General features: G+C 43.2%; 1 protein-coding gene across 2 annotated transcripts; it reads right to left on the bottom strand.

Moving 5' to 3' along the window:
* Positions 1-205,064: 205,064 nt before the first annotated feature.
* On the bottom strand, positions 205,065-439,119 carry MMP16 (matrix metallopeptidase 16). Of its 2 annotated transcripts, XM_077270783.1 has the most exons (11): positions 438,780-439,109; positions 303,437-303,585; positions 293,972-293,986; positions 292,672-292,794; positions 276,352-276,656; positions 263,570-263,731; positions 248,207-248,427; positions 232,982-233,120; positions 215,537-215,687; positions 205,912-206,027; positions 205,078-205,707 (listed from the first exon to the last, which is right to left on the bottom strand). In XM_077270783.1, the coding sequence occupies exons 1-11, from the start codon at positions 438,888-438,890 to the stop codon at positions 205,373-205,375; spliced, it is 1,827 nt and encodes a 608-aa protein (XP_077126898.1). In that variant the 5' UTR covers positions 438,891-439,109; the 3' UTR covers positions 205,078-205,372. The 2 variants fall into 2 exon arrangements, with proteins under 2 accessions (XP_077126899.1, XP_077126898.1); XM_077270784.1 differs by lacking the exon at positions 293,972-293,986 and having other exon boundaries at positions 205,065-205,707; positions 438,780-439,119.
* Between the last annotated feature and the right edge of the window lie 137,597 nt (positions 439,120-576,716).

A 576,716-nucleotide genomic window follows, 5' to 3' on the forward strand; every position in this document is an offset into this window, starting at 1 on the left:
TTTCCTCTGATGACTTGGTTAACTCACATTGTCGACATTGCCTACAGGCAGTCTGTACTTCCGCAAGCAGCCGAGGATGATAGAACCGAGTTTGCAGCCACTTAAACGTCCTCTTCACTCCGAAGTGTGCCCCGGACTCATGAGCTTCTTTAGCAACTGCGGCCACCACGGGCCCTGGTAAAACCATCCGCCACGTCGGCCCGGAATCTGCCTGAGCCATGGTTAAGTGGCATAAAAGCCCTTCCTGAAGAGCTAGGCGCTCCCATTGCCGCAGAAGAAGGTTCAGGTCTGACGAGAGGGTTTGTCCAGAAGTTCTCACGGGCACTAGACCATTCGTTACCCACTGTCGCAACGGAGCTAGTTCCTGGTCTTCTTGTTGCAGCCGTATCCATTCATCCCGACTCTGAACCAACAGTCCTGTAACCGTTCCGTTACCGGTCTGCTCCCGGCTCACAGCCGTCCGAGCAGCGCCCCCGATGGCGTAGGGGATTTCCTCTCCCTCCAGCTCCTCATCTCGGTTGGTTCTTGGGGTGATCCTCCGCAGACGAGATAATGCGTCAGCATGAACATTCTCCGCTCCTCGCTTGTAGAGGATACGGTATCTGTACTTGGCCATCCGGGCTACCCAGCGCTGTTCCAGGGCACCCAACTTCGCATTTTCCAGATGTGCCAATGGATTGTTATCCGTGCGTACCAGCACCTCAGAACCGGCCAGGTACTCAGCGAACCGCTCCGTCATAGCCCACACCACGGCCAGCAGCTCCACCTTGAAAGAACTGTAATTGTCCGAGTTCAATTCAGAGTCATGAAGAGACCGACTCGCATAGGCGATCACTCTCTCCCGCCCATCCTGAACCTGAGACAACACAGCTCCCAATCCCTGAGAACTGCCGTCGGTGTGCAGGATGAACGGTTGCGAAAAATCCGCATAAGCCAACACAGGCGGCTCCACGAGAGCTGTCTTCAAATCCTGGAACGCTGCTTCTTGGGGCTCCTGCCATTGTATCTTCTTTCCCCGTTCCTTGGGGGAGCTTCCTTTCAGCAAGACTTGTAGATTGTAGGAGCGGTGAGCAAAGTTCTTCACAAAGCGCCGGTAGTACCCAGCGAGGCCCAAGAACGCCCGTACATCCTTGGCGGTCTCCGGTGTGGGCCACTCCTGGATTGCGGCAATCTTCTCCTGTGATGGCCGGACCCCTTCGGCGGACACCACATGCCCCAGGTACTCGATCTGTTCCCGGAACAAGTGACACTTCTGGGGCTTCACCTTAAGCCCGTATTTCAGTAACCGGTCCAGCACCTGCTCCAGTCGGCACAGATGTTCCTCGAATGTTGGGGCATAGATGATGATGTCATCCAGATAAATGAGAGTGGCCTCAAAGTTCAAATCCCCTAGACACCGCTCCATTAATCGTTGGAAGGTGCCTGGAGCGTTGGCCAGTCCAAACGGCATTCGATTGAACTCAAATAGTCCCATGGGTAGGATAAACGCTGTCTTAGGACGATCTGCTTCTGACATCGGGACCTGCCGATATCCGCTGGCTAGGTCTAAGGTGGAAAAATATTTGGCCCGACCCAGCACGGAGAGAGACTCCTCAATACGGGGAAGTGGATAAGAGTCTCGGACGGTGCATGCATTTAGCTTACGGTAGTCCACACAGAACCGGAGCGTGCCGTCCTTTTTCCGCACCAGCACGATCGGGGCAGCCCACGGGCTCTGACTCTCGCGGATCACTCCTTTTTGTAGCATCTGTCCCAACAATGTCTTTACTTCCTGGTACATCTGTGGGGGAATCTGTCTGTACCGCTCCCTGATGGGCACTGTATCCCCGGTCGGAATTCCATGTTCGATGGCTGTGGTACAGCCAAAATCATCTTCGTGTTGCGCGAACACTTTAGCATAGTGTCCAAGAAGTCGCTGCACTCGTGAGACCTGTGATGGATCCAGGCCCGATAATTCTGTCCGCATGTGCTCCAGAATAGTTTGACCCTTTCGAAGCGCTATCGGCTCAGGATCCTGCGTAGACCGGACACTAACCATCCAGGGATCAGGGGAATCCACCTTTAACTGCAAAGTATCTGGAGGAGGCATCACTTCTAACGGTCGTAACACTTTGGCCATCTCACTTCGGACCCGTAGCACGACATCGTGTTCGTCCACATTCACACATCGCACTGGTACGGCCCCATTTTTAACGGTCGCCAGAGATCGGGCCACTAGCAATCCAGTGGGCAAAGGGGACGTAAAGGTGGGCTCAATCTGCACTTGTACTCCTTCTAGAGGGATGCGAGCTCGTATGGGCAGGGATATAACAGTCTGTCCTGGGGGAAACGTCACCTTTGCTGTCGGGGAAGTAATTACTCTCCCTAGTATGTCTCCCTCCTGGCAGGTCTCCTGCATCCGGACTTCCCTTACTAACTGTCTGAACACGGAGCCTTGAGGTGTACTGGTCCCCCACTGATTGAGTGTCTCTTGTGTAGTCTCCCCTAACAGTAAACTGCCAAAATCCTTCAATACGTTCATCCCCAAAGTCACGGTATGTTGTGGGCTGGGATCTCCCCGTGTTAACACAACTCCCCGGCGGCCCAGGTCTTTCCCACATAAAGATATCTGCATCCAAGTGACCCCCTCCACTGGGATGGGTAGCTGATTGGCGGCCTGTAACCGAATTACGGGGCCCCATTGAGGTCTGACTGACAAAGGGAAGTGCTTTCTAAAATACGCCTCGGGCATAGTCGTAACTTGGGACCCGGTGTCGACCAGACAACGTACAGCACGCCCTTCAAACTCTGCCCAAACCAGGGGGCAGCTGGCAACCAAATTTTCGGGACTTTCACCACCCATCCGCGGGGACTCTGACTCCGAGCGCCGTCCCTCTAGCTCGGAGCCCTCTAGTTTAACGCCCGAGGAGACGAGGCCCTCCCTCTCCGGGGACACTCCCGTGCAAAATGTCCGGCCTCCCCGCAACCATAGCAAGCACCAGGGACCGGATAATATCCTGGTCGAGCGCCACGAGCTGGACCCCCAGACCCTTGATCCCGGGGTATCTCCCTTGGGCTCCGCGCACCCTTTTTAACTTCAGCCAGTTCGTCTCTGATTTGTTTGAGCTCCTGCCGCATCTCCTGGACCCACAATGGCTCACCCCCTTCTGCGACAGCGGTCTGAATAACCTGAGTCTCTCCAGTCGGGACCGTCACCCTCCTCTCTTGCTCCCGGGTGCGAGCCTCATTGCCTATGTCGGAGAAAGTCAGGCGCGGATCGACCCACACTCGTTCACGTAGAGCTTGTTTGGTTAGCTCATCTCGCAGTCCCGTCACCAGCTGGTCGCGCAGGGTCACGTCAACATGTCCCATCCCCATACCATCTTTCCGCACAATTGCAATGTTTAACTCTTGCAGAGCATTCATGTACTGAGTGACAGTCTCGCCCTCTTTTTGTCGCCGACTAAACAACCGGGCCCTCAGTTCTCCCACGTCGGTGGGATCCCCGTGCGTCCCTTCTAACACATTTAACACCCCGGTAAAAGTATTCCGCTCTGTGGGGGGTCTCAACATCACTGAATCCCGGGCCTCTCCGTCTAATGCCATAATGGCTACCTCTGCTTCCAGGGCCGGGGTCATAGGATGCATTCTCAGCAGCCCCCGCATCCTTTCGGTCCAGCTCCACAACAACATGTTGCTCCCATTAAACTTGGGCAGATTATTTAACATGGCCCCCAATGAGAGAGACGCTCTAGGCCCAGCCCCACCCTCCGTATCCTCTGGCTCCCTCTTTGGATCCTGCATCCTGCCGACTACGCCAAATGTAGAGAACAGCAGGTAACCAGGATGCAGGGACAAATGGGAGCCAGAAAGCAAACAGCGTTTTTTTAACTTTTCTTTTAACTTCCAACCAAAAAGATAACAACAGTTTTCCACGCAGGGAACGTAAGGACAAAATCACAATATAACAGTAAAACCTATCTACTATATGGCCGCCCTGACCTATACCCGCCGAACGCGGCAGCGCCTCACTAGTGACTCCTTACTGAGGTAAAGTCAACAACGATCACTTATCAGTGCTGGTTCAGCGATGCAGCCCTGATGGTGAGGCTCTGACAGCGACGTAGTCCTGATGGCGGGGGAAGGAGGTGTCCTCCGACGACGGGCCCAGGTGTAGATGCGAGTCCAGAATGTCTGTTGCGGTGCTGCGTTCTCTCCTGCAGGCGGACGTTGATCCGGGGTAACAGTCTCCAAGTCCAGAGAGGAGTCTTTTTGAGAGGAATTAGCAGAGTAATCAATATCAGTCACAGCTGAGGCAATCCCATGCGGGTACAGAGCACTCTCTGGCAAGATGCTCCCAGGGAGCGCGGTACTACTGTCCCTGAGCTGGTCAGCGCTACCCCTCTGCTTTGGGGGTCGCTGACGACGGATGCGCCGCTTTCTGGGGGCTCTGGCAATTGTCCGCAGCGTCTGCTGCACGCTCTCCCCCTGCTTACAGCAAGCCTCACTGCGGCCTGCACACACACGACAACCGCGCTGCAGTTCTCTCCCCTCAGAGTTCTCCCGCGCTTCTCCTTGCCTGCTTTCGCGCGCTTTTTCCTTTATCCTGCCCTCTCTCTGCGTCACTCTGCCTCCTGTTACATCAGCCTGGCTTTTTCTCCATCCCCCAAATCGGTCCCCCGGAACCCCGACTCCCGGCAACAATGGTTCCACCGGTCTGCACGGCTCACCAGGTTCCCGTCCCCTACACCTTCGTAGCAAGATTATTCAAACCTGTAGCCAAACTCTGAGGATCCATTTTAATCAGGTGAGATCAGAGCCATTCAAGGATTAGAAGGAGAGAGAGAGACAAAGGCTGCAATTAGAGCAGAAATGCAACTGAGTCAACTAAAAAGCAAGCTCAGAAAAAAAAAAAATCTGCAGACTTCTTTTTCTCTCCTTTCTTCTGCCAACGGTTTTAACCCTTGGCCGGCCATACTGTCATGGTTCCCAATGGCAAGGGAACGTCAGAGAACATAAATAACAGAACAGCTCTTGGGTGATGGAATCTCGAGCTGACCGTGAGCTAAACCTACCACACAACTAACAGTGGCCGGGTGGCGTACCTACGTTTTATCCCTAGACGCCTAGCGCCAGCCGGAGGACTAACTAACCCTAATAGAGGAAAAGACAGACCTGGCTTACCTCTAGGGAAATTCCCCCAAAAAGGAGACAGAAGCCCCCCACATATATTGACGGTGAGTTCAGAGGAAAAGACATACGCAGTATGAAGGTAGGTTCAGCAAAGCGAGGTCCGCTTACTAGATAGCAAGAAGATACAATAGGGAACTTCACGGTCAGCTGAAAACCCTATTAAAATACCATCCTGAAATTACTTTAAGACTCATGTGTCAACTCATGACACCGGAGTGGCAATTTCGGCCCACAAGAGCTTCCAGCTACAGAAAAATAACATAACTGTGAACTGGAACAAAAATGCAAAACAAACTTAGGACTAAGAGTCCAACTTAGCTGATAGTAGTCTAGAAGCAGGAACATGCAACAGAAAGGCTCTGGTTACATTGATGGCCGGCACTAGAATAACTGAGCAGCAAGGCTAAATAGGATACACCCATATCCTGATGGAAACAGGTGAACAGAGAAAGTGAAGCACACAAGTCCAGTACCACCAGTGACCACCGGGGGAGCCCAAAAACCAAATTCACAACACAGCACCCCATAGTCAGACCATGTAGTATATGACAGCACCCCTATAGGCAGACCTTGTAGTATAAGGCAGCACCCCTATAGGCAGACCCTGTAGTATAAGGCAGCACCCCATAGGCAGACCCTGTAGTATAAAGCAGCACCCCATAAGCAGACCCTGTAGTATAAGACAGCCCCATAGGCAGACCCTGTAGTATAAGGCAGCCCCTATTAAAAAAATCACAATAAATACTCACCTCTCTTCCTCTTTGTTCCAGCGGTTCTCCGAGCTCCTGCTCCTGCTCTTCTCCTGACAGCGGGCGCCGGCAGTGACTTCATCACGCCCGCTATCAGTGTCAGCGATGCCGGACTCTGACAGGGGGAAGATGGGAGAAGGAACGTAATGCTCCTTCCCTCATCAATGTGGTGAGGTGTATCGAGTAGATGCCGATACAGCTCAGCTCACCTTGCGATGACAGGCCAGGGGCCCACTGCTGGAACTGCTCAGGGGCCCCATAGCGGCAGAACAGGGACATCTATTCTACCTGCTCTGCTGCAGAATGTAACTGTATCGGCGCACAGTTACAGTAGCGTAGCTCCGGGTGGGCCCCCTCAGAGCTCCGGGCCTGGGGGGCTCGTACCCTTTGCCCCCCGGTAGCTACGCTACTGTGGCAGGCTTATGATGAAATAATCTTTTTAGCCATCATGTGAACCCTGCCTAGCATTTCTGGTTATTTGTATACTTTTCCATGGTTGTCTAAGTCTGGCATTAATTTTGTGAACAATTTAAACGTTATACTTAAATGCTATAATTGTGCCCAAAATATAAGTTAAACCAAATAGTGCCACTTGCAAAAGTCGTGGCTGCACATGAGAAAAAACTAACAATACAATGGCAAAACAATGTGGGATCTGCTAACAGCAGCACCAACGACAATGCTGGTGGCAACCGTCCAGCAGTAACAGTACTAAAAACAGGTTATACTTGGCCTCATTTGCTTATGAAAAGCATATTAGTGGGGAGGAAATGGAAGGTGTTACATCGGTTGTCTCAATCTCAGCAGGATGATATAGCCTCTGACAGTGACACTATCAGCTTGAGTAAGTATTCTGCTCAGTCCACCTCCCTGCTACCATGACATTTAATTTTATGCACAGCAGAGTTTCTATTCTGTCAATGACACCTGTTTCTGTTCTGAACCATAGTCCCCTAATCCACAACACCCTTGGGGCAAAGAAAGAAACTACATTAGAACAAGTTCTTCCAGATGATTTGTTTAAAGGGAACCTGTCACCCCCAAAATCAATGCTGAGCTAAGCCCACCAGCATCAGGGGCTTATCTACAGCATTCTGTAATGCTGTAGATAAGCCCCCAATGTATCCTGAAAGATGAGAAAAAGACATTAGATTATACTCACCCAGGGGTGGTCCCTGTCCTGGTCTGGTCCGATGGGCGTCGCGGTCCCGTCCGGGACTCCCATCTTCTTACGATGACGTCTTCTTCTTGTATTCATGCTGTGGCTCCAGCGCAGGCGTACTTTGTCTGCCCTGTTGAGGGCAGAGCAAAGTACTGCAGTGCGCAGGCGCGGGGCCTCTCTGACTTTTCCCGGCACCTGCGCACTGCAGTACTTTGCTCTGCCCTCAACAGGGCAAAGTACGCCTGCGCCGGAGCCGCGGCGTGAATACAAGAAGAGGACGTCATCGTAAGAAGATGGGAGGCCCCGTTCCGGACCGCGATGCCCATCAAACCAGAACCGGACAGGGACCACCCCTGGGTGAGTATAATCTAACCTCTTTTTTCTCATTTTTCAGGATACATCGGGGGCTTATCTACAGCATTACAGAATGCTGTAGATAAGCCCCTGATGCTGGTGGGCTTAGCTCACCTTCGACTTTTGGGGTGACAGGTTCCCTTTAAAGAGATGAACATAAAAATTAGCGTACAGCACTCCCAAATTGGAAGGTGCACTGATAGAGTCCCAACGATTTAAAATGTAGAAAAAAAATCGAATCAGGCACTCAATTAATTGCAAGTTATTCACTACTAGAATTGTGTATAAATACATTTTGGATGTTTTGGTCTCACTGACCTTCATTAGACATACAAAAAACAAATATTTATACAAAAAATTAATATACAATTACAACAAATTAAGCAAAAAAGTAAACAAAATACAAAGTTGTTCAGCAGATATTCAAATAGAGGAATGCAATTCATATAAATTCAATATTTTGGTCTGTTAGATTAAAGAAAAAACATGAGATCATCAAAATATGTAGCAAATATACAGACACATGACAATACGGTAGTGACATATTGCCAGTTGCTATGGGGAAACCATGCTAGCCGAAATATGTCATATTGGAATCGTCAGGTGGCTTGGCAAAGAGGTTCCATTTGGGACAAGGTGGATCACATGATCCAATGGTCAGAGTGGCAGATGCTATGTTCTGGTGAACTAGGTGAACATGATATACTAAGAAAAGCAATAACTAGCACACCCTCGCAGAAACATTGCACATCTAGACACTCAAACACTCTCTGACTCTATTCTACCACTGTCCTCCATATCTTCACTCCAATACACAGACAGTGTCACTGCTTTCTACTCTGCCACTCTTACATCAGCTATTGACGTGGTTGCCCCTCTCATGCATGCATGCATGTGTAAGGAAAAGACCCAGATCAGGCATACCTACTCCGTGATGGATCCAGAACTGTCGGGACTGTCACCCAGGTTGCATGGGGGGAAGCATAAGGCCCCAGACTGACCTTTGCACTCTGGAGTAGGGTGTGTGGCTAAGGTAAAAGAGCTGCAGGGCGCGGGAAATCATTCAGTCTTAGCAGGAACGTGCAGCGCGCAGGAGGGCAGTGTCAGGGCTCCTACTGTAGAGCATCCGGATAGAGCAGGCCCAAGCCAGAAGGGTCTGGGAGCAGTGACCAGAGACTGCCGACAATTACATATTCGGCCTCCGCTGACATCGCTGACCATGAGTGACAAGTCACGCAATCAGGACATAGACGCACGCATGCACCAACGGGGAATCCGGGTCACTCACTGTGAGGGGTTTCCCGATATACCCGCTTTCCATCATACATTGTCTCTGGACTACCCTGCTCATCACTTCTGATCCCGCCGATCATCCACCGACCACGAGGAATCACCGCCGCCACCAGGATCCAGGAAGCCATCTTCTCCAGGACTACACCGGACCGCTTACATGCCACGGCCTTGACGCCAACGCACACATCCCGAAAACCGCATTCTGATGTCGTCGGACTGATAAGTTAACTATTCTTGAACTTTCTACCCTATTCACTACCCCTGTTTACCCTGACTTCCAAACCTCTTGTTCAATTATACTGTTTTCCCCATTTTCTCCCTGCAAGGAGTATAACCTGTTAAAGTCAACCCCACGTTAACCCTTGTTCTGCCTCCAACCCGTTACTGCATCTTGCAACCTGCTCACACATGGCAGAGAGCAATGAATCAATAGACAACCCTGGTACAATATCCTCACTACAATGCTTTGGCAAGTGTCCAGGATTGCCTAGCAGCATTGAAAGAAAACGCATTTGCAAGACAACCTCATTGCATTCAAAATAAGCAACATTCACATCAGCCCTCACCTCTGCTAAGCAGGCCTACTTAATAACCCTTGTATCTTCCTTATATTAAAACCCAAACAGTTTTTACCACTTTTAACTCCCTCCTCTGCCCTCCTCCACACCCTCCGACGTCCCTCATCTCTGCTCCCTCCAACCCCCCTCACCTCTGCTGGGAACTTTGCACACACTTCAAAAATAAGATCGACCAAACAAGGCAAGTCTTTATTGCTCAACCACCACATCCCCTTTTAATACTAGACCAATGCCCTTCCCCATAACCTACCTCTCCAGCATCACTGAAGGAGAACTCACTCATCTCTTCTCCAAATCACAACTCACCATTGTGAACTTGACCCCATCTCACCTCTTCCCCAACCTCACCTCCACAGTTATACCATCCATAAACCATCTCTTCAACCTATCACTAACTTCTGGTACCTTCCCTTCTGTTTTCAAGCATATCACAATCACGCCTATCATCAAAAGCCATCCCTCGTCCCGTCCTCTATGTCCAGCTATTGCCCCATATCACTGCTCCCATTCGCTTCCAAACTTCTTGAGCAGCATGTTCATGCTGAACTTTCCTCCCATTTCTCATCTGACTTGCTCATCGACAACCTACAATCGGGCTTCCACCCCCACCATTCCACTAAAACTGCCTTGACCAAAATTTACTAACGACGATTGTAGCCAACTAACAGACGATTCTCAATAATCCTCCTTCTAGACCTGTCCTCTGCCTTTGACAACTGTCTCCTACAACAGATCCTCTCTTCCTTTGGTGTCAAAGACCATGCCCTATCCTGGATCTCCTCATACCTTTCCTACCGCACATTTAGCATCTCCTTCTCCCACATTACCTCCTCACCCCACCTTCTTTCTGTTGGTGTACTTCAAGGCTCTATCCTAGGACCTCTACTCTTCTCCATCTATACTCTTGGTCTGGGACAACTCATAAAATCCCATGGCTACCAGGACCACCTATACGCTTATGACCCTCAGATCTGCCACTTTGGCCTAGACGTCACCTCTCTGCTGTCCAGAATCCCAGAATGTCTTTCTGCCATATCCTCCTTCTTCTCCTCTCGCTTCCTCAATCTCAATGTGGACAAATCTGAACTCATTATTTTTCCTCCATCTCGCGTATCTTCCCTATCTAATCTATTTAGGTCAATAAATGACATCACATTCTCCCCTGTACCCGAAATCTGCTGCCTCTGGGTAACCCTTGACTCTACCCTGTCCTTCAAATCGCACATCTAAACTCTCTCCACCTCCTGTCGCCTCCAGCTCAAAAATATTTCTAGAATCTTTTCCTCAAACCTCAATCTACTAAAATGCTTGTGCATGCCCTCATCATCTCCAGCCTGGACTATTGCAACATCCCCCTCTGTGGCCTACCTGCTAACACTCTTGCACCTCTCAAGTCTGTGCTTAACTCTGCTGCCTGACTAATCCATCTCTCTCCTCGCTACTCCTCCACATCTCCCCTATGCAAATCCCTTTATTGGCTGCCAAATTCCCCAGCATATACAGTTCAAACTACTAAACTGACCTACAAAGCCATCCATAACCATAAAATCTCCTTCGTACATCTCCGAACTAATCACCCGATATTATGTCTCATGTAATCTCCGGTCTTCCCAAGACATCATTCTCTCCTCCACAATTATTCGTTCCTCACTCAATTGCCCCCAAAACTTCTCCTGAATATGCCATATACTCTGGAATTCTGTGCCCAAACATGTCCGATTATCTACAAGATTCGGATCCTTCAGGCAGAACTGACAACCCATCTCTTCAAGAAAGCTTACAGCCTGCAATGACTGCGCGGCCACCTCAACACCACCAAAGCTACTGTAACCTCCATACTGTATGCTGTGAGGATTTCTGAGCCAGGAACGGTACTGATAAATGCGTTATCCATACTCCCGGGCAGAATATCCTCAGGAAAAACAAAATTGAGCCAAAACAATAATTAAGTCTGGAGATTTCCATAAAGCCTATTTACATTTTGTATTCACATGCTTTCTTTTTGTGACCTTAACAATATTAAATTGCACACGTTTTTTGAATATCTGCAGATATTTTTGCAAATTAACCACCTGGAATTTAGAATGAATCAAGTATTTGGAAAATTAATTAATTCTCATGAACTCCTGGTTGATTTTCTTTAATACACAAATTAACAGATGTGTAAATATGTAACATCATGCTTTTCAATCATAATATAATTTCAAACTATTTGCTTTATTACATGGCTTTCTGAACAAAAAAATATTGTTCTTACTGTTTTCATTTTAAAAATGTAATATATGTTATTAGTAGTGTTGAGCGATACCGTCCGATACTTGAAAGTATCGGTATCGGAAAGTATCGGCCGATACCGGCAAAGTATCGGATCTAATCCGATACCGATACCCAATACCAATACAAGTCAATGGGACTCAAGTATCGGACGGTATCCCTGATGGTTCCCAGGGTCTGAAGGAGAGGAAACTCTCCTTCAGGCCCTGGGATCCATATTAATGTGTAAAATAAAGAATTAAAATAAAAAATATTGCTATACTCACCTCTCCGACGCAGCCTGGACCTCACCGAGGGAACCGGCAGCGTTCTTTGCTTAAAATGCGCGCGTTTACTTCCTTCCGTGATGTCACGGCTTGTGATTGGTCGCGTGCCGCCCATGTTGCCGCGACGCGACCAATCACAGCAAGCCGTGATGTAATTTTCAGGTCCTCAATGCCTAATTCTAGGCATTCAAGATTTTAAAATGCAGAATTCTGCATTCAGGACCTGAAATTACGTCATGGCTTGCTGTGATTGGTCGCGTTGCGGTCACATGGGCGGCACGCAACCAATCACAAGCCGTGACGTAATTTTAAAATGCGCGCGTTTCCTGCCTCCCGTGACGTCACGGCTTGTGATTGGTCGCGTCGCACATGTGACCGCGACGCGACCAATCACAAGCCGGAACGTAATTTTCAAATCCTGAATGCCTAGAAGTAGGCATTCAGGACCTGAAAATTATGTCACGGCTTGCTGTGATTGGTCGCGTCGCGGCCACATGGGCGGCACGCGACCAATCACAAGCCGTGACGTCACGGAAGGCAGTAAACGCGCGCATTTTAAGCAAAGAACGCTGCCGGTTCCCTCGGTAAGGTCCAGGCTGCGTCGGAGAGGTGAGTATAGCAATATTTTTTATTTTAATTCTTTCTTTTACACATTAATGTTGTTTCGATACCGATACCCGATACCACAAAAGTATCGGATCTCGGTATCGGAATTCCGATACCCGCAAGTATCGGCCGATACCCGATACTTGCGGTATCGGAATACTCAACACTACATATAAACACTGCTCAAAAAAATAAAGGGAACACTAAAATCCCACATCCTAGATATCACTGAATGAAATATTCCAGTTGTAAATCTGTATTCATTACATAGTGGAACGTGTTGAGAACAATAAAACCTAAAAATGATCAACGTAAATCACAACTAATATCCCATGGACTTACACAAAGAATCATGAAGCGCAGTCTTAATATATGGCAGAGAGCAACAAAATCGGGCTCTCCCAAGATTAATACCCAGACACACTGGATTGTCAGGACAACTCCAACAATCATAGAATACAGCGAAAAAACGGAGTACACAAATCCCAAGAATCATAGTATTCATCAGAAGTAATACTTTATTTTCACAAAAATACATATCAATGCATAATGAATGTTAACACCATACAGGTAGGTAATACAGAAAAGAACCTGAAGGTAGGCTGGTTCAGGTGGGAAGAGCGAAGTACATCCAGGGCCAGCACACAAATAGCAATTCAACTATTCCGAGTGTTGCACACATAACATAGGAGATATCAATGTAATACAGGGGTGCCTAAGGCAGTATTCCACATAGCACTTCTTAATCAATAAGTAATCAGAGTATGCTTACCCATAGCGTGATAGGACGACTCTCCCACTTGCCCCAGCAGCCCCCTGACGCGCGTTTCACGGTCAAGCTTTCTCAAAAGGGGTTGGACATTGACCACTCTGTTACCCTTAAGTAATCCGCAAACCGGAACTGCCGCTGATTGTTGGCGCCTGCGCACCAGAGACCAGGCTCCACAACCCCCATAGCCGTCACCATCATGTGCGCATGCGGTGGAAAACCGCCAGGTGACATCATCTGAGATGCGCACATGAAGGAAAAAGATAGCCGCTGGAGAGGTAAAGTATACTGGAATCCTACTGCGCTTGCACACTCACAGCGGCCATTTTATTGTAGCCCGTAGGAGCGGCCATCATACAGAGGATAAAACATATATCTATATACAAAGGTAGAATACACTACCATAATACAACACATACACCCTCCTAGCTGGCATTATTTATAAGCCCATGGGAACGGCCATCTAACAGGGGATCAAATGAAAATCTGCATACATTGGCCGCCTCTCAAACCACTCCATTTAGCGAATTAACATTTTTAAAACAGGTACAGTGCAATTAGATCATAACACACAAACAGCATGATGCAACAATAAAAAAAGTGTAAAAGACCTTACTAAAGTGACAATAGAGCACAATGCTAGCATAATACAAATCACTGAAGACACGTGATACAAGATAAGGAAGAGACTTCCTTTAGATAATAAAGTGACTGAAGTGCAATATATGAAATATATAAAGGTGACAAATCTCAATTAAAAAAGAGTAGAACGATGGACACATCCTTTTTATTAATCCCGATATTCAGGGAGGTGGACAATTCCAGAAGGGAGCAACGATGATCTCAAGAAGCCGGGCCATACAGCGTGAGTGTTTGATATGAATACTAAATAAAAAGAATAAGGACAATGAGCAAAGAACATAAAAGAATAAAAACATGGGGGAAATTACGACTCCATATACGGAGAGGAAGGAGACTAAAAAATCCACCACACAAACAACACCAAATCTATCCCCAAAATATCTATAGATCAAAAGTTGGGTATAATCAAAAATCTCAGCGGAACATTGGCATCCAGTCCATAAGTACAGGTTGGGGAACAGAGGGGACCAATCACAGGAAGGGGACAAAACTAAGCTTTTCATTTAGACCCTTAGGGGCCACAGTATCAAGGGTGACAATCCACCTACATTCGCGTTGTGCTAGTAGCTGATTTAGATTGCCACCCCTGATCCCTCCATGTACTCGATCAATGCCCCTAACCTTCAAGCCACTGGGATCGGAGTCATGGTACTTCCTAAAGTGCCTTGGTAAGGTCTTTAGTAGAGATACATCTGTTATCTCTTTAGCGGCTACATGTTCGTGTGTCCTTAATTTTAGTTCCCTAGAGGTGAGACCCACATACACAAGGGAGCAGGGACAAGTGGCATAATAAACCACATGTGTGGTGTTGCATGAGATATAATCTCGAATCTCATATTCCCTGCTCCCATCAGATGTTTTGAAGGTACCACATCTAAGTATGTTCGGACACGCGACACATGAGCCACAGGGAAAGCATCCAACTCTCGGACCACCCGTAGTAAAAAAAGTTTTTTGTGTGGCCATATAGTGACTCTTTACCAGATTATCCCTGAGGTTTCTCCCCCTGCGTTGTGTAACAAGTGGAGCCCGTGGCAAATGGGCTGCAAGCACACTGTCAGTGTGTAAAATAGGCCAATGTGTAGTCAAAATTTCTCGCATACGATCCCAGTGGCAATTGGAGGTGGATATAAATCTGATTTCTGGTTTCTCAGTACACCCCCTATTCTTAGACTGTATCAACAAATCCTCTCTTCGAGTAGATTTGGCCCGTCTGTACCCCGCCCTAATGCACCGGTGACTGTATCCCCTGGCTCTAAATCGGTCGGCAAGAGCCACCGACTGCCCCTCAAAGCGGGCATTGGTAGAGCACACCCACCTCCCCCTCAAGAACTGGCCAACTGGGATGGCTTTAATGACAGAGTAGCTATGTGCCGATGAGGCGTGCAACAAAGAGTTCACAGATGTTTCTTTACGGTATAAATCCATCTCAATGGAGCCGTCCTCCGTGACACATAGTGTGATATCAAGAAAATTAATTCTTTTCTGGTGATAAGAATACGTAAATTTCAAATTAAAAGAATTTTCATTTAGTTCATGCATAAACTGTGATAGGCTGGCCTCGTCACCGTTCCAAATCATCAACACATCATCAATGTAATGAAACCAGCCTACCACTGGGTCCGCGGCATGTGCTCCGTCCCCCTGGAAGATAGAACGTTCCCAGTATCCTAAAAATAAATTTGCATAGGCCGGAGCACATGCCGCACCCATCACAGTCCCTTGTAACTGTGAAAAAAAATCTATCTTTAAAAACAAAATAATTGTGAGTCAAAATAAATTCAATTAGATCCAGGATAAAGTCAGAAAAATGGCCATCCCAGTTGGTTGTCTCAAGGAAGAAGGGGCCGCCCTTAAACCGTCCTCATGCCTAATTGAAGTATACAATGATTCAATATCAATGGTAACCAAAATCATGCCCGCTTCGAGGGAGAGACCGTTAACCCGAGTCAACACGTCAGTGGTGTCTCTGACATAGGAGGGGAGCGTTTCAACCAAAGGTTTAAGGCAAAAATTAATAAACTTAAAAACACCATCACACAACCCTCCTATGCCAGAGACGATAGGCCGACCAGGGGGATTAACTAAATCCTTATGCACCTTTGGCAAAAGGTAAAAGGTAGCAATTTTAGGAAATTTAGGTAATAATCCATCAAGGACCTTTTTGGGGACAATACCAGACTCGTCAGCATTGGACAGGATAAGTTCCAATTCCCTAGAGAACGTCTGTGTCGGATTTTGCGGTAACATCCGATATGTTGTCTTATTTCTAAGCTGGCGGAAAGCCTCCCTTTCATATTTATCAGTTGGCCAGATCACCACATTCCCCCCCTTGTCCGCTGGTTTGAATACCACAGACTCCAATGACTATAATTCCCTCAGGGCTCTCCTCTGTGCACCAGTGAGGTTGTCATTATATCTGTGTTTCGGTATTTTCTTCAAATCTTCAGTAACCAATCTACAAAAGATTTCAACTTGTGGACATAGGGACAGGGGGGACAAAGTGAGAGATCTGGACCCAACAGGTATAGGGAATTTACCTAAAGCCTCAGGTTGTTGTTCCCTCAGCAAATCCTCCAATGCTTCAAGAGCCTCGCGTTCCACATCGCCAGAAAGGCCTTGATCTAAATTCTTCTGACTGTACAATTTCTTTAGGATAAGTTTACGGCAAAAGAGATGTGTGTCTTTCAGAGCTGTGAAAAAATCAAAACCATTACACGAAACAAAATTTAGACCTAATTTCAAAACTTCCAGTTGTGTCTCTGAAAGAGTGTGAGAGGATAGATTTATTACCTCAAGATTCGTGTTTTTAGCTTTCCGATCATAGACTGGCGGAGATGTCGGTTTCCTTTTGTTGCTATATCGCCCTTTAGCCATTCTTCCTGGCTGTATTTTTCTATTTCTTTCACCACCCACTGTTCTAGATTGGTCAGATGCCACACTTGATTCATCCATAGATGTCAAAGATGAAATCGAGCCAGCCCTAGAGTGGGAGGGAGGGGGGCGTATCTTCTTATTGGCCCTCCATCGATACACTCTATTCTCCTGATAGTCCAAATTGTCTCTCTGAAGTTTCTTTGTTTTCACAGCACCTATCTCCTGTTCCCATTTGGAGAAATCTTTCTCCAAATCTCCGTTCAGTTTTTCAAGTGCCTCTGATGTTAATTCATCCTTAATAGTCCCCTGAATACTGTCAATTTCCTTCTCAATATCCCCCAATCTAGTTTCATCAAACTTTCTCAATAGTTCCATAAAGCCACGGGAACATTTTGTGGCCAGATCTTCCCAATCCTTTCTAAAACTCTCATCATCCACCGGAAAGGATAGGAAGATCTGAATCCGTAAACCTCTCGGAATCAGACCACGAGTCAGGTATTGTCCCAAAAAAGCCCTGTTCCACCATAATTTGGTTCGCCTGTGTAGTAGCGATTTCAGTCTCACAATCCTCTCCTTAGAGTCACCACCATCTGTAGTTAAAATACCAACAGATTCCTCCTTAAAAACCTACTGTAGACGAGATAGCTAGGTTTGATCTCGGGTGCGAAAATCCATTTGCCTCAGACCAGAAGCTGTGAACAACACAGACAAATTATACTTACACAAAGAATCATGAAGCGCAGTCTTAATATATGGCCAAGAGCAACAAAATCGGGCTCTCCCAAGATTAATACCCAGACACACTGGGTTGTCAGGACAACTCCAACAATCATAGAATACAGCAAAAAAACGGAGTACACAAATCCCAAGAATCATAGTATTCATCAGAAGTAATACTTTATTTTTACAAAAATACATATCAATGCACAATAAATGTTAACACCATACAGGTAGGTAATACGGAAAAGAACCTAAAGGTAGGCTGGTTCAGGTGGGAAGAGCGAAGTACATCCAGGGCCAGCACACAAATAGCAATTCAACTATTCCGAGTGTTGCACACAACAATTATTATGCATTGATATGTATTTTTATTAAAAAAAAGTATTAGTTCTGATGAATACTATGATTCTTGGGATTTGTGTACTCCGTTTTTTCGCTGTATTCTATTATCCCATGGACGTCTGGAGTTGGAATGATGCTCAAAATCAAAGTGGAAAATGAAGTTACAGGCTGATCCAACTTCAGTGGAAATGCCTCAAGACACGGAAATGATGCTCAGTAGTGTGTGTGGCCTCCACGTGCCTGTATGATCTCCCTACAACGCCTGGGCATGCTCCTGATGAGGTGGTGGATGGTCTCCTGAGGCATCTCCTCCCAGACCTGGACTAAAGCATCCTCCAACTCCTGGACAGTCTGTGGTGCAACGTGACATTGGTGGATGGTGCGAGACATGATGTACCAGATGTGTTCAATTGGATTCAGGTCTCGGAAACGGGCGGGCCAGTCCATAGCTTCAATGCCTTCTTCTTGCAGGAACTGCTGACACTCTACAGCCACATGAGGTCTGGCATTGTCCTGCATTATGAGATACCCAGGGCCATCCGCACCAGCATATGGTCTAAAAAGGGTCTGAGGATCTCATCTCGGTACCTAGTGGCCGTCAGGCTACCTCTTTCCAAAGAAATGCCACCCCACACCAATACTCATCCACTGCCAAACCTGTCATGCTGAAGGATGTTGCAGGTAGCAGATCACTCTCCATGGCACCTCCAGACTCTGTCACGTCTGACACATGTGTGAACATGCTTTCATCTGTGAAGAGCACAGGGCGCCAGTGGTGAATTTTCCAATCCTGGTGTTCTGTGGCATATGCCAAGTGTCCTGCACGATGCTGGGCTGTGAGCACAACCCCATCTGTGGACATAGGGCACTCATACCATTCTCTTGGAGTTGGTTTCTAACAATTTGTGCAGACTCATGCACATTTGTGGCCCACTGGAGGTCATTTTGCAGGGCTCTGGCAGTGCTCCTCCTGTTCCTCCTTGCACAAAGGCTGAGGTAGCAGTCCTGCTGCTGGATTGTTGCCCTCCTACAGCCCCCTCCACATCTCCTGGTGTACAGGCCTGTCTCCTGGTAGCAACTCCAGCCTCTGGACACTACGCTGACTGACACAGCAAACCTTATAGCCACAGCTCACATTGATGTGCCATCAAGGATGAGCTGCACTACCTGAGCCACTTGTTTGGGTTGTAGAGTCCGTCTCATGCTACCATGAGTGTAAAAGCACAACCAACATTTAAAAGTGACTAAAACATCAGCCAGAAAGCAATGGTACTGAGATGTGGTCTGTGGTCCCCACCTGCAGAACCACTTCTTTATTGAGTGTGTCTTGATAATTGCCAATAATTTCCATCTGTTGTCTATTCCATTTACACAACAGCATGTGAAATTGATTGTCAAACAGTGTTGCTTCCTAAGGGGACAGTTTAATTTCACAGATACTTGATTTACTTGGAGTTATATTCTGTTGTTTAGGTGTTCCCCTTATTTTTTTGAGCAGCGTATATATATATATATATATATATATATATATATATATATATATATATATATATATATATATATATATGTAGTTTAAGTAGCAATATGAAAAATCCAAGCTTTCTGAATTTGTGAGAGAATTTAAGACTACAAATTGTCTCCTACTTATAGGAACTCCCCTTCAGAACAATTTACATGAACTTTGGGCACTTCAGAATTTTCTGCTTCCAGATGTATTTAACTTGACTCTCACCTACCATCGAAACCTTCAAAAAGAACCTGAAGACCCACCTCTTCCGACAAGCCTACAACCTGCAGTAACCACCGATCGACCAAACCGCTGCACGACCAGCTCTACCATCGCCTACTGTATCCTCACCCATCCCTTGTAGATTGTGAGCCCTCGCGGGCAGGGTCCTCTCTCCTCCTGTGCCAGTTGTGACCTGTATTGTTTAATATTATTGTACTTGTTTTTATTATGTATACCCCTCCTCACATGTAAAGCGCCATGGAATAAATGGCGCTATAATAATAAATAATAATATATATATTTATGGCTGAAAATATATGTTGTAATTCTAAACTACAACTTGTCATGCAAGAAAAACACCTCAAACAAGTATGTTGAATTAGAAAATAAAAAGGTACTGATATTGGAAAAAGGAAAGTTAAAAGTAATGTAATGGTAAAAATTAAAATTAGTTGCAGCACGAAGGGGTTAAGAACTTTCCATGTCTTACCAATGTGTACCATGACCACTGGGTTTTCTCTAGCCCCACGCAGAAATCTGTCTGGGTAAAGCTGGAAAAACAGTATGCTGAACCTAAAGTACTCAGTAGAGAACATACTGTTTGGCATTCATGATTTCAGCGGCAGATAAACCATTTTGTCTACCTATTTATAGAGTCCTCTACTGCCAATCTACCAACACGCAGAATCCCACCCCTGCCACCGCATGTGACAAACCCACAACTTGCCACCCCACCTCGCATCACTTTTCCGTCAGAAGGATCACGTGGTATGGTCTCCTCATTTGCACCAATATGACGTTTCGCACCCCCAGGGGACATATAAGTTCAGTTTGGCACAGTTTTACCCAGACACCCCCTCTCCACATGGGCCCAGGGAGGCAGGAGGGCTGATGGATGGTGTCCCGTGCAGCCACTCATGTGACACCACACTTGCTCACAACCCCGACAGCCTCAAAAGTACCTTTCACTAGCACCCATGAAACAGAGCACTGCCAGCCCGGTAGGACTGTCACCAGTTCCTCATTAGATATAAGCTTAGTCTATTAACGGGATTATATTGGGCCAGAAACCAGCCCTGTTAGCATGGAAAGTTCACCGAGAACATGAATATGTGGATTCGTTGATAGAGATAAAAGAGCAGTCCAAGGTTGAATTATATTTTTAATCGCCTTAAGAGCACAATAGACAAACCACTGTATACACAATGGTTATACAAATACAATAGTCAGATATGTAAATTCAATGGTGACAGGACAAAGTATGCAGAATATAAGAGTCAGTAACCAGTCAGATGATAGGCCTGGCTTTGGGGGGAGGGGCTGCCACATGGGAGGCTGGTGGTCCACTCGGTTTCTTGACTTTTCCCCATACGATATGTTGTTGTGACCTCCTCAGAGAAAAAGCAAAAGTCATGCTGCTTTACACAAGCATTTAACCCCCTGGGGTCACTCCCATGCTGCCTCCTGGGATGGATCTTAATACCCTCTCCTTGAATCTAGCAGCTGGAAACTCCAAAATCTAAGATGGATTATAACTTCATAATGGACAGTCCTAAGAAGGCAGTTTTGGCACCATTGACCCCTGCTACGCGTTGAGACCAAATACAAGTTTTCTATCTGGTTCCTACTAGCCATCCTAAGTATTTTCCCACCCTGGAGTGCTAGAACTGATCGAGACCCTGGAAAATGTTCGGCCTATTCCAGAGATCTCGAAAATGTAACTGATGTGTGGCTAGGATGTACGATAAGTCCATATTCTATTCTCCCAATGAAAACTTAGCTGTCTAAACAAAGAAGTTACACCACATGGTTTGGATACTAGCTAGCTGGTGGGGGTGTGAATTTCTTCTTTGAAGCTGAGATCCAATAAGTATCGTTTCTCCTTGCGGAGAGTGACATGTTAAGCATGTTGAGGTGAGGAGACTTAAAGCCGCAATTCTCCTCTGGGAAATATGCAAATTGTCTCTTCAGACAGGAAGAGGACTAGAACTCTAGTGCCACCTATTGGAAGTAGCAATCCTAACAGTCAATGTCGACCCTTTAACAAGCCTTGTCACATGACTTAGGATAAGAGCCAAACCAGATCTCCTCTTTGCACTGACGAGGGGCAGTACCCCGAAACACAGTGTCTATAAATTGAGATCTGGTTTGGCTCTTATCCTAAGTCATGTGACAAGGCTCGTTAAAGGGTCGACAATGACTGTTAGGATTGCTACTTCCAATAGGTGGCACTAGAGTTCTAGTCCTATTCCTCACAATTTGCATTCTTTGAAGATGAGAAGGCTAAGCCACCTGCTGAACCAGGTGTCCTGTTACAGCTACATATGTTTTCAGGAAGATTTTAAGCTTCCATTAATTCCCCCCATCCTTCACAGGACTTTTCTACACTCATATTTCCCTCCTTCCTACAGAAGTCATCTTTCTGCTGTAGATATCCTATTCCGGAACTTGTATCCCTAATATCAGCTGAACAGGCATATTTATAAGGCTAGAGTCACATTAGCATATGGTATCTGACGCAAGAGCATCAGATGCAATATGCTAATGACCCTCGGCTCCTGCTCTGCTGTGAGCGAGATATGAGTGTCATGCTACTGTTCTCCAAAGGAGGCAGAGAAGGTAATTTCTCCATCTCTTCCGCTGCCGGTGTCGGCGTATATTGCACAGCACTTGGATGATCTCCGAGTACTGTGCGTTGGTTCACTCGCACCCATGCAATTGTTCTCGCATGCCGATTCAGCATAAGAAAATAATTGCAGATCTGAGCTGCCCCGTAGAGTAACTCAGAGTAGAGTAGAGTAGCTCAGAACTAGGCTACTCGGCACATTTTCCCTATGTCTCGTTTTAAGGCTATATTCACATGCAGACTTAATTTGAGCACTGAAGCGTTTTTGAAATCTGCAGCATCTCAATTATTTCAGAATTTTTGCAGGGTTTTTTCACCCATATAAAGCTATAAGAAAGGGCAAAATGCTGAAAAAAAACCCTCAGCAAATAGGTCTTACAGCATTTTTAGTTAATAAAAATAATTATTTTAAACATGTAGTGTACACAAATCACAGATGTAATATGAACCAAAAAAGCAGAAAAAATGCACCAAAAAAAGCAGCAAAACCTGTATTTTTACCGACAAGAGAATAGGTTTTGTCTGCAGAAAAAAGTAGCAAAAACACTGCATGTGAACAATACCTAACTGTTACCCATCTATCTTCCTCTGAGTCCTGATTTTATTCACCTTCACCTCCTCACACTTCCATCTTGCTCCAGTATCAGTGAAATCCAGTATCGGCCTGAAATCCAAATTAATTTTCATTTTAAATACCTACGTACCTATTTAATGCCATAATTTAAACTAATTTCTAATGTAGTTTAATAAAAAATTTCCTATCTTTCCATACTACTACACTACACTTCCATACAACTACTTCTTCCTCTTTGATGACACTTCATTTGACAATCCCAGTGGACACTGGGACACTCAAGTAGAGAGCAAAACTGTGGCAGTGAATCCTCCCATTGGTCATTGGTGACGCTTGTTTCAGGGGGCGGGTTAATCCTTGTGAATGTGCACAATGACAGCGCGCTCTCTTGTCAGCTCAGATCAACAGTAACAAGCCTTCAGGTGAGAGCACTCTAAGTGTGCAGTGTCAAAATTGCAGGCATGCTGAGACCAGTGACTTCACTTACAGGGCCATATCATGGAGGGGACAGAGACTGCGGCAGTGACCTTAGTCTCTGCCCCCTGATGACGCTTTATTTGAGTATCCCAGCATGCACTGGGATTATCAAACGAGGCATCATAAAAAAGGAAATAGGGAAGAAAAAAGGAACAGCAGTTAGGGTAGTTAGGGAAAGATAGAGAATTTTTAATTAAAGTATATTAGAAAGTAGTTTAGATTATGGGACTAAATGGATAGGGATTTAGGATGAAAATGAACTTGGATTTCGGACTACCACTTTAAGTGTTGTATTATCCCTGAAAACCCCTTTCCATAACATTAAGATTTCAGCAGCACCTAGTGGATAGAAACCACAGGGCTTGAACACACAACTTTAAATAAGAAGGAAGCTCATACGGCATCACCACTAGGCAGTAGATTGTGAAAACTGCTGGAATTTTCCTAATTTAATTTTCATGAAGCAAGCAAATGCTAATAATTAATTATACATTTTATATTATTTTGTGTCTTCAGGCAAATGCAGAAGCAGCAGGAACACAACTCACAATGGGGTTTACTCCTTGGTATCCAGTCAGTGAGTAACGCAGATGCTGAGCAGATGTGGTCTCATCTGCCTTGTAAATTCGAATGCCATCGCAATAACCTTTTATGATTATAAGCTCTACAGATTTTAATTGCCTGTTAGATAGAGATCAATTTTTGCACAGTTGGTGCTATTTTTCTGTAGAAATAAATGGTTCTGTGCATTTTTATGAAGCACATCATATAGAGCGACAAATAGATATTGTATATAGGTTTAGAATATTTTCGTAATAGTCAGATCTGGCTCAGTGTAGATGTATGGAGCGACTTCACATTCACGCCTGGCTTCCTCCAATTCAACATTCCCATAGTCACCACAATGCAATTAATGGGCAAATAACAGAATCTTGATACATTAGAACAAGGAAAAGGACAGGTAATTCCTTTTATCTATTTTTTTTTTCATTTTTCTTATGAAACATTTTCATGCATGCTGCTTTTAATAAAGTCGTTTGCGAAGTTTGCCCTTGTATATATCAAGTTGAACCTATAGTCCATTTGTTTTATGCTCGGAATCAACTTAATCTTTACATTTTCCAGTCCACTAGCTGCACTTGTCAAATGTTCTTGGAATGTATTAAAACCTGAAAGATCAATCAACCGACTGCAGATGCGGATTTTAGTCCAAGCAGGAATTAAATTGTTTTCAAAAACAATGTGAATAATGTTTTATTATGATGAGAAAATTATGTTAGATTATTTACAGTATATACCCTATTTACACATAGTATATACTGTACCTAGGACAAGTATTATTCAAAGTCATACAGTGATAAAAAACCAAAAAATAAAAAATGTATTGGTTATCGTGGACAACCATGTTCGGAAATTCAGGGTTTGGATTGTGACACAATATTGTTTTTCCAATTACCGTAATACCATATTAGAGCACATGGGCATCTTAAAGCAAGGGCTTTATCTTGACATTGCGTCAATATCTGGACATGATAAAATCTGCAATGTGACCTTTACATTTTATCTTATTATATATTATCTCTATATTTTGTCAAATGTTAGTCATGGTAAAATCTGCAATGTGACCTCAATATTTCTCTCTATAGAATAAAAAGTTGAAACAGACTTGACAGTATGGAATTTATTTCAATAAAAGCAAGGTGGCCTGGAACTTTTTTCCCCAAAGAAGCAGCACAATTATATATTTTTTTCATTAATGCTTGATACTACCTGCCCTTTAAATTTGTAGGCTTTTAGCTCGGGAGAGGTAGATTTGATAAATATTAGGTTAGAATCCAATCAAAGAATGTCGCCTTGTTGTGGCTGATGGGCTCTCATTAATTGGCCAATTTATGCACTTAGTACCTTCATCCTTATAAGTTTATTCTATGAAGCAGTAATGCCATCAAAATGTTATATATTCAATGTTTGCATACATCTTAGCTCTTACAGTGGTTGCTGGATTCTTTTGCTTGTATATTTTGCAGTCCTAGCAGTTTGTATCTGTTTACACTTGCCATATTCTGTTCGGAGGTGCTGTCAGTTTTTTGGCTGTGGAGTCAAATGTTTCATGGCAAACTCTGCAATGTGACCTCAATGTTTCCCCTTGGAATAAAAGGTTGAAAGAGACTTGACATTGTGTGATTTATTTAACTAAAAGCAAATTGGTTTGCAACTTCTGTTCCCATGGAAGAAGATTGTTGCAGCACAATTATATTAGCGGAGAACTAGCATTAAAGGGGCTAAACCTAAAAAAAATGTGCTTAGTCACTGTTAGTTCAATAAGCTTTGCATAAATCAATAGTACAAGCAAACAAGAAACTATGTATTATATCTGAGCAGAAAAGTAAGAGTGAGAGTGACCATACGCTTGCTTTCTATTAAGATCTTTGACATACTGTATAGCTGTATTCACATCTACACTGCTCAATACTACCATATTATACCCTGCTGCATTCAAACATGTTATGCATAGAAATAGGAGGACAGGCTTTAGTTAGGTCGGTCTTTTTCACACAGGAGATTAAAGCAACTAGTCTCCAATACCAAGAAAGATCACTTAGTAAACAATTAGTAGCCTAACTAATGGCAGAAGATGCTTGGTCAGCAGCCATGTCATTTGTCTTTTATTTTGTGACTGACACAAGCAGTTTCTATTTGGGCAACTGCCTGTCTCCGTTTTAAGATTTCGTGCTGCCGCCACCATGATTGTGTGGGCGGTACATGCACAGTGTGAGTCGATGTCCTGTGAGCAATAAAATGGCACCGGAGGTGGCGCATGCGCAGATCGAGATTTTGGCCCTGTATATTTTACACTGAGCCGAAGTCCCAATCTGCGCATGCGTCACATCTGGCACCATTCTTCTGAAGTCCTGCCAACAGGATGCCGACTCACACTGTGCATGCACTGCCCACACAATGATGATGGTGCAGAATTTTAAAAAGGAGGCAGGTCACTGAATAATCAGTGACCTGTATAAGAAGCAGAGGAGGATGGTGGGGGTGCAGAGAACCAGAAGAAGACCCTGCCCCCACGTACCACCCTGAAGCACACAAGACATAATTCTATTAAAACTTCACAAGATGAGTATTTTTCAGCCACTGAGTGGATCCCTTTTCAACAGGTATCAGATTGATCAGCACCACACTGCCATTATGGCCATGACTTTAATTTATAGGGCTAAATCCTTCTGACAAGGTCTCTGTAAGTACATGGATATATATGAATATTAAAGGAGTACTACAGGTAGCCATCCTTGCCTCTCTGCCTGAACTCTTCCCTATGATACAGGTGAAGAAATATTCTCATCGTGGCACCTAAGTCATTTAACAGGAACCCGGTCAGAAGAGACGAGGCAACTGAAATGCCGCCAGTAGGTGACTGATATTTTAAAATATTTCTCTGCTACAAATTTATTTATATATTTTATGTGAGGGAAAATCCACAGTGGCTATTTAAATTATATTTTTAATTGGCTAGGGAAATTGGCTAATTAATTTGTAGTTAATTGTAGTGCAGAGTGCTGGTTAATTAATTTATATTTTTATTTGAGTGGCGCACAGTGGCTAATAACATAGTAATAGCATGATGCATATTTGTAATCAAGGGCACAGTGCGCGGTATCTTTTATTCATGGGATATTTACATGTGACAGTGTTAGTTTCAGGGGCACAATGATCTGTTGAAAAAGTGAAGTGACTGAAGACATATGTGTGTCAAGCTCTGCAAAGGTGAGTTAGAGCCAGGAGAAGTTGTTATAATGGCCTGGAAGAGATTGAGATGAAAAGAAAGAAAACAACACTAATCAGGTGCAAAGTCACCTGTAAGTCACTAGATGTAATGGTTTTTTCGGTATATACAGTGTATAGTGTACAGTGTATAGCCTGGAGAGGAATAGTGGGTAGTAAAAATCCTATTTTTGGAGAAAAAAACCCTTATTATGTTTGCCATTGTGAAAATAGGTAAAAATAAAAAAAACTATAGAAAACTGGATATCATTATAATTGATTGACCCACAAAACAATGACAGGATTGCTATTTTTGTTAAATCTGTTCCACAAAAAAAGTAAAAAGAAAGAGAGAAAAATGTCATATGTACCTCAAAATGGCACTAGTAAAACTATGATGTGTCCACCGTCCTAAATAATCAAGTCTTCATGCAGCTGTGTTTTTGGAAAAAGATAAGTATGGTGACAAAAAAATATTTTTGTATTTTTTAATGATTTTTCTGAGCAAAACTTGAAAAGCATTAAAAAAAAAACTAGTATTGCCATAATAATACAACCCAACGTTATCATGTTAATTGTAAAAAAATATTTAGAACTGAGAGTCCTCAGTGGTTGATACCTTTTTAATGGCTAACTGAAAAGATGCTGCAAATTACAAGCTTTCGAGACTACTCAGGTCCTTTCAATTCTAAATATTTTTCTATCTACTGGCTAACATGGTATTAAGATATGTATCCTTCCTGTATCATGTTAGTTATACTGAATGGACAATTATGTTTTAAATTTAAAAAAAGAAAGAATTGCATGTGAAAAGAATAAATTTGAAAAGTAAAGAAATAATGTCAGAATTGCTGTTTTTTTTATATAGACTTAGTAAAAGCTAGATAATATATTATATGTATTAGAAAATGATGCCACTGACAAATACAGATCAATTAGTAATTTGGTAGTCAGAACTGACAAATACAGTGCTCATCACAACAAAACAAACTCTCATACAATTACGTGGATGAAGAAAGAAAAAAAACTGATGGATTCTCGAATGCAGTGATGAGAAAAAGAAGACAAAAAATTGTCATTAAAGCCACAATAGGCCTTATGAAGTTAGATAAATATTTGTATATATAGACTATATAAATTCTTTGTCGTTTTTTTTTACTTCAATATTCCAGAAATGCTTTGTCTTCAACATTTTCAATCTTCGAAGCTTTAAGCAGGTCAGTTCAAATCTGTTTTCACTATTTTAAATGTGAATGGACGTGCTGTAATTTTTTTTTGAATTTGGGAATTTGCAAGCTCCATAGCTAAAGCAAAACAATATCTATTTAGCTTTAATTCCCCGAGAAATGCTATTGTTCTGCAAAATATATTTTTAGCTCTGCAGAAAGAAAATGCTGCAGAATTCGAGGTCAAATGAGACAAAAGAGACTTTATTATTTGATTTAAAATATTTTAATAATGACATTCAAATAAACATTGGAAGTGATAGCTCCCAGGGTCTGACTTCATTTCCAAACAGCCAGCATGAACCAAGTCATTGAGTAAATGAATAGGAGAGATCCTGACGAATAATGTTAATTTTAATGAAATTTTCCATCTGCACTTGCTTTTCTTGCATAAGAACACACACGTAAATTTTGTGAGATCAATTGATCTTTTCTATTTTTTACAAAGGCTTTTTAATCTTTTATTACACTTTTAATTGCTTACAATATTAAACATTTACTTCAGCTGTAAGTTGCTCGTAATTCATTATAGTTGTTTTTTTTTCCTTACATTTCTTTTTGGCTCCTGAGAAACGTTTCTGGTCAAAATAATTGGCACTCTTAATTGTTTATAATAACAAAACAACAATATCTTCAGAAATAAATGGAAATATATCAAATTCAACTGTAGGTCATTGGTTCTTCATATTCAATGTAAAAGGTTAACCTGTTTGTCACCATACATGACTCGTTAAAAAAAAAACAAGAAGGAGCATAGTATACCTATGACTTGGGTAGGATTAAATCACCTTTCTATTATATTTGATTTGCACAAACTTTGTGCAACCAAAATAGTCTCCAAACTAATTTTGTAGCCATCTGTGAAGTTCTTGTACCTGTCTACTGAAAGCTTATTCTATTGCAATTATTTCAAGATCTTTAATGTTAGGCCGGGGTCATACTTGCGAGTGCAATGCAAGAAACTCCCGCAAGTCTCTCTTCTCAACACCCGCAACTGCCGCTGGCACTCGGGACCGGAGCGTGCATGTATTTCTATGCAAGCAAGACACTCGTGTGAGTTTCTCGCATTGCACTCGCAAGTGTGACCCCAGCCTTAAACAGATTTCAGTTCTCTCCAAAGATTCAGGTCATTACCCTACTGGGTGGTCCAATTTTTTTAGCTCAAAATTAGTTTTCTTACACTTGGGAGGACATTTTGTTCTTAAAACTCTGTGATTTCATTTTTCCTGTAACTCATTCAATCTCAGAGGCAGTAAAGCTGTCTTGCAATATTATGGATCCTCTGCTAACTTTTCACTTTAGGTAGGGTACACTTTCTTTATAGACATCATTTCACGGTCTATAAACAACTGTCATATACATTGCCAAAGAACCCTAGTTTGGTTTTATCTGTTTATAGAGCTAGTTTAGGGAAGTATTGTGGTTTATCTTTGTAGGCTTTTCAAAGTTCAGCTGCTCCTTTTTATCCTGGGTGTGAGCAGTGGGATCCTTCTTGGCCTCTGACCAAAGTGCCCTGTTATTCAGCATACCAGACAAGTTAAAAACATCCTTTCAGATGTTTCCGACTCAGACTGAAAGTCTTTGGATGTTGTTTGTCTTTACTTTGCCACATTTTGAAGAAATGTTCGTAGAATTCTTTGACCAATTTTCCTGTTTCCATCACGTCCTGGATGGCTCTTCAATGTTCTATGAGTAGTAAACTTTTTGATAACATTCAGAAACAAACGGCTGCATGCCAAGATCATAGAATGATAGAATGGTAGAGTTGGAAGGGACCTCCTAGGTCATCTGGTCCAACACCCTGCTCGATGCAGGGTTCACTAAATCATCCCAGACAGATGTCTGTCAAGGCTCTGTTTCAAGACTTCCATTGCAGGAGAACTCACCACCTTTCGTGCAAGCCTATTCCACTCATTGATTACCCTATCTATATAGTCTTGTGCCCTTTAGACTGCTTGTGCTTGGTGATAATAATATTCATCATCTGCACAGACAGCACTCTTAACAAATACTTTACCATTGTGATTAAAAAACAAGGAATAAATCTGACCTTTTTAAGCATCAAATCCACCATTCTTTGGATAATTACAGTCATGTGAGCACTGACAAGGTAGGGACAGGTGAGTGTAGTTTGTACCTAAATAGAGGTACTCAATCAGCAGCACACTATATGCATGGGATTAATGTGCAGTGCCAATGACCCAAACTTGGGTAAAACTTGGACAGTGTCCATCTGAGAAGAAGGCAAATGAAAAAATCTTTATTACAGAGTTAAACCTTTACATAAGCCTTTGTCAATCAAGTATACAAGAGCTCAAATGAAATTGTAAAAAGATAATTTCAAATTAATCACAATTAATCACATTAATTATCTCATTTTTTATGTTTTAAATAGAGCAAAAGACTGACATTATTTTTGTCCTGACATTGTTTTACATTTTGTATTATTTTATTCCTGAAAATATTTTATTTTGTTATTTTCGTGTCTTGGGCTTTTCTGTATCATACATATGAGTTTATATATCCAAAGTGGTGGTGACGCGGTGTAATGCAGTCCGTTAACGCCGCCATTAAGCCCTATGGCGGACACATCGCTAGCACACGCCCATCATGGGCGTGCACTAGCGATGTGCCGTCATTGAGTGACCCTGGGATGCGGGCTGTTTCCGGGTCCGTCACTGCTAGCGCAGATAGAGCATCTGCTAGCTCTATCTGCGCTAGCGGTATGACAAGTCGGCACTTGCGTTAACAGCAGCCCGTTAACGCATGTGTTGAAGGGGCTGCTGTTAACGCAATGTGAACCTTGCCTTAGCCAGTAGATAGAAAAATATTTAGAATTGAGAGTTCTCAGTGGTTGATACCTTTTAATGGCTAGCTGAAAAGATGGTAACAAATTGCAAGCTTTCGAGACTACACAGGGCTCTTCATCAGGCATAGACTAATAAAACATCTGAAGAATCACATATGTATACACAACACAGCACAGAACTGTCATTATGGGAGAATGATAAGTGATAAACAGTTGTGTCCATAAATATTGGAACAGTTCCTACATAAGGAGTAAATGTTTTGTTGTCCTCTGATTGGGGTCTAGTTCTGTTATGATAACGCCACATGGTCTGAAGTGCAAATCCCTAATTGATGTAAAAATACATAAATCCATGCGACACATTCATTCCTGCACTATGTGTATCAAAGGTTGTCATTCATTTATACTCCCAAATTCTCCTGTCTGTCTGAGATTTGAAGTTACCTTTCAATGCAAGTTATTTCAGGTCCATGGTGCTTTGATCAGGCATAGAAAAATGTTTGGCCACAGGTAGATCCATTCTTTTTTCCCTAATTTGTGTGGCGGTGAGAATTTATCCTTGTTCTCAGTTTCTGCCCTGTTTCCCCTACATACAGACCCCCAGTTGGACATTTAGTTCAAATAATTAAGTACACTTAAAGGGAACCTGTCACCCCCCCCCAGGCGTTTTTAACTAAAAGAGCCACCTTGTGCAGCAGTAATGCTTCATTCTGACAAGGTGGCTTTTTTAGTTCTGTGTGCTGTAATTGCCGAAATAATCAGTTTTATAATTTGTCCAAAATACCTTGTCTTCAGACAAGGAGGCAGGCCTTTCCCCCCCTGCTGCAGACGCCACACAGCTGTCACTCACATCTTCTTGGCGCCGCCTCCTCACCTCTGTTTTGAAATAATGCGGCGCCTGCGCTCTTTTCTCCTGCCTTGGGCAGGCGCAGTGAGCGCTGGCCGTCTGTCCTCTGTATGTACGTACGCCCTGCCTGTGAATCCCAGCCCTGCAGTGTCTTATGATTTATTCATACTACGGGGCTGGGATTCCTGGGCATGCGCATTGCGTGTCTAAGCCTCTCACCCTCTCCCACCGCCTGCTACAGCATGTGCATCCTCAGGTGATCCCTCCTCCGTGCAATCGCCTGGAACCTTGCCAAATCCTCACAGCTGGTGTGTGTGTAGCAAGCAGTGGGAGAGGGTGAGAGGCTTAGACACGCAATGCGCATGCCCAGGAATCCCAGCCCCGTAGTATGAATAAATCATAAGACACTGCGGGGCTGGGATTCACAGGCAGGGCGTACGTACGCACAGAGGACAGACGGCCAGCACTCACTGCGCCTGCCCAAGGCAAGAGAAAAAAGCGCAGGCGCCGCATTATTTCAAAACAGCGGTGAGGAGGCGGCGCCCGGCGACAAGAAGATGTGAGTGACAGCTGTGTGGCGTCTAAAGCAGGGGGAAAGGCCTGCCTCCTTGTCTGAAGACAAGGTATTTTGGACAAATTATAAAACTGATTATTTCGGCAGTTACAGCACCCAGAACTAAAAGAGAAACCTTGTCAGAATGCAGCATTACTGCTGTACAAGGTGGCTCTTTTAGTTAAAAACGCCTGGGGTGGGGGGGTGACAGGTTCCCTTTAAGTATGTTTTTGAAAATAAAAAAAAAATCAAACTGCAGTGCTCCGAATTATTATGCACAACAGAGTTGCCAAACATTTTATAGGACTTTTATTGTTTAAGATTATTGTACTTGTTTTTTTTTATTATTAATAGCCCTTTTCACATGTAAAGCGTTTTCATACTTTGACCAATGAATTTCACTATTTGATGCCTTTTGGATGCAGAGGGATAATTTTCTTTGGCATTTTGCTTGAAACCTGTGGCTGCTTAATAATGTGAAATGTCCTCCTTAAGTAGTTTTCTGTTAATTGGGTTCACTTGGCAAACTGATTATCACATGTGTTTGAGATTGATTTCAGTGATTCAAAGAGCCCCAATACACAATACCATTCATGAGTTTATCTGAAAAACAAAAAATATATATCTTTATGACACTTAAATCCAATTTGCATAACCATTTTTAAAAACGCGTAAAACAAAAGCCTTCTGTGTCATTTCAGTTTTAACAGATGACCCCCATATTGCCGTTAGTCAAAGCAAAAAAAAAATTCTGCAAAATTATAAAGAAATAACATTGTACAGAAATGCTATACCTTGCTCTCATTATTATTATTACTGTTGTTATTTTTATTTGATTTTGGCATCTGTTATCTTTCATGCATCATGACATTTTTACTTGATAATATCCTTGGCTGAAAGATAGAGTTCCAGATGGCATTGATATTGAACATGCAAATTTACATTTGTGACTATATTGTAGCTTCACAAACAAATGATGCTTACTACTTTCCAAACTGCTTAGTAGGTTCCAAAGTGCAATGTTTCATACTGCAAACTGAAATGAACCAAAAATGTATTTTGTGGTATATTATTATATCTTAGTGCATCTAAGTTTATTATATACTGTATATTCATGTGCAAGGAAAAAAATAAAATTGTTTATTGCTGGTTAATTTGGGTGCACATCTTAAAAATAAGAATCCAATGTATTACTTTGTAGAGAAATAATTTTGTATTGGCTAATGCAATGTTGCTTGTTTAATTGCCTTTGTGAGCAAGAAGGGGTAGTATTTTGCGAAATAGGTTTTTGGAGCAAGGAAATGTGGCACCCCAGGAGTCTGGTTGCCACAGTGGCATTGCCTCCCTCACATGCCTGGAAGCAAGGAGGGTTTCCCTGACTAGATAACACTTACATCCAACATTGTTCCTACTACAGACCAGAAGGGGGAGCTCTAACACCTGATTTCAGGGGAGCTACCTGATATAAGTTCTGGCCTGGAGGCGGAGTTAGTTAGACTAAGGAAGACAGAGAGGAGAGAGGATATGAAGTCAAGGAAGAACCTGAGGGATTTGAGCTGCAACTGAGCTCACCCCAGGACTTAGCACCAAAGAACAGACACCAGAGTGCGTGGTTGTGTGGGAACTGCAGGCCCCACAACTAAATCCGGAGGGCAGGGGACTGCAGGTCTTTTGGCCCATCACAACACCTGAAGGCACAGCAGCAGATGAGAGCCTGGAAGGAGTGACATCTCTAATAGACTCAAGCTGCCTGCCACACAGGCAAGTACTACAGACCAATAAGGAACAGAGGACTGGGCATAGCTTTAGGCAGCAAGGACCTCAGATGACAGCGCAGTAAGGAGGCCTTAAAACCCATCTGGCTAGCGGATCCTAAGTTGCTTCCAGACTCCCCGGACCTTCATTGCCATCTGTAACTATTGCCCCGGCCTGCACTTCAAACTGTGAGTAAACTGTGGAAACTGCACCCTGCTGTGTCCTCTGAATTATTGCTGCGCCACCTGCACTACAACATTCTCTTCCACCATCATTGACTTTAACACCGTAATTAACGCCTCCTGACGAAGCCTGCTCGGCGAAACGTGCGTCGAGGCTCTTCCTGTCCACACCACATCGCCGGAGCCCGGTGCCCGCCATGTCTCAAGGTAACATATTGACTATTTGCCTAGCACATACACCTTATGCCTAGGACTGGTGGTTAGGCGCCGGCTATATCTGCTTGCCCTATTCTGAATCTGCACAAGCTTTCATGGCACTCGATTTGTTGGAGCTGCTCCCTGGATTTATTTGCTATTTTAGCATTAATTTTACCCTTTTGGAGGTGCTCCTGAGCGGGTGTTGACACCATCACCACCCTGCCTTTTTCTGGGCATTTTTCCTTGCTCAGTGTGCAAATTTAGTATTTATTTTGATTGCCATCAGAAATCTTTGGGCTTTTTCCGACAGTGGTGTGTCCAGGTCATCTGGACTTGTTGTATCCTTCCCCAGCCATTCATTTACATCTCATTGGCTGTTGGCATTCATTGGCATGTTTCTTTTTCCCTCTCACTGTTTTTGTCCAGGTTTAAATATTGCCTTTTTGTGTATTTGACATTTAAATAAAATTTATTTTGGTTTTGGTACCTCTCTTTGCTTGGTTGCTTTTCTGTTATTCATAAGTGGTCTTTCCATCTTGTAACCCAGCATATTGTTTATAGGTTTATACATTATGGCATAGAGGTAAGCCCTCTGCTGGCCAGGAGGGTATTTTTCGGTTTAGGTGTTTGGTTTAACACCGTAATTGCCTTGGGACTAAGCTCAACCTGTGGAGACCTGTAACAACTCTGCTGCATCATCATCAGCCCCAGCGGTCCCCTTTAAGCAGCGTCGGCCATTCCTGGCCAAGTACCATAGATGGCGTCACGAACAATACCCCTATAAACTTTTTTCCCCTTTCAATTCATTGACTCTTTTATTGGACGCCTAGGGCCATGGGCCGGGTCACTACTGCCATGACCACATTCCTTTAAGAACCAGCCTGGTACCGAGTACCCCCATGGCTCTGGCGGGTGCTCCAGAAACAGCGATTCTGAACTACCAAATCTCTCCATGAAGGGTGGTCAACATGAGACAAATAAAAGCAGTCACGAAAGAATAGAGTTGGAGTACTTGACTTGTTTTGACTGAAGAACTTTAGTGCCACCAAACTTAATTATTCCGAAAGCACAAACCTTTCAAAAAGCCTGCACTATATGGACAAAAGTATTGGGAAACCTCCACATTACACCTACAGGATGTTCTCTGACCTCTAATACTAAATCCATTGGCATTAATATGTAGTTCGTCCTTCTGCATTCTTCTTTTATTCGGGGGGAGGGTTTCTACAAGATTTTGGAAGTGTCTATGGGAATATTTGCCATTTCATCCCGAATAGCATTTGAGAGATCTGATACTGATGTTGGACAAGAGATCCTGGTTCGCAACCTTTGTTCTAGTTCATCCCAAAAGTGTTTAATTGTTGAGTTCAAGGTTCCACACCAGTCTCCCACCAAAATTGTCGTTATTGATCTTGCTTTGTGCACAGGAAACATTTATGGTGAACAGAAAAAGACCCTCCCCAAACTGTTTCGACAAAGTTGGAGACAACAATGGTCCAAAATTAGAGATGAACAGGTGAGGCAAAATGTGAATTTGCCTGTTCTTGCAGTTTTTCCTAGTTATTTCCTAGAAGTTATTCTCTGCAAATTGAATGTACCTTATTTGACTGTGGGGTTTCTCCATACTTCATAGCATAATAAACGCAATATGTAAAAAATAGTAAAATCCTTATCCTCACCTCACTGCTCACCTCACCAGTCCCTTCACTTCTCACCACCACCCGTTAGGTCCTCATCATATCTTTGGACCGGCATTAGCAGCACTAAACTCCCCAGGCCTTGGCCACTAGGTAAAGGCTTCTGGGTTTGCTAAGCCCAGGAGTGTTTGCCAATGCACCCACAAAGGTCTTAGCCATCAAGGGGTTGTTCATGATTATGATATTGATGACCTATCTTCAGGATACATTATCAATATGAAATCAGTGGTGGTCTTACACCCTACTAATCTGTTTTAAATGGAACCTGTCAAAAGGTTGCTCTCATACAACTTACAAGCATCACCTTTCAGCCTCATGTGACAGCATTCTAAAATGCTAAATACAGTATATGACTGCAATTCATCCTGTAAAGTAAATAAAACATTTTTATTATATTCACCTACAGAGTGGTCCAGTCCAGTGGGCACCCTGCATCTTCTCCTTTCTTGTGACGCCATCCACCTTCTCTGCTTTGTGTGGATGATGCTCATACGTCATCCACATACTCTTTCTTTTAGCGCTCCTGTACAGGTGCACTTCTCTCCATACTGCCGAGGGCAGGGCAAAGTACTGTAATGCGCATGCGCTGGTGTTCTTTGTACTTTTCCCCCCGCATGCACAGAACAATACTTTGCCCTGGACATGACAGAAAGAAGTGCGCCTGCGCAGGAGTGTGAATGAAAACACAGTGTGGATGACAGATACGTCTTCCACACGAAGCAGAGAAGGAAGAAGAGATCACAAGTAGAGAGTGTTAGGTGTCGAGTTCCTGCCGCTGCACAGGAGGAATCTCGAACCATCTCCGCTGCGGTCTCACATTCTCCTCCTGCCGCAGTAGAGCCTGCTCAGCAGAGATGTTGGCCACAGCATCTGGCTCAGGCTGATACTATGCGGCTTGTTACTGCTGTCCTTCCAGGCTCCGCCATTGTAACCAGTACTGATCAGCGGCGAGCAGGCATCCCTGGGACTAAGTCCTGCTTTTCTTCTTCTGAGCATGCCCAAGGGACGACCTCTCATTGGAGGTCGGGGGTCACATGCTCAGGTCCTGTAGCAGCTCCTATTGGACAACTAGGAAGGTCCTGGAGAGCTTCCGCTATAAAAGGTTTGCATGGCCGCACGGCCATGCGCTAGTATAAACTTATTAATGTGTGTGTGGATGTATGCCTGTCGATGGATGAAAACTCCGAATCATTCCCATCCCTAGAGTTGTTGACTGTTTGCGAATGGTGGAAGCTACCTAGCGCCAGACAGTGCTATTCCGCACAGCTAGCGCACGATACAGCGTCTGATAAGTGACCGCTAGTGCGGCGCCGTGCGCTAAAAGAGTGCTTTCCTTGCCCAAGTCTGGATGGTTAATGGCATCCGCCAGAGCAGCAGTGCATGCACTCTTGTGCATTAAATTATTACTTCTGTTAATCTCTGACACCCCAGTAGCGATATCAAGCGCAAGAGGTCTAGAGGAACTCTTTACTTGAGTCTTGGGACAGAGTTCTGTGACTCTTTGATTGTGCTCTTTGTGTGGTACTACGGCCCTGTGACGCAACAGGGTTCACTTCCTTCATACCGGGTGAAGCTAACTCGTGTGTGTATCCACATTATACCGCCATATAGTCCGTCATTACTCAGCAGCAGGTTCCATCTCTGCATGGTGGACCCTGGGCTGCGAACTCACCTTATACCACCCTTCTAATTATTTGGTGTGTTCTGCTAGCCCTAACAGAGGAGGCACCGGACCAAGACCAGCAACGCCCATTAGAGCGTACCTTCCAGTTGGTGAATATGATAAAAGGTGTTTTTTTTCTGTCATGCAGGGTGAATTGGAGTCATATATACAGCATTTTAGAATGCTGTCATATGGGCCTGAAAGGTGATGGCCATAAGTTATATGGGAAAAACCTGTTGACAGGTTCCCTTTAAGTAAAAGTGAATTGAAGCTGAGCTTCAGTTCTCGACAATGGTGATTACATAGTAAGTGAAGCCATGCTGTCCGCTACATATACTCCAGATTTGGAGATTTAGAGCTGAATTATCAATGTGATATAGAAGAATCTGATGACCTATCTTGAACTTAGGTCATCAATATCATAATCATGAATAAACACTTTAATTCTGTTATCTACATAGTAACATAGTAAGGCTGGTTTCTCATTGCGGACGAGGGCTTTGTGGAGGACTGGGTAGTTCCTCTGTTAAACCCCGCCCATTGCCACGCCTCTTCTTTCAGCTCCACCTACGTTGGCATGCCTCCTGCTTACCCTATCTTTAACATTGGGTATGCAGGCCACGCGGATGTATGCAGTTGCCTCCGCATGCACCTATTTCACGCTGCGCCGAATGCAACAAAATGTTGCATTTTGTTGTGGTCGGCGCAGTGTGAAAACGACGCATGCGGAGGCATCCACATACATCCGCATGGCCTGCGTACCCAATGTTAAAGATAGGGTACGCAGGATGCATGCCGATGCAGGCGAAGCTGAAGGAAGAGGCGTGGCAGTGGGCGGGGCTTAATGGAGGAACTACGCAGTCCTCCGCAAAGCCCTCATCCGCAATTGTGAAACTAGCCTAACATAGTTAGCAAGGCCGAAAAAAGACATTTGTCCATCCAGTTCAGCCTATATTCCGTCAGAATACATCCCCAGATCTACGTCCTTCTAAAGAACCTAATAACTGTAAGATACAATATTGTTAAGCTCCAGGAAGACATCCATGACTCTCTTGAACCCCTCGACTGAGTTTTCCATCACCACCTCCTCAGGCAAGGAATTCCAGATTCTCACTGCCCTAACAGTATAGAATGCTCTTCTATGTTGGTGGAAAAACCTTCTCACCTCCAGATGCAGAGCATGCCCCGTTGTGATGGTCACATTCCTTGATATAAACAGATCCTCGGAGAGATATTTGTATTGTCCCCTTATATACTGTACTTATACATGGTTATTAGATCGCCCCTCAGGGATCTTTTTTCTAGACTAAATAATCCTAATTTTGCTAATCTCTCTGGGTATTTTCAAAAAGGAGAAACATTGGAGTTTTTGGCAAAATTTCTAAATCAAACTTTTTTGAAGCAGACCATCAAACATATATTAACAAACAAGATTTAAAAGATGTGATAAAAAAGGACACCAACACTGGCCGCACTCTGTACTAAATGTAATACTAAAGGGCTTCAATCAACATGCTGTTTTAAGGACCCCATCACTTACAATGTCCATCCACCTTCTCCCTCCATCCACCTTCTCCCAAAGGTTAATGGAGGGAGGACATTAATCAACATAGCCCAGTCATTGTTGTAGAATCTTCCCTGGGGATTCCTCTCCCATACTGCCCCCTTAATACATATGGTCACAAATATCAACCTATGTTAAGTTGAATAAAAGGGCCATCTCACCCAGACTGAGGCACACCGCTGGACACACCCTAACGGACGTTTCACCACACTATAGCCTTGCTTTCTCCCCTTGAGAAAGCAAGGCTATAGAGCGGCGAAACATGCGTCTGTTTCAATAAAGGTTGTTATAGAAATTTTGCCAAAAACTCCAATGTTTCTCCTTTTTGAATATAATTATCATGGAGTGGTATGTAAGTAGCTAGGCATTAATTGCTCGGCATACTGAACAATATGAGTCCGGGTATTTTTGCATTGATCTCTCTGGGTATTGTAGTTCCCCCATCCCCTTTATTAATTTTGTTGCCCTCCTTTGTGCTCACTCTAGTTAAATTATATCCTTCCTGAGCACTGGTGCCCAAAACTGTCCGCAGTACTCCATGTGCGGTCTAACCAGTGATTTGTACAGAGGCAGTATAATGCTCTCATCATGTGTATCCTGACCTCTTTTAATGCACCCCATGATCCTGTTTGCCTTGGCAGCCGCTGCCTGGCACTGGCTGCTCCAGGTAAGTTTATCATTTATTAGGATCCCAAAGTCTTTCTCCATGTCAGATTTACCCAGTGGTTTCCCGTTTAGTGTGTAATGGTGATATTGATTCCTTCTTCCCATGTGTATAACCTTACATTTATCATTGTTAAACAGCATCTGCCACCTTTTGTCCCCAGTTTCAAACTTATCCAGATCCATCCGTAGCAGTATACTATCTTCTCTTGTACTGACTGCTTTACATAGCTTTGTATCATCTGCAAATATCGATATTTTACTGTGCAAACCTTCTACCAAATTGTCAATAAATATGTTGAAGAGAATAGGTCCCAACACCGACCCCTGCGGTACCCCACTGGTCACGCGACCCAGTTAGAGAATATAACATTTATAACTACCCTCTGCTTTCTATCACTAAGCCAGTTACTTACCCATTTACACACATTTTTCCCCAGACCCAGCATTCTCAATTTGTGTACCAACCTCTTGTGTGGCACTGTATCAAACATTTTGGAAAAATCAAGATATACCACGTCCAATGGCTCACCTTGGTCCAGTCTATAGCTTACTTCTTCATAAAAACTGATTACATTGGTTTGACGGAAGCGATTCCTCATAAACCCATGCTGATACGGAGTCAAGCAGTTATTCTCATTGAGATAATCCAGAATAACATCCCTAAGAAACCCTTAAAATATTTTACCAACAATAGAGGTTAGGTTAGACTTACTGGTCAATGATTTCCAGGTTCACTTTTAAAGCCTTTTTTGTATATTGGTACCACATTTGCTATGCGCCAGTCCTGTGGAACAGACCCCGTCACTATAGAGTCCCTAAATATAAGAAATAATAGCTTGCCTATTACATTACTTAGTTCTCTCAGTACTTGTGGTTGTATGCCATCCGGACCCGGAGATTTATCTATTTTGAACTTATTTAGCATGTTTTGTGGCACCCCATGAGTTCAGGTACCACAGTAGTATTGCTTTCCTCTCGAGGAGGGTGATGCCATGCCTGGAGATGAGGAGTATCCCTTTGACAGGTAATCTGTACATGCAACATGTTCTGACTCCAGGCCAGAAGGGGGAGCTCTAGACCCAGTTTCAGGGGAGCTTCCCTTGATATATATTCTGGCTGGGGGAGGAGTTAGATTGTGTAAGACAGTGAAGGAGGAATGAGCACAAGAGAAGTGAGGAGCTGGAGGGGACCTGTGATTGGGCTCCCTCCACGCTGAAGCGCAGGAACCGGACACCGGGAATCCGAGGCTGTGTGGGACTGTATGCCCCACAGCAGAAACTGGAGAGCAGGATTTTGAAAATATCTTGCCCACATCTACACCCTGAGGTACAGCAACAAACAGAGCCTGGAGTCACTGCGAATAGAGACCCCTATAAAACAGCTTGCGTTGCCTACCATGCAGGTACTGTATCAGAACAGAGAGTAATAGAGGACATTGAAAGAAGCCACAGGCAGCAAGGGACTATTATACAGTGCGTAGAGGAAGGCTCCCAATCTGACCTGGCAAAGGGAATTCAACTCGTTTCCAGGCTGCCTGGACTCCACTGTCACCTGTTGCTGGTACCCTGGACTGTGGCCATAAACCATAAGTAAAACAGGTAAAGACACTGCAACCTTGTGTCCTCTGATTATTTCTGGCACCACACTATCTTTGCCGAATACACCGGGAGCCCTGGAGACCCAGCTTCACCTGTGGGAAGCCATACCATCCTTGCTGCAGAGCCATCACTCCCCAGAGGACCCATTTAAACAGCATCGGTCACTCCTGGCTGAATACCACAGGTGGCGTCACAAACATTCTTATTTCTAATAACCCCTTTACAGGCATTCCCTTTAATTTGGACTCCCAGGGCCATGGACCGGGTGACTGCCAGAGTGACCACCCCTTTAATGACGACCGGACCCGGTACCGAGTACCCCTAGGCCCTGGCGGGTGATCCAACTTGGCATCACGAACAGGATGCGTGCCCCGGCATCACCAGGTACTGTGTGCCATAGACAGTGGCGTATCCAGGGGGGCAGCCGGGGCATGTGCCCTGGGCGCAGCCCACAGAGGGGCGCCAGCGGGGCCACCTGAATCCTGATGATGCGGCATTGCAGTGCATTGCATTGCATTGCATTGCATTGCGGCGGTCACGGTGTCCAAGCTGAGGCTCCTCGTCGGCGCTCGTCGGCATTCTGGCGCTGCCCCCGGCCCACAGTGACAGACAGACTCAGTCTGACATAATCCCGACCCCAGGTTTTACTTGGCCCCGCCCGCCGCTGCCGCTTGCCTTGTTGTGAGACAGACAGATGAGGAGTCCGGGTCCCTTCCCTTCTGCACCTGCGCCTGCGCCCTGCCACTGTCCACTGAGAGGCGCTGACCGCCGCTGGCACTTCCGCATCAGGGAAGCACCAGCAGCGGGTGATGTCACTCACTGAGCGAGCTGCGCTGCTTCGTTCGACAGACTTCGTTGCGCCGCAGCGCCGGTGTTCTGTGCGGCCAGCGGGTGTTCGGGGTGTTGTACTCAGACGGTGACGTCGGGCGGTGGTAACTTAAGTGCTCCAGACGGTGACCGCGGCCGCGGGGACCCCAGTAATGGAGCTGAAGTCACTCTGAAAAGTGAAGACGACCGAATCTTCATTCTTCAGAATCATTCATCATGAAATGAGCCTGCCTGCCTGGCGCCTGCATGCATAGGGGGTGGGATGGAGCAGCGGCCAGCCCAGTGGGGAAACGCAAAAATGGATATGTGTCACCACTTGACTTGTGACTGACTCAGGACTGTGAAGCAAAGCCACAGCCAGGGCCCCAGGGGGCAGCAGGAAGCCCTGGATGAAAGACTGAACATAGCATGATATGGGGTGGATGCGGATGGGGGCAGCAGCACAAATCAGGACAGTATGGGGGGCACGATTTAATTATCAGGACAGTATGGGGGCACAAATGACAAATCAGGACAGTATGGGGGCACAAATGAGATCTGGACATGATGGGGGCACAAATGAAATCTGGACAGTATGGGGGCACAAATCTGGATGACTGATTAAGTTAAATAAAGTATTGTGGAAAAGACAGGGATGCACCTTGGCGTGTTCATACAGTTTCAATAGAGTTAAGGTTCAAATATGGGGGGGGGCAAACTGACCCTTTGCCCCGGGTGCAGCAAAGGCTAGATACACCTCGGGCCATAGACTGCGTTAGATCGTGTGGAAGCCACGATCGCCATGCCGCGTGGAGTGAGAGAAGAAGACGGAGGCAAGCCTTCGTTGGCGGTGCTTGAAAAAGAGAGCGAAAAGGAAGCGGCGCTCCTTGCTGAGAGGTATGCAAGTGAAGAAGCAGGAAGCCCAGGAAGGAGAACTGCAAGGAGCACCGCACCGCGCACCAGTGGAACCACTGCAGATTCTGGTGATGGGACGTGAGGCCTGTGTGGGGTTATCACTGGGGAAGGGATATGTCCAACCCATGAGGAGATCCAGTGGCGGCCACAGCCGCAGGCCCCATGATACCACCAGGCCCCGCGGTGGCCGCAGCCCCTATAAACCGGCCGGACCCCGCCGCAGCTACAGCCCCCATAATGCCGTTAACCATGCCCTATATACTGGGAGCGGCCTGGCTGCCACAATACTTGGGGGAGTCCCACACGCTAAGTGACTTTAAGGAGAGACTCTGCAGCCTATTTGAAGTATACCCCGTGACGGAATATCAAAAGGTCTGCATGCTAACTGGTCAATTAATTGGTGCAGCACAAAGAGAAGTAAAATCCTGGCTGGATATTGAAAAAGGAACTGTGGAACAGATATTAGCCAGACTGACAACAAAAGAATTTTTATTTTCATGGCTCTGCGTTATAAACTGTAGTGAAACACTTGGGGGTTCAAAGCTCTCAAAACACATCTAGATAAGTTCCTTAGGGGGTCTACTTTCCAAAATGGTGTCACTTGTGGGGGGTCTAAATGTTTACGCACATCAGGGGCTCTCCAAACGCAACATGGCATCAATTTTGCATTGAAAAGTCAAATGGCGCTCCTTCCCTTCCGAGCTCTGCCACGCGCCCAAACAGTGGTTTACCCCCACATATGGGGTACATATCAGCGTACTCAGGACAAATTGTACAACAACTTTTGGGGTCCATTTTCTCCTGTTACCCTTGGTAAAATAAAACAAAGTGGAGCTGAAATAAATTTTGTGTGAAAAAAAGTTAAATGTTCATTTTTATTTAAACATTCCAAAAATTCCTGTGAAACACCTGAAGGGTTAATAAACTTCTTGAATGTGGTTTTGAGCACTTTGAGGGGTGCAGTTTTTAGAATGGTGTCACACTTGGGTATTTTCTATCATATAGACCCCTCAAAATGACTTCAAATGAGATGTGCTCCCTAAAAAAAATGGTGTTGTAAAAATGAGAAATTGCTGGTCAAATTTTAACCCTTATAACTCCCTAACAAAAAAAAATTTGGGTTCCAAAATTGTGCTGATGTATAGTAGACATATGGGAAATGTTACTTATTAAGTATTTTGTGTGACATATCTCTGTGATTTAAGGGCATAAAAATTCAAAGTTGGAAAATTGCGAAATTTTTGAAATTTTCGCCAAATTTCTGTTTTTTTCACAAATAAACGCAAGTTATATCAAAGAAATTTTACCACTATCATGAAGTACAATATGTCACGAGAAAACAATGTCAGAATCGCTAAGATCTGTTGAAGCGTTCCAGAGTTATAACCTCATAAAGGGACAGTGGTCAGAATTGTAAAAATTGGCCCGGTCATTAACGTGCAAACCACCCTCGGGGCTTAAGGGGTTAAATGCTTTCTTTTCACAGTTAATTGCCCCTCTTACTTCTTTGTTTAGCCACATTGTTTTTTTCCTATTTCTAGTCCTTTTATTCCCCAAGGTATAAACTTCAGTGCCTATTTAGGATGTTCTTAAACATTTTCCATTTATTATCTGTATTCTTATTTCTGAGGGCATTGTCCCAGTCAACTAGTTTAAAGGCATCTTTAAGCCGGTCAAACTTTGCCTTCCTAAAGTTCAGTGTTTTTGTGACTCCCTGACAAGTCCCCCTAGCGAAAGACAAGTGAAACTGTACAATATTGTGGTCGCTATTTCCTAGATGCCCGACTACCTGTAGATTTGTTATTCTGTCAGGTCTATTAGATAGTATTAGGTCTAAAAGTGCTGCTCCTCTGGTTGGATTCTGCACCAACTGTGAAAGATAATTTTTCTTGGTTATTAGCAGAAACCTGTTGCCTTTATTGGTTTCGCAGGTCTCTGTTTCCCAGTTAACATCCGGGTAGTTAAAGTCCCCCATAACGAGGACCTCATTATGGGTTGCAGCTTCATCTTTCTTCCTTAGTAGTAGGCTTTCCATGATTTCTGTTATATTTGGGGGTTTGTAACAGACCCAAATGAGAATTTTGTTACTATTTTTCCCTCCATGTATTTTAACCCATATGGACTCGACATCCTCATTCCCTTCACTAATATCCTCCCTTAAAGTGGACTTTAGAGAAGACTTTACATAAAGACAAACCCCTCTTCCTCTCCGATTTTTACGATCCTTTCTAAAAAGACTGTAACCCTTTAAGTTAACTGCCCAGTCATAGCTTTTATCTAACCATGTCTCGGTTATTTCCACTATGTCATAGTTGCCTGTAGATATTTCTGCTTCTAGTTCTTCCATCTTGTTTGTCAGGCTTCTGGCATTTACAAGCATGCAGTTTAGAAGATTTTGTTTTGTTCCAATCTACTTCCTGTGTATTGTTTTAGACATTTTCTTACCTCCCTTCCGAGTATGTTTTCTTGGGTCTTCTATGCCGCACCTCATATCCTTCATCAGTATAATTTCTGGCTTCATGTTCGAGTCTAATCTTTTTCTTTCTGTCCCTTCTTCTTCTAGTTTAACGCCCTCCTGATGAGTGTAGCGAGTCTTCTGGCGAATATGTGTTTCCCAGGTTTGTTGAGGTGTAGTTCATCTCTGGCGAGGAGTCCATCATACAGGTAGTTCACACCGTAGTCCAGGAATCCAAATCCTTGTTGACTGCACCGTTGTCTCAGCCAGTTGTTCGCATCAAGGCTCCTGTTCCATCTCCTGGTGCCATGCCCGTCTACTGGAAGGATAGAAGAAAAAACTACCTGTGCATCCAGATCCTTTACTTTATTCCCCAACTCTTCAAAATCCTTGCAGATTGTTGGTAGGTCCTTCCTTGCCGTGTCATTGGTGCCAACATATATCAGAACAAATGGGTGGACGTCCATGGAACTGAAGAGTTTTGGTATCCTATTGGTCACATCCTTGATATTCGCACCTGGGAGACAGCATACTTCTCTTGCAGTTATGTCCAGTCTGCAGATGGCTGCTTCTGTGCCTCTCAGTAGTCAGTCTCCCACCACCAGCACTCTTCTTTGCTTTTTGGTTTTACTTTTTGGTGTCACTTCAGAGTGTTGCTGTGTGCTCTTTTCTTCTTTGCTTGCTGGTAGTGCCTCATCCTTAGGTGTGCCATCTTCGTCCCCCACAAGGCCTTGGTATCAGTTTCTCAGTTGTGTGGTTGGTGATGTCTCCATGGTCTTCTTGCTTCTTTTGGTCACGTGCTTCCACTCGTCTGCTTTTGGAGGTTCCCTGACAGTTTCTTCACCTTCTGTGACCAGTAGAGATGCTTCTGTTCTGTCTAGGAAGTCTTCATTTTCTTTGAGTTTTAAAGTTGCAATTCTTTCTTCCAGACCCTGCACCTTTTCTTGTAAAAGGGCCAGTAGTCTACACTTCTGGCAGGTGAGGTTGGATTCTTCTTCTGGTCGATCTTTGAACATGTAGCACATGTTGCAGCTCACCATGTAGGTTTTCACATATACCATGTTACTCCTAGATCCTACTGATTTGCTGTGTGTCTTCATTCTTGTGTAATCTACTCAATCAGCAAAGCTTTCTTGCAAAACTGTCCTAGAGGCAAAAATTACAGTGCGCGGTTTGGCGATGCTTGCCAAGCAGCTGGTCCCGGCTGTACCCAACGATCTTCTTGCTGAGGGAGACTCTTTGCTTTTCCCAGAAGGCACCTGGAATATACAAATTGTCCTTTTCAAGTTTCAATCCCTGGCTTTGTGGAGAAATGGGGAGAAACTATTTTTAAGTCATCATATATGGGTCACACCAATCCCTTTAATTCCTTAATGTAATCCAGCAGAAATAAGCATAATCTACATGCTTGTGATAATCTTCAGCACAGACCTAACATACATTGATGTACACTTCTTTTAAAATTTCATTAAACAAGCAGAAATAGCCTTCAACGTGGTTCATTTGGAGCTCGCCTGATATCGCTGCCATCATTAACCATGAGATTGTATTGTCTATGACATCTGTAATTATGTCAGTCAATGCATGAGAAGTTCTTAGTGGAAATTACTGGCCAGTCAGGTGTTTTTATTTATTGCTTGTATGAATAATGCAGGAGTCAGCTTATTGTTCTGTTTCCCTAATCAGATAATCTATGCGTGTTGGAATCGCTGGTGCTTTTCAATTAACTACATGGATACTCAAGCAATGGATGGGTGTCTAAATAACAAAAAAAAACAGTTTTGCAGAAAATGTTTAGCAGTATAAACTGATGGGTTATGATTTTAATTTAAAAAATCCTTCATCTGTACCTTCATAAGGTAAATATTTCCATCCAATAGAAGATGTAAGTCCTTAAAGGGGTTGTCTGGCCTTAGGTTATAAGTCTGAAGTCCCTCTATGCGACTGCAGACTTTTGAACCCTTACATCACATGCACTGCACACTGTGGGGATTTGCCGATGCCGGGAGTGGGTGGTCATGTGACTGCAGGTATGCGATTTGCATATTTGCAGCCACATTCCAACTAGACTTGTCCGGTCTCACTCAATACACGTGCATTGAGTAAAGCCGCTCCCATCTAGTCAGCACATGACCGCATGTATGCAAATCACATACTTGTCACGTGCCAGCCACTCCCGGTACCAACACTGGAGAATCCACTCAGCGTGCAGTGTGCACGATAGAATGTCACATAGAGTGACTGCAGACTTGTTGTTTAAGATCAAACAGCCCCTTTAACTAAATAAGTTAAAGTTAATTTAATATTTTAGTTGGATGAGTTTTTTCATATTTATTTTGGGCTACTTGCAGTATAATTTATTAGTATCTTTCTCAATTATCATATGCAAAGACATTTATTTCAGAATAACCAGAATATACCTATTAGGCAATATTGCAGAGCAACCTGGAGACCTTAATTAAAAAGGTTTTCCACTTTCATGAAAGTGGATCCCAAATGTTCTAAAAATGCCTAATACAACAGAGCAGGTACTCACCCTCCCCAAGACCAGCACTGGCTCTCTACATCTGCTCAAGTCTTGGGGTTTTGGCTGCATCAGTGATGTCACATGAACACCACACAACATCACTATACCAAATCGTTGAGCTCAGCGGCTGTGCCAAGATAAACCATCTGTTGGATCCACTTCAAAATCCACACACAAAAAGCTTACAGTGATCATACTCAAAGAATTAAATAGGCTTTTGCTCCTGCAGTTGCTTTCACCCATGACCTGCGGTATCTCTGCGGCAGTCATACTGCCCCTTGGGATTCGTGCCCGTGCTTCTACCACCAATTATGAGGGATAGGCTCTGCGGTAGATGCGGGTTCACACATAGGACATCGTTTGTTGGTTCAAAATTACCAATCGGTTTATTCAGAGTTCATAAACCGTCAGTGGTAACAAAAATATAACAACTTCTCCCAGGTAAACAAAGGTATCACAGAACAGAAATGGAAAATAACAAGTCCATATAACACACGGCTCAGCTGAGTCTTTTCCTCTCAGACTGCAGAAAAGTCTGAGCAGCACATGCAAGGCTTCCTCACTAGTGATGAGTGTACTCGCTGCTCGAGTTTTCCCGAGCACGCTCGGGTGGTCTCCGAGTATTCGAAACTGCTCGGAGATATAGTTTTTGTTGACGCAGCTGCATGATTTAAGGCTGTTTGCCAGCCTGAGTACATGTGGATCTAGAAGGCTGTGATGGCTAGCACTCAACAAAAGTTGAAGTGACGGTGCTAGTGAAAGGAACCAAAGGTTCCGAAGCTGCTAGGTATGAGGATCACTGCACACGTACAAGTTGAAGGTATGCTTCAAGTGGAAATATATTTATTTATAGTGGTTTTTTTGACAAAGCGACTGGTAAGTGTTGACGTTTCGGCTGATACATAGCCTTGGTCACAACGTCGCTGGAAAAGATACAGATATTTACAATTAGGTATATACAATGATTGGTGCACACAAATATATCAAAAAGTGTACATTTATATACAATATATACAATGTTTCTGAGGTTGTGATATTCATGTACAGAGTAATAGCTCTGTGTGACCATGTAACGAGATGTCCTAGGAAAAAATATGCAGATAATGAAGCAATAAGACATATATAATCAGAGAGATTAGTCTAGGGAAATGCATATAGAGATGTATGTACATCGATGTGTGTGCTTAGAATAGTCTATGTAATACAATATAATTATATATTGATTTCGTAAGGCAATCGGGTGGCCTACCAAATTTGAAGAGTCTGTCTTGGTTTGAGATAGTAATGATGTGGGACTGCAGAATGTTGTATCCTGTTAGAGATGAAATACAAGCATGTATACGTGGATGCCCAAAGGGTCAGATGATGTATGTATACGATACGATACGATACGATACGATACACTTTATTGATCCTGTGGGAAATTATGGTATCACAGCAGCACAACTTACATCATAAGAATCATAAAATGAATTACTCAATTGACATGACAGTGTAGTTGACAGAAGGACATTATACATTAGAATAGGACATACACCGCAGGTAAACTGAAAAGTAGAAGGAATAAAGCAGACATTCACCTTGATGATTTAACCCTAATGTTATTGTTGTACATTCCCATCGCAGTTGGCACAAACGATTTCCTATATTTTTCCTTCTTACACCTCACAAGTATTAGCCGGTTACTGAAGGTGCTCTTCTGTCTCATGAATAGCTCATATAGTGGATGTGCATTATTGTTCATGATATACATGGTATACATGTGAAGGGGTAACTAGGACCTACCCTGACAGTATGGTTGGTTGCCGTATATCGTGGGATATTCTATGCCTCGTGGGGCAAGATCCATACAATGATTTGTAAGAGTGAGGATAGAAATCTTGTGCCAGGGGCCTGTTGGACAGTATAATGGTAAGATCACCTAAAAATAGTGGAATCAGAATGTATCGTGTAAGGTATGGTATGAACCTACCCTGATGGTGTGTTTAATGGCAATATGCCATGGAGACTTCTCTGTCTCAATGATGTGGAATCCAGATGCCAGTAGGCGGGTTGAGATTATGCTCCACAGGGGGAAATTCAGCGTTTATCCGGCATTAGCTGTGAATATCAGGAGTATGACATAAGTAACCGTGGAGTAAACTTAGCTAGAGGTAATGTCGGTATACTTAGCTTGTGGCTGTGACTCACGTCCATAGGTGGCGCAGAGGTGCGAGGCTGACACTCCCGTGTCTAAGCTGAGACTGGTGCTGAGTAACAGTGAGTGCTTCTAGTCATAGAGCGCTGCGGGGTAATGTGACCGGAACTGCTGATGACGCTGGCGCATGCGCCGACGGGATCACTGTTGTGTGTGGCAGGCAAAGTTTATGTGTTGTTATGGGGATGAGATGAAGAAACCGGCGCATGCGCAGTTGTGTCACACTATGGGCGTTGAATGTAAGTGAATGAAATCTGGAGATAGACGTGGAGATAGAAAGCGGAGGCAATACCCTGAACAACATTGTAGTAATGTGCAAAATAAAGAATGAGAGTACATTAATTCGTATGGAATAGACAAATCAAGGTTATGTTTGAAAAAATACAATTGGAATTACCGATAAAGGTTATATTCGAAAAATTACAATGTGCTCTCTCATGGAATATACTGCATTTGTTTTCAAAGTATATTTGCAAATATTGGATTTATGTTATGACAATATATATTGTTGACAAATGATACAGATAAGTAGGAGTCCAAACCATAAGAGGAAAAAAAGGAAAGGAAACTTAGACAGACTCTATACTATGATAGGGGATCTTACCGACTCCACCGGGGGGATTGCCGAGTGGATGCGTGCAACTATTCAGTGGGTCTAGGGAAAGAAATGCATTACGTTAGCCAGTCTATTTCTCGATTGAGGCCTCTCGGGCTGAGTGTGTCCAACGTGTAGATCCAGTAAGTTTCACGCTGTTTTAATAATTGAATGTGATTCCCACCCCGCCTTGGTCTAGGGACTTTTTCAAGGACCTGGAATCGTAATTGGGATATGTTGTGTCTGGCTTCCTGGAAGTGTGCAGGCAGTGGTAACCAGGTCTTGCCACACCTGATGGTGGATTTGTGGTTTGAGATTCGATCTCTGATAGCCTGGATGGTTTCGCCTACATACAGTAAGCCACAAGGGCATTTGATGATATATACCACGTAATTAGATTCACAGGTATGATAGTCTCTAATGGGGTAGGTTTTTCCCGTGCGTGGATGAACTACCTCACTTCCTTTGATAATGTTTGAGCAGCACATGCAATTTAAGCATGGGAACGTGCCCCTTCTTTTTTGTCCACTTAATGTACGAGTTAGTGCTTGTTTATGTGATCCAATGTCGGCCCTGACTAGTTTGTCCCTGATGTTCGGTGGTCTTCGTAGGCACATCAGGGGGGGATTTTTGAAGATCTCGACTTTGGGATAAGCTTTAGTAAGTAGGGGCCATTGTCTATGGATCAGGTTGTGAATCCTTTGCATGGAGGGATGGTGGCCGTGGACAAAAGGTAGTCTCGATGGTTTATGTGGGGGAATTGCTGCAGAGTCAGTATCCGACATTATCTTGGTCATTTCCATAGTCCTAGTCAGGGCCGACATTGGATCACATAAACAAGCACTAACTCGTACATTAAGTGGACAAAAAAGAAGGGGCACGTTCCCATGCTTAAATTGCATGTGCTGCTCAAACATTATCAAAGGAAGTGAGGTAGTTCATCCACGCACGGGAAAATCCTACCCCATTAGAGACTATCATACCTGTGAATCTAATTACGTGGTATATATCATCAAATGCCCTTGTGGCTTACTGTATGTAGGCGAAACCATCCAGGCTATCAGAGATCGAATCTCAAACCACAAATCCACCATCAGGTGTGGCAAGACCTGGTTACCACTGCCTGCACACTTCCAGGAAGCCAGACATAACATATCCCAATTACGATTCCAGGTCCTTGAAAAAGTCCCTAGACCAAGGCGGGGTGGGAATCACATTCAATTATTAAAACAGCGTGAAACTTACTGGATCTACACGTTGGACACACTCAGCCCGAGAGGCCTCAATCGAGAAATAGACTAGCTAACGTAATGCATTTCTTTCCCTAGACCCACTGAATAGTTGCACGCATCCACTCGGCAATCCCCCCGGTGGAGTCGGTAAGATCCCCTATCATAGTATAGAGTCTGTCTAAGTTTCCTTTCCTTTTTTTCCTCTTATGGTTTGGACTCCTACTTATCTGTATCATTTGTCAACAATATATATTGTCATAACATAAAACCAATATTTGCAAATATACTTTGAAAACAAATGCAGTATATTCCATGAGAGAGCACATTGTAATTTTTCAAATATAACCTTTATTGGTAATTCCAATTGTATTTTTTCGAACATAACCTTGATTTGTCTATTCCATACGAATTAATGTACTCTCATTCTTTATTTTGCACATTACTACAATGTAGTTCAGGGTATTGCCTCCGCTTTCTATCTCCACGTCTATCTCCAGATTTCATTCACTTACATTCAACGCCCATAGTGTCACACAACTGCGCATGCGCCGGTTTCTTCATCTCATCTCCATAACAACACATAAACTTTGCCTGCCACACACAACAGTGATCCCGTCGGCGCATGCGCCAGCGTCATCAGCACTTCCAGTCACATTACCCAGCAGCGCTCTATGACTAGAAGCGCTCACTGTTACTCAGCGCCAGTCTCAGCTTAGACACGGGAGTGTCAGCCTCGCACCTCTGCGCCACCTATGGACGTGAGTCACAGCCACAAGCTAAGTATACCGACATTACCTCTAGCTAAGTTTACTCCACGGTTACTTATGTCATACTCCTGATATTCACAGCTAATGCCGGATAAACGCTGAATTTCCCCCTGTGGAGCATAATCTCAACCCGCCTACTGGCATCTGGATTCCACATCATTGAGACAGAGAAGTCTCCATGGCATATTGCCATTAAACACACCATCAGGGTAGGTTCATACCATACCTTACACGATACATTCTGATTCCACTATTTTTAGGTGATCTTACCATTATACTGTCCAACAGGCCCCTGGCACAAGATTTCTATCCTCACTCTTACAAATCATTGTATGGATCTTGCCCCACGAGGCATAGAATATCCCACGATATACGGCAACCAACCATACTGTCAGGGTAGGTCCTATTTACCCCTTCACATGTATACATACATCATCTGACCCTTTGGGCATCCACGTATACATGCTTGTATTTCATCTCTAACAGGATACAACATTCTGCAGTCCCACATCATTACTATCTCAAACCAAGACAGACTCTTCAAATTTGGTAGGCCACCCGATTGCCTTACGAAATCAATATATAATTATATTGTATTACATAGACTATTCTAAGCACACACATCGATGTACATACATCTCTATATGCATTTCCCTAGACTAATCTCTCTGATTATATATGTCTTATTGCTTCATTATCTGCATATTTTTTCCTAGGACATCTTGTTACATGGTCACACAGAGCTATTACTCTGTACATAAATATCACAACCTCAGAAACATTGTATATATTGTATATAAATGTACACTTTTCGATATATTTGTGTGCACCAATCATTGTATATACCTAATTGTAAATATCTGTATCTTTTCCAGCGACGTTGTGACCAAGGCTATGTATCAGCCGAAACGTCAACACTTACCAGTCGCTTTGTCAAAAAAACCACTATAAATAAATATATTTCCACTTGAAGCATACCTTCAACTTGTACGTGTGCAGTGATCCTCATACCTGAGTACATGTGGAGGTTGCCTGGTTGCTAGGGAATCCCCACATGTATTCACGCTGGCTAGTAGCCATAAATCATGCAGCTGAGGCAATGAAAAATAAATCTCAGAGCACTTACTGTCAGATCTTTCGAAACTCCTAGAGTGAACCCACAGTACTGTGACAAGGAACCTCCCAAGGGTCAGCTAACCAGGTGGACCACCCCAATACAGGGAGAGGGGCAGGCCCGAGGGAGACAATTGCCGCAGAAGCGGATACTTGGGGACAGAAAGTAGGAGCGGAGAAGACGCAGAAGTGGCTATAACGGAGACACAGGACAGACAGGGTATGGCGGTAACACAGAACAGGCAGGGTATGGCGGTAACACAGAACAGGCAGGGTATGATAGACGCACAAGACAGAGCAAGGTATGGCGGACGCACAGGACAGAGCAAGGTATGGCGGACGCACAGGACAGAGCAAGGTATGGCGGACGCACAGGACAGAGCAAGGTATGGCGGGACCTGGGTCAAATGAGGACAAATGACAATCAGGCAAAAAGTAGGGGGAGAGGCTACCTGATATAGCAGGAGTTGCGCAGCACTTTTGGGTCAGGGTTCCTCCTGGATCAGGAAGGGGAGGAGCGGAGGGAGTGAAGACCAGCCTAAGGGAGTGCACGTGCGCCGACAGAGCAGGAAGGCGAAGTGCGCACGCGCCGGCGCCGAGAATCAGGGTCCAGAGAGGAAGGAAGAAGAGAGGAGACCAGGCGGCACACGGACAGTCCGGGAGCACGCAGAGATGAATGCGCACGCAGGGAGCCGGAAAAAGACCCAGCAGAAGCGGCAGCAGTGGTGCGCCGGGACAGGTAAGTATGAGAAGAGCCAGAGGGGGATGCGGGAAGCGTGACACTTACAAATAATTGGAGACCACCCGAACATGCTCAGGAAAACCCGAGCAACGAGTACACTTGCTCATCACTATTCCTCACCTTGCAAAGCACGCAGACAGACTGAGAGAGCCCCAGCTGCCTTAAATCAGACCACCCAAGACCTGGACAGGAGGTAAGTGTGCAGCCGATCCCACCAAGTTCTTTCAGCTGCTCGTAAAACCCAGACCCATAATCAGGCTAATAAAAACACCTCTCAGCACTTTATGTGCTGGAGCCTGCTTCTCCAGGTCCTACATCACCGAAGCTTAGCACCTGGGGGACAAATACCTCCCACCCATGTCCTGCCCAGCTTCCACCTTACAATATATTTATATATCTATGGACCACAGCCTTGCAATCCCCTTCCTACCTGAAGGAATCCTAGACAGCTTTGATGATTAATAGGCTGTACGATGGCATTGTTCCAGCACAATGTACATACAGTATGACGTTGTGTCATGCCTACTAATCAAAAAAGGTGCTGGGGATGTAGGAGGAGGATCACAGGGCTCTAGTCTCTGGCCACCAACATGATCACTGCACCAGGGTCCTTCAGATCTGTGTTCATCTCTATTGCACATGATTACTGCAACAAAGTTAGCAATGACCATCTAGGACCGCTGTATTGGTGGTGTCAAGTCAGGAAGAAAATTCACAGGCATTTAATAAGATTTTCATATCTTTCCTTTCCGTCTAAATGAAATCTGGGACAACTCCACTAAAGGGGTTTTCCCTGTAAAACAGGAGATCTTGGTGCCTAGGGCAGTACTAACTATAAATACATGTACACCCTTTAGTGGGAGTAACGTCAATGATCTAATATTAATCATGACCTATCAGCAGTTGCAACATCAAATAATGGACAACATCAGCTCTGCTATATGTATAGAAATTAATGCTCTAGATGCGATACTAAAGCTAAAGGAAATATTAACGCCCCAAAGGCTCTACTGTCATATTGGCAGACATCATGATTATGAAAAGCATGTAATAGGTGAGGTCTTTGTTACAGATTTTACTTTTGGTCTCCTCGAAATTTCACGTTATAGCTGACTGGATGTCAATAAATGCAGAAGCTCTTGCACTCGGTCGCATTAACGAAGACCTGGGCATTTTCACTGGTGAAAGTGATGCACCCTGTACAAAACAACACCAAGATAGCACCATTTCAAAATACGGTAGGTTACGGTAATTAGCAAAATGGACAAACTTTCTGGGGTTTACAATAAACTAGTGAAACAAAAATTATTTAAATAACTCAGGACAACAACAATTGATTTCCAGAAATTCATCACAAAATGCTACTTTTATTCAATACTATAGTCACAGAATTAATCAATCGCTTCATGACAAGTGCCTTTTGTAATTATAAGAGCCCTTTGTCTGTTACGACCTTATGCAGACATGATGTATAACCAGACACTATCTTCTGGCAATGTTCCTGAGGAATCTTAGCCCATTCCTCATGTGCAGTGGCCTACAGTTCTCTAATATTTTTGGTTTGTCAAGTGAATTGGCACTGTGCTTTGGATCAATGATGTGTCTGGAGGAGGAGCAATGAAACATGCTCTGGAAGGTTCACCTACCGTGAAGCATCTAAGATTTTCAAGATACATGAATTAATCCAACTTGTCCTCCACACACTTCAGATTTCCAGTGCTGGAGGAAGCAAGCTAACCACAATGCAACACCAGACCACTGTCATGCTTCACTGTAGGCATCACTGATCCAACACAAAAAATCCACCACTGGATCTTTGTTTAGGATGATGGTCTTAGCATACCTCAAAGTCCATCAAAACTTGATTTTAGAAGTCCTGGAAGAATCAGAATGTCACAACTCTGTTGTTGGGGGTTCCAGGACCAGGTGCTCTTTCCCTGTGCCTAACGCTAAAGGAGCCTTAGCTCACCCTGTTCCCCGGATTATTTCTGATGGTGAAGACGCTGGGCCACGTATCTTGCCTTAGTTCCTGAATCCGCCCTCAGTCTCTACCCTTCCCCCACCCAGGGAAGAGCGGAGTAGTATTGTACCGTAATACACCAACCAGACTAACAAGGTACTAGTCAAGGTACTATGAACAGGGGTAACGAAAAATATCAAACATACAAATATACACACACAAATAACAGAGAGATTCACCGGGGAGTGGAGGATGGGGTTACACCAAAGTAGGAGAAGAAAGGAAATTATCACACACTGATAACCAAGCAACAGTCACAGATAAACCCACCAACCGCCTACTCTAATAACCACCAACAACCTCCAGCCATGCAGCAAAAGCTTCTGACAATGAGTGCTAGCCAGAGCCTAGATTATATAGTAGATGGGAGTGGCTAACAGTGCACAGCTGAGCTTAAACTCTCCAGGAGCACTCAACTGAGCAGATTAACCCTTGCACCTCCAAAACAAATTTACACAATTTAATATAATATAAAGGTGAAGTGCTTCTAACCAGTGCAAGAGTAGGAAAAATCACATTCTGCAGTCTTCTGGCTCTTCTCTGTCACGGTAAACCAGTGACACAGGAGTTGCAGTTACAGTCACCTGACTTGATCCCCGTAGAAAATATTTTGTGAGATTCGAAGAAGGCAGTTGCAGCATGCAGACCCAAGAACATTAGAGAACGGGAGGCCACTACCCATGAGGAAATGGCTAACATTGCTCAAAAATACACATGAGAGAGCCTGAGCTTAAAAGTTTGGGGTTCGTACCAGACACTTAATGTCCAGAGCTAAGCTCCGAACATGGATTTCTCCCGAGAGAGAGAAGACACCTGTCATGAAGGAGTAATTAATTCTGAAACCTCAGCCCCCTCATCCTTATTTTGGTATGCATGGCCCCTTCATCCCTATCCTAGTATGTATGGCCCCCATCTCTGTCCTGGTATGCGTGGCCCCATCCTTATCTTGGTATGATTGGCTCCCATCCCCATCTAGTTATATATTGGCTCCTCATCCCCATCCTGGTATGCATGGCCCCCTCATCTATATCCTGGTATGCATGCCCCCCTCATCCATATCCTGGTAGGCATGGTCCCCCTCATTCATATCCTAGTATGCAGAGCCCCCATCTCCATCCTGGTATGCATGGCCCCATCGTTATCCTGGAGTGATTGGCTCCCATCCCCATCCTGGTATGCATGGCCCCCATCAGAAAAACATAAAATAAACATAAATCATTATACTTACCTTTCTGCACTCCCTGGCAGCGACTTGTTCTGATACCAGCAGCTGATTTATGCTTGTAAGCAGTGCATCGCAGGGACGTCATGCGCTGCTTACAAGTAGAGGACAGCTTCTGGAATACTCACTGCTCCCCACGCTATGTGGGTGCAGAGCAGTGAATATTCATTGCTCTTTAATAACGGGCTCAATGTTAGCCACATCGCCTGGCTTCTTGCAGCTGCTGGGCTTTCACGTGTGCCGCTACTAAAGGGAATTAATATTTACTGAATTCCAAGCCTATGGGAGTGGAGTGCAGTGAATATTCATTGCCTTAAGTAGCGGGCACAAGCGAATGGCTTCCTGGTCATTTCAGGTTTGATTCTCCTAAAATTTTTGGCAGTTAATGAGCATCTTTTTTGTCAACACATTTTTTGTGAGCCTGTTGACAATTTACAGCAAAACGTTTGATGGTTCTGTGATCACACCCCAATATTTTAGCAATTTTAAGAGTGCCTCATCCCACTGTAAGACTCGTAACAATTCTTGATTTTTCAGAATGAGTTATAGTGGGCTGCGAACGTATGCACCCCCTTGACATTTTTTGTGTTTTGATACCTCTCCACCTGGAATTTAACTATTTTTTTCTGAGAGTTTGCATCAGTTCATGTAAAGAACATGCACAGAACTGTGAACATTTGGTTTCTTTTTATTGTGAAGCAAACAACAGGACAAAATAACAATACTTTGGAGATACTTGTTTTGCGGCATTAACAACTACAAGTCGCTCTGGGTAAGTCTCTATGAGCTTTCCACATCTTGCCACTGGGATTTTTGCCCATACCTCAAGGCAAAACTGCTTCAGCTCTTTCAAGTTGGATGGTTTCCTCTGGTGAGCAGCAATCTTCAAGTCTGATCACAGATTCTCAATTGGATTATGGTTTGGGCTTTGAGGGTATGTGCACACGTCCGGATTTCTTGCAGAAATTTCCTGAAGAAAACTGGAAATTTTCTGCATGAAATCTGCATTTTTTTTTTGCGTTTTTTTTCTGGTTTTTTCGCGTTTTTAGCATTCTGCAAGCGTAATTAGCTTGCAGAATGCTAAAGTTTTCCAAGCGATCTGTAGCATCGCTTGGAAAACTGACTGACAGGTTGGTCACACTTGTCAAACATAGCGTTTGACAAGTGTGACCATCTTTTTACTATAGATGCTGCCTATGCAGCATCTATAGTAAAAGATAGAATGTTTAAAAATAATAAAAAAAATAAAAAAAATGGTTATACTCACCTGCAGGCGTCCGTTCCTATAGATGCCGGTGTGGTTCAGGACCTTCCATGACGTCGCGGTCACGTGAGCGGTCACATGACCGGTCTCGACTAGGGTTGAGCGAAACGGGTCGATCATTTTCAAAAGTCGCCGACTTTTGGCTAAGTCGGCGTCTCATGAAACCCGATCCGACCCCTGTGCTTGTCGGCCATGCGGTACGCGACTTTCGCGCCAAAGTCGCGTTTCAATGACGCGAAAAGCGCCATTTCTCAGCCAATGAAGGTGAACGCAGAGTGTGGGCAGCGTGATGACATAGATCCTGGTCCCCACCATCTTAGAGAAGGGCATTGCGGTGATTGGCTTGCTGTCTGCGGCGTCACAGGGGCTATAAAGGGGCGTTCCCGCCGACCGCCATCTTACTGCTGCTGATCTGAGCTTAGGGAGAGGTTGCTGCCGCTTCATCAGAAGCAGGGAGAGCGTTAGGCAGGGTCCACTAACCACCAAACCGCTTGTGCTGTAGCGATTTCCACTGTCCAACACCACCTTCGGTGTGCAGGGACTGTGGAAGCTATTTTTTTTTTTTTTTTCCTCAGCGCTGTAGCTCATTGGGCTGCCCTAGAAGGCTCCGTGATAGCTGTATTGCTGTGTGTACGCCACTGTGGAAACCAACTGCTTTTTTCAAAGCACATATCCTCTTGTTCCTTTCTGCACAGCTATCTTTTTTGTTTGTCCACACTTTTTATTTAATTTGTGCATCAGTCCACTCCTATTGCTGCCTGCCATACCTGGCTTAGATTACTGCAGGGAGATAGTAATTGTAGGACAGTCCCTGTTTTTTTTTTTGTTTTTTTTTTGTGGGAGATTAAGATTGGCATTTCTGCTACAGTGCCATCCCTGTGTGTGCCATCTCTCACTGAGTGGGCCATAGAAAGCCTATTTATTTTTTCCGTGATTTGTGTTCTAAATTCTACCTCAACACAAAAACACTACATCAATCAGTGGTAGAAAAATATTGGCCTCAGTCAGGGCTTGTGTGCCACTGCTGTGTGTGCTATCTCTCATTCAGTGGGCTATAGAAAGCCTATTTATTCATTTATTTTTTTTCTTATTATTTGGTTTCTAAAGTCTCCCTGAAAAAAAAATAAATAAAAAAACAGTGGGAGAGTAATATTGCCCTTTCAGCTTGTGTGCCAGTCTTGACTCCTGGGTGTGCCACCTCTCTCTCATTCAGTGGGCCATAGAAAGCCTATTTATTTTTTTGGTTTTTTTAATATTATTTGGTTTCTAAAGTCTCCCTGAAAAAAAAAAAAACATAAAAAAACAGTGGGAGAGTAATATTGCCCTTTCAGCTTGTGTGCCAGTCTTGACTCCTGGGTGTGCCACCTCTCTCATTCAGTGGGCCATAGAAAGCCTATTTATTTATTTTTTAAAATATTATTGGGTTTCTAAAGTCTCCCTTAAAAAACAAAAAATACATAAAAAAACAGTGGGAGAGTAACATTGCCCTTTCAGCTTGTGTGCCAGTCTTGACTCCTGGGTGTGCCACCTCTCTCATTCAGTGGGCCATAGAAAGCATTTTTTTTTTTTCCTTGATTTGTGTTCTAAAATCTACCTCAACACAAAAACACTACATCAATCAGTGGGAGAAAAATATTGGACTCAGTCAGGGCTTGTGTGCCACTGCTGTGTGTGCTATCTCTCATTCAGTGGGCTATAGAAAGCCTATTTATTTATTTATTTTTTTTCTTATTATTTGGTTTCTAAAGTCTCCCTGAAAAAAAAAAAAAAAAAAAAAACAGTGGGAGAGTAATATTGCCCTTTCAGCTTGTGTGCCAGTCTTGACTCCTGGGTGTGCCACCTCTCTCTCATTCAGTGGGCCATAGAAAGCCTATTTATTTTTTTGGTTTTTTTAATATTATTTGGTTTCTAAAGTCTCCCTGAAAAAAAAAAACATAAAAAAACAGTGGGAGAGTAATATTGCCCTTTCAGCTTGTGTGCCAGTCTTGACTCCTGGGTGTGCCACCTCTCTCATTCAGTGGGCCATAGAAAGCCTATTTATTTATTTTTTTAAATATTATTGGGTTTCTAAAGTCTCCCTTAAAAAACAAAAAATACATAAAAAAACAGTGGGAGAGTAATATTGTCCTTTCAGCTTGTGTGCCAGTCTTGACTCCTGGGTGTGCCACCTCTCTCATTCAGTGGGCCATAGAAAGCATTTTTTTTTTTTCCTTGATTTGTGTTCTAAAATCTACCTCAACACAAAAACACTACATCAATCAGTGGGAGAAAAATATTGGCCTCAGTCAGGGCTTGTGTGCCACTGCTGTGTGTGCTATCTCTCATTCAGTGGGCTATAGAAAGCCTATTTATTTATTTTTTTTTTCTTATTATTTGGTTTCTAAAGTCTCCCTGAAAAAAAAAAAAAAAAAAAAAACAGTGGGAGAGTAATATTGCCCTTTCAGCTTGTGTGCCAGTCTTGACTCCTGGGTGTGCCACCTCTCTCTCATTCAGTGGGCCATAGAAAGCCTATTTATTTTTTTGTTTTTTTTAATATTATTTGGTTTCTAAAGTCTCCCTGAAAAAAAAAAAAACATAAAAAAACAGTGGGAGAGTAATATTGCCCTTTCAGCTTGTGTGCCAGTCTTGACTCCTGGGTGTGCCACCTCTCTCATTCAGTGGGCCATAGAAAGCCTATTTATTTTTTTTTTAAATATTATTGGGTTTCTAAAGTCTCCCTTAAAAAACAAAAAATACATAAAAAAACAGTGGGAGAGTAATATTGCCCTTTCAGCTTGTGTGCCAGTCTTGACTCCTGGGTGTGCCACCTCTCTCATTCAGTGGGCCATAGAAAGCATTTTTTTTTTTTTCCTTGATTTGTGTTCTAAAATCTACCTCAACACAAAAACACTACATCAATCAGTGGGAGAAAAATATTGGCCTCAGTCAGGGCTTGTGTGCCACTGCTGTGTGTGCTATCTCTCATTCAGTGGGCTATAGAAAGCCTATTTATTTATTTATTTTTTTTCTTATTATTTGGTTTCTAAAGTCTCCCTGAAAAAAAAAAAAAAAAAAAAAAACAGTGGGAGAGTAATATTGCCCTTTCAGCTTGTGTGCCAGTCTTGACTCCTGGGTGTGCCACCTCTCTCTCATTCAGTGGGCCATAGAAAGCCTATTTATTTTTTTGGTTTTTTTAATATTATTTGGTTTCTAAAGTCTCCCTGAAAAAAAAAAAAACATAAAAAAACAGTGGGAGAGTAATATTGCCCTTTCAGCTTGTGTGCCAGTCTTGACTCCTGGGTGTGCCACCTCTCTCATTCAGTGGGCCATAGAAAGCCTATTTATTTTTTTTTTTAAATATTATTGGGTTTCTAAAGTCTCCCTTAAAAAACAAAAAATACATAAAAAAACAGTGGGAGAGTAATATTGCCCTTTCAGCTTGTGTGCCAGTCTTGACTCCTGGGTGTGCCACCTCTCTCTCTCATTCAGTGGGCCATAGAAAGGCTATTTATTTTTTTGGTTTTTTTAATATTATTTGGTTTCTAAAGTCTCCCTGAAAATAAAAAAAAAAAAACTTAAAAAAACAGTGGGAGAGTAATATTGCCCTTTCAGCTTGTGTGCCAGTCTTGACTCCTGGGTGTGCCACCTCTCTCTCTCATTCAGTGGGCCATAGAAAGGCTATTTATTTTTTTGGTTTTTTTAATATTATTTGGTTTCTAAAGTCTCCCTGAAAAAAAAAAATAAATAAATTAGGTGGGAGATTAATATTGACATTAGTGCTTGAGTGACAGTCCTGCGTGTGTGTCATCTCTGTGATTTTGTGCCACAGAAAACAGAGTGTGTAACATTGTGCCTGATTTTCCTTGTGGTCTCACCAACCTGTTAAGGGATATTGAAATCATACTGAAGTTATAGCTCACCGTGTAAGTTGTTTGACAGCAACAAATAAAGTTACTTTGGTTAAGATTTTAAAACAATGAGGAAGTCTGGTGCAAGAGGTCGTCGTGGGCGTTCATTGTCAGCTGGTAATGATGGTAGTGGTAGTGGAGCATCAGGTGGTCGTGGGGATAAAAATATTCCACCTAAGTCTGGAGCTGTGGAGCCAGTTTCGTCGTCAGGCTACACAAGGCCTCGAACGCTCTCTTTTCTGGGAGTAGGAAAACCGCTTTTAAAGGCGGAGCAGCAACAGCAAGTTTTGGCTTACATTGCAGACTCAGCCTCTAGCTCTTTTGCCTCCTCTTCCGAAACTGGTAAATGTAAAAGCAGCGCGTCGCTTGTGGATGTTCACGGTCAGGGACAAGTCGCTTCCTTGTCCTCCTCAGCAAAAACTACAACAAGAGAGAAGGATGCAGCAGGCGACACAACGGGTCACTCCATGGAGCTCTTTACACATACCGTCCCTGGCTTAGAAAGTGAAACATTTAACAGGCCATGCCCATTACAAGTATATTCTGACATGGAGTGCACTGATGCACAGCCACAGCCAGAGTACTATGCTGCTCCTTTGACTCAGACCACCACATTGCCCTCTCAGGGTACAGATCCACAATCAAACCCTGATGAGACTATGTTGCCCCGCCACGAACGCTATACCACCGACCGACACAGTGACACAGACGAAGTTGCACACGAGCTCGAAGAGGAGGTAATAGATGACCCAGTTATTGACCCCGATTGGCAGCCATTGGGGGAACAGGGTGCAGGCGGCAGTAGTTCAGAAGCGGAGGTGGAGGAGGGGCCGCAGCAGGCATCAACATCGCAACAGGTTCCATCTGCCGGGCCCGTATCTGGCCCAAAACGCGTGTCAAAGCCAAAACCTGTTGGAGGACAGCGTGGCCATCCGGTTAAAGCTCAGTCTGCAATCCCTGAAAAGGGATCCGAGTCTAGGAAGAGTGCAGTCTGGCATTTTTTTAAACAACATCCAACTGATCAGCGCAAAGTCATCTGTCAAAAATGTTCAACTAGCTTAAGCAGAGGTCAGAATCTGAAAAGTCTAAATACTAGTTGCATGCACAGACACTTAACCACCATGCATTTTCAAGCCTGGACTAACTACCAAACGTCCCTTAAGGTTGTAGCACCCTCGGCCAATGAAGCTAGTCAGCAACACAACATCCCTTCCGTCACTGTAAGGCCACCATTTTCCGCACCACCGGCAGTATCTGTGCAGGTTTCTTTGCCAGCCAAAAGCAGTCAGGGTCAGGGAACCACCAGTTTTGTAGGAGGAAATATTGCATCTAGGGCACCGGCGGAAACAATACCGTCTCCAACCGTCTCTCAGTCTGCCATGTACACCGGCACACCCGAAAGTTCCACGATCTCCAGCTCTCCAGTCCAGCTCACCCTACATGAGACTCTGGTTAGAAAAAGGAAGTACTTATCCTCGCATCCGCGTACACAGGGTTTTAACGCCCACATAGCTAGACTAATCTCGTTAGAGATGATGCCCTACCGGTTAGTTGAAAGCGAAGCTTTCAAAGCCCTGATGGAGTACGCTGAACCACGATACGAGCTACCCAGTCGACACTTTTTTTCCAGAAAAGCCATCCCAGCTCTGCACCAGCATGTTAAACAGCGCATCGTCCATGCACTCAGGCAATCTGTGAGTACAAAGGTGCACCTGACTACAGATGCATGGACCAGTAGGCATGGCCAGGGACGTTATGTGTCCATCACGGCACACTGGGTGAATGTGGTGGATGCAGGGTCCACAGGCGACATCAATTTAGGGACAGTTGTGCCTAGCCCACGGTCTAGGAAACAGTTGGCTGTAGGCGTTCGCACCCCCTCCTCCTCCTCCTCCTCGTCCTCCTGCAGAAGCTACAGCTCTTCCACAGAACGCAGTCTGCCAACCACTCCATCGGCAGATGACACTGTTGCACACCAGTTGTCCCATTATGGGCCAGCTACTGCCAAGCGTCAGCAGGCTGTATTGGCTATGAAGTGTTTGGGCGACAACAGACACACCGCGGAAGTTCTATCCGAGTTCTTGCAACAAGAAACGCAGTCGTGGCTGGGCACAGTAGATCTTGAGGCAGGCAAGGTAGTGAGTGATAACGGAAGGAATTTCATGGCTGCCATCTCCCTTTCCCAACTGAAACACATTCCTTGCCTGGCTCACACCTTAAACCTGGTGGTGCAGTGCTTATTGAAAACTTATCCTGGGTTCTCCGACCTGCTCCTCAAAGTGCGTGCACTTTGCTCACATATCCGACGTTCGCCTGTACACGCCAGCCGTATGCAGACCTATCAGCGGTCTTTGAACCTTCCCCAGCATCGCCTAATCATAGACGTTGCAACAAGGTGGAACTCAACACTGCACATGCTTCAGAGACTGTGCGAACAGAGGCGTGCTGTTATTTATTTGTGGGAGGATACACGGGCAGGCAGTAGGATGGCAGACATGGAGTTGTCAGGTGTGCAGTGGTCTAAGATACAAGACATGTGTCAAGTCCTTCAGTGTTTTGAGGAATGCACACGGCTGGTTAGTGCAGACAACGCCGTAATAAGCATGAGCATCCCCCTAATGCGTCTGCTGATGCAAAGTTTGACGCACATAAAGGAGCAGGCGTCTGCACCAGAGGAAGAGGAAAGCCTTGATGACAGTCAGCCATTGTCTGGTCAGGGCAGTGTACAGGACGAGGTAGCGGGCGAAGAGGAGGTGGAGGACGAGGAGGATGATGGGGATGAGTATATTTTTAATGCCGAACCTTTCCCGGGGGCACAGGAAATTGGTTGCGTGTCACGGCCGGGTTCTGGTTTTTTGAGGGACACAAGTGACGTAGATTTGCCTGCAACTGCCCCTCAACCAATCACAACCGGAGATTTGACAACTGGAACTTTGGCCCACATGGCGGATTATGCCTTACGTATCCTAAAAAGGGACACACGCATTACGAAAATGATGAACGATGACGATTACTGGTTGGCCTGCCTCCTTGATCCACGCTATAAAGGCAAATTGCAAAATATTATGCCACATGAGAACTTGGAACTAATATTAGCAACCAAACAATCAACTCTTGTTGACCGTTTGCTTCAGGCATTCCCAGCACACAGCGCACGTGATCGTTCTCACACGAGCTCCAGGGGGCAGCAGACTAGGAGTGTTAGGGGTGCACACATCAGAAGTGGCGTTGGACAGAGGGGTTTTCTGACCAGGTTGTGGAGTGATTTTGCTATGACCGCAGACAGGACAGGTACTGCTGCATCAATTGAAAGTGACAGGAGACAACATTTGTCCAGTATGGTTACTAACTATTTTTCATCCCTTATCGATGTTCTCCCTCAACCGTCATTCCCATTTTGATTACTGGGCCTCCAAATTAGACACCTGGCCAGAATTGGCAGAATATGCATTGCAGGAGCTTGCTTGCCCGGCAGCAAGTGTCCTATCAGAAAGAGTATTCAGTGCTGCAGGTTCAATATTAACCGAAAAAAGGACTCGTCTGGCTACCCAAAATGTTGACGATCTAACATTCATTAAAATGAACCACAACTGGATTTCGAAATCTTTTGCCCCACCTTGCCCGGCCGACACCTAGCTTTCCTATGAAAAGCTCTTGCCTGTGAATTACTTTTCTAATGTCTAATTTGCTGCAGCTGATTGTACAGCATACGACATGTTTACACCTCCCTAAATGGCAAAACTCCCCACACGGGGCCGTGGTATCGCGACTTGGCGCAAGCACCCGTGAGACTGCTGTTTGTCTGAAGAGGTGGGTGTGCTCGCTTTTGGTTTACGGCATTGCTACTGGGTCCCTCATAGTACAATGTAGTGTCTCTGGCGGTGGTGGTGCGCACCCAACGTCAGACACACCGTTGTAACATGAGGGGCCCTGGGGCGGTCCCGCCGGCCTCAAGAGAGTTCCCCCCTACCCCAGCTCAAAATGTGCTCTACCACGTGCAAAATTATGTCGCACAGCTCCACCAATCTTTAGTCTATTCGCTGACATCATTCAATGTCTGGCACTGACAATACAAATTTGTAGACATCTATGATGCAACTTAAAGTAGTCTGTGTCTGTGTCCTATATTGGCACCATTAAATAGTTACTGCCAAATTACTATGTCAGAAACTCAGTAGATGAGCCCACCCCTGTACCTAAGTATGCCACCTTTTTTTTTGTTTTGGTTGTTTTGCGAGACATTAACATCTATTTATATTTTGGGAGTACTGGGACAGACACTCCTTGCACTACTCCTCCACTCACCACCAAGCTGCCTGTGTATCCATGTAACCGCTGTAAAGCTGCCATGAGCCTATTGTTTGTTATTTTAGGCCTTTGATAGCCTGTCTGCGGTCCCTACTTTAAATACTCCTCCACTGACCACCAAGCTGCCTGCCCGTGTATCCATGTAACCGCTGTAAAACTGCCATAAGCCTATTGTTTGTTATTTTAGGCCTTTGATAGCCTGTCTGCGGTCCCTACTTTAAATACTCCTCCACTGACCACCAAGCTGCCTGCCCGTGTATCCATGTAACCGCTGTAAAACTGCCATGAGCCTATTGTTTGTTATTTTAGGCCTTTGATAGCCTGTCTGCGGTCCCTACTTTAAATACTCCTCCACTGACCACCAAGCTGCCTGCCCGTGTATCCATGTAACCGCTGTAAAACTGCCATAAGCCTATTGTTTGTTATTTTAGGCCTTTGATAGCCTGTCTGCGGTCCCTACTTTAAATACTCCTCCACTCACCACCAAGCTGCCTGTGTATCCATGTAACCGCTGTAAAGCTGCCATGAGCCTATTGTTTGTTATTTTAGGCCTTTGATAGCCTGTCTGCGGTCCCTACTTTAAATACTCCTCCACTCATCACCAGCTGCCTGCCCGTGTATCCATGTAACCGCTGTAAAGCTGCCATGAGCCTATTGTTTGTTATTTTAGGCCTTTGATAGCCTGTCTGCGGTCCCTACTTTAAATACTCCTCCACTGACCACCAAGCTGCCTGCCCGTGTATCCATGTAACCGCTGTAAAACTGCCATAAGCCTATTGTTTGTTATTTTAGGCCTTTGATAGCCTGTCTGCGGTCCCTACTTTAAATACTCCTCCACTCACCACCAAGCTGCCTGTGTATCCATGTAACCGCTGTAAAGCTGCCATGAGCCTATTGTTTGTTATTTTAGGCCTTTGATAGCCTGTCTGCGGTCCCTACTTTAAATACTCCTCCACTCACCACCAAGCTGCCTGTGTATCCATGTAACCGATGTAAAACTGCAGTATTTTGCTTATAAAAAAGAAAATACTGGAGAGATATCAAATGCAGACATTTTAACATTAAAAACAAAAACACATACAACAAAAAACTGGTACAGTACAAAAATTGGCCACCAGCTACAAAAACTTTCTCCTGCAAGTAGTTAACTGAAAGGTTTTTTCCATTGAAAACACAGATATGGCATCCACCGAGTGTTGTCCTGTCGCGTCTTCTTTATATTATTGCCAAGAAGCTGCAACTGAATAAAGCTGAGCTTCTACCTTCTGCCTCTTATTAACTGCTTTTTTTTAATAAAATTGGCTGTTCCGGCCTACTAAAGGTGTCTGTCTGCCCCTGCCTGGTGTTGTCCTCAACTGAATAAAGCTGAGCTTCAACCTTCTGTTCCAAATTACCATTTTTAAAAATGCAATTGGCTGTTCCGGCCTACTAAAGGTGAATGTCTGCCCCTGCCTGGTGTTGTCCTCAACTGAATAAAGCTGAGCTTCTACCTTCTGTTCCAAATTACCATTTTTAAAAATGCAATTGGCTGTTCCGGCCTACTAAAAATGAATGTCTGCCCCTGCCTGGTGTTGTCCTCAACTGAATAAAGCTGAGCTTCTACCTTCTGTTCCAAATTACCATTTCTAAAAATGCCATTGGCTGTTCCGGCCTACTAAAGGTGAATGTCTGCCCCTGCCTGGTGTTGTCCTCAACTGAATAAAGCTGAGCTTCTACCTTCTGTTCCAAATTACCATTTCTAAAAATGCCATTGGCTGTTCCGGCCTACTAAAGGTGAATGTCTGCCCCTGCCTGGTGTTGTCCTCAACTGAATAAAGCTGAGCTTCTACCTTCTGTTCCAAATTACCATTTCTAAAAATGCCATTGGCTGTTCCGGCCTACTAAAGGTGTCTGTCTGCCCCTGCCTGGTGTTGTCCTCAACTGAATAAAGCTGAGCTTCTACCTTCTGCCTCTTACTAACTGCTGTTTTTTTAAAAAATTGGCTGTTCCGGCCTACTAAAGGTGTCTGTCTGCCCCTGCCTGGTGTTGTCCTCAACTGAATAAAGCTGAGCTTCAACCTTCAGTTCCAAATTACCATTTTTAAAAATGCAATTGGCTGTTCCGGCCTACTAAAGGTGAATGTCTGCCCCTGCCTGGTGTTGTCCTCAACTGAATAAAGCTGAGCTTCTACCTTCTGTTCCAAATTACCATTTTTAAAAATGCAATTGGCTGTTCCGGCCTACTAAAGGTGAATGTCTGCCCCTGCCTGGTGTTGTCCTCAACTGAATAAAGCTGAGCTTCAACCTTCAGTTCCAAATTACCATTTTTAAAAATGCAATTGGCTGTTCCGGCCTACTAAAGGTGTCTGTCTGCCCCTGCCTGGTGTTGTCCTCAACTGAATAAAGCTGAGCTTCTACCTTCTGCCTCTTACTAACTGCTGTTTTTTTAAAAAATTGGCAGTTCCGGCCTACTAAAGGTGTCTGACTGCCCCTGCCTGGTGTTGTCCTCAACTGAATAAAGCTGAGCTTCAACCTTCTGTTCCAAATTACAATTTTTAAAAATGCAATTGGCTGTTCCGGCCTACTAAAGGTGAATGTCTGCCCCTGCCTGGTGTTGTCCTCAACTGAATAAAGCTGAGCTTCTACCTTCTGTTCCAAATTACCATTTTTAAAAATGCAATTGGCTGTTCCGGCCTACTAAAGGTGAATGTCTGCCCCTGCCTGGTGTTGTCCTCAACTGAATAAAGCTGAGCTTCAACCTTCAGTTCCAAATTACCATTTTTAAAAATGCAATTGGCTGTTCCGGCCTACTAAAGGTGTCTGTCTGCCCCTGCCTGGTGTTGTCCTCAACTGAATAAAGCTGAGCTTCAACCTTCAGTTCCAAATTACCATTTTTAAAAATGCAATTGGCTGTTCCGGCCTACTAAAGGTGTCTGTCTGCCCCTGCCTGGTGTTGTCCTCAACTGAATAAAGCTGAGCTTCTACCTTCTGCCTCTTACTAACTGCTGTTTTTTTTAAAAATTGGCTGTTCCGGCCTACTAAAGGTGTCTGTCTGCCCCTGCCTGGTGTTGTCCTCAACTGAATAAAGCTGAGCTTCAACCTTCTGTTCCAAATTACCATTTTTAAAAATGCAATTGGCTGTTCCGGCCTACTAAAGGTGAATGTCTGCCCCTGCCTGGTGTTGTCCTCAACTGAATAAAGCTGAGCTTCTACCTTCTGCCTCTTACTAACTGCTGTTTTTTTAAAAAATTGGCTGTTCCGGCCTACTAAAGGTGTCTGTCTGCCCCTGCCTGGTGTTGTCCTCAACTGAATAAAGCTGAGCTTCTACCTTCAGTTCCAAATTACCATTTTTAAAAATGCAATTGGCTGTTCCGGCCTACTAAAGGTGTCTGTCTGCCCCTGCCTGGTGTTGTCCTCAACTGAATAAAGCTGAGCTTCAACCTTCTGTTCCAAATTACCATTTTTAAAAATGCAATTGGCTGTTCCGGCCTACTAAAGGTGAATGTCTGCCCCTGCCTGGTGTTGTCCTCAACTGAATAAAGCTGAGCTTCTACCTTCTGTTCCAAATTACCATTTTTAAAAATGCCATTGGCTGTTCCGGCCTACTAAAGGTGTCTGTCTGCCCCTGCCTGGTGTTGTCCTCAACTGAATAAAGCTGAGCTTCAACCTTCAGTTCCAAATTACCATTTTTAAAAATGCAATTGGCTGTTCCGGCCTACTAAAGGTGTCTGTCTGCCCCTGCCTGGTGTTGTCCTCAACTGAATAAAGCTGAGCTTCTACCTTCTGCCTCTTACTAACTGCTGTTTTTTTAAAAAATTGGCTGTTCCGGCCTACTAAAGGTGTCTGTCTGCCCCTGCCTGGTGTTGTCCTCAACTGAATAAAGCTGAGCTTCTACCTTCTGTTCCAAATTACCATTTTTAAAAATGCAATTGGCTGTTCCGGCCTACTAAAGGTGTCTGTCTGCCCCTGCCTGGTGTTGTCCTCAACTGAATAAAGCTGAGCTTCAACCTTCTGTTCCAAATTACCATTTTTAAAAATGCAATTGGCTGTTCCGGCCTACTAAAGGTGAATGTCTGCCCCTGCCTGGTGTTGTCCTCAACTGAATAAAGCTGAGCTTCTACCTTCTGTTCCAAATTACCATTTTTAAAAATGCCATTGGCTGTTCCGGCCTACTAAAGGTGTCTGTCTGCCCCTGCCTGGTGTTGTCCTCAACTGAATAAAGCTGAGCTTCAACCTTCAGTTCCAAATTACCATTTTTAAAAATGCAATTGGCTGTTCCGGCCTACTAAAGGTGTCTGTCTGCCCCTGCCTGGTGTTGTCCTCAACTGAATAAAGCTGAGCTTCTACCTTCTGCCTCTTACTAACTGCTGTTTTTTTTAAAAATTGGCTGTTCCGGCCTACTAAAGGTGTCTGTCTGCCCCTGCCTGGTGTTGTCCTCAACTGAATAAAGCTGAGCTTCTACCTTCTGTTCCAAATTACCATTTTTAAAAATGCAATTGGCTGTTCCGGCCTACTAAAGGTGTCTGTCTGCCCCTGCCTGGTGTTGTCCTCAACTGAATAAAGCTGAGCTTCAACCTTCTGTTCCAAATTACCATTTTTAAAAATGCAATTGGCTGTTCCGGCCTACTAAAGGTGAATGTCTGCCCCTGCCTGGTGTTGTCCTCAACTGAATAAAGCTGAGCTTCTACCTTCTGTTCCAAATTACCATTTTTAAAAATGCAATTGGCTGTTCCGGCCTACTAAAGGTGAATGTCTGCCCCTGCCTGGTGTTGTCCTCAACTGAATAAAGCTGAGCTTCTACCTTCTGTTCCAAATTACCATTTTTAAAAATGCAATTGGCTGTTCCGGCCTACTAAAGGTGAATGTCTGCCCCTGCCTGGTGTTGTCCTCAACTGAATAAAGCTGAGCTTCTACCTTCTGTTCCAAATTACCATTTTTAAAAATGCAATTGGCTGTTCCGGCCTACTAAAGGTGTCTGTCTGCCCCTGCCTGGTGTTGTCCTCAACTGAATAAAGCTGAGCTTCTACCTTCTGCCTCTTACTAACTGCTGTTTTTTTAAAAAATTGGCTGTTCCGGCCTACTAAAGGTGTCTGTCTGCCCCTGCCTGGTGTTGTCCTCAACTGAATAAAGCTGAGCTTCTACCTTCTGTTCCAAATTACCATTTTTAAAAATGCAATTGGCTGTTCCGGCCTACTAAAGGTGTCTGTCTGCCCCTGCCTGGTGTTGTCCTCAACTGAATAAAGCTGAGCTTCAACCTTCTGTTCCAAATTACCATTTTTAAAAATGCAATTGGCTGTTCCGGCCTACTAAAGGTGAATGTCTGCCCCTGCCTGGTGTTGTCCTCAACTGAATAAAGCTGAGCTTCTACCTTCTGTTCCAAATTACCATTTTTAAAAATGCAATTGGCTGTTCCGGCCTACTAAAGGTGAATGTCTGCCCCTGCCTGGTGTTGTCCTCAACTGAATAAAGCTGAGCTTCTACCTTCTGTTCCAAATTACCATTTTTAAAAATGCAATTGGCTGTTCCGGCCTACTAAAGGTGTCTGTCTGCCCCTGCCTGGTGTTGTCCTCAACTGAATAAAGCTGAGCTTCTACCTTCTGTTCCAAATTACCATTTTTAAAAATGCAATTGGCTGTTCCGGCCTACTAAAGGTGTCTGTCTGCCCCTGCCTGGTGTTGTCCTCAACTGAATAAAGCTGAGCTTCAACCTTCTGTTCCAAATTACCATTTTTAAAAATGCAATTGGCTGTTCCGGCCTACTAAAGGTGAATGTCTGCCCCTGCCTGGTGTTGTCCTCAACTGAATAAAGCTGAGCTTCTACCTTCTGTTCCAAATTACCATTTTTAAAAATGCAATTGGCTGTTCCGGCCTACTAAAGGTGAATGTCTGCCCCTGCCTGGTGTTGTCCTCAACTGAATAAAGCTGAGCTTCTACCTTCTGTTCCAAATTACCATTTTTAAAAATGCAATTGGCTGTTCCGGCCTACTAAAGGTGAATGTCTGCCCCTGCCTGGTGTTGTCCTCAACTGAATAAAGCTGAGCTTCTACCTTCTGTTCCAAATTACCATTTCTAAAAATGCCATTGGCTGTTCCGGCCTACTAAAGGTGAATGTCTGCCCCTGCCTGGTGTTGTCCTCAACTGAATAAAGCTGAGCTTCTACCTTCTGTTCCAAATTACCATTTCTAAAAATGCCATTGGCTGTTCCGGCCTACTAAAGGTGAATGTCTGCCCCTGCCTGGTGTTGTCCTCAACTGAATAAAGCTGAGCTTCAACCTTCTGTTCCAAATTACCATTTTTAAAAATGCAATTGGCTGTTCCGGCCTACTAAAGGTGAATGTCTGCCCCTGCCTGGTGTTGTCCTCAACTGAATAAAGCTGAGCTTCTACCTTCTGCCTCTTACTAACTGCTGTTTTTTTAAAAAATTGGCTGTTCCGGCCTACTAAAGGTGTCTGTCTGCCCCTGCCTGGTGTTGTCCTCAACTGAATAAAGCTGAGCTTCTACCTTCTGTTCCAAATTACCATTTTTAAAAATGCAATTGGCTGTTCCGGCCTACTAAAGGTGTCTGTCTGCCCCTGCCTGGTGTTGTCCTCAACTGAATAAAGCTGAGCTTCAACCTTCTGTTCCAAATTACCATTTTTAAAAATGCAATTGGCTGTTCCGGCCTACTAAAGGTGAATGTCTGCCCCTGCCTGGTGTTGTCCTCAACTGAATAAAGCTGAGCTTCTACCTTCTGTTCCAAATTACCATTTTTAAAAATGCCATTGGCTGTTCCGGCCTACTAAAGGTGTCTGTCTGCCCCTGCCTGGTGTTGTCCTCAACTGAATAAAGCTGAGCTTCAACCTTCAGTTCCAAATTACCATTTTTAAAAATGCAATTGGCTGTTCCGGCCTACTAAAGGTGTCTGTCTGCCCCTGCCTGGTGTTGTCCTCAACTGAATAAAGCTGAGCTTCTACCTTCTGCCTCTTACTAACTGCTGTTTTTTTAAAAAATTGGCTGTTCCGGCCTACTAAAGGTGTCTGTCTGCCCCTGCCTGGTGTTGTCCTCAACTGAATAAAGCTGAGCTTCAACCTTCTGTTCCAAATTACCATTTTTAAAAATGCAATTGGCTGTTCCGGCCTACTAAAGGTGTCTGTCTGCCCCTGCCTGGTGTTGTCCTCAACTGAATAAAGCTGAGCTTCTACCTTCTGCCTCTTACTAACTGCTGTTTTTTTAAAAAATTGGCTGTTCCGGCCTACTAAAGGTGTCTGTCTGCCCCTGCCTGGTGTTGTCCTCAACTGAATAAAGCTGCGCTTCTACCTTCTGTTCCAAATTACCATTTTTAAAAATGCAATTGGCTGTTCCGGCCTACTAAAGGTGTCTGTCTGCCCCTGCCTGGTGTTGTCCTCAACTGAATAAAGCTGAGCTTCAACCTTCTGTTCCAAATTACCATTTTTAAAAATGCAATTGGCTGTTCCGGCCTACTAAAGGTGAATGTCTGCCCCTGCCTGGTGTTGTCCTCAACTGAATAAAGCTGAGCTTCTACCTTCTGTTCCAAATTACCATTTTTAAAAATGCAATTGGCTGTTCCGGCCTACTAAAGGTGAATGTCTGCCCCTGCCTGGTGTTGTCCTCAACTGAATAAAGCTGAGCTTCAACCTTCAGTTCCAAATTACCATTTTTAAAAATGCAATTGGCTGTTCCGGCCTACTAAAGGTGAATGTCTGCCCCTGCCTGGTGTTGTCCTCAACTGAATAAAGCTGAGCTTCTACCTTCTGTTCCAAATTACCATTTTTAAAAATGCAATTGGCTGTTCCGGCCTACTAAAGGTGAATGTCTGCCCCTGCCTGGTGTTGTCCTCAACTGAATAAAGCTGAGCTTCAACCTTCAGTTCCAAATTACCATTTTTAAAAATGCAATTGGCTGTTCCGGCCTACTAAAGGTGTCTGTCTGCCCCTGCCTGGTGTTGTCCTCAACTGAATAAAGCTGAGCTTCTACCTTCTGCCTCTTACTAACTGCTGTTTTTTTTTTAAAATTGGCTGTTCCGGCCTACTAAAGGTGTCTGACTGCCCCTGCCTGGTGTTGTCCTCAACTGAATAAAGCTGAGCTTCAACCTTCTGTTCCAAATTACCATTTTTAAAAATGCAATTGGCTGTTCCGGCCTACTAAAGGTGAATGTCTGCCCCTGCCTGGTGTTGTCCTCAACTGAATAAAGCTGAGCTTCTACCTTCTGTTCCAAATTACCATTTTTAAAAATGCAATTGGCTGTTCCGGCCTACTAAAGGTGAATGTCTGCCCCTGCCTGGTGTTGTCCTCAACTGAATAAAGCTGAGCTTCAACCTTCAGTTCCAAATTACCATTTTTAAAAATGCAATTGGCTGTTCCGGCCTACTAAAGGTGTCTGTCTGCCCCTGCCTGGTGTTGTCCTCAACTGAATAAAGCTGAGCTTCAACCTTCAGTTCCAAATTACCATTTTTAAAAATGCAATTGGCTGTTCCGGCCTACTAAAGGTGTCTGTCTGCCCCTGCCTGGTGTTGTCCTCAACTGAACAAAGCTGAGCTTCCACATTCTGGCTTTCGCCCTATACTATCAGATATTAAACTGCATTTGGCCTACTAGTGTGGTTAGGCCCTTGAAACAGTGTCTGCTGCTCTTGGGTTTGCTACTCCACTGAACAAAGCAATGCCGCCTGTTTAGTCCTGTTACCAATTTTGAACTGCATTTAGCCTACTTTATTCTTTGGCCCTATATCTGTTTCCTCCTCATCCTGCCCATTGCCCAGCCACTGCTAGATGAGTCTGCTGGTACATTGACCTAGACCACTACATTCCCCTTATACTCTACACAGCCAGAATCTGACCCTGCTGAAAGTAAGGTTCCCCTTCCCGCATGTTATACCACCTTACACAGGGACAGAGAGGAAGGTGCAGATGAAAGTGCAGGTTCCTTCATCAGGTGGGGGGGCATACTCGTTGGCGACGTCACTGGCACAGGGCCCCTCAGAGTACGCAAAAGTGTCGCTGCTGGTGGGAGGCGCCCCCGCCATGCAAACACACATCGCTGTACTTTGAGGGGCCCTGTGCCAGTGCCAATGCGAACGAGTGGGCCCCCCCTGCTTGCTCAGGATCACAGCACTTGCAACGTTGAAATACTTACCTTTCCCTGCAACACCGCCGTGACGTAGTCCGCATTTCCTGGGCCCACGAAAAACTTGAGCCGGCCCTACTCCCCCCACAACTTTTGCCAAATGACCCCCAATTCCCTATGCCCAACTATTATTATAAAGTTAATTAAGATTGACAAGCTTCAGAAACAAGAATGGATGTTTTTGGCATTAAAATGGGCACTGTAGGTGTTTTCCTGGCCTCCACTCACTGCCGACTATGCTTCCCCATTGACTTGCATTGGGTTTCGTGTTTCGGTCGATCCCCGACTTTTAGCGATAATCGGCCGACTGCACTCGACTCGACTCTGGACAAAATCGGGTTTCACAAAACCCGACTCGATCTTAAAAAAATGAAAGTCGCTCAACTCTAGTCTCGACCAATCACAAGACAGTGACGTCATCGCAGGTCCTTCACCGCACACCAGCTATAGAAACCGAAGCGGCAGCATGCAGCGGAGAGTCGGGAAGACATCGAAGGTGAGTATAGGACTATTTTTTATTTTAATTCTTTTTTTTTTACCAATTATATGGTGCCCAGTCCGTGGAGGAGAGTCTCCTCTCCTCCACCCTGGGTACCAACCGCACATAATCTGCTTACTTCCCGCATGGTGTGCACAGCCCCGTGCGGGAAGTAAGCAGATCAATGCACTCCTAGGTGTGCGGAATCCCCTGCAATTCCGCATTTTAATGAACATGTTGCTTTTTTTTCCGCAATGCGATTTTTTTCGTGGAAAAAAAGGCTACATTTGCACAAAAAATGCGGAATACACTGAAAATAATGGGAGGCATATGCTAGCGTTTTTTTCGCGTTTTTATCACTTTTTTATAGCGAAAAAACGCGAAAAAAACGCGAAAAATACTGAACGTGTGCACATGGCCTGACTCTGTCACTACAAAATATTTACACATTTCCCCTTAAACCACTCAAGTGTTACTTTAGCAGTATGCTTTAGGTCATTGTCTTGTTGGAAGATGAACCTCCATCCCAGTCTCAAATTACTGACAGGTTTTGCTCAAGAATATCCCTGTATTTCACACAATCCATTTTCCCCCCGACTCTGACCATTTTCCATTTCCCTGCTCCTGAAAAAATCCCCACAGCACGATGCTGCCACCACCATCTTTCACGGTGGGGATGGTGTTCTTGGGTGATGAGCTATGTTGGTTTGGCACCAGACATAGCTTTTATCTTTGTGGCCAAAAAGTAAAATTTTGGTTTAATCTGACCACAGCACCTAACTTCATGCATTTAGGGAGTCTCCCACATGTATTTTGTCATACTCAAAAATGGATGTTACACACAAATATTGTAAGCAAAACATTTTTTTCTGCCTACTCTTCCATAAAGGCCACCTCAATGAAATGTACGACTTATTGTGGTTGTAAGGACAGATACTCCAGTCTCTGCTTACTAAATCTGCATCTCCTTCAGGGTTACCTTTGGTCTCTATGATGCCTCTCTGATTAATGCCCTTCTGCGTGGGTTGAAAGTGTTGGTGGGTGACCCTTTCTTGGCAGGTTTGTTGTGGTACCATATTTTTTCCATTTAATGATAATGGATTTGATGAGATATTTTTTTTATAACCCAAAGCTGTCTTATACTTCTCAATAACTTCATCCCTGACTTGTTTGGATATCTCCTTAGTTTTCATGGTGCTGTTTGGATATTGGTGACTCTTGCTGGTGTTGCAGCCTCTGTGACCTTTCAGAAAAAGTATGTATATACTGACAGACCATATGACCCTTAGATTGCACACAAGTGGACTTCCTTTCACTAAGCATGTGACTTATGAAAATAATTGCTTACATCAGAAATTTTTAGGGACTTCATCGCAAAAGGGGTGAATACATATGCACATGCCAATTATTAGTTATTTGGTCCCATAAACTTAATTTCTGCCTATATTTTTCTCACTTCACTTCCTCAACTTAGACAATGCAATGCTGATGCATCACACATAAATAGGATTACAAAAATATTTCAACACAGGTTGTAATGTAACAAAATAGGTAAAAAGCCAATGGGGTAAATACTTTCACAAGCCACTATAAATCTGTTTTTTGGCCCCTTTTGAAAGAGGAAAACAAGCTGCTTAATAATTCTGCACACCCTAACAAAGGGTGTTGTATCCTTAGTTCGTATCGTCCCTCATTACACAAATACACATCACCTGATCTGCTTCATCCAATAAGCATTAAAGTTTATGCAGGTTGGAGTTGGAAAATCTGCATAAAAATGATGTAGCCAAAATACTCACTTGCCCAATAATGTTGGACACAGAGTATATTAGAGCAGACTGGTGTTTTTCAATAGTTTGTAACACAGCCAACATCTGACTGGTAAGGTGCCCGCTCAACTCCTGAACCTGCTCTACACTCAACATGCACTGTACATATATGGCAGATGTCGGGAAGGAGTTCTAAAGGACTTGTCAGCTCTGCTCACATATCTGTTTTAGAAAATACTTGTCTCTGTAAAATAATAATTCTGGAGAGTTTTCTGAGATATTTCATTCCATCATTCTTCCTCCTCCAATATACAGAATATAAACAAAGTGAGAACTGGATGCTACCATCCACTTGCCAAAGGGGTGTGTCCCTAAACATTCCGCACTGATTGGATAGTGCCAGGGAACACCCACAGCTAGTACCACTCAATTGTCAATTTTTCCATAAATTTTGTAGGCCGAGTTACACTGGATCACAGACAAGAAAGAAAAGATGCTCCAGCATTGCCATGCAGTATACAGCAGTAGATTAGAGAATGTGGCCTGTCTGGAGCATTTTAAACATTTTGGGGAAGTGACTTTTACGCTCCAGGCAATGTTTATAACAGCATATCTCTTTATTACCAGCTTTGTATTTTAATGTTCCTATAGCTTTATAATAATGATATTTAAAAATGTTTCTTTTTTTACAACAACCATATGGGAGTTCAGAGATTTACAGAATGCTTCTCAATGAAACCATCTGCTACGTGGCCATCTGTCTTTAACTGTGTCCGCTCAGAAACAATTAGAATCACTGAAAGGATTTATTTTGTTTCTGTATTTTTTTATTATTATAATCTGATAATATCATTCATTCTCTGATGTAATTTATTTCCATCTTGAATGATCTTCATACTTAAGGCTTCTGTCTCGCTGAATAAGGGGGGATGACTTATCCTATGAATGTATATGGACTTGTTTCTGATCAGACAATGATGTAGATTATGCTGAAAAACAACGCTGTGCTCTTTGATAGAACGTAAAAGTTCTGTGACAACAATGATAATACGAGGAATCATTTCTAGGAAATGTCTCTATTACTTTTTTTAAGTACATATGAGGTTTACAGTTGCTTACAAAGGGGAAAAAATCACTTAAAGGGTTATTCCCAACAATTAAAGGGGTTGTCTACTACTAGGACAACCCCTTCTCACTCTGAATGTTTGCCCCCATTAAAATAAAAACACCTATACTCACCTCCCGTGCCTGCGCCGTTCCATTGGTGTCACCAAGCTCACTTGAGGTTATGTCATGTGAGCCCTGCACCCAATCAGCATTGAAGTTACTGTCCCCTCCTTCGGATGTATAAGTAATCAACAGGAAAGGAGGAAAGGAAAAGAGGCTTCAGATACTGGCAGCGCCTGTGCTATTAACCTGAAACAAAGTGTCATTAGTGTCGTTTGTTACATGGGCTTGGCCTGTCCCTGTTCTACTGAGCATGTGTTGGTTGTCAATTCCAACATATGCTCAGTAGGATCTTGTCACTGTACAATTTCCTTCTCAGAGCACAGTGACAATGCGCTCCCTCACCAGCTCTGATTACAAGTGACATCACTGATGAGAAGTGATGTCATATGTGGGGGCAGGGCTGGTTTCTGCTTTTCCTGCATGCTGAGAATTCTTCTTACAATGCTAACTGACATTGTGCTCTTTTGATGGCTCTTCACTTCTCATCAGAGCCAACAAGGAAGCGCACTGTCACTGCATATATTACACAGTGGCAAGATCTGACAGAGCATACACCACAATAGACAAGCAACACATGCTCAGTAGAGCAGGGACTAGTCCAGTCCCTGAAATGGATGCCACTGACAAATCTGCATTTTAGGGTGGGTCAGAGTCTGTGGCAGTGGCTGTAGCCTTTGCCCCGATGATGGTTTGTTTGAGATTTCTGAGCATCCCACATGCACTGGGGGTTCTCAAGTGAAGCATAATCAAACTGGAAGAAAGTAAAAAATAAATAAAGTACATTAGAAAAGAGATTAGATTATGATTAGGGATGAGCAGACCCATGGATTTAGTCCAAAGTTCGGGTTCAGGTACCAGAACTCTAACTGAACTTGAACCTGAAAGCAATAGAAGTAAATGGTGACCCAAACTTTGGTGCTGTAAAATAGTCTCTCTCTCACACTCTTAGTATCCGAACTCCACTAAAATGGACTTTGGGGAGAAGTCAGTGTCGGAGTTCAGCAGCAGAAACTAGGTACGGACCCTGAACTTTACAGTTTGGGTTCACTCATCTCTAAATATGACATTAAATACACATAGTTACGGTAGATAAAGAATTAAACAAATAAGGTTTTAAGCACAGAAGTGGCTGAAGACTGTTCCTTTGCAGCTGCATTTACGTTTAGCTCACTAAATGGAATACAAGTGATGACTGGTTGGCTCTATTATGATATCATCTATAAGGAATTAAAAACTATGTAGATTTCTGGTTGTGTACTGGCAAACAAGTCTAATTTTTGAGGAACTATCCAAAGAAAGGGAGATTAATTAACACAGCCGATTCTGTAGTTGGAGCACAATAACAAAAATACCAGAAATCTCAGAACCCAAACATGACGAATACAGACCCCGGCCTTAACTCTATTGGGTTTCAGTCAAGTTGCATTCTACCAGAAAAAAAAATTGACAAATGTATTATTCCTAAAATCCTAAGCCTAAGTCTAAGTCTAAGTTTGGCCTTTTCAGTGAAGTTTGTTACATATATTCATCTTACTTGTGATTTCATGAATAAGCAAACACTTCATATTCCCAAAAGTAACTTGATAGGCAATGATGGCACTTATATAAATGTTTCATTTCAGCAGTTCCTTATGCTGAACATACATTAAGGGATATGTGTTTAAATTAAGATTATAAAACTATCAGCGTCTATTTTTAACTAATGTTAATATATGGAAAGCATGAGCCAACATCTGTTCCTTTATTGGAGAAGTAATTGCTCTATACAGCTTTTTAAGTATTAAAACGTGGGGTTTTTTTAGCAGCAACTGCAATGAGTAGTGTGACTGGGGTTACATTTCTTTTTATATTTGCTCATCAAGGAATAGTTACAACTGGGACTTTTGTTCGACGTTTGTTATTCGAGCTCCTGTACTGTGACCAAAAGCTGTGCAGATGAAATAAAAACTTAAAGGGTGCTTCAGTTTAGCTAAATAAATCTTAGTCATTGCATAATGAAAAAGTTATATATCTTTGAGATATACACTGTGTTCCAAATTATTATGCAAATTGGATTTAAGTGTGATAAAGATTTAATTGTTTTGTTTTTCAAATAAACTCGTGTATGGTATTGTGTCTCAGGACTCAATGGATCACTGAAATCAATCTTAAACACACGTGATAATTAGTTTTCCAGGTGATTCTAATTAAAGGAAACAACTTAAAATTGATGTTCCACATTATTAAGCAGGTCACAGTTTTCAAGTAACATGGGAAAGTAAAAGGATCTTTCTGCTGCTGAAAAGCATCAAATAGTGCAATGCCTTGGTGAAGGGATGAAAACATTAGAAATTTCCTGAAAACTTAAGCGTGATCATCGTACTGTTAAGAGATTTGTGGCTGTATCTGAGCACAGATGTGTTTGTGCTGATAAAGGCATAATGAGGAAGATTTCTGCCAGGCAAGTTCATCGGATTAAGAGAGCAGCTGCTAAAAAGCCATTACAAAGCAGCAAACAGATATTTGAAGCTGCTGGTGCCTCTGGAGTCCCTCGAACTTCAAGGTGTAGGCTCCTTCAAAGGCTTGCTGTCGTGCATAAACCTACTATTCGGCCACCCTTAAACAGTGTACACAAGCAGAAATGGTTGCATTGGGCCCACACATACATGAAGACTAATTTCCAAGCATTCTTGTTTACTGATAAGTGTTGAGCAACCCTGGATGGTCCAAATGGATGGAGTAGTGGATGGTTGGTGTATGGCCACCATGCAACAAGGCATCAACAACAGCAAGGAGGTGGAGGAGTCATGTTTTGGGCCGGAATCATGGAGAAACAGCTGGTTTGGCCCTTTAAGGTTCCTGAAGGTGTGAAAATGACCTCTGCAAAGTATATAGAGTTTCTGACTGACCACTTTCCTCCATGGTATAAAAAGCAGAAACGTGCCTTCAGGAGCAAAATCATCTTCATGCTGACAATGCACCATCTCATGCTGCAAAGAAAACCTCTGAGTCATTGGCTGCTATGGGCATAGAAGGAGATAAACTCATGGTGTGGCCACCATCTTCCCCTGACCTCAACCCTATAGAGAACCAAAAGATCTATGAGGGTGGGAGGCAGTTCACATCAAAATAGCAGCTCTGGGAGGCTATTCTGACTTCATGCAAAGAAATACAAGCAGAAACTCAATGGATGCAGGAATTGTGAAGGTGATATCAAAGAAGGGTTCCTATGGGAACATGCAACTTGGCCTATTAGGATGTTTTGGAGTTAAATAGCTTTTTGTTCAGTGAATGTGACCTCCAAATGCTGCAAATTCCACAAATGAGCATTTTCAGTTCTTTAAAACATACCAAATGTTTAGAAATTCTACTGTGCCTAATAATTTGGAACAGTGCATTTTAATTTTTTATTCATTTTGGAGATTATACTGTTATCATTGGGAGGTTTATTCAATAAAATTCAATGTATACTCTAACAGGTGATTACTTTTATTAGACTGACTGTCATTTGCACCAACCATTTAGGAAAATCAGAGAAAAATGTCATTTGCATAATAATTTGGAACATAGTGTACAGGGTGGGCCATGCATATGGATACACCTAAATAAAATGGAAATGGTTGGTGATATCAACTTCCTGTTTGTGGCACATTAGTATATGAGAGAGGGAAAACTTTTCAAGGTGGGTGGTTACCATGGCGGCCATTTTGAAGTCGGCCATTTTGAATCCAACTTTATTTTTTCCAATGGGAAAAGGGTCATGATTGATAGCTATCTACAATTCCAATTTGAAAATAGTTGGGATACTGTGCAAAATATAAAGAAAATTAAAATATAAATATCTTGTATGCAAATTTTATTCACAACAGAAAATAGGTCACATATCAGAAGTTAAAAGTCAGACATGTTTTCATTTCATTTGAAAAAAATTCTCAGTTAAGAATTGATGTCAGCAACACATCTAAAAAAGTTAGGACAGAGTTAAAAAAAGCTTTAAAAAAGTCACGAATGAACAATAGCTGTATAGTAAATTTTTAACAAAGTAATTTGACTTTGTGTAATAGAAGCATTTTGGATAGGCAGAGTCTCACAGAAGCAAAGATGGTCAGATGATCACCAATCTGTGAACAACTGCATTTAAAATTAAAGGACAATTTCAGAAAAAATGTTCTTCAATGTAAAATTGCAAAGACTTTAAATATCACATAATCTATAGTACATAATATCATCAAAAGATTCAGAGATTGTGTAGAAATCCCTGTGCACAATGGACAAGGCTGAAGGTCAATATTGGATGCTCATGATCTATGGTCCACCAGGCAGCTCTGCATTAAAAGCAGGCATGATTTGGTAGTGCAAATCATTGCATGGGCTCAGGAATACTACTAGAAACCATTGTCTGTGAGCACAGTTCACCGTATAATCCAAGAAGAAAGATAATGCAAATAAGAAGTCATATGTCAACACAATCCAACAATGATGCCGATTTCTCTGGGTCAAATCTCATTTAAAATAGACTCAAGCAAAATGGAAAACTGTTATGGGGTCAAATGAATTAAAATTTGAAATTCTTTATGGAAACCATGGATATTGTATCCTGCTAACTCAAGAGGAGAGGGACTATCCAGCTTGTTATCAGTGCATAGTTCAGAAGCCTATATCTCTGATGGTACGGGGCTACATTAGAGCTAAGCCATGGGAAGTTTATACATCAAGAAAGGCACTATCAATAAACATTATATGAGGGTTATATAACAATATACGCTCCCATCCAGACAATGTCTATTTCAGGGAAGACAATGCTAAACCCCACACGGCATCCATCTCAACAGTATGGCTTCGTAGAAGAAGAGTTCTGGTGATGAACTGGCTTCCTACAGTCCAGGTCTTTCCCCCCTAAAAAACATTTGGCACACTATAAAGCAAGAACTCTGGCAAAAAAGACCCAAGACTGTGGAGCAGCTAGAATTCAACATCCCATAAGAATGGGACAACTTTCCTCTTCGAAAACTCCAGCAATTTTTCTCACTTCCCAGACGTTTAGATACTGTTGTAAAAAGAAGAATGGACACTACACCTTAGTAGACATGGCCCGGGCCAAAACTTTTTTGAGATGTTGCAGCTATCAATTTCTAAATTACCATAGTCATTTTTTTCAAATGAAATGGAAAAACGTTTTACTTTTTATTTCTGATATGTGATCTATGCCTTGAATAAAATATGGCTGTAAGAGATTTCTAAATCATTGCAGTTTTGTTTTCTTTACATTGTACACAGTGTCCCAAGATGGAGATCGGTAAGTATATTAACACACCAGCACTGCATTACATAGATGGGCAGATATGATATCGAAATATGAATTCATATCATATTGTATTCAGCCTTTGCTCAATTTCTAAAAGCTTTAGATAATCAGGAAGCTCATATGAATGTTTACAGTATCTTGAAGTACAAAGGCTCCAGAGTCAGCAAGAAGAGTCTCATTGCATGAACTATTAGGGGATGATACCACTTGGTTAAAATGTCTTTGTGTAATTTAAATACAGTGAGTGAATGAAGATGAATTAGGAAGTCATTATTTTTCATAAGCATATTGTTGGGAAAGAACACGTAAATCAATACAGTTCTTTGTTAACAAGGTGAGGCTTAGGGTACTGTCACACAGTGCAATTACGATCGCTACGACGGTACGATTCGTGACGTTCTAGCGATATCGTTACGATATCGCAGTGTCTGACACGCAGCAGCGATCAGGGACCCTGCTGAGAATCGTACGTCGTAGCAGATCGTTTGAAACTTTCTTTCGTCGCTGGATCTCCCGCTGTCATCGCTGGATCGTTGTGTGTGACAGCGATCCAGCGATGCGTTCGCTGGTAACCAGGGTAAACATCGGGTTACTAAGCGCAGGGCCGCGCTTAGTTTCCCGATGTTTACCGTGGTTATCAGCGTAAAAGTAAAAAAAAAAAAACCGTACATACTCACCATGTGATGTCCGTCAGGTCCCTTGCAGTCTGCTTCCCGCTCTGACTGTGAGCGCCGGCCGGAAAGTGAGAGCAGATCACAGCGGTGATCACCGCTGCGCTCTGCTCTCACTGTACGGCTGCACTCAGTCAGAGCAGGAAGCAGACTGCAAGGGACCTGACGGACATCACATGGTGAGTATGTACGGTTTGTTTTTTTTTACTTTTACGCTGGTAACCACGGTAAACATCGGGTTACTAAGCGCGGCCCTGCGCTTAGTAACCCGATGTTTACCCTGGTTACCAGCGAACCTCGGCATCGCTCCAGCGCCGTGATTGCAAAGTGTGACCGCAGTCTACGACGCTGGAGCGATACTCATACGACGCTGCGACGTCACGGATCGTGCTGTCGTAGCGACGAAAATTGCACGGTGTGACAGTACCCTTAGTGTCTCTACCTTGAAGGGGGAGGTGCTCAGCTGAAGTCCTAAAGTTGGGTATAAACAAACCAAGTGTGAAACAGGAGAGAAGAGATGATGGAAGTTTGAGAGGCTGAATGGAGGTTGGCATCCAGGGATGTGTCCCGGAAAGAAAAAGAGGGCATTCTAAGGAGATGAGTGCTACACCAAGGTGGAATAACCAGGAGGCACTAAGTGAAGGTTTCCTTTCTGGTAACTTTGACATTATACGAATGACCGTAAGCTTAAGGAATTAATGTTTCTTGGTTGTAATGATTATTTTGTCATTTTATTGGTTTTATGCTTCACATTTGAGTTTGGCTATAAAATTGCTTATTTTTATACACTTTTGCTGGCATTCATTCTTTGCTGACGTCCCTTAGAATCTACGTAGGGACAATGCTGTCCTGCAACCTTGTTATCATTTGATATTGGCTTTGTCGATAATATTTCTTGATGTTATTATTGTTCAGTATCCTTGTCATTCAATATTGATATTGTTCACAATAATGATATTCATTTCAGATTAGGAAAAAAAATTCTTCAGAGTGTTTCTTTAATAATTTGTTAAGTCCGAAATGATGCTACCCTGGATATGTTTGGCCCATATGAGTATTCATTAGGATTTTTTTGCAATAAGTAAACATATCCTTCTTTTAAAGTCTAAAAACATGATGTGACTAGCACATGAAAGGTGACATATTTTTGCGGTACACTAAGGCTTTTCTGCTCATTGCTATAAAAAGAACCAAGAGCTTTTTCCCAATTTCAGGCTTTTTGCAATTACACTCAACTGAAATGTTGTTAGTTCGATGTAAATTGTCCTTGAGCCATATGCTTCTGTTGAAAGACATGTAACAAAAATGTTCTCAAGTGTAACTCGCTGGGGATTAATTTGACATTTATATTAGTTTCTTATGCAGTATTGAATTATCATAAAAAAATCTGGGAATTAAAGCATTTTCAGAACTAAAAAATCTGCAGCCTTCTGTGCAATCTTTTTATTTGTCAAGAGACATATCTCAGTATCCAGGCTGTCAGTTTAAGGCTTTGTAAACTTGGAGAGGGAGCAGGTCCATGGGAAATCAACTCCAGTTTTTACTTCAAAAGGGTTGCATTGAAATAGATCAGAGCACCAAAAATCCTCATGGTCAGCAGAAAGATATGCATTTAGGGATGTTTAACCTTGTTTGTTAAGATTTATTTTAAATATTCATTCAACCCAACTCAATCATTTACACCCTCGGATCAGCTCAGCACAGCTTTTTTTTCTGAGTGGGGACAAGAAGTGAAGAAAGTTGCCGCCAGCAATGTTTTTGTTTACCCAAGAACAAAAAGATTGGGCATATTGACAACAGCCTAATACTTTTTTCCTCTGACATATGCCATCAAGGTGAAAGTCCATAAGCATCAGATTATTAAATAGTTCCGACAAAATTGACAGGAGTGGCAGTCATAAATCTAATGTGTATCTTCATCTTTAAAATATAAAGGGCATAGAAATTATTCCTAGTACACGGAGTTATCAGAGCGTTTGATGGCCTCATGTAATTTTGCAGCTTCTGTACTTACATGCTGTGAGATATGTTTTAAGATTCCATACCTAAAACCAGGCTGTCCTTTCTGTCCCCATGTTATTTAATTATTATTAGTAGTATTTGTAAAGAAAAGGATCAAGTCTAAAGAGTATTGAATCTGCAAAGATTTGAAATCGGCAAATCACATAAATTTATTGGAAAATTCGATTTGCATCAAAGTTATATGAAAGCTGAATGTTCCATATCATGTTTTGGGGGCTCTCCAGACTCAAGACCATAGTCAACAGAGGGTGTAAAAAATATTAAAATTAATACTCTCAATACTCACCTTTTCTGCTGTCTCTGCAGCCTGTCTTCAAGTTCTCTGAACCTTTTCTTTTTGTATTCTGACTCCATAACTAGGCTGCGAGTGTAGGGAGCTTGAGACACCGATCCTTGGCTGTCTCTATGTACCAATACTCACACAAAGAAATATCATCAGATAGCTTGACTCGACCACAGAGGCACCTATAAAGCTTCCAGAAGAAGGTTTATTTTCAAGCTGACATCTTGTAATTATGCACAATTACAGTAGGTAAAAAAGACTATTTTGAACCAGCTATGTAAGACATGAGCTTTTTAAGATGTCTGACATACTCAGAATGGGATAGAAAACATTAGAGCGAGGGAGGCAGATGGGATAGAGGTAAGGCAAACTTCTAAAAGGCAAACTTTATTGCATAGCATCGCAGCAGAAACAATGCAATACACTACTTTATGAATCCCAATGCGTGGAACATGACATTTTGCCTTCTCCCATTGCGCTTATCTACTTTAGCCTGCTTAGTTCTGGACTGTGTCTTCTTGTTGACTAGGTCTCTGATATTCCTGTGCTCTATGCAGTTCCAGTGCATTTCATGCTGTTATGACATGTGTCCCCAGAGGCCTAATCAGTGCCTTGGGACACGCATCATGATGTCACAGCATGCAAGAATGTCAGATTATTACTCATCCTGGAAGCCGCAGCCCAAAGTGAAGCAGGCCGAGAAGAAGTGCCCGAAGGGAGAAGGTGAAAAGAAGAGGCGATGAGGAGTTGTCAGCGGCTTTATGGGCGGTAAGACAGGTGAGCATTGCATTGATTATTCAGTGTTTGACCTTTTCCAGCCCTATGTGAATCAGCAAAATGGAGGTCAGTTATCTGCTATTTTGCTAAATGTGCAGAAAGCAAATTGTAAAAAAACATATTTTGGAGAATGCAAATTTTGTAAAATTTGAGGAAAATTCAATTCCATCCTAATAAATTTGCTTTCCTCTAAGCAAGTCATTATGTTTCTTCATCCTAAAATTGTCTATCCACATCAACTCACAAAACTATTGACTGGATATGAGAATTTATTAAGGAGGTTAAAGAATGTAATATCACCATCTGAATTATTAGTACTTGGCTGTAATGAATAATTGTGAAAATATTTAACAATAACTGGACCAATTCCGTCTGTGGTCAGTTTAAGTATGTTGGTTATCATAACTTTTATGTCTGTGAAATGTCTAATATATTTGGATGGTTGAAGGAGCAGATTTTCATTTCATTCTCATGGAATGATGAGGGCCTGTTTTACACCAATCAATTATACTGTTTAACTCGTGAAATAAAAAATTTTGATTAGGATATAAGGTGCTGCAGGAAAAATAATCATCATTATCGGCAGCACGATCTCTAAATGTAAATCTGCTCATAGAGACCATTGCATTTAGGAAAAACTAAGGCAACAATAATGCTCTATTACTTATTATTTATTACCAAGGAAAACTTCTCTCTGCTGGCTACAAGATTCATTAGTGTGAAAGTATCCACAATATAATCAAGAGTACATTTTTGACCAATGATCATTTCTCTAAATAAGGCTATCTTCCCACAATGAGTATTTGGTGAGTTTTTGATGTTGCAGATTTTCTGAAGCATTTCTGCACTTGTTAGGTAAATTAAGTTACTTTTTTGGCTTGCATTTTTTGGTTAATTTTTTATGTGCTTTTTATTGAGAATTGATGCTGTAGTTTGTTTGAAATGTTATGTCATAAATCTGCTTTGTTTTTGATACTTCCTGGTATTTGGCCTTGACCAAACTTTATTTATACAGTCATGTGATTATTGCATGTGTTTTTGGGCATTGATGCAGCAGGGTAGATTATTCTTTTGGATAGTGCCGAAACTGAGACCAGTCAAAGCACAAAGTAATTCCACCTAACTCATTATAGTAAATGGCACAGTTGGGGAGTACCATCCAAATCCCATGGACTGAGTGTGATGTGACGTCAGGCTCAGGGTAGGTGCTCTCAAGCAAATATAAAAATCATTCAGAGTTTCATCCGTTCATCGTGGTATTATTTTTTTGCTACTTGTCATCCATGTGTAGTCCATTTAGAAACCATTATTTACAGCAGCAGCTGTTAATGATTTACAAGACCATTTACTGTTTGCTGTTAGACCGAACAGAACACAGCAACACGACATGGTTCAAAGTAGAGTGAGATGTCAGACAAGGCTGCATTCTACCACCGTCTCTCTTCAATTTATATGCAGAAGATATTTTCAGGAAGGCTGGACTTGCCAAAAACGAAGAAGAAATCAAAATTGCTGGACGAATTATCAACAATCTTAAATACGAATTTAAGAGGGTCAACAAAGAGGCAAGTGTGCTGAAGGATAATTTGGGGTGTAGTTATATTTGTGTTTATTAATAAAAAATATATAACAGCATTGTATCCCTGTAGCCGGTGTGTGTGTCAGGTTCCTGTAAGGTTAACTACAAGGCCTTCCCCAGGGAGTGGGGGAGGGCTGCCCTGTAGGGGAACCAGTGGGATGGTTATAGGGATATAGGAGTAAGTAGTCAGTCTGGAGTAGGCTGTGTGCTGGAGAGGAGGTGGCCTGGCGAGGACAGGTTTATCAGTTGTGGAACTGCAAGGGTCAGCATGGAAAGAAGCTAGTTACAGAGGCGGCAGGAAATCACAGGCAAGTGGAGACCCCTGCAAAAGGAAAGCTTATAAGTAGAGGTCCAGCAGAAAAGGAGGACCTTAGGAAAAGGTAAGTACCCAGCTGTGAGTACCAAAAATGTGAGCATAGTCTCAATGAGCAGCCCCTATCACTGGGGCAAAGACTCTGGGTACTAGGGTCGTAGGGCTACATTTGGACCTGTATGGCTCTACCCCTAAGAAAGTGTAGGCAATTTCAATTTATCCCCATTCCCCCTGCGCTACCTGTTGTCGGGAGCTAAATGCAAACTACAACTTACTTACAGCTTAGTTAAATGTAATGCATATACTTGCACTTTGGTTTCACTTTCTCTCTGGTAAAAGATCCTTTAGACTTCCTGTTATGCTGTATTAAGAAGCTGATGCATGTACCTCATGTTCTATGTAGATAAAAGTTGAATTACCCCATATAATCTACTCTCACAAATTTCTTCTGCTACCAAACTATGCAACATTAACCCCTGTTCACCAGTTTGGCTATGTATAAAATGTGTCATGGTCCAGTCCGGAGTTTATTTTCATCTTTCCTCTCTTGGGACTGGTCATGCAGGGGTTAATCTCCTCAGCCACGTTCTTGAGCTAGCTGGGCTATTTCAGTTCCTCACAGCCTGCTGACCAGTGATAGTGATAGTTCTTGCTTCCCAGCTTGAGCCCCTGACCTGTATTCTGGTTTTGGTGATCCTTGTGCCTCTGACTGCCTGTACCCGTGTATGACTCGATCTGATCTCTGGACTTTGCCTCTTGTTTTCCGTCTCTGACACCACGCTCCCCGATTGGTTTCGACTTTGGCTTGTACCCCGACTTTGTCTTACGTCTCATGTTTTGGTTACCACGTTCCCAGTAGGCTCTGATTCCTTGCTTGTCCCTGACTATTCTCCTGACTGCCCCTGTGTACAGTGCTGATATCTCTGTGTATGACTTTGGCTTGTCTGACTTTTCTCATTACCTGTAACACCTGTGCCTGAGCTCTGTGTTACTACGCTTAGTGTTTAACCTCTCTTCCCTCACCAGCTCCCCCAGGTGGAGGTTTCACTACAAAATGGACATTGTTTATAAGCACTGGTCTGGCTTATTGATTGAAAAGGTAAAAGGGAGTGGTATTGCAGTAAGGGCATTGGAAACAACGATGGAGGTGGGAGATTGAGGAGCAAAGTCACACACCTATACCCACAGCATTTAATTTCCTGTAACTGGCCCCGGTGTGGAAAGGTCAGCCCACTTACACAACTACTGTCATGGGCCAGTTTACATAAAGACTCTAAAATATTGATAGCAACCAGCGCAGATGGAATGAAGGAACTTATTACGAAGTGTCAAGTTGGAAAGCTTGAACACAGGACTACTACTCAACACAAAGAAGATGAAGATATTGACTACTGCCAGATAGGTGAACAATGAAAAACTGGAAGCTGTAAATGACTTGACCCTACTCGGATCAATGATAACGCAACATGCAGCGACAACAGCGGACGTCAATAGGAGAATAGCTATGGGCAAATCAACAATTAAATCACTGGACAAAGTCTTCAAATGATAGCGTTTCAGACCTAGAAGGTTAATGATTCCAATGTGATGATCAAATACGATTCCAATATTTCCTGTACATTTAATGTAATAACGCCATGGGTGAGCCATATATCTAAATACACCTATTTGCCAACAATGTGACTCAAATTTAAATTATTTGATGTATTTTTGCTATTCGGATGCAGCCTCATGCAGTCTTTTTCCATTGTGTGTGGGCATCAGTTTCTTCTTTGCTGTCAGCCTTGATTAGTTTCCACACAAATAACATTTATTATCCAGTTTCTATTTCACCATTGGCGTATCTTTTTTAAACTTTGTTTTTAATTGGCCAAAAAAAGACCCAATCCCAAGGACATCAACAGATTTATTGTTATTTTTGTTTGTTTTTTTTCTTTTTGTCACCAACGCTGCTCGATATTCAGCATTATGTTATTTAAAGCTTAGAGCAGATTTACTCTCTTCAACTAATAGATAATATCAACTTCACAATTTTCCATCTGCAGAAGTGACAAGTCATCCAGATGGTACTCGCATCTCTCCTGCTTTTTTGTCAACATCTGTCACACCGAGAGACTGAACACATTTCTTTCTCTGCAAATCATTTGCTGAATTATTTTAATGCTGGAAAAGCATTTTCTACTAGCTGTTGACAAATAAATAGACACATAAAAGGTCAAAAAACACTCAATAGATACAAGGGTATAACAGCAAATCATACAAAAAGGCGAACCTGCTGTTCTTGACAAAATGGTGATGTCTTAAATTGTGCAATCTGTCTAAGAAACGCGTTTCTATGTGTACGTTTTCACTGATTTTGCTAAAGGCGTCGTGCAGATACTTCTAATTTGGTAATCAGTTATGTGCCATTGTACAAAAATCACCTTTATAAAACAGTCTTGGGGTAAGTTCACACAGGGAGTCTTTGCTGCGGTTTTTTTCTACAGCAAAACCTGATCATCTTGGCAGGAAAGAAGCGGCGCCAAAAAAGCAGGTTTATGTGCGTTTTTGGTGCGTTTTTTTCTGCATTTTTGCCATGTTTTTGGTGTGCTTTTTCATGTGTTTTTTTTCTCTTTGTGCATGCCAATAAAGTTGAGTGCACACAGAGAAAAAAACCCAACTTCCTGTAGATAGATAGAATGAATAGATAGATAGATCGATAGATAGATAGATAGATAGATAGATAGATAGATAGATAGATAGATAGAATAGATAGATTGATAGAATAGAATAGAATAGATATATTATCTGCAGTATCCTCTTCCCCGGCATTTTCCCACGGTGTAGAGGTTACCTCAGGTCAGGCTGTGAGGGAGCGCAGGCTCGGTGACATTACCGCTAATTACTGAGCCTGTGCCCGCTCCGTCTTATTCATTCCCCAGTACTTACAGCCGGGAGCAGTCGCATTAGCAGCGCTCTTGGTTGTAAGCTTTTATCTCCCCCAGATACTGCGTGGGACACTCGATATATTGGACTGCGACGAATCAGGGAGTATACTGTACTTTTGCTTTTTTATTTTATTTTTATTACAGAAGATCGATGGCTTCTCTTTGGAATGGCAGAACAATAGAAAGATTGGCAAAACTGTGTGGTGTTTTATTTCATTAAAAGACTTTTTTTCTGCATGTGTGTGTTTATTTAACCCTTTAATTAGTATAGGATTAGTAATGGATAAGTGTCTTATTGACACCTCTCCATTACTAAGCCGGCTTAATTTCACCTTACAATAGCAAAGTGACATTATCCCCTCATTATCCGTCTTGCCACTACTACAGGGCAAGTGGGAAGAGCCAGGCCAAGCACCAAAATTGGCGCATCTAATAGATGCACCTTTTCTGGGCAGCTGCGGGATGCTATTTTTAGGCTGAGGGGGCCTATGTCAATGGCCCCTGACCAGCCTGGGAATACCAGCCCCCAGCTGTGAGCTTTAGCATGGCTGGTTGTCAAAAATGGGGGGGACCCCACGCCGTTTATTTTAAATTATTCATTTAAATAATTTTAAAAAAGGGTGAGAACCCCTCCATTTTTGATAACTAGCCTTGCTGAAGCTGACAGCTGGGGGTTGCAGCCCCCAGCTATGAGTTTTGTCTGGCTGGTTATCAAAATTAGGGGGAACCCACAAAGTTTTTTTAAATCATTTATTTATAGCACAGGAGCGGCAGATGAAAACTCCCATCTGCCGCTCCTGTTCTCACTGTAATTAGCGGCTGTAGGTGTCAGATGATGGGATCAGTAGTCCCATCAGTCTCGATATGGAAAAACCAGGCGCACTGCCATATAAAGAATATGAAAGCCGGGGTGCAACCAGTAGAAAAAACAATGAACATTAGAAAGAAAAGATACAACTGAAATTATGCACACCACCGCAACCGTTCTAATATGAAAAATATCCACTTTATTAGTACACAACAATTAAAACATAATTAATAATTAAAAATACCCATACAACTGTCCCCACCCTGGGTACATGGCATAAACCTCAATACATGACCTGGTATACAGTAATATATGCATACATGCGTAAATATAAGATACTAGACTGTGGCCCGATTCTAATGCATCGGGTATTCTAGAATATGCATGTCCCCGTAGTATATAGACAATGATGATTCCAGAATTCACGGCAGACTGTACCCGTTGCTGATTGGTCGAGGCAACCTTTATGACATCATCGTCGCCATGGCAACCATTATGACATCTACGTCGATACTGTGCCCGTCGCTCATTGGTCGAGGTGAATTCACGGCAGACTGTGCCCGTCACTGATTGGTCGAGGCAACCTTTATGACATCATCGTCGCCATGCTGTGCCCGTCTCTGATTGGTCGAGGCCTGGCGGCCTCGACCAATCAGAGACGCGGGATTTCCAGGACAGACAGACAGACAGACAGAAAGACAGACAGACAGACAGACAGACGGAAAAACCCTTAGACAATTATATATATAGATAATATATATATCTCACTTTATGGCTCATGGGGCACCTAAAAACTCCTATCCATATGAAAATGTCAAAAAACAAAAATCACTCAAAAATACTTTTTTAGAAATAACCTAATAGATGCCATGTCCAAGGCAAGGAGAAGCCCAAATGGCCAGCTAAATAGCTGATGAACCATCCCCCTTCAAAGCAATATAGAAGGAGGGTCCATAGCGAGATGAAAATAAAGAGCAAAAGGATATTACCCAGTATGGTCTTATCGCATGAAAAGTAACCAGGTTCAGAGGTCCCAGAGTGAAGGGCAGGACATGGCCCCACGCGTATCGCCTCCAAGGTGAGGCTTCGTCAGGAGAAGTGAAAGACATGTGACTAATGCATGAAAAAATATACAAAGGTCCCATGTTTAATAACCTACTGGTGCTGGCCGCCGCAATCAATTCCTGAAGTGGGAACCACAGGGAAGCCACAATGACCAAAACGCCAAGGAAAGAAGGAGCAGCGTGCAAGCGCGTGTTGCGTCACAGACTAGGCTGTTGTAGGGGCCAAGTAGTCCCATTAGCTGACACCAGTGATCGGAGGTTAAGTTTACACCTTCGATCACAGCTGAGCACTCCCGCTGTCTTCTGACAGCGTGGGAACCGCAGCTCTCTGACTGGCGGGGATGGATTCCCCGCTGATCAGATTCAGTACTTGTGGCGACGTCATGCATATGACAGCGTGTCAAACACTGTATTGTCAGACCCCCAATCAATGAATGGGGATCGAGTATGCTCTGCTGGATGACAGGCTGCATGGACGCATTATGCAGCCTGCCATCTAGATGTAGCAGAGCCGAGTGTGACGTCACATCCGGCTGTCCTTGACTTTTCTGCAGCAAATACGTTGCAAGAAAAGTCAACCAAGTGTATTTGCAGCATTTTTTCACCACCCATTCAAGTCAATGGGTGGAAAACGCTGGAAAAATGCTGAAAGAAGTGACATGCCCTATGTCAAAAAAAGCTGCAAAGCAAAAAATACTGATCACACAAAAACCCAATGTGTGTGTTAGGGGTCGAGTTCCCGCCTCTGCACAGGGGGAATCTCGGGCCATCTCCTCTGCGGTCTCCCATTCTTCTCCTGCCGCAGTGGAGCCTGCTCAGCAGAGACGTCAGTGCCAGCGTCTCGCTCAGTCTGACTCTGTACAAAGGGTTACTGCTGCTTTTTCAGCTTCTGCCATTGAAGCCAGTGCTGGGCAGAGGAGAGCAGATGCTTCTGGGACTACGTCCTGCTTTTCTCGTTCTGAGCATGCCCAGAGAAAGATCTCTCAGATCAAGGGTCACATGTTCAGATACTGCAGCTGTAGCCGACTCCACCGGTCAAACTCCTTTCTTCCTTAATTATGGACAGCATCCGTGGGTTCCTGTGCCTATGCCCGTGTCTTCTGCTGACTCCAGGGTGGCAGACTGGGCAGTGGAGGCACGGGACATTTGGGATGCACTCAGGATACCATCCGGGACTCCAAGGAGAGAATGAGGTCCTCCGCCGATGCACATCGGCTCCCTGCTCCGACCTTTGCTCCTGGCGACTTAGTGTGGCTCTCTGCCCGTAACATCAGGTTGCGTGTTGAGTCCACTAAGTTTGCACCTTGCTACTTGGGTCCCTTCAAGGTCCTCGAACAGGTTAACCCTGTGGTCTACTGTCTAGCCCTTCCTCCACGCCTAGGTATCACCGACACCTTTCATGTGTCCCTCCTTAAGCCCGTATACATGTCCCGGTTTTCTGAGTCATCTGCCGGGACATCAGGTTCGTCTACGGATGATTACGAGGTGAACGCTATTTTGGGGTGCAAGGTGGTACGTGGCAAAAAATTTTATTTGGTGGACTGGAAGGGTTATGGTCCTGAAGACAGGTCCTGGGAACCTGCTGAGCACATTCAGGCTCCGCAGCTCATTGCTGCCTTTGAGCGTGGCGAGGCCCAGGGGGGGGGGCCCTAGGGGGGGGTAATGTTAGGGGTCGAGTTCCTGCCTCTGCACAGGGGGAATCTCAGGCCATCTCCACTGCGGTCACCCATTCTTCTCCTGCCACAGTGGAGCCTGCTCAGCAGAGACATCGGTCCCAGCGTCTCGCTCAGTCTGACTCTGTACAAAGGGTTACTGCTGCTTTTTCAGCTTCTGCCATTGAAGCCAGTGCTGGGCAGAGGCGAGCAGATGCTTCTGGGACTAAGTCCTGCTTTTCTCATTCTGAGCATGCCTAGAGTAAAATCTCTCAGTAGAGATCAAGGGTCACATGTTCAGATACTGCAGCTAAATCCATTGGTCCTCCAGGAAGGTCCTGAAGGTGCTCAGGCTCTGTAGCCTCTCATTGGTCCTTCTAGGAAGGTCCTGTACTTGCTGCTGCTATTTAAGGCTCTCATGACCGCATGTCCATGCGCTAGTATTGAATCAGTTATGTGCATGCGCCAGTGTGGTCACATTTATGTGTGTTCAGGGACTCGGCTGAAATAAGCCCCTAGAATGCCGGCACCTCCGGCGAGGAGATTGTGTGCGTGGATTTAGGGCCCCGGCTGAAATAAGCCCCTAGAATACCGGCTCCTCCAGTGAGGAGATTGTATGTTTGTGTTGCCACACACTGCCATCAGCTCAGCAGTTGCTGGATACTCCTGTGAAGTCAACAGGGTTCCGCGTTTCTTAGTTGCCAAAGTCTCAGCTGCTGACTCGGGGCGTCCTCAGGCGCGGGCTCAAAAGCCACCGAGGGTCAGAGTGAGACCTGGCACAGTGTCTCTGTGAAGTAACAGAGTTCGCTTCTACCGCCATAAAGGGCCGCCATTTGCCAGCAGCAGGTCATCTCCTGCACGGTGGACCTCGGGCTGTGAATGCACCAAATAACATCTTTCAATTAACTTGGTGTGATCTGCCAGCCCTAACAGAATACTAGCGCCAGGGTCTGGCTAGTAAATGGCGGACATACAGCAGTCCTTGCGGTACTTCCAGCAGCTGGAGGGTAGGTTGGCGGCTCTTGAGAGCACAACCTCAGCTGTGGATGTTACCACAGTTGCTGTACAGGCTGCTAGCGTGGCTGCAGCAACCTTGTCCACTGCCACCCCTGTTCTGACATTATCTCGCCTCCCGCTGCCAGAAAAAATTTCTGGAGATAGTAAATCTTGTAGGGGTTTCGTGAGTCAGTGCTCTATATACCTTGAGCTCCTGGCTGCACGTTTTCCCACAGAGCGGGCAAAGGTGGGATTTATTGTGTCTCTCTTGTCGGACAGGGAGCTGGAATGGGCTACTCTGCTGTGGGAGCGTGGCGATCATGTGGTGCAGAGTGCTCCGCTGTTCCTGAGCACTCTGAAACAGGTCTTTTTAGGACCTCGAGTCACCCATGACACGGCGCTCCAACTGCTGCCATTGACTCAGGGTTCGTCCTTGGTCAGCCATTTTGCCATCCACTTCCGTACCCTAGCATCTGAGCTGGAGTGGTCGGATAAAGCCCTTATCCCCATATTTTGGAGGGGGCTGCCTGACCATGTGAAGGACGCTCTGGCCACTAGAGAGATTCCCGCCACACTCGAGGAGTTAGTAGCTGTTTCCACTCGTATTGACCTCCGTTTTAACGAGCGAAGGTTAGAGTGAGCCCAGTGTAGGCAGAGGTTTCGGCTGGCTCCCACCTTCGCCAAACCTCTGAAATCTCCAGTCCTGGTCCCTGAGTCACATGAGGCCATGGAAGTGTCACGAGCGGGATCTAAGTCCCGGACCGCTTGTGTACTCAAGGCCTGTCATGTTTGCCAGCAGTCAGGACATCTTGCCACCAGATGTTCCCAGTGGTCGAGGAAACATCAGCATCTAGTGGTAGTAGGTGGAGGTACACTAGACACGGCGACGTTTGCCTCCAAATTGTCCTTTAAGGGGACAATTACTATAGGCTCATCCACCCACTCGGTGGAGCTCTGCGTGGATTCTGGGTTGGAGGGCAATTTTATGTCTTCTGCCTTTGCCCAACATCACGCAATACCCCTGGTGAATCTAGCTCAGCCAGTGAGAGTACGAGTGGTGAATGGGTCGACACTGCCCTCACTGATAACACACCAGGCCATTCCTTTTACTCTGTCCATGTCGCCATCCCATCAGGAAATTATATCTCTGCTCGTCATTCCTGAGGGAATTGATGAGGTCCTGTTGGGGATACCTTGGCTACGGTACCACTCTCCTCATATCGAGTGGTCCTCAGGCAGAATTCTGGGATGGGGTGAATCTTGTGGGGGTAGGTGTCAGAAGGAATGCATTCAGGTTGCTACTACTGAGGTATCCTCTCTCCCCAAGCAATATTGGCCCTATGCAGACGTGTTCTCCAAAAAGGCGGCGGAGACCCTTCCGCGCCACCGCCCCTATGACTGTCGTATTGATCTCTTGCCTAGTGCTGAGCCTCCCCGGGGTTGAGTCTATCCGTTATCTCTCCTGGAGATGGAGGCAATGTCTCAGTACATTCAAGAGAATCTGGCAAGAGGGTTCTTCAGGAAGTCAGTGTCACCTGCAGGGGCTGGGTCCTTCTTCGTACAGAACTACGTCCATGCATAGATTACAGGGGTCTTAACGCCATCACCATTAAGAATAAGTATCCTCTGCCTCTGATATCAGAGCTCTTTGATAGGCTTCGGGGAGCAAGGGTATTCACAAAGTTAGATCTGCGGGGTGCTTACAACCTGATTCGCATCCGTGAGGGGGACGAATGGAAGACGGCTTTTAACACCAGGGATGGGCGCTATGAATATCTGGTGATGCCCTTCGGGCTCTGTAATGCCCCAGCCATTTTCCAAGTCTTTGTTAACGATATCTTCCGGGATATGCTCTCCACCTCGGTCGTAGTCTATCTTGATGATATTCTCATCTACTCTCCAGATATTGACTCCCACCGGAGAGATGTTGGCAGAGTCTTCGACCTCTTACGGGCAAATTCCCTCTATGCAAAGTTGGAGAAGTGTATGTTTGAGCAGAAGTCTTTACCTTTCCTGTGCTATATCATCTCCGCCCAGGGATTGGCTATGGATCCTGCCAAACTACAGGCTGTGATGGACTGGCAAGAACCCCGTTCTCTTAAAGCGGTGCAGCGCTTTATGGGGTTCATTAACTACTATCGCCAGTTCATTCCCCACTTCTCCACTTTGGTAGCTCCCTTGGTAGCCCTCACCAAGAAGGGAGCAAATCCCAAATTGTGGTCTGAAGAGGTCTCCAAGGCCTTCTCTTCTGCTAAGTCACATTTTGCTTGCGCTCCCATCCTACATCGCCCCGATGAAGATAAGCCATTAATCATGGAGGTGGATGCCTCATCCGTTGGTGCTGGAGCAGTCCTTTTCCAAAAGGATGCTCAAGGTCAGAAGCATCCTTGCTTCTTCTTCTCCAAGACCTTCACACCGGTGGAGAGGAATTATTACATCAGGGACAGGGAGTTGCTAGCCATGAAATTGGCTTTCTCTGAGTGGAGACATCTCTTGGAGGGGGCTTGCTTTCCCTTTCAAGTATTCACAGACCATAAGAATTTGGTTTATTTACAGAGCGCCCAGCGGCTAAATTCTCGCCAGGCCAGATGGTCCTTGTTCTTCTCTCGGTTTCATATCACCCTCCATTTTCTTTCTGGGGAGAAGAACATTTGTGCCGATGCTCTCTCTTGCTCCGTGGTATCATCTGAGGAGGAGGAAGAGGAGCCTCGGCTTATTGTCCCTTCCGAGAGCCTGAGAACTGTGGCCCTGGTTTCGCTAGAGTCTGTGCCTCTGGGCAAGACTTTTGTACCATCCAGTTTGCATCCAGAGGTTCTCTCTTGGGCTCACTCGTCTAGGGTGGTTGGACATTTCAGGACCAAAAGGACATCTGAGTTACTGGCGAGGACATATTGGTGGCCTCATATGGTCCGTGACGTCGCAGACTATGTTCGGGCTTGTGTCTCCTGCGCCAAGAACAAGTCTCCTCGTCAATGGCCAGCTGGGTTGTTTCACCCTCTGCCGGTGGTAGATAGGCCCTGGTCAGGATGGATTTTGTAGTGGGCTTACCCAAGTCTCGTAGCTGCACCATTATTTGGGTGATCACCGACCATTTTTCCAAAATGGTGCACTTGGTGCCTCTTCCACAGTTACCTTCTGCACGGGCTCTGGCGGTGTTGTTTATCAAACACATATTTCGCCTACACGGTATGCCGGACAAAATTGTCAGTGACCGGGGTCCCCAGTTTGCGTCTCGATTCTGGAGAGAGCTTTGTCGTCTACTCAGCATTGAGTTGAATCTCTCCTCAGCATATCATCCCGAGACAAATGGGTTGGTAGAGAGGGCCAACCAGACCCTGGTCACATATCTGCGACATTTTGTCTCTGCCAGGCAGGATGACTGGGCATCCTTGCTACCGTGGGCAGAGTTTGCACTTAACAACGCTGTAGCCGACTCCACCGGTCAAACTCCTTTCTTCCTTAATTATGGACAGCATCCGTGGGTTCCTGTGCCTATGCCCGTGTCTTCTGCTGACTCCAGGGTGGCAGACTGGGCAGTGGAGGCACGGGACATTTGGGATGCACTCAGGATACCATCCGGGACTCCAAGGAGAGAATGAGGTCCTCCGCCGATGCACATCGGCTCCCTGCTCCGACCTTTGCTCCTGGCGACTTAGTGTGGCTCTCTGCCCGTAACATCAGGTTGCGTGTTGAGTCCACTAAGTTTGCACCTTGCTACTTGGGTCCCTTCAAGGTCCTCGAACAGGTTAACCCTGTGGTCTACTGTCTAGCCCTTCCTCCACGCCTAGGTATCACCGACACCTTTCATGTGTCCCTCCTTAAGCCCGTATACATGTCCCGGTTTTCTGAGTCATCTGCCGGGACATCAGGTTCGTCTACGGATGATTACGAGGTGAACGCTATTTTGGGGTGCAAGGTGGTACGTGGCAAAAAATTTTATTTGGTGGACTGGAAGGGTTATGGTCCTGAAGACAGGTCCTGGGAACCTGCTGAGCACATTCAGGCTCCGCAGCTCATTGCTGCCTTTGAGCGTAGCGAGGCCCAGGGGGGGGGCCCTAGGGGGGGTAATGTTAGGGGTCGAGTTCCTGCCTCTGCACAGGGGGAATCTCAGGCCATCTCCACTGCGGTCTCCCATTCTTCTCCTGCCACAGTGGAGCCTGCTCAGCAGAGACGTCGGTCCCAGCGTCTCGCTCAGTCTGACTCTGTACAAAGGGTTACTGCTGCTTTTTCAGCTTCTGCCATTGAAGCCAGTGCTGGGCAGAGGCGAGCAGATGCTTCTGGGACTAAGTCCTGCTTTTCTCATTCTGAGCATGCCTAGAGTAAAATCTCTCAGTAGAGATCAAGGGTCACATGTTCAGATACTGCAGCTAAATCCATTGGTCCTCCAGGAAGGTCCTGAAGGTACTCAGGCTCTGTAGCAGCCTCTCATTGGTCCTTCTAGGAAGGTCCTGTACTTGCTGCAGCTATTTAAGGCTCTCATGACCACACGGCCATGCGCTAGTATTGAATCAGTTATGTGCACGCGCCAGTGTGGTCACATTTATGTGTGTTCAGGGACTCGGCTGAAATAAGCCCCTGGAATGCCAGCTCCTCCGGTGAGGAGATTGTATGTTTGTGTTGCCACACACTGCCATCAGCTTGGCAGTTGCTGTATACTCCTGTGAAGTCAACAGGGTTCCGCGTTTCTTAGTTGCCAAAGTCTCAGCTGCTGACTCGGGGCATCCTCAGGCGCGGGCTCAAAAGCAACCGAGGGTCAGAGTGAGACCTGGCACAGCATCTTTGTGAAGTAACAGAGTTCGCTTCTACCGCCATAAAGGGCCGCCATTTGCCAGCAGCAGGTCCTCTCCTGCACGGTGGACCCCGGGCTGCCCATTATGAGTTCTGGGGAGGAGGGAGCGGAGTTCCGGCCGCGCACGTTACATTGAATGTTTTTTCATCACGACGGGCCGCAAAATCACGACGCATCCGTTACACGACGGATGCGACGTTTGGCCATACGTCGCAATGCGTCGCTAATGCAAGTCTAGGGAGAAAAAACGCATCCTGCGGGCAACTTAGCAGGATGTGTTTTTTCTCCAAAACGACGCATTGCGACGTTGGCCAAATGACGGAAGTGTGAAAGAGGCCTAAGTCGGGAAAGGAAGATACTACTTTAGTCCGACATTTTGCAGGCTATGGAAGACTCTGTGGTCACCGGAAGCAAAACCTACACGTATAGGATGCAGTGGGTAAATAAGTATTTCCAGTCTCCGAGCGATACAATTTTTATTTATAGTATATTCATCATTTTGATTGCGTTTCATTGCACTTTTTCTTCAGCGGACTTTGAGGGGACTATATGACAGAAAATACCCAAAGTAACAACATTCTAAAAACTCCACCCATCAAGGTGTTCAAAACCATATTTAAGACATTTATTAATCCTTCAGCTGCTTCTTAGAAATTAATGGAATGTGGAAGGAAAACATTAACATTTCACTTTTTTTCACAAAAAGGGTAACAGGAAAAAGTGGACGCCAAAATTTGTTGTGCAATTTTTACTGAGTACCCCTATTTCCCATAAGTGGGGGAAAACCACTGTTTGGGAACAATTCCTAATGCTCGAATTCTCATTTGGAGTAACAAGTTTAATAGGAGTCAATGGGAAATACTAGTATTTTTCTGGCAGACTTTCAAAGGGGTCTGGGGGCAGTGAAAATGTTAAAATGGATATAATAAGTGCTGAATGGAAGGTGTTGTGAATTCTGCTTTTGGGCTCCCTCTGGTGGTTGTAGGTGGTAATGCAGTTGTCCCTGAGTTGCAGTCCTGGTCAGGTGTATCTGCTGATTGCAGTTCTGACTGGAGTATTTAGGCGTGCAGGATTCATTAGTCCTTGCCAGTTGTCCATGGTTGTTGGGAGGTTTTGGTCCTGGTTTGGTTCCTTCTGCCTTCTGCCAAATCAGCAAAGATAAGTGTCTGGTTCTGTTTCTGTGGCACACATGCTGTGTGCTTAATAATTCTGTGCTGTTCAGTGTTTTTTTTGTCCAGCTTGTATTGTGTCAGTGTTTTCCCAGTCTTGTTGGATTCTCTGGAGTGGCAGATATACATTCCATGTCTTTAGTTAGAGTGTGGAACTTTTTGTATTATCTGCTGTGGATATTTTTGGAAGGGTTTTTAATACTGACCGCTTAGTATTCTGTCCTATCTTTCCCTATTTAGCTAGAGTGGCCTCTTTTGCTGAATCCTGTTTTCTGCCTGCGTGTGTCTTTCCTCTCCTACTCACAGTCACTATTTGTGGGGGGCTGCCTATCCTTTGGGGTTCTGCTCTGAGGCAAGGTAGTATTCCTATTTCCATCTATAGGGGTATTTAGCCCTCCGGCTGTGCCGAGGTGTCTAGGGTTTGTTAGGCACACCCCACGGCTACTTCTAGTTGCGGTGTTAGTTCAGGTTTTGCAGTCAGTACAGTTTCCACCTACTCCAGAGAAAGTTCATGCGGCTCCAAAGTCACCGGATCATAACAGGAAGGAGAACAGGATTGGGAAGACCCCTGAAATCATCTCTGACTCCTCGGTCACTGCTCAGAACAAATGGTGTCACACGTTTACTCCACTTTAAGAACTGACAAAAAAATTCTAAATCGACAAGAAATTGGACCTTACATGAAAAAATGTTAAGAAACATTCTCTCTTGTATAATGACTTTTATATAAAGCAACATTTAAAAAGAAATTTTAATTTAAGTAGACCAAAATGTAAATGGTCATTAAAAAAATTGGAAATGTCAGTGTAATTTATAAAATAAGCAAAAACTGCCAAAAATGTAATGTAAGTGGGACTTAGATACACCTTGTATTAAACATAAAGGAGGGCCCCATACACATTCTGCTAGACTCATAAAGGTTGTGCACTAAGTGAAAAGCCTTTCAAAAATTACAAGCAGGGTCATCCATATACCCTTGAAGGCACCATCTGTAGTGCCTCATTCAAAAATTGTGAGAAAAGCATAGTTGTGGTACACTTCCACTCATAAAAGTTTTGCACAGAGCAAAGCCTGCAAATAAAATACAAGCAGGGTCATCCATACAGCCTTGATGGTACCAACTGTAGTACCTCATTCAAATATTGTGAGCAAAGTATAATTGTGGTACTCCTACACTCCTAAAAGTTATTCATAGTGCTGCGGCAATAAAAAAGAAATTTCCGAGCACTAAAAAATACTCGGAGGACACCCGAGCGTGCTCGAGAAATCTCGACTAACGAGTATATTTGCTCATCACTATAATTATTTTGTGAACTGTATCAGGCAAAGTGGTTTTTAAAAATTTTAACCCACCGTAATTTTACACAAAGCGCGTTAAACTCTATGTATGAATCATTGCATCCATAAAAAATTTTGGAAGCTTTCTTTAGAGTATAATATAGGAGCAAATTATAACAAGAACCGCATTACAGTGTATGGATGAATAATTGAATTCATAAACATTTTTGGAAGTTTTTTTGTGAATTTAATAAACCAGCAAAATGTAGCCAGAACTGCATTACAGTATATGGATGACAAATTGAATCCCTAAAAAGTTTTGGAAGGATTTTTAGAGTTCAGTATACTAGTGAAATATATGGATGTATCATTGAATCCATAAACATTTTTTCAAGTTTTTTTATATTCTTATTTAACACCAAAATGAAACAGAAAGCATGTAAAACTGCATGGATCAGTAATTGAAACTCTAAAAATGTTTTCATTGTTTTTTGGGAGTTTTATATAACACCAAAATATAACAGAAAGCACATAAAATTGTATGGATGAGTAATTGAATCCAGACAAATTTCTCACTTTTTTTGTAGTGATATACCACTGAAATGTACCCAAGAACACTTAATACTGTATGGATGAGCAATATAATGTCAACAAAAATTTGACAAATTTTTGTTTTGAGGGTTATATAACACCAAAATCGCAATATAATACCAAAAATATTTTGAAAATTGATTTGGAGAGTTAGATACCATGGTAATGTACTCAAGAAGCTTAAATACTCTATGGATAAGAAATATAATACTGATTCATTTTCTAAATAAATTTGAGAGGGCTAAATAACACTGAAATGTACCTAAGAATATCTAATACTCTATGGATGAGCAATACAATACCAGTACAATTTTGAACAATTTTTGGGAGGGTTACATACCACCAAAATGAGCCAAGAAGACGCAATACCCCATGTATGAGCAATATAATACCCCAAAATTTATGAACAATTTTTTTGAGGGTTATATACTACCAAAATGTACCTAAGACCACATAATACTGTATGGATGGGCAATATAGTAACAATAAATTTATGAAGTATTTTTTTTGAGGGTTATATACTGTGTGGAAGGGCAATATAATAAATATACATTTTTGAATAATTTTTTGGAGGGTTAGATACCAATGAAATGCACACAAGAAAACATAATACTCTATGGATGAGCAATATAACACAGATACATTTTTTATCTAGAGGGTTATATACCACCGAAATGTACCCCAGAACACGTAATATTCTACGGATGAGTAATTTAATCAAGATACATTTTTAAAAGGTTTTTTTTGGATCATTAGATATCACATAAATTTAACCCAGACACTGGAAAACTTTATGGGTGAGAAATGTAACCCAACAAAAATTTTACATGCTTTTTTGTAGTGTTATATATATCACGAAATTGTACCCCAAACCGTAAAATACTGTATGGGTGAGAAATGTAGCCAGGCAACATTTTGATACACTTTTTTGAGTGTTATATATCACAAAAATGTACACCAGACAATGGAATACTGTGTGAAAAATCCAGCAAAAAAATGTAACGCTTTTTTGCAAGTGATAGCTATCACAGAAATGTACCTCAAACCACAGAATACTTTATGAGTGAGTAATTGAACCCCAAAAAAGTATGCTTTTTTGAGTGTTCTATATCACAAAAATGTACCCCAGATGACAGAATACTGTGTGGCTGAGAAATTTAACCCTGCAAAATGTTTGAATGTTTTTTTTGAAGTGATAAATATCACAGCAATGTTCTCCAGACCACAGAATTTGTATGGCTGAGTTATTAAACCCAGAAAAAAATGCTTTTTTGGAGTGATAGATGTCCCAGGCCACAGAATTCTCTATGGGTGAGTAATTTAATCCCCAAAAAAATGTCAACACTTTTTTGGAGTGTTATATAACACCAAAATGTACCACAAATCACGTAATACTCAATGGATCACACAGTATATCCTATTTTTTCACACAAAAAATAAAATAACACAGCTATAAATTTTTCATGAGACTGCACAGTTCCTGCAACTCTCTCTCCTTCCCTAGACTAAATGCATAATGTATGTGATATAAACCGCAAAGTAAATGATTAGCCCTTAGAAGTGCTGTTAGAATGATAATTCAACCTCAGTACCAGTGTCAACACTATAGGACTCTAGTTCGTTATGCTGTGCACACAAAGGCCTGAACAAGCACTCTCTCCCTCGAATACAAACTGTCACAGAGGTGTGCAATGGCGTCAGTGTGGTAAGTCTGGCGGCACCTGGTCTTTTATAATCCTTGATGATATCACAGACAGCTAATCACAGTAATGCCACAACCAAGATGGCTAAGACATTACAATGACACACAGGCAATCCTTGCATGCTTATTGGCTGTGTAACAGGCACCAAACATGTGGGGCAGGGATTTGAGTTTTACATCTAGCGCCAACCAATGCTCATCAAGTAACAAGTACATTCGAGCACCCAGATACTCGAGTGATATGTGAGTATCATCCCTATATCCCGGCCTTGTGCAAGTCTACAATTTTGGGTCCTGGTGTCCTTAGACAGCTCTTTGGTCTTGGTCATGGTGGAGAGGTTGGAGTTTGGTTGATTGAGTGTAGGGACAGGAAACTTTTATACAGGTAATGAGTTCAAACAGGTGCAAGTAATACAGATAATGAGTGCAAAGTTGAATGCATGCTTCTTTAAAAAAACTAACAGGTCTGTGAGAGTCAGAATTCTTGCTGGTTGCTAGGTGATCACATACTTATTTCATGCAATAAAATGCAATTTAATTATTTAAAAATCATACAATGTGATTTTCTGTTTTTTATGTTTAGGCTGGAGTCACGCTTGCGAGTGCAATGCGAGAAACTCGCATTGCCACCGGCACTCTGGACTGGAGCGTTCAGCTGCATAGAAATACATGCAGCTGCACACTCTGGTCCTGAGTGCCGGCGGCAGCGCCATGTATTGATGTGAGAGACTCTCACAAGGTTCTGGTATTGCACTCGCAAGTGTGACCCCAGCCTTAGATTCAGTCTCTCACAGTTGAAATGTACCCATGATAAAAATTTCAGCCCTCTCCATTCTTTGTAAGCGGGAAAACTTGCAAAATCGGAGCGTATCAAATACTTATTTTCCCCACTGTATATTACTATATTATATAAATACGGCGGTGTGAAAAAATGTTTGCCCTTTCCTGATTTCCTATTATTTTGCATATTTGTCACACTTAAATGTTTCAGATCACCAAACAAATGTAAATATTAGATAAAGATAAGACAAGTAAACACAAAATGCAGTTTTTAAATGAAGGTCTTTATTATTAAGGGAAAAAGAAGTCTAAACCTACAGTGCCCTGTGTGAAAAAGTGATTGCCCCCTAAACCTAATAACTCTTAGCAGTAACAAATTCAATCAAGCTTTTGCAATAACTGGCACTGGGTCTTTTTCAACACTCTAGAGGAATTTTGGCTCACTCATCTTTTCAGAATTGTTGAAATTCAGCCACATTGGAGGGTTTTCAAGCATGAACCGCCTTTTTAAGGTCTTACCACAGCATTTCAATCGGATTGACAAGGCCACTGCAAAGTCTTAATTTTGTTTTTCTTAAGCCATTCAAAGGAGGACTTGCTGGTATGTTTTCGATCATTGTCCTGCTGCATACCCCAAGCACGCTTCAGCTTGAGGTCACTAATAGATGGCCAGACATTCTCCTTCAGGATTGGTAGACAACAGAATTCATGGTTCCATTTACCACAGCAAGTCTATCAGGTCCTGAAGCAGCAAACAGCCCCAAACCATCACACCACCACCTTATTATACTGTTGGTATGATGTTTCTTTTCTGGAATGCTGTGTGACTTCCATGCCAGATGTAATGGGGCATACACATTCAAAAAAATCCACAGAGTATACTCCCAAAAGTCTTAGGGATCATTAAGGTGTTATCTGACACAACTGAGATGAGCCTTTGTGTTCTTTTTGCTCTTTAGTGGGTTTTTGTCTTGGAACTCTGCCATGCAGGCCATTTTTGCCCAGTCTTTTTCTTATGGTGGAGTCATGAACACTGACCTTAACTGAGGCAAGTGAGGCCTGCAAATCTTTGGATGTTGTTGTGGGGTCTTTTGTGACTTCTTGGATTAGTCATCAGCAATCTTGTGGTAATTTTTGTCAGCCAGCCACTCCTGGGAAGGTTCACCACTGTTCCATGCTTTCACCATTTGTGGATAATAACTCTCACTGTGGTTTGCTAGTGTCCCGAAGCTTTAAAAATTACTTTAAAACATTTTCCAGGCTGATAGATCTCAATGACTGTGTTTCTCATTTGTTCCAGAATTTGTTTGAATGGCAGCACGGTGTCTAGCTTTTTTGTCACGCAGGTCCTATTTAAGTCATTTCTTAATTGACAACAGGTGTGGCAGTAGTCAGGCCTGGGTGTGGCTAGGGAATTTGAACTCAGCTTCCCAAAGAAGTGATGAACCACAGTTAATTAATGTTTTAATGGGGGAGCAATCACTTTTTTTTACACAGGGCCCTGTAGGTTTGGATATCTTTTTCCCTTAATAATAAATGCTTTCATTTAAAAACTGCATTTTGTGTTTACTTGTGTTCTTTTTGTCTAATATTTACGTTTATTTACTGATCTGAAACATTTAAGTGTGACATACATGCAAACTAATGGAAAATCCGGAAGGGTGAAACACTTTTTCACTCCACTGTATATATATAAAAACTTCCTTCTCACCCCCAATGGGGGTGGTCTTTGTTGTCTTTTCTCATTCTTGGGTCCTCTACCAGAGACCTGGGAGTTTGAGGGTTCTGCACAGGATCTTAGTTGTTCTCAGCTTTGTGCTTTTCTGGTCAGAGAGCTCAGATGGGATCTGTTGTAGCCTTTCTTGCAACTTAGGGGTCACTGCTCCAAGTGCTCCTATCACCACTGGAATCACTGTTGCCTTCACCTTCCACATCTTCTCCAGTTCTCCTTTGAAGCCCTGGTATTTCTCCAGCTTCTCATATTCCTTCTTTCTGATGTTCCTGTCACATGGCACTGCCACATCTATTATTATTGCTGTCTTCTGATCCTAGTCTACTACCACAATGTCTGGTTGGTTAGCCAACACCTGCTTATCCATCTGGATCTTGAAGTCCCACAGGATATTAGCCCTTTCATTCTCCACCACTTTTTCTGGGGTCTCTCACCTGGTCTTAGGGGGACTTAGCCCATATTCTGTGCAGATGCTCCTTGTCTACAATTCCCTTGGTTGTGTTGTTTGGTATACGCTGTTCTTGCTTGCATTTTGCATCCCGCCACTATGTGTTGGACTGTTTGTGAGTTTTTTTTGCATAGTCTGCACCTTGGTTCTTGTCTTGCATGGTAGATTCCTGCTTCTATGGATCTGGTACTTATTACCATAAAGAGAAAGCTATTACTATATATATATATATATATATATATATATATATATATATATATATATATATATATATATATATATATTATATATACAGTGGGGCAAAAAAGTATTTAGTCAGTCAGCAATAGTGCAAGTTCCACCACTTAAAAAGATGAGAGGCGTCTGTAATTTACATCATAGGTAGACCTCAACTATGGGAGACAACTGAGAAAAAAAAATCCAGAAAATCACATTGTCTGTTTTTTGATCATTTTATTTGCATTTTATGGTGGAAAATAAGTATTTGGTCAGAAACAAACAATCAAGATTTCTGGCTCTCACAGACCTGTAACTTCTTCTTTAAGAGTCTCCTCTTTCCTCCACTCATTACCTGTAGTAATGGCACCTGTTTAAACTTGTTATCAGTATAAAAAGACACCTGTGCACACCCTCAAACAGTCTGACTCCAAACTCCACTATGGTGAAGACCAAAGAGCTGTCAAAGGACACCAGAAACAAAATTGTAGCCCTGCACCAGGCTGGGAAGACTGAATCTGCAATAGCCAACCAGCTTGGAGTGAAGAAATCAACAGTGGGAGCAATAATTAGAAAATGGAAGACATACAAGACCACTGATAATCTCCCTCGATCTGGGGCTCCACGCAAAATCCCACCCCGTGGGGTCAGAATGATCACAAGAACGGTGAGCAAAAATCCCAGAACCACGCGGGGGGACCTAGTGAATGAACTGCAGAGAGCTGGGACCAATGTAACAAGGCCTACCATAAGTAACACACTACGCCACCATGGACTCAGATCCTGCAGTGCCAGACGTGTCCCATTGCTTAAGCCAGTACATGTCCGGGCCCGTCTGAAGTTTGCTAGAGAGCATTTGGATGATCCAGAGGAGTTTTGGGAGAATGTCCTATGGTCTGATGAAACCAAACTGGAACTGTTTGGTAGAAACACAACTTGTCGTGTTTGGAGGAAAAAGAATACTGAGTTGCATCCATTAAACACCATACCTACTGTAAAGCATGGTGGTGGAAACATCATGCTTTGGGGCTGTTTCTCTGCAAAGGGGCCAGGACGACTGATCCGGGTACATGAAAGAATGAATGGGGCCATGTATCGTGAGATTTTGAGTGCAAACCTCCTTCCATCAGCAAGGGCATTGAAGTTGAAACGTGGCTGGGTCTTTCAACATGACAATGATCCAAAGCACACCGCCAGGGCAACGAAGGAGTCGCTTCGTAAGAAGCATTTCAAGGTCCTGGAGTGGCCTAGCCAGTCTCCAGATCTCAACCTTATAGAAAACCTTTGGAGGGAGTTGAAAGTCCGTGTTGCCAAGCGAAAATCCAAAAACATCACTGCTCTAGAGGAGATCTGCATGGAGGAATGGGCCAAGATACCAACAACAGTGTGTGGCAACCTTGTGAAGACTTACAGAAAACGTTTGACCTCTGTCATTGCCAACAAAGGATATTTTACAAAGTATTGAGATGAAATTTTGTTTCTGACCAAATACTTATTTTCCACCATAAAATGCAAATAAAATGATAAAAAAACAGACAATGTGATTTTCTGGATTTTTTTTTCTCAGTTTGTCTCCCATAGTTGAGGTCTACCTATGATGTAAATTACAGACGCCTCTCATCTTTTTAAGTGGTGGAACTTGCACTATTGCTGACTGACTAAATACTTTTTTGCCCCACTGTATATATATATATATATATATATATATATATATATATATATATATATATATTATATATATATATATAAAGGCAGCACTCCAAATCTCTAAATAGAAAAGTGGATTTATTTCAAACCAACATGGCGTGGCAACGTTTGAGCTCACAATGAGCCTTTTTCAAGCCTTGAAAAAGGCTCATTGTGAGGTTTGAAATAAATCCACTTTTCTATTTGGAAATTTTGGAGTGCTGCCTTCCTTTTTACATGTTATAGACTTGGGCAAGTATTGGATGAATTGCTGAGAAGGCTTGTTGCACCCATTTTGCATTTTGTTGTGCTTTTCCACTTTTGGCTCTTTTGTATATATACATATATAAACATATATATATATATATATACATATATATATATATATATATATATATATATATATATAATTTTTTTTACCTGTATTTATTATGCTCTCGAGTTTGGATAAATCTCAGAGTATTGTAAGGCAATTTAATTAAATAAAGAAAATCTGCCAAATTTGATTTTCATCAGATTGGCTTATCGCTCTCTGCTGCTACAAGGATGCTTTAAGGGCCTTAAAAATTGGTGTCACTTATATCAATCACGTGAGTGCTACAGCCAATCCTCCAGCATTAATACATTTAAGAAGGTCAGTACTTGCCTGCAGTAGTCATGTGCATTAATATTATTGCTGCAGGACCTCCACGAACTGCCCAAGAAGGAACACTGCAATGGGAGGAGATTGAATAGGCAAAGAATGGGTATTTATTATTTTACCGCACTTCCTGCAATTAGGCTATTTCTTAAAAATGCTAGAAAACCCGTAGAAATAATGTAACTGACCGACGATTTTTACTGACCTGTTTCTAAATATACAGTACGTTATCGGATTTTCATTTCCAACCTGGATATAGATGGATTTAACATATTACCATATAGTTACTGCATAGAAAAAATAGATCATCCCCCGGCTACAGCATTTCCAGTTTGTTGACAACCTTCATCGTTTTCTCATTGGAAATATTTAACCCTTGTTCTTTTTCTTCTCACTGAAACCACTAATATCAATACATTGGCTGTAAATCTGCTTAAATATTTCCTATAACAGCTGAAAAACCAATGTGTTAATTTTGTGCTCAAAATCTTCTTTCTGCCTTGTTTCTTAATTACAGTTCTCCAGGCCAAAATCTGCCAGCTGCCTCCTCTGCCAGGGATAAGCAAATCAACTGTATAAGGCACTTATCAAGATGTATTCAGAGCATTAAATGAACTCTAAAAATAGAAATTGTATTAGGCAGAAAGTTAGTGTCGTACTGCTCAGGGAAATTCTTCATTCACTCTCCATTTATGCTCAAGCTATTTTGTGCTCATTACACCTTTTTACCCATACAGATTGATAGGTTACGAGTGGTTCAAATTTTCATTCTAATTTATCATTTTCTGCAATTGCGCCAGAATATGTGGATATTATCTAAACTAAATATTCCAGGAATGAGGCCAGTCAAGTCAATTGCACAGAAATTACACATCCATGTCAAAATGATGTACCTGAAAAAGCTCTAGACATTGCACTCCTATATTGAATGTCTTAAAGCGGCACTAAACACAGACGTTTGAAAAATTTTCAGCGTTTATTCCCTTAATCTCCTCCTATTATTTGCACCTATTCTGTCTCATATTTCAGTTACAATTGCGAAACATGTAAAGACATCTTCTGTGTCCCTGGAGTTCAGTCATTTCCTCTTCCTTCTCGACTGTAAGATGATAGGCTACAAGAGAAGCCTCCCACCTCTGACATGTCTGCAGTAGGAAAAATATGGAGAACTTCCCACCCCACCATGGATAATGTAGCATGGTTTCAGTTATCATCAAATGAAACTGAGACTGATCAGTTGAAGATAAACCCCTTAATTATCATATAAAACTTTTTTTCATATATATATATATATGAGGAAAATAAAAAATATCCTGCCTAATGGAGCAATTAGTTAGTACTCGTTCTGGCACTTTAAGAAAAAAAGACTGAAGAAGAGGCAAAGACCCCTGAGTCCCTAATTTGAAAGCTGTGTGAGATTTCCTGCATCAGAGCTGAATGACACAAGGAACGTGCAGCATGTAAACGCAGGTGAGATCTGTGCCTTCCTACTTATGTAAAAAGATATTCCTGAGTATTATGGAGCAGCAGGAGAAGGCTAGAAACCGCAACTAAAGTATATCCCGGCCCGGCCTTCTCCTCATTGTGTGGTGGCTCTGTTTGTGGTGAATGAACGCAGAAAAAAGAGGGAAAGCACTACTGTAAGATATGCACACTGCACCAAAACTATAATGAAAAAATATAAACTTTATTGACACACAATACAATAGTGACTTAAAACATAAGTAAAAGCAATTAGGTACGACCACTCAAGCCCCTTTGCAATTACATGTGAACATGGTGCATATACATGAAAGAGATAAGGTATAAACCATGCTCATGGTGTGATCAAATAAATTAATACATCAATGCACACCCTAAATGTTTAAAATCTATCTGGCATGGAAAGGCAAGATCTATAATTATATATAACCCTTATATATCCATATGAACCCACACATGTTCAAAACATCTGTATCAAAGAATAGGACCCGAATATTGTAAACTGTGGCAGTAATAAAAACGAGCCCCTGTGAGAAGAAAGTAATAATAAATAAGGACCCAAAAAATAGGGGGTCATATCAAGAGCCAAAATGTAAAAGAAGATAGCAAATGGCCCCATAGCCAGTAAAGCTGAGGTGGAACCAACCCGAACAGAACTCACAATAATAAGAGGGGCAAGTGCCACCGAAGGACGAGTCCTAATGAGCGGGGACAAGAGTGGAGGACCCGAAAGTGGCCCCACGCGTATCGCAGTAAAAAAGTATGGCTTCGTCTATCTATTTGTGGTGAATGACTCATATTAAAAGGGTTGTCTACTATTTTAAAATTATTAACTTCAGTGAAATTTGTTTTGGGGGTATATTAGCGTTCTCAACACCCTTTATGAATATCCAGTGGAAACTAAGCTAACAGGCACTTAGGAAATTCTTTATTCACATGAGTATGATACAGAGGACTAAAACCAATAATAGTATCGACGCATTTCTAGTGACTGAGCAGCCTTAGGCTATGTGCCCACATTGCAGAATGTAAGCAGAATTTACCTCATCAAAACCGGACTCTCTTGGCAGGAAATCCGCTTGCGTTTTTCTAGCGTTTTTTAATCAGTTTTTTCTCGCTTTTATCTCTCATTTGTCGTGTTTTTTTTCAGCGTTTTTCATGCGTCTTTTTTCCATGCGTCCCAATGCAATTATATAGCGGTAAATTGGCCGCAATTCCGCAAAATTAATGAACATGAATTTTTTCCGTGATGCGTTTCCACTGTGGAAAAAAACACAGCATGGGCACAACAATGCGGAATTCCATTAAAAATTATGTGATGCATTTTGTAAGCGTTTCTGCAATGGAAAAAAGTGGAAAAAAAACGCTTAAACGTGGGCACATAGCCTTAATCATGATACTTTTGCATTGGTAAGCTGTTCACTAAATACTGCTAACTTAGCTCACCGGTTCACTAATTGATTAATACGTGTCGTTAAAATATACTTGTAAAACAAATGAACGAACAAACAAACCAGATTAAAACATGTTGGTTCCTATAAATATATTATAGATCACTATATGATCTGAGTGGAAAAGGAAAAGAAGTATTTGTAAACCGCAGTTAGTATACACGATTGTGATCAGGTGAAGCTATGACCTAACTATGGAAGTCTAATCTGCAGATAAATAAATAATGCACACAGCAATGTCACATCATACATATGTTGTACTTTTTCTATTATATTTTAATGTTTTATTAAATTTATATGGGGAGTTACGGTATTTACCATTTGATCCTGAATATTTAGAGGGCATCAATTAAAATATACAATTCTTGTGCTCTATGTTTTTCTGTCTCATATTTTAACTTATTTTTTATCATAGGTTTATTAAATTAATGTTCAGACAAAAATATTTAATTTACAATGTGTTATTGCCCTTTAGCATTGATGACAATATGCTCAGTAAACTGATAGATTCAATTTGCCCCTTTACACATTTATCCAGCGTTAACAAGAAAAGCATCGTGGATAAAAACTAATAATGTAGCATAATGTCTAGATTTCTTAGATTGAGCCCTAAAGGCACACCAGTGTTCAACTTGACAATCCATAATGCTTCTCTGTTTCTCAATACATAATTTCCGAACCTTTTCCTCCAGCATGTTTAGGTATTTTCTCTATGGAAAAAATTCAAAGGCTCTCTAAATTTTTGTTGTGGTAGTTAATGAAAGGTCTCAATATCTGGGACCTTTTTTTGATATTATTTGCATTTTCTATATTATAAAGATGTTCTCTTATTCTAACTTGTAACTGTCGCTTTGTACTACCTACATATTTCAGATTCCGGGCTATGCATTCCGTTACACACACTACATAAGATGAATTACAATTCAAGAATAATTTATTAATCTTATTTAATTTTATTAATAAGAACAGAGAGAAGGAACCCCAAACAGTCAAATAAGAAAGAATACCTTTATTGAATTATGCAGAACAATATCTTTAAAAACTTTTGAAAAAACACACATAGGTGAGGATTATGAAAGACAATGAAAGGACAGTACTATCGATGAGAAATGACATTCCATAGACATAGTCCGGCTATATATTCTTCATCACACATAGGCAAATTTATATATGCAATAGAGGGTGATTGGATCTGGGATAATGGTTTGAAAGAACAATGTCTAATAAGAATTACTCTTGAAGCAGTGATTCCCTCAAATAATTAAATAGACAACCTAGTGATTATCTGGAGATTTACAGTAGACACAAATGTGCATGTAGTATAATGGAATCACTGTAAGAGAAAACCAGACATCATCTATGGTGGTGGGGACCATGAAACCCCATAAGGTGTATGCTGTATCAGAAATATTAAACCTAAATAAACAGGTCTATATATCAAGCTCTAATTGCTAGAAATAGGAGGATTAAGTGCCTTAGTGCTGTGTACTCTCCATATACAAATCATTTGATACCTCCGTTATTTGTGACCCAATAAACATCAATGATAGCTCCATGCGGCAAAGATATCTAAATGACCAACAATTAATACCAAAGATAAAGTGCTTAGTGCTATGCAATCACAGTATACAGGTTATTTAAAACCTCAATCATTCATGACCCGATAAGGAGTATCAGAGACCCATTCATGCAGACCCACCATGACAATGTGTCATCCAGTAGCCCTTGACGCATGTTTTGCATCAAGCTTCATTAGAAGGGGTTCATTTGGAATGTGTTTTTATTATCAAACTCTGTAAAAGTTTGGCATCTTTTTGTACATTTGCAAGTTTTAATGATTAGTTGGATTTTTGGGGGGCGCATTAAGGTAGCCAGTGAGATAGACTTTGTCCCAAAGTAAGCGCCCACCTAGACACCACACTGCAACCATTTTCTAAAGCATAGGCAACCTCTTTATCTTCTTCCAAAATGGATAAGTTTTTGAAAAATATCTTTTTAATTTGTTGAAACTGGTTGCTATACTGCAAGACAAGAGTAACTGGAGTTATGTCTAAATTATCAGACTGTCTATGTTTTTCAAAATGTGGTTTACGGGGGACTGTATGTTCTGCTCTATCTAAAATCCAGTTATTAAACTTCTGTTTTTTAATCTTTTTCTAATGTTTTTAACTTCTTCCAAATATTTTTCTCTGTCTTATAATTCTTTTTGGCTCTTGTCATCTCATCTACTGGTATGGCTTTTATTGTGTGTTTAGAATGGTGACTTGTAGCATGTAATATGGCATTTCCAGCTGTGTGTAGATGTAATGATTGGCTTATGAGGTATCCCTGTTAGTTTCAGGTCTAAAAACTCTATAGACCTCAGTTCATGATGGAAAGTAAATTTTAGGCTGAACGAATTGTAATTGAAATAATCCATTCGATTTAGTATTGCAGGTACATCAGACTTCAGGCAAAAAATTATAGAGCACAAGAATTGTATATTTTAATTTATGCTCCTCCAAATATTCAGTATCAAATGTAAAATAAATCTCCATATAAATAAAATAAAACATAAAATATAATAGAAAAAATGTGACATATGTATGATGTGGCATCGATATTTGCATTATTTTTTTAATCTGCACATTAGATTTCCACATTAAGGTCATAGCTTCACCTGATCAGAATTGCATATGCTAACTGCGGTTTAAAAATACCTTCCTTGTTATTTTCCTTTTCCACTCAGATCATTTAGGTGATGTTTTAATCTTTTATTTGTTTTACATGTATATTTTAATCACGCATATTAATTAACCACTGAACTGGTGAGCTAACCGAAACTTAGCGGTATTTAGCGAACAGCTTACCAATGTTAAAGCCTCATCATTAAGGCTGCCCAGTGACCAGAAACGCATTGATGCTATCATGAAAGCCTTGGTTTTATTCCTCTGTATCATATCCATGTGAATAAACACATTGTCAAGTGCCCGTGAGTTGGATTTCCTTCATTTCTACTGACTGCAGCTAAGCCAATACAGAGCATTCATTCGTGCCCCGCCCTGGGCCAAAAGGATATGTTAACGGTAAACTAAATTCTTTCCTCTTTACCCTTTACAAATACCCAAAGCTATATCCCAGATATTCTATACTTTTGGATACTACCTGGATGTGAATTTAGATTTCTAATTATCTACTCTGGCCAACATAATGTCATGACTATAACCCATGACACTCTCTGTCCATTCTTCTGCTCAAGCTCTTGGATTCTGACCAGGGCCGAGGGGCCAAGGGTTGAAACTATGGAGTAATTAGATAAAGTAGGCCCAGTCAGCAATCCCTAACCCATACCCTTGGCTAGCTCATGGCCCAATGTTGATACCTTAGGTTTTGCTATAACAATTACTGTAGATCTTTTTAGTCTGAACTTTTGCTCTGGTGCTCAATCCTAATATATTCCAGAAATAAACTTAATGGAAATCAGCATATGTCAAAGTACTGATATCGACAAAATAATGATATAATAACGATGAACCTAAATATACACATCATAATCCATTTAGTTTGCCTAATCTGGAGTAATGATAGTTACTCGTTAGTTCCCAACATGTCTACTGTGAAGGTTATTACATTTTTACATGCATTGCAAGCACTTGCGGTAACTACAACAATTTGTAAAAAAGCTTTTGCCATAAATTGAGGGTTTCCATTTGTTCTCCATTACTGTTCTCACACAACACATTTGAAAGCCGAACATCAATGATGATTAATGACAATCAATATTCTCTAAGCTCTGACATGACGATGTGATGTCAGTATGTAGAAATTTCTCTTTATGAATTAAATATTAGCTACATGTAACTATATTTGGTGAGAAGTGGGCACAATAGTATGGGGAACTGTAGCTATTTGACATTTAAGTTCCTTCAGATATGCCACAAATGTCTTTGATGGGAATAATGCTCTAAAGGGAACCTGACAGTTGATACATGTTGCCCAATCCATGTTGCCTAATCTCACTTGTATACGTAAAACTCTAAAACGCTGCAGCGTTTCATAGTAAAAGATGGTGCAATAACTGCGGGGGGTCTGGCTAAGTAATGGCGGACGAATAGCGACTGCAGCGGTACATCCAGCAGCTGGAGGGCAGGTTGGCGGCTCTCGAGCGTGCAACCTCAGCTGTGGATGTTACCACAATAGCTGTTCTGGCTGCTAGCGTGGCTGCAGCAGCTTTACCCACTGCCACCTCTGTTCTGAGAGAAATACTCTGGTGACAGTAAATCCTGTAGGGGTTTCGTGAACCAGTGTGGTATACACCTCGAGCTCCTGGCTGCACATTTTCCCACAGAGCGGGCAAAGGTGGGATTCATAATTTCTCTTCTGTCAGACAGGCATTGGAGTGGGCTATGCAGCTGTGGGAGCGCGACGATCATGTGGTGCAGAGTGCTCCTCGGTTTTTGAGCACTCTGAAACAGGTCTTTTTAGGACCTCGAGTCACCCATGATACGGCGCTCCAACTGCTGGCATTAACTCAGGGTTCGTCCATGGTCAGCCATTTTGCCGTCCATTTACGGACTTTAGCCTCTGAGCTGGAGTGGCCGGATAAAGCCCTCATCCCGGTATTTTGGAGGGGGCTGGCTGACCATGTGAAGGACGCTTTGACCACTAGGGAGATTCCCGCCACACTGGAGGAGCTCATAGCTGTATCAACTCGCATCGACCTTCATTTTGCTGAGAGAAAGTTGGAGCAAGTCCAGTGTAGGCAGAGGTTTCGGCTGGCTCCCACCTTCGCCAAACCTCTGGAATCTCCAGTCCAGGCGTTCGAGTCACATGAGGCCATGGAGGTGTCACAAGCGGGATCTAAGTCCCGGACCGCTCGTGCACTTAAGGTCTATCATGTTTGCCGGCAGTCAGGACACCTTGCCTCCAAGTGTTCTCAGCGGTCAGGAAAACGTCAGCGTCTAGTGGTAGTTGGAGGAGGTACACTAGACACGGTGACGTTTTCCTCCAAATTGTCCTTCAAGGGGACAATTACCATAGGCCCATCCACTCTTATGGTAGAGCTTTGCGTGGATTCTGGGGCGGAGGGCAATTTTATGTCTTCTGCTTTCACCCAATGACACGCAATACCCCTGGTGATGCTTGCCAAGCCGGTGACCGTTTGAGTGGTAAATGGGTCGACATTACCCTCACAGATTACACACCAAGCCATTCCATTCACTCTTTCCATGTCTCCATCTCATCAGGAGATTATTTTCCTATTAGTCATTCCTGAGGGAATTGATGAGGTCCTGTTACGGAAACCATGGCTACACTACCATTCTCCTCATATAGAGTGGTCCTCAGGGAGAATTCTGGGATGGAGTAAATCCTGTGAGGGTAGATGTCAGAGGGAGTGCGTTCAGGTTGCTACAACAGAGGTACCCGCAGATCTTTCCTCTCTCCCCAAGCACTATTGGCCCTATGGGGACGTGTTCTCCAAAAGGGCTGCGGAGACCCTTCCACCTCACCGTCCCTATGATTGTCCTATTGACCTCTTGCCTGGTGCAGAGCCTCCCCGGGGTCGAGTCTATCTGTTGTCTCTTCCAGAGATGGAGGCAATGTCCCATTGTATCCGAGAGAATCTGGCAAGAGGATTCATTAGGAAGTCAGTGTCACCTGGAGGGGCTGGGTTCTTCTTCGTGCAGAAGAAGAATGGAGAACTATGTCCATGCATAGACTGCAGGGGACTTAACGCCATCACCGTTAAGAATAAGTACCCACTACCCCTGATATCTGAGCTCTTTGATAGGCTATGGGGAGCAAGGGCATTTACTAAATTAGATCTGCAGGGTGCTTACAACCTGATTCGCATCCATGAGGGGGACAAATGGAAGACGGCTTTTAACACCAAGGATGGATGACTATGAATATCTGGTGATGCCCTTCGGGCTTTATAATGCCCCAGCCGTTTTCCAAGACTTTTGCTCACCACCTCGGTCGTAGTCTATCTGGATGATATTCTCATCTACTCTACATGTATTGACTCCCACTGGAGATATGTTTGCAGAGTCTTCGACCTCAGCAATGGCTTGCTGGGCTACTTTACCCCCTGCCGGTGGCAGACAGGCCCTGGCAGATGGTTGGGATGGATTTCTTGGTGGGCTTACCTAAGTCTCATAGCTGCATTGTTATCTGGGTAGTCACCAATCATTTTTCTAAAATGGTGCACTTGGTGCCGCTTCCACGGTTACCTTCGGCACGGGCCTTGGCGGCGTTGTTCATTAAACATATTTTCCGTCTACATGGCATGCCTGACAAAATTGTCAGTGACCGGGGTCCCCAGTTTGCATCTTGGTTTTGGAGAGAGCTCTGTCGTTTACTCAGCATAGAGCTGAATCTCTCTTCCGCATACCATCCCGAGAGGAATGGGAATGACATACCTGCAGCATTTTGTCTCTGTTAGGCAGGATGACTGGGCATCTTTGCTACTACCTTGGGCGGAATTTGCTCTGAACAACGCCGTAGCCAATTCCACTGGGCAGACTCCATTTCTCCTTAATTACGGCCAGCATCCACGTGTCCCTGTGCCCATGCCCGTGTCATCCACTGATTCCAGGGTGGCAGACTGGGCAGTGGAGGCACGTGACATTTGGGACTGCACACAGGATGCCATTCAGGCTTCCAAGGAGAGAATGAGGGTTTCTGCCGATGCACACTGGCACCCCGCTCCGACCTTCACTCCTGGCAACTTAGTGTGGCTCTGCACCCGTAACATCAGGCTGAAAATTGAGTCCACTAAGTTTGCGCCTCGCTACATTGGTCCTTTCAAGGTTCTGGAACAGGTTAACCCTGTGGTCTAACGCTTGGCTGTTCCTCCGCACCTAGGTATCACCGACACCTTCCACGTTTCCCTCTTAAAGCCCGTCTATATGTCCCGGTTTTCAGAGTCATCTGCCGGGACATCGGGTTCATCCACGGATGAGTACAAGGTGAACTCTATCTTGGGGTGCAAGGTGGTACGTGGCAAAAAAATATTATCTGGTGGATTGGAAGGGTCACGGTCCAGAGGACAGAACCTGGGAACCTGTGGAGTACATTCGGGCTTCGCTGCTCATCGCAGCGAGGCTCAAGGAGGAGGGGGGTAATGATAGGTGTCAAGTTCCCGCCGCTGCACAGGGGGAATCTCGAACCATGTCTGCTGCAGTCTCCCATTCTCCTCCAGCCGCAGTGGAGCCTGCTCAGCGGAGACGTCGGTCCCAGCGTCTGACTCAGCCTGATACTGTGTGGATGGTTACTGCTGCCTTTCCTGTCTTTGCTTCTGTAGCCAGCACAGGTCAGCGGCGAGCAGGCTTTTCTGGGACTGTCCTGCTTTTCACACACTCATTGGAGGTGGGGATCACATGCTCAGGTCCTGTAGCAGCTCCTATTGGTCCACCAGGAAGGTCCTGAAGACTATAAAAGGTTTGCATGGCTGCATGGCCAGTGGATACTCTACCACTCAGTAATATGTGGTGTGAGTCTGTTTAGTTGTGGGGCTGTACACTCAGGCAGCCAGCTAGCATCAGTGGGGGCAATTAGCCGTTGGCTTTGCATCTGGTCTCAGAGCAAGTGCAACCCTAGTCAGGGTAATAGTTTGTGTACAGCGTGACTCTGTGAGGTAACAGAGATTGCTTCAGTTCACATGGGGTGAAGCTTAACCCACGTGTGAGCTTGCAGTCTATCCGCCATTGCTTTGCAGCAGGTGTCCCTGCACGGTGGACCCCGGGCTGTGAACGCACCTTGTAGCTACCTATAAATACTTGGTGTGTTCCGCTAGCCCTAACACACATGCTCCCCATGGATCGAGCAGCATGTAAGAGCTGTCAGGTTCCCTTTAGGAGATACTATTGATATAACTGTGACTTATTCTAATTCTGCATTCACACGTCCGTATTTCACAGTCTGTGATTAATGAAGCAGCGACGAGTCTACTGATCCAAGCCCAAATTCAATGTCTCAGGAGACCTGCGGCCAGTCCATGAATCACGATCCATACTCGGACAGTGACACATAGATGTCTGAACGCAGCATAAGAATTAGACACCTACGACACCCGACCCTCCATATGAAACTAATACCTAAAAAAAAGTGCAAAAGTTAAACTAAAAATACTCCATATCAAAGTTGTTTTTATCTACAATAAAAATGATCGATCCCTTTTGCTCTCTTGTGAGTGAAAATCTCAATTTTTTGAAAAATAACTATATTGAACTTTAATGCATTATTAGTATATGCCATTGTATGGGAAGCTAACTATGGATCTGCTAAAAGGGCCTGACAGGTCGAGCTGGGTACTTTTCATTGCTGTTAATTAGTGAGGACACGGGAAATAATGTGCCCACTCTACAGACAATGCGTTTCTTGCAATTTTGTTCTATATATGATTAATTAGGTTTGGAAGCAGTGAGCCCTTAGACAACAAAAGTCCATGTTGTAATAAGGGAAAATGTTATAAATTCTCCTACAATAGCAATATAGTACATAATTAAAGTAATCATGTTTCATTAATGTCACATTGTGAAGGAATAATAATATAGTCTAGCCATAAATGATGACAGTGTGAAACAAAATGTACAGAGTACACTACAGTACAACTCTGAAATAAATGTGCCAGGTTCTTTCATTAAGGAAGACCATAAATCCTGTCTACAAAAAGCTTCCTATGCCAACAAGTGTCGTGCTGCGATTCCTTGCCGAAGACATGACGATAAATATAAAAACATACATATACAAAAGACTAACTTGCATGTGCTAGACTGATACTGCACAAGCCTGGAGCCGTAGTTACATTCTACCAAAGGGGCAACTGCACCTCAGCCACTACCCTATATAACAGTCATCTGGTATGGTACCGTATTCTGTGGAAAAAATTATATAACTATGTAAAGGACAGAGTGGATAACACTAGAACCTTTGTACTATAACCTGAGTATTGGCTGCTCCCTAAACAGGACCACAAACCACCAGGTTCTGATTCATTAAGGCTGTCATTTGGCATGCCAACCTTCATGAACTGTGCGCTGCTGAACTAGATGTGGCACATCGTTCAAATCTCCTACACCAACACCGCAAATGTTACTGACTGGAGGACATTTCAGGTGTCATTTACGCACCCTTGTAAGGGGGTTAAAACCATAGAATAGGTATTGTATATTTAATGTTTATTCGTGCTTTTAAATATTGTATTGTTTCTAATATTTATTAGACAGAGTGTAGTACCCTAGTAGGCCCACTAGATGGGGGTGAAGTTATACTCAGCTTGTAAATAGTTAAGTGGGAGGAGCTAATGGACATTAACCTAAGAAACATCTGGAATTTGAATCAGTTGGGCGGGAGCGCCCTGACAGGGCAGTTAGCGCTGTAACATTTTAAGACAGGAGCTCAGCCATCCATCGCCACAGGACAGGACAGCAACAGGATAGAGCTACAGTGGGATACAGCAGTGTGGTGCAGAAGCTGAAGGAAAGGCCAGGAGAGTACAGGGACGCAGGAGACTCCATGATGTGGCAACTTGTCGCATGGGCTGATGCTGCGTTACCATTAAAGGTGGTAGGTCCCCGTAATGTACTGGAGGCCATAAGAAGTACCACAGGAGAAGCTATGGCAGTACACAAGGGCAGGTCACTCGCCATGTGGCAACTGATGCACAATGTTGCCAACCTTTCAAAAAGAAGATATATTACTCATTATGAGTAGAAATGCTTCTGGCCAAAACAAATAGGAAGACAATAACTTGTACGATGACTAACCAACAACTTACCTCCCTCCCACTATGTCCCCTAAATAAGTTAAAAGAAATGTATCATATAATTTTTATATTGTAGGAAAAGGATCGCTCATCGCCACTGCAAGCCCTAGGCTTCGTCAAGTTCACAGGACAAAGGGAAAACGCAGAATCCAAGGACCATCGAGTCATCGCCCAACACAGGTAAAAAGAACCACAGATAGCGATAAAAGAAAAAAAAAATCAAAACCAGCTCACCTGCTAGGCATGTGTTGTGGGGAAGCCCGGATACCGTGCAGTCATCACGTGGAATAGTAGAACAAAAAAAGGGAAAAATCCAGCTTCCAAAAATGATCAAATTTATTGAAAATAAAATGCAAAGTCCAAGAACATGGTAGACAGGAGAATGAGTAGCAGCATGCTATGCGTTTCGAACAGTATGTTCTTTTTCAGATAGCGATAGTTGGCTCACAAAAAGCAATAGTCCATAATCCAAAGGGAGAATAAGTAGTGGCACTCTATTCCACATAGGTGCTAAACCTTTTATTAAAGCCTGAATAAACAAAGCAGGTCAAACTGAAAATCCCAGTGGAACATTGCCATTTTGCATGAACACACGCTTTCTCAAGGCCTCATTAAGTATGTAGAGATAGTAACATATAAATTTATAGAAATGACCAAAAATAATAAAAGAATATTTACAAAATAGATGCCATAAAGAGAGATAAGCAAAAATGGATATTTTGCATCCATTGCACCTGATACAAAAGTGCTATACAAAGATATAAAAATGTGGCGTGTACCCCAAAATGGTACTAATAAAAATTACAGCTTGGAACACAAAAAAACAAACTTTTACAAAGCTGTTTGATGTATTTTTGACAAAAATGAGAAACAAAACCCAAATTAGCCAGCTCACCAGTAACCAACGCAGGTGCACGGAACTTCGTTGCATGGAGACGAATGGATCATCAGGGAAAAAAAAAAAGGGTAAAGTTCCAGCTCCTTAAAAATATGATAAGTCTTTAATTATATCCAATAAAATCCACATAAGTATGAACACGGTCACATATAGCTCCCCCCGGTGGGTGCCCTCCAGCATGAGAGGCTAAACGGCAACGCGTTTCGATCAAACGATCTTTATCAAAGCCATACCAAGCACTGAATGTGCTGCTCTATATGCTGGATGTCATCCAATCACAATGTCAGAAAAAATCACATGACTATTCAACAAGGTCCTATCATAAAAACATTTCTGCTATTCTATACAAAATACATTATATAATAAAATAGTCACTTCCAATTCAGCAATAATGTAACATGGTCTCGTGTCGTTTGTTTAATCCCATGGGGAAACGACTATTTAGGTGGAAAATCCAATATGCTTCTCGCGTAAGGAGCCGTCTTCTGGCGTCTCCACCGCGAGGAGACATATTAACCTGTTCGATTCCTTGCACTTGAAAACATGCAATGTTCCGCGCATGATGAACTACAAAGTGCCTGGATGCTGCCGATATGCTTCTATTGCCACTCTGTATGTTGCCTATGTCATATAGGTGTTCCCGAATGCGTGTTTTTAGTTTTCTGGTCGTGCAGCCCACATAAGACAGGTTGCACTCTCTACAGTTAATTTTATACACTATATTGCTAGAATTGCAATTAATATATTGTTTAATGTAAAATTTCATAGTTTCATCCGCATTATGGAAAACTTTGGCAACAACGGCTTGTTTGCAAGTACTGCATTTATTTGATCCACATCTAAAGAAACCCGGATAATTTAGCCAAGTTTTATTGGGCTTTGTTCCCTCTGCCCTAAACATATTAGAGGCTATTCTATTGCCAATAGTTGGCGCTCTTCGTGAAACCACATTTACTCCTGATTGTAATATATCATATAACTGAGGGTCCTCATGAAGAATGGGCAAATATCTATAAATGATGTCTTTCATTTTGGTAAATTGCGGGCTATATTGAAAGCAAATGTATGGTTTATTCTTTCTTTCTATATCTATATTTCTTTGTGTTGTAATCATATCTTTCCGATTTTTTCTTTCTACTATTTTTTTTGCCCGATTTATTGTCCATTGTGGATATTTTCGATTTTTTAATTTATTCGTAACCTGCTCAAACTCCTCATGGAGATCCTCCTGCCGATTGCAGTTCCGCTTAACCCTAGTGAATTCCCCCACCGGGATTGATTCAATTGTATGCCTACTATGGCTACTATCGGCATGTAGGATGGTATTACCTCTCAATGGTTTATGATATGTTTTGGTGATTATATTTTGACCTGCAATTCCCGTTAATTCAAGGTCCAGAAACGAAATATTGCTGTTATCCCATTTATATGTGAACCTAATGTTATAATCATTGGTATTGAGATACTCTATGAAGTGTGGTATGGCAGACACATCCCCCCCCCAGATGATGAGGGTATCATCTATGTATCTGCCATACCACACCACCAGATCCAAATACGGGTTGGCCGCAGAAAAAACAAATTCCATTTCCCAATAGGTCATGACCAAATTTGCCAGGGAGGGTGAGTATTTAGCACCCATGGCCACTCCGGCCTGTTGCATGTAAAATTGGCCATTAAAAGAGAAGAAATTACTGGTCATGAGAAATTGTATCACCATCAACAGAAAACCCATTAAATCCTCAGAGTAATTGCTATATTTTGTGAGATGGTACTGTAGCGCTCTCATTGCCAGACTATGGGGGATACACGTGTACAGTGATATGACATCACAACACAACCAAGAGTAATTAGTGTGCCATATTTTGTTATCAAAATTACATAGTACTTCTTTAGAATCTTTAATGTATCCCGGTGTCCGTTTTACCAGGGGCTGAAGAAGTGAATCTACCCACTGGCAAAGTCTTTCATTGCATGAACCCACCCCAGATACTATTGGGCGCATTGGGGGGATGCCCTCCTTTTTGTGTATTTTGGGTACCCCATATATAATGGGGAGAGTTGGATTTTCCATCATTAGATATTCTGTTTGTTTTTTGGTTAATACCCCTAAACTTAGACCCTCCATGATAATTAGATTTCTTTTTTCCATAATTTTCAGGGATGGATTCTGCATTAATTTTTTATATGTATTTTGATCAGATAATAACTCCAGCATTTTACTATGATAGTCTGCTGTATTTAATATCACCACTACCCCTCCTTTATCCGACATTTTTATGGTAAGATCTGACATTTCTTTGAGTTCTTTAATTGCGCTCTGGAGTTTCTTAGGTATATTTCTCTGATTCCTTACACTGGTCTTCTTCTCATTATAAAGTCGTCTCAATTCCCTCTCTACACTATCCTGAAAACGGTCCATACATTCTGATCTGGTCTGAACTGGATAATAGTCAATCCTGAAACGGTGCCGGTTGGTGATCGAGTAAATGTTTCTCAGGAATTTACCACTAAAAATCCATACTATTATCCAGTTCAGACCAGATCAGAATGTATGGACCGTTTTCAGGATAGTGTAGAGAGGGAATTGAGACGACTTTATAATGAGAAGAAGACCAGTGTAAGGAATCAGAGAAATATACCTAAGAAACTCCAGAGCGCAATTAAAGAACTCAAAGAAATGTCAGATCTTACCATAAAAATGTCGGATAAAGGAGGGGTAGTGGTGATATTAAATACAGCAGACTATCATAGTAAAATGCTGGAGTTATTATCTGATCAAAATACATATAAAAAATTAATGCAGAATCCATCCCTGAAAATTATGGAAAAAAGAAATCTAATTATCATGGAGGGTCTAAGTTTAGGGGTATTAACCAAAAAACAAACAGAATATCTAATGGTGGAAAATCCAACTCTCCCCATTATATATGGGGTACCCAAAATACACAAAAAGGAGGGCATCCCCCCAATGCGCCCAATAGTATCTGGGGTGGGTTCATGCAATGAAAGACTTTGCCAGTGGGTAGATTCACTTCTTCAGCCCCTGGTAAAACGGACACCGGGATACATTAAAGATTCTAAAGAAGTACTATGTAATTTTGATAACAAAATATGGCACACTAATTACTCTTGGTTGTGTTGTGATGTCATATCACTGTACACGTGTATCCCCCATAGTCTGGCAATGAGAGCGCTACAGTACCATCTCACAAAATATAGCAATTACTCTGAGGATTTAATGGGTTTTCTGTTGATGGTGATACAATTTCTCATGACCAGTAATTTCTTCTCTTTTAATGGCCAATTTTACATGCAACAGGCCGGAGTGGCCATGGGTGCTAAATACTCACCCTCCCTGGCAAATTTGGTCATGACCTATTGGGAAATGGAATTTGTTTTTTCTGCGGCCAACCCGTATTTGGATCTGGTGGTGTGGTATGGCAGATACATAGATGATACCCTCATCATCTGGGGGGGGGATGTGTCTGCCATACCACACTTCATAGAGTATCTCAATACCAATGATTATAACATTAGGTTCACATATAAATGGGATAACAGCAATATTTCGTTTCTGGACCTTGAATTAACGGGAATTGCAGGTCAAAATATAATCACCAAAACATATCATAAACCATTGAGAGGTAATACCATCCTACATGCCGATAGTAGCCATAGTAGGCATACAATTGAATCAATCCCGGTGGGGGAATTCACTAGGGTTAAGCGGAACTGCAATCGGCAGGAGGATCTCCATGAGGAGTTTGAGCAGGTTACGAATAAATTAAAAAATCGAAAATATCCACAATGGACAATAAATCGGGCAAAAAAAATAGTAGAAAGAAAAAATCGGAAAGATATGATTACAACACAAAGAAATATAGATATAGAAAGAAAGAATAAACCATACATTTGCTTTCAATATAGCCCGCAATTTACCAAAATGAAAGACATCATTTATAGATATTTGCCCATTCTTCATGAGGACCCTCAGTTATATGATATATTACAATCAGGAGTAAATGTGGTTTCACGAAGAGCGCCAACTATTGGCAATAGAATAGCCTCTAATATGTTTAGGGCAGAGGGAACAAAGCCCAATAAAACTTGGCTAAATTATCCGGGTTTCTTTAGATGTGGATCAAATAAATGCAGTACTTGCAAACAAGCCGTTGTTGCCAAAGTTTTCCATAATGCGGATGAAACTATGAAATTTTACATTAAACAATATATTAATTGCAATTCTAGCAATATAGTGTATAAAATTAACTGTAGAGAGTGCAACCTGTCTTATGTGGGCTGCACGACCAGAAAACTAAAAACACGCATTCGGGAACACCTATATGACATAGGCAACATACAGAGTGGCAATAGAAGCATATCGGCAGCATCCAGGCACTTTGTAGTTCATCATGCGCGGAACATTGCATGTTTTCAAGTGCAAGGAATCGAACAGGTTAATATGTCTCCTCGCGGTGGAGACGCCAGAAGACGGCTCCTTACGCGAGAAGCATATTGGATTTTCCACCTAAATAGTCGTTTCCCCATGGGATTAAACAAACGACACGAGACCATGTTACATTATTGCTGAATTGGAAGTGACTATTTTATTATATAATGTATTTTGTATAGAATAGCAGAAATGTTTTTATGATAGGACCTTGTTGAATAGTCATGTGATTTTTTCTGACATTGTGATTGGATGACATCCAGCATATAGAGCAGCACATTCAGTGCTTGGTATGGCTTTGATAAAGATCGTTTGATCGAAACGCGTTGCCGTTTAGCCTCTCATGCTGGAGGGCACCCACCGGGGGGAGCTATATGTGACCGTGTTCATACTTATGTGGATTTTATTGGATATAATTAAAGACTTATCATATTTTTAAGGAGCTGGAACTTTACCCTTTTTTTTTTTCCATTTTTGACAAAACCACTGTTTTATCTGCTGTAGAACTATCAGTTCTCTGAATGTTGAGCTCTGCATAACCCCACCCACACCACTGATTGGCAGCTTTCTGCCAATGCACAGTTTACACAGAAACCTGCCGATCAGTGGTTGCGGCAGTGTTATATATTGCTCATGAATATGAGTTATCCCAGCATCCTGTCTATAGCTGCTGAGTGAAACAGTTGTCGTGCGGCAGTAGATTTGTTCCAGTGTGCACAAACTACTTTAGGCACTGTGAGTTAGGAGATGTGATACATTGCATATGCATACACTGAGGAGTCATAAATATGCATTGTAATTTGTACTTGCTGCCATCTGGTCAGTGTATGTGTGAGAAAGTTAGGTGTTTAATCTCCTCACTACGAGCTGCCATTGACATAGCCTCCCAGCTCAGTGCACATACTTCCTTTGAGCTGGTACAAACCAGTTTTTCGTCTAGTTAAGGCAGAGGAAGGATGATCATCTTATCTCTGATTCCATTGCAGTGCATGCTAAGAGGACATCATCCTCCACATAGTTGCCTCCACAAAGGAGTGAAATCTCAAACAGTCAGGAGAGATAAGGCATACTTGTTTTCATATGTGTTTTATCATCTGCTTTCTCTCAACTCTCCCACCCACTAATACATTTGGTGCACTCTCTCCACATCAGCCCCTCACTTCTCTTCTCTCCCATGTATAACTCTGAGGCCCTACTGACATTAATTACCCACTCCAAACCATCCACTACCACCACACAGCACTCAAAACATTCATACAAATCATTGCACCAACTGCTCTTTATCTTTTTTCCCCTTCTCCAAGTCTCTGGTGACATCTCCCCCAACACTGGGCTTCCCTCTGCTAGTATACACAACTCTCTTCCAGCTGCATATAAAAACTCTGCATATTTTATTAACATTCAATACATGTCTTCTCTCTCTTTTAATTGTGCCCTCTGGAATACACAGTCAGCGTGTAACAAACTAACTGACTGTGGTGGAATATGTATGTGGTGGTATATATATATATACAGTCATATGAAAAAGTTTGGGCACCCCTATTAATCTTAAGCTTAATGTTGTATAAAAATTGGTTTTTTTGCAACAGCTATTTCAGTTTCATATATCTAATAACTGTTGGACACAGTAATGTTTCTGCCTTGAAATGAGGTTTATTGTACTAACAGAAAATGTGCAATCTGCATTCAAACAAAATTTGACAGGTGCATAAGTATGGGCACCCTTATCATTTTCTTGTTTTAAATACTCCTACCTACTTTTTACTGACTTACTAAAGCACTTTTTTTGGTTTTGTAACCTCATTGAGCTTTGAATTTCATAGCTAGGTGTATGCAATCATGAGAAAAGCTACTTAAAGTGGCCACTTGCAAGTTGTTCTCCTGGTTGAATCTCCTCTGAAGAGTGGCATCATGGGCTCCTCAAAACAACTGTCAAATGATCTGAAAACAAAGATTATTCAACATAGTTGTTCAGGGGAAGGATACAAAAAGCTGTCTCAGAGATTTAACCTGTCAATTTCCACTGTGAGGAATATAGTAAGGAAATGGAAGAACACAGGTACAGTTCTTGTTAAGGCCAGAAGTGGCAGGACAAGAAAAACATCAGAAAGACAGAAGAAGAATGGTGAAATCAGTCAAGGACAATCCTCAGACCATCTCCAGAGAGCTGCAGCATCAACTTGCTGCAGATGGTGTCACTGTGCATCGGTCAACTATACAACGCAATTTGTTTTTTTGCCGCCATGCATAACGCCTTTTTGGATTACCAAACAACTCAATCTTGGTTTCATGAGTCCACAGGACCTTCTTCCAAAAAGAAATTGGCTTCTCCAAATGTGCTTTTGCATACCTCAGCCGACTCTGTTTGTGGCGTGCTTGCAGAAACGGCTTCTTTTGCATCACTCTCCCATACAGCTTCTCCTTGTGCAAAGAGCGTTGTATAGTTGACCGATGCACAGTGACATCATCTGCAGCAAGTTGATGCTGCAGATCTCTGGAGGTGGCCTGAGGATTGTCCTTGACTGATCTCACCATTCTTCTTCTCTGCCTTTCTGATGTTTTTCTTGGCCTGCCACTTCTGGCCTTAACAAGAACTGTACCTGTGTTCTTCCATTTCCTTACTATGCTCCTCACAGTGGAAATTAACAGGTTAAATCTCTTAGACAGCTTTTTGTATCCTTCCCCTGAACAACTATGTTGAATAATCTTTGTTTTCAGATCATTTGACAGTTATTTTGAGGAGCCCATGATGCCACTCGTCAGAGGAGATTCAAACAGGAGAACAACTTGCAAGTGGCCACTTTAAGTAGCTTTTCTCATGATTGCATACACCTGGCTATGAAGTTCAAAGCTCAATGAGGTTACAAAACCAAAAAAAGTGCTTTAGTAAGTCAGTAAAAAGTAGGTAGGAGTATTTAAAACAAGAAAATGATAAGGGTGCCCATACTTATGCACCTGTCAAATTTTGTTTGAATGCAGATTGCACATTTTCTGTTAGTACAATAAACCTCATTTCAAGGCAGAAACATTACTGTGTCCAACAGTTATTAGATATATGAAACTGAAATAGCTGTTGCAAAAAAAACAGTTTTTATAAAACATTAAGCTTAAGATTAATAGGGGTGCCCAAACTTTTTCATATGACTGTATGTGTGTGCAGTGACCTTATGCATAGGTATTGTGTGACTAGGAACATCTGTCCTGAAGGCTGCAGGTTCGCACCCAGGTGTTAATATGTATTTTCCTGCGACAAGTAGAATTCTGTCTCCAATCTCTCCAGGGGGTCCTGCTGGAAGCCAAGAAGAAAGGTAACATTTGACACCTCCTAGCTCTTGGAAGAGAGATGTTAATTACGGCCTGATAGTATCTCTGTGAGAACCTTTACACAAAGGATCTCAAGAGAAAATAATAAAATTCATTAGGGGGCACGGCCATGGTCCAATCAAAAACCAAGCAATTATGATATTAACTTGAGGGGCTGGTCTAGAAACCTGACCTCCTGACCAAAGCTATAAATTAGACCTGTATACAGAGAAACGTGTTCACATAATGGGGGCGGTTGAGCTGGTGTGATCCAATCTACATTCATCCTACCCTCAGGGAGCAGAAAGCAGACTACCAAGTTAGATGATTTCTGTAAGTTTTCTCCTGTTTTATACTGTTTTGCATAAGTTGTATGTCTTTTTATTATCACATTTTTATACCTTTTCTTACTGTAAGCACTGAACCTTTTTGTATTAAAGTATAAAACTTTAACAAGTTGAACCTTGAATGTTCTAAAAGAATCCATAGCCTAAGGTGTGTGAGCCTTATGAGTGGTAGACATTATTAGTACTAATATTTCCTGGACTCATCGTCCGTGTATTCGGTGAGTGGTGGCAGTGTGTATGAGCGGGTGTGTGGCCTGGGTCGGTGTGTGATTTATGCTCCCATTACAGCATAGGACAGAGGTTGAATGCTGGACTGAGAGTGGGGAGATAGATTAACCGTTGCAGGCACAACCCAAGTCACGTGCTGAGAGCGGGCACATGACAAATTAGTTACACCACGGAGTAGGGATCCGTGACACTGACATTTATTATTTTTTTATCTCTAATTCCCTTAACCTTCTGGCTTTCACTGAAACCTGGATCCAGCAGTCTGACACCACCGCCGTTGCTGCTTTTGCTTGGTGGGCTGAAATTTTCACATACTGCCATACCTGAGAACAAACATCACAAAGTGCTTTCCAGGTTATCCCCTCAGTACCCTCACTTATGATTTCTTCCTTTGAAGTCCACACTATTAAACTCTTCAAACCCTTTTCCCTTCAAGTGGCAGTTGTGTATCACCCTCTGGGCTTCCCCATCAGTTCTTGGATCACTTTCCACTTGGCTTCCCAATTTTCTATCCTGTGACATTCCAACTCATCATGGGATACTTTAATATCCCCAGCAATGATCCCTTCTGCCAATCTGCCTCTCATCTTCTTTATCTAACCTCCTCATTCAGCTTCCTACAATTTACTAACTCTCCTATGCATGAAGACGTGAATACTCTTGACCTGGTCTTTTCCCGCCCCTGCTCAGTGACTTTACTAACTCCCCTCTCCCACTCTCTGACCACAACTTTCTTTCCTTTTCTGTCAAGAACTATCTCCTCGCCTGGGACATTCGAGCTTAGCACACTTAAAAGAATAAAAGTACCATTAATGACCAGCATCTTAGGGACAATGTACACTCATCTTTATCTCTCATCGCCTCCCACTCCTGTCCAGACAAGCATTGTCACACTACAATAATACACTGTAGAGAACTTTAGAAGAAGCAGCATCTGCTACATGCAGAACGACCTGAAACAGAAAAGGCAACCCAGGCACATGATGCAAACATGTTTTCTTCAGCGTTGCTCAAGGTGTACTGAACATCATTGGAGAAAACTGCTTCTAGTAGAGGATTTTATCCACTGTAAGTTCATTCTCTAAACTTATAACTCTGCCCTTCATTTGGCAAATCAATCATACTTCACCACTCTCATCACTTCACTAGCCAACAAACCAAAATGACTTTTTGAAACCGTTACCTTACACTCCCTCCTGAGCCCTAAAGCACAGGCCCAGTCACCAACCTCAGCAGTGAGGATCTGGCCACTTATTTCCTAGAAAAAAATCAACCACATCCATTAGGACATTTATGCTCAATCTCGTCAGTGCCTGGATCCCCTTCCATGCTGCACATCAATCTCACTTGCAATCTTTGAGCCTGTTGCAAAAGAAGTTACCTGGTTCCTAGCTTCTTCTCGCCCTACAACCTGCACTAGTGACCCTATTCCCTAACAGCTCCTAAAGTCTCTCTCACCAGTTGTCACCTCTAACTAAAATATATAAACTCTCTCTTTCTTCCGGTATTTTTCCCTGGTCATTTAAACATGCCATCATAACCCCTTTACTTAAAAAACATCCCTCAACCAGAACTGCACTGCTAATTTAATAGTCATTACGCTGGTGGCCCATACGCTACAGACTACAATATAAACTCATATCTCTCACCCACAAAGTCCTCCACAGTTCTGCACCACCCTATGTCTTCTCCCTCATCTCTATCTATCACCCTATACATGCCCTCCGTTCTGAAACTGACCTAACATCTTCCATAATCCGAACCTCGCACCTCTATCTCCAAGACTTCTCCCATGCTGAGCCAGTTCTCTGGAATGCACCACCCCAAATGATCTGACTGATACCTAAGCCCCACATTTTTAAGCATGCTTTAAAAACACATCTCTCTAAGCAAGCTTATCACCTCAACTCACTTACCTAACTCTCCCCCCTTCCCTCCTTCTAAATATTATTCAGAAGCTCCTCCTTCCTATTCATCTGTCTCCACACCCTCCATGCACTGCACTTGATAATTGCACTTAAACATACTACTAATGCAGCTTAATATGACAATTTCTATTTATTAAAATTGCTGGACCTGAAATAACAAGCACTTTCCACATATTGTGTCCCCCTATTTCCTTGTAAATTGTAAGCTTGACTGTAACTGTTTAACTGTCTTACGTTGTATTGAATTTACTGTCTGTATATGTCACCTCTTAATTGTAAAGTGCTGCAGAATAAGTAATAAAATTATGTGAAAATTATTATTAAGTATATCTTTAAAAGCGAATAATCTGATTTATAACTGTAAGTAGCAAAGAGAAAGTCAAAGGAAACACACAATCCTCTGTTGGATATGTTTTGGCTGATTATAAGGAAAGGCTTGGAAATGTTTTTGCTGGGTAATGAATGAAGTACTTTGTTCGGCTTGTGAGAGCCAAGCTCTCGATTTTGACTAGGCAGCAATGAGATGGGGATGTGCATAAAGAAAGCTACTGACATGAAATATATCACTATGAGGCTCCGCTGTTCTAGAGTCTCGTGGGAACAAACAATCTCTCTGTTTTTTGGATACTGATGCTGAATGTTATTGAAAAGAGAAGCATAGTAGAAATTCCAATAGTTATTATGTAAGTCCAGTGACACACGTGCATTGGAGCTTCCGTCAGGAGGCGCTGTGCAAGCTCCGTCATCGTTTGTCAGAAGAGTAAGACCAGCATGCGGCACTATTTTTCCTTTAAAATAATGACCTCATGGACAGACACACGGGCTATATCAGATTGGGTACAATACATCTTTTGCTCCGTGTTTGGTTGTTTTTTTTTGCAGCAGTTCCATTTTTCTGTTCCTGTAATGTAATACCCGAATGCACTTAACCTTACCTAGCACATAGTTAGTTTTTATGCCTTCTTTCATATCTAGATTTTTATGAAAGGAAGCAACTAATTCCACATATTCATTACACTGAGTGTAAACTGTACCCACTAGTGAACATTGGGATCAAAACAACAAACATTTTTGACTTGCTATGAAATAATTGCCGAACCTCAGTATTATTTTAGTGGTGCTATGAACAAGTGTGTTGGGACTTTTCGTCTAGGTCTAAAAGATTTCTTGCTGGTAGAAGAAAACCTAATATTTGCTTTGGGAAAACATGATTATTATTAATATTTTTAAAAGAACATTCTATACACAGCAATAAGAATCCCATTTATTTACTGTATATGAAATAAAGAAAAATTCATTACATTTGTAAGTGGAGAGGACACGAACAAAGATGGCCTGTTCTCTTACCAGTTCTGACTCTACCTTTATTTTATTTTCTACCACCGACTTTAACTGGGTTTATATGGGCACAGTTCTGCAAATGGCCAGCTCCAATCAGTAATATATTCAAGTCAGTCATAGGTCATTAATTCCTCAAAGGACGTGTACTTTTTCATTTTTTTGCTGGTCTTTTCTTTCTCTTTTTACAAAAGCACAATCCAACATTGTTTTTTCAGGGTCTGTTTTTTATGGGTTCATTGTGCAGTTAAAATGATAGGGAAATATAATTACCCATCTCAATGTAATTAAAGCGATACTAAATGTATACATATTTTTTCTATATTTTAGTGGCTAAAAATAATCTGAACCCTGCAGGGGTGGACGTGTGTGTGAACGTGCAGAGAGGTGTGTGGGGTGCATGTGTGTGGTGTTTAGGTGGTGGAGAGGGAAATGATGGGGGTGATAGACTGGGCAACGATAGGGTGGTAGGGGAGAAGGCAGTGATAGAAATGGTGGAAAGGACAATGATGGGGGTGGAGGGGGAGAAAGCCATTTTGGAAGTGCTGACGATGGCAATGATGGTGGTGGTGGAGGAGAAAGCAATGATAGAGGTGGTGGAAAGGATGGGTTTGGTGGGGGAGAAGGCAATGATGGAGGTGGTGGAAAGGGGAATGATGGGGTGATGGTGGAGAAGGCAATGATGGATGTGATGGAGATGGCAATGATGGGAGTGGTGGTGGAGAAAGCAATGATAGAGGTTGTGGAAATGATGGGGTTGGATGAGGAGAAGGCAATGATGGAGGTGGAGGAAAGGGCAATGATGGGGTGGTGGGGGAGAAGGCAATTATGGAGAGGGCAATAATGGGGGTGGTGGAGGAGAAAGCAATGATAGAGGTGGTGGAGAGGGCAATGATGGGGGTGGTGGGAGAGAAAGCAATGATAGAGGTGGTGGAAATGATGGAAGTGATGAAAAGGGCAATGATTAGGGTGGTGCGGGAGTAAGCTATGATAGAAGTGGTGGAAATGATGGGTTGGCGGGGGAGAAGACAATGATGGAGGTGGTGGAAAGGGCAATGATGGGGTGGTGTGTGAGAATGCAATGATGGAGGTGATGGAGAGGGCAATGGTGGGGTAGTGGAGGACAAAGCAATGATAGACGTGGAAAGGGCAATGATAGGGGTGGTGGGGGAGAAGACAATGATGGGGTTGGGAGAGAACAATGATCGAGGTGGTGGAGAGGGCAATTATGGAGGTTATGAGGAAGGCAATGTTGGAGGTGATTGGGAGGGCAATGATTGAGGTGGTGGAAAGGGCAATGATTGAGGTGGGGAGAAGGCAATAATGGGAATGGTGGAGAGGGCAATGATGGGGTGGTGGAGAGGGAAATGATGGGGTGATGAAAAGGGCAATAATGGGGATGGTGGAGAAGGCAATGATGGAGGTGATGGAAAGGGCAATGATGGAGGTGGGGAGGAGGACAATGAGGAATGTGGGGGATTGGGATGGGAGGAAGGGGGATTTATAATGGACTTACAGTGGGAGGGGAGAAGGACATTAGATATGGATGTAAAATTAATTGAGTGGTGGAGGTGTATGCTAAGCCTCTAATAGTGTTCTCCTCTATCTTACAATTCATTGCGATGCTATCAGGGACTTAAAATTTATTGGGGAATAAGAGAGGAGGCGATAAGGTGCATAGGACCCTTTATAATGAATTGAAAAGTGTGAGAAGACGTTGCCAGGAACTTGTAATAAATTGCGAGGTGGCGGAGGATGCTCAGTACCTGATACCGTCTTCTCCCACCCCCATATTCATTATGATGCTATGAAGTACTTATAATGAATGACAGGACAGGGACTGTGCACACATGAATGATTTGCAGGAGAAAATTCTGCTGCATATCCTAATGTGTTGGCAGGAAGAAAGTTGCGTAAAATGCATTTATTTCTTTTTCCACATTTTTCCCATGCTTTATGTATTTTCCCTCGTTAGTATGGGTGAAATATGCTGCAAGAATTGACATTATGCAGATTTTAATCTGCTGCAAATCTACAAGGAAAATAAGCAGCGTGTGCATAAGACTTCAGGGATATCATCACTTATCCTGTGCTGTAAAGTCTTGCATACTTTCCATGTGCATATAGGCTTACAGTTAATTGGGGAGAGACAGAGACTGAGCAATTTATATTATTGGGCGGCAGAGATTATAGGTAATGGAGGACACGGTGCTGCTAATCACTTTATATTTTTAATGGTAGGGTACATATCTGTATTCGGGGGGAGACACATGTATGCATACAATGTGTGTGACCTTGTTATTTTCAGGGCGAAGATCATTGTGACAAGATGAACCATGGCTGGAAGAAGTCGACATGAAGGTCTGACCAGATGGAGAAGAAACAGAAGAAAGCGGCTCTAATCAGACGAGACGTCAGCAGTAAGTGCCTGGATGTAATATTATTCTGTATCTGCTCTGTGTGATTTGGAGTGATAATGTTTTTTTGTAAAATCCCTTATTCTACAATCTCACATTTGTATGAAATGTTCCAGGTTTTTTTTATTGGATGACATACTGACTCGTAGAGTTTTATAGGTCCATTCACATATACATGAAAATCACGGATCTGTGAATGAGATCCGTGAGGGACAGAGAATGTTCTGATCCGATTTTGAGGATCAGAACAGGACATGCTCAATGCATCTTTACAAGAGGGCAGCATACCAACACTGCACACGGATACAGGGATGCGGCTTTATTACGTATAGCAAAGTCCCTTAGTATATAGTATATTCACTTATTATGTATAGCAGATCCTTTAGAATATATTGTACTCACTCATTATGTATAGCACAGTTACTTAGTATACTGTATAGTGTGCTCACTTATTATTTAAAGCATAGCCCCATAATATATATTGTACTCATTTATTATGTACAGTGTAGCACAGTCCCTTAGTATACAGTGTGCTCACTTATTTATTATGTATAACACCATCATTAGTTACATAGTTTCCTCTTTTATTATGTATAACACGTCCCTTATTATGTAACATCCTCTCTATTATACATGGTACTGTCCCTTATTATATAGCTTCTTCTTCTGTTATGTACAGTGCTGTCTCTTACATAGTTTTTTCTTGTTATTTTTGCGCTTCACAGCGCCGTCTCTTATTACATAGTCCCCCTTCTTGTTAAATATAAAATGACTACTAGTGATGAGTGAATATACTCGTTACTCGAGATTTCCCGAGCATGCTCAGGTGTCCTCCGAGTATTTGTAAGTGCTCAGAGATTTAGTTTTCCTTGCAGCAGCTGAATGATTTATTTACATCTGTTAGCCAGCTTGATTACATGTGGAGATTCCCTAGCAACCAGGCAACCCCCACATGTACTTATGCTGGCTAGTAGCTGTAAATCATTGAGTTGCGGCGATGAAAACTAAATCTCCGAGCACTAAAAAATACTCGGAGGACACCCGAGCGTGCTCGGGAAATCTCGAGTAACAAGTATATTCGCTCATCACTAATGACTACTGATGGAGGAGCCGGTGACCAGACGACCAGTCCATCAGCTAATCCATTAGAAAAGAAGCTTTCCCATGCTTCATCAGCCATCATTGCATTATACATCTAACAAGACAGGATGGTATGTAATAAAGGACATGTCTCTTTATAATGCGATATGCAAGGGATGGTGCTGTACATAACAAGAGAGGGCACTGGGTAATAAGGGATGGCAAAATATATATATATATATATATATATATATATATATATATATATATATATATATATAAATGAGTGTATGAGTGTGTGTATCAGCCATGTCCACTCCACATAGCCCCAACCAATCACTAAGCATCTTTCATTTCACCAGAGCTGTTTAAAGGAAGCTGAGCTGTGATTGGTTGCAATGAGCAACAGTTTTCCTTGTAGACAGTTGTGGTAAATGAGGCCTATTATTCTTATCATTTCTATTGTGTTATAATCCTTTTGTAAAGCTGTAAATAACATAATGTATTACTGTGCCGACACAGACCACCCTCTGACACAGACTGCAAGGGGAGCTCCGAATCAGGAACTTCTCTTTGTCTGGCATGAAGCATCCTCATTAACTTAAAACTTCAAACAGATTAACCCCTTCCCGACCTGTGACACAGCATATGCCAATCCGACCTGTGACGCATATGCTGCGTCACAGAATGATCGCGTTCCTGCAGGTCAGGTGAAATTACTGCAGGGACGGGGAGTGGTACTTCAGCCCAGGGGGGTGGCTTCGCCCCGCTGTGGCTACAATCGCTCTGATTGGCTGTTGAAAGTGACTGTTTCACTTTCACTTTCAATCAGAGCAATCGGAATATTTCACCAATGAAAATTGGTGAAATATTTCAATCCAGCCATGGCCGATGCTGCAATATCATCGTCAATGGCTGGAGACCACAATCTGCCCCTGCCACCGATCTCCTCCCCTCCATCCTCCGTCCTGTCCTCTGCTCCCCTCCGTCCTCCCATCCGCTCCCCCATCCGTCCGAGCTAACCCTCCCATGGTCCGATCCCACCCCCCATACTTACCGAGCTTCGGTGTCCGTCCGTCTTCTCCAAGGGCGCCGCCATCTTCTAAAATGGCGGGTGCATGCACAATGCGCCCGCCGAATCATTCCAGGTACATTTTGATCACTGTAATTGTTAAGTGTCGAGTTCCCGAATCTGCACAAGGGGAATCTCAAACCATCTCAGCTGTGGTCTCTCATTCTTCTCCAGCTGCAGTGGAGTCTGCTCAGTGGAGACGTCGGTCCCAGCATCTAGCTTAGGCTGATATTGGACGACTGGTTACTACTGCCCTTCCAGGCTCTGTCCTTGTAGCCAGCAATGTTCAGTAGCGAGCAGGTCTTTCTGGGACTAAGTCCTGCTTTTCACATACTGAGCATGCCCAGGGTAAGATCTATCATTGGAGATCAAGGGTCACATGCTTAGATACTGCAGCAAATCCCATTGGTCCTCTAGGAAGGTCCTGAAGGTGCTCAACTTCTGTGGCAGCCTCCCATTGGTCCTTCTGGGAAGGCCCTGTACTTGCTGCAGCTATTAAAGGTTCGCATGACCGCACGATCATGCGCTAGTGTATTCTTGAAATCGTGTGTGTGTTGATGTGTGAAAGTCGCTCATTAATCTTCCCCTCCCTTGTGTATGACTGCTCGTGTAAGGTGGATGCTTGCTATCTAGCGCCCGACAGAGCCATCAGTACTAAGCACACGATACACCATCAATTGCTGTGACCACCAGTGCGGCGCCTTGAGCTATTAGAGCGCTTTCATATCCCAAGTCTGGGTGGTTAGTGGTGTCCACCAAAGTGGCACAGCACGCACTCTTGTGCATTTAAATTATATTTTCAGTTATTCTGACACCCCAGTTGCGGTGTCGAGCGCAAGTGGTCTGAGTGTACTCTAATCCTGTGTCTTGGAATAGAGTCCTGAGACTCCTTGCTTGCGCTCTAGGTGTGGTACCGTGGCCCTATGACGCAACAGGGTTTGCTTCCTTCACACAGGGTGAAGTTAACCTGTGTGTGTATCCACATTGTGCCGCCATATAGTCCGTCATTACTCAGCAGCAGGTTCCATGTCTGCACGGTGGACCCCGGGCTGTGAACACACCTTATACCATCTCTCTTATAATTTGGTGCGTTCCGCTAGCACTAACAGTGATAGAACCTATCATAGTGATCAAAATAAAAAAATAGTAAATACTTTTATTTTTCCGCTAGGGTTAGGGTTAGAAGAAGGGTTAGGGTTGCAATTAGAGTTAGGGTTGCAATTAGAGTTAGAGTTAGGGTTAGACAAGTCAATAAGAAAAAATCTGAATGGCACTGAGAAAACCACTCTTTCTACTCACTGTTAAAGGATGAATAAACTCTGAATCACGGACACCTTCCAGAAACCTTCACCTTGCTGGAGGTGCTTGCTGTGAAAACAGTGCATGAAAAGTCCCAAGAAGCAAGAAAAACAGCAGCAGCACTCCAAATGTTGGTGAAAAAACAACCTAAGTCCTTTATTGCATTATAAAAATCATGGACAAGGTATTGCGGGTAAACAAGTGCAGATTATGCAGGCAAATGAAACAGGACTATGGCCGTTTTGCGCAATAAGCCCGTGGAAGCGCATATTGCATGAAATGGCTGTCATCCTATTTCATTTGCCTGCATAATCTGCACTTGTTTACCCGCAATACCTTGTCCATGATTTTTATAATGCAATAAAGGACTAAGGTTGTTTTTTCACCAACATTTGGAGTGCTGCTGCTGTCTTTCTTGCTTCTTTAGAATTAGGGTTAGGGTTGCAATTAGGGTTAGAATTAGGGTTAGGGTTGCAATTAGGGTTAGGGTTAGGGTTGCCATTATCGTAAGAATTAGGGTTAGGGTTGCAATTATGGTTAGGGTTAGAATTAGGGTTAGGGTTAGAATTAGGCTATGTAAACACGATGCGGATTTGGCTGCGGATCCGCAGAAGATTGGCCGCTGCAGATTCGTAGCAGTTTTCCATCACATTTACAGTACCATGTAAACCTATGGAAAACTAAATCCGCTGTGCTCATGGTGCGGAAAATGCTGTCCAGAGACGCTGCGTTGTATTTTCCGCAGCATGTCAATTCTTTGTGCGGATTCCGCAGCGCTTTACACCTGTTCCTCAGTAGGATTCCGCAGGTGAAATCCACACAAATAACACTGGAAATCCACGGTAAATCTGCAAGTAAAATGCAGTGCCTCTTACCTGCGGACTTTTCAAAAACGGTGCGGAAAAATCCTCACACGAATCCTCAATGTGGGCACATAGCCTTAGGGTTACGGTTGGAAATAGAGTTAGGGTTGGAATTAGGGTTAGGGTTGGAAATAGGGTTAAGATTAGGGTTAGGGGTGTGTTGGGGTTAGGGTTAGGCTTGTGTTTAGGGTTATGGTTAGGGTTGGGATTAGGGTTAGGGATGTGTTGGGGTTAGGGTTGTGGTTAGGGTTAGGGTTGGGATTAGGGTTAAGGGTGTGTTGGGGTTAGGGTTGTGGTTAGGGGTGTGTTGGGGTTAGGGTTGTGGTTAGGGTTATGGCTAGAGTTGGGATTAGGGTAAGGGGTGTGTTGGGTTAGTGTTGGAGTTAGAATTCAGGGGTTTCCACTGCTTAGGCACATCAGGGGTCTCCAAACGTGACATGGCGCCACCATTGATTCCAGCCAATCTTGAGTTCAAAAAGTCAAATGGTGCTCCCTCTCTTCCGAGCCCCGATGTGCGCCCCAAACAGTGGTTTACCCAAACATATGGGGCATAAGCGTACTCAAGAAAAATTGCACAACAACTTTGGGGTCTAATTTCTCCTGTTACCCTTGGGAAAATAAAAAAAATGGGGGCTAAAAAATTATTTTTGTGGGAAAAAAAATGATTTTTTATTTTCACGGCTCTGCGTTATAAAATTCTGTAAAGCACTTGGGGGTTCAAAGTGCTCACTACACATTTAGAAAAGTTCCTTGGGGGGTCTAGTTTCCAAAATGAGGTCACTTGTGGGGGGTTTCTACTGTTTAGGCACAGCAGGGCCTCTGCAAACGTAACATGATGCCAGCAGACCATTCCATCAAAGACTGCATTCCAAAACGTCACTACTTCCATTCCGAGCCCCGACGTGTGCCCAAACAGTGGTTCCCCCCACATATGGGGTATCAGCGTACTCAGGACAAACTGGACAACAACTATTTTACCATTGTGAAAATAAAAAATTGCAGGCTAAAAAATAATTTTTGGGGAAAGAAAAATGATTTTTTATTTTCGCGGCTCTGCGTTATAAACTTCTGTGAAGCACTTGGGGGTTCAAAGTGCTCACTGCACATCTAGATTAGTTGCTTGGGAGGTCTAGTTTCCAAAATGGGGTCACTTGTGTGGGAGCTCCAATGTTTAGGCACACAGGGGCTCTCAAATGGCACTCCCTCCCTTCCGAGCTCTGCCGTGTGCCCAAACAGTGGTTTACCCCCCATGTGATGTATCGGTGTACTCAGGAGAAATTGCTCAACAAATTTTAGGATCCATTTCATCCTGTTGCCCATGTGAAAATGAAAAAATTGAGGCTAAAAGAATTTTTTTGTGAAAAAAAAGTACTTTTTCATATTTACGGATCAATTTGTGAAGCACCTGGGGGTTCAAAGTGCTCACTGTGCATCTAGATAAGTTCCTTTGGGGGTCCAGTTTCCAAAATGGGGTCACTTGTGGGGGAGCTCCAATCTTTAGGCACACAGGGGCTCTCCAAACGCGACATGGTGTCCGCTAAAGATTGGAGCCAATTTTTCATTCAAAAAGTCAAATGACGCTCCTTCCCTTCCAAGCCCTGTCATGTCCCCAGACAGTGGTTTCCCCTCACATATGGGGTATCGGCGTACTCAGGACAAATTGTACAATAACTTTTGTGGTCTAGTTTCTCCTTTTACCCTTGGGAAAATAAAAAAAATGTTGCTAAAAGATCATTTTTGAATGAAGCACCTGAAGGGTTAATAAACTTCTTGAATGTAGTTTTGTACACCTTGAGGGGTGCAGTTTTTAGAATGGTGTCACTTTTGGGTATTTTCAGCCATATAGAACCCTCAAACTGACTTCAAATGTGAGGTGGTCCTTAAAAAAAATGGTTTTGTAAATTTTGTTGTAAAAATGAGAAATCGCTGGTCATATTTTAACCCTTATAACTTCCTAGCAAAAAAAAAAATTCTTTCCAAAATTGTGCTGGTGTAAAGTAAACATGTGGAAAAATTTATATATTAACTATTTTGTGTCACATAACTCTCTGGTTTAACAGAATAAAAATTCAAAATTTGAAAATTGCGAAATTTTCAAAATTTTCACCAAATTTCCATTTTTTTCACAAATAAACGCAAAAATTATCGACCTACATTTACCACTAACATGAAGCCCAATATGTCACGAAAAAAATAATCTCAGAATCGCTAGGATCCGTTGAAGTGTCCCTGAGTTATTACCTCATAAAGGGACATTGGTCAGAATTGCAAAAAATGGCCAGGTCATTAAGGTCAAAATAGGCTGGGTCATGAAGGGGTTAAAAAAAGAAACACAAGACACATTTCTCCAACCCAGGTATCATTTTAATCGGTGTAACAGCGCCAACCTGACAATGTTAGCTCTGATGGGATGATGTGGGATATTAGGGGTAGTAGTCCGGTGGCTCTAGCTGATGGGATGATGTGGGAAATCTGAGCAGTGGAAGATATAACCAAAAATGTTGTTTACCAAAAGTTAATTTGTGTTGCAAATTTGTAGTGTTGAATATACTGTATGAGGTGAAATGTTTTTATGTGCAATATAATCATTATAATTTGTGATAACTAACCACAGTTTGTTACTATGCCGGGCTCTTCAGCTAGTATATAATAAAGGAGGCTATGTAATATATATACATGTATGTGTGTGTGTGTGTGGCTATATATATATATATATATATATATATATATATATATATATATATATATATATATATATATTTACACATATAAAGAAACAATCAACTCCAGTGATAGCTGCACTTCAGCAACGTAAATTTCCATAGAATAGGAGAGAGACCCATTCATAAAGAAAATGGAGATCCCAGAGGTGCAGAAAACCTCCAGAATATGGGAAATGAAAGAGAAATGATTGCAAAAGCGTTCTTAGCTCTCTGCCTAAAAATCCTGAAAATCCAACATGTAATTGCCCATATATTTCTAAGGATGGATTCACATGCAGCAGATTTGAAAATAAGTCCAATATACAGTGCCTTGCGAAAGTATTCGGCCCCATGGAACTTTTCAACCTTTTCCCACATATCATGCTTCAATCATAAAGATACCAAATGGAAATTTTTGGTGAAGACTCAACAACAAGTGGAACACAATTGTGAAGTTAAACGAAATTTATTGGTTATTTTAAATTTTTGTAGAAATTAAAAAACTGAAAAGTGGGGCGTGCAATATTATTCGACCCCTGTAACTTAATACTTTGTTGCGCCACCTTTTGCTGCAGTACAGCTGCAAGTCGCTTGGGGTATGTCTCTATCAGTTTTGCACATCGAGAGACTGAAATTCTTGCCCATTCTTCCTTGGCAAACAGCTTGGGCTCAGTGAGGTTTGATAGAGATCATTTGTGAACAGCAGTTTTCAGCACTTTCCACAGATTCTCGATTGGATTGAGATCTGGACTTTGACTTGGCCATTCTAACACCTGGATACGTTTATTTGTGAACCATTCCATTGTAGATTTTGCTTTATGTTTGGGATCATTGTCTTGTTGGAAAACAAATCTCCGTCCCAGTCTCAGGTTTTGCAGATTCCAACAGGTTTTCTTCAAGAATGGTCCTGTATTTGGCTCCATCCATCTTCCCATCAATTTTAACCATCTTCCCTGTCCCTGCTGAAGAAAAGCAGGCCCAAACCATGATGCCACCACCATATTTGACAGTGGGGATGGTGTGTTCGGGGTGACGAGCTGTGTTGCCTTTATGCCAAACATATCGTTTGCCATTGTTGCCAAAAAGTTCGATTTTGATTTCATCTAACCAGAGCACCTTCTTCCACGTTTGGTGTGTCTCCCAGGTGGCTTGTTGCAAACTTTAAAATACACTTTTTATGGATATCTTTGAGAAATGGCTTTCTTCTTGCCACTCTTCCATAAAGGCCAGATTTGTGCAGTGTACGACTGATTGTTGTCCTATGGACAGACTGTCCCACCTCAGCTGTAGATCTCTGCAGTTCATCCAGAGTGATCATGGGCCTCTTGGCTGCATCTCTGATCAGTCTTCTCCTTGTTTGAGATGAAAGTTTAGAGTGACAGCCGGGTCTTGGTAGATTTGCAGTGGTATGATACTCCTTCCATTTCAATTTGATCACTTGTTCCTTGGGATGTTTAAAGTTTTGTAAATCAATTTGTATCCAAATCCAGCTTTAAACTTCCCCACAACAGTATCACGGACCTGCCTGTTGGTTCCTTGGTCTGACTCTTCATGATGCTCTCTGTGCTTCAAACAGAACCCTGAGACTATCACAGAGTAGGTGCATTTATACGGAGACTTGATTACACACAGGTGGATTATATTTATCATCATTAGGCATTTAGGAGAACATTGGATCATTCAGAGATCCACAATGAACTTCTGGAGTGAGTTTGCTGCACTGAAAGTAAAGGGGCCGAATAATATTGCACGCCCCACTTTTCAGTTTTTGAATTTCCACAAAAATTTAACATAACCAATAAATTTCGTTCAACTTCACAATTGTTTTCCACTTGTTGATTCTTCACCAAAAATTTACACTCGGTATCTTTATGTTTGAAGCATGATATGTGGAAAAAGGTTGAAAAGTTCCAAGGGGCCGAATACTTTCGCATGGCACTGCATATCTTCATGGATTGTTTTCATGGCAAGCACATGGACTTCTGCAAGTTCCATTTAGATTAATTGGGCAGTTAGTCAGTGGCAGATAATGAATGCATCTTGAATTCAAGACCTAGGCCGGAATCACAAATCTATGTGTCAAAGGATCACCTCCCTTAGTGTTCCCGACCTATCCTTGACAGCCTGTACATCACAATCAGTGTGAAGCTTTAGAGCAATGACCACATTTGGTAATTATATTGGTTACTACCTTCCAATGATCATATCAGAAAAAGATAATCAATAATACACAAAAAAAATGTGTCAGATTTATCAATAATGTCTAATTAGACAGGCCAAACTTAGACTAGACAGTCATAAAAAAAGCACCATATTTATCATAGTGTTCAGTTCAGTCTAAGTGTGTGTTAGAGCTAGCGGAACGCACCGAGTAAATATAGATGTTTATTATTGGTGTGTTCGCAGCCCGGGGTCAACCGTGCAGGAGGAACCTGCTGCTAGTGAATGGTGGCACTATTTGGAGGTATAAGCTAGCTCTGTTACTTCAGAGTCGCCGTGAAAGTAAAGCACTGCGCCCTGGTAGACTTACAGGAGCACAAGCTAACTGCCGAGCTGATAGCAGTCAGTGGTCATGCAAACACACAATCTCCTCACTGGAGGTGTCGGTATTCTAGGAGCTTATTTCAGCCGGGTCCTTAAATACATACACACATAACCACACTGGTGCAAAGCACATAGCTTAGATTGATATTAGCGCATAGCCGTGCAGTCATGCAAACCTTTTATAGCTGCAGCAACTACAAGACCTTCCCAGAAGGACCAATAGGAGGCTGCCACATAACTTGAGCAACTTCAGGACCTTCCTAGAGGACCAATGGGAGTTTCTGCAGTACCTTAGCATGTGACCCTTGATCTCCAATGAGAGATCTTACCCTGGGCATGCTCAGAAGGGGAAAAGTAGGACTTAGTCCCAAAGACGTCTGCTCGCCGCTGACCAGTACTGGCTACAATGGCAGAAGCTGGAAAGGCAGCAGTAACCCTTTGCACAGTGTCAGACTGAGCAAGATGCTGGGACTGACGCCTCCGTCGAGCAGGCTCCACTGCAGCAGGAGAAGAATTGGAGACCGCAGTGGAGATGGCTCGAGATTCCCCTTGTGCAGAGGTGGGAACTTGACCCCTAACAGTGTGTACCACCGATTAGTTGGCTTATTTTGTGAGAAAAACTTGTGCCAAAATTGTGATGCATTTTTGATGCCCAGTGTTACATGTTAAGCTACACCCTTATGACGAACAAGGTACAGAAACTGTCTAAAACAGATATTAAACATAGTGTAAGCCATGAAAGACTTTTTTGAGTATTCTGATACAATTAGCTTGATAAAAAAAAGCCCCAATAGCTTGAACAAAGTTTCCGACAAGCTAAATCAACATAACAACTAAAATGCTTGCACTTATGTTTTTATTTTTTTCACACCATGCAATTATATGTCGATATACATTTTTTCTTTAGTGTACGCTATTTTTTTTAATTCAAGTGAATATACAATACCTTAATATTTTATAAATTTTTTATTGATTTTTCTGTAATGGTTTTAATATTTTGTAGCAAAACAGAAGATTAGAGGTGCTAGTATAATAGGGAGGGATTCGGCTGCAAATAGGAAAGCACCACAAGGATGTCATATAATAAAAGATTCACTAATGAAAATAAAAATGAATATGCGCTATGAATACCTTCCTATGAGGGGGATAAAACTACAATGCAGCAAGCAAAGATAGAAAAAGCAAAAGGTCCAGTGACCAAGTAATGTATTTGCACTACTTGATACACCTGAGGGCTCAGGAGGGGAATATATATATATATTCCTTTTATTGGAATCGGTGGTGTGTTTACTATACGGCCGCTGTGAGTTTCCCAATAATCAGCAAAGTAGTAAAAGCAGACGTCGCTTCATCCATCAATCATTGGTCAATTGCGTATTGTCCTGACAATTGGCGGCAGCTGAGTGCTGTTACTTGACAAATTGGTGGCAGCAGTGGGATCTGCATCACCCCGTATCCCCGGCAGTGTTCCTTGACAATGTTCAAGGAGGTCTTTTCAAAACTCAGTTTTCCCAGTCTGTTGCTTGATTTGCAGAACCTGTGATTCTGGGTGGGGAAGAATTTTTAAGACGATTTTCCTATCTACTCTTGAGAAAAAACATTTTTAAAGATGTTTTAAACTTGTTACCCATATGAAATAAAAAAAGGATTATTATTTCGCTTTGGCAACCGGAGATGCTTGACTTTCTTGTAATAACATTTTTTTTATTATATAGGAAAGTGTGGTCTGCTATATACTTCTATGTGTTGGAACATCACAAGCAAAGTAAGCCATGTAGATGTATTTGTTTTTTTTTGTTTTTTTTTTGGGGGGGGCAACGGAACCTGTGCATGATGTAGGCAACTAGTATAGTCATGAATTGGGTCCTTACTTTTTATGCATATGTTGGGAGATTTTACTTGTTATACGTAATTTTTTAATATATTTTACAGACCACTTATAAATACAATGAAAAAGATGTCTAAATGATTGTAGCTAAAAATGATAAAAATGACTCACACAATTTGCCAAATGCCGAACAACCTAACAAGAATCCTTTAACCTTTAGAAATGCTCAGATTCTTGACTCTTCTTCTCACTATAGTTTGTCGTTGGCTTTAAGGAAAAGTTAAAGAGATTTAAATGTCCACTTCAGTTTTAAAGGTCACTCATCCAAACTGGTATTTGACGGGTTTTTTTTTTTGTTCAGTGGAAAATAAAATGTCTGACTCTCTTCTATAAAGCATTTCACAAACTTCTGTTTAGTTCTCCAATCAATCATAGCACACTTTTTATATTACAGGTCCCTAATGTTTCTAAGCAACAGTTCACACTATTTTACATATAAAGTGAAATTTAGACAATTGCAAGAAATGACCCATGTTATCATACAGGAGCATTTTGGTTCATTTATTATAAATATCAGCAGGTAATTAAATATTATGTTCCACAGAAAATGAAATATTGCCATATCCTCAGATTTAATGGAAAAAAAGACAAAAGTACCTAATGCTATGGAGGTATAAAAGTTGGATAAATGTTAGACAAAAGGGGGAAATTATATCTTGTTTAAATTCTTTTTAATTTTACAGTGAAAAAATGAAATGCATGTATTATCTGTTCTCAAGCTAAGTAGGCAGGACTTTCTTTGTATAAACTCATGATTTGGCTTTTACGACTTATTTGTCCTTTTCCCTTAAACGTCAACTGTTGTTTTAATAAACTTTGCATAAAGCAATAGTACAAGTGAACAAGTAACTTTACAATATATCTTATCAGAGAAATCTGCTTTTCTCCACTTATGAGCCACTTTTCCACTCCCCTTGCCTCCTAGACTCAATGTCCACTCAAAAATAAAACCAGTCAAATGCATCAAATCAAGAACTACTGTCACAATGAGATGTCAGGTATAAGCTAAAGTGAAAAAGAAATAGGAATGCTCTTCATCAGGCATACCTTGTACACTTATGTGGCAACTCTTACTTTTTGGTTTTGTGTTCAATTTATGTTCAAATTTATGTTAACTATAACTCTGCCCTTTACCTCGCCAAACAGACCTTCTACACCACCCTGATCTCCTCAATATCCAACAACCCCAAGTCACTTTTTGACACCTTTCACTCCCTCCTCAGGACAAAAAACACAAGCTCTTATCACAGATATTTGTGCTGATGACCTGGCCTCCCACTTTATAGAGAAAATAGATAACATCCGTCAGGAAATCTGCTCCAATCCACCAAGTGCTGTTACTCCCATCCCTCCCTGCATTTCCCCTGGCTCACTCTCCACATTTGATCCCACACAGAAGAAGTCTCCAGGCTCCTCTCTTCTTCTCATCTGACTACATGCACTACTGAACCCATTCCCTCACATTTCCTCTAGTCTCTCTCTCCAGTCATCACAACTCACCTAAATACAATCTTTAATCTCTCCCTCTCCTCAGGCATTTTCCCATCCTCCTTCAAACACTCTATCATTACTCCATTATTAAAGAAACCCGCTCTTGACCCATCCTGCACAAATAAGTACAGACCAGTCTCCAATCTCCCCTTCATTTCTAAACTCTTGGAGCCCCTGGTCTACTCCCACCTTACCCATTACCTCTCCACTCACTCCCTCCTAGACCCTTCACAGTCCGGCTTCTGCTACCTACATTTGACAAACTGCACTCATCAAAGTGACCAATGACCTTCTGACAGCAAAATGTAATGGTGACCACTCTCTCCTCATTCTTCTTGACCATTCTGCAGCTTTCGACACTGTTGACCACCGTCTCCTACTCTCTAGGCTCTAGTCACTAGGCATTAAGGCCACTGCCCTCTCCTGGTTCTCTTCCTATCTTTCTGACTGCTCCTTCAGTGTTTTGTTTGCTGGCTCCACTTCATGTCCTCTTCCTCTTGCTGTTGGGGTACCTCAGGGCTCAGTCCTTTGCCCCCTTCTATTCTCTCTCAACACGGTCCCAATTGGACAGACCACCAGCAGATTTGGCTTTTAGCACCATGTTTATGCTGAAGAAACTCAATTATACATGTCATCCCCTGACCTTACCCCCGCTGCACTACAGAACACCACTGACTGTCTGTCCAAAGTCTCAAACATCGTGTCCGTTCTCTATCTGAAACTCAACCTCTCCAAAACTGAATTTCTCCTGCTCCCACCATCTACTAACCTCCCTAAATCTGACATTTCCCTCTCCATGGGTGGCACCATAATAACACCTGGCAGCAGGCGCACTGTCTGGGTGTTATGTTTGACTCCGATCTCTCCTTCACCTCCCATATACAATCTCTTGCCCGCTCATGCCGAATACACCTAAAGAACATCTCTAAAATCCGCCCTTTTCTCACCATGGAAATAACAAAAACCCTCACTGTCCCCTTGATCCACTCCTGCCTGGAATTCTGCAATTATCTATTAATTGGCCTTCCCTGTACTCGACTTTCCCCTCTCCAGTCTATCCTTAATGCAGCAGCCAGGGTTGTCATCTAGCTAATCGGTATTCAGACGTGTTCGCTCTTCGCCAATCGTTACACTGGCTGCCCATCCATTACAGGATACAATTCAAAGTACTTGTTTTCACCCACAAAGCTCTCCACAGTGCGGCACCCCCATACATCTCCTCCCTCATTTCTGTTTATTGGCCTAACCGACCACTGCGCTCTGCAAACAACTTTCACCTAACCTCTGCACTAATCCGTACCTCCCACTCCCCACTCCAAGACTTCTCCCATGGTGCGCCAATCCTCTGGAATGCTCTGCCCCAAGATATTAGGACCATCCACAATTTGCATAGCTTTAGGCGCTCCCTCAAAACACATTTATTCAGAGCGGCCTATCACGTTCCCTAATCAAAGTCATTTTATGTGTAAGTGTGTGTAGCCCATTCACAACTTCCATGTATCCCCACTCCCTCCAGATGGCTGGACCATCATTGTAAATACATCATTGTAAATACACACCTGTACCTTGTATCTCCCCCACCTCATTGTAGATTGTAAGATCTCACGAGCAGGGTCGTCTTATTTTGCTTTAATTATTGCATTGTCAACGTTGTTACTTATGACTGTTGTGTTTGAAACTGTTAAACTGTATAGCGCTGTGGAATATGTTGGCGCTATATAAATAAAGATTATTATTATTATTATTGTTCAGACACAACCTGTCAGTAATCTGCCATTGGCACCCCTCCTCCTTGAGACAATCTGGTCTGTCAGTAGAATACTGTAGGGTTTGAAGTGCCGCACAGTTCTCAGTTCATACATACTGCATTATCTTATCAATAATTCTAAAGTAAGCAGATAAAAATCACGTGTCTCTGGTTTTTACCCCTTTGCCCAAACTACTTAACAAGAAGTAACAGTCCAGATAAATGGGTCGATAAAACTCAAAAACCCATTGACTTTTTAACTACAAAACAAAGAATTATTGTTAAAAGGATGCAGAGTAAAATGTGCGTTAACCAGAAGCAGTGCGGTACTTTATACACTACAATTTTCTACTTGACATGATTCAGCTCAGGGAAGTGTTAAATTACACATGTGGCACTCTATGTAGATGGGTGTGGGCAGAAAGAATGAAGAGCACTGATCACAATGAGAAACAGACAAAAAAGGGCAGAAAGACACAGACTGATGGAGCTACAGCTTCTACAATAGTAACTGTTTAACTTCACTACCATTCTGGATTCACAGCTATACTGCTCATTACCACTATATATTGTATTTTTTATTCTTAAAATTCTTCTTAGCTCGACATCCTGAGAAACAGTTGTGGTGAACATTAGGGTTGAGCGACTTTCATTTTTTTAAGATCGAGTAGGGTTTTGGGAAACCCGATTTTGTCCAGAGTCGAGTCGAGTGCAGTCGGCCGATTATCGCTAAAAGTCGGGGATCGACCGAAACACGAAACCCAATGCAAGTCAATGGGGAAGCATAGTCGGCAGTGAGTGGAGGCCAGGAAAACACCTACAGTGCCCATTTTAATGCCAAAAACATCCATTCTTGTTTCTGAAGCTTGCCAATCTTAATTAACTGTATAATAATAGTTGGGCATAGGGAATTGGGGGAAAGTTGTGGGGGGAGTAGGGCTGGCTCAAGTTTTTCGTGGGCCCAGGAAATGCGGACTACGTCACGGCGGTGTTGCAGGGAAAGGTAAGTATTTAAAAGTTGCAAGTGCTGTGATCCTGAGCAAGCAGGGGGGGGCCCACTCGTTCGCATTGCCACTGGCACAGGGCCCCTCAAAGTACGGCGGTGTGTTTGCATGGCGGGGGCGCCTCCCACCTGCAGCGACACTTTTGCGTACTCTGAGGGGCCCTGTGCCAGTGACGTCGCCAACGAGTATGCCCCCCCACCTGATGAAGGAACCTGCACTTTCATCTGCACCTTCCTCTTTGTCCCTGTGTAAGGTGGTATAACATGCGGGAAGGGGAACCTTACTTTCAGCAGGGTCAGATTCTGGCTGTGTAGAGTACAAGGGGAATGTAGTGGTCTAGGTCAATGTACCAGCAGACTCATTTAGCAGTGGCTGGGCAATGGGCAGGATGAGGAGGAAACAGATATAGGGCCAAAGAATAAAGTAGGCTAAATGCAGTTCAAAATTGGTAACAGGACTAAACAGGCGGCATTGCTTTGTTCAGTGGAGTAGCAAACCCAAGAGCAGCAGACACTGTTTCAAGGGCATAACCACACTAGTAGGCCAAATGCAGTTTAATATCTGATAGTATAGGGCGAAAGCCAGAATGTGGAAGCTCAGCTTTGTTCAGTTGAGGACAACACCAGGGAGGGGCAGACACCTTTAGTAGGCCGGAAAAGCCTATTGCATTTTTTAAAATGGTAATTTGGAGCAGAAGGTTGAAGCTCAGCTTTATTTAGTTGAGGGCAACACCAGGGAGGGGCAGAAGCTGTTAGTAGGCCCTAACCACCATTTTTTTTTTTTAAAACCACTTAATGAGAGCCGGAAGGTTGAAGCTCAGCTTTATTTAGTTGAGGACAACACCAGGCAGGGGCACACAGACAGACACCTTTAGTAGGCCGGAAAAGCCTATTGCATTTTTTAAAATGGTAATTTGGAGCAGAAGGTTGAAGCTCAGCTTTATTTAGTTGAGGGCAACACCAGGGAGGGGCAGAAGCCGTTAGTAGGCCCTAACCACCTTTTTTTTTTTTTAAAACCACTTAATGAGAGCCGGAAGGTTGAAGCTCAGCTTTATTTCGTTGAGGACAACACCAGGCAGGGGCACACAGACAGACACCTTTAGTAGGCCGGAAAAGCCTATTGCATTTTTTAAAATGGTAATTTGGAGCAGAAGGTTGAAGCTCAGCTTTATTTAGTTGAGGGCAACACCAGGGAGGGGCAGAAGCCGTTAGTAGGCCCTAACCACCATTTTTTTTTTTTAAAACCACTTAATGAGAGCCGGAAGGTTGAAGCTCAGCTTTATTTAGTTGAGGACAACACCAGGCAGGGGCACACAGACAGACACCTTTAGTAGGCCGGAAAAGCCTATTGCATTTTTTAAAATGGTAATTTGGAGCAGAAGGTTGAAGCTCAGCTTTATTTAGTTGAGGACAACACCAGGCAGGGGCACACAGACAGACACCTTTAGTAGGCCGGAAAAGCCTATTGCATTTTTTAAAATGGTAATTTGGAGCAGAAGGTTGAAGCTCAGCTTTATTTAGTTGAGGGCAACACCAGGGAGGGGCAGAAGCCGTTAGTAGGCCCTAACCACCATTTTTTTTTTTAAAACCACTTAATGAGAGCCGGAAGGTTGAAGCTCAGCTTTATTTAGTTGAGGACAACACCAGGCAGGGGCACACAGACAGACACCTTTAGTAGGCCGGAAAAGCCTATTGCATTTTTTAAAATGGTAATTTGGAGCAGAAGGTTGAAGCTCAGCTTTATTTAGTTGAGGGCAACACCAGGGAGGGGCAGAAGCCGTTAGTAGGCCCTAACCACCATTTTTTTTTTTAAAACCACTTAATGAGAGCCGGAAGGTTGAAGCTCAGCTTTATTTAGTTGAGGACAACACCAGGCAGGGGCACACAGACAGACACCTTTAGTAGGCCGGAAAAGCCTATTGCATTTTTTAAAATGGTAATTTGGAGCAGAAGGTTGAAGCTCAGCTTTATTTAGTTGAGGGCAACACCAGGGAGGGGCAGAAGCCGTTAGTAGGCCCTAACCACCATTTTTTTTTTAAAACCACTTAATGAGAGCCGGAAGGTTGAAGCTCAGCTTTATTTAGTTGAGGACAACACCAGGCAGGGGCACACAGACAGACACCTTTAGTAGGCCGGAAAAGCCTATTGCATTTTTTAAAATGGTAATTTGGAGCAGAAGGTTGAAGCTCAGCTTTATTTAGTTGAGGGCAACACCAGGGAGGGGCAGAAGCCGTTAGTAGGCCCTAACCACCATTTTTTTTTTTAAAACCACTTAATGAGAGCCGGAAGGTTGAAGCTCAGCTTTATTTAGTTGAGGACAACACCAGGCAGGGGCACACAGACAGACACCTTTAGTAGGCCGGAAAAGCCTATTGCATTTTTTAAAATGGTAATTTGGAGCAGAAGGTTGAAGCTCAGCTTTATTTAGTTGAGGGCAACACCAGGGAGGGGCAGAAGCCGTTAGTAGGCCCTAACCACCATTTTTTTTTTTAAAACCACTTAATGAGAGCCGGAAGGTTGAAGCTCAGCTTTATTTAGTTGAGGACAACACCAGGCAGGGGCACACAGACAGACACCTTTAGTAGGCCGGAAAAGCCTATTGCATTTTTTAAAATGGTAATTTGGAGCAGAAGGTTGAAGCTCAGCTTTATTTAGTTGAGGGCAACACCAGGGAGGGGCAGAAGCCGTTAGTAGGCCCTAACCACCATTTTTTTTTTAAAACCACTTAATGAGAGCCGGAAGGTTGAAGCTCAGCTTTATTTAGTTGAGGACAACACCAGGCAGGGGCACACAGACAGACACCTTTAGTAGGCCGGAAAAGCCTATTGCATTTTTTAAAATGGTAATTTGGAGCAGAAGGTTGAAGCTCAGCTTTATTTAGTTGAGGGCAACACCAGGGAGGGGCAGAAGCCGTTAGTAGGCCCTAACCACCATTTTTTTTTTTAAAACCACTTAATGAGAGCCGGAAGGTTGAAGCTCAGCTTTATTTAGTTGAGGACAACACCAGGCAGGGGCACACAGACAGACACCTTTAGTAGGCCGGAAAAGCCTATTGCATTTTTTAAAATGGTAATTTGGAGCAGAAGGTTGAAGCTCAGCTTTATTTAGTTGAGGGCAACACCAGGGAGGGGCAGAAGCCGTTAGTAGGCCCTAACCACCATTTTTTTTTTTAAAACCACTTAATGAGAGCCGGAAGGTTGAAGCTCAGCTTTATTTAGTTGAGGACAACACCAGGCAGGGGCACACAGACAGACACCTTTAGTAGGCCGGAAAAGCCTATTGCATTTTTTAAAATGGTAATTTGGAGCAGAAGGTTGAAGCTCAGCTTTATTTAGTTGAGGGCAACACCAGGGAGGGGCAGAAGCCGTTAGTAGGCCCTAACCACCATTTTTTTTTTTAAAACCACTTAATGAGAGCCGGAAGGTTGAAGCTCAGCTTTATTTAGTTGAGGACAACACCAGGCAGGGGCACACAGACAGACACCTTTAGTAGGCCGGAAAAGCCTATTGCATTTTTTAAAATGGTAATTTGGAGCAGAAGGTTGAAGCTCAGCTTTATTTAGTTGAGGGCAACACCAGGGAGGGGCAGAAGCCGTTAGTAGGCCCTAACCAAAGTTGAAGGCCAAATGCAGTTTAATTTCTGATACTATAGGCCGAAAGCCAGAAGGTGGAAGCTCCGATTTAGACAGTGGAGGACAATTTGAATTAGGGACTGCAGACAGACTTAGTAGGCTGTCCCCTGTGGACCATGCATCCACCACATTAACCCATTGCGCCGTAATGGACACGTAATCTTCCGTGGCCATGCCTACAGGTCCATGCGTCTGTTGTCAGGTGCACCTTTGTACTCACAGATTGCCAGAGTGCATGGACAATGCGGTCTTCTACATGCTGGTGGAGGGTTGGGATGGCTTTTCTCGCAAAAGAAGTGTCGACTGGTTAGCTTGTAGCGTGGTACAGCGTAGTCCATCATGGCCTTATTAATAGTAAATAAAATATATAACTAGGCTCTATGAACTTTTAAATAGGTTCCAGGGGTACACGGGCAGCATTGGTGTGGTCAGTGGAGGAGTATTGCAAGTAGGGGCTGCAGACAGGCTATCAAAGGCCTAAAATAACAAACAGTAGGCAGTCATGGCAGTTTTACATCGGTTACATGGATACACAGGCAGGCACTCCAGGCAGCATTGTGGTCAGTGGAGGAGTATTGCAAGTAGGGGCCGCAGACAGGCTATCAAAGGCCTAAAATAACAAACAATAGGCTCATTGCAGTTTTACAGCGGTTACATGGATAGACGGGCAGGCAGCTTGGTGGTGAGTGGAGGAGTATTTAAAGTAGGGACCGCAGACAGGCTTCAAAGGCCTAACATAAAAAAAATGGGCTGGCTGTAGGCACTTTATAATTGGTTCCAGGGGTACACGGGCAGCAGTGGTCTGGTCAGTGGAGGACTAGTGGAAGGAGGGACCGCAGACAGGCTTCAAAGGCCTAAAATAACAAACAATAGGCTCATGGCAGTTTTACAGCGGTTACATGGATACACGGGCAGGCAGCTTGGTGGTCAGTGGAGGAGTATTTAAAGTAGGGACCGCAGACAGGCTTCAAAGGCCTAACATAAGAAAATGGGCTGGCTGTAGGCACTTTATAATTGGTTCCAGGGGTACACGGGCAGCAGTGGTCTGGCCAGTGGAGGACTAGTGGAAGGAGGGACCGCAGACAGGCTTCAAAGGCCTAACATAAAAAAATGGGCTGGCTGTAGGCACTTTATAATTGGTTCCAGGGGTACACGGGCAGCAGTGGTCTGGTCAGTGGAGGACTAGTGGAAGGAGGGACCGCAGACAGGCTTCAAAGGCCTAAAATAACAAACAATAGGCTCATGGCAGTTTTACAGCGGTTACATGGATACACGGGCAGCTTGGTGGTGAGTGGAGGAGTAGTGCAAGGAGTGTCTGTCCCAGTACTCCCAAAATATAAATAGATGTTAATGTCTCGCAAAACAACCAAAACAAAAAAAAAGGTGGCATACTTAGGTACAGGGGTGGGCTCATCTGCTGAGTTTCTGACATAGTAATTTGGCAGTAACTATTTAATGGTGCCAATATAGGACACAGACACAGACTACTTTAAGTTGCATCGTAGATGTCTACAAATTTGTATTGTCAGTGCCAGACATTGAATGATGTCAGCGAATAGACTAAAGATTGGTGGAGCTGTGCGACATAATTTTGCATGTGGTAGAGCACATTTTGAGCTGGCGTAGGGGGGAACTCTCTAGAGGCCGGCGGGACCGCCCCAGGGCCCCTCATGTTACAACGGTGTGTCTGACGTTGGGTGCGCACCACCACCGCCAGAGACACTACATTGTACTATGAGGGACCCAGTAGCAATGCCGTCAACCAAAAGTGAGCACACCCACCTCTTCAGACAAACAGCAGTCTCACGGGTGCTTGCGCCAAGTCGCGATACCACGGCCCCGTGTGGGGAGTTTGGCCATTTAGGGAGGTGTAAACATGTCGTATGCTGTACAATCAGCTGCAGCAAATTAGACATTAGAAAAGTAATTCACAGGCAAGAGCCTTTCATAGGAAAGCTAGGTGTCGGCCGGGCAAGGTGGGGCAAAAGATTTCGAAATCCAGTTGTGGTTCATTTTAATGAATGTTAGATCGTCAACATTTTGGGTAGCCAGACGAGTCCTTTTTTCGGTTAATATTGAACCTGCAGCACTGAATACTCTTTCTGATAGGACACTTGCTGCCGGGCAAGCAAGCTCCTGCAATGCATATTCTGCCAATTCTGGCCAGGTGTCTAATTTGGAGGCCCAGTAATCAAATGGGAATGACGGTTGAGGGAGAACATCGATAAGGGATGAAAAATAGTTAGTAACCATACTGGACAAATGTTGTCTCCTGTCACTTTCAATTGATGCAGCAGTACCTGTCCTGTCTGCGGTCATAGCAAAATCACTCCACAACCTGGTCAGAAAACCCCTCTGTCCAACGCCACTTCTGATGTGTGCACCCCTAACACTCCTAGTCTGCTGCCCCCTGGAGCTCGTGTGAGAACGATCACGTGCGCTGTGTGCTGGGAATGCCTGAAGCAAACGGTCAACAAGAGTTGACTGTTTGGTTGCTAATATTAGTTCCAAGTTCTCATGTGGCATAATATTTTGCAATTTGCCTTTATAGCGTGGATCAAGGAGGCAGGCCAACCAGTAATCGTCATCGTTCATCATTTTCGTAATGCGTGTGTCCCTTTTTAGGATACGTAAGGCATAATCCGCCATGTGGGCCAAAGTTCCAGTTGTCAAATCTCCGGTTGTGATTGGTTGAGGGGCAGTTGCAGGCAAATCTACGTCACTTGTGTCCCTCAAAAAACCAGAACCCGGCCGTGACACGCAACCAATTTCCTGTGCCCCCGGGAAAGGTTCGGCATTAAAAATATACTCATCCCCATCATCCTCCTCATCCTCCACCTCCTCTTCGCCCGCTACCTCGTCCTGTACACTGCCCTGACCAGACAATGGCTGACTGTCATCAAGGCTTTCCTCTTCCTCTGGTGCAGACGCCTGCTCCTTTATGTGCGTCAAACTTTGCATCAGCAGACGCATTAGGGGGATGCTCATGCTTATTACGGCGTTGTCTGCACTAACAAGCCGTGTGCATTCCTCAAAACACTGAAGGACTTGACACATGTCTTGTATCTTAGACCACTGCACACCTGACAACTCCATGTCTGCCATCCTACTGCCTGCCCGTGTATCCTCCCACAAATAAATAACAGCACGCCTCTGTTCGCACAGTCTCTGAAGCATGTGCAGTGTTGAGTTCCACCTTGTTGCAACGTCTATGATTAGGCGATGCTGGGGAAGGTTCAAAGACCGCTGATAGGTCTGCATACGGCTGGCGTGTACAGGCGAACGTCGGATATGTGAGCAAAGTGCACGCACTTTGAGGAGCAGGTCGGAGAACCCAGGATAAGTTTTCAATAAGCACTGCACCACCAGGTTTAAGGTGTGAGCCAGGCAAGGAATGTGTTTCAGTTGGGAAAGGGAGATGGCAGCCATGAAATTCCTTCCGTTATCACTCACTACCTTGCCTGCCTCAAGATCTACTGTGCCCAGCCACGACTGCGTTTCTTGTTGCAAGAACTCGGACAGAACTTCCGCGGTGTGTCTGTTGTCGCCCAAGCACTTCATAGCCAATACAGCCTGCTGACGCTTGGCAGTAGCTGGCCCATAATGGGACAACTGGTGTGCAACAGTGTCATCTGCCGATGGAGTGGTTGGCAGACTGCGTTCTGTGGAAGAGCTGTAGCTTCTGCAGGAGGACGAGGAGGAGGAGGAGGAGGGGGTGCGAACGCCTACAGCCAACTGTTTCCTAGACCGTGGGCTAGGCACAACTGTCCCTAAATTGATGTCGCCTGTGGACCCTGCATCCACCACATTCACCCAGTGTGCCGTGATGGACACATAACGTCCCTGGCCATGCCTACTGGTCCATGCATCTGTAGTCAGGTGCACCTTTGTACTCACAGATTGCCTGAGTGCATGGACGATGCGCTGTTTAACATGCTGGTGCAGGGCTGGGATGGCTTTTCTGGAAAAAAAGTGTCGACTGGGTAGCTCGTATCGTGGTTCAGCGTACTCCATCAGGGCTTTGAAAGCTTCGCTTTCAACTAACCGGTAGGGCATCATCTCTAACGAGATTAGTCTAGCTATGTGGGCGTTAAAACACTGTGTACGCGGATGCGAGGATAAGTACTTCCTTTTTCTAACCAGAGTCTCATGTAGGGTGAGCTGGACTGGAGAGCTGGAGATCGTGGAACTTTCGGGTGTGCCGGTGTACATGGCAGACTGAGAGACGGTTGGAGACGGTATTGTTTCCGCCGGTGCCCTAGATGCAATATTTCCTCCTACAAAACTGGTGATTCCCTGACCCTGACTGCTTTTGGCTGGCAAAGAAACCTGCACAGATACTGCCGGTGGTGCGGAAAATGGTGGCCTTACAGTGACGGAAGGGATGTTGCGTTGCTGACTAGCTTCATTGGCCGAGGGTGCTACAACCTTGAGGGACGTTTGGTAGTTAGTCCAGGCTTGAAAATGCATGGTGGTTAAGTGTCTATGCATGCAACTAGTATTTAGACTTTTCAGATTCTGACCTCTGCTTAAGCTAGTTGAACATTTTTGACAGATGACTTTGCGCTGATCAGTTGGATGTTGTTTAAAAAAATGCCAGACTGCACTCTTCCTAGACTCGGATCCCTTTTCAGGGATTGCAGACTGAGCTTTAACCGGATGGCAACGCTGTGCTCCAACAGGTTTTGGCTTTGACACGCGTTTTGGGCCAGATACGGGCCCGGCAGATGGAACCTGTTGCGATGTTGATGCCTGCTGCGGCCCCTCCTCCACCTCCGCTTCTGAACTACTGCCGCCTGCACCCTGTTCCCCCAATGGCTGCCAATCGGGGTCAATAACTGGGTCATCTATTACCTCCTCTTCGAGCTCGTGTGCAACTTCGTCTGTGTCACTGTGTCGGTCGGTGGTATAGCGTTCGTGGCGGGGCAACATAGTCTCATCAGGGTCTGATTGTGGATCTGTACCCTGAGAGGGCAATGTGGTGGTCTGAGTCAAAGGAGCAGCATAGTACTCTGGCTGTGGCTGTGCATCAGTGCACTCCATGTCAGAATATACTTGTAATGGGCATGGCCTGTTAAATGTTTCACTTTCTAAGCCAGGGACGGTATGTGTAAAGAGCTCCATGGAGTGACCCGTTGTGTCGCCTGCTGCATCCTTCTCTCTTGTTGTAGTTTTTGCTGAGGAGGACAAGGAAGCGACTTGTCCCTGACCGTGAACATCCACAAGCGACGCGCTGCTTTTACATTTACCAGTTTCGGAAGAGGAGGCAAAAGAGCTAGAGGCTGAGTCTGCAATGTAAGCCAAAACTTGCTGTTGCTGCTCCGCCTTTAAAAGCGGTTTTCCTACTCCCAGAAAAGAGAGCGTTCGAGGCCTTGTGTAGCCTGACGACGAAACTGGCTCCACAGCTCCAGACTTAGGTGGAATATTTTTATCCCCACGACCACCTGATGCTCCACTACCACTACCATCATTACCAGCTGACAATGAACGCCCACGACGACCTCTTGCACCAGACTTCCTCATTGTTTTAAAATCTTAACCAAAGTAACTTTATTTGTTGCTGTCAAACAACTTACACGGTGAGCTATAACTTCAGTATGATTTCAATATCCCTTAACAGGTTGGTGAGACCACAAGGAAAATCAGGCACAATGTTACACACTCTGTTTTCTGTGGCACAAAATCACAGAGATGACACACACGCAGGACTGTCACTCAAGCACTAATGTCAATATTAATCTCCCACCTAATTTATTTATTTTTTTCTCAGGGAGACTTTAGAAACCAAATAATATTAAAAAAAAAAAAAAAAAAAAGGCTTTCTATGGCCCACAATTAGAGAGAGAGAGGTGGCACACCCAGGAGTCAAGACTGGCGCACAAGCTGAAAGGGCAATATTACTCTCCCACTGTTTTTTTAAGTTTTTTTTTTATTTCAGGGAGACTTTAGAAACCAAATAATATTAAAAAAACCCAAAAAAAAAATAGCCTTTCTATGGCCCACTGAATGAGAGAGAGAGGTGGCACACCCAGGAGTCAAGACTGGCACACAAGCTGAAAGGGCAATATTACTCTCCCACTGTTTTTTTATGTATTTTTTGTTTTTTAAGGGAGACTTTAGAAACCAAATAATATTAAAAAAACCAAAAAAAAAAAATAGCCTTTCTATGGCCCACTGAATGAGAGGGAGAGAGGTGGCACACCCAGGAGTCAAGACTGTCACACAAGCTGAAAGGGCAATATTACTCTCCCACTGTTTTTTTATGTTTTTTTTTTTTTTTTCAGGGAGACTTTAGAAACCAAATAATAAGAAAAAAAATAAATAAATAAATAGGCTTTCTATAGCCCACTGAATGAGAGATAGCACACACAGCAGTGGCACACAAGCCCTGACTGAGGCCAATATTTTTCTCCCACTGATTGATGTAGTGTTTTTGTGTTGAGGTAGATTTTAGAACACAAATCAAGGAAAAAAAAAAAAAATGCTTTCTATGGCCCACTGAATGAGAGAGAGGTGGCACACCCAGGAGTCAAGACTGGCACACAAGCTGAAAGGGCAATATTACTCTCCCACTGTTTTTTTATGTTTTTTTTTTTTTTTAAGGGAGACTTTAGAAACCCAATAATATTTAAAAAAAAAAATAAATAGGCTTTCTATGGCCCACTGAATGAGAGGGAGAGAGGTGGCACACCCAGGAGTCAAGCCTGGCACACAAGCTGAAAGGGCAATATTACTCTCCCACTGTTTTTTTATGTATTTTTTGTTTTTTAAGGGAGACTTTAGAAACCCAATAATATTTTTAAAAAAAAATAAATAGGCTTTCTATGGCCCACTGAATGAGAGGGAGAGAGGTGGCACACCCAGGAGTCAAGACTGGCACACAAGCTGAAAGGGCAATATTACTCTCCCACTGTTTTTTTATGTATTTTTTTTTTTTTAAGGGAGACTTTAGAAACCCAATAATATTTAAAAAAAAAATAAATAGGCTTTCTATGGCCCACTGAATGAGAGGGAGAGAGGTGGCACACCCAGGAGTCAAGACTGGCACACAAGCTGAAAGGGCAATATTACTCTCCCACTGTTTTTTTATGTATTTTTTGTTTTTTAAGGGAGACTTTAGAAACCCAATAATATTTTAAAAAAAAAATAAATAGGCTTTCTATGGCCCACTGAATGAGAGGGAGAGAGGTGGCACACCCAGGAGTCAAGACTGGCACACAAGCTGAAAGGGCAATATTACTCTCCCACTGTTTTTTTATGTATTTTTTGTTTTTTAAGGGAGACTTTAGAAACCCAATAATATTTAAAAAAAAAAATAAATAGGCTTTCTATGGCCCACTGAATGAGAGGGAGAGAGGTGGCACACCCAGGAGTCAAGCCTGGCACACAAGCTGAAAGGGCAATATTACTCTCCCACTGTTTTTTTATGTATTTTTTGTTTTTTAAGGGAGACTTTAGAAACCCAATAATATTTTAAAAAAAAAATAAATAGGCTTTCTATGGCCCACTGAATGAGAGGGAGAGAGGTGGCACACTGTTATGACCCCAATGGCGAGGGTCTCAGAGGAACGTGGAAGTCTGCAGAATACAAAAATCCAGCTCATAGGGCAGTGGTAACTGGGTTGACCATATATCTACTCCTAACGCCAACACTAGAAGTAGCCGGGGATCATTCCTACGTTGATTCTAGATGACACGCGCCAGCCGGAGAATCTAGCTACCCCTAGTAGAGGAAAACAAAGACCTTTCTTGCCTCCAGAGAAGGGGACCCCAAAGCTGGATAGAAGCCCCCCACAAATAATGACGGTGAGGTAAGAGGAAATGACAAACACAGAAATGAACCAGGTTTAGCACAGAGAGGCCCGCTTACTAATAGCAGAATAAAGAAAGGTAACTTATATGGTCAACAAAAACCCTATCAAAATCCACACTGGAAATTCAAGAACCCCCGAACCGTCTAACGGTCCGGGGGGAGAACACCAGCTCCCCAGAGCTTCCAGCAAAGGTCAGGATATAGATTTGGAACAAGCTGGACAAAAATACAAAACCAAAACAAATAGCAAAAAGCAAAAGGCAGACTTAGCTGATATAACTGGAACCAGGATCAGTAGACAAGAGCACAGCAGGCTAGCTCTGATAACTACGTTGCCAGGCATTGAACTGAAGGTCCAGGGAGCTTATATAGCAACACCCCTAACTAACGACCCAGGTGCGGATAAAAGGAATGACAGAAAAACCAGAGTCAAAAAACTAGTAACCACTAGAGGGAGCAAAAAGCAAATTCACAACAGTACCCCCCCCTTAGTGAGGGGTCACTGAACCCTCACCACGACCACCAGGGCGATCAGGACGAGCGGCATGAAAGGCACGAACTAAATCGGCCGCATGAACATCAGAGGCGACCACCCAGGAATTATCCTCCTGACCATAGCCCTTCCACTTGACCAGGTACTGAAGCCTCCGCCTGGAGAGGCGAGAATCCAAGATCTTCTCCACCACGTACTCCAACTCGCCCTCAACCAACACCGGAGCAGGAGGCTCAGCAGAAGGAACTACAGGCACAATGTACCGCCGCAACAAGGACCTATGAAATACATTGTGAATAGCAAACGACACAGGAAGATCCAGACGAAAAGATACAGGATTAAGGATTTCCAATATCTTGTAAGGCCCAATAAAACGAGGTTTAAATTTAGGAGAGGAGACCTTCATAGGAACAAAGCGGGAAGAAAGCCATACCAAATCCCCAACGCGTAGTCGGGGACCCACACCGCGGCGGCGGTTGGCAAAGCGCTGAGCCTTCTCCTGTGACAACTTCAAGTTGTCCACCACATGATTCCAGATCTGCTGCAACCTATCCACCACAGAATCCACCCCAGGACAGTCAGAAGGCTCCACATGACCCGAAGAAAAGCGAGGATGGAAACCAGAGTTGCAGAAAAAAGGCGAAACCAAGGTGGCGGAACTAGCCCGATTATTAAGGGCAAACTCAGCCAACGGCAAGAATGTCACCCAATCGTCCTGATCAGCAGAGACAAAACACCTCAAATAAGCCTCCAAAGACTGATTGGTTCGCTCCGTCTGTCCATTAGTCTGAGGATGGAACGCAGACGAAAACGACAAATCAATGCCCATCCTACTACAAAAGGATCGCCAGAACCTGGAAACGAACTGGGATCCTCTGTCTGACACAATATTCTCAGGGATGCCGTGCAAACGAACCACGTTCTGGAAAAACACAGGAACCAGATCGGAAGAGGAAGGCAGCTTAGGCAAAGGAACCAAATGGACCATCTTGGAGAAGCGATCACATATCACCCAGATAACGGACATGCCCTGAGATAGCGGAAGATCAGAAATGAAATCCATGGAGATATGTGTCCAAGGTCTCTTCGGGACAGGCAAGGGCAAGAGCAAACCGCTGGCACGAGAACAGCAAGGCTTAGCTCGAGCACAAGTCCCACAGGACTGCACAAATGACCGCACATCCCTTGACAAGGAAGGCCACCAAAAGGACCTGGCCACCAGATCTCTGGTGCCAAAGATTCCCGGGTGACCTGCCAACACCGAGGAATGAACCTCGGAAATGACTCTGCTGGTCCACTTATCCGGGACAAACAGTCTGTCAGGTGGACAAGACTCAGGCCTATCAGCCTGAAATCTCTGCAACACACGTCGCAGATCCGGAGAAATAGCTGACAAGATAACTCCATCTTTAAGAATACCAACAGGATCCGCGACTCCAGGAGCATCAGGCACAAAGCTCCTAGAAAGAGCATCGGCCTTCACATTCTTTGAACCTGGTAAATACGAGACAACAAAATCAAAGCGGGAGAAAAACAATGACCAGCGGGCCTGTCTCGGATTAAGGCGTTTAGCAGACTCGAGATACATCAGATTTTTGTGATCAGTCAAGACCACCACACGATGCTTAGCACCCTCGAGCCAATGACGCCACTCCTCAAATGCCCATTTCATGGCCAACAACTCCCGATTGCCCACATCATAATTTCGCTCGGCAGGCGAAAACTTCCTAGAGAAAAAGGCACAAGGTTTCATAACAGAGCAACCAGGGCCTCTCTGCGACAAAACGGCCCCTGCCCCAATCTCCGAAGCATCCACCTCAACCTGAAAGGGAAGTGAGACGTCAGGCTGGCACAAAACAGGCGCCGAAGTAAACCGGCGTTTCAACTCCTGGAAAGCCTCCACGGCAGCAGGAGCCCAGTTAGCTACATCGGAGCCCTTCTTGGTCATATCCGTCAAAGGTTTCACAATGCTAGAAAAATTAGCGATAAAACGACGGTAGAAGTTAGCGAAGCCCAAGAACTTCTGAAGACTCTTAACTGACGAGGGCTGAGTCCAATCAAGAATAGCTCGGACCTTGACTGGGTCCATCTCCACAGCAGAAGGGGAAAAAATGAACCCCAAAAAGGGAACCTTCTGTACACCAAAGAGACACTTTGAGCCCTTGACAAACAAAGAATTTTCACGCAAAATTTTAAAGACCAACCTGACCTGCTCCACATGCGAATCCCAATTATCAGAAAAAACCAAAATATCATCCAGATAAACAATCAAAAATTTATCCAGATACTTCCGGAAAATGTCATGCATAAAGGACTGAAAAACTGAAGGCGCATTGGAGAGCCCAAAAGGCATCACCAAGTACTCAAAATGACCTTCGGGCGTATTGAATGCGGTTTTCCATTCATCACCTTGCTTAATGCGCACAAGGTTGTACGCACCACGAAGGTCTATCTTGGTGAACCACTTGGCACCCTTAATCCGGGCAAACAAGTCAGACAACAGCGGTAAAGGATACTGAAATTTGACAGTGATCTTATTTAACAGCCGATAATCAATACAAGGTCTCAAAGATCCGTCCTTTTTTGCCACAAAAAAGAATCCCGCACCAAGAGGGGAAGAAGACGGACGAATATGTCCTTTCTCCAGAGACTCCTTGATATATGAACGCATAGCGGTATGTTCAGGTACCGACAGATTAAACAGTCTTCCCTTAGGAAATTTACTGCCTGGGATCAAATCTATAGCACAGTCACAGTCCCTATGAGGAGGCAGTGCACTGGACTCAGACTCACTGAAGACATCCTGATAATCAGACAAATACTCTGGAACTTCCGAAGGCGTAGAAGAAGCAATAGACACAGGCAGGGAATCCCCATGAATACCACGACAGCCCCAACTTGAGACTGACATAGCCTTCCAGTCCAGGACTGGATTATGGGTCTGTAACCATGGCAGCCCTAAAACAACCAAATCATGCATTTTATGTAAAACCAGGAAACGTATCACCTCGCGGTGTTCAGGAGTCATGCACATGGTAACCTGTGTCCAATACTGCGGTTTATTTGCTGCCAATGGTGTAGCATCAATACCCCTAAGAGGAATAGGATTTTCTAATGGTTCAAGAGTAAAACCACAGCGCTTAGCAAATGAGAGATCCATGAGACTCAGGGCAGCACCTGAATCTACAAACGCCATGACAGGATAAGATGACAGTGAGCAAATCAAAGTTACAGACAGAATAAATTTAGGTTGCAAATTACCAACGGTGACAGGACTAACAACCTTAGCTATACGTTTAGAGCATGCTGAGATAACATGTGTAGAATCACCACAGTAGTAGCACAAGCCATTCCGGCGTCTATGAATTTTCCGCTCATTTCTAGTCAGGATTCTATCACATTGCATTAAATCAGGTGTCTGTTCAGACAACACCATGAGGGAATTTGCGGTTTTTCTATCACATTGCACCGAATTAGGTGTCTGTTCAGACAACACCATGAGGGAATTTGCGGTTTTGCGCTCCCGCAACCGCCGGTCAATTTGAATAGCCAGTGCCATAGTATCATTCAGACCTGTGGGAATGGGAAAACCCACCATAACATTCTTAATGGCTTCAGAAAGGCCATTTCTAAAATTAGCGGCCAGTGCACACTCGTTCCAATGTGTCAGCACGGACCATTTCCGAAATTTTTGGCAATACACTTCAGCCTCGTCCTGCCCCTGAGACATAGCCAGCAAGGCCTTTTCTGCCTGAGTCTCAAGATTGGGTTCCTCATAAAGTAAACCGAGCGCCAGAAAAAACGCATCAAGATCAGCCAATGCCGGATCTCCTGGCGCCAGCGAAAAAGCCCAATCCTGAGGGTCGCCCCGTAAGAACGAAATAACAATTTTTACTTGCTGAGCAGAATCTCCAGATGAACAGGGTCTCAGGGACAAAAACAATTTACAATTATTCACGAAATTCCTAAACTTAAACCTGTCTCCGGAAAACAGTTCAGGAATCGGTATTTTAGGTTCTGACCTAGGATTTCTGATAACATAGTCTTGTATGCCCTGCACACGAGTAGCCAGCTGGTCCACACTTGTAATCAAGGTCTGGACATTCATGTCTGCAGCAAGCATAGCCACTCTGAGGTAAAGGGGAAGGAGAAAGAAAAAAAAAAACTCAGAATCTTCTTTCTTATAATCCCTCTTCTGCAATGCATTAAACATTTAATACTGGCCTGGCAAACTGTTATGACCCCAATGGCGAGGGTCTCAGAGGAACGTGGAAGTCTGCAGAATACAAAAATCCAGCTCATAGGGCAGTGGTAACTGGGTTGACCATATATCTACTCCTAACGCCAACACTAGAAGTAGCCGGGGATCATTCCTACGTTGATTCTAGATGACACGCGCCAGCCGGAGAATCTAGCTACCCCTAGTAGAGGAAAACAAAGACCTTTCTTGCCTCCAGAGAAGGGGACCCCAAAGCTGGATAGAAGCCCCCCACAAATAATGACGGTGAGGTAAGAGGAAATGACAAACACAGAAATGAACCAGGTTTAGCACAGAGAGGCCCGCTTACTAATAGCAGAATAAAGAAAGGTAACTTATATGGTCAACAAAAACCCTATCAAAATCCACACTGGAAATTCAAGAACCCCCGAACCGTCTAACGGTCCGGGGGGAGAACACCAGCTCCCCAGAGCTTCCAGCAAAGGTCAGGATATAGATTTGGAACAAGCTGGACAAAAATACAAAACCAAAACAAATAGCAAAAAGCAAAAGGCAGACTTAGCTGATATAACTGGAACCAGGATCAGTAGACAAGAGCACAGCAGGCTAGCTCTGATAACTACGTTGCCAGGCATTGAACTGAAGGTCCAGGGAGCTTATATAGCAACACCCCTAACTAACGACCCAGGTGCGGATAAAAGGAATGACAGAAAAACCAGAGTCAAAAAACTAGTAACCACTAGAGGGAGCAAAAAGCAAATTCACAACAGCACACCCAGGAGTCAAGACTGGCACACAAGCTGAAAGGGCAATATTACTCTCCCACTGTTTTTTTAGGTTTTTTTTTTTTTTTCAGGGAGACTTTAGAAACCAAACAATATTAAAAAAAAAAAAAAAATAGGCTTGCTATAGCCCACTGAATGAGAGATAGCACACACAGCAGTGGCACACAAGCCCTGACTGAGGCCAATATTTTTCTCCCACTGATTGATGTAGTGTTTTTGTGTTGAGGTAGAATTTAGAACACAAATCACGGAAAAAATAAATAGGCTTTCTATGGCCCACTCAGTGAGAGATGGCACACACAGGGATGGCACTGTAGCAGAAATGCCAATCTTAATCTCCCACAAAAAAAACAAACAAAAAAAAAAACTGTCCTACAATTACTATCTCCCTGCAGTAATGTAAGCCAGGTATGGCAGGCAGCAATAGGAGTGGACTGATGCACAAATTAAATAAAAAGTGTGGACAAACAAAAAAGATAGCTGTGCAGAAAGGAAGGAACAAGAGGATATGTGCTTTGAAAAAAGCAGTTGGTTTCCACAGTGGCGTACACACAGCAATACAGCTATCACGGAGCCTTCTAGGGCAGCCCAATGAGCTACAGCGCTGAGGGGAAAAAAAAAAAAAAATAGCTTCCACAGTCCCTGCACACCGAAGGTGGTGTTGGACAGTGGAAATCGCTGCAGCACAAGCGGTTTGGTGGTTAGTGGACCCTGCCTAACGCTCTCCCTGCTTCTGACGAAGCGGCAGCAACCTGTCCCTAAGCTCAGATCAGCAGCAGTAAGATGGCGGTCGGCGGGAACGCCCCTTTATAGCCCCTGTGACGCCGCAGACAGCAAGCCAATCACTGCAATGCCCTTCTCTAAGATGGTGGGGACCAGGATCTATGTCATCACGCTGCCCACACTCTGCGTTCACCTTCATTGGCTGAGAAATGGCGCTTTTCGCGTCATTGAAACGCGACTTTGGCGCGAAAGTCGCGTACCGCATGGCCGACAAGCACAGGGGTCGGATCGGGTTTCATGAGACGCCGACTTAGCCAAAAGTCGGCGACTTTTGAAAATGATCGACCCGTTTCGCTCAACCCTAGTGAACATTATTGGCACCATTTATAGAATTGAGTAGATCAGCTATATTCAAATTTGCCTGTTCGCACACAGTTTCCTGTCAAATTTAATTTGCAGAGCAGTTATTTTCTGTGATTTTAATGTCCCTTATTATGCTCTAGGATCCCTCTGGACCCCAGAGCTTAATTAACATAAGATGTCAGAATAAAAAAATCCTTATACTCACCGCCACTCATCCACTTCTGCTCTTTTCCATCACCAGTCCGATCCTCGCCAAAACTTCAGATTGCAGTCGCTTGTGCTGTAAACCCCCACCGTGATGGCATGATACTTTAACCTTTGATGCGCTTGTGCAAAATAATCCGGGACCTCTGTAGAGCTAGAAATCCTCACCCTGGCATGAGAGGTACAGGAATTTTAGTGTGAGTGGTGGTGATCTGAAGATGTGGAAAGGACTGGACAGGTGATGCAGAGTGGTAAGGTAAGTATTACAATTGTTTTACATTTTTTAAAATTTTAATGAATTCTCGTCAAAGCAAATTAAGAAACAAAAGTACAGTGATGAGCAAAAGGATAAAAATGTTTTGAACTTTTGACTATCAGGCTCCATATCTCACCATCCACTACTGCTTTGAACATGAGACTACCGTCATTTTATATCCAAATATAAAAAGTTAAACCGCACCCTATAAAAGTCCAAGTCAATTAAGACAAAAAGGTGCACGTCAAAACCAGGGAGTCCATCCCAGAATGTATTCCATGATAATAGACCAAATGACAGCGCCTCACACAGTGGTGAAAAATAAGCCTTACATTTTATCCTGCCTCCTGTGGTGACGTTTCGGTCCTAAGACCTTGAAAAAGGTCTTCGGACCGAAACGTCAGCACAGGAGGCAGAATAAAATGTAAGGCTTATTTTTCACCACTATGTGAGGCGCTGTCATTTGGTCTATTGTCATGGAATACCGTCATTTTATAGACCATCATCTAGGCTATCTGATATATAAATTTGATTTGCAACTATTTAGCATATGATTAGCTTTGCAGATTCTTGTCATGTCACTGCATTGTTTTACTTTTAAAAATCTAAATTTAAATGTTTATTACTTTGTTAGTATTTTGTAAATCAACCTTTGGCTTTCAACACTGCCTGTATCCTTCTGGGCAAGCTCGTGATCAGACTAAAAAATGTCTTGACCAAAATCTGATCCCAGGTCTCTTCTACACTTTTCCAAAGTTTGTGCATACTAGTCCACTCACTTGGGTATGTATCCAGTTTTTTCTTCAACTCTACCCACAAGTGTTTGATTGGGTTGAGTTCTGGTGACTGTGGGGGCCAATCCAGCACCTCTACTTCATTGTCATTGAACCATTTCTTCACCAATCTCGACGTATGCTTCGGGTCGCTGGAACACTATGTTGTCCTTTTTGTACCCATAGTACTCGAGTGTATGAAGCAACTCGTCTTGTAGGATACTCAATTATAGCTCAGCATTGAGACCACCATCCACTGCCTTTGGCTGTGAAACAAACTCGTATAATCAGGCTTCCTCCACCAAACTTAACAGTTGTTTCAATTTATCAGTATGTTAGCCCTTTTTATCCTTACGTCTTCCAGACCCATTTGCACCCATCAGTCCCTAGTCTATTGACTTTCGTCTAATCGCTCCAAATCACCATTTCCATTTTTCTACTGTCCACTTTTCATACTTTTTTGCAAACTCGAGCTAGCACATCTTATGATGGTATTGAAGTCGAGGTTTCTTCACCTCTTTTTGAGTCATCATTGCAGGCTTGATTAATGTGTGCCGTACGGTGCTTTCATGGATGTCTGTAATCTCATGAGCCGACTTGTTGACTCCGATATTTTGGCTGAACGTTCCCCTCTTGGCTTTTGAATGGATGGACCATTTCATATTCTTGTAACTGTCATGGCAGTCGCATGATGCAGTTTGGCAATTTTGTTGGCTGAGAGACCACTTTTGATGAGCTGGGTGATGCTATTTCTCTTTTCTTGGAAAATCTTTGTGTCTGCTCCTCAATTTGAACCAGTGATCTTTCACTTGGGAACAAACCTAATAACTATTAGGGAATGTGACAACAGGTAATTTATAGTATACTGGAAGAAAAAGATCTTTCCATCACCAGTAGCAAAACAGTAACGATGCAGTGATAAGACAAGAATCCGCATAACTAATCATATGCTAAATAGATGCAAGTCAAATTTATGTATGAGATAGCCAAGATGATTGTCTATAACATGATGGTAGTCTCATGTCAGAAGTAGTAGTGGATGGTGAGATATGGGTCTGAAAGTTCAAAGTTCAAAACATTGTTACCCTTTTGCTCGCCTCTGTATTTATTGGCAAATGCGTATTTTTGTAAACATTATGTAGAATTCAATTCCACTTGAATGTATTCGGAAATCTCTAGTGTTATTCCTTATGTACAGACATGACAGCAGACAGTGAAAATGTACCTGAAACAACATAAACAGCTTAAAGTGCCCATAAACCTTATAAAGGAGCAGGAGCAAAAGTCCTTGATGGTAGGTATGTGTCACAGTGGTGGCTGGCCTGGGTAATTTAAGTCCCAGAGTTCAAGGCTCCAGCCACAGTAGGCTGCTGAGAAGGTTTTTATTGGGATCAGATTTGGGTCCAGGATTTAGGAGAGACCAAAAGAACCTGTGTGGGAAAGGTCGCTCTCATGCCACCAATCCGGGATTTGCATGTCTTATAACAGGCAGCTAAAGTGGCTCAGATGTGTTTAACGTGTGGGAGCTGCAATGTGATAATTATTGCTGATCAAACAGAGAGAAGCAGTGCATGGATTGCTGCACGGAAGAGGCCATACTGTATCTTTGGCCTACCCAGAGAAGGGACTGTTTTCTTACTGTGTTGTTATTCGTTTTAGCCAAGCAAAGACTATTTTGCTTTCATGTGACCGCTTTAAATGGTTTGTGATGGATAAATAAACGTAAGACTGTGTAACACCAGAACCAAGCGCCGCTGTGTACCCAAACCGCTACCAGAAAGCTTGAATCCCTGCAACTTTCCAAAGGTTTAATGGCTCATTCAGGTCACAGCTATGGCATTGCGACTTCCTCAAACACATGCACTCCCAGAGCAGCCTTCATCAAATGAGATACTGTATATTTACTTTTTTTTGGTTCACACATTTAAAATGGATTTATGTCAACAAGTGATAATAACATATCCTGGTTCTGTGATGATCGCAGAGGTTTACAGTTCAGTTATTAGCGCTCAACCTGTGTGAACATCACATGACTAGAATAAAGTCTCATCTTATGTAAGTAATCAATATAGGATCCCATACAGGGACAGCAAGTGCCAATTGTGAGTGAAACAGGGAATTTGAAGACCTAACCCTTGAAAAGCAGATAAAGAATGGCTACAAAAGGCAGAACCTTTGATATTTAGGGAAGCATCACAAAGAATTTAATCCCTTGTTGACTGAAACCATTCAGATGCGAGGAAAGTGAAAAAGCCTAAAACAGGGCTCTGGGAGCAAAATCTTGATGGAGGAAAAAGCACTCTACATGCTGGGTCTGTCAAAGAGACAACCGAGAGTGAAATTGTGACGTGGCATAGTGTGATGGTAGATATTTCACTCAGTTTATTCAGTTTTATTCTGTTTGTTTCGCAACAGTCAAGCCAATAACATTGACCATGATGCGTTGGGTGCCACTGTATTAGCAGTTGTGCTCATTACATTGCACTAGGTGACTATATTTGGACTATGATTGTCTTTTTTTTTAAAGGCTAACCATCATTTTAATTATCTAATAATAATAATACATGTGAAAATAAGAAACTTTGTAATATATCTTATTAGAGAAATCAGCTTTTTTTTCTCATACTGGACTTATCATTCGTACTTAAAAATCTAAAGTCATGGGTAAAATTTGAATTTAGTGAACACAGATTTTTCCATTACTGAGATAAGAGATGATAGTTGGTGCTGATAAAGTTCTATGAAAAACTGACTTTTGCTTCAAGGATGCAGCACTGAAAGTGCAACTACTGAGAGAAAAGGAACTTTATTCCTCCCGGGTGCCGCCAGCTTTCAGTCATACAGGATCAAGAAGACATATACTGAAAGCAAAGCACTTTATGTGTAAGTAATTATATTTGTGGAGTCAAGTTCTACAAATATTATTCAGCCATTACAAATAAGCTGAGAGTTTATAGTATGACCATATACTGGAAAAACTGTGTCCAAAATGTGAGTGATGGGTCCATTCTACAAATATGTTAATTCTATTTAAAGTAGTTTTCATCAAAAATCAAAGACTAAAGATGGTAATTGTATCATTATATTATTTTTCTTGTATTTCTTGATTAAGTTTGAATATAACAAATAAATATTATCATTTAAAAAAATAATAATTTCTGAGTTTGGAAAAGATTGGAAAATGGAGAAGTTGCCTGAAATATAAAATAAAATTAAAATATTAACTTTTGTTATTTACTTATTAAAATATATAGTGTAAGACTAACAACATTAATAATGATAAGAAAAGTGGGAAAGAGTCTTACCCTATAACAACACTATCTGATCCTACCTTGCTGCGGAGATTGGCAACCTAAACCTGCTCAAGTGGTGCCGCCGCTCACTGATGACTCGCCCTTCTTACCCTATAGTACCCTATAATGGCAAAGAAATCAGAGTCAGGGCTCAGAACCAAGGCACTTCCCCTTTTTCTTATCATTATTAATGTTGTTAGTCTTACACTATATATTTTAATAATTAAATAATAAAAGTTTAGATTTTAATTGCTATAAAGTACAATTGTTTTGGTGAATTCATGGCTCAAAGGTATTGGTGTATTGCTTGTAAATTTCGAGGTTCGAACTGGACACTTGTCTAGTGTTGAACTCTGAAAACAGACTTCTCCTGGATATCCATTTTAGTGTTCGGAGTTCCAAGAAGAGATAGAGAACTCTGCTTCGTTTTGCAACACAAAACCTTATTATGACTCTTTTGCCACCATTTTACAACACCAAAGTTTGAGTCACCATTGAGTTCTACTAGGTTCAGGTTCTGGTTAAAGTTCAGGTAGAGTTCTTGCACCAGAATTGAACTTTGGACTAAAGTCCGGTTGAATTGGATGAACCCAAACTTCCATAAGTCCCCTCATCCCTACAAGTCAGTCTTAAGGGTGTCCCCTATGATAAGCTATTGGAGAGCTTGTTTTCCAGAGGATATGCGTGTTATCTGTGTTTGCCCCTTGGGCAGCACCTGTAGGTGTTGTGTCCCTAATAGCAAGATCATGTCACTGTTTGTTCTTACCCTTCTTGTGATCTCTTCCGATGAGAAATTTCCATATTTTAGGTTCTTAACCACTTAACGCCTTTTAACTGTGGCAGTTAAGGGTACTTATTCCTCAGCTCCGCTTTTTAACAGCGCTGAGAAATAAAGGTATAGTGCTCCCCAACATTGGAAAATCTCTGGGGCCACAGCTGAGACCTTGGAGACAGGGGTTTTTATGGTCCCTTGTCACGTGATTGCCATTAAAAAAAGGGTTAGGCTTGGGGTTAGGGTTGTGTTAGGCTTAGGGTTGGGGTTGTGTTAGGGTTGGAGATAGAGTTGTGTTAGGGATATTGTTGGGGTTAAGGTTGTGTTAGGGTTGGAGTTAGAATTTTTTTTTCAAAATTAAAAAAAATGATGATGATATGACAGCTGCTGTTGAGCGCAAGTGCAGTAAAGAGCTGATATTTATTGGTTACTCAAAAGTAAACGCACAACAAACTATATAACGACCCCTTTTTATTGTTGTATTTGCACATGTTTTTTGTTTACGTTTTTATGCTTGTAACTTGTTTTTCATTTGAGCCTAATTCTTCTTTTAAGTTGCTCTTTTTTTACAGTCAATTATATATGTTTACCTGATTGTGGGTGGAATCGGGAGTTTTCCAGATGTTTTTGACTTATTCATCAACTTTTACAAAAAGTCACAAAATTTGACAAACATGTGCTCCAGAAGCCCCCCGCTTGATTTTATGTACCCCAGTAATTTTGGTCCAATATTTGTACCATTTTACAAACCATGCGTTTTATTGTAATGAAAAGTTGCAAAACAGGCTAAAGACAAAAATAAAAACTATTTATGACTCCATTTTGAAGAACTTGACACAAAATAAAAACCCAGCAACGAACACTACAGAACCCCCAAAAAAAGTAACTTAAAAGAGAACCCGCAAATGATGAATCAGCGTCAAAGTATTCTGCGCAAGTACGTGGAATATTTTTTAATATGATATTTTAATATAAACATATATAATATATTCTTATTAGTATAATAGGAATGAAGCTTGAGTATTTATTTGTTTATGAACTGGAAAAATCACATCTAAACTGTGTGTAAAAATCTTCAGCCCACAATTGTCCCTTAGCTCTGACATATTATATAAACCAAATTTAGAAAGCCAAAAAAATAAAACTGTGTGAAATAGTCAGAAATATTTTTAATGGGTGTAAGATAAAAAAATGTCAGCATGAATCTCCAATCTATCAATTAGACAGTGAGAAGTCTAATGAAGGAACCTACGCATGTCCCTTCAGGGCACTGTTTAAAAATAGATGAAAATGTCCTAGTATAAAGGAGAAACATAATCAATACCGTGATTAATGGGAACGAATTCACACAAACATCTGGGCAATTAAGTCTGCTCTTTAGGATATTTCCAGCACTAGAATTTAGGGGAATTTAAACTTCCTTCATAGACTCTAAAATTATTATAGCAAAAGTAAGTACTCGTATTAGAAGCTAAAATACTTTTCTAATGTTTTAATGGAGACATTTTATTACGTTACAAATCTAAAATGTCAAATTGGAGACTCTGTAGGGAAAAAAACACTGGTGATAACTGGCTGATATTTAGGCTGAAGATGAAAGAATCCCATACCAGAAGCAATCCTGTCCAAATGACCCCAATTAAGGCCTCATTCACACTAGCTATCCCAATAGCCCAATGAATCTATTCCTATAGATAGGTGATATTTCTAAATATGGATCACAGTGTAATGGAGGCGCGTATTTCCACCATATTCTCCTTAAGGCCCCCTATAAATATCCACATTTTCAGTACGTGTGGTCTCCGCTTTCACACGTACCAGAGACACGTACACACATGAACCCATTATAATCTATGACGTTCCTTACATGTCTGTGTTTTTACATGGAGACATGTCCATTTTATACCGGCAGCACAGATCACACAGACCCGTACAAGTCTATGGGTCCATGTAAAACACGTACTGCACACGGATGACATCCATGTGACATCTGTGTGCTCCCCGTGTGACACGTTCCGCAAAGTAATGTATTCAAGAAATTACTGATTGTTAAGTGTTAAAGATGTGCAAAGATAATAGATATTATTGCCATTACCTCGATGGCCACCGCATCAGGGCAATCGGGAAGAGTGAAGGCGAAGGGCCAGAATTGGTGCATCTAATTTGATACACCACTACTAGGGCGGCTGCGGGCTGGTATTTTTAGGCTGGGAAGGGCCCAATATCCATAGACCTTTGCAGCCTGATAATATCAACACTCAACTGTCTGCTTTACCCTTGCTGGTTACAAAAAATAGGGGGAAACCCCACGTCATTTTTTATTTTTATTTATTGATTAGATTAATAGATGTAGAGTAAGCTACACATGCTAGGCATAAATTACATATGTGACGGATATCTATTTATCTATCTCTCTATCATCTATCTATCTATTATCTATCATCTATCTATCTATCTATCTATCTATCTATTATCTATCATCTATCTATCTATCTATTATCTATCATCTATCTATCTATATGTATCTTTGCAAATGCTTAACACATAAAAACCTGTCCTTTCTATTCTGTATTATACTCCGGTACATGATACACAAATGACACTCGGATCGTACATGTGTGCACACAGACGGCAAACAGAAAACCACACAGATAGTAAAAACGGACTATCTCACAGGTACGTTTTTTTATCGGATATGTGAAGAGGGCCTAACGAAAATTTATGAACAGATGAGAGCAGCATAATGTAGGGGCAGATACTTTTATTCTAGCAATGTATCACTCAATTGACTGCTTGCTGCAGTTTTGATAAAATTCCCATTTTCTCTGCTGCAGATTCATCAGTTTTCTGAATGCTGAGCTCTGTATAACCCCGCCCACACCACTGATTGTCAGCTTTCTGTGGACACTGTGCATAGGCAGAAAGCTGCCAATCAGTGGTGGGGCGGAGTTATGTAGAGCTCATGAATTTGAAGGACTACATGGCACATGGCAGCAGGTTTACTAGTCCGCTAATGATAATCTGCTGATAAAACAGTGAATTTATCAAAACTACAGCAAGCAGATCAGGGAGGACCACTCATGGGCTCCATTAATTTAATGGAGTTGGGAAATGAGCACTTTGCATTCATGTATCTTGCTCCTGATACCAAGAAGTAACGCACAGACTTCAGTAAGCATTGTACACTCGTTTTTCATATGTGTCTAGCCAGTCAACAATAATGAATGATAAATTATTAATATGAGGTTTACTTATCACTCTGCTGTACATCATTAAAATGTAAGTGAGTCACAATGTGGTTTGGAAAATGTGCACTTTATGTGCCAGGAAAGATATATATCTTGGTACCGTGTTAGCCAAAGATGGCTAACAAGGTACCAAGATATATATCTTTCCTGTATCAAAATGGAGGATACCAGAATGTACCGCATCTTTATATTTTTCACTTTATGTGCATAAGTTGTACATTGAATACACAGGATTCGACCGGCCGTGACCAATTAGCGAAGCGTGGTTCAAATCCCGCGCCAATTCGCGGCTGGACTGCGCCTCTCGCTGACTGTTCACGGCCGGCCACGTAGTATATAGCACAGCCACGTATTATATAACAGCCCATGTAGTAAATAGCACAGCCACGTAGTATATAGCACAGCCACGTAGCATATAGCACAGTCCACGGAGTATATAGCACAGCCACGTAGTATATAGCATAGCGCACGGAGTGTATAACAGCCCACATAGCATATAACACAGCCACGTAGTTTATAACAGCCCACGTAGCATATAACACAGCTCACATAGTATATAACAGCCCATGCACGCAGTATATAACACAGGCCACGTAGTGTATAACACGGGCCACGTAGTGTATAACACAGGCCACATAGTGTAGCATATAGCACAGCCACATAGTATATAGCACAGCCCACGGAGCGTATAACAGCCCACATAGCATATAACACAGCCACATAGTTTATAACAGCCCACGTAGCATAAAACACAGCTCACGTAGTATATAACAGCCCACACACGCAGTGTATAACACAGCCCACGTAGTATATTGCACAGCCCACATAGTACATTGCACAGCCCACGTAGTATATTGCACAGCCCACGTAGTATATTGCACAGCCCACGTAGTATATTGCACAGCCCACATAGTATATAGCACAGCCCACGTAGTATATAGCACAGCCCACGTAGTATATAGCACAGCCCACGTAGTAAATAGCACAGCCCACGTAGCATATAGCACAGACCATGTAGTATATAACACAGCCCACGTAGTATATTGCACAGCCCACGTAGTACATTGCACAGCCCACGTAGTACATTGCACAGCCCACATAGTATATTGCACAGCCCACGTAGTATATTGCACAGCCCACGTAGTATATAGCACAGCCCACACAGTATATTGCGCAGCCCACGTAGTATATTGCACAGCCCACGTAGTATATTGCACATCCCACGTAGTATATTGCACAGCCCACATAGTACATTGCACAGCCCACGTAGTACATTGCACAGCCCACGTAGTACATTGCACAGCCCACGTAGTATATTGCACAGCCCACGTAGTATATTGCACAGCCCACGTAGTATATTGCACAGCCCACGTAGTATATAGCACAGCCCACGCAGTATGTTGCACAGCCCACGCAGTATGTTGCACAGCCCACGTAGTATATTGCACAGCCCACGTAGTATATTGCACAGCCCACGTAGTATATAGTAATGTGGGCATCATATCCCTGTTTAAAAAAAAGAATTAAAATAAAAAAATAGTTATATAATCACCTTCCGTTGGCACCCGGATCCAGGCGAAGCGTTTACCGACGCTCCTCGCACACTCCGGTCTGAAGAGTGCATTGCGGTCTCGCGAGATGATGACGTAGCGGTCTTGCGAGACCGCTACGTCATCATCTTGCAAGATCGCAATGCATTGAGCGGTCACCGGAGCGTCGCGAGGAGCGGGAAAGGCCTGTTCTGGATCGGGGAGCCGACGGACGGTGAGTATATAACTATTTTTTATAATTTTATTATTTTTAACATTAGATCTTTTTACTATTGATGCTGCATAGGCAGCATCAATAGTAAAAAGTTGGTCACACAGGGTTAATAGCAGCGTTAACGGAATGCGTTACACCACGGCATAACACGGTCCGTTACTGCTGCCATTAACCCTGTGTGAGCGCTGACTGGAGGGGAGTATGGAGCGGGCACTGACCGCGGGGAGGAAGGAGCGGCCATTTTGCCGCCGGACTGTGCCCGTCGCTGATTGGTCGTGGCTGTTTTGCCGCGACCAATCAGCGACTTGGGATTTCTGTTACAGACAGACAGAAAGACAGACAGACAGAAAGACAGACAGAAAGACGGAAGTGACCCTTAGACAATTATATAGTAGATTTGTAAGCAGGCTTGGACTGGCCATTGGGAAGATCGGGGAATCCCCAGTTGGGCCCCCGAATGGGCGTAATGACTGATCACAGAGGGGGCCCTGCCAGTGCCACCACTAGTTTGAACTATATGTGCATCCTTGAAATCACATTATGTTGAAAAGTATGGCCTTAAAAAACCTACACATGTGACAGGCCTATCAGAGGCTGGCACCAAAAGGCATAGCAAGGACATTAAGAAGGAGACACTTGTCATGTGGAGTGGAGATAGGTGAGGGGGGTTTATTTCCATGTGAACAGTACCACAAAGGGGGACATTAGACTAAATGGGGGTCATAGAGAGGGTAATTATTCTAAATGGAAGCCAAAGAGGGGAATATTATACTAACTGTATGCCCAAGAGGGGACACCATACTGTATGGGGTCAAATAATGGGACATTATGCTAAATGGGGGCTAAAGAGGGAAATATTGTGATACATGCAAGCCAAAGTGGGGGACATTATGCTAAATGGTGGCTACAGAGAAGGATATAATATTAAATAAGGGCCATAGAGGGGGATATTATACTAAATAGGGTCCAAAGAGGACATTACATAAATTGCACCCAAGGAGGGACATAGTATATTAAATGGAGGCTACTGAGAAGGACATTATACTAAATTGGGGCTCAAGATTGCGACATTACACTGTATAGAGGCCAAAGAGGGGGACATTATCCTAAATGAACACCAAAATGGGAGACATTACATTAAAGAAGGTCACAGAGGGGGACATTATATAGTATGAGGGCCCAAGACAGGGACATTATACTGTATGGGGAGCAAAGAGGGGGACATAATAACATATTGAGGCCAAAAACAAGGACATCACATATGGGAGTCAAAGTGGAGAACATTTTACTATATAGGGGCCAAAAAGGGGATATTATACTATGTGAGCACCAAAAAAGAAGATTATACAGTTTAGGGTTCACAATGGAGGACATTAAAGTGTGTTGGGGGACACAGAGGGAGACATAGCACTGTATAAAGGCCACAAAGTGGGACATTATACTGTTTGGGGCGGTCTACACTTTATGAAGTCACCTTCATAATGGATGTTAACAACATTATCAATGCCCCCATTGTGGCCCCATACATTAATAATGTTCTCATTGTGGCCCCATACCTTAACAATGCCCAATTGTTGCCTCATACATTAACCCCTTCACGACCTTGCCCTTTTCCGTTTTTGCGTTCTCGTTTTCCGCTCCCCTCAATATGACCATGTGAGGGCTTGTTTTTTGCGGGACAAGTTGCACTTTTCAACGACATCATTGGTTTAAGCATGTCGTGTACTAGAAAACAGGAAAAAAAATTCCAAGTGCGGTGAAATTGCAAAAAAAAGTGCAATCCCACACTTATTTTTTGTTTGGATTTTTTGCTAGGTTCACTAAATGCTAAAACTGACCTGCCATTTTGATTCTCCAGGTCCTTATGAGTTCATAGACACCAAACATATCTAGGTTACGTTTTATCTAAGTGGTAACAAAATTTCCAAACTTTGCTAAAAAAACAAACAAAATTCCCCCCCCCCCGCCATTTTCCGATACCCGTAGCGTCTCCATTTTTCGCGATCTGGGATCGGGTGAGGGTTTATTTTTTGCGTGCCGAGCTTTTTAATGATACCATTTTGGTGCAGATACGTTCTTTTCATCGCCCGTTATTACATTTTAATGCAATGTCACGGTGACCAAAAAAAGTAATTCTGGCGTTTCAAATTTTTTTCTCTGTTTAGCGATCAGGTTAGTTTTTTTTTATTGATAGATCGGGTGATTCTGAATGCGGCGATACCAAATATGTGTAGGTTTGATTTTTTTTAACTGTTTTATTTTGAATGGGGCGAAAGGGGGGTGATTTAAACTTTTATATATTTTTTTATTTTTTTCATATTTTTTAAAACATTTTTTTTACTTTTGCCATGCTTCAGTAGAATTAGTGCAATACCAAGCATGCATTTATAAAAATATTGCTAATAATTTCTGTAAACATTTATGCTTCTGCAACAGCAATATAAAATACTGTACAATATACTATATACTGTACCTTGCATTTTCACATATGTCATGCATAGGGTTTACATAATGCATTTACATATGTTTTATTTTTGCACAATTATTGCACAATGTTGTAAATATGATGCATCTTTTGTATCTTGCTTTGTATATTTATCTATCTTATTGTAGATGCATCATGCATTCTGTATATTTTGTACATTATATGTCACTTGTTCTTGTCAGTATTATCAGAGGTTTGGTTTTCTGTGCAAGTGAATGGGTTAACCTGATTGTTAATTAGACATCTAAGATGAAAACAGAATTCTGCCCAGTGGGTATGTTCCAACCCTTCCCATTGTATGGTAACATGATTAAGGATTTTACTAGCTGAAACTAGTTGTTTTATCTACTACCATGGCATTTTAATTCACCGAGTGTTTTCTATTCACACCAATAAAGAAGAGTTTGGGGATTTTCATGGAGCTGGAATTCTCTTTCTTTGCAATCATTCAAGTCCAACGCATGGACGCTTCATTAGCTCCTGATCTTCAAACAGTGCATGCGGATGAGATGGACTCTACCTTTGGCCGGGGTCACACTTGCGAGTGTGATGCGAGAAACTCGCGTGAGTCTCTCGCATCAATACCCGGCACTGCAGCCGGCACTCGGAACCGGAGTGTTCGGCTGCCTGTATTTCTACATATATACACTGCTCAAAAAAATAAAGGGAACACTAAAATCCCATATCCTAGATATCACTGAATGAAATATTCCAGTTGTAAAGCTTTATTCATTACGTAGAGGAATGTGTTGAGAACAGTAAAACCTAAAAATGATCAACGTAAATCACAACTAATATCCCACGGAGATCTGGAGTTGGAATGATGCTCAAAATCAAAGTGGAAAATGAAGTTACAGGCTGATCCAACTTCAGTGGAAATACCTCAAGAAAAGGAAATGATGCTCAGTAGTGTGTGTGGCCTCCATGTGCCTGTATGACCTCCCTACAACACCTGGGCATGCTCCTGATGAGGCGGTGCATGGTCTCCTGAGGGATCTCCTCCCAGACCTGGACTAAAGCATCTGCCAACTCCTGGACAGTCGGTGGTACAACGTGACATTGGTGGATGGTGTGTGGCATGATGTCCCAGATGTGTTCAATCTAATTCAGGTCTGGGGAACAGGCGGGCCAGTCCATAGCTTCAATGCCTTCATCTTGCAGGAACTGCTGACACACTCCAGCCACATGAGGTCTGGCATTGTCCTGCATTATAAGGAACCCAGGGTCAACCGCACCAGACTCTGTCACGTCTGTCACATGTGCTCAGTGAAAACCTGTGAAGAGCAGAGGGCGCCAGTGGCAAATTTGCCAATCCTGGTGTTCTGTGGCAAATGCCTAGCGTCCTGCACGGTGTTGGGCTGTGAGCACAATCCCCATCTGTGGACGTCGGGCACTCAGACCCTCCTCGTGGAGTCGGTTTCTGTTTGTGCAGACACATGCACATTTGTGGCCTGTTGGAGGTCATTTTGCAGGGCTCTGGCAGTGCTCCTCCTGTTCCTCCTTGCACAAAGGCTGAGGTAGCGGTCCTGCTGCTGGGTTGTTGCCCTCTTACAGCCCCCTCCACATCTCCTGGTGTACTGGCCTGTCTCCTGGTAGCTTCTCCAGCCTCTGGACACTACACTGACAGACACAGCAAACCTTCTTGCCACAGCTCGCTTTGAAATGCCATCCTGGATGAGCTGCACTACCTGAGCCACTTGTGTGGGTTATAGAGTCAGTCTCATGCTACCACGAGTGTGAAAGCACAACCAACATTAAAAAGTGACCAAAACATCAGCCAGAAAGCATTGGTACTGAGATGTGGTCTGTGGTCCCCACTTGCAGAACCACTTCTTTATTGAGTGTGTCTTGATAATGTATTCTTTTGCAACCAAACAGATGACTAAACGCATGATGGAGAGGAGGAAAAGTACAGAAAGAAGTAGTTCCCCCACCTCATGCTGTGCTTTCTCTAAACTGAACCCCCCTTTCTACCATTTCTAATAATAATAATCTTTATTTATGTAAGAAGGACCGGACCGGTGGTACCTCTCTTGCGGCGGGTCCGGAACTGTCGGAGCTGTCACTTTGTTGTCTGGGGGAAAGCTTAGAAACCCGGACTGACCTTTGCACTCGACAGCAGGGGGCGTAGCTAGGTTAAAAAGGGTGCGAAAAAGCAGACAGACTTGGTGGGAGCATGCAGCGCGCAGCAGGGGAAGTTTGGTGCACCGACCTCTGAGCACCATGACAGCGCAGGCCCGTGCTATAGTATCCCTGCTGCCACTTACAGAGGCTGTCACTGGAGAACTGCCTACTGCTCCTTGGGTCCCGCTGCTGAAGATACCCAACGCTACGGGTCAGTAAATACCGCGCGTGTGCGGCCTAAGAAAGACCGAGTGACTCACCTAGAGCTGTTTCGTCTCTCTCCCGCATACTTCTGCCGAGCTTCAACCAGCTCCAGCAGTGTTGGAGACTGCACTTCGCTCTGCAACCTGAATCCTGGACCCAGAACCCCGCACAAGCCGTCGAAGACTCACCGTCACCGCCAGGAACCGTATCATCACCGTCTACAGGATGACACCGGATTTATCACGTGCTAACAGCGTTGACACCACCATTTGAACCTAGTACTCTGCAGTCAGGAAGCCGTTGGACTGATAAGTAGTGTTGAGCATTCCGATACCGCAAGTATCGGGTATCGGCCGATACTTGCGGGTATCGGAATTCCGATACCGAGATCCGATACTTTTGTGGTATCGGGTATCGGTATCGAAACAACATTAATGTGTAAAAGAAAGAATTAAAATAAAAAATATTGCTATACTCACCTCTCCGACGCAGCCTGGACCTCACCGAGGGAACCGGCAGCGTTCTTTGCTTAAAATGCGCGCGTTTACTTCCTTCCGTGACGTCACGGCTTGTGATTGGTCGCGTGCCGCCCATGTGGCCGCGACGCGACCAATCACAGCAAGCCGTGACGTAATTTTCAGGTCCTGAATGCCTAATTCTAGGCATTCAGGATTTTAAAATTACGTTCCGGCTTGTGATTGGTCGCATCGCGGCCACATGGGCGACGCGACCAATCACAAGCCGTGACGTCACGGGAGGCAGAAAACGCGTGCATTTTAAAATTACGTCACGGCTTGTGATTGGTTGCGTGCCGCCCATGTGACCGCGATGCGACCAATCACAGCAAGCCGTGACGTAATGCCTAATTCTGCATTCAGGACCTGAAATTACGTCACGGCTTGCTGTGATTGGTCGCGTCGCGGTCACATGGGCGGCACGCAACGAATCACAAGCCGTGACGTAATTTTAAAATGCGCGCGTTTCCTGCCTCCCGTGACGTCACGGCTTGTGATTGGTCGCGTCGCCCATGTGACCGCGACGCGACCAATCACAAGCCGGAACGTAATTTTAAAATCCTGAATGCCTAGAATTAGGCATTCAGGACCTGAAAATTACGTCACGGCTTGCTGTGATTGGTCGCGTCGCGGCCACATGGGCGGCACGCGACCAATCACAAGCCGTGACGTCACGGAAGGAAGTAAACGCGCGCATTTTAAGCAAAGAACGCTGCCGGTTCCCTCGGTGAGGTCCAGGCTGCGTCGGAGAGGTGAGTATAGCAATATTTTTTATTTTAATTCTTTCTTTTACACATTAATATGGATCCCAGGGCCTGAAAGAGAGTTTCCTCTCCTTCAGACCCTGGGAACCATCAGGGATACCGTCCGATACTTGAGTCCCATTGACTTGTATTGGTATCGGGTATCGGTATCGGATTAGATCCGATACTTTGCCGGTATCGGCCGATACTTTCCGATACCGATACTTTCAAGTATCGGACTGTATCGCTCAACACTACTGATAAGTTAACCCTTAATGAACAGTTGCTATACTTATTGTTATTGTTACCTCCCCCAGCACATCTATTGTGCTCATATCTTCTGCCATACTCGTCTCCCTTTTCTCCTCCCTGCGTGAAATATTCCCGTTGAAGTAAAAATTAACATTAACCCTTGCTCTGCCTCACACTTACGCATAAAATTACTTTGATTACGGAACGTGATAGGCCACTCTGAACAGATATGTTTTGAGGGAGTGCCTAAAACTGTACAAGTTGTGGATAATTCTAATTTCTTGGGGTAGAGCACTCTAGAGGATTGGCACAACGCGGGAGAAGCCTTGGAGCCAGGAGTGGGAGGTACAGAATAGTGCAGATCTTAGTCGAAAGTCGTTTGCAGAGCGTAATGAGCGGGTAGGCCAATAAACAGAAATGAGGGAGGAGATGTGATGGGGTGCCGCACTGTGGAGAGCTTTGTGAGTGAGAACAGGCAGTTTGAATTGGATCCTATAATGAATGGGCAGCCAGTGCAAGGACTGGCAAAGAGCGGACTTGTCAGAGTACCGATTAGCCAGATGGACGACTCTGGCTGCTGCATTAAGGATCGACTGGAGAGGGGACAGTCGAGTGAGGGGGAGGCCAATTAATACAGCATTACCGTAGTTCAGGCGGGAGTGGATCAGGGCAACAATGAGAGTCTTTGTTGCTTCCATGGTGAGAAATGGGCAGTTTCTAGCGATGCTCTTCAGGTGTAAGCGACAAGACCAGCCAAGAGATTGTATATGGGAGGTGAAAGAAAGATTGGTGTCAAACATAATGCCCAGACAGCATGCCTGTTGTCAGCGCGTTATTAGGGTACCACCCACGAAGAGGGAGATGTCCTATTTAGGGAGGTTAATAGACGGTGGGAGCAGAAGTTCTGTTTTGGAAAGGTTGAGTTTCACATAGAGCAGACATGATGTTTGGAGACTGCAGACAGACAGTCACTGATGTTCTGTAGTACAGCAGGGGTAAGATCAGGGGATGAAGGGTATAGTTGTGTGTCATCAGCATAAAGATGGTAATGAAAGCCAAATCTGCTGATGGTCTGTCCAATTGGGGCCGTGTAGAGAGAGAAGGGGATGAAGGACTGAGCCCTGAGGGACCCCAACAGTGAGAGGAAGAGAAGATGAAGTATAGCCAGTGAACGATACACTGCAGGAGAGGTCAGAAAGATAGGAGAACCAGGAGAGGGCAGTGGCCTTTATGCCTATTGATTGGAGCGTAGAGAGTAGGAGATGGTGGTCAACAGTGAAGAAAGCTGCAGAGAGGTCAAGAAGAATGAGCAGAGTGGTCACCATTACATTTTGCTGTCAGAAAGTCATTGGTCACTTTGATGAGTGCAGTTTCTGTTGAAAGGGGGAGGAAGCTGGATTGTGAGGGATTTAGGAGCGAGTGAGTGGAGAGGTAACGGGTAAGGCGGAAGTAGACCAGGCGCTCCAAGAGTTTAGAGATGAAGGTGAGGTTGGAGACTGGTCGGTAGTTTTTTGTGCAGGATGGATCGAGAAAGGGTTTTTTGAATAATGGATTAATGATAGAGTGTTTAAAGGAGGGGAAAATGCCAGAGGAGAGGGAGACAGGAAGAGCCCCCACACTGCCTCTTCTCTGTATTATACCTTTTCCATACTGAGCCCCCAAGCTGACCCTTCTTCATAATGATCCCCCTTGATACTACTACTTTAAACCGTTCTCCCATAATGTTGTCCCACACACTGTACCTCACTCTGTAAGACCCTCCATCCTCATCTATAGCATAATCCCCTCTTATCTTTGGCTCTACGAGCAGTAACCTGCTCCTAGTTAAAGTGCCATTTACTTCACTGCAGAGCTCTGCGGCAACGTCTGCAGTGTGATGAAGTGACTTCAATACGCTGCAGTGTTAGGAGCGTGAGCATGCCACTACACTTTGGGCAAGAGTGAAGAAAAAATGCTCCTTTGACCCCGGAAGTGCCAGCATACTCATAGCCTCTTTTGTATTTGGGTATTACAGATGCCTCCGCAAAGATGCCAGTTTGGCTATTTGGTATAGTGGACGGGATGGGGGAATCGTAAGAAAAAGTCCAGTCGACGACGCTCCCTACCAGTGTAAGCACATAGGCATAGGTGCCTGGTGACAAATACGTCGCTGGGCCCTGGGTGCAGAACATCCATCTTACTTAAATCTTTGCATTATTAATTCACAGACTGAGACTACTACTTCCATTTTCAATGTGAAGCCATGTTGGGGGCTGAGGAGACTGGAGCCATGTTGGGGACTGAGGAGGAAAGTTAAGCCTTGCTGGCAGCTCTGGAGAGCTGTACTTCACAAGTACTGGAAATGAGAAAACACCTTATAATACAATACTGTCTGCTATATCCATAAAACTGTGGTAATAACTACATTATCGGAGGGAGGGGGTCATCACTTTTTGTGTTTATGTTTATGGAGCTTTAACCCCTTAGAGACCGGACCAAATTTTTGAAATCTGACCAGTCACTTTATGTAGTAATAACTCTGGAATGCTTCAACGGATCCCAGTGATTTTGAGATTGTTTTTACCTGGAACATTATAACTTATGATAATGGTAAATTTAGTTTTAGTTTTATGTGTTTTGTGTTTATTTACAAAAATTGTCAGAAACTTGACAATTTTTTTTTAAATTACAATTTTCAAACTTTGAATGATTATCCCTTTAATCCACATAGTCATACCACAGAAAAACATTAATAAATAACATTTCCTACATGTTGGCTTTACGTCAGCACCATTTGTAAAATGTCCTTTTATTTTGTTAGCATTTTAGGAGGTTTAAAAATTTAGCAGCAAATTTTCAGTTTTTCAAGGAAATTCACAAAATGTATTTTTTAGGGACCTATCCAGGTTTGAAGTGACTTTGAGGGTCCTATATATTGGGAACCCCCCCCAAAATAATTCCATTTTAAAAACAGCACGCCTTGACATATTGAAAACTGCTGTCAAGTAGTTTATTAACCCTTCAGGTGATTTTCAGGAATTAGTGGCATAACAGGAATGAAAAAAATAATGTTTACCTCCTAAATGTCGCTAACTTCTGAGAAGGACACTATAGCCGGGAGACTCTAAGGCCGCTATTTGGCTGTGATTTGCCATGGCAAACATCAGGACCACACAATCATGATCTCAGGGTGACGATGGGGATAAAGCGGAAGCCCCCACACTCTGTTAACCATTTATATATTTTAGTTACTATTGACAGCAGCATCTAAAGGAATATAAAGAACAATCCAAAATTGGAAACTTAAAGTAATTTTATTGATTACAATATTAAAAACAGGGAGTTGGAGTTCTGGGGAGCCACGGATCATTGCTAATTGGTATTTATAATCCCTTCTGTCTAATACAGAACGCTGTAGATAAGCCCCTGATGGCGGTGGCCACAGCTTATATACGAAAAAGTAGGTGACAGATTCCCTTTAAGTTTCCAAATTTTGGATTCTTCTTTAAAGTCACTTTTTGAGTAGGTTTTGTATTTGACTTTAGTGAATATTTTTTATTTGCCTATTTTAGTGAGTTTATCTCACTACGTTGTTGGTTAGCAGCATCTAATGGGTTAAACAGATATGGACAGTGCCAACACTGATCGTGGCTGATTCAGCAAGTTGTCAGCTATAGTGTACAGCCGACAGCTGCTGGATTGTCACCAGTATGGGGAGGCTATTCTCTTATATTGCAGGTCAGTAAAAAGACGTATTGGCTGTCATTAAAGGATTAAACACCAGCCAGGATTGTGTAGAACAGGGGTCTCAAACTCTGCTGGGTATATGGGCCGCAAACGGAAAAACATTTAGTTTCGGGGGCCGCATTATTTGCATGACAAAATGACATATTTAGTGATACCATATTTTTCTCTATACACCATTTGAACTGGTCCCTATCTTGTAGTAATGTGCCCCATGCTGGTCCCTATCTTGTAGTAATGTGCCCCATGCTGGTCCCTACCTTGTAGTAATGTGCCCCATGCTGGTCACTATCTTGTAGTAATGTGCCCCATGCTGGTCACTATCTTGTAGTAATGTGCCCCATGCTGGTCCCTACCTTGTAGTAATGTGCCCCATGCTGGTCACTATCTTGTAGTAATGTGCCCCATGCTGGTCCCTATCTTGAAGTAAAGGTACCTTCACATTAAGCGACGCTGCAGCGATAGCGACAACGATGCAGATCGCTGCAGCGTCGCCGTTTGATCGCTGGAGAGCTGTCACACAGACCGCTCTCCAGCGACCAACGATGCCGAGGTCCCCGGGTAACCAGGGTAAACATCGGGTTGCTAAGCGCAGGGCCGCGCTTAGTAACCCGATGTTTACCCTGGTTACCAGCGTAAAATGTAAAAAAAATAAACAGTACATACTTACATTCGCGTCCCCCGGCGTCCGCTTCCCTGCACTGACTGAGCGCCGGCAGTAGCAGGGCACAGCGGTGACGTCTCCGCTGTGCTGTGCTTTCACTTTCACTTTGCGGCGCTCAGTGTGGGAAGCGGACGCCGGGGGACGCGAATGTAAGTATGTACTGTTTGTTTTTTTTACATTTTACACTGGTAACCAGGGTAAACATCGGGTTACTAAGCGCGGCCCTGGGCTTAGTAACCCGATGTTTACCCTGGTTACCAGTGTAAAATATCGCTGGTATCGTTGCTTTTGCTGTCAAACACAACGATACATGGCAATCGGACGACCAAATAAAGTTCTGAACTTTATTCAGCGACCAGCGACATCACAGCAGGATCCTGATCGCTGCTGCGAGTCAAACTAAACGATATCGCTAGCCAGGACGCTGCAACGTCACGGATCGCTAGCGATATCATTTAGTGTGAAGGTACCTTAATGCCCCATGCTGGTCTCCATCTTGTAGTAATGCCCCATGCTGGTCCCCATCTTGGAGTAATGCCCCATGCTGGTCCCCATCTTGGAGTAATGCCCCATGCCAGTCCTTATCTTGTAGTAATGCCCCAGGCTTCTCCCTATCTTGGAGTAATGCCCCATGCTAGTCCTTATCTTGTAGTAATGCCCCATGCTGGTCCCCATCTTGGAGTAATGCCCCATGCTGGTCTCCATCTTGTAGTAATGCCCCATGCTAGTCCTTATCTTGTAGTAATGCCCCAGGCTGGTCCCTATCTTGTAGTAATGTGCCCCATCCAGGTCCCCATATTGTAGATATGGCCCCACCTGGTCCTTATCTGGTAGTAAGGTCCCCATCCTGGTCCCATTCTTGTCGTTATGTCCCCCATCCACGTACCCATATTGCATATGTGCCCCATCCAGGTCCCCCCATATATTGCAGACATGTGCCCCATCCAGGTTCCCCCATATTGCAGACAGGTCCCCCATCCAGGTCCCCCCCCCCATATATTACAGGCAGGTCCCCCATCCAGGCCCCCCCGTATTGCAGACAGGTCCCCCATATTGCAGACAGGTCCCCCATCCAGGTCCCCATTTTCACATAGACATAACAGAGAAGAATGAAAAGATTCTTCTCACCTTTCCTCCGTTCCCTCAGCGTCCTTTCTGCTCCTGTGGCCACAGGCACATAGACCCATTGATGATTGCAGCCCGGTCCAGGAGCCGCCGATATCCGCGCTGTAGTGCAGTGTATTGCCACGCAGAGACCGGCTCTCAGCACAGCAATACTAGTGTCAGCCGCCGGCCTATCAGAGGCCAGGAGCTGAAATCTGCGTCCCGGCGCAGTGGCGTATGATGTCACTGCCATGCACAGATGTCAGCTGTAGGCCCTTGATAGGTTGGCGGCTGACACTAGTATTGCTGTGCTGAGAGCCAGTCTCTGCGCGGCAATACACTGCACTACAGCGCGGATGTCGCTGGAGCGAGCGCGGGGTCTATGTGCCTGCGGGCCGCATGAAGCAGCCGGAGGGGCCGCATACGGCCCACGGGCCACGTGCTTGAGACCCCTGGTGTTGAGTATATCCTTTTCTTTTGAGTTTCTTTTGATGTTCTCAGTAGGGTTGAGCGACCTTTAGTTTTTTAGGGTCGAGTCGGGTTTTGTGAAACCCGACTGTCTTAAAAGTCGAGTCGAGTGAAATCGGCCGACCACCGTTCAAATTCGGGGATCGGCCGAAACACGAAACCCAATGAAGAAATTATTATTATTTTTTTTTTTTTACTCTCTCTCTCTTTCTCTCTCTCTATCTCTCCCCTGAACGCCAGAACGCTGATTTTGCACATCGCTCCCAGAACGCTCATTTTACACTTTTCACATCGCTGTAATGCACGCGCAAAAAATGCCGTTAGTTGTGTACGCCCCCTAACATCTATGTCATCACTCTACCGCTCCTTCATTGGCTGCAAAAATGGCGCTAAACGCGTCATACGAAACGCGACTTTCGCGCCAAGTTCGCGTACCGCGTGGCCGACCCCACACAGGGATTGGGTCGGGTTTCATGAGATGCCGACTTTGCCAAAAGTCGGCGACTTATGAAAATGAACGATCCGTTTCGCTCAACCCTAGTTCTCAGTTTCCACTGTATATTTCCATATTTTTAAAGAGTAAACATTGTTTTAATTCTTATTCCATAAATCTATGAAAATAAGAAACTTTCTAATACGTCTTATCAGAGAAATCTGCTTCTTTCTCATCCTGGATGAATCAATAATTTTCAAACTTGTCAATTCCTGGTTAAAAATCTGTATTCAGTGAAGACCGATTGTTACAGTACTGAGAGAGATGATAGTTGTTAATATTAAGATTCTATGCAGATTGGCGGAGGGAGAAACTAGTGCTAGTCCAATCTACATAGAATCTTATTATTGGTAACCGTAATCTCCTACCTCATTAATGTACAAATCTGTATTCACTGAAGACAGGGCACCGGTGTCTGCTCACTCATTCTTTACTTACAGTTTGCACTCACAGTGCACTCTTTTGCTGGCTCATCACTGACTAGAGCTAGTGAGGGAATGCACTGTCACTCTGCACTGAGAAGACCAGTGCGCAGTGACATGGTCCTACTGATCATCTGTCGGAACTGACAACTGACACATGCTCAGTAAAGCAGGGACTAGAAACTGCCCCAGAGATGCAACAGAGGCAAATATTCCTATGCTTGTAGTATGGCAGAGTGCTCAGTGTGGGCCAACAGCTTGCTAATGACACAGGCCTATCATCACTAGAGCACGGCACCCTGGCATACAGGTTGCTGGAAAGCAAGAAAGTGGTGTGTTCCTGAAGAGAGATCATTAGATCACCCCTTTACATAAATGAAATAAGAAGCCACTTGAGAAACCTATGGCATTGGAATCCCCAAAATAATGATGGTTTGTACACTTTAACACTTACAAGTTCCACGTAGTATGGAGCCTTTCTATATTTTCAGTTTCATAAAATCATGGCATGTTTTATTAGATGCCATACTACAAGTATTATCATTGCTGCAGTACTTATATACAGTATGGGTGCCATGTCTCATCACACAAAGCAGAACAAATTTCATTTACTGCCATAGGTGCTCTATGTCCACAGCTTTGTTGCGTCTATGACGAAAGATGTTTTTCATGCAAAAGAATTTAAAAAAAATACATATAAAAAATAGTAAAATCAGCTTGGAAAATGATACTGTCTGCCATTTATTTGCAGCTTTATTTTTCTTTTAAGTACAACACAATAAAACAATGGTAATTACAGAAGATGCAATAGTATAAAAGCCAATGATCCCTTCCCTTTAAGACACTTACAGCAGACAACCTGCCCTATCCCCAAACAGCCCTCCTTAAAGAGAAACCTAAAATAAATAGTAATAAATAGAAATGAATCACTGCACAGCCTTTACCACTTTGACTGACATGGAGAACACTTGCTTGAGAGCACAAAGGCTTGCAATCTATCTAAGCTGCCGGGAGCCTGTGCCACCAGTTTTCAGAGTAATGCAGTCACAGTGATAAAGATTTGTAAACATGTTTGTTTGTTTCTTTTTGGAAAACAAAAGTTGCCGTATTATGGAATACAATATAATAAAATAAAATTAATAATAATAATTAAACAGTTACTGACCCATGTATCTTAGATGATGCAATATGGGGCATCACAACTTTTTTTTTTTTAATTTTTTTTTAAATAAATTTAATTTTTTAACTTTATTTTCTGTGCAATGACTTTAGGTATTAAAATACGACTTATGCAAATAACATACTGTTTATGCATTGATTTCCAATATTCCATGTAAATAGTCAGTCTAAGCACTACAGACGTTTGCCCGGTTATAGCTCACAGTCTCGATACACATTAGCACCAGTTATTCAGCTTCGCATTTGCACACAAATGAGCTTTGTGTTTGTCATTAAAAACAAAATCGAATACTTTATCTATCAGACCCTAAGTGAGAAAAAATAATATACAGGAAATTTTCGATGGTGTTATTTTATTAGAAAATAAATAACAGTGAAACTTTCCATTTCATTTTTCACCATGCATACAAGGATACTTTTTTCAACTTTTTTTTCCCTTATTATTACTGAACGTTATGAGATGTAGATCACTTAGCAGTTTCGACTTAACATTTAATGTTAAAAACTAAAAAATACAGATTTTTTTACTTTGTTCAGCGATAGCTTTATTTATAGAGTTAATTTTAGTTTTCATTAAAAAAAATAATTTATTAAATCTGGTCATTCGGATTAGTAATTATCAATTTACTAATTAGACTTATAAAGCCTTATTGTATTAAAAAAAAAATAAGGGGTGAAATAATGTCTCAAGCAGAGACTTATAATGGCTACAGAATTCGCGCTCAATCATCTCTCCTTGTACTCTTTGTTAAGCTTACCATACTCTTCAGAAAGAGTTTATCTGATAACCTGTGATGAGCGAGTACTCGTTGCTCGGGTGACCTCCGAGTATTTATGACTGCTCGGAGATTTAGTTTTGATCACAGCAGCTGAATGATTTCCTGCTATTAGCCAGGCTGAGTACATGTGGGGGTTGCCTGGTTGCGAGGGAATCCCCACATGTATTGAAGCTGGCTAGTAGCTGTAAATCATTCAGCTGCCGCGATGAAAACTAAATCTCCGAGCAGTCATAAATACTCGGAGACCACCCGAGCGTGATCGGGAAAACCCGAGCAACGAGTACACTCACTCATCACTACTGAAACCATTTCTCTTGACCGCCTATAACTCATACAAATACATGTTTGGATCAGGTGAGCCTGTTTGTGTTCTGTATTGGTAAAGGGGGTATGTTGCTGTTAACTTCAGGGTGAACAAAAGGATAGGGTGTTGAAATTCAAAATGTACGATCCTTCTCAAATGATGATGTCAGGGGAATGTCAGGAGGCCGCAACCAAATTAGACAGTTGGCTACTCCCTCCAAAATCATCAGACTTTATTTTACTCCAATGTGTATTGGGGTCTTTAGCTAAGAAAAATTACTAGAGGAGGGACATTAGGCTTTCTGTAACCCAGGACGAAGATTATGATCGGTAGCTGCTTCCCCCCTACAAAGCAATACAGAATGTGTAAATCCTGGGCCAAATACCTAAAATCTCCACAAAAACCACCACTGTCTGTTGCCAAATGCGATACTGATGGAACCAATGGTACCCCAAGAACTCCAAGAACCTGGGACACACATGACTACAATAGAGTTCCAGCGTGAAGTTCCTGGAAAACAACAACTCATTTTTTAGGCATCTGGACTTGTAACCCTGACATGGGGCAGTAATTTATTGGCACTATACCGAGAGAATTTAGGGTCTAAAATATAAAACTTAATACAATCTGATAGAAGAAGATAATGCTATATTACCACCCAAAACTTTAGTAGAATTTTTCCAAATTTTGCCATCACCATTACCATTACTCAGGGCAGTTTTTAAACACTCTAAGCGCAATCTATTTTCATGGCTGAGCAATACCATTAGTTTAAAGTGGTTATCCTAGATTTTTAGGCCAGTTTAAAAAACAAAACAAAACAGCATTTTGAGATTGGAAAATTGTTCCCAACAATTACAGCTATCTTCCTGGTATTACCTTAGTATCACCCATTTTATCATAAATTATTTACTCATATATAATTTTTTCCCTTTCATGACAATATCCCAAAATATTTTATCATAACTGTACTACTTTCAATAGATCATAATATGAGCAAATAGAAGACACAATGTTTAAAATGATCTACTGTGCAATTCCATACTATGTTAGGAATTGCTTGTCTCCCACAAAAAGCCACACCGAAAAAGCTAAAAACGTTTTACGTAAAAAGCTAACAGGACTCATTTTCAGTAAACTATAAATGAATGGACATTTTTCACCCAACAGACAAAGAGCCCACCTCAATAGCATATCAGTATCAACCCTGGGGCCTCTTTGCTTTTCCCTGGAGACAACTCTCCTTCCACCACTTTGTATAAGGACAATACATACAGTCGCTAAAATTAGGTTATGCAACTGAGACGGCAGTGCTGCTTAGTCAGAAAAGCAAAGGATCTGCATTAATATTCCATGAATGGTGTCTGTTGTGAAAAAAATCCTTTTCAGTTAACTGGCTAAAGTACATAACTACCAAAATATTATTATGAACCTGTCGGGACTCTTGACTGTCCACATCCATTACCAAAGTGTTCAGATGTCTTTATTCTAATACAGTTTTTCTATAACATCCAAGTGCCGCAGTGTTTGAAGAATGAAGTTTTAATCTGCAGCACTGCATATGCTTGAAAGGTAGGACTGGTCAATAGACTAGTCCTCCCTCAAATCTACTAATGATGCCCCTCTAAGCATGTCTAACAGCCTACATGCAATCTCCACCATAGAGGAACCATTGTGCAGGCTGTCAATCACCCCTGGTGAGGCATGATAAGGTCTGTGGTATGACTAGTTCAAGGAAACAGATCCATTGCTTCAATATGCAACACTTCAAGATAAAGCTTCATTCCTTAAATACTGCAACATTAGCAAGCACATAAAAAACCTTAGGGTGCTTTCACATTGTGTTAAGGCACCCCTTCCGTGGCCCTATCGGGCCTTGAGTCCGACCCCCAGAAAATGGTATTGGAATGTATGTGCGGATGGGGCCATTGACCATAATGGTGCCAGTAGAGCGAACGTGTGCTCTGATGTGCATCATTTTCAGGTGTGTACACCTACTGGAGGTGGACACTCAGATGCAGTCTACGTCTCACTATGCGCCTCCAGTAGGTGTACATGGCCGAAAATTATGCATGGCAGAGCGTATGTTCGATCTGCCGCGACCATTACAGTCTGTGACCCTGTCTGTGCATACGGCCAAATCCAGTTTTGCAGGGGGTTCAGATGTAAGCCCCGATGGGGCCACCAAACAGGTGCCTAAATGCAATGTGACAGCACCCTTATCAAATTAAAGAAATCTGCACCTATATCACTGTTGTAGCTGTTTGGAACAGTCAGGAAATCTGATGAGTTCATTTTAAAATAATAAATACTAATCGATTTTTAAATCAAAACAATAAAATGAGCTAAAGCTTTATCAACAAATTTTTGCAAAAGATGTAATTTTTCATACACTTTGTGGGACAGTGATGGGGTCTGTCAAAACCCCTAATTGAACTATGTTTGCCATAACCTTACATGGCCTATATATTTCACCATTAAATATGTGTAACAATCTTCTAGAATGGTTTGAATGATAAAAGAGGGGATTTTATTGTGTAAGAAATGGGCAGGAAGGTTTCCATTGCCATATGTATATCTCCAGTAAGTAACATTGCAGGGATGAGGCAGCGATACAATGTGCTATATACTGTATGCCCACATAGACATTTGTGTGCAAATTATTCCACCTAGTCGTATACATATTTTCTTTAAAAATTCAAGTTCTCTTGAATAAAAAAAATATGCTATATTGAAATGTGATTATATGCGCACACCCTATGTGTTATAAATTTACTAGACAAAGTTAATTTATAAATGGTCATTCATTTTCAACTCGCATTCGCCATACATCTTAAGTATAAGTTTCTCCTATTAAACATACGCTAAAGGTCAGAGGGCACAAAGAGCAAGAATGGTGCTCTGTTTTACACAGCAAGCTTTCTATAAAATGACAAAGTCATGACAGTCAACTGGACACAATTTTGGATAAAGGCATACTGTTTCCTTGGAAAACAATCTTGTTTCCTTCACGCTGACTTGAAGCCAGCTGACCACACTGCAATTGCACTCAATATACCATCATTAAGTGTTCATAGCATAGTGCCTGTAAAAGTATACTACTGCAAAATGCAGTTGTAATAACTTCCATAGAGATGTCACTCACTGACTTTCCTCTAGGAATAGCAAAAAGTAAAATAAAAAGAACCTAACGCTGGAGATCAGATGGAGTGATGACAGCGATACGATTGGCTTTGGTGCTACCTCTAGTCTTGTATGCTTCTGTTGCGGTTCCATCACCTCCTTGTCCTTTGAGAACCATAGCAAACATGCAAATAAAGGATAATTTATTTTGATGTTCAAAATTTTTCGATCTTTCCCTAGCATTGTGCCAAGATGGAATCACATAAGGCAAATCAGATCTCTGTGCAACAATTGTGTTCCATAGCATCGTTCCTACCACCTTTTATTACAAAACCATCTCCCTTTGCCTATCCTTCATTATATATCTCTACAATAAAGCAGAAATTATTTAATCAAAATACTCAGTCCTGTACATTCTCATTAACTCTTTTTACAGTAATTCTTTTGCACATTTATATCCTTGCACTCCTTGATACAATAGTGCTCAAAGGGTTACACAGTCATAATACTTGTTGCAATTTCCTTCACAACAGGACTGCCATCTTGCCGCAGATTCTAGCAGTACACTTCGGAGACATTTTGCTTCCCGCCAAGCTTCCAAATGAGTGTTCCTGTCAGACCTAATAAGTGCCCTAGACAGTTGATCAAATATCATGATGCAAAAAAAATAAAAAATAAATAAAGAAGTTTTTTGTTCAGTATATTAATGACTAAAAATGTGTTCAAAACATTTTGGACAAAGCTCAGAAAAAGTTGTATAAAACACAAAATGAATGTATCATTAAGGCTGTTACTGTATTGCAGATAATTTGGCCCCTTGTTTGTTGGAAAAAATAAAGTCTGTCCAAACAGTCTCAAGGTCCCACGTCACATTGTTCTCCCACAAGATCAGTTGTGGGGATCTAGCCATAGCAGACAGAGAAACAATCCTCTTTGGAAACAAAGCTGTTTTGGGTCTTCACACTCTGTCGAAGGTTCATTATGGGTGATTCTTCGGTTAGTTTGATGTTTTCAACTTGCAGCATAAAACGTTTCGAAGAGAATCTGCAGTATTCGAGACTAGGGTAATTTGAAAGTAAAATTTATTTTTTTCAGGATTTTTTTTCTACCTCCTCGTTGTTACTTCTGGACACAAAGTCTGCCTCCAGAGTGCAGAGGTAAGGGCTAAAATTGAATGACAAAGAAATACAAAAACTGGAGGATTGGCAGAAACTGTATTTCATGGAAGCTCCCCAGATGATTGAATCCCCACTCAAGTGCAGGACACAAAACCTCTCGGATTTTAAAGGTCAGCCATATGACCCTGGCCCACAGATGTCTGTGTCAAGCTAGGGAACAGCATAATAGCTCTGATGTTTAATCTCAAGTAACCTCAAATTTCTACAATAAGAAGCCCTACATCACACCCACTCTTGCATAGAGCGTTTACAGTACAGTATGTGGCGGGGTGTTCCTTTCCTTTTGAATTGAAAGACGGTGTAAACCAAAACAAGGAGGCACAGGGCCAGGATACAGGGGATTACAATAGCTATGGCTTTCACAGTGCTGGCTGTGTTGTCTAGCTTCATGACAATGTCTACATCATCTTGACTACTGGTTCGATCTTTGTCTCGGTCAACTGTAGTCTCACATCCCATGTAATCTTTAAGAATTGACCGTGGGTATCCAGGTTCTACTTTCAATCTCTGGTTGTGAAATTTCCAGTAATCTTTGCCTTTATAGAAGTAAGTGAAGCCTGAAAAGATATTAAAAACAACATTTTTGTTTCAAAATTCTTTTTATTAGGGGATTTATTAGGAGGATTAGGTTATATAATGAAGGGCTATGGTGATTTGCATAGATCATTGGTTAATATGAACCCGTTATATTTAGCCATTCTGATGAAATGTAACAATCAGAATGTGATGCACAATATAAACCTACTCATAGTTATACATACCATTCTCTTTGTCAACAAAAGCTCCTTCGGGTGATTCTGGTATTCCCTTCCATATGGTAATTGATTTGGGATAACCAGGGTCCATAACTCTCATTTCTTCATTATATCTCCAGTACCTAAAACAAAATAACTTTATTTTACTTTATGTTTTCATTTAGTATTAGTAAAGGGTCAGCAATTAAAAAAAAATTTAATCTAGAAACCTAAGTCAAGTACAGTAAATTTAAATATCACTGGAAAATGCTAAATATTTAATTTGGGAATCATATTTCATTCTCATAATTTAAAGGGGTATTCTCAAGTTTTGAAGATATCCAATGAGATAGGGGATTACTTTCCAAAGGCTGGTACCCCCATCGATCCCCAAAGCCAGAGTTCTGAAGTGCCATATGTGACTGGAGCGGTGGTCAATTATGCACACTACCGATCCTTTCATTCATAATGGGACCACCGGACATTGCCGGGTCCTGTGCTGGGCATATGCACTCTCATAAAAATGACTGGATAAGCACTGTGCATGATCGACCACAGCTCCATTCACTTTTGGCTCTTCATAGTCACAGTTTTCTGGATAGGTGGGGTTCCCAGTGGTTGGATTCCAGCGATAGGGAACATATCCATCTTATTTATAGGGCATAGTTTCCAAACTTGAGAATACCCCTTTACCATGAAGTTCATCCACAGTATTTTAGCTCTTTACGCTGTGATACATCTTGTAGACCTTGTAGGTATTTTCGAACAAATGACACTATAGCAAACTAAAACAAAAGAGAAACGGAAGACTATGAAAACGCTTCCTATGTTTCCCAGTAGATGGAGATGAGTCCATAATTACCTTTTAGCAAATTTTGTTCAGAACTCTAATTTCGAATGCAAACACAAAACCATAATCGCGACAAGCTGGCTAAACCCTTGGGTTTTTCTAAGTTACAAAGTTATCGTTATCAAATTACCAACACTTAGGTGATAATTTGCTGATTGCTGGGGACCTGAACACTAGGAAACCCATGATCGTCTATCTCTGGCAGTCCCACAGATTTTGAATTGAACATACTGGACTGCTGCACCACTAAGATGGAGAGGCTCTTGTTTCCCATTCTCATGATCATGCGAGTCCCAGTACTAAGACGCTATGACCTCTGATGGGTGATAACTCCTGTTCTTTGGATAAACCCTTGAATCCTTTGAAGTATTTTATATAAACTTATGTGCATGGTGTAAACTAAATAATGCAACATACAATTATGTTAAGCAGACATTTCTACTTCTACCCACACTGTCGCTCCATTCATTCGCCACTGGACTGCTGAAAAAAGCCAAGTATAGTCCTTTGGCAGTTCCATAGAGCATGAATATATGTTGCAAGTTTTTAATAGCAGGAGACAATAGTAGGACAGACACTTCATATATATAATATTGTAACCTACCAGTTTATAGTGTTTGCCACCAAAGAAACAAAAACAATGAAAAAAGAAATGACCAGATTTGAGAAAAAAGATAAAAAAGCTCCTCTTACAAGTGTTGTCCTTTGAAGATAAGTTATTACCTAACCACAGGATTGGCGACAATTTAAAGATTGGTGGAGATCTTCACGAATTATTGGCATTAGAAGGGAGCGGCAGTACGCATGCCCAACCGATACTCCTTTCATTGCCAATGGAGATGCTAATCGCTTTACTCAACATTTTGAAGGTGCCCCATAGAGAATGGATGGTGTGGAGCTATGTGCACTGCTGCTCTATACTAATGAGGATAAAAGCTTCTTGTTCTGCCAATTGGTAATAGTCTCAGCAGTTGGACCTCCATCGATCTATAAGTTATCACCATACCATGGATAGGTGATATCTTACTCCTTAAAGATTATTAGATTACGTCTTAATATTATCTAATATAGTAAGCTGATATTGTGAAACAGATCCATCATTCCTGAAAACTGGGACACTGATGAGCTGAAGTGTTGAAGTGCTCTTTGAAGCCTCCTGTGATACCACACACTATTTTTGGAAAGAGTGTGATTGCTGAGTATGATAATTAGAACTAAAAATTGATTACCTTCGCCATAATGACTCTTCAAAATGAATCAACAACTGCATAGATAGCTACTTCACACGCCAATAAATACTTCTTACTATAGATGGAAATTAACTCAAGGCATCTGGGTAATGTATGTAACAACTTGACCTAATGAAGAGATCTACGATTATCTTGTCCATTATGTCTTCCTTGGATTATTGCATGAAATTCCCTACCACATAGAGAATATATTGGTTTGGAAATTATCAGTAAATAGAGAATTGATGGTCTGTGTAGTGTAGAAGCACAAAAAATGAATTACTATATAAAATGGGTTTTAAATGAGCTTATAAGGTAATCTTGTTAGAAGCTCAAGGGAGCTGTTTCTGATCACGTTTATAAGGAGACCTTGTGGTCTCCCATAGTTATGTCAATATCCCAATCACTGACATAATTAATTAGCGTTGTGAAATTGATCCCCATTGGCAATTTCGTCACCAAAATCCAAACTACAATCCTTATTTCCAAAATCAGCATACCTGGTTCTGCTAAGATCCAGTTTTCTCAATGCTGGCGGTAATATGAGGGTAATATAGTATAGTAAAAGAGTATCATAATTGTGTGGAATGTAAAAAAAAGAGCATTATGTGTTGAGTTCCTGCCCCTGCACAGGGGGAATCTCGAACCATGTCCGCTGCGGTCTCCCATTCTTCTCCAGCTGCAGTGGAACCTGCTCAGCAGAGACGTCTGTCCCAGCGCCTGGCTCGGACAGATACTGCACGTTTGGTTACTGCTGCCCTTCCAGGTTCAGCCATTATAACCAGTACTGTTCAGCGGCGAGCAGGCGCTCCTGAGACTTCTCCTGCTTTTCTCCTTCTGAGCATGCCCAAGGGAAGACCTCTCATTGGAGGTCAGGGATCACACGCTCAGGTCCTGTAGCAGCTCCTATTGGTCCACTAGGAAAGTCCTGGAGAGCTACACCTATAAAAGGTTCGCATGGCCGCACGGCCATGCGCTAGTATCATTTGTGTTTGGCTGTTGCCAGTGGATACTCTACCACTCAGTATATATTTGGTGTGAGTCTGTTTAGCTTTGAGGCTGTACACTGTGTTCCAAATTATTATGCAAATTGGATTTAAGTGTCTTAAAGATTTAATTGTTTTGTTTTTCAAATAAACTCGTGGATGGTATTGTGTCTCAGGGCTCAATGAATCACTGAAATCAATCTCAAACACATGTGATCATTAGTTTTCCAGGTGATTCTAATTAAAGGAAAACTACTCAAAAATGATGTTCCACATTATTATGCAGGTCACAGGTTTCAAGCAATATGGGAAATAAAAAGGATCTCTCTGCTGCTGAAAAGCGTTAAAAAGTACAATGCCTTGGACAAGGTATGAAAAAATTAGATGTTTCACGAAAACTTAAGAGTGATCATCATACTCTGATGAGATTTGTGACTGAAACAGAGCACAGACAGAGTTCATGCAAGTAAAGGCATAATGAGGAAGTTTTCTGGCAGACAAATTCTTTGGATTAAGAGAACAGCTGCCAAAATACCATTACAAAGCAGCAAACAGTTATTTGAAGCTGCTGGTGCGTCTGGAGTCCCTCGAACCTCAAGGTGTAGGATCCTTCAAAGGCTTGCTGTGGTGCATAAACCTACTATTCGGCCACTCCTAAAAAGTGTTCACAAGCAGAAACGGTTGCAGTGGGCCCAGACATACATGAAGACTAATTTTCAAACAGTCTTGTTTACTGATGAGTGTCGAGCAACTCTGGACGGTCCAGATGGATGGAGTAGTGGATGGTTGGTGGATGGCCACCATGTCCCATCAAGGCTGCAACGTCAGCAAGGAGGTGGAGGAGTCATGTTTTGGGCTGGAATCATGAGGAACCAGCTGGTAGGGCCCTTTAAGGTTCCTGAAGGTGTGAAAATGACCTCAGCAAAATAAATAGAGTTTCTGACTGACAACTTTCTTCCATGGTCTAAAAAGCAGAAACGTACCTTCAGGAACAAAATCATCTTCATGCATGACAATGAATACCTCTGAGTAATTGGCTGCTATGGGCATAAAAGGAGATAAACTCATGGTGTGGCCACCATCTTCCCCTGACCTCAACCCTATAGAGAACCTTTGGAGTATCATCAAACAAAAGATCTATGAGGGTGGGAGGCAGTTCACATCAAAACAGCAGCTCTGGGAGGCGATTCTGACTTCATGCAAAGAAATACAAGCAGAAACTCTCCAAAAACTCACAAGTTCAGTGGATGCAAGAGTTGTGAAGGTGATATCAATGAAGGGCTCCTATGTTACATGTAACTTGGCCTGTTAGGATGTTTTGGAGTTAAATAGCTTTTGTGTTCAGTGAATGTGACCTCCTAATGCTGCAAATTCCACAAATGAGCATTTTCAGTTCTTTAAAACATATCAAAAGTTTAGAAATTCTACTGTGCATAATAATTTGGAACAGTGCATTCTGAGTTTTTATTCATTTTGGAGATTATACTGTTATCATTGGGAGGTTTCTTCAATAAAATTTGATGTATACTCTAACGGGTGATTACTTTTATTAGACTGACTGTCATTTGCACCGACCATTTAGGAAAATCCGAGAAAAATGTCATTTGCATAATAATTTGGAACATAGTGTAGACTCAGGAAGGCAGCTAGCGTCAGTGGGGGCAATTAGTGTGGTTAGCACAGAAGAGCTCCAGAGCAAGCACAACCCTAGTTAGGGTATTAGTTTCTGTGTACAGCACGACTCTGAGGCAACACAGGTCGTTTACATCTCACACGGGGTGAAGTTTAGCCACGTGTGAGCTCAGTGTCCATCCGCCAATACTGTGCAGCAGGGCTACGAACGCACCTCGTATCAATCTATTACTTGGTGCGTTCTGCTAGCCCTAACATTATGTTTGTTGTCCCAAATTTTGGTGTACAGGGGTAACTCTCTATTTCACAACTGTTGGGGCCCTTCTGGAGAAAAGGAGATTTCAAAGCCTCATGAAAACATTTGGAGGCATCGGTTCTCGTCCAACCACCTTTGATGTGCAACTGTCATGTCCAATCTCTATGTTTACAATCTCTAGACTAATCACTTCACTCAATGCACCAACTAAGGGTACTGTCTCACAGTGGCACTTTTGTCGCTATGACGGCACGATCCGTGACGTTCCAGCGATATCCATACGATATCGCTGTGTCTGACACGCAGCAGCGATCAGGGACCCTGCTGGAGAATCGTACGTCGTAGCAGATCGTTTGGAACTTTCTTTCGTCGCTGGATCTCCCGCTGTCATCGTTGGATCGGTGTGTGTGACACCGATCCAACGATGCGTTCGCTTGTAACCAGGGTAAACATCGGGTTACTAAGCGCAGGGCCGCGCTTAGTAACCCGATGTTTACCCTGATTACCGTCGTAAATGTAAAAAAACCAAAACAGTACATACTCACATTCCGGTGTCCGTCAGGTCCATAGCCGTCCGCTTCCCGCTGACTGACTCCCGGCCGGAAAGTAAGAGCAGAGCACAGCGGTGACGTAACTGCTGTGATCTGCTTTCACTTTACGGCGGCACTCAGTCAGAGCGGGAAGCGGACGGCTAGGGACCTGACGGACACCGGAATGTGAGTATGTACTGTTTTTTTTTTTAACTTTTACGATGGTAACCAGGGTAAACATCGGGTTACTAAGCGCGGCCCTGCGCTTAGTAACCCGATGTTTACCCTGGTTACCCGGGGCCTTCGGCATCGTTGGTCGCTGGAGAGCGGTCTGTGTGACAGCTCCCCAGCGACCACACAACGACTTACCAACGATCACAGCCAGGTCGTATCGCTGGTCGTGATCGTTGGAAAGTTGCAGAGTGTGACAGTACCCTAAGAGTAACATTATATATTTTTTTATGTTCTCTAGGGAACATCCCAGAAGTGGTATCAATGTTGTTGGTCTTTCTGAAAAAACTGTAAAACATTTGGCCTTTGAACAGTGAGGAAGGATGCCAGCCAATAGAGTAGGTCACAGAGCAGAAAGGGTAATAATAGTGAATTGCTGATCTGGAAATTTGTGTAAAAAGTGGCTTCTGATTGGGTTTAGTATTGTCATATCTTGTGGTTCTGATTGGAATTATTACTGTCATATGACTATACTGTGTTGGGAACTATGGCAGCTGTGCAAGGTCATATTGTGGAAAGTATTGACTCTTGATCATGGCACATGGCACCTTTTTATTTCTGTAAGGAGAGTATAAAAAGGGATTGTTTAGTTAGTAATTAGTTGGCATGTGTTGTAGAAATTGTTTATTATGCTTATTTATATAGCATCATCACATTCCGTAGTGCTTTACAAACACCATAATCAATCACTGTCCCCATTGGGGCTCATAATCTAAATTCTCTATCAGTATGTGGAGTGTGGGAGGAAACAGGAGTACCAGAAGGAAACTACGCAAACACGGGAAGAGCATACAAACTCCTTGCAGATGCTGTTCTTCGTGTGATTTGAACCCAGGACCCCAGTGATGAAAAGCAACAGTGCTTAACCACTGAGCCAACAAGCTGCCCGGGGAAACAGGGAATGCAATTAGGGCAAAATCAAGGAAAGAGAAGGCAGAGGAATGTCTGAGTTTGAGAAGTGAAATGAAGATGGAGAATACAAGAAGCATCCAGTAAGTGAATTGAGCAGAGTAACGGAAAAACAGTGTCTAAGTAAGAAGTCCACTCCTCAATGATGGGGGGATGTCCTGATCAAGGCCTACTGCAAAGACCAAATTATGGTGACCCGGACTCTTCAGCTGATTGTTGTGTTGAAGTTTGCGCCTCATGAAGACTATATGGAACCTGACACATTGGACCTGCAGTCTATGGACAGAATAATGTAGAAAAAAGGAGAAACCGAACTGAATGATATAAAGGTTTATTGGAAAAAATTCAGCAGAACTTGTAGACATACAGTATGCTTGTATACATATGAGTCTGCGATTGACAGCTATCTCTCCATGCATAGTTATACAGAGAAGACTGTCAATAACTGAATAGTGCCACCCACTGGACTCAGATGTATACCAACACCAGAGATTTCAATTAAAAAATTCAATTTTCCTGAAACTTTTTCCATAAAAATGTCTCTCATTCTGATCAGCTCCTCCTGTTCTATCGCATCCTGCCTGAAAATTTACACGATTTTCTAAGTGATACGTTCCATTTAAGTGCTTCTACCACAACTAGGTTCAAAGCCTACTTGTGGGAGTATCCAGTATACAACTGTTCCCTGTAACTGCAGATAACTACTTTGTATATAGTCTCTTCTGAGAGGAAGACCCTTTAACGAGCCTTGTCACATGACTTAGGATAACAGCCAAACCAGAATCTCAATTTACAGACACTGTGTTTCGGGGTACTGCTCCTCACCAGTGCAAAGTGTGAGATCTGGTTTGGCTGATTGAGAGGCGTCTGACCGGGATCCAAGAAGTATCATTTCTCCTTGCGGAGAGTGACGTGTTAAGCATGCCGAGATGAGGAGACTTAAAGCCACAATGCTCCTCTGGGAAATATACAAACTGTCTCTTCAGAGAGGAAGAGGACTAGAACTCTAGTGCCACCTATTGGAAGTAGCAATCCTAACAGTCAATGTCGACCCTTGTACATCTGAACCATGATGGTTACACTCTGTACCTCTGTGCGAGTCTGTATTGTCCTTAAAGAAGTTGGACTGCCATCTTACAGCCTACCATTCCCTGACAATCTTATGGCTCCAGTGACTACAAACCTAAAATAATAGTGAAAAAATACATTCTGCACCAATCACCCTCTAAAAAAAGTTTGCTTTACATCTACAATATACTCTACAACTTACATTCTTCTAACTTCTACCTGAAACATTTTTTAGCTTTGGGCGAAAAGAGAATTCCATGTGGTTCTTTGCTTGTAACCCCCCCATTGTGCCACACTTCGTGTTGCTTATTTAGTCACTATGTTTTTCCTTTAATACCTTTTTCTAAGAGAGGAACTAGACCTAATTCATTCACACCATAATTTACTACGCTCAGTTTTGAAAGGATTGGCAATATGAAAGAACATGGACTATTTTAGAACATAATGAAAAATGTCCCTTGCGGGTGTAAAATAATCACATTGCTGAAGAACATTAATGCTTTCCAAATACCAGAATATATTAACGACAGCAAGAATTTGCTGAGCAACATCTTTAAATCTAGTAAAGGCTTACATATTTTAATTTCCATTACTTCTGCACCAAACCACAGGATCTTGCTCAATAATTTGCAGGAAAGAAATTCTGAAATATTTTATTCTGACAGAACTAATAGATTAAATGTTCAAACTCAAAAAAAAAGTATAAAACTTTCCTGTGCCTGTCAAATTGCCTTCCAATGTGTTCCCTTAATTTAAATCACTTTCTATCAGCAGCTGCCCACTACCATATAAGCTCTATAGCCTCAGGCAAAATACACGACAAATCCTTTTTCCAGCATTAAAATCTCATTGGTAAAAATGTAATGGCAAAAATATTGCAAGTGGACCCTCTTCCGTTTATCAGATTACATTAAAAACATACAGTCCTCCCTTACCTTTCTGAGAATTTCATTAAGGACTCATTTTTCTATCTATTATGGTACTTGCTAGTTATGCAAATAGCCTCTTAAGAGGAAGAGGACTTGAACTCTAGCGCCACCTATTGGGGCAAGCAATCCTAAGTCAATATCAACACTTTATCGAGCCTTGCCACATGACTTTGAATATAAGCCAAATCAGACATTCTATTTTCAGACACATGTTTCAGGGTCTTTGCCGCTGATCATCGCAAAGCAAAAAGTCTAATTTGGCTGGATGACAGGCCTCTGATGGAGATCAGCTAAATCAGACCTGCTACTTTGCACTGATGAGGAGTAAACACCCAGAAACATTTATCTGCAACTAGAGTGTCTGGTTGGGTCTTAATACTAAGTCCTGTGACAAGGCTGATATTGACTTTTACGATTCCCACTTCCAATAGGTAGAACTAGAATTTAAGTCCTCTTCCTCTAATAAAAGCAATTGCATAGAATATAAGAACTCACATTGGCATGTCATGTTCCACAATGGTACAAGCTAACAAAACTCTTGTCTAGCCACATATAGACACACAGACAATAAATAGGGTTGAACAAACATGAACTCTAAAATTCGGGGTTTATACTGGACACCTAGTGTATGGTGCTGAACTCTGAACACTGACTTGGAGCCATCACAGCCCTGTATAACATCGGATCATGAGTGGCGATGCTGCTTGAGTGAGGGTCAATGTAAAATAAATAATTAAAAAAAACATGTTGCATACCCCATATTTTTAATAACCAGACAAGGGATAGCAGACAGCTGTGAGCTGGTCCTATTATGCTGGGAAGGGGCCAATATCCATGGACCTTCCCAGCCTATTAACATCAGCCCCCAGATGTCTGCTTCTGCAAAGTTAAGGTTCATTGACTTATATCGGGTTAAGTTTTGATAGGAAGAGTGAAGGTAAGGAGGGACATACATATTATGTATGCTCAAACTTTTTTGGCTTGGTGTAATTATTTTATAGATAAGTTCCTTTCACTCCCATTATTACGTACCTGTCACCTTTGAAAAAATAAGTCTTCCCAACATCTTCCCACCAAACAGCAGTGTCTATCCCATAAGGTGGAATACCGTGTCCTAGATGTATCAAGTCATGGGGATAACCAGGTTGTAATGTTGTATCTTTAAACACCCAATATTTGTTACCTAGAAAATGGAAACACAAAGACAAATGGAATCAACTCATTTCAAAATATTTAAAACCCAGGAGTCCATTGTGAACCTGATGACAGTAATGGCAGCATGCACAATTTGCCTTTGAGAATCGGATGGCACATGCTCATTCATCTCTATGGGTCCGTTTTTTTTTTTCTCTCCACCTCTGAGAAAATCGGATCAGACGCCGATCAGAGTGTGATTAGAATGATCGGACTGATTTTCTCAGATGAGAGAAAAACAGTCGTAAACACCTGCCCTCAGAGTGACAAAAACCTTTAAGAGTTTATTTTAGCCTACAAGTATAATAAAATTTCACGAAAAAACTTGAATGCAGATCTAGACATTAAAAACATGTGAAAAATATTATGTGCAGCTGGTCAGAGATGAACAAATCTTTTAAAATTCAAATTCATCATAATTCTTCGGTAAATTTTTTCCTAACAATTTGATTTGTGGCAAACAAATTTTGTCAGGAATCACAGGTACCCCAATTGCCCTGAAAAGGTGTGTATAACACTTTTAGGCTCCCTAGGGCTGTGTCCAACCCATTTCAAGCCGTTTAACACAAACACAGTAATGTCAAAGTAACATCCAAATATATGAGTAAGTCCATACAGTATATTCAGAGTAGTTTGGCTTTTTATTTCTATTTGTACTTCTAAACTGTGAGCTGTAACATCATTTTACTAAACAGATTTACCTAAAAATACTGGCGCTGCATTCCCTGCCTCGTGTTTTATATAGGCTATGACAGAGCAAACACTGTGCTTTCTTTTTCTGTTGTGTTTTTTTTTTGGCATGTTATACACAGGTGTACGAAGCAGAATACACAAAACCAATCTGGTCTGCTTCATTTTGTTTGTTTTTTTAAGTTTCTTTGCCTTTTTTATTTTACGATGTGTTTTCGTTCTGGATATGATGCAGTATTTTTAATGATATTTTTTTTTATTGCAAAACTACTGCAATTTTAAGAAAGCAATTTTGATTTTATTTGCATTTTTTTTTGTCAAACTAGATATAAACGTGAAAATAACCCAATAAAAATAAATATCCATGCAGATTATGTGTATAGGGATCAGAGATGGGCAAACCCGAAAAGTTTGGCGCCCGTATCGAACACCTACTGTTCAGACACGGACCCCAAACATGAACTTCACCAGTAAGTCCGTGTTACTGTTCGGGAACGGTCCTCCGAACACCGAGTATTTGTTGCGGTGTCATGTGCATGACAGCGCAGCAAACACCGCTTCTCACTGGTGGTAAAATCATTACCGCCAGTCAGACAGCTGCGGTTCTCATGCTGTCAAATGACATCATGAGCACGCAGCTGTGATCGAAGGTAAAAAGTTTACCTTCAGTCACTGGCGTCGGCTAATGGGACTACTGCTTCCGTCAGCCTGCGCATGCGGACTCTAATAAAAGCGGGAGCATGTGGTGGCTGATGGGAGTATTCATCAGCCGGTAACTGCACTGTAAATCAATAATTAAAAAAAACTGCGTTGTGTTTCCCTGTATTTCTGAGCCAGGCCAAACTCACAGTAAAAGTGTGTTTTGTTTTATTAATAAAAGACTTTTTTCTGGCTGTGTGTTTATTTACAATTTATAGATGCCTCTCCATTACTAAGATGTGGGCTTGATGTCACCTGACAATACAAAGGTTGCATCAACCTCACAAATATTACCCCACTTGCCACCATTACAGGGCAAGTGGGAAGAGCAGGGCAAAGCACCAGAATTGGTGCATCTAACAGATGTGGGGAAAAAAAAAAAAAAAAAGTTCCAGCTCCAAATGAATAAAATGAAAAACTTTAATGAAAACATTAAAAACACAATAGAACAATGCTCCATGCGGACAACACCATAACCCTAGTGAAGTTTCCACGAGAACGTATTCTAAACCTATTTCTGGTAACACAATTTTACGTGCCAATAGCAGCCATCCCAGGCATACAGTAAAGTCGATTCCAGTAGGTGAATTTACCAGGCTAAAACGTAATTGTAACAACAATGACCAGTTCAATAATGATTTAATTCAATCCTGCAATAAATTTCATGATAGAGGGTATCCAAATTGGATGTTGAATCGGGCGTACAACATAGTTTCAAATAAAAATCAAAGTGATCTCATTTCATCTCATTCTCATCACAAGTCACATAGGCAAAAAAAGGAATTTTCCAATAAGCCATTTGTATGCTTGCAATATAGCCCACAATTTAATGCTATCAAAGCCATCATTAATAAGTCAATACCCATATTATATGAGGATCCTATTTTAGCCAAGATACTTGATGGGGGTTGCAATATTGTGGCAAGGAGAGCACCAACATTAGGCAATATATTGTCTCCCAGTATGTTCGTTTCTAAAAACAATAGTAGATCGGGGACCTGGTTGGACTGCAAAGGTAGCTATAAATGTGGTACGGTTAATTGCACTACTTGCAAACAGATGGTTGTAACCAAAGTATTTCATGATTTCAACAATACTAATTCTTTCAATATTCATGAATTTATTAATTGCAATACCCGATACGTAGTCTATAAAATTGATTGCAGCCTTTGTCAAAAATCATATATAGGTTGCACTATTAGGAAATTAAAGACTCGCATCACGGAACAGTTATATGATATTTCCAATACTAGAAATACTAATCGCAATATTTCTTCTGTGGCTAAACATTTTATCAAGTTACATGCACGCAATATTAGTTCCCTAACAGTCACTGGTATAGAGAAGATAAAAAAACCTCCTCGCGGCGGCGATCTCGGCAGAATTTTGCTTACTCGTGAAGCATACTGGATTTTCAACCTGGGGACTAGGTTTCCTGACGGGTTGAATAGGAGAAATGAAATCATGTTCCACTATTGAGCAAACTGTTTTTGATGTACTGTATATGCATTATATATTATTGTTATTTCTGTATGTATATAATTTCTTTTACACTAGGGTTATGGTGTTGTCCGCATGGAGCATTATTCTATTGTGTTTTTAATGTTTTCATTAAAGTTTTTCATTTTATTCATTTGGAGCTGGAACATTTTTTTTTTTTTTCCACTAATCTGCATCTTGTCAGGATCAGGTTCCGTGCTCTGCTGGAAATGGTGAGCTGGCTTTTTTTCTCTTTTTGTCTTTATCTAAAGCCCCCGTCACACTAAGCGAGGTCGCTAGCGAGATCACTGCTGAGTCACAAGTTTTGTGACGCAACAGCGACCTCAGTAGCGATCTCGCTATGTTTGACACGTAGCAGCGACCAGGCCCCTGCTGTGAGATCGCTGGTCGTGTCGGAATGGCCTGGACCTTTTTTTGATCGTTGAGGTCCCGCTGGGTAGCACACATCGCTGTGTTTGACACCTTACCAACGACCTCGTTGACGACTCAGACACCGACACATAGGCGTGCATTTGCGTTGCCTTTTCCGCACCCCTCCGCTCCGATTGGTGGTCGCTACTGCGTTCTGATTGGCGGTCATGCCTTCAACAGAAGGCGACATGTGTCGCCTCATAAGGCAAGGCTGCCACCAATCAGAACGCAGTAGCGACCACCAATCGGAACTGAATGGGCGCGGAAAAGGCAACGCAAATGCACGCCTGTGTGACTACAACGTCACACAGGACGTCCCTCATCAAGGTCTGAATCGTCATAATAGCTGCCATGTGACAGGGTCACAACGACCAACGACATCGTTGTACAGGTCGCTACAGGTCGCCGCATCGCTGCTGCGTCGTTGGGAAGATCTCACTGTTTGACATCTCACCAGCGACCACATAGCAACGCAGCAACGATCCCTGACAGGTCGTATCGTTGTCGGGATCGCTTTAGCGTCGCTAAGTGTGACGGGGCCTTAACAGATGTGCCTTTTCTGTATGGCTGCAGGCTGCTATTTTTAGGCTGGAGGGGCCACTATCCATGGCGCCTTACCAGCCTGAGAATACCAGCCCCCAGCTGTCTGCTTTAGCTTGGCTGGTTGTCAAAAATAATAATAATTAAAATAATCAGATTGGGGACCTTCTATTCTTGATAACCAGCCTTGCTGAAGTTGACAGCTGAGGGTTGCAGCCCCCAGCTTTGAGTTTTGCCTGGCTGGTTATCAAAAATATAAGGGATCCCATCAGCTGCCGACTGTTCTCACTGTTCTTAGCGGCAGCAGTCATAGGCTGATGGGAGCAGTAGTCCCATTAGCTGACGCTATTGACCGGAGGTAAACTTTTTACCTCCGATCATAGCTGCGGTCTCACACTGGAAACCGCTGCTGTCTGACCGGCGGTAATGATTTTACCGCCGATCAGAAGCGGTGTTTGCCACGCTGTCATGAACGTCTCTGCAAATTGAGATTCTGGTTTGGCTTTTATCGTGGCAAGGTTCATAAAAGGAACACAATTGACTTATAGGATTACTACTTCCAACAGGTGACACTAGAATCCGCTTCCTCTCTGAAGAGGCAATTTGGATGACTCCCTGCATATCGTGAAGCAGAAATCATCAGCGGAATATCATTCAGTCAACCTGCAGCCTGTGAACATAGCCATGTATTTCTATGCATCTGTTGAGAGGTTTAGCTAGTCAAAGGTGCATAACATTCACTATGCTATAGCTAGGGTATTTCGATACATGGATAGGGCAGGAAAGTGAATTGCTGTCCAGGTGAAGGTGGAGTCCAGCTACATTTCTACTTTGGCTCATGTTTCCATCTTGATGACGACCTTTCTATCCCAATATTATATTTTATCTTTAGCCATTTACGATCCTTTAACTTGGCACCATTCATAACACGTAATAAATTTCTTTACCAATAGCCGATTATTGCAGCGCTACAAGTTCTAGCAAATACAGTATGACAACTGTCAGGCTGCTGCATGGCGCTATACATAAAAGTGAAAAGTACGTTCACCTTACTATTGTGTTTCCCTAAAAACTGAATATTATTTTTACGTAGCCTCCAAATTGCAATACATATTACACTTTGTGCTAGAAATGAAAAGCCACATGATGACATGTTATACAATTCGACTCTACTTTACCAAGAGAGTGGAGGGGAAAATGGAATTCAGGCAATTGCCCTGATGGCTGAGTTGTTTTAAATTGCAGCTTTAATAGTGCTTTTCCTTTTTGCTACGGCGCTAAAGAACAGACTTACACTCTGCAGCCTTGAAATTTTCCAATTTAACTCAATTCAGTTAGCGAATACAGATATCACTAGCGGTTCAATTTTCTCCTTAGATTAGAGGTCTATTGTATGATGGCTGATGCTTTTGTGATACACATTTGCTTCTGGCATTGACTAGATGAAAGAACGGAGGTGTAAGCTGATGCTTTGGGAGGCAGAGATGACACTGAGACGTGCTGCTCTGGCCATTAAAACACAAAAACAGGAAAAACATATTTACTCTTGTAATTTAGAATTTTTCTAATTAGCTTTCCGTGCCAAATGTATGTAAACATGAATACCATGAAATGGAATGAATCACAAAATCATTTTGTATTTGTCTACGTAGAGTTCTCAACACCGCAACACCAACAGGGAAAATACGTGCAGTTATAGAAATCACAGGCCAGATAGGCCTGTTAATCATGTTCAATTGATGAAAGAATGGAAACAACATTTTCAGAACATCTCGATTTATTCAGCATCAGGTATGAGAGCCATGCCACCACTCCTCGCACTTACACGTCTTGGCTGCTATCAATGAGATTATTAATTGGTGTTTGAGGAATGTTCTGCCACACTGACTGAATATGGGCAAGTCATCAAAATCCGCTGCTGGCAGATCCCTTTGCCACTGCCAGCCAATTAAGTCTCAAATGTGCTCGATGGTAGACAAGTCCAGAGATGCCATCAATAACCTCAATGGATTAATGTAAATGCTGTATGTGATGGGATTTATGCACATGGTGCTCATGTTCAATACTGAATAAATATGTTTTGTAGATTTTGCTTCCACATGTCTTGCAATCCCGTGATTTCCATAATTCCATGACTTTTCCTTCTTGGTGTTGCAATTTCAATGCTGAGGAGTGTATAAATAAACGGAATATATAAATACTGTAGATAATTTTGGGCAATAAAGTGACCCTATTTAAAGGGAACCTGTCTCTAGAAAAAACAGTATTGACCTGCACATATGGGGTTAATCTGCAGGTTAATAGCGTTATTAATTTGCCCAGTGCCCGCACTTAGCTGAAGGCTGCAGGGAGAAAATTATCCTTATTCCCTCGCAGTGTTTTGCTTTCAGTCATGGGGCAGCGCCGGTTCAGTGATCGCTCTGAATATACAAAGCGGTGGCTGTAACCGCACCCCCGGCCCTGACTGACAGCCAGCCCCAATGCACAGCGAGTGTCAGTCAGCGCCAGCCGCTGCTCGGGTAACTGAACATGCACCAGCGCCGCCCGTGTTCTCCATTCAGCACTTTTTCCATCCATTTCAAAATTTTCACTGCTGCCCAGAACTCCTTGTAAGCTCTGCTGAAAAAATGCTCGGAATTCCCATTGACTCCCATTATACTCATCCCATTAGGAATTGCTCGGTTCGAGTAACGGGAATCCAAGCATTTTCATGCTTGCTCATCTCTGATTAACACCTTTATTCAGTGTTTGAACTACCGTATCTGTCACAAATTATATTGTGCCAATGAAACATTAATCTAAAAATCAACGTGTGCGCTCAATAGTCACATGAAGACCTTTGGGATTAAGGGTGGCTAATTTAAAAATCCAATGAATTGGGTTCGATATTTGAAAATGTGAATAAACATAAATGTTCTTGTTCACAAACAGCAAGCAGAGAGCATGAAAACTGTAAGGAACTGAAGCTCGAAGAAGACAGCTACCCCCTTCACGACGGGGCCAATTTCCATTTTTGAGTTTCCGTTTTTTCCTCCTCTTCTTCCCAGAGCCATATCTTTTTTATTTTTCTGTCAACATAGGCACTTTAGGACTATTTTTTGCGGCACGAGTAGTACTTTTGAATGACACCATTCACTTTTGACACCTTTAGTTATAACTGAGCCTTTTTCACATTAACGTGATATTCTTTAATTATGAAATTATTAAAAAAATGGGCATTGTGAGTTTATCTAAGTGGATGCATGTAATAATGGTGCTACAGATTTTATGAGCACTGGGATTTTATGCAATTTGTCTTCCCACGCACTAAAGACTATTTTGTGGACTGTGTGTTCTTTATACCTGGGTGCAGCTATCAATTTTTTTATTACTTTGCATTTTGTTGTTTATACCTAGACTTTTTTGTACATTTTTAAATAAACTTTGTTATATTTGAACTACATTGATCTGTAACTCATCTGTATTCTTTTTTAAAGGGGTTCTCGGGACATATTAGATCAATCATCTATCGTTGTGATAGGTCAATAATACCAATTATTAGAGGTACTACCGATCAGCTCTGGTGACTACCAGCTATAAAGACTTAACAGAGTTGTACTGCACAGCTCTGTTCAATATGTAGCAGCCACTGCCGGGTACTGCAGAGCTAATCCTAATCAATCCAGGACGAAGCATTTCAATGCGAAACGCGCGTCGGGTGTGGTGGACGCCTGGGCTTTCTTTACTGGAACTGGTAATATATGTTCAAACTACTGAATTACTGCATATTTCTCATATGCACTTTAGAATACCTGCTGCAATTATACATGACCCCTGTCAGCCGTTATATGCATTGATAGACGCCATATGTCTTTATTTCACATAGGCTTATTTGATTGGTGTGTCCTGCTTTATTGACATGTTGGATTTTATTGCTACATAGCATTTATTCAGCTATAATGTGTTTTTTCTTGCGAGTTCCCCAAATGACATTTACTATCCAGTTTTGATTACCTTATAATTGGTTATATATTTATATATCTAGTACTTCCAGGTGTTTCCACCTTTCTTTCTTGTCCATTTGGCCCTCACCTATTTCTTCATGTTGTATTCTGTTTTTACTTTGTTGTCTTAATAAAATATTGGTTTTATCATGGTACTTTTTTGTATGTAGCCTTTATTTTTTGGTGGTAATATTGAGTTTATGGCTATTATTCAGGAGATATATAGGTGTTCTTTTATGCCAGTTGGCCTGATAGTATAGCAGACCTGCTAATATAACATGTCACCCTTAACAAGGAAGCATATTTTAGTGACAGCCTGTAGTGATGAGCGAGTATACTCGTTGCTCGGGTTTTCCCGAGCATGCTCCGGTGGCCTCCGAGTATTTCGGCGTGCTCGGAGATTTAGTTTATGTAGCCGCAGCTGCATAATTAGCTGCTGCTGGACAGCCTGAATACATGTAGGGATTGCCTGTTTGTTAGGGAATTCCCACATGTATTCATGCTGTCTAGCAGCCGCAAATCATGCAGCTGCGTCGACACAAACTAAATCTCCGAGCACGCCAAAATACTCGGAGGCCACCCGAGCAACGAGTATACTCCCTCATCACTAGTGACAGGTCTTAAATCCCTGCAAGTATGTGACCTAGACATAATTAGGACCAGCTTGCAACCCTTAGAATAAGCTGAGGTCCAGTAAGGCCGTACTGGGCCGCAGGCCTTCAAAGGGAGGACGCCATGACAGGGTTAAGTGATAATACATGAGAAAGCATTGGGTTGAGGGAATTTTGGGTGGGGAAGGGTTAATAAATTTGAATCAGGGGAATGATGTATGGCTAGGGGGAGGGGGAATGGGGAGAAGAGGTGGAGTAAGGGCGGGCAGTATAAGGGGCAACGGCCATCTCAGTGGGGCAACCATTTTAGGTCCCCCACCGTACTAGAAACAAGCTCAGAGCTGATTTTAGTTATGGAGATTGAGGCGATTTTGCAGCAATTGAGAGCGGCTGCGGGAACCAGAGGTGCGGGATGGCTGCAGGCATCCATTCAGGGCCTGCTGCCTGATGAGGGAGCCGACCAACCCCAAGGTTTAAGTGCAGGGCGTCGGACTCGGAGGTCTAGGCCTCCGGAGCGCCTCAGCCCTGAGGCTACCCCCAGGGCCCGGCGCCGTATAAGGAGCCCCTCTAGGGACCCTCCGGCCGCGGACACGAAGCGTCGGCAGCCGGCGCGTAAACCTGCGGCTGGGAGGAATCCGCAACACCGGCGGGGCCTGCAACAGGGGGAGGTGTCGGCCTCCCCTGCAGCGATGGCGTCTGGAGGAAGCGTGGATCCAGGAGCAGGAGCGGCCGCTGCCCAACCAGGAACGGGCTCGGCTCGGCGGGGCAGAGAGGTACTGAAGAGCACACGAGGGCCTGCTAGTCAGGTGCCTTCAGCGCAGGGGGGAAGCCGGCAACGCGAGCACTCACCAGCAGCAGAAGGAGCCAGGGATCCGGGGTCAGGAACGGCTGGGGCCCCTTCGGTTCGGCCCCAGGCTCGGCATTCATCCAGCAGCAGTGAGGAGTCGGCGGGGCGAGCATCAGCACGCAGGGCGGCTGGTGAGTGGCAGTGGGGAGTCTCCTCCTGCTCATCGGCTGCTGCTGCTGCTACAGAGAGCAGAGCTGGACGTCCCTGTGCTGCAGCTGGGAGGGGGAGGGGGGGGGGGCGAAGCTGACCGCAGGCATGGAGGAGATCGCTGTGTAGTAGGAGGGAGGGAATCTCTGGCCACTGGGGAGGGGGAGAGGAGGGGGGAGCATGGATTAGGTCATTCATATAGAAGAAGAGGATTATCAACCGGATCTGAACCAGGACATGTGGGACGTATGGACACTGGGGACGCAGCGGTCGAGTCAGGCTGGCTGCACACTGCATCAACTTCCATGGGACAGCACGAGGATGGAGGAAGCACGCGCCCAGAGAGATCGCGTCAGGACGCCGGATTGGCGGCTGCTGGGAACACAGCACCCAGGCAGCCAGGTGAGCGAGACTGCACTTCTTTTTACTTACCTGCACTAGCCTCAAATGTGAATGCAAGGGGGGAGGAATTATCTGTTGGGGGGGCTAGTGGCGGCTCTGGTGTTTTATTACAAAGTCTTAAAGATTTAGTGCGGTTATGGGAGGCGGGGAGTGCACAGGGTACGTTATCTCCCTCGGCGGCTTGGTTAGGTAATAGAAGGGGTATAGGGGATGGAGAAAAGTCTGGAGTCACGTCCTGTGGTACAGAGCGAGGTAACGGGGGTTACTGCGGCGGCTGGGGACGAGGCGGCTTCGGGCAACGCAATAACGGGTCAGGTATCCACGGCGGTTGATAACGGGGGCAAAGATAAAGATGAAGCAGTGCGTTTAGGGGATGCTGCAAAATGTGAAGTGTATGTCTGTTTTGAGGGGCCTCTGGGAACACATTTAAAGCAGGAAGTAAGGGATAGGATTTGGAAGGGGGAATACGTGGAGATATTCTCACTTCTCCCACTCGAACGTTTTAATTTAGACAGGGTCAGACGGGATGAGTATAAAAAGGAAGACGAGGAGAGGAGACGTTTTCGTTTGATACCCCGCACATTCAATAATTGGTTACAGGCTTTTGCTATATTGGCTAGTGTGATTGGGGAAAAAGCGCCAGAAAATTGTTCGCCCCTATTCTGCTATATGGATACCATAGGGGAGGCATATAGAGTATACGGGGGACAAGGATGGTTGAGATATGATGAACAATTCCGCCAGAGGAAAGCAGTTCGTCCAAACATTAGATGGGAACATAAAGACATAGCTCTATGGATGAGAGTGACGGCCCCTGGAAAAGGGGGTTCGGGTTCACAATCGTTTCTTGGGGGCACCGGGGGTTCAGGGCAGTCAGGGCACTCGGTGGCAGTACAGAAAGGACTGTGCTTCTCATACAATGACGGCGCATGCAGGTTCGGCGCCAAGTGCAAATTCAAACACGAGTGTTCCGCCTGCGGAGGTAATCATGGGGTGTCGAAGTGCTTCAAGGGAGGAAAACAGAAGGGATCTGAGGGTTTTGAAAAAAGGGGTGACACCGGTTCGGCTGGAAGAGATGGAGCACTTCCTAAATAAATACACTGACAAAGAGGCTGCAAAATTGTTGCGTGATGGTTTTCGGGAGGGATTCAAGATCCCTTTTGTTGACATGGAGGTGAGGTTATCAACCAGGAATTTGAAATCAGCCAGGGAATTCCCAGAAGTGGTCACTGAAAAATTGCAAAAAGAAGTGGCTTTAGGTAGAATGGCTGGGCCGTTTGACACAGCCCCCATGGTTAACCTGAGAGTGTCGCCATTGGGGGTTGTACCAAAAAAGGAGCCTAACAAGTTCAGGTTGATTCATCACCTCTCATTTCCGAAGGGCTCTTCGGTAAACGATGGAATTGACCCCCAATTGTGTTCTGTGTTATATACTTCTTTTGATTCGGCAATGTCATGGGTTAGAAAATGTGGACAAGGGGCCATGTTGGCAAAGACGGACATTGAGGCAGCGTTTAGACTGCTACCAGTTCATCCGGACAGTATGCATTTGCTTGGTTGTTTTTGGGACGGGGGATTTTTTGTGGATCGTTGTTTACCGATGGGGTGTTCATTGTCATGCGCCTATTTCGAAGCATTTAGTACGTTTTTAGAATGGGTAGTTAGGGACGTGACAGGACTCGGTTCTTGTGTTCATTATCTGGATGATTTCTTGTTTGTTGGGTCGGCCTTTTCTTCGGATTGTTCGGTTTTACTTCACTCGATGGAAGGGGTGGCTAAAAAATTTGGCGTTCCGTTGGCAGCGGAAAAAACGGTTGGGCCTGTTACATCTTTGAGTTTTCTGGGTATTGAAATCGACACGGTGGCAATGGAGTGTAGATTGCCTGAGGACAAACTGGTGAACATGAGATTGGAGGTGAAGCGTGTGGGTAGCTTGAAGAAGGTAACACTTCGTGAGGTCCAGTCGTTGCTTGGTAAACTGAACTTCGCATGTCGGATCATGCCAATGGGAAGAGCCTTTTGTCGTAGACTTTCATTGGCCACGGTTGGGATTAGGGCGCCAAATCATTTCATACGGCTTAGAAGGGATCTGAAGGATGATTTGAAAGTTTGGGAATTTTTTCTGGATTCATACAATGGAAAGTCACTCTGGATTGCGCCGGTGGTGTCGGCGGAGTTTCTCGGCATTTTGGTCGGTTCAGCGGACGAATCGGGTTTTTCTTTGTTTTTTCGGAACGAATGGTTAGTGGCCGAGTGGCCAAAAACGTGGAAAGAGAGCGGTTTAGTGGCTGATATTACACTACGCGAAGTTTTTCCTATCGTGGTAGCTTTGACACTATGGGGAGGCAATGTTCGAGACAAGAAAATATGTTTTTGTTGCGGCTCAGTTGGGGCCATGGAGGCTATTAATTCGTTGTCATCATCAAAACACTCTCTTCTGCGAGTTTTACAACAATTGGTTTGGGCTGGTTTGAATTTTTAATTTGTGGGTCACGGCGGAGCTTGGGGTTTTGAAATATAACAAAATTCTTGAAGCTCTTTCTTCTTCGCAGTGGGATCGTGTTCGGGAGTTGGCACCTCAAGTGGAACCCACGGGGAAGGTTTGTTCAGAGGAGCTTTGGAATCTTCCGCTGGGGCAGTGAGAGACTTGTTGGCCAGATCGCTGTCGGCTGGAACTTGGTCGCACTATACGAGGGCCTGGGATTCTTGGGTCCGGTGAAAAAATCAGATGGGTGCGGATTTAGAGGACGAAAGCAAATTGATTTTATTTATCGGTCATATCTGGGAGTCAGGTTGGTCAGTGTCAAAAATCAATAATTCGTTATCAGGCTTGGCTTTTGGCTTTAAACTTAGAGGGTTGCAGGATTTGACAAAATCGTTTCTGGTCCGGCAGGTGGTAAAAGGCTGTCGTAAAGGCTGGAAGGTGTCAGACGGTAGGCGGCCGGTGTCATATGAAGTTTTATTAAATCTGGAAAATCAGTTAGAGGCTGTGTGTTCGGATATGGGGGAAGTAATTTTGTTTAGATTAGCATTTTCTCTAGCATTTTTTGGTGCGTTTCGGTTAGGTGAATTGGTTAGTCCTTCCAAGTGTAAGAAAGGTGGTATACTGAGGCAGGATGTGGACATGTTTGGGGACAGGCTAGTGATAATTGTGCGTTCTTCCAAAACGGATACTGCAGGTAAAGGTTGTCGAGTGGTTCTTTTTGAGGTAAACGGCTCTCCAGTTTGCCCGGTAAAATGTTTGAGGGAGTTCCTGTCTGGTCCAGGTTCGGGGGATTGCCCATTGTTAGTGCATAAGGATGGGTCATTTCTCTCCCGTTTTCAATTTTTGACTGTATTTAGACGTTGTTTGGAAAAAGGGGGCATTTCAGCGAAGAATTTTAGTGGGCATTCATTCCGGATTGGGGCGGCAACGGAGGCTGCCAGGAGGGGTCTAGGAGATGAAATGGTTCAGAGGATCGGTCGGTGGGAATCAGTAAGATTTCGTTCTTACATTCGCCCGTCTTTGTTGTAACGGATTGATCTAATTGACCGCAGTTTTCCTTTTCAGTTATACGGTGTTGATGTTTCCTTTTTTATTTTCAGAGCCGAGGCAATTGCTTATTTGGATCATGGGTCATTCATTTGTATTCTGGGCGGCATTGAGGGCCGACGTTCGGCCGGACGGGAGACAACTGGGAGTGCCCCGATCGCGTGGAACCCTGAGGTGGATCGGAAAAAGGGGTATGATGTGGAAGCAATTGCTGTCGGAATTCCACAGATTTGTTCGATTGGATCGGGTGCCAGACTTGTTGGTGGTTCATTTGGGGGGCAATGACTTGGGCAAACGTCCCTGTAGGGAACTAATTAAGGATATCAAGTTTGACATGTTACGGCTTTGGTCTATGTTTCCACGTTTGTTGGTTGTTTGGTCGGACATTGTGCCCAGGAAGGTTTGGCGCGAGGCAAGATCTGTTCATGGTGTGAACAAGGCGAGGATTAAGTTAAACAGAGCGATTTCACGTTTTATGGTGAGAAATGGGGCACTTGTGGTTCGGCATAAGGATCTGGAGTCTGGGCAAGGGGAATACTGGAGGAAAGATGGGGTCCATTTAAATGCGATAGGTCTAGATTTGTGGTGTCTGGCGATTCAAGAGGGCATTGAGAAAGGTATTTTGGTATGGCGTGACATAAATGTTTGAGGGGTCAGAACATTTATGCTGGTGGCGTGGGGGGGGGGGGTCCTCGAGGTTGGTGGTGATGGAAATGGTGGATCGGAGGGGGGGGGATCTCTAAGGTCCTGGACTCCCCCGTGGGTGAACAAATTTGGAATGGAACAAAAAGATCACATGGAGGTGATAATTAGGATATATGGGTAATTTTGGAGGAAATTGGCCGGGTGAGTCTATGGGCGTCTCTGAGCTGGAGCGTAGCGGCTAGAGGCAAGACGTGACCTGGAGGCCAAGTTTTACGGTTATGGAAGACAAGTTTTTATGGTCTGGAGGCCAAGTTTATTACATTTTGGGGCTTCGAGGACCACCCTCCCCGTGGTTAATGTTTAATAAATAAACTGTTTGTTATTATGTGTTAATAAACGGCTGCTGTGGCCAACTTATCCAAATACCATTGTGGTCAGTTTTTTATTTCAGATAAAGCGGTCGGGCCGTTTGGTTGAAGGGTAAAAATGAGGAGTAAAAAAGGTGGGTAGAGAAACTCATGGGGATTCACGTATACCAACTGTCAAGTAAGGCCATACTGGGCCGCAGGCCTTCAAAGGGAGGACGCCATGACAGGGTTAAGTGATAATACATGAGAAAGCATTGGGTTGAGGGAATTTTGGGTGGGGAAGGGTTAATAAATTTGAATCAGGGGAATGATGTATGGCTAGGGGGAGGGGGAATGGGGAGAAGAGGTGGAGTAAGGGCGGGCAGTATAAGGGGCAACGGCCATCTCAGTGGGGCAACCATTTTAGGTCCCCCACCGTACTAGAAACAAGCTCCCACCCACCCTCCCTTTTTTGTTGGTTGCTTTGGAAACGTTCATAGGTGATGTCAAGGTCGTTAAGAAAAAGGGGTTATTATCGTTGTATTGCTCGAATTATTGCGTTATGTTTTCTGTTGTTTTGTCGCGGCAGCAAGGCGTGGGGGGGGAGGTCCTCGAGGTTGGTGGTGATGGAAATGGTGGATCGGAGGGGGGGGGATCTCTAAGGTCCTGGACTCCCCCGTGGGTGAACAAATTTGGAATGGAACAAAAAGATCACATGGAGGTGATAATTAGGATATATGGGTAATTTTGGAGGAAATTGGCCGGGTGAGTCTATGGGCGTCTCTGAGCTGGAGCGTAGCGGCTAGAGGCAAGATGTGACCTGGAGGCCAAGTTTTACGGTTATGGAAGACAAGTTTTTATGGTCTGGAGGCCAAGTTTATTACATTTTGGGGCTTCGAGGACCACCCTCCCCGTGGTTAATGTTTAATAAATAAACTGTTTGTTATTATGTGTTAATAAACGGCTGCTGTGGCCAACTTATCCAAATACCATTGTGGTCAGTTTTTTATTTCAGATAAAGCGGTCGGGCCGTTTGGTTGAAGGGTAAAAATGAGGAGTAAAAAAGGTGGGTAGAGAAACTCATGGGGATTCACGTATGCCAACTGTCATGAGAATACTGAGAAAAAGCAACAAAATATATGAGAAACTTGCAGAAATTATTATAAAATGAATAAGCTTTCCCTTTTAGAATTTTCCTATAAAAAAAGCTCTGAGCACTAAGCATCCCTTATGTTAATGGCAGCAAGAACACTGCTCTGATTCTACAATGTGCCGGCCTGGAGTTTGCTGCTACAAATGGTGTCCGCACTTGCCAAGTACAGCAATATGTGATTTGGAAAGCTGAGACGAACAGGAAAATGTTATTTTTATTTCACAAGTGACTGGATCTAATAAATAGGGCAATCTGCTTTACTGGTTTCCTCCTTCTTGGCTACAGCTAAGGTGACATAAACCTCACTGTTCCTATTCTGAATCCAAGGGCGTTCTCTCATCTATAAGAATATTAGGATAATCTATTTATTACCATCAGTCCTCTCCAAAATTCTATAGTGTAAACTTCTCCCGATACATTTTTTTTTAAAGCAGGCCCTCTCGTGCCGCTCATTTTGGGATATGTCAAGTCAAGAGTAAAAGGTAAAAAAAAGGAGATATCTGTGCCTGTACCGACAAAGGTTTTTCTGGCCTTATGTTAAAGTGTTTGATCACTATCTTAAAACACATTTTAATTTGATTCAGGGTGGCTGAAAAAATAAAATTAAATTGATACTCCTCTACCTGGCTGGTGAAGCGCTTTCGTAGAAAAAAAGAGGATAAAATTGTAAGCAGCTCCCTCGCCAATGGTATCAATGGTGACAAAAGAGATGCATAGGAATTACAAAATATGAAGCACCTAGGTATCGACCTTGTCAGGGTGGTGCAGGGCGTACGGGAAATAGGTCAAAATTAAAAGAAACCCCAGCACCAGAAAAAAAAAATAAAAATGAAAATATATCTAAAGATGATGAAAGTGTAGGAAAGTTTAAAAAAGTTTAGGATAAAAAAGCTGAAGTGTTTCAGCTTAGAAATAACCCCTATTCACAGCTGTTAGAGGAAGATATGAGGTGTAGCCTTAAGTAGGAAAGAAACAAGGTGGAGGCCAATCAGAGATCGTATCCGTCCAATGAATTACTGGCATAGATAGAATTGCAGGAAATAAAGAAAATATATGGAAAAAAATATACTCTGCACCTCTTCCTCCCCAACGAAGTCCTGGCTTCTTTTTTCAGCGGGGTGTCAGGTAAGCACTGCAGTCAATCAGCAGTCACATTGTTTCTTCTTCCCATTTGTGGAACTCAAAAATATTATACATTTATCATCAGGATATTCCATAAATGTACAAAATGGGAATCCCCCTCTAACCTTTCCACCATGTGGATGAGAAGGTAGATGTAGTGCCATCTTGGTATAGGGGGACTATTGACTTACAGTAAAGTGAATTCTGTGGATGTTAAAAATTCATTGGGTAGCTCGGTTTATATTACCGAGATGGACCATATTGTCCGAGCTGTAGCGCAACCACTGTGATGTCGGCTGATCTCTAGCGCTAGAATGCTGAGCCCTATAAAACCTCGCTTACACCACTGGTTGACAGCTCTCTGTGCACACTGTACATTGACAACAAGCTGCCAACCAGTGGTGAGGGTGTGGATGGACCAGGAGGAATGAGACACCTAGTCTTCTAGAGATAATCTCCTGCTGATAAAACACTGATTTTATTGAAACAGCAAAACACAGCCTAGTGACACTTCAATGGAGTCAGGGTCTCATCCCTTAAATAATGCTGATCTCAGATTACACAGAAACAACCTGCTGACAGATTCCTTAAAATGTAACATTATTATTTAATTGACTTTGCACTGTTCCCCAATTAAGATGAAGTGTGTCTCACCTTTAAAGAAGACAAAGTTCCCCTCACTATTTTCATAGACGGCATCAATACTCGGTGGCAGTCCCCTCCAAAAGACACTTATCTGCATAGGATATCCATCCATTACTTTATTTTTTCTAACTCTCCAAAACCATTGATCCTGCAAAATTAGAAGCACAAAGTTTATCAACATACATCAAGTTGGGAAAGAAACAGTATATGGATGCTGATATGCATGATGAACATATTGATGTACATAACGAATGTAACAAAGGCATTGACACACAACCTTACCATCGTCTCACTCTCACAAATCAAAACCAGCATCATTAATCACTTATTTCTTAAAGGGGTTATCTGTGCCTTCAAAATCCCTCCCGTTCCCTTGTATGGGTAGGAACTTGCATTACCATTCACAGCCACTGCCCGATGTATGGAGCTGTGCCTGCTCTGATGTGCCACAGACCCTTTAGTCATTGGGATCATTGAGGTGATGGGACTCAAACTCCCACCATTTTGATATTAATGACATATCCTAAAGTTAGGTTGCCAAGGAGATGCAGCAGGGGGAGATTTCGCAGATCGCGCCGCTGCTTCCAGTTGTCAAGGATAACAGCCAGGAAGTCACGCAAATCCCACCGCTGTCACCAGTTCATCAAGGAGACGCGACGCAACTCCACTGCCTCCAGCTGTCAGGACAATTAATTAATTGAGTGACGAGTGATGGACGAGACAGTGGCTGGTTCCACTACTAGGCCGGTTATTTGGGAACTCCCAGTGAGTGTATGGTACATACACTTCCGATTTCAAGGCATGGAATATATGTATATACTCCCAGTACGGTCCTGCCAACTCCACAATAGCAAAAGGGACCACTAGCTGTCACCATCAATCGTATATACAGGACAACTGGACACCCATTACAGGTAGCGTATGGCTTTAGGGGTGCGGCTTACAGAGTAAGAGGAACAGAGCTATTAAATGGGAACAAAACAAGTCAATACGGTATATACAATTACATAAAATAAAGGGGATAACAAAAGAAAATTTGTAAACTTGTGTCATGGAAACAGCTTAGAGCTTAGCGGAGGGATGTTGTTTAGGAAAACAGACAGAATCACAGCAAGCCGTACGTTCCAGGATTGAAAAATTACCAAACTCAAACTCTGCTTTTTATTGGATCAAGGTTACATCTATTTACCTACCCTTGGTGAGCTCATGTGGGGTGCTGGATGTGGAATGTGCTAGGTCCTTTAGAATTTATGAGTTCCACAATTTACAGAATACTTTGCCACTGGAGGTCCCAGGTGGTAGATACTGTCATCATGTTTGTTATCACGATTTTACCTTCTATATGGATGAAACATGACATGGATAGCACCATCCATTGGTCCAATATTAAGTTGGAGGGGTTCTGCCTGCCTTACGGTGATGTGAGTGAATAATACTCTATGTTCGTCCCTTCACTACGACACCAAAAATATATCTTCCATAAACATCGGATTGATACAAACCCCAATATTCATCACTGACCACTGGCACCAAAAGGTCTAGGAGCTGTGCGCTGATCAGAGGAAGCTTATGCATGGGAAGTGTACTTTCCCACCTCTGTGTACATGAATCTCAGTCATCCTGCCTTTTTACCCAGAGCAAATCTACTGTTATCATTACTTGTTAACTGCAAGATGCCCCTACTTCAATGGAGGTGATAGTTCTTTCTCATTTCCCCCGCTTTCAGTAATCCCATATGTTCAATGTGAGGGTGATATGTCCCCTTTCCAGGGATGTCTTATGGATTTTAATTTTTATCTATGACATAGGTCATCAATATTAAAGTGCCAGTAAACTTCTTGGCGTTTTCCAGCTTTGGAAATCCCCTGTCCTCAATTTATTTAAAAACAAAAAAAAGTTCTTTACTTACCCTCCCAGCGCTGAGTCTCCATCATTGTTCACGGTGTCTGATAATGTCTGCAGCGCTGTCATTAGGTGAACTGATCTGAAGCCAATCAGTGATCTCAGTGGCTCACCTCAAGCAGAACCCCCGAGCTCAGTGATTGGCTGCAGCGCTGTCAATAAGACATCAACGTTGCAGAAAAATATACACACTGGAAGTGGTGGCAGACACAGCACTGGACCTGGGGAAGCAAGTAAATTACAGTTTGTTTCTGTTAAAGTAAACTGCAGCTCGGGGACAGGGAGGTTTCAGAATTTTTAAAACTCCTTTAAGATGTTAGGTATTAAATAGACTAGAAATATAGAATATTATCATCTATTCATTCTGGAGAGATTTTCAGACAAGCACTATGAAAAATTTGTCAATATAATTTCACAATTCAGCAATGATATGCCTATGGACATCTGTTACTAAGACATTTCCAAGGTTTGACATTGACATTTGGTTAAAAATGTGAAATTTGCACTGTCTAGTAATATTTTCATGGAAGTTAAGTCAAATGCTATTGTAAACATAGCAGCACGGTATACTGAATTTCCAGCATCTTAATTATAATCTGTAGCCTAGAGGAAAAGAGCAGAAGGTCACTTTTCCTGTTTCATAAACTACGGGAATTAAAAGGTCATGGATTCAACAATTAAAGGAAGTGTTATGTGGAAGGGAGAGACAAACATACCTAACGACATCCTCGGCTTGGACACAGGGTATATATGGTACAGGTTGCAGTTTTCCTACAGCATTAAATGAACGCAGAGCTGAGTTGTAAATGTAATTTACATTGTAAAAAAATAGGATCTAATAACTGCGGGGTCACAAATGGCAAACGCAAAGATGCCAACATCAAGAAAATGTTTGCGACCTGCCTAATCATCTCTGCCCTCTTATACGCAGAGCCCCATAGGATAAAGCCAGGCTGCCAGATGAATGGGACATTTCTGACCATCAAAATATTATTCTTTCTACCAAGCAATTATGCCAGACATGATGTTATTACTGCATCTAAACAATGGTTGTGAAGATTAACCCATTTTTTAATTTAAAGAGTTATTCCTACAATGGTAATATTTTTTTGCAAAGCACAGTATCCATATGGCTATTATTATTATTATTATTAATAATAACAATAATAATAATAATAATAAAGACAAATATAGTTTCTATCTTGTGCCGTTGTGTCTTTTTTCATCTCCTTCTTCCGGTATGTGCATCCAGATAAACATAGCATGGGCAGTCCTATTCTTACCTGCTAAAACTACATTTTTCAGCAGCACCCTGCTTCTCCTCAGTGCTGCGGGCCCCTTACTCTGCTCTCCTATCCGCCTATTGGTAGAGAGATCTCAACATGAGAGACTTTTATTTATATGGATGAGGCGACCACGGAAATGTTTGAATGTAGTGATTGTGACTCAATATTCATTACTTTTTAGTGATTGTGACCCAATATTCATTACTTTTTACAAACTCCACATTTCATTGTTAGTTCATGGGGTTCATCAGATCATGAATGTGCTCTCCCAGTGCAGTCATTGCAAAGCTAATCATACAATAGCTGAGGTGTGCTACAACCAGGCTGTGAGGGCAATGATGATGCCAAGAAAGTGTCAATGTTTTATTAGATAGGATCATAGGTGCATCTGTTTTTCAGGAATTAGGGTCATTAGGTACAAAGCTGGTATCTGTGGGATCTTCAGGGCAAAGCAGGGCTGAGCAGTGTTACAACCCAGCTGTTTTATTAGACAAGGTCATTAGGTGCATCTGAGCATGCTCAGCGGACAGCATTGGAGCTAGTGGTAGACAGATTCCGTGTCAGTGGAGGGTAAGGAGAGCCCTGGTGGGATCATCATTAAGTACGTAATATCTAGAAGCCAGTGCAGCTTAGAAAAACAAAAGTTTTTGTATGGACACACATGATTACTTCTATATGTACAAAAAACTGAGACAAGATTATGATTTTGGGATTAACTCTTCAAAATCCCAGTTAATTTAGAGGTAAGCAAACACTACACACATTAATCCTAATCATTCTGACGATTCACTGGTCAACATTCTACATTAACCTCTAAGAACTGAGTGATGTATATTATGTATAATCTAAATTATTCACCCCCCTCTCCATCATTACACATTAGATTTGTTGGCAAAATTGACATCCTTTCTTGCAATAAACCGATCAAGAACAATTTAAACAGCTTAACACAACTAAAATGCGACAAGAAGTGGTTTCTCCAAATTAATCACAAAATGCCCCTTTCAATGACTACCTCAGGCTCAGAATTATTCTTTTATACTGCAGATTCTGGCAGCATTCCCGAGGAATCTCAAACCATTTTAACCACCTGCCTCCTCAGTTGTCTGGTGACAGATTCCTCTTTCTGCCACGTCCAAGTAGTGCACACTGGTTGTCAGGCCTTGGGATAGAAGTCTTCAGTCCCTCTGTGACTGTAGACTTGTGAATCCCCACAGTGGACGGACTGCGCGCTGTGAGAATCTTTTGGTGCCGGCGCCAGGTGCGTGACCAACAGTATGTGATTTGCATACATGTGGTCACGTGCGGACTAGACTTGCGTGCCTAGACAAGTCTAGTTGGCATGTGGCCGAAAGTATTAAAATCACATACTTGCGGTCACATGACTGCCCACTCCTGGCAAGGGCACTGGAGAAAACTCACAGTGAGCTGAGTGACTGCAGACTTCTACCCTAAGGCCGGACAACCCTTTTAAATTTGAACTTTGAGTCCAACTGTATCTCTAGGAATATTCAGTGTCTTTTCTAACATTTTTTTGTATCTTTTCCCTTGTTTATGCATAAAAATGGTTTTCAAGAGATAGAAAAGTTAAGAATATTAGTTAATTAGAGGCCATTTGCCATGAGGAATGGGCTAAGATTCCTCAGGAATGTTACCAGAAGCTGGTGTTTGGCCATGAGGCACATCTGCAGCAGGTTATACCAGCCAAAAAGTACCTTACTAAGAATGAAAGATGCCTGCCATGAAGGGGTGAATATTTCTGAGACCGCAGTAGTCAGTAAAAGTGGCATTTTGATTTGAAGAAACAACTTGTTATACTTTGACTGCTACTATATATTTCCAAAACAAAGGTTTCTTCATCTTTCTATTTCGTGTACCCACAAGCTCAGTGGCAGAACACAGCTGATATACACAGGACCAAAGATCTCCCCGATCCAAGAAGATTAACCCCTTCGATAATGCGGCCAATAGCATGAGTTTTATCTAAACAGATGGTGAGAAGACTACTTTTGCCTGTCCAAGAACCCACTCTAATGTGATCGCAGGGTGCCGATAGTTTGTTATTGCAGGCAGGTTGCTATTTAAATATATCTAAAAAAAAAAATCAAGGCCAGAATTGTCATTTTTTGTGTTTCCCATCTCTCCGTAACAAGTCCTCGACGGAAAAATAAAAAGCGACGTCTCTTAAAAATTGTGTCACCGGTTTTCTACTCGGCAGGAAATGTAATGTTGTGTTGCCCTTGAGCTGGTGGATAGATATTAGCTGCTATCAGTCACCTATATACACAGTACACAGAGACATGAGATATTCCTCCTCTTAAATGCCTCTATAGCACATTTTCCTAAGCATCCGCATGGAGGACATTTTACAGCAGTGCTGAGCAGTGTAGCTGTGAATCCAGAACTGGAGTGAGATAAAACAAAATACTAGGAAGCAGAACCTTGTGTGTGTCACTGGGGTGAGATAAAACAAAATACTAGGAAGCAGAACCTTGTGTGTGTGTCACTGGGGTGAGATAAAACAATTACTAGGAAGCAGAACCTTGTGTGTGTGTCACTGGGGTAAGATAAAACAATTACTATTAAGCAGAACCATGTGTGTGTGTCACTGGGGTGAGATAAAACAATTACTAGGAAGCAGTACCTTGTGTGTGTGTCACTGGGGTAAGATAAAACAATTACTAGGAAGCAGAACCTTGTGTGTGTCACTGGGGTAAGATAAAACAATTACTATTAAGCAGAACCATGTGTATGTGTCACTGGGGTGAGCTAAAACAATTACTAGGAAGCAGTACCTTGTGTGTGTGTCACTGGGGTAAGATAAAACAATTACTAGGAAGCAGAACCTTGTGTGTGTCACTGGGGTAAGATAAAACAATTGCTAGGAAGCAGAACCTTGTGTGTGTGTCACTGGGGTAAGATAAAACAATTGCTAGGAAGCAGAACCTTGTGTGTGTGTCACTGGGGTAAGATAAAACAATTACTATTAAGCAGAACCATGTGTGTGTGTCACTGGGGTGAGATAAAACAATTACTAGGAAGCAGAACCTTGTGTGTGTGTCACTGGGGTGAGATAAAACAATTACTAGGAAGCAGAACCCTGTGTGTTGTGAATTCTGTTCTCGAGCTCCCTCCTGTGGTTATGAATGGTACTTCGGCGAGTTCTGTTCATGGACTCCCTCTGGTGGCTGTGAGTGGAGCTGCTGGTTCTGAGATTCCTTCTCCAGCTGATCTCGTTCAGGTCTTGGCTGGCTGCTCTATTTAACTCCACTCAGATCGTTACTTGATGCCAGCTGTCAATGTCCTAGTACTGGTTCAGTTCACTTGGATCTTTCAGATGACCTGTCTACTTCAGCAAAAGCTAAGTCCCTGCTAGCTTATTTGTTACCACTGTGTTTTTGTCCAGCTTGCTATAATGAATTTATCTTGTTAGCTGGAAGCTCTGGGATGCAGAGTGGCACCACCGCGCCGTGAGTCGGTGCGGTGATTTCTTTTGCACACTCTGCGTGTTTTTTTGTTAGTTTTTATGCTGACCGCAAAGATACCTTTTCTATCCTCTGTCTGTTTAGTTAGTCTGGCCTCCTATGCTGAAATCTATTTCATTCCTGTGTTTGTGACTTCCATCTTAACTCACAGTCAATATATGTAGGGGCTGCCTATTTCTTTGGGGAATTTCTCTGAGGCAAGGTAGGCTGTGTTTTCTATCTTTAGGGGTAGTTAGCTCTTAGGCTGTGAAGAGGCGTCTAGGCAGAGTCAGGAACGCTCCACGGCTATTTCTAGTTGTTGTGATAGGATTAGAGGTTGCGGTCAGCAGAGCTCCCACTTCCCAGAGCTCGTCCTGTATCGCTAGTTTGCTCATCTGGTCATTTCTAGTGTTCCTAACCACCAGCCCAACATAACACCTGTGTGTGTGTCACTGGGGTGAGATAAAACAATTACTAGGAAGCAGAACCTTGAGTGTGTGTCATTGTGGTAAGATAAAACAATTACTAGGAAGCAGAACCTTGTGTGTGTGTCACTGGGGTGAGATAAAACAATTACTAGGAAGCAGAACCCTGTGTGTGTCACTGGGGTGGGATAAAACAGTTACTAGGAAGCAGAACCCTTTGTGTATGTGTCACTAGGGTGAGATAAAACAATTACTAGGAAGCAGAACCTTGAGTGTGTGTCACTGGGGTGAGATAAAACAATTACTAGGAAGCAGAACCTTGTGTGTCATTGTGGTAAGATAAAACAATTACTAGGAAGCAGAACCCTGTGTGTATGTGTCACTAGGGTGAGATAAAACAATTACTAGGAAGCAGAACCTTGTGTGTCATTGGGATAAGATAAAACAATTACTAGGAAGCAGAACCTTGTGTGTGCCACTGGGGTGGGATAAAACAATTACTAGGAAGCAGAACCCTGTGTGTATGTGTCACTAGGGTGAGATAAAACAATTACTAGGAAGCAGAACCTTGTGTGTCATTGGGGTAAGATAAAACAATTACTAGGAAGCAGAACCTTGTGTGTGTGTCACTGGGGTAAGATAAAACAATTACTAGGAAGCAGAACCTTGTGTGTGTGTCACTGGGGTGAGATAAAACAATTACTAGGAAGCAGAACCCTGTGTGTGTCACTGGGGTGAGATAAAACAATTACCAGGAAGCAGAACATTGTGTGTGTGTCACTGGGGTGAGATAAAACAGTTACTAGGAAGCAGAACCTTGTGTGTGTGTCACTGGGGTGAGATAAAACAATTACTAGGAAGCAGAACCCTGTGTGTGTCACTGGGGTGAGATAAAACAGTTACTAGGAAGCAGAACCTTGTGTGTGTGTCACTGGGGTGAGATAAAACAATTACTAGGAAGCAGAACCCTGTGTGTATATATGTGTGTTTGCCTCTAGCACACACTCTCCTCTTTCCTACTCTTTTACCTCCCCCTGTCCATAGAATTCTCTTCAACAACTTAGGTTTTAGATTTATTTATGAGTGAATGATGATTTCAGAATTCAAGAGGAGGCGAACAAGTGGCTCATAAATTAAAAAAAGAAGAATATTTCTCTCAATATTAAAACGTATGACCTTTTCACCCCGAAACCTTCTCTTCTCTAATGTTAAAACATACAACCTTTCTTAATAACTGAGATTTTCCATGACTCCTATTCATTTGGTTGCCCTTCCATGAACTTTCTCCAGCTATCTGATATTTTAATGAGTCACACAAGCACTTTATAAAAGGATAAAATAATAAAGCCATGGCTTACCAAATACCAGGATATCTTGTTAGCTTTCAGAGCAGCAGACTGGCATTGTGTGCTATAATTAAGTCTATCATTAATAATTATACCGAAATCTTGGCCCATTGTAACTTAATAGTGATTCACTCAGGATATAGATAACGTGATTTTTTTATTTATTTGTTTTGCTGCAAAAGTATAACCTTTACACTTGACAAACCTAAACTTTAGGAAAGAACAACATTTACCAGGAAAAAATACTTTGTTCAATGGTCCTGAAAGTTTCAGAATTCAACATTTTTCACACTTTTTGGATCACTGAGCTAGCTTGAACAGTGATTGCCGGGGCGCTGAGAACTCCACCAATGTCTGAAACAATGAGTCCAAAGTGCTCACATAACGGTTCATTTAGAAAAGCTGAGTGTGGCTGGTAAACGAATCTGTCAGCAGTTTTTTGCTATGTAATCTGAGAGCCAGGGCTGTGGAGTCGGAGCCGGAGTCCATTTTGGTGGAGTCGGAGTCTTGGAATTTGAGGTGTCGGAGTCGGAGGTTTGGCTTACCGACTCCACAGCCCTGTCAGGAGTCATGGAGTCGGAGCCCATTTTGGCGGAGTCAGAGTCGGAGTCATGGAAACTGAGGAGTCGGAGGTTTGGCTTACCGACTCCACAGCCCTGCTGAGAGCAATATAATGTAGGGGCAGAGAGCCTGATTCCAGAGATATGTCACTTACTGGGCCAAGTGTTGTCGTTTTAATAAAATCAGTGTTTCATCACCAGGAGATTATCACTATAGGACTACATGTCTCGTGCCTCCTAGTCAACTGCTCTGTGTAATCCCACAGCTGATTAGCAGCATTTTGCCAGTATACAGTGTACACAGAAAGCTGCTTATCAATGGTGTGGGTGGGGTTATACAGGGCTCAGCATTCAGACCACTGCTAGAAAACAGCTGATAAAACAGTGATTGCTGGAATCAGGGTCTCAGCCCCTACAGCATACTGTTCTCAGATTAAATAGAAATGCTGACAGTTTCCCTTTAAACGATCACTATATGCAGACTGACCAGGGGTCATTTATCGGCCCATTTACACAGGTCAACGAATGCCCTATACACACAAAATGATCAGTAAAATGACTTGTGACTTGTTATATGCCAGTCTTCACCTATCAAAACTGTTGATATGTCCCTACTTTTTTTGTTTGTTTTTTGGAAACAAGGGTTACTCTTCAGGCAATTTCCAAACATGCCAGACGGTCAGAAGTACCGTGAACTGGTTATTGTGGTATTTTGGACGCTTTCTGCATACAAACACTTTACTGCCTAATTTCCATAGCCGGCTGACCAGAAGGAAACACTATAAATAATCCGGGCAGTAAATCCACCCATGTGTCAGGCAGTGGCGGTGACATTTGAATGTAGAACAAGCTATTTATGGCTGGTATAAAACGTTACAGCATCCCGCTCTGTGATTCCATCATGATAGATTCTTCCCATTTAGCAATCAGACATCAATTGAATAAGCGACATTCACAGTGATTTCCTTTGGTCCAGGCTGCGGAAAACAGTGGCATATTTTACGGTTAATGCTAAAATGGTCAGTGAACCAAGCACTACAGATGAAGCGGAGAGCATGTAAAAGAAGGGCTTTAATCTCTGCTGAAGCTGTCACACTAAGAGCTCCGCAGCCATAAAGGAGGCAATTCGGAATTTATTTGCTTATTTACCTTTTTTTTATTTTTTGCTTTTTTTTATTTAATGGCTTCTTTTGATCAATTTTATGGCTATTTATTTTTCAACAGGAAAAGAGCAAATTGGATAAAGTGGTGGGTCGAGATGTTTTTGTATGTTGCAGTCGGAGTTAGTAAATCAGAAGTTCAGTATTTTTCTACTACAGCTGACATTTAGGCAAAACTGGCAACTGGATGTGCTGCCATATTGGTCCCTGATGCGCTAGGGTCTCAGCGACTGACAATCTGTCACTTTGAGATTGACAATTCCTGCCGGGAAAGTGGCATTTCACTTTTAGTTGCTCAACAAAACATTACTTGCAACCTTTGTATTGGGAGAAACTGCTCTTTACGTTGACAGTGGTGCAGGCATAGAAATGGCTTTCGGGTGCTCCTCCTTATACAGTATGTCATAGGTCCAAGACAGAGCGAAATTATAGGAACGAGATAATTAACCCCGGACCTCCACCACCCCTGGGACTGATTTTCCTTCTTAAGTACTTAAAAACAATGCCTGCAACCATGGCTTGGCACATGGCGAGGTAGGACATTAGTGATAGGGACCATCCATATCTAGGTTCACCTTCACGTGGTTGGATGGCTTCTACACTTCTGATTAATAATAATAATATTAGCAAATAACCCCAATTAGAAATGGAGCATATTACCTCTGATTCTCTAAGCTTTTTTCCTCATGTGCAGGCATTGCAGGACCTTATGTATCCATGGTTATGACCACTGGCAACTAGCTAACTCACTGTCACTATATCAGTGGTCGTAACCATGGATACCTAAGGTCCTGCAATGCCTGCACATGAGGAAAGAGACTTAGAGAATCAGAGGTAATACACTCCATTTCTAATTGGAGGTATTTTATAATATTGTTATTATTATTATTAGATCTGTTACGTATTGGGATATGATCTTGGAGATGGGAATACCCCTTTAAATGCAGTGTGCTGAACAGGGGTGGACACAGTGAGGAGACGGTCCCTGCAAGAATAATATATGGGCCCTTTAATGTCCAAGAGCTCGTCATAATGCCCAGTTCCACCTGTTTTGGAAAAATGTGGCCCCCTTACCTCTTGGCTGCAGTAATGGTATGTCCGCCCCTGATGCTGACGCATATGACGTGTATGTATTTGTTTGTATATTGGACACATAGCTTACTTGTGCACTCGTAGATGAATGTATTTAAAAAGGTGTGTGGGTCCTATTATTGTTCTTTCTTTCTTTTTCCCCCCTTCTTTTTGTTTACACTGCCTGCTGTAAAACGAGCCTGATCCAGAGACCCTACCTCGTAACTTACAAAACTGAAAGGATCTTGGCGTCTGATACCACAAGACGTGGTCATCGGTCTTCTGGAGTCCATGCCCTAATGCACAGTTTCTCAACTCCAGTCCTCAAGACCCACCAACAGGTCAAGTTTTCAGGAGCTCTGTGAGAAACACTGCCTTGATGGGTCATGTTGGCATGATTGGAATCTACACAATATGTCAATTGATCCTCACCCATTCATCCCGAGAACGAGGCACTTGAATACAGCAATGGCCACACGTGAGGGCCACACGTGAGGGCCACCGCTCGATTCATTGTCAATGGTTCCATTCAATTTCTACCATCTAATCTACCATAGATCTATCTCCATCAACCATTCCTTTAAATTACAGATGTCATTTAAAAACCCATAAACCAGGCCACTTCTTAATGTATATCCTCCAAGAGCTGATACAAACCACAGAGTGTGAATTTGAATATATCTACATGTTCATGATTTATAAAAGAGGACACGTTCAGTATCTAGGAACATAAAAAGCCACTATGAAAATGAAATGCTGTTCTAAGTAAAGCTTTACTACATCGCAAATGTAGTAGTGAAATTTTAGTGCCCAGACCCAGAGCGCCACATCAATATTCTTAATTAACCTAAAAATATTGCAACCCATAAGTAATTGAATATCGATTTGCAAAATGCCATGTGTTTTATCCACATAGAGGAATATCGGTGATGCCTCTGCGCACCAATAAATTAATAGAGAGACATTACTTAATATTCTGAATTTCTATGAAATATTATAGGAGTTAAAGGGCTGCAATACCAGCGTAATAAGAAATACTAATGTAGAGACTGGATCTGTACCAGGGAGACACTCCTTACATAAATACTGTCCTGAGTCTGCAGGTTGGGAGGCTTGTAAAGATGTCATGTAATGTGCCAGGAGCTCTGGTAAATTCGCCAGTGTTTTAGAAAAGGCTCTTTTGTGATCACTGAAGATCCAGGGTGGGATGTTAAAGAGATTGTGGCAGCAGACAATGATCTATTGTTTACATCAGGTTTTTGGTATTAAATGTATTTTTTTAATGTTGGCATTGTTTCTTTTGTCCATATCACTTTTTTTATTAAAAAAAAAATAAAATAGAAATCTTGCAAGTTTGACTGGCCACAGTGGCATTTTTTAGACTCTAACTTCCTGTTGTATCAGGAAATTCACATGCACATTAGCCACAGTGGTCTGACCCTGACCCTATCTTTTACATTGAAGCATCTATTGAGCATGTGCAAAGGTCATTGTGAAGGGAGGAGCTGCCACTCACAATAGGTGGCCTTGCTCCCCCTGTGTTATCAGCTGTATATAGAGGTGTTACTTGTCATTGTAATCCTAACTCTGATAAGGCAACTGTGACACAAGTCACTACCCACAGACAAGAGAAAACCGCATGCACTATCCGGATATGGTGCCTTAGTAGGGTCCACAGCCGTATATAGAGAAAGATAAACTTAGGCACTCAACTTAAATGAGTTTTTTTGTGATTTTATTGTAGTCATCAAAATAAACGTTTCGGCCTCAATGCCTGGCCTTCTTCAGTAACAATTTCCATAAGGAAGATATAGAGGCGTCCCTTGGACGTGGTGTGAAATGTACGGCACTAGTGCAGTGTATGCAGTGGATACCGCGTCGCACTAGTACAAGCTGGCACCGGTCTCTTGATATCTTGCTGTGGACATTTTTACCAGGACTTCATTACCTCGAGCAGTTTACACTGCACTAGTGCCGTACATTTCACACCATGTCCAAGGGACGCCTCTATATCTTCCTTATGGAAATTGTTACTGAAGAAGGCCAGGCATTGAGGCCGAAACGTTAATTTTGATGACTACAATAAAATCACAAAAAAACTAATTTAAGTTGAGTGCCTAAGTTTATCTTTCACTACCCACAGACAGGCCGTTAGGGAGAGAAGTCAGTAGTCCTGGGGTCAATACCAAGAGAGCATATAGATAACCAATCAAATAGACAAAGGCCTAAGTCAGGTCACGGTCCAGGGTCAAAATACCAGGAGATAGCACATCAAAGCACAAAGGACATGACAAAGATATAGTCAGAACATGGCCCAAGAGCCAGGCAGCAGAATATCAGAACTCAGAACAACAGAATCAGGCAAACACCAGGAAGCACAATCTCCAGAACACAGAACACCTGGAGAAAGTCCCGCACCTCCCAGTCACAGTTTGGACAGACGAGCTGTCAATCAAAGCAATGACAGCTCAGCACGCCCATCACAATATTGTACAACAGAGCTGTCAATCAAAACACTGACAACACAGCATGACCCCGTTTCCATTGGACAGCCAAACAATCACTCACTGAAAGGAGAAATTGTAACAGCAACTGTTATAAGCTCTTTTTGAATGGATAGGAAGTATGAGACTAACAGAGTCCCAGTGGTTAGTGTGAAAATTGCAAGATTACTAATTTTTTTTAAATTAAGATTGTGATGTGAAAAACAAATTGGCATTTTTTTAAAATGCATGTAACATAAAAAAAAATGATGTAAACAATAGGTCATTTTCCGATGACACATTCCCTATAAATCATACCATTCTGGCTGATGAAACACAAAAAGGAAGAGTAGTTTTTTTTTTTTTTCTTTAATTTGTCAGACACTTTATTTGCCTGCAGCTAAGTGGAGGCCATTGCTGGTTATTAATTTACTCCCTAAAGTGGTCTCACTAATGTAGGTTCCCTGACCCTAGTCTTACACTCCACAGCCGCCATTTTCATCTGATCTTGACGCCACTCCAGTCATCTTCTGCAGGTTGTGATCTGCTGGATCTCTCCAGAGTTTGCTGGATGTCGCTACTCAATGCAAGTCTATGAGAGCCACAACGAGGACAGAACGAGATTCTCATAGGCTTACATTGAAAGCTCGTGACCGTAACCTCTGACTTCCTGTCAGTCAGAAGTTTTGTCACAAGATGGTGGCATGAAACCAGTGCCATGCCAGGAACAGCCGAAGACTGCAGCTGGTAAGTATAATACTAAGGTCAAGGTACTTAGATTAGTAGCACCACTCCAGAGCTGAAATTAACAAAAAATGCTGGAGTAGTGCTTTAAGAGATGAGCTACGTTGTAACTGGAATCTCACACTGAGCACTGGATGCCACTGGAGGGCAGAAGCTTATTGCAGAAAACACCGTAATATGGTAAACAGCTCTGAAAAATGCCCTCAAGACTGTTCACCCTTCCCCGGAAGTTACTTCTCCAAAATAAGAAGTAAAAATAATAGCTAGATGTTTGATACAAAAGCCCAAAAGGTTACGCTCTCTTCCTTACTGAACATCCAAAAGCGATAATATCACTATACATCATGCAGCCAGCAGGGAATACTGGGATATTTCACCTTTCAAGAAAGTAGAATTGTGAGTGCAGCTCTGAAGTATTGTACTAGCTTTGACCCCTTAACGACTGCCGATATGCCTTTTAATGGTGTCAGTTAAGGGTACTTATTCCTCAGCGCCGCCTTTTAACGGCGCTCTGAAATAAGATTATAGCGCCCCCAGCATTGGAAATTCTCCGGGGTCTCGGCTACTGTTGAAATACCAGAATTATTTCCCCCACATGACCAGTAACTCAAAGAAACAAGCAGGAGGAGGCCACAAGAGGAGGACGCTCGTTGTGGAAAGACCTCAGAGATTTTTGAAAACTTACTAGACTTCCATGTGCCTCTTCTTTACGAAGACAGACCACCTTTGTAACGGAAACTGATTGTAAAGTGTTTGGCATCAAAGTGTGAACATACATAAATCTTTATCTTACCTTAAAGACAAACATTTCCCTGCGTAATATTGCCAGAGTGTTGAAATTGCCATCACAGATGTTAGGCTTTACTCCTGGATATGACGGCCTGTCTCCTCCATTTGGAGGCCTAGGAGGTCGAGGTTGTCGGTCATTCTTACGAGGATCTGCTGGTGGGTTAGGCCGATGTGGTGGCACTGTGGGAAGAGGTTTTGTTGGTGTAGGGATCTTTTCAGGCGGACCTAAGAATAAATTCATAGAAGTTCAGAACATATCACACAATGGAGACACGGTTCAGTTAGACAAATGAAATAATAAAGTAGAAAATTAAAATGAAATAATAAAGTAGAAAATTAAAATGAAAAAAAAAAAAAAAAGATCCAAAATAGAAGAAAAATAATACAATGCGTTTTCCAATAAGAAGCGATCCCTTTCAAAAAGTGATCGTGGCGTCGCTTTGACTCTTGCTCCCGACATCATGGAACATGACTTGAGTCAGCATACATGGCAGCTCTCCATTCAGACTCATAGAGGGGGATTCTGACAGAGGAAGCGTCCTCTATGACCTCTGTATAGCTTTAGAGGGCATATGTACAGGGACCTTCTTTCAGCGAAAACCTCTTTTGAGGGGTTTTCTACTCACTGGATAGGAAATAAATGTTACATAGGTGGTGGGCCAGCCTCTAGTAATGTCCACAAAGCACCTCAGAAATTCTGGCCCAAATTGTGACCTTTCAGGGAAAATCCTACATAGAAGTATAAACTGTATGGGGTGTATGCTATATAGAATGATGAAGAATTATCTAAATGTTATAAAGGAAAAGCAGAGCAGTTACTTACTGCATTAACTTAGATTCCATCTCTAATTTTTTCAAAGGCTTAAAGGGAATCTCTCGGCAGATTTTTGCTACAGAATTTGTCAGTAACATGACATTGGAGCTGAGACCCTGATTCCAAAGATGTATCTCTTAGTTTCCTGGGTGCAGCAGTTGTGACACAATCACAGTTTCTTCTGCTGCAGAGCTCAGAATGATGAGCTGTGTATAACCCCGCCCCCAGCACTGATTGGCAGCTTTCTATGTATATTGACAGAAAGCTGCCAATCAGTGCTGGGGGCGGGGTTAGACCGACAAGCATGCGGCAGCTAGTCAGATAGTGATAATATCCTGCTGATTAAACATTGAATCTATTTAAACAAAAAACATACAGTCTAGTAAGTGACACATCTCTAGAATCAGTGTCTCAGACCCATCATTATGCTGCTCTTAGATTATATTGCAAAAACCTGTTGACAGATTCCCTTTAATATTAATAATAAAAACTTCAATCTGATTGGTTGAAACTGATCCATAATTACTATGCATGGGTATTGGTAAATCTCGTCTTAGTTACTTCTTAGTAACGGTTCAATTGTTAATAGCTCAATTTAAAGAGCAATTTCTGAGATTTTTCTGGACTTTTTGGAAATTTTACCTTACATTAGGAAATGGAATCAAGCATGTGTTAATACTTTCTGTATCCTTCCCACGGCTTTAATGGTTCTTGGCAGTCCTGCAAGAATGACTATATAGCAATCATCTGACCGCTGCCATGAATCACTGACCTACATGCAAACAACGCCACTGTCGCCAGTGATTGTCTGCAGCAGTCAGGTGACTGGTAGACGGGATGTCGTTACAGCAGGTTTGGGAGGAACCACTGGAGAGGTGGAGGTTCCAGTGAGTAAGTAACTGCACATGTATTTTTTTACATAAACATGGACTCTTTTCAACAGGCCGTACCCTAAGTAGGACCTGTACCCATCCCGTGAACGGGCATGTTGACAGGAGACCTGAGTCGAATAATGCAGCATCCCAACGTCATGGCAAAGTCAATGTTGGAGAAGCATTATCTTGTTGGGGGAGCGTTAGGCCATGACTGTGAGAATTGATACCTCTTCAGGTAGTCTGGGACGGCTGGGCAGCATCGTGTCTTACTGGTTTTTGCTGTTACTTTGCAGAACTGGAGTCCTGGGTTCAAATCCCACCATGGACAACATCTGCAAGGAGTTTGTATTTTCTCCTCGAGTCTGCGTGGGTTTCCCCCGGATTGTCCGGTTTCCTCCCACACTCCAAATACATACTGATAGGGAATTTATATTGTAAGCCCCAATGCGGACAGCGATGATAATGTCTGTAAAGTGCTGTGGAATATAAAGCGCTCTCTTTCTACCCACGGAAAGTATGCTGATACCTACAGACTCTCAGATTCATTCACACATAAAATTAAAATAATGCAATAAGTGGAATTCTGCCAATAAAATACCGCAGGTTGGCAAATAAGCGAATGCTCCATCTCATCTGATTTCTACTTTTTTATGCCCCGTACTCCCGTATTTTGCTGGGGGAGGGGACTTTAAAGTTTTAAATAAAACATTCCGTACCCAAATTACTCAAACTATTGTTTTTTTTCTCTGCTCCATATAAAAATGAAATTTCTAATATTTCCACACATGACAAATATCAGGATCAGCGCTATCCTTGCCAATGATCCAATCACTGATAGTAACATCAATGCACCATCTTCTGGTCCTGGAAACGGTACTACGTACTTAGTAATGAGTGACCTGTCAGCAGAAAGAGATGACAGCAGCCATTTTTCCTCCAAGTATACAGATGCCAACCTTTTAAAAATAATTCTCATGAACACGACTCTCAAGAATTCAACTTGCTCATCAGAAAATGAATGTGAAAGAAAGCTGAGGTTCATAAGAAAAGCGAGGTAAGTTATGATAAAGGAGAGTATTAATAAGAACCGAGGTGTTTTCAGCAAATCTTCATAGTTTATCTATTAAGTAAAGTACGTGTCATTTCTTCGTACTCCCATAGTCAGGGCCAATCTAAATGCACATTCAGTTGTATCCTAAGGGATTTCAGCTCTGAAGCCAAGGGTAGAGTTTTACCTGGAAATGGGTCAGCAAACAGCGTATCAATGGCCCTCAGTTCTAGGATGTGCACTATTCGGACTCAGTAGAGGGGCGACATGTCCCATATAACACAGTATAACACTATTTTATAACAGGCCGCAATTCATCAACGCATGAAAATGATTTCTAGGCTGAGAGTCCACATGGCATAATGATATACAGGAAGCACGGTCCAGTAGAAACGGTAAACGTGTTATTGGGAAATAAAATCATCAAGAATCTGGAGCTATTAGTACTAGTCGTTATCAACATGACTCCCAGAGACGTCCACATAGAGGAGAAAGGAAATGGTCTGTTCTTTCAATGCCTTGAGGAGACTCGCACAAACATAGTGAGGACCATGGGGCCAATTCATCATTTGGGATTTATCGAAGGAACTTTCATTTCTTTGTATTGTGGTAGTAGCTGACGTTTTTTACACCAACCTGAAATTGAGCTGCAGCACGGTGGCCGAGACCATACAATGGTTTAACAAAACAGGTTTCACTCAGAACAGGCCTCGCCATGCTTGACCAAAGACATTGAGTGTCATGATCTCAATGGCAAGAGAACATAGCATCAGCATATATAGGAACTAGCTCTTGGAAGATGGGAACTGAGCTGACCATGAACTAAACCTAACACACAACTAGCAGTGGCCGGGTAGCATGCCTACGTTGATTCTAGATGCCCAGCACCAGCCGGAGGACTAAATAATGCTAGCAGAGGAAAATATTAGTCCTAGCTCACCTCTAGAGAAATACCCCGAAAGGAGACAGAGGCCCCCCACATGTATTGGCGGTGAATAAAGATGAAATAACAAAACGTAGTATGAAAATAGGTTTAGCAAATTTGAGGTCCACTTACTACATAGCAGAAGACAGAAAGAACACTTTCATGGTCAGCTGAAAACCCTATCAAAACACCATCCAGAAATTACTTTAAAACTCTGGCATTAACTCATAACACCAGAGTGGCAATTCCTGTTCACAAGAGCTTTCCAGACACAGTAACGAAACTACAGCTGTGAACTGGAACAAAAATGCAAAAACAAACATGGACAAGAGTCCAACTTATCTAGTAGTTGTCTAGGAGCAGGAACAAGCACAGAGAGGCTTCTGATAACATTGTTGACCGGCAAGCAACTAACAAAGCAGCAAGGTTATATAGCGACTCCCACATCTTGATGGGAACAGGTGAACAGAGAAGATGAAGACACCAGTTCAATTCCACCAGTAGCCACCGGGGGAGCCCAGAATCCAAATTCACAACAGTACCCCCCCCTCAAGGAGGGGGCACCGAACCCTCACCAGAACCACCAGGGCGATCAGGATGGGCCCTATGAAAGGCACGAACCAGATCAGAGGCATGAACATCCGATGCATTCACCCAAGAATTATCCTCCTGGCCGTATCCCTTCCACTTGACCAGATACTGGAGTCTCCGTCTGGAAACACGAGAGTCTAAGATTTTCTCCACAACGTACTCCAACTCACCCTCAACCAACACCGGAGCAGGAGGCTCAACGGAAGGCACAACCGGTACCTCATACCTGCGCAACAATGACCGATGAAAAACGTTATGAATAGAAAAGGATGCTGGGAGGTCCAAACGGAAGGAAACAGGGTTAAGAATCTCCAATATCTTATACGGGCCGATGAACCGAGGCTTAAACTTAGGAGAAGAGACCCTCATAGGGACAAAACGAGAAGACAACCACACCAAATCCCCAACACAAAGCCGAGGACCAACACGACGGTGGCGGTTGGCAAAAAGCTGAGTCTTCTCCTGGGACAACCTCAAATTGTCCACCACCTGCCCCCAGATCTGATGCAATCTCTCCACCACAGCATCCACTCCAGGACAATCCGAAGATTCCACCTGACCAAAGGAAAATCGAGGATGAAACCCCGAATTACAGAAAAACGGGGACACCAAAGTGGCAGAGCTGGCCCGATTATTGAGAGCGAACTCCGCCAATGGCAAAAAAGCAACCCAATCATCCTGGTCAGCAGACACAAAACACCTCAGATATGTCTCCAGGGTCTGATTAATCCGCTCGGTCTGGCCATTCGTCTGAGGATGGAAAGCGGACGAAAAAGATAAATCTATGCCCATCCTAGCACAGAATGCCCGCCAAAATCTAGACACGAATTGAGTCCCTCTGTCAGAAACGATATTCTCAGGAATACCATGCAAACGAACAACATTTTGAAAAAACAGAGGAACCAACTCGGAAGAAGAAGGCAACTTGGGCAGAGGAACCAAATGGACCATCTTAGAGAAACGGTCACACACCACCCAGATGACAGACATCTTCTGAGAAACAGGCAGATCTGAAATAAAATCCATCGAGATGTGCGTCCAAGGCCTCTTAGGAATAGGCAAGGGCAACAATAATCCACTAGCCCGAGAACAACAAGGCTTAGCCCGAGCACAAACGTCACAAGACTGCACAAAGCCTCGCACATCTCGTGACAGGGAAGGCCACCAGAAGGACCTTGCCACCAAATCCCTGGTACCAAAAATGCCAGGATGACCTGCCAACGCAGAAGAATGAACCTCAGAGATTACTCTACTGGTCCAATCATCAGGAACAAACAGTCTACCAGGTGGGCAACGATCAGGTCTATCCGCCTGAAACTCCTGCAAGGCCCGCCGCAGGTCTGGAGAAACGGCAGACAATACCACTCCATCCTTAAGGATACCTGTGGGCTCAGAGTTACCAGGCGAGTCAGGCTCAAAACTCCTAGAAAGGGCATCCGCCTTAACATTCTTAGAACCCGGTAGGTATGACACCACAAAATTAAACCGAGAGAAAAATAATGACCAGCGCGCCTGTCTAGGATTCAGGCGCCTGGCGGTCTCAAGATAAATCAAATTTTTGTGGTCCGTCAATACCACCACCTGATGTCTGGCCCCCTCAAGCCAATGGCGCCACTCCTCAAAAGCCCACTTCATGGCCAAAAGCTCCCGATTCCCAACATCATAATTCCGCTCAGCGGGCGAAAATTTACGGGAAAAGAAGGCACAAGGCCTCATCACGGAGCAGTCAGAACTTTTCTGCGACAACACTGCCCCAGCTCCGATCTCAGAAGCGTCGACCTCAACCTGAAAAGGTAGAGCAACATCAGGCAGACGCAACACAGGGGCAGAGGAAAAACGGCGCTTAAGCTCCCGAAAGGCCTCCACAGCATCAGGGGACCAATCAGCAACATCAGCACCCTTCTTAGTCAAATCGGTCAATGGCTTAGCAATATCCGAAAAACCAGCAATAAATCGACGATAAAAGTTAGCAAAGCCCAAAAATTTCTGAAGACTCTTAAGAGAAGAGGGCTGCGTCCAATCACAAATAGCTTGAACCTTGACAGGATCCATTTCAATGGAAGAGGGGGAAAAAATATATCCCAAAAAGGAAATCCTCTGTACCCCAAAAACACACTTAGAACCCTTCACACACAAAGAATTAGACCGCAAAACCTGAAAAACCCTCCTGACTTGCTGGACATGAGAGTCCCAGTCATCCGAAAAAATCAGAATATCATCCAGATACACAATCATAAATTTATCCAAATAATCGCGAAAAATATCATGCATAAAGGACTGGAAAACTGACGGAGCATTTGAAAGACCAAAAGGCATCACTAAATACTCAAAGTGGCCCTCGGGCGTATTAAATGCGGTTTTCCACTCATCCCCCTGCCTGATTCGCACCAAATTATACGCCCCACGAAGGTCAATCTTAGAGAACCACTTGGCCCCCTTTATGCGAGCAAACAAATCAGTCAGCAACGGCAATGGGTATTGATATTTAACAGTGATTTTATTCAAAAGCCGATAATCAATACATGGTCTCAAAGAGCCGTCTTTTTTTGACACAAAGAAAAAACCGGCTCCTAAGGGAGATGACGATGGACGAATATGTCCCTTTTCCAAGGACTCCTTTATATATTCTCGCATAGCAGCATGTTCAGGCACAGACAGATTAAATAAACGACCCTTTGGGTATTTACTACCCGGGATTAAATCTATGGCACAATCGCACTCTCGGTGCGGAGGTAACGAACCAAGCTTGGATTCTTCAAAGACGTCACGATAGTCAGACAGGAACTCAGGAATTTCAGAGGGAATAGATGATGAAATGGAAACCACAGGTACATCCCCATGAGCCCCCTTACATCCCCAGCTCAACACAGACATAGCTCTCCAGTCGAGGACTGGGTTGTGAGATTGCAGCCAAGGCAATCCTAGCACCAAATCATCATGTAGATTATACAGCACCAGAAAGCGAATAATCTCCTGGTGATCCGGATTAGTACGCATAGTTACTTGTGTCCAGTATTGTGGTTTATTATTAGCCAATGGGGTGGAGTCAATCCCCTTCAGAGGAATAGGAGTCTCCAAAGGCTCTAAATCATACCCACAGCGTTTGGCAAAGGACCAATCCATAAGACTCAAAGCGGCGCCAGAGTCGACATAGGCGTCCGTGGTAATAGATGACAAAGAGCAAATCAGGGTCACAGATAGAATAAACTTAGACGGTGAGGTGCAAATGGAAACAGATTTACCAAGCTTTTTAGTGCGTTTAGAGCATGCTGATATAACATGAGTAGAATCACCACAATAGAAACACAACCCATTTTTCCGTCTAAAATTCTGCCGCTCGCTTCGGGACAGAATTCTATCACACTGCATACTCTCAGGCGACTTCTCAGTGGACACCGCCAGATGGTGCACTGGTTTGCGCTCCCGCAAACGCCTATCGATCTGAATAGCCATTGTCATGGACTCATTCAGACCCGCAGGCACAGGGAACCCCACCATAACATCCTTAATGGCATCAGAGAGACCCTCTCTGAAAGTCGCCGCCAGGGCGCACTCATTCCACTGAGTAAGCACGGACCATTTACGGAATCTTTGGCAGTAAATTTCCGCTTCATCTTGCCCCTGAGATAGGGACATCAAAGTTTTTTCTGCCTGAAGCTCCAAATGAGGTTCGTCATAAAGCAACCCCAAGGCCAGAAAAAACGCATCCACATTGAGCAACGCAGGATCCCCTGGTGTCAATGAAAAAGCCCAGTCTTGAGGGTCGCCCCGGAGCAAGGAAATCACAATCCTGACCTGCTGTGCAGGGTCTCCGGCAGAGCGAGATTTCAGGGACAAAAATAATTTGCAATTATTTCGAAAATTCTGAAACCCAGATCTATTCCCCGAGAAAAATTCCGGCAAAGGAATTCTCGGCTCAGATACAGGTGCATAACAAACAAAATCTTGCAAATTTTGTACCTTCGTGGCGAGATTATTCAAACCTGCAGTTACACTCTGAAGATCCATTACAAACAGGTGGACACAGAGCCATTCAAGGGTTAAGAGGAGGTAAGAAGCAGCTAGACAGCAATTAAGGGCTAGGCAGCAAAACTCTGAAGGGAAAAAAAAAAAAAAAAATTTCCCTTAAACACTTCTCTATCTCCTGCTTCAGCCCAAACAATTAACACTTTGTGGGCCGGTCAAACTGTCATGATCTCAATGGCAAGAGAACATAGCATCAGCATATATAGGAACTAGCTCTTGGAAGATGGGAACTGAGCTGACCATGAACTAAACCTAACACACAACTAGCAGTGGCCGGGTAGCATGCCTACGTTGATTCTAGATGCCCAGCACCAGCCGGAGGACTAAATAATGCTAGCAGAGGAAAATATTAGTCCTAGCTCACCTCTAGAGAAATACCCCGAAAGGAGACAGAGGCCCCCCACATGTATTGGCGGTGAATAAAGATGAAATAACAAAACGTAGTATGAAAATAGGTTTAGCAAATTTGAGGTCCACTTACTACATAGCAGAAGACAGAAAGAACACTTTCATGGTCAGCTGAAAACCCTATCAAAACACCATCCAGAAATTACTTTAAAACTCTGGCATTAACTCATAACACCAGAGTGGCAATTCCTGTTCACAAGAGCTTTCCAGACACAGTAACGAAACTACAGCTGTGAACTGGAACAAAAATGCAAAAACAAACATGGACAAGAGTCCAACTTATCTAGTAGTTGTCTAGGAGCAGGAACAAGCACAGAGAGGCTTCTGATAACATTGTTGACCGGCAAGCAACTAACAAAGCAGCAAGGTTATATAGCGACTCCCACATCTTGATGGGAACAGGTGAACAGAGAAGATGAAGACACCAGTTCAATTCCACCAGTAGCCACCGGGGGAGCCCAGAATCCAAATTCACAACAATTGAGTGCACATGTTCAGCGTCATATCCAGAGGTTGTCTTTCCAAAATAGACATATGAGTGCTGCCCCAGTCTCTCAGTGCTCCGACCACACGCCGCACACTACCTCAAGTTGGTCTGCATGACTGTTGTCCCAGAAGGAAGATGATGCACAAGAAAGCTCGCAAACACTATGATGAAGACAAGCAGACTAAGAACATGGCTTGTTGGAACCATGTCCTGTTGTCTGATGAGACCAAGATCAACTTATTTGGCTCAGATGGTGTCAAGCGTGTGTGGCGGCAACAGGTAAGGAGTACAAAGACGAGTGAGTCAAGTATGGCGGTGGGAGTGTCATGGTTTGGGGCTGCACGAGTAGCTATGGGTGGCTACAGTTCATTGAGGGAATCATGAATGCTAACATGTCCTGTGACATACTGAAGCAGAGCATATTCTTCTCTCTTCAGAAACTGGGCCGCAGGGCAGTATTCCAACATGATAACGACTCCAGTCACACCTCCAAGACGACCACTGCCTTGCTAAAGAAACTGAGGGCAAAGATGCTGGACTGGCCAAGCATGTCTCCATACCTAAACAGTATCTGTGGGGCATCCTCAAACAGAAGGTGGAGGAGCGTAAGCTCTCTAACATCCACCAGCTCCACAATATCATTATGGAAAACTATTCTAGTGGCAACCTGTGAAGGTTTAGGGAACTTCATTCCCCAGAAAATTAACGCAATGCTTGAAAATAATGGTGGCCACACAAAATATTGACAATTTGGGCAAAATATGGGCATTTTCACTTAGGAGTGAACTTTTGTTGCCAGCAGTTTAGACATTAATGGCTGTATATTGAGTTATTTAGAGGGCACAATAAATGTACACTGTTATACAAGCTGTTCACTGAGTACATTACATTGTATCAAAGTGTCAGATCTTCAGTGTTGTCCCATGAAAAGGTATACTAAAATATTCACAAAAATGTGAGGTGTGTACTCACTTTTCTGATATACTGTATATCCCTTATCCTGGGCCAAATCCTGGTATATACTCATACATATCCCTTATCCTGGGCCCCATTCTGGTACATAGATCCTCCTTCCAGGTATAAATTTCCCCCATACTGGAATATATGTCCCTTATCCTGGTATACACAGCTGTGGCAAAAATTAAGAGAACACCACATCAAAACCCTGTCATGGGCAGCCCAATCTCCAGACCTGAACCCCATTGAAAACCTCTGGAATGTAATCAAGAGGATGATGGATAGTCACTAGCCATCAAACAAAGAAGAACTGCTTACATTTTTGCGCCAGAAGCAGTGTGAAAGACCGGTGGAAAGCATGCCAAGACGCATGAAAGCTGTGATTAAAAATCATGGTTATTCCACAAAATATTGATTTCTGAACTCTTTCTGAGTTAAAACATTACTATTGTTGTTTCTAAATGATTATGAACTTGTTCTCTTTGCATTATTTGAGGTCTGAAAGCACTGCGTTTTTTTATTTTGACCATTTTTCTTTGTCAGAAATAAAATACAAAATTTATTGCTTGGAAATTTGGAGACATGTTGTTAGACGTTTATAGAATAAAAGAACAATTTACATTTTACTCAAAAATATACCTATAAAGGGGAAAAATCAGTCAAACTGAACATTTTGCTGTGGTCTCTTAATTTTTGCCAGAGCTGCATATCCCCCATCCTGGTATTTATATCCCCAATCCTAGAATAAATATATCCCCAAGCTGTCCCACATCCTGGTATGTATGTCTCTTATCCTGGTTTATATATCCCCCTATCCTGATATATATATATATATATATATATATATATATATATATATATATATATATATATATATATATATTCCCCATCCTAGTATACAGTATGTCGCCCATTCTGTCGCTGTTCTTTAATGCATAGAAAAAAAATTCTTCTTCTCTCCTTCCCTTCGCTCCCCTGCCACGCGGCATCCTCTTCTGAAGATGGCACCGGACTTCAACGTGCAAGCAACGGTAGCACATGATGTCACTGCCATGCGTCCCCTAGTCACGTTCACAATAACGTAAGCTGCTGGCCTCTGATTGGCCGGCAGCATATATTGCAGCACACAGACCCCAGCACACAGACCTGGACGGTCTCTGCACCGCCATACACTTCAGCTGAATATACAGGGGTTGGACAAAATAATGGAAACTCCTAACGTTTTGGCATCATAATCTTTGAACATGTGATAAACATGCAAACCGTGACATATGGTAATGTTTTGTAGTTGATTATTTGTGTTATGTGATATGTGTATGTAAATTAACTGTTTGTTTTGCATAATTGTAAGTACATTGATGAGAACCTGATACCAATGGCAGACCTCTCGGATTTTCAAAGAGGCCAAATTGTTGGTGCTCGTATGGCAGGCGCTAGTGTAACAGAAAGTGCCCGAATGCTTGGCGTGTCAAGAGGTACTGTCTCCAAAGTAATGACTGCGTTTGAAAGAGAAGGAAAAACGTCCGCAGCAAAGCACAGGTCCGGCCGAAAGTCAAAGTTGACTGAGTGAGACCATCGGACTCTAAAGCAAATTGTGAGAGAGAATCGCAAGACCATGGCTCTGAAGATCACTGCTGAGCTCCATGAACACCTACAGAACCCAGTTTCCACGAAAACTGTTCATCGGGAGCTGCACAAATCTGGATTCCATGGAAGAGCTGCAATTAGAAAACCGCTGCTCTCAATGACAAATGTTTCCAAGCATTTAGAGTGGTGTAGAAACCTCCAGAATTGGTCGCTGGAGCAGTGGAAACATGTGATATTCTCAGACGAATCATCATTTACCCTATTGCCGAGTGTACGTTTGGAGACAGCCGAAAGAAGCATTCCATCCGGACTGCCTTCTCCCAACCGTAAAACAGGGCGGAGGTTCTGTGATGATCTGGGGTGCTATTTCATGGAGATCCGCCATGGAAGAATTAACAGCCGAGATTATTTAGGCATTTTAGGAGACCAAGTGCATCCAATGGTTCAAGCACTGTTCCCGGAGGGGAACGCCATCTTTCAGGATGATAATGCACCAATTCATACAGCTAGATTCGTTAAAGCATGGCACGAGGAACATTCTAATGAAGTTGAGCATCTCATCTGACCCCCACAATCCCCAGACCTCAACATTATTGAGCATTTATGGTCGATTTTAGAGATTCAAGTTAGACGTCGATTTCCGCCGCCATCGTCGCTCAAAGAACTGGAGGGTGTATTAACTGCAGAATGGGCTAAAATTCCTTTGGAAACAATTCACACCTTGTATGAATCCATACCTCGGAGAATTGAGGCTGTAATCGCCGCAAAAAGTGGACCTACACCATATTAAACTAACTTTTGTTGATGTTTCCAGGTGTTTCCATTATTTTGTCCAACCCCTGTACATCTGCGGAAGCATATCCAGTTGTTTGTGCTGGCGACTGCAGACCCCTCACCCGCACGGTCCCAGTTACAACCTCGGCGACCGCATTTGTTATGATGCTGCATAAAATCATACACAATGCAGCAAATCCACTAGCTATTTCTGCTACATTTTTCGACATTGACTGTTACGATCGCTACTTCCAATAGGTGGCACTAGAGTTCTAGTCCTCTTCCTCTCTGAAGAGACAATTTACATATTTCCCAGAGGAGCAAGGTGGCTTTAAATGTCCTCATCTCGGCATGCTTAACATGTCACTCTCCACAAGGAGAAACAATACTTCTTGGATCCTGCTACATTTGTAGAAAGCCCAAGGAAAATGTGTAAGAATACGAGCCTTTGGTGACAAAATTGTGACTTTATCACCTCAATCAACTTCATCAATATTCCTAAGGAGTATTTCCATACAAAACTAATCAATAGTCACATATTATAGTTTTTTTAGATGTGCCCAAACCTGCATTGTTAAACCTCCTTCACACGTCCACCTTTAAGTACGTATGTCAAAAAATGGTATCGATGTCATCAGTGCTTTGGATCATTGTGTCACCAGTGTACTGTCCTTGTGTCCGTTTTTACCACTAATGTCATCAGTGTAGAAATAATGTGTCCTTTTTACCATAAGTGTCATCAGTGTTTGATCCGGGTGTCAGTTTTTACCATCAATGTCTTCAGTGTTTGATCCGGGTGCTCGTTTTTACCATCGGTGTTTTCAGTGTTTGATCCAGGTGTCCATTTTTACCACCATTGTCATCAGTGTTTTTCAGAGATGGATCTTAATATATATATTTACCTTGTAATGTATTGACATCCTGTTCCGTCCAGATGTGTCCGGATCCCAGAATTCCAAGCGGCGGAAGTTCACCGACCTCCATATTGGGACACCCAAGTAATAGGTGTCTCAATATGGAAACTGCTGGTGGTACCAGCCTCTTGCGCGGTACCACCAGCGGAACACCGTCACACCACACACACACACACACACACACACTGTATACGCCATACGCACCACACACACACACACTGTATACGCCGTATGCAGCCTCTTGTGCAGTACCACCAGCGTAACACCATCGCGAACACGCCGCCGCCGGGAACAGCCGAATGATTCACTGACCACTGCCATCTTTGTACAGGAGGAACGTATGTGCAGTTTTAATTTGACCGCCGCTATCTCTGCAGACAAGGGGGAGAGCACATGGGGTACACAGGTCAAAGAAGAGATGACATAAGAGGAGAAGAAAGCAGATGGGGAGAGAGAAAGCGCACAGGGGTGAGAGAGACAGAGCACAGGGGGAGACAGCTCAAACGGGACAGCACATGAGGAGAACACATCACAGGAAGTAGAGAAACAGCAGACAAGGGGGATAGCACATGGGGTAGACAGGTGAAAGAAGAGAGCACAGATGGGAGAAGTCAGCATATGGGGAAAGAGAGAGTGGATAGGTGGGTGAGCAAAGCCTGCCCTCATCATGACATTACCGCCATCCCGATGCGATAGCACCGGGCCTCCATCTAGTAAAGAAATAAACGACAAAGCTTCTCCTATACTGCAGTATTAAATACGGACAGCACATTGATGTCATCTGTGGGCTGTACATGTTTTTCACGGACCCATATACTTGTATTGGCCTTTTTATCTGTGTTACTGTAAAAAATTGACTTGTCTCCATGACTTTTGCACAGATCCATGGTCCATGAAAGAACATAGACATGTGAATAGTAACACAGACTATAATCGGTACGTGTTCTATCTGTGAACAGACAGAACACGTTCGTGCAACATGGGCGTCTGAATGAGTCCTAACTGCTGTAAATTTTAGATGATATAAGACTACCCAAGTGCTTTTGGCACTAAAGAGAACCTTTCACCAAATTTTTCATGTTGAACTGGACAAACGATGTAATAATAGCTATGGGTTGCTATCTGATAACACCTGTTTGCTATATGTATCCATGTCTGAATCACCAGTGGTTATGATGCAATTTGCAACCTCTTCTGGACTTTAATTGAACGTTGCAATACTTTATTGACATGCATTATGAGAAGTTATTATTCTTTTATTATTTTAGAAAAACCTTTGACATGTCACAGATGTATCAGACACTGGGGTGTGGGTGAGGAGCAATGTTTTTTGATATGGCAGATACCCCACATTCTATTTGTTTGTTCCATCTTCTGACTTGGATGACAGCAACGCTCAGATGAACCCTTCTGTTCCTTAGTTTCTTTGATGGGGGTCAAAACATACCAGGAACCTCACAAACAAAACTCCTGACATGTTTCTATGACATGTCATTTTTTTTTAAATGACAGTTAAATGTTAATGACATTCTACTGTACAGCATGTATCAGATTTATATATACCTGTGATCCATGTTCCTTCTATGGGTAGAAGATTGATTTTTGGAATTTAATCAGTTTATTAGATGTTTGTAACTGGATAAAATATATAAAGGGAAAGGTAGCACCAGTACAGCTGTGCCGTGTTTGTATCTACCCCATGGTTCAGCCTTGATACACGGCTCTATGTAGGAATCAAGGGTCACATTTTAGCCCAACCCAAATGGATTAACTTTACTATCAATGGGCTATTCAAAAATTAAGGTCCATAAAGTATAAAGAAAAATCACAACAATAACTGCCATCAACAATTTCATGAGGCTTCCACTCCTTCGTCTCAATATTGCTTCAAGCGTGTGATCATACGCATCTGCTTCTAGACAATGTAGCTACGATATATAGAGAACAGAATCCGGTCTTACCATATATTTTCTGAATTCCCTGTAAATCGTCAGTAGGTAGCTTGAAGTTGTCGGTTTCCATGTACTGGTAAAAAGGAGCCATGATTGCAGTGGGGTCATTGGAGTGCTCTAATCCTAATGCGTGACCCAACTCATGGACTGCGACCAGAAATAGGTCATTTCCTGTAAAACAGAATAGATCAGAACATTTATGTCGCAGGTTGTAATCAATATTGTAATTACACTCTCGTAAACAATTCAGATAATACGTAATTAGCTAAGGAAACAGTAGGAAATAAATCATTTCTCCAGTAATTGTATAGCAGGCAAACAGGTATTATCGGCCGCTCCATTGTATCGTCACTAATTGCTTACATTATTAGGAATCGGACTGACAAAAAGAACAACCCGATCTGCCCTGCAGCATTGAGGTTGGACGCATGATACAATGCAATTGACTGTGCCAGAAATCTTACATTGGCCACGTAAGTTAGGAACCGGGCTGAAAAAGATAGTGTTGACCTCTGACTGTCTAGTAATATATACTGTATATACATATCTACGAACTGCTCAGCATAAGTGTGTGTGCTCCCTTCGGAAAGTAAGATTCTAATTGCACCCAAGATCCATTCACAAAATTTTGATAAGACTGAGTTTCATTGAACATTTTTTTTAACCCATAACCTGAAAGTAAAGTTCATAATATAAGTTTCATGTTCAGATTTACTCAAATTGTTCATGCAAAAATGAATACACTCCACATCAAAACCTACTATATCTAGAATTTTGCATGACTCTCATGATTTTTAAGGACAGCACCAAGTCATCTAGGCATGGAATGAACAACTTGTCAACATATTGTGACATTGACCTTTTTTCTATTCTTCAAGAACTACTTGTTTTAGAGCCTGGATGCTGGATGGAGAGTGATGCTCAACGTGTCTCTTCAGAATTTGCCATAGGTGGTTCAAATCAGGAAACACTTGGCCACTGAATCACTTTGACGCTGTTCTTCTTCAGAAATGCAACAGTGGCCTTAAATGTGTATTTTGGATCATTGTCATTTTGGAAAAATGACATGTTTACCAAGGGTACAGAGTGAAAACAGCACCCCGATGTGGCTTTCTCGTACTTCTATATCTAACTGCAGTGAATTTTCATGTCGATTCCGTGCTTAGCATGGATGTCTCTGTAAGATGGTTACAGGTCCATCTTTGTTAAACTTTAGTATCAATTTTGCTACAGTATTTTGAGTGATAAGTAATGCTTTGCTGGTCTTCTTGTAGCCTTCATCTTTCTTGTGTAAATAAATTATTTTATTTTTCAAGTCTTGTGACATGTCTCTTCTTTGTGGTGCCATTGCTGACAGTATGAAATGATGGGTTTTCTTAGCTAAGTAACGTCCTTCTATAGTGAACAGTTTGCTTTATATCACTCTTCTGGATTTGCAATATAACAAATCTTGTTTCTAATCAATGGCCCACCTTTGTGGGAGTACTTTGTTGTATGGTAACCCATTGAAAATGTTGACTATGAAAGGAAATGAAAGTTTTTCTGACAAATTTGTTGGGGAATACTCATGTATGCTTAGCACTGTATACACACACATATACTGTATATATATGTCACAGATGTGTCAGAGGCTGCAGACCGTTGCACTGCATCAGTCTGCAGAAGGTCTCAGCAGCTTGCTTTGCAGACTCCTGCCTGGTCCTCCCCAGGCTCTAATGGTCACACCTTGATCTGGGTGTTTATAATGCCCAACTTGCTGTTGGGAGTTGTGGGTGATATTTCCATTTGCATTTCCCTCATGAGGCTTGGAGCTGTAGCAGTTGGCTATCGTCCTCTTTGGAGTTTGGAGGACGTTGGTGTTTCTCTCTGAGTCTACTCAAGCTAAGTGTTCCCCTTGTTTCATTTTTCTATCCCAGTTGTCTTTAGAGGTAGTGGGGATTGACTAGTGAGCATCCTGTCCTTCCCAATGCAGGGCTTATCGTCTGGGTCAGGCAGGGATTAGGTATCCTGCTTGGGGACAGGTGCGGAACCTATATAGGGACGATAGGGCAGACAGGGTGACATTAGATCTGTCTAGGGGTCCCAACTCCCCACCTTCCCTAGTGTTTGGTTCCCTTTTCCTCATCCCTTCGTGTTGAACTTAGCCTTTCCTTCACGTTGCGTGACAATATATATGTATGTATACAAATTTATGTATACAAAAAAAATTAAATTACTGAAATCTAATGTAGAATAATACTTCCATGTGTGGAATTTATAATACAGCCATTCAATGCCCCAAAACACTTTACAGTACAAAGCTTACAGACTCTCATACTCTGTTACTGCCATACTGTCCTTAGTAATACTGGCAATGTAAATGCCAGATAACACCACAATATAGTATCCTGCAACAATAGACAAAATCCAAAATACTACGGTATCTGAAAGAGACCACATACAATTGCTGCACACTTCCCCAATAATGCTGAACTTTTATTCCCAAATGTGCATGGATGGCTTTTCGTTACTGCAATAGGCAATTTCATGATTGCTGTCCTTGGGATTTTCAGGTAAACAGATGATTGGTTATAGGATATGTTTAGTACATATTTACTTGTGCTGATAGGTTGCATCACATCTACAGTACAAGTGACCACGGCAGCCAATCACTGGACTGCATGAGCCACTCAGCCCAGTGATTGCCTGCAGTGGTAACTTGTGCTATAGTTGTGATGTCACCACTGCAAAACGAGGCCAGAGAAGAATGTAACTTTGCGTTTAGACATATCACTAGGACCAATGATCCATTTCCCTTAAAATCCCAAGGATGGCAATCATGGGAAAGATCCTGTTTCCTCCAGATGTTATTGTATATATGTGGGATTCCTTTAGGAAGGAAGTCCTCACCCAGACCCTTCTAGCTGAGAGGTTAGATAAACCTATTATTAGCTATCTGAAGTCAGGCATGTTGTGTTCTTCTCATCTGCAAGGATGTAGCATAGGACTAGGTAAGGAATATCACGTCAGTGGAAAACCAGAGCTCACAAGAGATGTACAGCGCTTGTCTCATTGCAATGTCTGAAAACGCTAACAAGTCCCAGAAACCGACAACAGAAGCCATAGGAATTCATAGATAATAAACACACACTACCGACACTATGGGATTGTCATGACCCTAAAAGGCAGAGCTTCCAACCGGGACCACGGGAATCGTGTCTACTAGACGATATAACAAAACATTCATTATCATCCCATGGTACAGACTAAACCATGTAAAGAATACATAAATATAATACCGCAGATATGGATTATCACATGCAATGTAAAGGATCACTGCTTCTGTAACAAAAAGCCTCTGCGCTGGTCATATAATTCACAAATACGAATGTATAAGAAGTTCTTCTACTGGAAGTACAATAATCCAACATCAAAACATCAATGAAGCCATCAATAGCATTTTTTTACTGGAAATTTCGAGCACTTCTTGATATAACACCTAAAAAGTCTCATTTTATGTTAACCTGGCAACTTTCATAAATGTCGTCCTCAATTTCTCAACCAGATCTCCTCTCTACCAAAAAATCCAATGTCTCACAAAAAGATAAAGGAATGTATACATCATTTTTAAGCTGTTTTTCCCCATGGTCCCAAAAGAGAAAATAATTCTCAGGATCAACTATACAGTTGATCCTGAGAAGAATAGTCTCAATAGTCGGACCCCCTGATGCTCATAAAGATATTCCTTATAGTATGGACAGGGGATAGCTTCCAAACTTGGTACAAACTTGCTGCATACAAGTGATCTGTGGTTCACGAGGATGTAACTTGGCTTACAAATCACTGAGAACACAATACTCCATTATAGATGGAATGGACTTGGGATTTGTTCGTAGGTGGTCGTAGTGTTAGTTTAGAGGTCACATATTACACTGGAAATGGAAGCGGAATTTTATTAATCATAAAACTATGGTGGATAAATATCAGATGCAGTATATAGAAAAATAGTTTACCACAAACAGTATGTCAAAGCTTTTTCATTTGGCCATTCTGTGTCCTATATCCTGCAATCTCACCAGTTTTCCTCTCTGCAGGCTCTATCTGTAATTTTCAATCCATGGGGAGGTGGGGAGACGAGCTGCAGTGATTTCTCCCATAGAGAGCACACAGAGCGGAATCCCTGCTCTTCATTCACTTTTTGGCTCACAGACACAAGCTGCAGCATTGTGGAAGTCATTATACAGCAGAGCTGAGCTGTGATGATCTGAATCAAGCTCTGATGTGAGGAAAAACACTTGTTACAGAGCTCTACACCGTGTTTTTCTGTCTGTTCTCATCCCTGCACCTTCAATTACCCTTCCGTTTCTTAGCGGTACTATGCTACGTCACATTGCCTCCTGCAGTCCGTCTCCTCTGCACAAGACATACTTGAGCTGGTTTTTTTTCAGAGCAGATGACAAGTTCAGAAGGAGACCATACAAACTCCTTGCAGATGTTGTCCTTGGTGGGATTTGAACCCAGGATCTCAATGCTGCAAAGCAATGGTGCTAAACACTGAGCCACCATGATTGATTCCCTGTCCCTTCAGCTTTGATTTAAAACACCTGACACGAGAAAGCTGTTTTTCTATTGGAGGAGATGGATGGATCTATTTGGATCACGTGCTCTTCCTCCACCAGCAGCCATTGTGTGGACAATTTGTGAAGATAGCTGCACTAACCAGAAAAAGTGGCCGACCACTTTACCTGAGAATCCATCATCAAGCTCGTTTTACCAGTCTAACAAGAAAGTCTGTAACTATTTTCATATCTGTATTTTTTTGAGCTCACAGCTGACTTATGGCCACAGACTACATTAACATTGAATATACAAGGAAGTAGACAGCCTGTAAAAGCCAAACGGTGCACAATTGGTAATAAAATCCAATGGCAAAAATGAATTTTAGCCCCATATACTTCCAAAAATACATGAATTTAAGTTAAAAAAAAAATAGCGCGGCCAACTCCTTTAAGTCATGCCACATCTTAGCAATATGCCATCACTTACTGAGATGAGAATATCCCTTTACAGGCATTAATAGAACCCATGGGTGTAATTTGGGTATAGGGGTATGTACCACATCAGGGACCATAATCCGTGAATCACAGAGGAGAGCTGCTCAAATAGGGACCCAGCCCATCCTTATATCACATTGTAAAGCATAATTGTCACAGGGGCGGACATATTATTGCAGCTGCATATGGGCTTAAGACGAAAAGGGGCCGATTATACCTCTTTAGCAGATGGATTTGAGTATTATGGTGATCTATTGGACGGCAAAGGGCCCATGTATTGTTCTTGCACAGGGGCTTTTTCTGTCTGTGGCCACCACTGTACTGTATGGATATGTATGGGTGGCAGTAGCTATCCCCAGTGATGACAACTGATCCCAAACCTTGAGATCAGCTGTTCCTTAGGTTACAATCCGTTCTTCCTAAGTTCCCTTACTGCCTATGTGCCATCTGTATGTAGCCTGGGAAGATAAGATGCCGTAAATTACCGCGTTCAACGGGTGATCATGTACATCATATCGCCTCTTTGTATTGTGTCTCTTCTTGTATATTGTGCTCTCTTGTCCCTTTAAATCTTCTTTGACCATATGGCAGATTGTGAGAATGTCTCGTTCTCCGTCGGTAAGAAATTAACATTGATGTACTCGGAGACAATAAGCTGAATGCAAAATTGGTAGCTGAAGTAGAGATGGGCACTTATGCCCAGGTGAATGAACTGAAGTGCTCATAATCAAAAAAACTGTCCCGCCAACCTCGGGGTAATTACCAGTTTTCAGATGATTGGCAATCTAGTAATTAAACCGTACTTGCTATATTTCATCAACAACAAAAAATGTGTTCGTTGTTAGGGGAAAAAATGATTTGGAGTATTCATCCTACCGGGAGCAAACGTTGTCAGCACATCATAGGAGTGAAGCAATTAAAATGCATCAGACTGTAACCAGCCATGAAACGTTGACATTAAGAGGCAAAATACAGAGACAGCGCTCCCGAGAGCCGGACTGCACGGCCGCGTCCACACCGAGGGCCCGAGCATAGAATAATGTCACATGGAACATGGACACAACAATGGCCTCCAGGGCCTTCCCCTTCTTCATCGCCTGATGATCTTGATAGGTCCTTACCATCCTATATCGGTGGGACACAAGGACATATAGAGAGTCACGTGCGTCTTCCTAGTCACTGTTCTCATTACAGTATTTCTAGACTCATTGTTACAATTGATGACTTACAGACCTGTGGTCACAGGTCAAAACCCATACAGGACACAATGTGGGTCACACCGATGTTACACTGAAATGGTGACTTGGTACACAAATAATAGAGAGGTGTTCAGTAAAGTGCAGGCAATTCATCCAATTGTCGGGAGCAGTGCTTGCTGGGGAGTGAAGGTAAGGAAGTTCCGGCACCTATAGTACTAGCACAATGCTCAAGAAGAAAAAGAAACACTCAATGTGCAAGGGAAGTTACAGAACATTAGAAACGGGACAGTTACTGGACATATTAGACTGAGTGTGTACCAAAATAAGTTTTAAAGTGGTTTTTCGGCTTAAAGGGAATCTGTCAGCAAGATTTCGACCCCCTACCACACACTCTATTTATGTTCGCATAAGCTAAGGTCCAGCAATTATTCCTTTTAATGGCCAATCCGTTAGCTTAGAAGTCAGAGGTGAATTGAACTTGTCTTTGAAACAGCTCCATGCACATATAAATAGTTTGGGGAGTAAAATCCTGGTGACAGAATTCCTTTAAGACGTTAATGACCAATGTTATTAATAGATTGGTGGGGTTCTGACACTAGTGGACACCCGCACCCCACTGATCAGCTGTGGAAAAAAAAAACCTGCTGCCCAAAAGGCTGGATATTGGGGGGTAATAAGAATTACACTGGCTCTATAATCTGAATGTACTGCATATGGATAGAACATGCAAATGTCAATGAGGCTTAAGTGGAAGACTCTGCCATTTCCGCGTGCCCCTCGGCGCCATCTTCTGAGCGTCTTGAACCCTACACTCGTGGCTTTCATAGTTAACTTTTACTTTTACTGTGAAAACAGTCTCACAAGACTTTAAAGCATAAACCATTATTTCTGGCTCTGGCTTCATTTCCGGCACATTTGCTACTATCTATGAAAGGAAGCATTGAAGTAAACATCTTAGATTTGATGCCAAGTATTCTTGCCTGTAGAAATTAGACAAAGAGTCATTTATGCATGCAAAAAATAGATTTTCACTTGTCAGCCTTCAAGATCTGTCTGCAGCAAAATAGACGCTGGCAAACATTTTTAGATCTTTATTGTAACTTGTTTATGTAGGTTTTTTATGTATTACATCAATTCAAGACCAATCACATGGGGAGCGGCAGTGTATCTAGAGACAAAGCAAGCCTCTGATCTTCTGAGCACTTTATTCTGACATTAGGCTAAGCTGCCGGAACAAGAGATACGTGTCCATTACCATAACACACTGCCAGCCTGATCACTGCTCATCGGTGGACAATATACACATACGATCATGTACAGCGGAAAAGCATAAATGGTCTTACTACCCTCATCCTCCACAAGCTAGAGCTGCATTTGGAGAATATACCAGTCTAATATATCCACCCGATTAGCATCCACTCCTATTCCGGGGACTATTTCCTCTTTATCAGCATCCAGCACTACAGGAGCTAGAACTTCCTTTCCATCACTTCTGAGCATTCATTGACCAATGGCTCGTCTGTCTGAACTGAAATCCCTCCTCTCTGTCATGCTTCTATGCAGTTTGTCAGAGACCAGAGCAGAAGCACAAAGACAAAAGACTTCCTGTAATCCCTCTGCAACTAGAGATGGATTACACTTGACAACAGGCAGTGGACAGCAGGTTACTTAGAACAGAGAGAAGCCAACAAGAAAAAATGATTTATTTTCAAGAGAGATGACGTCATTTTTTAAATTTAAGGGCTTATTCAAAATGAACATACTAATTACCTATCTATAGGATAATTCATCAATATGAAATCATTAGAGGTCCAACCCCCCACCAATCAGCCGACATCTGCTCCGGCAGCGACCACATGTGAGAACATCGCATTCTTTACTGGCGGCTGACGAGTTCTGCAGTTTATCTCCCATTCACGTGAATGCAGAGCAAATATCGGCTGATCTCATACCAGCTCCTCTACAGTCTCAGACAATCCTTCCTTTCAAATGATTTGTCGATTTCCCGTTTACTGAACCATCTATCAAATGAGATCGAGTTGTCTAAAAAGTACAGTGATAACAGGGAACTTATCCTCAGAAAATGTCGCATTGTTAAAATCAGACATACATGCAAATTGGATGAGGAACTAGCAGATAAAATATGCGTATACATATAAATGAAAAAATGGATGCAAAAGTGTAAAACTAAATATGACATATAAACATATACAGCTCTGGCAAAAATTAAGAGACCACTGCAAAATGTTCAGTTTGTCTGATTTTTGTCTTCATAGGTATATTTTTGAGTAAAATGTAAATTGTTCTTTTATTCTATAAACTTCTGACAACATGTCTCTGAATTTCCAAGCAATAAGTTTTGTATTTTTTTCTGACAAAGAAAAATGGTCAAAATAAAAAAAAAGTGCTTTCAGACCTCGAATAATGCAAAGAAAACAAGTTCATAATCATTTAGAAACAACAATACTAATGTTTTAACTCAGGAATAGTGATGTGCGAATATACTCGTTACTCGAGATTTCTCGAGCACGCTCGGGAGTCCGCCGAGTATTTTTTAGTGCTCGGAGATTTAGTGTTTATTGCTGCAGCTGAATGATTTACATCTGTTAGGCAGCATAAGTACATGTGGGGATTCCCTAGCAACCAGGCAACCCCCACATGTACTTATGCTGGCTAACAGATGTAAATCATTCAGCTGCGGCAAATAAACACTAAATCTCCGAGCACTAAAAAATACTCGGAGGACTCCCGAGCGTGCTCGAGAAATCTCGAGTAACGAGTATATTCGCTCATCACTAATTAGCACATAATAGCTAGCAATTAGCAGAAGCATAGAGGTTACATAGCACAATACATATGGTATATCCTGAATGGGAAACAGATCACATCAAGAGTGATAAAATCTAATGTGAACAATAGTATGGCAATATACCTTAAAAAGGTCCCAGCAGAGAGTGTGGTGCCCACCCCGACGCTCGTTTCGGTATATACCTTCGTCAGGTGGTCTGTTTTATTGTTTTTTATATTGTGTGTGCACCTGTCTCCTACATTGCCAATCACACAGCCACTTGTGTTTTCAATAAAGTTTTCTCTACCTCCATAAGATCTATCCTATTATTGACCATTTCTTTTGGGCTTTCCTTTTTTTTTTTTTTTTTAAATCAGATATGTGTTAAATTTACTTTTTCAAACTTTGGGGAAAAGTTTATTCCTTTTTTTTCCCTCTGGGCTCCGCATAGGCGTCGGTGTGACTGCAACTTTTCCACCCCTTACAGTTATATTCCTGATGAAGCTAAACAGCAGTTTATTTCATAAATCCCGGAGCACTTCAACAGCTCAAAATTTTTTTAAAATGTGAATCATGTGCAATTTCACAAAATGTTGAGCACCACTCCCCATTTATTCTTTCTTTTTACACAAGAAAATTATGTCAACATGTTTGGATTTCTACATTGGGAATATCTAACAAAAGGCAAAGAGTCTAAGTAAGTACCTTAAAATTATATAAATTTCAAATGCATAGAAAATGTCAGAGGCTGCAATGCCAAATAGAAAGTGCAGGAGATCCTGTGTAATATTAGACCACAGTAAAGCTACAGGCAGGTCTGTATATTTAAGACTGCTAAGATTAGACCATCTTTGCTAAAGTGCATCAAGTATAAGGTGCTGCAAACAAATGTGTGCATGCCAATACAAAAGACAGACAAGTGATAAAGACATACATGAGCTGAACAGGGTGTAATAAGGGTTCTCCCGCCACCCCAACGCACGTTTCGTGAGATAACTTCCTGAGTTCTTCACTTTTTAATAGTGACTTGAGTGACAGCAACAATGTACCAAAAATAACAAAACAGCATTGTAGAAAATCCCATGGGCCACACTGTATACTCGTTATGTTATCGCAAACAATTCTGATGTTGGATGATTTATTGAACAGGAAAGTTCCAATCTAACATATGTCATTTCATCTCAACATGCTGCCTGACAGATGCTTCAGAAAGATTGAAAACAATATTGTACAGCGTTCCATTTTCATTCTTTCTCAGAATGAAGAAAATTAAGTGCCAATCTTTCCCAACGTTCCTTATGAATGTGTGCAACCAGCCAGGATTCTCACCATTACAATTACAAAGGTAGACATGGTGTACTTACTTAACTGGAGGAAAATTTACAATGTACTGAATATCCGAATCCGAGACTCAAGTGATATTGGGCTTGAATTAGTGTAAAAAACAATTCTCTTCTTCTTCTTAGAGAAAACCAGCTTGAAAAGGGAATGGGCACTTTACATAATGTTCCCCAAGGAATAAGAAAATATTTTTTTTCCACAAGATGAAAACTGTCTCAAAGTGCCATTAACGTGGCAGTCGGGTTTTAAAGGGAATTTGTCAGCAGGATCAACCCTCTTAAGCTGTCTATATGGGCATGTAGGTCATAGGAAGCTGAATAAAATGATACCTTGATATCTGCGATCTGATGTGTTATTCTAGAGAAATCTAGGTTTTTAATATGTAAATGAGCTGTTAAGATCAATGGGCGGGACAGAGATCTCTAAGAGTCTACCTCTAGGGCTTATTTTAAATTAAAGGTGTGTTACCTGTGTGATGCATCTAACGACTGACAGTATGCTCTCCTGATCTTACTGCAGAGCTCTCTGTGATTACAACTAACACTTCATCAACTTACATCACACAGGCAGCCAACGTGGAGTGAGACAGCTGAACTGACAGCACAGTGAGAGGAAGCTACAACTTCAGATGTGTCTGAGATAAAACTCAACTCTGTAGTTATAATCACACACAGCTCTGCAGTGAGATCAGGAGAGAAGCCATTACATGTCTCACACTGCTAACGCCTCCTTTCATTTAAAATAAGCTCTGGAGGCAGATTCCTGTAGAGATCTCTGTCCCGCCCATTGATCTTAACAGCTCATTTACATATTAAAAAAAGGTAGATTTGTCTGGAATAACACATCAGATATCAAGCTATCATTTTATTCAGCTTCCTATGACCTATATGCCCATATAAACGGCTAAAATCTCTGCACCTTCCCCATCAGTCCAGTAGTATTCACTAGTCGGTATCTCACATACCGTACTTCATAAAAATCTCAACATATAAATGTATTTAGCTAGCTAAGACCTGATCAAGTTCTAAGGCTTCTTCTGGAGTGAAAATTACAGGGCAACCATGAAAATGGAATATGAGAAATCCCTATCTCCTGGCATTCCCTCCCTACCTACTGGTTTTGCAAAGTCAATATCCCACCATTATCTAACCAGAACCAAGCTTGTTCTGATAAAGTCTGAGGCCCCTGTTCATTAAGACTGGTGTTGTTCATACAATCTTAATGAAGGTCATGGTGGAGTAAGAGGCCCCTAATTTGTTAAGAGGTGCATGCTACTTAATGAATCATGCGCATCTTACAAGTGGCTGTGCCTCCGTGCGCCTCATCAGAAATCTTACTCCTGTCATGGACTTTAGTAAGATTTCTGGTGTAAACTTCACCACGTCTGATCATGGCTTAGATGGCTGGGGATTGTCACACCTATGCTCCTTATAATTTGGTGATGCTGACCAAAATGCCAAAAGTCACAAAACTTTTGCACAACTTAAAGTTCCGCAAAAGTTTTACAACTTTTCAAAGTATTTTACCCTAGTTTTCAACATAAACATTTTGATATAAAGACCACTAAAAGTCTATAACTGATCTGTCCACAGGATGAAGACTCTTTGGTCAGTCTTCTGACTTGAGACACTGGTAGGGTGGCCATTTAAAAATATTTACTGTTGCCCCATGTTCTGACAGAGGAACTAATTTCTACTCTATCTCCACCTTCTTTCTTGTCATGGGGAGGACCCAAATTATGTGAGACAGCTTTGCCGTCTGCAGCATGGGAATGGGGCATTGAAACAGAAACTGGCTGGGATGTGGAGGTAACCGTGAGCTCCACCGATCTGGCAGGCTTTAGAGAAGCATTTATAAGCTCTATATTAAAGAGCTTTAAAGCACTGCACATGTTCAGCCACCGGCGCTAAACCCCCGCAGTGGCCGGTTCCCTAGGCAACGTGCCCTAACCAAACTATTGCTTGTTTTTACAAGTACTACACAACTATGGCCATCAACGAAGACGGGAATAACTTTTCTTGAGTAATATTTTAACGTTTATGCCATATGGTAAATATTTCTCAGGTGTTGGACTCAGAAATTGCTATAAATCCAATGAAGAATACTGTAGCACCTCCATCTAAGACCTAAACCTCACAGATATCTGGACGGCTGACATGGTCTTAAAAGAAAAATCACTAAAACTACATATTTTCCCAGTTTTAGTTTTCATTACAGAAATAATATTTACTTAGCCTTGGAATACTGTTTGCCATACTGTGACCTGAGCATGTTCGGTGGCTTTTGGAAGATTTGGGATAAGGTTGGTAATTGTCTTGTGGAGTAAAAGAAGCCAAGGAGAAAATCAATATTCATTAGAAAGCATATAAAATATATATAGAAGAACACATGCCTAGGAGAAGATGTGGATTTTGTAGTTTCCAAACTTACCATCATGATTGGGATTTCCTAAGGTCCAAGGTTCATCAGAGTCAAAATGCGTATCTCCTCCTATTCCAGGTCCCGGAAAGTAAGCATGGGCCAAAAATCCCCCTTCTCCGTCAAATGGTGAGCTATCTCCATGGAATCCTGACGCAAAGATGATGGTGATGTCCACTTCCCGTTTGCCATTTTCTAACTCATTGTATGGAACTTCTTCAAATGTCAAAGGAGTTACATTCTGCCAGACATCAAAGGCACGGCGAATGGCTTTACGCGTTTCGGTGTCTCCCACTTTTGGAGTGACGTTCTTTATGCTACAAAAATAGAAATAAAAAAGCAATTAAGTATTGACCAAATAAATACCATAGCAGCAGCCAAATGCCGAATTTATTTATAACGATATGTATAAAAGTAGGTTAGTAGCATAATTCTAGGCACAGCTAAAATACAGCAGATGGCAGATTTAATAATGAATAAAAAGCAGCCGGATGTTAGGGGCTGGTACACATGGAGCGTTTGTGGTGCACTTTTTGTTCTGATTTTTATCCGCATGTTTTCTGCTTTAAAATAAGCAACTACAACATTCTCTGATTATTCTGGTTTTGCTACATATTTTTACTTTATCTGATGCATTTTTAGTTAAAGCTCCATTTTTTCATGCACATTTTTTAGAAACGCAGTAGAAACGCATCAATTTTGCACTTTAAAACGTAACTGTGCTTTTTTATATGCATTTTTTTTCCGGCTTCCCACAGCAGCCTATGTAGAAAATAAATGCACCAAAAATGCACAGTTCAACAGCGTCTTTAGATGCACCGTGGCCATAAAATCACATCCACTTTGCTTGGACATTTAAACACAGATTTGCTGCACACAAAAAAACACAACAGAGAAAATGCCGCGTTTTCGTTATGTGGGAACATGGCCTAGAATATCTCAGTGACGGGTTGGGGTACGGGACTTTCTGATGTATCTGAGCTGAGTTTGGAATTCGTCCACTGTAAATTCAGTGTAGTTTTCCATAGGATTTCAAGAACTTAAAGAATTAAAAAGCAGCGACTTGGAAAATTTATTTATGCATCATGAGCCCCGAATATCTACTTCGTATGCATGAAAACTCACTCAGGTAGGAAAGATTGGTTAGCTTTAGGCACGTCACATATCTCTCACTGTAGAAATAGTCAGTTAATTGCATAGAGGTATGGCTGTCACTCTTGGATGCATTCTAGCTCGGCTACATCAGGAAAAAAAAATCAGTGACTGCAGATGAGCTGCACTATGTAAAGGGAGTATGAAGTAGTCTGAACTCCTCTCCAGCTAAGGCTGCTTGGTCAGTCCCTCTTTCTTTGCTCTGAAGCACAGTCTGTCCAAATTAGGTACTATGTATAATCAAAAGAATTTAGGAATCAGTTCATTGAAAAATAACCGCCTTCAGAGCAAAATATGAGCAAACCAGTGAGTATAAATGGACTACTACCATGTTTCTCCAAAAATAAGTCTTAACTTGAAAATAAGCCCTAGCACGATTTTGCAGGATTTTTGGAGTATGATTGAACTATAAGCCCTAGCTACCATCAGGGCTAGAGTTGCGGGGAATGTGGGTGGCAAACTGAGAAATTGCCCAGAGACCCAAACTCACTCATGAGCCCCCAGCATTTCTATTCTGAGGTTGAAACAGTTTAAGGACCTTTGGTGACATCACGGTCATGGTACCATGATGTCATCAAAGATCCTTTAACTGTAGTAGTCTAGAGGAATTGAAGAGGAGACAGGCTAGTATGCAGGGCCACTATTAGGAAGGAACTGAGCAATTTCTCAGGGCCCCCATTCTCTTATGGGCAGCCAGCATTTCTATTTGAGGATAATACAGCTTAAAGATCTTTGCTAACATCCCTAACTCATCTCTTCAACCTATCACTAACAACTGGTGTTTTCCCCTCAAGCTTTAAACATGCCTCAATCACACCTATCCTCAAAAAGCCCTCTCTTGACCCATCCTCTGTATCTAGCTATCGCCCTATATCACTTCTCCCCTATGCCTCAAAACTACTGGAACAACACGTCCATCTTGAACTGTCCTCCCATCTCTCTTCTTGCTCCCTCTTCGACTGCTTACAATCAGGCTTCTGGTCACACCACTCCACTGAGACTGCCCTAACTAAGGTCACCAATGACCTATTAACCGCCAAGAGCAAGCGGCACTTCTCTATCCTCCTCCTCCTGGACCTGTCCTCTGCCTTTGACACAGTGGACCATTCCCTATTATTACAGACCCTCTCATCCCTTGGCATCACAGACTTGGCCCTATCCTGGATCTCATCATACCTAACTGACCGAACATTCAGCGTCTCCCATTCACACACCACCTCCTCACCTCGCCCCCTATCTGTCGGAGTCCCGCAAGGTTCAGTTCTAGGGCCCCTGCTCTTCTCCATTTACACCTTTGGCCTGGGACAGCTCATAGAATCTCACGGTTTTCAGTATCATCTCTATGCTGATGATACACAGATCTACATCTCTGGACCAGATATCACCATCCTACTAACCAGAATCCCTCAATGTCTATCCAATATTTCATACCAGCCCTGTCCTGGTATGCATGGCTCCCCCATCCCTGTCCAGGTATGCATGGCTCCCCCGTCCCTGACCTGGTATGCATGGCTCCCCTGTCCAGGTATGCATGGCTCCCCCATCCCTGTCCTGGTATGCATGGCTCCCCCGTCCCTGACCTTGTATGCATGGCTCCCCCATCCCTGTCCAGGTATGCATGGCTCCCCCCCCCATCCCCGTCACATGCTTCCTATTACAAAAAAAAGCAAAAAAACATCCTACTCACCCACCTGCTCGCCCTCGCAGCATCTCGTCCGGCTCCCAGCAGCTTTTCCTGTGCAGAGCGATCATGTGGCACCGCTCATTAAGGTAATGAATATTCCCTCCATGTCTATGGGAGAGGAGAGAGGTACATATTCATTACTTTAATGAGCGGGGCCACGTGATTGCTCGGCACAGGAGGAGCTGCTGGAAGCTGGAACCAAAGAGATGCAGGGCACGCTGGAGGGTGAGTAGGATATCTTCTGGAAACCGGCGGCTGCAGCTGTCTCTGTGCGTGCTATTAGAGAAATGAATATTCATTTCTCTTTAGCAGCGGTACAGGCTTTAGCCACAGCCTCCGGCTCCTGCCTCTGAGACCCGCTGCTCCGCCACTGCCACTCCCCCTCCATCTTCTGGGACAATGACTCAAGTATAAGCACAAAAAAATGTGCTGAAAAACCTCGGCTTCTACACGAGTATATACCGTATATACTTCTCATCTCTGAGGCAGTGAGCCTGCAATCTGCTGGTTCTCTGCATACTAATAAGGAGTGCTGCCGGACTCTTTATGAGCTTAGGAGTCCGGGATACACACAATGCAGAGCATGGACCATCTGTGCACATTTACTAAACGTGAGTTCAGAGATAAGAATTCCATTGTTGGACAGTCTATATTTTCAGTTGTCCACACATTTCTGCTGCTCAGGGTCGATTTTAATGGTGATAGATTCCGCTTAATATTAAATGCAAATTAGTTAGTTAAATGCATAATTAGTTTGAATGCAAACTTTAGATTTTTTAAAGGCAACTAAAATAGGGAATGTTATGGTGCCATATCATAGGATTATATGGTAGGATCCTCAGATGACTGCAAGGTTAAAACATTCTCAGCTACTTTCAGAACTTCCAAGGAAGGGTACAGAAAGGGCCACCCATGCATCATCAACTCTTTATTCCTGATGGAGCATGATGGTCCCAGAAGTGGGACTTGCATCTATCATATATTTTTTGCATATTATCTAGATATTCCATAAATGTCCAGAAATATAAAACTGCTTCAATACTAGCCACTAAAAAATAGTATGATAAAAGTCTACCATAAAGGCTGCTGGAACCTTTACACTACAACAGAAGATTTCTTTACCTTCATAAGAATAGAACATCTCAAAAAAATGGTGGAGATTTTTACTCCAGAAATGTTACTCCAAGACATTGATTGGAGTAACATTTATGGCGAGATGTACACCACTGATAAGGGGCACCAAATTCATTAAGTGGCGTACAGCTATTAACGAATTTGGTTCTTGCTATTCCTGCATGCCCCTCATTAAAGGCCTGTCCTAATTATTGGGGCCTATGTGCCTTTGCACAGACTCTCCACAAACAGCTTTGTCCTGTACAAAGAGCTTTGCAATATTATTAGCCCTATGAATTATAAAGAAAACATGCTGTAGATGGATGTGTAAATGACATCAATTAGCAACATTGTTTATGTGGAAATCTTTATTCTGTAATTAGGATTTTCCTCGGCCAGTAATATTTCACCATTGTAATATCGATTTTCAGAAAGTGCCATAAGTATCTTGTTCCCCAGCAGTTCCTGTGTTTTATGCTTCTGCACAAAATATTGGATCTTGTTATCTGGCATGATCAGTCTCATCATCCCACAGGAATCAATAAATGTTGTGTCTGACAGTGGCGTGATCTACCTATTCATCAGAACAGATCTCATATCCTTTGTGTGTCAGCCCCGGTGATGGTGATGAAGGCTTTGTCTCCAGCGTAATGTGCTGCCACTGCCGACAGACTCTCCTTTTTATGTCGGAGAACTGGACCCACAGTGAAAATATACACACAAAGAATTCTTAATTATTAAAAGGCGGCAAATCTGGATTTTGTTCAGCTGAGCTTGTAATCTGAAATCAAGCCGATACGGTGAAGAGCAGGTCTGACAACCAGGATAGGAGCTCAGCATCAGGACATGGACTGCCAATGGCCGAGCTGTTGGAGTGATTAATGGCGGGGTCACACGAGCGTATCACACGGCCGAGCGCTATTCAATGTTTTATTGGACAGCAGTGGGCCCAATGTTATACTATGGGGCAGTGCGGATCAGCGATTATTTCCTCATGCTGCGAGACTCGGCTCACACGCACCAATACAAGTCTATGGGTGAGTGTGAAACATCAGTCAGATGTCATCCCAGTGCAGCCCGATATACGCCGAGACAGGCAACGGAGGAGATGGAGAAATTACTTTCTCCATCTCCTCCACACCTGTGCTGCCATTTTCTGATGCGAGAGGCTCGGAGCACAGAGAACTGACACTTGGCTCACTCTCGCAGCAGAGCTGGAGCCGAGCCTCATTAGCATATTACATCCAATACTCTCGCTTCGGATGCTATACACTGGTGTGACTCCAGCCTAAAGGGGTTGTCCGGGCTTAAGCTTCATCTCAGGTGCAGTCGCTCTGTGTGACTGCAGACTTGTGAATCCTTACATTGTGCACTGAGCGCTGTGAGAATTCTCCAGTGCCGGCGCAGGAGCATGCAGTCGTGTGACCACAAGCATGTGATTTGCAGTCATGTGACCACGTCTCAGCTAGATGGGAGAGGCCTCACACAATGCAAGAGTGTTGAAAGATGCCGGACACAGTCTAGTAGGAATGTGGCTGGAAGTATGCATAATGTACATGACCACCCGCTCCTGGCGCCGGAGAATCCTCACAGTGCGCATTGCAAGCCATGTGAGAATTTATGAGTCTGCACACCTCCATAGAAACGGAAAACTTCTCAGTGCTCTTAGATTATCATATACAAGACCTTTGTGAACCCTTATCCCAAAAAATCCCCCCCAAAAATTCTCTCTTTATAATTAATTAACTGGAAGTTGTTAATGTCTTCCAGGTTACAGATACAGAGGAGATGCTGCCCGGTCACAGTCTTATATAAACTATTTGAACCCCTTATTCATTTTTTTAGCACAGGTAATGTTTCTACTTGTGAAGAATGCCATATCGGTGTGAGGAGACTTAGAGGCCATGCAATGCCCTTCGGAGAAATTAAAAATGCTAATTATCTCCTCAGAGAGGAAGAGAACTTGAATTCCATAACCACCTATTGGATGTAGCAATCCTAAAAGTCAGCATTGACCCTTTATGAGCCGTGCCACGACTTAGAATAAAAGCCAAACCAGACACTATTTGCAGATACAAGTTTCGGGTTGTTTTCACCTCACCAGTGCAAGGTAAGAGGTCTAATTTGGCTGGGTGGGAGAGACCCTGATGAAGGTCTAAGGGGAAACATAATATTATTAATACTGCACCAAACATTTCAACAGTAATACAGCTTATTTAAGAATTGTCCGTTGGGCCTTTTCTCTGTCATTTCTCTCAGTAGTGCACTGGGGTGGTGTCCTGCTGTGAATTCTGTTGTGGGTTCTGCTCTTAGGCTCCCTCCGGTGGTTATAAGTGGTAGTGCTGCTGTTTGTCCTTCACAACAGTCATCAGCTGCTTCCACTTTGGACGGGGCTATTTAGTCTGGCTCCTTCCTTTATTGAGTGCCAGTTGTCCATTGTTTTCTAGGGATCCACATCTCTGCTTGGTTTCTCCTTCTGGATTGTCCAAATCATCAAAGATAAGTCCTGGCTCTGTTTTTGCAGTCCACATGCGGTGGACTTAATAGTTCTGTGAATTGCTATGTTTTTTCTTGTCCAGCTTTGTCTGTGTTAAGATTTATTCAGCCAAGTTGGAAGCTCTGGAGTCACAGAGTTACCCTCCATGCCTTTAGTTAGGTGTGGAGATTTTTGTATTCTCTGTGGTGGATTTTGATTTTGTAGTATTTTTTATACTGACCGCACAGTACTCTTTCCTGTCTTTTCTTTCTAGGTAGCGTGGCCTCCTTTGCTAAATTCTGTTTTCAGTCTGCGTTTGTAATTTCCCTCTCCTCTCACAGTCAATATTTGTGGGGGGCTGCCTTTGGGAATTTTCTCTGAGGCAAGATAGTATTCCTGTTTCTTCCTTTAGGTGTAATTAGTCCTCCGGCCGTGACGAGGTGTCTAGGGAGTGACAGGAACAACCCACGGCTACTTCTAGTTGATGTGTTAAGTTCAGGGTCTGCGGTCAGTATAGAGGCCACCTACTCCAGAGCTCGTCCATGCTGCTCCTAGGCCACCAGTTCATAACAGTGTCCCCACTCAAGTAAGGAGCAGTCCAAGTGCATTGACACACCCCCAGTGCACTTCTAGCCTGATTTGCATATAACTTCTACACTCAATTTCTTATGATTGGCACATCACATCTCTACAAAAAAAGGTATCGTTTTTATTGGGAGACGATGGCCTACAAAGTGGAATCCCTACTGCCATATTTAAAGATGCGCTGACAGTTTCCTTTAACACTTTTTACCATGATTATAAATGTCTCCATCATTCCACGTAATACAACTCTTGGATATAATTGCCGTAATCATTAACATCACGTCTTCCACGTCACCTTAGATGACTCCAGTGTGAATTCATAATCACTTATTTTCGCTCGAGCTTTCCTTCGCTTGCTTTTCTGCAGTATCATGAGAAGTCGGAGCTGCTCGTGTCACTCCTTATAGTAAGTCGGTCTAGTAAAGATGTCTCAATGTCTACTGGAAATACGCAGTGACAACACTTGCATGTCATCCTTTCACGTCGCAGAGAAGAGCAGCAGGGAGATTAAAAGCCGTAGTGTCGATATACGTGGATGTGCCGAGCGGTGGAGCGCGCTCGTCCAAGCTCCGCTGCATCGAGAAGCGGCTCCCGTAAACACCAGGCTTCCTAATCAGTTAATTAGGGGGATTCTACATGATTTGTCAGGGTCTCATAAAAATAAAAGGCTTACAGTTCTCTATGATTTGTTACACCTGAATCTTTTCATTCCAGCTGGCATCAATCAAAGCTTAGCTGAAACGCGGGCATTTGCTGGGGTTTTCTGGCGCACAGTATGGCTTATTGAAATAAATGAATTGCTTCTAGTCAAATATAGATTTCATTTTCTGCTCCTCTCTTTTTCCTCCAGACACTTCCCATTGGGTTATTTCATTAATCTTTTCGCAGTTTGTCTGCTTGTTAATCTCGAACCTTTGAAAGCTCCGGCCCCAGCATGTGAATCAATAAAACAAAATTATTCATTGTGCATGTGTAAAGCATTACTGATCGCATCCAGCCAACAAACTTTTATACTTTCAACATTAATTTATAAACTTATACAGGATATTTAGTTCCAAAAACCATATATGGGGGGCATGTATATAGTGGGGGGGTCCTCTGCTTGAGATCTTCTCTGTGTAGCGGGTCTTTCCCCATGGAGGACTGTACTGTCGGGTATGTGCACACGTTCCGTAAAATCTGCTGCAAATACTGATGTGTAGGCAGCATAAAATACATGCGTTTTTGATGCTTTTTTAGCATGCATTTTTTATGTCTTTTTCCTATTTATTAGTATGCGTGACACTTGACATGTTGCAGATTTGCAAGGAAAAAATAAGCAATGTATGCACAAGGCTCCAGGAGTCTCATTCCTATTGCCGGTAATAGGAAATCCTTCAGTTTTTGCGACAAATATGCACAGAAAAACAACGCAAAAAAAGTGACAAAACTGCAATTTGTGCATGTGGTCAGGTCATTTTTGCTACATAACTAATGCCGTTAAGACAAACATCCCAAACAATACAATGGTAGATTTAGATTTTGTTCACCCTTTAATCCTACTGAGATATATATTTTTTCACATTTTTGTTTTTTCAGGATATTATATGGTGAAGAGAATGGAGACATTCAAAACTCGTCTCGCAAAAAATAAGCCCTCAAACAGCTATGTGGAAAGAAAAACTAAAAAGTTACGACTTTAGAAGAAGGTTTGGAAAAGAAAATGGATGTGTACAAAAAAAAAATTAAGAATTGCTGGATTGGGAAGCAGTTGAAGGATCTGCTAAAGAGCCACGGCAGCGTTTTTATTATTGCACCGCTGGAGTGGAGCTGTAAGGCCGGGGTCACACTTGTGTGTGCAATGTGAGAAACTCGCACGAGTCTCTCGCATCAATACCCAGCACTGCCGCCGGCACTCGGGACCGGAGCGTGCGGCTCTATGTATTTCTATGCAGCTGAACGCTCCGGTCCCGAGTGTCGGCAGCAGTACCGGGTATTTCTCGCATTGCACTCGCAAGCGTGACCCGTAATGTAATTCTCCTGCCCGCTGTCTTATACGCACCCGCCGTCGCCTTCATCCTTTTCCAGTGTTGCTCTCGTCGGTCTCCATCGAAAAGTGAGTTGCCGGCAGCTCCAGTGTTTCATGGAGCGGCGTAGACGTCACTTTTTAATACCAGTCTATGAGAGACTCGTTCTGGCTCTCGTTGAGTTGCATTGAGAGCTTGTGATGTAAACTTCTGACTTTCATCCAGTCAGAAGTTACAGACACAAGATGGCACAGCAGGACCGGAGAAGCGTCAGTACAAGGTGAAGCCACAGGAAGGTGAGTATAATAGGGGCAGGAGACTTACATTTAAAAGGTCACTACAGCGCTGAAAAAAAACCTGCTGGAGTGGTGCTTTAATAATGTCTTGGTGTCGGATACACCCTGACATGTCTGGTGAAGTCCTTGCCTCAATTTCGTCAAAGCCATTTTGGTGGCAAGAGGGGGATGTCCACAGTATTAGGCGGGTGGTCTTCATGTCACCACTAATGGGTTGTAGAGTTCTTACTTCTGGTAAAATATCCTCTAATTACCCAATCATCGTATTCAATATGTTAATTGCTATTCTGCACGATTATTAATTATTCCCTCTAAGAACTGAGAGCAGATGAGTTTTGTGAGTATCAGCTGTCATTAATAGCTGCCAGAATAGTGTCATAGAAATGCTGGTAAAAAATGTCATCTCCAGGATGTGATTGCACAGAGCCTACATGGATATCCCTCTGTGGGATATCCTTACGATAGACGTATAATCAGGAAATCAGCTGGAACGCGTGCTCATAAAGTTGATAAGTGAACGGTATTTTTTTTTTCAGTCTCGTGGGAAAAAAAGACTCCGCTGGCAGGACCGCACGGAAATGTGTGCAATGGTAGATACATCATAATTCCTCTCGCACTAATCTATAACACAGGCTTTCCCTACAGGGTTCTTCACTCCAAATACAGTTTTCAATATCTTCATTTTCTCAGGCTATGAAAATTCATACAATTTGTTAATCAGTCAGTCCTGCAACCGAAAGCCCCAAGAATCTTGATAATGAATGTCTCCTAGGCTCTACCAGGTGGGGTGGTTTTCAGAAGATCAATTTGTCACAATAGAGAATTCCTATGCTTGTACGTCGACATCTGCACGAGAACTGAAGGCCGGCTCAAGAGAAAGGCCCTGTTGTTTCTGAGATTATGGAGGTACAAGACCTTCATTCATCTCTTCTTGAACACGTCATCAACATTATGTGTGACCTATTAATTAAACCCAATGCATGCCCATATAGACATACATAGCTCTGCTACATGCACATAGACATACATAGCTCTGCTACATGCCCATATTGACATACATATATATACACATACACAGCTCTGCTACATGCCCATAGACATACACAGCTCTGCTGTATGCACAAAGACATACACAGCTCTGTTGCATGCACATAGACATACACAGCTCTACTACAAACATACTACATGCACAAATACACATACACAGCTTTGCTACATGCCCATAGACATACACAAAATTGCTACATGCCCATAGACATACACAGCTCTGCTATATGCACATATAGAACTACACACACACATTATACATTACCACATCTTGCAGTTCCTGATTGGGACATGTACGGAGGATGCAGCAGCAGAGCATTTGCAGGACCTTCCACTTGATTAACTCAAGCACCTTTTAAATCACATGACCTGAAAGGTCCTGGAATTAATTGTAAAGAAGGTCCTGCAATTGCTCAACGCCTGCAACCTCCATTCAGTCCCGGTTGCTTCCTCTCTTGCTCTGCACTGATCACATAGATCTGTTTCAGACAGGAGAGAGAACAGCTCTGTCAGTGATCAGGGAGGATGCAGTATCAGTGTTCCCTTCCATCACAGGAAGCTGCATCCGGACTATAAGATGCAGACACTTTTTAACAAGAGTTTTCTTGTTAAAAATGAGTCTTATAGTCTGAAAAATAGTGAATTTCTAAAAGTGGTATTGACATGAATTTCTTAGTAAGTTTTGCAACAATAAGGTTGTGAAGATCTTGAGAAAGCTCACTGGTTTTACCCATCACGGAATGTTTTTTTTGGCACCTTAGTAATGAGACACCTTTTTATAGGACATCAGTTGAACTAGCTGATATTTTTTTCACTAAGTGGCAAGATTGCTTTCTAATTACTGATAGATTTCAGCTGGTGTCATGACTTTCCATGGCTTTTTGCATCTCATGTACAAAATACCTTTTCCCTGTATCATTTCTCATTATTAAACATAACTTAATTGATGGACGTCTATGGTTTAAAGGGAACCTGTCACCCCCCACCTGTCAGGTGTTTGTAACTAAAAGAGCCATCTTGTGCAGCAATAATGCTGCATTCTGACAAGGTGGCTCTTTTAGTTCTTGTTCCTGCCACTGCTGAAAGAATATCAAATTTGTCCCTCATACCGTGAAATCGCCACGGGGGCAGGTCTTTTCCCCTAACACAGACGCACCACAGCTGTCACTCAGGGCCTCTGCGCGCCGCCTCCTCTTCCTACATTAGCGTCCCCGGCGCCTGCGCTGTAAGTTCGAAGGGCAGTGCAACTGCTTTTTTTTTTTCAGGCATGCGCAGTTGCTGCCTCTCTGACCTTTCCTGACGCCTGCGCACTGCAGTACTTTGCTCTGCCCTCAACAGGGCAGACAAAGTACGCCTGCGCAGGAGCCGCAGCTTGAATACAAGAAGAGGGAGGCCCCGGACCGGACCGCGACACCCATTGGACCCAGATCGCAGCGGGACCGTCCCTGGGTGAGTATAATCTAACCTCTTTTTCTCATCTTTCAGGATACATCGGGGGCTTATCTACAGCATTACAGAATGCTGTAGATAAGCCCCTGATGCTGGTGGGCTTAGCTCATCTTCGATTTTGGGGGTGACAGGTTAACTTTAACTCAGGAAGAGTTCAGAAATCAATATTTTGTGGAATAACCATGATTTTTAATCACAGCTTTCATGCGTCTTGGCATGCTTTCCACCAGTCTTTCACACTGCTTTTGGGTGACCTTATGCCACTCCTGGTACAAAAATGTAAGCAGTTCTTCTTTGTTTGATGGCTTGTGACTATCAATTTTCCTCTTGATTACATTCCAGAGGTTTTCAATGGGGTTCAGGTCTGGAGATTGGGCTGGCCATGACAGGGATTTGATGTGGTAGTCCTTCATCCACACCTTGATTGACCTAGCTGTGGGGCATGGCACATTGTCCTGCTGGAAAAAAACAGTCCCGAGAGTTGGGGAACATTGCCTGAGCAGAAGAAATCAACTGTTTTTTCCAGGATAACCTTGTATGCGGCTTGGTTCATACGTCCTTCGCAAAAAACAACCTGCCCAATTCCAGCTTTACTGAAGCTAAAAACGCTGCATGTGAATGTGATCTTAATTACCATATATCCCAGCCACTCCCCTGAATATTCCATTTGTTTCTTTGTAATACACCATACGGTTCCAGAGATGTGGGCATTTTCATTTAGTGCACCCAATAGGCAAGTTTTTATGTTTTTTTGCAAGAGGACGAGGCTCCGCGGATTTTCTGGGGACTTGTCTTTAGGCTGATCTGTTTCATTTTCCTGTGAGCAATGCCCCCTTGTAAAGACCATAAAAGTCAGTACTAAATGAAAATGCTCCTATCTATTGAACCGTATGGAGGATTTAAAAAAAGAAAAACATTAACATTTTAGTCGCAATGCTTCTTTAAATAAGAGCAAAAACTGGCCACTTTGACCTGGTGACAGGTCCTCGTTAGCATAACTGTACGTGTCACTGCTGGACAGTCACTACTGGGCAGGCAAGAGGAAAACTAAGACAGGACTCTATTATGATTAATCGGCCAAAGGTGGCTCATAATATTAAAGCACCACTCCAGCATTTTTTTTATTGAACCGCTGGAGTGGTGCTTTAAATGTCCTGCCCCCTGTCTCATAATCACCTGTAGCTGCCTTCGTCGTTTTCTAGCTTCGCTCCCATTGGTCTCCGGTGATGGTGACCTGCCGGCAGCTCCAGTGTTTCATGGAGCGAAACAGACGCCACTTTTATATTTATCTCTAACAGCCTCGTTATTATTATTATTTATTGTTATTTGTACAATAACAATTTGTCATGAATCCACACCGCTGCCACCAATTTGTCACGATTCACACCGTGACCGTCACCCCTACGTCACGGATCGGGGTGACTTTAGGCCAACAGACGGCTATCACATGTGCAGGGGGCTTATCTTAGGTATCCCTCCACTGCTACAATGTTATGAAAAAAACCACACACAAGGCTATTGACCTCCTAGTTTACAGTTTGTTCTGGCTAGTCAGAAGTTACGGGCACAAGATGGCGCCGTGGGACAGGAGCGGTGTGGGTAAAAGGTGTAGACGCCAGAGGGTGAGTATAAGAACGGGGGCGGGGGGGGCTTACATTTAAAGCGCCACTTCGGCACTGAAAAAACCCAGCTGGAGTGGGGCTTTGAAGGATTTCAAGGTTGGACATTGTTAATAGATGTAATTAGTGTTGACACTAGCTGACACATTGACCCCGATTAAGACTGATGTTGCTCACAATAGTCTTGATGATGGGGCATGTTGGGTTTTATTGCGCCTGATTCCATAAGAGGCTCACGCCTCTTCATGAATCAGGCGCGTTTTAGTACTGGTGTGTTCCACCGTGCACCTCGCCTCAAATATTACTCTCCAGTCAGTGACTAGAGTAAGGTATCGTCAAGGCCTGGAGTAATTTGGACTATTTGTGGGAATAGGTAGGCCAAATCTCACCATGAATTAGACCAGTGGGCATCGCCAATCCCTGCCCCGCCACCATCCTGCCCAAGGTCCGCCTATTTTGAAACTGGCTTTGAAAAAGCTAAAAGTCACAAAATGCTACTGCATCCTCTTGTTGCACAAAAATATTGCATTTTTTCAAAGTGTTTTGTTCCAAATTTCTGGTAAAACCCTGACTGGGGCCCCTTATGTTAAATATTAACAAAGGGGTTTCTCATAACATACGTTTATAGCATATAAGTATAGTATATGGAAAAAATGAGGGACTGGTGGAGGTCCAACAACTCCCGGTAATTCTCCATTATAATGGCATATATAGAACAGGAGAACATGATCAGGTTATGTTCACACAATGAGTTTTGTGTCCCAGTAACACGGTGTTCTTTTGAAAACCACAGCCAGAAATTCGTTTTTTACTCTAATTTCAGAAAATTTCAACAAAAAACTGCAGTGTGATCGAATCGTGTGAACAAACCCTCACTGACTGACCCAGGTGGACACATTTTTGTTAGAAGGGTAAAACACAAGAAATTGTTCTTGGGGAAACGAGAAATTTATGTAGGGCAGACTTGATTAGAAAATATATTTACACCGTATATTTCAGTTTCTTCACAAGTTTGAGAACTGACACATCCGAGCGACTGTCTTTCCATCATCTAAGAACAGCCAAACAATTGTCTCTGCGATAACTCTTCCTTATGAGATGTCTATGTAGCATTAGTTAACTCCATGTAATTAACTTGAGAGCTTCAATCAATTTTTTAAAGACCCAGACTTTATCAAGTTCACACCAAAGCTATAAAAAATCTCATTACAGTAATCTGTAAATGAGAATGACAGACGTAAAGAATAGAAAGCCAGCAGGAAAAATCCAAATCAACAATCCTCCTATCCAGCAGGTTCTCCTCCACCGGTCCTTTAATAAAGCAGCATTTATAGGCCTGGAATATTCTCTCTTTCTGAAAGTAAAGCTATCACTGTCATATTGGACAGATTTTAAGACAATAAATCATTTTTTTACCTTTAGGCTCTGTGTACATCTCAATATTAACTATGCTTTGTGCAGCGAAGACTGGTGATGAGCAGATCATTTGTCGAATTTACTTGAAAAATGTATGTATGATCGAACAGATGACCTGTGGCTCGTGAAGCACAGTGCTAAAACTCTTTCCCGCACCTTCCCATGTCCACCACTCTGCCAACTCTGTCTGATAGCAAAATTCCACCATGATCAGTGAGGTGTACAGATTACCAAGTAGTTCCAGAATGACTTGTAGATTCCAGAATGACTTGTCGATATCCTCCTGCAGCACCCAGAAGGATATCTGCCAACTCTTCTGAGAATCCGGGGCTGCTCCTTTTCGTCTTCCTCACATGTCCATACAAAAGACAACATGAAAAACCGGTACTGGTGTCATCAATGTTTTCCATCTGTGTGTCTGTTATTACCATCAGTGTGTCATCAGTGTGCCATCCGTGTGCCCGTCTTTACCATCAGTGTGTCATCCGTAAGTTGTTTTTAATCATCCTTCGCACATCCTGGTCAGTCCTGTACTGGAAAAACCAGTAATGGTGAGATCTATAGTCCGTGTCCGTGTGTGCTATCAGTGTGACCAGTAGCTGCCTATGACCAGCGATGACATCATTAAGGTTACCACTGGTCACAGGCACCATTTCTCATGCTCAACTGTGTTCCGGCTGGCATGATGAGAAGTCGCATCACTGATGTGACCGCTCACATACCATCTGCCTCGTCGTGGGACATGGGAGCTAATGGATTATCCACAGAAGGGTGAGTATAAATTTGCTTTTTATTTTTGGTGAATAACTGGGTAAAAGAGGGTTGTGGCTTTTTTATTTCAAATAAAGGACTTTGTGTGTTTACTTCAATTATAGGTGGCACTAGAGTTCTAGTCCTCATCCTCTCTGAAGAGACAATATGCATATTTCCCAGAGGAGATTGCGGCTTAAAAGTGTCCTCATCTCGGCATGCTTAACATATCAATCTAAGCAAGGAGAAACGTTACCCTTTGGATCTCGGTCAGACGCCTCTCACAGCCAAACCAGATCTCGCACTTTGCACTGGTGAGGAGCAGTACCCCGAAACTCAGTGTCTGCAAATTGAGATTCTGTTTTTGGCTTTTATCCTAAGTCATGTCACAAGGCTCGTTAAAGGGTCAACACTGACATTTAGGATTGCTACTTCCAATAGGTGGCACTAGAGTTCTAGTCTTCTTCCTCTCTGAAGAGACAATTTCAACATTTCAATTAAAGGACTTTACTTTGTCGGTATATTTATTAAATTTGTGCATATCATCATAGGTCACAATGGGCACGTGTGGCGTCCATGAAAAAAACAAGTACCACACATACTGAAAACATGGACATGTGAAGGTGGCCTTCCGGCCTTCCTGTCAGCCTCTTGGACTTTGCGGGAGAATCAGCCAGCATATTCTTAGTGGAAATGGAGAAGTATAAGGCTAAAATGAAGCTTCTGGGGTCCTTCTCACCTGTATGTGATATGCTTGTGATTCCACTTCTGCCCAGTTAAGGCATAACGTTTTCGGCGGACACTAAATCTGGAAATGCCACTTTTCTGGTCCGGCACACCACATCGTGGTTTCTTCATCCAGCTACAATGAAGAAAAAAAAATGAAATGACACCGAAACAGGCAACCGGCTCATCCGAGGACGCAGACGAGACTGCGCAGAAGATATATAGATGGAAGGTGGAAATGTTACATGTACCAGACCAGCACAGATCCTGTCAGGATACTACATGGCTCAGTGGTTATAGGGCTGGCAGAATATACACAGGTGCACATGTAACACTTACACATCTAATAATTCAACATCTAAACCCACTTACACATGAAAATTCAGTAGTAACTGCATTGATTATTAACCTTATTCTCAAAGGGGCATTCAGGATTACAAAAACATGGCTGCCTTCGGTGAAAAAAAAAAAACCTCATCGCGTGATTGAATCCACTCACTGAAATGGCTGTAATACCAGACACAGCCTGTAGACACCGGTGGTGCTGTTTTTGGAAGAAAGTAGCCATATTTTTTCAATCCTTGAAAACCCCTTTAACCCTGCATCTAGCCCACCAGCTGTGCTCCGGCCTCCATACATATTGTGATCATTACATGCAGTTGACAGGAGCACAGTATTACCACATAAAGAATATTGACAAATTCAGGGACAATTGTTTGGCTAAATAAAAATCAATTGGGTTTCATTAAAGGTTTTGCATTGTTTGCCCTTATAGCCGCCTATGAGTTAACTTAGACAATCCCAGTGAGCTCCTTCTGATAGGAGAGTTTGTGAGCCCCTCTCAGCTGATTTATGGCTACAAAAGTTCAGCTCAACTTTGACGAGGTCATAAATCAGCACAGGAGGAGCACAGAAAAAAGGGAGATAAGAGTTATAAATTCTTCCATCACAGCAAGCTCACTGGTAGATTCTCAGGTACGTCATACTACAGCCAAAAATAATTAGTGCAATAAAGAGGCTATACAAGGCATTAAAAAATCTGAGCCGGGGTTTGACATATTACTGCACCCTGGTGATACAACATACATAGACATCAGTGGAAATCAGCAGAAAAGCCGCAGGTCGGCAAATATACTGGATTGTCAAATATGTATTCGGAGGCACAGTGGTAAGTACACTTCCTCTGTCTGAGGAATATTAGCCAGGTATAACATCTGCACCACAATATTGATAAGTGAGAATGTACGATCTGATCACAGCCACAGTGATAGACAGATACGATGACAGCAATGAAAAATATCAGGAATTCTCACCTCATTGTGATTTGACTACATCAAAGAAGGGAAGCAGAGAGGAAAAAAACAGAAAAACACGATTACACACCATTACATCGTATTCCAGAGATCAGAATGGTTAGCACACAGGACACATTTTTCATATGAGATTTTATTGCTAATAGTATCACTCTACAACAGAGGTCCTCCCCAACCTTTCTAACCTTGATAGCTACATCCAGCTCTGAGAGAGGGTCGCAAGCCACATCCAGCTGAGAGAGGGTCGCGAGCCACATCCAGATCAGAGAGAGGGTCTCGAGCCACATTCAACTCTGAGAGAGGGTCGCGAGCCACATCCAGCTAGGAGACAGTCGCGAGCCACATCCAGCTCTGAGAGAGGGTCGCGAGCCACATCCAGCTAGGAGACAGTCGCGAGCCACATCCAGCTCTGAGAGAGGGCTGCGGGCCACATCCAGCTCTGAGAGAGGGTCGCAAACCACATCCAGCTGAGAGAGGGTCACGAGCCACATCCATATCAGAGAGAGGGTCGCGAACCACATTCAATTCTGAGAGAGGGTCGCGAGCCACATCCAGCTCTGAGAGAGGACTGCGAGCCACATCCAGCTTAGAGAGAGTGTCGCAAGCCACATCCAGCTCTGAGAGAGGGCTGTGAGCCACATCCACCTAAGAGAGGGTCGCAAGCCGCATCTAGCTGAGAAACGGTCACGAGCCACATCCAGCTCTGAGAGAGGGCTGCGAGCCACATCCAGCTGAGAGAGGGTCGCAAGCCACATTCAACTCTGAGAGAGGGTCGCGAGCCACATCCAGCTAGAAGATGGTCGCAAGCCACATCCAGCTCTGAGAGAGGGCTGCGAGCCACATCCAGCTGAGAGAGGGTTGCAAGCCACATCCAGCTCTGAGAGATAGCTGTGAGTCACATCCAGCTGAGAGAGGGTCGCGAGCCACATCAAGCTGAGAAACAGTCACGAGACACATCCAGCTCTGAGAGAGGGCTGCGAGCCACATCCAGCTGAGAGAGGGTCACAAACCACATTCAACTCTGCTAGAGGGTCGCGAGCCACACACAGCTAGAAGACGGTCGCGAGCCACATCCAGCTCTGAGAGAGGGCTGCGAGCCACATCTAGCTGAGAGAGGGTCGCAAGCCACATCCAGCTCTGAGAGATAGCGGTGAGTCACATCCAGCTGAGAGAGGGTCACAAACCACATTCAACTCTGTTAGAGGGTCACTAGCCACATCCAGCTAGAAGATGGTCACGAGCCACATCAAGCTCTGAGAGAGGGTCGCGAGCCACATCCAGCTGAGAGAGAGAGGGTTGCAAACCATTCAATTCTGAGAGAGAGTCGCGAGCCACATCCAGCTGGGAAACGGTCACAAGCCACATCCAGCTCTGAGAGAGGGCTGCGAGCCACATCCAGCTTAGAGAGAGGGTCGTGGGCCACATTCAACTCAGAGAGGGTCGCGAGCCACATTCAGCTGGGAGACGGTTGCGAGCCACATCCAGATGAGAGAGTCGCAAACCACATTCAATTCTGAGAGAGGGTCGCGAGCCACATCCAGCTGGGAAACGGTCACGAGCCACATCCAGCTCTGAGAGAAGGCTGCATGCCACATCCAGCTTAGAGAGTGGGTCACAGGCCACATCCAGCTCAGAGAGAGGGTCGCGAGCCACATCCAGCTGGGAGACGGTCGCAAGCCACATCCAGCTCTGAGAGAGGGCTGCGAGCCACATCCAGCTCTGAGAGAGGGCCATGGGCCACATTCAACTCAGAGATAGGGTCGCGAGCCACATCCAGCTTTGATAGAGGGTCAAGTGCCTCATCCACCTCTGACAGAGGGTTGCGAGCCACATCCAGCTCTGGCAGAGGGTCAAGTGCCACATCCAGCTGAAAGTGGGTCACGAGCCACACTCAGCTCTGAGAGAGCCACATCCACTCTCACCCCCCTCACAGTAGTGACAACCAAAGCCCCCATTACGGGTATAAAAAGAAACAAAGTTTTTCTACAGAAATTAGCCAGAAGCAGAATATCAAGATCCAGGGGTTCCCACAATACCCCCATTCAGTATTCTCCCATCAAGCACTCCATCACACTGTCGCATCTAGCTTTGAGTCTCTGTTGTGAATTCTGCTCTTGGGTTCCCCCCGGTGGTTGCTGGTGGTAATGCTGTTGTCCCTGGGTTGCAATCCTGGGCAGGTGTTCCTGCTGATTGCAGCTCTGACTGGGGTATTTAGGTGTGCAGGATTCATTAGCCATTGCCAGTTGCCCATTGTTCTTGGAGGTTATTCATCTCTGTCTGGTTCCTCCTGCCCTGCTGCCAAATCAGCCAAGATAAGTGTCTGGTTTTGTTTCTGCTGCACACATGCGGTGTGCTTTACAATTCAGTGCTATTCATTGTTTTTTCTTGTCCAGCTTAGACTGTGTTTGGATATTTTCAGTCCAGTTGGATTCTCAGGAGATGCAGAGATACATTCCATGACTTTAGTTAGATTGTGGAATTTTTGTATTTTCTGCTGTGGATATTTTTAGGGTTTTAATACTGACCAGGGTGGATAAAAATCAATGTTTTTTTAAAAAAATCAAAAAAATCGGATTTTTTTGATTTAAATTGGATTTTTTTGATTTAAATCGGATTTTTTTCAATAAACTGCTTTTTGAGGAAAATATTTTACCATCCAAAGGTTCTTCCATCATGAGATAAAGCCGAGTTGTTTAACTCAGTAGAATAAAGGCTGTATATGTGTAACATTCACAATGCCATGCTCTTCCAGAGGTTTCTGTAGGATGCTGACTATCCAACAAGTTTGGGCATGTCAACTGAATGGAAAAAGAAACTAAACCAAAAGTGAAACCAAGCTAGAAGTGTGGAATTAAAGGGGCAGTATGAACAAAATGTGGAGGCTATTAATAGTTTATACAATTAAGACATGCTGCTTTTAAACACCTACCTATTGCCATATAGTAAAACAAAAAAGATTTTTACTTACTTTGGGGTCCCCCCCTCACCCTGGCGTTAGATCGTTGCCCCTAGTTTCGTCCGTGTAACTATGGGCGCACATGCGCACTGCTCTCACTTCTCATTTTAATCGTGATTTATATTAAAAAAAACCTTTTGATTTAAATCAGTGATTTAAATCATGATTAAAATCATGATTTAAATCGATCCGATTTAAATAGAAAAAAATCTTTTGATTTAAATCGTGATTTAAATCATGATTTAAATCGGCGTGATTTAAATCAATCCACCCTGATACTGACCGCTTAGAATTCTGTCCTATCCTTTCCTATTTAGCTAGCATGGCCTCTTTTGCTAAATCCTGATTTCTGCCTGCGTGTGTCTTTCCTCTAATACTCACAGTCAATATTTGTGGGGGGCTGCCTATCCTTTGGGGTTCTGCTCTGAGGCAAGATAGAATTCCCATTTCCATCTATAGGGGTATTTAGTCCTCCGGCTGTGTCGAGGTGTCTAGGATGTGTTAGGTACACCCCATGGCTACTTCTAGTTGCGGTGTCAGTTTAGGGTTTGCGGTCAGTACAGGTCCCACCTTCTCCTGAGAAAGTCTCATGCGGCTCCAAGGTCACCAGATCACAACAAGTCTCATCCTGTGTCCAGCGTACCAAACATAAAATTATCTCTAAACCCCTAAGACCAGTATATGTGCAATGCATCCAGATCTGCTCTTCTGTGCAGGGCTGCTCACAAAATTCACCATTTTCAGATGAGATCTTCATACCTGTTTGCTAGACCTGGAGGTAATGCACCAAACGGGCTGACAGCCGCGAGCCACAATTCATTAAACCACGAGCCATATATGGCTCCTGAGCTACATTTTGGGGACCCTTGCTCTCCAATGTCAGGATGACTGCACAATCCTTTTGGATAGTTTTGATTGATGAAATTATCATTTTCTGAGTCCATAAAATGGCTATCCTCATATCAGGATTATACGAACAATCTAACGTTTTTTTCACAGTAAGGGCATCAGTCTCATCAAGTCTAATTGTTCTATTTATTAACGTATGCAGTTTGCATTATAAAATCTGGTGACACATCCACGTTACGACTAATAGAGTTATCTAGTTTTGAAAATTCATTATCCTGTACCCAAATAGAGGGTTGTCTTCTGTTCACAATCCAAATCTCTTTGCCAGAGTGAAAAGTGGTTACAAAGAGCGTCTCTCGTATTGAGGACTTGTCCTGTTCCTGTATTACACAGAATTTCACGGGTTATCCAGAACTTTTATTATATTTGCTAAGAGGCTAAGAACTTACCGAGAGGTATTTGCTAACTACCTGCCTGTTCTACACAGGGACAATTTCTGCCAGTAATTCCCCAGCTTCATTTCACCTCTCGACTACCTAGCAGCTTTTCCCCTTCTGTCTAAGGGGCATCACTGCCGATGGCATGCTGATTGACAGCTGGCTTCTCGCAGTTAGGCAGCGGGGAGCCGGCTTTCAATCAGCATGACATCAGCAGAGACGCCCCAGCAAAGTGAAAGAGAAGAAATCGCTTTGTGGACGTGACATCAGTGTAAGCTAAAGAATCGCAAGCAGGAGAGGTCCATGACCACCCTGAGCCAGTATGAATCTTTCCCAGAACAGAACAGGCAGGTAGTTAGCAACTGCATGCCTTCAAGTTCCTAGCTCCATACACAAAAATAATAAAAGTCCTGGTTAACCCCTGTAATAGGCTTTCCATTCATTTTGCTTTAAAGTTTACATATTGTAAGATGTCTTATAAAGGAAGAAATGAGCCATACTTACTACCAGATTCACCCTCCCACCCAAGCACTGCAGTGTGATGTATCAGAACTGATGGAAGTCCCAACCACTAATCACGGGACCATGGCTTTAGAGGTCAGGGTGTTGGGACTGTTAGACAGCAGCGCTGGAGTGGAGCGAGGATTGTGGTGCTGAGTGCTCCATCACAACTCTTAACAGTATGGGTGCTTGAGAACACAGATTCTGCTAACAATATAGCAGACCAGGCAGCTCACGACCAAACAGGCCCGTCTGGCATTTGCCAGAATTGCCAGATGGCCAGTCCGGCCCTGTGAGTATGGCTTCTTTCTCTCTTTTGTAAGCCACCTTATCTTCTGTAAATTTAAACATAAAATGTGTACAACCCCTTTAACTTCCTCTGTGGTAGCAGAAGAAAACCAAACACTTACAAGTTTCCCCACAGATTACAGCTGACTGCCGGGAGTCCCCAAATGGGGACATTGTGATAATGAAAGAGTCCTGTGACAATACACTTAAGTAGAAATTAAACATGTAGAAATAAAAAGTTCTGCAACTTTCTAAAATACTTTGCACTTTAGTTAACATCATGGATGTTGTGCCTGCCGAGATCAACGACTTTAGGTGAGCAGCCCAGGCACCCCATCTTCTATTTGGTAATATAGATTCACAAATGGGGCGCTTCTCCTTTCTCTGTTGAAAAAATACTGATGACACGTTTCCTTTAAGTGTTTGGCTGTGGACCTGGTCTGTGTAGGTAGAGAGCTCCCCAGTCCAGCATGGCTCGTGGAGGACATCCTGTCTTATCACAACGCAACATAATGGTAGAAAGACAGTAAGACATGAGTGGGAAGCAGAATACGTATTTTGAAACCCATTTATAGTGTTACAATATTTAGGAGCCATGTGGATAAATATATAGGGTACTGACTTATTACAATGGAACATGACAATTATCACTTACAATCTATTGTCTGGCACATAACGTTTCTTAGTCTAACAGAGTCTGACAGCTACCGACGACTTCCTGACAGACTGTGATATCTGCTGCAATCTCTTCATTAATCAAGTTCCTAAAATATATTTATGTAATGTGCCTAATCTCTGCTATTTATGTAGAAAGCTGAAAGTGGAAAAATACAAAAAAGTGTTGCCAGCTAGAGACATAAAAGGGATATCGGCTTCATAGACCAGAGTCTCACACTCTTGGACCTTGCTCTATGTGTCAGAGAAGAAAGAATGACTCTTCACTTGGGGAACAGGCCCATCCATGGGTTTCTTGTTCAGATCTTAGAGAAAAACGAACCCGAACTTAAAAGTTTGGGGTTCGTACTGGACATTCAGTGTCCGGTGATAAATGCCAAAAGCCGACTAAGGCCTTTTTCACACTAGCGTCGGTATGGGTCCGTGGCTATGCATCGGGCCGACGTACCGACGCACGTTGTGAAAATGTGGCACGACGTGGGCAGCGGATGCAGTTTTTCAACGCATCCGCTGCCCAGTCTAAAGTCCGGTGAGGAGGGGGCGGAGTTTCGGCGCGGTAGAAAATGGAGGACGCGACGTGCGAAAAAACTTTCACTTTAACATTTTTTTGCTACGACGGCTCGCCAAATACCGACGGATCCAGTGCACGACGGACGCGACGTGTGGCCATACGTCGGAATCCGTCAGCAATACAAGTCTATGGAAAAAAAAACGCATCCTGAGGGCACATTTGCAGGATCCGTTTTTTTTTTCCCAAAACTACGGATTGCGACGTACGTCACACGACGCAAGTGTAAAAGAGGCCTTACCCGGAAGTCTGTAGCAATGTTCGGAGTTCGGCGGGAAGACCGTTGCAGAGAGATAGTTTTTTTTTTTTTTTACAGATCCAAAGTTCAAGTCTCCTTTGTTTCAAATGGGTTCAGGTACAGTTATAGCATCCGAACCGAACTTTGGACTAAATTCTGGGTTGGGTACCAGAACTTCCACTGATTCACTCATCCCTACCAGATATTTAACTGAAGAGCCTTAATGAAATACTAGACTTTTTTCCTGCAAGTATCTTGGATTGTTATTGGCCCCAGGAGCCGAACCTGCAGCATTTTGTCATGATCTGCTTAGTTTGTGGGATTAATCTGGACGGCCTCACTCTGGGTTTCTGGGAGGCTTCTTACAGCCTCATTGTGGGGGTCATTCTTCGTAGCTTATACTATTACCCTAATGGGTGCAGAAAATCTACCACATCAAAAACTCTCCAAAAAGCGCATTGTGGGAACGTAGCCTTATGAATTAATATCAAAACGTTATTATTAAATGTCCCTTCGACATTCCTGGACCTTAATCTGTATCATGAGCAGAAATATCTTCAGTACATACAGGTCCTTCTCAAAAAATTAGCATATAGTGTTAAATTTCATTATTTACCATAATGTAATGATTACAATTAAACTTTCATATATTATAGATTCATTATCCACCAACTGAAATTTGTCAGGTCTTTTATTGTTTTAATACTGATGATTTTGGCATACAACTCCTGATAACCCAAAAAACCTGTCTCAATAAATTAGCATATCAAGAAAAGGTTCTCTAAACGACCTATTACCCTAATCTTCTGGATCAACTAATTAACTCTAAACACATGCAAAAGATACCTGAGGCTTTTAAAAACTCCCTGCCTGGTTCATTACTCAAAACCCCCATCATGGGTAAGACTAGCGACCTGACAGATGTCAAGAAGGCCATCATTGACACCCTCAAGCAAGAGGGTAAGACCCAGAAAGAAATTTCTCAACAAATAGGCTGTTCCCAGAGTGCTGTATCAAGGCACCTCAATGGTAAGTCTGTTGGAAGGAAACAATGTGGCAGAAAACGCTGTACAACGAGAAGAGGTGACCGGACCCTGAGGAAGATTGTGGAGAAGGACCGATTCCAGACCTTGGGGAACCTGAGGAAGCAGTGGACTGAGTCTGGTGTGGAAACATCCAGAGCCACCGTGCACAGGCGTGTGCAGGAAATGGGCTACAGGTGCCGCATTCCCCAGGTAAAGCCACTTTTGAACCATAAACAGCGGCAGAAGCGCCTGACCTGGGCTACAGAGAAGCAGCACTGGACTGTTGCTAAGTGGTCCCAAGTACTTTTTTCTGATGAAAGCAAATTTTGCATGTCATTCGGAAATCAAGGTGCCAGAGTCTGGAGGAAGACTGGGGAGAAGGAAATGCCAAAATGCCTGAAGTCCAGTGTCAAGTACCCACAGTCAGTGATGGTGTGGGGTGCCATGTCAGCTGCTGGTGTTGGTCCACTGTGTTTCATCAAGGGCAGGGTCAATGCAGCTAGCTATCAGGAGATTTTGGAGCACTTCATGCTTCCATCGGCTGAAATGCTTTATGGAGATGAAGATTTCATTTTTCAGCACGACCTGGCACCTGCTCACAGTGCCAAAACCACTGGTAAATGGTTTACTGACCATGGTATTACTGTGCTCAATTGGCCTGCCAACTCTCCTGACCTGAACCCCATAGAGAATCTGTGGGATATTGTGAAGAGAAAGTTGAGAGACGCAAGACCCAACACTCTGGATGAGCTTAAGGCCGCTATTGAAGCATCCTGGGCCTCCATAACATCTCAGCAGTGTCACAGGCTGATTGCCTCCATGCCACGCCGCATTGAAGCAGTCATTTCTGCCAAAGGATTCCCGACCAAGTATTGAGTGCATAACTGAACATTATTATTTGATGGTTTTTTTGTTTGTTATTAAAAAACACTTTTATTTGATTGGACGGGTGAAATATGCTAATTTATTGAGACAGGTTTTTTGGGTTTTCAGGAGTTGTATGCCAAAATCATCAGTATTAAAACAATAAAAGGCCTGACAAATTTCAGTTGGTGGATAATGAATCTATAATATATGAAAGTTTAATTGTAATCATTACATTATGGTAAATAATGAAATTTAACACTATATGCTAATTTTTTGAGAAGGACCTGTACATCGGCAGCAAAGTCAACACAAAAGAAGGGTCGGAGAAGACGACAAAGAAGATGGTTCAGGAAAAACAATGCAGGTGCTGTCCTGATGTCTTGTGCATCAAGAGTGATGAGGATAAAGGGAATCTGTCACCAGATGTTTGCTACCTCATCTGAGAGCAGCATGATGTAGAGGAAGAGACCCTGATTCCAGTGATGCATTACTTAATATACTGGGTGCAGCAGTTGTGACACAATCAAAGTTTATAAGTGTAACATGTAGCAGAGCTCAGAAAGCTACCCCTGCTCAGGCCACAGCTTTCTTTGTACATTGTATATTGACAGTGCGCTACTAATCAGGGCTGGAGGCGGAGTTGGACCAGGAAGCACGGGAGCTGTAGTCTGGGAAGTGATGATCTCCTGCTGATAAAGCACTGATTGTGTTCAAACAACAGCACACAGCCTAATAAGTGACATATCTCTGAAATCAGTGTCTCAGCCCCTACCTTGTGCTGCACTCAGATTACATAGCAAAAACCTGCTGACAGATTCTCTTTAACCCAGCATATAAAAGACGCTGTGTGCACATACACGAAGTGGCCAATTAGAGCCGACTTCAGTGGATTAACAGTATGTACGAAGGGGAATAACTTTCATACTTTGCATAAAACTGTATAACACATATGACGTGGAAAGTCAAATTCATTAAAAAACATTTTTAGAAATGCGTAAAAACCAGTATAAGAGACATCTAGTGCACTGCATACAATTCCACAGTAAGGAAAATCTACTTACTCAATTGTAAATCTGTCAACTGTTTTTGTAACATTGATACCATAGAATTGCTGCATAGCAGCTATAGCAGATTGCATGGTTTCCGCAGAGCGCAATAACGACATTCTGGGGTCTGATGGTGGAAGGTAGCCGTATTTTTGCAGCCAACCCTGAAAACGAATTAAAAAAATATATATGAATATATGTTAAAAGATTAATAAAAGACAATAATAATAAATTGTTATATATTTACCTAAATAAGTGTATTATATTATATTTATATAATTATCAGTCATAAAATACAAAACGCGAAGTCAGATTCAGCATCAATGTCCAGTATTATACAGGTCAGCACTTTGGACTTTCTACAGCAGTCACGACTTCTTTTGTCGCGTCAGTGGTCTCATTAAAATGTGTAGTGTCCTATAAGGGAGGACATGCATCATTCTGACAAGCAAGTGAGGAGGCAGTTCTGTCGATCCAGGTTGGGTCTGTATGGAAAACTGATAAATGTTAAGGAACCAAAAATGCTTTTTGCTTGCAGACACCGGTGTATATATATCACAAATATACCCTGCAAAAAACAGGGCATACTATAGGGAGGGAAATAAGGAGGCCCAATGACCTCTAGCAATGACCAGCCTCTATCCCCAGTACTACTCATATTTCCTGCTGCAAGTCATAACAGTTTGATAAGATTTAAATTATACATTATTATGTAAATATTTTAGACCTGATGCAGCTGCTGTACTTACTGTGAAAATCCATGTCAGAATGTTTGGATAATCTTCTATGAAATGTAACTCTTCTTCATCCACATAGCATGATTGACAGCTCCTCAGTGTCCCCCTTCACTCGTGCTGCTGAATCTGTGCCCAACTAGTTTAACTGACAGTTCCTCAGTGTCCCTCCTCCCTCCTGCTGCTGAGATTTTGCACTGCTCAGTACAAGCTGCAGCTGTCAGTCTGACAAGGATTTTCAAAGTGAATACACCAGTCTCATCAGGTCTAAACGATCTACGTAAAAATGTAAAAAAAAAAGTCGGTCTACTTGAAGATGGATACATACACAGAAATACAAGTGTTCCCTCAAGTCACAATGAAGCTCCTTCAGTACCCCAAAGCTCCTGTTATCTACATAGCAAGTATTTTTTTTTATCTTGCAGTTACAGTTCCTTGCTTTTACGTTTGACAACTTGCCTTGTCTGATTTAATGATTTACTTTTTGTTCCTCATTTTTTTCTTATTTTGGGTTGACATTTTTAATGGCTTTGGAATCAATTATGAGAAGATAAAACCCGTCCAAAGGGGTTGATTTCCTAGGTAGGACCAGCCTTGTTGACCAGCATAAAATAAGTGCAAAAAAACAAAAGGGTACAGTCTTCCATAATTAGCGATTAGTTCTTTCATGTTAATCAAGCTACAAATTAAATCAGATTGGCTTTTATGATTTTCTTAGTTGTTCTTGAAACCATTGAGTCAGGTGTGTGCTTCATGAGCTTTAGCAAAACTAAAGAAATGAGCCAATGCGTAAACTGGTATATGTGCAAGATTTAAGAGCACGTTCACACTGTGGCCATTTCACAGACAAAAACCAAGAAAAAAAGAAAATGACCATACACCCTATAGTAGGTAAATAAATAAGTACATAGTATATGTGAATAACAGAGCACTTCCGTAAACACTATTTTGATCAAAAAAGACTAAAAGCCATCCAACCACAACAAGGTATACCCAATCAGGATGGTCCTATCCTGTCTCTAGTATTAAAACTTCACCTTGTGTCTGCCGAACTCAATGTGAATAAGGTCAGAGGAGAACTGGGGCCCGACTGTTCAGACACCCGTTCATGGGAAGCAATCATATATAGATGAAATGCCTAGCCCAGAAAGGGGGAGCGCCACCCCTGTTTGTATGAAGTGCAAGAAACTACAGCAAAACCAAAGAAGTGAGCCGGAGCATAAGCCGGTATACATGAAATGTGTAAGAGCACGTTCACGCTGTGGCCATCTCACAGACGAAACTCAAGAAACAAAATAACCATATACCCTATAGTAAGAGTACATATAAATAACATAGTAAACACTATTTTGATCAAAATCGTAGAAGCCATCCCACCACAACAAGGTGTACCCAATCGGGATGGTCCTATCCTGCCTCTAGTATTAAAACTTCATCTTGTGAGAGTCAATGTCAATGTTAATAAGGGTAGAACAGGACCAGGCCCCAAATGTTCAGACACCTGTTCAGGGGAAGCTGTATAGATGAAATGCCTAGCTCAAAGTGCAAGAAACTACAGCAAAACCAAAGAAGTGAGCCAGAGCATGAGACTGTATACATGAAATATGTAAGAGCACGTTCACACTGTGGCCATCTCACAGACAAAACTCAAGGAACAAAAAAAGCATACACCATACAGTAACACACACCCCCAGGAAGAAGCACAACGAAACGCACGTCGGGGCTGTAAGGTTGTTACTTGGCTGAGCACATTGGAAAAGACACCGATCAGGTAATATGTGTAGGGTGTGGGATATGCTTTTATTTTAATGTTTGGTATTCACAGTAACTAGTGTGAACCATGGAGTGTATTGAGGTCTGATCGATCCATGGCTTAAGTTCCTGGTTGAACTTTGCCTTGCACCTTAAGGAGTGCACTAAATTATGTGCATCTCTGAACAGCGTTTTCTGCCCACTTTTGTATGGTTACATCTTTGATCAAATTATAATGTATCTTGCTCTAGTTGACCTTATTTGTATTTGTTGGTCTGTTTGAGGCACCATATTTAATATTTGTTTGTATATATGTATTTTAACTATTTGTAATAAAGATCTTTGTTTTATATATTGGTTTTACACTTCTTTAAATACCCAGTGTATTTTACTGTGGTATTGATATGTTTTAATGTTATATGAAGTGTTGCCCATTCCTTAAGAGAATATGGTCTTGGGTATTACGCTTACACCATACAGTAACAGTACATATAAATATCATAGGGTACTTAGTAAACACTATTTTGATCAAATAAGAGTAGAAGCCATCCCACCACAACAAGGTATACCCAATCGGGATGATTCTATCCTGCCTATAGTATTAAAACTTCATCTTGTGTCAGCCAATGTCAATGTTAATAAGGGTGGAGCAGGACTGGGCCCCAAATGTTAAGACACCCATCCAGGGGAAGCTACATAGATGAAATGCCTAGCTCAAAGTGCAAGAAACTACAGCAAAACCAAAAAAGTGAGCCGAAACATGAGCCGGTGTACATTAAATGAGTAAGAGCACGTTCACGCTGTGGCCATCTCACAGACAAAACTCAAGGAACAAAATAAGCATACACCATACAGTAATAGTACATATAAATATCATAAGGTACTTAGTAAACACTATTTTGATCAAAAAAGAGTAGAAGTCATCCCACCACGACAAGGTGTACCCAATTGGGATGGTCCTATCCTGCCTCTAGTATTAAAACTTTATCTTGTGTCAGCCAACGTCAATGTTAATAAGGGTGGAGTAGGACCGGGCCCCAAACATGCAGACACGCGTTCATGGGTAGCTGAATAGATGAAATGCCTGGCTCAAAGTGCAAGAAACTACAGCAAAACCAAAGAAATGAGCCGGTATACATGAAATGTGTAAGAGCACGTTCATGCTGTGGCCATCTTACAGACAAAACTCAAGGAACAAAAAAAGCATACACCATACAGTAACAGTACATATAAATATCATAGGGTACTTAGTAGACACTATTTTGATCAAATAAGAGTAGAAGCCATCCCACCACAAGGTGTACCCATTTGGGATGGTCCTATCCTGCCTCTAGTATTAAAACTTCATCTTGTGTCAGCCAATGTCAATGTTAATAAGAGTGGAGCAGGACCGGGCCGCAAATGTTAAGACACCCGTTCAGGTGAAGCTGTATAGATGAAATGCCTGGCTCAAAGTGCAAGAAACTACAGCAAAACCAAATAAGTGAGCCGGAACATGAGCCGGTATACATGAAATGTGTAAGAGCACGTTCACGCTGTGGCCATCTCACAGACAAAACTTAAGGAACAAAAAAACCATACACCATACAGTAATAGTACATATAACTATCATAGGGTACTTAGTAAACACTAGTTTGATAAAATAAGAGTAGAAGCCATCCCACCACGACAAGGTGTACCCAATCGGGATGGTCCTATCCTACCTCTAGTATTAAAACTTAATCTTGTGTCAGCCAATGTCAATGTTAATAAGGGTAGAGCAGGACCGGGCCACAAACGTTCAGACACACCTTCATGGGAAGCTTTATAGATGAAATGCCAAGCTCAAAAAAGGGACCACAACCCTGTTTGTACAATGTACAAAAATCAACAGCAAAACCAAAGAAATGAGCTGGACCATAAGGCGGTATACATGAAATGCATGAGAGCACGTTCACACTTTCTTGAGACCACAGAGTCGGGTGCCTGCTTCATGTAGCTGTAGTATAATGCTTCTGACTCAATTTCACAGGTAAACTTTAAAGACAGCAGAGTTTAGGAATATTTTGACAGGTTTGGTTGCCCAATATATATCACTAAAATATCACCGAGTATTAAGCAAGAGCATGTAAAGGGCAGTAGCTTTCCTCTGCTGGCTGGCTGTACGCTTCTGACTGTTATAAATGAGAGAGGTAATTTACAGACTGATTCGTAGCCTTGGAAAAAAAAACCTGCCTTGAACAATACTATAGTACGTACAATAAATCTTATTTAGCACTCGCGTTCCTCAACTGCACTGACCCCACAACTATGTTATTACTGGAAGCTTTCTTCAGAATTTGAACAATTATTTATTACTCATATTTAGCCGATCTCTTGAAATTCTACCCAAAAGGAACATTTACATCTGTACAAACCATAAGAGATATTTTGGAGAAAGCAATTACTCATCTCACAATGCTCAATGACGTTAACCCTTTGCCATTCATTCATTTACTTTGTTTCCTTTACGATGGAGGCTTTTTTGCTTCGTTTTTCAATTTTCGCCAATGACTTTTGCATTTTTTGGAGACATGTTGTATTTGTTAAGGCACAATTTCAGGGTACATATAATATATTGAAACGGAAAGGCTTTTATTACATTTTTTGGGGTGGGTGGGAGGTGAAGGAGTGGAATGGAAGAAAAAAAACTGCAATTTTGCGATATCTTATACATTGTTTGTTTGAGTTTTGCTTTTACAGTGTTCACATTTTTTTAATTTTTCACAATTTTTGCTTTAGAAATTTTTTTTTTTGTAAAGATCAAATTTCTTACGTCATCATATTCTGAGAGCCACATCTTTTTATTTTTTCTATCTATGGATCCATGTATCAGTACGGTTTTGGGAACAACGCACATTTTAATTCTTTTTAGTTTTTTTTATTTTGCATGGTAGGAAGCACAAAAAAACAATAATTTATTTTTTTCATATGTTTTAATATTGCTTTTGCTTCACACATTGTCTATGGCACTTTTGAATATAGCAAAGTACAGTGCTCAATTATCAGAAACCAAAGGACCCCTATTTTCATGGAGAGGCAATAAGTTGTAATTGTGCGTCAAACCCTATAAAGGGAATCTGTCAGCAGATTTTTGCTATATAATCCGAGGACAGAATAATACAGCAAGTGGGACGCAGATTTCAGCGATATGTCACTTATTAGACTGTGTGCAGTTGTTCCCATAGAATGAAGGTTTTATCACCAGGATATTATCACTACCAGGACTGGTGCTCACATGAGCAGTGGTCTGACCACACCCCCTCAACTGATAAGCAGCTCACTGTCTACATGCCTTATACACAGAAAGCTGTGGTGTGGGCAGGGGTAGCTTTTAAGCTCTACTACATGCTACATCTAAAAACTCTTATTGTGGCACAACTTGAAGACCCAGTAAACTAAGTGATACATCATTGGAATCAGGATCTCTTTCCACATTATTCTGCTCTCAGATGAGAAAATAAAAAATTGGGTGACAGATACCCTTTAACCAATTTCACCCATAATTGAAAAGAATCTCCTCCTGAAATGAGAATACTTGGTTGCTCAATTTGTTTTTCATTAAGGATTATTTTACCAATCTTTTTAGCAATTTCAGAGTTATTTTAATTTCCTTACAGTGGTAACAGATACTTGACGACATGAATCAGACATTTTTAACCTATAGAGCGATGTCCTCTTGTCACCCAATTACCCATATTATGCAGTTTACAACATACTCTCTACTCCCAACTCTTTTCCCTCTTCTGCTTACATGTCCTTCAATTGTATCCTCATGCCATATTTTTCCCATACATCTTTTGTATGTGCACAGATGTCTCATGGGTGCAGTGTGCAAAATAAAATCTGCATTTAATTAACGCTACCTAGACTATTCTCAGGATTAGACAAACCCTGTAAAACACATTTTAATAAAATTCAATTATTCTTATCGGTTGCATATTGAAAATTTAACAAGATGCTAAAAGCATTAGGTTGCGGTTTGCCAAAAATCTATTGGACAGAGCTTACAACTAGAAAATCCTAAACATTCATTTATGATTTTTATTTCCCATGGTTTATATCATTCCAAAATATTCCACAGCATTAACAGGAACCATCTACAGTTTGGACAATGTGAGACAATACCCTATATTAGTGCCCACCATCCAATGCTTTTGGTGATAAAGGTGCCCCTTGGACTCCTCAATCAGAGACATGAACGTACTCAAGAAATTATGTCATCGGCTAAAGTTAAGGCTGGATTATGAGTCCCAATGTGGCTCCCGAGCAAGGAAATTTATTTTATAATCTTTCTGCGAATTGGTTTAAAAATGTAAGTCATTATTTGTAATTATATTTTCTCTCCTTTAGTTTAAGGCTCTGTTAACCTCACATTTTTGCTTTCTGTCATATTCTTTAGGAGGACTCTCAACGTAGAACTCGGACTAAAGTCTGCAACATATCCCACTATATTGGAATACAGTAAGATACACTACCAAAAAAAACCTCACCAGACAGTCAAACACCACAATACTACCGAATCGGCTCTGCCTAGTGAGCCTTACGTGACAAAACTGACTATTCATGGTCAGATATGTGACGTTAGCTCAAGCTCCATTGACGTAACTCTCAATGTATGGAGAGCTGTCATTGGACCTTCTTGGTTCTTCAGAGTGTGCATATGGCTAGTCTCTAGGGGCTGCAGATTACTGACTTTATACAATATCTCGCCCATGGAAAAAGATGAGAGCACAATCTGGGCCAGTTTGCATACTCCCTCATACTGCATCTTACAAGAGAACAAAAGCAAATTTTTAGTGGCCATGGTTTAGGAGACTGGGATGGAGACCATGCTACTTGTATCTCGGTCTCCTCACCAATGCTCCAAGACACATACATTTTGCTTTAGCATTTTTCATGATGTTCAATTAGGCAAAGCTCTAAACTGGATACAAAATATAGAAAATTTTTGGTAATTTCCTATGTAATTAATATAGTATCTAAGAGTGTAGAAGACACCATAACAGTGGCCATATTCACATGTCAGTGTCTGTTTGTGTGTGTGCTACATAGTTGTTTACACGGACAATACACAGTCCCATTATATTGAGAGGGGCTGCTCAACTGTTTGTTCTTTTTAAACTAATGGTCCGAATAAAAATAAAGGAGACCTACTCGCCCATTTAAGTGAACTTGTCCATCCATGAAAAACAAAGAACAAAGCTAGCATCCATATCCTGTTAATTTTCCAAGGACTTGTAGTTAAGAGAAGCTTAGGAAACCTCCATCTGCATACAAGAAGAATGGATGACATCTGGAAGGTAAAGAATTGACACCTGGATATAAAATAGACTATGACATAGATGAAAGCAGTCCATTTTTTGGATAGTGAGGTGTATAAGGCTTAAAGGAGGTGGTCATTCTAATAAAAGAGTGCTTTCCAGCTTTCAGTGGACCATGTTGACTAGTGAAAGGCACACAGGCCCTCAGATTTGGTGGATAACACTACATGGGTTTCACATTTAGATCATATGTTCCCCATTTTAGCCCTTGACTAGGACTTTGGGAACAGATTAGTGGGTGCAATTGAAACAAGGAGGCTACCTGTCCTACTAAAATAAAAACCCTTCATAGAAAATTGGACTCTCGGCCACCAATCAATCATAATGACCAAAATAGCAAGTAGGAAGGGAACCTGACTTCAGTAAATGGGTTCAGACAAATTTTTATTTACTCTGGTAATCCTTGAACTTCTAATTGTAAAAACATGAAAAAATGTATTTTTCTACGCTTACGATTTTGGTCAATATAAAACTAAGTCAAAGCGTGTTCTTCGAATTCCCAGGAAAGTTTTCCTACGTTGATTAACACATCTGACGGATTCAAATCCTGCTGAAGAGCTACAAACCCGAGCAGAGATTGAAAACACAAACAAGTTATTAGGTGAAATATGAGAGCGCTCCACTATAAACATCAGCTCCGCAGAAAAAAGGAACGCCAGATGTCACCATTAAAAGTAAAACTTCAGCATTTTGACTTTGGAGCGCAATTCATATCCAACTCGGAACTGCATTGTCTGCCAATGTAAATGATTCCCTGACTCAACAAACAGTTAGTTAGTCTTTAGAATAATACTGTGCAGATTTCTGACTTGCGTATTCTTAGGTGTACGATGATAAAGTGTCTCATCAAGATATCCAGTTTATACAATGGAACGCATGGCATATTTATAAAGATAAATGACTCTCGCATGTTACTTATTTATGCCAGACGGGCCGTTTTCCTAGGTTATTCCAGGGCAATCCTTAGTAGAAAGAAATTAAAGAACATTCTTATGGGAAAAAAAGAGAAGGGAATTGCAGGGGCGTTTGCTCATTCAGCAATCCAGCAACATGTTGTAGGCCTAAAATGCAGAGGCACGTCCAGTTACATGATCACACTACCAAAATCAAGATTGATCTCGTTTTCTATTACTTAAAGAGGGTTTACGATAAATTATACTTTTGGAATGGATTTTTGGAATTTGTTTAGGCCCCAACAATCAGTAAGTGTTTATCAAATAGGACCACCATTAATATAGAAAATCACAGTCCATAGACCCCATTGGTGAAGGAGAGTGTCACTCATATATAATCCCTTTAAAGGTTTTAAGAGATATATGCACACAAACTATTGCACTTGGGAATGACAATCTAACCTTTAGGACTGATTGAACCCAGTGGGGGTTTGACTATCTTGTTTCCCCTCATCCATTAAACAGGGTGGCCTGGACACCATTTTTGGAGAAGTAGACACTCAATGCATGGTTACTGCTCAGTTTTGACTATTTGAAACATGCACATAAACATCTGCATTGGGGACTGAGTATCCAATTATTAAATCAATGGGATTTGGTGGACGAACTATAATTATTTTTTATTATTATAGTGCCATTTATTCCATGGCGCTTTACATGTAAAAAGGGGTATACATAATAAAAAGTACTGTACAGTAATCTTAAACAATAAAAGTCAGGACTGGTACAAGTACCTGCCCGCGAGGGCTCATAATCTACAAGGGATGGGAGAGAATACAGTAGGCGAGGGTAGAGCTGGTGGTGCAGCGGTTTGGTCGATCGGCGATTACTGCAGGTTGTAGGCTTGTTGGAAGGGGTAGGTCTTCAGGTTCCTTTTGAAGGTTTCGATGGTTGGCGAGAGTCTGATGTGTTGTGGTAGAGAGTTCTAGAGCAGGGGGGACGCGTGAGAGAAATCTTGTATGCGATTGTGGGAAGAGGAAATAAGAGGGGAGTAGAGAAGGAGATCTTGTGAGGATCGGAGGTTGCGTGCAGGTAAGTATCAGGCAACTAGGCCACAGATGTATGGAGACAGGTTCAGGATGGCTTTCTATGCCATGGTTAGCGTTTTGAAATGGAGTCTCTGGGTAACGGGGAGCCAGTACAGGGATTGACAGGAGAGGCCAAGGAATAGCAGGGGGATAAATGGATTAGTCGGGCAGCAGAGTTTAGAACAGATTGGAGGGGTGCGAGAGTGGTAGAAGGGAGGCCACAAAACAGGAGGTTGCAGTAGTCAACGCGAGACATGATGAGGGCATGGACTAGGGTATTTGCAGATTCTTGGTTGAGAAATGTACGAATCCGGGAAATATTTTTGACCAGGTCTTCTCCTGGAATCTATGTTCTTGAAAGAGAAGTAGGCACTCATGTATAGCCTCTCTATTTTAAACCATATCCTATCATGAACAGAAACATTTGCATTGTGAACTAATCTGTATATTTTCCACCGGGCGACCTGGTTTCCTCTGGGTACTCCAGTTTCCTCCCACACTCCAAAGACATACTGATAGGGAGTTTAGATTATGAGCCTCAATGGTGACAGCGATGATGATGTCTGTACAGTGCTGCAGAATTAATGGCGCTATATACAGTAAGTGAAGAAAGCAACAAAGACGGGGGGGGGGGGGTCAAGATTGGACTATCCCTTGTAATATACCAAATTCACTAAGTATCATGAAATATAAGTGAGTAAAGTAGATACATCACCTAAATTATAGTACAGATAGTGATTCATTCATTGCCACATCAAACCAATCCCAAGGATGACCCCATCAGTCTGAAGAATAAAATGCTGATGAATTTGTGGCATATTCCCTAGATGGTAACACTGAGGACAAAGGTGCCCAATCCCATTCCTTGCAGGAAAATTAGATGCTAATGTATGGTCCCTTTCCATTACAGTCTATTAGAAGTAAAGAAACATGGATATACTGTATACTCTTGCACTTGAGAAATGGAATTCCATTCTTAAAACTGATATGGGGCCAATCAAAGACATCCCTATTCGAGAATGATCCCAAAAACCGGAATTTCATAATATGTTCACTAGATATGTTGTAAATACGGCATTTACTGAATGGTTATTTAAAGGAAGCCATCTGTCAGCATAAAAAAAACTGATCAAACCAAGCACAAGCTCTCGGTGCACCATCGGGGTGCTTAAAGGGAGGGTGCCGTGATTTTAGTTTTTGTATTAATAATTATTGATTATATAATCAATTATTTTTAATACAAAAGTAAATGTACTACTTTCATACTTTTTTATTTATTCACTTTTACTTTCACCACTGGAGGCCGCCATTTTCATTAGTGTGGGTGTAAGTGTCTGGGAACGACACTTGCACACCTCACTTACGGCAGCCATGGGCATAGGAGACTGCAGTCGGCTCCGACCGCATCTCCTGCCTCTCAGCTGTGACTTGGCCACGCCCACTGAGCTGCTACGTCACAGCTGTGAGAGGAGATCGCGGCCATTTTATTTTCCTCTGTCATCGCACACACAGCTCAGTGCGTGCGATGGCAGAGCTGCCAGGGAGAAGCTGCTGCTGGGAAGCAGGGGCCGAGGTAAGTATCTGCAGCAAGGAGCTGTGATTGCAGCCTGTACTTAGTATTACATTACAGGCTGCAATCACTGCCGACCTGTTCAGAGCACAGCAGGGAGATCGTCACACTGCTCTGCCCTGAACATGACTCAGCACTTCCTGGGAGAGGACGGAAGGTAAGTACAGGGTTTTTATTTTCTTATGCACCTACCACTGCTGCCTGCCCCTATATACCACTGCTGCCTGCATCTATATACCACTGCTGCCTGCATCTATATACCACTGCTGCCTGCCCCTATATACCACTGCTGCCTGCCCCTATATACCACTGCTACCTGCCCCTATATACCACTGCTGCCTGCCCCTATATACCACTGCTGCCTGCCCCTATATACCACTGCTGCCTGCCTCTATATACCACTGCTGCCTGCCTCTATATACCACTGCTGCCTGCCTCTATATACCACTGCTGCCTGTCCCTATATACCACTGCTGCCTGTCTCTATATACCACTGCTGCCTGCCCCTATATACCACTGCTGCCTGCCCCTATATACCACTGCTGCCTGCCTCTATATACCACTGCTGCCTGCCTCTATATACCACTGCTCCTGCCCATATATACCACTGCTACCTGCCCCTATATACCACTGCTGCCTGCCCTATATACCACTGCTGCCTGCCTCTATATACCACTGCTGCCTGCCCCTATATACCACTGCTGCCTGCCCCTATATACCACTGCTGCCTGCCCCTATATACCACTGCTGCCTGCCTCTATATACCACTGCTGCCTGCCCCTATATACCACTGCTGCCTGCCCCTATATACCACTGCTGCCTGCCCCTATATACCACTGCTGCCTGCCCCTATATGCCACTGCTGCCTGCCCCTATATACCACTGCTGCCTGCCCCTATATACCACTGCTGCCTGCCCCTATATACCACTGCTGCTTGCCCCTATATACCACTGCTACCTGCCTCTATATACCACTGCTGCCTGCCTCCATATACCACCTACCACTGCTACCTGCCTCTATATACCACCTACCACTGCTACCTGCCTCTATATACCACTGCTACCGGCCTCTATATACCACTGCTACCTGCCTCTGTATACCACTGCTACCTGCCTCTGTATACCACTGCTACCTGCCTCTGTATACCACTGCTACCTGCCACTGTATACCACTGCTACCTGCCTCTGTGTACCACTGCTACCTGCCTCTGTGTACCACTGCTACCTGCCTCTGTGTACCACTGCTACCTGCCTCTGTGTTCCACTGCTACCTGCCTCTGTGTACCACTGCTACCTGCCTCTGGGTACCACTGCTACCTGCCTCTGGGTACCACTGCTACCTGCCTCTGTATACCACTGCTACCTGCCTCTGTATACCACTGCTACCTGCCTCTGTATACCACTGCTACCTGCCTCTGTATACCACTGCTACCTGCCTCTGTATACCACCTACTACTGCTGCCTGCCTCTATATACCACTGCTACCTGCCTCTGTATACCACTCCTACCTGCCTCTGTATACCACTGCTACCTGCCTCTATACCACTGCTACCTGCCTCTATATACCACTATCTGCCTCTATATACCACTGCTACCTTCCTCTATATACACCTACCACTGCTACCTCTGTCCTGTGTAGCTATCTAGTCCTGTGTAGCTATCTAGTCCTGTGTAGCTAATCCTGTACTGTGTCCTCAGCAGTCAGTATCACACAGTACAGGATTAGATACACGGCTCAGCAGTTGGTATCACACAGGACAGGATTAGATACACGGCTCAGCAGTCAGTATCACATAGGATAGGATTAGATACACAGCTCAGCAGTCAGTATCTAATCCTCTCCTATGCACTCCTCTCCCCCCTGCGTGTCTTTCCCCATTGTGGTTTATTATTTTTGTTGTGGGAGATGAGGGAGTCGAGGATTATGCGTTCGGTATGGTTTAAAAATGATTAATAAAGGACTTTATTCTGGCCGAGTCTTTATTTACAATACAACTATAGGATTAGTAATGGATGGGTGCCTTATAGACGCCTCTCCATTACTAAGCCGTGGGCTTGATGTCACCGGACAATATAAAGGTGACATTAACCCCACAAATATGAACCCCACTTGCTACTGCTACAGGGCAAGTGGAAATTGGCAGGCAAAGCGCCAGAAAAGGCGCGTGTAAAAGGCGGCTGAGAGCTGATGTTTTTAGCCTGGGGGGGACAGTATCCATGGCCCCTTCCTAGGCTATTAATGTCAGCCCGCAGCTGTCTGCATAGTATTTGATGGTTATTAATTATAGGGAACCCCACGTCTTTTTTTGGGGGTGTCCCCCATTTTAATAGCCAGTAAAGGCTAAGTATACAGTTGGGAGCGTGTGAGTGTGAGCACACCCTCCCCCCCCCCCCATAGACCAGTACACTGCTCTCCTAAAATACTCTGTGCTCCTGTCACCCTGCTCCTTCCACCATACGTCTCTGTGACCTCCCTAGAGAAGCACAATACCGTATGGATCACGTATAATGCCGCTATATATATTTATCCCATAATACTCCCATAAAGACCACACATTATGCCGAGATATTATAATATATATATATATATATATATATATATATATATATATATATATATATATATATATTCACACATTATGCCGCCAAGTATTGTGTGATCTATGTGACGGTATTATATGTGATCTATATGGCGGTATTATGTTTGATCAGTGTTGTGAAATGATGTAAAAACTATATGACGGTGGTATATGAGAACTATATTGTGAGATTATGTGTGATCTATGTGGCAGTATTAGGTTAGAATTATATGGCGGTATTATGTGTGATCTATATGGTGGTATTATGTGAGAACTGTATGACAGTATTGTGTGATCTATTTGATAGTATTGTGTGTGATCTATATGGCGGTATTATGTGAGAACACTATGGCAGTATTCTCTTCAGAAAGCGGACCCATTCTAGGGTGGTTCTGGCTGAGCACCTGCACGCGGGTCTGGGGTAATAGAGGGGGCAGCATGACCTCCAGTTAGGTGCAGTCAGGGGAATGTTTATCGTTACTATATGGCTACATTTCCTTCCCAGCGTCACCTGCGCCTGTTGTCTCACTTTCACACATCGCCAGGACAGGATGGAGAAGACAGGATCTGAGGAGGGGAATGGTGTCTTTGCATGCAATGTCTGGACCAGAACAGGCCATCAATCCGCAGAACTGTTTCCTGGATTTCTGTGGAGCAGACGGTCCATCCATGTGTATAAAAGACAGCGTTCTATGTAAATCCCTGGCCGCTCCGCGCACCAAACAGGGGGCCCACATAGACCAGCACACTGCTCTCCTGAAATACTCTGTGCTGCTGTCACCCTGCTCCCTCCACCACATATCTCCCAGAATCCTTGCTGCCTGCCATCCTCGGTGACGGTCTACTTGTCAGTATAAGGCTGCCGTCACACTAGCAGTATTTGGTCAGTATTTTACCTCAGTATTTGTAAGCCAAAACCAGGAGTGGGTGATAAATACAGAAGTGGTGCATATGTTTCTGTTATACTTTTCCTCTAATTGTTCCACTCCTGGTTTTGGCTTACAAATACTGAGGTAAAATACTGACCAAATACTGCTAGTGTGACGGCAGCCTTACTCTGCAGTCACCAACAAAATGGCTGCTCACTGGGTTCCTGAATATCATCCGCTCTTATCCCTCAGCAAACACTCAGAAGGGAAGGAGAGGAGACATCACACACACGTCAGCAGACTCCGCCCATAATTACTGCAGTGCTGTAATGTGAGCTAGTTGTACACTAGGTTTTTCTGAAATTTCAGCAGCTGCTCCCCCTAGTGTTTAAAAGTGGGAATTCCAAAACTTTTCCAATTATTTTTCATATTTTACTAAATTATAAACAAATGATATTTTTTAAGAAAATTTAAACATTAATTCTTTACATTTTTACAATTGCTGTAAAAAAATTTTTTTTGATGGCACCTTCCCTTTAAGCAGTTGGATGGACCCTTCCACCTATTTACTCCCTTTACACCTATCTCTCAGCCTTAATTCTATAAAGAAGAAGTAGACGTAGATATTAAGCACCGCTTGTCCACACCAAAGGTGTGCCTGGTCGTAACAGTCATTTTGTGCTGACAGATTCTCATTAACTATTTGGGTCCCAAATAAACTAATAAAACAGGAGCACCAACTCCCTGTTCTTGGAGGAGAAGTAAGAACTTGTCCATTGTCAATTTCAATCTTTTTGACATATGGAACATGTGCAATAATTACTACGCACTTTATCAAGAACGACCCCAAAATCCAAGATTTTTAAAGGCAGTAACAAGGTGACCTGCTGCTAATCTGCCACTGGGTTGGCAAAAATTGTAATATGGGTTGGCATGAATTGTAATGTGTGTAATGTGGGTCCCAGATTAGATGATTATCACAAAATGTAAAAAATTAGGTGATGTACCTAAGGCAAAGATTCAGTATGTCTTCCCTCAAGCCACATAAAACATACAGCAAAAATCTCTGTTTGCAGATGTGCGTTCATGAAATGCAAAGGCATTTCCAAAGCTAGAAAGATCACATTAATAAACTGCATTATTAAAAGCTCATTTATAAAGGGCACATAAATCAAACAGTCCGAATGCAGAGCTGCGTTTAGAATTTGGAACAATGCTCCGTGAAATCACAATGTGTAATCCATGGTCTCCCATTGGGCTGCAGGTAATATTCCGTATATATTAGTGTATTCCTTTTATATTCCTACAGTGTATACAGAAATGCTAATACATGGGAAGTCCGGGAGTATGAACAATTCATTCTGAGTTAAAAGACATACAAAAGAGGTAGCTAAGGAACATTGTTCACGTTCTTGTGCAATGGGACCTTGTCCGTCCTTGCCACCAAATATACGGTACATACAAGAGGCTATAGAGCGGGGTGCACAACCTGCTCCAAGGGCCACATTGTCATATTGAATCACTAACACTGACCACAATGAAATGTAAAGGGGTAATAATACCTACAGAGACATTTCTGGCATATCACACATAAATGCCCAAACCACCAGATAGATAGGGTTCCCGAAAGTGTAACTTGTTCCCCTTCTTCCCCAGGTTGCAGTGCAAACAAAGTGGGGGTCATGGTTGTCTGTAATCATCCCCATTGTAAATTATTCTAATTTACTGAGATAATGACTTTTGGGTTTTCATTGGCTGTAAGCCATAATCACCAACATTAACAGAAATAAACACTTGACATAGATCACTCTGTAATGACTCTATATGAGTTTCACTTTTTGTATTGAAGAACTGAAATAAATTTTTGATGATATTCTAATTTTATGAGAAGCACTTATATATAATATGATGACTGCAATATATTAGGAGGATAATATTTTTGATGAGGGCGCTTCTTCAAGATCTGATTTTGCAGCAAACGCCATGCTCCAGTCACCCTTACACAGATCTAATAAAAGGATAGGTTGAAAAAAATCATTAGAGGTTCAGTGTTGTATCCATAACTCATATTGCTCCATCTAAAACAGGCTTGATGTTATGTGTTTTACATAATCTCCCAGGTCATCATTCATTTTCTACTAAAACAATTGGCTCTAAAGAGCAAAATTTTAATGAAAATAAAACTATGAGATTCCCATTAATATCTGGCAGGAATATAGTTTGCTAATATTTGTTGCTTACACATTATGTATTTTTAGTATGGTCAGATTGTCCCAGGACTCATGCTACATTTATTAGGCAGTTATATTATTGGATTGAACTATAACCGCTCATGACCTCATTTTTTTATTTTCTTTTATTCTCCATGCATTCCCTACTTTGACCTCCCTTCATGCTGATTTTCACTTTCACAGTTTTTAATCAAATTAGTATATTTATAGAAAAGCAAATTAGGACATACAATAATGTGAGCATACCGCCACTGCTGCTCTATTTTGGGAGCCACAAAACATCAAACTGCTATCTACTCTATTCCCAAAGGAAACTCAAGACAGAACCAACAGTATTCGATCATACTGGTTCCATTACGATGGTTTCAAGGGATTCTGGCAACAAATTCATACTGCCCAACTTACGGGCAGCATGAACCAAACACTGGCTGCATTATTACAACTGTGAATGTTTTATTCTAAAAACCAACCAGGGACTATGCTTCAAGGACGACGATTCAAAGAGTCCAGTCCCTGCCCAGATTTCTCCCCCCCAGACTGACAGGTTGTAAGGGGTGTATTGAGGGCTAACTTATGCCCTGCATACCTTTGCACACTTTCCTAATAAAACGGGTACGTTTCACATGTAAAGTGATGGGTTGTGTGATATTGTTTTATTGTGCATTAATATGTTAGACAATGTACTGATGTTCAGGTACTGTGCAAGTCATATATCTTTATAAGACTAGGGATAGAGATAGGGAGATATAGTGATTGAGTAAGGGGGCATTTAGGAGTTAAACACGGGGGGGCACTGTAGAGAGATTAGATTGAGTTAGGTTCAGAACTGGTTTCAGTCAGAGTAGTGACAGTTGAGAAATGGGGCAGGGCCAGGTAGTGGCGGGAAGAGTTTCACCCTGAGGTAATCAGTTAGTAGAAAGTTGAGCAGAGCTGTCAGGGAGCTAGAGGAACGAGTCTGTGAGGAGAGACTCAAAAGTCCAGGCCCTATGGGCGGTGTGAGACACAAGGTGGAGAGGATCAGAGCAGCATGAGAGAGACAGCGGCTAGGCTTAATGATAAATCCCGGAATGTCCAAAACCTACGGTCTGACAAGGGTTGGCAGTGGCATCCTTTAGTTTCACCCAGGATGGGGAAAGTGGACGGAAAGCATCAGGAAGAAGCTAGCATGGCTAGTCAGGGAGCTGCGGTCCCGGAGGATATGTTTCGGGAATGAAAAATGGCAGGAAGGACCAGGGACCGTTCAGGGAAAGGAATGTCCTTGAAGTATGAAGATTACGGTGCTGTGTCTGTGATAAAACTGGACGAGCTCAGTAAAGTTGCTTTATTAAAAATGAACTTGGACTCGGACCTTCATTGTTTGGTGCTGAAGAACTATGGAATGCAGCAACCTGAGGAAAACTCGATTTCACAACTGAGTGACTGGCAATGTACACACATAGCTCTGACTGAACATGATGTTTATGTAGCGGAGTGCCAGGGTGTGGAAACGCAGAAGACCCTCCCCATGACTACCACCCTGGCCCCCGTTACAAGGTTGCTGGCTCCTTATGTCACTGTATTGGGAGAAACTAGCCAGTCTAGTGGGACAAGGCATGGCGAAGTTGTCCACGACAAATCTTTTGTACTAGTCCTCCAAAACACATAGTCCCAGCCCAATTAAGAGTAAAGTACGCATGTCATATAGTTTGCTGCCCATAGTTCGGGCAGCTTGAATCTAATGTCATGTTCCCCTCAATAGAGAACCACCAATAATGGTTGATTAACCATAGCTCCATTAGAATAATTACAGAACAAATTAATCAATTCTAAACTCAACAGAACCACCAGTACCAGAGCTTTAAGAAAACGGCAATAAAAGATGATAGAAGCTCATCTACAAGAACCTCATCAGTGTATGAACAGGGCACAACCAACAATACATGAACCAATAACATAAAGCAATGCTAAATAATCTACAAAAGTACAAAATAGTACAATACAACAAGTACCTCAATAGAGAACAAAAAAAGAAAAAAATACCAGCTCACCTGTCGGCATGTGTTGTGGGGAAGCACGGATATCGTGTAGTCATCACGTGAATTAAGTGGAGCAAAAAGGAGGAAAAATCCAGCTTCCAAAAATTAACAAATTTATTAAGAATAAAACGCAAAGTCCAGTCCAATAAATCACATAATACTGAGTAGCAAGCAACGCGTTTCGAACAGTAGTAGCTTTGAGAAAGAACATACTACTGTTCGAAATGCGTTGCTTGCTACTCACTATTATGTGATTTATTGGACTGGACTTTGCATTTTATTCTTAATAAATTTGTAAATTTTTGGAACCTCAATAGAGAACCAGCAATAAGACAGTACAAGGTTATCTAGAATAGCCTCAAAAGGATATAAACAGTGCAAGACAAGATAACCAACAATAAGGGAGCCAATAACACAAGATAATACAAATCATCCTCAAAACCTCAACAGTAAACAAATACATCAATAGAGAAGAGCAATGAAACACAACACAAGCTCATCTACAAGAAAGACTGAGCAAACAAAGCCCATAATTACATCTATCAAAAAAGAATCAACAACAAAAGACAAAACAAGTATGTACAAGGACCCACCACTGCCAACCACCCAGAAATGTGTGGACAGCCTAAAACTGTTGTTTCTACTTTCCATTAACAAAATGTAATATATGAACTTTTTGTTCATGTAATATATGTTTCCCCCTTGTAAATAACACTTATACTCGCCTTCGGTGCCGACAACGTACCAGCAGTGTCAGCACTGGCTCTTCGAGGGATGATCCCTCACTTTCTCCAGATGTATGTGATTAATTCGAAGGCACGACACATACATCTGGAGGCGGACAATCAGCGCTGGTTTCACTCTCCCCGCTTTCAGATGAATCACATACATCTGGAGGACGTGAGAGATCATCCCTAGGAGAGCCAGTGCTGACACCGCTGCAATGACACGGGCACCAGAGGTGAGTAGAGGTGTTATTATTTTACAAAGGAGAAACATACTGACGGAGTAGCTTATGACTTCTTTAGAGCACCATTCCAGCAATTTTTTTTTTCAGAGCTGGAGTGGCACTTTAAGGCCAGGGTCACACTTACAAGTGAGTCTCTCACATCAATACCCGGTATTGCCGCCGGCACTCGGGACCGGAGTGTGCGGCTGCATGTATTTCTATGCAGCTGAATGCTCCGGTCCCGAGTGCCAGCGGCAGTGTCGGGTATTGATACGCGAGTTTCTCGCATTGCACTCAAAAGTGTGACCACGGCCTAAATGTAAGCCCCCTGCTCCCGGTCATATACTCACCCTCAGGAGTCTTCACCGTTTTTTTCGGTGCCGTTCTGTAACCCCTCCCCACTGCCCACCATCTTGTGAAGGCAGCTTCTGACTGTCCGGAAGTCAGAAACTACGATACAAGAGTGCAATGCAAGTCTACGAGAGTCAGAACAAGGCTTTTATAGACTAGCATTGTAAAGTGACCTCCGCGCCACTCCATGAAACACTGGAGCTGCTGACAGGTCACTTTTCAACCGGAGACTGATATTAGCTGCGGCGAGAGCGGATAAAAACACAGTAAGGTGAATAAGAGACGGGGCAGGGGACTTACATTTAAAGCACCGTTCCAGTGGTGAAATAAAAAAAGGAATGAAGAAGTGGTGCTTTAAAAAACTGGTACTACTATACTCCTATCTGTATTTTGGGCTGTGGACATATATTACTAGTAATTTTTACAATTCATTATGTTTGATCCTAGGGGGGTTTTTTTGGCACATGCACATTGCTGATCCATTCTTTCTTTCGCCGCTCCATTCTGATGGGACATTTTAGAGTTTTATCCTTTGGCTCGGTGATAACTTTTTATCACAGAAATAACCATCTAAAATGATGTAAATTAATGTAACTAGTAATATAACCTTCAGCAATGTACGATATATTGCAATTTAGTCGGCACATATCATCCTGAAAATATTAGGAGGGTAGCAGTGACCATGTTCCTACAATGACTAATTGCTGTGTGTTACATAAGTACAGAGGAAAGATGACCTCCTACCTCGGCAGTCGCATATGCAGCTGGGTTTTTTTCTTTTTTATAATAATAGCGCTATATTATTTTTTCCATTACATATTGCCTTGCTGAGAAGTATCCTGAGGACCAGGACTTGTCAGCTGTCAGCAGTGTTTTCTCTATTCTACAAGCTGTGTTCATAGTAAACTGTGATTACTGATGGCAGCTGTAATAACTGCGATTTCACCAGGGTCAGCACTACACACAAATCACACTACTTAGTTTAATCTAGGTCAATGTAGTCTAGGCGATGACTTCTTCTAGTAAAACTTTACTGGAAACTAATCAAAATCAATTTTCATTTTAAAAATGAAAAAAAAAAATTCCCACTTTACTATCCGTAAAGGACAACTGGTTAGTCCTACCAATCCACCTACACTAGCCAAGAATCTTTTTCTTATAGCTGCCATGAATTCTAGTCTTTAAAAGCCATATGGACTACCATTGGCCCCATCCCTACTCCACTAAAAGTTTAAACATTTTAACTAAAGAGTCTCTGGAAGTTTATAAAACTTGTTAAAAACAGGTATGAAATTTGGTAAGATTCCAGAAAAACTCTAAAGACCAATTCTTCACTGAAAAATGTGAGAAAGTTCTTGTGTGTTCTATGTGGATTTTGTTGCAGCGTGAAAAGAAAATCGGCCGACTTTTCTGGATGAAACAATGAACAACTTTTTAGACGCTCATGTGAACTTGGTCTTAGTGAGAATCTGTCACAAAGTTGAATTCTGCACTGTTTTATCCTGTACTCGTGGATGGGTTTTTATACCGAATCCATACGCAAATTACTGTAAATTGTGGCAGAAAGTGTAACAAATCCACAATGTAAGGCTGCCGTCACACTAGCAGTATTTGGTCAGTATTTTACTTCAGTATTTGTAAGCCAAAACCAGGAGTGGGTGATAAATGCAGAAGTTGTGCATATGTTTCTATTATACTTTTCCTCTGATTGTTCCACTCCTGGTTTTGGCTTACAAATACTGATGTAAAATCCTGACCAAATAGTGCTAGTGTGACGGCAGCCTAAGAGTTCACTCAGGACTCATTCACACATATGAAAAATGTTTTTGTTTTTTTTCATTTGAAAACAGCACCGACACATTTTTTTATAAATGCCTTTTTGTATTCATATCGCATTTTTTATCACGTCTTCCTATAATGCTAGCAAAAGAAAAAATTATTACAATTATTGTTTTTAAGCCTCAGGTTTCAAAATTCCTAACCCGTGGACCTCAAATATTCCCTTTTGCCAATTCCTCCTGGTAAGATCTCTCTCAGACATCAATTTTTCATGCACATGTTTTATCCATGGTCCTCATAGATGCAACACAAATACCCAGTATAATCTAAAGGTACCTTCACACTAAGCGACTTTGCAGCGAGAGCGACGACGATCCGTGACGTTGCAGCGTCCTGGATAGCGATCTCGTTGTGTTTGACACGCAGCAGCGATCTGGATCCCGCTGTGATATCGTTGGTCGGAGCTAGAAGTCCAGAACTTTATTTCGTCGCTGATCACCCGCTGTCATCGCTGGATCGGTGTGTGTGACGTCACCGCTGTGCTCTGCTTTACGGCCGGCCGGCGCTGACACATTCAGTGCAGGGAAGCCGCCGGCGGGGGACGTGACAGACATCAGAAGGTGAGTATGTAGTGTTTTTTTTTACTTTTACAATGGTATCCAGGGTAAATATCGGTTTACTAAGCGCGGCCCTGCGCTTAGTAACCCGATGTTTACCCTGGTTACCCGGGTGCTGCAGGGGGACTTCGGCATCGTTGAAGACTGTTTCAACGATGCCAAATTCGTTCCCCTGATCGATGGTCGCTGGAGAGAGCTGTCTGTGTGACAGCTCCCCAGCGACCACACAACGACTTACCAACGATCGCATCGCTGGTCGTGATCGTTGGTAAGTCGTTTAGTGTAACGAGACCTTAAGGGCATGTCCATAAAAAAAATAGAGACATGTCTGTTTTGGATTTACCAACCATGCCCATTCAGCTCATTGGGTCAGCACACAAAAAAAAATAAACCTGATAGATTTGAATAACATCTGTTTCATCCAAGCTCTGTTTGTTTTTACTGGTTATTGTGTAGGAAAAGCTTTGAAAATGTTTTCTTTTTTCTGGAATCGAGAAAAATGGATGGTAAAAATGAACGGTGTGCTTTTTCTCATAGGAAAAAAAAAAATATTTCTCCTGCTCGGTGCAGTAGAACATCTGACTTGGATCCCGCTATGCGCTGGGGATGGCATTTGCCAGATGGCCAGTCCGGCCCTGCTCGGATCATTCATGACGTCCTGCACATTACCAATGTCAGAAGGAGAGGATCAAACCTCCTATCTTTGATATCACATGAAATTTCAAAATCGTGGAAGTCTCAAGTAGTTTTAAGAACTGTCTATGTAGAGATTGGGAAAAAGGTGGCACTCCAAAACTATATATGTTTAGGAAACTTTCTTTTATATATATATATATATATATATATATATATATATATATATATATATATATTTTTTTTTTTTTTTTTGCATTAATTGTGATAAGTAGGAGACAACCCCTATTATAAAAATGTAGAAAAAATGGGTGAAAATTGGACAGATCAGAACACAATACGGAACAAAGACGATAAGGAGTGATCAAAATTCCACACAAGTCTCTATGAAATATCTGCACTGGGATCAAAAAAGGGCATATCGTCTGAAGAAGTAGGGCCACCTTGGATTGTTGGCCTTCAAATCAATCATATCTCCGCATAGGAATAAATTATTTGAAAGAACTTTCTTTTTGCATTTTTCATTTCCACATAAGGACTTTTTATAAATGTCTTGTGCTCGGTCTCCTTAAAGAAGGCTTCATCGTGTTCATATAAAGTGACAAAAGTCATTACTTGTGGATGACTTCTCCAGATCTGACCATTTCCTGCATCGCTGGCCTGTTTGTCATGTCTGTTCGGCGTCTCTGCTATTAGTAACTTCGGTTCTGAGTCTCTTTCTTCAGCCAAGCCTCATTAGCTTTTTCTTTGGATGTGAACGAAAAACTGCGAGAAAGCACTTTTCAAACAGAATCCAGAAATCTTCACTGCAATGTGTGCGAGAGACGTGAGCGGCAAATTCCCCTCTCAGGTGGTAAAAGATCTTCTTTAAGCAAGAACAGGTGGCTACAGAGAAGAGTTGTCTGCAGTTTCACTTGGAATATATAATGTGAACAGGTTTCTTTTAAGATGATGGGAATATGAGCTTATTCTGGGAGTTTACAGAGATTCTGAATGATATATAAAGGTAAGCATGCACAATGCACAGTGCTCCATCTACCATATTTTATGGGCAGAAATTCAGTCATCAATATTAAAGTCCATGGTGGAAAAAGTAATAAATAATAACTGTACGAAATGCATATATAAAGAACACATAAAGGTCTCATAGGGTGCACATGAGTAGACAATACCTATCCTTAATGTATGTATGATCAATCTGCTCGTAAGCCCACCCCAATGTCTCCTGTTTGAATGAATGGGTGGCCATTCATGTTCTGCTCCAGTCAATATCTATGAGAGCAGCAAGTTGGCGTAGAGAGACTTACAGGTCATGAAAATGCTTCCCTGAGAATTGACATATGCAAAGAACCTCTTCAAGGAGAGAGAGGCCTTGAACAAATATGCAAAGAACCTCTTCATGGAGAGAGAGGCCTTGAACACTAGTGCCATCTGTGGGAGGTAGCAATCCTAAAAGTCAATACCGACCCTTTAGAAGGCCTTGCTTCGTGACTTATTAGGATGAGAAGTCAAACTAGAAACTGTATTTGCAGACACTTGTTCCGGGTGTTTGCCCATCATCAGTGTAAAGCAGGAGAACTGGTTGGCTGCCTGAGGGGCCACTGATAGGGGCTCCAAAAGGTAATGTTTCTCCATGCATAAAGCACCAAGTCGACATAGGTAGAAATATATGCCATACAATGCTCCCTTTTTTCCCATCATTAGGGCAAAGCATGAAAACTGGTTGCCATTGCCATTCTCATGTGAGGAGACTAAGACATTTTGGTTTCAACTTTAGAAAATCACAAAAATAAATGAGTTTCACATCCTGCTGTACGTGCTTTTTTTTTCACTAAAAACGCTGCAAAAACTGATGTTAATGTTTTTGCTGCTTTTTTGCACTTAGTCATTGCTTTCTATTGGTGAAAAAAACACTGAAAGAAGTGACATGCTGCAGTTTTCAAAAACACAGTAGTTTTCCAATTCAGTCAGGAAAAAACATTGTGCATGAGATTTCTGAAATCTCATCGCTTTTTCTGGTACTGGTAGCCTAACGCTATGTTCACAATGAATTTTTTTTTTTTTTTTTTTCAAGAGGATCCGCTTTAAAATAGTCTTAAAAATCACTTGAAATTGCTGTTCAGGATGGAGTTTTGCTTAGCTTTTTTTACCTGGAGGAGTTTTGAAAAACACCAGTACGAAAAAAAAGTGCATGTCACTACACTATTTTGAAGCAGATTCTGATGGAATCCACTCCTAACCAGGGACTTTCCAATCAAATGGAGGTAAAGCTTCGGGGGGGGAAAAAACCTCTTTAAAACAACTTCAGAAAATGCTTTCGGAAAAGAAAAACTAGTCCAAAAACTCAGCAAAAATTTTCTAAATGGATTTCAGTTTGATTTTTTGAACGCCTTTGTTGTGTGAACAAAGCCTAAACTGACAAATGGTGTTACCAGGTGGAGGTGTGACTAAAGGTGGAAGTGTCCCTCTATTTGCTGACATTGTCCAATCAATGTTGACTGTGTTGGGACACACTCTTTTGGCAAAAAAAATATTAACACACAGTTCTTAATTTATTCACACATTTCCAGGAGGTATAACAGAAGAAGAGAACAGCAAAGCTACCGGTATAAGAAAAGACGCTCCAGAAATGTTATTTCATGGGAAAATGACTCCAGAATTCCAATTTACCAGGACATTGATATCTTATTTTAGTAGGAAGCATTGTGATTTGCAAATACTTTTAGCTCTTGTGGCAATTCATCCGGAGAAAAAAATTCAGACATCCCTTTATCATTACTGAAATAACAGATTAGCCATAAAACATAGATGAGTAAAGGGTTGACCTCATCAAAACAACCCCTATAATCCAGAGGGACCACCTACCTTAATAATAATAATCTTTATTTTCATATAGCGCTAACATATTCCACAGCGCTTTACACACATTATCATCGCTGTCCCCGATGGGGCTCACAATCTAAATTCCCTATCAGTACGTTTTTGGAATGTGGGAGGAAATGGGAGTACCCGAAGGAAACCCACGCAAACACGGGGAGAACATGCAAACTCCTTGCATCAGTATTAACTAACGTGTCACCATGCCACCCTACGAATAATATTAATATTCTGCACCACAGGGGTCCTCATCCTGTGGGAGTAAAAGGCTAACAATTACAATGATCCCTTTAATAGACAACGATCATTTAATACGGCAACTCAATACATGCAAATATTCTGTAATTACCAATTTCAAGAAAATTACTGTTATAAAGCTAAGCTATAAACCAAGACGCATAATAGTCATCACTATCAATTATGGATAATTAACAAAAGCTAGCTCAGTACAGAATCAATTAATTTGGTAAATGCATATAAATAATGCATAAAAATTAAATTCATAGAAATAATAAAGGCATTTACAGAATTAAAAAGATTGTATCCTAACTAAACCTTAGTTTCCCGTCTAGAGATAGATAGATAGATAGATAGATAGATAGATAGATAGATAGATAGATAGATAGATAGACAGATAGATAGAGTTGTGCTCAAAAGTTTACATACCCCAACAGAATTTTTGCTTTGTTGGCCTTTTTTCAGAGAATTTGAATGATAACACCAAAACGTTTTCTCCACTATGATTTCTTTTTTTAAATCATAATGACAACCCAAAACATCCAAATGACCCTGATCAAAAGTTCACATACGCTGGTGATTTTGGCCTGAAAACATGCACAGAAGTTGACACCTATGGTTTTGAATGGCTACTAAAGGTAACATCCTCACCTGTGACCTGTTTGCTTGTAATCAGTGTGTGTGCATAAAAGCTGAGTGAGTTTCTGGGATCCTGAAAGACTCTTGCATCTTTCATCCAGCCACTGACGATTCTGGAATGTGAGTCATTGGGAAAGCAAAAGAATTGTCAACGGATCTACGGAAAAAGGTAGTTGAACTGTATAAAACAGGAAAGGGATGCAAAAAGATATCCAAGGAATTGATAATGCCAGTCAGCAGCATTTAAACTGTGATTAACAAATGGAAAATCAGGGGCTCTGTAAAAGCAAATCTACGATCAGGTAGACCAACAAAAATGTCATCCACAACTGCCAGGAAAATTGTTCGGGATGCAAAGAAAAACCCACAAATAACATCAGCTGAAATACAGGACTCTCTGAAAACTAGAGGTGTGGCTGTATCAAGATGCACAATAAGGAGGCACTTGAAGAAAAATGGGCTGCATGGTCGAGTCGACAGAAGAAAGCCATTACTGCTCAAATGGCACAAAGTATCTTGCCTACAAGATGCAAAACAGCACAGAGACAAGTGTGGCACCTCAGGAATTCAGGTACCGCAGTAGTGCTGCCTTCCTCTCGGGAAGGGTAGTGCTATGTCTGGAGACAAGTGAGATTCCCTTTGGTAGGTTATCACACATACAACACCTTCCAAATCCAGGCCAGGAGGGGCAGCTCAAAATCCTGTTTTAGGGCAGCTTCCCTGGATAAAGATCCTGGTTTGGAGGCAGAGTTAGTTCAGTGAGTGACAGTCTGTATGCAAAGACAGACAGGGACGGAGCACAGTGGAGATACAGGACTCCAGGAGGGGACTAGAAAGGCCTCCTGGGAGTCAGAGCGCAGTAGCCGGGTACCGGAAACCCAAGGCTTTTGTGGACTATAATACACAGAGCAGAACCGGAGGGCATTGAATTACATGAACTTTGCCCATATTTACCTGTGGCACAGCAGCACCTTGGAGCCTGGAGTCACCGTGAAAGGACCCCAGTAGACACGTCTTAAGCTGCCTGCCATACAGGTACCTGTCCCTGGACAGGAGAACGAATAAGGACTTTGCTTAGGACACTTAGTGGCAGCAGGGACCTCAGAGACAGTAAGCTCATAGTGGAAGGCTTCTACCTGACCTGCCAAGGGGATTCCACTTGTCTCTGGACTACCCGGACTTCTAATTCACCTGTTGCCGGTGCCTTGGACTGTGGCCTGTCACGCACAAGTAAACCAGGTAAAGACTTACAACCTGTCTCCTCCATTAATTCACCGGCCTTACCATCTACGCCACACACCATAGGACCCCTAGGGACCCCGCTTCACCTGTGGGAAGTGTAACATATGGGCTGCCGCAACATCCCCCAGGGGACCCCTCTAATGCAGCATCAGTCCCCCTATTGACCGAACTCCACAGGTGGCGTCACAACAAACTTTGAACATTTAACCCCCTTAAACGTTGATGCCCAGGACCACGGACCGGGTCGCAGCCACCGTGACATCCCCCTTTGCGACCGGACCGGGTACCGAGTACCCCACTGCCCTGTGGGCGCGTCACAAGCAGAAAACTTCTGGAACAAGGTAATATGGAGTGATGAGACCAAAATTGAACTTTTTGGCCACAACCATAAACGTTACATTTGGAGAGTGGTCAACAAGGCCTATGATGAAAGGAACACCATTCCTACTGTAAAGCACGGAGGTGGATCGCTGATGTTTTGGGGATGTGTGAGCTACAAAGGAACAGGAAACTTGGTCAAAATTGAAGGAAAGTTGAATGCAGCTCGTTATCAGCAAATACTGGAGGCAAATTTGCACTCATAAGCCAGGAAGCTGCGCATGGAACGTACTTGAACGTTCCAACATGACAATGATCCAAAACAAAAGGCCAAGTCGACCTGTCATTGGCTACAGCAGAACAAAGTGCAGGTTCTTGATTGGCCATCTGAGTCTCCTGACCTCAATATCATTGAGCCACTCTGGGGAGATCTCAAGCTTGCAGTTCATGCTAGATAGCCCTGGAATTTCCAGGAACTGGAGACTTTTTGCCAAGAAGAGTGGGCAGCTTTACCATCTGAGAAAATAAAGAACCTCATCCACAACTACCACAATAGACCTCAAGCTGTCATTGATGTTAGAGGGGGCAATACATGGTATTAAGAAATGGAGTATGTGAACTTTTGATCAGGGTCATTTGGGTGTTTGGGGTTTTCATTATGATTTAAAAAGAGAAAACACAGTAGTTTGACAATAAATGGCTTCACCCAACCACTAACCATGAGTGGAGAAAAAGTTTTGGTGTTATCATTAGTGATGAGCGAGTGTAATAATAATAATCTTTATTTTTATATAGCGCTAACATATTCCGCAGCGCTTTACAGTTTGCACACATTATCATCACTGTCCCCGATGGGGCTCACAATCTAAATTCCCTATCAGTATGTCTTTGGAATGTGGGAGGAAACCGTAGTACCTGGAGGAAACCCACGCAAACACGGAGAGAACATACAAACTCTTTGCAGATGTTGTCCTGGGTGGGATTAGAACCCAGGACTCCAGCGCTGCAAGGCCGCAGTGCTAACCACTGCGCCACCGTGCTGCCCCTTGTTGCTCGGGTTTTCCCGAGCACGCTCGGGTGGTCTCCGAGTATTTATGACTGCTCGGAGATTAAGTTTTCATCGCCTCAGCAGCATGACTTACAGCTATTAGCCAGCTTGATTACATGTGGGGATTACCTAGCAACCAGGCAACCCCCACATGTACTCAGCCTGGCTAATAGCTGTAAATCATTCAGCTGCCATGATGAAAACTAAATCTCCAAACACTAACAAATACTCGGAGGTCACCCGAGTGTGCTCGGGAAAACCCGAGCAACGAGTACACTTGCTCATCACTAGTTATCATTCATATTCTCTGAAAAAAGGCCAAGAAAGCAAAAATTCTGCCAGGGTATGTAAACTTTTGAGCACAACTGTATATTGATATAGATAGATAGATAGATAGATAGATAGATAGATAGATAGATAGATAGACAGACAGACAGACAGACAGACAGACAGACAGACAGATAGATAGATAGATAGATAGACAGACAGGTACCTAGATAGATAGATTAATCTAAGCTGGTCACTTCCTCCCGCAATATCAGCGCACTTAACCCATTTTGCTCTAATTATTCAGACAACTCTATTAAATACAGGTCATTCAATCTCTATTACAGGGATATCTCCAAAACCGTTGAAGGAAATCTGTCACCCCCGGGACTTCTATGACCTATTAATATTGGCATATAGGTGATAGGAATGTTACACTAGTCCCACCTGTATGCCTCATATTAGCAATCTTGTTGTTGAGAAACTTTATATTCTTTCCTTATCCTATCCTCCTGTCCTCATTGTAATACTAGCCCCCTCCCAAGCACGTTGGTTAGGGTTCCGGTATCCCACGCCCTGCACTCCCTCTACAAGCCGTACCTTTTCCTCCCTTCCAGGGGCTCTGCATTCACGCATCTTCTGTGTAGGTGCCGGCGACTTCCGCTTCAGTGACCTCCGGTGTGTATTACGATAAGTTGCTCTCCCCATCTCCTACATAGTCATCGATATGTACACATGGTTCCTAGCAATGACTATGCAGGGAGGACGAAGGGAGAGCACCTTACCAGGGCGCACGCCGGAGGTCACAGTGACTCACCGATGTCTGCGCAGAAGATGACTGAATACACTGCCCATAGAAGGGAGGAAAAGGTACATATTGAGAGTGCAGGGCACAGGCGAGGGATTCTGGGGCCATAACTGACTACATGGGAGGGGGTAGTATTACAATGAAGACAGGGGGCAGGGATTTCTTCCAGGCACCGTACCTTCGGAGCCTGGAAGAAATGATTAGCATAAGGAAACAATATAAGATTTCTCCACAACAAGACCATTAATATGAGGCATACAGGTAGCACTAATGTAACATTTCTATTCCACAAAGAAAAAAAAATGGTTCCAGCTTCTTGTAAAATGTTTTTTTTCTTTGTGGAACCTCAGTACGTCTCATCAGGACGGAGTTCCGGGCTTCTTTCATTTATCGGTGAGCTGGCTTTTTTTGTCTTTTCTTTTGTCTTTAACATTTCTATTACCTGTATGCCCATATTAATAGGTCATATACGTCCCGAGGGGTGACAGATTCCCTTTAAGTTATGCCACATCAATAGAATAGATGACTTACTAAATGCCTGAGGTTCGACCATTGCAAACCCCAAAAAACGAGATTGTAGATCCTGAGAACCAAAACCAACCTCTTTGAAGCCCCAGCTTGAATGGAGCAGAGGTGACAGTGCTCTAGTAGTTTATAAGTCAATTCATTTTACATTGCATTGTAAAAATCTCATTCCGCACATTTCTTTAAGATATAAGAATGCTTTTAGGCCACGTCCAGTATTTGGTCAGTATTTTACATCAGTATATTTAAGCGAAAACCAGGAGTGGGTGCAAAATACAGAAGTGGTGACGCGTTTCTATTATACTTTTCTTCTTATTGTTCCACTCCTGGTTTTGGCTTACAAATACTGATGTAAAATACTGACCAAATACTGACTGTGTGAACGTGGCCTAAGACTTCTTTACTTGAAACATTACCTTATCGACAAATTCAATGTAACTACAAAATGTTATCAGAATTAACCATCTTAAAGGGGTTGTCCACTCCCTAGAGCTTAATTTCAAAAGCAAGAGCTCTTCATTTAAAGAGGCGTCATCCAGGTAGTGGACAACCCCTTTAAATGTTTGCATTGCCTGTGTGCTTTATCTATTCTTCTGTTGGGGAGGAGATTAAAAGGGGTTCTCTCTCTGGATAAAAACTTTAAAAAAAAAAAGAACGTGATTCTTTATTTTCATTTAAAAATAAAAGAATGAAAAATATAAACTAAATAACAGTTATATGTTTAAATTGCTACAATTTCTCTATTTATGACTTGATTTTCGACACCGATGTACAGTCGCATCCATTTAATATTATTTTCTCAGCCATTATTATCCAGGAGAGAGGTAACATTTGCTTATTATAACCCACTGATGACAAGTCAAGATGCTGGTCGATAGGAACTAAGAGTTGATTATAGGTCAAAACCATGGGTTGCGGAAGCATAAAAATGGTCTCGTTTAATGATGATTATAGAGTGAAGCATTTCACATGATTATAGCTCAGAAAGGTCATCTATAGTCTCCATGTCTTCGCTCTGCTAAAACGTGTTTGCTAAGATAATTAACCAGAACACGAGCAACTTAATGATGCACATACACTAATGTAAGAAGACACAAAACACGCAGGTCCCAGTGACATCCAGAGGTTCACAAAATATAAACTATGTGATGTCGAAAGCATGAGACACCTACTCCAATGAATCTCCACCTGCTATTTCATGTAACCCAATATCAATGCCTCAGGACTCCAGCACATGGTAGAGCCTATGTGATGGCTCATTATATACCTAGGTCTCATACCAGGCAGTTATTGGCACCCTGTGTGTTGTGAATTAGACTTCTTGGCTCCCTCTGGTGGTTATTAGTGATATGACTCTGGGATTTTCTTTCCTCAGTTTGCACCCAACTGGGTCGTTAGTCCAGGGGTGTTGCTATATAAACCTCCTGGATCCTTAGCCCAGTGCCTGGCATCGTTGTAATCAGATCCTTTTTGTTTGCTCCTATCTGCTGGTCCTGGTTCGTGCAAAATTAAGCTAAGTCCTGCTTCTTTGTTTTTTGGGTTATTTGCTTGCTCTCATTTTTGTCCAGCTTGTACTAAATGTGATTCCTGACCTTGCTGGAAGCTCTAGGGGGCTGGTGTTCTCCCCCCGGGCCGTTAGACGGTTCGGGGGTTCTTGAATATCCAGCGTGGATATTTTTGATAGGGTTTTTGCTGACCATATAAGTTATCTTACTATATTCTGCTATTAGCTAGTGGGCCTCTCTTTGCTAAATACCTAGCTCATCCTTACATTTGTCTTTTCCTCTTACCTCACCGTTATTATTTGTTGGGGGCTTGTATCCAACTTTTGGGGTCTTTTCTCTGGAGGCAAGAAAGGTCTTTCTTTTCCCTTCTAGGGTTAGTTAGTTCTCCGGCTGGCGCGAGACGTCTAGAATCAACGTAGGCACGTTCCCCGGCTGCTGTTATTTGTGGTGCTAGGATTAGATATATGGTCAGATCAGTTACCACTGCCCTATGAGCTGGTTTTTGTGTTTGCAGACTTAGAAACTATTTCTGAGACCCTCTGCCATTGGGGTCATAACACCTGTGCCGCTTTATGACCCTTTTATGGCACAGTATTATGGAGATAGAGCCAAGAAGCCTTCCTTCTAGAGGAGCCTAACGTGCTACCATTTCTCCTGGTAGAGTCTGACAACTGGAGTAGGGAAACTTATACCGCACATCAATGTTCCTTCCCCGGAAAAAAAGATATGGAGATGACCTCTACTCCAAGAGAAATAAATTTCTAATAGATGGAACTAGAGAGCCATCTTTCTCACCACTGGAGGAGACATAATGCCCATGCATTTATTCCCAACGAGCAGTGCCTGACCTATAAGCTTCCCTAAGCCAGCTGCACAAACAGCACCCCCTTAGAGTTTCATGAAAGGTCTTTCACTCAATGGTGGACATATCACTGGTGCAACCTGTGCAGGAGCACAGAGGTCCAAGAGGTAAGGGCGCCAATTTCTACCTACAACGCAGGTGAAATTGTGCATTATGATGAGCTACTGAGCTTCAAATGGCCAATGTACAGTTCTTACATGGAGGCCTTCTTCTATGTGTGTCCACTAGAGCTTTCACCCAAACAATCAGTAATGATGAGGGGAAAGAACCTTGGATCAGTTCTCAATGCACTGAAAAACATCTGTATGTCTCCACATAAAATCAGAAGGACAGATGGTTTCCACAGACTTTTATGAAGGTCATCGATAGGCTCTGCATAATTCAAGCTGGACAAAGTCATTACATGTTCGTGAACGTAATGTTAGGGCTACATGATGACTTTGGGCGTGACACAGATCGCATAGCTAAAGCTCACTAGATGACGCGGCTAAAATTGAAGCACCATATAAGTCAATGGCCCACGTTGTAAAGCCTATCCACATTGAATTTTTTATGACTTTCTTGTTGAGGTCATCCTACCCTCAGGATCACAATGCCACCCTATTCACTTGTACTGTGATGTAGCAGCGACTCTTAAGAGATCTTTGGCCACGTGACATATGAATGACGCCATGTAGACCTATCCTTAAGGTGCAGCCACTTAGATAGCAACCACTTCATCACCCTACATTAGCAGTTGTAACATGTCTATTTGCGTAGAGTGGATGCTAATAAATATTTTATTAAAATGTCTGTGTTAAACAAATAAGTAGTATCACACGGCATGCTACATTTACTGCACTCAGGCAGTTATTTTTGGTGATTGTTACATCAGTATAACAGTGAATTTTTGATATGGAGTGCAAGAGGAGCCAAAGACATCAATATTAAAAATGGCAGAAAGAAAATTTCGGCACACAAGTAAGGCTCCAAAAACCTACTCAAATAACCAAAATCATTTCTAAAAATGCCAATTGACAACAAAGAGAGCCACCATTTCCCATAGTCACTCTCAGTGTTCTCATAATTCTGTGTGGCAATCTAATATGTCACTATGAATAATCCTTATCCTGCAAAATCATGTTTGTGGGAACAGTTTGAGAAAAGTCCTTTATGTTTCCATCATGACTGTGCGCCAGTGCACAAATCAAGGTCCATAAAGACATGGTATGATGAGTTTAATGCGATGGGACTTAAGTGGTCTCCACAGAGCCCTAAACTCAACCCCATCAAACACATTTAGGATGAATTGAAAATCCATTTGTGAGCCAGTCCTTCTAGTTCAACATGAATGTCTGACCTCACAAGTGTTATTATGACTCAATGACCACAACTCCCAAAGACATATTCCAAAATGTTCTGAAAAACCTTCCCAGAAAAATCGAAGCTGGCCCAACTTGATATTGACATCCATAGCTAGAGAGATCAAGTCTCTTCCATCAGATTACGGCAAAATGCCTCTTCCTAGAGCTTGTTTTGTGTACATATCGAGCTAGTAAGAAATTTTGGTAGATTTCATCTCTGAAACCTACAAAATTATGAATGCAGTTCTGAACTCTACGTAAGAAAGAATGTAACTCACAGTTTAAAGTTGGGATCTTTGTGCCCCTCCTATAGCTCTATGCTTATTAGAAGCAACTCTCCAACCAGACACTCAACTTAGAATCCAATCCAATGCACCTGATATTTCCAAATCTTACTTTATTGCATCAACATCAAAAAGTTACAGACTTGGCGTGGCTGCGACATTTTGGCCAAAAACGGCCTTTTTCAAGAAAAAAACAAAATGAAAGGATGACAATGCTGCTTATTCGTTCATTTTTGACTTGACAAAAGCCCGTTTGTGGACGAAACGTCGCTGCCATGCCATGATTGTAACTTGTAATAATGGAAGATTTGGAAATATCCGGGGCCTTGAAAATCCATTTTTGTTACAGACTGTAAATTATTCTTACTAAAGACCTGGAAAAGAGTCAATAGAAAAAGGCTCCGTAATAAAAATGTAATGAGTTTCGTAGAACAGAAGAAATGACGGTGCGATATGCTAACTGGTAATAATTTAATTTGCAAAACTGGTGTCTTTACAGGTGGTAGCGGTCCAGAAAAAAACCCATTGGTAATGACTGTAGGAGGTTCAGGTTCTTCATTTCTCCCTATTTGCAGTAATTCTGGTTAATAACAGGAGAAACCTCTTTCCGCCCATCATGCACTGACAGGCTTGCATTACATGACAGCAAAGTAGCAGAAGTGTCGTTAGATGTATAGATCCTGCTTTCCCTAATTAGTTTATTTTGGGCTGAGCCTCCTCTAGGATCGCGATCATGAAATGGCTGTCTTGATGACACAGTAAGAATGCAACGTTGTTTTACTAAGCAGTAGAGTAATTAAAGAGAGATCATTAATTTGTAGTGACTGGAGTCAATGAAGGAGATCAATATATATTTTTAAGTGCACTCTTATATTCCTAAAAGCAATCCTTAATTGGGAAACGCTTTTAATATCGCCGACAGTACTTTATGGGTAATTTGTCTGCTATTCTAAAGGCAAAAACAGGAATGATTAAAGGCAAAAGTAAGTGGTATTTACAACGGTGCTGCCGGGATCCACCAATACCGCTTTATAGGAACATGCGTAAAATTATACTAAATATTTTTGATAGGTGTCTGTACATGTCCCTACTTAACTGTAAAGTGCTGCAGAATATGTTGGCGCTTTATAAATAAAAATTATTATTATCTGTCATAAGCAATGTAACTTGAAGCTCATGGGACCCAGGGGCGTAACAAGGAGCACCCGCTGATGCTAGCATATATTTCAGCAGGATGGGAGTCCTCAGACACACCTTCAGCTGAAATGCATTGCGGCGCAGAGGCCCACCGGTCCCTGCACCGCCATACAAGCTGCCGACCAATCAGAGCCCGGCAGCTGATGTTGGAGAGCGAGTTACTGGCGCTGACCGTCGCTTGCACACTTAAATCAGCTACAAAAAGTGACGCCGTGTGGAGTGGGAGTGAAGAAAGGTGAGTAGAATCATTTATTTTGTATGTGTTAAAGAACAGAGGTAGAATGGGGGCTGTATATACCAGGATAGGGGACATACACACCAGGATGGGTCTGGGATATGGGGGACATATATACCAGGATAGGCCCAGGATGATGAACAGATATTCCAGGAAAAGGCCCAGGATGAGGGACATATATACCAGGATGGGCCAAGGATAAGGGACATATATACCAGGATGGGCCAAGGATAAGGGACATATATACCAGGATGGGCCAAGGATAAGGGACATATATACCAGGATTGGCCAAGGATAAGGGACATATATACCAGGATGGGCCAAGGATGAGGGATATATACCAGGATGGGCCAAGGATGAGGGATATATATACCAGGTGGGCCAAGGATAAGGGACATATATACCATGATGGACCCAGGATGAGAGATATAAATACCAGCATGGGGAAAATATATGCCAGGAAAAGTCCCAGGATGGGGGACATCTATACCAGGATGGACCAAGGATAAGGGAAATATATACCAGGATGGACACAGGCTGAGGTGATATAAATACCAGGATGAGGGACATATATTCCAGGAAAAGTCCAAGGATGGGGGACATATCCATCCTGTGAAAATTTCCAACTGGACCCCAAGTATTATTGGTCTTCGTTGTGGGCCAAAGGAACCTTTTGCCCCCCCCCCCCACACTCCAGGGCCAGGGTGCAACTGCAACTCCTACACAGGTCTGTCATACAAAAAAGGTTCCTGAGTGGTATTGGTCAAAGGAATGACACTGACAAAAAAACACTTTTGATTTACATTGAATACTGCAGTTCTTCTACAGTAATTGAAGACTATGGAGTATCCAAGCATTATCTTCTGCTTTGTCCAGAGAAAGTATAACCTTATCTTAAATTTTTTCCGGGAACTTTGGGGAATTTATCCCTAAGACTGTCCATCCATATCAGATTAGTAGGGAGTCAGGCACTGTGCCCTCTTTTCTTAACAAGCATAGTGCCACATATTTTTGTAGTGGCTGTGAGAGCTCCTACGGCTCTCTGCATGTCTGTCACCTTGAAGTGAATGGAACGGAGCTGCAGTACCAGTACCAGGCACAACAATACTAAATATATAGCGAAAGGGTGCATTGATTTTTGGAGGTAGTTTCCATCAGGTGATTATGGGGGAGCCAGGAGCTGAATCCTTACTGATCTAATATGAGCGGCCTATTCCACACCAGGCCATGAATATCACAGTCCTGTTGAGCATATACACCAGAATAAGATCCCAAAGATTTTGATACTGTAAACAGAGGTTGTTGGAGCAAGGGGAGTGGGGAGTGTAATAATGGGGATTTTTCTGCTTTAGATACCCCCACCACCTTCATATTGGCAAAGGCAGAGAATTAATGAAAAATAGTGTGGTTCTCACAAAGGGGGAGCAGACACAACCATGTAATACAACAAACTGATATTACATGGTTGGCTGATTAACATGTGATCAAAAGATGGTCTTTAGCATCTTCCACCTCAAGTGGTAATACCCAATTGTTCTGCCATATTGTTTTAAAGACAATGTCCCTAGTGATGCCAATCAGTGTCATTTTTATTACTTAACCCTACATGATTAAGACCCATTCTTGACTGATGTATGCCTCTCCTTATAGCTTCTTGGAGGCATTATTAAATTAATGGTTACTTTCTAATGGTCGTGAGGCCAGAATAGACACGGTCCCTTGAAATAGAGCGGTCAACCATGATTTACACCTGAGTTTATGACCTAATCCCTCCTCCACATGCAACATGTCACATGCTGAGACAGATATTATCCATCTTTGCTTTATTATGTCTGTTTATTCTGTTTTGCCCAAAGCCATGGTCTCTAGAGATAGAGATTTATATTTAATGACAGGGATAATTATCTTTATCCAGAACCACTAATGATGGAAGATAAATCTGCAGTAAGAGACAGATCCAAATGTAAACCATCAAAGAAAATGCATGGAAAATCTAGGTTGGGCTTTAGACTTGCACTGATTGTTGGGATTTATACACAGATTACAATATAACGTATGTATTTTATAGTCTCAGAATAGGAGAACATCACCTTATTTTTGAGTCGTTGAAAACAGTCTACTCCATAACCTTGCCCTGCTAGTATATTGTACATCCTCCCTTCGCCATCTTGTAACGTCACTGTATTCGAAATGGAGGCTCTGCCGGATGCCTAACGGTGGTGTTGATATTGAAGTCTTACCTTGAGAAAGGCGCCGTTGTGTCACCAAGATGCTTTGGGACAATAAGCTACCACTTTGGAGCACAAAGGCTTCTCAGTTACCGCAACGCAACCCTTTCAATTTGATATCATCCTCCTCTACTACTAACAGTGGTATCTGTCATCCTTGAACTAATATCGAATGCATTTAATGGATCTATTGTTAGCTTTTTTATTACATATCTGTTATACAAATGACACTATAGTGTGTTGGTGATGAATGCCACCATATGGCATTTGCCACCAGTATACATCACCCATGGGCTATAATGTCAAGATACTTCACGAAAAGTTATTAAATAGCTTCTGAGATATCCATTAATTGAGCGCTGCTACAGATGCTATGTATGCAGTGTGCACCTATAGGCCAATATGGTATCTGTTTAACAGAAAGGGTTTTTTTTAACAGGATCCATCTATGAAAATAGTGTTGTCTACTTTTTTCTATTGATTTTGCTAAATATTGCTTTATCATGGCCACATCAAAAGACTAATGAACTTCAAAAGAAACAGCTTTTTAAGCTTGTAAATTGGGAGCTTTTCCAAAGTACAGGCTAATAGTAGGGGACAACAAAGTGTAAATCCATTCTTTTATACTATTGAAGAGTTGCTTGAAGGGAATCTGTCACCTGATTTTTGCTACTTCATCTAAGAGCAACGTAATGTAGGCAAAGAAAAGCTGAAACCAATCACATATCACTTAGTTTACTGGGTGCAGCCATTCTCACATAAGCAGAGCTTTTAGATTTAGAGTGAAGCAGAGCTGAGAGAGATAACCCCGCCCACACCAGGCTCTCCATGTACAAAGTCCATAGACAGTGAGGTGCTTAACACAGGAGGGCGTTGCTGGACTAATGTAGTCCAGCAATATTAATATCTTAGTGATAAATCCTTCACAGTTAGTAAACAACAGTTCACACAGTGACAAGTGACGCATCTCTGAATTCTGTGTTTCAGCCCTTATTCCCAGCTGTCTTCAGAATACATATCAAAAACCTGCCGACTGATTCCCTTTAAAAATTTGTCCCAAAGGGACTTGGCAGGGAAAAAAAATAATTGGGTAAGATGCAGGGGTAGAGCCACAGATCCAGCACCTCCTGGTGACTGCAGGATAACTGGCTGCCTGAAAAGACTCTTGACATAAGTTTCTTAAAAACATCTAGAATTTTATTTACCATGTCTTCCAATATAAAGGCATCATTTTTGCAATAGAAAAAAACATTAGTCACTCTCTGGATAATAAATTAACCCAGTTCTATCTCAGTGAAGTGCGATGCGCCAACTTGCACCACCATCTGTATTCTTCCCTGTCGCAATTTCCACACACACCAAACTCCATAGAGGCCTCTTTCTCCGCACTATGGGTTCACTCTACAACACAGACCCACTGCTTTCAGCTCCACTACATTCCCATTAAGTGTACCGTCCACTCATCTTTGCGTAACTCCACGTTCTGGGAGTTGCAACCATCGCCTACAATGCATCTCTCACATCACTGCTGCCTCATTTTCTTACTGGAAAATGGTGGAGTCAGTAACACCTTGTTGGCATGTCAGTGTATGTTGGCCATCGTGTAGCTTCATAGCGGTACCAGCAACTCCCAATCTGAAGTTCGCCAGGTCATGTCCTCCAGCCAATCCCACACTGACACCCGCAGCACAAACAACTGTCCCTCTTCTTACTTTTTCGCCATGTCAGTGCCACACTCATGTGACATGGGTGTGTCAGAGGCTGCAGAGAGTCGCACAGCATCTGGCTACAGAAGGTCTCGACGGTTGGCTCTGCAGACACCTTCCTAGTCCTTCTGACTCTTGGACCCAGTGGCAACCTCCTCCCGACTTTAATTGACACACCTGGACTGGGGGTTTCTAGACTTCCTGTCTGCTTTTGGTAATTGCCGGTGGTATTTCCATTTTCCCCTCTTGAGGCTTGGAGCTATAGCAGTCAGCTATCTTCCTCTTTGGTGCTGCTGGAGGACTTCAGTGTTACCTCTGAGTCTTCCCAAGATAAGTGTTCCCCTTGTTTGTCTATCCCAGCAGTTTTTAGTTGCAGTGTGGATTGACTAGTGCCATCTAGTCCTTCCCCAAGCAGGGTTTATTGCCAGGGTCAGGCAGGGTTTAGGTTACTGCTCGGCGATAGGTGCAGAACCTATATAGGGACGTTTAGGGCAGACAGGGTGACTTTAAATCTGTCTAGGGGTCCCACTGCCTCCTTCCCTAGTGTTGGGTTTCCGTTGCCTCATCCCTCCATTGCACTTAGTCTTTCCTACACTGTGCGTGATACTCAAGTTCCATGCAGCATCGGTTGGTGGCTCAGTGGTTAGCATTTAGGTCATGTATCTAATCAAAGTTAACATTTACAATACCACATACCCCAATTCATACATTCGGGGTCCAGTGGAATTCAATTAGTTTCCTATGAAACTGGTGTGTGTCTGAGAAATGGAAATTAGAATCTCTGTACAGCGCTCTGGAATATATTAGCACTATATCAGGAAATGGAAATAAGTAATAAATATTGTGCACCTAGATCAGTCTTTATAGTCCTGATGTATTCCCACTTTATAGAACACAGTACTCAAGGATGATACACAAACCAGAAACTAAATGTTCACTGATCTGACTTCTCCATCGAACAGGTTAATGTAGAGGAAAAGAAATAAGCAAGAAAGCAATGTTGTAACCTCAAGTTATTATATTTCACATTTTCCAGGAATAAACACTTTGGTCTGTTTTTGAGAGCGGCTCATATACCGCAATGTTATTGATGCTGTCAAACCTGCTTTAAACCACGCTCATCTGAGAGTATATAATCAATAGCTGTCCCATCTAGGATGCGCCTTGTCATTACAAATGTCTATCCCATTCTTATCCCAATAAGTCTTTACAACAGTTTGCTGGAGCGTCTAATATTGCAAATGAAAACACAATAAAACACTCCACAGATTGCAGTACAGAATACGGCAATTTTTATGTCTCACGACCAAGCAGGATGAGATAATAACCTCCTAATGACTCTAGCTTCTTACAAGGGCTGCAGACATACAACGTTTCTGACTGCAGCCTGTAATTGTAGAGCGTTTTATGTTACATGGATGATTCTCGAGCAATTTGTACAAAAATCGAGTTCAACAAGTCATACAATGGCGGTATTAGGGGCCTCGTCTATTGTAGCAAGGTTTTATATTCATGTACGATCATAAGTAACAACACTAGCGCCTCATCAGTAATCCAAAATGTCTATAGCAACAGCTGAAGGTCGGATACAAGATCCATGTGAAGTCCCATACAAACATGACCTAAGTAAAAACCAAGACTGCCGCGCATGCTATATAGAGTGTCAATAAAAAAATGCATATTAGAGGCATTATACCTATACAAAATTGCTCTCAACCATTCGCGAATGCCAAGAATTGCGCCTGTATTATGGAAGACTAGATCTGTCCATGCAGATGAAAACCCTGATTAAGGGAAACAATGTTTTTCCAACACTCACAAGTTTTTTGGATCTTCTCATGGAAAATTAGATCAGTCTGAGCAGTTGTGATAAAGTCCTGCCACAACAGAGGATACCTGTTGTGAATTTACCTTTTGGCTCCCTCTAGTGGCTACTAGTGATTTGACTCTGGGTATGTCATTCATTCCTTGTATGCTCACCTGGGTCGTTAGGTCAGGGGTGTTGCTATATAAGCTCCCTGGACCTTCAGTTCAATGCCTGGCAACGTTGATATCAGAGCTAATCTGTAGTGCTCTTGTCTACTGATCCTGGTTCCTGCTTGATTAAGCTAAGTCTGCTTCCTGTTGTGAATTTACTTTTTGGCTCCCTCTAGTGGCTACTAGTGATTTGACTCTGGGTTTGTCAGTCATTCCTTTTATGCTCACCTGGGTCGTTAGGTCAGGGGTGTTGCTATATAAGCTCCCTGGACCTTCAGTTCAATGCCTGGCAACGTTGATATCAGAGCTAATCTGTAGTGCTCTTGTCTACTGATCCTGGTTCCTGCTTGATTAAGCTAAGTCTGCTTTTTGCTTTTTGCAATTCGTTATTGTTTGCATTTTTTGTCCAGCTTGTATATTATCTGTATCCTGACCTTGCTGGAAGCTCTAAGGCGGCTGGTGTTCTCCCCCCGGGCCGTTAGACGGTTCGGGGGTTCTTGAATCTCCAGCGTGGATTTTTGATAGGGTTTTTGTTGACCATATAAGTTATCTTACTATATTCTGCTATTAGTAAGTGGGCCTCTCTGTGCTAAACCTAGTTCATCTCTGTGTTTGTCATTTCCTCTTACCTCACCGTTATTATTTGTGGGGGGCTTGTATCCTACTTTTGGGGTCCTTTCTCTGGAGGCAAGAGAGGTCTTTGTTTTCCTCTTCTAGGGGTAGTTAGCTCTCCGGCTGGCGCGAGACATCTAGCGACCAACGTAGGCATGTTCCCCGGCTACTTCTAGGGTTGGCGTTAGGAGTAGATATATGGTCAACCCAGTTACCACTGCCCTATGAGCTGGATTTTTGTACTTTGCAGACTTGCTGATATCTCTGAGACCCTCGCCATTGGGGTCATAACAGTTTGCCAGGCCAGTACTAAATGTTAAATGCATTGCAGAAGTGGGATTATAAGAAAGAAAGTTCTGAGTTTTTTTTTCTCTCTCTCATTTTTTTTTTTTTCTTTTCCCCTTTACCTTTGAGTGGCTTGTGATTGCTGCAGACATGAATGTCCAGACCTTGATTACAAGTGTGGACCAGCTTGCTGCTCGTGTGCAGGGCATACAAGATTATGTTACCAGAAATCCTATGTCAGAACCTAAGATACCGATTCCTGAACTGTTTTCCGGAGACCGATTTAAGTTTAGAAATTTCAGGAATAATTGTAAATTGTTTTTGTCCCTGAGACCCTGTTCCTCTGGAGACTCCGCTCAGCAAGTGAAAATTGTTATTTCTTTTTTACGGGGCGACCCTCAGGATTGGGCCTTCTCGCTGGCGCCAGGAGATCCGGCATTGGCTGATATTGATGCGTTTTTTCTGGCGCTCGGTTTGCTTTATGAGGAACCCAATCTTGAGATTCAGGCAGAAAAAGCCTTGCTGGCTATGTCTCAGGGCCAGGACGAGGCTGAGGTGTATTGCCAAAAATTTCGGAAATGCTCCGTGCTGACCCAGTGGAACGAGTGTGCATTGGCTGCAAATTTTAGAAATGGCCTTTCTGAAGCCATTAAGAATGTGATGGTGGGTTTTCCCATTCCCACAGGTCTGAATGATTCCATGGCCCTGGCGATTCAAATTAACCGGCGGTTGCGGGAGCGCAAAACCGCAAATTCCCTCATGGTGTTATCTGAACAGGCACCTGATTTAATGCAATGTGATAGAATCCTGACTAGAAATGAGCGGAAAATTCATAGACGCCAGAATGGCTTGTGTTACTACTGTGGTGATTCTGCACATGTTATCTCAGCATGCTCTAAGCGTCTTACTAAGGTTGTTAGTCCTGTCGCCATTGGTAATTTGCAACCTAAGTTCATTCTATCTGTAACTTTGATTTGTTCTCTGTCATCGTATCCTGTCGTGGCGTTTGTAGATTCAGGTGCTGCCCTGAGTCTTATGGATCTGTCATTTGCCAAGCGTTGCGGTTTTGTTCTTGAGCCATTAGAAAATCCTATCCCTCTTAGGGGTATTGATTCTACGCCATTGGCAGAAAATAAGCCGCAGTTTTGGACACAGGTTACCATGTGCATGACTCCTGAACATCGGGAGGTGATACGTTTTCTTGTTCTGCATAAGATGCATGATTTGGTTGTTTTGGGGTTGCCATGGTTACAGACCCATAATCCAGTCTTGGACTGGAAGGCAATGTCAGTGTCAAGTTGGGGCTGTCATGGAATTCATGGAGATTCCCTGCCCGTGTCTATTGCTACTTCTACGCCTTCGGAAGTTCCGGCGTATTTGTCTGATTATCAGGATGTCTTCAGCGAGTCTAGGTCAAGTGCATTGCCTCCTCATAGGGAATGTGACTGTGCAATAGATTTGATTCCAGGCAGTAAGTTTCCTAAGGGAAGACTGTTTAATCTGTCGGTACCTGAACATACCGCGATACGTTCATATATCAAGGAGTCTCTGGAGAAGGGGCATATCCGTCCTTCTTCTTCCCCTCTTGGTGCGGGATTCTTTTTTGTGGCTAAAAAGGACGGATCTTTGAGGCCTTGTATTGACTATCGGCTTTTGAATAAGATCACTGTCAAATTTCAGTATCCTTTGCCGTTGTTGTCAGACTTGTTTGCCCGGATTAAAGGTGCCAAGTGGTTCACCAAGATAGACCTTCGTGGTGCGTACAACCTTGTGCGCATTAAGCAAGGAGATGAATGGAAAACTGCATTCAATACGCCCGAAGGTCATTTTGAGTACTTGGTGATGCCATTTGGGCTCTCTAATGCACCTTCAGTTTTTCAGTCCTTTATGCATGACATTTTCCGGAAGTATCTGGATAAATTTTTGATCGTTTATCTGGATGATATTCTGGTTTTTTCTGATGATTGGGACTCGCATGTGGAACAGGTCAGGATGGTTTTCAAGATTTTGCGTGAAAATTCTTTGTTTGTTAAAGGCTCAAAGTGTCTCTTTGGTGTACAGAAGGTTCCCTTTTTAGGGTTCATTTTTTCCCCTTCTGCTGTGGAGATGGACCCAGTCAAGGTTCGAGCTATTCATGATTGGACTCAACCCTCGTCAGTTAAGAGTCTTCAGAAGTTCTTGGGTTTTGCTAACTTCTACCGTCGTTTTATCGCTAATTTTTCTAGCGTTGTTAAACCGTTGACGGATATGACCAAGAAAGGCTCTGATGTGGCTAACTGGGCTCCTGCTGCCGTGGAGGCTTTCCAGGAGTTGAAGCGCCGGTTTACTTCAGCGCCTGTTTTGTGCCAGCCTGATGTCTCACTTCCCTTTCAGGTTGAAGTGGATGCTTCGGAGATTGGGTCAGGGGCCGTTTTGTCGCAGAGAGGCCCTGGTTGCTCTACTATGAGACCTTGTGCCTTTTTCTCTAGGAAGTTTTCGCCGGCAGAGCGAAATTATGATGTGGGCAATCGGGAGTTGTTGGCCATGAAGTGGGCATTTGAGGAGTGGCGTCATTGGCTCGAGGGTGCTAAGCATCGTGTGGTGGTCTTGACTGATCACAAAAATCTGATGTACCTCGAGTCTGCTAAACGCCTGAATCCTAGACAGGCCCGCTGGTCATTGTTTTTCTCCCGTTTTGACTTTGTGGTTTCGTATTTACCAGGTTCTAAGAATGTGAAGGCCGATGCTCTGTCTAGGAGCTTTGTGCCTGATGCTCCTGGAGTCGCTGAACCTGTGGGTATTCTTAAGGAAGGAGTTATCCTGTCAGCTATTTCTCCAGATCTGCGACGTGTGTTGCAGAGATTTCAGGCTGGTAGGCCTGACTCTTGTCCACCTGACAGATTGTTTGTGCCTGCTAAATGGACCAGCAGAGTCATTTCCGAGGTTCATTCCTCAGTGTTGGCAGGGCACCCGGGAATTTTTGGCACCAGAGATTTGGTGGCCAGGTCCTTTTGGTGGCCTTCCTTGTCAAGAGATGTGCGGTCATTTGTGCAGTCCTGTGGTACTTGTGCTCGAGCTAAGCCTTGCTGTTCTCGTGCCAGCGGGTTGCTCTTGCCCTTACCTGTCCCGAAGAGACCTTGGACACACATCTCTATGGATTTCATTTCGGATCTTCCGGTGTCTCAGGGCATGTCTGTCATCTGGGTGATATGTGATCGTTTCTCCAAGATGGTCCATCTGGTTCCTTTGCCCAAACTGCCTTCCTCTTCTGATCTGGTTCCTGTGTTCTTCCAGAACGTGGTTCGTTTGCACGGCATTCCTGAGAATATTGTGTCGGACAGAGGATCCCAGTTTGTTTCCAGGTTCTGGCGATCCTTTTGTGGTAGGATGGGCATAGATTTGTCAATTTCGTCCGCTTTTCATCCACAGACTAACGGACAAACGGAACGAACTAATCAGACTCTGGAGGCGTATTTGAGGTGTTTTGTCTCTTCTGATCAGGATGATTGGGTGACCTTCTTGCCGTTGGCTGAATTTGCCCTTAATAATCGGGCTAGTTCTGCCACCTTGGTTTCGCCATTTTTCTGCAACTCTGGTTTCCACCCTCGTTTTTCCTCGGGACATGTGGAGCCTTCTGACTGTCCTGGGGTGGATTCTGTGGTGGATAGGTTGCAGCGGATCTGGAATCATGTGGTGGACAACTTGAAGTTGTCACAGGAGAAGGCTCAGCGTTTTGCCAACCGCCGCCGCGGTGTGGGTCCCCGACTTCGTGTTGGGGATTTGGTATGGCTGTCTTCTCGATTTGTTCCTATGAAGGTCTCCTCTCCCAAATTTAAGCCTCGATTCATTGGTCCTTACAAGATATTGGAGATCCTTAATCCTGTATCCTTTCGCCTGGATCTTCCGGTGTCGTTTGCCATTCACAACGTATTTCATAGGTCCTTGTTGCGGCGGTACGTTGTGCCTGTGGTTCCTTCTGCTGAGCCTCCTGCTCCGCTGTTGGTTGAGGGCGAGTTGGAGTACGTGGTGGAGAAGATCTTAGATTCTCGTCTCTCCAGGCGGAGGCTTCAGTACCTGGTCAAGTGGAAGGGCTATGGTCAGGAGGATAATTCCTGGGTGGTCGCCTCTGATGTGCATGCGGCCGATTTAGTTTGTGCCTTTCACGCCGCTCATCCTGATCGCCCTGGTGGTCTTGGTGAGGGTTCGGTGACCCCTCACTAAGGGGGGGGTACTGTTGTGAATTTACTTTTTGGCTCCCTCTAGTGGCTACTAGTGATTTGACTCTGGGTTTGTCAGTCATTCCTTTTATGCTCACCTGGGTCGTTAGGTCAGGGGTGTTGCTATATAAGCTCCCTGGACCTTCAGTTCAATGCCTGGCAACGTTGATATCAGAGCTAATCTGTAGTGCTCTTGTCTACTGATCCTGGTTCCTGCTTGATTAAGCTAAGTCTGCTTTTTGCTTTTTGCAATTCGTTATTGTTTGCATTTTTTGTCCAGCTTGTATATTATCTGTATCCTGACCTTGCTGGAAGCTCTAGGGCGGCTGGTGTTCTCCCCCCGGGCCGTTAGACGGTTCGGGGGTTCTTGAATCTCCAGCGTGGATTTTTGATAGGGTTTTTGTTGACCATATAAGTTATCTTACTATATTCTGCTATTAGTAAGTGGGCCTCTCTGTGCTAAACCTAGTTCATCTCTGTGTTTGTCATTTCCTCTTACCTCACCGTTATTATTTGTGGGGGGCTTGTATCCTACTTTTGGGGTCCTTTCTCTGGAGGCAAGAGAGGTCTTTGTTTTCCTCTTCTAGGGGTAGTTAGCTCTCCGGCTGGCGCGAGACATCTAGCGACCAACGTAGGCATGTTCCCCGGCTACTTCTAGGGATGGCGTTAGGAGTAGATATATGGTCAACCCAGTTACCACTGCCCTATGAGCTGGATTTTTGTACTTTGCAGACTTGCTGATATCTCTGAGACCCTCGCCATTGGGGTCATAACAGCTTCCTTGCTTTTTGCTATTTGTTTTTGTTTACATTTTTGTCCAGCTTATATATAATCTGTTTCCTGACCTTGCTGGAAGCTCTAGGGTGGCTGGTGTTCTCCCCCCGGGCCGTTAGACGGTTCGGGGGTTCTTGAATCTCCAGCGTGGATTTTGATAGGGTTTTTGTTGACCATATAAGTTATCTTACTACATTCTGCTATTAGTAAGTGGGCCTCTCTTTGCTAAACCTAGTTCATCTCTGTGTTTGTCATTTCCTCTTACCTCACCGTTATTATTTGTGGGGGGCTACTGTTATGACCCCAGTGGACAGGGTCTCAGAGGAACGTGTAAGTCTGCGAGATTCAAAAATCCAACTCACAGGGCTGTGGTAACTGGGTTGACCAAATAGCTACTCCTAACGCCAACACTAGAAGTAGCCGGGGATCATGCCTACGGTGATCGCTAGATGACTCGCGCCAGCCGGAGAATCTAACTACCCCTAGGAGAAGAAAACAAAGACCTCTCTTGCCTCCAGAGAAAGGGACCCCAAAGCAAGATACAAGCCCCCCACAAATAATAACGGTGAGGTAAGAGGAAATGACAAACACAGAAATTAACCAGGTTCAGCAAAGAGAGGCCAGCTTACTAATAGCAGAATATAGCAAGATAACTTATCTGGTCAACAAAAACCCTATTAAAAATCCACGCTGGAGATTCAAGAACCCCCGAACCGTCTAACGGTCCGGGGGGAGAACACCAGCCCCCTAGAGCTTCCAGCAAAGGTCAGGATACAGATTGGAACAAGCTGGACAAAAATACCAAACAAAACAAAAACAAAAAGCAATGAAGCAGACTTAGCTTGAAATACAGGAACCAGGATCATAGGACAAGAGCACAACAGATTAGCTCTGATTTCAACGATGCCAGGCATTGAACTGAAGGTCCAGGGAGCTTATATAGCAACGCCCCTGAACTAACGGCCCAGGTGAGGATATAGGAAAAGACAGAAGCTCCAGAGTCAAATCACTAATGACCACTAGAGGGAGCAAAAAGCAAAATCACAACAGTACCCCCCCCTTAGTGAGGGGTCACCGAACCCTCACCACGACCACCAGGGCGATCAGGACGAGCGGCGTGAAAGGCACGAACTAAATCGGCCGCATGAACATCAGAGGCGACCACCCAGGAATTATCTTCCTGACCATAGCCCTTCCACTTGACCAGGTACTGAAGCCTCCGCCTGGAGAGACGAGAATCCAAGATCTTCTCCACCACGTACTCCAACTCGCCCTCAACCAACACCGGAGCAGGAGGCTCAGCAGAAGGAACCACAGGCACAACGTACCGCCGCAACAAGGACCTATGAAATACGTTGTGGATAGCAAACGACACAGGAAGATCCAGGCGAAAGGATACAGGATTAAGGATTTCCAGTATCTTGTAAGGACCAATAAAACGAGGTTTAAATTTGGGAGAGGAAACCTTCATAGGAACAAAGCGGGAAGAAAGCCACACCAAATCCCCAACACGTAGTCGGGGACCCACACCGCGGCGGCGGTTGGCAAAGCGCTGAGCCCTCTCCTGTGACAACTTCAAGTTGTCCACCACAAGATTCCAGATCCGCTGCAACCTATCCACCACAGAATCCACCCCAGGGCAGTCAGAAGGTTCCACATGACCCGAAGAAAAACGAGGGTGGAAACCAGAGTTGCAGAAAAACGGCGAAACCAAGGTGGCGGAACTAGCCCGATTATTAAGGGCAAACTCAGCCAACGGCAAGAAGGTCACCCAATCGTCCTGATCAGCAGAGACAAAACACCTCAAATAAGCCTCCAAAGTCTGATTAGTTCGCTCCGTCTGTCCATTAGTCTGAGGATGGAAAGCAGACGAAAACGACAAGTCAATGCCCATCCTACTACAAAAGGATCGCCAGAATCTGGAAACGAACTGGGATCCTCTGTCTGACACAATATTCTCAGGGATGCCGTGCAAACGAACCACGTTCTGGAAAAACACAGGAACCAGATCGGAAGAGGAAGGCAGCTTAGGCAAAGGAACCAAATGGACCATCTTGGAGAAGCGATCACATATCACCCAGATAACAGACATGCCTTGAGACACCGGAAGATCAGAAATGAAATCCATGGAGATATGTGTCCAAGGTCTCTTAGGGACAGGCAAGGGCAAGAGCAACCCGCTGGCACGAGAACAGCAAGGCTTAGCTCGAGCACAAGTCCCACAGGACTGTACAAATGACCGCACATCCCTAGACAAGGAAGGCCACCAAAAGGATCTGGCCACCAGATCTCTGGTGCCAAAAATTCCTGGGTGACCTGCCAACACCGAGGAATGAACCTCGGAAATGACTCTGCTGGTCCACTTATCAGGCACAAACAGTCTGTCAGGTGGACAAGAATCAGGCCTATCAGCCTGAAATCTCTGCAACACACGTCGCAGATCAGGAGAAATAGCTGACAAGATAATACCATCCTTAAGAATACCAACAGGTTCAGCGACTCCAGGAGCATCAGGCACAAAGCTCCTGGAAAGAGCATCGGCCTTCACATTTTTAGAACCTGGTAAATACGAGACAACAAAGTCAAAACGGGAGAAAAACAATGACCAGCGGGCCTGTCTAGGATTCAGGCGTTTAGCAGACTCGAGATACATCAGATTTTTGTGATCAGTCAAGACCACCACACGATGCTTAGCACCCTCGAGCCAATGACGCCACTCCTCAAATGCCCACTTCATGGCCAACAACTCCCGATTGCCCACATCATAATTTCGCTCCGCAGGCGAAAACTTCCTAGAGAAAAAGGCGCAAGGTCTCATAACAGAGCAACCAGGGCCTCTCTGCGACAAAACGGCCCCTGCTCCAATCTCTGAAGCATCCACCTCAACCTGAAAGGGAAGCGAGACATCAGGCTGGCACAAAACAGGCGCCGAAGTAAACCGACGTTTCAACTCCTGGAAAGCCTCCACGGCAGCAGGAGCCCAATTAACCACATCGGAGCCCTTCTTGGTCATATCCGTCAAAGGTTTCACAATGCTAGAAAAGTTAGCGATAAAACGACGGTAGAAGTTAGCGAAACCCAAGAACTTCTGAAGACTCTTAACTGACGAGGGCTGAGTCCAATCAAGAATAGCTCGGACCTTGACTGGGTCCATCTCCACAGCAGAAGGGGAAAAAATGAACCCCAAAAAGGGAACCTTCTGTACACCAAAAAGACACTTTGAGCCCTTGACAAACAAAGAATTTTCACGCAAAATTTTAAAGACCATCCTGACCTGCTCCACATGCGAGTCCCAATTATCAGAAAAAAACAGAATATCATCCAGATAAATGATCAAAAATTTATCCAGATAGTTCCGGAAAATGTCATGCATAAAGGACTGAAAAACTGAAGGGGCATTAGAGAGCCCAAAAGGCATCACCAAGTACTCAAAATGACCTTCGGGCGTATTGAATGCGGTTTTCCATTCATCTCCTTGCTTAATGCGCACAAGGTTGTACGCACCACGAAGGTCTATCTTGGTAAACCACTTGGCACCTTTAATCCGGGCAAACAAGTCAGACAACAGCGGCAAAGGATACTGAAATTTGACAGTGATCTTATTTAAAAGCCGATAGTCAATACAAGGCCTCAAAGATCCGTCCTTTTTAGCCACAAAAAAGAATCCCGCACCAAGAGGGGAAGAAGACGGACGGATTTGTCCTTTCTCCAGAGACTCCTTGATATATGCACGCATAGCGGTATGTTCAGGTATCGACAGATTAAAAAGTCTTCCCTTAGGAAATTTACTGCCTGGAATCAAATCTATTGCACAGTCACATTCCCTATGAGGAGGCAATGCACTGGACCTGGACTCGCTAAAGACATCCTGATAATCAGACAAATACTCCGGAACTTCCGAAGGCGTAGAAGAAGCAATAGACACAGGCAGGGAATCCTCATGAATACCAAGACAGCCCCAACTAGACACTGACATAGCCTTCCAGTCAAGGACTGGATTATGGGTCTGTAACCATGGCAGCCCCAAAACAACCAAATCATGCATTTTATGTAGAACGAGAAAACGTATCACCTCGCAGTGTTCAGGAGTCATGCACATGGTAACCTGTGTCCAATACTGCGGTTTATTTTCTGCCAATGGCGTAGCATCAATACCCCTAAGAGGGATAGGATTTTCTAATGGTTCAAGAATAAAACCACGGCGCTTAGCAAATGAGAGATCCATAAGACTCAGGGCAGCACCTGAATCTACAAACGCCATGACAGGATAAGATGACAGTGAGCAAATCAAAGTTACAGACAGAATAAACTTAGGATGCAAATTACCAACGGTGACAGGACTAACAACCTTAGATATACGTTTAGAGCATGCTGAGATAACATGTGTAGAATCACCACAGTAGTAGCACAAGCCATTCCGGCGTCTATGAATTTTCCTCTCACTTCTAGTCAAGATTCTATCACATTGCATCAAATCAGGTGTCCGTTCAGACAACACCATGAGGGAATTTGCGGTTTTTCTATCACATTGCATCACATCAGGTGTCTGTTCAGACAACAACATGAGGGAATTTGCGGTTTTGCGCTCCCGCAACCGCCGGTCAATTTGAATAGCCAGGGACATGGTATCATTCAGACCTGTGGGAATGGGAAAACCCACCATAACATTCTTAATGGCCTCAGAAAGGCCATTTCTAAAATTAGCGGCCAGTGCACACTCGTTCCAATGTGTCAGCACGGACCATTTCCGAAATTTTTGGCAATACACCTCAGCCTCGTCCTGGCCCTGAGACATAGCCAGCAAGGCTTTCTCTGCCTGAATCTCAAGATTGGGTTCCTCATAAAGTAAACCGAGCGCCAGAAAAAACGCATCAATATCAGCCAATGCCGGATCTCCTGGCGCCAACGAAAAAGCCCGATCTTGAGGGTCACGCCGTAAGAATGAAATAACAATTTTTACTTGTTGAGCAGAGTCTCCAGACGAACAAGGTTTCAGGGACAAAAACAATTTACAATTATTCCTGAAATTCCTAAACTTAAATCGGTCTCCTGAAAACAGTTCAGGAATCGGAATCTTGGGTTCAGACCTAGGATTTCTGATAACATAATCTTGTATACTCTGCACACGAGCGGCAAGCTGGTCCACACTTGTAATCAAGGTCTGGACATTCATGTCTGCAGCAATCACAAGCCACTCAAAGGTAAAGGGGAAAAGAAAAAAAAAAAAAATGAGAGAGGAAAAAAAAACCTCAAAATTTTCTTTCTTATAATCCCACTTCTGCAATGCATTAAACATTTAATACTGGCCTGGCATACTGTTATGACCCCAGTGGACAGGGTCTCAGAGGAACGTGTAAGTCTGCGAGATTCAAAAATCCAACTCATAGGGCTGTGGTAACTGGGTTGACCAAATAGCTACTCCTAACGCCAACACTAGAAGTAGCCGGGGATCATGCCTACGGTGATCGCTAGATGACTCGCGCCAGCCGGAGAATCTAACTACCCCTAGGAGAAGAAAACAAAGACCTCTCTTGCCTCCAGAGAAAGGGACCCCAAAGCAAGATACAAGCCCCCCACAAATAATAACGGTGAGGTAAGAGGAAATGACAAACACAGAAATGAACCAGGTTCAGCAAAGAGAGGCCAGCTTACTAATAGCAGAATATAGCAAGATAACTTATCTGGTCAACAAAAACCCTATTAAAAATCCACGCTGGAGATTCAAGAACCCCCGAACCGTCTAACGGTCCGGGGGGAGAACACCAGCCCCCTAGAGCTTCCAGCAAAGGTCAGGATACAGATTGGAACAAGCTGGACAAAAATACCAAACAAAACAAAAACAAAAAGCAATGAAGCAGACTTAGCTTGAAATACAGGAACCAGGATCATAGGACAAGAGCACAACAGATTAGCTCTGATTTCAACGATGCCAGGCATTGAACTGAAGGTCCAGGGAGCTTATATAGCAACGCCCCTGAACTAACGGCCCAGGTGAGGATATAGGAAAAGACAGAAGCTCCAGAGTCAAATCACTAATGACCACTAGAGGGAGCAAAAAGCAAAATCACAACAGGCTACTATCCTACTTTTGGGGTCTATTCTCTGGAGGCAAGAGAGGTCTTTGTTTTCCTCTTCTAGGGGTAGTTAGTCCTCCGGCTGGCGCGAGACATCTAGCGACCAACGTAGGCATGTTCCCCGGCTACTGCTAGTGTTGGCGTTAGGAGTAGATATATGGTCAACCCAGTTACCACTGCCCTATGAGCTGGATTTTTGTACGTCGCAGACTTACTTGTTTCTCTGAGACCCTCGCCATTGGGGTCATAACAGTTTGCCAGGCCAGTATTAAATGTTAAATGCATTGCAGAAGCGGGATTATAAGAAAGAAAGTTCTGAGTTTTATTTTCTCTTTCTCATTTTTTTTTCTTTTCCCCTTTACCTCTGAGTGGCTTGTGTTTGCTGCAGACATGAATGTCCAGACCTTGATTACAAGTGTGGACCAGCTTGCTGCTCGTGTGCAGGGCATACAAGATTATGTTATCAGAAGTCCTATGCCAGAACCTAAGATACCGATTCCTGAACCGTTTTCCGGAGACCGATTTAAATTTAGAAATTTCAGGAATAATTGTAAATTGTTTTTGTCCCTGAAACCCTGTTCATCTGGAGACTCCGCTCAGCAAGTAAAAATTGTTATTTCTTTTTTACGGGGCGACCCTCAGGATTGGGCCTTCTCGCTGGCGCCAGGAGATCCGGCATTGGCTCACATTGATGCGTTTTTTCTGGCGCTCGGTTTGCTTTATGAGGAACCCAATCTTGAGATTCAGGCAGAAAAGGCCTTGCTGGCTATGTCTCAGGGCCAGGACGAGGCTGAAGTGTATTGCCAAAAATTTCGGAAATGGTCCATGCTGACCCAGTGGAACGAGTGTGCATTGGCTGCTAATTTTAGAAATGGCCTTTCTGAAGCCATTAAGAATGTGATGGTGGGTTTTCCCATTCCCACAGGTCTGAATGATTCTATGGCCCTGGCTATTCAAATCGACCGGCGGTTGCGGGAGCGCAAAACCGCTAATTCCCTCATGGTGTTGTCTGAACAGACACCTGATTTAATGCAATGTGATAGAATCCTGACTAGAAATGAGCGGAAAATTCATAGACGCCAGAATGGCTTGTGTTACTACTGTGGTGATTCTACACATGTTATCTCAGCATGCTCTAAACGTCTTACTAAGGTTGTTAGTCCGGTCGCCATTGGTAATTTGCAACCTAAATTTATTCTATCTGTAACTTTGATTTGCTCACTGTCATCGTATCCTGTCATGGCGTTTGTGGACTCGGGTGCTGCCCTGAGCCTTATGGATCTGTCATTTGCCAAGCGCTGCGGATTTGTTCTTGAGCCATTGGAAAATCCTATCCCTCTTAGGGGTATTGATTCTACGCCATTGGCAAAAAATAAACCGCAGTTTTGGACACAGGTTACCATGTGCATGACTCCCGAACATCGGGAGGTAATACGTTTTCTTGTTCTGCATAAAATGCATGATTTGGTTGTTTTGGGTTTGCCATGGTTACAGACCCATAATCCAGTTTTGGACTGGAAGGCTATGTCAGTGTCAAGTTGGGGCTGCCATGGAATTCATGGAGATTCCCTGCCCTTGTCTATTGCTTCTTCTACGCCTTCGGAAGTTCCGGCGTATTTGTCTGATTATCAGGATGTCTTCAGCGAGTCTAAGTCCAGTGCACTGCCTCCTCATAGGGAATGTGACTGTGCTATAGATTTGATTCCTGGCAGTAAGTTTCCTAAGGGGAGACTGTTTAATCTGTCGGTACCTGAACATACCGCGATGCGTTCATATATCAAGGAGTCTCTTGAGAAGGGGCATATCCGTCCTTCTTCTTCCCCTCTTGGTGCGGGATTCTTTTTTGTGGCCAAAAAGGACGGATCTTTGAGGCCTTGTATTGACTATCGGCTTTTAAATAAGATCACTGTCAAATTTCAGTATCCTTTGCCGCTGTTGTCAGATTTGTTTGCCCGGATTAAAGGTGCCAAGTGGTTCACCAAGATAGACCTTCGTGGTGCGTACAACCTTGTGCGCATTAAGCAGGGCGATGAATGGAAAACCGCATTCAATACGTCCGAAGGTCATTTTGAGTACTTGGTGGTGCCATTCGGTCTCTCTAATGCACCTTCAGTTTTTCAGTCCTTCATGCATAACATTTTCCGGAAGTATCTGGATAAATTTTTGATTGTTTATCTGGATGATATTCTGGTTTTTTCTGATGATTGGGACTCGCATGTGGAGCAGGTCAGGATGGTTTTTGAGATTCTGCGTGAAAATTCTTTGTTTGTAAAAGGCTCAAAGTGTCTCTTTGGTGTACAGAAGGTTCCCTTTTTGGGGTTCATTTTTTCCCCTTCTGCTGTGGAGATGGATCCAGTCAAGGTCCGAGCTATTCATGATTGGACTCAACCCTCGTCAGTTAAGAGTCTTCAGAAGTTCTTGGGTTTTGCTAACTTCTACCGTCGTTTTATCGCAAATTTCTCTAGCGTTGTTAAACCGCTGACGGATATGACCAAGAAAGGCTCTGATGTAGCTAACTGGGCTCCTGCTGCCGTGGAGGCTTTCCAGGAGTTAAAACGCCGGTTTACTTCGGCGCCTGTTTTGTGCCAGCCTGACATCTCACTTCCCTTTCAGGTTGAGGTGGATGCTTCGGAGATTGGGGCAGGGGCCGTTTTGTCGCAGAGAGGCCCTGGTTGCTCTACTATGGGACCTTGTGCCTTTTTCTCTAGGAAGTTTTCGCCGGCAGAGCGAAATTATGATGTGGGCAATTGGGAGTTGTTGGCCATGAAGTGGGCATTTGAGGAGTGGCGTCATTGGCTCGAGGGTGCTAAGCATCGTGTGGTGGTCTTGACTGATCACAAAAATCTGATGTATCTCGAGTCTGCTAAACGCCTGAATCCTAGACAGGCCCGCTGGTCATTGTTTTTCTCCCGTTTTGACTTTGTGGTCTCGTATTTACCAGGTTCTAAGAATGTGAAGGCCGATGCTCTGTCTAGGAGCTTTGTGCCTGATGCTCCTGGAGTCGCTGAACCTGTGGGTATTCTTAAGGAAGGAGTTATCGTGTCTGCTATTTCTCCAGATCTGCGACGTGTGTTGCAGAGATTTCAGGCTGGTAGGCCTGACTCTTGTCCACCTGACAGATTGTTTGTGCCTGCTAGATGGACCAGCAGAGTCATTTCCAAGGTTCATTCCTCGTTGTTGGCAGGGCACCCGGGAATTTTTGGCACCAGAGATCTGGTGGCCAGGTCCTTTTGGTGGCCTTCCTTGTCAAGGGATGTGCGGTCATTTGTACAGTCCTGTGGTACTTGCGCTCGAGCTAAGCCTTGCTGCTCTCGTGCCAGCGGGTTGCTCTTGCCCTTGCCTGTCCCGAAGAGACCTTGGACACACATCTCTATGGATTTCATTTCTGATCTTCCGGTGTCTCAGGGCATGTCTGTCATCTGGGTGATATGTGATCGTTTCTCCAAGATGGTCCATTTGGTTCCTTTGCCTAAACTGCCCTCCTCTTCTGATCTGGTTCCTGTGTTCTTCCAGAACGTGGTTCGTTTGCACGGCATTCCTGAGAAAATTGTGTCGGACAGAGGATCCCAGTTTGTTTCCAGGTTCTGGCGATCCTTTTGTGGTAGGATGGGCATTGAGTTGTCGTTTTCATCCGCTTTCCATCCCCAGACTAACGGACAAACGGAGCGAACTAATCAGACTCTGGAGGCTTACTTGAGGTGTTTTGTCTCTTCTGGTCAGGATGATTGGGTGACCTTCTTGCCGTTGGCTGAATTTGCCCTTAATAATCGGGCTAGTTCCGCCACCTTGGTTTCGCCATTTTTCTGCAACTCTGGTTTCCATCCTCGTTTTTCCTCGGGACATGTGGAGCCTTCTGACTGTCCTGGGGTGGATTCCGTGGTGGATAGGTTGCAGCGGATCTGGGGGCATGTGGTGGACAACTTGAAGTTGTCACAGGAGAAGGCTCAGCGTTTTGCCAACCGCCGCCGCGGTGTGGGTCCCCGACTTCGCGTTGGGGATTTGGTATGGCTGTCTTCTCGATTTGTTCCTATGAAGGTCTCCTCTCCCAAATTTAAGCCTCGCTTCATTGGTCCTTACAAGATATTGGAAATCATTAATCCTGTATCCTTTCGCCTGGATCTTCCGGTGTCGTTTGCCATCCACAACGTATTTCATAGGTCCTTGTTGCGGCGGTACGTTGTGCCCGTGGTTCCTTCTGCTGAGCCTCCTGCTCCGGTGTTGGTTGAGGGCGAGTTGGAGTACGTGGTGGAGAAGATCTTAGATTCTCGTCTCTCCAGGCGGAGGCTTCAGTACCTGGTCAAGTGGAAGGGCTATGGTCAGGAGGATAATTCCTGGGTGGTCGCCTCTGATGTGCATGCGGCCGATTTAGTTCGTGCCTTTCACGCCGCTCATCCTGATCGCCCTGGTGGTCTTGGTGAGGGTTCGGTGACCCCTCACTAAGGGGGGGGTACTGTTGTGAATTTACCTTTTGGCTCCCTCTAGTGGCTACTAGTGATTTGACTCTGGGTATGTCATTCATTCCTTGTATGCTCACCTGGGTCGTTAGGTCAGGGGTGTTGCTATATAAGCTCCCTGGACCTTCAGTTCAATGCCTGGCAATGTTGATATCAGAGCTAATCTGTAGTGCTCTTGTCTACTGATCCTGGTTCCTGCTTGATTAAGCTAAGTCTGCTTCCTTGCTTTTTGCTATTTGTTTTTGTTTACATTTTTGTCCAGCTTATATATAATCTGTTTCCTGACCTTGCTGGAAGCTCTAGGGTGGCTGGTGTTCTCCCCCCGGGCCGTTAGACGGTTCGGGGGTTCTTGAATCTCCAGCGTGGATTTTGATAGGGTTTTTGTTGACCATATAAGTTATCTTACTACATTCTGCTATTAGTAAGTGGGCCTCTCTTTGCTAAACCTAGTTCATCTCTGTGTTTGTCATTTCCTCTTACCTCACCGTTATTATTTGTGGGGGGCTACTATCCTACTTTTGGGGTCTATTCTCTGGAGGCAAGAGAGGTCTTTGTTTTCCTCTTCTAGGGGTAGTTAGTCCTCCGGCTGGCGCGAGACATCTAGCGACCAACGTAGGCATGTTCCCCGGCTACTGCTAGTGTTGGCGTTAGGAGTAGATATATGGTCAACTGTTGTGAATTTGCTTTTTGCTCCCTCTAGTGGTTACTAGTTTTTTGACTCTGGTTTTTCTGTCTTTCCTTTTATCCGCACCTGGGTCGTTAGTTAGGGGTGTTGCTATATAAGCTCCCTGGACCTTCAGTTCAATGCCTGGCAACGTAGTTATCAGAGCTAGTCTGCTGTGCTCTTGTCTACTGATCCTGGTTCCAGTTATATCAGCTAAGTCTGCCTTTTGCTTTTTGCTATTTGTTTTGGTTTTGTATTTTTGTCCAGCTTGTTCCAAATCTATATCCTGACCTTTGCTGGAAGCTCTAGGGGGCTGGTGTTCTCCCCCCGGACCGTTAGACGGTTCGGGGGTTCTTGAATTTCCAGTGTGGATTTTGATAGGGTTTTTGTTGACCATATAAGTTACCTTTCTTTATTCTGCTATCAGTAAGCGGGCCTCTCTGTGCTAAACCTGGTTCATTTCTGTGTTTGTCATTTCCTCTTACCTCACCGTCATTATTTGTGGGGGGCTTCTATCCAGCTTTGGGGTCCCCTTCTCTGGAGGCAAGAAAGGTCTTTGCTTTCCTCTACTAGGGGTAGCTAGATTCTCCGGCTGGCACGTGTCATCTAGAATCAACGTAGGAATGATCCCCGGCTACTTCTAGTGTTGGCGTTAGGAGTAGATATATGGTCAACCCAGTTACCACTGCCCTATGAGCTGGATTTTTGTATTCTGCAGACTTCCACGTTCCTCTGAGACCCTCGCCATTGGGGTCATAACAGTCAACCCAGTTACCACTGCCCTATGAGCTGGATTTTTGTACGTCGCAGACTTACTTGTTTCTCTGAGACCCTCGCCATTGGGGTCATAACAGATACCTACGTGAACAGATATGGCACTTGTTCATGTCCACTTAAATAGCAATCCGTGAGGTAGAAGTGGTAAGCATGACTTCACTCGAGGGGGTTGGACACGATGACCCTTGAGGTCCTTTCCAACTCTAACATTCTATGATTCTATTCAAAAGTCTCCAAGTGTACAGTGTAGTTCAGGATGCTCCACCTAGTAACGTCTTTGACAACCAGGAACGTGGGTTCTCGGAGTTGGCGTGTGACATCATTGCCTGTTGAGTAGAGTGGCTCAAGGAACCAAAAAACCGACCCATTTTAGAAAAATGTATTTTCCTTCACTAGGGCCTTCATCACAACTTCACAGACAGATTGTGAAGCTAGTCACTTCTCAAGGCCAAGCCGTGAATCAGAATGGTCAGGGAGTCCAAGATCAGAAGCCAGGAGAGTACATCATAAACAAAAGGAAGAGACAAAAGAGTAGTCAGGTAATGTTCTGAGGTCAGTGTACCCGACAGATAACGGATGAGAGCTGAAGGGGTTAAACAAGCGAATGGTCAGAAGGAAGTCCAAGGTCAGGCAACAGATCAAGCATACAGAACAAGGCACAGGAGAACAAAGCTCACAAGCTGAATGTACATCTGGCAGAGTTCTGAGAGACACAACTCAGTTAAGTAGCATGGCAATTACCTGGAATAATGAACACCTGGAGACAGCCGACGCCTCACAGTCTCAGATTAGACAGTCGAGCTGTCAATCAACAGACCAGCATGCCCCTGCACCAGATTGGATGTCCAAGCTGCCAATCAAAGTACTGACAGCTCCAGTACACCCCTATACCAGATTGGACGGTCGAGCTGTCAATAACAGTATCCCAGACACACTAAGGGATGGAACCGTGACACAGATCTAATTTTCTATAATACAGTTGCGATTCTAAACATTCACATACAGTTGAGCGCAATTTCCCACAGGTACGTTACTGCTAATATACACTTTTTAATTGACCCCCTTTGTTTTTATTTACATTTTACAGTTAGATTTTTCACTTCGGGCATAATTTTTGGGGGACAATGTATTCTGTCTTCAGAAAATGTTGGGAAGCATTACTACAGTGAAATCTGATATGAACACAAACAGAGGAACATGAAAGATGGAGAAGAGATAGATAACTATTCATAAATGGAATAAAGATATAGGGTTAATGGCTACAGTAATATGTGAACCCCACATGGAAGCAATGCTACTACAAGAAAATACTAACATCGAGCGATAATACAGCTCTTGGAATCCCGTTAAAAAGCCTGTGATGCTTTAGAAAAAATCACCTATGACAAAAATCGATGCGCTTCAAGCACCTAATGCCCTTAAACGCCATAATTGATTGTGTGTTTGTCAAGCGCACATTTTTGTAATACAGCATCTAAAAAATTTTAATGGGATTTTCACAGGATTCTGAATGCTGGATTACAGCTTTTCACTATTGAGAGGACATCTGTGTGATCTTCCTGTGCACCAGAGTAGAGATATGGATAGTGGTGGAAGGAGAAGTGGTATACTGCTGAACAGAGCAAGATTTACTTACTGACAAGAGAGTATATCTCCATAATACGAATACTTACAAAAATTCTAAGAAAATCCACTGGAAAAATCAGACATGTTTTCTATGGTCACACCTCCTTTTTCATACCATGACCAACGACCATTACTTCCCTCTCTATAACCCTTTAATATGCATCAGTCTCGGTCGGATAACCAAATATCATATAATCCGCATGAACCTCCTGGAAACACTCCTTTCTGGTAATTTTCGGCAGAGACAGAGATATTTGGCAACTCTTCTTGTAGAGTCATAGATGTTGTCTTCTCTTTTTCCACAGCCTTCCAGATGTTTCGGGAGTGTTGGTTATTATGACTATAGGGCATGCTATGTAATCCCTGGACTCATGGCAGGCTATAAGAGGTGTGCAATCCATCAAGTATGGATCCCAATTGGAGACAAGTGACTCATTCAGGGCCTGGAAAATTGTGGGTGACAACTTCGCAATGGCGCCAATAGTAGGAAACCAGGAATGATGCAAACCCTGGAGTTTTCATAGGGAAAAAAATTGGTGAAAATGTTAACAGGACACCCGATATACATAGTATAGAACAGCTGCTATCTCATGAACAAGTTTCTACTAGTTAATTAGGATTCCTTCTAATTAGAGCCTCTACTCTTCCCTCTACAGCAGACGGATGGTATCATCACCTACAATCCTTCGCTTTCTTTCTCCATGCGTCTCTATTTCTACAGCTGTGTAAGGAGATGTATGCAATTATTGAATTACAGATCATTCGCCACGCAAGGGAAAAGCTACAGGTGACAGAAGGATTAATCGCCAATGGATATACACGCGAGTATGACATACTGTAATCGGATATCGACTACATCATAAACTGTGCACGGCGAAACAACAAACCTATAAAGAAAAATAATTACACCTTTCCGTCTGTCTGGGCTTCGGCAATACATTTTAATATAATGCAATCACATAGAGAAGGACTGGATTTATGCCTGAATATAAAAGATCATAAATGGACTAATGTAGTAAAGCAGAAAGTTATGATAATGTAATATAATAGAAAAAAGGTTTAGAATGATAAAAATCACTTTATACATTTTGGGGGGAATTATTACCTGTGTATCCAAATGATACAGAAAAAAGCAAAAACTCAATCTTACCTAAATACGCATTGCTAAAATGAAATCGCCATGAAATGATTACAAGGATCAATGCTGAATTTATGGATATCGGTTACAGCGGCCTCACTAGTGCTGCAGTGAAAAACTTAAGGGGTTTCTCCAAAATTGCAAGTTATCCAGTTATGCTCTCTAGAGCCCCATCTTCAATAGAGCAGAGCTGCACATGCTCCATCTCCTCTTCATTCATTGTCTATGGGATCGTCAATGATCAGCTATTTACAGCTAATCAAAGGCCTTGTGCCAGCTTTCTAGTTTTTAGTTTGGCACATGGCCAGCCGATTGAAAAATTTGGCACATTTTAATCTGGAAGTCTTTTCATCCCCCTATATCTTATATTTGTCCTAGAAACTAGTATCAAAACAATTAATTTTCATCCCTTATAAAGACACATTATATTATGCCATTAGCACAGAATATTAGAAATGCTGTTTATGGTCTGAGGGACCCTTTAAAATGATAACCTCTAACTAGTCTTTACAACAGCTCTATTCTTTCATGGTGAGTTTACAATAGGAAAAAATATATATTATTTTATCACTGTTAACAAAACCCTATTAGACTGATTTCACTAATAAAACAAGTAGTCTGACGGCATAGATTCTAGACCAAGAATAAAAATGATACCAGTTTTGTAGTAATCCGATGTGCCAGTGCTGAGGAATCAAGCTTTGAAGTCACAAGCAAATTAGCCTCTGAGTGCTTTGGGGGGGAGTGTCACTCTAACAGCATAGCCACTCCCCCTAATTTGCATGTAGGTTCAAAGCGTGTTATCTCAGTGCTGGCAAATCCGATTACTACAATAAAAGTATCATTTTCATTGTCCTTCTTGGACCAATGCAGCTATACTACCAGTTTCATTACTAAAATTATGACAAAATCATCCCTTTAAGTCAATAGAATAACTCAAAAAGCCCCATTATAAGGGTGAGTGGCTGTAAGAAAAAGATTGCAATTATACTGAATCTAAGGAACTTCTATGATAATCATGGGAAATCTTTGTAGGATACATCAAACCTACCCAGCACCTGAGCAGCCCTATATTAACTATTTACCTGACTAATAAACAATTTCTTTATGTGCAAACTAACATTTCGAGGCTTTATTGAGCACTTTGCCAGGCTTAATGGACACAATGGGATATTTCACCTGCAAAACAGATTTCATGGCCAGCTTAGAAACAGCGCACCCTACACTAATTTCATTAATCATTTCTTATTACAGTAGAGTCACCGGCACAAAGACCTTTACAATCTCATTTAAATGCTGTGAATCTCATATTTTAAATTTTAAAAATGGCAACCACTAGTTATTAGATTAAGATGACAATTTATAATGTGCGGGCACAACGGGTCCCTGCTGGCACTTTAATGTGTCATTTTATCCGAATGCCTATTCCTTTATTCATGATAAGTAGTGTTCTTAGCCTTCTACACTTGTTCCATTTAATAAAGAGAATTTCATGCATTCCACTCCCGACCTGAGCGAGATTTAAAATGTTCATTTATAATAATCTCATTTAATTAATTATTCATATAGAGCGAGAATTCATAAGACAAGGTGCAGTGGGGCTAAAACCAGCTCCAATGTTTCCAAGATGTCTCCAAGGCCAAGTTCACACGAGCGGATAAGAAAGTAAATTGATTTTCATCCCCCCCAAAAAATGGAATATTTTTCATCTGCATTGTCATCCATATTGCCATATGCAATAATGTTGAGCGGATGTGACGAGATTCAAATTTGCCAAATTGTGCAGATTTTACTGGGAAAATCGATTTACAGCAAATGTATTCTCCGCAAATTAAATGCAAATGTAAGACAAGTGAAATAAATATAAGATGTAAAAAAAAAAGAAGTAATACCTCACTGCTCACCTATGCTATTCACCGTTCTTGGCGCCTCTTCTTAACGTGTCCCACTGACGTCACTGGGACAGGCGGACAGCGCCTAGGCTCGGGACGTCACTGCGCAAGATTGGGCCTAGTCATGGAAGTTCTGATTTAACGTGTGCACCATGAGGTTGTGGCGGCCTTACAACGTGCATAGATGTTCCCGGTCTAGTTGCACATGGTAGGTAATTCCCTGAAGTAAGCTTGTGGTGATGTCGCCCACTGTAGACATCTGACCGCAACTAGGCCCGGACACGCACAGTGGCACGTGAGGCCTAGTTGCAGCCGCAAGTCGCAGCCTAACCAGAAGGTGCTCAGGGGTTCAGCGCACAACAGTGATAAGAAGAAGTGCCAAGTACCTATGGGGAAGAGTGAGCAGCGGAGGTTCCTGGAGAAGCAGTGAGGTAGTATTAGGCGATGTTCACAAACTGCATTTTTGCTATTTTTTTTAATGAAAATTAATGCAAATTAAAACCAGCTTATTGCAGTACAAGCGAAAGCTATGAGATTTCAGAACTCTAATGCACACACATTGTTCTGTTTTCCTAAGTGAATTAGAAAACTGCTGCGTTTTTTAAAACTGCAGCCCCTTTCACTTCTTTCAGCATTTTTTGCAGCGTTTTTTCACCCATAGAAAGCAATGAATAAGTACAAAAATGCAGCAAAAAGCTCAGGTACCAGGTTTTGCTGCGTTTTTCGTGCAAAAAAAGCAGATACAGCAGTATGTGAAACCTATTTATTTTTGTGATTTTCCCAAGTTTAAGCCACAATATGAAAATGGTTGTTAGGATTAGTACAATTTAACTAAATTAGTAATGTGTGAAAAGCAAGCATTGGCCGACCAAGGTGTGAAATTGAACAATGCCTGATCAACTCAATGGCCAACCAAAGAGTGAAAGTAAATAATTTCCTACAAACTCAATACTCTGTCAAATGTCTTCAGTAAACTATTCCTGACCAACTCTACTCCCTCCACTGTTACATTTGTAATTGTGTATTTTTTCATGAACTCATGTGAACTTATTTTTCAGAATAGCCACTATTTTTTTCAGACACAAAAACCTTTTTCCACTAAACAATTTGATAAAATTGCCTTTTTTCCAAAAGTGGATGGTTTCAGATATGTCTTGCATTGGTGACCTCTGTTCATGCTTCTGTGGTGGAAGCAAAACTGAACTCTGGGATCCTGCAAAACGCAGCAAAGACGCTTAAAAAAAATACAGCAAAAAAACGCAGCAAAACCTGCTTTTTGTTAGCAGCTTCTTTACTGCCAAGAAATCAGATTTTGCCTGCTCAAAAAGATGCAGCAAAAACAATATGTGTGAACATAGCCTCAGTCGTGTTTTATTTTTTTATTTTTTTTTAACCTTTTGCCAGTCTTTTATTGTTCATCCCAATGTTGCCCATTATTTTGTTGCATTTGCGCAGAGTGAAATACAAAAAAAAATCTGCATTCTGGAGAATACGAATTTTTGTAAAATTGGAGTATAATTAAATTCCACTTGAATAAATTTGCCCATTTCGAATTAGCAATGAATAAAAACTACAAAAGACTTACGAGACCATGAACAGTTTCCTGTTCATAATGACAATATATCCGTAAAATTAGAATGCTATAGGGTTGATTTGTACAGGATCCGATTTTTTCTTCACACTCTTAGAGGTGAATAGGCGAGTCTCATCCAAGATGCAGGAGACACTAATACATGTTGTCATCTGAACAGCCCTATTGAATAACAGTGGTCCGATTCGAGTCCTGTCAGTTTTTTCCACAGTCAGCACTCGGACCGAAAATTTGGTTGTGTGAATGTAGCCTAAGGTGTAGGTAGGCTCAATGAAGAAGACGCAGCAATTATAAAATAACCAGACCGTGCACTTAGATGACAGGTTTGTGGCAGATGAATTAGTGCCAGGTCGCTGACGTCACGCCCGCCCTGCTCAGTTACCCTCATGGAGCCTGTTGCTATATTCTTCTTAACTGCTCCTAAATAATACATGAGGGCACAGTGTTTAGTGAGCAGGCCGAGCAGCAGGCGCTGGGCCAAAACCAAGGTCGCTATGGAGATTTACGTGCACCTTGAGACTTCGTCCTCATGACTTGGATAAACAAAATGAAGCAACTGTGTTTAAGCCGATATAAAAAGAGATATACCATGGCCATGGCTCTAAAAACCTCATAAGGCCGGTGACAAGCTACATGTAGATGATATATAAGACAAAACAACCTTAAGATACCTTACTGGATCCAAGCTAAAACCCTACAGCCGGCACTGGACAGAATTAACTCCTTAGTGACACAGACAACTGTCATTCCTTCTATGAGCCAGAACTTTTCCAATTTTCCCTCCACATCACCTCATAAAGGCTGTCTAATATTCATTTGAATTGACACCACTCCCTTTACTAAACTACTAAAATACATAACGTCACCATTCATTTCACCACATAAAGGCACATCATTCACTTAGAGGCGCGAAATGGTGAAAAACATGCAATTCCATCATCGTTTTTCATTGCGTGGGAATAATGACCCAAATCATTCTCCAGATCAGTACGATTACCAAATTTATATAGCTTTATATTATTTTAGAGCCTTAAAAAAATTGGAACTTTGCTTAAAAAAGAAAAATTGGTTTGGGCCATGATTTTTTCAACCTTTCCATCGCTGGAGTTTTGTGAGGGTTGTTTTTTAGAATTTTTTTCTCGGTAGCGCTGTAGTCTTTATTAGTACCATTCTGGGGTATATATAATCTTTTAATCTCTTTATATTGCATTGTTTGATGAGGTGTGGTGACCAAAAACGTCATTTACCATATGAATTAAATAATTTTAGATTTTTAATTGATCAGGTTTTTGTGGGTGCGGTGACACCAAATGTGCCTTTTTTTTGTTTACTTTTGCCATGGAACAAGGTAGAATATGTTGAAGCATTTTACACTGTTTGCGCTAAAAACATTGCTTCTGGTTAATCCTGGTCTGATCCAACCACTAATGCCTCAATTTCCAGATGTAAGATGACATAACAAGCCAGGTGTTTCCCAAACCAAACATACCATGTGCATCTATTAATTGTGGAGAAGAGCGGATTGACTGGTGGAGGATCAAATTTGAGTCGAAATCCCTGAAATTTGAAGTTTCACACGAATTCTAACACTTTAAGACTAAATCTGTGTTTTGTAAAAAGAAGAAATTAGAAAAAAAAACTTTCCTGACATAATTTCCAACACTACTGAAGCATCAGAAAGTGGGCTAATGTATTTTTTGTTTGGCCGCATGGGCCTCCTCATAATTCCCTGCTACATAATTCCCTGTAACTATGACATCTAGTGGATTATCATACCTTATACAGTGGTGATCAGTACCTGGGACATCACAGATCAGCGGTTACCAGAGGAGCATATATTGTACAGCAGTTTTTTCATCTCCAGAGTTACTGAGTATGTCTCTCCTGTAGAGTGTAAGCTCTTATGGTCAGCAGGGTCCTCTCTCTCCAGTAGAGTGTAAGCTCTTATGGTCAGCAGGGTCCTCTCTCTCTCCTGAAGAGTGTAAGCTCTTATGGTCAGCAGGGTCCTCTCTCTTGTAGAGTGTAAGCTCTTATGGTCAGCAGGGTTCTCTCTCTCCTGTAGAGTGTAAGCTCTTATGGTCAGTGGGGTCCTCTCTCCTGTAGAGTGTAAGCTCTTATTGTCAGTGGGGTCCTCTCTCCTGTAGAGTGTAAGCTCTTATGGTCAGCAGGGTCCTCTCTCTCCTGTAGAGTGTAAGCTCTTATGGTCAGCAGGGTCCTCTCTCCTGTAGAGTGTAAGCTCTTATGGTCAGCAGGGTCCTCTCTCTCCTGTAGAGTGTAAGCTCTTATGGTCAGCAGGGTCCTCTCTCTCTCCTGAAGAGTGTAAGCTCTTATGGTCAGCAGGGTCCTCTCTCTTGTAGAGTGTAAGCTCTTATGGTCAGCAGGGTTCTCTCTCTCCTGTAGAGTGTAAGCTCTTATGGTCAGTGGGGTCCTCTCTCCTGTAGAGTGTACTCTTATGGTCAGCAGGGTCCTCTCTCCTGTAGAGTGTAAGCTCTTATGGTCAGCAGGGTCCTCTCTCTCCTGTAGAGTGTAAGCTCTTATGGTCAGCAGGGTCCTCTCCTGTAGAGTGTAAGCTCTTATGGTCAGCAGGGTCCTCTCTCTCCTGTAGAGTGTAAGCTCTTATGGTCAGCAGGGTCCTCTCTCCTGTAGAGTGTAAGCTCTTATGGTCAGCAGGGTCCTCTCTCTCCTGTAGAGTGTAAGCTCTTATGGTCAGCAGGGTCCTCTCTCCTGTAGAGTGTAAGCTCTTATGGTCAGCAGGGTCCTCTCTCTCCTGTAGAGTGTAAGCTCTTATGGTCAGCAGGGTCCTCTCTCTCCTGTAGAGTGTAAGCTCTTATGGTCAGCAGGGTCCTCTCTCTCCTGTAGAGTGTAAGCTCTTATGGTCAGCAGGGTCCTCTCTCTTCTGTAGAGTGTAAGCTCTTATGGTCAGCAGGCTCCTCTCTCCTGTAGAGTGTAAGCTCTTATGGTCAGCAGGGTCCTCTCTCTCCTGTAGAGTGTAAGCTCTTATGGTCAGCAGGGTCCTCTCTCTCCTGTAGAGTGTAAGCTCTTATGGTCAGCAGGGTCCTCTCTTTCCTGTAGAGTGTAAGCTCTTATGGTCAGCAGGGTCCTCTCTCTCCTGTAGAGTGTAAGCTCTTATGGTCAGCAGGGTCATTTATCTCTCCTGTAGAGTGTTAGCTCTTATGTTCAGCAGCAGGGCCGCCATCAGGGCATTACAGCCGTTACTGGCGTATGGGGCCCGGTGAGCAGAGGGGGCCCATATCGGGCCCCGTCTCATCTGCTCACTGGGCCCCTACCGGCAGCCGCAGGCTGAACCGGGCCCTTAGCGGCGGCCGGCGCTGCAGCTGTTTAACGCTATTAACGTGCGGGCCCGTCGTCAGTCGCCGGCGAGTGCACGCTTCAGCTGCGTGGAGAGAGCAGGAGCGCGGCAGGTAAGCAGAACTTTTTTTTTTTTTTATTGAGAGCGGCGATCCGGGCGGCCCAGGGCAGAAAGCTGGACACAGGGGCAGAAAGCTGGACACGGGGGCAGAACGCTGGACACGGGGGCAGAAAGCTGGACACGGGGGCAGAACGCTGGACACGGGGGCAGAACGCTGGACACGGGGCAGAATGCTGGACACAGGGCAGAACGATGGACACGGGGGCAGAACGCTGGACACGGGGGCAGAACGCTGGACACGGGGGCAGAACGCTGGACACGGGGGCAGAACGCTGGACACGGGGCAGAACACTGGACACTGGGGCAGAACGCTGGACACTGGGGCAGAACGCTGGACACTGGGGCAGAACGCTGGACACTGGGGCAGAACGCTGGACACTGGGGCAGAAAGCTGGACACTGGGGCAGAACACTGGACACGGGCAGATTGCTGGACACTGGGGCAGAACACTGGACATGGGCAGATTGCTGGACACTGGGGCAGAACACTGGACACGGGCAGATTGCTGGACACTGGGGCAGAACGCTGGACACAGGGGCAGAATGCTGGACACTGGGGCAGAATGCTGGACACGGGACAGAATGGAGAAACGGGGCATAATTGGAGACACAGGGGGCAGGATGACAGACATGGCGGCATGACTGGAGACACTGGGGCATTACTGGAGACAGATGGGGCAGGATTGGAAACAGATGGGGCAGAATTGAGACACAGGGGGCATGATTGCAGAAATGGGGGCATGATTGGAGACGGGGCAGAATGGTGATACGGGCATGATTGGAGACACTGGAGGTAGGATTGGAGACAGATGGGGCAGGATCATGGGGCAGGATGGATACGATGGAGACAGATGGGGAGATCATATGGGGCAGAATGGATACTCATTAGGGCAGGATGGGAGAACATATGGCTGATGCCAGGAATGAGACACACGGGGGCTAGGATGGGGAATATTATTACCATAGGGGCTAATTAAGGGATATTATTACTGCAGTGATGTATTTATTTTATTTTTTGAGTACACTGTTTTAAATGGAGGGGCGGTCCTATTACTGTGTAGAATGATACTATGTCGCCTTCTTCATGTGGTGTAATGTAGAAGTTGGGAAAATTAAGTAATGTGTTCTGCAAGTGGAACTCGAGATAACTGTGTTATGTCCTGCAGAAACGAGTCCTGGCTGGAAGAAATGATGGCGGTCTGTGCGGGATGAAAGATGAAGGACTTCACCTAGAGACGTCACTGGTGAGTCAGTGTGTTACCTATACACTGACACTATACACTGTATACTATATACAGAGGTCCTGTGTATAATGTCACCAGTGATCACTGGATTACCTATACACTATATACAGAGCTCCTGTGTATAATGTCACCAGCGATCGCTGTATTACCTCTACACAGACACTGCATACTAAGTACAGATCTCCTGTGTATACTGGCACTTATGGTGATAGTATTGTGGTTTTTTTTATTATTGATCAGTATTGTAGTATTCAGTCACTATGTGGTGGTAATATGTGGTCTGGTCATGTTGTTGTGGTATTTGTTCCTTGTATTTGATATTATTCGATCACTGTGGTGGTAATATGTCATCTGGTCATGGTGTGGCGGTATTTGTGCCTTGTAGATAGTATTATAGGTCACTGTGGTGATAATATGGTGTCTGGTCATGGTGCTGTGGTGTTTGTTCCTTGTATGTGGTATTATAGGTCATTTTAAAAATTGAAAAATAAATAAAAATATACCTAAATTGTATTGCATATTTTAACAAATATTTAATAGGTTACAGTAGAGTAGGGCCTGGCCAAAAGTGTCTACCTTGTCATTTTGGTGGCTTAAAAAATCTTTTGGCCAAAACAAAAGCTGCCGGCTATATATGTGTGATCTGGTGATGGGAACTGTCAATGTGTGATAGCTGAGAAGTGGAGTTTTTCCAAGAGAGAGCGGTGGGACTGTGGACAGTTTGAGGGGTGGAGCGTGGAGGCGGGGCTGGGGTGGAGCCTGGGCGGAGTCTCAAGGGGGCCCCAGAAATTTTGCCAGTATGGGGCCCCGAAATTTCTAGTGGCAGCCCTGTTCAGCAGGGTTCTCTCTCTCTCCTGTAGAGTGTAAGCTCTTATGGTCAGCGGGGTCCTCTCTCTTGTAGAGTGTAAGCCCTTATGGTCAGCAGGGTCCTCTCTCACCTGTAGAGTGTAAGCTCTTATGGTCAGTGGGGTCCTCTCTCTTGTAGAGTGTAAGCCCTTATGGTCAGCAGGATCCTCTCTCACCTGTAGAGTGTAAGCCCTTATGGTCAGCAGGATCCTCTCTCACCTGTAGAGTGTAAGCTCTTATGGTCAGCAGGGTTCTCTCTCTCCTGTAGAGTGTAAGCTCTTATGATCAGCAGGGTCCTCTCTCTCTCTCCTGTAGAGTGTAAGCTCTTATGGTCAGCAGGGTCCTCTCTCCTGTAGAGTGTAAGCTCTTATGGTCAGCAGGATCCTCTCTCACCTGTAGAGTGTAAGCCCTTATGATCAGCAGGATCCTCTCTCTCCTGTAGAGTGTAAGCTCTTATGGTCAGTGGGGTCCTCTCTATCTCTTGTTTAGTGTGTAGGATATTATGGTCTGTGGCTCCTCTCTCTTTTCCTCCACATTTTCCAAGCAGTTAAAAGCTTGCTAGTATTGAGATTTGCAAAATTCATCTGCTGCAACACAAATTTTTAGGGAAAATTTGTAATGACTGGGCTTATCTCCATGTCTACCTATCTATCCTCATTTCTACATTTCAATCCTTTATTCCTGACTCTATGCACTGACGAACTAAGCAGATGAAATCAACTTCTCCCGTTCTCCATTTCCTGCAGAAACTGTGCCCTGAATATATCATCTAACAATCCTGTCTATTATGTAAGAAATCAGATAACACTGAGCATTAAATATTGATTCCCCATACCGAGCCGTGTGCGATGTGGGACATTGCATGATTACATTATGGAGCAGCAGGAATATGAATTGATTCCAGTGGACCATGAATGTTACTGCATTCCATAAAACGCGGCGGCAAAATACTAAAGGTTAAACAACTGTTAGGAAGAGTAAATTAGTCAACATTTAATGCTGTGGGTAATGGATCATGGCGTTCATTCCACTATTCTATTTTGCCTTTAAACAAATATCTAAGAAATGTAAGAGGCGAACAAACGTCTGTGACTCTCAGACAACAAGACAGCTAAGACTTGTTAAAGGGAATCTGTCAGCAGGTTTTTCATAACTAATCTGAGAGCAGCATAATATAGAGACAGAGCCCTTGATTCCAGTAATGTGTTGCTTACGGGGCTGCTTGCTGTAGTTTTGATAACATCACTGTTTTATTAGCAGGAGATTATCACTAGAGGACTAGTAAGCCTGCTGAGATGTAGTCCTACATATTCATGAGTTCTGTGTAACCTCGCCCCCACCACTGATTAGCAGCTTTCTGCCTATGGAGAGTGACGGGACTGCTGCACGTAAGAGAGATTGATCAATCGCAGGAGCCCATTATTTGTTTAGCAATTGAAGGCCATTGTTAGGCCTCTGATGTGACATCGATCACAGCCATATTCTAGATGTACAATCTAATAGGCAACCTGTCACTTTAACACCGACCAGCTAAATCAAGGGTCTTAAACATGGAGCCCGCATGCCGAAGCAATTTATTTCGGTCCACAGCCAGGGACAGGTTCTAATGAGGGCAATCTGGGGTAGCGCCTGAGGATGGCGGCTTTGGGGAAACCCGTGAGCAGATTGCCCTTATTACAGTCTGTTTGCGTCAGGCAGGCAGCATTCCTGCAGATCCTGCCTGCAATTGAGTGGATGCTGGAAGCCATTCAATACTTCCTCTATTTTTCCTTTTTTGAAGCAATGGCGTCATTTAGCAGGGTCAGGCCAGAAGAGGATGAAAGTGGCCTCACGGGGGATCATCTGTAGAGGTAATTCCTTAGAATTTCCTTGGAAACCACACGTAATCCACAGCCATTAAAAAAGATACATAAAAAAGCATTGAAAATGCCGCAAAATGGGTGTTTTGAATGCAGTGTTTTTACTTCCAAGGGAGCAAGTTTTGGCTGCTGTAAAAATTGCAGCAAAATGTAGCATGTGAACATAGCCTAATATTTGTTCTGTATTTTTGCAGGATTTTTGAGGGAATAAAACTAACTGAATTAACATGTACTATACACAAATCACACATGTAATCCGCCTGAACAATGCAGCAAAAACGCCGCGATTTTCTACTGTCAGGGGTGAAGGTTTGGTTGCAGAAAAAATGCTGCAAAATGCCACATGTGAACATAGTCTAAAGCTGTATGAAAGACCACACTTGACACTTTACAGCCCCCATTAATCCATTAATTTTCTAGATACTATCTCGTTAGTCACATTTTTACACAGGAAGGATCATATGAAGCCTGTCTGTGACTGTACAAGGGCCGAGATGAAGATGCTCTACCCACATTCACAACCATTGTCTTGTGCGACTTTGCAGAACCTTCTCACCATTATGTCATCTCAAAGCGTGGAGTGCATGACCCCATCGCACCTTGAAGTGATCTCCCGTTTGGGAATATAGCAATTATGTGGAGCATTTCCAGTATAATTAGGCTCTAAAATGGGGTAATCAGTCCTAATATGTGATGTGCTCAGTGTCCAGAATGAATGCTGGTTACCGGGGGGCTGTAAACCATGGAGTGGTGATGGAGCGCCACTTCAGAGTTCTATGCCACCCTGTGGAAAATTGTGTCTGGGAACGAAGCCGAGCAGAAATCTCATCATCATAAATATCTCATTGTTTCTTTCTCTGGGATGAATTCTTAGATGATTATTTTCTACAAGCGACATTAATATCACTGAAAAAAACAGCTCATTGCAATTTAATGTTAAATACTGTAAAGTAATAATTGCCTCCGCTCTGCAATATTTTAGGAGACTACAAACCATTGCGCTAAACCTTAATTTCACAGATATAATGAAGTTTGAGACTCCCATAAATGTGGTTCCATCCTCACAGTCTGCTGCCAGCCTCTATGGCTCCCGATAAAGCAGCTCAGAAATTCCCCCTGCTCCTCTTGTGTTATTGAAGGGACTACACAACTTGGTTCCTCCAAATTCTGCCAAAAAAGCTAATACTGATTACTGCGGTCTCAGAATTATTCACCTCTTCATGACAAGCGTCTTTACTACTTAGAAAAAAAGCTATGGCTGTTGTGACCTGCTGCCGACATGATGAGCAGTCAGGTACCTGCTTCTGAGAGCCTTCCTGAGGAATCTTTGACCATTCCTGAAGGCCAATGGCTTCCAGGTCATTAATATTCTTGGATTCTCAATAAATACAGTGGTCCAAAAAGTTAAGAAAAGAGATCACTGCCTTTTGCAAACCAAGAAGAGTATACAAAAAGTCTTCACACTTCTGTCAAATCTCCCACAGAGCCCTGAAATCTTATATCATAAGAGCAACAGAATTCTGAATTTAGATCTGCTAAATCTAGACTAGAATGGAGAAGTAGGGGAAGCATCTAGCGTAGTGGCTGGTTGTCCAAGATGCTATGTCTGTTTTACCATGTTGTAAACAGGAAGGAACGAAAGAATGAATGAAGGAAAGAAGGAGCGAAGGATGGAAGGAGGGAGGAAGGGAGGGAGCAACGAAGAAAGGAAGGAAGGTAGGAAGGCAGGAAAGACAGAAGGAAAGGAAGGAAGCAAGGAAAGACAGAAGGAAGGAGGAAAGTTAGGAAGAATGGAAGGAAAAAGACAGAGAGAAAGGAAGGAAGGGAGGAATGAAAAAAGGAAGGAAGGTAGGAGGGGAAGAGAGGTGGAAGGGAGGGAGCAACGAAGAAAGGAAGGAAGGAACGTAGGAAAGAAGGACAGAAGAGAAGAAAGGAAGCAAGACAGAAGGAAGGAGAAATGTAAGAAAGAATGGAAAAAAAAGATAAAGAGAGAAAGGAAGGAAGGAAGGAAGGAAAAAAGGAAGGAGCAAAGGAAGGAAGGAGGGAGGAAGGAAGGAGGGGAAGAGAGGTGGAAGGGAGCAGCGAAGAAAGGAAGGAAGGTAGGAAGGAAGGAAAGACAGAAGGAAAGGAAGGAAGCAAGGAAAGACAGAAGGAAGGAGGAAAGTTAGGAAGAATGGAAGGAAAAAGACAGAGAGAAAGGAAGGAAGGGAGGAATGAAAAAAGGAAGGAAGGTAGGAGGGGAAGAGAGGTGGAAGGGAGGGAGCAACGAAGAAAGGAAGGAAGGAACGTAGGAAAGAAGGACAGAAGAGAAGAAAGGAAGCAAGACAGAAGGAAGGAGAAATGTAAGAAAGAATGGAAAAAAAAGATAAAGAGAGAAAGGAAGGAAGGAAGGAAGGAAGGAAAAAAGGAAGGAGCAAAGGAAGGAAGGAGGGAGGAAGGAAGGAGGGGAAGAGAGGTGGAAGGGAGCAGCGAAGAAAGGAAGGAAGGTAGGAAGGAAGGAAAGACAGAAGTGAAGGAAGGAAGCAAGGAAAGACGGAAGGAAGGAGGAAAGTAAGGAAGAATGGAAGTTAAAAGAAAGATAAAGAGAGAGAAATAAAAAAACAAAGGAAGGAAGGAATAAAGAAAGAAAGAAAGGAAGCAAAAAAGAAAGAAAAGGAAAGAACAATGGAAGGAAGGAAATAATATAAGGAAGGGGAAGAAAGAAAAAAGAGATTGATATGATATTGAACAATGGCTCCAGAATACACGTGTAAATCTTATGTATATAAAGTAAATGCTCGGCCATTTCATAATAACAATATAATCCACTCTCAGAAATAGACTGCTTTCTCCGATGACCTCTTTTATTTTGAAGGGTATGTTTAATTTTCATTCACTGGAGCCAATATTTATCCCATTGTGTTGATTCACTGGAGTGGAGAAAGGGTGTATATGTCAATTTTATTATGCCTTGGTGACAACCTGGTCTATTTCACTACACACTTTACTGCCCAGGCGTACTGGGACAGAATACTGAATGGATGACTCTGAGGTGGTACAGGAGGCAGGCATTGTTTTTTCCTACATGCAAATGTATATATGGTATAGGTATATATAATTATCTTGGTTATATAATTATCTTACAAGTATTTGTATATGACAATTCCAGTGAATTTCTAATGACAGATAAGCAGATACTCCCAGTGAGAACCAGTACAGTGCTACTATATTGTACTATCGAAGCTTGACCTCAAAAACATAACAATAAAATCAGACAAAAAAATAACACACGGTGCAAACAATTAAAAAATGAAAAAACGTTATTTAACAAGATTTATATAAAGGACTGTATAACTGCAGTTATTTTTAAGACAATGCAGACATTAAAATGTCTCCACCATAGATTTATAAACCGAGTTTCAGAAAAGCGCAGGGTTCCAACAAAGAGGTCTCAGACAAAACCCACCATCATATATTACCTATGTAGACAATGAGTTATCACTCTCACCAGTGGTCTCCTTAAAGGGGATCTCTCACAAGGTTTGTGCTACCCATCTGAGACCAGCATAATGTAGAGAATAAACCCTGATTCCAGCAACGTTGCAAATCTAGCAATTATTCAAATGTGGATCACTATAACTCCGCCCACACTCCTGACTGGCAGCTTTTTGCCTATGCACAGTGTACAAAGAAAGCTGCCAGTGGTGGGAGAGGGGTTACACAGAGCTCATAAATATGCTTGACTACCTGGCAGCAAGCCAAATAGTCCTCATAATGACAATGTTCTGCAGTCTGACCATTGATATTGATTGCTGGAATCCGGATCTCAGTTTCTACATTATGCTGTTCTCAAACTAGGTGGCAAAAACAGGTGACAGATTCCCTTTAAATGAGGAAGAGCAAATCTGAGATGGGTCCTTATAGTGTCACAATCCAAGAGATGGACAGGTCAAAATCTATATATCTTAAATAGAAAGATAGATAATTTCTCACGGCGCTCTCGTTGACGTCAGAAAGGTGAAGTGAATTAATTGGCTATGAACTCCCAGGACCTGTCTGAGGGCACCAAGAGCAGGAGAACCTTTTCACGCTCGCTGGGCCCTCAGACAGACATGGAGGGGTGTCAATAAGGCTCCTCCATTGCTAACCCCATGGTCACATTGTATGAAAACACACACACCCAGAATGAAGTCCTTTAATTGAAAGGACTCCTTTAATAAATCTTAATTAAACCATACTTATGAAATCACCCATTGGACCGCCGCCCTTGTCATCTGCAAAAGAGTTAAAAATAAAAAACAACAATATTCCTTACCTTTCCGCAAAGATGCTGCTAATCTATTTCTCCCACAACAGGTCTAGCTCTGCTTCATCTAGATGGCATCTAGAGTTCACAGGGACACATTGACCACAGGCTGCTCATTGTCTCTGCTGGATGACAGGCTGTATGGTTGCATCATGCAACCATGCAGCCTGCCATCTAGATGAAGCAGAGCTAGACCTGTTGTGGGAGAAATAGATTAGCAGCATCTTTGCGGAAAGGTAAGGAATATTGTTGTTTTTTATTTTTAACTCTTTTGCAGATGACAAGGGCGGCGGTCCAATGGGTGATTTCATAAGTATGGTTTAATTAAGATTTATTAAAGGAGTCTGTGTTATTCTTTCAATTAAAGGACTTCATTCTGGGTGTGTGTGTGTTTTCATACAATGCGACCATGGGGTTAGCAATGGAGGAGCCTTATTGACACCCCTCCATTACTAACCTCAGGGCTTGATGTCACCTGACAATACAAAGGTGACATCAACCCCCAACTATCACCTCACTTGCCACCACTACAGGGCAAGTGGAAAGAGCAAGGCTAAGTTCCAGAATTGGTGCATCTTAGAGATGTGCCTTTTCTGGTGCGGCTGAGAGCTGATGTTTTTAGCATGGAGCCCATGCCATTTTTTACAGAAAAATAATCTTTTATTATTAAATATATGTACAGTAAGCTGCACACACAATGTACTAATTGTATATGTCACCGCCAGCTATATATCTACCTATTCTATTTGTATTTACTGTATGTAATCCATCTTTTCCATCCTGTCGGCTCCTGCTGTGATTTTACAGTATGTGGCTGCTGAATTGCTGGCTTTTCATATACCGTATATAGTTGAGTATAAGCCGAGATTTTCAGCCCATTTTTTTAGTCTGGAAGTGCCCCTCTCAGCTTATACTCGAGTCGTTGTCCCAGGGAGTCGGCGGGGGAGGGGGATCGGCGGCTGTCACATACTAACCTGCTCCTGGCGCAGTCCCTGCATCTCTGATGGTCTCCGGCAGCTCTTCCTGTGTTTAGCGGTCACATAGTACCACTCATTAAAGTAATGAATATGGATGCATATTCATTACTTTAATAAGCGGGTACAATGTGACCGCTGAACGTAGGAAGAAGCTGCCGGCAACCGGAGACCATCTGTCAGTGAGAAGCAGCCAGGGACCGCTCCAGAAGCAGGTGAGTATAAAAGGGGAGGGTGAGCATTGCGCGATATTCACCTCTCCCCATTCCACCGTCGGTGCTGCTCCGTCTTCCGCATCCTCTGCCTGTGACGTTCAGGTCAGAGGGTGCGATGACGTAGTTATGGAACGTGTGGAACAGGGAAGGTGAATATCACAGGTGCCGAGGGCCTGAGTGACGAGAGGTGAGTATGTGATATTTTTTTACTTTAATCGCAGCAACAGCAGCATATGGGGCATAATCTATGGAGCATCTTATGGCGCCATCAATATTTATGCCCCATTGTATGGGGCATAATCTATGAAGCATCTTATGGGGCCATCAACCTTTATACAGCATTGTATAGGGCATAATCTATGGAGCATCTTATGGGGCCATAATCAATCTTTATGCCGCATTGTATGGGGCACATTTTCTATCAAGCATCTTATGGGGCCATAATCAACCTTTATACAGCATTGTATGGGGTAAATGTTTCTATAGCGCATCGTATGGGGCCATTATTAACCTTTGTGCAGCATTATATGGGGCATAATTTAATATGGAGCATCTTATGGGGCCCATCATAAACTGTATGGAGCATTATATGGGGCATATTTTGTACGGAGCATCTTATGGGGCGCATCATGAACTGTATGGAGCATTATATGATTCACTGAAAATCAGTGGCCAGTATAGGAAGTGCCAAAAAGCTCAGAGACTCCAGCTCAATATTCACCGACACGTCTCCTAGGGTTTTGCTCCTCATAGCGCAACTCCTCTAAATGAGCAGTATCCTAGACACCAACTCGTCCATCTATTTAACATTTCTTCCCGTTAATCAACATTTTTCTAATTTGTTTTCCTTATCCTTAGGACACCAGTAAGTCTTAGAGAGCCACTTGGTTTTATTAGTTTAACTACAATAATATCGGTATATCGTCATCATTCTTTTATAAGCACTTTTTTGAGAAATTGGAGAATTTTTCCTCTTCTGGTCTCACGTATCTCCATTCTAAGGCTGCAACAAATAGAAGCATTAAAGGGAGTTTTCAGCAGATTTAAAAAAAAAATGTAAAAGGGCTCACACTGACATGTGATGAAAACAAAAATACCGTACTCACTTTCTGAGCTCATCGGCAATTTCCTTTTCGATACTAACCAGTCACTGCTGGACTCATCTCGTTACATTGAAAATTCCATCAACTAATTTCTTGTCGAGTTAGGACATCCTCTCCATCAGAGATTGTCTGAATGGGAATTTGTGGCCATTTCTAGTGAACCAAGACTAGACCAAAAAGCAGACACCAGCAGGGAATGGGTAAGAATTAGAATGGGATGTTGAGTTTCAATTCTTGACTTATTTTACACCACTCCGTCCAATTTGGAAAATATTTTGATTCACTGGACCTCAATGTTTTTCAGTTTTGTTTTTTCATATATCACCTCTTAAAGGTTCACAGTGTTACACTGCGTGTCTGGTGGCATTCTGTATGCCGAGGCGTCTTTGTGATGAGTTACTGAACTCGTTCCCAGGCTGGCATTTGACACTCAGATCTGTCTTGAAGGGAACATCAACCTGACTTGTGAAGAAGCTGGCTGCCTTTTCCTTCCCCGTCACTGCTAGGATCATAGTTGCTGAACTTCTAACATCTTCCCCTCGTCATTCAGCTATCAAGTGGAAATCAAATAACGGCACAGCTGCGTTTCTTCCTTAAGCGGAACCATTGTGTTCAGTGGATTCATTAAGAAAATATAAGAGTGTTGAGTAAAGTCTGAGCTCGAGAGTGCAATCTGTCAGCGAGACAAATGTCACACCGTTTCTTTACACTGAAACAATAAATACAATTCACACTTATTAAAACTTGATTCCTGAGTCTCCAAGATAAACATGCTGTGAAATATGCTATTGAAAGGCCAATGGTGCTAAAAAAAAGCACTTGTTACCATTTACTGAAATTTCACGCTCTATAGCGCTTAGGAACTTTTAGAAAGTTGACCCTCTTGAGGATGAAGGACCAGCTGATGTTACGACAGCTGGATTTTTTCCAAACTGAAAAGTCAAGAGTAGCCACACACATTTAGATATTACCTACAGTCCCAATACCCAAATAATTCAGCTCAGCAAAACATGCATGATATTTAATGGAGCAAGACAGAAGAGCATTTGTCAGAAAGTTCTGATGCCATCTGTCAAAAAATTATAAGAGACTGGAAAAAAATTCCAACGAAAAAATCCATCAATTCATCAATTTGTATAAGGATATGGCCACATTTTCGCTGAAAATTTCCATTACTGATGGGTCATGGAGACTTAATCAGATGTTACAAGAAGTGGTATAGGAGCTAAAGCTCCCACCTATAGAACAAATAAAGGAGAGAGGACATGAGTAGTAAAGGCGAGAGGAGTGCGGTGGATCCTGGATGCTGCCACTGACAACGGTTAATCCAGGGACTGGGGATCCACCGCATTGCTCCCTCCTTTATTTGTTTTGTCGTCCCTCTATTTGGTTTGGTGTGGCCAGAGCAGCAGCCACGAATGGATTATATATCACTTTACGCAGTTGTGCCGCGCACAACCAGAAAAGGTGAGCGACCAACCGTCCAACTCACCTTCACCTGTTGCCCATGATGTTATACAGGGAGCGCCTCTTGTTTTTTAAAGAACAAAAATGCTGTGCTACTTAAGAATCTTGGCTTCACTCTGGAGTGGTGCGAGTAGTTTATATTATACTCTATACCTAGCCTATGCCAAATTCGGCATAGGTCCCGTTGAAGCACAGCTAGTGCGAAACGGCAGTTGTCCACAGAAGGTATCCGCTCCTCTCCCGCTGTACCTGTGTCATGCACTAAATAAAGGAATGTTTTACCGGATGGTGAGTGCCACCTTTTTTTCTGTTTTTGGACTACAGTTCCATTCTTTCCCTACGGGGCTGCGAACTCTTTGTGCTTGGCTTTTTCCTAGAGGCCAACAGAGAATGAATAGAATTGCGGTTGGCCATCTGACTGCATTTTGTAACGAGGATAAAAGTTTCCCAATGAGGATAAAAATTCCCTATTCTGACAATCCATCCAAGTCGTAAACCCATTAACCGGCAAGTTATCACATAACGTGTGGATACGTTCTGAAGTCTTGCAGTTTTTGCTTTGCACAGAGACTCACAATAGACTGACACATCGCAAAATGTAGAGATTGCTTTTCAACTGTTAAATCAGAACAATCAAAACATAAAAACAAAATGAACATATACCCTTCTGTAAGTAAATATGTAAAAAGCAATAGTGCCTATAAATAAATAGGGTACTCGGAAAATACTGTTTTTGATAGAAAAAAAATCGTAAAAGCCATCCCACTAGCGTCAAGGATACAAACTTACACTTGTTTATTTTTTTCCATTTAGTTTTAGGTTGAGCATTTAGTGCAGGTAAGGGTGCGGCCTCCCTTCCTTTGAGCTGGACACTACGTTCATATAGCTTCCCATTTGCTGTGTGTCCATGTTCTGGACCCGATCCTGCTAGGACCTTATTCACACTGACGTTTATTATGACGCATGGTAAAGTTTTTAGTGAGAACAGCTCTAGGCCTGTGACAGTAGATTAATAAATACTATATCAGTTAGCACGCTCATAAATGTAATTTATTTTTCTTTAAATTTCTCTAAAAACAAAGGAGTATTCACTGTGTCAATCGGGGGTCACACGAGCGTAGATTCTCTCATGTAAGAGAATCGGATCGAATATATAAATGACACGCTCATCAACCTCAGAGTTTGATCAGAGTGTTAGTTTAGTGTGATCTGATTCTCCCTGATGAGAGAACTGTAGCACAAGTGAGAAGATGGAGAACAAGATTTCTGCCTCTTCTCCATTGTGTGTGTTTGCAAAAATTGGACCACACTCCGATATCATCTGAGTACCGTTTGATGTTTTCCATGCACCCACATACTTGAATGGGTGAGTGCGATCCGATTTGTGCAGTAAAACGCGGCATGCTGCTGATTTTTTTCCCTTGCTGAATCGGTATGAGAAAAAAAAAAAAAACACAGATCAGCACTGCCCCATAGAGAACATTGGTCTGTGTTATATGCAATAAACCATCAGATAGAGCTCGTCCCATGTATACGGGTGTGTGAGCCCTTTTCTCTGCTATGTTTACAGTATTCACCAAAGTGAATGAAGGAAGTAGTGTATTCGCGGCAACCTTTCCATTCATGCCGGTGTGACAGCGTCCTGTTCTCGAGAAAGTCATGTCCCAGAAATGGGAACCATACCTATCAGAGATTTATGGCATAGTCTGAATATCTGTCATACATGCCCAGAGCAGGAATAGCCATTTGAGACAAATGCACATGGTAAGGCATATTATGCCTATATTATGAGGTTGTAGGCATTCTGGGGGCCTGTAAATGGCAGTGCATTCTCCCAATGAGAGAGGAACATCGGCTTAATTTGTCATGCAGTGGGGCTTGTCACAGGTAATGACTGACAGTCTGCTCTCCTGATCTACATGTCTCACACTGGTAACACCCCCTTTCATTTATAACATGCTCTGGAGATTCTCGGGGAGATCTATGTCCGGCCCATAAATCTTAACAGCTAATTTACATATTAAGAAATATATGGATTTCTCTGGACTAAAACATTCCATCGCAGTTATCAAGGTATCATTTTATTCAGCTTCCTATGACCTGTGAGTCCATATAAATGGTTTAGAAGGGTTGATCCTACTGACATATTCCCTTTAAGCATGAAAGATACGAGTCTTCAGAATTAATCATATTTAGGACCAAGTAAGTATAGATTCGTGCTCATAATCTTATAACAAGACTTTGATTCTTCATTAGGTTTGCTATGGGATGTATTAGAGCTGAATATGCCTCCTCCGTGCACCATGAAGTCTCTGTGTTAATCCAATAAGGCAGTAGGTTTACAAACAATCTTATTAAGAACTAGATAACGAAGGTTGATATCATAATGAGTCCTGCCAAATGTTCAATTCAGCCCTGCTTTACGCACGCCATTTACTCCACCCCAAGGAATAGTAGACGCTGTTCTTCTACCACAGCTCAGCTTCCTTACAGCCGTATACCTCTTCTATCTAATTAGTATTATTACAAGGACTCATCAAATGTTGGGAGTTTCTCTGGACATACGGCGAATTTTACCATCTCGTGTTACAAACCTGAGACGGTAAAATCAGCTCTGAAATGTTATCATGAAATAATGAACGAATGAAGGGGAAAATATACACAAGGCCGAAAAAAAAACAAAAGAGAGTGCAAACTAAATAGGGGTGGACATAGCATTGCTGCAACTGCCATGTGGGCACAAGTGGTGCAGGGGGGCAATAAGCAGATTCCATCACAGACACAAAGAGGCAGAAAGGGGTGCATTAAGATGAACTACTGGGCCCATATACTGTTCTTCCACACAGGCCCTTTTCTATCTGTGTTTACCGCTCCACACATACTCCAGTCAGGCTGGGACTGGCCCACAGGAGAACAGGAACATCCTCCGGTGGGCCCACATGCAAGAGTGGGCCGCCACCCTCTTACATGAGCAGTACTTGGCACAATATACTTGATTCATTATGTACAGACAAATGTGGCATCTTATTAATTTAACAATCAGCCCAGCTTATTGCTATGGAAATTTGTGAATGAGGGTAAAGTCATAATTGCATGTAGCAGAAAAGTGGGGCCCTGAAATTGATGTTACTGGTGAGGCCTCGGCATACCAGTCCGACACTGAGTCTCCAGTCATCAAGTGCATGTTGTCAGGATTTCCTTAGTATTGAACGCCCTCCTCCCCTTAGTGGAATATAGTGGAATGATAACACAGCCCGCATAGTGTGATTAATGTTTATGGTATTTTGTATTTTATTTCTAGGTACTGGAAGGGGTTAATAAACTTTTATTAAACTGTGCTATGCATGAGCAGGTTAACCGTTTTTTTTCTGGTATGGTTTCCTGCTCTTTTTTGATCATTTTGGATAGGTGGACAGGAAAAGAGTGGGAGGAATTTTATCTATAAAATCAGCTGTTTTGGAGCGGTTACCTCAGTTACCTCAAGAAGATTCAAGATCCCCCTCCCTGCCTTTTGTTTCACTTTATGTCGTGTCCTTTATTTTGTGGGAAAATCGCCCGGTTTCCGGGTGGATTTGGATGTTTAGTGATGATTTACTTCAGTTTATGGAAATTTTAAATGGTTTATTGGTTATGATTAAATAAAATTTTGATTTATGAGTAACTCAAAACTAAACGCCACGGCCATTTTATTCCAAACTTAATCTGGTAGTCGCGTGTGTTTACTTGGGAGTGGGGCTCGTGTTACCACGCATTCCCCAGTGATGGAAGCAAGAGTGGGTGGTCATGTGACCACATCGATGCGATCTGCATACTTCCAGCTACATTCCAACTAGACGTGCCTCATACAATACAAGTGAATTAAGCTAGTTCGCGCACGTCTAGTCAGCATATGATCGCATGTATGCAAATCGCATACTTGTGGTCATGTGAACACCTCCTCTCACTGCAGACACCAGAGAACCCTGACAGTATGCAGTGCGAACTCTGTGAAGATTAAAGAGTCTGCAGTCACACAGAGTATCTGCACACTGTCATCACAAGCAAGGACAGCCCCTTTAAGTCCCACCCCTAGCCCTACCTCTCAGTAACACCCACGGCCCACCCCAGAATGCCCACTTTTGGCCAAGGTATCCCGAAAAATCCCGGGATAATTGTCCAGTGTGACCTGATAGGGGGCTGGGATGGGGTGACTGACACAATCCCTTTTTAGATACTGAGTCTAGCAATATTTTTGAAGTTTTTCAAGAGCAACAGGTAACTTTTTCTAGTAGAAATTGGTTTAAAAATATAATTAAACAACAGAAAAGGGGACAAAGATCTATTGTGAGACTCTGGATGCTACATTTGCTGACCGTGGAGCCAATATTAACCATAGGGCCCTCCTGTTATTTGGGATTAATATCCAGCTCATTGATAAATACCTCATTCTGTCAGCCGCTGCTCCCAAGGGTCATCCCACTAACAGATAAATAAATGCTCCTACAAAGCAGACGTCATTATCCCATTTTTGACCACATTTGCATTCTGCAATATTGCAAATCCGCAGATATCTTCTGCCTGTGCATTTTCCAGCGTTCTGGCTTTTTTTTTTTTTTCAGAGTGCTGAGCTTGCACAATGGTAGGATCTTGCATTTGTCAAGCAGCAGGCAGTCTGTAATTCATCCCGAAAGTTCCACTCGCAAAATCGAGCAGACAATATTGTGAAGGTTACGGAGAATACAAACACCTTGTTTGGGCTGTGATAGAAGCTCTGTAGGATACTTCACTTTCCCTGGCCCTCTTCTCTCACCACCTCTTACTTCCACTGTTCTCACTCATCGCCTGCTATCTGCGCTGCGCCTCCCGCTGAACACCTATCAGATAAGCTGTACTACTAGCTGGACTAACAGGTTCAATGAGAAAGAAAGATCAGACATCCACCTCAAGGCTGAAAGAACCTGCACTCCAGTAAAAGAGATAGAGGAGGCCATTGTAAAAAAAAACATGTCTTAAAGGGTCATTCTGGTTACAAGAAGTTATCATCTCTCCATGTACTGAAGTGGCTTCCGAACAAATGACCCAACTTCCTATAATGAAGAGGGAGAAATGGATAGAAGTGACGTGGGATGAAATGAATTATTGATGGTGACGAAGCATTAAATGGGCAAAATCAAAAAGCAGGACTGCTTCCTTAAAGGAGTTTTAGAGGGTATATTTTCTAAATAGGCTGGAAATAATATTTATAATTGTATCTTAGAGTTTAATCACCATTAGCGCCACTGCTTTCCCCATAACCGCTTCAGTCTCGGGTCCCTGAAGCTGAGCTTTAGGTCACATGCAGACAAGACTCGGTTGCTGCGTTGACACATGTGAAGGCGGCGGCTAACTGCTTATTTCAGTAACTAAACCGCCCTTCTATGTTACTGCATTAGTAAAGGCAATGAAGGAGGCGTGCTGTATAGGATATGCTACAAATGTCCAATAAACGCAGGTCCTATTACTGTAACCCACATCTACAGTATATCAACAATAGGGATCTATTGATAATTGAAGCGATGTCACAGTGTAGAGGGATCATCCTTATTTTCATTTGCACATGGAAACACGAGAAGCAATGGAATGAAACTGAAAGGGAGAAGATACAGATTAGATATTAGAAAAAAACTTTTTGACAGTGAGGGAGATCAATGAGTGGAACAGGCTGCCACGAGAGGTAGTGAGTTCTCCTTCAATGGAAGTCTTCAAACAGAGGCTGGACAGACATCTGTCTGAGATGATTCAGTGAATCCTGCATTGAGCAATTGCTTGGACATGATGACCCAGGAGGTCCCTTCCATCTCTAACATTCTATGATTCTATCAACTGATAACATTCAATGCTCCTCAATAGATAATAATGAAATGAGGCGCGCACAACTGCCCACCTCTTCATTCCTGACAATGTGCAGCAGGACCCCATTTTTGAGACAGAGATTGGTCCCTGTGGTGGGACATTTATGGACTATCATTATGCTATAAACAATCCATATGGGAATACCCCTTAAAAACCACTGAGTAGAAACTGACCAAACAAGAAAAGTCATGTACAATCTCTTGTTTAAATAAATATATATTGTTTTTTGCCGAGTAACATTTCCATAACTTTACAGTATACTTTGTATTTTACCGCAGCACTCACACATCCGTTATAGGCATCCATGTGCCATCCATTTTTAAACCCAGACCCATGGGATTTCATTAATCCAAGCACACATCGGTTTTAGGCCAAGTTCACAAGTTCAGTATTTGGTCAGTATTTTACATCAGTATTTATAAGCCAAAATCAGGAGTGGAGCAATCAGAGGAAAAGTATAATAGAAACACGTCACCACTTCTGCATTTATCACCCACTCCTGGTTTTGGCTTACAAATACTGAGGTAAAATACTGACCAAATACTGAATGTGTGAGCGTGGCCTTAGAGATGGATCCATGTGTACGATGTGACAGACTCCAGGACTTCTCTCATGCTGCATCAGCTTTCTGCAATGCACTACCCCAGATAATCCAGTTAATTCCCAGTATTCCTAGTTTCAAGCATCCCCTAAAAACACATTTCATAAGACAAGCCTATCACCTCACCTCACTAATGTAACCAACTCCTCCTTCCATGCACTCAGTAGAGCTGTGTACCTGTACGTATACAGATATTGTTATTTGAGTGCCCCTATTTATTATACTGATGGCTGGACCTTTTTTCGGGTCTCCCCTATTTCGTCATAGATTGTAAGCTGGCGACCAAGGCCCTCACTCCTTTTTCTTCTGTGTTGAACTATGTATTACTATTACTGTTGAGTGAACATGCTCAGATAAGGTGTTATCCGACCATGCACGGGTGCTAACCGAGTGACTTCGGCGTGCTCAAAAAATATGTTCCAGTCCCCGCGGCTGCAAGTCTCGCGGCTGTTAGACAGCTGATACATTACCTGTTTGTTAGGCAATCCCTGCATGTGTTGCAGCTGTCAAACAGCCGTAAGACAAGCAGCCGTGAGGACCCGAACACATTTTTGCGAGCACGCCGAAGACACTCGAATAGCACACGAGTATGCTCCGATAACACCTTATCCCAGCACGTCCGCTCATCACTAATTATTTTGTTTGTTCAAGTCCCCTCTGAATTGTAAAGGAATGTGAAATAAACATTATTATTTCTCACCATTATCAAAATCACTTTGAGTTTTCGTGATGACCACTTGATCAGCACAAGAACAAGGACATGTGAACACCCCCATAGCCTATAATAGGCCCGAGTTCTGGAAAAACATGGATTGAACACATATCTGAAAAACTGCTGTCTGAATGAGCCTTAAAGGGCCACTGTCACCCCCCTCCAGCCGTTATAAACTAAAAGAGCCACCTTGTGCAGCAGTAATGCTGCAGTCTAACAAGGTGGCTCTTTTAGTTTTTGATTCAGTTATTCCCTCAATAAAGCGTTTTAAAATTTGTACAAAATAACCTGTCTGTAGACCTGGAGGCGGTCCGAAGCTTCCTCGGTGAATCTGTGAATCTCCCAACTGCCGTCACTCTTCTCTTCTGGGGATGTGGTCGCCGCCCCCTGCGCGCTGTTTTTCTTAAATCCGGCGCCTGCGCTGTGCGTGCCTGCTTGGGACAGGCGCAGTCTTCATTGTCCGTCATAGGTCAGATGCAGGGTGCCTGACTGCGCCTGTGCGGGCAGTGCGGCCACCCTGTTGCTGAATCCCCGCCCCGCACTGTGTTATTCATTATGCACAGTGCGGGGCTGGGGTTCCTGGGCATGCGCACTGCGCTGTTCAGACGCTCCCCCGGTCCCCCGCCTTCCAGCGTTGCCGTAATATACAGGTTTCCTTGCCAGCGTTTGGAATGAAGCAGCCGCAAATAACAACGCTGGAAGGCGGGGGAGCTGGGGGAGCGTCTGAACAGCGCAGTGCGCATGCCCAGGAACCCCAGCCCCACACTGTGCATAATGAATAACACAGTGCGGGGCGAGGATTCAGCAACAGGGTGGCCGCACTGCCCGCACAGGCGCAGTCAGGCACCCTGCATCTGACCTATGACGGACAGTGAACACTGCGCCTGTCCCAGGCAGGCACGCACAGCGCAGGCGCCGGATTTAAGAAGAAACAGCGCGCAGGGGGCGGCGACCACATCCCCAGAAGAGAAGAGTGACGGCCGTTGGGAGATTCACAGAGGAAGCTTCGGACCGCCTCCAGGTCTAAGGACAGGTAGTTAGGGCAAATTTTAAAACGCTTTATTGAGGGAATAACTGAATCAAAAACTAAAAGAGCCACCTTGTTAGACTGCAGCATTACTGCTGCACAAGATGGCTCTTTTAGTTTATAACGGCTGGAGGGGGGTGACAGTGGCCCTTTAATACACACGTCTCTGCATATTCATGTGCATACATGGACTTGTAGTAATTTGTAGTTTGTCTTGCCCCTTCAGCTCCTGGGTGGCGGCCCCAGTCTCCTCCATCATATTCCATCATACTCAGTGAGTATACATCCCCGCAATTATTAAGATGTTATTATAAATTTTTGCTGCCGCTGCCTATGCCACTCCTCAAACATCTGGAGTACACCCCTGCCAGCTCTGCCAAGCTGCATTGTGACCTCTCATGTGCCAATTATGCCAGTAGTTTATACACTGTAAGTGCATTCCGGCCAACAAATCTATTCTTAGAATATTCTTTGGCTAATTAATAATACATATCTCAATGCACAAAGTTGACAGTCTACCATTAACCTTTGCTTTGATTCTTATTCTCCATCCACATGTCCCCGCACGGTCAGCCGATCTCAGCTCCTTGTATTGGGATTGTGCACCCCGTCTGCTGCCCCATCACCTGTACTCACATTCATCCCAATACTGCAGGCGGCTGTAACCGATAGTCCTCACACAACGGCCATTAATGTGAACCTGACAGACTGGGTTTCCTATGATAAATTATGTATTTCTGCTTCACATTTAGAAGTCATTGTGACTCAAATTAAAACCACACAATACAAAGAACGTTCTGCAGGGGATCAGGGAATTCCTTCATCGGGGTGAAGGATCAGGGATGTTGAAATCCATTGCTGCCCTAACCGAAAGGTTTCCTGGTATCCGGATATGGGTTAATGATTCAAGGGGTTCTCCAATCATAAGGACTAAGCCATAGATGTGTGATAGATGGGGATCCCACCGCTCTGATTTGCCCCTATCTAAAGAACAGAGACCCTTTGGACACCACTGTAACTGATAAGCCAAAAATGGTCTGTTATTTTCATACAGATACATCATAAAATGCAAATGGCCATTGTGCAGACACTGAACAAGCAGGAGGGGTTTGGTCATTTCAGCTCTGCATTTAGGCTATAATTTGGAATTATTTTGAAAAAGGAAACGGAAAAGCAATTGATCTACAAAGATGCTAAACTGTATATGGGGGGGTTCATTACATATATAAGTTGTGAAAAAATGTTAAAATTGGAAATACTTTTTAAAGGGCTGCTAACTTTGTTAATTTTTGATAAGAATCAGAATGGCGTTATGAAATTAAAAAAAAGCGAGCAGGAAAAGACTGTGATGGGATGTCAGACTCAGAGACTCATCTGGTACTGTCAGATAAAGTGGCCGCTGAAAACCACATCCGGCCGGTAGAATGAAGACAGGTAGCCATGTGCATAGGTCTTGTCAACAGGAGTAATGGAAAGAACCCAGTCATGTCACCTGGTGGCAAAAGATCAGGGGATCCCAAGGTGGTAATCTCAAAGGTATAAACAACAAAGGTACAACCCCTACAACTGGGATTAAAGGCTACACACACTTTTGACATGGAAAAAAAATATTTTTACATCCTGGAGATTAGTGGTTACCTTAAGTTAAAGAATAACTGTCAGAAATAATGTGCCTAACAAACCTCAGATACTGTAAGTAAGGGCACCCAAACACAATTTTAACAATTTACATTCTGTCATTATCAGGCATTGTGTTACACCTAAATTCAAGTTTTATGCAAATTAGTCCTGCAAGTGCACTGATGACTCATGTGCGCACTTGCAGTCCTTGGCTTCTCTTTCTACAGCAATGCCACCATTCCTTGATTGACAACAAAGGCAGTGGCTCTTCTTCATGATGTCACCTCTGTTCTTCGCTGATAATCAAGAAGTAGAGGGTGGAGCTGAGCGGGTAGAGGCAAAGAGGAGCCAAGGTCTCCAAGTGCATGGATACACCCACCAGTGCACGCGCAAACCTAATTGGTATATGAATAAAACATGAATTTTGGTGCCATGGATAATGATAAAATAAGCATCATTAAAAAATTGCTTCCCTGCCCTTTCATGCAGTAACTTGGGTTTCCTAGGCCCATTTTCACTGTCAGGTTTGCTTTAAAAAAAACAAACATTGCAATAAGTTCCAATCTGCAATCTTCATACCTACATTTTCAAAACCATTGATATACAATTGCCTCCTGATCCACATTTTAGATTTTTCTTATGTTGGAGAATCCCTCCCAGTAACATAGGCTGGATGTGAGGTTTGTGCCAATCCAGAGTTCTGCTGTCTTTACTTGCATTAATGTATCAGCAAAGCTCCATTATCATAATCTCCTCTCCTTGTGCCTTCTTCCTTGACTACACTTTTTTTTCGGTGCCTATCAATATACTCCCCAACCAATGCAGATCTATGTACAACCTCATCTCCTTCCTGCTGCTACCTCTAAGGGCTGTCCCACACATCCAGATAATTCCGGTACCGGAAAAAATCGGTACCGGAGTTATCCGTGTCCGTGTGCCCGTGAGCTCACGTAGGCCATACGTGCGGCACACGTGTGCCGCCCGTGTGCCGAGTGGGTACCACACGGAGCGTGTGGTACCCACGCGTGTGGTACACTGCATCGTGCTGAAGCCGCCATTCATATCTTCTGTGCAGCAGCGTTTGCTGCATAGAAGATATGAATAATAGTGTTTAAAAGAAAGATCTATCTGTCTGCCGCCCTCCCACCCCCTGTGCGCCCCCCCGCTGTTCTGAAAATACTCACCCGCTTCCCTCATTGGCTGTCGCTGCTTCCTGTGCTGGCCGCCCCCTTCTACTGTATGCGGTCACGTGGGGCCGCTCATTTACAGTCATGAATAGGCGGCTCCACCCCTATGGGAGGTGGAGCCACCTATTCATGACTCAAATCGGCGGCCCCACGTGACCGCATACAGTAGAAGGGGCGGCCAGCACAGGACACTGCGAGGGAGGCGGGTGAGTATTTTCAGAACAGCGGGGGGGCGCACAGGGGGTGGGAGGGCGGCGGACAGATAGATCTTTCTTTTAAACACTATTATTCATATCTTCTATGCAGCAAACGCTGCTGCACAGAAGATATGAATGGCGGCTTCAGCACCATGTGGGGGGGACAGCGCTTACTGTAGCGCTGTCTCCTGCACGCCACAGGGACTGCACACGGAGACCGTCCGTGTGTGGTCCGTGTTTTACACGGACCCATTGACTTTAATGGGTCCGTGTAATACGTGCGCTCCCACGAACACTGACATGTCTCCGTGTTTGGCCCGCGGAGACACGGTCCGCAAAAAATCAATGACATCTGCACAGATGCATTGATTTTTATGTGTCTACGTGTGTCAGTGTCTCCGGTACGTGAGGAAACTGTCACCTCACGTACCGGAGCCACTGACGTGTGAAACCGGCCTAACACTGAGAGAAGGGATGGAACAAAGAGAACAGTCAGGAGCAGATATTTTGATTATATTGATTGCATCAGATTTGTAAAAGCGCTCGGCTAAATAAAGGACTGACACTACAGTAGCAAAAGGATGAACATTTTGAATGAAGACCATTTAGGAAATTGCATAACTTTGCATTTAGGAAGCAAATCTACAATTAAAAAAAATATGTAAAAAGGTGTACATAGCCTTTAAATGAGTAATCAGCTGGTACAGTATATATTCAGTTTTGCAAGCTTTTACAGCCGGCTCTTCAAATAAATAGAGATTACTTGAATTAGGATTTATGACATGCTGGGCATGATTAAATTCCTCGGGTCATCTGTTCGGACAGCTATTTCTCAGCCTTGGCAATGATTAAATCCCATTATTTCAATCTAGCCTTAAAACACTCTCTTAAATGCTTTTCTACAGGCAAATCGAGCATGGCTACCTTATACATGTATGCCAGGAAAGAAGCCGCATCAAGTAAAACACAGCAACATAACCATATAGAAGAATTGTACACGGAAAAACACTAGACTCAGAGATTCAGTTTTAATATAGTTTTTTTTAAACAAAGATAAAAATGGCTTAAAGATGCACTCCTCCTCCCAGTTTTTATCCTCTTAATATATTGCAATCATCATATTATACAGCAGTGTGTACTCACAATTGCTCATTTTGCCTTTCTACCCAACTATTTCTTCTTTTTTCTCTGCTCTATGTAGAGACAGGAAGTCCCATGTCCCTGCATTTATCATTCCCCTCTTCATCTCCTGACATAGCTGCTCCTCCTCCCCTCTGCCGGGTACTTTTGCAGCAACTTATGACTCGTACAGGGAAATTAACCTCCTGTTTCTACATAGAACTTAGAAGGATGCGTGATGTTTTTAATCACGTGATGTCATAGACCTAATGGAAAAGAGAAGAACTAAATGGGTAGAAAGGCAAAATAAGCAATTGTAAGAACATAGTGCTGTATAATATGATGACTGCAATATATTAATAGGATAAACCTTCGATGGGAGGAGGGCTTCTTCAAAGAAGTAAAAGTATAAGGGAAAGACTAAAGCTACTGTAGTATGTTAATTTTTTTAGGAGTTTTTGGAGTGGATCTTCTCCAAAATCCACCGAAATAAAAAAAAGCTTAAAGGCTATGTTCACACAATGCATTTTTCAGGAAAATTCTACCCAGAATCCACCTGGAAAAGCACTGCAAAATCGCCACATGAAATGATCATAATGCACAGCAATGTCAAAACGACATTGCTGTGCACACAATCCATCTTATGTCACTTCTTTTGCAGCTTCAGAGTTTGGAAAAATTGAAGTGGAGCACTGTCCAATCAAAAGTTTTTTGAGCAAAAACTCTTCCAGAACTCTATAAAAAAAGCTTAAGAAAACAAAAAAACTCCTACAAAAATTAACCAGAAAAGGAGTACATTCTGAAGTAGTTTCCAACTGAAATACTTGTTTTTTGTATACATAAAAAAAACTCTTGGTCCAACTCATCAAGATGTGGCACTGAAGTAATTAAGAGGTGGATCAGCTTAATGAATCTCCTTTATGGCATGCACCACGCCGGTAATGCTACTCCAGTCTCTGGCATTTTATATGAATTTGATGGGTGGGCATGGACAGACCCCCATCCCACCCTGGTTGCACCTATTTCGACAAAGGTGATTTTTTTTTTCTCTCACTGGCATGAAGCCGCCAAAAATTGCCAAATGTTTGCAAAACTCTGGCCTTGCACAAAAGTTTTGAGACTTTCCAGTGGAATATGACTGAAAAAGACATCATGTGCACATCCCCATCACTTTTCTATTGAAGGGTTGTCCACAGCTAGGAAAATTGTGGCCAAATGTGGCCTTGTGTTAAACCACTGTGACGGGGCCCCAATCCCCTTTGTAAAGTGTTTAGTATTTCATTCTTAAATGGAATACCTCTTTAAAATCTCAATTTTTTAGTCTGTATTTCACTACGGTCATTTACTTGAGGCCACAGGCAGTAACCTCGTAGTCAGATATTTAATGGCTGAGTAGAACATTATTAGTATTCTGTACATTTGTCACAAGTGCTGTTACATTTATCGCCGGCAGTAAGGACCTGAAAATATATTAAAAGCATTGATTTTGTCCATATGGCAAACAGGAGTCCTTTCATAACATAAATTCTGAGGTGAAGATTTTAATCTCATCAGCTATGCAGTAAAAAATATGGCATGGGATCATTGCAGTAAAGCTTTGTATTAAACCATTATTCTTGATATCGTGTGATAGGTCCAGGGCCAGGTACATTTATATGGATGATATTAGAAGTGGAGAACATTCACTCTGAAACATCATAATCTCCATTTTGCATTCCATGGGTGTAAAACTCCATGAGATATGTTACTTAAAGGAGTTCTCCAGAATGAAAAATAAGTATTTAATTGCAAATCACATTCATTTAGTCTAAGGCAGGGGTGGGGAACCTCAAGCCCCCGGAACGGCCCTCGATGACCTTTTCTCCAGCTCCCGGGCAAATTCCCAGGGACTGTAGTGCTTGGGCAGGCAGCTGTATTTTAATGGCCACCTTCCCATTAATTTCTTCTTGCTCTGTGAGCATGTACACGCAGTGTTCACTACTAAACCCTGAGGCGCATGCAATGAAAGATTACATCCTGACACCAGTGCCAATGTCAGGATTTACTTTCTGAGCGGAGTTAGCACGCAAGTTGCACATCCCTCAAAGGTTGGTATAAATATTAGTGATTAGCGAGTGTACTCGTTGCTCGGGTTTTCCAGAGCACGCTCGGGTGGTCTCCGAGTTTTTGTTAGTGCTCGGAGATTTAGTTGTCATCGCCTCAGCTGAATGATTTACAGCTACTAGCCAGGCTGAGTACATGTGGGGATTGCCTGGTTGCTAGGGAATCCCCACATGTAATCAAGCTGGCTAGTAGCTGTAAATCATTCAGCTGCTGCGATGAAAACTAAATGTCCGAGACCACCCAAGCAACGAGTATACTCGCTCATCACTAATAAATATCAAAATGGCCCTTAGCAGAAAAACGTTTCCCCATCCCTGGTCTAGTGAGATAATCAATTTAGAATTAAAATTGTCACCACATTGTGATACTGACAGAAACCATTCCTAGAATGTTAGCTGGAAAGGTGTCTGAGCATGTGAGGTGGGATCCTCTGCCCCCTCCCTTCATATGTAGGGGCACATGCAACCCGTGGATATTCTGGTCTAATATTGGAGATACCAGGGGGGATGAGTTGAGGTAAGAAGAGGCTGCTCACACTGCTGTCCACACTGTCTATCTGATCTAATATTGGAGATTCCAGGGTGATGAGGTAAGAAGAGGCTGCTCACACTGTTGTACTGCCTGTCTATCTGATCTAATACTGGAGATTCCAGGAGTGGTGAGGTAAGAATAATTTGCTCACACTGCTGTCTTCCCTGTCTATCTGATCTAATACTGGAGATTCCAGGGTGATGATGTAAGAAGGGCCTGCTCACATTGCTGTACTCCCTATCTATCTGATCTAATACTGTAGATTCCAGGAGTGGTGAGGTAAAAAGAGTCTGCTCACACTGCTGTCCTCCCTGTCTATCTGATCTAATACTGGAGATAGCAGTATGAGCAGCTTCTTCTTACCTCACCACTCATGGTATCTCCAGTATTAGATCAGATAGACAGGGTGGACAGCAGAGTGAGCAGCTTCTTCTTACCTCATCACCCTGGAATATCCAGTATTGGATTAGACAGGGTGGAGAGCAGTGTGTGCAGCCTCTTACCTTAGCTCCCTGGAATCTTCAGTATTAGATCAGATAGACAGTGTAGACCGCAGAGTAAGAAGCCTCTTGTTACCTAACCACTCCTGGAATTTCCAGTATTAGATCAGGTAGACAGTGAGGACACCATGAGTGGTGAGGTAAGAAGAGGCTGCTTACTCTGCTGTCCAACATGTCTATCTGATGTAATACGGGAGATTCCAGGGTGCTGAGATAAGAGGCTGCACACACTGCTGTCCAACCTGTCTATCTGATCTAATGCTGGAGACTCCAGGAATAGTGAGGTAAGAAGAAGCTTCTCACTTTGCGGCCCACCCTGTCTATCTGATCTCATACTGGAGATTTCAGAGTGGAGAGGTAAGAAGATGCTGCTCACACTGCTGTCCTCCCTATCTATCTGATCTAATAACGGAGATTCCAGGAGTGATGATGAGGTAAGAAGAGGCTGTTCACAATCTTGATCACCCCGTCTTTCTGAATGCTTAGAGCCTCCTGTGACCTGGCAGATAGTTTATGGCATAGATTATCTCCAGGTCAGAGAAGCAAAGCTTCTGTGTAAAGCATGTTACTCATGCCCACAGGAGTATGATAACATGACTAGTGGGATGATTTATCCAGGGAAATCAACGCCCCCATGACTAGTGAGTAGTCACCCACCAATTACTTAATTAATCACTCAGTTTTAAAAATGACCTTATGGTGATTTAACAATCAATAAGCAACAAAAGGGGCTTATTACAAAGTGGATATAGAGTTCAATAAAGACACGGTGGTGGTTTATGGGAACTAGGGCAGTGAACAGGCTTCCTTTAATGGTAACTAGGTGATCACATTATATGCCAAAAGAACATTTGGTAATATATTTAACATTAGGAATATCAAACATATTATATATACACATATACTGTGTAATGTAAATTGGATTTAGTCTGTGATAAAACTCTTCACATGTGTCACCTGTTACATTACTCTTCCATTAAAATGAGCTCAGCTAACTATTTAAAGGGGGTTTGTAGAAATAGGAAAAATAAATAACTAAAGGAAATGTAATTTTAAATACATTTTTAAATACCTTTTAATTACCAAATCACATTCGTTTTGTCTAGGAAGTTAATCGCCATATAATTATCGTTGTAAGACTTACAAAAACTTGTCCTAGAATGTTAATAGAACGAGTGTATGTGAGCATGTGCAGTAGGAAGCACAGTTTTATCATAGATTATGTGAGCATGTGCAGTAGGAAGCACAGTTTTATCATAGATTATGTGAGCATGTGCAGTAGGAAGCACAGTTTTATCATAGATTATGTGAGCATGTGCAGTAGGAAGCACAGTTTTATCATAGATTATGTGAGCATGTGCAGTAGGAAGCACAGTTTTATCATAGATTATGTGAGCATGTGCAGTAGGAAGCACAGTTTTATCATAGATTATGTGAGCATGTGCAGTAGGAAGCACAGTTTTATCATAGATTATGTGAGCATGTGCAGTAGGAAGCACAGTTTTATCATAGATTATGTGAGCATGTGCAATAGGAACCACAGTTTTATCATAGATTATATGGGGATTTAACAATCGTTAAGCCACAAAAATGGGTTTGTTGGAAATTAAATACAGAGTTCAAGACATGGTGGCGGTTTTGGGGGGCTAGGACAGAAGACAGGTTTCCTTTAACTCATAAGTGAGAACTGTGTAGATGAGTACCATACTGATGACTGGGCTTCTTCCCCCAATACCACTTAGAAAGAGAGGAAAAGTATTCTGCAGACAGGAAGACGTACAAAGATGGCGGTGATTATGAAGAGACACTCTGTTGGTATTCATTCAAACTCTAATCAGCTATAATTTTCAGAAATAAACACACCCCAAAACGTGATACTTCCACAAAATGATGAAAAATAAAAATAAAATAATAAAATATATGCCTGGTGGTCAATAGCAAAGGGACAATGACCCTGTTATGTCCACTACCCTCATCCCTACCTGTCAGCAGAGGTTGGCACCTTCTTAATACGCAAATGGCGCCCTAGCTTCTTGTCGGCTAATCCCGGTGGTCCCTATAAAGCCCTATAAACATGAACTGTAAAGGGAGGACACAGCTCAATAATATGGATGCAGACTCAAATCAGTCGGTATACAATGATGGCGAACAGTCTATACATCCAGAATGCTGGCAAAATCCATCGGACTAGCGCTCTATGTATCCAGAACTGATGCACAGGGAAGAACACATGCTCAGTAGTGGCGAGTTTGTCATGGACAGTATTCCAGACAGACGGAAATAATGTTAGCCAAATTGTTTTCAGACAAATCAATTGCCACAACAGCCCCAAAATATTCAACGCCGATATGGCCATAGGCAATATAACCCCATCTCTCTGGAATTGGAATGGATGATGGCACTAAATATCAAAAACTCACAAAACTACGGTATGTAGTGTACTACAGACATCAGAAAATAAATGTAGATAGTAAGCTTCACTCATTAATGTGCTTGGCATCCTTACCTCGACACGTTTCTCCGAAAAATAAGCTCATAAGGTGCACACACTGTGCCGGTTCATTAAAATTGAACTCCTTAAAGGGAACCTGTCACCCCCAAAATGGAAGTTGAGCTAAGCCCACCGGCATCAGGGGCTTATCTACAGCATTCTGGAATGCTGTAGATAAGCCCCCGATGTATCCTAAAAGATGAGAAAAAGAGGTTAGATTATACTCACCCAGGGGCGATCCCGGTACGATGGGCGTCGCGGTCCGGAACCTCCTATCTTCATCAGATGATGTCCTCTTCTTGTCTTCACGCCTCGGCTCCAGCGCAGGCGTACTTTGTCTGCCCTGTTGAGGGCAGAGCAAAGTACTGCAGTGCGCAGGTGCTGGGCCTCTCTGACCTTTCCCAGCACCTGCGCACTACAGTACTTTACTCTGCCCTCAACAGGACAAAGTACGCCTGCTCCGGAGCCGCAGCATGAAGACAAGAAGAGGACGTCATCGTAAGAAGATGGGAGGGACCGGACCGCGACGCCCATCATACCTGACTGCAGCGGGAACGCCTCTGGGTGAGTATAATATAACCTCTTTTTCTCATCTTTCAGGATACATCGGGGGCTTATCTACAGCATTCCAGAATGCTGTAGATAAGCCTCTGATGGCGGTGGGCTTAGGTCACCTTCGATTTTGAGGGTGACAGGTTCCCTTTAATGTACAGATAAATCACTTAGCTCTTGTACATTACTGAGTGAAGCTTACTATGTGCATTTATTTTCTGATGTCTGTAGTTCACTGAGTTTTTGGTATTTACCATCATCCAAATCACAAACAGACAATATTTCTTATGGACACATTGTAAAACCACAATAAATCATTATGATTATCAATGATCTATGTCTACAGCCCAGAATTCTGTAAAATGATAATTACAGTCAAAATAATCTGTAGGACACCTTAATTTTTTTTACATACAGGGCAAAAAAGTGCTGTATTTTTACGGACTGTTCTGGAATTTCTGGATGGATGGCAACCCTGAGAGATATGGATTGGACTTTTTTGATATATCCTATTTATATCTCAATTCAATGGGTGAAAAAACACTGAAAGAAGTAACATGCTCTATGTCCAAAAAATCATGTAAAGCACAAAATACTGATGACAAAAAACCAATGTGTGTGCATGAGGTTTCTGAAATCTCCGGCTTTGCTGGTACTGTAAAAAGCAGCTGAAAATGTGCATACATTTTTTTTAAAAAAGCAGCAGAAACGCCCAGTGTGAACTTAGACTAAAGATAAAAAATGTTTTTATATGGCTACTTGTATTAATACAGGATACAGAACAAGTCCATTCACATTCTGGTTAACTGGCAAATATCAATCACTGGTAACTCATGGAAGGACAGTTCCTCCTACGACGCCGACAGTATATAAGCCGTATACTTTCCTAATGCTGATCCTCCTCTTATAAGATGTCATCTATATTCAGAAGGCACGCATACTCTTCCTTGACCAGTCTCACCTTGCATCACCGCTCTGTCACCTGACAGCAGATGATGTCGCTCAGAAATAACATACTGAGAAAGTCAGTGAAGTGCCAGGCACAGCGAGGTGCCAGAAACACTAGATTGGCACCTTGGCAGCAATAATTCTGTCAAGAAATTCTTTTAAAAGAAGTTCTGGAAAAATAAAAGTAACAAGGAAAGTCGCAGGGGAAATTTATTCCGAGGAAAGACGGAGACCAGGAACGACAAAACGTACCTCGCGTGGTCTGTCGTTCCCGATACCTTCTCATGCCTTATATTGGAATATTGTTATCCACTGATTTCTATGGTCTTGCGGTGTCTCAATATCCCTTATTTATTAAGCAGTGTACATGAGGTTTTGATGAACCATTCTAGTGCCAAAATTGTGAAACGTTCTTGTGGCTCACAAGTTTTGGAAAGTAGATGATTTGGTGCCATCTCCATTTGAGATATGGTTTAGGAAACTTTTTTAAACTAGAATACGTGTAAATGATGATCCCCACAGTGAAACATTGTGGTTCCTGACTGTTAGATATTGTAAAAGAAATGTTCCATAGTTATTAAGAGGATTTCACTTTCAAAAAAGGAGTACCTTTAAAATATTGCTTAAGAAAAGCCGCGTGCTGAATGCAAATCTGGGTCAAATGGACCCATGGGTGTCTCCAAACCATGCTCGGCACCACCTATCCACCCATAACTGCCATCTCTTTGCCTTTCATTGACGAAGATGATGTCTCAATGCCATCTGCTGGAGACATCAAGATGGAAAGGTGACTTGGAGAAACCCATCAGGCCACTTGACAGATTTTCATGCAGGGAGGGAAGTTTATTAAACTATTTTTCAGAGGAGTGCCGCAATACTGTGGTTCTATAGAGGTGAGTAGAGGTGAGTGGATTTTTCTAAATTCGGTCCCGATTACGATCAGCGGCAAATATTGTATTTGCAATATTCGCCGAACATCATTGGAGTCAATGGGAGTAGAAATGACTGAATATGTTCGGAATCGATCGCCAAACATAAATTCGGCACAAATAAGATACCAATATGGCACAAATAAGGCCAATTCAGATTCGGCAACCGATTCCGAACATATTTGCTCTACTCTAGTTATTGGGACAACCTGCTGCAGGTTCCCTTTAAGCATGAAAACTTGTTTCTCTAACCCCTTATCAGCAATCCCTTACATTCATGAACCATTATCCCCTCCACATAATAATATATACAGTTAAGTCCATATATATTTATATCCATATTATATATGGATTTATTCAAAATTGAAGGCATACTGAACCAGCATGGCTACCACAACATCTTGCAGCGGCATGCTATTCCATCCAGTTTGCCTTTAGTTGGACCATTATTTATTTTTCAACAGGACAATGACCCCAAACACACCTCCAGGCTGTGTAAGGGCTATTTGACCAAGAAGGAGAGTGATGGGGTGCTACGCCAGATGACCTGATGGTTTGCGGTGAGCTGGACCGCAGAGTGAAGGCAAAAGGGCCAACAAGTGCTAAGCATCTCTGGGAACTCCTTCAAGATTGTTGGAAGACCATTCCCGGTGACTACCTCTTGAAGCTCATCAAGAGAATGCCAAGAGTGTGCAAAGCAGTCATCAAAGCAAAAGGTGGCTACTTTGAAGAACCTAGAATATAAGACATAATTTCAGTTGTTTCACACTTCTTTGTTTAATATATAATTCCATATGTGTTAATTCATAGTTTTGATGCCTTCAGTGTGAATGTACAATTTTCATAGTCATGAAAATACAGAAAAATCTTTAAATGAGAAGGTGTGTCCAAACTTTTGGTCTGTACTGTATATATTTGTAGCCAAGACTGAACCATAAGGCACCACTGATGACATCCGTGTGCTGTATATATTTGTCACAGACACATAGACATGTATTAGCCCTTCTCATCTGTGTTACCATAGAAAAACAGACTTGTCTGCATAAGTTTTAAACAGACACAGGGTCCGCAAAAGAAAACATGCACAAGCAAATAGTCCCATAAGCTATAATGGCTAAGTGTTATATAAGAGAAAAAAAAAATGGATAGAATACGTTCGTGCAACATGGATGTGTAATTATACATATCCTACCAAAAAAGTGAATGGACACTAGAATAATCAATAAAATATTTTTTTTTATTAATACGTAAATATAAAAAACTGCATATTAGCAGACAAGATAAAAATACATAAAAGGGGACTAAATCCAACACAAGAAAATCACAGGGAAAAAGTATAGTAAGTGGGTCCAATAATCAAATGGTATTATCATAATCACATATAAAATAGTATAATGTAGATAGAGCAGCAGGAGTGATTTATGAATGAATATAATATTAAGTGAATACATAGAATAAACAATCGAGTACAAACACCCCAGCAGAAGTGTTGAGTGTGGAGCTGCGCAGCATTGTTATATGGAGACCTGCTTATAGCACCCAGGCAGGTGAAGAAGTAATAAAAGGAGGAAGAAATACTGGAAAAAGAGACAGCAGCATGCACCATCATGTAACCTATATTTTAGCAATGCCCATGTGTATGATTTTTATTGCATTGATCGAGTTCACGTCTGCAGCTGGAGAAGACAGACCACTCTTCCTAAGAGTTTACAAGACTAACCGTGTATTTCAGAGCTGCTGTAAATAACAGCTCTTCCCGTCCGGTGCAAATGACTCTGTGTCACTCCAGAAACCAAAGGACAAGTCACGCTTTCGGCATTTCGAAAAAGGTTGAGTCTGTAATTGCCATTTTTATAGGTTTTCTTGAACGGTTCGAGTTGCAATACCAGAAGTAGCCTAAGGAGAAGGGTGGCACTGTTTATGGAGAAAAAAGTGTAAGCTTTTTTTCTAATAACCATCTGAGTATCAGATCTTCCGATTGGCCTAGGAGATGACACCATAAAGGCCCTCTATAACTACAAGCCCTCAAAGATCCAGCCAAGGACAACCTCATTTGACTTTGGAGTCAATCAGTCACTTGCTACTAGAGTCTATAAAAAGAAAATGATTTATAATTTACATATTAATAAATAATTTTGAATAAATACCTTACTCATGTCCTTTGCACTATATGTACATGCAGCGGGTAAAGCTCTTAGAATCATTTACTTTGGTGGACCCAAGGAAAGCAGCATAATGCTGTTGATTAAACTAATGTTCCTTGGCTAAAAATCTAGTTGCATTTATGCTGGATATAATATTGGCCATTTCTCTATTCCAATCCAAGTATAGTAAGACCCCAGCCATGTGAGGAGCAGATAAAGAGAACTTCAAATCACTACTAGCACAGTGAGAAAAGTCTCACGGTGCAGCGGTGAGTTCACCGCATTTCACCGGGAGAAATTTCTCATTTCTCTCGGTGAAGTCTCTGAGCTCAGCGCTGCACCGTGGGACTTTTTATCACTGTACTAGCGGTGATCTCAATGACATCACCGCTAGTCACTGATGCCGCACTCGCAGCAGCTCATTCCCCAGTGGTTCTCAGCCTGCACGGTCGCATCTTCGCACCGTCCAAGTTGAAAACTGTTTATCCCCAGACATGGATTATGGCGTGGGACAAAACGTCGAACAGGTGATTGATATGGTTGGTTTTTATTTTTTTCGTACAGGAGACCATGGCTTCAGTGGAATGTTCGCTAGGTGAATAAAACTGTGTGTCTCATAGACGCCTATCCAATAATACGCCATGGGATTGATATCACCGGACAATACAAAGGTGACATCAACCCCACTTGCCACTGCTACAAGGCAAATGCGAAGAGCCAGGCACTGTACCAGAATTGGTGCATCTAATCGATGTGCCTTTTCTGGGTGATTGCGGGTTCCTATTTTTAAGCTGGGGTGGGGCCAATATCCATGGCCCCTTACCAGCCTGAGAATACCAGCTCCCAGCTGTCTGCTTTAGCTTGCCTGGTTGTAAAAAATACAGGTGGACTCATGCTGTTTTTTTAATTATTTATTTAGAGCATAGGCGCCAGCTGATGAAGACTCTCATCAGCCACCCCTTCCCCCTCGCTGTTATTAGTGGCAGAAGCCGTAGGCTGATGGAAGTAGTAGACCCATCAGCTGACAACAGGAACCGGAGGTAAACTTTTTACCTCTGATCAGAGCTGTGGGTTCAAGCTGTCTTTTGACAGCATGGGAACCGCGGCTGTCTGACTGGCGGTAATCATTTTACTGCTGATCAGACGCAGTGTTTCCAGCGTTGTCATGCACATGACAGAGCGAGAAACACCCAGTGTTCGGGGGAAGGGGCGAACCCGAACAGTAACACGGACTTCCTGGTGAAGTACGTGTTCAGGGTCCGTGCCCGAAAAGTAGATGTTTGGTATGGACCCTGAACTTTACTGTTCGGGTTCGCTCATCTCTACTTGTAACCCATCTTGGTGTCTAGCCACTGAGCCACAGTTGACAACAAGCAGCGGAAAACAAGTTAGTACAGTCAAACAAGTTTGTGCCTCTGGTATAGTACCAAATTAGACAACAGCTAATGAATCAATTCTCTATCAAAGTGTACAGGCACCTTATGTAAGGTACAAAACCGTTCCATGCTGACATATATCAAAATCATGTAGGAGAAAGAGGCGCACAAGGAATGCATGCTAAAAATAATAATTTACTTAAGTATACTATAAAAATGCAAGGATGATAAAACAACACACAGTTAAGGGGGCACAGAAGGTAAATGATGGTTACAAGCCAATTAAATGGGGCACCACATATTGGCGTAGAGGTAATAGTAAATATGATCAGAATAAATTAGAATACAAAAGAATGGATTGTGATTTTGTAGGTGGTATATTAAAATCTGGCCTATATCATGAGTATTATGCCAGATTATATACTGTCAAAACTAGAAATAGCCTATAATCATTAGTCAACTGCAAAGTGCAACTCATAAAAAAGACCGAAAGTCTATCAGCAGTAGAATTAAATGATGCCAAACACAACTAAAGAAGTAACATAGAACTAAGTATATATACATATGGTTATACATTTTTATTGTATATTTAATAAAATGATTGTTTTTTCATGCGTTTCTTGTACGCCTCTTTCTCTTATATCATTCTGCAACACATTAGACCGTGTGAAGTTACCTAGTGGCCGGCGCTTTGTACCGCTTTTTCATGATTACTTAGATCAAGCTGTTTGAAAATACAGTCACCATATAGAGAGCAAAAAGTAGGTTCTTCCTGATGCTCTCCTGGATATTCAGTTTTTTGGGCTTTTCAGACTTTTATTGCCTAAGTTACTATAAATATGAAGAATTAACACTCTAGTGTCTATTTACCTTCTTTACATTATTTTCATCATTTAAGTAATCTGCTGCTCCCTAAGGAATTGGAATTTAATACAACTCTATATTTGTTAAATCATGCATATTTCTCTGAGTGGCGCCTCTGTGCGCCCCCTATTGTGACATCTCTGCTTATCTTAAAATTGGATTTTAACTGTTTAAATAATAATATATTTTTATCATGGATCTCATCTCTGTTCGACCTGTTATTTGGTTCGAATTTTGCTATATCTAGTTGATGAAGTGCTTACAATAATGTTTGTGGACTTTTTTGCAGGGCTGTGGAGGCGGTACGCCAAATCTCAGACTCCGACTCCTCAATTTCCATGACATTGACTCCGACTCCACCAAAATGGGCTCCGACTCTGCCTCCACGACTCCGACTCAACAGCCCTGCCAGGACTGTGGAGTCGGTAAGCCAAACCTCCGACTCCGACTCCTCAATTTCCATGACACTGACTTCACTAAAATGGGCTCCGACTCCACGACTCCAACTCCACAACCCTGCTTTTTTGTATAATCAAAGATCCATAGAAATGCTAGGGAGGCTCAGACTCGCAGATATGGAGAATAGCACAATTGCATGATTGCTGTTATTCCTAGGTCGGCTCTCTCGGTACATACAGTAGTAAGATTTATCTGCAGATACGCACTGTATTTCCTCCAGCTCGCAGCAAACAATAAGGCGTCTTCACTGTACGTACATAACCTTATCATTTCTGACTACTAAATCTGGTTACATTTTTTTGGCCCGCTTTCCAGGCTGCATTCTTTGCAAAATATATGTTTTCCGGCTTAAAAAAAACAACAAAAAAACATCCAATGGAAAGTAAATATAGTCTCACAGAGTCCAAATGTCAAAGTCTCCAAACGAACGCACTGCCGAACCCTCTGGGGAATGACTGCAAGACGAAGAGAGAATCAGCTTCATTCAGACGTCAGCATGAAACCATGAAGGGCCTGTAATCTCTAACAAAAGAGCATTTACTTCTCCATTAAATGGCCAGACTGTCAGTTACTTAAGAAACTGTAGTCAATATTCAGCTTTAATCCGTAAAATATCCAAACTGTAGTAAAATGGTGGCTAGAAAAAAAAATCAAACGTTCATTACAGGGCTGACGTGTATCAAGCCTCAAAGATAAATTATAGTGAATATTAATGTTAAATGTAAAAAATGAAACCTCAGGAAGTCAAAAAGGGACAAAAAAGGTCCACAATAACATCTTTCATAAGGTAATTTATAACCATGATGCATTGCAGCAGGGCAGCACGTTCTGACTTCTCCCGCTCTTCGAAGACGACCTGTCTACTAGGAAATGTATACATATAACTATTAAATATATACAGTGGTTTGTGAAAGTATTCACCCCCTTGGCATTTTTTGTCTTTTGCTACCTCAACCTGGATTTTCACAGGTTTTTTTGAGGGTTTGCATCAGTTCATATACAGAACATGCTATTTATTGTGAAGAAAACGACAAATAGGACAAAATAACTGAAAACTTCAGCGTGCATAACTATTCAACCCCTTGCAAGCCGCTTTGGATAGGTCTCTATGAGCTTTCTACATCTTGCCACTGGGATTTTTGCCCATTCCTCAAGGCAAAACGGTTCCAGCTCCTTCAAGCTGGATGGTTTCATCCGGTGAATAGCAATCTTCAAGTCTGACCACAGATTATTAATTGGATTAAGTTCTGGGCTTTGACTAGGCCACTCCAAAACATTTACATGTTTCTCCTTAAAACCACTGGAATGTTGTTTTAGCAGTATGTTTCTAGTCATTGTCTCATTGGAAGGTAAACCTCCATCCCAGTTTCAGATTACAGTAACAGGTTTTGCTCAAGAATATCCGTTTTTCGCACCATCCATCTTCGAATTGACTCAGACCATTTTCCCTGTCCCTGCTGACGAAAAACATCCCCACAGCATTATGCTGCCACCACCATGTTTCCCTGTGGGGATGATGTTCATGGAGTGATGAGCTATGTTGGTCAGACATAGCATTTACCTTGGTGGTCAAAAAGTTCAACTTTTGTCTCACCTGACCACAGCATCTTCCTCCATATTTTTGGGGAGTCTCTCACATGTCTTTTGTGTGTAAATAAAGGCTTTTTCTAGCCACTCATCCATAAAGGCCACCTCCATTGAGTGTACAGATTACTGTGATTGTCTGGACAGATACTCCACTTTTTGCTTGGGAACGCTGCAGCTCCTTCAATACTTGTGACGACACAGCATTTATTCTGAATTAGACCACATGTATTTTTCAGAGGGCCAAGAAACATAGGCCATTGTTAATATGAGCCTAAATGTTGACTACTGAATTGATTTGTTTTTCTTCGGTGTATCAAGAGATGTAAGCCATTGTTCAGATGATACTAAACGTTGACTATTGAATTGATTATTGTGTTGCTATGCTGGGTAATTGAAACTGATGTTTGCTAATATGTTGATTACCCATTGTAACAGGCCATGCAGTTTGTTGACCTGCAAACACTGAAGGATAAACTATGCAAATTGATTAAATACTCAAACAATGAGAGTTGACCTTATCCCACATCCCCCCTGACCTGTGACTGATGGCCTGAAGTCCAGATGTGGGTATAAAAATGAACCTTTATCCTTCTCACGCCCCCATAGAGGAAGCATTAGCGAAACGGCGCTGTCGGGGTGAGGGCACACGCCGAATTTGGGACCGTGCTTATTCATAGCCAGGTATGATTACATGTTTTTGTCATATCATGTTTACGGGTGAGCTGGATCCTTGCTGATATAACTTTGTAATAGCACATTTGTGCGTTATATATTTGCACTAAGCACTCAGCACCTTAGATTGGATCCATACTGTGGTTACTCGGTAATGACATACATGCATAGCAGGTGTTTTTCATTGGACACTTTGTATTTTATGCGAGACCTGTGGACATTATGTCCTTGCACTGAACATTTAGCACTTCATGCTGGATTTTTTTCTGTTGTAATTTTGTAATGGCACATTCACTTGCACTGAGCATCCAGCACTTTATGATTATCTAGTTATATATACATGCAATCCATACTAAGACACTTTAGGTCATCTATAAGGTCACATTTTATTATTCAATTATTATTCTTTGTATATATAATTAATAGAACATTTATTTATTAGCACTTTATGCAGCATTTTTGCACATATAATGAAGTGTAACATATAATTAACAGTACAGTCAATCATATTTATTTATTTATATGCTTCCTATTAGGCATTAATTCTTTAAAGCATACCTGGCTTGGTACATGTGTATATATATATATTTTTTTTTTCAGAAGTCCCCTTTTTGTGTGCTCCGTTATGTGTGGTTCTTATAGCTTAATTTTGGTTTTTTACATGTTTTAATTATCTTTCAATAAAATTAACATTTTAATTATTTCTGCTGTTTCGTCTTTCTACTCAGTATTTAAGCAGTAGTGTGTATTTATTACACTCTACATGAAGTCACCTTAAGGCACCATGGCCTCAGCTGTAGGAATACAGATCTGATCCATTCACCATCACTAAACCCATGGAGACTTTAAGAGGAGCCAGGTTGGCAACGTACACCTGGCAACGTACATCAATGGACTGTCAGCTTCCTAAACTTGCTGTTACCTCCTCTCCGTGGGTGTCTGCCATAAGAGGGGTACAACTGGTGAGGGTAATCGGCTCTGGAAGCCCCGAAGTTGCAGCTGCTCTAATCCCAGTGAGTCAGCGGAAGAGTGAGACTCTGTAATTTGCACCATGTTGTGTATTTGCTCGGACTTTTCTATATGTTGTCTGTTGGTGGTTCAATAAAGTATTGCCACACTGTTTTACCCTCACCCTGTGTTGTCTGAGTATTGTGCCCACGGAAATGTAGTGTGGGCATTTGGTGGGATGAGTCTTGGACCATGCAGTCTTTCTAAAGATAGTTGGGCCAGCTGTTGAGAGCACCCACTGACCATCGTGTCTCCAAACCTCTGGTCTCTGTGCTGCCTCTCTGATTACTGCCCTCCTTGCCGGAGCTGAGAGTTTTGGTGAGCGAAGCTCTCTTGGCAGGTTTGTTGCCATATCATTTGATAATGGATTTGATGGTGCTCCGGGGGATCATCAGAGATTGGGATATTTGTTTATAACCCAACCCTGAATTGTGGTTCTCAACAACTTTGAAACTGGCTTGTCTGGAGATCTTAGTCTTCATGGTGTTGTTTGCTTAGTGGTACCTCTTGCATAATGGTGTTGCAGGCTCTGCAGCCTTTCAGAAAAGGTGTGTATATACTGACTGACCTTGTGACACTTAGATTGCACATAGGTGGACTTCCTTTCACTAAGTATATGACTAAGGGTACTGTCACACAGTGGCACTTTTGTCGCTACGACGGTACGATCTGTGACGTTCCAGCGATATCCATACGATATCGCTGTGTCTGACACGCAGCAGCGATCAGGGACCCTGCTGAGAATCGTACGTCGTAGCAGATCGTTTGGAACTTTCTTTCGTCGCTGGATCTCCCGCTGTCATCGTTGGATCGGTGTGTGTGACAGCGATCCAACGATGCGTTCGCTTGTAACCAGGGTAAACATCGGGTTACTAAGCGCAGGGCCGCGCTTAGTAACCCGATGTTTACCCTGGTTACCATCGTAAAAGTAAAAAAAAAAAAAAACGTACATACTCACATTCCGGTGTCCGTCAGGTCCCTTGCAGTCTGCTTCCCACTCTGACTGACTGCCGGCCGGAATGTAAGAGCAGAGCGGTGATGTCACCGCTGTGATCTGCTTTCACTTTACGGCGGCAAGCAGACGGCAAGGGACCTGACGGACACCGGAATGTGAGTATGTACTGTTTGTTTTTTTTTACTTTTACGATGGTAACCAGGGTAAACATCGGGTTACTAAGCACGGCCCTGCGCTTAGTAACCCGATGTTTACCCTGGTTACCCAGGGCCTTCGGCATCGTTGGTCGCTGGAAAGCTGTCTGTGTGACAGCTCTCCAGCGACCACACAACGACTTTCCAACGATCACGGCCAGGTCGTATCGCTGGTCGTGATCGTTGGAAAGTTGCAGAGTGTGACAGTACCCTTATGAAACTAATTGATTGCACCAGAAATTTTTAGGGGCTTCATAGCAAGGGTGAATACATATGCACATGCGAATTTTTAGTTATTTGATCCCATTAATTTGATTTATGCCTATATTTTTCCCACTTCACCAACTTCAGACTATTTATTGCTAATGCATCACACACAAATCGGATTACAAAAATATTTAAACACCGGTTGTAATGTAACAAAATATGTAAAAAGCTATGGGGGTGAATAGTTTTTTGCAGACCAGTTGCTTTATTCTTCATCTAGGATGCTTCGGTGAAAAAAATGGCATATATATATATATATATATATATATATATATATATATATATATATATATATATATATATATATATGTGTATAATACACACAAACACACATATATATATACACGCACACATATACTAGTCTGCATTATTAAAAAACATAGAGAAAAGGTAAATAAGTATTGGATATGTCAGCAATATTCTAAGTAAACATATTTCTAAAGGTGCTATTGACATAAAATTCTCAACTGATGTTGGTAGCAAACCATTCAATCCACATAGGCAAAGGAATCAAACAATTTATGTCCATAAGTATTAAATACATGAAGAAAGAGAGGTACAAAAAGCCATGGAAAGTCATGACACCAGCTGAAATCTATCAGTAATTAGAAAGCAATCCTACTAGTCAGTGGAAAATAATACCAACTGGTTTAAATGATGGCCTTTAAAAAGGTATCTCATTACCAAGGTGCAACACAAGAAACATCTCATGATGGGTAAAACCAGTGACCTGTCTCAAGACCTTTGCAACCTTATTGTTTCAAATCATACGGATGGCATTGGTTACAGAAGATTTTCCAAACTACTAAAAGCTCCAGTGAGCACTGCTGCTGCCATCATCCGGAAGTGGAAATAACATGATTTCACCAAAAACAATCCATGACCATTCTCAACGCAATATTTCAGACAGAGGAGTGAAAATAATTATCAGAAGAGTTGTCCAAATGCCAAGGACCACCTGTGGAAAGCTATAGAAAGGCCTGGAATCAGCAGGTACAATTGTTGCATACAAAGCAATAAGTAATGCACTCAACCTCCATGGCCTGTATGCACACTCACCACACAAGATTTCATTGCTAAATATAAGCATATTCAACCTTGTATAAAGTTTACTCAACAACATTTAGACAAGCCTGTTAATTACTGGGAGAATATGGTCTGTTCAGATGGGACCAAAATTGAACTCTATGGATGCAATAATACACACCTTGTTTGGAGGCCAAAAGGCACTTCATATCACCCCAAAAACACCATATCAGCAGTGAAGTTTGGAAATGGGAACATCATGTTGTGGGGCTGTATTTCAGCATATGGCACTGACAAACTTTATGTAGTTGAAAGAAGGAAGAATGAACAAACGTACAGGGACGTTCTTGAAAAAAATCTACTGCCATCTGCCTGCATGATGAAGATGAAATGAGGGTAGACATTTCAGCAAAAGAATGATCCCAAACACAAAGCCAAGGAAACTCTCAACTGGTCTCAGAGAAAGAAAATAAAGCTGGCCTGAATCCAATAGGAAATCCATGGAAGGAACTAAAGCTCAGAGTTCATAGAAGGAGACCACAGAGCCTTCAGGATTTAAAGAGTGTTTCTGTGGAAGAATCAGCCAAAATCACACTCGAGCAATGCATGCGACTAGTTTCTCGATACTCGAGGCATCTTGAAGCTGTCATCACCAACAAAGGCTTTTGTACGAACTATTAATTACATTTCAGTGAAAATGTTCAATACTTTGTCCCTGCATCATTTCCCATTATTACACATAACTGTAGTTTATGGACATCTATGGTTTGATTTCATTGCCTGCGTGGATTGGATGGGTTGTTACAGACATCTGGTTAAAATTTCATGTCCACAGCACCTTTAGGAATAGAAATATATTTACTTATTTCCCCTGATGTATATAGTAAAATGTAGACCAGAATATGTGTGTATATATACATATATATGTATGTATTATGTAGACCAGATATAAGTGATGCTTTGGTGACCACAGTCTTTACAGCCATATTTTGTATATATAGCAGATTTCTCCATTTGCAGCCATAAAAAGAATGGTCTGAATTCAGACACATTGACCTCACTATTGGAGAAGAACGACTTGCAGATCTGTTTGTCCTCCTCTAGGCACAATGAACTACAAACAGCTGCTGCTGGGAAATGAGACTGAGCGCTCTCTTCCCTGCAGCTAGTTGTCCTTTTATGCTTTTCCCTGTGAGACAGCGTACATACAATGCCTGCATCCAGACAGCGCAAAAACCTCTACAGACAGAACATGGCTCGTAAGGGGAGACGTCACTGTATCATTCATGAAGACCAGTATACATCATCGTCTCCTAACTGTTCAGGGCCACTACTACATTATAAAATATTTATAATTTATATTTATTTATTTTACTTATCTATATCACCATTAATTTCCACAGCGCTTTACAGACATCCATCACTGTCCAAAATTGGGCTCACAATGTAAATTCTCTATAAGTATGTCTTTGGAGTGTTGGAGAAACTCAAAGAACCCAGACGAAACCCACCCAAAGACAGGGAGAACATACAAACACCTTGCAGATGTTGTCCTTGGTGGGATTTGAACCCAGGACCTCAGCGCTGCAAAGTAACATTGCTTAATAGTGATGAGATAGTATACTCGTTGCTCGGGTTTTCCCAAGCATGCTCGGGTGATCTCCAAGAATTTGTTAATGTTCGGAGATTAAGTTTTCATTGCCTCAGCTGAATGATTTACAGCTACTACCCAGCCTGAGTACATGTGGGGGTTGCCTGGTTGCTAGGGAATTAATAACGGCTTTTAAGTGGCATAATAACATTTCTATCTTTTCAAAATGAAGGAGGACTAGCCCAGCAGGGCATTGCATCCCCCAGAATAGTCCTTCTTTGAGTACATGACCAACATTTGCAGAAGTATACAAAGAAGGTAGCGGGCACCACAAAGCATAAGTGAGTCAGGGATCAACCATATGCATATGAGAAAGACTATCAAGAAAAACTAAGAAAAAGGATATGCATAACACTGGGATCAACCATCAAAAGATAACAACTTTATTCATACAAAAAGGCACATCAAAACGAGACATACATTTAAAAGCATTTAAAAACGGAAAAAACAGCACATGGCTAGTAAGCTACATGCAACCCCCCAGACAGTTGGAGACAAATGTCGTTTTAGCACTGAACAATGTGGCAAATATTTAGAGAAGGTGCGTGCAAATGAATTAAAACACGTACACTAATATATACTCATATACCACCAGCTTATACCCTACAGACATCAAACAGTATTAAGGACAAAGGTATAATATATACAAAATTTAGGCTCAGAGTATGCCCCCTCATGCACCCTAAAAATTCCAATGAAAGCAAAACAATATATAAGATGTTAACCAGAAAACTGGGGGTAAGATAACCATGTATTAGATCAAGATATACCATCCAGAAACAATAGCCAAGTTATAAAGGAATATATCACCTAAAGACCAGGAGCGAGGCAGATAGTAAACTCCAAAGGAGCCCAAAGTGCAAAGATGCCAAGAAATGTGTTCCCCTGAGGAAGATGCCCTAGTAGCATCGATACGCGTGGGGCTCAAGTTCTCCCCAGTACTAGCACTTTATATTTGAACTACCTCATCTCATCTCATTTCTATCTGCCTCGCTCCTGGTCTTTAGGTGATATATTCCTTTATAACTTGGCTATTGTTTCTGGATGGTATATCTTGATCTAATACATGGTTATCTTACCCCCAGTTTTCTGGTTAACATCTTATATATTGTTTTGCTTTCATTGGAATTTTTAGGGTGCATGAGGGGGCATACTCTGAGCCTAAATTTTGTATATATTATACCTTTGTCCTTAATACTGTTTGATGTCTGTAGGGTATAAGTTGGTGGTATATGAGTATATATTAGTGTACGTGTTTTAATTCATTTGCACGCACCTTCTCTAAATATTTGCCACATTGTTCAGTGCTAAAACGACATTTGTCTCCAACTGTCTGGGGGGTTGCATGTAGCTTACTAGCCATGTGCTGTTTTTTCCGTTTTTAAATGCTTTTAAATGTATGTCTTGTTTTGATGTGCCTTTTTGTATGAATAAAGTTGTTATCTTTTGATGGTCGATCCCAGTGTTATGCATATCCTTTTTCTTAGTTTTTCTTGATAACATTTGCAGAAGTCTTACCAAGGCAGGGATTGCATCAAGGACGTCAATCATTCCCAGGTAGGCAAGGATTAAAGGATCTGAGACTGGACTAGTCGGAAGAAAGCAACACCCTGCGGGACTAGCCCAATTTCATTAGCATACGCCATGTAGCAATATTAAAACTTCATTTTTTTAAAATAAAAACATTATTGTGCAAATTAAAAGATCTTATTAAAATATAGGACGTGGTATAGCTATAGTGGCAGTCTTTGACTGTTATGGGACCTGACAAGTTCACTTTGAAGAAGTGCATAGATTCATCTGGCAATCAGGTAAAAAAATATAGCATCACATGTAAAACTATCGTATCAATGGATGCCCATGTAGTACACAGACTGGTGTGGTCAGCCAGAGTGAGAGGACATCTCTGCTAGAATCACTTGGATCTGGCAGATATAGGGCTTCTCCAATTTAGAGATAAACAAGAAATCAAAGAGAGACAAATGTTATACAACAAGGAGAGAAACACTACTTGACTCTTCAGACCCCATCAATCTAGTTCAAATACTCCAAAGACCATGACAATATCTAAGAGCAGGGCTGGGAACGCTCTTTCTGGCAAGGGTCATTTGGATATTTAAGCCATCCTTCGAGGACCGTACAAATTGTGCGTAACTCTGCCCACAAAGTACGGTAAGAATTGATACTGGTACTGGTGTCAGGATGTAATCTTTCATTGCACGTGCCTCAGCATGCAGTAGTGAATGCTGTGAGCATGTCCTCACAGAGCAAGAAGAAATTAAAAGGTTGGTGGCCATCAAAACACAGCTGCCAGCCCGAGCACTGTGGTCCCTAGGAATCTAACCAAGGGGCCGGAGAAACGGTCATCAGGGACCAAAGAAAAGGTAATCGGGGGCCGTAAATGGACCTCGGGCCTGAGGTTCCCCACCCTTGTCTTAGAGGAAACATACTGGCACATGACCACTGCAAATACTCCTTGACCTCAGGGGTCACATGCCGTGTTTACTGGTAATATGGCTCAGTTCTAAATGGCGATTTCTGTAATTATCACCAGCAAACGCTGAAACAACTGCTGTCAGCTTGTAAAAAGAGAACACTGAGGACCTCTGGAGCATCTACACTGAATGATCAAGGAGTTAAGGTGTTTATTTTTTATAACATCTTTTTTTTTTTACAAACCAACTTCTTCTAAAGTGTACGAACTCCTCAGTGATGTTTATAAACCCAAAAGATCATTATGTCAAAAACTTATTAAGAAGATGGAGGCCTCTTTATGCCTCCAGAACACGCAAGGTCAATTATCCCTCTTGCCCTCACTAGGATCCCTCTTAATCATAATAAGAATTAATTCTCTTGAAGAGAGCTTGAATCACTATGTTTACTCTAAAAATTAAGATGGTGGAGACCTCTTTATGCCACCAGAAGAAGACCCAAGTTCAATTGTTCCTCTTGCCCTCACTAGGATACCTCTAATCCTAATGCAAATTCTCTCTCTTGAAGAGGGCTTGAATCACTATGTTCACTCTAAAAATTATTAAGATTGTGGAGACCTCTTTATGCCACCAGGAGAAGACCCAAGTTCAATTGTTCCTCTTGCCCTCACCAGGATATCCCTTAATCCTAATACGAATTCTCTCTCTTGAAAAGGGCTTGAATCACTATGTTCACTCTAAAAATTATTAAGATGGTGGAGACCTCTTTATGCCACCAGAAGAAGACCCAAGTTCAATTGTTCCTCTTGCCCTCACTAGGATACCTCTAATCCTAATGCAAATTCTCTCTCTTGAAGAGGGCTTGAATCACTATGTTCACTCTAAAAATTATTAAGATGGTGGAGGCCTCTTTATGCCACCAGAAGAAGACCCAAGTTCAATTATTCCTCTTGCCCTCACCAGGATCCCTCTTAATCCTAATACGAATTCTCTCTCTTGAAAAGGGCTTGAATCACTATGTTCACTCTAAAAATTATTAAGATGGTGGAGACCTCTTTATGCCACCAGAAGAAGACCCAAGTTCAATTGTTCCTCTTGCCCTCACCAGGATCCCTCGTAATCCTAATACGAATTCTCCCACTTGAAAAGGGCTTGAATCACTATGTTCATTCTAAAAATTATTAAGATGGGGGAGACCTCTTTATGTCACCAGAAGACCCAAGGTCAATTATTCCTCTTACCCTCACCAGGATCCTAATATGAATTCTCTCTCTTGAAGAGGGCTTGAATCACTATGTTCACTTAGCCGCTCCGCTCCATCTTACCGCCCTCCAACCTAGAATTCCTTCTCCACACTAATGTGACATGGAACATGACAAGTTCTTTCAGCAGGTTCTTGGCTCTGAGTTCTCCTTTTCCTGTTCTTTCCAGACATTACCTATATAGTAAAACCTTAAATGGATACTTTAAGTATCTTAAAATGCTGTTTTACTTGTTCCAATGTTGTGCTTTGCTCTGTCTGAAAATCCATGCACATTTCTGTTAAAATAGACTCCCAGATTTGCTCGGCTCCTGAATTATACATCATTTTGTCCATGTACAGTTTCTGATCTGCTGAGTGGAAGAAATTTTATTTTTCTCTGTATATTTTTAAGCCAGGAGCGTAGCCCCCTGCTGAGTTATTGGAGATAATAAAAGACATGTTACATAACTTCCTTCAGATTAGAAATCTGCTTTTTTTTCCTCCGGAGTACTCACTAGTGAGAGATATGGAGAGGTGACCATAGCGGAGTCACTGGCTCCCCTTCTGCGGAGGATTATTAGTAAACTGTTGTGACAGTTCTCCACCACATAGGGTAATGTCACGCTAAGCTCCCTCTTCTCATTTCATTTGTACCGCTACCTTTTACTGCCTATTATTCTTCAAGTACATCTGAAAAACGGAGCTTGAAAAAAAAAATTTTTGACGAATAACTTTACAAAACACTGGCACTTTAGAAAAACAATGTGCGAAACTTCTGGAGGAAATTATGGCCAATAAATAAGAGTATGTCACGTGATCAAAAAAATGTTTTATGTGATTTACACTCTTTTTCTACCTTTCTTGACCAATGGTTACATGTGCAAAATATATTAAAATATGCATTAATTCCTAGACACTAATTATTTTATCACAGCCGTGAGTTGAAAACAAGCCCCATTCAGATGCCAAGGATTTCTACGAAAAACATTTTTTTAGCAGCTTTTGTTCTGATTTTCAACAGCGTTTGGTCAGTTTTTACATATTTTTATGATTTTCTTATATTAAATTTTTAAAAAAATGAAAAACTTCTATTTATTGCAATGTTAAAATATGGAAATCACACAGATGGCAAAAGAAGTGATGTCAGTGATTTTTCACTCACATGGGTAATTTTGATCCATGACTCCTATAGAAAATAGACATGTCTCCGCAACTTTATCGCAGATATTTGGGTCCTCAAAAAAAAAAAAATAAAATACATGTGAACAGCTCTATAGATGGGTAAAGCCTTCAGCAGTTATCCTTTCGGCATCATTTGTACCATGACATAAAATGATGCATTTTACACTATTACAAAATTTCTCCTAACCCAATGTTATTACGTCCAGATAACATTATATACATAGTACATTAGTGTGTGTAGTGCGTGTATATAAATACACATATACTTTTATAAAATAAGATAGCTGCTTGAATTTTCCAGGTCCTTTACATAGTAGTAGTGACTACGTGCATTAGGTGACAACAGCAAGTCTCCGTCAATCTGTCTGATCTGCAGTTGTTACTGTAGGATCCTCTAGGCCACTTCCTGCCCTCTGTAGATGATCCTTCTCCCTCCATTTACCATACTGATGTTAAGTCTAGTTGCCAAGAAATATTTCAGTCCCTTGTCTTAGGCTACGTTCACATTAGCGTTAAGCTAATGTGCGTCGGGTTTGCGTCGGCGACGCAGCGGCGACGCATGCGTCATGCGCCCCTATACTTAACATGGGGGACGCATGCGTTTTTTTTGTTGCGTTGTGCGACACATGCGTCTTTTTTGCCGCAAGCGTCGGACCAAGAAAACGCAACAAGTTGCATTTTTCTTGCGTCCGATTTTCGGCAAAAACCGACGCATGCGTCGCAAAACGCAGCGTTTTTGCGTGCGTTTTGACGCGTTTTTGCGTGCGTTGTGCGTTGCGTCGCTGACGCAGCGGCGCACAACGCTAGTGTGAACGTAGCCTTACAGTACAGTAGTCTCTGAAAGCAATATGGTGCTAAGAGCCCATGATGGGAACATAATGGAGGGCTGTTATTTTCTGAGATGATCATGTAAGTAGCTCTGAAAGTTAAAAAAAAAAGTTAGAGAAAAAGCTGAACAAATCCTTATGGACCAAGTGATTTTTGGTTGTTAGGATCATTTTTCTTAATCTGAAATAATTAGCCTTCATCTACTACTTCAACCATGAAAATCCACTTGTTATTAGTTTCCCTGCTAAAGTCTAAGGCCTTGTTCACACGATCCTTTTTTCCCTGCGGATTTTTCAGGTCCTGATTTGTGAAAACCGCAGTGCAAAACCTGCGGTGGTTTTCACTGCGGTTTTCAGTCCTTTTTCTTCTGCGGATTCCACTGCGGGTTTCCAGCTGCTTTTTCCTATTGGTGCAGGTGGAAAACAGCAGCGGAATCCGCAGAAAGAATTGACATGGTACTTCTTTTTTTTTCCGCAGAAAATCAGCGCGGATTTTCCGGCGGAAAAAAGGATCGTGGGAACAGCGGGTTTTTTTTTCCATTGGGTAACATTGTACTGTACCCTGCATGGAAAAAGGATGCGGATCCGCAGTAAAAACCGCATCGTGTGAACATAGCCTAAAAGGGTTAAATAAACTGTGCTGGGATTTTCTGTATGGCCATATTTACATTTTGGATGATTTTTTTTATTACCCAATTATTGCAAAAATGTATTTCAGGAGAGTACAGTCCACTTTCCACCAGATAGTCCGAGTGCCTCCGTCATTATACCGTTTATACCAGGACAGGTAAATTATTGGAATTGATGATAATGATTAGTATTTCCTTTAAAAGGAATCTGTCAGCAGATTTGTGGTAAAGAATCTGACAGCAACATGATGTAGGGCCAGAGACCCTGATTCTAGGGATGTATCATTTAGATTCCTGGGATAGAATCAGTTCCCTTTGCTGCAGATCTAGCAGAGCTCAGAATGCTGAGACCACCTAACTCCGCCCACACCGCTGATTGACAGCTTCCTGTGTGCACAGCATGTTGACAGAAAGCTGCCAATCAGTGGTCGGAGCGTGGTTCTACTAGAAGGCATGAGACACCTAGTACAGTGATAATCTCCTGCTTATATAACACTTATTGCATTGAAACAGCACAACATAACCCAGTAAGTGACACATCGCTGGAATCAGGGTGTCTGCTCCTACATCATGCTGCTCTTAGATTAGATAGCAAAAAGCTGACAGATTCCTTTTAAATATTTCCTGCAGAATATTTGCATGGCTTCCTCTTACAATCATACATATCTTTATGTGAATTTGTACAAATATCTAGATTATGTAAAAGCAAATGGGTTCGCGCTACAGTGTACAATAACTAAGGATATGCACCTAATACTGTGCTTAGGTTGTGCATAATGTGCCAGTAGAATAAATGCCAGATAAATGGGTGCTGCAAAGCCCAGCACAACAAGGAGCCACTATAGACCAGCTACCGATGGTTAGAATTGCGACCTGGTGAGCCTGGGAAAGCCTGTGAGCGAATTGTGCACTCACCGTTCTGTTGCAGTGGTCCGGTGTACGATAATGGCTGTAGGTCCAGTCGGGAAGTGGTGTTCGTCAGGCAAGTGTGCGGGCAGGCGGACCCGCCTGCCCGCACACTTGCCTGACGAACACCACTTCCCGACTGGACCTACAGCCATTATCGTACACCGGACCACTGCAACAGAACGGTGAGTGCACAATTCGCTCACAGGCTTTCCCAGGCTCACCAGGTCGCAATTCTAACCATCGGTAGCTGGTCTATAGTGGCTCCTTGTTGTGCTGGGCTTTGCAGCACCCATTTATCTGGCATTTATTCTACTGGCACATTATGCACAACCTAAGCACAGTATTAGGTGCATATCCTTAGTTATTGTACACTGTAGCGCGAACCCATTTGCTTTTACATTGTTTTCCACTCACTAATTGACAGCTGAAACCCCTTTCTGTCCCGGTTCTTGCAGCTCAGTGTCCTTGTGGGGAGCGCTGGTGTATTACTTTATATCTATCAAATATCTAGATTATATTGATACACTATTTGGTGTCATCCAAAGTCATTGGTCTGAAACATGATGGGTCAGATGGATTATTTAGGGCCATCAGAACGTATTTATTGTTGAGACCTCATATGTCACTATATGTAGCAGTGGGTCCTTACTGGACTACACCAAGTATTTATCAGGCCGATGACACTACGTACAGTATTATTCAGTGACATCACGTGTCTGCGTACAACCGATGTAAGGCTATGCTTACACATTGCGCTATTTTGCTACTTTTTTTTTATGAACATTTTAAGCTGCGTTTTACAGTACCAGCAAAGTCTATGACATTTCAGAAATCTCATGCACCCACACTGGTTTTATTTTCCTAACTGATTTGGAAAACTGATGCGTTTTCAAAAACTGCAGCATGTCACTTCTTTCAGGGTTTTTTCTGCGTATTTGCAGCATTTTTTCATCCATAGGAAACAATACGGAAGTGCAAAAAATGCAGCAAAAACGCAGCCAAAAACATAAAAAATATCAGTTTTTGCTGCGTTATTTCATATAAAAACCTAAAGAAGTTATTAAATCAAGCTTTTTTGAGCCATTCAATTTTATCAACATGCACAAGAGGCAACAAAAACGCAGCAAAAATCACAGCAAAACATGCTTTTTGTAAGGAGCTTGAACAGAGCTTAAAATTTGCGTCAACATAGCCTTATTGTTCTGTGCCATCACATATTCGCCTGTAATTTTTATGTCTCCAGTATTTGTGCTGTCAGTAAGATGATGTGCAAATCTGTTATGTAACATCATATATCCATAAATCTAAGTATTTCATTTTTTTAAATATCGTATTTTCCGGCATATAAGACGACATTTTAAGCCCTGAAAATCTTTCTCAAAAGTCGGGAGTCGTCTTAGGCTATGTGCACACCTCAGGAATCTTTGCAGAAATTTCCTGACCCAAACCGGACTTTTTCCGTAGGAAATCCGCATGCGGTTTTTGCGCCTTTTTATCGCGTTTTTTGCGCTTTTTTTGTGGAAAAACGCGAAAAATCCGCAAAATTAATGAACATGCTGCCTTTTTATTTTAACACAAAAGTCTGAGACTCTTGGAGATATTTTAGCAAATATTCCTGTACATTATAAGGCCGGCCTCACACTAGCGAGTTTTACAGACGTATGAGCGCATAAACTACGTCCGTAAAATACGCATTACACACGGCCCAATGATTCTCTATGGCCCAGCTCCTATCTGCCGTATATTACGCATCCGTAATATACTGTCTTGTACGGCCGTAGAAAATCGCAGCATGCTGCGTTTGTCACTGTATTGCGCAAAAAAAATCGCCAATGAAAGTCTATGGGGGCGAGAAAAATACGGATTACACACGGACCAGCAGTGTGACTTGCGAGAAATACGCAGCGGTGTGCGCCCTCTGCTGGATGTCCTCATGAACTGCAGCCTTGGAAAAGTTCCCACGCTCGAGTTCATATGAGGACATCCAGCAGAGGGCGCATCACCACAACTCAAGGTAAGTACAGATCACCCAGCTTTCCTTTCAGTACCCGGGGGTTTACAGGCACGAGCGAGTGCTTTAGCACAGCTCCTGGCTGTAAAATGATTTAACCCCTTCAGATGGATTTACATCGTGGGACGTGACAGATCATCTGAAGGTATGTATATTGTTGGTTTATTATTTTTCAGAGCGAGGGTCTTCAGGTGGATTGAGAGAGCAATAAAATATTAAAACAACCTGTGTGTTTATTTCATTAAAATACTTTTTAATAATGTGAGTGTTTTTTTAACCCTTTCATACAATTGGATTAATAATGGATAGGTGTCATAATTGACGCCTCTCCATTATTAACCTGGCTTAATGTCACCTTACAATAGCAAGGTGACATTAACCCTTCATTACCCCATATCCCACTGCTACACGGGAGTGGGAAGAGAGTGGCCAAGTGCCAGAATAGGCGCATCTTCCAGATGTGCCTTTTCTGGGGTGGCTGGGGGCAGATGTTTGTAGCCAGGGGGGGGCCAATAACCATGGACCCGCTCTAGGCTATTAATATCTGCCCTCAGTCACTGGCTTTACCACTCTGGTGGAGAAAATTGCGCGGGAGCCCACGCCAATTATTTCCGCCATTTAACCCTTTATTTTAGCAGCTACAGCGCCCAAATTTTGCACATACATACAACTAACATTAGTAGTGTGGAATATGCAAAAAAAAGGGGATATGAGATGGTTTACTGTATGTAAACCATGTCTCATATCCTGTCGGGTTTGGGAAGGAGAAATGAAAAGCCGGCAATTGAATTACCGGCTTTTCACATATATCGCGCTGAATTAAATATAAATACAGAATATATATATGTGTCTCAATGACATATATATATATATATTATATATATATATATATATATATATATATATATATATATATATATATATATATATATACTGTATATATGTTTTAACGAACATTTGAGCACATAAATCCATTAGATGTCGGTTTTGCAAGCCTGCGAGAAAATATCGCAGTACGGATGCCATACGGATTACATACGGAGGATGCCATGCGCAAAATACGCTGACACACCCTGACTACGGATGACATACGGATCACTATTTGGGGGACTTTTCTGCGTATTACGGCCGTAAAAAACGGACCGTATTTACATACACTGAGTGTGAGGCCGGCCTAAATGTTACTATGTTGTGAGGCCACCTATATGTGCTGTGTACACTGCCACATAAAATCTACAGTATATTACTCCTCTATACACGTGAATGGCTGGGACGTCCGCTCAGCACTGACAGCCCAGTATGTCGGGCCGCTGAACAATACTTCACGTTATTCCTCAGCCTCGCAGTTGTCTCTGTCTGCAGTGGTTGCTGGCTCCGGGCCAGCGCTGAGGTGAAACAGTGGCCGTTTCCTGATAGAAAAGCAACAGGATATATAAATCTGTCATTTGATGTATATTCTTATATTTCCGATGGCAGGTTTGGAGAACCCAGTAAAGGGCATTTTTTGTGACCTATATCTGAGCTTAAAGGGGCTCTCAGAACGGCTGGGAAAGATAAAAGAAGCCATACTCACCTCACCGATTTCCCGCCGTTCCTGTTCAAAGGCTGTCTGGTTCCCCACCAGTGCCTGACCACAGCGGTCACATTAGCTTTAGTTGTGTCGTCATCAATGCAGCTGGAAGCAGAGACCTGCAGGTGAACGGGAGACATTGCCGAATTGCTTCATTTATATTTTTAACCCATTTTGAGCCAAATGTGAAATAAGAAGTTATCTTTAGAAAACTGCTCCTTTGAAGGGAATCTGTTGCCACATTTGACCTATTAAAGGGAACCTGTCACTAGATTTGTCTGATAAGAGGTACGGCCATCACCTTTCAGGGCTGATATACAGCATTGTATAATGCTATATATCTGCCCCCAACCTGACCTGCGGGAGAAGAAAAATAACTTTTATTATACTCACCTGAGGGGCGGTCCGGTCCGAGGGGCGGTCGCTGGTCTTGGTCCGGCACCTCCCATCTTCTTAAGATCTCCATCCTCCTGTTTGCTTCCTTCGTGTGGATAACGCGTCCCTTCGCCATTATCCACACAGTCTCCTCAGCATTGCGCTCCTGCGCAGGCATACTTCTCTGCCCTGTGAAGGGCTCTTTGATCTTTCCCGGCACCTGCGCACTGCAGTACTTTGCTCTGCCCTCAATATGGCAGAGAAGTACGCCTGCGCAGAAGTGCGGTGCCGAGAAGACGCGACATCTACACGAAGCAAGCAGGAGGACGGCATCTCAAGCAGAAGGGAGGTAACGGATCAAGAAGAGTGACACCAATAGGACCGGACCTTCCCGCAGGTGAGCATAATAAAAGTTAATTTTCATCTCTTCCAGGTCGGGTTGGGGGCAGATATACAGCATTATAAAATTCTATAGATGAGCCCAGAAAGGTGATGGCCGCATCTCTTATCGGCCAAACCTGGTGACAGGTTCACTTTAATATGGGCATACAGGTTATAGACTGCTGAGGAGAGTCCTACCTGTGTGTCTTATATCAGATGCCTTGTGGATAAATCATCTTTTATCACTCTATGTAAATGATTTCTTCCAGGCTCTGGGGAGGACGCTGCCTGGAGATTACTCTGCTTCCAGAGATTATTACATGAAGTGGATGTGTGATGGCCGCTCTCTGCTCTCCTGACCTCACTGCAGAGCTGTGTGTGATTATACCTGACACATGTGCAGGTTCCTCTCAGATCCCATCTCATGGGCAGACAGGGTTGTAACATTGTTCGAATACAGCAAAGCTCAGAGAGAAGCCAAAAATGTGTTTATAAGGAGACAAAGTTCAGTCTAGACCACAAAAACTGATGTGGAAGCCAGTGGTGTATTTGTCTTGGGCTGCTGATAACACTAAAGGCAGAGGTGAAATCCAAAGAGTTTAATATTCCAGGCTAGAACTTCAGGAGGTGTGTGAAGAAGTTCTAACGAAACGTGTGTTGGAGCGGCGGGGACATCTTGGTGACCATATTCAATTCAGTAAGTCTATCTACCTTGTTCTGTGCTCGCGCTACGAATAGGCCTATCTGTAGCCATCTCTAATTTATAGGAATTTATCCTTATTCAGTCATATCTTGCTAGCACATTGCACTTCACTATCACATGGCACTTTCCTGCAACTACCCTGTTGCTTATATTATGTGGTCTCTGCACTGTCACTGGAACATTTATCCAAGAAGTCTCGTTTCTCCTTGCGGAGAGTGACATGTTAAGCATGACGAGATGAGGAGACTTAAAGCCGCAATGCTCATCTGGGAAATATGCAAATTGTCTCTTCAGAGAGGAAGAGGACTAGAACTCTAGTGCCACCTATTGGAAGTAGCAATCCTAACAGTCAATGTCGACCCTTTAATGAGCCTTGTCACATGACTTAGGATAAAAGCCAAACCAAAATCTCAATTTGCAGACACTGTGTTTTGGGGTACTGCCCCTCGTCAGTGCAAAGTGTGAGATCCGGTTTGGCTGATTGAGAGGCGTCTGACCGGGATCCAACAAGTATTGTTTCTCCTTGCGGAGAGTGACATGATAAGCATGTCAAGATGAGGAGACTTAAAGCCGCAATAGGTGGCACTAGAGTTCTAGTCCTCTTCCTCTCTGAAGAGAAAATTTGCAATGGAAGATTTATTAATTTATTTACTGCATTTAGCGGTTTTGTGCATCTTTTCATCTTCTGTTATAAAATTTGCTTTATAATTATATTATGGTTATATACCTGTCCTCTGTCACGATATTTATTCTACTTTGTCACTTTTAATTAATTTTCTGTATTTGCTCAATGCACTTTTTGTTATCTGCCGCTAATTTACTTGTAGCTTGTTACATCGGAACAGATCGACCTATCTTTGTATTGAATATTCATATGCACCTTGCATCTTACTGGTAACCATTTGTCCCTGCTTGTTGGTGTCCAACAGTTTTTTATTATCTATTTTAAGTGATCTATTTAATAAAAATTCAATTTTTTAAGGGTTATACTCTATGGTGGTGGTTTATTCCCCTCCTCCTTCTAGAGGTTCACCAATGCAATATGCTTATTACCTAAACTACTCAACTTGGCGGGACGTTCCTCAGAGTCATCACACTGCCCAGAATCTAGTCGTCTGGTGTGATTGACATGCCAACAAGGGCCTGCACTGTATGTATTTTCACATGTAAAGAGCCATGGAATAAATTGTGCAATAATAATAATTGTGATCTGTGCACACATGAGCAATAATCTTCGTAATTCCTTTTTTTACTCATCCTTTAACACCAGTCAATCCGAGAGTCTACAACTACAAGACAGATCTGTGATGTAAGAAGACTATCTATCTATTCTTACAAAATAACACACTAGTTTTCTCCCATAGGCTATACCGCAGAACACTGTCTGGAAATTGATCTCACTCTTGCCTTTCATACCGCTCATTTCTCCTCTTAAATCACATTCTCCACACTTCTGCTTGCCTTGAGATTTTTTACGTCAAACTGGTCCAAATATTCTAGATAAAATCTCCATATTTGTCTAAAACAGTGACCTTTAAAAGGAGAACTTTTTTTCTAAGTTCCACACCCGTCAGATGGGGAAACCATAATCCTCCACCTGTGAAGAGAAGCATCCAAGATTGGTATAATCAATGGCATACGTACCATAGAGGTGTGGGGCAGCTATAAGATAGAGAGGGGCACAGATCTGGTAGAACATGTTCCCTTGATGGTACCTGAGCAAAACTCCTTGATGAAAGAATTCCAAATCAGACCTTTTTGGTTAGATTACAAAATTAAAACCATGAGCAAAACTCCTAAATCCAAAGGGTGGAGAACTAGCTCAGTGGTCACGAAACGAAGACCATGAAAGGAGGTCCTAAATTGTTCTTCCCTATGAGGCTTTTGCCTTTTATTTATGGTACTAAAGACCAATATGTGGTATTCATCCTTCCTACCAGCAGGGCATCGGCAATGTACAATTTAGCATTTTTTCTACAGTTGAGGGATTTTTTTAAAAAAAAGGCATTTTATGCTTTGATTGCAAAAAAGTGTCCAAGTGATCCCGGTTTGAGGAATGCCTATACATAATGGTGTCTAAGCAGCAACCGTCAGTATTTGAAATCCTGCTGTTGACATATCCTCTTCTACAATATTACAACCAAGAGGAGAACTCTCACTTCCCTCTCTATGCCCTGCACATGCCCAATACAATTCCACAGTCCATGGCATGCTCCAAAGGAAGCTTTGCATCAAGTCTTACTGATATTACCAACTAAAAACTGATCTCCTCTATAATATTACTTTCATTTACCTGATTTTTAAAAATGTCCTTTTAGGACAAACTTCATTGCAAACTGGTCAACTATTGAGTCTTTCATGTATAACTAGTAGGCAGTAAGCTCCAGAGCTCACCCTAATGGAGGATTGGCTGACATTTTAATATTTAGAGGCAATCTGTCAGTAGGCCTTCGCTATTTAATCTGAGAGCTCCATAATATAGGGGCAGAGACCTGATTCCAGGGATGTCTTACTTGCTCAGCAAATTGCTGTAGTTTCAATACAATCAGAGTTTTTGACCGGAAGCAGTTTGTCATTAGCGGACTCGGTGTCGTGTGCCAGGCAGTCCAGCTAATCTGTGTAACCCCGTCCCAACACTGATTGGCAGCTTGAGAATTGGATCTATTAATCTAATTAGATAACATTTAAAGCAACAATCCACCAAATCTGTTCTGCAAAATCTACCAAATATTTTGGCCTATGTTCCACTTAATCGTCATCAATGCCATCTATATTGGAATCCAGCTGTCCTGGATACGGGCTTTGCTCCTTTTTCCCTGGTCCACTAAATTCTGTTGTACTCCACTCTGGGCTTTGCAGATGGCCCGGCATGATCCCATCCCATGTGATCATCTGCCTGTGCCTACGTAAGGCCTACAAAGACACACACCTGTGTCTTAGCATTAAGACTTCTAAGTGCTCCCGAGTCCTCTGTCTTCTGCGATCTGTTCCCAATCTCATGTCCATCTGCAGTCTCCAGGACCACTTGTCTACGGTCTCCAGGACCTCTGCCACTTGCCTGCGGTCTCCAGGTCCTCTGCCACTTGCCTGCGGTCTCCAGGACCTTCGCCACTTGTCTGCGGTCTCCAGGACCTCTGCTAATTGTCTGCGGGTCTCCTGGACCTCTGCTAATTGTCTGGGGGTCTCCAGGACCTCTGCTAATTGTCTGCGGGTCTCTTGGACCTCTGCTAAATGTCTGCGGGTCTCCAGGACTTCTGCTAATTGTCTGCGGGTCTCCAGGACCTCTGCTAATTGTCTACGGGTCTCATGGACCTCTGCTAAATGTCTGCGGGCCTCCTGGACCTCTGCTAAATGTCTGCGGGTCTCCAGGACTTCTGCTAATTGTCTGCAGGCTTCAGCACCTTTGTTACCTGTTTCCCGCATGCCTCAACTGCAAGCTGCACCAACGCCCGGTGTCCCATGTGCCCACCCAGACCTTGGGCTTTGAGGATCCACTTCACCAGGTGAGTCTAATATATATATATTAAGTATGATTCTTGAATGCAACATCAAAAAATCTACAGTAGCTCCATATTTCTGCCTGTATTTAAATTTCATTTTTCAAGAAACATACAATGTTGCTTTAACTAATATCCCAGTTTTATATCTTTGTTCTGATAAGATCAAATGAGTATATGACTGACAAATGTGACATAAGAATATTAAGCCTATAGATCAGTACCAATATTCTCCTGAGCAGATCATGTTAACAGGTTAGTGATGCCTGTTAAATAATAAATATCATTCAGGTTTCTGTATTCACGCAGAGGTGACATCTGAAATACAACCAGAAGTCAGCATGAGAAAAGTACTTCTAGCAGAGGATACCATTAAAGTACCGTACTTATGACGACTTAAAAGAGTCAGAAATGGAGCACAAGCATTCTCTATTCAATCCACTGATTGCAGAATAGCCATAGACTGATTTCGTAATTTCACTCTTTCCACAATGTACATTATCGTCGCCATTCCATAACTGCATCTTAAATAGACTGTAATGATGGAGATTGAAAATGAGCCAAGAACTAAGCTGAGATGCTGTGACACTGCAGTAATGTACTTTTATAATTCTGCATAGTGTATTCTATCCATCTTCCCATCTATATTGTACCAATGTGTTGGCAAGTTAGCTAATGAAATTGCCATCTTCAGGGTGACATGGTTGAGACAAGAAGAACATAGTGAACTGGCTTCAATACTATTCGCAACCAGCTTTAGAGGATCTGTAAAGTAAAGACTTTGCTAAAATAGTACTAAAATGCAGATTTTAAAGAAATCCAGGTTCTCTTTCTTTAGTTATCACCCACTGAAGTTATACACTAACGAGGCGCAAGTGGAGTTGTGTTGGATGCTGACTTGGTCTTCTCCTGCCAGTCTAGGTATTTGATGCTCCTTCGCCTGCCTGCGGTCTTTGATATGCGCCTTCCAAGGCAATGATGGTACTTGCGTGAGATTTGACCAGTGGAGGAAGGTCATTGAAAAAGCAGTGCACTATCAGTCAGGGACCAGAGGAGGAGGGAAGGTAGAGGGTCGGAGAATACCCTTCTGGCGGAGGCAGAAGATCAGGGGCAAAGTTCTTCAAAAAAGGTATCAATTTATTCTGCATTAAAGCACCACTACTTCTGCTGACATTTCTTCTTTAACATCTTTATAGCACATTACAAAGCAAAATAAGTTCTAACTGAACATCAAGTTTCATTAGGGGACAAGTGAAAGAATTTGGCATCCAGAGGGTCAGACGTCTATAAGAAGTCCACATGACTTGCTCGTCTCTCTTCTCTGACACTGTCGGCACCAGTTGCAAACCTTTTATTTATATAGGAGCTCAGCACAAACAGATGAGCTGTCTGGGGACCCTTAGTAAGGGCCCCCACAGACACTAAATTCGACCAAAGGGAATCTGTCAGTAGGATCAACCATAGGCATGTAGGTCACAGAAAGATGAATACAACGACACATTAATACCTGATGTCTTATTCCAGAGAAATCCATCTTTTTCTTAATATGTAAATGAGTAAATGAGCTGTTAAGATCTATGGGCCGGACATAGATCTCCCTGAAAATCTGCCTCCAGAGCTTATAATAAATGAAAGGAGGAGTTACCAGTGTGAGGCATGTAATGACTGACAGTCTGTTCTCCTGATCTACATGTCTCACACTGGTAACACCTCCCTCCATTTATAATAAGCTCTGGAGACAGATTCTCACGGAGATCTATGTCCCACCCATAGATCTTAACAGCTCATTTCCATATTAAAAAGAATGTGGATTTCTCTGCAATAAGACATAAATTTTCAGATATCAAGGTATCATTTTTTTCAGCTTCCTATAACCTGCAGGCCCACATAGACGGCTTAGGAGGGTTGGTCCTACTGACAGATTCCCTTTAAAGGCTTACTGAAAAAAAAATATGTTAACATTAAATGCAATAGAAGCTGCATAAATTCGTCTTCAATAGGCTCCCTCTAGTGGTGGCTGCCATCTGACAAAATTGTATGGTAATAAAAGAAACAAAATCTGGAAAATAAATTAATATAAAAGAAGTTAATCAAAACGGAAACTCATCAAAATGTGAATATCCAGCTTAACGGGGTTGAACAATCCCTAATTATTAGAAGGGTCCCTTGATGAAAAACTGATCAGACACTGTTCTCCTGCAGTTCACCAGTAACCTGCTCTTCTCTGGTGAGAACTTTGGCAGTACCATTTCCTTACGGCACCATCATAGGGTAAATTACATATAATTCCTAGTATATAGCAGTCACTTGAGCGGCATCCTAGGCGAGCAGAGACTGCACAGCAGGTGCCATCAGCAGATTGTAAGCGCTCTAATGGCAGCCTGTAGGGCAGCGTCACCCTGCACCATATGTGTTAGCAATCGCTAATAATAATGGAAAAATAATTTACAGTTTCAAACACTTTTCATCCATGGAAATATCAAGTCAGTGACTACAGCAATATGGAGGGAAAGGCATCACAGTTTCAGGCACTGGGAAAGTGTTATAAAGCTCCCATCCCCCATGTTTGAGGTGTAAGATGGGCACATACTGACAGTAGAAAGCACAAAATCACACCAAGGCAAGAGAAAATTAAAGTTCACATTGTCCAACAATAGCAACATCTAGAACACAGGGAAGACGACATTTCTACAAATATTTTCAATCTGTTATTTTCATTTTTTCCCACAGTGACACAGCTGGTGGCCCACTAAACAGATGTGACACCATTATATTTGGCAAATGTTCTCGATATATTTACACCACTGATATCCATACATAATAAAGATCCCCCTCCTGAGAGAATCGTAGATGACAGCTTCCCTCTGGAGCCACTGACACTGCTTGCAGATAAGAGGTGGGAGGCTCAATAGTCTTTCCCACAGGGATGGGAGGCAACTCTGGAACTTTTATATGGAGACATCGTTACAATGTAAGGAATCGACGGTCCTCTGAATGTAACACAGTACGTCACCGATCTACAGCAGGCACATTACCCAATTATCCTTCCTAATTCACTGATAATATCATAATGTGGGGCCGGTGACATAAATGGGCACACTGACCAATCTAACGGCAATCAGACTATCCCTTGCCCCAGTCCCCAAAGTGTAGAGCTACAAGTAAAACAGAGAAAATATGAAGAAATATGTAGACTACCATAGAAAGGAAGAGACAAAGAGGAAGGGAGAAAGAGAAAAAGAAAAGAGAAAGAGAGAAAGAGAGAGAGAAAGAGAGAGGAGAGAAAGTGAGAGAAAGAGAAAGACAAGAAAGAAAGAAAGAAAGAAAGAAAGAAAGAAAGAAAGAAAGAAAGAAAGAAAGAAAGAAAGAAAGAAAAAGAAAGAAAGAAAGAAAGAAAGGAGATAAGGAAAAAAGTGAGGAAGGAGGAAGCCCCAGAATTACACACTGTAGCTCACTGTATCCATCTCATAGAAACAAAACATCTAGAAACTCAAACACAAGACCTTTCCCAGGGTCAGGAGAGCCAGTAATACTATGGGGTCCACACAGCACTCAGCCTGGGGTCAGGAGAGCCAGCAGCACTATGTGGTCCACACAGCACCCGGCCGGGGTCAGGAGAGCCAGCAGCACTAAGGAGTCCACACAGCACCCGGCCCGGGGTCAGGAGAGCCGGCAGCACTGTGGGGTCCACACAGCACCCTGCCTGGGGTCAGGAGAGCCGGCAGCACTGTGGGGTCCACACAGCACCCTGCCCGGGGTCAGGAGAGCCGGCAGCACTGTGGGGTTCACACAGCACCCTGCCCGGGGTCAGGAGAGCTGGCAGCACTATGGGGTCCACACAGCACCGGCCGGGGTCAGGGAAGCCGGCAGCACTGTGGGGTCCGCACAGCACCTGGCCGGGGTCAGGAGAGCCGGCAGCACTGTGGGGTCCACACAGCACCCAGCCGGGGTCAGGAGAGCCAGCAGCAGCACTATGGGGTCCACACAACACCCGGCCCGGGGTCTGGAGAGCTGGCAGCACTATGGGGTCCACACAACACCCGGCCGGGGTCAGGAGAGCCAGCAGCAGCACTATGGGGTCCACACAGCACCCGGCCTGGGGTCTGGAGAGCTGGCAGCACTATGGGGTCCACACAGCACCCAGCCGGGGTCAGGAGAGCCAGCAGCAGCAGCACTGTGGGGTCCACACAGCACCCGGCCTGGGGTCTGGAGAGCTGGCAGCACTATGGGGTCCACACAGCACCCGGCCCGGGGTCTGGAGAGCTGGCAGCACTATGGGGTCCACACAGCACCCGTCCGGGGTCAGGAGAGCTAGCAGCACTGTGGGGTCCACACAGCACCCGGCCCGGCATCTGGAGAGCTGGCAGCACTATGGGGTCCACACAGCACCCGGCCGGGGTCAGGAGAACCGGCAGCGCTGTGGGGTCCACACAGCACCCTGCCCGGGGTCAGGAGAGCTGGCAGCACTATGGGGTCCACCCAAGACCCTGACAGGGAAGTTCCCTTGTTTGTGCTGCCAAAACTAACCTTCCTGTAAGAACAAAGCCGGAGCCCCGGGGGGCAGTGACCCTCGTGCTGTGGTCCCTCCACGTTTCGGGTGGACACTGACGTCCATGGTAAGAGTCCGCTCAGTCAGCAGTGATGGCCGGGCACTGGCAGGAGCATGCCCTGCACGTACTGATGCCACGGGCAGGCTTAGGGCATAGGGCACCCCTCTGGCATATCCTGGGTTCAATCTAAGATGCATTATGAGACTTGTAGTGCTGGTCCGAGGAGAAGTAGCTGCACAGAGACGGCTCTTACCTCTACATTGAAATACTGCTGCTCTGCAGACACGGCACCTACAATCCACAGCAAGGCTTGCCAAAGAAGCACCAATGAATGCAAGAAACCGTGCGCCCTCCGAGAGACCATGGTGAGCGGCTCAGGAGTCCTCTGCCCGCACTGTCCCCGCACACTCAGCACCCGGGCACAAGAGCTGCTCTGCTGTGACGGGCAGACAATCCGCAGGGGCGCAGGGGCATCGGACCTTATTCATACCCAGCGGCCAGGCGGTGCCAGGGCTCCAGAGGAAGCAGCTCCTTGTGCCGGAGAGGCCTGTGCCCAGCCTGCTGCTGCCTCTCCTCTGTGCTCAGGCTCCTCTACGGGAATGTCCATCCTTCATCAGCAGAACTCCTCCTCTGGAGCTGCCTCGTCCTCCTTAAAGGAGACAGGCTGTAAACATGAAGAAAGGAAGGAAGCGGGTCCCAGCCCCCTCCTCATCCATCTCCCCTCCTCATCCATCTCCCCTCCTCATCCATCTCCCCTCCTCATCCATCTCCCCTCCTCATCCATCTCCCCTCCTCATCCATCTCCCCTGTATCTGGGTGTTGGCTTCTCCTACCCCAAACTGTCCGGAGAGTCCTGCAGCCCCGCAATGTGCAGAACCAGAAAATGGGGCATTGCCTGCTGTGTGTGATGTCTGCTGTGTGTGATGTCTGCTGTGTGTGATGCCTGCTGTGTGTGATGTCTGCTGTGTGTGATGCCTGCTGTGTGTGATGCCTGCTGTGTGTGATGCCTGCTGTGTGTGATGCCTGCTGTGTGTGATGTCTGCTGTGTGTGATGCCTGCTGTGTGTGATGTCTGCTGTGTGTGATGTCTGCTGTGTGTGATGCCTGCTGTGTGTGATGTCTGCTGTGTGTGATGCCTGCTGTGTGTGATGCCTGCTGTGTGTGATGCCTGCTGTGTGTGATGCCTGCTGTGTGTGATGTCTGCTGTGTGTGATGCCTGCTGTGTGTGATGTCTGCTGTGTGTGATGCCTGCTGTGTGTGATGTCTGCTGTGTGTGATGTCTTCTCTATGTGATGTCTGCTGTGTGATGCCTGCTGTGTGTGATGTCTGCTGTGTGTGATGCCTGCTGTGTGTGATGCCTGCTGTGTGTGATATCTGTGTGTGATGTCTGCTGTGTGTGATGCCTGCTGTGTGTGATGTCTGCTGTGTGTGATGTCTTCTCTATGTGATGTCTGCTGTGTGATGCCTGCTGTGTGTGATGTCTGCTGTGTGTGATGCCTGCTGTGTGTGATGCCTGCTGTGTGTGATATCTGTGTGTGATGTCTGCTGTGTGTGATGCCTGCTGTGTGTGATGTCTGCTGTGTGTGATATCTGTGTGTGATGCCTGCTGTGTGTGATGTCTGCTGTGTGTGATGTCTGCTGTGTGTGATGTCTGCTGTGTGGGATGTCTGCTGTGTGTGATGTCTGCTGTGTATGATGCCTGCTGTGTATGATGCCTGCTATGTGTGATGCCTGCTGTGTGTGATGTCTGCTGTGTGTGATGTCTGCTGTGTGTGATGTCTGCTGTGTGTGATGTCTGCTGTGTGTGATGTCTGCTGTGTGTGATGCCTGCTGTGTATGATGTCTGCTGTGTGTGATGTCTGCTGTGTGTGATGTCTGCTGTGTGGGATGTCTGCTGTGTGTGATGTCTGCTGTGTATGATGCCTGCTGTGTATGATGCCTGCTATGTGTGATGCCTGCTGTGTGTGATGTCTGCTGTGTGTGATGCCTGCTGTGTGTGATGCCTGCTGTGTGTGATGCCTGCTGTGTGTGATGTCTGCTGTGTGTGATGTCTTCTCTATGTGATGTCTGCTGTGTGATGCCTGCTGTGTGTGATGTCTGCTGTGTGTGATGCCTGCTGTGTGTGATGCCTGCTGTGTGTGATATCTGTGTGTGATGTCTGCTGTGTGTGATGTCTGCTGTGTGTGATGTCTGCTGTGTGTGATATCTGTGTGTGATGCCTGCTGTGTGTGATGTCTGCTGTGTGTGATGTCTGCTGTGTGTGATGCCTGCTGTGTGTGATGTCTGCTGTGTGTGATGCCTGCTGTGTGTGATGTCTGCTGTGTGTGATGTCTGCTGTGTGTGATGCCTGCTGTGTGTGATGTCTGCTGTGTGTGATGCCTGCTGTGTATGATGCCTGCTGTGTGTGATGCCTGCTGTGTGTGATGCCTGCTGTGTGTGATATCTGCTGTGTGTGATGCCTGCTGTGTGATGCCTGCTGTGTGTGATGTCTTCTCTGTGTGATGTCTGCTGTGTGTGATGTCTGCTGTGTGTGATGTCTGCTGTGTGTGATGTCTGCTGTGTCTGATGTGTGTGATGTCTGCTGTGTGTGATGTCTTCTCTGTGTGATGCCTGTTGTGTATGATGCCTGCTGTGTATGATGCCTGCTGTGTATGATGCCTGCTGTGTATGATGTCTGCTGGGTGTGATGTCTGCTGTGTGTGATGTCTGCTGTGTGTGATGTCTGCTGTGCGTGATGTCTGCTGTGCGTGATGTCTGCTGTGTATGATGTCTGCTGCGCAGCACGAGACCCAGTGACTCTGAAGAGCGGTGACATCAGTAACGTCACCGCTCTTCAGATATTCCGGGTCTTGCGCTGAGCTCGGGGACTGTGAAGAGTCGCTGGGTCTCGCCAGGTCTGGGCTAGTAGTGAGGGTGTCTGATAGACACCTCTCCATTACTTACACCAGGGATTGATAGCAGCTGACATTACGCAGCTGACATCAACCCTAAAGTTCATTACACATACCAGAATTAAATGTTTTGGCGGCTGGGAAAAGCAGTAGAGTTAGCGCTATTCCCAGTCGCCGGGTGCTAACTACAACTGTCATCATCCTTGCCTGGTCTCCTTGCGCTGATCTCAGGCCACTAAACGAGTGTGATCGACAATACTGAAGTCGTTCACTTGTTTCCCGGCCTCTTTACACCAACTGAGAAAGAATGAAGGGAACAGAACAATCACTATTAGATCAATCTGTCCCCATACAGTATCATGTGCTGCTGAGAACAAGGATTTCTGTTCCCACATAAACAATACAATCACTCGATGAGTAGGCAGCATTTTGCTTGTTTAGTATAATACACCCCATAGTCCTCCATATATTATAATGTGCACCTCAGTCCTCCATATAGTATAATACACTCCTCAGTCCTCCATATAGTATAATACACTCCTCATAGTCCTCCATATATTAAACCCTTCCCGACCTGTGACACAGCGTATGCGTCATGAAAGTCGGTGCCTTCCCGACCTGTGACGCATATGCTGTGTCACAGAATGATCGCGTCCCTGCAGATCGGGTGAAGGGGTTAACTCCGATTTCACCCGATCTGCAGAGACAGGGGGAGTGGTACTTCAGCCCAGGGGGGGTGGCTTCACCCCCCCGTGGCTACGATCGCTCTGATTGGCTGTTGAAAGTGAAACTGCCAATCAGAGCGATTTGTAATATTTCACCCAAAAAAACGGTGAAATATTACAATCCAGCCATGGCCGATGCTGCAATATCATCGGCCATGGCTGGAAAACCTAATCTGCCCCCACCCCACCCCACCGATCGCCCCCCCAGTGCTCCGGTGCGCGGTCCGCCCCCCTAATTCGTTCTGTCCGCTCCTCCGTCCTCCTGTCCGCTCCCCCCGTGCTCCGGTCCCCCCCCCCCCGTGATCCGATCACCCCCCCTTCATACTTACCGGGCCTCCCGATGTCCGTCCGGCTTCTCCATGGGCGCCGCCATCTTATAATATGGCGGGCGCATGCACACTGCGCCCGCAGAGTCTGCCGGCTGGCAGATTCATTTCAGAAGTATTTTGATCACTGCGATATAGCCTATCGCAGTGATCAAAATGAAAAAAAAGTAAATGACCCCCCTTTATCACCCCCATAGGGACAATAATAAAAATAAATAATTTTTTTTTTTTTTTTTCTGCTAGGGTTATGGTTAGAACTAGGGTTAGAATTAGGGTTAGAATTAGGGGTAGGGTTAGGGTTAGGGGTAGGGTTAGGGCATGTGCACACAGTGCGGATTTGGCGGCAAATCCGCAGCGGATTGCCGCGGATCCGCAGCGGATCCGCCGCGGATCCGCAGTGGATTGGCCGCTGCGAATTCGTAGCAGTTTTCCATCAGGTTTACAGTACCATGTACACCTATGGAAAACCAAATCTGCTGTGCCCATGGTGCGGAAAATACCGTGCGGAAACGCTGTGTATTTTCCGCAGCATGTCAATTTTGTGCGGATTCCGCAGCGTTTTACACCTGTTCCTCAATAGGAATCCGCAGGTGAAATCCGCACAAAAAAACACTGGAAATCCGCTGTAAATCCGTAGGTAAAACGCAGTGCCTTTTACCTGCGGATTTTTCAAAAATGGTGCGGAAAAATCTCACACGAATCCGCAAAGTGGGCACATAGCCTTAGGGTTAGGGTTGGAATTAGAGTTAGGGTACCGTCTCACAGTGGCACTTTGATCGCTACGACTGTACGATCCGTGACGTTCCAGCGATATCCATACGATATCGCTGTGTCTGACACGCAGCAGCGATCAGGGACCCTGCTGAGAATCGTACGTCGTAGCAGATCGTTTGGAACTTTCTTTCGTCGCTGGATCTCCCGCTGTCATCGCTGGATCGTTGTGTGTGACAGCTATCCAGCGATGCGTTCACTTGTAACCAGGGTAAACATCGGGTTACTAAGCGCAGGGCCGCGCTTAGTAACTCGATGTTTACCGTGGTTACCAGCGTAAAAGTAAAAAAAAAAAAAAAACGTACATACTCACATTCCGGTGTCCTTCAGGTCCCTTGCCGTCTGCTTCCCGCTCTGACTGTCTGCCGGCCGGAAAGTGAGAGCACAGCACAGCAGTGACGTCACCGCTGCGCTCTGCTCTCACTGTACGGCGGCACTCAGTCAGAGCGGGAAGCAGACGGCAAGGGACCTGAAGGACACCAAAATGTGAGTATGTACGTCTTTTTTTTTTACTTTTACGCTGGTAACCACGGTAAACATCGGGTTACTAAGCGCGGCCCTGCGCTTAGTAACCCGATGTTTACCCTGGTTACCCGGGACCTTGGCATCGTTGGTCGCTGGAGAGCGGTCTGTGTGACAGCTCCCCAGCGACCACACAATGACTTTCCAACGATCACGGCCAGGTCGTATCGCTGGTCGTGATCGTTGGTAAATCGTTATGTGAGACGGTACCCTTAGGGTTGGAATTAGGGCTAGGGTTGGAAATAGGGTTAAGATTAGGCTTGTGGTTAGGGTTAAGGATAGGGTTAGGGTTGTGTTGGGGTTACAGTTGTGGGTAGGGTTGGGATTAGGGTTAGGATTAGGGTTGGATTTAGGGTTACGGGTGTGTTGGGGTTAGGGTTGTGGTTAGGGGTGTGTTGGGGTTAGGGTTGTGATTAGGGTTATGGCTACAGTTGGGATTAGGGTTAGCGGTGTGTTGGGGTTAGTGTTGAAGTTAGAATTGAGGGGTTTCCACTGTTTAGGCACATCAGGGGTCTCCAAACGCAACATGGCGCCACCAATGATTCCAGCCAATCTTGCGTTCAAAAAGTCAAATGGTGCGCCCTCCCTTCCAAGCCCCGACGTGCGCCCAAACAGTGGTGTACCCCCACATTTGGGGTACCAGCGTACTCAGGACAAACTGGGCAACAACTATTGGGGTCCAATTTCTCCTGTTACCCTTGCAAAAATAAAAAATTACTTGCTAAAACATAATTTTGAGGAAAGAACAATTATTTTTTATTTTCACGGCTCTACGTTATAAACTTATGTGAAACACTTGGGGGTTTAAAGTGCTCACCACACATCTAGATAAGATCCTTTTGGGGTCTAGTTTCCAAAATGGGGTCACTTGTGGGGTGTTTCTACTGTTTAGGCACATCAGGGGCTCTGCAAATGCAACGTGACGCCCGCAGACCATTCCATCAAAGCCTGCATTTCAAATGTCACTACTTCCCTTCCGAGCCCTGACGTGCGCCCAAACAGTGGTTTACCCCCACATATGGGGTACCAGCGTACTCATAACAAACTGGGCAACAAATATTGGGGTCCAATTTCTCCTGTTACCCTTGTGAAAATAAACAATTGCTTGCTAAACATCTTTTTTGAGGAAAGAAAAATGATTTTTTATTTTCACGGCTCTGCGTTGTAAACTTCTGTGAAGCACTTGGGGGTTGAACGTGCTCACCACACATCTAGATAAGTTCCTTGGGGGGTCTAGTTTCCAAAATGGGGTCACTTGTGGGGGGTTTCTACTGTTTAGGCACATCAGGGGCTCTGCAAACATAACATGATTCCCGCAGACCATTCCTTCAAAGTCTGCTTTCCAAATCGTCACTACTTCCCTTCCGAGCCCCGCCATGTGCCCAAACAGTGGTTTACCCCCACATATGGGGTATCAGCGTACTCAGGAGAAACTGGACAACAACTTTTGGGGTCAAATTTTTCCTGTTACCCTTGGGAAAATTAAAAAATTCTGGGCTAAAAAAATATTTTTGAGGAAAGAAAACACATTTTTTATTTTCACGTCTCTGCGTTATAAACTTCTGTGAAGCACTTGGGGGTTCAAAATGCTCACCACACATCTAGATAAGTTCCCTTGGGGGTCTAGTTTCCAAAGTGGGGTCAATTGTGGGGAGTTCCTACTGTTTAGGCACATCAGGGGCTCTGCAAACGCAACGTGACGCCCGCAGAGCATTCCATTAAAGTCTGCATTTCAAAACGTCACTACTTCCCTTCCGCTCCCCGACGTGTGCCAAAACAGTGGTTTACCCCCACATATGGGGTATCAGCGTACTCAGGAGAAACTGCACGACAACTTTTGGGGTCCAATTTCTCCTGTTACCCTTGGGAAAATAAAAAATTGTGGGTTAAAAAATCATTTTTGAGGAAAGAAAAATAATTTTATATTTTCATGGCTCTGCGTTATAGACGTGATGTCTGCTGTGTGTGATGCCTGCTGTGTGTGATGTCTGCTGTGTGTGATGCCTGCTGTGTATGATGCCTGCTGTGTGTGATGCCTGCTGTGTGTGATATCTGCTGTGTGTGATGCCTGCTGTGTGTGATATCTGCTGTGTGTGATGCCTGCTGTGTGATGCCTGCTGTGTGTGATGTCTGCTGTGTGTGATGCCTGCTGTGTGTGATATCTGCTGTGTGTGATGCCTGCTGTGTGATGCCTGCTGTGTGTGATGTCTTCTCTGTGTGATGTCTGCTGTGTGTGATGTCTGCTGTGTGTGATGTCTGCTGTGTGTGATGTCTGCTGTGTCTGATGTGTGTGATGTCTGCTGTGTGTGATGTCTTCTCTGTGTGATGCCTGTTGTGTATGATGCCTGCTGTGTATGATGCCTGCTGTGTATGATGCCTGCTGTGTATGATGTCTGCTGGGTGTGATGCCTGCTGTGTGTGATGTCTGCTGTGTGTGATGTCTGCTGTGCGTGATGTCTGCTGTGCGTGATGTCTGCTGTGTATGATGTCTGCTGCGCAGCACGAGACCCAGTGACTCTGAAGAGCGGTGACATCAGTAACGTCACCGCTCTTCAGATATTCCGGGTCTTGCGCTGAGCTCGGGGACTGTGAAGAGTCGCTGGGTCTCGCCAGGTCTGGGCTAGTAGTGAGGGTGTCTGATAGACACCTCTCCATTACTTACACCAGGGATTGATAGCAGCTGACATTACGCAGCTGACATCAACCCTAAAGTTCATTACACATACCAGAATTAAATGTTTTGGCGGCTGGGAAAAGCAGTAGAGTTAGCGCTATTCCCAGTCGCCGGGTGCTAACTACAACTGTCATCATCCTTGCCTGGTCTCCTTGCGCTGATCTCAGGCCACTAAACGAGTGTGATCGACAATACTGAAGTCGTTCGCTTGTTTCCCGGCCTCTTTACACCAACTGAGAAAGAATGAAGGGAACAGAACAATCACTATTAGATCAATCTGTCCCCATACAGTATCATGTGCTGCTGAGAACAAGGATTTCTGTTCCCACATAAACAATACAATCACTCGATGAGTAGGCAGCATTTTGCTTGTTTAGTATAATACACCCCATAGTCCTCCATATATTATAATGTGCACCTCAGTCCTCCATATAGTATAATACACTCCTCAGTCCTCCATATAGTATAATACACTCCTCATAGTCCTCCATATATTAAACCCTTCCCGACCTGTGACACAGCGTATGCGTCATGAAAGTCGGTGCCTTCCCGACCTGTGACGCATATGCTGTGTCACAGAATGATCGCGTCCCTGCAGATCGGGTGAAGGGGTTAACTCCGATTTCACCCGATCTGCAGAGACAGGGGGAGTGGTACTTCAGCCCAGGGGGGGTGGCTTCACCCCCCCGTGGCTACGATCGCTCTGATTGGCTGTTGAAAGTGAAACTGCCAATCAGAGCGATTTGTAATATTTCACCCAAAAAAACGGTGAAATATTACAATCCAGCCATGGCCGATGCTGCAATATCATCGGCCATGGCTGGAAAACCTAATCTGCCCCCACCCCACCCCACCGATCGCCCCCCCAGTGCTCCGGTGCGCGGTCCGCCCCCCTAATTCGTTCTGTCCGCTCCTCCGTCCTCAGTGGTTTACCCCCACATATGGGGTATCAGCGTACTCAGGAGAAACTGCACGACAACTTTTGGGGTCCAATTTCTCCTGTTACCCTTGGGAAAATAAAAAATTGTGGGTTAAAAAATCATTTTTGAGGAAAGAAAAATAATTTTATATTTTCATGGCTCTGCGTTATAAACTTCTGTGAAGCACTTGAGGGTTCAAAGTGCTCACCACACATCTAGATTAGTTCCTTGGGAGGTCTAGTTTCCAAAATGGGGTCACTTGTGTGGGAGCTCCAATGTTTAGGCACACAGGGGCTCTCCAAACGCGACATGGTGTCCGCTAATGATTGGAGCTAATTTTCCATTCATAAAGCCAAATGGCGTGCCTTCCCTTCCGAGCCCTGCCGTGCGCCCAAACAGTGGTTTACCCCCACATATGGGGTATCATCGTACTCAGGACAAACTGGACAACAACATTTGGGGTCCAATTTCTCCTATTATCCTTGGGAAAATAAAAAACTCCGGCCTAAAAATCATTTTTGAGGAAAGAAAAATATTTTTTTATTTTCATGGCTCTGCGTTATAAACTTCTGTGAAGCACCTGGGGGTTTTAAGTGCTCACTATACATCTAGATTAGTTCCTTGGGGGGTCTAGTTTCCAAAATGGGGTCACTTGTAGGGGAGCTCTAATGTTTAGGCACACAGGGGCTCTCCGAACGCAACATGGTGTCCACTAACGATTGGAGCTAATTTTCCATTGAAAAAGTCAAATGGCGCGCCTTCCCTTCCGAGCCTTGCCGTGCACCCAAACAGTGGTTTACCCCCACATATGAGGTATCGGCGTACTCAGGAGAAATTGCCCAACAAATTTTAGGATCCATTTTATCCTGTTGCCCATGTGAAAATGAACAAATTGAGGCTAAAAAAAATTTTTGTGAAAAAAAAGTACTTTTTCATTTTTACGGATCAATTTGTGAAGCACCTGGGGGATTAAAGTGCTCACTATGCATCTAGATAAGTTCCTTGGGGCGTCTAGTTTCCAAAATGGGGTCACTTGTGGGGGAGCTTCAATGTTTAGGCACACAGGGTCTCTCCAAACGCGACATGGTGTCCGCTAACGATGGAGATAATTTTTCATTCAAAAAGTCAAATGGCGCGCCTTCCCTTCCGAGCCTTGCCGTGCACCCAAACAGTGGTTTACCCCCACATATGAGGTATCGGCGTACTCAGGAGAAATTGCCCAACAAATTTTAGGATCCATTTTATCCTGTTGCCCATGTGAAAATGAACAAATTGAGGCTAAAAAAAATTTTTGTGAAAAAAAAGTACTTTTTCATTTTTACGGATCAATTTGTGAAGCACCTGGGGGATTAAAGTGCTCACTATGCATCTAGATAAGTTCCTTGGGGCGTCTAGTTTCCAAAATGGGGTCACTTGTGGGGGAGCTCCAATGTTTAGGCACACGGGGGCTCTCCAAACGCGACATGGTGTCCGCTAAAGATTGGAGCCAATTTTTCATTGAAAAAGTCAAATGGCGCTCCTTCGCTTCCGAGCCCTGCCGTGCCCACAAACAGTGGTTTACCCCCACATATGAGGTATCAACGTACTCAGGACAAATTGGACAACAACTTTTGTGGTCCAGTTTCTCCTTTTACCCTTGGGAAAATAAAAAAATTGTTGCTAAAAGATCATTTTTGTGACTAAAAAGTTAAATGTTCACTTTTTCCTTCCATGTTGCTTCTGCTGTTGTGAAACACCTGAAGGGTTAATAAACTTCTTGAATGTGGTTTTGAGCACCTTGAGGGGTGCAGTTTTTAGAATGGTGTCACTTTTGGGTATTTTCAGCCATATAGAACCCTCAAACTGACTTCAAATGTGAGGTGGTCCCTAAAAAAAATGGTTTTGTAAATTTTGTTGTAAAAATGAGAAATCACTGGTCAAATTTTAACCCTTATAACTTCCTAGCAAAAAAAAAATTTCTTTCCAAAATTGTGCTGATGTAAAGTAGACATGTGGGAAATGTTATTTATTAACTATTTTGTGTCACATAACTCTCTGGTTTAACAGAATAAAAATTAAAAATGTGAAAATTGCGAAATTTTCAAAATTTTCGCCAAATTTCCGTTTTTTTCACAAATAAACTCAGAAATTATCGACCTAAATTTACCACTAACATGAAGCCCAATATGTCACGAAAAAACAATCTCAGAACCGCAAGGATCCGTTGAAGCGTTCCTGAGTTATTACCTCATAAAGGGACACTGGTCAGAATTGCAAAAAATGGCAAGGTCATTAAGGCCAAAATAGGCTGGGTCATGAAGGGGTTAAAATACACTGCAATTCCTCCATATAGTATAATACACTCCTTATAGTACTCCTTAAATTAAAATACACTGCAATTCCTCCATATAGTATAATACACTCTTGAGTCCTCCATATAGTATAATGTACTGCCACAGTCCTCCATATAGTATAATATACTAATCAGTCCTCCAAATAGTATAATATATTCCTCATAGTGCTCCATATAGTATAATGCCCCGCCATTGTCATCCATGTAGTACAATTCACTTCCCATAGTATAATGCACCCCATAGTTCTTCATATAGTATAATGTATTCCCCATAGTCCTCGATACAGTATAAAGCAGCCCACATATAGTATAATGATGCCACCCCAGAGTATAATGGAGCCACCTGAGTATAATGTATCCCCCCCAGAGAATATAATGCAGCCCCCTCTTATAGTATAATTCAGCCCCTGCATTTATAATATTTGGTAGCCCCCTCATAGAGCATAATGCCGCCCCCCATAGAATGTAGCCCCTCCACAGAATACAATGCAGCCCTCCTCATATAGTATAATGCAGCTCCCCATAGAATATAATGTAGCCCCCTCATAGAGTGTGATGCAATCACCCCTCATAGAATATAATACAGCCCCCCATAGAATATTATGTAGCCCCCAGAGAATGTAATACAGCCCTCCATAGAATATAATACAGTCCCCCATAGAATATAATACAGCACCCCATAGAATGCAATACAGCCCCCCATAGAATATAATACAGCCCACCTCCCCAAAGAATATAATACATCCCCCATAGAATATAATACAGCCCCCATAGAATATAATGTAGCCCCAGAGAATGTAATACAGCCCCCATAGAATGTAATACAGCCCTCCCCATAGAATGTAATACAGCCCGCCGCCCGCCATAGAATATAATACAGCCCTCCCCCATAGAATGTAAGACAGCCCCCCATAGAATGTAATACAGCACAGACCCCATAGAATGTAATACAGCACAGCCCCCATAAAATGTAATACAGCCCTTCCCCATAGAATGTAATGCAGCCCTTCCCCATAGAATGTAATGCAGCTAGCCCCCATAGAATGTAATGCAGCCAGCCCCCATAGAATGTAATGCAGCCAGCCCCCATAGAATGTAATGCAGCCAGCCCCAATAGAATGTAATGCAGCCAGCCCCCATTGAATATAATGCAGCCCTTCCCCATAGAATATAATGCAGCCAGCTCCCGTAGAATGTCACGCAGCACAGCCCCCATAGAATATAATACAGCCCTTCCCCATAGAATGTAATGCAGCCATCCCCCATAGAATGTAATGCAGCCCCCCCAATAGCCCCACAATCCAGTAATCACTCATTGATATATAAAAAAAAAAAAAAACACTCTCCTCGTGCCCCGCGCTGCTCCCAGCTCCGGTCTCAGCAGCTGCAGTCTGCCCGCCTGACACACAGCAGGTACGCGATGATATGACGTCATCGCGCACCCGCAGTGTCAGAGGCAGAGCGGGGAATGATGGGAGAGGGAGTGACAGCAGATGCTCTCTCCTCCATCAGTGCATTCAACTACCGACGCCGGTATAGTTGAATGCGGGGCGGGGAATGTGCTGACAGCGGGGAAAGTGTGCTGACAGCGGCACACTCGAGCGGCCCACTACTGCCACCGTCCCTTTTGGCATTTGCCAGAACTGATAGCCAGTCCGGCCCTGATGTCGTTGTGGCTGCACACTACGTAACAATGTAAGGGACACGAGGAGGTGTCCATAAATATGAATGTTTGCCTTCCTTGTAATGCTATTGTAAATAATTCATGTTGTGCATAATGTCCTTGCATTTCTCTTGCCCGTCCCGGTATTGTAGTGTAGAGTGTAGATAGTTAAAGTAGGAGGAGCTAACAGCCGTTAACCTGGGGAGCATCTGGGATTTGAATCAGTTGGGCGGGAGCGCCCTGACAGGGCTGTTAGCTCTGTAATGTTAAGGATAAGAGCCCAGTCATACAGTATTCAGAGTCAGGAGAAGTGCTGACAGTGCAAAATAAGTGGGACTGCAGTTGCCAGAAGAAGACTAAGCAGTATGGGCAGGTCACTCAGAATATGGCAGCTTGTTATGTGGGTAGATGTTCTCGAGACCGGTGCGAAACAGCTTAGAGGTTCCCCTGCTGGAGCAGGACTGAGCAGTGTGTGCTGTGTACCAGAAGCAGTAAAGTTTCTAGTTTAAAGTTGGAGCTGGACTGTGTCTCTGTTTTTGAAGTAGACTTAAAGCTGCAATGCTCCTCTGGGTAATATTATTATTATTATTATTTATTGTTATAGCGCCATTTATTCCATGGCACTTTACATGGGAGGAGGGGTATCCATAATAAAAACAAGTACAATAATCTTAAACAATACAAGTCATAACTGGTACAGGAGGAGAGAGGACCCTGCCCGCGAAGGCTCACAATCTACAAGGGATGGGTGAGAATACAGTAGGTGAGGATAGAGCTGGTCATGGAGCGGTTTGTGTTGTGAATTCTGCCCTTGGGCTCCCTCCGGTGGTTATAAGTGGTAGTGCTGCTGTCTCTGGATCGCACCATTCATCAGGTGTGTCAAGTTTTTGCAATCCTGACTGGGCTATTTAGCCTTGCTTGACCCTTTAGTCAGTGCCAGTTGTCCATTGTTCCTGGAGGATTCACATCCCTGCCTGCTCTCTCCTGCTTTGCTGTTCATTTCTACAAAGATAAGTTCTGGCCTTGATTTTTGCTGTCCACATGCTGTGGCCTTATTGTTCAGTTCTTTTCCATGTTTTTGTCTTGTCCAGCTTGGTCTGTATAAGGATTTGTTTAGCCAAGCTGGTATCTCTGGAGATGCAGATATACTCTCCATATCTTTAGTTAGCTGTGGAGTTTTTGTATTTTCTGTGGTGGATATGTTCTAGTGTTTTAATACTGTAGTACTCTGTCCTATCCTTTCTATTTAGCTAGAAGTGGCCTCCTTTGCTAAATTCTGATTTCAGTCTGTATGTTTTTTCCCTCTCCTCTCACAGTCAATATTTGTGGGGGGCTGTCTAGATAGATAGTTTTCCCTTTTCTATCTCTAGGGGTAATTAGTCCTCCGGCTGTGTCGAGATGTCTAGGGAGTGATAGGTACATTCCACGGCTACTTCTAGTTGCGGTGTTAAGTTCAGGGTCTGCGGTCAGTACAGGTACCACCTTCTCCAGAGTACGTCTCATGCTGCTCTTAGGCCACCAATTCATAACAGGTTTGGTCGATCGGTGGTTACTGCAGGTTGTAGGCTTGTTGGAAGAGGTGGGTCTTCAGGCTCTTTTTGAAGGTTTTGATGGTAGGCGAGAGTCTGATGTGTTGTGGTAGAGGGTTCCAGAGTAGGGGTGACACGCAAGAGAAATCTTGTATACGATTGTGGGAAGAGGCGATAAGAGAGGAGTAGAGAAGGAGATCTTGTGAGGATCGGAGGTTGCGTGTAGGTAAGTACCGGGAGACGAGGTCACAGATGTATGGAGGAGACAGGTTGTGGATGGCTTTGTATGTCATGGTTAGGGTTTTGTACTGGAGTCTCTGGGCAATGGGGAGCCAGTGAAGGGATTGACAGAGGGGAGAGGCCGGGGAATAGCGGGGGAACAGGTGGATTAGTCGGGCAGCAGAGTTTAGAATAGATTGGAGGGGTGCGAGAGTGTTCGAGGGGAGGCCACAGAGCAAGAGGTTGCAGTAGTCAAGGTGAGAGATGATGAGGGCATGGACTAGGGTTTTTGCAGATTCTTGGTTGAGGAATGTACAGATTCGTGAAATATTTTTGAGTTGAAGTCGGCAGGAAGTGGAAAGGGCTTGGATATGTGGTTTGAAGGAGAGATCAGTGTCAAGGATTACCCCGAGGCAGCGAGCTTGTGGGACTGGGGAGAGTGGGCAGCCATTTACTGTAATGGATAGGTTCGTTGGGGGGGTCGCGTGAGATGGGGGAAAGATGATGAATTCTGTTTTGTCCATGTTAAGTTTCAGAAATCTAGCGGAGAAGAAGGATGAAATAGTGGACAGACATTGAGGGATTCTGGTTAGTAGGGAGGTGATATCTGGTCCAGAGATGTAGATCTGTGTGTCATCAGCATAGAGGTGATACTGAAAGCCATGAGATTCTATGAGCTGTCCCAGGCCAAAGGTGTAAATGGAGAAGAGCAGGGGCCCAAGGACTGAACCTTGTGGGACTCCGACAGATAGGGGGCGAGGTGAGGAGGTGGTGTGTGAGTGAGAGACGCTGAATGTCCAGTCTGTTAGGTATGATGAGATCCAGGATAGGGCCAAGTCTGTCATGCCAAGGGATGAGAGGGTCTGTAATAATAGGGAATGGTCCACTGTGTCAAAGGCAGCTGACAGGTCGAGGAGGAGGACAGAGTAGTGTCGCTTGCTCTTGGCAGTTAAGAGGTCATTGGTGACCTTAGTTAGGGCAGTTTCAGTGGAATGGTGTGACCGGAAGCCAGATTGTAAGCGGTCAAAGAGGGAGCAAGAAGAGAGATTGGAGGACAGTTCAAGGTAGAAGTGTTGTTCCAGTAGTTTGGAGGCATAGGGGAGAAGTGAAATAGGGCGATAGCTAGATACAGAGGATGGGTCAAGAGAGGGCTTTTTGAGGATAGGTGTGATGGAGGCATGTTTAAAGCTTGAGGGGAAAACACCAGTTGTTAGTGATAGGTTGAAGAGATGGGTTAGGTGTCGTGATTCTCAATGGCGAGAGAACATAGCCCAGCATATATGAGAACTAGCTCTTGGAAGATGGAAACTATACTGACCATGAACTAAACCTGCCGCACAACTAGAAGTGGCCGGGTAGCATGCCTACGTTTTTTAACCCTAGATGCCCAGCGCCAGCCGGAGAACTACCTAATCCTAGCAGAGGAAAAGACAGTCCTGGCTCACCTCTAGAGAAATTTTCCCAAAAGGCAGACAGAGGCCCCCACATATATTGGCGGTGATTTTAGATGAAATGACAAACGTAGTATGAAAATAGGTTTAGCAAAATCGAGGTCCGCTTTCTAGATAGCAGGAAGACAGAAAGGACACTTTCATGGTCAGCAGAAAACCCTATCAAAACACCATCCAGAAATTCCTTTAAGACTCTAGCATTAACTCATAACACCAGAGTGGCAATTTCCGATCACAAGAGCTTTCCAGACACAGTAACGAAACAGCAGCTGTGAACAGGAACAAAATGCAAAAACACACAAGGACAAAAGTCCAACTTAGCTGGGAGTTGTCTAGTAGCAGGAACAAGCACAGAAGGCTTCTGATTACATTGTTGACCGGCAAGAAACTGACAGAGGAGCAAGGTTATATAGCGACTCCCACATCCTGATAGGAGCAGGTGAACAGAGGGGATGATGCACACAAGTTCAATTCCACAAGTGGCCACCGGGGGAGCCCAGAATCCAATTTCACAACAGTACCCCCCCCTCAAGGAGGGGGCACCGAACCCTCACCAGAACCACCAGGGCGATCAGGATGAGCCCTATGAAAGGCACGGACAAGATCGGAGGCATGAACATCAGAGGCAGTGACCCAAGAATTATCCTCCTGACCGTATCCCTTCCATTTGACCAGATACTGGAGTCTCCGTCTGGAAACACGAGAGTCCAAGATCTTTTCCACAACGTACTCCAACTCACCCTCAACCAACACCGGAGCAGGAGGCTCAACGGAAGGCACAACCGGTACCTCATACCTGCGCAACAATGACCGATGAAAAACATTATGAATCGAAAAGGATGCAGGGAGGTCCAAACGGAAGGACACAGGGTTAAGAATCTCCAATATCTTGTACGGGCCGATGAACCGAGGCTTAAACTTAGGAGAAGAAACCCTCATAGGGACAAAACGAGAAGACAACCACACCAAGTCCCCAACACAAAGCCGAGGACCAACACGACAACGGCGGTTGGCAAAAAGCTGAGTCTTCTCCTGGGACAACTTCAAATTGTCCACCACCTGCCCCCAAATCTGATGCAACCTCTCCACCACAGCATCCACTCCAGGACAATCCGAAGATTCCACTTGACCGGAGGAAAATCGAGGATGAAACCCCAAATTACAGAAAAACGGGGACACCAAGGTGGCAGAGCTGGCCCGATTATTGAGGGCGAACTCCGCCAAAGGCAAAAAAGCAACCCAATCATCCTGATCCGCAGACACAAAACACCTCAAATATGTCTCCAAGGTCTGATTAGTCCGCTCGGTCTGGCCATTAGTCTGAGGATGGAAAGCAGACGAAAAAGACAAATCTATGCCCATCCTAGCACAGAATGCCCGCCAAAATCTAGACACGAATTGGGTCCCTCTGTCAGAAACGATATTCTCAGGAATACCATGCAAACGAACAACATTTTGAAAAAACAGAGGAACCAACTCGGAAGAAGAAGGCAACTTAGGCAAGGGAACCAGATGGACCATCTTAGAGAAACGGTCACACACCACCCAGATGACAGACATCTTCTGAGAAACAGGCAGATCCGAAATAAAATCCATCGAGATGTGCGTCCAAGGCCTCTTCGGGATAGGCAAGGGCAACAACAATCCACTAGCCCGAGAACAACAAGGCTTGGCCCGAGCACAAACGTCACAAGACTGCACAAAGCCTCGCACATCTCGTGACAGGGAAGGCCACCAGAAGGACCTTGCCACCAAATCCCTGGTACCAAAGATTCCAGGATGACCTGCCAACGCAGAAGAATGAACCTCAGAGATGACTCTACTGGTCCAATCATCAGGAACAAACAGTCTACCAGGTGGGCAACGATCAGGTCTATCCGCCTGAAACTCCTGCAAGGCCCGTCGCAGGTCTGGAGAAACGGCAGACAATATCACTCCATCTTTAAGGATACCTGTGGGCTCAGAATTACCAGGGGAGTCAGGCTCAAAACTCCTAGAAAGGGCATCCGCCTTAACATTCTTAGAACCCGGTAGGTACGACACCACAAAATTAAACCGAGAGAAAAACAACGACCAGCGCGCCTGTCTAGGATTCAGGCGCCTGGCAGACTCAAGGTAAATTAAATTTTTGTGGTCAGTCAATACCACCACCTGATGTCTGGCCCCCTCAAGCCAGTGACGCCACTCCTCAAAAGCCCACTTCATGGCCAAAAGCTCCCGATTCCCAATATCATAATTCCGCTCGGCGGGCGAAAATTTACGGGAAAAAAAAGCACAAGGTCTCATCACGGAGCAGTCGGAACTTCTCTGCGACAACACCGCCCCAGCTCCGATTTCAGAAGCGTCGACCTCAACCTGAAAAGGAAGAGCAACATCAGGCTGACGCAACACTGGGGCGGAAGAAAAGCGGCGCTTGAGCTCCCGAAAAGCCTCCACAGCATCAGGGGACCAATCAGCAACATCAGCACCCTTCTTAGTCAAATCAGTCAATGGTTTTACAACATCAGAAAAACCAGCAATAAATCGACGATAAAAGTTAGCAAAGCCCAAAAATTTCTGAAGACTCTTAAGAGAAGAGGGTTGCGTCCAATCACCAATAGCCTGAACCTTGACAGGATCCATCTCGATGGAAGAGGGGGAAAAAATGTATCCCAAGAAAGAAATCTTTTGAACCCCAAAAACACACTTAGAACCCTTCACACACAAGGAATTAGACCGCAAAACCTGAAAAACCCTCCTGACCTGCTGGACATGAGAGTCCCAGTCATCCGAAAAAATCAGAATATCATCCAGATACACAATCATAAATTTATCCAAATAATCGCGGAAAATGTCATGCATAAAGGACTGGAAGACTGAAGGGGCATTTGAAAGACCAAAAGGCATCACCAAATACTCAAAATGCCCCTCGGGCGTATTAAATGCGGTTTTCCACTCATCCCCCTGCTTGATTCGCACCAAATTATACGCCCCACGGAGATCAATCTTAGAGAACCACTTGGCCCCCTTTATACGAGCAAACAAATCAGTAAGCAGTGGCAACGGATATTGATATTTAACCGTGATTTTATTCAAAAGTCGATAATCAATACACGGCCTCAAAGAGCCGTCTTTCTTAGACACAAAGAAAAAACCGGCTCCTAAGGGAGATGACGAAGGACGAATATGTCCCTTTTCCAAGGACTCCTTTATATATTCTCGCATAGCAGCGTGTTCAGGCACAGACAGATTAAATAAACGACCCTTAGGGTATTTACTACCCGGAATCAAGTCTATGGCACAATCGCACTCCCGGTGCGGAGGTAGTGAACCAACCTTGGGTTCTTCAAAAACGTCACGAAAGTCAGACAAGAATTCAGGAATCTCAGAGGGAATAGATGATGAAATGGAAACCAAAGGTACGTCCCCATGAGTTCCTTTACATCCCCAGCTTAACACAGACATAGCTCTCCAGTCGAGGACTGGGTTATGAGATTGCAGCCATGGCAATCCCAGCACCAAAACATCATGTAGATTATACAGCACCAGAAAGCGAATAACCTCCTGGTGATCCGGATTAACACGCATAGTCACTTGTGTCCAGTATTGTGGTTTATTACTAGCCAATGGGGTGGAGTCAATCCCTTTCAGAGGTATCGGAGCCTCCAGTGGCTCCAAATCATACCCACAGCGTTTGGCAAAGGACCAATCCATAAGACTCAAAGCAGCGCCAGAGTCGACATAGGCGTCCGCGGTAATAGATGACAAAGAACAAATCAGGGTCACAGATAGAATAAACTTAGACTGTAAAGTGCTAATTGAAACAGACTTGTCAGGCTTCTTAGTACGCTTAAAGCATGCTGATATAACATGAGTTGAATCACCACAATAGAAGCACAACCCATTTTTTCGTCTAAAATTCTGCCGCTCGCTTCTGGACAGAATTCTATCACATTGCATATTTTCTGGCGTTTTCTCAGTAGACACCGCCAAATGGTGCACAGGTTTGCGCTCCCGCAGACGCCTATCGATCTGAATAGCCATCGTCATGGACTCATTCAGACTCGCAGGCACAGGGAACCCCACCATAACATCCTTAATGGCATCAGAGAGACCTTCTCTGAAAATCGCCGCCAGGACGCACTCATTCCACTGAGTAAGCACAGACCATTTGCGGAATTTTTGGCAGTATATTTCAGCTTCATCTTGCCCCTGAGACAAGGACATCAAGGCCTTTTCCGCCTGAAGCTCTAAATGAGGTTCCTCATAAAGCAACCCCAAGGCCAGAAAAAACGCATCCACATTGAGCAACGCAGGATCCCCTGGTGCCAATGCAAAAGCCCAGTCTTGAGGGTCGCCCCGGAGCAAGGAAATTACAATCCTGACCTGCTGTGCAGGGTCTCCGGCAGAGCGAGACTTCAGGGACAAAAACAATTTGCAATTATTTTTAAAATTTTGAAAGTGAGATCTATTCCCCGAGAAGAATTCAGGCAAAGGAATTCTAGGCTCAGACATAGGTGCATGAACAACAAAATCTTGCAAATTTTGTACCTTTGTGGCGAGATTATTCAAACCTGTAGCTACACTCTGAAGATCCATTTGAAACAGGTGAACACAGAGCCATTCAAGGATTAGAAGGAGAGAAAGAGAGGAAGGCTGCAGTATAGGCAGACTAGCAAGTGATTCAATTAAGAGCACACTCAGAACTAGAGGAAAAAAAAAAAAAAAAATTGTAGCAGACTTCTTTTTTCTCTCCTTTCTCAGCCAGTAATTTAACCCTTTTTTTGGCCGGTCAAACTGTCGTGATTCTCAATGGCGAGAGAACATAGCCCAGCATATATGAGAACTAGCTCTTGGAAGATGGAAACTATACTGACCATGAACTAAACCTGCCGCACAACTAGAAGTGGCCGGGTAGCATGCCTACGTTTTTTAACCCTAGATGCCCAGCGCCAGCCGGAGAACTACCTAATCCTAGCAGAGGAAAAGACAGTCCTGGCTCACCTCTAGAGAAATTTTCCCAAAAGGCAGACAGAGGCCCCCACATATATTGGCGGTGATTTTAGATGAAATGACAAACGTAGTATGAAAATAGGTTTAGCAAAATCGAGGTCCGCTTTCTAGATAGCAGGAAGACAGAAAGGACACTTTCATGGTCAGCAGAAAACCCTATCAAAACACCATCCAGAAATTCCTTTAAGACTCTAGCATTAACTCATAACACCAGAGTGGCAATTTCCGATCACAAGAGCTTTCCAGACACAGTAACGAAACAGCAGCTGTGAACAGGAACAAAATGCAAAAACACACAAGGACAAAAGTCCAACTTAGCTGGGAGTTGTCTAGTAGCAGGAACAAGCACAGAAGGCTTCTGATTACATTGTTGACCGGCAAGAAACTGACAGAGGAGCAAGGTTATATAGCGACTCCCACATCCTGATAGGAGCAGGTGAACAGAGGGGATGATGCACACAAGTTCAATTCCACAAGTGGCCACCGGGGGAGCCCAGAATCCAATTTCACAACAGTTAGGGTTGGGATGAAGACTGTGGTGAGGTTTGTGATGAAGTGGGATGGGAGTGGGTCAAGTGCACAGGTGGTGAGATGCGATCTTGAGAGTAGAGTTTAGAGTTGATCTTCTGTAATGGTGGAGAAGTTGGTTTTGGAGGTGGAGGGCTAGGAAGTCGGGAGGAAGGGTTCTGGCGTTTGTTGACCAAAACTGTCTCTGATGTTATCAATCTTCTGCTTGAAAAATGAGGCAAAGTCTTCAGCTGAGATAAGTGGGGAGGGAGGAGGGGCTGGGGGATGGAGGAGAGAATTGAAGGTGTTGAATAACTGTTTAGGGTTGTGAGACAGGGAGGATATGAGAGATGAGAAGTAGGTTTGTTTAGCTGTGGCGAGTGTGGTCTTGAACATAGTGAGGGACTGTTTGAATGCGATGAAGTGCTCGTTGGAGTGGGATCTTTTCCATCTGCGCTCAGCAGCCCTGGAAGCTCGCGTCAGTTCTTTGGTCAGGCTGGTGTGCCAGGGCTGTCTGTTGATTTTGCGAGCTTTGGTATGTGTAAGTGGGGCAGCAGATTCCAAAGCTACAGCTATTGTGGTGTTATATAGAGCGGCAGTGTCATCCGCATTGTGTAAGGAATTTATGTCTGTGAGAGGGAGGAGGGATTCAGAGAATGAATGTAGGTCAAGATGTTTAAGATTTCTGCGAGGGTGTGAAAGTTTGTGGGGTGGGGATTGTAGACATGGAGTGGAGAGGGAAGAGAATGTGAGAAGGTTGTGGTCAGAGAGAGGAAGAGGTGAGTTAGAGAGGTTAGATAGGGAGCAGAGGCGGGTGAAGATGAGGTCCAATGTGTGACCATCTTTGTGAGTGGCTGCAGAAGACCATTGAGTGAGGCCAAAGGAGGAAGTGAGAGATAGAAGTTTAGTGGCAGCTGAGAGGGAAGTGTCAATGGGGGTGTTGAAGTCGCCCATGATGATAGTGGGGATGTCCGCGGAAAGGAAATGAAGTAGCCAGGTGGTGAAGTGGTCAAAGAAGGTGGTGGCTGGCCCTGGGGGGTGGTAAATGACAGCCAGTTGGAGGTTGGAGGGGGAGTAGATGCGCACAGAGTGCACCTCAAAGGAAGGGAGGGTAACAGAGGGTGGCAGTGGGATTGGGGTGAAGGAGCAGTTATCTGACAGGAGAAAACCAACTTCTCTGCCATGTTTACTGCTGGGGTGGGGTGTATGAGAAAGGTGGAAGCCACCGTAAGAGAGTGCAGCAGGGGTGGCTGTGTCAGAAGGGGTGAGCCAGGTTTCGGTGATGGCGAGGAAGGAAAGTTTGGTAGTAACAAAAAGATCATGGATGTAGGAAAGCTTGTTGCAGACAGAGCGAGCGTTCCACAGAGCTCCTGTTAGTGGGACTGGGGAAGCGGGGGCTGGGCGAATGGGAATAAGGTTTGAGAGGATACGGAAATTTGTGATGGAGCGTGGGTGGGAGGTAGAACTGACTGTTGGGATGTGGTGAGGAGGACCAGGATTTGGAGAGATATCACCAGCAGTGAGAAGGAGCAGAGAAAGTGTTAGCAGGTGGGAGCAGGAGAGGGCATGAGGGAGCTGTCTGTGTTTGGAGGTAGAGGATTGTAGGTTAAGGAACAGTTCTGAGGAGGAGGTGAGATGGATGGGGAGGATTGAAGCAGAGATAAACAGTTCCTTACTTGGTGTGGGGATTAGGGGGAGGAAGCATAAAGTGAAGGATTATAGGGGTGAGAGTGAAAACAAACAGAAACATTGTTTACAGTGCTAATTATGCAAATTGTCTCTTGAGAGAGGAAGAGAGCTAGAACTCTAGTGCCGCCTATTGGAAGGTAGCAATCCTACAAGTCAATGTTGACCCTTTAATGAGCCTTGTCACATGACTTAGGATAATAGCCAAACCAAAATCTCAATTTGCAGACACTGTGTTTCGGGGTACTGCCCCTCGTCAGTGCAAAGCGGAGATCTGGTTTGGCTGAGTGAGAGTCGTCTGACCGTTATCCAAGAAGTATTGTTTCTCCCTGCGGAGACTGACATGCTAAGCATGCCGAGATGAGGAGACTTAAAGCCGCCATGCTCCTCTGGGTAATATGCTAATTATGCAAATTGTCTCTTCAGAGAGGAAGATAACTAGAACTCTAGTGCCACCTATTGGAAGGTAGCAATCCTACAAGTCATTGTTGACCCTTTAACGAGCTTTGTCACATGACTTAGGATAACAAATGTCTGGGAAGAAGTCTCGCCCACCCAGGGAGAGCCTTGACAGTGTGAAGAATGAAACAAAAGGTATGCTGACTGAGAGCCGTGGAGTGTATATGACGGGAGACCAGGGCGTGCTAGAGACTTTTACTTCAGCCACAACTACACCGTGCGACTGTCACCACAACTTCAAATCTTCTGAATTTTTGGTTGCAAATGACTTTGCCCCCGATGTTCACAGTATACGTTGCTTGTGACGAGGCTGCATTTCTTTTTGTTCTTCACAGCCAAATTGCAACTCTGAAATAGTTCCAGATAATTCACACTGATATTTTAGCTATTTAGCTATTTACTCTTTTATATATCACCATTAATTCTGCAGCGCTTTACAGTTTGCAAAAATTATTATCACTGTTCCCATTGGGCCTCACAATCTAATTCTCTATCAGTATGTATTTAGAGGATGGGAGGAAACCCCCACAAACACGGGGAGAACATACAAACTCCTTGCTGATGTCCTTGGTGGGATTGGAACCCAGGACCCCGGAGCTGTCCGGCTGCAGTGCTAATACGATTGTTCTGTCCCCATAAAGTTTCATGTTATCAGCAGCACATCCCCAGTTTATTCGAGACAATGTACTGCCAATAATGATTTTTTTTTTTCCTGGCATTAACGGTCTGATCACCCTACGAATGAGCATTTTGCTCATTCACCTGTTGTTGCTGCATGTTTACACCAGCAGACAATCTCGACCAAGGTTTCCTACGATCGCTCATTCTCCAGTTATCTACTTGCCTAAATGCACAATGAGCCTTAGGCCGGGGTCACACTTGCTAGTTTGATGAGAGAAACTCGCACGAGTCTCTCGCATCAATACCCGGCACTGCAGCCGCCAGCGGTTCGGACCGGAGCGTTCAGCTGCATAGAAATGCATGCTGCCGCACCCTCCGGTCCCGAGTGCCGGCGGCAGTTTTGTGCACCTTGAGGGGTGCAGTATTTAGAATGCTGTCACTTTTAGGTATTTTCTGTTATATTGACAAACTTTTAACCCTTATAACGTCCTAAAAAAATGTTTCAAAAATTGTGCTGATGTAAAGTAGACATGTGGGAATAGTTATTTATTAACTATTTTGTATGACACCTCTCTCTGATTTAAGGGTAAAAAAAATAAAAGTTTGAAAAATTGCAAAATTTTCCAAATTTTTGCCAAATTTCCTTTTTTTTTCATAAATAAAAGCAAGTCATATCGAAGAAATATTACCACTAACATGAAGTACAATATGTCACGAAAAAACGTTCTCAGAATCAGTGGGATCCGTTGAAGCGTTCCAGAGGTATTATCTCATAAAGTGACAGTAGTCAGAATGTAAAAATTGGCCTGGTCACTAAGGTCAAAATTGGCTCTGTCACTAAGGGGTTAAACAAAGCAGTTGTTGATTGCTGGATTGTGTACACTGTGGGACCCTCCAGTCAAACACTAATGTACTCTGAAAAATCCTTCTTCTCCCAGTATTGTACCTTTAAACCTTGAAATGGACCTCAAATGGGGCCAGGTAAGTTATGCCCCAAAATAAATCTATTTGATGGGTGTTTTTGTAGTAATCGTGGACAGATTTAGTGAATGGGGATAAAAATGTGAGAAGGTTTTATAATAATAATAATAATAATAAATGGATAATTACATGGATTTGGTTTGAATCTAGAAAACATTTTTTCTAAAACAAGGGGACGTTTTTTTTTATGCCGTTACAATCAGTTCTGCTGTACAGATCCCCCTTCCATCTGCTCCGGACAAATGTATCTTTGCTTTTAGCTAAATATTCCTCTAGCTGTACAAATAATGTCTTCTTGTTCTCCTATCTTCTAGTAACCACATCACACGGTGGCCTAATGGGTTCTGCACGAGCGGCGCACACTCTCCATGGAACGGCCGACCACAGAAGATTGGAATTAACATTTAAAGGATTGAAGCCTCCCTTAGAAATGAGCAATTATCAGAAATGCACGCCAGTCTCCAATCTGCGTCCTATGTCAGTAGGAATCACATCTTCTATAGCAATATTTGTATATTTTTTTGTGCTCTCCTTCTTTTGTGATCTTATTTTAAATAGGTTTCCCAAGTATATGACATTGACGACAAATACTTAAAGGGACCCTGTCACGTTGTACTTGTAGTCCGATCTGTGGACAGCACGGTATAGAGCAGGGGGAGCTGATCAGAATGATATATTCATTCAGGATAACTTGGATTTTATTCATTTAACTGTGCTGTTTGTATACTGTACATAAGAGTCCAATGGGCGGTCCTACTAGTGATTGTCAATCACTGTGTAGGACCACCCACTGGACTCATCTGTATACAAACACCAGGGATTTAAAAAAATATAGTACTAGTTATACTGAATCTTTTCCCACAAAAATATATATAATTCAGATAGATCAGCTAGTGCAGACTTGAGACTGGGGTGTAGGTCACCTCCCAGCAGGACAATGGCCCCAAATATACTGCCAGAGCTACAATGGAGGGTTTATATCGAAGCATATTCATGTGTGTGAATGGTTCAGTCACCGTCCAAACCTCAATCCCATTCAGAATCTGTGGTAAGATTTGAAAATGACTGCTCATAGATGCCTCCATCCAATCTCACTGAGCTACGGATAGTTTCCAAAGAAGAATTTTTCAAAAATGTCAGCCTATGCACAGCTGGTAGAGACAGAACCCAAAAGACTTGCGGCAGTAATGCAGTGACAGGTGGTCCTATAAAGTTCTGACTTGGGGGGACTGAATACAAATGCACATCACAATTTTCAGATTTACATCTTTGAAATATTTAGAAAACCAAAGCAAACCTTTACACTTGACAAATAACTTCTGGGTGGTAATGTGAAAAAATGTGGAAAAGATCACGTTGTATGAAAGACTCTGTATGAGAAAAAGCAATAAAAATTGGACCAAACTCTGATAAAACTCGGATGACACTGATGAATATCTGGTGAAACTCATTGGTGAAACTGCACATTTTAATCATACATTAAGAAAAGCAACAAAACAAACCAGTGCTGCTCACCAGCCAGATGACTGGAACGGTGCGAAGCACAGATATATAACATTATTTTATGCTTTTTTCTCTGTTTGCTACATACAGCACAGACATGATATAAAAGTCAATTACTTGCCCTGTAATTGCAATAGCAGTTCGGCATTGGATAAAGAATTCATAAAAAACCTTACAGAAACAGGGTTGAAGAAATCTAAAAACAATGTTTAATGTATGCAGAATCGCCAACTAACTCTTGTACAAATTTAAACACTTAAAAAGGGTATTTTCATCTCCGAGATCCTATCCCAATATGAAGAAGGTGTAATAATGATAATATTAGGAAATAGTTGCAATTAAAAGTGTAGAATAGTTCTTCTGATTAGCTATGCCGCTTACTTCATGTGCAGGGCATTGCAGTGGCTTAGGTATCCATGGTTATGATCACTCATGTAGTGACAGTTAGTTGTGAGTGACCATAACCATCAATACCTAAGATAATGCAATGCCCTGCACATAGGGTAAGCGACAAGGCTAATCAAAAGAAGTATACTACATTTCTAATTGGAGGTATTTGCTATTATTATTATTATACCTACTACAAATTGGGATAGGATATTGGAGATGGGAATACCCTTTTAACTTTTCCAGCCTATAACACAGCCTAGTCTGAGAATGTTTTACACAATTTTGGATATCTAAGACACCATTATGTGTAGATGTGGCAGCCATGACTATCCAGATGGTTCAAACTCTGTTTCTACATTCTTAATAGTCTATTTTGGCGATTATCAGATAAATAATAAGAGATAAACAAGCTCCTTTCTAGTTTTCTTAGAGGGGTTAATAATAATGGCGTGAGCCCATGTTTAGGATACAGAAATATAACTGGACCCACTAATTTACCCATCCTGTGTCTATTGAGTGTGTGCAGCTAACAGTTTACACAGAGCTCAAATTCAGCCTATATTACTGGAAGGGACACTCCCATAACTGTAAAATCTAGGTTTTTAGTCTTGATGAAGACGTCTTGCGTGACCTCAAAACACGTTGACTCTTAAATCCTGCACAATAAATTTTTCTAAGCATGTTCTGTCATTGAGCCTTCATCAGCAGCGCATTGAGTGACACCTCCATCCCATTTCCATTTCTAGGTAACAGTTTACACAGAGCTCAAATCCAGCCTATATTACTGGAAATGACACTCCCATAGCTGACAAATCTGAAACTTGAATCAGGCTACAAACTGTATATCATGGTGTCTGAAAATGAATGAAGGAATGAAAATTGCAGCCAGAAACTTGGCTACATTTTAATAATTAAAGGCAGGAGTTGGCTGGCAAATTTTCATCTGTTGGGCAAGCACAAAACAGTGGCTCATGATTAGCGACATATACTTATTGGCCCCAATTCTGTTGTGTATCACACTAGTCTTAATGAAGGGGCGTGCTGGTGTGAGATTCAGCTAATTAATGAACAGGCATAATGAATTACCGTAGGGGCATCTTACAAGTCTCATGCACCACTAGCAGGAATTTTCTACACTACCTCTCTGGAGTACATTTAGTGACAAATTGATGCTACTTTTGGCATACATTTTTAAGAATCACACAGTGCGGGCTTAGCCACGTCGCATCTCTCTCATGATCCAGGACTGACGTGAAAACACCAAAAGATGCAACATTTTTACTCAACTTCTGAGTTATGGAAAAATGTGGTGATATTTGATGGTTTTTCATGCCAGAAAACCAGTGAAAACACTTTCAGAAATCTGTGCCTTTGTGGTTATTTCTGGCTGCTTCTTAAAGGAAGTAGCGGTAACAAGGCTTTAAAGGGAACCTGTGACCAGGTTTTGGCAATATAAGCTAAAGCCACCACCTTTAAGTGGTCTATTGCCGCAGTCCATCAACCTGTTTGTAAGCTCCCTACTCCCCCACATATCTAAAAAAAATACTAGGTGCAGAGCCAAGTTCTATAATGCGCATGCGCCATACGTGTGCTTCAGCTGCACAGGCTCGAGATTCGCAGTGATCTATGGATGACATAGGATTGATCATCCACGTCAGTAAGGGCAGGAGCATGGCAGCGACTCTGCTGATAAACGAGTCTCCGACCCCACACCATCAACGCTGATCAGGCTGTGCTGATAAAAATACGATGTGAGTGACTTATAAAAGGGATTTTTGGGGATATGCAGGGAGAGTTGGGGGCTTACATATAGGTTGATGGGCTGCAGTGATAGACTAGTTAATGGTAGTGCCTTTAGTTTATAATAATCTATTTTACTTATATAGGGCCATTATTTCCACAGCACTTTACAGACATTATCGTCACTGTCCTCTTTGGGGCTCACAAGCTAAATTCCCTATGATTATGTCCTTGGAGTGTGGGAGGAAACCGGAGAACCTAAAGGAAACCCACGCAAACTTGGGGAGAACATACAAACTGCTTGCATATGTTGTCCTTGGTGGGATTTGAACCCAGGACCCCAGTGCTGCAAGGCTGCAGTGCTAACCACTGAGCCACTGTGCTGCCCTGGTGGGAAAATCTGGTGACAGGTTCCCTTAAAAAAATATTAAGTTGGTGTGGTTGGCACACACCTGTGCTCTTCCTTGTACACTGAGCTGTCAGTAACAGCTTAATCCTGCAGGTGGTGCAGCATTCAGTGATATTAGAACCTTACAACTATACATATGTCCTGGACGCAAAGCATTAGTATCTCACATAGAAATCTAGTCATTGAAAACCATAGAGGTACACAGCTACTGTAACAAAACCGCTCCCAGTACATGGTGTTGAGCAATACCGTCCGATACTTGAAAGTATCGGTATCAGATAGTATCGGCCGATACCCGAAAAGTATCGGATATCGCCGATACCGATACCCGATACCAATACAAGTCAATGGGACACCAAGTATCGGAAGGTATCCTGATGGTTCCCAGGGTCTGAAGGAGAGGAAACTCCCCTTCAGGCCCTGGGATCCATATTAATGTGTAAAATAAAGAATAAAAAAAAAAAATATTGATATACTCACCCTCTGACGCGCCCTGGTTGTAACCGCCAGCCTACGTTCATAAGAATGAGCGCTAGTGTTGAGCATTCCGATACCGCAAGTATCGGGTATCGGCCGATATTTGCTGTATCGGAATTCCGATACCGAGATCCGATACTTTTGTGGTATCGGGAATCGGTATCGGGATCGATATTAATGTGTAAAATAAAGAATAAAAATAAAAAATATTGACCGCAACGCGACCAATCACAAGCCGTGACGTCATCTAAGGTCTTTCAAGCGCTCATTCTTATGAACGGAGGCTGGCGGTTACAACCAGGGCGCGTCAGAGGGTGAGTATATCAATATTTTTTATTTTTATTCTTTATTTTACACATTAATATCGATCCCGATACCGATTCCTGATACCACAAAAGTATCGGATCTCGGTATCGGAATTCCGATACAGCAAATATCGGCCGATACCCGATACTTGCGGTATCGGAATGCTCAACAGATAACCAGTCTTACTGCATACAATCATACTAAAACCAAGCGATCTGCATAGAAGCAGTAACAGAACTAAGGCTACTACATAGATATGGTACAAGAACCAAACTTTCAAAAATGCCAAATATTCATACACCGTCATAATTCCCCTGTATTCACATGATCACAAATATGAGAGAGGGGACAATAATACTGACAAATTTCCTTTAACTCTACATCTGCTTTAATGATACATTTAGAGATTTGTCAGCAAGTAATTTTGAATATATTTTGAAACTGAAACAATATGTTACTCAAGGATGAACATTCCCTTTATAGTATTTTTTTTACATCTTTATGAATACAGTAAAAGACAAGGATTTCACGAGTGGCGTAAAAACTAATTATACCGTTTCATGTGTGAAGCAACAGGTGCCGTTGATGAGAGAAGCACCTAGACCCCGGTGTGTGTGACCTGACTGGTAGGCGACCCTTCTCCTGGTCATTTATCACAGGCGCCCGCTGGCCAGTTCTTTGGCAACATCTGCTGTTTGTTCAGTTGGAAAGTTGTAACAACTTCACAATGTATGTGCCTTCCCATTGCTTGTCAGCAGTAAGAAATCATTACTCAGTCTCACTTTCTCTCTGTCCCCTCTATCGGGGAGACTTTTTACATGACAAATGGGAACATTGCTTTGCTTCCTTGAGTCATTTTTTAACAGTTTGTTTGGTGCAATTTATCAAATAAAACCCTAAAAGATCAGTCTATCTGCTACTTGTTCTAGGCACAACAGATAATAAAACTGGAAATGCCATTGGTTTAGTAATATATTCTACATTTTATAGTTTGTTGCAGCTTGCATAAGCTTTCAGAAATGTTTCACTTTGTATCTAAATAAATGATAAAGTTGCCCTCTCTTATAATATAGTAATCTTATTGCTATTATTAATAACAGGATGAGAATCAAAAATCTGATCAAAAACAGGAAAGAACACCAAGAAGTAGCAACTGCCTGACATCCCATCAGCAAGCTAATCACTTGGGTTTTTTTGGGGGCCAATGTTGGCCGATGTTAATGGCATCAATAGCTGGCAGATTGGACTATAGATGATATAAAGTTGTCCGCCAGGATTAGTGAGTGGTATACGGTAAATACGGTAAAACAAATGACAGAAGTAGCATTCGCCACTATAAATAGCATAGTGCACCATCTACTCTACTTGTGAAGTCATTCCTGCTGAATCTGAATGAGCATTTCGCTATGCAAATAACGAAGGCGTACTGCAATATCGACATCCCAAGCCAAAGACATCAAGCTAATGTAATGACACATCCTAAGCTTGAATATATGAATATAAACAGATCAGACGGAACATTGAAACCATCTTCCATATTGTGTGGCCCTCGTTGTGCAGCCAAAACAGATCTGATGGGGTCCTGTGGTATCTGGTAACAAGACTCTAACACCAGAGCCTTTAAGTTGTGAAATGTTAACTCTATGGATTGGATTGTTGTTTTAGCACCATAGTCATTTACTGGTTAGCTCTTTAGTCTTGCAGTTCTGGGATCCTGGAGTCAAATCCCACCAAGGACACCATCTGCAAGGAGTTTGTGTGTTTCTGGTTTCCTCCCAGTCCAAAGGCATCATTTGGGTGATGATGTCTGTAAAAGGCTGTGGAATGATATAAGCGAGTAACATAAAAATTGCATACCTTAGAGACTTTGTCACCCCTGAAGGGGTTCCAGTTGTTTGGTAGGTAGTAAAGAGAAGCCCAGCTCACTCACCAACGGGTGGATCACACTGTGTATAATGATTGGAAGAGACATCCAGCTCCCACGACCCAAATAAAATACCCCCTTCCCTCATTGGTTTTCTCATTAAATCCAAACCAGAATTTTTCCATGTGTTTTTGACATCGAATGAACATGAGGGTTGATATATAATTAAATGTCATTGTTTGTGTATATTTCATGCCATGAAAAGGAATCATAATTGATCTGTCTGAAACGCGTTGCCTATCTACACTGTGTCTTGTTCATTTTTTTTTTTGCCAAATATTCAATAAAGCCATCTATTATTCTATTTGGATCAAGGCTGTTTCATTGTTTAGGAAGGTGGTACATGTCATCTACATCAACGCAAGACCCCAAGGTTTACCAGGATAGCATTACTAGAGCACCACGCTGCCTCGGCTTCCTTCTCATAATGAATGCTAAAAAAATGTGATTCATCAGATCAATGCCACAAACACTTTGTGGTTGTGATTCACACTTACTAGATCAAAACTCTTGAACAGTTGTGCTACACCAATTTTATTAATATGGCTTATATCAATGCGAAATTCCCCAGAGGGTGTGGTAGTGCCGAAGATGACAGTTTCCTTTTGCTTCTCCTTTATGTGCCATCGTGGGTCTCTTACTAAATTCCTGCTTCGTCAGGAAGTCAAATTGCACAAACATGGCTGCTTTCCTTTGCCCACATTACCAGTGACCCTTTGGGTGTCTGAAAGACTACCTCTTCCATAATCTATCCTGAGTCTGACCGTTTTCTGCTCGGTAGCACCAAACATAGTAAGCTTCAATACCCTGTGTGTTCTGACACTTTTCTGTCATTGCCATTATTAACTTTTTCAACAATTCATAAACAAAGTCTTATTTGGACCACTTTTGGCAAGTACTAAACTTTACATAGTGAGAAAACCCCACAAAACCGTTTAGAAATTCTCTGACAGGTCATCTAACCATCACAATTTGACCTTTGTCATATCCTTCTTACACATGCCCAATTGTCTTCCAACACATCATCTGCTAGAACCGAATGTTCACCTGTTGCCTAATATACCACACCCCCCAACAGGTTTCCCTTAAAAGAAAGTATTAATCATTTCATCTATTCAGAGTTTTGAGATTATGGTTGATTGGTGTCTTTATATTATTTAATGCTTAAATGGGTTGTCCCATAAACATATTACATTTTAATTTATATATCTTGGAATAACAGTTTCACAGTTGGATGTGTTAAAAAATGTTCCTGTGCTGAGATAATCTTACAAATTTATAAATGTGTCCCTGCTATATACTGTGTAATGGCTGTGTCTTACCATGCAGAGCTGCTCCAGTTCATGATCAGCATATACTACAGCTCCTGGGCAGCAGAGGAAATATAAATCACTTATGATAAGTGAGTATACAGATGAAATAGCAGGTCTTTTTACTTTGTAATTGTTTCCTTTACATATTTTTATACTTTTCTTAACCCCACTTTATCTCATCTCCCCAGAAGCTGTTTTATCTCAACATTTCTCTGTATGTAGATCACATATTATACTGATTGTTGCTAGTCAGTTGATCACTATTGTTTGTAATCTGCATACTAGATATGTACAAAACTGCATATGTATACCAGCCCTCTGACATCTTCTGCAGTTTATAACTTGATTTTTATCTTTCAAAGACAAAACTGCATAGAATATACTAAATGTGAATATATAAAACCCAATGCAGACACCTGGCTAATGTGTGCAGCACAAATGCCTAATCTACAAACAAGATGATTCTATCATGTAATTGTATTTTCATATTTAGAAGTTTTCTTATATATATATATATATATATATATATATATATATATATATATATATATATATATATACATATCAGATCCAGCTTCTATTGCCTTATCATGACAGGAAATTAAGAACCTTCCTCCGAAACTCAATGGGGCTATGGAGACCAACATTGGAAGTCAACTCAGGACAACTAGCACAAGTGACCATCAAATGTGGCATATACCAGGGCGATGCACTGTCCCCATTGCTGTTCTACATAGGCTTGAAACCCCTCAGTCAGATAATTACAGAGTCTGGCTATGGATACAAGTTCAAGAGTGGAAGCACCATCAGCCACCTTCTCTACATGGATGACATCAAGCTGTATGTGAAAAACGAGAGAGACATCAATTCAGTGATCCACCTGACAAGGATCTACAGCAAAGACATCAAGATGTCCTTCAGACTGGAGAAGTACGGCCGGTTGGTAATAAAGAGAGGCAAGGTAGTCAAGACTGAAGGGGTAGAGTTACCAGCAGGGCACTGTTATGACCCCAATGGCAGAGGGTCTCAGGAATAATGCTAAGTCAGTAAATACAGAAAACCAGCTCATAGGGCAGTGGTAACTGGGCTGACCATATAACTAATCCTAGCACCACAAATACCAGCAGCCGGGGAACGTTCCTACGCTGATCCTAGACGTCTCGCGCCAGCCGGAGAGCTAACTACCCCTAGAAGGGAAAAGAAAGACCTTTCTTGCCTCCAGAGGAAATACCCCAAAAAGTTGGATAGAAGCCCCCCACTAATAATAACGGTGAGATAAGAGGAAAAGACAAACATAAGAATGAGCTAGGAATTTAGCAAAGAGAGGCCCACTAGCTAATAGCAGAATATAGAAAGATAACTTATATGGTCAGCAAAAAATCCTATCAAAAATATCCACACTGGAAATTCAAGAACCCCCGAACCGTCTAACGGCCCGGGGGGAGAACACCAGCCCCCTAGAGCTTCCAGCAAGGTTAGGAATCACATTTAGTACAAGCTGGACAAAAAAGATAGCAAACAAATAACCCAAAAAACAAAGAAGCAAGACTTAGCTTAATTTAGCACGAACCAGGACCAGCAAACAGGAGCAAACAGAATGTGTCTGATAACACCGATGCCAGGCACTGGACTAAGGTTCCAGGAGGTTTATATAGCAACACCCCTGAAGTAACGACCCAGCTGGGTGCAAACAGAGGGAAGGAAATCCCAGAGTCATATCACTAGTAACCACTAGAGGGAGTCAAAAAAGTCTAAATCACAACAGTACCCCCCCCTTAAGGAGGGGTCACCGAACCCTCACCAAGACCACCAGGGCGATCAGGATGAGCAGCGTGAAAGGCACGAACCAAATCGGCCGCATGCACATCAGAGGCAACCACCCAGGAATTATCCTCCTGACCATAACCCTTCCACTTGACCAAATACTGAAGCCTCCGCCTGGAGAGACGAGAATCCAAGATCTTCTCCACCACGTACTCCAACTCGCCCTCAACCAACACCGGAGCAGGAGGCTCAGCAGAAGGAACCACAGGCACAACGTAGCGTCGTAACAAAGACCTATGGAACACGTTGTGAATGGCAAACGAAACCGGAAGATCCAAGCGAAAGGACACAGGATTAAGGATTTCCAATATCTTGTAAGGACCGATGAAGCGAGGCTTAAATTTAGGAGAGGAGACCTTCATAGGAACAAATCGAGAAGACAGCCACACCAAATCCCCAACACGAAGTCGGAGACCCACACCACGGCGGCGGTTGGCAAAACGCTGAGCCTTCTCCTGTGACAACTTCAAGTTGTCCACCACATGATTCCAGATCTGCTGCAACCTATCCACCACAGAATCTACTCCAGGACAGTCAGAAGGCTCCACATGTCCCGAGGAAAAACGAGGATGGAAACCAGAGTTGCAGAAAAATGGTGAAACCAAAGTAGTGGAACTAGCCCGATTATTTAGGGCAAACTCAGCCAATGGCAAGAAGGTCACCCAATCATCCTGATCTGCCGAAACAAAACACCTCAAGTAAGCTTCCAGAGTCTGATTAGTTCGCTCAGTTTGTCCATTAGTCTGAGGATGAAAGGCAGACGAGAACGATAAATCAATGCCCATCCTAGCACAAAAGGATCGCCAGAACCTGGAAACAAACTGGGATCCTCTGTCAGACACAATATTCTCAGGAATGCCGTGTAAACGAACCACATTCTGAAGGAACACAGGAACCAGATCTGAAGAGGAAGGCAGCTTAGGCAAAGGCACCAAATGGACCATTTTTGAAAAGCGATCACATACCACCCAGATGACAGACATACCCCGAGACACCGGGAGATCAGAAATGAAATCCATGGAAATATGTGTCCAAGGCCTCTTCGGGACAGGCAAGGGCAAGAGCAACCCACTGGCACGGGAACAGCAAGGCTTAGCTCGAGCACAAGTCCCACAGGACTGCACAAATGACCGTACATCCCGTGACAAGGAAGGCCACCAAAATGACCTAGCCACCAGATCTCTGGTGCCAAAAATTCCCGGATGACCTGCCAACACCGAGGAATGAACCTCGGAAATGACTCTGCTGGTCCACTTATCAGGAACAAACAGTCTGTCAGGTGGACAAGAGTCAGGTCTACCAGCTTGAAATCTCTGCAACACACATCGCAAATCAGGAGAAATGGCTGACAAAATAACTCCTTCTTTAAGAATACCAACAGGTTCTGTGACTCCAGGAGAGTCAGGCACAAAGCTCCTTGAAAGAGCATCAGCTTTCACATTCTTTGAACCTGGTAAATACGAGACCACAAAGTCAAAACGGGAGAAAAACAATGACCAGCGGGCCTGTCTAGGATTCAAGCGTTTAGCAGACTCGAGATACATCAAATTTTTGCGATCAGTCAAGACCACCACACGATGCTTAGCACCCTCGAGCCAATGACGCCACTCCTCAAATGCCCACTTCATGGCCAGTAATTCCCGATTGCCCACATCATAATTCCGCTCAGCAGGCGAAAACTTCCTAGAGAAGAAAGCACATGGTCTCATTACCGAGCAACCAGGGCCTCTCTGTGACAAAACGGCCCCTGCCCCAATCTCAGAAGCATCCACCTCGACCTGAAAGGGAAGTGAGACATCAGGCTGGCACAAAACAGGCGCTTCAACTCCTGGAACGCCTCCACGGCAGCAGGAGCCCAGTTAGCAAAATCAGAACCTTTCTTGGTCATATCCATCAAAGGTTTAACAACGCTAGAAAAATTAGCGATAAAACGACGGTAGAAGTTAGCAAAACCCAAGAACTTCTGAAGACTCTTAACTGACGTGGGTTGAGTCCACTCATGAATAGCTCGGACCTTGACTGGGTCCATCTCCACAGCAGAAGGGGAAAAAATAAACCCCAAAAAGGGAACTTTCTGTACTCCAAAGAGACACTTTGAGCCTTTAACAAACAAGGCATTCTCACGCAAAACCTGAAACACCATCCTGACCTGCTCCACATGTGAGTCCCAATCTTCAGAGAAAACCAGAATATCGTCCAGATAAACAATCATAAATTTATCCAGATACTTCCGGAAAATATCATGCATAAAGGACTGAAATACTGAGGGAGCATTAGAAAGCCCAAAAGGCATCACCAAGTACTCAAAATGACCTTCGGGCGTATTAAATGCAGTCTTCCATTCATCACCTTGCTTAATGCGCACAAGGTTGTATGCACCACGAAGATCTATCTTGGTGAACCACTTGGCACCCTTAATCCGGGCAAACAAGTCCGACAAGAGAGGCAAAGGATACTGAAATTTTACAGTGATTTTATTCAGTAGCCGATAGTCAATACAAGGTCTCAAAGATCCGTCCTTCTTAGCCACAAAAAAGAATCCCGCACCAAGAGGGGAAGAGGATGGACGGATATGCCCCTTCTCCAGAGACTCCTTGATATACGAACGCATTGCGGCATGCTCAGGTACAGACAGATTAAATAATCTTCCCTTAGGAAATTTACTACCTGGAATCAAATCTATGGCGCAGTCACAGTCCCTATGAGGAGGCAGAGCACTGGATCTGGACTCACTGAATACGTCCTGATAATCAGACAAATACTCAGGAACTTCCGAAGGAGTAGAGGAAGCAATAGACACGGGCGGGGAATCAGCATGAATTCCCTGACAGCCCCAACTTGACACAGACATTGCCTTCCAATCCAGGACTGGATTGTGGGTCTGTAACCATGGCAGACCCAAAACGACCAAATCATGCATTTTATGCAGAACAAGAAAACGAATCACCTCCCGATGTTCAGGAGTCATGCACATGGTCACCTGCGTCCAAAACTGCGGTTTATTTTCCGCCAATGGCGTAGCATCAATACCTCTAAGAGGAATAGGATTTACTAACGGTTCAAGAACAAAACCACAGCGCTTGGCAAATGACAGATCCATAAGACTCAGGGCGGCACCTGAATCCACAAACGCCATAACAGGGTAAGAAGACAAAGAGCAAATTAAAGTCACAGACAAAATAAATTTAGGTTGCAAATTACCAATGGCGACAGGACTAACAACCCTTGTTAGGCGTTTAGAGCATGCTGATATAACATGTGTAGAATCACCACAGTAAAAACACAACCCATTCTGACGTCTATGATTTTTCCGTTCATTTCTAGTCTGAATTCTATCACATTGCATTAAATCAGGTGTTTGTTCAGACAACACCACCAGAGGATTAGCGGTTTTGCGCTCCCGCAAACGCCGGTCAATTTGAATAGCAAGCGCCATAGAATCATTCAGACTTGTAGGAATGGGGAAACCCACCATCACATTCTTAATGGCTTCAGAAAGGCCATTTCTGAAATTTGCGGCCAGAGCACACTCATTCCACTGAGTAAGCACGGACCATTTCCGAAATTTTTGGCAATACACTTCAGCTTCATCCTGACCCTGAGAAATAGCCAGCAAGGCTTTTTCTGCCTGAATTTCAAGATTGGGTTCCTCGTAAAGCAATCCGAGCGCCAGAAAAAACGCATCAATATTCGCCAATGCCGGATCTCCTGGCGCTAGCGAGAAAGCCCAATCCTGAGGGTCGCCCCGCAAAAAAGAAATAACAATTTTAACTTGCTGAGCAGAATCTCCAGATGAACGGGGTCTCAGAGAAAGAAACAGTTTACAATTATTCTTGAAATTCCTAAACCTAAATCGATCTCCAGAAAACAATTCCGGAATAGGTATTTTAGGTTCAGACATAGGACTACTGGTAACAAAATCTTGTATACCCTGCACACGAGCTGCCAGCTGGTCAACACTTGTAATCAAGGTCTGCACATTCATGTCTGCAGCAAGCACACGCCACTCAAAGGTAAAGAGGAGGAAGAGAAGGAAGGAGAAAAAAAAAAAACCTCAGAATTTCCTTTCTTATTATCCCACTTCTGCAATGCTTTAAACATTCAATATTGGCCTGGCATACTGTTATGACCCCAATGGCAGAGGGTCTCAGGAATAATGCTAAGTCAGTAAATACAGAAAACCAGCTCATAGGGCAGTGGTAACTGGGCTGACCATATAACTAATCCTAGCACCACAAATACCAGCAGCCGGGGAACGTTCCTACGTTGATCCTAGACGTCTCGCGCCAGCCGGAGAGCTAACTACCCCTAGAAGGGAAAAGAAAGACCTTTCTTGCCTCCAGAGGAAATACCCCAAAAAGTTGGATAGAAGCCCCCCACAAATAATAACGGTGAGGTAAGAGGAAAAGACAAACATAAGAATGAGCTAGGAATTTAGCAAAGAGAGGCCCACTAGCTAATAGCAGAATATAGAAAGATAACTTATATGGTCAGCAAAAAATCCTATCAAAAATATCCACACTGGAAATTCAAGAACCCCCGAACCGTCTAACGGCCCGGGGGGAGAACACCAGCCCCCTAGAGCTTCCAGCAAGGTCAGGAATCACATTTAGTACAAGCTGGACAAAAAAGATAGCAAACAAATAACCCAAAAAACAAAGAAGCAAGACTTAGCTTAATTTAGCATGAACCAGGACCAGCAAACAGGAGCAAACAGAATGTGTCTGATAACACCGATGCCAGGCACTGGACTAAGGTTCCAGGAGGTTTATATAGCAACACCCCTGAAGTAACGACCCAGCTGGGTGCAAACAGAGGGAAGGAAATCCCAGAGTCATATCACTAGTAACCACTAGAGGGAGCCAAAAAAGTCTAATTCACAACAGGGCACATAGCAGATGTACAGATATGCTTCAAGTACCTCGGCATCCCACAGGGATACGGTAACCATGATGAGGAGGCAAGGAAACAGCAACATCCAAATACCATCAAAGGGTAAGACAGGTCCTGAACAGCCAGCTCAATGGGAAGAATAAAATCCATGCCATCAGTACATAACCCCTGCCAGTTATCAGATACCATGCTGGCATAGTGTGCTGGCCAAAAGAAGAGATGGAAGCTACAAATGTGAAGACATGAAAGCTCCTCACAATGCATAGAGGTCTCCACCCTAAGTCTAGCACCCAAAGATTGTATACCAACAGAAAGGAGGGTGGGTGAGGCTTGATATGTATCCAAGCCACCATCACGGATTAAACAAGGAGTATCCAGGAATACATCAGAAAAATGGTGCCAAAAGAGTAGATGAGAGAAAGCCTAAGGCAGCAACAACAACAGATCTGGAAGGAAGAACAAGAACATGAAGCGCCATGGCAAGGCAAGCCGCTGCATAGGATATACAGTACAATAGACAGATAATGGAGGTGGCTAACATGGAAAAACCCTACCAATGGCTGGAGAAAGCTGGACTCCGAGACAGGTCAGAGACACTAATCATAGCGGCACAAGAGCAAGCACTAAGTACCAGATCCATAGAAGCAGGAATCTACCATACAACACAAGACCCAAGGTGCAGACTATGCCAATAAACCTCAAAAACTGTCCAACACATAGTGGCAGGATGCGAAATGCAAGCAGGAACAGTGTATAATGAACACCACAACCAAGTAGCAGGAATTGTATACAGGAACATCTGCAAAGCATATGGGCTAAATTCCCCTAAGTCCAGCTGGGAGACCCCAGAAAAAGTGGTGGAGAATGAAAGGGCTAAAATGCTATGGGACTTCAAGATTCAGACAGATAAGTAGGTGTTGGTTAACCAACCAGCCATTGTGATAGTTGACAAGGATCAGAAGACAGCAATGATAATAGATGGCAGTGCCAAGTGACAGCAACATCAGAAAGAAGGAATATGAGAAGCTGGAGAAATATCAGGGCCTCAAAGGAGAACTGGAGAAGATGTGGAAGGTGAAGGCAACATTGATTCCAATGGTGATAGGAGCACTTGGAACAGCGACCCCTAAGTTGGAAGAATGGCTACAACAGATCCCAGGAGGAACATCTGAGCTCTCTGTCCAGAAAAGCGCAATGCTGGGAACGACTAAGATCTTGGGCAGAACCCTCAAACTCCCAGGCCTCTGGTAGAGGACCCGAGAATTAGAAAGAACATCAAAGATCACCCCCATTGGGGTGAGAGGGAAGTTTATATATATATATATATATATATATATATATATATATATAGTTATATATATATATAGTTATATATATTGTGAGGATTCTCAGGTAGGCATTAGGTAGCATTCCCACAGGCACTGGATTCTTTTTTCAAAACAATGTGACATTGCACAGCACCAAAACAAAATCATAACGATAAATTCCTATCCTTGTCCAGGCTCTTACTAAACAACACAGATCTTGGCTACACGTACACAGCTGAGCAAGTCCCAGTCTGGTCAAACACGACCACTATCATCCATAGAAACCACTGATACTTGCAGTTTGGTCCATCCTGTGCAGTCTCTTTTCATAGAGAGATTCTGGCATGTACCTCACTACAGTTCCAAAACAAATCCACTCTGGTCAGCGTTCCCCCAGATGACTGACTTAGATGAACACCTACGATGTTCATATGCACACCTAATTAGATTAGAGCCTACAGAGCTATGATTTAACTCTAGTTTACCTAGCATTGCTACATACCCTCCCTCTGTGCCCAAAGCCAAGGGCTGGGCATCATCTGCCAACCCAGAGTGCCTACAGGGGGCCACTTTACTGGAATTGACTTATGATGGGGGCATAGTCAGGTCTGTATTGCTACCTTCAGGTCTTTGGGAAATTTCCTGTTACTTTGACATCCGGAACATTGGTTTGTAACTGGGCTAACAAGCAAGGGGTTTCTAGAGGGATCCCATCCATCCAGGATTTTAGCAGGTTGCCATAATATATGGGAAAGGGCTTACTTTTCCGTGGTCTGTGTACTTTATAGCTGATCTCTCCCACCTTTTCCACCACCTTATAGGGTACGTGCCAGATGTGGACTTCGGCCACTTCTTTTGGATCTTCCAGAAATGTGAATTTAGGCTCCCTTGATTGCTCAGGGAGTTCTCCATGGCCAAGTATCTTTCCATGAGGCTCACAAGGTCATCTGCACTCTGCCGATCTCCTTGGGCAACCCAGCTTTACATGGATTTTGTTAGTGAGTGGAAAACTTGGTCCACTACTGCTCTTTCCATCATCTGTGCAGGAAAGTAAGTCCGGGGTGCATCCATTTTTGCATCAGATGTAAAAGGTTTATCATCTGGGACCGGGGAGGTTTGTCCTGGTAGCACCAGAGGTGCACCTGTTGTGCCCGGACTGCTAGGGTGACATCCAAATGTGCCATAATCTACACCTTCAGCTTGTCGTATGACTTGGCATCCGGCAGGGCAAGGTCAGAGTATGCTTTATGTGATTCCCCAGTAAGGTTTGGAACTAGGAGGGGAGGACCTCTGCCCATTACTCTGGGAGAGGTTTCTCTCTGTGTGTCACCCTCTCAAATACAGTCAGGAAAGCCTTGACATTGTCCTACTGAGTAATCTTCTATAAGGCATCTCATACTGTTCGCCTTACCCGGTTACCTTCTTTTTGACTGGCAGGTGGTGCAATCTCTCTGGCCCGGATAGTTTCTGCCAGGGGAGCCATCTGCTGCTGCTGCTGACTTCAGTGAAATCACCGCTAGCACTGTGAGAAAAAGTCTAACTGTTTAGTGCTAAGTTCACGTGAGAAATTTCTTATGATGAACTGCGATGAACTCACTGAGCTCAGCGCTGCACCGTGAGAATTTTTCTCACGGTGCTAGCAGTGGTCTCACTGAGGTCACAGAAGTTCATCGGCCCGGCTCACACTGAGGTGAGCTGGGAACACACTCTCAGTGACCTGCGATAACCTCAATGACGTCACCACTAGTCAATGATGCTGAGCTTGCAGCAGCTCATTCTACCATGGTTTTCAGCCTGGACGGTCGCATCTTTGCACAGTCAAGGTTGAAAACCAATTATCACAAATATGGATTACAGTGTGGGTCAGTATGTCGGGCAGGTGAGCTGTATTATTGTTTTTAATTTTTGTTTTTTTACAAGAGACCAGCGCTTCCATGGAATGGGCATAAGGTTAGTATTTTTGTTGTTTATTATTTTCTATTTTTTACTGGAGACCAGGGCTTCAATGGAATGGGCATAAGGTGAGTATAACTGTGTTTGTTATTTTTAAATAAATTTGTAAAATGGTGTGTATTTTTATTTCAAATAAAGGACTTTTTTCTGGGTCTTATTTATTGACAATACGACTATGGGGTTAGTAATGGACAGGCGTCTTATAGACGCCTGTCCATTACTAACCTGTGGGCTTGATGTCACCTGACAATACAAAGGTGACATCAACCCCACAAGTATGAACCCCACTTGGCACCACCACAGGGCAAGTGCGAAGAGCCGTGCAAAGTATAAGAATTAGTGCATGCAATAGATGCACCTTTTCTTGGGCGGCTGCGGGCTGCTATTTTAGGCTGGGGGGGCAATATCTATGGCCCTTTAAAAGTCTGAGAATACCATTTTCCAACTTTCTGCTTTAGGTTGGCTGATTGTCAAAAATGGTGGGGACCACACGCCATTTTTTAAAATGCTTGATTTAAATTAAAAAACAGTGTGGGGACCCGTCTATTGTTGATAATCAGCCACGATAAAACTGACAGCTGAGGATTGTGACCTGCAGATGTCAGTTTTGCCATGATGGTTATCAAAAATAGAACAGACACCACTTCATTTTTTTTAAAACATTTATTTATTTATTAATAGAGCAGGCCCCGGCTGATGAATACTCCCATCAGCCACTGCCTCCTGTCACTGTTATTAGCAGCAGGCGTAGGCTGATGGGAGTAGTACTCTCTCATCAGCCAATGCCTCTGTGACTGGATGTAAACTTTTTATCTCCAGTAACAACTGATGGTTGTCAGATAAACTGGAGCATTCTGACCGGCGGTAATAGTCTTACCGCCATTCAGAGCTGCTGGTGTTTTTCACGTTGTCATGCACATAACGGCATGGGAAATACCCGATGTTTAGAGAGCCAAGCCCGAACAGTTACAAGGACTTCCTGGAGAAGTCCTTGTTCGGGGTCCATGCGTAAACAGTAGTTATTTGGTACAGACCCCGAACTTTACTATTCAGGATTGCCCATTACTGCTTCTGACACATAAAGATAAATATAGCTTCCCTGCTCACAGACCCCATAACAGTTCCTGGTTTCCCGCCACTTGCACTATGCCACTAGCATGAGTGGAAAGATTGGTTTACTTTATCACTAAGTATCTTTAATACACAATGTTGGAAGATGTTAGGAAGGAGGTCACATGCCTTTGCCATAGTGTATAGAAGATAGGACTGGAAAAAGAAGCTATGGGTCATTTATCTAAAAATGAAAGACTACGTTCCAAACTGGGAGTCATATACTATATGTGAATTTAAATATTTCAAAATCTCCAGTTCATGATTAGATTATGTTGTAATGCACATTAGTAATTCATATTTCAGGACAAGCATTGAAGAGGCTGGCAGTTGACAATATGTTCTCTAGGCTACAGCTGGTATTAAAACACATCTTCCATCTGCCTATGCATTTTTTTTTAGTTTTGTAGGATGTGGGAAAAAAAAGTATTAAATAAAATATTGAAAATAGGAATATTTCTTATCAACTAAAACTACTGAAGATAAAACACACACACATACAGTAGTTGTACGTGTGATCTATTCCATAGAGTTTATACAGTATATACAGTTGTGCTCAAAAGTTTACATATCCCGGCAGAATTTTTGCTTTCTTGGCCTTTTCTCAGAGAATATGAATGATAACACCAAAACTTTTTCTCCACTCATGGTTAGTGGTTGGGTGAAGCCATTTAATGTCAAACTACTGCGTTTTCTCTTTTTAAATCATAATTACAACCCAAAACATCCAAATGACACTGCTTAAAAGTTTACATACCCTAATGATTTTGGCCTGATAACATGCACAGAAGTTGACACAAATGGGTTTGAATGGCTACTAAAGGTAACAACCTCACCTGTGACCTGTGACAGATGCCAGGAAAATTATTCGGGATGCAAAGAAACACCCACAAATAACATCAGCTGAAATATAGGACTCTCTGAAAACTAGCGTTGTGGCTGTTTCAAGATGCATAATAAGGAGGCACTTGAAGAAAAATGGGTTGCATGGTCTGGTCGAGTTATGGCTGCAAATGCATGCACAATTCCCTTGACTTCAAGGATTGCTTACACGTCAGTAGACAAGCCTTCTTGTTTGCTCCACACAGACTTGTCCATCATGCCTCCTGCCCTTTGTTTCACCATCTCCACTGCCTCTCAATCTTGGGTTCTCTTCAGACCTAAGTCCCAGCCTCTCAATGCTTAGACCTCTAATACTCTGGTCTGGCATCTCTCGTAGTAACGTGCACTCTTCCAGAATTGTGCCAATCGACCTACTTTTAAGTGTCCTCTTTTGTCCCCATTTGACAGTGTGTTGGTGCAGAACTTCAGCCTCACATTGCTCTATCTCCTGCTAGATCCAGGCTGTTCCTGGGCCTGGCCAGTTCCTCAGTACCCACCTTGTAATTGTCACCTGCCTGTCTGTCATTCCTTCAACCAGTTATAGCATCATGAACTCAATAATGACTCAGGTATCCATGACTAATAGTTGTTGCATTGCTATTAACGAGACATCAGCCAATAGAGTTTATATTGTTTTATTTTATGGTAACACATATTTTTACTAATAATTTTGCTACTATGGTAATCCCCAAATCCTCTACAATTTTTAAGACACATTTAAAATGCTTTTATCAAAGGTTGGAATAAATGTATGATTTATATTTATACAACTTTAAGTACTTGGCACTTAGACTCGTTCTATATGCTTCAACTGTGCCAATTTGCAAAATGTGGAAATCATAATTAGCCCCTCATTCAGAATTATTTTACAGATTTACTTTCTCAGTTTGTTTCATTCCTGAGATCTTGAGGCCTATAGTGGTAACTGAATATATATACGTGTATAAAGATATAGATATACAAATACAAGTATGCTGCATTTTGTGGTAGAGCCAGTCGGCGCAATATTTATTTGGAGAAGAATGGTGGCCTTATACAGCTCTGGTAAAAACTAAGAGACCACCACATCAAAATCCTGTCATGGGCAGCCCAAACTCCGGACCTGAACCTGTCATGATTCTCAATGGCGAGAGAACATAGCCCAGCATATATGAGAACTAGCTCTTGGAAGATGGAAACTATACTGACCATGAACTAAACCTGCCGCACAACTAGAAGTGGCCGGGTAGCATGCCTACGTTTTTTTATCCCTAGATGCCCAGCGCCAGCCGGAGAACTACCTAATCCTAGCAGAGGAAAAGACAGTCCTGGCTCACCTCTAGAGAAATTTTCCCAAAAGGCAGACAGAGGCCCCCACATATATTGGCGGTGATTTTAGATGAAATGACAAACGTAGTATGAAAATAGGTTTAGCAAAAATCGAGGTCCGCTTACTAGATAGCAAGAAGACAGAAAGGGCACTTTCATGGTCAGCAGAAAACCCTATCAAAACACCATCCAGAAATTACTTTAAGACTCTAGCATTAACTCATAACACCAGAGTGGCAATTTCCGCTCACAAGAGCTTTCCAGACACAGTAACGAAACAGCAGCTGTGAACAGGAACAAAATGCAAAAACACACAAGGACAAAAGTCCAACTTAGCTGGGAGTTGTCTAGTAGCAGGAACATGCACAGAAAGGCTTCTGATTACATTGTTGACCGGCATGAAACTGACAGAGGAGCAAGGTTATATAGCGACTCCCACATCCTGATAGGAGCAGGTGAACAGAGGGGATGATGCACACAAGTACAATTCCACAAGTGGCCACCGGGGGAGCCCAGAATCCAATTTCACAACAGTACCCCCCCCTCAAGGAGGGGGCACCGAACCCTCACCAGAACCACCAGGGCGATCAGGATGAGCCCTATGAAAGGCACGGACAAGATCGGAGGCATGAACATCAGAGGCAGTGACCCAAGAATTATCCTCCTGACCGTATCCCTTCCATTTGACCAGATACTGGAGTTTCCGTCTGGAAACACGAGAGTCCAAGATCTTTTCCACAACGTACTCCAACTCACCCTCAACCAACACCGGAGCAGGAGGCTCAACGGAAGGCACAGCCGGTACCTCATACCTGCGCAACAATGACCGATGAAAAACATTATGAATCGAAAAGGATGCAGGGAGGTCCAAACGGAAGGACACAGGGTTAAGAATCTCCAATATCTTGTATGGGCCGATGAACCGAGGCTTAAACTTAGGAGAAGAAACCCTCATAGGGACAAAACGAGAAGACAACCACACCAAGTCCCCAACACAAAGCCGAGGACCAACACGACGACGGCGGTTGGCAAAAAGCTGAGTCTTCTCCTGGGACAACTTCAAATTGTCCACCACCTGCCCCCAAATCTGATGCAACCTCTCCACCACAGCATCCACTCCAGGACAATCCGAAGATTCCACTTGACCGGAGGAAAATCGAGGATGAAACCCCGAATTACAGAAAAACGGGGACACCAAGGTGGCAGAGCTGGCCCGATTATTGAGGGCGAACTCCGCCAAAGGCAAAAAAGCAACCCAATCATCCTGATCCGCAGACACAAAACACCTCAAATATGTCTCCAAGGTCTGATTAGTCCGCTCGGTCTGGCCATTAGTCTGAGGATGGAAAGCAGACGAAAAAGACAAATCTATGCCCATCCTAGCACAGAATGCCCGCCAAAATCTAGACACGAATTGGGTCCCTCTGTCAGAAACGATATTCTCCGGAATACCATGCAAACGAACAACATTTTGAAAAAACAGAGGAACCAACTCGGAAGAAGAAGGCAACTTAGGCAAGGGAACCAGATGGACCATCTTAGAGAAACGGTCACACACCACCCAGATGACAGACATCTTATGAGAAACAGGCAGATCCGAAATAAAATCCATCGAGATGTGCGTCCAAGGCCTCTTCGGGATAGGCAAGGGTAACAACAATCCACTAGCCCGAGAACAACAAGGCTTGGCCCGAGCACAAACGTCACAAGACTGCACAAAGCCTCGCACATCTCGTGACAGGGAAGGCCACCAGAAGGACCTTGCCACCAAATCCCTGGTACCAAAGATTCCAGGATGACCTGCCAACGCAGAAGAATGAACCTCAGAGATGACTCTACTGGTCCAATCATCAGGAACAAACAGTCTACCAGGTGGGCAACGATCAGGTCTATCCGCCTGAAACTCCTGCAAGGCCCGTCGCAGGTCTGGAGAAACGGCAGACAATATCACTCCATCTTTAAGGATACCTGTGGGCTCAGAATTACCAGGGGAGTCAGGCTCAAAACTCCTAGAAAGGGCATCCGCCTTAACATTCTTAGAACCCGGTAGGTAAGACACCACAAAATTAAACCGAGAGAAAAACAACGACCAGCGCGCCTGTCTAGGATTCAGGCGCCTGGCAGACTCAAGGTAAATTAAATTTTTGTGGTCAGTCAATACCACCACCTGATGTCTGGCCCCCTCAAGCCAGTGACGCCACTCCTCAAAAGCCCACTTCATGGCCAAAAGCTCCCGATTCCCAATATCATAATTCCGCTCGGCGGGCGAAAATTTACGGGAAAAAAAAGCACAAGGTCTCATCACGGAGCAGTCGGAACTTCTCTGCGACAACACCGCCCCAGCTCCGATTTCAGAAGCGTCGACCTCAACCTGAAAAGGAAGAGCAACATCAGGCTGACGCAACACTGGGGCGGAAGAAAAGCGGCGCTTGAGCTCCCGAAAGGCCTCCACAGCATCAGGGGACCAATCAGCAACGTCAGCACCCTTCTTAGTCAAATCAGTCAATGGTTTTACAACATCAGAAAAACCAGCAATAAATCGACGATAAAAGTTAGCAAAGCCCAAAAATTTCTGAAGACTCTTAAGAGAAGAGGGTTGCGTCCAATCACCAATAGCCTGAACCTTGACAGGATCCATCTCGATGGAAGAGGGGGAAAAAATGTATCCCAAGAAGGAAATCTTTTGAACCCCAAAAACACACTTAGAACCCTTCACACACAAGGAATTAGACCGCAAAACCTGAAAAACCCTCCTGACCTGCTGGACATGAGAGTCCCAGTCATCCGAAAAAATCAGAATATCATCCAGATACACAATCATAAATTTGTCCAAATAATCACGGAAAATGTCATGCATAAAGGACTGGAAGACTGAAGGGGCATTTGAAAGACCAAAAGGCATCACCAAATACTCAAAATGGCCCTCGGGCGTATTAAATGCGGTTTTCCACTCATCCCCCTGCTTGATTCGCACCAAATTATACGCCCCACGGAGATCAATCTTAGAGAACCACTTGGCCCCCTTTATACGAGCAAACAAATCAGTAAGCAGTGGTAACGGATATTGATATTTAACCGTGATTTTATTCAAAAGTCGATAATCAATACACGGCCTCAAAGAGCCGTCTTTCTTAGACACAAAGAAAAAACCGGCTCCTAAGGGAGATGACGAAGGACGAATATGTCCCTTTTCCAAGGACTCCTTTATATATTCTCGCATAGCCGCGTGTTCAGGCACAGACAGATTAAATAAACGACCCTTAGGGTATTTACTACCCGGGATCAAGTCTATGGCACAATCGCACTCCCGGTGCGGAGGTAGTGAACCAACCTTGGGTTCTTCAAAAACGTCACGAAAGTCAGACAAGAATTCAGGAATCTCAGAGGGAATAGATGATGAAATGGAAACCAAAGGTACGTCCCCATGAGTTCCTTTACATCCCCAGCTTAACACAGACATAGCTCTCCAGTCGAGGACTGGGTTATGAGATTGCAGCCATGGCAATCCCAGCACCAAAACATCATGTAGATTATACAGCACCAGAAAGCGAATAACCTCCTGGTGATCCGGATTAACACGCATAGTCACTTGTGTCCAGTATTGTGGTTTATTACTAGCCAATGGGGTGGAGTCAATCCCTTTCAGAGGTATCGGAGCCTCCAATGGCTCCAAATCATACCCACAGCGTTTGGCAAAGGACCAATCCATAAGACTCAAAGCAGCGCCAGAGTCGACATAGGCGTCCGCGGTAATAGATGACAAAGAACAAATCAGGGTCACAGATAGAATAAACTTAGACTGTAAAGTGCTAATTGAAACAGACTTGTCAGGCTTCTTAGTACGCTTAAAGCATGCTGATATAACATGAGTTGAATCACCACAATAGAAGCACAACCCATTTTTTCGTCTAAAATTCTGCCGCTCGCTTCTGGACAGAATTCTATCACATTGCATATTTTCTGGCGTTTTCTCAGTAGACACCGCCAAATGGTGCACAGGTTTGCGCTCCCGCAGACGCCTATCGATCTGAATAGCCATCGTCATGGACTCATTCAGACTCGCAGGCACAGGGAACCCCACCATAACATCCTTAATGGCATCAGAGAGACCTTCTCTGAAAATCGCCGCCAGGGCGCACTCATTCCACTGAGTAAGCACAGACCATTTGCGGAATTTTTGGCAGTATATTTCAGCTTCATCTTGCCCCTGAGACAAGGACATCAAGGCCTTTTCCGCCTGAAGCTCTAAATGAGGTTCCTCATAAAGCAACCCCAAGGCCAGAAAAAATGCATCCACATTGAGCAACGCAGGATCCCCTGGTGCCAATGCAAAAGCCCAGTCTTGAGGGTCGCCCCGGAGCAAGGAAATTACAATCCTGACCTGCTGTGCAGGGTCTCCGGCAGAGCGAGACTTCAGGGACAAAAACAATTTGCAATTATTTTTAAAATTGTGAAAGTGAGATCTATTCCCCGAGAAGAATTCAGGCAAAGGAATTCTAGGCTCAGACATAGGTGCATGAACAACAAAATCTTGCAAATTTTGTACCTTTGTGGCGAGATTATTCAAACCTGTAGCTACACTCTGAAGATCCATTTGAAACAGGTGAACACAGAGCCATTCAAGGATAAGAAGGAGAGAAAGAGAGGAAGGCTGCAGTATAGGCAGACTAGCAAGTGATTCAATTAAGAGCACACTCAGAACTAGAGGAAAAAAAAAAAAAAAATTGTAGCAGACTTCTTTTTTCTCTCCTTTCTCAGCCAGTAATTTAACCCTTTTTTTAGGGCCGGTCAAACTGTCATGATTCTCAATGGCGAGAGAACATAGCCCAGCATATATGAGAACTAGCTCTTGGAAGATGGAAACTATACTGACCATGAACTAAACCTGCCGCACAACTAGAAGTGGCCAGGTAGCATGCCTACGTTTTTTTATCCCTAGATGCCCAGCGCCAGCCGGAGAACTACCTAATCCTAGCAGAGGAAAAGACAGTCCTGGCTCACCTCTAGAGAAATTTTCCCAAAAGGCAGACAGAGGCCCCCACATATATTGGCGGTGATTTTAGATGAAATGACAAACGTAGTATGAAAATAGGTTTAGCAAAAATCGAGGTCCGCTTACTAGATAGCAAGAAGACAGAAAGGGCACTTTCATGGTCAGCAGAAAACCCTATCAAAACACCATCCAGAAATTACTTTAAGACTCTAGCATTAACTCATAACACCAGAGTGGCAATTTCCGCTCACAAGAGCTTTCCAGACACAGTAACGAAACAGCAGCTGTGAACAGGAACAAAATGCAAAAACACACAAGGACAAAAGTCCAACTTAGCTGGGAGTTGTCTAGTAGCAGGAACATGCACAGAAAGGCTTCTGATTACATTGTTGACCGGCATGAAACTGACAGAGGAGCAAGGTTATATAGCGACTCCCACATCCTGATAGGAGCAGGTGAACAGAGGGGATGATGCACACAAGTACAATTCCACAAGTGGCCACCGGGGGAGCCCAGAATCCAATTTCACAACATGAACCCCATTGAAAACCTCTGGAATGTAATCAAGGGAATGAAGGATAGTCACAAGCCATCAAACAAAGAACTGCTTAATTTTTTTGTACTAGGAGTAGCATAAGGTCACCCAAAAGCAGTGTGAAAGACAGGTGGAAAGCATGCCAAGACACATGAAAGCTGTGATAATAATCATGGTTATTCCACAAAATACTGATTTCTGAACTCTTCCTGAATTAAAACATTAGTATTGTTGTTTCTAAATGATTATGATCTTGTTTTTTTTGCATTATCTGGGGTCTGAAAGCGCTGTTTTTTTTTTGTTTTTTTTGAACATTTTTCTTTTTCAGAAAAAACAAAACAAAATGTATTGCTTTTTAAATTCGGAGACATGTTGTCAGAACTTTATAGAATAAAAGAACAATTTACATTTTACTCAAAAATATACCTATAAAGAGAGAAATCAGACAAACTGAACATTTTGCAGTGGTCTCTTAATTTATGCCAGAGCTGTATGCTGCCTTTACAGTATGTAGGGATGTACATTCTGCATATCATATATTCTAAACGAATTGTGCTACAGACAACTGTTATGATCCTAGTGGCAAGGATCGCAGGTCGGACTAGCTAAGTAACTGAACAGACTACTAGCTCTGGGGAAGTGGTAACTAGATTGACCGCAACCTGATCCTATCCGCAAACAACTATAGGCAGCCGTGGAACGTTACCTAAAAATCCTAGACGTCTCGTCACGGCCTGAGAAACTGACTATTCCTGGAGGGAAAGTAAGTGCTCACTTGCCTCAGTGGAAGACCCCAAAGATATAGAATAGCCCCCCACAAATATTAACGGTGAGTTAAGGGGAAAGCACAAACGCAGAGATGAAATCAGATTTAGCAAATGAGGCCCGCTAATACTAGATAGCAGAAAATAGGAAGGAAACTGTGCGGTCAATAAAAAACCCTATTCAAAATATCCACGCAGAGATTGCTCGAGCCCCCGCACCAACTAACGGTGCGGGGGAAGCAACTCCGTACCCCAGAGCTTACCAGCAAAAAGAAATCACATGTTAGCAAGCTGGACTAGACTCATCATACACAGAAATCATATTGCAGGCAGATGAGCAAAAAATATTCAAACAGAACTTAGCTTATCCTGAAGAGGCAGAAAACGAGATAATCAGGAGTAATCAGAATAGCACTGAATACATTGACAGCCGGCAACAAGTGGAAGTGAAGCAGAGCTAAATAGGAGCCTCCCTGGTGAATAACGAGGCAGCTGATCCAGCAGACCCGCAGGATAATAAACCAAACCACCAGGGGGAGCCAAAAAACCAAAGTCACACAATACCATCTGTGACCACAAGAGGGAGCCTGAAAACGGAGTTCACAACAGTACCCCCCCCTTGAGGAGGGGTCACCGAACCCTCATCCAAACCCCCAGGGCGATCAGTGTGAGCCACATGGAAGGCACAAACCAAATCAGAGGCGACAACCCAGGAATTATCCTCCTGACCATAGCCTTTCCACTTAACCAAATACTGAAGCCTCCGTCTAGAAATACGAGAATCCAAGATCTTCTCCACCACGTATTCCAATTCTCCCTCAACCAGCACAGGGGCAGGAGGCTCAACCGAAGGAACCACAGGCACCACATACCTCCGCAACAACGACCGATGGAACACTTTATGAATAGCAAACGATGTCGGGAGGTCCAAACGAAATGACACAGGGTTAAGGACTTCCAAAATCTTATAAGGACCGATAAACCGAGGCTTAAACTTAGGAGAGGAGACCTTCATAGGAACAAAGCGAGAAGACAACCACACCAAATCCCCAACGCGAAGTCGGGGACCCACACAGCGACGGCGGTTGGCAAAGCGCTGAGCCTTCTCTTGTGACAGCTCCAAATTGTCCACCACATGATTCCAAATCTGATGTAACCTATCCACCACAACATCCACTCCAGAACAGTCAGAAGACTCCACCTGACCCGAGGAAAAACGAGGATGAAACCCTGAATTACAAAAAAAAGGCGAAACCAAAGTAGCAGAACTAGCCCGATTATTAAGGGTAAACTCGGCCAATGGCAAAAAAGTCACCCAGTCGTCCTGATCAGCAGAAACAAAACATCTTAAATAGGTTTCCAAAGTCTGATTAGTGCGCTCGGTTTGGCCATTCGTCTGAGGATGGAAGGCCGACGAAAAAGACAAATTAATGCCCATCTTAGCACAAAAGGTCCGCCAAAATCTAGACACAAACTGGGATCCTCTGTCGGAAACAATATTTTCAGGGATCCCGTGCAAACGAACCACATTTTGAAAAAACAGAGGAACCAACTCGGAGGAGGAAGGCAACTTAGGCAAGGGCACCAAATGGACCATTTTAGAAAAACGATCACACACCACCCAAATGACCGACATTCTCTGAGAGACAGGGAGATCTGAAATAAAATCCATGGAAATGTGCGTCCAAGGCCTCTTCGGGACAGGCAAAGGCAACAACAAGCCACTGGCACGAGAACAGCAAGGCTTAGCCCGAGCACAAATTCCACAAGACTGCAGAAAGGAACGCACATCCCGCGACAAGGAAGGCCACCAGAAGGACCTAGCCACCAAATCTCTGGTACCAAAAATCCCAGGATGGCCTGCCAACACCGAAGAATGAACCTCGGAAATAACTCTGCTGGTCCATCTATCCGGGACAAACAGTCTCTCCGGTGGACAATGGTCAGGTCTATCCGCCTGAAACTCCTGCAGCACTCGTCGCAAATCTGGGGAGATGGCAGACAAAATCACCCCTTCTCTGAGGATACCAGCTGACTCTGAATCACCAGGAGAGTCAGGCACAAAACTCCTAGAAAGAGCATCAGCCTTTACATTCTTCGAACCAGGCAGGTACGAGACCACGAAATCAAAACGAGAGAAAAACAACGACCAACGAGCCTGTCTAGGATTCAGCCGCTTGGCCGACTCGAGATAAATCAGATTCTTGTGATCAGTCAAGACCACCACACGATGCTTAGCTCCCTCGAGCCAATATCGCCACTCCTCAAATGCCAACTTCATAGCCAACAACTCCCGATTACCGACATCATAATTCCGCTCGGCAGGTGAAAACTTTCTTGAAAAGAAAGCACATGGCTTCATCACAGAGCCATCAGAGCTTCTCTGCGACAAAACAGCCCCCGCTCCAATCTCAGAAGCATCAACCTCGACCTGGAAAGGAAGGGAGACGTCTGGCTGACATAAGACCGGAGCCGAAGAAAACCAGCGCTTCAGCTCCCGAAAGGCCTCCACAGCCGCAGGAGAGTAACATTCAGAACCCTTCTTGGTCAAATCCGTCAATGGCTTAACAACACCAGAAAAATTAGCGATGAAGCGACGGTAAAAATTAGCAAAACCCAAGAACTTCTGAAGACTCTTAACAGATGTAGGCTGAGTCCAGTCATGAATAGCCTGAACCTTGACTGGGTCCATCTCAATAGCAGAAGGAGAAAAAATGAAACCCAAAAAAGAGACCTTCTGGACTCCAAAAAGACATTTTGAGCCCTTCACAAATAAAGCATTGGCACGCAGGACCTGAAACACCATCCTGACCTGCTTAACATGGGACTCCCAATCATCCGAAAAAACCAGAATATCATCCAGATACACAATCATAAATTTATCCAGATATTCGCGGAAGATGTCGTGCATAAAGGACTGAAAGACAGAAGGAGCGTTAGAAAGTCCAAAAGGCATCACCAAGTACTCAAAATGGCCTTCGGGCGTATTAAATGCAGTTTTCCATTCATCACCCTGCTTAATACGCACAAGGTTATACGCACCACGAAGATCTATCTTGGTGAACCAACTAGACCCCCTAATGCGAGCAAACAGATCAGATAACAATGGCAAAGGATACTGAAATTTGACCGTGATTTTGTTTAGAAGGCGATAATCAATACAAGGTCTCAAGGAACCATCCTTCTTAGCCACAAAAAAGAACCCCGCACCAAGAGGGGAGAAGGAGGGGCGAATAAGTCCTTTCTCCAAAGACTCCTTTATATAACTCCGCATAGCAGCATGCTCCGGCACTGACAAATTGAAAAGTCGTCCCTTAGGAAACTTACTACCAGGAATCAAATTTATAGCACAATCACAATCCCTATGAGGAGGTAAGGTAGAGAACTGAGTTTGGGCTCATCAAATACATCCTGGTAATCTGACAAAAATGCAGGGACCTCAGAAGGATTGGATGAAGCAATTGACACCACAGGAGCGTCGCCATGAATTCCCTGACAACCCCAACTTGACACAGACATTGCTTTCCAATCCAGGACTGGATTATGAGTCTGCAACCATGGCAGGCCCAACACGACAACATCATGCAAATTATGCAATACAAGAAAGCGAATCACCTCCTGATGAACAGGAGTCATGCACATGGTCACTTGTGTCCAGTACTGAGGTTTATGTTGTGAATTAGACTTCTTGGCTCCCTCTGGTGGTTATTAGTGATATGACTCTGGGATTTTCTTTCCTCAGTTTGCACCCACCTGGGTCGTTATTCCAGGGGTGTTGCTATATAAACCTCCTGGATCCTTAGTCCAGTGCCTGGCATCGTTGTAATCAGATCCTTTTTGTTTGCTCCTATCTGCTGGTCCTGGTTCGTGCAAAATTAAGCTAAGTCCTGCTTCTTTGTTTTTTGGGTTATTTGCTTGCTCTCATTTTTGTCCAGCTTGTACTAAATGTGATTCCTGACCTTGCTGGAAGCTCTAGGGGGCTGGTGTTCTCCCCCCGGGCCGTTAGACGGTTCGGGGGTTCTTGAATATCCAGCGTGGATATTTTTGATAGGGTTTTTGCTGACCATATAAGTTATCTTACTATATTCTGCTATTAGCTAGTGGGCCTCTCTTTGCTAAATACCTAGCTCATCCTTACGTTTGTCTTTTCCTCTTACCTCACCGTTATTATTTGTTGGGGGCTTGTATCCAACTTTTGGGGTCTTTTCTCTGGAGGCAAGAAAGGTCTTTCTTTTCCCTTCTAGGGTTAGTTAGTTCTCCGGCTGGCGTGAGACGTCTAGAACCAACGTAGGTACGTTCCCCGGCTACTGTTATTTGTGGTGCTAGGATTAGATATATGGTCAGATCAGTTACCACTGCCCTATGAGCTGGTTTTTGTGTTTTGCAGACTTAGAAACTATTTCTGAGACCATCTGCCATTGGGGTCATAACAGTATGCCAGGCCAACATTGAATGTTTATTGCATTGCAGAAGTAGGATAATAAGAAAGGAAATTCTGAGTTTTTTTGTTTGTTTTTTTTTTCCTCTCTTCCTCCCCTTTACCTTTGAGTGGCTTGTGCTTGCTACAGACATGAATGTCCAGACCTTGATTACAAGTGTAGACCAGCTTGCTGCTCGTGTGCAGGGCATACAAGATTTTGTTACCAGTAGTCCAATGTCTGAACCTAAAATACCTATTCCTGAACTGTTTTCTGGAGACCGATTTAGGTTTAGGAATTTCAGGAACAATTGTAAATTGTTTCTTTCTCTGAGACCCCGTTCATCTGGAGATCCAGCTCAGCAAGTGAAAATTGTTATCTCTTTTTTACGGGGCGACCCTCAGGATTGGGCTTTTTCGCTAGCGCCAGGAGATCCGGCATTGGCAAATATTGATGCGTTTTTTCTGGCGCTCGGATTGCTTTACGAGGAACCCAATCTTGAAGTTCAGGCAGAAAAAGCCTTGCTGGCTATTTCTCAGGGCCAGGATGAAGCTGAAGTGTATTGCCAAAAATTTCGGAAATGGTCCGTGCTTACTCAGTGGAATGAGTGTGCTCTGGCCGCAAATTTCAGAAATGGCCTTTCTGAAGCCATTAAGAATGTGATGGTGGGTTTCCCCATTCCTACAAGTCTGAATGATTCTATGGCGCTGGCTATTCAAATTGACCGGCGTTTGCGGGAGCGCAAAACCGCTAATCCTCTGGTGGTATTGTCTGAACAAACATCTGATTTAATGCAATCTGATAGAATTCAGACTAGAAATGAGCGGAAAAATCATAGACGTCAGAATGGGTTATGTTTTTACTGTGGTGATTCTACACATGTTATATCAGCATGCTCTAAATGCCTAACAAGGGTTGTCAGTCCTGTCGCCATTGGTAATTTGCAACCTAAATTTATTTTGTCTGTGACTTTAATTTGCTCATTGTCTTCTTACCCTGTTATGGCGTTTGTGGATTCAGGTGCTGCCCTGAGTCTTATGGATCTGTCATTTGCCAAGCGCTGTGGTTTTGTTCTTGAACCGTTGGTAAATCCTATTCCTCTTAGAGGTATTGATGCTACGCCATTGGAGGAAAATAAACCGCAGTTTTGGACGCAGGTAACCATGTGCATGACTCCTGAACATCGGGAGGTGATTCGTTTTCTTGTTCTGCATAAAATGCATGATTTGGTTGTTTTGGGTCTGCCATAGTTACAGACCCACAATCCAGTCTTGGATTGGAAGGCAATGTCTGTGTCAAGTTGGGGCTGATTCATGCTGATTCCCCGCCGGTGTCTATTGCTTCCTCTACTCCTTCGGAAGTTCCTGAGTATTTGTCTGATTATCAGGATGTATTCAGCGAGTCCAGATCCAGTGCTCTGCCTCCTCATAGGGACTGTGACTGTGCCATAGATTTGATTCCAGGTAGTAAATTTCCTAAGGGAAGATTATTCAATCTGTCTGTACCTGAGCATGCCGCAATGCGTTCGTATATCAAGGAGTCTCTGGAGAAGGGGCATATCCGTCCATCCTCTTCCCCTCTTGGTGCGGGATTCTTTTTTGTTGCCAAGAAGGACGGATCTTTGAGACCTTGTATTGACTATCGGCTTCTGAATAAAATCACTGTTAAATTTCAGTATCCTTTGCCTCTGTTGTCGGACTTGTTTGCCCGGATTAAAGGTGCCAAGTGGTTCACCAAGATAGATCTTCGTGGTGCGTACAACCTTGTGCGCATTAAGCAAGGAGATGAATGGAAGACTGCATTTAATACGCCCGAAGGTCATTTTGAGTACTTGGTGATGCCTTTTGGGCTCTCTAATGCGCCCTCAGTGTTTCAGTCCTTTATGCATGATATTTTCCGGAAGTATCTGGATAAATTTATGATTGTTTATCTGGATGATATTCTGGTTTTCTCTGAAGATTGGGACTCACATGTGGAGCAGGTCAGGATGGTGTTTCAGGTTTTGCGTGAGAATGCTTTGTTTGTTAAGGGCTCAAAGTGTCTCTTTGGAGTACAGAAGGTTCCCTTTTTGGGGTTTATTTTTTCCCCTTCTGCTGTGGAGATGGACCCAGTCAAGGTCTGAGCTATTCATGATTGGACTCAACCCACGTCAGTTAAGAGTCTTCAGAAGTTCTTGGGTTTTGCTAACTTCTACCGTCGTTTTATCGCTAATTTTTCTAGCGTTGTTAAACCTTTGACGGATATGACCAAGAAAGGTTCTGATGTTGCTAACTGGGCTCCTGCAGCCGTGGAGGCATTCCAAGAGTTGAAGCGCCGGTAAACTTCGGCGCCTGTTTTGTGCCAGCCTGATGTCTCACTTCCCTTTCAGGTCGAAGTGGATGCTTCTGAGATTGGGGCAGGGGCCGTTTTGTCACAGAGAGGCCCTGGTTGCTCGGTAATGAGACCATGTGCTTTCTTCTCCAGGAAGTTTTTGCCTGCTGAGCGGAATTATGATGTCGGCAATCGGGAGTTGCTGGCCATGAAGTGGGCATTTGAGGAGTGCGTCATTGGCTCGAGGGTGCTAAGCATCGTGTGGTTGTCTTGACTGATCACAAAAATCTGATGTATCTCGAGTCTGCTAAACGCCTGAATCCTAGACAGGCCCGCTGGTCATTGTTTTTCTCCCGTTTTGACTTTGTGGTCTCGTATTTACCAGGTTCAAAGAATGTGAAGGCTGATGCTCTTTCAAGGAGCTTTGTGCTTGACTCTCCTGGAGTCGCATAACCAGTTGGTATTCTTAAAGAGGGAGTTATCTTGTCAGCCATTTCTCCTGATTTGAGACGCGTGTTGCAGAGATTTCAGGCTGGTAGACCTGACTCTTGTCCACCTGACAGACTGTTTGTTCCTGATAGGTGGACCAGCAGAGTCATTTCCGAGGTTCATTCCTCGGTGTTGGCAGGTCATCCGGGAATTTTTGGCACCAGAGATCTGGTGGCTAGGTCCTTTTGGTGGCCTTCCTTGTCACGGGATGTGCGGTCATTTGTGCAGTCCTGTGGGACTTGTGCTCGAGCTAAGCCTTGCTGTTCTCATGCCAGCGGGTTGCTCTTGCCCTTGCCTGTCCCGAAGAGGCCTTGGACACACATATCCATGGATTTCATTTCTGATCTCCCGGTGTCTCAGGGCATGTCTGTCATCTGGGTGGTATGTGATCGCTTTTCCAAAATGGTCCATTTGGTGCCTTTGCTTAAGCTGCCCTCCTCTTCCGATCTGGTTCCTGTGTTCTTTCAGAATGTGGTTAGTTTACACGGCATTCCTGAGAATATTGTGTCTGACAGAGGATCCCAGTTTGTTTCCAGGTTCTGGCGATCCTTTTGTGCTAGGATGGGCATTGAGATGTCGTTTTCGTCTGCCTTTCATCCTCAGACTAATGGACAAACGGAGCGAACTAATCAGACTCTGGAGGCTTATTTGAGGTGTTTTGTTTCGGCAGATCAGGATGATTGGGTGACCTTCTTGCCGTTGGCTGAGTTTGCCCTTAATAACCGGGCTAGTTCCGCTACTTTGGTTTCGCCATTTTTCTGCAACTCTGGTTTCCATCCTCGTTTTTCCTCGGGACATGTGGAGCCTTCTGACTGTCCTGGGGTAGATTCTGTGGTGGATAGGTTGCAGCAGATCTGGAATCATGTGGTGGACAACTTAAAGTTGTCACAGGAGAAGGCTCAGCGTTTTGCCAACCGCCGCCGCGGTGTGGGTCCCCGACTTCGTGTTGGGGATTTGGTATGGCTGTCTTCTCAATTTGTTCCTATGAAGGTCTCCTCTCCTAAATTTAAGCCTCGCTTCATCGGTCCTTACAAGATATTGGAAATCCTTAATCCTGTGTCCTTTCGCTTGGATCTTCCGGTGTCGTTTGCCATTCACAACGTGTTCCATAGGTCCTTGTTGCGGCGGTACGTTGTACCTGTGGTTCCTTCTGTTGAGCCTCCTGCTCCGGTGTTGGTTGGGGGCGAGTTGGAGTACGTGGTGGAGAAGATCTTGGATTCTCGTCTCTCCAGACGGAGGCTTCAGTATCTGGTCAAGTGGAAGGGCTATGGTCAGGAGGATAATTCCTGGGTGGTTGCCTCTGATGTGCATGCGGCCGATTTAGTTCGTGCCTTTCACGCTGCTCATCCTGATCGCCCTGGTGGTCTTGGTGAGGGTTCGGTGACCCCTCCTTAAGGGGGGGGGTACTGTTGTGAATTAGACTTCTTCGCTCCCTCTGGTGGTTATTAGTGATATGACTCTGGGATTTTCTTTCCTCAGTTTGCACCCACCTGGGTCGTTATTCCAGGGGTGTTGCTATATAAACCTCCTGGATCCTTAGTCCAGTGCCTGGCATCGTTGTAATCAGATCCTTTTTGTTTGCTCCTATCTGCTGGTCCTGGTTCGTGCAAAATTAAGCTAAGTCCTGCTTCTTTGTTTTTTGGGTTATTTGCTTGCTCTCATTTTTGTCCAGCTTGTACTAAATGTGATTCCTGACCTTGCTGGAAGCTCTAGGGGGCTGGTGTTCTCCCCCCGGGCCGTTAGATGGTTTGGGGGTTCTTGAATATCCAGTGTGGATATTTTTGATAGGGTTTTTGCTGACCAAATAAGTTATCTTACTATATTCTGCTATTAGCTAGTGGGCCTCTCTTTGCTAAATACCTAGCTCATCATTACGTTTGTCTTTTCCTCTTACCTCACCGTTATTATTTGTTGGGGGCTTGTATCCAACTTTTGGGGTCTTTTCTCTGGAGGCAAGAAAGGTCTTTCTTTTCCCTTCTAGGGTTAGTTAGTTCTCCGGCTGGCGTGAGACGTCTAGAACCAACGTAGATACGTTCCCCGGCTACTGTTATTTGTGGTGCTAGGATTAGATATATGGTCAGATCAGTTACCACTGCCCTATGAGCTGGTTTTTGTGTTTTGCAGACTTAGAAACTATTTCTGAGACCCTCTGCCATTGGGGTCATAACAGGTTTATTCGTAGCCAATGGTGTAGCATCAATTCCCCTTAGTGGAATAGGGAATTTTAAAGGCTCCAAAACAAAACCACAGCGCCTGGCAAATGACAAATCCATCAGACTCAGGGCAGCACCTGAATCCACAAAAGCCATAACCGGGTAAGATGACAGGGAACAAATCAGGGTAACAGACAAAATAAACTTAGGCTGTAAAGTACCGATGGTGACAGATTTATCAATCTTTTTTGTGCGCTTAGAGCATGCTGAGATAACATGAGCTGAGTCACCACAGTAAAAGCACAACCCATTTTGCCGTCTATAATTTTGCCGTTCACTTCTGGTCAGAATTCTATCACATTGCATAGACTCATGTGTCTGTTCAGAAGACACCGCCAAATGGTGCGCAGGTTTGCGCTCCCGCAAACGCCGATCAATCTGAATGGCCAGAGTCATTGACTCATTCAGACCTGCAGGCATAGGGAACCCCACCATGACATTCTTAATGGCTTCAGAAAGACCTTTTCTGAAATTTGCAGCCAGGGCACACTCATTCCATTGAGTAAGCACCGACCATTTCCGAAATTTCTGGCAGTACACCTCTGCATCATCTTGCCCCTGAGAGAGGGCCAACAACGCTTTTTCAGCCTGGTTCTCAAGATTAGGTTTCTCATAGAGCAATCCAAGGGCCAGAAAAAACGCATCCACACTGAGCAATGCAGGATCCCCTGGAGCCAATGCGAAAGCCCAATCTTGAGGATCGCCACGCAAGAAAGAAATAATAATCTTAACTTGCTGAACAGAATCCCCAGAGGAACGAGGTTTCAAAGAAAGAAACAACTTGCAATTGTTCTTAAAATTCAGGAACCGGAATAGGTATTCTAGGCTCTGACATAGGATTGTGCACAACAAAATCCTGAATACTTTGTACCCTTGCAGCAAGATGATCTATACTGGAGGCTAAACTCTGGATATCCATATCAGCAGCTGAAATCAGAGCCACACCAAGATTAAGAGGAGGAGAGAAGCCAGACACACAGCAGCTAGACACACGGCAGCAAAAAAAAAATATCTCCAAGCTTCTTTTCTCCTGCTTCTGCCATGCAATTAACACTTTATAGGCCGGCTGTACTGTTATGATCCTAGTGGCAAGGATCGCAGGTCGGACTAGCTAAGTAACTGAACAGACTACTAGCTCTGGGGAAGTGGTAACTAGATTGACCGCAACCTGATCCTATCCGCAAACAACTATAGGCAGCCGTGGAATGTTACCTAAAAATCCTAGATGTCTCGTCACGGCCTGAGAAACTGACTATTCCTGGAGGGAAAGTAAGTCCTCACTTGCCTCAGTGGAAGACCCCAAAGATATAGAATAGCCCCCCACAAATATTAACGGTGAGTTAAGGGGAAAGCACAAACGCAGAGATGAAATCAGATTTAGCAAATGAGGCCCGCTAATACTAGATAGCAGAAAATAGGAAGGAAACTGTGCGGTCAATAAAAAACCCTATTCAAAATATCCACGCAGAGATTGCTCGAGCCCCCGCACCAACTAACGGTGCGGGGGAAGCAACTCCGTACCCCAGAGCTTACCAGCAAAAATAAATCACATGTTAGCAAGCTGGACTAGACTCATCATACACAGAAATCATATTGCAGGCAGATGAGCAAAAAATATTCAAACAGAACTTAGCTTATCCTGAAGAGGCAGAAAACGAGATAATCAGGAGTAATCAGAATAGCACTGAATACATTGACAGCCGGCAACAAGTGGAAGTGAAGCAGAGCTAAATAGGAGCCTCCCTGGTGAATAACGAGGCAGCTGATCCAGCAGACCCGCAGGATAATAAACCAAACCACCAGGAGGAGCCAAAAAACCAAAGTCACACAATACCATCTGTGACCACAAGAGGGAGCCTGAAAACGGAGTTCACAACAGACAACATCTTGCTTACGGCGCCACCAAACGCTAACAAGGATGGTAAAAAAAAGGGATTCCTAATCCTATACTAAGGATTGTACCAAGGATTTAGCTTCTATTTATTCTATACAAATGCATAAACTCATTGCCTTTAATAATCAACTATAATTAAAATACCTAAAGCTAAATGCATATTTGCATATGCAAATGTCCTATTGAAAATTCACAAATTCAGAATGCTTGATTGCATATAATTCAGATGAATAGTCATTTACATGTTTCCAGTAGGGTTTCCTTTGATGGTTTTGTACAGCACAAACTTGACTTTGCCAGTAGTGAAATAATCTCTTTTTTTAATATGGCTTTTATCATGGCAGTGGAAACATGCAGACTCCCATTGAAGAAAACTAGTAAACTGAAGAAGAATACAAAGCAAATTTCTTAAGAAGAGCAGAGCTTTAATAAATTATCTTAGCTGTTACAGGTGAAACTGGAAACATTACAGTAAAATACTTTTTGTAGTTATTTAAGCAAATCAATTCTATGCAAATCAAACACTTATCATTTTTTTAGGAATTTGCGGACCCCAGAAAATTCAACCAATTTGCGATTTGGTTCATGTGAATCGTCTAAAATGGGAATGAGTATTTTACACATTGCAGAAGATTACATCAGCCAGATAAGGATCACAAGACCTTGAGTGATTTTCCCCATAATACCTTGAAACTATCACATCACATGGTATAGCACAGCCAATAAGGAATAACTATAATAGCCCGCATAAAATCCAAAGCACAAAATTCGGTAGCCATTTTGGGATGAATCTAGATAGTGAAAAGATGTCACAGCTTATAAGTTAGCCATAAAACAATGAAGAAACTGTATAGACAGTGTGTGTGACTGCTCATGAGTGAAAAAGATCAGTGTGTGGAGAAAAGAGAATAGTTTCATACAACTTTTTTGGGGGAAATATAAGTATGAGTATTGTATTTTTGCAGAAATTAAATCAAATTTCCTGGGAAACTTTGGCAAATCTAGTGAGTTAGAAAGTCAGAAGATTCGCTCATGTCTGTTCGTAGTTCTTAAATTGAAAATAAGATTGTAGCTTTATCCCACATCACAAGCTCTAAGCCTATTAAGTGAATCTGTGAAAAGGATCAACTGTCCTAAACCGTGAATATGGGTATGCAGGTCTTAGAAAGTGTATTAAGATGATACCTTTATGGAGCGGCCCCCAAACGCAGGACAGCGGGGTACTCGGATCCGGGTCTCTCGGTTCTGAGGATGTCACGGTGGCCTGACCCGGTCCGTGGCCCTGCTAAGGGGTGCCCAATAAAAGGTGTAGGTGACGATGTAGGTCGCAGTAAATAACGAGGACACAGGGTTGCAGTCTCTTTACCTCTTTACTGAAGGCTTCGGCATCCGCAATCCAGAGCACTGTTAACAGGGCTGGCTGAGACCGGCCGGTCCGAAAGCACATCCAGAGTTCCCTTTGCAGGTGGAAATCAGTGCCTACCTACTAGCGCCTGGGTGTTGTAGTACTTCCCTGCTGAGCACCATGGGATAGTCCTCTGTCATGTTCTCAATGGCAAGAGAACATAGCATCAGCATATATAGGAACTAGCTCTTGGAAGATGGGAACTGAGCAGACCATGAACTAAACCTAACGCACAACTAGCAGTGGCCGGGTAGCATGCCTACGTTGATTCTAGATGCCCAGCACCAGCCGGAGGACTAAATAATGCTAGCAGAGGAAAATATTAGTCCTAGCTCACCTCTAGAGAAATACCCCGAAAGGAGACAGAGGCCCCCCACATGTATTGGCGGTGAATTAAGATGAAATTACAAACGTAGTATGAAAATAGGTTTAGCAAATTTGAGGTCCACTTACTACATAGCAGAAGACAGAAAGGACACTTTCATGGTCGCTGAAAACCCTATCAAAACACCATCCAGGAATTACTTTAAAACTCTGGCATTAACTCATAACACCAGAGTGGCAATTCCTGTTCACAAGAGCTTTCCAGACACAGTAACGAAACTTCAGCTGTGAACTGGAACAAAAATGCAAAAACAAACATGGACAAGAGTCCAACTTATCTAGTAGTTGTCTAGGAGCAGGAACAAGCACAGAGAGGCTTCTGATAACATTGTTGACCGGCAAGCAACTAACAGAGCAGCAAGGTTATATAGCGACTCCCACATCTTGATGGGAACAGGTGAACAGAGAAGATGACAACACCAGTTCAATTCCACCAGTAGCCACCGGGGGAGCCCAGAATCCAAATTCACAACAGTACCCCCCCCTCAAGGAGGGGGCACCGAACCCTCACCAGAACCACCAGGGCGATCAGGATGGGCCCTATGAAAGGCACGAACCAGATCAGAGGCATGAACATCAGATGCATTCACCCAAGAATTATCCTCCTGGCCGTATCCCTTCCACTTGACCAGATACTGGAGTCTCCGTCTGGAAACACGAGAGTCCAAGATTTTCTCCACAACGTACTCCAACTCACCCTCAACCAACACCGGAGCAGGAGGCTCAACGGAAGGCACAACCGGTACCTCATACCTGCGCAATAATGACCGATGAAAAACGTTATGAATAGAAAAGGATGCAGGGAGGTCCAAACGGAAGGAAACAGGGTTAAGAATCTCCAATATCTTATACGGGCCGATGAACCGAGGCTTAAACTTAGGAGAAGAGACCCTCATAGGGACAAAACGAGAAGACAACCACACCAAATCCCCAACACAAAGCCGAGGACCAACACGACGGTGGCGGTTGGCAAAAAGCTGAGTCTTCTCCTGGGACAACCTCAAATTGTCCACCACCTGTCCCCAGATCTGATGCAATCTCTCCACCACAGCATCCACTCCAGGACAATCCGAAGTTTCCACCTGACCAGAGGAAAATCGAGGATGAAACCCCGAATTACAGAAAAACGGGGACACCAAAGTGGCAGAGCTGGCCCGATTATTGAGAGCGAACTCCGCCAATGGCAAAAAAGCAACCCAATCATCCTGGTCAGCAGACACAAAACACCTCAGATATGTCTCCAGGGTCTGATTAGTCCGCTCGGTCTGGCCATTCGTCTGAGGATGGAAAGCGGACGAAAAAGACAAATCTATGCCCATCCTAGCACAGAATGCCCGCCAAAATCTAGACACGAATTGGGTCCCTCTGTCAGAAATGATATTCTCAGGAATACCATGCAAACGAACAACATTTTGAAAAAACAGAGGAACCAACTCGGAAGAAGAAGGCAACTTGGGCAGAGGAACCAAATGGACCATCTTAGAGAAACGGTCACACACCACCCAGATGACAGACATCTTCTGAGAAAGAGGCAGATCTGAAATAAAATCCATCGAGATGTGCGTCCAAGGCCTCTTAGGAATAGGCAAGGGCAACAATAATCCACTAGCCCGAGAGCAACAAGGCTTGGCCCGAGCACAAACGTCACAAGACTGCACAAAGCCTCGCACATCTCGTGACAGGGAAGGCCACCAGAAGGACCTTGCCACCAAATCCCTGGTTCCAAAAATGCCAGGATGACCTGCCAACGCAGAAGAATGAACCTCAGAGATGACTCTACTGGTCCAATCATCAGGAACAAACAGTTTATCAGGTGGGCAACGATCCGGTCTATCCGCCTGAAACTCCTGCAAGGCCCGCCGCAGGTCTGGAGAAACGGCTGACAATACCACTCCATCCTTAAGGATACCTGTGGGCTCAGAGTTACCAGGCGAGTCAGGCTCAAAACTCCTAGAAAGGGCATCCGCCTTAACATTCTTAGAACCCGGTAGGTATGACACCACAAAATTAAACCGAGAGAAAAATAATGACCAGCGCGCCTGTCTAGGATTCAGGCGCCTGGCGGTCTCAAGATAAATCAAGTTTTTGTGGTCAGTCAATACCACCACCTGATGTCTGGCCCCCTCAAGCCAATGGCGCCACTCCTCAAAAGCCCACTTTATGGCCAAAAGCTCCCGATTCCCAACATCATAATTCCGCTCAGCGGGCGAAAATTTACGGGAAAAGAAGGCACAAGGCCTCATCACGGAGCAGTCAGAACTTTTCTGAGACAACACTGCCCCAGCTCCGATCTCAGAAGCGTCGACCTCAACCTGAAAAGGTAGAGCAACATCAGGCTGACGCAACACAGGGGCAGAGGAAAAACGGCGCTTAAGCTCCCGAAAGGCCTCCACAGCGTCAGGGGACCAATCAGCAACATCAGCACCCTTCTTAGTCAAATCGGTCAATGGTTTAGCAATATCCGAAAAACCAGCAATAAATCGACGATAAAAGTTAGCAAAGCCCAAAAATTTCTGAAGACTCTTAAGAGAAGAGGGCTGCGTCCAATCACAAATAGCTTGAACCTTGACAGGATCCATTTCAATGGAAGAGGGAGAAAAAATATATCCCAAAAAGGAAATCCTCTGTACCCCAAAAACACACTTAGAACCCTTCACACACAAAGAATTAGACCGCAAAACCTGGAAGACCCTCCTGACTTGCTGGACATGAGAGTCCCAGTCATCCGAAAAAATCAGAATATCATCCAGATACACAATCATAAATTTATCCAAATAATCGCGAAAAATATCATGCATAAAGGACTGGAAAACTGACGGAGCATTTGAAAGACCAAAAGGCATCACTAAATACTCAAAGTGGCCCTCGGGCGTATTAAATGCGGTTTTCCACTCATCCCCCTGCCTGATACGCACCAAATTATACGCCCCACGAAGGTCAATCTTAGAGAACCACTTGGCCCCCTTTATGCGAGCAAACAAATCAGTCAGCAACGGCAATGGGTATTGATATTTTACAGTGATTTTATTCAAAAGCCGATAATCGATACATGGTCTCAAAGAGCCGTCTTTTTTTGACACAAAGAAAAAACCGGCTCCTAAGGGAGATGACGATGGACGAATATGTCCCTTTTCCAAGGACTCCTTTATATATTCTCGCATAGCAGCATGCTCAGGCACAGACAGATTAAATAAACGACCCTTTGGGTATTTACTACCTGGGATTAAATCTATGGCACAATCGCACTCTCGGTGCGGAGGTAATGAACCAAGCTTGGATTCTTCAAAGACGTCACGATAGTCAGACAGGAACTCAGGAATTTCAGAGGGAATAGATGATGAAATGGAAACCACAGGTACATCCCCATGAGCCCCCTTACATCCCCAGCTCAACACAGACATAGCTTTCCAGTCGAGGACTGGGTTGTGAGATTGCAGCCAAGGCAATCCTAGCACCAAATCATCATGTAAATTATGCAGCACCAGAAAGCGAATAATCTCCTGGTGATCCGGATTAATACGCATAGTTACTTGGGTCCAGTATTGTGGTTTATTATTAGCCAATGGGGTGGAGTCAATCCCCTTCAGAGGAATAAGAGTCTCCAAAGGCTCTAAATCATACCCACAGCGTTTAGCAAAGGACCAATCCATAAGACTCAAAGCGGCGCCAGAGTCGACATAGGCGTCCGTAGTAATAGATGACAAAGAGCAAATCAGGGTCACAGATAGAATAAACTTAGACGGTAAGGTGCAAATGGAAACAGATTTATCAAGCTTTTTAGTGCGCTTAGAGCATGCTGATATAACATGAGTAGAATCACCACAATAGAAACACAACCCATTTTTCCGTCTAAAATTCTGCCGCTCGCTTCGGGACAGAATCCTATCACACTGCATACTCTCTGGCGACTTCTCAGTGGACACCGCCAGATGGTGCACTGGTTTGCGCTCCCGCAAACGCCTATCGATCTGAATAGCCATTGTCATGGACTCATTCAGACCCGCAGGCACAGGGAACCCCACCATAACATCCTTAATGGCATCAGAGAGACCCTCTCTGAAAGTCGCCGCCAGGGCGCACTCATTCCACTGAGTAAGCACAGACCATTTACGGAATCTTTGACAGTAAATTTCCGCTTCATCTTGCCCCTGAGATAGGGACATCAAAGTTTTTTCTGCCTGAAGCTCCAAATGAGGTTCGTCATAAAGCAACCCCAAGGCCAGAAAAAACGCATCCACATTGAGCAACGCAGGATCCCCTGGTGTCAATGAAAAAGCCCAGTCTTGAGGGTCGCCCCGGAGCAAGGAAATCACAATCCTGACCTGCTGTGCAGGGTCTCCGGCAGAGCGAAATTTCAGGGACAAAAATAATTTGCAATTATTTCGAAAATTCTGAAACCCAGATCTATTCCCCGAGAAAAATTCCGGCAAAGGAATTCTCGGCTCAGATACAGGTGCATGACAAACAAAGTCTTGCAAATTTTGTACCTTCGTGGCGAGATTATTCAAACCTGCAGTCACACTCTGAAGATCCATTACAAACAGGTGGACACAGAGCCATTCAAAGATTAGAAGGAGAAAAAAAAAAAAAAAAAAAAAAAAAAATTCTCAGCAGACTTCTTATTTCTCTCCTTTCTCAGCCAAGGATTTTAACCCTTTAGTGGGCCGGTCAAACTGTCATGTTCTCAATGGCAAGAGAACATAGCATCAGCATATATAGGAACTAGCTCTTGGAAGATGGGAACTGAGCAGACCATGAACTAAACCTAACGCACAACTAGCAGTGGCCGGGTAGCATGCCTACGTTGATTCTAGATGCCCAGCACCAGCCGGAGGACTAAATAATGCTAGCAGAGGAAAATATTAGTCCTAGCTCACCTCTAGAGAAATACCCCGAAAGGAGACAGAGGCCCCCCACATGTATTGGCGGTGAATTAAGATGAAATTACAAACGTAGTATGAAAATAGGTTTAGCAAATTTGAGGTCCACTTACTACATAGCAGAAGACAGAAAGGACACTTTCATGGTCGCTGAAAACCCTATCAAAACACCATCCAGGAATTACTTTAAAACTCTGGCATTAACTCATAACACCAGAGTGGCAATTCCTGTTCACAAGAGCTTTCCAGACACAGTAACGAAACTTCAGCTGTGAACTGGAACAAAAATGCAAAAACAAACATGGACAAGAGTCCAACTTATCTAGTAGTTGTCTAGGAGCAGGAACAAGCACAGAGAGGCTTCTGATAACATTGTTGACCGGCAAGCAACTAACAGAGCAGCAAGGTTATATAGCGACTCCCACATCTTGATGGGAACAGGTGAACAGAGAAGATGACAACACCAGTTCAATTCCACCAGTAGCCACCGGGGGAGCCCAGAATCCAAATTCACAACAGTCCTCACAACTGTCGTGTATGTTTCTGTTCTTTCTCTCCGTCCCCCAGATGATATGGATAGGACGCACCCGTATGACGGGGTAGGCCTGGAGTTATTTTATAGGGACCCTAGAGACGCCCCTCTCTCACAATTGCCTCCATTGTCTTCATTAGGTGATTAAGGTGAGGCAGCCAACCTAAAATTAACTGCCCTGCCGTTGGTTTGAAGTAATGCGTAGAGCCCAATACTTCCTCGGCGTTCTGGCCACCCGCTACGCGCCTCAGTAGGATGTTGCCGATCTCGGGGCACGACTCCTACTGGTTCTATCGCCTTTGTGCTGTGATCTCGTTTCTCACTTCTCCACAATATACTTTGCTTCGTGTCCTTTCTTGAGATGCCGCCGCAATGAGGTGCAGGCATGGCTCCGTAACGATTTGTCCTTTCGCTAGGCCTCTGTCAGGATCCCACCCCTGACAGGGACCCTTCTGGATCTTCCCAAGCAACCCTCTTCTCTTACTAGATGTTACCTGGGCAAAACCCAGTCAGCTTCTCCCTAACTTCGTATCCAACCCCCAGTTTTACCAGAGTGTGAGGAGTGGCCTAATACATAGAACTCTTTGCTCCCCCTGGTGGCCGGAGTGTGAAGTGTAATGTGTGACTGTGACCTCGACACGCCCCCAGAAGAAGCTGGCGGCGAAACGCGCGTCGGGGCGAAGGGACGCCCAGGAGAAGCTACTACGTCAATCAAGCACAGTGATGGTTTGGCAGCTACATCATGGTTTCTACAAGCAAACAATATTGACGGCCCCCTTGCCGACCTTATTTTGGTGTTACTGGAATTCATCTTAACCCATAATGTCTTTACCTTTAATGGAAAATATACCGGCAATTACAAGGTACGGCTATGGGGGCATCATGTGCTCCATCTTATGCGAATCTTTTCTTGGGGGCCTGGGAAAGACAAATTTTTATGGGTGAGGAAATTGAGGAGATAGGCCGGGTACACAATTGGGTAAGGTATATCGACGATATACTGTTTGTGTGGGAAGGGGACGAACCTGGGCTTAGAAGATTGATGCAGAAACTAAACAGCAATGATGTTAACATTAAGTTGACATATTAAATTGGCAGATGTTTGGAATTTTTAGATATCTGGATCGAGGCGTCAGAGGAGGGAGTGATCCATACTGACATCTACAGGAAACCCACGGCTACTAATTCATACCTGATAGCAGATTCAGCTCACCCCATTAGCACTATCCGGGGGATCCCTATTGGCCAGTTTCTCCGAGCAAGAAGAATCTGCTCAGATTCGACGGCATTTGAGAAACAATGCCAAGATTTAACAAGGAGATTTGAAGACCGCGGCTATAGCCGTAGGATGATTCGACGAGGATACAAAAGTCATCTGTTATGATCTGGTAACCTTGGAGCCGCATGAAACTTTCTCTGGAGTCAGTGGAACCTGTACTGACCGCAAATCCTGAACTAACACCGCAACTAGAAGTAGCCGTGGGGTGTGCCTAACGGACCCTAGACACCTCGACACAGCCGGAGGACTAAATACCCCTATAGATGGAAATAGGAATGCTACCTTGCCTCAGAGCAGACCCCCAAAGGATAGGCAGCCCCCCACGTATAATGACTGTGAGTAGGAGAAGAATAGACACACGCAGGTAGAAAACAGGATTTAGCAAAAGAGGCCACTCTAGCTAAATAGGAAAGGATAGGACAGATTACTAGGCGGTCAGTATTAAAACCCTTCCAAAAATATCCACAGCAGATAATACAAAAAGTTCCACAATCTAACTAAAGACATGGAATGTATATCTGCCACTCCAGAGAATCCAACAAGACTGAGAAAATACTGACACAATCTAAGCTGGACAAGAAAACACAAAGAATAGCACTGAATTGTGAAGCACATAGCATGTGTGCCACAGGAAAAAAAAAAACAGACACTTATATTTGCTGATTTGGCAGAAAGGCAGGAGGAACAAAGTAGAGGTCCAACACCTCCCAACAACAATTGACAACTGGCAAGGACTAATGAATCCTGCACGCCTAAATACCCCAGTCAGAACTGCAATCAGCAGATACACCTGACCAGGACTGCAACTCAGGGGCAACTGCATTACCACCTACAACCACCGGAGGGAGCCCAAAAGCAGAATTCACAACAGTCATCCACAACGAGGAACCAATTGTTGTATGGTGGGGGAAAGACTACTACCAACGAAGACAAGTCACAGGTACGATTCATCTCCTCATATAATGGAGAATGGAATAACCTTAGAGACATCATTGGAAAACATTGGGGAGTTCTACTTACTGATCCTGCTTTGAAACAAATCTTACCTTCATCTCCGCAATATGTAGCCCGTCGGTCAGCTAACCTCAGAGATCTCTTGGTGCATAGTCACTATGAGGTCTCTGGGAGGCACAATATCTGTCACACTGAGAAATGGGGGTTCTTTCCATGTGGCCTATGTAAGGCATGTTTAAATTTGACAAAGACAAAAAATTTTAAAAACGCAGATGGATCCCGTACTTTTCAAATAAGGAAACACCTTACGTGTTCTTCTAAAGGAGTGATCTATCACGCTGAGTGTCCCTGTGGGAAAGTTTATGTGGGCCTTACCACTAGGGAACTCAAGATCAGAGTTAGGGAACACGTACTTGATATTGAAAAGGCGGCTACAGTTAAAGATGAATCTGGCCTTAAAACATTACCTAGACATTTCAAAAGATACCATGGATGTAACCCCAAAAATCTAATGTTCAGGGCAATTGACCAATTACAACTTGGTATCAGAGGTGATGATTTGGGTAGAGCCTTGGCCCAACTGGAATGTCGGTGGATCCATCGCCTAGGGACCTTGAGTCCCAATGGTCTAAATGAAAACATGGGCTTTTCAGCATTTTTATAAGAGGCATTCTTTTTTAGGGGTGAGGGTTGCTGGGCATATATTTGCTGTATTTTAACTTCTTTTTATTCTTTCAGTCTAGACTCTGGGAGTTTTCAATAAAGATGGTCGTATGTGGATATATATGGATGTCGGTGGATTATGTCAACATTTTATGAAGAAGTTCCCCACTTCTTTCAATGCTTTTTCATTGTATACATTATTATTGACATTTTAGATTTATAGTCAGGGGTATGTTTTAGTATATTGGCAGCATATGTATTGTATTTTGTATGGTTGGGCAAGTGGGTTTCTTAGGGAATATATATTATATTACTGTACTGGGCACTTTATATAGTATTAAACACTGATTTATATGTCATTTATTATATTTATTCATTATGGGCACGATATATTTATTCATACTGTATATTTTTTACATTTTCTGCATTTCAGTGTAATCATCATTAGTTCATCGGATGCACTTAATAGGTATTTTGGTTGTTTTGTATAAGTGCATCAGTATTTTATCCGTATGTATATATATATATATATATATATATATATATATATATATATATATATATATATGGTTATCACTTGTCACTTTTTATTACTAGTATTTTAGTGTAAATAGCACTTTAATAATCATATTCATCATGTTGTTAGGCACCGTATTTTAGTTACATGCATATGTATTTGGTCTCTATTCATATAGGCTGCCTTTTTGTTGCTTTTTTTGCCTTCTTTGCACTATGTATGTCCCCTTGGTATTTATTACATTAAGGGCCATATGGCTATGCTCTCCACATATGCCTTTCCGACTGTAACTTGCAGTGGTTTCACAGCTGATAGTGCGCACGCGCACCGTCCCGATCCTCTGTCACTTCCTATGACGCTCTTACACTGATACGCAGCATTTGGGCTTGCGTTTCATTGAGCGGCGGCAGGAAGTGAGGTTGCTGGAGGAGGGCAGACGCGCGATGCGCCGACGTCATCGGCGGCGTGACTCACACTGCGGTCCGGTAATTGGAGAACTCCAGCTCAAAAGCTCGGCTCTCCTTCACCTCGACACGCCCCCGGAAGAAGCTGGCGGCGAAACGCGCGTCGGGGTGAAGGGTCGCCCGGGTGAAGCTGTGCGGCAAGTAATATTAACATTTAATATATCTCTCTTATCCCCCCACATCTGTTGAGGCTATTTTGCCCTGTATATTGGTCTATTGTGATATATAGATGTATTGGGGAGGTCTCAATATTGAGGTTAGAGACCCTAATTTTTAGGATCTCGAGTATGGATATAAATGCCGCCTAGCTTCTCACACGGGAAGTTGATATAGTGTCAGCATGTTGTTGGCTTAGATACGTTTTGTCACCCTCTAGCATGTGCTTCATGCAGTAGGTTGCTGTACACATATTTATATCTATACCGATTTTGTGTTGTGGCGTCCCTTAAATGGTATCTGATGTAATTTTGGATTGATCAATTGTTCTATTTTAATTGTTTATTAATAAATATGATTTTATATTATATTTGTGGGATCTCTTCTTGGCCCCATTAAGATTATTATGGGATCGTGTTGTTTGATATTGTTGAAGTGCTCTATGCTATATCTGGACATTTAGTGATTTATCTACATACTACTATGTAAAGCATTATTACTATCCAACTTTCTTAAGGCAACATTATATCTCGGCTACTTGCAACAATGAACATTCCCTTTAAGAGGGACATCTCAAGTCTCTTTGAGGTAGTGCAACTCTCAAGCTGCAAGTCTGCGGTAAACAAGAACTTCTGCGCCGTATCCAGGAACAGTCTCTTCAAAAAGCTCTTTCCTTTGTAAAACCAGTAGGGGGCACCTTTAAGAAGGTGCAACTATTTACAGCAACAGTTTGTGAATCATTCAGGGTACTGTCACACAGTACCATTTTGATCGCTACGACGGTACGATTCGTGACGTTCTAGCGATATCGTTACGATATCGCAGTGTCTGACACGCAGCAGCGATCAGGGATCCTGCTGAGAATCGTACGTCGTAGCAGATCGTGTGGAACTTTCTTTCGTCGCTTGATCACCCGCTGACATCGCTGGATCGTTGTGTGTGACAGCGATCCAGCGATGTGTTCGCTTGTAACCAGGGTAAACATCGGGTAACTAAGCGCAGGGCCGCGCTTAGTAACCCGATGTTTACCGTGGTTACCAGCGTAAACGTAAAAAAACAAACAGTACATACTTACATTCCGGTGTCTGTCCTCCAGCGTCTCAGCTTCTCTCCACTGTGTGAGCGCCGGCCAGCCGGAAAGCGAGCACAGCGTCTGACGTCACCGCTGTGCTTGCCGGCTATGGCGCTTACACAGTGGAGAGAAGCAGAACGCCGGGGACAGACACCGGAATGTAAGTATGTACTGTTTGTTTTTTTTACGTTTACGCTGGTAACCACCGTAAACATCGGGTTACTAAGCGCGGCCCTGCGCTTAGTTACCCGATGTTTACCCTGGTTACCGGGGACTTCGGCATTGCTCCAGCGCCGTGATTGCAACGTGTGACCGCAGTCTACGACGCTGGAGCGATATTCATACGATCGCTGCGACGTCACGGATCGTGCCGTCGTAGCGATCAAAATGGTACTGTGTGACAGTACCCTCACCGTCCATGATTCAGCAGTCCTTTAGAACACTGATGCAAAAACAAACATAAAGCAATAGGGATCCCAGGTAAACAAAGGGATCCCTTTAAGGACTAACGCCAGTCGGGTTTAAGGCAGCAAGGAAAACACACAATTAACTATTTACAGTTTCATTGTTCCAAGGTTTATCTTTACAGTAAGTTGCAAGACAACAGCCGGTAGCGAACACTTCCTGACCGGGGAAGCTCCGGTCCTCTGTTCTTGGCTGATGCGGTGTCAGTATAAGTGGTTCGTCTCTCAGGTGCGGTCAGGTCACCCGGTGTCTGGATTCAAATGTCAGCTTTGGTTGCAAGTTCAGTAGCAGCAATTACTCACACAGTGGTGATAGTGGTAGAATTTGTCAGGTCAGAGTTAGTCGTAGTCAGGACAGCAGGTGGCGCCACTGCAGGCTCGCATTGTTGGACGTTCCTAGCGCACCATCCTTGCGCACTCCGATGGCGAGTGTAGGTCACCTGGTTCCATTTACATAGTAGTGGATCGTCACATCTGTTGCGGAAAGGGGTCTTCACATTGTAGCTGGTAAAGAAGATTTCAGTCGGCAGTCCCGGTTCTTGTATAGAGCCCCAACCCCGTTTCGGGTGAAAGGCTAGTACAGTCCCCCGTTTTACCAAGTCCTTCTTACCGTGTGCAGTCTTTGGGTTTTGTACTTTCGGTGGGTCACTTTGTTCTGTCTCTTTTCGGTTTTTCCAGTGTAGAATTAAGCATTGTTTATATTGTTCCCAGGTGAGCACAGCAATGCTGAGGCCCTCCTGCCTGGCCCCGTCTGGCCCAATCCTCGGGGAATCCCATTGGAAGATCACCCCCTCCGAGCTCACATCTAGTGGTTCTCCCATAGTTGTCGGTAACGGAGGCACCAGCTTCTCCATAGTGTCGGGGGTTACCACTACCAGCTCAGCGGAGAGGAATCGGTCACTGTCGGGACGGGGAGCGGTCGCTGGAGCAGGATCGGTCGGGAGAGCAGGGGCGCTTTCCATACCTGCGTCTGATGTGGTTCCACCGATGCCGGTCTGTTCCACTGATGAGAACACTGGAGTCGGCAGTGGGTCGGACCGCGGTTCTTCCAATGTGACCCTTTGGGACAGCTCCGACTTCCATTGCTTCACATCTGTTGGCTCCGTGTCCGGGATAGGTTGACTCGGCTCCCCCGCCTGCGGCTCCAAGAAGTTCGGATCCTCCAGCTGCGGTGGGTTCGGATCTGCCTCTGGTCGATGGGGATAGCCCGGGATCACTTTGTCTTCATTCAGGTACTTGCTGGTCACCCTCGCTGTTTCGCAGTCGGCAGCTGCACACACACATGGTTCCGCCATCTTCCCAGTGTGGGGCTCCTTCTTGTCTTGGTTCCCACTATTGCAAATCAGGGGGCGGTTCTCCTCTGCTTCGGGGCAGGTCGTCATCTTGCAGCAATAGTCGGAGGGGGCGGTTGCCACTTTTGGCGCCGCTTTGATAGTCTCCTCCCATGGCACTCCCTTCTTCCTTCTCTGCGCTCCTCGTGGCGCTGTAATGGCGGCGGTTTTGGCGGGAATTTTTGGCGGCAAATAGCAATACACAGTCTTTGCAATAAATCACGGTTCAAGCACAATTCAATCACAGTTCCAAGGCACACACGACCTGATTCTTCAGGCTTAAGTAGATCCTGTTCGTGACACCAAGTTGGAGCGGCCCCCAAACGCAGGACAGCGGGGTACTCGGATCCGGGTCTCTCGGTTCTGAGGATGTCACGGTGGCCCGACCCAGTCCGTGGTCCTGCTAAGGGGCGCCCAATAAAAAGTGTAGGTGACGATGTAGGTCGCAGTAAATAACGAGGACACAGGGTTGCAGTCTCTTTACCTCTTTACTGAAGGCTTCGGCATCCGCAATCCAGAGCACTGTTAACAGGGCTGGCTGAGACCGGCCGGTCTGAAGGCACCTCCAGAGTTCCCTTTGCAGGTGGAAATCAGTGCCTACCTACTAGCGCCTGGGTGTTGTAGTACTTCCCTGCTGAGCACCACGGGATAGTCCTCACAACTGTCGTGTATGTTTCTGTTCTTTCTCTCCGTCCCCCAGATGATATGGATAGGACGCACCCGTATGATGGGGTAGGCCTGGAGTTATTTTATAGGGACCCTAGAGACGCCCCTCTCCCACAATTGCCTCCATTGTCTTCATTAGGTGATTAAGGTGAGGCAGCCAACCTAAAATTAACTGCCCTGCCGTTGGTTTGAAGTAATGCGTGGAGCCCAATACTTCCTCGGCGTTCCGGCCACCGGCTACGTGCCTCAGTAGGATGTTGCCGATCTCGGGGCACGACTCCTACTGGTCCTATCGCCTTTGTGCTGTGATCTCATTTCTCACTTCTCCACAATATACTTTGCTTCGTGTCCTTTCTTGAGATGCCGCCGCAATGAGGTGCAGGCACGGCTCCGTAACGATCTGTCCTTTCACTAGGCCTCTGTCAGGATCCCACCCCTGACAGGGACCCCCCTGGATCTTCCCAAGCAACACTCTTCTCTCTCTAGATGTTACCTGGGCAAAACCCAGTCAGCTTCTCCCTAACTTCCTATCCAACCCCCAGTTTTACCAGAGTGTGAGGAGTGGCCTAATACATAGAACCCTTTGCTCCCCCTGGTGGCCGGAGTGTGAAGTGTAATGTGTGACTGTGATACCTGGTCAGGTGAACTCCTTTAGTGCCATCAGACGTACCATCACTCCCCTTAGTGGCGGAGCGACAGTACTGCAAGGACCAGGACTCTGGGGCGCTGCATTTATATTTGCGATCTGCTGTCTTATTCCAGAGAAATCTATGTTTTTCTTAATATGTAAATGAGCTGTTAAAGGGACCCTGTCAGGTCCGATAACACTATTAGCCTGTTGATATAGGGTTAAGCTACAGGTTAATGAAGCCCTGTCATGGAGTTATTTTTTCATTAAATTTGTGTACATTTGCATGTAGTGTAGCGTGAGTGTGTTAATATATTCACTTACAGTCGCCTTCTCAGGGATCCAGTGACCTTTCTTCTGCTCCTCTCAGACTATGCTCCTTGCGTGAGCTGAAAGTCTCTTTTAGGCCGGGGTCACACTTGCGAATTCAATGAACTCGCAAGTGTGACCCCGGCCCTACAAGGTAAGCCCCTGGAGCTTTGTTCTGATGCTCCATAGACTTACATTGCAAGAGCCACTTCCGGACCATGCATACCGTAGTGTGACCTGGAGATTGAAGAGTGATGATGTCACTGAGAAGAAGAGGAGAATGGAGCTGAGTCCCTGAGAAGGCGGCAGTAGGTGAGTATATTAACACACACTACACTACATGCACATATACACAGATTTAATGAAAAAAAACCTCATGAGAGGGCTTCTTTATTATAAAGGGGCCTGACTGCTGTACTGAAAGTGCAGCTCCTGGGAGAAAATTAACTTTATTCTTCCTGGGATCTGTTGGCTTTCAGTCATGCAGGCTTGTCTCACTCAATTAAAGTCATCACTAACAGCAATAAGAGTGGCAGCTTTAAGCATGTCCCAGCACTAATTGACAGCTCACTCTGTATTGTTGCACCTCAGAGCCAGCTGTCAGTCAGTGTCAGAGTGTGGTTACAGCCACAACTCTCATTGCTGTGAGCAGTGACTATAATTGATACAGCCATATGTGCTTGACTGAAAGTTGCCTTACCAACATCAAGCCAGATTACAAATGAACTAGCAGGATGCAGCAGACCCCCATGATAAAGGCGGAGGCAGCATAGGTGCAAAATACTGATGCAAAGAGTCACTCGCAAACCTACCAGTTCATGGAGGGGTTCACTTATATAGTGCTGGGCCGCCTATCTATCATATCTAATAGCATGGGCATCGTCAATATGCTGTAAACCAGATACTGTGCATCACACGTATCTGTGTGACTGGGGTCCTATGCGAGCTCTATCTGGGTGCATGTTTATTACTACACAGCCGCCCCCACCATGAATTGGTAGGTTTGTGAGTGGCTGTTTTCACCAGTATTTTGCACCTTTGCTGTCCGCCACCTTTATCATTGGGGTCGGTTGCATCCTGCTAGCACATTTCTAATCTGACTTGGTGTTGGTAGGGCTGCTTCTTTTTCTGTGATTTTTTTAATTTTTGCCCTTTTTCTGTGAGCAGTTTTTAATTTTAGTGTAGAGACTCGCAAGGACCGATGACGTGGGTTGTGAGCTTCCATATTTTGGACAAAGTATCAATCAATACCTCAGGTAATGTATTTTATTTTGTACATTATTTTTCATCTTTTTATTGCACATTTTTTCATTTTTATGCAGGATGCAGCCAGACACTTTAGTTCTGGCCAGGTGAACTGCGATGTCTATCCTTGTGGGGTGCACTTATATAGTGCTGTGAAACCTGACTGATATACCGTAATAGTATGGGCGTTATCAATAATCTGTAAGCCAGACACTGTGCATCACCCGCATCTGTGTGACTGGCGTCCTACGTAAGCCTGATCTGTGTCCAATTTTAATATTAGGCAGCCACCCCCTCCATGAATTGGTAGGTTTGTGAGTGGCTGTTTGCATCAGTAGTTTGCACCTGTGCTGGCCCTGACTTTATCATTGGGATCTGCAGCATCCTGCTAGTGCATTCGTAATCTGACTTGGTGTTGGTAAGGTTGCTTCTTTCTCTGTGAAGTTTTTTAAATTTCTGTCCTTTTTCTTTGAGTTGACTGAAATTCTGTGGCACCTGGAAGGAATAAAGTTAATTTTCTCCTAGGTGCTGTACTTTCAGTACACCAGCCGAGCACATTTATAACATTACTAGCTGAAGAGCCCGGCGTTGCCTGGGCATAGTAAATATCTGTGATTAGTTATAGCACCTCACTTCTCTTATTTTCCCATCACGCCTCTCATTTTCCCCCTCTCATCTCTCATTTTCTCACTTACACCTCTCATTTTCCCCCTCACTCCTCTTATTTTACCCCTCACTCCTCTCATTCCCCCCTAACACTTGTCATTTCGACCGCACATCTGTCATTTTCCGATCACTCCACTATTTTCTCTCACTCCTCTCATTTTGCACTCACACCCCTCATTTTCACCTCAGACCTCTCATTTTCCCCTCAGTATATACATGTTTGTCATCTCCCTTATATATAGTATACACCTGTATGTCATCTCCTGTATATAGTATATACCTGCATGTCATCTCCCCTGTAAATAGTATATACCTGCTGTATGTCATCTCCTCCTGTATATTGTATATACCTATGTGTCATCTCCTCCTGTATATAGTATATACCTGTATGTCATCTCTTCTGTCTATACTATATACCTGTATGTCACCTCTTCTGTATATACTACACACCTGTATGTCATCTCTTCTGTATATACTATATACCTGTATGTCATCTCCTCCTATATATAGTTTATACCTGTATATCATCTCTTGTATATAGCATATACCTGTATGTCATCTCCCCTGTATATAGTATATACCTGCTGTATGTCATCTCCTCCTCTATATAACTATGTGTCATCTCCTCTTTTATATAGTATATACCTGTATGTCATCTCCTCCTGTATATAGTATATACGTGTGTCATCTCCTCCTGTATATAGTATATACGTGTGTCATCTCCTCCTGTATATAGTATATACCTGTGTGTCATCTACTCCTGTATACAGTATATACCTGTGTGTCATCTTCTCCTGTATATAGTATATATCTGTGTGTCATCTCCCCTGTATATAGTATGCGCCTGTATGTCATCTCCTCCTGTATATAGTATGTACCTGCATGTCATCTCCTCCTGTATATAGTATATACCTGTGTGTCATTTCCTCCTGTATATAGTATATACCTGTGTGTCATCTCCCCTGTATATAGTTTATACCTGTGTGTCATCTCCCCTGTATATAGTATATACCTGTGTGTCATCTCCCCTGTATACAGTATGTACCTGTATGTCATCTCCCCTGTATATAGTATATACCAGTGTGTCATCTCATCCTGTATATAGTATATACCTGTGTGTCATCTCCCCTGTATATAGTATATATGTGTGTGTCATCTCCCCTGTATATAGTATATACCTGTGTGTCATCTCCCCTGTATATAGTATATACCTGTGGGTCATCTCCCCTGTATATAGTATATACCTGTGTGTCATCTCCCCTGTATATAGTATATATGTGTGTGTCATCTCCTCCTGTATATAGTAAATACCTGTGTGTCATCTCCTCCTGTATATAGTATATACCTGTGTGTCATCTCTCCTGTATATAGTATATATCTGTGTGTCATCTCCCCTGTATATAGTATATATCTGTGTGTCATTTCCTCCTGTATATAGTATATACACTCACTGGCCACTTTATTAGGTACACCTGTCCAACTTCTTGTTAACACTTAATTTCTAATCAGCCAATCACATGGCGGCCACTCAGTGCATTTAGGCATGTAGACATGGTCAAGACAATCTCCTGCAGTTCAAACCGAGCATCAGTATGGGGAAGAAAGGTGATTTGAGTGCCTTTGAACGTGGCATGGTTGTTGGTGCCAGAAGGGCTGGTCTGAGTATTTCAGAAACTGCTGATCTACTGGGATTTTCACGCACAACCATCTCTAGGGTTTACAGAGAATGGTCCGAAAAAGAAAAAAAATCCAGTGAGCGGCAGTTCTGTGGGCGGAAATGCCTTGTTGATGCCAGAGGTCAGAGGAGAATGGGCAGACTGGTTCGAGCTGATAGAAAGGCAACAGTGACTCAAATCGCCACCCGTTACAACCAAGGTAGGCCTAAGAGCATCTCTGAACGCACAGTGCATCGAACTTTGAGGCAGATGGGCTACAGCAGCAGAAGACCACACCGGGTACCACTCCTTTCAGCTAAGAACAGGAAACTGAGGCTACAATTTGTACAAGCTCATCGAAATTGGACAGTAGAAGATTGGAAAAACGTTGCTTGGTCTGATGAGTCTCGATTTCTGCTGCGACATTCGGATGGTAGGGTCAGAATTTGGCGTAAACAACATGAAAGCATGGATCCATCCTGCCTTGTATGGAGCATCTTTGGGATGTGCAGCCGACAAATCTGCGGCAACTGTGTGATGCCATCATGTCAATATGGACCAAAATCTCTGAGGAATGCTTCCAGCACCTTGTTGAATCTATGCCACGAAGAATTGAGGCAGTTCTGAAGGCAAAAGGGGGTCCAACCCGTTACTAGCATGGTGTACCTAATAAAGTGGCCGGTGAGTGTATGTGTGTGTCATCTCCTCCTGTGTATAGTATATACCTGTGTGTCATCTCCTGCATATAGTATATGTCTGTGTGTCATCTCCTCCTGTATATAGTATATAAGTGTGTGTCATCTCCTCCTGTGTATAGTATATACCTGTGTGTCATCTCCCCTGTATATAGTATATATGTGTGTGTCATCTCCCCTGTATATAGTATATACAGTACCTGTGTGTCATCTCCTGTATGTAGTATATATCTGTGTGTCATCTCCTCCTGTGTTAGACCACATTCACACATTATTTGGTCAGTATTATAACCTCAGTATTTGTAAGCTAGATTGGCAGCCTGATAAATCCCCAGCCAACAGGAAGCCCTCCCCCCTGGCAGCATATATTAGCTCACGCATACACATAATAGACAGGTCATGTGACTGACAGCTGCCGGATTTCCTATATGGTACTTTTGTTGCTCTTGTAGTTTGTCTGCTTATTAATCAGATTTTTATTTTTGAAGGATAATACCAGACTTGTGTGTGTTTTAGGGCAAGTTTCATGTGTCAAGTTGTGTGTGTTGAGTTGCGTGTGGCGACATGCATGTAGCGACTTTTGTGAGATGAGTTTTGTGTGGTGACATGCGTGTAGTAACTTTTTGTGTGTTGAGTTGCATGTGACAAGTTAGTGTAGCAAGTTGTGTGCAGCAAGTTTTGCGCATGATGAGTTTTGCGCGTGGCGAGTTTTATATGTGGTGCGTTTTGAGTATGTGCAAGTTTCGTGTGAGGCAACTTTTGGATGTATTGCAACTTTTGTGCATGTGGCAATTTTTCCGCGTGTGCAAGTTTTGCGTGTGGCGAGTTTTCCATGAGGTGAGTTTTGCACGTGTGACAAGTTTTGCGTGAGCCTAGTTTTGCATGTGGCGAGTTTTGCGCGTGGCTAGTTTTGAGCGGCGACTTTTGTGTTTCGACTTTTATGTGGCGAGGTTGGTGGATGTGTGGTGAAATATGTGCTGAGGGTGATATATGTGTTCAAGCACGTGGTAGTATGTGGCGCATTTTGTGTGTGTGTGTTCATATCCTCGTGTGTGGTGAGTATCCCATGTCGGGGCCCCACCTTAGCAACTGTATGGTATATACTCTTTGGCGCCATCGCTCTCATTCTTTAAGCCCCCCTTGTTCACATCTGGCAGCTGTCAATTTGCCTCCAACACTTTTCCTTTCACTTTTTCCCCATTATGTAGATAGGGGCAAAATTGTTTGGTGAATTGGAATGCACGGGGTTAAAATTTCACCTCACAACATAGCCTATGATGCTCTCGGGGTCCAGACGTGTGACTGTGCAAAATTTTGTGGCTGTAGCTGCGACGGTGCAGATGCCAATTCCGGGCATACACACACACACATACATACACACACACATATTCAGCTTTATATATTAGATTAGCCTGCAGATTAACCATTTATATCGTTATCGGACATGGCCATGACAGATTATCTTTAAGATCTATGGGCCAGACATAGATCTCCCTGAGAGTCTGCCTCTGGGGGCGTGTACTTCTTCCTCTGTATTATGTTAACCAATCATAATCAGGAAGCAACATGTAGGAGTAAATAAAACACTCCTCCACAATAGCTTACTGAAGATTTTTTTAGTGTAAGGTGTGTAATGACCAACAGTGTTGATCTTGTGACACTAGTCACTACTCATGGACAGTGTGAATGATGGGGGGACTTAATGGCAGCTTAAAATACTCCTGAAAACATGTGCTCTCTATGGAGATCTGTTTCCAGACTATGTATCTTAACAGCTCAAATACATATTGAGAAAAACGTGGCTTGAGTTCATGTCCAGAACATGGAGTGTGTTTTTACAAAAGGACTTTCTGAACATAAGACAGTACACCTTTGCATAGTCAGTGGCAGAAACCACTTTTGGGACCTCCTGTAATGAGTAAATACGTCATTCTTCCATTATCCTGTACAAGTCACACATGGGAAACAGGGTTTTGTTTTTTTGTGGCCGACCCTGTAGAAGAGCAATGTATATTGCTTTCTTTACTAATTGAGCAAAAAAGTTTAGAATTCATTTAATTAGCCAATTTGGCTTCAGGATATTCATGAATGTAGCTTTAACCTTACCACCTACATGCAAAACTGTGGAAGGAACAGATAAATTATAAGTTCCTGCGGATGAGAATCTCAGGGTTACAGAAGAGGACAATTACTCAAAGTGCAAAAGTTCACAGGAAAAAGTTCACATAATTGAGAGAAATACAATATATGTTACTGGGGAAAAAAAAAACTTTTCAGCAAAGAAAAATATTTTCTATATTTTCTTACCAAAAAATCTGAAGATCTCATTTGGCTTAGATACCAACATGAAACACATAAAAGATATTATATGAGGTTGTTGTAATAACCCAACAATAATATTGATCCATAGCACATTGTAGAGCGACAGAACTAAAAATACTCCATCACGATAGAATTGATACATTTCCACTTCCTTCGGGTGTAAAGTGATGAATCCCAAATCAGGCAAACAGAATGTGCAACATTGCATGTTTATTTAATTCTTGCCAGAGCGCAGGATGTGACAAGCAATTTCATCCCAAAAGTCTGTTTCCGGCTCTTTATTCTCTCTTTTCACGAAGAATCTTTTTCCATACTCAGGTGTTTTGTTGCTATGGTTACTGTTTTCCCAATCCTCTCAAAACATAAAGATTTTATCCTTAAATAAACATGTAACCTGGAGCATTCACCGTTCACACAGGTTCTGCTCTCACACGGATTCAACTTCATTACAAAATATTATAATATCTCCATAGCCACTAATGCGGCGGCTAAGGACAGACAAACAACGTCTTCACTACATTCTGTGTAACAGATTTCGTGTGAATGAGGAAATTCTGAATGAATCAAAGACAAACAGTAAATATTTTACACATATTAGGCTGGTTTCACACTTGCGTTTTGATCTGCAGCGTTTAAAAAAAAACGCAGGTGGTGAAAAAACGCATGTAAACGCGTGCAAATGCTGCATTTTTAGACGCATGCGTTTTTGCATGAGGTAAAAAAATGCGGCGTTTGGACGCGTTTACATGCGTTTTTTCATGCGTTTGCGTTTTTGAAACGCATGCTGAGAAGTGTGTGACAGCTGCCAATCATCAAAATCAACTAGAAAACCCACTGTAAATAGAAATAGCTAGGGTTAGGGTTAGGGTTAGGTTTATGGATAGGGTTAGGGTTAGGATCCCTAGGGTTAGGGTTAGGGGTAGGGTTAGGGTTAGGGGTAGGGTTTGGATCCCTAGGGTTTGGGTTAGGGTTAGGGGTAGCTTTTTATTAGAAGAATGTCCTAGTCACCAGGTCACTGATAAGCCACCCCCCACCATCAAGGTGATAAAGGGATCCAAACCCTAACCCTACCCCTAACCCTAACCCTAGGGATCCTAGGGATCCATAGGGATGTTGACCTGGTGACCAGGACATTCTTCTAATAAAAAGCTTTGTTCAATGTGGACACCCCAAGATATACGGTATTGCTATAGAGTACTAAAAATATTAACTCGTATTCACTGTCATATTGTTAGGGTTAGGGTTAGGGTTAGGATCCCTTTATCACCTTGATGGTGGGGGGTGGCTTATCAGGGTGTATTCTTGTTTTTTTCTATAAAAACGCATGCGTTTTTAACGCAAGCAAACGCATGTGCTTAAAAACACATGAGTTTACATAGACAACAATACATTTTTTTGCGGCAAAAAAAGCCTCTAGAAATTACTACATGTTGCATTTCTGCGACAGAACGCATGCAGCAAAAAAACGCATGCGTCGTTAAACGCGGCCAAACGCGTACAAAAAAAGCATGCGTTTTTAATGTTAAACATAGGGAAAAAAAACGCATGCGTTTTTTCTGTACAAACGCTGCAGATCATAACGCAAGTGTGAAACCAGCCTTAGACAAATAAATGTATACAATTAGTACTTAAAGGGGTTATCCACTACTGAGAAACCACTTTCTGAATCCTCATATTTCCCCCATGTAAATCAACAACACCTCCTATGTTGGCGCTCTTTCTGTGGAATGTTCATTGGCTCTCCTGGGGATCACGTCGTGACATTGTTATGTTATGCAAACCCTGTGACCAATCACCAACTGCTTCACTCTCCACTCGCTTCCTCTGGATGTATGTGATTTGTCCCAACATGAGGGAGTGAAGCCAGCGCTGATTGGCTGCAGGGATTGCATAACATAATGTCACATGATCCCTGGGAGGAGCCAGTGCTGACACAGCTGGAACCGTGCCAACACCGGAGGTGAGTATAAGTGTTATAATTTTACTAGGGGCAAACATATAGACTGAGAAGGGGATGACTGATTAGTGGTCAACCCCTTTAACATTCCTACAAATGTTAGAATATGAAATAACCATGTAAAGGCATATCTACATTTGCAAGGATAAACTAATGGAGGTTAAGATGAAATAATGAAAACTTTGTAAATCTGTCTGAATGTTTACTAGACAATGCCACCTTAGTTCCCAAGCTATTGTTTTTTATTTACAGCATTTTGTCTAGCTCTTTGCAGCACCTGTGCTTTGATGCTGTCAGTCCTGCTATGGACAAGATTACCAATGTAAAGGACTATAGTACCAATAATTTCTATCACCTCCCACAAACATTGTGTAATGCAGCTGTCTCTGCTGAGCCGGGCTCCGTACCCTTCCCCTGTACACTGCCTTTGGCTGTGCTCCACATCAGGTTTCTTTTTTTTTTTTTTTTTTTAAACATCATTTTTATTGGTTGTTTTTTTTTTTTTAAAACAAGTAAGCACAATACATATTGCAAGTGTTGCTTTAAATTATTACACAGAAACAAAACAATCGTTAATCTTTGTAACACAAATAATATTAACATATCCCCTAATGTCCACATCTAACCAGCTTCAATGATTGGAATCCGACAATCCAATCCAGAACATACAACATCTGATTCATTTATCATGTGACAAATTTTAATTTATCCAAACTACCACTTAAGTCTTCTAACAAATACCAATCTGAATTAACAAAGGACCTCATTATCTCTTGAATCACATCAGGTTTCATAAGTGACCTGGCGTGTCTCTGAGTGCTAGTCCAGAACAATGTGCAACAGACTTGTGTTTGTATTTTGTCACTGTCCAAGTTCTCAGTTTTGTTCTCTCCTCAGACTTCTATGAACTCTATACAATACCAACTGGATAACCCCAACATTGCTGTAAGATTCCTGAACTGTTCGCATTAGTAAAACCTGTGCACCTGTTTCACACCTGTCATTTTCCTACAACTTCCCTCCAGGTTCTGTGGTTTCCAGGATGCCCTGCATTGCCTGTTTGTCTGCTGTTCAGCATAGCCAATTGTCCAAATTCTCGTTGTACCACATTCCTCCCAGCCTGCCCTGCCAATGCCAGTGCCTGTAAGTTCATCAAGACCTGCTGCTTTGTGGATCCATCTCAGGAGGAGAGCCTAAAACATTGCTTCCATTTACAGCTGCTTCCATGCTATTCTCAGGTGTAAGTTAAAGGGAACCTGACAGCTTCCCCAGGTCCCCAAGCCACCATCATGTAATTATTGCTACCTTTAAACATTTGGTAGCAAGCCAATTTTATTGCCTTATTGATGTCTTCTAATGCCAAAAAAATTCCAAAAACATTTTTATAGCTGCGGTGGTGATCTGCTATTTAGTGGGTGACTTATTGTGGAGGTGTTGATTTTCCATAAACTAATCATCCCACTAATTATGTTATCTAACGTGTGTGGGAGGGGGAAGGGAGAGGAAGAATCAGCTCACCAGTTATGTTGTGAAGATATTTATGGTGTAGATATCGTACAGAGCTACCATGTCCATGCGCAGGGATCAATGGAAAAGGAAATCCTCCAGCGATAAACAGGTAAGTGGATATAGAACATCACATTTATTTAGTGTATTAAAACATATGACGGTTCCTCCATACACATATATACCGTAACCTACGCGTTTCGGCTACACAGCCTTACTCATGGTACACCATGGTACACTATATGTTTTATATCCACTTACCTGTTAATCGCTGGAGGATTTCCCTTTGCTCCGCTAATTATGTTATCATGCCCTTCTGGGCGTAAGTAGCATGATATGTAAGAGAAGCATTACCATGAGCTCTTTGCAGTCTCTGCTTCCTTTACAATTCAAAGTATGCCAGGTTTATGAACTTCAGATTCATTGGTGCATTGTGCATGCCCAGGGAGGCAGTGATAATGGAAGACTCAGCCAGCCAACACCAGTGACTCTGCAAATCTCAGGGCTGGCTGTGTCCCACATCACCTCTGCCTCCCTGGGAATGTGCAGCGTGCTGGTGAAGGCAAGGTGCGTACACCTGACTTACTGTGCATTGTCGGGGAGATTGAGATTTGCAATGAGCAGATGGTGATGCCACTTTTGCAAGTCAGGATACTCACGCCTACAGGGGTGGAAGAACATGATGGTGTAATAAGTCTGAGTCTCACAAATTAGCACATCACCACCACAGTTATAAAATTGATTTTTGGTATATCAGTTCATATCAAATCAGTACAATAAAATGGACTTGTTAGGAAAGGTAAAAAGCTTAGCAATTAATACATAGTGGTGGTTGGGGACCTGGGGAAGCTATCAGGTTTTCGTTAATGCTGATATAACTCCTCTAAAATTGAAACTGAATGATTTGCTTCCCAGCATGAGAAACCCAATCCACATCGGTGCCAAAACTCACAAAAATTACATCAAAATACTGGCGTACTCAAAAATACAACAAGAGGTAACTTGAGTGAAGTAGCGTCAAGTTTTGCGACTTTTACAAAGTCACAATTGATGAATCAGATTAAAACATCTGGCATTAATAGAATCCACCTACAAAGTTGAAACATTTTTTAAAGAAAAAGATCAGGGTGAACACATATAAAAAAAGATTAATGAGCTGGGGCAAACAGAAAAGCCGCAAATTCATAAAACTAGACAAAAAAAGAGGCACAAAGGCAATGATGAATTGGGGCCTGTTATTCTTACCCTACATGCAAATAGTATGTTCACTTTTATTATCTACTAGCTCAAGAACCCGGCGTTGCCCGGGCATAGTTACAAACTGTGGTTAGTTATAACAAATTATATAGATTATATTGCACATAAAAACATTTCACATCATATACTCAACACTACAGATTTGCAACACAAATTAACTAAATGATTACCCAAATATTGATAGTATTTTATTTTCAACTCATTCAAGAGTCTTTTGGTAAACAACATTTTTGTTTTTTTCCTTCCAGTGCAAAGATGAACAAATTTCTCACATCATCCCGTCAGCCAGAGCAAGCGGACTACTACCCCTAATACCCCATATCATCTCGTCAGCCAGAGCCACCGGACTACTACCCATAATATCCCACATCATTCCATCAGCCAGAGCCACCGGACTACTACCCATAATATCCCACATCATTCCATCAGCCAGAGCCACCGGACTACTACCCATAATATCCCACATCATTCCATCAGCCAGAGCCACCGGACTACTACCCATAATATCCCACATCATCCCATCAGCCAGAGCCACCGGACTACTACCCATAATATCCCACATCATTCCATCAGCCAGAGCCACCGGACTACTACCCATAATATCCCACATCATTCCATCAGCCAGAGCCACCGGACTACTACCCATAATATCCCACATCATCCCATCAGCCAGAGCCACCGGACTACTACCCATAATATCCCACATCATTCCATCAGCCAGAGCCACCGGACTACTACCCCTAATACCCCATATCATCTCGTCAGCCAGAGCCACTGGACTACTACCCATAATATCCCACATCATTCCATCAGCCAGAGCCACCGGACTACTACCCTTAATATCCCACATCATCTCGTCGGCCAGAGCCACCGGACTACTACCCATAATATCCCACATCAGCCCATCAGCTAGAGCCACCGGACTACTACCCTTAATATCCCACATCATTCCATCAGCCAGAATCACCAGACTACTACCCCTAATATTCCACATCATTCCATCAGCCAGAGCCACCGGACTACTACCCATAATATCCCACATCATCCCATCAGCCAGAGCCACCGGACTACTACCCCTAATATCCCACATCATCCCAGCAGAGCCACAGGACTACTACCCCTAATATCCCACATCATCCCGTCAGAGGCAACATTGTCAGGTTGGCGCTGTTACACCAATTAACCCCTTAACGACCGCCGATACGTCTTTTAACGGCGGCAGTTAAGAGTACTTAAACCACAGCGCCGATAATTAACGGCGCTGTGGAAAAAGTGAATAGCGCCCCCCCAGAATCGGATTTTCACTGGGGTCTCGGTTGCCGGGGGTAGCCGAGACCCCAGAGAACATGATTCGGGTTTTTTTTACCGACCCCCGAGTTGCGATCGCCGGTAATTAACCGTTTACCGGCAGTCGCAACAAAAAAAAACCAAAACGCGATTTGCCATTTAATTTCTCTGTCCTCCGATGTGATCGCACATCGGAGGACAGAGAAATGGGGTCCCCGATAGCCCCCCAATACATATCTATCTCCCCCGGTGCTCCTCGTGGCTCCCGATGGGCGCCGCCATCTTTTCCCGGGAAAAAAAATGGCGGGCGCATGCGCAGTGCGCCCGCTGCCCTGTACCCGGAATATCTTTGGGGTCTCAGCTGCCGGGAGTAGCCGAGACCCCAAAGAACATGATCGGGGTCGGTTTTTACCGACCCCTGTTTTGCGATCGCCGGTAATTAACTGTTTACCGGCAACCGCAAAAAAAAAAAAAAAAGCGATGTGTAATTCTCTGTCCTCTGATGTGATCGCACATCAGAGGACAGAGAAATAGGGGGATTCGGGGTAGGGGTTAGGGGTAGGGTTAGGGGTAGGGTTAGGATATGTGCACACGTAGAATGGTTCTCTGCGGATTTTTCTGCAGCGGATTTGATAAATCCGCAGAGCCAAAATGCTGCGTTTTTCCTGCGGATTTATCGCGGATGTACCGCGGTTTTTGTGCGGATTCCCCCGCGGTTTTACACCTGCGATTTTCTATTATGGAGCAGGTGGAAAACCGCTGCGGAATCCGCAGAAAGAATTGACATGCTGCGGAATGTAAACTGCTGCGTTTCCGCATGTTTTTTCCGCAGCATGGGCACAGCGTTTTATGTTTCCCATAGGTTTACATTGCACTGTAAACTCATGGGAAACTGCTGTGGACCCGCAGCTGTGGAAACGCTGCGGATCCGCAGCAAAATCTGCAATGTGTGCACATAGCCTTAGGGTTAGGGCTAGGGTTAGGGCTTGGGTTAGGGTTAGAGCTAAGGTTAGGGCTAGGGTTAGGGTTGGGGCTAAAGTTAGGGTTAGGGTTGGGGCTAGGTTTAGGGCTAAAGTTAGGGTTTGGGCTAAAGTTAGGGTTAGGGCTAGGGTTGGGGCTAAAGTTAGGGTTAGAGTTGGGATTAGGGTTGGCATTAGGGTTACATTTGGGATTTGGGTTAGGTTTGGGATTAGGGTTAATGTTAGGGTTGGGATTAGGGTTAGGGGTGTATTGGGATTAGGGTTAGGTTTTGAGGTTAGGGTTGAGATTAGGATTAGGGGTGTGTTGGGTTTAGGGTTTTGATTAGGGTTATGGCTAGCTTTGGGATTAGGGTTAGGGGTGTTTTGGGGGTTAGGGTTGTGATTAGGGTTGGAGTTAGAATTGGGGGGTTTCCACTGTTTAGGTACATCAGGGGGTCTCTAAACGCCACAGCCAATTTTGTGCTCAAAAAGTCAAATGGTGCTCCCTCCCTTCTGAGCTTTGTCGTGCGCCCAAACAGTGGTTTACCCCCACATATGGGGCATCAGCGTACTCGGGATAAATTGGACAACAACTTTTGGGGTCCAATTTCTCCTGTTACCCTTGTGAAAATAAAAACTTGGGGGCTACAAAATCTTTTTTGTGGAAAAAATGTTTTATTTTATTTTCACGACTCTGCATTATAAACTTCTGTGAAGCACTTGGGCATTCAAAGTTCTCACCACACATCTAAATAAGTTCCTTGGGGGGTCTAGTTTCCAAAATGGGGTCTCTTGTGGGGGGTTTCTACTGTTTTGGTACATCAGGAGCTCTGCAAACGCAACATAACGCCCGCAGACCATTCTATCAAAGTCTGCATTCCAAAACGGCACTCCTTCCCTTCCGAGCTTAGCCATGAGCCCAAACAGTGGTCCCCCCACACATGGGGTATCAGTGTACTCAGGACAAATTGGAAAACAACTTTTGGGGTCCAATTTCTCTTGTTACCCTTGTAAAAATAAAAATTTGGGGGCTAAAAAAATCTTTTTTGTGGAAATTTTTTTATTTTTTTATTTTCACGACTCTGCATTCTAAACTTCTTCGAAGCACTTGGGCATTCAAAGTTCTCACAACACATCTAGATAAGTTCCTTGGGGGGTATAGTTTCCAAAATGGGGTCATTTGTGGGGGGTTTCTACTGTTTAGGTACATCGGGGGCTCTGCAAACGCAACATAACGCCCGCAGACCATTCTATCAAAGTCTGCATTCCAAAATGGCGCTCCTTCCCTTCCGAGCTCTGCCATGCGCCCAAACAGTGGTTTACCCCCACATATGGGGTATCATCCTACTCAGCATAAATTGCATAATAAATTTTGGTGTCCAATTTCTTCTGTTACCCTTGTGAAAGTAAAAATTTGGGGGTGAAAAGAACATTTTTGTAGAAAAAATGTGATTTTTTATTTTCACGGCTCTACATTATAAACTTCTGTGAAGCAGTTGGGGGTTCATAGTGCTCACCACACATCTAGATAAGCTCTTTGGGGGGTCTAGTTTCCAAAATGGGGTCACTTGTGGGGGGTTTCTACTGTTTAGGTACATCAGGTGCTCTGCAAATGCAACATGACGCCCGCAGACCATCCCATCAAAGTCTGCATTCCAAGCGGCACCCCTTCCCTTCCGAGCCCTGATGGGTGCCCAAACAGTGCCCCCCCACATACAGGGTATCAGCATACTCAGGAAAAACTGGTCAACAGATTTTGGGGTCCAATGTCTCCTGTTACCCTTGAGAAAATAAAAAATTGCAGGCTAAAAAATCTTTTTTAAGGTAAAAAAAAGGATTTTGTATTTTCATGGCTCTACGTTATACATTTCTGTGAAGCACTTGGGGGTTTAAAGTGCTCACCACACATCTAGATAAGTTCCTTAAGGGTTCTAGTTTCCAAAATGGGGTCACTTGTGGGGGGTTTCTACTGTTTAGGCACATCAGGGGCTCTCCAAACGCGACATGGTGTCCGATCTCAATTCCAGCCAATTCTACATTGAAAAAGTCAAACGGCGCTCCTTCTCTTCCAAGCTCTGCGGTTGCGCCCAAACAGTGGTTTACCCCCACATATGGGGTATCGACGTATTCAGGAGAAATTGCACAACAACTTTTGTCATCTAATTTCTCCTGTTACCCTTGTGAAAATAAGAATTTGTGTGCGAAAAGATCATTTTTGTGTAAACAAATGTGATTTTTTATTTTCACGGCTCTACTTTATAAACTTTTGTGAAGCACTTGGGGGCTCAAAGTGCTCACCACACATCTAGTTAAGTTCCTTAAGGGGTCTAGTTTCCAAAATGGTGTCACTTGTGGGGGGTTTCCACTGTTTAGGCACATCAGGGGCTCTCTAAACATGACATGGCATCCGATCTCAATTCCAGCCAATTCTGCATTGAAAAAGTCGAACGGTGCTCCTTCTCTTCCACGCTCTGCGGTGCGCCCAAACAGTGGTTTACCCCCACATATGGGGTATCGGCGTATTCAGGAGAAATTGCATAACAAAATTTATGGTTAAATTTCTGTTTTTACACTTGTGAAAATAAAAAAAAAATGGTTCTGAATTAAAATGTTTGCAAAAAAAAGTTAAATGTTCATTTTTCCACATTGTTTCAGTTCCTGTGAAGCACGTAAAGGGTTAATAAACTTCTTGAATTTGGTTTTGAGCACCTTGATTGGTGCAGTTTTTAGAATGGTGTCACACTTGGTTATTTTCTATCATATAGACCCCTCAAAATGACTTCAAATGTGATGTGGTCCCTAAAAAAAAATGGTGTTGTAAAAATGAGAAATTGCTGGTCAACTTTTGACCCTTATAACTCCCTAACAAAAAAAAAAATTTGTTTCCAAAATTGTGCTGATGTAAAGTAGACATGTGGGAAATGTTATTTATTAACTATTTTTTGTGACATATCTCTCTGATTTAAGGGTATAAAAAACCAAAGTTTGAAAATTGCAAAATTTTAAACATTTTCGCCATATTTCCATATTTTTCATAAATAATCGCAAGTAATATCGAAGAAATGTTACCACTAACATGAAGTACAATATGTCATGAAAAAAGAGTCTCAGAATCAGCGGGATCCGTTGAAGCGTTCCAGAGTTATATCCTCATAAAGTGACAGTGGTCAGAATTGTAAAAATTGGCTCAGTCATTAAGGGGTTAAAATGATTCCTGGGTTGGAGAAATTCCTCTTGTGTTTATTTTTTTAATCTGTGTTTGAGGTTTGAAGTTAATGAGAATGCATCATGCCAGACAAAGAGAAGTTCCTGATTCTGGGCCCCCTTGCAGTCTGTGTCAGAGGGTGGTCTGTGTCGGCACGGTAATAAATTGTGTTATTTCCAGCTTTACAGAAGGATGATAACACCATAGAAATGGTAAGAATAATAGGCCTCAGTTACCACAACTGTTTACAAGGAAAACTGTTGCTCATTGCAACCAATCACAGCTCAGCTTCTTTTAAACAGCTCTGGTGAAATGAAAGATGCATAGTGATTGGTTGGGGCAATGTGGAGTGGGTGTGGCTGATACACACTCATACACTCATTTCTATATATATGGATTGTTTGTGTTTTCACATAGGTCTGCAGAAAAGTTACTAAATTATGTTACCTTAATTTTTGGAGGCAGCATGATAAATACAAAGCTGGTGGAACAGTTGAACTTAGTAATCAATCACGTTTCTTCTTTCATTTTCCACAATACTTTTTTTTTTTTTTTAAATGAGACCTAATTCCTTCTTGTTTGCCTCAGTCAACTTCCCTATTTCTCTAGTTTTATAAAGTTTCCCCCATTAGTCTGTGTAATGCTTCTGTACATCTCCGCACTCTTGATTAAGTCTATAATTTGGATTTGATATCTCCACGATATGGATAAAATAGAGACTGCTTCATTTATTCCAAGGGTCATCACATTACCGCAGATTCATACATTTAGTATATTTTTAGTTAATTAGTTATGTCTGGTCTTTATTCTCTTGTGATATGAATCCAGTTTAGTAGACAGACCACTGAACAGCTGCAAGAAATGAGCAAATCTCCTGGGATATACTGACCTAAATATCAGCTCTTATAATTTATAATACTATTAACGGGTCAGGGCAGCGGAAGACAAGCAACTGTTGGCTCAGTAAGTGGAGGTCATTTTCCCTTTAAGTGTGGGTTCAACCTTTATGTAATAGCCACATGTTAGGTGGAGGTTTCAGGAATGTAAATCTATAGATGAAGTAAGGCTATATGCACATTGCAGATTTGCCTGTAGAATTTTCTGTGCAGATTCTATCCTCTCTTGCCAGAAAACGCAGGTGCGGATTTGATGCATTTTTGATGCATTTTTTGTGTTTTTGATGCGTTTTTTTCACGCAGATTTCTATGCGTTTTTTAAAGCTAATTAAAGATCTATTATTGAACAAAAAAAAACAAAAAAGAATTGTGATGTCATTTCTGGTCCAACCTCCTCTTTTACAATTGTCCAACCCACACTCCATTACACACACAGATAGACAGATAGATAGATAGACATAGAAAAAGAAAACAAAAACCAGCACCAAAAGAAAACAAAGGGTGTAAAAAATCCTTCCAGGTATGTACCAAACCTCATGCTGTTATCCAGAAAAACGAAGGCAGCACTCCAATAGAAAAAATATGTGTGATTTATTGGCCCATGTGCGACGTTTCAGTCCAGGATGTGTACCTTTGGAATGAGATAGATAGATAGATAGATAGATAGATAGATAGATAGATAGATAGAAGGACTGAGATAGATAGACAGATACATATATCTATAGATACATCTATAGATAGATATCGATAGATCTATATATCTATCTATAGATGTAAATATTTCAAAAAAAGAGGCAGCACTCCATTGTTTCAGTGAAAGATGTGCAGGGTTTAATCTACCCACATATTCTGGCAACGTTTCAGCTCACAATGAGCCTTTCTCAAGCAGTGAGTATGTTCATGTGCTTCCCTTTTATACGTATCTACAACATCCTTAATTGTGTCCAATTATGCATTGTAAAGTGCTACTTAAATTTACGTTTTCATAAAGTGCATATGTGCTAAACATGTTTAACCGTAGCTGTGCCACTAAAAGTATATAAAAAATCTTCCTAATACCCCATATTATACAGTACAATATGCATAAAAGGTCTTTACTTTACCCGGCAGATGCATGTTAAGCGTGGAGGACGCCATTATATCCTTTCAGCGTCTTGTTAGGTCTACTGCGCATGTCTCACTGTGTCATCTCTATGCGATGAATAGCCAGCCAATCCACCGTCTTGTGTGGCATTCCCTATTGGCGCATGCGCGCGTCCTTTCAATATCGCCATCTTTGTTGTGGCTTCCTATTGGTACTTACGTATCAGGCACATTGTGCATTCAATTATTGCCATACGGACTTCTTTTTGGTGTTACTTTCCACCCTGACGCATCAGACGGCACCTTATTCAGGTTGTCTCCAGGAGTCATGCGGTATTGGGTTACGGCAATTAACCTTTTCAGGTCAGTATACCGCAACTGTAACCACAAAGGTAGTTCCACCTGAGTCCTGGTTCCACTTATATTCATTAATATGCCCATATACACGGTACCATAGATTTTTGAAGTTAATAAATAAATACAATGCCCAATTTCATTATTCATTTATTTATTTAAAGAAATTCAAAATAATTTTAGTTTTTCGTAAATTTCATGCGTTTTTTATTCGTCCTCCACACTTTCATGCTCCGCCCCAATGCATCTAAAAAAATGGGGAAAATATAAATAAAGAATAAAAATTAGAGATATTTCATTATACCTCTAATACATATACAAGGAGTCCTTACATTATCTGTCAAAGTGAATTACGCATATATCCTCTAAGCAATAGCATGTATCTTAAAATCAACGTTTAGCCCTTTGGGTTTCAAGGTATTGAGCTCATAAATCCACATAAGTTCTTTTTTCTTTAGGATTTGCTCCCTATTCCCTCCTCTCCTCTGAATAGGCACTACATCTATAATTTTACACCTGAGATCTTTTTCGGAGTGATTATATTCTGTGAAATGTTTCGGTACCGGGAGGTCCATTCTCTTTTTTCTAATTGTGTATCTATGTTGATTCATTCTGACTTTAAATTCACACGTTGTCTCCCCAATGTACCACAAGTTGCATGGGCACATTAGTAGGTAGACAACGTGATCTGAACTACAAGTCAGAAATTGTTTAATCTTGTATACTTTTTTTGTTTCCGGATGCTGAAATGTGGGGCCTTTATCCATATATGGACAGTTGACACATCCTAGGCAGGGAAAACAGCCAGTTTTATTCCTACCTGTCAAGGTTGCTTGTGTACTCTTTTTAAAGGATCCTATATCCGATTTTACAAGGTAGTCTTTAATATTTCTATTTTTTCTATATGAAAAAAGAGGTGGCAGTTTGAACTCCTTTACACCTGGGAGACACTTTCCCAGCATCCCCCAGTGTTTTTTTTATAATTTTACTTATCTCACTACTCTCTTCCACATAGGTTGCTACAAGCGGTATACGGTCTAGGTGTTTTTTCTTAATTTTCCTCGTTCTTTCATTTATTAATTCACTTCTTTCTAATTTTAAGACCTTCTGCTTAGCAACTGTCAAAAGTTCTTTCGGGTATCCTCTATTTTTAAATTTCTTTATGAGTGAGTCCATTACCCAATCCACTTCTTCTTCGTCTTGTACTATACGGTGTACCCTAAGTAGCTGTCCCAATGGTATCGATTTCACCATGTTACGTGGGTGGTGGCTGTCGTATGCTAATAGGTTATTTCTATCCGTTGCTTTTACAAATAGAGTAGTATCTAATTTGCCCTCCTTTTGTTTAACTAACACGTCCAGAAATTGCAGTTCCCTTCTAGAGGAGACTAATGTGAATTTAATTGTCTGGTCTATGGTATTTAGAAAGCCCAGAAAATCATCCAGTTTTTCTTGAGTTCCAGTCCAGAGGAGGAACACGTCATCCACGTATCTCCACCATACCAGCACATGCTGGAAATGGTGGGACACGTAGATCCATTCCTCCTCAAGGACCTCCATCACTAGATTTGCATAGGAGGGGGCCATGTTGGCCCCCATAGCGGTTCCCCGTTTTTGGGTGTAAAAAACATCACCAAATAAAAAATAGTTTCTTTTCAGGATAATTTCCAACAATTTTAATATGAGAGTTTTTCCTTCACAAGTGTATTTGACTAAATCCAATTTCTTCTCCACCGCTTTTAGTCCTCGTTCATGATCGATGGACGTGTATAGCGATACTACGTCAAACGACGCAAGTATCACCTCCTGATTCAATTTTACCCCTTCAAGTTTTCTAAGAAAGTCTGTTGTATCTTTAATATATGCCTTGCCGTTTCTTACTATCGGATTAAATATTTTATCTAAAAAAATGCCTATTTTATTAAAGATTGATTTGACCCCCGATATAATCGGACGGCCAGGAGGGTTTTTTAAAGTTTTATGAATTTTAGGTGTTAGATACAATACTGGTGTCCGTGGGTGTTCAACTAGCAAATAATCATGCAATTCTTGATCTATGACGTAACCATCCACTGCTTCTTTTAAAATTGTTCTAATTTCCCTATCAATATTGTATTTGGGGTCACTATCCATCTTACAGTACACATTTCCATCCTGCAGTTGTCTCATAACTTCACTGATATACATGGACTTGTCCATGACGACGACAGCACCCCCCTTATCTGCTGGTTTAATAATGATGCCGTCGTCATGGACAAGCCCCTGCAATGCCTCAAATTCCTCTCTCAACAAATTGGGATGTCTATATTCTCTTACTGCATTACTCCTAAGAGTCTCAATGTCCATAAGTACAGCTTTTTCAAAAGCTTCGACTGCACTAGAGTTGTTGGGTGGAGAAAAGGTGCTTTCTTTTCTCAACTCAACCATTCTTAAATCAAATTCACTTATTTTCTCTTTTCTAGGGATTGTTTTATCAGAGAACCACTCCTTAAGTTTAATTCTTCTAAAAAATTGTCCCAAGTCCAATTGCAATTCAAACCAGTCCGTGTGGGAGCATGGGCTGAACGATAGTCCTTTGCTCAATACCCTTATTTCCATATCTGTCAGTACCTTTTGTGAGATGTTGACTACAAGTTCTGATCTCTCTTCCGAAGGTTTGGTTGTCTCTGGGGTTTGCTCTTCTCTGGTTTCCTTTTGTTTCCTGTAGTGGTGCTTGCCTCCCCTTCTTTTGCGTCTTCCATTCCATCTGTTGGATCTAAAAGGTACAAAGTCATTAGTGGACTGTATGTTCTTCTCATTAAGTGTCCTTTTATTAGTCAAATAACCTCTTTTTCTCCATGGCATTTTAGTGTTGTCATTTTGCCATGTATACACTTGGCCATTTTCATAATCACTGGCATCTCGACTCCACTTTTTCCGTTTTGTTTCCTCAAGGTCACTCCGAAATTTACTAAAGTCTTTTTCCACCTTTTCTCTATAGTGTATCCAATCATCTTTATTCAACACCTCCTGTATCTTTTTTTCTTTCTCACTCACATTCAGTTGCAGTTTCTTAACCTCTGATTGTAAGTATTCAATATTCAACAGCATCACATCCATAGCATACTTATTTGATATCATAGTAAACCTGCTGCAGAATGTAGGATTATTCATGAACAGGTTAGGTCTTATATTGGACCTTAATCCCCTTGGTATCCTATGTTCTTTATAGTATTGGCCCAGCGTTGTAAGGTGTAGTTGTGAGCTAACAAGTCTTTTGTTGTCACTTTCATATGTTCGTTTTATCTCGACTATAGATGGTTTCTTTAAGAAGGCAGCATCCCCTTCTATACTATTCAGTATACGTTCTTCATCTTCAACATTATAAGTAAAAACCCCTGGTTCCACGGAGTGTCCCTCCATGTCTCCACAAAATGGCTTAAGGATGTTAATAGTGGAAAAAATTATAAAAAATCTTGCTATGCAGTAATTTCCAGACATTGATAGAAGAAAAGAAAAAGGAACAGCATAGAGATACTTATCTTCGGGTGCAAAGCCCCCAGACAACCAGTCCACCGATCATCCAAGTTTCAAATATTTCAAAAAAAGAGGCAGCACTCCATTGTTTCAGTGAAAGATGTGCAGGGTTTAATCTACCCACATATTCTGGCAACATTTCAGCTCACAATGAGCCTTTCTCAAGCAGTGAGTATGTTCATGTGCTTCCCTTTTATACGTATCTACAACATCCTTAATTGTGTCCAATTATGCATTGTAAAGTGCTACTTAAATTTACGTTTTCATAAAGTGCATATGTGCTAAACATGTTTAACCGTAGCTGTGCCACTAAAAGTATATAAAAAATCTTCCTAATACCCCATATTATACAGTACAATATGCATAAAAGGTCTTTACTTTACCCGGCAGATGCATGTTAAGCGTGGAGGACGCCATTATATCCTTTCAGCGTCTTGTTAGGTCTACTGCGCATGTCTCACTGTGTCATCTCTATGCGATGAATAGCCAGCCAATCCACCGTCTTGTGTGGCATTCCCTATTGGCGCATGCGCGCGTCCTTTCAATATCGCCATCTTTGTTGTGGCTTCCTATTGGTACTTACGTATCAGGCACATTGTGCATTCAATTATTGCCATACGGACTTCTTTTTGGTGTTACTTTCCACCCTGACGCACCGGACGGCACCTTATTCAGGTTGTCTCCGGGAGTCATGCGGTATTGGGTTACGGCAATTAACCTTTTCAGGTCAGTATACCGCAACTGTAACCACAAAGGTAGTTCCACCTGAGTCCTGGTTCCACTTATATTCATTAATATGCCCATATACACGGTACCATAGATTTTTGAAGTTAATAAATAAATACAATGCCCAATTTCATTATTCATTTATTTATTTAAAGAAATTCAAAATAATTTTAGTTTTTCGTAAATTTCATGCGTTTTTTATTCGTCCTCCACACTTTCATGCTCCGCCCCAATGCATCTAAAAAAATGGGGAAAATATAAATAAAGAATAAAAATTAGAGATATTTCATTATACCTCTAATACATATACAAGGAGTCCTTACATTATCTGTCAAAGTGAATTACGCATATATCCTCTAAGCAATAGCATGTATCTTAAAATCAACGTTTAGCCCTTTGGGTTTCAAGCTATTGAGCTCATAAATCCACATAAGTTTTTTTTTCTTTAGGATTTGCTCCCTATTCCCTCCTCTCCTCTGAATAGGCACTACATCTATAATTTTACACCTGAGATCTTTTTCGGAGTGATTATATTCTGTGAAATGTTTCGGTACCGGGAGGTCCATTCTCTTTTTTCTAATTGTGTATCTATGTTGATTCATTCTGACTTTAAATTCACACGTTGTCTCCCCAATGTACCACAAGTTGCATGGGCACATTAGTAGGTAGACAACGTGATCTGAACTACAAGTCAGAAATTGTTTAATCTTGTATACTTTTTTTGTTTCCGGATGCTGAAATGTGGGGCCTTTATCCATATATGGACAGTTGACACATCCTAGGCAGGGAAAACAGCCAGTTTTATTCCTACCTGTCAAGGTTGCTTGTGTACTCTTTTTAAAGGATCCTATATCCGATTTTACAAGGTAGTCTTTAATATTTCTATTTTTTCTATATGAAAAAAGAGGTGGCAGTTTGAACTCCTTTACACCTGGGAGACACTTTCCCAGCATCCCCCAGTGTTTTTTTTATAATTTTACTTATCTCACTACTCTCTTCCACATAGGTTGCTACAAGCGGTATACGGTCTAGGTGTTTTTTCTTAATTTTCCTCATTCTTTCATTTATTAATTCACTTCTTTCTAATTTTAAGACCTTCTGCTTAGCAACTGTCAAAAGTTATTTCGGGTATCCTCTATTTTTAAATTTCTTTATGAGTGAGTCCATTACCCAATCCACTTCTTCTTCGTCTTGTACTATACGGCGTACCCTAAGTAGCTGTCCCAATGGTATCGATTTCACCATGTTACGTGGGTGGTGGCTGTCGTATGCTAATAGCTTATTTCTATCCGTTGCTTTTACAAATAGAGTAGTATCTAATTTGCCCTCCTTTTGTTTAACTAACACGTCCAGAAATTGCAGTTCCCTTCTAGAGGAGACTAATGTGAATTTAATTGTCTGGTCTATGGTATTTAGAAAGCCCAGAAAATCATCCAGTTTTTCTTGAGTTCCAGTCCAGAGGAGGAACACGTCATCCACGTATCTCCACCATACCAGCACATGCTGGAAATGGTGGGACACGTAGATCCATTCCTCCTCAAGAACCTCCATCACTAGATTTGCATAGGAGGGGGCCATGTTGGCCCCCATAGCGGTTCCCCGTTTTTGGGTGTAAAAAACATCACCAAATAAAAAATAGTTTCTTTTCAGGATAATTTCCAACAATTTTAATATGAGAGTTTTTCCTTCACAAGTGTATTTGACTAAATCCAATTTCTTCTCCACCGCTTTTAGTCCTCGTTCATGATCGATGGACGTGTATAGCGATACTACGTCAAACGACGCAAGTATCACCTCCTGATTCAATTTTACCCCTTCAAGTTTTCTAAGAAAGTCTGTTGTATCTTTAATATATGCCTTGCCGTTTCTTACTATCGGATTAAATATTTTATCTAAAAAAATGCCTATTTTATTAAAGATTGATTTGACCCCCGATATAATCGGACGGCCAGGAGGGTTTTTTAAAGTTTTATGAATTTTAGGTGTTAGATACAATACTGGTGTCTGTGGGTGTTCAACTAGCAAATAATCATGCAATCATGCAATGATGTTTTTTACACCCAAAAACGGGGAACCGCTATGGGAGCCAACATGACCTCCTCCTATGCAAATCTAGTGATGGAGGTCCTTGAGGAGGAATGGATCTACGTGTCCCACCATTTCCAGCATGTGCTGGTATGGTGGAGATACGTGGATGACGTGTTCCTCCTCTGGACTGGAACTCAAGAAAAACTGGATGATTTTCTGGGCTTTCTAAATACCATAGACCAGACAATTAAATTCACATTAGTCTCCTCTAGAAGGGAACTGCAATTTCTGGACGTGTTAGTTAAACAAAAGGAGGGCAAATTAGATACTACTCTATTTGTAAAAGCAACGGATAGAAATAACCTATTAGCATACGACAGCCACCACCCACGTAACATGGTGAAATCGATACCATTGGGACAGCTACTTAGGGTACGCCGTATAGTACAAGACGAAGAAGAAGTGGATTGGGTAATGGACTCACTCATAAAGAAATTTAAAAATAGAGGATACCCGAAAGAACTTTTGACAGTTGCTAAGCAGAAGGTCTTAAAATTAGAAAGAAGTGAATTAATAAATGAAAGAACGAGGAAAATTAAGAAAAAACACCTAGACCGTATACCGCTTGTAGCAACCTATGTGGAAGAGAGTAGTGAGATAAGTAAAATTATAAAAAAAACACTGGGGGATGCTGGGAAAGTGTCTCCCAGGTGTAAAGGAGTTCAAACTGCCACCTCTTTTTTCATATAGAAAAAATAGAAATATTAAAGACTACCTTGTAAAATCGGATATAGGATCCTTTAAAAAGAGTACACAAGCAACCTTGACAGGTAGGAATAAAACTGGCTGTTTTCCCTGCCTAGGATGTGTCAACTGTCCATATATGGATAAAGGCCCCACATTTCAGCATCCGGAAACAAAAAAAGTATACAAGATTAAACAATTTCTGACTTGTAGTTCAGATCACGTTGTCTACCTACTAATGTGCCCATGCAACTTGTGGTACATTGGGGAGACAACGTGTGAATTTAAAGTCAGAATGAATCAACATAGATACACAATTAGAAAAAAGAGAATGGACCTCCCGGTACCGAAACATTTCACAGAATATAATCACTCCGAAAAAGATCTCAGGTGTAAAATTATAGATGTAGTGCCTATTCAGAGGAGAGGAGGGAATAGGGAGCAAATCCTAAAGAAAAAAGAACTTATGTGGATTTATGAGCTCAATAGCTTGAAACCCAAAGGGCTAAACGTTGATTTTAAGATACATGCTATTGCTTAGAGGATATATGCGTAATTCACTTTGACAGATAATGTAAGGACTCCTTGTATATGTATTAGAGGTATAATGAAATATCTCTAATTTTTATTCTTTATTTATATTTTCCCCATTTTTTTAGATGCATTGGGGCGGAGCATGAAAGTGTGGAGGACGAATAAAAAATGCATGAAATTTACGAAAAACTAAAATTATTTTGAATTTCTTTAAATAAATAAATGAATAATGAAATTGGGCATTGTATTTATTTATTAACTTCAAAAATCTATGGTACCGTGTATATGGGCATATTAATGAATATAAGTGGAACCAGGACTCAGGTGGAACTACCTTTGTGGTTACAGTTGCGGTATACTGACCTGAAAAGGTTAATTGCCGTAACCCAATACCGCATGACTCCCGGAGACAACCTGAATAAGGTGCCGTCCGGTGCGTCAGGGTGGAAAGTAACACCAAAAAGAAGTCCGTATGGCAATAATTGAATGCACAATGTGCCTGATACGTAAGTACCAATAGGAAGCCACAACAAAGATGGCGATATTGAAAGGACGCGCGCATGCGCCAATAGGGAATGCCACACAAGACGGTGGATTGGCTGGCTATTCATCGCATAGAGATGACACAGTGAGACATGCACAGTAGACCTAACAAGACGCTGAAAGGATATAATGGCGTCCTCCACGCTTAACATGCATCTGCCGGGTAAAGTAAAGACCTTTTATGCATATTGTACTGTATAATATGGGGTATTAGGAAGATTTTTTATATACTTTTAGTGGCACAGCTACGGTTAAACATGTTTAGCACATATGCACTTTATGAAAACGTAAATTTAAGTAGCACTTTACAATGCATAATTGGACACAATTAAGGATGTTGTAGATACGTATAAAAGGGAAGCACATGAACATACTCACTGCTTGAGAAAGGCTCATTGTGAGCTGAAACGTTGCCAGAATATGTGGGTAGATTAAATCCTGCACATCTTTCACTGAAACAATGGAGTGCTGCCTCTTTTTTTGAAATATTTGAAACTTGGATGATCGGTGGACTGGTTGTCTGGGGGCTTTGCACCCGAAGATAAGTATCTCTATGCTGTTCCTTTTTCTTTTCTTCTATCAATGTCTGGAAATTACTGCATAGCAAGATTTTTTATAATTTTTTGCACTATTAACATCCTTAAGCCATTTTGTGGAGACATAGAGGGACACTCCGTGGAACCAGGGGTTTTTACTTATAATGTTGAAGATGAAGAACGTATACTGAATAGTATAGAAGGGGATGCTGCCTTCTTAAAGAAACCATCTATAGTCGAGATAAAACGAACATATGAAAGTGACAACAAAAGACTTATTAGCTCACAACTACACCTTACAACGCTGGGCCAAAACTATAAAGAACATAGGATACCAAGGGGATTAAGGTCCAATATAAGACCTAACCTGTTCATGAATAATCCTACATTCTGCAGCAGGTTTACTATGATATCAAATAAGTATGCTATGGATGTGATGCTGTTGAATATTGAATACTTACAATCAGAGGTTAAGAAACTGCAACTGAATGTGAGTGAGAAAGAAAAAAAGATACAGGAGGTGTTGAATAAAGATGATTGGATACACTATAGAGAAAAGGTGGAAAAAGACTTTAGTAAATTTCGGCGTGACCTTGAGGAAACAAAACGGAAAAAGTGGAGTCGAGATGCCAGTGATTATGAAAATGGCCAAGTGTATACATGGCAAAATGACAACACTAAAATGCCATGGAGAAAAAGAGGTTATTTGACTAATAAAAGGACACTTAATGAGAAGAACATACAGTCCACTAATGACTTTGTACCTTTTAGATCCAACAGATGGAATGGAAGACGCAAAAGAAGGGGAGGCAAGCGCCACTACAGGAAACAAAAGGAAACCAGAGAAGAGCAAACCCCAGAGACAACCAAACCTTCGGAAGAGAGATCAGAACTTGTCGTCAACATCTCACAAAAGGTACTGACAGATATGGAAATAAGGGTATTGAGCAAAGGACTATCGTTCAGCCCATGCTCCCACACGGACTGGTTTGAATTGCAATTGGACTTGGGACAATTTTTTAGAAGAATTAAACTTAAGGAGTGGTTCTCTGATAAAACAATCCCTAGAAAAGAGAAAATAAGTGAATTTGATTTAAGAATGGTTGAGTTGAGAAAAGAAAGCACCTTTTCTCCACCCAACAACTCTAGTGCAGTCGAAGCTTTTGAAAAAGCTGTACTTATGGACATTGAGACTCTTAGGAGTAATGCAGTAAGAGAATATAGACATCTCAATTTGTTGAGAGAGGAATTTGAGGCATTGCAGGGGCTTGTCCATGACGACGGCATCATTATTAAACCAGCAGATAAGGGGGGTGCTGTCATCGTCATGGACAAGTCCATGTATATCAGTGAAGTTATGAGACAACTGCAGGATGGAAATGTGTACTGTAAGATGGATAGTGACCCCAAATACAATATTGATAGGGAAATTAGAACAATTTTAAAAGAAGCAGTGGATGGTTACGTCATAGATCAATAATTGCATGATTATTTGCTAGTTGAACACCCACGGACACCAGTATTGTATCTAACACCTAAAATTCATAAAACTTTAAAAAACCCTCCTGGCCGTCCGATTATATCGGGGGTCAAATCAATCTTTAATAAAATAGGCATTTTTTTAGATAAAATATTTAATCCGATAGTAAGAAACGGCAAGGCATATATTAACGATACAACAGAATTTCTTAGAAAACTTGAAGGGGTAAAATTGAATCAGGAGGTGATACTTGCGTCGTTTGACGTAGTATCGCTATACACGTCCATCGATCATGAACGAGGACTAAAAGCGGTGGAGAAGAAATTGGATTTAGTCAAATACACTTGTGAAGGAAAAACTCTCATATTAAAATTGTTGGAAATTATCCTGAAAAGAAACTATTTTTTATTTGGTGATGTTTTTTACACCCAAAAACGGGGAACCGCTATGGGGGCCAACATGGCCCCCTCCTATGCAAATCTAGTGATGGAGGTCCTTGAGGAGGAATGGATCTACGTGTCCCACCATTTCCAGCATGTGCTGGTATGGTGGAGATACGTGGATGACGTGTTCCTCCTCTGGACTGGAACTCAAGAAAAACTGGATGATTTTCTGGGCTTTCTAAATACCATAGACCAGACAATTAAATTCACATTAGTCTCCTCTAGAAGGGAACTGCAATTTCTGGACGTGTTAGTTAAACAAAAGGAGGGCAAATTAGATACTACTCTATTTGTAAAAGCAACGGATAGAAATAACCTATTAGCATACGACAGCCACCACCCACGTAACATGGTGAAATCGATACCATTGGGACAGCTACTTAGGGTACGCCGTATAGTACAAGACGAAGAAGAAGTGGATTGGGTAATGGACTCACTCATAAAGAAATTTAAAAATAGAGGATACCCGAAAGAACTTTTGACAGTTGCTAAGCAGAAGGTCTTAAAATTAGAAAGAAGTGAATTAATAAATGAAAGAACGAGGAAAATTAAGAAAAAACACCTAGACCGTATACCGCTTGTAGCAACCTATGTGGAAGAGAGTAGTGAGATAAGTAAAATTATAAAAAAACACTGGGGGATGCTGGGAAAGTGTCTCCCAGGTGTAAAGGAGTTCAAACTGCCACCTCTTTTTTCATATAGAAAAAATAGAAATATTAAAGACTACCTTGTAAAATCGGATATAGGATCCTTTAAAAAGAGTACACAAGCAACCTTGACAGGTAGGAATAAAACTGGCTGTTTTCCCTGCCTAGGATGTGTCAACTGTCCATATATGGATAAAGGCCCCACATTTCAGCATCCGGAAACAAAAAAAGTATACAAGATTAAACAATTTCTGACTTGTAGTTCAGATCACGTTGTCTACCTACTAATGTGCCCATGCAACTTGTGGTACATTGGGGAGACAACGTGTGAATTTAAAGTCAGAATGAATCAACATAGATACACAATTAGAAAAAAGAGAATGGACCTCCCGGTACCGAAACATTTCACAGAATATAATCACTCCGAAAAAGATCTCAGGTGTAAAATTATAGATGTAGTGCCTATTCAGAGGAGAGGAGGGAATAGGGAGCAAATCCTAAAGAAAAAAGAACTTATGTGGATTTATGAGCTCAATACCTTGAAACCCAAAGGGCTAAACGTTGATTTTAAGATACATGCTATTACTTAGAGGATATATGCGTAATTCACTTTGACAGATAATGTAAGGACTCCTTGTATATGTATTAGAGGTATAATGAAATATCTCTAATTTTTATTCTTTATTTATATTTTCCCCATTTTTTTAGATGCATTGGGGCGGAGCATGAAAGTGTGGAGGACGAATAAAAAACACATGAAATTTACGAAAAACTAAAATTATTTTGAATTTCTTTAAATAAATAAATGAATAATGAAATTGGGCATTGTATTTATTTATTAACTTCAAAAATCTATGGTACCGTGTATATGGGCATATTAATGAATATAAGTGGAACCAGGACTCAGGTGGAACTACCTTTGTGGTTACAGTTGCGGTATACTGACCTGAAAAAGGCTCAAGCCACCTGTCATACGGGTTAGTGTCCCACCTTTAAGGAGGACAGAGAGAACAGTGAGGACCTTGACAGAAGCCACAGGCAGCAACGGATTACACCACAGTGCTAGTAGGAAGGCTTCTAACCCCACCTGGTAAAGGGGACTCTGAACTCGTTTCCAAGCCACCCGGACCCTGCCTGTACCTGTGATCTGGTGCCCTGGACTGTGGCTGCCTGAAGTCTTCAGTAAACCAGGTAAAGAGACTGCAAACCTGTGTCCTCTGTTTCTTTCTACACTACCCACCATCTCCCTCTATACACCGGGAGCCCTGGGGACCCAGCTTCAACTGTGGGAAGTTATACCATCCTAGCTGTCATAACATCACCCCAGTGGACCCCTTTAAGCAGCGTCGGTCACCTCTGACCGAAAACCACAGGTGGCATCACAAACACAAACTTTATTTAAACCTCTTTAAAGACTTTTCCCTTAACATTGGAACAGGGCCACGCCACGGACCGGGTCGTTGCCGCCGTGACACATCCCTTTAAGTACCGGGCCCGGTACCGAGTACCCCGCGGCCCTGGCGGGCGACTCAGATATATCTACAGATAGACAGATATATCTATAGATAGATAGATCTATCTATAGATAGAAAAAAACCTGTGTTAGGCCTGGGTCACACTTTACGAGAAACTCGCACGAGTCTCGCACCTCAGTATCTGGCACTGTCGTCGGTGGAGCACCCCCAAGGGCAGCAGGGTACTCAGTACCGGGTCCTTTGGTTCGCAGGGGGGATGTCACAGTGGCTGACCCAGTCCGTGGCCCTGGGACGTCCGTGTAAAATGGAAAGGTCTTTAAAGGGGAAGTGTTCGTTACGCCACCTGTGGTATTTGGTCAGGATGACCAACGCTGCTTTAAGGGGTCCGCTGGAGTGATGTTATGGCAGCTAGATGGTATACCTTCCCACAGGTGAAGTATGTCCCCAGGGCTTCCCAGTGTGTAGATGGTGGATGGTGAGAGGCGCAGTGAAGAACGAGGACACAAGGTCGCAGTCTCTTTACCTTTACTGAAGGCTTCAGCATCTACAGTCCAAGGCACCAGACCACAGGGCAGGCAGAGTCTGGCCAGTTTGGAGGCAAGTCCAGAGTTCCCTTGTCCAGGTAGAAATCAGTAGCCTTCCTCTAGTGCCGTGGTGTTGTGGTCCCTTACTGCTAAGCTTCTCATAAGGTCCTCACAGATGTTATACATGTTATGTCTCTCTCTCTCTGTCCCCCGGATAGGATAGGACAAACCCATATGACCGGTGGCTTGAGGCATTTTACAGGGACTCTATCATGCCCCAGCCTCTAAGGGGTGCCACTTTGCCTCCTGGGTATAGGGCGGGCAGGTAACGTGAAATTTGCTGTCCTGACGGTCTCTGGAGCAAGGCTACCGGGATCCTGCGCCTCAGAAGGAGGCAGCCTGTGTAGGGCTGTTCCCCTCCTGGTATCCACTCCTTTGCTATGACTTCTTTCACCCTCTCTGCAATACAGTTCTTCAGTGTCTCTTTCTGGAAGCTGCAGCTCTCACGGCAGACGCAGCTCCGTGTCCTTCTTCCTCGATCTCTGACAGGATCCCACCCCTGCCAGGGACCAACTACCTGAGCGAAGCTTAGCCAGCAACTAACTTTTCCTACAGGCAACCAGTTTTACCAATGTGTCCCTCTTTCCCATCTTCAAAAGTTGGGAGGAATGCTAAAAGTGATGCACAATCGACTGTTGACAATATTTACTAAGTGAAATGCAGAATTCCTGTACATCAGTGGTTACTGACTTACATTTATACAGCTTAGATGAGGAAAATGTACTAGCGTAGCAAAGCCAGGTAGCTAGGGTTAAATCATAGATCCACAGGTTCTGATTAGATCACCTGGCTTGCCCTGCATATAACTAGGCTAGCTGTTGCTAGTCAGTCAGCTCAGGGAAGCTAACCAGACTGGATGTGTATTGGAACTGAAGAGAGAGACAGAGCAGTAAATCTCTCTGAGAAAAGTCTGCACAGGCTGTGTATACAGAACCACAAGTATCAGTGGTTACTATGGACAATAGCTGTTTTGTCTGACTGACCTGGGGCTAGCTCAGCCACATATGAGCAGTAGTAAGGGTCTGTTCTGTTTAGTTAGCCCCCAGACAAGGCTAGGGATTTATGTTTAGGAGTCTATTTTGCTGCTGTGCAACCTGTGGAAAGCAATAAAAACCCCACTTATTTGAACCAAGACATGTGTGAACGCTACCTAAGACCTAATGCCTAACGCCTCTAATGCCTACCAGAGAGAGTGAAACCTTACAATTGGTGGATGAAATACAGGTGTGACTTCCCAGAGAGCATAGGTGATTGCAGTGTAAAGATTGAATTTCCTGGGTAAAGGCAGCTACAGCATTGTGAAGCAATTGTCAGAATGAAGGAGCTTGCTGAGCAGTTATTCCAGGTGCAGCAGCAGCAAATACAACAGCAGAAGCAGCAAATACAGCATCATCATGATCATCATCAGTTACAACAGCAGCAGCAGTTACTCCAGCAACAGTAGAAGCATAAGCAGCAGATGGCTATCCTGGAGGAGGATGTCCGGGTCAGGGAGATGGCACAACACAGCAGCCAAAGTGGCAGACTATGTTTGAGAGGGTGGCAGAGGGGGCTTCCCCCAAAGCAATGGATGGTGGTCGTCGCTCCATGACTGGTGGGGGAGCCACAGAGGGCGTGCTGCAACCTTTCCTTTCAGGGTGCTGGGGTGTATGATGGGCTGGTGGCGAAGATTGTGGCATGTTTGGACATCACCCTGGTGAACAAAGTGCAATGGGTGAGCCTCTTTCGCTTCCAGAGGGGCAGGCCTCCCTGGGCCCAAAAGTTTGACCTGTTGCACCCGGTGTGCAAATGGCTGTGACCCAGGACCTGCTCTTTGGTATGGATGCTGGAGGGAGTGGTGCTGGACAGATTTGTCCACTCAGTACCAAAATCCGTTCAGAGCTGGGTTGTCCTGAGGGTCCCCTGGGTGCAGTTGACCTTGTGAGCCTCAAGGAAAGATACTTGGCCATGAAGGGCTACCTGAGCAGTCAAGGAAGCCTGAAGTCACATTTATGGGAGACCCAAAAGAAGGGGCACAAATTGTCTGACATGTTAATGGAATAATTTTTTTTCCTAAAAGTCGCAAAAATGTTAAAGACAAATGGAAATTTTGTGCAAAATTCATGAATCACTTTCACCAGTTTGAAGAATTAGGCTTAAAAAATGTCAGCAAATACTACAGGACAAAAATAATAAGTGACTTAAATACGCAAATTATGAAATGAGTCCATAATTTTTTCTTAAAAATTTGCATCTTTTTAATATTTTATGCAGCTCTTGCCATTTTTAATGTCTAAGCCAGATTTATGAAACGCAACTTTTTTTTTTTTAAAGTTGCCTACTTTGTTGCAGAAGTGCAGCTAGGAGTTCAGCTCGGGGGGACGAAACCTCTGAGTCAGCCCCAACCAGGTAACCCTCATTACAACTACAGTGGCGCACCCTAATAGTGGGTATAGGGGTAACTCAGTAGATGACCCTGCTGTTACTGAAATAAAATATCTACACAAAGACCAACAGTGCTATTACCGTCGGATGGTGACCATATAATAGTAGATACTAGTGCTGCACAAGATGTAAGAGATTACAGTACAGTTATAGAAAGTATCTTACAGCTGATGTCCTTTCTGATGGAGTTGTTCCCGTTTCCCATATTTTCCCTCTGGCCCAGACTGACACAACAACTTCTCCAGCCACGACTCGTCTGCAGAGATTTTAACAAAGACACATTTGACTTCTCACTTTTCACGCACCATCCCCATCTATCATCAACCTGCACAAACTCATCCTGCTGATAATCCGATGCTGAGCTGCTGCCTCCGTATGTGTCCCTATTACAGCACCTGTTGTATGGCCCAAAAACAGTGCTCCTCTTATTGTTCCACATAGTAATGTCACAACTGTGCCTCTAACATCATAAAATGTCTCATTTGTGCCCTTTAGATGTTAAATTTGCCCATAAAAAATATTAATTCCCTGTGCAAGTGCCCTAGAAAACAGTGTCATAGAAGATAATAATGCCCCATGTGCACCTTGAACAGTCACAATACCCTGAGTGCCCCTATAACAATAATGGTTCTTAAGTGTCCACTTAGCATTTAATAATGTTCCCTGAGTCCCCCCATACACAGTATGATGGACCCATGGCTTCCCTATACACAGTATGATGCCCCAACACCTACCCTATACACAGTATAATGCGACCACAGCTCCCTTATACACAGTATGATGCCCCAACACCTACCCTATACACAGTATGATATAACCACAGCTCCCTTATACACAGTATGATGGGCCCACAGCTCCCTTATATACAGTAGGATAAGCCCATAGCTCCCCTATACACACTATAATGGACCCCCAGCTTACCTATACACAGTATGATGGGACCACAGCTCCCTTATACACAGTAGGATGAACCCATAGCTCCCCTACACACAGTATAATGGACACACAGCTTACCAATACACAGCATGATGGGACCACAGCTCCTTTATACACAGTAGGATGAGCCGATAGCTCCCCTATACACAGTATAATGGACACACAGCTTACCAATACACAGTATGATGGGCCCACAGCTTCCCTATACACAGTATGATGAGCCCACAGCTCATTTCTACACAGTATGATGTGCCCACAGCTCCCCAAAACACAGCATAATGGTCCATACCCTGTATTATGGCCCCACACTGTATAATGATCCCCCACAGTAGCACCCACACTGTGAAATAGCCCCCACAGTAGCCTCTACGCCGTTTAATAATCCCCACATAACCCCCACATTGTATAATGGCTCTCACATTAACTCCCACACTGTATTATGGCCCCCAAGCAGTCCCCACAGTTTATGATGGCCCCTCGCAGCAGCTCCCACACTGTAAATAGGCCCACAAACTGTATGATGGGCCCTCAGTAGCCTTCAAACAGTAAAATGGCCCCTGCATTGGCTCCCATACTATATAATAGGCCCACACAGTAGCACCAAACATCGTATTATGGCTCCCAAGGTAGGCTCCAAACTGTATAATGGAATAAGCATTAGCTCCCATCCTGTATAATGGCCCCACATTAGTTCCCACATTAGTATAATGGCCCTCACTTTAGCTTCCAGGCTGTATAATGGCCCCACATTAGTATATTTGCCCCCTGTATTAATAATTGCCCCCACATTAGCTTCTTCACTGTATAACAGCCCCTCCATTAGCTTTCTTGCTGTATAATGGCCCCTGCATTAGTATAATGACCCCCACATTATCTTACATGTTGTATAATGACCCCCGCTTTAGCTTTCATGCTGTATAATAGCCCCCACATTAGCTCCCATGCTGTATAATGGTTCCCACATTAGCTTTCACAATGATAGCCCCTGCCTTAGTAGTGTGCGGTATAATGGCCCCTGCATTAGTTCCTACACTATATAAGGGCCCCTATTAGTCCCTATGTGAGTAGATTGTAAGATGCAGTAACGGACAGGAGACAGAGCAAGGGTTAATGAGTGATTTAGTATAACAGGGAATACTCCATGCAGGGAGAGAGTAATGGAAATACAGGAGAGTAGTGGATTATGCAAAATGGGGTACAACAGGAATAGGGAATTTTAAAGAGTTCAGTAACAATAAACTTATCAGTCCGATGACATCCAGAATGTGGAATCCCAGTGTCAAATGGTGGCGCCAAGGCAGTGGTGCGTGAGGGGTCCTGCATGGTCCTGAAGCAGATGAGGATCCGGTTCCCAGGGGCAGTGGTGAGTCCTCAGTGTCCTGAAGGGAGTCCTGGGTACAGAGGCTGCTGTGCAGGAACGTGGGTAGTCTCTAGCTCTGCCAGAGCTTAATGTAACTCGGCAGCCAGGGCCGGACTGGCCATCGGGCACTTCTGGCAAATACCAGAAGGGCCGGTGCCAGGAGTGGGGCACTGGCGCCATCAGCGGCGCCAGAGCTGACTCCTCCCACCAGCGCCGACTCACCCCCCCCAGATCGCCCGCCCCACCCCGCATTCAACTATACTGGCGTCTATGACGCCGGTACAAGTTGAATGCAATGATGGAGGAGAGAGCATCCGTGGTTGCTCCCTCTCCCATCATTCCCCGCTCTGCCTCACTTTGACACTGTGGGTGCACCTGCTGTGTGGCCGGGCAAACTGCAGCTGCTGAGACCGGAGCCGGGAGCAGCGCGGGGCACGAGGAGAGGTGAGGAGAGTGTGGTTTTTCTTTTCTTTTTTAATATATCAGTGAGTGATAAAAGGGTTGTGGGGCAATTGGGAGGGTCTGTATTACATTCTATGGGGGCTGTGCTGTATTACATTCTATGGGGGCTGTGCTGTATCACATTCTATGGGGGGGCTTTATTATATTCTATGGGGGCTGGCTGCATTACATTCTATGGGGGCTGGCTGCATTACATTGTATGGGGGCTGGCTGCATTACATTGTATGGGGGCTGGCTGCATTACATTCTATGGGGCTGGCTGCATTACATTCTATGGGGCTGGCTGCAATACATTCTATGGGGGCTGGCTGCATTACATTATATGGGGCTGGCTGCATTACATTCTATGGGGCTGGCTGCATTACATTCTATGGGGCTGGCTGCATTACATTCTATGGGGGCTGGCTGCATTACATTGCTGTATTACATTCTATTGGGGGGCTTTATTACATTCTATGGGGGCTGGCTGCATTACATTCTATGGGGTCTGGCTGTATTACATTCTATGGGGGCTGACTGCATTACATTCTATGGGGGGCTGTATTACATTTTATGGGGGCTGTGCTGTATTACATTCTATGGGGAAGGGCTGTATTACATTCTATGGGGGCTATGCTGTATTACATTCTATGGGGGGGCTTTATTACATTCTATGGGGGCTGGCTGTATTACATTCTATGGGGGCTGGCTGCATTACATTCTATGGGGCTGGCTGCATTACATTCTATGGGGCTGGCTGCATTACATTCTATGGGGGATGGCTGCATTACATTGCTGTATTACATTCTATTGGGGGGCTTTATTACATTCTATGGGGGCTGGCTACATTACATTCTCTGGGGGCTGTCTGTATTACACTCTATGGGGGCTGACTGCATTACATTCTATGGGGGGGCTGTATTACATTTTATGGGGGCTGTGCTGTATTACATTCTATGGGGAAGGGCTGTATTACATTCTATGGGGACTATGCTGTATCACATTCTATGGGGGGGCTTTATTTCATTCTATGGGGGGGCTTTATTACATTCTATGGGGGCTGTGCTGTATTACATTCTATGGGAGCTGTGCTGTATTACATTCTATGGGGACTGTGCTGTATTACATTATATGGGGCTGGCTGCATTACATTCTATGGGGGCTAGCTGCATTACATTCTATGAGGGCTGGCTGCATTACATTCTATGAGGGCTGTGCTGCATTACATTCTATTGGGGGGCTTTATTACATTCTATGGGGGCTGGCTGCATTACATTCTATGGGGGCTGTGCTGTATTACATTCTTTGGGGGCTGTGCTGTATTACATTCTATGGGGGCTGGGCTGTATTACATTCTATGGGGGCTGTGCTGTATTACATTCTATGGGGTGCTGTATTATATTCTATGGGGGGCTGTATTATATTCTATGGGGGGCTGTATTACATTCTATGAGGTGCTGTATTACATTCTCTGGGGGCTACATTATATTCTATGGGGGGCTGTATTATATTCTATGAGGGTTGATTGCATCATACTCTATGAGGGGGCTGCATTATATTCTATGGGGAGCTGCATTATACTATATGAGGAGGGCTGCATTGTATTCTATGGAGGGGCTACATAATATTCTATGAAGGGCTGCATTATGCTCTATGAGTGGGCTACCATATATATGCAGGGGCTGCATTATACTATATGAGGGGGCTGCATTATATTCTCTGGGGGGTTACTGTTGTGAATTCTGTTTTTGGGCTCCCTCTGGTGGTTACTGGTGGTACTGGCTGACTTTTGTCTTGCACCTGATCCCATCAGGAAACTGGGAGTTTCCTATTTTAGTCTGGCTTCTCAGTCATTCTAGTGCCGGCAATCAATGTTACCAGAGCACCTCTGTTGCTTGCTACCTGCTCCAAGTCTGCAATTCAGCTAAGTTGAATTTTTTGGCATTTTTTGTGTTTGTTTTGTCCAGCATGCATTTGTATTTCTCGTGCTGCTGGAAGCTCTAGTGATCTGAAATTACTACTCCGGTGTCATGAGTTGATAATGGAGTCAAGGTAGTTTCAGGATGGCTCCTTAGGGTTTTGAGGTAACCGTGAAGTCCTCTTTTGTATTTTCATCTATCTAGTCAGAGGGCCTCACTTTGCTGAATCTATATTCATACTGCGTTTGTGTTTTCCTCTTACCTAACCGTTATTATATGTGGGGGGCTACTATAACTTTTGGGGTTTCCCTGGAGGCAAGCTAGGTCTGTGTATTCCTCTTCTAGGGGCAGCTAGATCTCCGGCTGGCGCAAGGTGTCTAGGGATAAAACATAGGCACACCCCCTGGCTGCTTTTATTTGCGTGTTAGGTTCAGCATCGCGGTTACCTGAGATACCATCTTCCTAGAGCTAGTCCGTTTTTGCCCGCGTCCCTGCCATTGGGAATCATGACAGTATTGCCGGCCATAATGTATTAAAGGTATTGGCTAAAGAAGGAGAGAAAAAAAAGAAGTTTCTGACATTTTTTTTTTTTTTACTCAGAAGTTCTGTCTAGCCATAATTGCCATCTGCTGTTTTTTTTTTTTTCTCCTCTTAACCCCTGAATGGCTCAGATCTCTGCTGTTGAGAAATGGATATCCAGAGTTTAGCTTCAAATCGTAATACTCTTGCCTCTAAGGTTCAAAATATCCAAGACTATGTTATACATGCTCCTATGTCTGAACCCAAGATCCCTATACCTGAGTTCTTTTCTGGAGATAGATCTCGCTTTTTGAATTTTAAGCACAATTGTAAATTGTATCTTTCTCTGAGATCTCGCTCTGCTGGAGACCCCGCTCAGCAGGTTAGAATTGTTATTTCCTTGTTGCGGGGTGACCCCCAGAATTGGGCATTTGCATTGGCACCAGGGGATCCTGCGCTGCTCAATGTGGATGCGTTTTTTCTGGCACTGGGGTTGCTCTATGAGGAACCTAATTTGGAGATTCAGGCTGAAAAGGCCTTGATGGCCCTCTCTCAAGGGCATGATGAAGCTGAAATATATTGTCAAAAATTTCGAAAATGGTCGGTGCTTACTCAGTGGAATGAGTGCGCCCTGGCGGCGAATTTCAGAGAAGGTCTCTCTGACGCCGTTAAAGATGTCATGGTGGGGTTTCCTACGCCCACAGGTCTGAATGAATCCATGACTATGGCTATTCAGATTGATCGGCGTTTACGGGAGCGCAAACCTGTGCACCATTTGGCGGTGTCTTCTGAGCAGGCACCGGAGATTATGCAATGTGATAGAATTCTGTCCAGAAGTGAACGGCAGAATTATAGGCGTAAAAATGGGTTGTGTTTCTACTGTGGTGATTCTGCTCATGTTATATCAGCATGCTCTAAACGCACAAAAAAGGTCTTTTGCAATTGGCACTTTACAGTCTAAGTTTATTTTGTCTGTAACTTTGATCTGTTCATTGTCATCTATTACTGTGGATGCCTATGTGGATTCTGGCGCTTCCTTGAGTCTTATGGATTTGTCCTTTGCCAGACGCTGTGGGTTTAGCCTAGAGCCTTTGGAAGTTCCTATCCCTCTGAAGGGTATCGACTCCACACCATTGGCTAGGAATAAACCACAATACTGGACACAAGTGACTATGTGTATGACTCCTGACCATCGGGAGGTGATTCGCTTCCTTGTGTTGCATAACTTGCATGATGTCTTAGTGCTTGGATTGCCATGGTTGCAAACTCATAATCCAGTCCTTGACTGGAAAACAATGTCTGTGTTAAGTTGGGGATGTCAGGGGGCTCATGGGGAAGTACCTTTGGTTTCCATTGCTTCATCTACTCCCTCTGAAATTCCGGCATTTTTGTCTGATTATTGTGATGTGTTTGAGGAGCCTAAACTTAGTTCTCTCCCCCCTCACAGGGATTGCGATTGTGCTATAGACTTGATTCCGGGCAGCAAGTTTCCCAAGGGTCGTTTGTTCAATCTATCTGTGCCTGAGCATGCTGCTATGCGAGAGTATATTAAGGAGTCCTTGGAAAAGGGACATATCCGTCCATCCTCTTCCCCTTTAGGAGCAGGGTTTTTTTTCGTGGGTAAAAAAGATGGCTCCCTGAGGCCCTGTATTGATTATCGCCTGTTGAATAAGATTACAGTCAAATACCAGTATCCATTGCCACTATTGACTGATTTATTTGCTCGTATTAAAGGGGCAAAGTGGTTCTCTAAGGTTGATCTTCGGGGTGCGTATAATTTGGTGCAGATTAAGCAGGGAGATGAGTGGAAAACTGCATTTAATACGCCCGAGGGCCATTTTGAGTATTTGGTAATGCCTTTTGGTCTTTCTAATGCTCCTTCAGTCTTTCAGTCCTTTATGCACGATATTTTCCGTAAATACCTGGATAAATTTATGATTGTGTATTTGGATGATATTTTGATTTTTTCGGATGACTGGGAGTCGCATGTTCAACAGGTTAGGAAGGTTTTTCAGGTTTTGCGGTCCAATTCTCTGTTTGTAAAGGGTTCAAAGTGTATCTTTGGGGTTCAGAAGATCTCCTTTTTGGGGTATATTTTTTCCCCTTCTTCTGTTGAGATGGATCCTGTCAAGGTTCGGGCTATTTGTGATTGGACGCAGCCTACTTCCCTGAAGAGTCTTCAGAAGTTCTTGGGCTTTGCTGATTTCTATCGTCGATTTATAACTGGGTTTTCAAGTGTTGCTAAACCTCTGACTGATTTGACTAAGAAGGGTGCTGATGTTGCCAATTGGTCCTCTGCGGCTGTGGAGGCCTTTCGGGAGCTTAAGCGCCGCTTTTCTTCTGCCCCTGTGTTGCGCCAGCCTGATGTTTCGCTCCCTTTTCAGGTTGAGGTTGATGCTTCCGAGATTGCAGCGGGGGCGGTTTTGTCACAGAAAAGTCCCGATTGCTCAGTGATGAGACCATGTGCATTCTTCTCTCGAAAATTTTCGCCCGCCGAGCGAAATTATGATGTTGGTAATCGGGAGCTCTTGGCTATGAAGTGGGCATTTGAGGAGTGGCGTCATTGGCTTGAGGGTGCTAGACATCAGGTGGTGGTCTTGACTGATCACAAGAATCTGATTTACCTTGAGTCTGCCAGGCGTCTGAATCCTAGACAGGCGCGCTGGTCATTGTTTTTCTCTCGGTTTAATTTTGTGGTTTCATACTTGCCGGGCTCGAAAAATGTGAAGGCAGATGCTCTTTCTAGGAGTTTTGAGCCTGACTCCTCTGGTGATTCGGAGCCTACGGGTATCCTTAAGGATGGAGTGATTGTGTCTGCTGTCTCCCCAGACTTGCGATGTGCTTTGCAGGAGTTTCAGACTGATAGGCCTGATCGTTGTCCGTCTGGGAGATTGTTTGTTCCAGATGAGTGGACCAGTAGAGTCATCTCAGAGGTTCATTCTTCTGTGTTGGCGGGCCACCCTGGAATTTTTGGTACCAGAGATTTGGTGGCCAGGTCCTTCTGGTGGCCTTCCCTGTCTCGGGATGTGCGTACCTTTGTACAGTCTTGTGATGTTTGCGCTCGGGCCAAGCCTTGCTGTTCTCGGGCTAGTGGATTGTTGTTGTCCCTGCCTATTCCGAAGAGGCCGTGGACGCACATCTCTATGGACTTTATCTCGGATCTCCCGGTTTCTCAGAAAATGTCCGTCATTTGGGTGGTGTGTGACCGTTTTTCTAAGATGGTTCATTTGGTACCCTTGCCCAAATTGCCTTCTTCATCGGAGTTGGTTCCTTTATTTTTTCAGAATGTGGTTCGCTTGCATGGTATCCCGGAAAACATCGTGTATGATAGAGGATCTCAATTTGTGTCTAGGTTCTGGCGAGCGTTCTGTGCCAGGATGGGCATTGATTTGTCTTTTTCATCTGCGTTCCATCCTCAGACTAATGGCCAGACGGAGCGAACTAATCAGACTTTGGAGACTTATTTGAGGTGTTTTGTGTCTGCTGATCAGGACGATTGGGTCACCTTTTTGCCGTTGGCAGAGTTTGCCCTCAATAATCGGGCCAGTTCTGCTACTCTGGTTTCTCCTTTCTTTTGCAATTCTGGGTTTCACCCTCGTTTTTCATCTGGTCAGGTGGAATCTTCGGATTGTCCTGGAGTGGATTCTGTGGTGGATAGACTGCACCGGATTTGGAGTCATGTGGTGGACAATTTGAAGTTGTCTCAGGAGAAGACTCAGCAGTTTGCTAATCGTCATCGTCGTGTAGGTCATCATCTCCGTGTTGGGGACTTGGTGTGGTTATCTTCTCGTTTTGTCCCTATGAAGGTCTCTTCTCCTAAGTTTAAACCTCGGTTCATTGGTCCTTATAAGATTTTGGAGATTCTTAATCCTGTATCTTTTCGTTTGGACCTACCAGCATCTTTCACCATTCATAATGTCTTCCATCGGTCGTTGTTGCGGAGGTACGAGGTACCGGTTGTTCCTTCTGTTGAGCCTCCTGCTCCTGTGCTGGTGGAGGGTAAATTGGAGTATGTTGTGGAGAAGATTTTGGACTCTCCAGACGGAGACTTCAATATTTGGTTAAATGGAAGGGATACAGTCAGGAGGATAATTCTTGGGTGACTGCCTCCGATGTTCATGCCTCTGATTTGGTTCGCGCCTTTCATAGGGTGCATCCAGATCGCCCTGGTGGTTCTCATGAGGGTTCGGTGCCCCCTCCTTAAGGGGGGGGTACTGTTGTGAATTCTGTTTTTGGGCTCCCTCTGGTGGTTACTGGTGGTACTGGCTGACTTTTGTCTTGCACCTGTTCCCATCAGGAAACTGGGAGTTTCCTATTTTAGTCTGGCTTCTCAGTCATTCTAGTGCCGGCAATCAATGTTACCAGAGCACCTCTGTTGCTTGCTACCTGCTCCAAGTCTGCAATTCAGCTAAGTTGAATTTTTTGGCATTTTTTGTGTTTGTTTTGTCCAGCATGCATTTGTATGTCTCGTGCTGCTGGAAGCTCTAGTGATCTGAAATTACTACTCCGGTGTCATGAGTTGATAACGGAGTCAAGGTAGTTTCAGGATGGCTCCTTAGGGTTTTGAGGTAACCGTGAAGTCCTCTTTTGTATTTTCATCTATCTAGTCAGAGGGCCTCACTAGGGTTGAGCGAAACGGGTCGATCATTTTCAAAAGTCGCCGACTTTTGGCTAAGTCGGCGTCTCATGAAACCCGATCCGACCCCTGTGCTTGTCGGCCATGCGGTACGCGACTTTCGCGCCAAAGTCGCGTTTCAATGACGCGAAAAGCGCCATTTCTCAGCCAATGAAGGTGAACGCAGAGTGTGGGCAGCGTGATGACATAGATCCTGGTCCCCACCATCTTAGAGAAGGGCATTGCAGTGATTGGCTTGCTGTCTGCGGCGTCACAGGGGCTATAAAGGGGCGTTCCCGCCGACCGCCATCTTACTGCTGCTGATCTGAGCTTAGGGACAGGTTGCTGCCGCTTCATCAGAAGCAGGGAGAGCGTTAGGCAGGGTCCACTAACCACCAAACCGCTTGTGCTGCAGCGATTTCCACTGTCCAACACCACCTTCGGTGTGCAGGGACTGTGGAAGCTATTTATTTATTTTTTTCCCCTCAGCGCTGTAGCTCATTGGGCTGCCCTAGAAGGCTCCGTGATAGCTGTATTGCTGTGTGTACGCCACTGTGGAAACCAACTGCTTTTTTCAAAGCACATATCCTCTTGTTCCTTCCTTTCTGCACAGCTATCTTTTTTGTTTGTCCACACTTTTTATTTAATTTGTGCATCAGTCCACTCCTATTGCTGCCTGCCATACCTGGCTTACATTACTGCAGGGAGATAGTAATTGTAGGACAGTTTTTTTTTTTTTTTTTTTTTTTTTTGTGGGAGATTAAGATTGGCATTTCTGCTACAGTGCCATCCCTGTGTGTGCCATCTCTCACTGAGTGGGCCATAGAAAGCCTATTTATTTTTTCCGTGATTTGTGTTCTAAAATCTACCTCAACACAGAAACACTACATCAATCAGTGGGAGAAAAATATTGGCCTCAGTCAGGGCTTGTGTGCCACTGCTGTGTGTGCGCTATCTCTCATTCAGTGGGCTATAGCAAGCCTATATTTTTTTTTTTTTTTAATATTATTTGGTTTCAAAAGTCTCCCTGAAAAAAAAAAAAAACCTAAAAAAACAGTGGGAGAGTAATATTGCCCTTTCAGCTTGTGTGCCAGTCTTGACTCCTGGGTGTGCCACCTCTCTCCCTCTCATTCAGTGGGCCATAGAAAGCCTATTTATTTTTTTTTTTAAATATTATTGGGTTTCTAAAGTCTCCCTGAAAAAAACAAAAAATACATAAAAAAACAGTGGGAGAGTAATATTGCCCTTTCAGCTTGTGTGCCAGTCTTGACTCCTGGGTGTGCCACCTCTCTCCCTTTCATTCAGTGGGCCATAGAAAGCCTATTTTTTTTTTTTTTTTTAATATTATTTGGTTTCTAATTCTCCCTGAAAAAAAAAAAAAAACCTAAAAAAACAGTGGGAGAGTAATATTGCCCTTTCAGCTTGTGTGCCAGTCTTGACTCCTGGGTGTGCCACCTCTCTCCCTCTCATTCAGTGGGCCATAGAAAGCCTATTTATTTTTTTTTTTAAATATTATTGGGTTTCTAAAGTCTCCCTGAAAAAACAAAAAAAACCTAAAAAAACAGTGGGAGAGTAATATTGCCCTTTCAGCTTGTGTGCCAGTCTTGACTCCTGGGTGTGCCACCTCTCTCCCTCTCATTCAGTGGGCCATAGAAAGCCTATTTATTTTTTTTTTTAAATATTATTGGGTTTCTAAAGTCTCCCTGAAAAAACAAAAAATACATAAAAAAACAGTGGGAGAGTAATATTGCCCTTTCAGCTTGTGTGCCAGTCTTGACTCCTGGGTGTGCCACCTCTCTCCCTTTCATTCAGTGGGCCATAGAAAGCCTATTTTTTTTTTTTTTTTAATATTATTTGGTTTCTAATTCTCCCTGAAAAAAAAAAAAAAACCTAAAAAAACAGTGGGAGAGTAATATTGCCCTTTCAGCTTGTGTGCCAGTCTTGACTCCTGGGTGTGCCACCTCTCTCCCTTTCATTCAGTGGGCCATAGAAAGCCTATTTTTTTTTTTTTTTTAATATTATTTGGTTTCTAATTCTCCCTGAAAAAAAAAAAAAAACCTAAAAAAACAGTGGGAGAGTAATATTGCCCTTTCAGCTTGTGTGCCAGTCTTGACTCCTGGGTGTGCCACCTCTCTCCCTCTCATTCAGTGGGCCATAGAAAGCCTATTTATTTTTTTTTTTAAATATTATTGGGTTTCTAAAGTCTCCCTGAAAAAACAAAAAATACATAAAAAAACAGTGGGAGAGTAATATTGCCCTTTCAGCTTGTGTGCCAGTCTTGACTCCTGGGTGTGCCACCTCTCTCCCTTTCATTCAGTGGGCCATAGAAAGCCTATTTTTTTTTTTTTTTTAATATTATTTGGTTTCTAATTCTCCCTGAAAAAAAAAAAAAAACCTAAAAAAACAGTGGGAGAGTAATATTGCCCTTTCAGCTTGTGTGCCAGTCTTGACTCCTGGGTGTGTCACCTCTCTCCCTCTCATTCAGTGGGCCATAGAAAGCCTATTTATTTTTTTTTTTAAATATTATTGGGTTTCTAAAGTCTCCCTGAAAAAACAAAAAATACATAAAAAAACAGTGGGAGAGTAATATTGCCCTTTCAGCTTGTGTGCCAGTCTTGACTCCTGGGTGTGCCACCTCTCTCCCTCTCATTCAGTGGGCCATAGAAAGCCTTTTTTTTTTTTGGTTTTTTTAATATTATTTGGTTTCTAAAGTCTCCCTGAAAAAAACAAAAAAAACATAAAAAACAGTGGGAGAGTAATATTGCCCTTTCAGCTTGTGCGCCAGTCTTGACTCCTGGTTGTGCCACCTCTCTCTCTCTAATTGTGGGCCATAGAAAGCCTTTTTTTTTTTTTTTTTTAATATTATTTGGTTTCTAAAGTCTCCCTGAGAAAAAAAAATAAATAAATTAGGTGGGAGATTAATATTGACATTAGTGCTTGAGTGACAGTCCTGCGTGTGTGTCATCTCTGTGATTTTGTGCCACAGAAAACAGAGTGTGTAACATTGTGCCTGATTTTCCTTGTGGTCTCACCAACCTGTTAAGGGATATTGAAATCATACTGAAGTTATAGCTCACCGTGTAAGTTGTTTGATAGCAACAAATAAAGTTACTTTGGTTAAGATTTTAAAACAATGAGGAAGTCTGGTGCAAGAGGTCGTCGTGGGCGTTCATTGTCAGCTGGTAATGATGGTAGTGGTAGTGGAGCATCAGGTGGTCGTGGGGATAAAAATATTCCACCTAAGTCTGGAGCTGTGGAGCCAGTTTCGTCGTCAGGCTACACAAGGCCTCGAACGCTCTCTTTTCTGGGAGTAGGAAAACCGCTTTTAAAGGCGGAGCAGCAACAGCAAGTTTTGGCTTACATTGCAGACTCAGCCTCTAGCTCTTTTGCCTCCTCTTCCGAAACTGGTAAATGTAAAAGCAGCGCGTCGCTTGTGGATGTTCACGGTCAGGGACAAGTCGCTTCCTTGTCCTCCTCAGCAAAAACTACAACAAGAGAGAAGGATGCAGCAGGCGACACAACGGGTCACTCCATGGAGCTCTTTACACATACCGTCCCTGGCTTAGAAAGTGAAACATTTAACAGGCCATGCCCATTACAAGTATATTCTGACATGGAGTGCACTGATGCACAGCCACAGCCAGAGTACTATGCTGCTCCTTTGACTCAGACCACCACATTGCCCTCTCAGGGTACAGATCCACAATCAGACCCTGATGAGACTATGTTGCCCCGCCACGAACGCTATACCACCGACCGACACAGTGACACAGACGAAGTTGCACACGAGCTCGAAGAGGAGGTAATAGATGACCCAGTTATTGACCCCGATTGGCAGCCATTGGGGGAACAGGGTGCAGGCGGCAGTAGTTCAGAAGCGGAGGTGGAGGAGGGGCCGCAGCAGGCATCAACATCGCAACAGGTTCCATCTGCCGGGCCCGTATCTGGACCAAAACGCGTGTCAAAGCCAAAACCTGTTGGAGCACAGCGTTGCCATCCGGTTAAAGCTCAGTCTGCAATCCCTGAAAAGGGATCAGAGTCTAGGAAGAGTGCAGTCTGGCATTTTTTTAAACAACATCCAACTGATCAGCGCAAAGTCATCTGTCAAAAATGTTCAACTAGCTTAAGCAGAGGTCAGAATCTGAAAAGTCTAAATACTAGTTGCATGCATAGACACTTAACCACCATGCATTCTCAAGCCTGGACTAACTACCAAACGTCCCTCAAGGTTGTAGCACCCTCGGCCAATGAAGCTAGTCAGCAACGCAACATCCCTTCCGTCACTGTAAGGCCACCATTTTCCGCACCACCGGCAGTATCTGTGCAGGTTTCTTTGCCAGCCAAAAGCAGTCAGGGTCAGGGAATCACCAGTTTTGTAGGAGGAAATATTGCATGTAGGGCACCGGCGGAAACAATACCGTCTCCAACCGTCTCTCAGTCTGCCATGTCCACCGGCACACCCGAAAGTTCCACGATCTACAGCTCTCCAGTCCAGCTCACCCTACATGAGACTCTGGTTAGAAAAAGGAAGTACTTATCCTCGCATCCGCGTACACAGGGTTTTAACGCCCACATAGCTAGACTAATCTCGTTAGAGATGATGCCCTACCGGTTAGTTGAAAGCGAAGCTTTCAAAGCCCTGATGGAGTACGCTGAACCACGATACGAGCTACCCAGTCGACACTTTTTTTCCAGAAAAGCCATCCCAGCCCTGCACCAGCATGTTAAACAGCGCATCGTCCATGCACTCAGGCAATCTGTGAGTACAAAGGTGCACCTGACTACAGATGCATGGACCAGTAGGCATGGCCAGGGACGTTATGTGTCCATCACGGCACACTGGGTGAATGTGGTGGATGCAGGGTCCACAGGCGACATCAATTTAGGGACAGTTGTGCCTAGCCCACGGTCTAGGAAACAGTTGGCTGTAGGCGTTCGCACCCCCTCCTCCTCCTCCTCGTCCTCCTGCAGAAGCTACAGCTCTTCCACAGAACGCAGTCGGCCAACCACTCCATCGGCAGATGACACTGTTGCACACCAGTTGTCCCATTATGGGCCAGCTACTGCCAAGCGTCAGCAGGCTGTATTGGCTATGAAGTGTTTGGGCGACAACAGACACACCGCGGAAGTTCTGTCCGAGTTCTTGCAACAAGAAACGCAGTCGTGGCTGGGCACAGTAGATCTTGAGGCAGGCAAGGTAGTGAGTGATAACGGAAGGAATTTCATGGCTGCCATCTCCCTTTCCCAACTGAAACACATTCCTTGCCTGGCTCACACCTTAAACCTGGTGGTGCAGTGCTTATTGAAAACTTATCCTGGGTTCTCCGACCTGCTCCTCAAAGTGCGTGCACTTTGCTCACATATCCGACGTTCGCCTGTACACGCCAGCCGTATGCAGACCTATCAGCGGTCTTTGAACCTTCCCCAGCATCGCCTAATCATAGACGTTGCAACAAGGTGGAACTCAACACTGCACATGCTTCAGAGACTGTGCGAACAGAGGCGTGCTGTTATTTATTTGTGGGAGGATACACGGGCAGGCAGTAGGATGGCAGACATGGAGTTGTCAGGTGTGCAGTGGTCGAAGATACAAGACATGTGTCAAGTCCTTCAGTGTTTTGAGGAATGCACACGGCTGGTTAGTGCAGACAACGCCGTAATAAGCATGAGCATCCCCCTAATGCGTCTGCTGATGCAAAGTTTGACGCACATAAAGGAGCAGGCGTCTGCACCAGAGGAAGAGGGAAGCCTTGATGACAGTCAGCCATTGTCTGGTCAGGGCAGTGTACAGGACGAGGTAGCGGGCGAAGAGGAGGTGGAGGACGAGGAGGATGATGGGGATGAGTATATTTTTAATGCGGAAACTTTCACGGGGGCACAGGAAATTGGTTGCGTGTCACGGCCGGGTTCTGGTTTTTTGAGGGACACAAGTGACGTAGATTTGCCTGCAACTGCCCCTCAACCAATCACAACCGGAGATTTGACAACTGGAACTTTGGCCCACATGGCGGATTATGCCTTACGTATCCTAAAAAGGGACACACGCATTACGAAAATGATGAACGATGACGATTACTGGTTGGCCTGCCTCCTTGATCCACGCTATAAAGGCAAATTGCAAAATATTATGCCACATGAGAACTTGGAACTAATATTAGCAACCAAACAATCAACTCTTGTTGACCGTTTGCTTCAGGCATTCCCAGCACACAGCGCACGTGATCGTTCTCACACGAGCTCCAGGGGGCAGCAGACTAGGAGTGTTAGGGGTGCACACATCAGAAGTGGCGTTGGACAGAGGGGTTTTCTGACCAGGTTGTGGAGTGATTTTGCTATGACCGCAGACAGGACAGGTACTGCTGCATCAATTGAAAGTGACAGGAGACAACATTTGTCCAGTATGGTTACTAACTATTTTTCATCCCTTATCGATGTTCTCCCTCAACCGTCATTCCCATTTGATTACTGGGCCTCCAAATTAGACACCTGGCCAGAATTGGCAGAATATGCATTGCAGGAGCTTGCTTGCCCGGCAGCAAGTGTCCTATCAGAAAGAGTATTCAGTGCTGCAGGGTCAATATTAACCGAAAAAAGGACTCGTCTGGCTACCCAAAATGTTGACGATCTAACATTCATTAAAATGAACCACAACTGGATTTCAAAATCTTTTGCCCCACCTTGCCCGGCCGACACCTAGCTTTCCTATGAAAAGCTCTTGCCTGTGAATTACTTTTCTAATGTCTAATTTGCTGCTGCAGATTGTACAGCATACGACATGTTTACACCTCCCTAAATGGCCAAACTCCCCACACGGGGCCGTGGTATCGCGACTTGGCGCAAGCACCCGTGAGACTGCTGTTTGTCTGAAGAGGTGGGTGTGCTCGCTTTTGGTTGACGGCATTGCTACTGGGTCCCTCATAGTACAATGTAGTGTCTCTGGCGGTGGTGGTGCGCACCCAACGTCAGACACACCGTTGTAACATGAGTGGCCCTGGGGCGGTCCCGCCGGCCTCAAGAGAGTTCCCCCCTACCCCAGCTCAAACTGGGCTCTACTACGTGCAAAATTATGTCGCACAGCTCCACCAATCTTTAGTCTATTCGCTGACATCATTCAATGTCTGGCACTGACAATACAAATTTGTAGACATCTATGATGCAACTTAAAGTAGTCTGTGTCTGTGTCCTATATTGGCACCATTAAATAGTTACTGCCAAATTACTATGTCAGAAACACAGCAGATGAGCCCACCCCTGTACCTAAGTATGCCATCTTTTTTTTTGTTTTGGTTGTTTTGCGAGACATTAACATCTATTTATATTTTGGGAGTACTGGGACAGACACTCCTTGCACTACTCCTCCACTCAGCACCAAGCTGCCTGCCCGTGTATCCATGTAACCGCTGTAAAACTGCCATGAGCCTATTGTTTGTTATTTTAGGCCTTTGATAGCCTGTCTGCGGTCCCTACTCCTCCACTGACCACCAAGCTGCCTGCCCGTGTATCCATGTAACCGCTGTAAAACTGCCATGAGCCTATTGTTTGTTATTTTAGGCCTTTGAAGCCTTTCTGCGCTCCCTCCTTCCACTAGTCCTCCACTGACCAGACCACTGCTGCCCGTGTACCCCTGGAACCAATTTTAAAGTGCCTACAGCCAGCCCATTTTATTGTGTTAGGCCTTCGAAGCCTGTCTGCGGTCCCTCCTTCCACTAGGCCTCCACTGACCAGACCACTGCTGCCCGTGTACCCCTGGAACCAATTTTAAAGTGCCTACAGCCAGCCCATTTTATTGTGTTAGGCCTTCGAAGCCTGTCTGCGGTCCATACTTTAAATACTCCTCCACTCACCACCAAGCTGCCTGCCCGTGTATCCATGTAACCGCTGTAAAACTGCCATGAGCCTATTGTTTGTTATGTTAGGCCTTTGATAGCCTGTCTGCGGTCCCTACTTTAAATACTCCTCCACTCACCACCACCAAGCTGCCTGCCCGTGTATCCATGTAACCGCTGTGAAACTGCCATGAGCCTATTGTTTTTTTATGTTAGGCCTTTGATAGCCTGTCTGCGGTCCCTACTTTAAATACTCCTCCACTCACCACCACCAAGCTGCCTGCCCGTGTATCCATGTAACCGCTGTAAAACTGCCATGAGCCTATTGTTTGTTATGTTAGGCCTTTGAAGCCTTTCTGCGCTCCCTCCTTCCACTAGTCCTCCACTGACCAGACCACTGCTGCCCGTGTACCCCTGGAACCAATTTTAAAGTGCCTACAGCCAGCCCATTTTATTGTGTTAGGCCTTCGAAGCCTGTCTGCGGTCCATACTTCCACTAGTCCTCCACTGACCAGACCACTGCTGCCCGTGTACCCCTGGAACCAATTTTAAAGTGCCTACAGCCAGCCCATTTTATTGTGTTAGGCCTTCGAAGCCTGTCTGCGGTCCATACTTCCACTAGTCCTCCACTGACCAGACCACTGCTGCCCGTGTACCCCTGGAACCAATTTTAAAGTGCCTACAGCCAGCCCATTTTATTGTGTTAGGCCTTCGAAGCCTGTCTGCGGTCCATACTTTAAATACTCCTACACTCACCACCAAGCTGCCTGCCCGTGTATCCATGTAACCGCTGTAAAACTGCCATGAGCCTATTGTTTGTTATGTTAGGCCTTTGATAGCCTGTCTGCGGTCCCTACTTTAAATACTCCTCCACTCACCACCACCAAGCTGCCTGCCCGTGTATCCATGTAACCGCTGTGAAACTGCCATGAGCCTATTGTTTTTTTATGTTAGGCCTTTGATAGCCTGTCTGCGGTCCCTACTTTAAATACTCCTCCACTCACCACCACCAAGCTGCCTGCCCGTGTATCCATGTAACCGCTGTAAAACTGCCATGAGCCTATTGTTTGTTATGTTAGGCCTTTGAAGCCTTTCTGCGCTCCCTCCTTCCACTAGTCCTCCACTGACCAGACCACTGCTGCCCGTGTACCCCTGGAACCAATTTTAAAGTGCCTACAGCCAGCCCATTTTATTGTGTTAGGCCTTCGAAGCCTGTCTGCGGTCCATACTTCCACTAGTCCTCCACTGACCAGACCACTGCTGCCCGTGTACCCCTGGAACCAATTTTAAAGTGCCTACAGCCAGCCCATTTTATTGTGTTAGGCCTTCGAAGCCTGTCTGCGGTCCATACTTCCACTAGGCCTCCACTGACCAGACCACTGCTGCCCGTGTACCCCTGGAACCAATTTTAAAGTGCCTACAGCCAGCCCATTTTATTGTGTTAGGCCTTCGAAGCCTGTCTGCGGTCCATACTTCCACTAGGCCTCCACTGACCAGACCACTGCTGCCCGTGTACCCCTGGAACCAATTTTAAAGTGCCTACAGCCAGCCCATTTTATTGTGTTAGGCCTTCGAAGCCTGTCTGCGGTCCCTCCTTCCACTAGGCCTCCACTGACCAGACCACTGCTGCCCGTGTACCCCTGGAACCAATTTTAAAGTGCCTACAGCCAGCCCATTTTATTGTGTTAGGCCTTCGAAGCCTGTCTGCGGTCCATACTTTAAATACTCCTCCACTCACCACCAAGCTGCCTGCCCGTGTATCCATGTAACCGCTGTAAAACTGCCATGAGCCTATTGTTTGTTATGTTAGGCCTTTGATAGCCTGTCTGCGGTCCCTACTTTAAATACTCCTCCACTCACCACCACCAAGCTGCCTGCCCGTGTATCCATGTAACCGCTGTGAAACTGCCATGAGCCTATTGTTTTTTTATGTTAGGCCTTTGATAGCCTGTCTGCGGTCCCTACTTTAAATACTCCTCCACTCACCACCACCAAGCTGCCTGCCCGTGTATCCATGTAACCGCTGTAAAACTGCCATGAGCCTATTGTTTGTTATGTTAGGCCTTTGAAGCCTTTCTGCGCTCCCTCCTTCCACTAGTCCTCCACTGACCAGACCACTGCTGCCCGTGTACCCCTGGAACCAATTTTAAAGTGCCTACAGCCAGCCCATTTTATTGTGTTAGGCCTTCGAAGCCTGTCTGCGGTCCATACTTCCACTAGTCCTCCACTGACCAGACCACTGCTGCCCGTGTACCCCTGGAACCAATTTTAAAGTGCCTACAGCCAGCCCATTTTATTGTGTTAGGCCTTCGAAGCCTGTCTGCGGTCCCTCCTTCCACTAGGCCTCCACTGACCAGACCACTGCTGCCCGTGTACCCCTGGAACCAATTTTAAAGTGCCTACAGCCAGCCCATTTTATTGTGTTAGGCCTTCGAAGCCTGTCTGCGGTCCATACTTTAAATACTCCTCCACTCACCACCAAGCTGCCTGCCCGTGTATCCATGTAACCGCTGTAAAACTGCCATGAGCCTATTGTTTGTTATGTTAGGCCTTTGACAGCCTGTCTGCGGTCCCTACTTTAAATACTCCTCCACTCACCACCAAGCTGCCTGCCCGTCTATCCATGTAACCGCTGTAAAACTGCCATGAGCCTATTGTTTGTTATGTTAGGCCTTTGATAGCCTGTCTGCGGTCCTTACTTTAAATACTCCTCCACTCACCACCTAGCTGCCTGTGTATCCATGTAACCGATGTAAAACTGCCATGACTGCCTACTGTTTGTTATTTTAGGCCTTTGATAGCCTGTCTGCGGCCCCTACTTGCAATACTCCTCCACTGACCACAATGCTGCCTGGAGTGCCTGCCTGTGTATCCATGTAACCGATGTAAAACTGCCATGACTGCCTACTGTTTGTTATTTTAGGCCTTTGATAGCCTGTCTGCGGCCCCTACTTGCAATACTCCTCCACTGAGCACAATGCTGCCTGGAGTGCCTGCCTGTGTATCCATGTAACCGATGTAAAACTGCCATGACTGCCTACTGTTTGTTATTTTAGGCCTTTGATAGCCTGTCTGCAGCCCCTACTTGCAATACTCCTCCACTGACCACACCAATGCTGCCCGTGTACCCCTGGAACCTATTTAAAAGTTCATAGAGCCTAGTTATATATTTTATTTACTATTAATAAGGCCATGATGGACTACGCTGTACCACGCTACAAGCTAACCAGTCGACACTTCTTTTGCGAGAAAAGCCATCCCAACCCTCCACCAGCATGTAGAAGACCGCATTGTCCATGCACTCTGGCAATCTGTGAGTACAAAGGTGCACCTGACAACAGACGCATGGACCTGTAGGCATGGCCACGGAAGATTACGTGTCCATTACGGCGCAATGGGTTAATGTGGTGGATGCATGGTCCACAGGGGACAGCCTACTAAGTCTGTCTGCAGTCCCTAATTCAAATTGTCCTCCACTGTCTAAATCGGAACTTCCACCTTCTGGCTTTCGGCCTATAGTATCAGAAATTAAACTGCATTTGGCCTTCAACTTTGGTTAGGGCCTACTAACGGCTTCTGCCCCTCCCTGGTGTTGCCCTCAACTAAATAAAGCTGAGCTTCAACCTTCTGCTCCAAATTACCATTTTGAAAAATGCAATAGGCTTTTCAGGCCTACTAAAGGAGTCTGTCTGTGTGCCCCTGCCTGGTGTTGTCCTCAACTAAATAAAGCTGAGCTTCAACCTTCCGGCTCTCATTAAGTGGTTTTTAAAAAAAAATGGTGGTTAGGGCCTACTAACGGCTTCTGCCCCTCCCTGGTGTTGTCCTCAACTAAATAAAGCTGAGCTTCAACCTTCCGGCTCTCATTAAGTGGTTTTAAAAAAAAAAAAAATGGTGGTTAGGGCCTACTAACGGCTTCTGCCCCTCCCTGGTGTTGTCCTCAACTAAATAAAGCTGAGCTTCAACCTTCCGGCTCTCATTAAGTGGTTTTAAAAAAAAAATGGTGGTTAGGGCCTACTAACGGCTTCTGCCCCTCCCTGGTGTTGTCCTCAACTAAATAAAGCTGAGCTTCAACCTTCCGGCTCTCATTAAGTGGTTTTAAAAAAAAAAAAAATGGTGGTTAGGGCCTACTAACGGCTTCTGCCCCTCCCTGGTGTTGTCCTCAACTAAATAAAGCTGAGCTTCAACCTTCCGGCTCTCATTATGTGGTTTTAAAAAAAAAAATGGTGGTTAGGGCCTACTAACGGCTTCTGCCCCTCCCTGGTGTTGTCCTCAACTAAATAAAGCTGAGCTTCAACCTTCCGGCTCTCATTAAGTGGTTTTAAAAAAAAAATGGTGGTTAGGGCCTACTAACGGCTTCTGCCCCTCCCTGGTGTTGTCCTCAACTAAATAAAGCTGAGCTTCAACCTTCCGGCTCTCATTAAGTGGTTTTAAAAAAAAAATGGTGGTTAGGGCCTACTAACGGCTTCTGCCCCTCCCTGGTGTTGTCCTCAACTAAATAAAGCTGAGCTTCAACCTTCCGGCTCTCATTAAGTGGTTTTAAAAAAAAAATGGTGGTTAGGGCCTACTAACGGCTTCTGCCCCTCCCTGGTGTTGTCCTCAACTAAATAAAGCTGAGCTTCAACCTTCCGGCTCTCATTATGTGGTTTTAAAAAAAAAAATGGTGGTTAGGGCCTACTAACGGCTTCTGCCCCTCCCTGGTGTTGTCCTCAACTAAATAAAGCTGAGCTTCAACCTTCCGGCTCTCATTAAGTGGTTTTAAAAAAAAAATGGTGGTTAGGGCCTACTAACGGCTTCTGCCCCTCCCTGGTGTTGTCCTCAACTAAATAAAGCTGAGCTTCAACCTTCCGGCTCTCATTAAGTGGTTTTAAAAAAAAAATGGTGGTTAGGGCCTACTAACGGCTTCTGCCCCTCCCTGGTGTTGTCCTCAACTAAATAAAGCTGAGCTTCAACCTTCCGGCTCTCATTAAGTGGTTTTAAAAAAAAAATGGTGGTTAGGGCCTACTAACGGCTTCTGCCCCTCCCTGGTGTTGTCCTCAACTAAATAAAGCTGAGCTTCAACCTTCCGGCTCTCATTATGTGGTTTTAAAAAAAAAAATGGTGGTTAGGGCCTACTAACGGCTTCTGCCCCTCCCTGGTGTTGTCCTCAACTAAATAAAGCTGAGCTTCAACCTTCCGGCTCTCATTATGTGGTTTAAAAAAAAAAATGGTGGTTAGGGCCTACTAACGGCTTCTGCCCCTCCCTGGTGTTGTCCTCAACTAAATAAAGCTGAGCTTCAACCTTCCGGCTCTCATTATGTGGTTTTAAAAAAAAAATGGTGGTTAGGGCCTACTAACGGCTTCTGCCCCTCCCTGGTGTTGTCCTCAACTAAATAAAGCTGAGCTTCAACCTTCCGGCTCTCATTAAGTGGTTTTAAAAAAAAAAAAAATGGTGGTTAGGGCCTACTAACGGCTTCTGCCCCTCCCTGGTGTTGCCCTCAACTAAATAAAGCTGAGCTTCAACCTTCTGCTCCAAATTACCATTTTAAAAAATGCAATAGGCTTTTCCGGCCTACTAAAGGTGTCTGCCCCTCCCTGGTGTTGTCCTCAACTGAACAAAGCTGAGCTTCCACATTCTGGCTTTCGCCCTATACTATCAGATATTAAACTGCATTTGGCCTACTAGTGTGGTTAGGCCCTTGAAACAGTGTCTGCTGCTCTTGGGTTTGCTACTCCACTGAACAAAGCAATGCCGCCTGTTTAGTCCTGTTACCAATTTTGAACTGCATGTAGCCTACTTTATTCTTTGGCCCTATATCTGTTTCCTCCTCATCCTGCCCATTGCCCAGCCACTGCTAAATGAGTCTGCTGGTACATTGACCTAGACCACTACATTCCCCTTGT

This window comes from Ranitomeya variabilis, chromosome 6 (assembly GCF_051348905.1).
Source record: "Ranitomeya variabilis isolate aRanVar5 chromosome 6, aRanVar5.hap1, whole genome shotgun sequence".
Taxonomy (NCBI): Eukaryota; Metazoa; Chordata; class Amphibia; order Anura; family Dendrobatidae; genus Ranitomeya; species Ranitomeya variabilis.

Excerpts from the sequence above, each read along its gene's own strand:
- MMP16 (XM_077270783.1), bottom strand. The coding sequence starts at position 438,890 with ATGGTCTCTCGGAGGGCGCACGGTTTCTTGCATTCATTGGTGCTTCTT. Across the intron at positions 276,657-292,671 it reads CACAAGCATATCACATACAG|CATAAAGAACGTCACTCCAA; the intron begins GTGAGAAGGACC and ends CTATTTTTGTAG. Across the intron at positions 263,732-276,351 it reads AGGAAATCCCAATCATGATG|GAAATGACCTATTTCTGGTC; the intron begins GTAAGTTTGGAA and ends TCTGTTTTACAG.